General features: G+C 38.1%; 20 protein-coding genes across 50 annotated transcripts; 11 read left to right on the top strand and 9 right to left on the bottom strand.

Annotated features, from left to right (window-relative positions):
• The first annotated feature begins 523 nt into the window (after window positions 1-523).
• Window positions 524-3398, top strand: aimp2 (aminoacyl tRNA synthetase complex interacting multifunctional protein 2). Of its 2 annotated transcripts, none has more exons than XM_055184591.2 (4): window positions 524-793; window positions 1218-1424; window positions 1743-1977; window positions 2530-3398. In XM_055184591.2, the coding sequence occupies exons 1-4, from the start codon at window positions 671-673 to the stop codon at window positions 2916-2918; spliced, it is 954 nt and encodes a 317-aa protein (XP_055040566.1). In that variant the 5' UTR covers window positions 524-670; the 3' UTR covers window positions 2919-3398. The 2 variants fall into 2 exon arrangements, with proteins under 2 accessions (XP_055040566.1, XP_055040570.1); XM_055184595.2 differs by having other exon boundaries at window positions 525-685.
• Window positions 3399-19664: 16266 nt separating this feature from the next.
• cacng4b (calcium channel, voltage-dependent, gamma subunit 4b) lies at window positions 19665-36220 on the top strand. Its single transcript, XM_055184606.2, has 4 exons — window positions 19665-20184; window positions 30517-30600; window positions 30693-30833; window positions 31249-36220. The coding sequence occupies exons 1-4, from the start codon at window positions 19962-19964 to the stop codon at window positions 31767-31769; spliced, it is 969 nt and encodes a 322-aa protein (XP_055040581.1). The 5' UTR covers window positions 19665-19961; the 3' UTR covers window positions 31770-36220.
• Window positions 36221-53417: 17197 nt separating this feature from the next.
• Window positions 53418-72393, top strand: cacng1b (calcium channel, voltage-dependent, gamma subunit 1b). The gene is made up of 4 exons (XM_055184617.2): window positions 53418-53818; window positions 64627-64701; window positions 71501-71638; window positions 72010-72393. The coding sequence occupies exons 1-4, from the start codon at window positions 53578-53580 to the stop codon at window positions 72240-72242; spliced, it is 687 nt and encodes a 228-aa protein (XP_055040592.1). The 5' UTR covers window positions 53418-53577; the 3' UTR covers window positions 72243-72393.
• A 5470-nt stretch (window positions 72394-77863) lies between these two features.
• Window positions 77864-158977, bottom strand: helz (helicase with zinc finger). 2 transcript variants are annotated; one of them, XM_073856838.1, is made up of 31 exons: window positions 158863-158977; window positions 152031-152237; window positions 151812-151848; window positions 148347-148471; window positions 148067-148123; window positions 147894-147942; window positions 147707-147782; window positions 142503-142707; window positions 142074-142175; window positions 137396-137696; window positions 136836-137103; window positions 134561-134900; window positions 130856-130986; window positions 129971-130150; window positions 129344-129445; window positions 124369-124547; window positions 123393-123511; window positions 119477-119622; window positions 115466-115613; window positions 114643-114826; window positions 108961-109189; window positions 100414-100618; window positions 91710-91761; window positions 86230-86408; window positions 84552-84750; window positions 83057-83139; window positions 82446-82908; window positions 79915-80149; window positions 79330-79825; window positions 79029-79257; window positions 77864-78817 (listed from the first exon to the last, which is right to left on the bottom strand). In XM_073856838.1, exons 2-31 carry the CDS (start codon window positions 152217-152219, stop codon window positions 78465-78467), a joined length of 5661 nt encoding a protein of 1886 aa, XP_073712939.1. In that variant the 5' UTR covers window positions 152220-152237; window positions 158863-158977; the 3' UTR covers window positions 77864-78464. The 2 variants fall into 2 exon arrangements, with proteins under 2 accessions (XP_073712939.1, XP_073712938.1); XM_073856837.1 differs by having other exon boundaries at window positions 129971-130171.
• Window positions 158978-160292: 1315 nt separating this feature from the next.
• pitpnc1a (phosphatidylinositol transfer protein cytoplasmic 1a) lies at window positions 160293-274603 on the top strand. The gene is made up of 9 exons (XM_055184668.2): window positions 160293-160948; window positions 230450-230598; window positions 245199-245287; window positions 249021-249028; window positions 257671-257742; window positions 268085-268180; window positions 270737-270892; window positions 272949-273012; window positions 273312-274603. The coding sequence occupies exons 1-9, from the start codon at window positions 160901-160903 to the stop codon at window positions 273623-273625; spliced, it is 996 nt and encodes a 331-aa protein (XP_055040643.1). The 5' UTR covers window positions 160293-160900; the 3' UTR covers window positions 273626-274603.
• Window positions 274604-276968: 2365 nt separating this feature from the next.
• On the top strand, window positions 276969-286169 carry dxo (decapping exoribonuclease). Of its 2 annotated transcripts, XM_055185242.2 has the most exons (6): window positions 276970-277615; window positions 282132-282358; window positions 282444-282663; window positions 282842-282977; window positions 285037-285131; window positions 285220-286169. In XM_055185242.2, the coding sequence occupies exons 1-6, from the start codon at window positions 277179-277181 to the stop codon at window positions 285326-285328; spliced, it is 1224 nt and encodes a 407-aa protein (XP_055041217.2). In that variant the 5' UTR covers window positions 276970-277178; the 3' UTR covers window positions 285329-286169. The 2 variants fall into 2 exon arrangements, with proteins under 2 accessions (XP_055041218.2, XP_055041217.2); XM_055185243.2 differs by lacking the exon at window positions 285220-286169 and having other exon boundaries at window positions 276969-277615; window positions 284969-285091.
• A 404-nt stretch (window positions 286170-286573) lies between these two features.
• On the bottom strand, window positions 286574-291543 carry slc25a17l (solute carrier family 25 member 17-like). Its single transcript, XM_055185244.2, has 9 exons — window positions 291271-291543; window positions 291100-291160; window positions 289581-289647; window positions 289318-289466; window positions 289123-289239; window positions 288797-288942; window positions 288627-288722; window positions 288462-288544; window positions 286574-288380 (listed from the first exon to the last, which is right to left on the bottom strand). The coding sequence occupies exons 1-9, from the start codon at window positions 291340-291342 to the stop codon at window positions 288233-288235; spliced, it is 939 nt and encodes a 312-aa protein (XP_055041219.1). The 5' UTR covers window positions 291343-291543; the 3' UTR covers window positions 286574-288232.
• Window positions 291544-293089: 1546 nt separating this feature from the next.
• On the top strand, window positions 293090-296328 carry anks4b (ankyrin repeat and sterile alpha motif domain containing 4B). Its single transcript, XM_073856840.1, has 2 exons — window positions 293090-293380; window positions 294955-296328. The coding sequence occupies exons 1-2, from the start codon at window positions 293221-293223 to the stop codon at window positions 296055-296057; spliced, it is 1263 nt and encodes a 420-aa protein (XP_073712941.1). The 5' UTR covers window positions 293090-293220; the 3' UTR covers window positions 296058-296328.
• Window positions 296329-298667: 2339 nt separating this feature from the next.
• LOC129427906 (5-hydroxytryptamine receptor 3A-like) lies at window positions 298668-325309 on the bottom strand. Of its 3 annotated transcripts, none has more exons than XM_073856845.1 (8): window positions 325126-325309; window positions 324996-325040; window positions 323659-323768; window positions 321705-321877; window positions 321441-321601; window positions 306830-307040; window positions 304318-304449; window positions 298668-299082 (listed from the first exon to the last, which is right to left on the bottom strand). In XM_073856845.1, exons 1-8 carry the CDS (start codon window positions 325294-325296, stop codon window positions 298847-298849), a joined length of 1239 nt encoding a protein of 412 aa, XP_073712946.1. In that variant the 5' UTR covers window positions 325297-325309; the 3' UTR covers window positions 298668-298846. The 3 variants fall into 3 exon arrangements, with proteins under 3 accessions (XP_073712946.1, XP_073712945.1, XP_073712947.1); XM_073856844.1 differs by lacking the exon at window positions 306830-307040 and adding an exon at window positions 321107-321317; XM_073856846.1 differs by lacking the exons at window positions 321441-321601; window positions 321705-321877; window positions 323659-323768; window positions 324996-325040; window positions 325126-325309 and adding exons at window positions 307975-308135; window positions 308216-308388; window positions 309004-309113; window positions 309364-309408; window positions 309499-310497.
• Window positions 325310-333062: 7753 nt separating this feature from the next.
• Window positions 333063-365779, bottom strand: LOC129420843 (5-hydroxytryptamine receptor 3A-like). 4 transcript variants are annotated; one of them, XM_073856850.1, is made up of 9 exons: window positions 346136-346200; window positions 340530-340690; window positions 340397-340441; window positions 339991-340100; window positions 337921-338093; window positions 337654-337814; window positions 335589-335799; window positions 334287-334403; window positions 333063-333415 (listed from the first exon to the last, which is right to left on the bottom strand). In XM_073856850.1, exons 2-9 carry the CDS (start codon window positions 340611-340613, stop codon window positions 333165-333167), a joined length of 1152 nt encoding a protein of 383 aa, XP_073712951.1. In that variant the 5' UTR covers window positions 340614-340690; window positions 346136-346200; the 3' UTR covers window positions 333063-333164. The 4 variants fall into 4 exon arrangements, with proteins under 4 accessions (XP_073712951.1, XP_073712950.1, XP_073712949.1 ...); XM_073856848.1 differs by lacking the exons at window positions 333063-333415; window positions 334287-334403; window positions 335589-335799; ... (4 more) ...; window positions 340530-340690; window positions 346136-346200 and adding exons at window positions 351989-352514; window positions 356420-356536; window positions 356739-356949; ... (4 more) ...; window positions 362583-362743; window positions 362995-363100; XM_073856851.1 differs by lacking the exons at window positions 333063-333415; window positions 334287-334403; window positions 335589-335799; ... (4 more) ...; window positions 340530-340690; window positions 346136-346200 and adding exons at window positions 351991-352514; window positions 356420-356536; window positions 356739-356949; ... (4 more) ...; window positions 362583-362743; window positions 364118-365779.
• An 11402-nt stretch (window positions 365780-377181) lies between these two features.
• On the bottom strand, window positions 377182-392319 carry tsen54 (TSEN54 tRNA splicing endonuclease subunit). 2 transcript variants are annotated; one of them, XM_073856847.1, is made up of 11 exons: window positions 392167-392319; window positions 390373-390531; window positions 389942-390005; window positions 389793-389876; window positions 388780-388878; window positions 388053-388105; window positions 387833-387934; window positions 384626-385215; window positions 381370-381430; window positions 381119-381232; window positions 377182-379298 (listed from the first exon to the last, which is right to left on the bottom strand). In XM_073856847.1, exons 1-11 carry the CDS (start codon window positions 392226-392228, stop codon window positions 379151-379153), a joined length of 1536 nt encoding a protein of 511 aa, XP_073712948.1. In that variant the 5' UTR covers window positions 392229-392319; the 3' UTR covers window positions 377182-379150. The 2 variants fall into 2 exon arrangements, 1 of the variants encoding a protein (XP_073712948.1); XR_012359084.1 differs by having other exon boundaries at window positions 379258-379298; window positions 381119-381227.
• A 13444-nt stretch (window positions 392320-405763) lies between these two features.
• foxj1a (forkhead box J1a) lies at window positions 405764-422573 on the bottom strand. Of its 2 annotated transcripts, XR_008638793.2 has the most exons (5): window positions 422337-422573; window positions 421287-421867; window positions 418093-418897; window positions 414217-414312; window positions 405764-405996 (listed from the first exon to the last, which is right to left on the bottom strand). XR_008638793.2 is itself a non-coding variant. In XM_055184757.2 (3 exons), exons 1-3 carry the CDS (start codon window positions 422377-422379, stop codon window positions 418058-418060), a joined length of 1464 nt encoding a protein of 487 aa, XP_055040732.2. In that variant the 5' UTR covers window positions 422380-422573; the 3' UTR covers window positions 416779-418057. The 2 variants fall into 2 exon arrangements, 1 of the variants encoding a protein (XP_055040732.2); XM_055184757.2 differs by lacking the exons at window positions 405764-405996; window positions 414217-414312 and having other exon boundaries at window positions 416779-418897.
• Window positions 422574-431277: 8704 nt separating this feature from the next.
• ubald2 (UBA-like domain containing 2) lies at window positions 431278-451207 on the top strand. Its single transcript, XM_055185236.2, has 3 exons — window positions 431278-431588; window positions 441119-441172; window positions 450145-451207. Exons 1-3 carry the CDS (start codon window positions 431469-431471, stop codon window positions 450493-450495), a joined length of 525 nt encoding a protein of 174 aa, XP_055041211.1. The 5' UTR covers window positions 431278-431468; the 3' UTR covers window positions 450496-451207.
• An 8176-nt stretch (window positions 451208-459383) lies between these two features.
• LOC129427960 (glutamine-rich protein 2) lies at window positions 459384-490369 on the bottom strand. Of its 4 annotated transcripts, XM_073856841.1 has the most exons (20): window positions 489536-490367; window positions 478257-478361; window positions 478088-478168; window positions 476071-476184; window positions 475353-475707; window positions 474894-474979; window positions 472215-472333; window positions 471809-471911; window positions 470397-471728; window positions 469849-469971; window positions 469503-469577; window positions 469256-469420; window positions 468337-468455; window positions 466257-466322; window positions 466065-466166; window positions 465657-465770; window positions 463209-463377; window positions 462939-463050; window positions 460134-460253; window positions 459384-459663 (listed from the first exon to the last, which is right to left on the bottom strand). In XM_073856841.1, exons 1-20 carry the CDS (start codon window positions 489911-489913, stop codon window positions 459515-459517), a joined length of 3987 nt encoding a protein of 1328 aa, XP_073712942.1. In that variant the 5' UTR covers window positions 489914-490367; the 3' UTR covers window positions 459384-459514. The 4 variants fall into 4 exon arrangements, 3 of the variants coding, with proteins under 3 accessions (XP_073712942.1, XP_073712943.1, XP_073712944.1); XM_073856842.1 differs by lacking the exon at window positions 465657-465770 and having other exon boundaries at window positions 489536-490365; XM_073856843.1 differs by lacking the exon at window positions 470397-471728 and having other exon boundaries at window positions 489536-490360.
• A 3782-nt stretch (window positions 490370-494151) lies between these two features.
• On the bottom strand, window positions 494152-502781 carry mfsd11 (major facilitator superfamily domain containing 11). Its single transcript, XM_055185230.2, has 14 exons — window positions 502540-502781; window positions 502151-502283; window positions 501972-502027; window positions 499628-499735; window positions 499479-499558; window positions 499292-499388; window positions 499144-499202; window positions 497806-497962; window positions 497680-497720; window positions 497522-497587; window positions 496982-497107; window positions 496642-496816; window positions 496355-496490; window positions 494152-495185 (listed from the first exon to the last, which is right to left on the bottom strand). Exons 2-14 carry the CDS (start codon window positions 502244-502246, stop codon window positions 495024-495026), a joined length of 1359 nt encoding a protein of 452 aa, XP_055041205.1. The 5' UTR covers window positions 502247-502283; window positions 502540-502781; the 3' UTR covers window positions 494152-495023.
• Window positions 502782-502940: 159 nt separating this feature from the next.
• srsf2b (serine and arginine rich splicing factor 2b) lies at window positions 502941-507051 on the top strand. Of its 11 annotated transcripts, XR_012359093.1 has the most exons (5): window positions 502941-503446; window positions 504694-505003; window positions 505113-505172; window positions 505313-505445; window positions 506165-507051. XR_012359093.1 is itself a non-coding variant. In XM_055185231.2 (3 exons), the coding sequence occupies exons 1-2, from the start codon at window positions 503082-503084 to the stop codon at window positions 504989-504991; spliced, it is 663 nt and encodes a 220-aa protein (XP_055041206.1). In that variant the 5' UTR covers window positions 502941-503081; the 3' UTR covers window positions 504992-505003; window positions 506165-507051. The 11 variants fall into 11 exon arrangements, 1 of the variants encoding a protein (XP_055041206.1); XR_012359091.1 differs by having other exon boundaries at window positions 504694-505550; window positions 506165-506271; window positions 506745-507051; XR_012359090.1 differs by having other exon boundaries at window positions 504694-505445; window positions 506165-506271; window positions 506745-507051.
• Window positions 507052-508985: 1934 nt separating this feature from the next.
• mettl23 (methyltransferase 23, arginine) lies at window positions 508986-513386 on the bottom strand. Of its 2 annotated transcripts, none has more exons than XM_055184857.2 (5): window positions 513083-513386; window positions 512903-513007; window positions 509675-509912; window positions 509510-509594; window positions 508986-509218 (listed from the first exon to the last, which is right to left on the bottom strand). In XM_055184857.2, the coding sequence occupies exons 1-5, from the start codon at window positions 513176-513178 to the stop codon at window positions 509056-509058; spliced, it is 687 nt and encodes a 228-aa protein (XP_055040832.2). In that variant the 5' UTR covers window positions 513179-513386; the 3' UTR covers window positions 508986-509055. The 2 variants fall into 2 exon arrangements, with proteins under 2 accessions (XP_055040832.2, XP_055040823.2); XM_055184848.2 differs by having other exon boundaries at window positions 509675-509924.
• Window positions 513387-513687: 301 nt separating this feature from the next.
• On the top strand, window positions 513688-520087 carry jmjd6 (jumonji domain containing 6, arginine demethylase and lysine hydroxylase). Its single transcript, XM_055185215.2, has 6 exons — window positions 513688-513822; window positions 516192-516580; window positions 516934-517220; window positions 517675-517810; window positions 517886-518024; window positions 518600-520087. The coding sequence occupies exons 1-6, from the start codon at window positions 513694-513696 to the stop codon at window positions 518732-518734; spliced, it is 1215 nt and encodes a 404-aa protein (XP_055041190.1). The 5' UTR covers window positions 513688-513693; the 3' UTR covers window positions 518735-520087.
• A 1871-nt stretch (window positions 520088-521958) lies between these two features.
• LOC129428017 (uncharacterized) lies at window positions 521959-556562 on the top strand. Of its 7 annotated transcripts, none has more exons than XM_055184877.2 (6): window positions 521960-522377; window positions 525843-525992; window positions 539026-539242; window positions 539291-540379; window positions 542466-542583; window positions 555891-556562. In XM_055184877.2, exons 1-6 carry the CDS (start codon window positions 522162-522164, stop codon window positions 556003-556005), a joined length of 1905 nt encoding a protein of 634 aa, XP_055040852.2. In that variant the 5' UTR covers window positions 521960-522161; the 3' UTR covers window positions 556006-556562. The 7 variants fall into 7 exon arrangements, with proteins under 7 accessions (XP_073712954.1, XP_055040883.2, XP_055040852.2 ...); XM_055184887.2 differs by lacking the exon at window positions 555891-556562 and adding exons at window positions 548234-548304; window positions 552929-553439 and having other exon boundaries at window positions 521962-522377; window positions 539026-540379; XM_073856853.1 differs by having other exon boundaries at window positions 521959-522377; window positions 525843-525923; window positions 539026-540379.
• Window positions 556563-561028: 4466 nt separating this feature from the next.
• On the top strand, window positions 561029-570776 carry st6galnac2 (ST6 (alpha-N-acetyl-neuraminyl-2,3-beta-galactosyl-1,3)-N-acetylgalactosaminide alpha-2,6-sialyltransferase 2). The gene is made up of 9 exons (XM_055185153.2): window positions 561029-561751; window positions 563290-563344; window positions 568596-568767; window positions 568844-569006; window positions 569100-569238; window positions 569332-569435; window positions 569715-569792; window positions 569874-569970; window positions 570231-570776. The coding sequence occupies exons 1-9, from the start codon at window positions 561552-561554 to the stop codon at window positions 570396-570398; spliced, it is 1176 nt and encodes a 391-aa protein (XP_055041128.2). The 5' UTR covers window positions 561029-561551; the 3' UTR covers window positions 570399-570776.
• The last annotated feature ends 2891 nt before the right edge of the window (window positions 570777-573667 follow it).

Genomic DNA, 573667 nt, shown 5'->3' on the forward strand with positions numbered 1-573667 from the left:
TATATTTTTAAATATAATTCAAAATATATAAAAATATTTTTTGAAATATATTTTGAAATATGTTTGAATTTTTTTGTATATTTTGAAAAGTATTTTAAAATAAATACATTTTAAAGCACTTATTAGCGCTCCATAAATTTAAATCCAAGGAAATATAATATGTCGCATTGGAAGAAAAACCTTGGTAATGTTACGAAACATAACAGTTTTAAAAATGTTAAAATTAAATATATTTTTAATTTTAAAAATATACTTTATAAACTATAACTTGTATTTAGTATATATTTAAAATATATTTTGTTATTTTTTTTCCATATGGGATGTAAAATTAGAAATGTATTTGCTTGCACTTAAAATACATTATGAAGGTTAAAACTAAATATATTTCCAAATTCAAAAGTATATTTAATGGAGCATTACTTTCTACACAATTTATTTAGCAAATGTTTATTTTAAATATTAAAATACACAAAAAGGTCAAAACACGGTTCTGATGTTACTGCGCGCTTTCACTCTCACCGGAAGTGACGCATCGCGGCCTCTACCTCCTCAGTTGCAGTTGCCTGCGTGACAACGGATTGTGTAGAGATCGATAAGTCTCATCAAATACAAACGTGTTCGGATTCCGTGCTTTTATTTTGGCACCGGGGTGTATCTATCGTCCGTCATCATGCCCATGTACCAGGTAAAACCCGTCAGTACCGGTGACAAAAAGATTGATTTGCCAACGTGCATGTACAAGTTACCGAATATCCACGCGCAGGGAACGAGCAGCTGCGAGCATGCGCTCCAGGTAATCACATTACTGATCTAACGTTAGAGAACAAATCGATTTTTTAAACTCTGAGCATAACAAACACGACTAAATGCATAAAATAAACACAATGACAAATTTAGTACAGAAACAACGGGATACGCGCAAGTCTGAAATGACTGACAGCTCCATATTGCAGAACAGACAACGCATTGCTTTGTGAGAGGTTGGGGCATCATGAGATTTTTGGTAACAGAAAGATGCTTTACACACAGAGGCACATGATTAAACTTATATCCTAGTTGTCCCCTGAAACACCTTTAACTGTCAGGAAGTGTATGCATTATACTATGAAGGATGATGATGATGTGGTAAATTGATCTTCATGTTGTATAAAGGACTTGTTATAAAAGTGAATCCATACAGATGCATGTAAACCATCACCTTTATTTTGTTTCTCCAGAATGGGGAAGTGGATCCTGCTATAAAGGCGCTGGAGGCTCGACAGGATGATATCTTGAAAAGACTTTATGAACTGAAGGCAACGGTCGATGGGCTCGCGAAGACCGTGACCACACCTGATGCAGACCTGGATGTTACCACGCTGTCACGTGAAGTTTCAGCGCCCGTGTTTAAAGGCACAGCAGATCTGGACTCCTTACTGGGCAAGGTGAGCTGTTGATCATGCTATTAAATGATTTAATAAAGACTCCTAGACCACTTACAAATAAATGATGTCATCATTTTGTCAATCTCATAAGATGTGCTTATTATTGGGTCTGGTGCAACAAGAAGATAAATACGTTTACTTTGAATATAATTTATACAATCCCTTTAAAAGTTTTCCTCGAGTTTCAAGTCTAAGAATTAAAACGTATCAAAAATCTGGTTCATCCTCCACACTTTCACTTTCACCGCTAAACCAGTCCAGTCATGTTAATCTAGTTAATCAAGTCTGAGTTTCTAAATTTACATGTTTGTCCTCCAGGATCTGGGTGCCCTAAGGGACATCGTCATAAACGCGAACCCCGCCAATCCTCCCCTGTCTCTGCTGGTTCTTCATGGTCTTTTGTGTCAGCGGTACCGGGTGCTGTCCAACGTACACGTGCACTCCTCCGTGAACTCCGTTCCTCCTCTGCTACTGTCCTGCCTGGGTCCACGACACATAGACACCTCTGCCCGCCAACGCTTTCAGCTTGGCTTCACTCTCATATGGAAAGATGGTGAGAATGGGTTGTATGCATAAATCAGTTTTTTGTATCTGTGTCCGAAATTGCTCCCTATGATGTTAAATATTGCACTATTTGAGTGGACAGCTGTTTTGTAGTGATGTCCAGTATCATAGTGGACATTATACATAATCAATGCACTTGTTCAATCCCATAATGCACTGCAATAACGAATGTACACTCAACAGATACTTATTTAGTTTTGTGCCAAGTACACAGTACAGGATTTTAAGTCTGATTTGCAAGTCATCGAGCTCGCCAACAGGTTGGGTTGTGATCAGGAGCAAGTCAACGGGTGATCAGCGCTTGCCAGTTTTTATGTGTGAACTAGTCGATGACTCATAAAAGAAGTTCGCTGATGCCTTGCAGACGCCAGACAAATATTTTAGCATGATAAATATCTGGAGCTTTTCATCAACTGTTAAATTTGTGGCTGAAGTATGAATACATTTCTTATATTGAGGCTTGAGGTATCAATCCAAATTCAACAGTATATGCATTACAGTAGACACAATCTAAATTATTTTGCTGTCTATCTCTGTTTAGTGTCAAAACTGCAGATGAAGTTTAACACGCAGAACATGTGCCCCATCGAGGGGGAGGCCAACGTCGCACGCTTCCTCTACCGGCTATTGGGCGCCGAACCCCAGGACCCCATCCTCGCCACGCAGATGGACGGCTGGATCGATACGGCGGTTTTCCAGCTGGCTGAAGGGGGCAGTAAAGAACGGGCGGCTGTGCTGAAGTCACTAAACGGGGCGTTGAGTCGTTCACCCTGGCTTTTGGGTCAGGAGTTCTCGCTAGCCGACATCGTGTGCGCCTGCTGTGTCCTGCGGGCCAACAACGGCACCTCTGCACCAGCCACCGTACAGGGCTGGCTCAAGTCCTGTCAGAACCTGGGTCACTTCGACTGCGTGTATGCTTTACTACAGTGACAGAAGCTGTGAGATCAGTACAGGTCGTACTCCTACAGCGAGAGTATAGATATACCACAAACAAAATATGTAATGAAAAGGGAAATGTGACATCATTGGAGACCACATGCAAACGGACACCTGCAGACTTTTAAATATTTTATCTGTACTTGGTCATAATAGGTGTTTTGGTCAGTACGATGATGTCATTGATTGTAACTGGAGTTGATCTTAAACTGATCCCAGGTCAGGCTCATAATTGTCTGACTGACATTAAGATAGAGGGCATTTGAAACTTAGGGTAATGATACTGTAAAAACATCTCCCTCCCGCCTTGTGCCTAATACAACATTGTACTAGAAAATGTGTGTTGCTGTTATTAAATTGGTTGAAGCGCGGTTGAAATGTGAACCAAAGGACCTACTTGTATTTATGAGAGGTGATACTTTGTAGCGTCTTTTTCTTAAAAAATCTATTAAACTTTTCACTGCGGGTCAAGTATTTACAGACTGTTCCTTTCTTCCAAAAAACTAATTTGTTTTGGAATATTGTGGGATTTTCTTTACCAATGACTTATCTGTGAGCTTCTTAATTTTTTAAAAAAATCATGCGCCCTTATAATCTTTAATCAAAAATTAAAATCTGCGAATTGAAGTCCAGACCTACCGTTTGTTTCATTTGAGAAGCTGTTTCACTCGGATATAAGTAATCGCAGGAAAATAATCACTATCCGTTTCATTGCGATTTTAACATCCATTTCAATAATTGTTCTTTGCAGTGAATAAGATTATAGATTGTTAGATTATAAAAATCTAATATAAAAAGGGTGCAGAAAAAACAGGGTATAGCTGTGTTTGACACATGAAAACGTCTCGGGTTACGTATGTAACTGTTGTTTCCTGAGAAGGGAACGAGACGCTGCGTCTCCCTTGCCATACTTCCTGCGTCCCTGTAACGCCGTCTTTGGCAATATTTCAGATTCAGGGATATACTTCCTGGCTCCCACGTCATCGTCTTTGTCGTTAAGCCTCACCATTGGTTGAATTTGATTTACACATTCAGACGCACTTACCCCTGTAGGCGTCCCCAAAAAAAGGTAACACGATGTAACCTTGCTCTCACTTGAAATGTATCCACACATTTAGTCCTTGAATTTGAGGTTGTTGGTCCTGGAAAGCTGTAGAGATTAGTACATTGTGTGAAAAATACAGTTTTTTACTGTAAACACAATTAAAGCGTCAAAAACACAGGAAAAACGGGACCTTTAAAATGTTGGCTTACATGTGCATTGTATATAATCCAAACGTCTGCGCAAGGGCACAGCCAGGGTTGCCAGTTTCGGAAATCAAAACCAGCCTAATGGACATACAAGACAGCCCAAAAGTATCCCAATGACTCTTAACAGCCCAGATATCAATAACTTACAAACAAAATGTTTTCATCTTACTGTAAACATTTCTGTAGAAATTACAGTGTTACTGGCAGCTGCTTGCCAGTAACTTGCTGTAGATTTTACATTTATGTTATTTACTAGCAACAGTTTGTTCAAAGTTAAATAAACATTAAACATTTTCAGTCTTTATCTTCTACAGTAAGTTACTGGCAACCATCTGCATATTTACAGCAAATGTTTTACAGTGTAGGCAAAGAAAACAGTTTAAGAAAGGCACAACGCTATTTTATTGCTTTATAATAATGTAACCTAATGAAAGAAATGAAGGCTGCAAAATGTATGTACAGTGTTCTGGAAATTTCCTTATTTTCAAATATATTTCTTTATTTTCAGGTATGACGTAAATAAGAGGTAAATATAAGACGAACTTAAGCACAATTCTGTGCATGTGTACGAGATATTTTTGCATCCAATTGAGAAAATACTATTAAAAAGCAAAATAAGCAAAACTTGGACCTAACTTCTACTAGGTTTTTTGCATATTTTTACATCTGTAAAGTGAGTATTGCATTTACATGGATAACTCACTGGCATCATACAAACAGTTTGTCGTCTGTCCTCAAGTCAAGTGAATACATATTTTTACCCATTTCAATGCTGACTAAAAATGTAAAAGCCAAGGCACTATTAAAAAACCACTGCTGTAATATTTTATGTTTCCTGCAGATGGCGACTTGTAAACACAAACTGAGTTAGAAATGCCACTGCAGGCAAATCATTGTGATTTCACAGCTCTCAGATTTGTTCTGTACTCACAAAGGAGAACACAACACAAATGACACTATCAGACTGAAGTGATGTTTGTTTACCTTGATCTACTTTTGTTGCTCCTTTGGGATGTAACCACCACAAGTTGGGGTATAAATACATTTGAATAATTTAAAGATTGACTGCGTCAGTCCACTTTTAAAGGCGGAGTGCACAATGTTTGAAAAACACTTTGGAAAAGGGAGTCGGGCCGATTACCAAAGCACACTTGTAGCCAATCAGGAGCGTGTCTACTAACCAATATCTTTGCCTGGGTTACGTATGTGTGGGGCGGGTCTATCAAAAGAAGGTCCAGATTCTATTGGGGTAGGGGCGTGTTTGTTTAGGTGATTTCAAATATCAACATTGGCTTTCAAACATTGTGCACTCCGCCTTTAAACATTACATTTGACAAAATCTTTTATCCAAAGCAGTGCATTCAAGCTACACATTTTATTAGTATGTGTGTTTATTGTGTATATCAAACCCATGATGTTTGCATTTCAGGTGCAGTACTACAATTGAGCTACAGGGAACAATATAAGGAGGTCTGGTGGTTACATTCCTACCTGGAGCGTTTTTATGGTCACCTAAACACTCCAGATGTGCAATGTTCTCTATTCAATGTAAAATAGAGACATCTATTAAAACCCTCAACCATGGTTTTTAATCTCTAAATTAGTTTCAAAATCACAGTCAGTGACTGCTGATGTGTGAAGTGAAAAGCTCAGGGCTGCGTTCTCCGACAACGTTGCCTATTAGCGCGCTACGAAGATTCAAAAGGTACACCTTAACTACAGGTATACCTTTCCTACGTGTTTTCTCGGAACTATACCTTAGGATGTTTCTTAAAGCAACACTATGTAGTTTCCATGTAAAAATGACTTACAGCTCCCCCATGTGGTTGAAAAGCGCAACAGTACCTGTTATCAGACACTATTCTGCAGGCAGGGGGAGGTGCGGGGCTGTGTGCTCTACCCTCCACCGCCACTTTCAGAGTGTGCTTGTAGCAGCTAGGAGGCTGCTCAGGTTGCAGCAACAGTACTATTTGTCCAGTTAAAAGTTGTTCTATCACTGAAATAATTTTAGAGACATTATTTAAAGGTTAAAAAAAAACCTACATAATGTTGCTTTAAGGTAAACCTTCTTAAGTTCGACCTTAGCAGGTGCTGTCCATGGTGGAGGTGCTGAATAGGTTGATATCGATTGCTCGACAATCAATTATTCACTTCATGTAATAGGTTTCGCTGCGTTACGAGATAGCGGTGTTCTTTATTAAAGAAACATTTTAGAAATAGTTCAAGTTAAATATATATTATGATTACTTTAGATTTTAGTTTTGATTAGTTTTAATGTGGAAATTGTGTTGACCTTAGGAGACTATACAAGCAAGTGCGCAGTTTATTTTGAATGTTTATAAAGAATATGGCATGCAGTTGCCTCAAAGTTATAAAACATTAAAAAACTTCGATGCAAAGTCGAATTAACATTAACAATCCTAATTAGTTTTTTATTTTTTATTTAACCAATGTATTTATGCAGCTAAAATACTTGCTGGTAGACTAAGATTTAACGGATATGAAATGCACAAATGAAATAGTAGGATTCGCTGTATAGCTGCCAGTTTCACCAACTCCATCACCCAAAATATATTTTTAAAATAGTTTCTTAATCCTGTAGCATTTAATAGTTCGCAGCTGATGTCCCTTTGGAAAACATAATTACAAATCTGACAACCATCAGTGATGTCTAATTATGTGAATGTTTTATTCTTTAAATATAAAAATATTTGCCTAATTAAACACGGAATGTATTGCAACTTTTTTTTTTTTACAAATATTTATTTATATGAACTGCAATGTAAGCTTTTATGAAAGTGATGGCCCCTAGCGGAGTCATGTGAGATAAGGTATAGCTAAGAGTGCTCCAGACCAACCTTCCGAACGTATGACTTACAGAAGGGATACGTACGTAACTAAGAACGTTTCGGGAAACACGTATTAGCAATAAGGTACAGCTTAAGGTACAACTTAAGAACAACGTAGCGTTAAGGTAGTTTCGGAGAACGCAGCCCAGGTCTGGTTAAAAGAAAGCGAACAGAACAGAAAACGAAACTAAAACTCTTTTAGGGGGCGTGCCCACCAAGGCGTTTACGTCAGTGTAGGTTTTCGTTTAATGACTGATAAACAAAGCAGAAGTATCATAGCAAACTAAGCGCTCAGCTTAAAAAAGCTTTGGGCATGATCATCCAGAACTGGTTAAAAGCAAACTCTAATGGTGCGTTTACACCAGCTGCGGTAGCGGCGTCAAGCGCAAGTGATTTCAATGTTAAGTCAATGTGAAGACGCGAACTTTGACGAAAAAACCAATCATGAGTTGCTGTAGTAGTAACGTGATTACAGAATGCAAGCGGAGTCGCAGAAGCCCCTCCCATGACGCGAATTTCTGCGTGAATGTCTCGTTGACTAGAACTTCACGCACGGCTTTCATGCGCGAATAAAGCGAGTACACTTAAAATGTTCAAGCGGCAAACTAGACGCGGTAGACACAATTTTGACGCCTAAAACGCAGCTGGTGTTAACCCACGGTAAGAGAGCATGTACACTGTTGCTACGAACACATCAAATGCGGGGCATCGCATTAGTCGCTCTAGATTACTCGCGGGATTTTCAATATCGTTTCATGCTTTTGCTTTTGAGGCGAATAGCCCGTGTTTTCGCGGCTGAAACGCCGCCCTTATCGCGTCATTCAGATCGCCCCACGCAAGGACGCGTCTGATCGCGTCTTTGCATTGACTTTGACTATGTAATCTACTCGCGCAAATCATTGAACTCGCGTCTGGTGTAAACCTACGGTAAAGCATTTAAAGGCGTGTGAAAGCACCTGGCGGACCCCGACTGTGGGCACTAGCCAACGTTTTTTCAGCTAAGCACTTTGGCATTTTTGTAAAGCGTGGCGCTTCCATTGGAAAACATACGCCAATTGCAGGCGTAAACTCTTTGGTGTACACACTATCTAACTGTATCTCATTGTCAAGAAAAGATTTGGGCTTGTGGTATTTTTTTCAGTAATGTATGCAGCCGAATTCATAGATAGTTTTGAATGTTAACTGTGCATGAATAATGTTGAGTATTTATATGCATTCAAATGTTAATGAGTAAATTATACAGCATTCCTTTAGGGATTATTGAATCATTAGACGCACACTGCATAAGTTTATGATCATTTTTGGGTTGAATTATTTCGACTTAAGTAAATACCCTTGAGTTCTCTGACAGCTGTGCCCAAGACCCATTTAATTACACGACAGCTTTAAAGATTCAATACTGCAGTCGGGAATAAAAACATCATGTCTTAATATATCTAAGAGCATTTCACTCTTTTGAACATATATACACTTTTAAAAATAAAGGTGCTCTACGATGCCAGAAACCTCATTCACACAGCACTTTGCTACCAGAAAATTCCTGTTAAATTGACAGACAGGCTTCTGTGTGAACACAAACACGTTCCGTAAATGTTCTGGGATCACTTACGGAAAGAGGACCTAGATATCTATTCTTCAACTGAACGCCTTGTAAAGGGTGATTTTGTAAGCATAAAATCATATTTTCTTTAATCCCAAAGTATTTCACTTGCTTTCACTGATCAGTACTGTATCTAGCAGTTACATGGCAATCGGTTATGAGACTCTGAAAACGATCCAATCACATGAGGTCAAAGACATAAAAACTATTCTGATTCGTTTACAACATAAGTGGGAGGGTTTGGGGCGCACAGTCCTGCGCCCCAGGGGGGATCCGAAACCAGCCCATTAGAGCTCAGCCTCAGGTCACATGTTTTTACCCTTTTAACTGACCTACATAGACACTCATTAGGGGTGCGCCCCAGACACACAAACATGACACAAACACAACGAACTCCATTTTGATTTTTACTTTTTTTAAATAAATGATAACATGACTAACAGTGAAATAGTACAACTAAACGATTTTATTTTGTATTAATTTGCATTAAACTTTTTTGTAACATGTTAAAGTAGCTTTCTTCTCCGGCCATCTTTGCGGGGCGGCGCCCCCTAGTGACCAGCCACCACTGATGAACAAACCAAAAATCAAACAATCCGGGTGAATTTTCTGTGTATTTTCCATAATCTAAAGACTAGGAGAACCATTTTTGGCTACATAGTTCCATAAAGAACCTTTAACATCTTAACATAAGAACCTTTCTGTTTCAATGGTTTCAAAGTATGGAATCACTCAAAGTTTTTAATTTCCATTTCTAAAACAAATACAGGGACAATCATAAAAAAATGCTTATTAGTAAGCAGTTAAAAGAGCGCCCTTACACACCTTAACCAGCTACTGGACTTGACTTAATTGAAAGAAAACATGGCCCCAAGTGTAGCCAAGTCAGCTAGTGTCTAAAATTTGGTGCAAGTGTAAACGAAATGGGAAGGTTATAAAAGAAAAACATACAGGCAGATCAAGAAAACCGTCAAAGCGTCAGGATAGAAAACTCAAAGCAATCTGCCTTGATAATAGAAAATGCACAACAAAGCAAATGGGCAGAAACATGCGTCAATGTTTGTGACAGATCTGTAAGAAACCGGCTGACTGAAATGGGCTTTACTTAGAAAAGCCAAATAAAAACCAGCACTAACACCTAGAAGAAAACAAGGTCACTGTGGGCTAAAGAGAAGCAATCATTGAGTCTAGATGATCGGATTAAAATGATATTCAGTAATCACAAATCTGCATTGGCCAAAGCAGATGATGCTGGATCTTTTGTTGCTCTAATGAAATATGTGACCCTGTACCCTATTTTCATGATCTTTACTTAATATCCTGATTTTTTAAATAATTTTGACACATACAATGTATTGTTTGCTATTGCTACAAATATATCCATGCTATGGTTTGTGGTCCAGGAATGTCTGCTTGAAGAAAACAATTCATATAGGGTTGCATATCATATAATTCTGAATCCCATACATCTTTTCTCATACATAGATCAAGGTTTTCACCAGTGGGTGGAGCTTACTATAAAGGGCACTATAAAGTGCTGACCTTTGTTGTGTTCGTCCAGCTTGTCAGACAATGAGACAATCTCTCCTCTCAGATCGTGGCGCTCAACCTCAGGTTTAAATTGGTGTTAACATCACGTTTTCAGGCTTTTATCACACCTACCTCTTCTGGCAACAAAATCTCAAGTGCTTTCATTTGCACAGCATACATCAGTATCCACCTGCATGTACACGTGGGATTTGTCTCTTGTACAAAAGATTAAATGAGGACAAGGATATATCAAAAGAATTTCAATAGTGGTGCTTGCTAACGTATAAGCACCATCACTGTGTGTCTCATACTTTTGGGAAGGGTTTGGTACTCTATAATTGTAAACTTTGCATACACACTTAAAATGATGGGTTGTTTTTGCTTGTGGTATAATAGTCAAATATGGAAATCTTTGGAAAACTCAGATAGCACACATACATCTCGAAAGCAATTTTTGTCTTTAAGGAATAAAACTAAAATAACAGCCTCATGCAAACCATTCTGGGAACTAAAATCGGGAGGAAAAAACAGGAAAAGGTTGATGAGGATTTCTGGTTTCCAGAATGCTGTGCATGAGGCTGTTATTTTATAGTTTTGTTCTGTAAAGATAAAGACTTGTTAATGTTTAATGGTCATTTAACTTTAAACAAACTGTTGTAAATAGCATAAATGTAAAGTCGCCATGAAATTGAAATGAAAAGCAGTAATATTGTGTGTGTTTTTTAAATGAATTATCTGTGAGCTTTATTATTTAAAAAAAATCATGTTCTCCTCCCCTCCTCGAAACCATCTCTCTTTACTGCCGGTCATATGGTATGGCAGGTGGGCGGGGTCCAAGAAAGATCGCAGCGATTAGCAAATAGCAACACGACTCAACTTCAGAAGATCAAATCAATTCTCGATGGACAAATTCAAATCCAGCCCTGCCTTATTTCATTTCAGAAGCCATTTCACTCGGATATACGTCCCCACGGGGAAAATAAGACAATGGCCACTTTTGTTTCATGGCGACTTTAAATCTACAGTAAGTTACAGCCAACAGCTGCCAGTAATACTGTAATTTATACACACTGTAAACATTTTCCAGCATTTTTGTCAAATCAACACATATTTTTGTGTTACTTTAACATAAAAAATTAAGTTAAATAATTTCAACTTGAATGTATAAGTTGGTTAAACTTCATGCTGCATTTTTTTACAGTGCAGAAATTTTTAACAGTGTAGGTTTGCATATATTTAAGATTTTTAGACTGAATCTTTACCAACACAATATGGTATGTCTGTGAAAAACCTTTTGTACGTATTAATTTTTAAGAGTGTACTCACACAAATGATACCTTAAACCATGTGGCTTACTGAGGAGGTGTGCGTGATTATTTTTTAAGTAATTTAATGCACATTTTGTGCCTGACAGATGAGAAAAAAACTATTTTTATAGATTTGTGGGCAGGGTTTGGGATTTGCTACCACCCAATACACCTTAATGACTTCATAACCAGCCTGAGAATTGATGAGAATTCGTACATATTTTACGAGTTGGCTAATTCGTAAAAATTCGCATGAAGTGAGTTGTACAAAAAAAACCATAATCATCACTGTTAGACTTAACTGTAATTTAAATGCCCAGTAAAATACCATCATTTTCTTTTCCAGTTCATTACTGTAATATGCATTGCATTATGGGTATTAACATTTAATTTACAGTGATTTACTGTATGTTTTGAATTTGCGGTAGGCTTCTGTAAAACAACAGCAGTAGTGCTACTGTAGTTGAATAAAACAGTGTTATAAAAGCATATAAAATGGAAAAATAAAATATATCTATGAAATTAAATAAATTTTATTTGTTATGCTTTTAGCAGTGAAGCAAATTTAAAAATGTGAATTGTTTTTTAGAAGTGTAAATATTTTATTGAGAATTGTAGATAGAAACAAGAAAGGGATTATGGATAAATGCTTGACCGTCAGATTTGAATTTGACCTCAAGACTTTAAAACACTAGTGGCGCCAAAATTTCGCTCCTCGGAGTGTTGGGAGAGTGACAAAGAGGCTACTTGGGGAGTGTAGCGGGTAACTTATTAAGTGACTCTGTGGTACTGTGACGGACCTACGACCTGAGCGACCTGGGTTTGATTCCCTTCAAGGCAATTTATTTTTAAAACTAGGTTACAGTAAGGGTATTATACTGTAAAATGGAACTGCGGTAAAGGCATCATACTGTTAAAAACATGTACAGTTATGGTACTGTAATGGGGCAGTTACAGTTACACGCTGCCAGTGAGTTACCGCATATAAACAATAAAAAGTCTAACAGTGTAAAATAACAATAAAAAAACGCCACCCTAACCCAAACGTCACAGGGGCAAAAGCGAATCGTAAAAAAATGTACAAATTGTATGAATTAGCCACCTCATAAAATATGTACGACTTGCCATTGGATAGTGTTGAGACACACTGTGAAAAATGTTGCTGTAGTTATGCAGCTGTTTGCCGGTAATTTACTGTAGATTTGATTTTTTTTGTTCAACAGTTTGTTCAAAGTTAAATGAACATTAAACATTAACAAGTCTTTGTCTTTACGGAATAAAACTAAAATAACAGAAAAAGGTTTATGAGAATTTCTGGTTCCCAGAATGCTTTGCATGAGGCTGTTATTTTATAGTATTATTCAAAAACTTGTTAATATTTAATGTTTATTTAACTTTGAACAACTTACTTTTATACATGCAAATCTACAGTAAGTTACTGTCAAACAGCTTTTCTATAGAAATATTTAACAGTGTAATGCACAGCAATCTTCACTGTTAAGAAACATGGTCCCTAACTGTTGTACCTAAATAATTCAAATTTAAATATTAGTACCACATGTATACATATCTGTATAATGCATTAGTGTTTTCTAAATATTGCAAAGTAAAGACACAGTAACTAGTTGCATAAAATTGAAACTTAAAGTGATATTTTTGGCATTTAAAACGCTAAATATGTGAATAAAGTAGCGAGACACAGATGGGTAATGAGAAACTGGATGTAAAGCAGTTTTCTCTGTATTTGTTTTTCTAGAACAGAAGTCACGGGTAGCTGTGAATGGATCCGTTTCATTTGCTTCGTATTGATGAAGTCCTGCGTTTACGTCTATATGAGAGCAATCAGTGCATCTACAGTCGACTCTTTCTCTCTGAGTGCTCCAGCATGATTTCAGTCACACATTCTCCTCCATCGACCTGTACAGACCTGATCAGCTCATCTGGGGGTCCGGCTGATTTTCTTACACACCCCTCCTCCAACTTATTAGACTATAAATATCAAAGAGAAACCACAGTCTCAATAACAGCGCACCAGACCCTTTATGTCTTTATTACGGTCCCTGAGAAACATTCATATCGCTAATGGATTTCATGGCTTCCTTGTTCAATAGTGCAATTTTTGTGTAAGACGTGTTTAAGATAACAAACAACTGGTGTGGTAATTTCTAGGTCTCCCAGGAGAGACGGACTAATCGTTTCGCTCCGAGGGTCCGGCTGCATGGACTAGATTGAAGGAGGAGAGATTTATCAGGTACTTGACATAAACTCAGTAAACAATCGCCTCGCAATAAGAGACTATTGGATTCGTCCTACAGAGAAATTTGGGCACAGATGATTCAAAGGAGACATGCTGGTCAAATGATGTTTGGTGGAAATGATGGTGTGTACCATGTAATTTCTGAATGTAGTAAGCTTTCATTATTATAGGCCTAGTATTTTTAAACCTCCAATCAGATAATATTACTGTACCGTGACACCCATAATAATAGAAGAGTGTTCAGAAGATAAACATTATTACTGATATTATATAAAACAGACATAAGTGTCTAAATGTGTAGTGTCTGTATAATGATGTGTGGACATTAGATTACAAGTATGGTAATTGTACAGGAAATGCTTTGCATGAATAATGAAGATGAATTTATCAACAAGATAAAAGCATGTGGAGATCTGTGGCAGAATAGATTAAATATAAGCAATTTCTGGTTTTAAGTGGTCTTATTAGTATGCAGTATGCACTTTCACTTACAGTGCTTGCAAGCTTTCAAAGGTCTTTTGTAAGTGCAGTTTCTCCAGGTAATGTAATTATTTCTGTGAAAAAATACAACTCCAGCCAAACATTTATATATTTATTAATCACATACAAAATAAAAGTTTATTTATATATATATATATATATATATATATATATATATATATATATATATATATATATATATATATATATATATATATATATATATCAATCTATTTTATTAAGATACAAACAGAAAATACAGAAAATACAAAAAATTACAAAAATTAATTTTCAGGACTAAATGTCTTCTTTAGGTATCGTCAATGTTTAGTGTGACCTCTCTTGGCACTAAACAAATTGAGCGTTTTTGAGCAGAATGAAGTAAAAAGACTAATTTCTTTAAAATTAGAAATCAGGATTTTTTTAAATAGGTTTAAGAGATTCTGCCATTTCCTGCTATTGCTCAAGTGGAAGGGGAGTTTACCCTAAATACTTCACACATTAGTTTACATTTTTATACAGTTTTTAATACTACATACATTTCCTGTATTTTCTGGATGTATTCTATTAAAGAGACTGTGAAATAATTATATATGATCACTATAACATTGCAAAAACAACAAATCTAATTCTGGCATGGTGGACTAAGACTTGTACAGTACTATATACATGCACCTAAAGGATTATTAGGAATACCTGTTCAATTTCTCATTAATGCAATTATCAACCAATCACATGGCAGTTGCTTCAATGCATTTAGGGGTGTGGTCCTGGTCAAGACAATCTAATGAACTCCACACTGAATGTCAGAATGGGAAAGAAAGGTGATTTAAGCAATTTTGAGTGTGGCAGACGCGCCAGTCTGAGTATTTCACAATCTGCTCAGTTACTGGGATTTTCACACACAACCATTTCTAGGGTTTACAAAGAATGGTGTGAAAAGGGAAAAACATCCAGTATGCAGCAGTCTTGTGGGCGAAAATGCCTTGTTGATGCTAGAGGTCAGAGGAGAATGAGCCGACTGATTCAAGCTGATAGAAGAGCAACTTTGACTGAAATAACCACTCGTTACAAATTAGGTATGCAGCAAAGCATTTGTGAAGCCACAACACGCACAACCTTGAGGTGGATGAGCTACAACAGCAGAAGACCCCACCTGGTACCACTCATCTCCACTACATAAGAGGCTACAATTTGCACAAGTTCACCAAAATTGGACAGTTGAAGACTGGGAAAATGTTGCCTGGACTGATGAGACTCGATTTCTGTTAAGATATTCAGATGGTAGAGTCAGAATTTGGCGTAAACTGAATGAGAACATAGATCCATCATGCCTTGTTACCACTGTGCAGGCTGGTGGTGGTGGTGTAATGGTGTGGGGGATGTTTTCTTGGCCTACTTTAGGCCCCTTAGTGCCAATTGGGCATCGTTTAAATGCCACGGCCTACCTGAGCATTGTTTCTGACCATGTCCATCCCTTTATGACCACCATGTACTCATCCTCTGATGGCTACTTCCAGCAGGATAATGCACCATGTTACAAAGCTCCAATCATTTCAAATTGGTTTCTTGAACATGACAATGAGTTCACTGTACTAAAATGGCCCCCACAGTCACCAGATCTCAACCCAATAGAGCATCTTTGGGATGTGGTGGAACGGGAGCTTCATGCCCTGTATGTGCATCCCACAAATCTCCATCAACTGCAAGATGCTATCCTATCAATATGGGCCAACATTTCTAAAGAATGCTTTCAGCACCTTGTTGAATCAATTTCATGTAGAATTAAGACAGTTCTGAAGGCGAAAGTGTATATATATTACAGCATTTATTATTGTTGTGCTTGATCACTCTAAAAACAAACGGTGCTATATAGCACCAAAAGTGGTTCTTTGCTCGTAATCATAGAAGAACCGTTTTTAGTGCCATATAGCACCGGTGAAGCACCAGTGAAGCACCTGTGTAGAACCAAATAGTGCTATGTAGAACCCTATGTGGACAAAGGAAAGACGCGAATGACGTCGGGCGCTTCTCCGCTCAGGGCTCCTTCAAAAACCCGTGCGCGGTAGGTGGCAAAAAACCGCAAGGCGCTTGGCGCGCATAAACCGCGCGCAAATGCGCCCTGCCCATAGAATATCATTAAAAAAGGCGCCTGCAACTGCCATAAACGCTTTTGGTGTGGCTGGCCCCTAAGACTGTACAACTTAAGTTAATGTTTAATGTATCAGATCTCAATGCATGCTTAAAATCATCTGTTAAAAAATATTTATGAACAAATTTGCTACTTCCCATTTTTATTCAACAAAAAGGTCGCGTACATCTGCCAGCAAATCAGACCCAACCGTTTTAAACCAATTTATAGTATGGGCTGTTACATGCTTCATTCTCATTGGTTGAGAAACGTTCTACAGGTGTGCATTATTTTTCAGTCAATACGCACATACTGTATAAAGTAGTTCCAGGTCTGTCAACCGCATTATAGTTCCATATCACTACGCCGAGTTTAACTAAAATACCGGATTTATTTAACTTCAACAAATAAAGCATAAATATATGTGTGGTAGTGAAAGAAATCAATTAAAAAGAATAAATAAAATAAGTAAAAGGAGAAGTAAATGAATACAGTAAATAAACACGCTTTGCAAGCTTAGTTTTTGCTTCATTCCTGATAATATAAAACTAGAACAAAAATACAGAAGAAAAACATCATGTAGAAATTTTATAGGCCAACTTGTTCACATTGTTCCCATTACTGCTAACACTGAGGCTTTAGATGAGATGTGTAAGAAAATAGTCCTACACAATCGTATTTTATGGACAAAACCTGTCAAAGGGCTTAAAATTAAACATCAGAACAACGTCTTATTGTGTAATTAGCAGAATAATTGATTCTGGTCCTTTGAATTATTCTAAAATAATGGTTCACGTCATGGCTGTATTACCACCTCTGGACTGCATTATTTTCGAATAATTCAATCGTCAATTATCCTTACATAAAATGAATAATCAACTCCACTAAAAAAGTTATGGGGTGCAGCTTTGTAAAAAATATGCAGCATTTTAGTCAAATCAACATATATGTTTGTGTTACTTTAACTTAAAAAATAAGTTAACCAATTACAACTTGATTTAAAAGTTATATCAACTTTTCACAAGCAAAAACTTAAAATAGTTGGTTGAACTGACTTGCAAAACCAAGTTATTTTAACTTCATGTTGCATATTTTTTACAGTGATAGTGTGTCAGAGGAGAACTGACCCTCCCGCCTATAAATGACCCTCCCGAGAGGTCACCAGAGCCTGCTTTCTCACAAGGATTTTTCCTCGCTGCTGTCGCTTTGTTGGCTTGTTACTGAGAGACTGCTGACATTATTAGCACTTTGTAAATTCTGCTTAAATAGCTTCTCTTGTAATGGTCCAGCTATCTTAAAGACCTTAATGTTTTCATTTTGTAGGCGTGTGGTGCTGGGGAGCACTTAATGATGTTGATATAATTTCTCTATGCTTTAGGGTCATTCTACGGAAATGTCAATTTTTTCTGTTCCTACAGAAATATTACACTTGAAAAACACTTTAGGGTTACAATTTTTTATATTTTAAAATGAAACAATATGTTATTTGAACAAGTACACCTTTTTGAGCCATCAATGTAGCAATATTTGATTTTTATTTATTAATTAGAATTCCAAGCACCACAGAAGTGCTCATCCCCACAGTCATGTACAGAGGGAAATGATTTATTTTGAGATCAAAAATTTCTTCCATTTAAATAATACTAATGTGTTCATAACTATCAAATATATGATGTAAATTACATGAAAAAACAAAATGCTAAATAAATATTATAAAATACATAATGAAAGTAGTGGTCCCGTGGAGTTGTGTCACCGGTGTTACCATTTAACAAAAAAAGCTTTTATTTTAAAATAAAAATCACACTGATGACATCACTTGACTTCCTTCTTTCACACTGTAAAAAAATTCCGTAGAAATTACAATGTTATTGCAGCTGGGTTGCCGGTAATTTACCATAGATTTACATTCATGTTATTTACTGGCAAGAGTTTGTTCAAAGTTAAATAATTTTTAAATGTTAACAAGTCTTTATCTTTACAGAATAAAACTATACAATAACAGCCTCATGCAAAGCATTCTGGGAACCAGATATCATCATCAACTTTTTTCTGTTTTTGCTTCAGATTTTGTTTCCCAGAATGTTTTGCTTGATGCTGTTTTTTTTTTTTTTACTCTGTAAAGACAAAGACTTGTAAATGTTTAATGTTCATTTAGCTTTGAACAAAATGTTGCCAGTAAAAAACATAAACTTAAATCTACGGTAAGTTACTGGCAACAGCTGCAATTTCTATGGATTTTTTTACAGTGCACTTTCTTGGAGATCTATGAAGAGAAGCCCATGATAAGTACACTGTCTCTTTTCAGTTATCAGAAATCTTTTCATTTATATCATGATTTCATATGAAGCTTTTAGTTTAAGTCACTGGTATGACCTCCTTTATTGTTTGGGAATTGCAAAACACTAGAATACAAATGGATTAAACTACTTAATTTAGTGAGTATACAATGATTGACAACATGTGGTTTGATACTTTGCAGCAGCAATTTTGTAAAATACAATTTTCATGAAAATTGTCACCGGTGTTACTGTCACTGGTGTAACCTTCCTTATGTGTAACACCAGTAAAGATCAGTTACACCAGTGACTTGTGATTTATGATGTGTCACTGGTGTTACTGTGTTTTTTTTTTCTTTGACATTTAATAAAATCTTTCACATGTGACACGATGATAATTTTAAATGCATTGAATTCTGCTACACTTGAGAATTAAGCTTTAAAGCTGAAAAAAATATAAATAATATTTCATAAACACCTTCAATATGGCTAAAGAAGTAAACACCAGTGACAAAAAAAGTGTATGGTGTATGCAGTCTTTAAGTACATGCACACAAAAAATAAAAAATCATTAAGCTATCATTTATGTATAATAATGTGGTCTAAGTTTAAATGTTAGAAAAATAAATCAATTTTAAGACATCTTGTCATACCAAAAGTGGACGTTTCTGTAGAATGACCCTTTAATGTTGCTGCTATTTTGACAATCAATGACAAAACTCCACACCATTTCGTTAGATTAAAATCTAATGAATGGGAATTAATAAAATTTGCAATGCTATACATTTTTATAAACTCCCAATTTTTCTGTGGTCTTTCTTGTAAAGCTGCTTTAAAGCAATGAATCGCTGTAAAACATAAATTGCTATACAAATAATTGTCTACCACATTTTTGTATTTTACTCCATCCCTCCTGGTTTCTTTGAGTTAAAAAAAACATCCCATATTTCCCATCAATGCCATCACAAAGCCGACAGCATCATTTTATTCTTAAGCCACGTGTGTTTCTCATTGGTTAGTGTGACTGAAGGTGGGGTTTTCAGCAATCCTAAATCAAAGCCGTTTGAGTTTGGCAAACAGGCATTTGGTGATCAGAAACCAAGCTGGTATTGATGATGGCTGAAACTCAAACTAAAGCATAAAGAAAGCGACACTGTGTTGAATGAGTGAACCTGAAAGCTCCTAGCTATATAAACAGCAACATGTGGAGGAGATGCGCTCAAGTTTCCTGATGAGTCGCTGCATGTGACACAGAACAAAGGAGCGCGCGAGCGCAACCCAAAACATGACGCGTGTGACTCTCGTGCCTGAGGGATGCGTGGATTTTTATTCTTATCAATAATATGAGTGGCCATGGCTTGGTGTGACCGTGGGATTCAGATGCTGCTGGCAACCGTCGGTGCTTTTGTGGCGTTTAGTTTGATGAGCATCGCGATCGGGACCGATTATTGGCTTTATTCGCGGGCTTATATCTGTAACGCAACCAACATCACCTCGGATGAGACGCAGACGCAACCCAAGAAAGTGCGCGGAGATCTTACGCACTCCGGGCTGTGGAGGATCTGCTGTATTGAAGGTAAAGTGTGTTTCATCTTCAAGAAAAGAAGAAAATAAAGTTCATTGTTTTTGCTTGTTGTGGAGACAATGACGAATAAGGGCGCTCTTTTGTTTCTCATCTGCATCCTTGGTGAATTCTGAACAGATGTCTGGAGTGAGATGCTTTATCTATCTTTATCAGTGATTTAGTGAAAGTGTGTGCAACTAGTACTCAAAAGAGGTTCACTTTTAATTTAACCACTTTAATAAATTGGCCATGGTGTAAAAAAACACAGTTGGGTTCACTCCTTGTTTTTTTTTCAAGGCAGCCATGAGATCATTGGAGAGCAAATGGAGCAGAAGATCTCACATGTGTTTAAGTCTCAAACTGTGCTCAGATTTGTAAACATTTGACTAAAATTAAAGTAAATTTCAATATGAAAAGAAATTTGAGGTCAAACATCTGTCCACAATAATGCAATGTTTATTTCTCTCAAGGAATGTGAGGAGAAACATCTGAGACAAAGTTGATAACTTATTAAAACCTAACCGAGAACACAAATTAGAATCACATGCTAGCAAAAAGCAATAACATTTTGTATTCATGTACCACCAACTCATGAAAACTCATTCATTTGGGTTCAGCGGCTCTCAAACTTTGCTCAGAAATGCCGGAAAATGTTTCCCATTTCTCTCTTTTGACATCGGTGAGTTTCTTGAATGGCCAGAAAGGTGTAATCAGGACAGAGATTCTCCTTTAAAAATCTCTTGCTTCATTCATGTCTTTCTTGCATTTGATGCTGTTGCTTGGAAACAATATGTCTGAAATCGCTATGGTAACATGGCCAATGTTTAAAAATAGATGAATCTGTTGCTTCTTGTCATTGTCCATAGCAAAGAAAACGAAATGAACAGACGGAAAGTAGAAAGACAGACGTATGTTTTTAAAAGAAATCATTTTCTACAACATATGTCATTTTGGAGAGCTTTGACTGAGACAGCGATGCTGATTACGTCATAGACGCACGCATAGACTAAACAAGCATATTAAAGGTGATGAATAACTTATCCACTGTAATGTTATTATTACATCTTAACTGGTCTTCAAACTCAAAGCAGGGCTATCAACAGTTGTCTTCCAAAAACACCAGAAATTTTTTCTGAGAAGTCTAACCAAGAAAAAGAAGAAAACAACTTAAATCTATAAAGAAAGAAGACATTAGGCTATATTAAAAATTACAAAATGTAGCAGGGTTTCACGTATGATGTAAATAAAGAGTATGCATTGACGTCACTTTACCATGTGAACACGCAGGGACACTCCCTCCTTAAGGAAGAATGACAAAACATTCAACACAATGGCTGGGTTTAAAAGGCACTTGTAACTTTTTCCATGTTTAAGTGCGACGATTGGGTCCTAGTGTTTCTGTCAACCTAGAAAATGTCAAAAAGATCAACACAGTAACTTAGTTTTGGTAAATCATTATCTGCAAGTATGTGAATAACACCCCCCCCCCCTGTGATGTCAGAAGGGGATCTTATTATAATAATATCACCCCTTAATCTAAATCTTTCTCTTTCGTCACTGCCATTTAGTGTATAGAGAGAGAGAGAGAGAAAATAATTGACAGCAAAATTGAGTTTCAATTTCAACAAACCACCATTATGGCTGCATTTCATGAGCTCATTTGCATTTAAAGGGACACACCCAAAAACTGCACATTTTTGCTCACACCTACAAAGTGGCAATTTTATCATGTTATAATAAATTATCTATATGGTTTTTTGAGCTAAATCTCCACATACGTACTCTGGGGACACTTGCTTTTTTAAAAAGTCTTGTGAAATGTCCCCCTTAATACCGGCAGCTGCAAAATCTCCAGTTTAACTGACCATTATCAGCTTAAATTAAATTTAGTTGGACTTGACAACGACCGTAACAACTTGCCAATCAACCTGTCATCCTTGGACATTGGCATGTTGTCTTGCCAAACCCCATCAAACCATCCCAACACAAGGGTCATTATAATGTTTTTTATTTTTTTAATGAAGGCTAACTGACAAAACTTTGCAATTACACAGAATATGAGTATTTGTTAAAGTATAGGATTATTTTTATTCCAAATTTTAACATAACCTGACTTAAAGGTATAGCGGAAGATTTTCTTTTTCCGGGTGGATTATCAAGACTATTGGTCATCCCAGTTGTCAATCATTCTGATGATATGTTGACGTAAGGCCGTCGTACGTGCTCGTCCCTAGGTTCGCTTTCTGCATATGAGCACTTTGAGGTGTATATGTGTGGTGGGCTAGGCTTCAGCCATTCATTGAAGCTCGTGTTTTTTCAAAACGTCTGAGGGTCGCAAGAGAAAAAGTGCCTACGAATTGTATGACAAGAAGAGAAAGGACTCTGAAGAAAGAAACAAGATGAGAGTGTTTTTGGCAAGAATATTTTACACGCTAGCATGCGCTAAAAGCACAGGTTGGGCTTGTCACGCAAAGTTTTTACTCGACAGGTAAAGTTTGTCATGCTATTTGGAGAAATCCATTTAAAATCACTGCTAGTAAAAGTTGATGTAAGCTATGATTAGCGATGCTAGCCCTGGCACATGTCACGAACCGCGCAGACACCGTAAACATGCCGAAAGCAACTTGTTAACAGAACGAAGAGAAGAACTAGGCTCCTGCATTTTCTCTCTCTCGTGCACGTGTTTAATAGACGTTCCCTTTCTGGAGCAGGTAGAGTGTTGCGCATGTGCATTTTTTAAAGTGGAGGGGCGGTTCTTTTCAAAAATTCAAGAAAATCTTACACTATACCTTTCAAATGGATACTGCAAATTCATGTTTTGCTGCCTGGATTTCAGTTTTTCCTGTAATAAACTGCTGTATTTAACCCATCCAGTGAGTAGTAAACACATGCATGCCCAGAGCACTGGGCAGCTATCACTGCAGCACCCGGGGCGCAACCGGGGTTAAGCTTTTTCCTTTCAGTGTTTTGCCAGTCTGGAAAAAATGCTTCAAATTCATGTTAAGCACAGTCCATCACACAACAACTTTTTTCCAGTTTAGACACTTTTTCCTGTGTTTCCGTGGATCTCACACTAATGCAGTTGCTCAGACTTTTTGCCATTTACTCAGTGGGCGTTACCGCAGTCACTTCTGCCTATGGTGACGTCACATGCATACCCCCGACAATGCTGGAAAGCTATTTTTGCCACCTCTACTTTTTTTTTTAAAACTAGAAGAATAACCACGTTTTTTTTAAACAGATGCAATACAGAATCTTTTCAGGTCCCGAGGATTCACAAGATCATGCATCCCTCAATTGGACTAGCCCCCATACTTTGAGCTCTTTTGACTTCCGGTGAGCCACTAAAGCTAATGGTACACTGTAACAAAGTTGCTGTAGTTATGCAGCTGTTAGCCAGTAACTTACTCTAGATTTAAAGGCGGGGTGCACGATCTCTGAAAGCCAATGCTGACATTTGACATGACCTAAACAAACATGGCCCTACCCCTGTAGAGGCAGAGCGCAACGCGTCATAACCTGAAAACCACGCCCACCGGGGGGGGGGGGCAATCCATCCGTCTTCATTGACTTTGTATTACGTGAGGCCGCCTCTGTCATTTCTGGCTTATAACAAAAAACAGAATAATGCCTAACAGCTGCTGTGTGACAGGGTGTACAGCTAATAAGCAAAAAAAAAAACAGAAATAAATTTTTATAAGCTGTTTTATAAGCTGTCGACCCCAAAAAACGAGCATTTGAAGACACAAAAGTGGAAACAGGCAACTCTTCATATTACTACTATTAATAGAACTGCGTCCACAAGGGGAAAACGTAGTCGGCGATCCACATTTTTTCTTCTTAAAGGCTGAGTTTTACAGCTCGACAGCTTGTAAAAACTTATTTCTGGGTTTTTTGGCTTGTTAGCTGTACACCAGTGGCGGCTGGTGACTTCTTTTTTTTGAAGCGCACGATGCGAAGTTCGTCACAACATGTATGTAGCCCATCATGTGTGTGGTTCGTAATTTCAAAATATGTGTTCTGCGCTTTGAGAGATTGTCTGTGCATCACGTGTCTTGCCAAAATAAGTGCCTGCTGCAGATGCGTCTAAATGGTTTATGATAAAAGAGATGCTCGCGTTTGCCAGATACTCGCATAATCTCATGCGCAATCAGAGTTTACTGTTAAGGACGTGTCTAGTGTGTATTTTGGGAACGTGAGCGTCTCTTTTATCATAACGTTTTTGATGCGTGTGCAGCAGGCACTTATTTTGATAAAACACGTGATGCACACAGGATCTTGACACTCAGGACACATCTTTTGGAAAAGGGAACCACACACGTGACAATCCAAACACGTATTTTGAATTAGCGCATCCTCGAATGAGCAGTCACGAGCCGCCACTGTTGTACACCTTGTCACACAGCAGCTTTTAGGAATTTCAACCGATGAAAGGTTTGAAAAGGACATTGACGCACACACGCGAGAGAGTTTGGGTCTTCTCGGGTCCGTTTGGCAAAAACACATTCTTTTAAATTACCCGAGACCCGATGCCACTATTATTTTTTCCGGGTTTTCGGATCTAAGTGGACCCGTGAAGACCTCTAGTAGACACGCCTCTTACTGCTGATTGGGTACAGGTGTTTTGGTACTTGACCTAACTCCCTTTTCCAAAGCGTTTCAAAAAAATTTAGCACCCCGCTTTTAAATGTATGTTATCTACTGGCAAGAGTTTGTTTAAAGTTAAATGAACATTAAACATTAACAAGACTTATCTTTATAGAATAAAATTATAAAATAACAGCTTCATGCAAAGCATTCTGGGAACCAGAGATCCTCATCAGCCTTTTTCTGTTTTTCCTCCAGATTTTGTTTCCCAGAATGCTTTGCATGAGGCTGTTATTTAAGTTTTATTCTTTTATTATTGAACTGTATAGTTCTTATTATCTTAGAATGAGTCGTTTATATCTATACATCTCCTTACATGGAAGTTGCCGTCATGTTTTTACAGTATCCTTAAACGGACAAACTGCTCTACTGAACACATTTCATCCCTACATTGTCTCAGACAACGACATGTTTGTCCTGTGGCGGCTACCATGCGTTTTGAAATTCAGGGGTGAGCTGTTGGTTGCATTTCGCAATATCACCATTACCCCAGATTTCTATTGGCATCCGCCAATAGAGACAGAGCGCAGCGCGTCATAACCTGAAAACCACGCCCAACGGGGGGGGGGACAATCCAACCGTCTCCATTGACTTTGTATTGTGAGAGGCCGCCTCCTTGTCATTTCTGGCTTATAACAAAAAACTGAATAATGCCTAAAAGCTGCTGTGTGACAATATGTACAGCTAACAAGCCAAAGAACCCAGAAATAAGTTTTTATAAGCTGTCGAGCTCAAAAACGAGCGTTTAATGACACAAAAGTGGAAACAGGCAACTTTTCATAGTACTACTATTAGTAAAACTGCGTCCATTAGGGGGAAACGTAGTCAGCGATCCACTTTTTCTCCTTAAAGACTGGGTTTTTACGGCTCGATAGCTTATAAAAACTTATTTCTGGGTTCTTTGGCTTGTTAGCTGTACATATTGTCACACAGCAGCTTTTAGGCATTATTCAGTTTTTTGTTATAAGCTAGAAATGACAAGGAGGCGGCTTCTCGCAATACAAAGTCAATGGAGACAGTTGGATTGCGTTCCCCCCCGGTGGGCGTGTTTTTCAAATTTGCATAACTGCGCTCTGTCTCTATACCAACCAGTTCCGTATTTGTTGCAGAGCGGCTGCGTGCTGAAGTGACGAGGACCCATGAGGTGTCGCAAATTAACGTGATGATCGCACGATATCTAGTTATGTCTCCGCCCATTATGACGTTAAATAGTGACGTTTTGCTTGGGTGATGAGCCCAGATCATCACCCAAGATCTCGCGAATTCAGGTATGATCACGCGATATATTTATGGCTCCGCCCTGCGGAGCTGTCCAGCAAAAATAGAAGCTTTGCGTATTTGTGCCGGAGCTGTGACGGATTCGGAACGCAGTCAGTGGAAATCCACACATTGACTTGAATGGAAACCGATTGACTCCGCCGCCGTTCCGCAGTCGGTGGAAATCCGGGGTTAGTTGCCGCTTAAATTTACACACACCACCTTTAAATGATACAATGCAGTGCTGTTGGTTAGTAGTCTAATTAATCTGAGGTTTAATTGCACAACATTTTTTATAAATTAATGTATTTTAAAAAAATGTCATAGAACCGGGGCCCCCTTGCACCATTTCACTCCCCAAGGGGGGCTCTTCCCCTTCCTTGAGAAACACTGGTCGCAAAGTCCCCTTAAGGAAGTTATGCCAGGTGGCCATGTTTGCATCGCCTCCGGGTAGTTATTTCAGTCATGCAAAACAAGTCCTATTTACTTGAATGGGGAAAGACAAATCACAATTAAACAACATATTTCTGACCAACAATTAAACCTCACATCAACTGTACCATAACTTTTGTTTCCTAAGCTTAAATGGGGCAAAAAAACAAAAAATCTGGTTCCTTTCCCATATTGAGGAGAAGATTTGTGATGACAGGACAACCAAAAGCACACTGCCCTAAGACCCAAAGCAGCGATTGGTTTAATTTCTCTACGAGGCATTCGATTGGCTTCCCTGCCCCGATTCACAATTATGACAAAATGCTGGAGGCAGCGCGAGGAGGAATGGGACAGCTGTTTCCTCGCCGCGCTGAATCTGCCCTGTGGGGATGGTGGCTTGGATAGCAGAAGGGGGATTTTGGCACTGGGGAGAAGAGAGCGTCACTGTCTGCTGTATTAAACCACAATGAAGATGTCAAAGGCATCCTTGGAGACATTATGGAAATCAGATTGTTGGATCAGACCTGAGGTTGCCATGGTGAAGACATGCTCAGCGTCAAGCATTGTTACCTCCCGGGAGGCCGGAGGGACCGAGCGCTCGCTTTCTCCTCGCTCTCACTCCTCCATGTGTCTCTCCGTGTCAGTCAAGCAAGGTCTTTTATTTTGTCTTCATGAGGCCGGGTACACTTCATTCGCCGGGTCAGGAACCGCCACCCACTGATCAACAGTCTGAGAGGATCTTTACATAATCTCCCATGACACATCGCACTCATTGAACGCATTCAGGAAAGTTATGAAATAACCAGTTTTGGTTATGTACACTTGTAGTGTGTGGATGTTCTGGTAGATGTGAGCAGGTGTTGCTGCATGATGGGTTAACACCAAACTGGATATATCTGTAAAGTGAAATAACAAAGGTCAGCCCTGATGTATTCTCACATAGGGAAAATGCTTGATCATGCAAAATGATGTGCAACGATACCAGGCTGAGGTTGGGTTACCATGGAGTTTCCACGTACTGTAGTTGCTATGCAGTTGCTGAGGATGTTCAAAGTAATTATATATTCACTGCTACTGTATGTGGTTGCTAGGGTGTTCTGAGTGGTTGCTAGGTGCTTGCATAAGTCAGAAAGTCGAATGTTTAGACCTGGTCTTTAGGATATAATGCTGTCACAGCGGTTCACCTCGCTGTGAGCTGTAAGACTTATCTGATTTGTTAAGGTGTTCGAAGACCTTGTTTTGAAATACTTTGTCATTCGTAAGAATGCATGTCAAACACATAAACATCAATTTCCATCCCATGTTACCTCCCTAAATGAAATATAAATGTGAGGTGAAGGGTTAAAAAATAAGAGGGCTTGATGATGTCCGCCATAAAAAAGTTATTGCAGTCTAATACATTTTTTAATATTTCATGCCCATTGACATGTGTATTAATAACATTAACGGGTAAAAAATTGACTTGACTTGAAATTAAAGGGGACATAAGAAAATTTGACTTTTTCCATGTGCTATAATTGGGTCCCCAGTGCGTCTATCAACCTAGAAAACGTGAAAAAGATCAACCCAGTAACTTAGTTTTGGTAAACCATTCTCTGCAAGCATGTGAAAAAATAGCTCATTGAACTTCAGCTCCCATTGTGATGTCAATAGGGGATCCTATTGGGTGTGTCAAATGCAAATGAGCAAATCTCTACACTAAATAGCAGTGCCATGGTTGGATAGTGCAGATTAAAGGGATAGTTCGGCCAAAATGATATTAAACCCATGTTTACCCACCCCGAAGCCGTCCGAGATGCACATGCCCATATCCCTTCAGACGAACACATTCTCAGTCATCCCAGAAAATGTCTTAGATCCCTCAGTTAATCAAATGCGAAGTTATGGGGTCCACGTCCTTCAAGTCCAAAAAATGTGCATCTATCCTTTCAAAATAAATTCAAACAGCTCCAAGATGACAAAAAAAGGCCCTCCGAGGGCAATCCGTGCCGTTTTGCTGTAGAAATATACACATTCAAAACTTTATAAACGAAAATAACTCGCTTCCACTAATGCCGCCATCTTAGTCGCGTCCGCAATCAGGATGAGAGCTTACGGAGGTTTCTCTGCTTTTGCTCTGTGCCCCCGCCCTCCGAATTTGTCATACGTCACTAAGAAAAGTGCGTACACTACGCTGATACTCTCTCCTGAATACAGAGAAGTCTAAGATGGCGGCGCCACCGGAAGGTAGTTACCTTCGTTTATAAAGTTTCAAATATGGACATTTCTACAAGAACACCCTGCGGATCACCCTCAGAAGACCTTTGTTTATCATCCTGGAGCCGTTTGGATTTATTTGGAGAAGGATTTATGCACATTTTTTGGACTTAAAGGACGTGGACCCCGTAACTTTACTGTTTAGCAGCTGAAATATATAAGACATTTTCTAAAATACCTGAAAATGTGTTTGTCTGAAAAATGATGTACATATGCATCTCGGACGGCTTCGCGGTGAGTAAATCATGGGTTTAATATCATTTTTGGCCGAACTATCCCTTTAAGGGGCGGTATTATTGTAATAAGATCCCCTTCTGACATCACAAGGGGGGCCAAATTTCAATGACCTGTTTTTTTTCAGAGAATGGTTTACCAAAACTTAGTTACTGGGTTGATATTTATCACAATTCTAAGTTGAAAGATGCACCAGGGACCCAATTATAGCACTTAAACATTGAAAAAGTCAGATGGTCATGATATGTCTCCTTTAATCTGGGAACACCTTTAACATCTTTTAAGAAAGTTGCGCTTCACCCCTGTTCATAGGATCACCTTGTCAACCCTAACCTAATCCTTTTTGTAAAATCCATATTATGTTTCATGTGTATTTCTTTCTTTTTTTACAGTTTTCCATGCAATGAGTAGATTAGAAAACACATGCCCCACTTGCTCAGACCTATTTAATACTAATTAATTAGCTCCTTTTTTAACACCAGACCCAATTCATAACATCCTGGGCCACCCAAAAGCTGTGTCGCTCCACCTGCAGATTGATGGAGGGATGATTATAATGTAAAATGACTCTTTATCATGTATTGTTTGACCTGCGACACACGTATCATCTCAGTTAAAGTGAAAATGAAATTTACCCTATTTGCTATTAAAGGGATACTTTTTTAATTCTTATAATATTTCACCATGTTGCTATCCCGGATGTAACACAAACAGATAATTTATCTTATATTAAAATGCTGTCATGTTATCTTCTTACATTGGACTCCAAAAGACTCCAGTGGTCTTCTGAAGCCTAGTATTATGTTTGTGAGGGAAAACTGTTAAAGGGCCCATATTATGCAAAATCCACTTTTACAAGGTGTTTGGACATAAATGTGTGTTAGGAGTGTGTGAACACAACCACCCTACAATGAAAGAAATCCACCCTCTACTTCTTTTTTAATCCCCATTAAAACAAAGCATTCTCATTAGACATGCTGTATTGGTTCTCTTGTTAATGTGATGTCATACTGATAAAGCCCCACCCACAGCAACTGACTGACTGGTTAATTTTATCTAAAAGTTTTTCTAAATGTGTTTGTTAGCACATTTTAGCACTTATGCAGCTAAAGATCAGATCTATTTTAACCAAAAGTGCTCACTGTCCATAAGGGAGTGTATAACTGTAGCTCATTTGCATTTAAAGGTACACACACAAAAACAGCACTTTCTTGCTCCCACCGAAATAGGGGCATTTCGGACATGCTATAACAAATGATCTGTGGGGTATTTTGAGCTGAAACTTCACAGACACATTCTAGGCACACCTGAGACATCTTGTAAAAATGGGTATAATATGTGCCCTTTAATATTTTGAAAGTAAAGAGCTGTGAACGTTTCATCAACTGCTTCAAAACAACAAAATGCTATTATATGCAGAATGCTACAGATTTAGTTTCGTATTCTACAGCAAGTGTTTTATGCATCATGTCACTGATGCTAGTGTTGACTGGTTTTGATGTTTGTTTGTTTATTTAGGTCTGAACAAGGGAACTTGTTACAGAATCAATCATTTCCCTGATGATAATGATTATGACACGGACAGCTCGGAGTATCTTTTACGTGAGTGACTTTACATTATTTTCAGGAGTATTACACTATCTTTGTCTGCCAACTTTAACTGTCTGACATCGAGTGTTTGTTTGTGTTCATAGGTATCGTGCGCGCCTCCAGTGTTTTCCCCATTCTCAGTACTACACTGCTGATGCTGGGTGGGCTGTGTGTTGGAGTCGGCCGTATCTACAGCAAGAGAAACAGCATACTACTGAGCGCCGGGATCCTGTTTGTGGCAGCAGGTATGTGACTTAAGGGGGTCGCACACAGGACGCGCAGCTCAGCGCCGTGGCGTTCTAAAAAAATGACTCAGGAAGTTGCTCAAATCCTTGGCGCACCACAGAGCGCCGCTCACCTAGTTTAACATTAAATAACATCATATTTGTCCCAAATCATTAACGATTAACATTGGCTGCTAACGTATATTTTGCATTTTGAAGTAGACGCTATCTAACGAAGCTAACGCTATTTAATGTGCACTTCTGGTTCTACGATACCTCCGAGTTTTCCTAGACGCGACTCGACGCTGCGCGTCCTGTGTGGGACCCCCTTAAGAAACAAACAATAGCCTTTCAATAGACTGTGAGAAAACACAATTTGTTTACTTGACTAATATAATTGTAAAATAAACATTGTAAATTGTTTTGTGTCCCTCAGGTCTGAGCAACATCATCGGCATAATCGTCTACATCTCCAGCAACGCCGGAGACCCCAGCGACAAGCGGGATGAGGACAAGAAGAACCAGTATAACTACGGCTGGTCTTTTTATTTTGGCGCACTTTCGTTCATTGTCGCTGAGGCCGTCGCTGTTCTGGCCGTCAACATCTACATCGAGAAGAACAAGGAAGTACGTTTTAAAGCACGCCAGGAGTTCATCAAGTCTACCTCGTCCTCTTCGCCATACTCCCGCATGCCCAGTTTCCGCTACCGCAGGCGGCGCTCACGGTCCAGCTCTCGCTCAACCGAGGCGTCCCGCGAGGCGTCGCCCGTGGGGATGAAGATGATGAGCTCAGTGCCTTTAGGAGAAATCAACATGTACACGTTGACGAGAGACCCGCTGAAGTCAGGGACGGACAGCTCGTACAGCCCTGACCACGATTCTGGATTCCTCCAAGTGCACAACTGTTTTCCCAAAGACCTTAATGACGGCATCAACAGGAGGACGACGCCCGTATGAGGGTACAAATTGGAACGGAGAAGATAACGTGAAGGCCATATTGAATGGATAGCCAGCCGGGCTCAATGGCCTGTGACAGATAGCGGTGAAAGGGATTCTCATTGGTGCGACCAGTCAAGCGATGTCATATCTTGTCGGCGAAGGAGAAGCACTGTGCTCGGAAGGACGGATTTGGTTGCGGAATTCTACGACCGTGGTGAAAATGCTAATTTGTATTTCCAGTCTCGCTTCTTACATACAAACGGGAAATCTCAGAGAGACTCGAAATGAAGTAGATGGTCTATGGACATTACAGTGGTTGTGCTTAAATGAGCACAAACTTCATATAAGCCACTCGATTATCTTGTTGTTTGGCAGTACAGTGCCATACTCTCGATGTATACCAATATAAAAACGGACTCAGAATTTGAGATGGTGCTAATGTTGGCTGAAAGCTGAAGCCTTGCCCTCAATGGATGTTCGGTTCAAACTCGAGATGAATATACTTGTCGTATGTTTGTAGTCACAGTTGTCTAACCCTCAGTGTGCCTGACTTCAGACTTACTCAAGAGCCACAACTCACTTCAATGGAGTTTTTCTATGTTGTTGTAAAACCAGATTATTAGTTAAAGGTGATGTAAGTCATTCTTGAACTTCCCTTTTTTGTTCCCCCAAATATTGGTTGCAATGTACAGGTACATGTGAAAGGCAGAAAACGCCTTAAACACAGGGAGCAAATTTATTCGTAAAAGACGTTTAAAGCCGTCCAAACACAGCCCAGATGTCTAGGCTAAAACAAGGCAATTTCGGCTCTCAGTGAAACTTTAGTAGAAGTTTAACCATCGCCCAAAAATAAATAAAATTAAATAAATTAATTAATGACACTGTTGACTTTACTTGGTGAAATATCAGACATTTCGCAAGTTCTTTTGGCAAAAACAATATAGACGGTTTAATCGGACGCACGTGCGCTGACGTGATACACGTCTGGATCCAAACTTTACTTCCGGTTTCGTTTTTTTTAATGGTCTGACTAGTTGCTAAACTGATCTCTTGAACAAATGCCTCGTCGTAAATAACAAATGTTTTGGTTTCCTAGGTAATCTATGTGTTGTTTTTTTGCGTGTTATATAAATAAACTACGTTTAAAGAACTTTGTTGTTATTTATTCTTAGCGGAGTTTACCGGAAGTTATGTGTGGACCACGACAGCCGCTTGTTTATGTTGTTACTGCTGAAACCGTCTATATAACCAAATAGTTTGGATAGAAGTGGGTTATAGCCTGGTCTATATAGTTAACCTAGACGGTTAAATTCCGACTATTGCTTGGTGATAAGTTTTCCGATTGGCTAAACTGTTAAACTGTGGCCCACTTTTGCCCGCTGTGTTGGTGTGACTCCTATTGCAGAACTATCAGGTAAAGGGACATATTCTGTTAATTTATGAAAAATCACTTACATCACCTTTAATTAAATTATATATCAAGTAAATTTAAATTTAGAAGATTTACCATTATTTAGTTAACACCCTGCCGAAAAAACAGCTTAAGGATTTCAATTCTGGCTGATTTATTCTTGTTGGTGCTGGTATTGGGATGGTCTAGCTGGTTAGCCTGTTTTGGTGAAGCTAGTTGGCCAAGGAAGTCTTAAGGCTGGATTTTAGTTTGTTTTTTACATGAACTTTGCCTCACGCGCACCGTACGCAGACCCTCGTGTATGCGTAAAAAAAACTATATTTTTAGCTTTCTTAAAGGATTACTCCACTTACTCCCGAAAATTTACTCACCCCCATGTCATCCAGGATGTTTGTGTCTTTCTTTCTTCAGTCGGAGGGAAATTGTGTTTTTTGAAGAAAACATTCCCATATTTATATAGTGGGCCTCAACAGTTTACAGTTTCAACGCAGTTTAAAATTGCAGTTTTAATGCAGCTTCTAAACGACCCCAACCGAGGCATAAGTATCTTATCTAGCAAAACGATTGTCATTTTTGCAAAAAAAGTACTTTTAAACCACAACTTCTCATCTTGCACTAGCCGTGTGAAGCGCCAGCGCGACCATTACTTATTACGTAATCACGTCGAAAGGTCACGCAACAATAAACTGCCACAAAGACATTCATTTATATCATTCCACATACTGTACAACAACGTCGGAACGTTGTAAACACTGGGGGGCTAGTTTCGCATACATCATGCGCTTCATAAGGCTAGTGCAAGACGAGTTGTTGTCATTTAAAGTTATTTTTTTGGGGGGTTGATTGTTTCAGTAGAAGCGTCCCTTATGCCTTGGTTGGTATTGTTTAGAGTTTAGAGAGCCTTTGAAGCTGAATTGAAATTGTAACTGTTGAGGTCCAGTAATGTTTTCCTAAAAAAACTGAATTTCTTTTGGACTGAACAAGGAGGGACGTGGACATCTTGAGAAATATGGTGGTGAGTAAATTATCTGGATTTTTTATGAAAGTGGAATATTCCTTTAACACGAATCAGTATTGATGACCGGTATAAGTGAGCTCTCCTACCATAATGGAGTCAAACCCTAATGGAAGTTTACAGACAATTGTGGAGGACTCCTCTTATGCTGCGTTTACACCAGCTGCGGTAGAGGCTTGAATGATTTCAATGTTAAGTCAATGTAAAGACGCGTTGACACGCGTCTGAAGGTCTCGCGGCAGAGATGAGGCTTTTGGCGCGGCGCGGAAGACGCAAATTGAGCACCTGGCGCGGTTCCGTGCGAATGGTGCTTTTTGTTCATTTTGCGTTTGACACGAATTGGTGGCTGACGCCCGAGTTGAAAAATTTGTACAAATGCGTGCTTTTTCCGCGCGTCTACTTCGCTGTAGACGTGCGAATGCATTCAAACTGTTCAAGCGGCAAACTAGGCGCGGTAGACGCAGTTTTGACCCCTGAAACGCAGTGGGTGTAAAACGCAGCATTACTGCGGCCAACTAAATGGCTTTTGAGGATGTTACCTAAACAAACTGAAATTTATTTTTGATGTGAATTTTATAAAAATATTAAGATTTATTTTCTAAGTTAATTGCACTGCACTGCAAAAAATGACTTTCTTACGTATTTTTGTCTTGTTTTCGGTAGAAATATCTAAAAATTCTTAAATCAAGATACAATTTAGATGAATTTGTGCTTAAAACAAGCAAAATTATCTGCCAATGGGGTGAGAAAATTTAGCTTGAATTAAGTGTTTAAGAAAAAATTAATCTTATTTCACAATTTTTTTCCTACCCCATTGGCAGATAGTCACTTAAATTGTATATTTTTGGTCTAAAATCTAGACATATTTTCTTAGGTCATTTTTCTCTTCAAGAAAAAGCATCTTAATTTAAGAATTTTTAGATATTTCTACTGAAAACAAGACAAAAATACTAAGTAAGTAAGTCATTTTTGCATTGTGGTTATTCACAATATGACCAGAAAAGTGCATTAGGAAAAACAGTCAGTTTTGATTTTCTGTTGACCGTAAACTAGATATGAAGCCTGTCGGAGACACCAGCACACCAGTGTATTTTGCTAAAGGCCATTATCCAAAAAACACATGACTACTAACAGTTGGTGGTCTTGTAAGCAGTGCAATTCAGCAGTACTACATCACATTGACTATAGTGATGGTCAACAACTGTCAGTAGTTAACCAGCCAGTGTTGTTACTTCCCATTGTGAATCGGTCAAAGAGTGATGTCCACCGAAGGGTTTAGGGTCTACGTAATGCTTGGTAATTGCCGAATGTGGGTTGGATATAGCCACTCATTCTTGTAAATTTAAGCGAGGGCCGTGCTGCATCTCAATGGTGCATGGCTAGCAGGGATTGTGCTAGTCCACTGATAAAACCAAGTGGCTGAATAGCACTAATGACATTGGTGTGGCCAATCAAATCCAGCCCTTTAGAAGACCATTCAAAGTGTCTTAACCTCACCAGAGCCTTACGCCTGGAGTTGACATCATCTCTCTCCCTGCCCCTTTGTTATTTGTAGTTTACCCTCCGTCTCGTGTCGCAGGTTCCTATTGGTTTTCCATCTATGGACTCCATTTTATGCGTGAATGGTTTCTTCACATAATGCGAGTGCACAAATTGATGTATATATCTGGTACAGTAGGTGTGTGTGACTAAATCGAAGCCTTTACAGCTACCTTTTCTTAGTAAAGCCATTATAACCTGAGCTTTTGAGTCAAGGCTCTTTGTAGAACGGTGGGTAGATGTAAATGTTTGCATGTTTTTTTCTCTAACCCGTTCACTTTATGTGCTTTTAACAGTATTATTAGCAGGATGAATCTAATGGCTCACCGCCAAACATTATTCACTCGAAATATCTGTAATGTTCTCTCTGTTCATGGAAGATGTTTTTGCTCTTCCGGTTTTCTTTTCATTCGCTAACGTTGATCTCGGTATTTCTATGTACGTATCACAGAAGATGGTAACAGTTGCTCACATCAATAAAGTAAACCGGGGTATGTTGTCTCACATGCTGTGTGATTTGTTATGTGACGGTTGTGTTTTGTAACTGAACTACACTTGTAGTATTTTGTCTTGTTTTCCAGGAATTAAATATATTTTAAGCAAGAAGCAAGTGAATATTATATGGAACATAAAGGAGAATTACAGGGAAAGTGTTTTTTTCCCGAATCATATATCTAATAAAAAATAAGAGAGCTTTATACCCAAAAATCAATTTATCAACAGATCATAGGCGCCGATCCCGTGAATGGGATAGCATCCACCAAAATGCCCGATCACCCACGGAAAAATGCCAGATGGGTGATTCTCACGAAACCATTGAAACACCACGGCACTAATGATTTTAGCTTTAAAATGTGTAATATAGTAACATTAAAAAGCATCAGAATTAACACAATACTGTGTTCTACCTTGCACAATGTGTGATTTCAACATAAGAATTTATAATTGGAAATTTTATCTCACTTTCTGCTGAAATTCTCATTACCGCAATGTGTCCGGCTGTGTTTGAACATGCGTTATGTTGTAATTTAATCAAATTAACACAAAAATATTTAGAAGAAAAATAAATGGATGTTTTGCTAGACTACTTTAGATGACAGAAAAAATATTTACTGAATATTCATGTATAATAATAATGAAGAAAAATTAGGAAAATGATGTGTCCATGCCTGATGTTCTCATCCTCCGCAACACTTTTTGAGAACAGTTTAAGCACACATACAGAATTTTAATAAAATTTGATTTTGAGTGACCAAGCACATGGACCAGTTACTTCAAGATGGCTACCAGGTAAGATCATTTTTTTTACAGTTAATTTGAAATATTGTCTTGTCAGAATGCTTACACGACATTTTGATTATCATTACCACAACAGATGCTTATTAAATGTTAATTTAATTATTAGAAGCATAATACTTTGATTTTAAATGCATGTGCAGAATCTCCAAATTATGTTCTTTCAGGTTTGTCATGTCATTTTGAAAATATGTCAGTGTTGATGTTTTCTGACTGTTGCGGTAATGAGATTTTTTAGGACTAATTTTTTAAATTATGTTACAAAAAATGTTAAATGATAAGTAAAAGTTTTTAAATTAATGTTCCCATTTACTCCAGACTTTGTTTTTCAATGTCTGGTGGAAAAAAAGTACATTTAAGCAAGTTTTACATTTTCATGCTTGACATTTTTAAAACCAAGTTTTCGTGAGAATCACCCAGATATGCTTGATTAATTTGAATGAAAAGTGCCTCTCTGATTGGTGGATCTTGCGAGTTGTAATATCTACAAGATTTGATAAATAAGCTAATGGGTGCGTCACATTTTGCGTCAAAAAAAGGTGCAGAAAATGTGACCACCCTTCTTTCCACTTCCTTTTCAAAGCGCTTGGGCGCTCCCGTAGCGTCTGCCGTTGCTAAGCAACCTAAGCATTCTGTGATGCTGTGCCAAGCACCCACTGGTGCACTGTAAAAAAACTTTGCTGCCTTAAAATTTCTCGTTAAATCCACTCAGATTCACAAGTCATGTCAACAGAGGTGAGTTGTCACAACTTACAAAATACAGTTGAGAAAAGTCAACTCAATTCTATAAGTTATAACAACTCACCTGTAGTTATAACAACTCATCTCTAGTCAAGATAAATAATAATAAGTTGAAATGACTAGTAAATTCGAGTTGATTCAACAAAAAAGTATTTTTACAGTGTGGAAAAGAAATCGATGCCTATTGATCTTACTATTTTATGTACACAAGATTATTTGCCCAAGAATCCATACGGGTTAAACGTGTTTAGGTGAAGGAAGTGATTAAACTCAAGCTCTGTTATTCTCCCCATGACCACTGATGTATGATTATATATGAGAAACCTACATTATGCAGGTGGAGTTTGGGAGGTGGGGGTTACAGGAACAACTAAAAATTGGATGGCCCTACTCTTCCTGAACCGCCATGCTGTATGTATTTGTAAAATTAAAAGTCAAAACTTGGTAAGGTAACCACAAATGTATTGTTTTAAAATGAATACAAATCTGAATATGTTGAAGGTAAGACACCCCATGTGAGATGAATTTGTACACTGCACATAGGTTAAGCAAATGTACTGTTTTTCCAGTGAAGATGATAAATCGAGAATGAAGCAACAGGCTAATATATAAAAACACATTTGATCTTATTTTATTTACAACCTAGTAACAATAGACCCCTTTAAATGTTTCTAATGTTTTGACACCTAGATGAGATTTTTAATGAACAAATTGAGATTTCCCATGCGCTTTGGTAAATCTCTTTATTGCCCCTGCAAAGAATCATCATATCATGAGACAATATCAAACTTAGAATTTGAATTAAACAAATCATATTAAATTAAACAGATGCAGTGTTGTTGGTTAGTAGCCGAATTGTTCTGAGATTCCACTGAAGCGAATTTATGATAAATTAATCTATTTTTAAAAATGTCCATAAACTAGGGCCCCCCCTGGCACATCTCAGGCCCCCTCTCCCCCCAAGGACGCCCCCCCCCAGTTTGAGAACCACTGCTCTAAGGAGTCAAACATCAATTTTCAACTGCTGGATTATAAAATAGGTGAGAGATTTAACAGGTTTCATATCGTAGGAGGAACTTGAGTCATATCTTGAATCCACAACATCACAGAAACTTGAAGGTGGACTCTTTTGACCTGGGCCAGTAAGCAACAAATCACAAATCTCCCAGAATACCCTAGCAACCAATCAAAACGACTTAGCAACTGGATAGCAAGGCTCTGGAATACACCCACCTAAGCATGATAACGGCAATGTTACGCAAGCAAGCGCTACCTAATGTTAAAAACATATACCAATGATAAACATCTGAATTTGGATCAAATATCACTACACACATTCAACGGAAGCTTGGCAACATCTGGCACAGGGTTTCACAACAAAACCCACCTAACTGCTATCTAAACTAGCCTAAAACTAGCCCAATCGGGTTTTGAAGGGGGTTAAATGATTTTGCAAGGGTTAATCTGCTAAAATGCGCATTCCAAGGCCTACATATCACATCAACCCGTATGAAAAACAGCATGATGCTTCTGGACCCTGGTTGGCTGTGTCATAGCAGTCCCTGCCATGTTCAGCACATCCCTCGCTGTTTTAATGCTTCACATATTAGATGAGGTGCACACACATTAATTTGCTTAAAACAAGTTTAAAGCCAAAAAAGCACACACATAGGTTTAAGTGGGGCGTGGACATGCCGGCCCTGGGTTTGCACTGGGCTGGTTCCATGCTGCATGCCATGCTTTTACTAGTTTACATAAACATATCATGAGTATAACAATGAAAGCAGCCAAAAATAAAAACAAAAACAAAACGACTGGGTAAGCATGGCATGTATGGGACGGCGGGAATGGGGATGGATTTTGGGACCCTGGGCACCTCACCTTGATAGCCCCCTGCAACATGATGCTGACGCTGGTCTATCCTATGCCATGGCCATGATGGGGATCAGAGGCAGCTTAATAATACCTTATCAATTAATAGCTGCACCAATATTACCATTAATAAACCATTATTATTATTATTATTATTATTATTATTATTATTATTATTATTATTATTATTATTATTATTATTATTATTATTATTGCAACTACTACTATTATCATTACTATTAATGGCTGTATCAATATTACCATTATTATTATTACTTATATTATTATTATTATTATTATTATTATTATTATTATTGCAACTACTACTATTATCATTACTATTAACGGTTGTATCAATATTAACATTATTAACATTATTAACATTATAAATATTAACATATTTTTATTATTATTATTATTATTATTATTATTATTATTATTGCCACTACTACTGTTATCATTACTATTAATGGCTGTATCAATATTAACATTATTATTATTATTATTTATATTATTATTATTATTATTATTATTGCTACTACTACTTGTCCTTTTCCTGATCCTTGAACCTCCTTCTTATTCCTTATGAAATGAGTATATTTTTTCATTATTTGTCATTACTACTATTGCTAATACTATTATTACTTTTTGTCATTTCTTATTAATTTAATTTGTCTATTTTTGTTATTATTATTAATATTGCTATTATTACCCTCCTCATCCATTTTTTAAACTGATTATGTTGGTTGTACTTCCCTACATGCTCCTTTATTCATGTATTTCCACTCTCAGTAGCCCATTCCCACTGAAAAACCGCGAACTTGTCAACCCTGATCCAGCAACACGAGTGACGTTTGACGACAGGAAGTGGGCGTGTCCAGATTTGCAACAATGTTTAAAAAGTTTAACTTCATGCAAATGATGAGCGACTTTTGGGAACGTCTACCAATGGGAGCGAAGCAGCAATTTTTCTTTCATTAGTTACTGAGAGGGCAGTTACTCATTTGTTTATAACTGTTACTTGGACAACCAGAATTAGGAACGCCCCCTAACGACCTCATTAAATGAGACGGGCGACACGGTGTGCAAGCAGCACAAGATGCTAAGGTAAATGTTTACTCTTTAACATGTAATCCTTAATTTGATCTTTAGCAAGCCTACACTGTCACAGCGACACAATACAAAACCATTTTTCAGTCAAAGGTTCTTTAAGGAATGATTTCTTTTCATAATCTGAAGAACCTTTTGTGAAAGAGGTTCCTCTGTGTCATTATAAGGAACCTTTGTTTTCTAAGAGTATCTATGACCTTGCCATGACCGTTTGGTTCAACCCTCTCTAATGGTCCTTATTACCAACCCGTTTATTCTGTATTAAGAAATTAGTCGATTTAAATGGCCTGATCAGCTTCGTTCTGCCGCATTACCGCCCATCTCGTCTGTGGCACAGATTGAATCTAATGCAGAATGGTACAAACCGATTTGGTATGCGTCAGTCCTATTTTCAGTGACCTTTATGGGGATGGCCCTGAGGGCCTGGGTAATCTAATTTAGCTTGAATAATATTGCCTGTCATTAGGAAACGCATACACCTCCTTCTTCAGCTCTGCATATAATCTGAAACCAATCAGCATGGTCTTTCTATTTGGGCGCTAACACGTTTAAAAGAATTCAATTGTTGGCCGTTTATTTTGACTTGGGTGGAGGCGAATGAAACGCTAGTGACAAGTTGAGATTGATTTGACATTATGACTGTCACGTATGTGCGACATGCTCAGTGCAGTGTTACACAGGATGGGGTTCAGCTGTATCACTGATTGGAGATCAGTTTGTAAGAGCACAGCCCTGCTTCCAGCTGTGCTGTATTATACTGTCAGGCAAAGGTGATGATGCTGCTGTCTGGGTTGATGCTGATTCTGAGAGACTGGATGAGATGTTTTCTGACCTGCAAACATCAGGTCTCATGCAATAAACTGATTTATCATTATAAGAGCAATTCAAGCATTTTTCAGTCAAAATTCAAATATAATCAGTCAGAGAATGTTTTCATTACCAATATATTAAACCATCTGTTCGTGTTTTTATAAACATTTAATGACAGAGTTGAGACATGAGAGAAATATTAGTCTATATGTGTATTTTCTGTTTTAAATGAGGGGAAATAAACACATGTTATGGATGTGACAAAAAAAAAACGTTTTTGGGAGACAACATACTTTGTAGAAAGTCTATGAATGAAAATGTGCTAACAAGCAATACACAACAAACAAAGAAGGGACGACTCTTTATTTTATTTAAATTTTGTAAATTAAATAGGTTGTGATTTTTTTATTTCTAGTTTCATTTACAACAGAACCAATGAGATCATTAACAAGATCTGAGTAGCATCAGTTCAGCTGATCATATATTCCTAGAAATTTTGTATAACAGATTTGGCTTGCTGTTCTTGAGGGAGGGGTTTGGTCTTAATACTCAAAGCTCAGATGAATTTTATCCTCTGATGATTGGATAAAATTAGGGTTAATTGGAACAGAGCAGAAATTGGGCTGGGACTGTCGAATCTGCATCCTTGGAGATAGCTACAGATAGGTGGCTACATACATGCACTTGTGAGATGATTGACAGGATTCAAAGATCAGGCTCCTCCTCCTTCCCACCAAAGAACATTTCCATTGTTGTTTGGTAAAGATGAAGGCAGAGGAAAACATTTCATTCTTTGTGAATCAGTCACAGTTTGTAAATATCTCATGCTTGAACAGTAAATGTAATGATGCATGAAGAGACAGGCAGGCAGAGGATCCAGATTCGGTTGAGTTTATTATAAAATCCAAATACACAGGGAAAAAACAGGAACATGGAAATACCAGGAACAGGGAAAGACCAGGAACAGAGAAAGACAAGGAAGAGAGAAAGACAAGGAACAGGGAAAGACCAGGAACAGAGAAAGACAAGGAACAGTAAAAGACCAGGAACAGGGAAAGACCAGGAACAAGTATTCTCCTCTTCTTCTTATCCTTCACCTCTCCTTTTCTTCTATCTCCTCTTTTTCCTCCTCCTTCTCCTCTTACTCCTCCTCCTACTCTACCTTCTCCAACTCCTTCTCCACCACTTCATCCTTCTCCTATTTCTCCTCCTCCTCCTTCTTCTCCTATTCCTTCTTCTTATCTTTCACCTCTCCTTTTCTTCCTTCCCCTCCTTTTTTCCTCCTCCTTCTCCTCTTATTTATCCTCCTACTCCACCTTCTCCAACTCCTTCAACTCATCCTTCTCCTCCATTTCATCCTTCTCCTCTTTCTCCTTCTCCTCCATTTCATCCTTCTCCTCCTTCACCTTTCCTTTTCTTCCTCCTCTTTCTACTCCATCTTATCCACCTTCTCTTCCTTGTTCTACTCCTTCTCTTCCATTTCATCCTTCTCCTCCTCCTTCTTCACCTTTTCTTTTGTTCCTTCTCCTCCTCCTCCACCTTCTTTTCCTCCTTCTACTCCTTCTCCTCCCTTTCATTGTTCTCCTCCTCTTTTTTATTCTTCTACTCTCCCTCCTCCTCCTTATTCTTCTTATCTTTCACCTCTCCTTTTCTTCCTTCTCCTCCTTCTCCCCTTCTCCTCATCCTACTTCATCTTCTCCAACTCCTTCTTCTCCTTCTCCTCCTCCTTCTTCTCCTTCTCCTTTTTCTTCTTATCTTTCACCTTTTCTTCCTTCTCCTCCTCTTTTTCCATTTCATTCTTCTCCTCTTTCTCCTTCTCCATTTAATCCTTCTCCTCCTCCTCCTTCACCTTTTCTTTCTTCCTCCTCCTCCTCCTTCTTCTCCTCCTACTCTACCTCCTCTTTTTCCACCTTCTCTTCCTTGTTCTACTCCTTCTCTTCCATTTAATCCTTCTCCTCCTCCTCCTTCACCTTTTCTTTCTTCCTCCTCCTCCTCCTTCTTCTCCTCCTACTCCACCTCCTCTTTTTCCACCTTCTCTTCCTTGTTTTACTCCTCTTCCATTTCATCCTTCTCCTCCTCCTCCTCCTCCTCCTCCTCCTCCTCCTCCTTTACCTTTGCTTTTCTTCCTCCTCCTCCTTCTTCTCCTCCTCCTACACCACCTTCTCTTCTTCCTTCTACTCCTTCTCCTCCCTTTATTGTTCTCCTCCTCTTTTTTATTCTTGTACTGTCCCTCCTCCTCCTTATTCTTCTTATCTTTCAACTCCTCCTTCTCTTCCTTTCTTCTCCTTCTCCTCCTCATCCTTCTTCTTCTTCTTCTTCTTCTTCTTCTTCTTCGGTTTTATGGCAGCTGAAATCCAATTTGTTGCATAATTGCCACAGAGGACAACTGAAACACAAGGGCTATTTATACACAAAAGAGTGGCAGAGAACTAATGAATCGTTATGGTAACTAACAAGTTGTGGGTGTGGTTTCAATCAGTGTCCATGGTGACAGACAAGGGGGCGGAGCAATACTGGAACAACAGGGAGAACAAGGCACAATAAAAACCAGGGATACACAGACAGGGAACATAATAGTAGCAATGAGATGAGCAGTTTATTTTGGAATCGCTTCATTCATATTTAAAACTGGTTACAAAAAAACACATTTAATGTTTTTGTTTTAATGAAAAATATTGTTTTTCAATTTTGCCAGTCTTTAAAAGGCCATGGAAATGCCTTTAATATTTGTTGATAACTATAAACACAGACATACACCCATATTTACTGTTTAACATTTAAGACTGATACAGAAAATATAAATTATCCATGAATGCTGTAAACATCATTAGTGAAAGTCAGTGTAATATTCAAAACAACATGTTTTCGAATGATGCAAGCCTGTGATCAGCATTGATAAGTTATTTTGGATGTTATTATAAAACATCTCATTAAGTCCACAAATTGTCGTGCTTTGGCTTTGTTGGCCACATGATTGTTTATTGTGTGACCTCTATAAAAAATAAAAACCATAACAATAAAAAGTCAAATGTTGTCTCTCTCCCATGAGAACAATAATACAGAACAAAAGTTGGGGTATAAATAGTGTCCTCATTACATGTAAATGCTCCCTGTTGTCATGAAAGAAACATAAGTGCTGCTTCTCATTTATAAATTCCTAAAAGAGTGATGCGCACGAGGCTGTTTTAAACCCATCATCTCAATCCCTCTTGTATCCTGGCTACTATGAGCCTGTGGATGAAAAATACAAGTGAGCTCTCCACCTGAATCTCCAATGAATCTGTCCATCATTATTTACACAACATACATTAGGCCTAAGATATTCTTACTCGCACTTAAGCAGAGCAGCTCTATTTCGGCTCTGAAGTTGTATTTTTGGTGCGTGTCATCTTTGGACACGTGTCATGTGTAAAAACAGAAGCCTACAAAACACTCAAAAAGAAAATGGGACAGAGTCCTGAAAAGTGGGCCAGGGTGTTTTATAAAAAGCTCAGACTTGATGGTTCAAGTTACGTTAGGTTGAGACATACAGGTGATTTAAGTGTGAGGGACATTAAAGGGCCAATATTAAGCCCAATTTTACAAGATGTAATATAAGTCTCAGGTGTACCTAGAATGTGTCTGTGAAGTTTCCTTCTCAGCATGAGCTACAGCTCGCAGCACAAGATCAGCCGGAGAATAAGATGGCACAATGATTTACAGGTCCATGACGGGGAAAAGCACTTCTCTCAAAGTTTTATTTCTTTGTTTAATATATAATTGAGTTTGTCATTGGACTATTTTATTGGTTCTAGAAAGTATATTTACTTTACCCTTGTCGTCGATCTTTGTTTCTTTGTCTTTCTTTTGTCCCGGCTAAAGGGCTTGTTATACTTATGCATAGGTGCTAAATTAAATTAAAAGCCTCAACATCGTTTTTAATTTATGCATCTGCATCGTCGTTATGTATTTATGCATTCAGATGGCTAGTTGGCAGTATACATACGTGTGTAACCCTAAGCAGCAGTACAACAGCCATAAAAGAAGCAGTTTGGCCAGTAAACCTACAAATGAAGAAGAAGCCCAGAAGACCAGCTCTGATAGAGGTACATGGACAGCTACTATTGTTGCAGCTAGTGTTTATCAAAACCTTAACTTGACCTATCTATGTTTATGTCATTGTAAGCTGAAATCAGTATGAGAAAATGCGACGGGGTAGCAGACCAATCGCAACGCTTGTAGTTCGCGTAGAATAAATGCTTAGTCATATTTTTGCAAAGGTGTCAATAAGGCTTCGCACAACCAACCTACGGCGCAGAACCTACGCACGAATATAAATTGCACTTAACTTGCAAGTGACGTGCTTACGTTTGGGAGGAGTAAAGAATTGTTTATACCAACATGATCTCATGAAAAGTCGTGTTATAGTCACCCAAAATTTGATCAATTTATTCGTGTCCATGGCTCGAAATTCAGCTTTGTTTACATGCCTTGAGCATAAATGTCTATTCGTGACATTCGCACGAATTTCTTTAAATAGTTTCTCATGTCCGTGGCACAACTGTCTTTTTCGTTTAATTTTATGTATTGTTTTCTCATAGTTTTCTTAATTTTCTTACCATTGTCGCTTGGGGTTAGATTTGGGGTTTGTGTTAGGATGTACTTTTATGTATTGGTTTCTAAATGTTTTTCTTCTGCTTTTAAAACAATTCTTGCATGGAGTTGGGGTTTGGGTAAGGATGTGTAAAAATGTAACAGAAAGTGATTCTTATCCCAACCCCAAGCGACAATGGTATGAAAATAAGAAAAAACAATGAGAAAACAATACATAAAATGAAACCAAGAAAGAAAGTCGTGCAACGCACACGAAAAACTATTTATAGAAATTCCTGCGAGTGTCAAGATAAAGACATCCGTGCTCAAGGCACAAAAAATGAATTTCATGCCATGGACGCAAATAAATTAATCTAATTTTGCGTGACTGTAACGCGGCTTTCCATGAGATCAGTCTGGTTTATACGCTGTAAAAAATACTTTGCTGCCTTAACATTTTTGTTGAATCAACTCAGATTTACAAGTCATGTCAACAGAGATGAGTTGTCACAACTTATAAAAGTAAGTTGCCTTTCTCAACTATATTTTATAAGTTATAACAACTCACCTGTAGTTATAAAAACTCATCTCTAGTCAAGATAAATAATAGAAAGTTGACATGACTTGTAAATCAGAGTTGATTCAACAAAAAATTTTAAGGCAGCAAAGTATTTTTTACAGTATACTCAACGCGTCCACATAAGCACATAGGTGCGCACAGAAAAATTATGTTAATGCGAAGTGGGCGGGTTGGGTGTGCGAGACCTCATTTCATGTGTAGGTGTGCCCGACAATTTTTGTAACTGAATTCTTTTACATAATGATTCAAAATTATTGTCTTATATTTCAGCCTGATCTCACAAGAATTCGTACATATTTTATGAGTTGGCTAATTCATATGAATTCATATGAAGTTAATTGTGCAAAAAAGTACGATTCTCATGAAAAAAACAATAACAAAACCTAACCCCTAACCCCGCTCCTAACCCCAACATCAACAGGGGTCAAGACAAATTGTACAAAAATTTATGAATATGGTCGTATGAATTAATACAAATTAGCCAACTCGCAAAATATGTACGAATTCTCGTGAGATAGCGTTATATATTTGTATTGAAAGTACCACTAGAGGAATAAAATACAAACCTTGAGATTTCTGTATTGTTTGTTTAGTAAAAACATTAATGAAATGATAATGTTTAATAAAGACATATTTAATGAAGACGTATTCATGTTCTCATATTTATATATCAAGCTCTGATGTTACAAGTACCAGGGTTGTTCCAGCGAACGACTTCTTCTATCCTTTACTTTGTGTTGGTTTTGGACTCGATTGCTTGAGTCGCCTCCTGTTGGTTCAAAGAATAGTGCAACAGTTAGTGTATCAACAACACATCCTCACCCCATGTCGTCAATATTTGACGACACTTGACCATTCGTCAATATGTGACGGGGAGGGTATACCTTTCGCGTCATTTTTTGACGTACTGGGGACTTCAATACTATTACGTCCGTTGCATTCTCTTTCCTATTTTCTTACCATTTTCGCGTCGGTTTAGGGTTAGATTACGCAAAATTAAACAGTGTACGCGAAATTAAACAGTTGTCACCTGGCTTTGGGGTTAGAGTTAGGTACGACAGTTGTCACCTGGCGTTGGGGTTAGAGTTAGGTTTGGGTAGGGATGTCATTATGTAAATCTAACCCTAAACCGACGCGAAAATGGTAAGAAAATAGGAAAGAGAATGCAACGAACGTAATAGTATTGAAGTCCCCAGTTCGTCAAAAAATGTTCGTCAAATATTGACGACATGGGGTGAGGATGGGTTGGTATCAACTGTAATTGCATTGTCCATTTGTTAAGACGTATGCGCCATCAGAGGAGGCATTGTGCAGATTCATCTGAAATGACCACCTGAAATGGTTTGAGCGATCAGATTTGAATACATTTCGTTTTTTTTTACACTTTTTATGATCGGATAGCTGTTAGTGTAAAATGTAAAATGTTACATGATATTCTTTGATGTAACATAAAGCATAGTTTAAATACCATAAAAATTCACTATTATATTATTAAAATGCCATAGTTTTATAGTCTTATACCACCACTGTACCATGGTACCCCCACAGCAGGCCTACTTGTTTTATAATGGGCTGCATAGGCAAGTGGTTCATTTATTATGGAAATTCAATCTGGCTTTAGTTAGAGTTTATAATAAGTGAACACAACATCATTTACATGTAAATGCTATTTAGAAACTTGAAAGAATGAATAATCTGCAATAGGATTTGTGAATTACAGCTAACAGAGAAGAGAGTGATGATATTTTGACATCAAAGTGTAGTCACTTCCACTCACTGACTGAAGGAAAGTACAGATCATCAGCTAATAAAAGAAAATTTCCCATGAGCATCTTGCATCAAGTCGGCACCAGCAACAGGAAACAATTAAACTGCTTCGAATAAAAGCAAGGCACAGGATAAATGAATCAAAGTCATCAAAATCAAATCACGAGAGAACTAAAATCATACTCAAGTGTGCTTAGTTTTATATTTTGTTAGGACATTTGCTGACATAAGAATTTATCTGGGGTGGCCAATATTCAGAATCCAACACTGTTAACACTGTAAAAAAATGTTGCTGTAGTTATGCAGCTGTTTGCTAGTAACTTACTGTAGATATAAATGTAGGTTATTTACTGGCAACAGTTTTTTCAAAGTTAAATGGACACTAAACATTAACAAGGCTTTGTCTTTTAGTGTTGTAGTCAAGACCACCTAAACCGAGACCAAGTTAAGACCAAGATCAGTGCAAGTCACTGCATTAAAACACTTATGATAAAATGTGGAATATGCATATGATTAGGCACTTCTTGTCTGTGTTTGTGCGTGCGTGCGTGAGTGTGTGTGTGTGTGTGTGTGTGTGTGTATGCCATCAGAGAAGTTGATAAAATAATCAAAGGCATTGCAGATATGTGGGAATTTATCTTTAAGCAAATAAAAGTGCAAACACTTAAGAGCTGAAATCCAATCTGTCCATGGCTTGACATCCACTTAGCACAATGCAGGTGTTTTTAGTAATAAAATTAGGAAAATTGTTATTGGAAGAAACTTAAACAATGCTTAAACGATGCCAACATCATATTCCAAACCTGAATAAACTGCATAAAATGAATGATAAAAAATAAATTTGGGATGTGCCATCAGTTGTGGTCTTGAACGGTCTTGAAATAAAATTCTGAGTCCTCTTTGTCCGAGACCGAGACGAGATAGAGTAAAAATGCGGTCGATTCCAAGACGAGACCAAGACCTTTAAAAAGTGGTCTCGAGACCGGTCTCGAGAACTACAACACTAGTGGCTTTACAGAATATAACTATAAAATAATTGGGATAATAAAATTTTGGGAACCAGAAATCCTCATCAACCTTTTTCAGTTTTGTTCCTTCAGATTTTGGTTCCCAGAATGTTTTGCATGAGGCTGTTATTTTATTCTGTAAAGATAAAGACTTGTGAGTGTTTAATGTTCATTTAACTTTGAACAAACTGTTGCCAGTAAATAACATACATTTAAATCTACAGTAAGTTACTGGCAAAAAGCTGCAGTAATACTGTCATTTCTACAGAAATTGTTAACAGTGCAGATATTGTCTTTACTTAAACAACGAAGGAAACACCACTTAATATTTTGTGTTTGCACATAAAAAATCTTAGTTCATGTAACTTTTAAGCGTATAAAATCCATTAAACTAAAACAATCAAGTAAAATCAACTTAAAATGATCAGTACATGTTGGGAATAGGCTACCCATAATCTTTTGTGCTTGAATATTTTGATAATTTAAGCTTTTTCACAGAATAAGAACTTTAACTACCTAAATATTTCTTAATCAAGTTTACAATCTTGTATGTTATTTTGTTGTAATGACCATTTTGTGAAGTTCAGTTCAGGTGATCAGTGTTTACTTACATGAAAACTAGTGGCGGCCGGTGACTTCTTTTTCGAGGGTGCACGATGCAAAGCTCGGCACAACATGTATTTATCCTGTCACGTGTGTGGCTCGTCATTTCAAAATATGTGTTCGTTTTGTCATGTGAACCTATGTGCATTATGCGTCATGTCAAAATAAGTGCCTATGATAAAATAAGGGTTTATGATAAAAGAGATGCTCACGTTCACATCTCATGTGTAATCAGAGTTTAGTGTTAAGTTAGTGTCTGTCGAGTATTTTGTGACCGTTCGTTAGGGTGGAGCTTCTTTATCATAAACCTTTTTGATGCGTGAGCAGCAGGCACGTATTTTGACAAGACGTAGGATGCACATAGGTTCACATGATGCAAAGATGCAAAGAATTTTTATTTGCACCCCTTGGAAGAAAAGCCAAGAGTGTTGGGGGTAATGCATTACAAGTAACGTGCATTACGTAATAATATTACTTTTATGAAGCAAAGTAACGCATTACTTTGTAAATGGACACGTTAATATTTGAGTTACTTTTTAAGAAAGTAATGCGAGTTACTTTTCAGTTTAATTAAATAAAATAAAATAAAAAATTAAATAATGTACTGAATTAAACTGAACATATTAACAGTTTGAGTCAGAAACAGAGATGGCAGGCCAGAGTTTGACATTTTTATGATCATAAAAAACACCTGCAAGGCCTTAAATACATCAAGCCTCAGCCAAGTAAGAAAAAGTAACACAAAAGTAACGTAAGCATTACTTTCCGTGAAAAGTAACTAAGTAACACAATTAGTTACTTTTTTGGAGAGCAACTTAATATTGTAATGCATTACTTTTAAAAGTAACTTTCCCCATCACTGCCTGCCACCACTGATGAAATCTGTTCGGCACATTTTATTGTAGTTCTTTCCACAGTACTGACAATTCATGTCAAAAACACACTTTTGTGTATGTTTATGTGGAGAATCAAGTTTATTCAATGACTGACTTATTCCATATGGGTGATTCTCACGAAAACTTGGTTTTAAAAATGTCAAGCATGAAAATGTAAAAATTGCTTAAATTTACTTTTTTCCCACCAGACATTAAAAAACAAAGTTTGGAGTAAATGGGAACATTAATTTAAAAACTTTTACTTATCATTTAACACTTTTTGTAACATAATTAAAAAAATTACTCCTAAAAAATCTCATTACCGCAACAGTCAGAAAACATCAACACTGACATATTTTCAAATTGACATGACAAACCTGAAAGAACATAATTTGGAGATTCTGCACATGCATTTAAAATCAAAGTATTATGCTTCTATTAATTAAATTAACATTTAATAAGCATCTGTTGCGGTAATGATCATCAAAATGTTGTGTAAGCATTCTGACAAGACAATATATCAAATTAACTGTAAAAAAATGATCTTACCTGATAGCCATCTTGAAGTAACTGGTCCATGTGCTTGGTCACTCAAAATCAAACTTTATTAAAATTCTGTATGTGTGCTTAAACTGTTCTCAAAAAGTGTTGCGGAGGATGAGAACATCAGGCATGGACACATAATTTTCCTAATTTTTCTTCATTATTATTATACATGAACATTCAGTAAATATTTTTTCTGTCATCTAAAGTAGTCTAGCAAAACATCCATTTATTTTTTTTCTTAATATTTTTGTGTTAATTTGATTAAATTACAACATAACGCATGTTCAAACACAGCCGGACACATTGCGGTAATGAGAATTTCAGCAGAAAATGATAGAAAATTTACAATTATAAATTCTTATGTTGAAATCACACATTGTGCAAGGTAGAACACAGTATTGTGTTAATTCTGATGCTTTTTAATGTTACTATATTACACATTTTAAAGCGTAAATCATTAGTGCCGTGGTGTTTCAATGGTTTCGTGAGAATCACCCATATATAGTAGACCAGGGGTCTCCAAAGTGGTGCCCACGGGCACCAGGTAGCCCGCACAGAGTCTGTGAGGTGCCCGCCAAAGCACATTCTACTAAGAGTCTCAATTGTAATATTAATTTATTACATATTTTTATATTAGCTTGGCTTGGTTTACGTATGTTAACATTTTAAACAATACTAAAACATCAACAAGTAAAATAAAATAAAATAAAATCAACAAGTAAAACAATTTTTTTTTAGTATACTATATCAAAAAGTAGCCCTCCAGATTGTTAAATCCATTGTAGTAGCCCTTGTTCACAAAAAGGTTGGAGACCCCTGTAATAGACTATATAGAATACAATTTATAACATTAAAAAGTAGCTTGGTTAACTAAATAGAGATGTTGGACAGAGCAAGTGATATTACAATTTTTTAAGTTAAAGGTCACGTTCCATTTTTTAAACCCTAGTTAGTGATTATTTAGCATAAATAATACCTGTAAAATGATAAAGATCAAAGTTCACGCCCAGACGATATATTTTCTTTAACAAAATTTGCCTTTCAAAGCCTACAGCGAACGGCCGGTTTGGACTACAGCCCTCTACTTCCTGCTTTAATGACGTCAGTAAAACCTTTTTTTGACTAAACTCCGCCCACAGGAATACGTCAGTTGCCAGCTAAGCTAAAGGCAAGCTAAGATGCTATCGAATCACAACAGACTAAAAAAACTACACAATCAGAACTCGATACGTATTTCTGAAGGCTGAGACTTCATAGAACAAGGAAGACATCAGCCCATTTTAAGACAGTGAAAACAGCGCTATACAGATAAGTAAATTGTGTGAAAATACCGCGTTTTTTACACGTGAAACATGAACACATGTTATTATGCGCACTGTAAACACAACCAAAGCTTCAAAAACACAGAAAGAATGGGACCTTTAAATCCACTTAAAATGAAGTTAACTGAACTTGCAGAATTAAGTTGGAATTACTATAAATTTTGAGTTAAATTTACTCTTGTTTTATTTATTTATTTTAGAGAGCAACAACTTTCCTCCAATTTCTTAAGAAAATTGAACTGAAATAACACAACACCAAAAAAAATTTGATAAAAAGATGTTTTAAGATCTTTTTTTTAATCAAGCCATACTATGAAATTAAGTTAATTTGAATCATCATATGTTTTGAAAAATCCCCTTATGTGGCCTGTTTGATGAAATGTGACCCTGGAGCACAAAACCAGTCAAAAGAACCAGCAATAACCAACAATACATTGTATGGGTAAAAATTATCAAAAAGTCTAAAAAAGAGTTGGAGTATAATACACTATACACTTTCTACATCACGAAAACTATATTCTAGTAAAAGCACGGCCCACCATAGTGAATAATGTCTTTCAGGGAGGGAGAGAGAGAGAAATCTAGGGCACTATTATCTGGCCTCTTTTCCAAGCAGAAGCAGAGGTTTGTGGACAGCGAGCTGGAGAGAGGAGATAGTGTGTTTCTCCATGACATTTAAATTTCCCTTAGTGTCCGAGAAGTAAACCAAGCAAAAACTGTAAGTTCGAGGGCGTCAACTCGCTTATCTTCAACGGCCACCATGCTGGAGGACAAGAAGACCAAGGTGAAGATCACCTTCTTGGTTATTCTGGTGGGCATCTCGTCCATGTTGGCGGCCGTGGTGACGGACCACTGGGCGGTGCTGAGTCCCAGGGTGGAGCGTCTGAACACCACCTGTGAAGCGGCCCACTTTGGGCTCTGGAGGCTTTGTAAAAAGAGCATCTTTATTGTGGAGGAAGACCCTGAGGGCAAGGGCTGTGGTCCTATCAGCCTGCCAGGAGGTAAGGAAGATCAATTCGGGTTATTTATTGTGACCGCCGTTACTATCCTCAGGGAATGGACCTTCACGTGGAGTTTTCGGAAGAGCTCTCCATTTGTCTTAAGTTACTAAGTCAATGGAAACTGAGAAGTACATGAATTAATGAGAAGTCATGCTGGTCCACATCTGAAGATTAATCTCATGATTTGGGTGAGAATCTACTCTTTGAATGTTGTTTAGGGGCTATTTTAATATCATTAAACTATGCATTGCTGAGTAAAGTCGATGGCCAGACTGACGAAGAATATAACAGGTGTTGAATTGCCGTTTAATAGATGAGTTAAAATGATTTATTAGGCTGTGTGTTAATGAAAGGGGGATGAATTAGATAGCAAATAACTGCACTGTTCTTTATGTTACTCTCGGGACAGGTCAACCTGATTTTATGTCCGTAGCCCCGCTCATGAGGTCAAGAAAAGTACATGCAGTTTATTAGTATAATAGTCCAACTTGATGAAGACTTCTTGAATTCATTAACAGGTTCATCTCCTTTGATAAGTAAACCATTACATTTGTTCTGGAAAGATACTTGTCCACATTCAATGACCACTGGCAGATTATACGGATCAAATGACTTGATGGGACTGATGGATGTGAAGGTTTAGAAACAAATCTGAGACAAATGGAGTCAATGCATTGTTGGATTCAGGCTGTCACCTGTGTGATGTAAGGTTCTGTAAGAGCAGTACTGTAGGGTTAAATGAAGAGATCACCTGACTCACTTCACCCTTTCTTTCCAAGATTAAACATTAATTCTGGATGTGAAATCTAATAGGAGGCTTGCATTATTTTACATTATGTGAAACACACTCAGATGTTGCTGATGTTTTAAGATATCACGTTCAATTTGTATTTGAATTACCGACATTTATAAAACAAATTGTACGAAGACTCAGATATACAATTTTTGTTTTTCGGTCCCCGTTTACTTTTATCTCTCACAAAAAAGATGGTTACTAGTTAAAGGTGCAGTGTGTACATTTTAGTGGCATCTAGTGGTGAGGTTGCGGATTGCAACCAACGACTCCGTCCACTGCTCACCCCTCACTTTTGAAACGCATAGAGAAGCTATGGCAGCCACCACCGGAAAAACATGTCATCGTCGGAGACATCTTAGTAAAAAGTTTGTCCGTTAAGGGCTTCTGTAGAAACATGGTGGCACAAAATGGTGACTTCCACGTAAGGGGACCCTCTGTGTATGTAGATAAAAACGTCTCATTCTAAGGTAATAAAAACATAACGGTTTATTATAAAAAGGTCTTTATACACCCCTGACAATATAGTTTTGTATATTATTTTGCATTTCTGTCAAGAGATCCTTCTAAAAATTACACACTGCACCTTTAAGCTTTGGCTACCACAAAATGGACCTGTTGAATCAGGTGTGTTAAATAAGGAGACATCTAAAACTTTCTGGGAGGGGGGCCTCGAGTACCAGGATTGGGAAACACTGGTTTCCATGACCTATAAGGTTGAGTAAATCAATGCCAACAGATTTTTCATTTTTAGTTAAACTGCTTCTTTAATTTTCAATATCTAAACTTGCTGGAACATAGCTGGCAGGCCTATAGATCACCTATATGTTCATGGACTAACCTATATTTATTACACAAATGTCGTGCACAGTTTGCAGGAGTGAGAATTTTCTGGAAAGGTGTTTTAGGTTCAGGATGCAAGACTGAGGACTTCTGTAAAGTTTCACGAGTTCACACTTACAAATAATTCAGAACAGAGTTATTAATATGCGTATTTGGCGTGCTGTCCAAGGAGAGGGCTCCGAGCTCGTTAATGGCCTGAGCCCGTAGCGCCTCCTGGCGGGGAGAGGGTTCCGGGCTCGGCCTTAGGCCCAAACCCAGAATAATCCCCCCTGTTCTGGTTAGTAAGGTGACTAGGCAAATCGTGCAGAGAAGGGGAGGTGGAGGGATGCTGAAACTATCAAGAAATGAGGGTGAGTTGATTTTCAGTCTATATAGGTTTCTGTTGATGCCGATCAGGTGAAGACCTGATTGCTGATTGTCGACAGCTGGTCATAGTTACAAGGTAATTAGGTTGATTATTTGAACGTGCTCCTCCCGAACTTTGTTAATAAAACATCATATTGTGTGAGACGCTTCATTGCAAGAAATCAAAATCCTTCAGCATTTTTACGTTACACTTTCCTTTCAGAGTTATAATTTCAACTTTATTTTTGGCTAAATGTCACATTACAACAGTACTGAGATCCAACAATCATTTCCTGTCCATGTGGGCAGGCCCAGATTAACACAACGTAGTTCCCTATGGTGACTAAAGTGCCCCCCCCCCCCTTATATGCATATTTGAATATATACATACATGAACATATATTATGAAATATTTATAATATAGAGTAGCCTACTGTGCAAAAATCTTAGGCCACTATGCCACCATTAGCTTTTGTTTTTGCAATGATATAAAAAAATTCAGTCTTTTTATCAGAATACAACCAGAAAAAATTGAAAATTTGTATGTAGTATCAAAGGGACACTCAAGTTTGAAAATAGGCAAATTTTCCAGCTCCCTTGATTTTTAACGTTTTGGAATCCATTCAGCTGATCTCCGGGTCTTGCGGTACCACTTTTAGCATAGCTTAGCATAATCCATTGACTCGGATTAGACCATTAGCATCGCACTAAAAAACAAACAAAGAGTTTGGATATTTTTCCTATTTAAAACTTGATTCTTTTGTAGTTACATTGTGTACTAAGACTGATGGAAAATTAAAAGTTGCCATTTTCTAGGCAGATATGTCTATGAACTATACTCTCATTCTGGCGTAATAATCAAGGACTTTGCTGCCGTAACATGGCTGCTGGAGGCGCAATGATGTTGCGCAGTGCCCGAAAATAGTCCCCTTAGTAACTTTCAATGGCAGGGGACTGTTTTTGGCACTACGCCTGCCGCAGCCATGTTACATAAGCAAAGCCCTTGATTATTATGTCAGAATGAGAGTATAGTTCATAGCCATATTTGCCTAGAAAATCACAACTTTTAATTTTCCGTCGGTCTTAGTACACAATGTAACTACAGAAGAGTCAAGTTTTAAATAGGAAAGCTCTTTGGTTATTTTTTTAGCACGATGCTAATGGTCTAATCAGATTCAATGGATTGTGCTAAGCTATGCTAATAGTGGTAGCGCCAGACCATAGATATGTAGGGAACAGTGGGGTAAGATGAGCCAATTTTTACATATGTTGCCTTATCTGCATGAAAAAATGAGACAGAGGTCAAACAAAAACATCAACCTTTATTTAAGGATGTCTCCTGTCAAATGAAATTATAAGAATGCCTTTATAACAAAGGGCTTTGAAAAGGTGGCTTCTCAAAAAAAAAAGTGCTCTTGTGGCTCAACTTGCCCCAGCTGAGGGGTAAGTTGATCCAAGTGAAGGGGTAAACTGACCCACTGACTTTTTTTGTTTAAACCCGAACATAGTTTAAAAATTCACACTTTTCTTAAATTTAATTTTAAAGGTGCCAAAGAATGCATTGAAATAATGTGTTAAATTGTTCTTTGATATTTACATAGAAGGTATGTAACTTTATTAAGTGCAAAATTTTACATGTCCATTTACAACCATAGGATTTGTCATTTGAATAAAATTGTCTATTTTTGCCCTATTTGGAAGGGTAATAATAATAATAATGTTGATTGCTTTTTTTTTTTTTAAATGAACTAAACATCATGGTGGGGTACATTGAACCGCTGGTTCAGTTTACCCCACAGCATTTGGTTCACTTTGCCCAACGGCCACCATTTTGGGAAAAACTGCCTATATTAGTAATTCAGGCTAATCTTTAGCTAAATCATTGACATGGTTTTATACATTAGCTTATCACCAATATGAATGGTATAAATGTTTAGACCTGTATAAATCTGCTTTGACATAACAGCCATTATAACTGACATGTATAAATTTTACTTTGATGGGATAAAAACTGTTTTTGTAAAAAAAAAATCATACTTATCTCTTTTACTTGTGCTTCTCTGTACCATAGTCAAATAGAAATGATGGTTGCTACCTGGATTTGTGGTCACATGGCTACAAATCTGTATGGTAGCCTAGATACAGGGGGTGGGTCAACTTACCCACTGGCTCACTTTGCCCCACTCTCCCCTACACTAGATGTCGCCTTGGCTACGGCAGTTCATTGAACCGAATGCGTCAAACAGAGCCGCCATCTTGAAACGGGAATCCCGCATCAGCGTCATTGCAGGCAACATTGTAACCGAAATAAAATCACCATAAATCGTCATGAACGCGATTTTCTTGGTTTTCTTTTGGTTTGTTTCAACAGTCAGACATGTATTTAGCATTTAGTTCAGGAAAAATTTAAGTTTTGATTTTATGAAAATGTACTTTTTCTAACTGTAATGCATAGTGCTAGTAGCCCTTACATCCATGCGCAGCACAAAAGTCCGGCATCGTTCATGAATTCGAAGTACAGGCGGAGATAGCAGCTTTACCTAGATACTTCCTATGACAAGACCCCTGTTCTAAGATGGCGGCGGTTTTGACGCATGCTCAGAGCCCTCAGGGCGACATCTAGTGTATATATCTATGGCGCCAGACCAGGTGATCAGCTGAATGGATTCCAAAACAGTACAAATCGAAGGTTTAACTGTGGGTTTACACCAGCTGCGTTTGAGGCATCAAATGTGCATCTACGGCGTCTAGTTTTCCACTTGAACATTTTGAGTTTACTCGCTTCATTCCCGCGTGAATGTCATCGAGACATTCGCACGGAATGGGAGGGGCTTCTGCGACTCTGTTCGCTTCCTGTCATCATGTCACTACTAGAGCAAGTTTCTGATTGGTTAACGCGGCTCGTTTTTCTGCCAAAGCTTAAATATTTCAACTTGCGCGTTTACCACGGCAACGCTCAATTCGTGCCATTTGCGCAAACTAGACGCGCAAATGAGACAGAATCGTGTCTACCGCGCCAGGCCAAATGCCTCATTCACGCAGCGACACCTCCAGACGCGCGTCAAAGTGTCTTCACATTGACTTAACATTGAAATCACTCATGCTTGAATGCCTCTACCGCAGCTGGTGTGAAAGCAGCATAACTCTAGGGAAGCTGGAAAATAAGTATATTTTCAAAATAAGTGGAGTGTCCCTTTAACGTAATGACATTTAAAGTCCTGGCCGAGTATTTAAAAATCATTTGTAGGTGTATTACTGGTGTGTGTTTATGTTGTAGAATAAAAGCAAAAAAAAATTTGTCTTTTGTTGTTTAAGGAGTTTAACCAAAACCCCATTCAAAAACCCATTGACTTCGGGACAGTGGAACTGGAAATGCTAAAATGCTATCTCGCTTCCGGGTTTTGCCTACAAAAGTACATCATCCCTGCGGCACTCGATTTGGGCTGTCAGTGAAAATTTCATTGACATCTAACCATAGCCCAAAAATAATAAAAATGAAACCAACCACCTTGTAATCACCAGTGACTATGCTTACATGATGAAATATTCTACAGTTATTTGGGCAAAAACTACATAAATTTGAGTTTAATTTTGGCTTGAAGTGGGTTACTCATAACTAGACTATATCGGATCTATACCTATATGGTGAAATTATGATTATTGCTTGCTATACTGTAAAGACACCCAACAAACCCAACCCAGCATAGGTTCATTTAAACCCAGTGGTTAGGTTTGTCCATATTTCACCCAACCATGGGTTAAAAACAACCCAATTTTTTTAGCATGTATACATTTGACAGACACAGTACAGTTCCAACACTATTTGTGCTTGATTTAATCAAACCGAGCTTTGTCAATAAATGTCTACCCCTCAATGCTCCAGAGACACCTCGTGGTGCACAACCGTTCAATGGGACATCCCATGAGACCAAGCGTGGCCCAGTTCAGAGTAGTCTAGCAAAGCCTGTGGCCTGGGGAATGGCTAGATTTGGAAAACTCCTTGAACTGCAAAAATAAAGCCATGAGCCAAAACATTAGTACTTGAGCAGTACTGTTTCCGCGTGATGATGCTTGGCTTCATTCCCAGACTTGCTTCTCAGAGAGGAAAAGCTTTGAGTGTTGGCGAGACTCTTTAAGGTCTTCAAGGGAATCTAGCATTTCACACTCATTCAACGCTTAAGTCTGTTAAAATGACTCTAGATCATCCCAGTGGAGTTTATTATGTTAAAATCGCCATTTTAACAAATGTTTGGCCCGGCAGCACTTGAAAATGGAAGCGCAGAGTGTTTCTGATGCAGTACTGTAGGATGTAATTGTGAAAAGAATCATTTACTCTCATCTTATTGGAATGGGAATAACCTTCCTCTTTTGCTGTAGATCTCATTTATACATGCACAGATTCAAAATGGGAACAAGAAATCTACGGTAGAAATCTAGACCTACGATAGACCACAAAGTCCAAAGTTAGTGTTCCTGTAATTAAACTGGTAAACTTTCAGATAAAAATGGTCCCAAACTTTGGGGTAGTACCCTTTAAAAAGGCCCTAATATGTACCATTTAGGTACAGATATGCATACATTTGGTACCAATATGTACTTCTGAGGAACCAGTATGAAATCTTTAGGTGGAAAGGTGTGCAAATAGGGACCATTGGTAGTGTTCATTAGTAGTGTTAGGGCACAGATTTAATCCCAGATAACACAAGTTTAGCTAAAGCCAGGACTAGGCCTTGGTTAAATTAAGATGTTTAGGCATCTGTTATAAACATGCCTTAGAAAAAGACATTAGTGGTGTGTATCTTAAGACAAATTAGTAGCACTGGCATATTTAACCCTCATAAGCCCCGATTTTCCTGTATACGTTAAAGTTCCGTGGGGGTAAAAATGACCTCAGAAATTAAAAGAGTGATTACAAAAATATATACATATTTAATGATACAAATAATATATCAAATTTTTGTTTACTTCCCATCTATACATGAATGCTGTGTTTTGGGAGATATGAAGTACTTTTGTACCTGTTTACCACTCGATTCCTCAACTACATCATTAGCTTGCCTGTAAATTATAAAATTTCTATGAAAAATTCATATGAATTATGATCTAAATTTTATTTAAATTGTTTTTAGATATTGATCTAGATGTTATGTGTTAAATTTGGTCATCTGGTGTTTAGAAAAAACATAAAAGAATTACTGTTTAGGAAATAAATCCTTTTGACCAGCAGAGGCCCATTCATTTCACTGGATGTGGCCAACTGCTCACATCACTACTTTAGTGATAGATGTTGTGAATTTATGTATATATAAACATTAGAAAGGACATTAAAAATAAATATTATTTCAAATAGTAGATTTTTTTTTGTAGTTTTTGATGCATTTTGAAATGCATTTCTCTGTTTTACAAAATCTTTCAATCGGCCTATATTTCAGTCTTTTGATGCAGTCCACAACAACTTCTTCAGGCTATTAGGCATTTGTGCCCTAGTACCAGGCATACTTTTCTGTGTTGAAATTTTCAGATTTATTCTAGATGCATTGATTTTTTTTGACAAATAAAAATAAAGTTTTTGTCTCATTTCCCTTTAATTTTCAATTGGGGCAATTTTTACCCCCAAAGGGCCTCTTTTTTTGCACATCTTTAGAACGACCGAATCAAGCCCAGTTTTTTATATGAATATTGACAGATAGTCTAAAAAAGTCAGAAAATCTTATTCCACTGAGATGAAGGGAACCATGTTTTTTTTACAAAAGAAAAGTGGCTGGGGGGTAAAATTGACCCCAAGGGACTTATAAGGGTTAAGATCTGTCAGTGCAAGTTATTTTCTGTTAAAACAGTGTTTTAATCTAGGACTAGCCTTAAGCCTTGTCTGTGAAACCGGAAGATACTGATTAAAAATGTATAGATTGAATGCAATCCCTACTGAAAGAACCAACTAAAACGAGGAGCTAAGGCTTGAAGGGCCAGCTTAAACCATACCTTCATCTTAAAGGAATAGTCTACTCATTTTCAATATTAAAATATGTTATTACCTTAACTAAGAATTGTTGATACATCCCTCTATCATCTGTGTGCGTGCACGTAAGCGCTGGAGCGCGCTGCGACGCTTCGATAGCATTTAGCTTAGCCCCATTCATTCAATGGTACCATTTAGAGATAAAGTTAGAAGTGACCAAACACATCAACGTTTTTCCTATTTAAGACGAGTAGTTATACGAGCAAGTTTGGTGGTACAAAATAAAACGTAGCGCTTTTCTAAGCGGATTTAAAAGGGTAACTATATTTTATGGCGTAATAGCACTTTTGGGAGTACTTCGACTCGGCGCAGTAACACCCTCCCTCTCCCATTATGAGAGTGAGAAGGGGAGCGGACTTTTCAGGCGAGTCGAAGTGCTCCCAGGGGTGCTATTGCACCATAAAATATAGTTCCTCTTTTAGATCCGCTTAGAAAGGCGCTGCGTTTTGTTTTGTACCACCAGGCTTGCTCGTGTAGCTACTCGTCTTGAGTGGGAGGAATGTTGATGTGTTTGGTCGCTTCTAGCTTTGTCTCTAAGTGGTACAGTTGAATGAGTGGGGCTAAGCTAAATGCTATCGAAGCGTCGCAGCGCACTCCAGCGCTTACGTGCACGTACACAGATGATAGAGGGATGTATCAACAATTCTTAGTTAAGGTAACAACAAATTTTAATATTGAAAATTAGTAGACTATTCCTTTAACCTCCTAAGACCCAAGATTTGGTTTGGCTTGCATTTTAGATTTCTTCCAGCTATTTGGGGTTAAGAAAAACCAATAAATATATTAACCAAATATTTTTCATTGAACATTATGGGGTGGTTTCCCAGACAATGCCTTTTGTTTTGCCTGAAAATGCACAGTAATGTTTTAAGTAAGGCATGTTTGTTAAAAAACTAGTTATATTTCCTAATTGAACTAAGGCCTAGTCCTGGCCAACCAGTTTAGCCAAGATTTCCAAGCTTCCAGCCTAGTCAAGCAGGTGGATCATGTGGTCTTCCAGCTAAAATGTGTCCAAAACCCCTCAAAAAAAAAAAAAAAAAAAAAAATGGGAGACTGGCTAAATCCAGCCAACCATCTTAGGCTGGTTTTAGCTGGTCTGTCAGTGTCTGCCAAATCATAAATGAAAGTCTGTCCTATACATAAAGCTACAAATACTTTATATTTGGCACATAAATCATACGGACAACATTAAGGATAATTTTTCATCCTTTTTAAAGCTTGTCAATTGTAGAAAACCATTGTGGACATTTTCAAAGAAAGTGAAACAACATCCGGAAGGATAAGGAAATTGTGACAGACTTTTCATTTTTGGGTGAAATATTCCTTAAATAGCCTTGTATTGTAATGGTTTTATCTCACATTGTCAGCCAAACTTCTGCAGGCCCCGGAGGAAGACGCTTCCCGCATGTGACCCAGAAATGAGCACACTTGTCCTCCTCTCACATTGACCCAAAATCGGACCGTAACTCTGCATGTGGATCAGTCTAAAGCCACCGCTCTGTATTTACAGTACAAAAAACAACACAGCTACTATACATACTTTGGACACTTTTCCCCAAATGCGACTTGTCCAGTCTGGTGGTCGCTAGTGTTGACTGCGAAATGATCGCGTTACGACGATACTGCAACCAAGCAATTGACCTCCTCCCTAAAATAAGCTTGTGTCGTGATGATAAACAGGTCTGCCTACAGTACATGTAGAGCAAAACCCACAACGTCTCTTACATCCGATAAGTGCCGGGGGGAAACATGACAGATTTGACTGATTCATGATCAGTCCGTCCTTGTATTTGCCCTGTCAGAAAGCAAAAACATATGAAGTGGACACGAAACAATAACAAGAAGGCGTGACGCCTCCGTCATAGCACACTCTAAATAATGTCGAAAAGGCCATTTAAACACAAGTCTTGCATTGTGAGTTGAGGTTGGGGCGATGCTAACATCGAGTTATTTTTGTCCAAACATCGGACCATGACCCAACACGTCGTGTATTACAAGGCAGATCATGAGATAAACTTATCCAAAACAGCTTGCGTAAGGCCCTGCGATGCAAATAGTCAAATAAGCTGAGGAAATCACGATCTGAAGCAGCAGAGCTCGTATGCATCCCAATCTCTAGCCGCTGTCAGTGTGCCTTTTACTAATAAAGCTGGACTGTTGCTAGGTAACCCATACATAGGTCTGCCCCAACCCCCAACCCAATGAGATTCTGGGTCCAGTGAGTCAAACAGTTCCTATGGTACAGAGGACGACGTGGTTGCTTTATGAGTTTCATCAAAAGAAGAGGTGTCTCAATCTGAACCCTTACATAAGTTTTACAGTCATTCTGGGAGATACAGGACAAAGGTCTCAGATGGGCGGCAGTTTTGTGATGTTGTACATCTGTAACCCGACAATCACTTGGACGAAAAGCTTTTATTACCGCGAGCAGAGGGTGGATGTTGCAATGCACTACACCAAGCATAATTTTGTTAATGTTAGCGGAAGAGGAATGGCGTTGTTACATTTTACAGGTTAATTTGTCTCACAGTCCAAAAAACACGTAAAACAGACTTTGCGCACTTACATATCACAAGATCTTGTTGTTAATAAATGCGAAATGCAATTGCACGCTCACGCCCTCGGCGCGTAATTTAGAATTCATGATCCATCGCATGGACACAGACAAATGCCTTGTTTTCGAGTGGCCGGCTCTGGTCTCTGGAGGAAATGTCAAGCATGCTCATTGATAGTTCGGCTGCGTGGTTACGACAGACTACGGCAGCACCTGCAACTCTCAGATACAATCACTTTTCTCATCTCTTTTCGCAGTCAAGAACTGCTCCTACTTCAAACACTTCACATCAGGGGAGGAGGCCGAAGTTTTTGAAGTAAAGACTCAGAAAGGTAAGGTTTACTCCCTTGAAATCATGGGAAGGGGGTGCAAAGATTTGCACTTTAGACCGAGCAGAGATGAAAGAAAGTGGGTTGAAAATCTGATTCTAGATTTGTATAAAAGAGTAAGATGCTCCTGTAGATACACATGTGAAAAAGAATTTAGATCCAAAACTTTTAGGCAATTATACATACGAAAACACTCTACCCTCGTATTAATCATCCATGTGTGGCTTTTTAAGTAGAGATTATTTCTTTACCATGCCTACATTTTTTGCCATATGGGTAATAACCATGTAAAACAATCTTAAAGGCTTACAAGCATCATTAATCATAGAGATCAAAGAGACCTGGGCCTATAAATAATCAATCAGAACGCCCGGCCAATTTCCTAGCAACCCCGCAGAACACCCTGGCAACCTTATTGCAACCTATTAAACACTCAGAATACATAAGAAACCTCAAATAACATTGTTGCAACCTCATAGCAACATATTTAAAACACCCAGAATGCCTTAGCAACCCCATGGAAACACCCTTGCAACCTATTGCAACACTCAGAATACCTTAGCAACCTCAAATAACATTAGTGCAACCTCATAGCAACACATTTAAAACACCCAGAAAGCCTTAGCAACCCACAAAACCCACTGGCAACCTCATAGCAACATATAAACATATAAGCACAACAGAACACCCTGGCAACCTCATAGCAACATATTTAAAACACCCAGAATGCCTTAGCAACCCCATGGAAACACCCTTGCAACCTGTTGCAAAACTCAGAATACCTTAGCAACCTCAAATAACATTAGTGCAACCTCATAGCAACACATTTAAAACACCCAGAAAGCCTTAGCAACCCACAAAACCCACTGGCAACCTCATAGCAACATATAAACATATAAGCACAACAGAACACCCTGGCAACCTCATAGCAACATATTTAAAACACTCAGAATGCCTTAATATCCCCACGGAACACCCTGGCAACCTCATAGCAACACATTTAAAACACCCAGAAAGCCTTAGCACCGCGAAATAAAAACACACTGGGAACCTCATAGCAACATATAAACATATAAACTCAACAGAACACCCTGGCAACCTCATAGCAACACATTTAAAACACTGAGAAAGCCTTAGCAACCCCACTGAACACCCTGGCAAACTCATAGCAACACATTTAAAACACCCAAAACACCTTAGCAACTTCACAGAACACCATTGCAACCTTATAGCAACAGTTTAAACACGTATAATGCTTTAGCATCCCCACAAAACACCCTGGCAACCTCATAGCAACACATTTAAAACATGCAGAATGCCTTAGCATCCCCACAAAACACCCTGGCAACCTCATAGCAACACATTTAAAACACTCAAAATACATTAGAAACCACACAAAACACCCTGGCAACATCATAGCAACAGATTTAAAACACTTAGAACACCTTAGCAACCTCACAGACCACCATGGCAACCTTATAGCAACAGTTAAAACACTCAGATTACATTAGCAACTCCAATGAACACCCTGGCCACCTCATAGCCACAATCAAAACACTCAGAATGCCTTAACAATCCCAAAGAACACCATGGAAACCTAGCTGCAATTTAAGACACTGAGAATACCTTAGCAACCCCACAAAAAAACCTGGCAACCTCATAGCAACACATTTAAAACACCCAGAATGCCTTAACAACCTTAGAGAACATTGTTGCAACCTCATAGCAACAGACTAAAAAAACACTTAGAACACCATAGCAACCTCACAGAACACCATGGCAACCTCATAGTAACAATTAAAACACTCATAATGCCTAAGCAACCCCACAGAACACCATGGAAACCTTATAGCTGCTATTTAAAACACCGAGAATACCTTGCCAACCCCACAAAAAACCCTGGCAACCTCATAGCAACACATTTAAAACACCCAGAATGCCTTAACAACCTCAGAGAACATTGTTGCAACATCATAGCAACAGACTTAAAACACTTAGAACACCTTAGCAACCCCACAGAACACCATGAAAACCTCATAGCTGCACTTAAAACACTTAGGATATCTTAGCAACCTCACAGAACACCCTGGCAACCTCATAGCAACACATTTAAAACACCCAGAACACCTTAGCAACTTCACAGAACACCATTGCAACCTTATATCATCACTTTAAACACTGAGAATGCCTTAGCATTCCCAAAAAACACCCTGGCAACCTCATAGCAACTCATTTAAAACACTGAGAATACCTTAGCAACCCCACAAAACACCCTGGCAACATCATAGCAACAGATTTAAAACACTTAGAACACCTTAGCAACCTCACAGACCACCATGGCAACCTTATAGCAACAGTTAAAACACTCAGATTACATTAGCAACTCCAATGAACACCCTGGCCACCTCATAGCAACACTTTAAAAAATCTGAATGCCTTAGCAACTTCACAAAACACCATGGCAACCTTACAGCATCACTTTACACTCAGAATACCTTAGCAACCCCTCAAAACACAAAAACTTACAAACCTCATAGCAACACATTTAAAACAGTCAGAAAACCTTACAAACCTCAGAGCAACACATTTAAAACACTCAGGATACCTTAGCAACCTCACATAACACCCTGGCAACCTCATAGCCACAATTAAAACACTCAGAATGCATAAGCAATCCCAAAGAACACAAGGGAAATCTTATAGCTGCAATTTAGGACACTGAGAATACCTTAGCAACCCCACAAAAAACCTGGCAACCTCATAGCAACACATTTAAAACACCCAGATTGCCTTAACAACCTTAGAGAACATTGTTGCAACCTCATAGCAACAGACTAAAAAACACTTACTGTAGAACACCTTAGCAACCTCACAGAACACCATGGCAACCTCATAGCAACAATTAAAACACTCATAATGCCTTAGCAACCCCACAGAACACCATGAAAACCTCATAGTTGCACTTAAAACACTTAGAATATCCTAGCAACCTCACAGAACACCCTGGCAACCTCATAGCAACACTTAAAACATTCAGAATGCCTTAACAACCCCATGGAAACCTCATAGCAGCACTTTAAAGACTCAAAAACGTACAAACCTCATAGCAACACATTTTAAACACTCAGGATACCACATAACAGTACTTAAAACACCCAATACCTTAGCAACCACCATACGTTGTGGTCATTTGTTTTGCATGGGCAATAACAGCTCAAATATTCACATACTGAAAATCCAGTGTATTGGTATTATTCTTATATGGTATTTAAGACGTCTCGTTCTTCTGACTACAGACAAATCTCTTGACCTCTCGCAGTGCAATCTGGCAACCACCTGCAGCCATTGCTGTTAAGTTTTCTGCCTACTTGAGCAGAGAGCATCTCAGCTATTTCACGCTCCAGCTCAACCACTCAGTTCTTAGAAATAAAGCTTTATCTGAATATGATAAAGTGCTGAATGCAGTGAGACGTGAAGAGAGCACAAATGCTACACCGTCACCTGTTTCCTGCATCACACTAAAATGTCAATAGTCGTTTACAGTATCGATCTGTCTGTATTAGTAATTAATGAGACGGTAAATGCAACATTAGTCTAGAGGTCAGACTTATTAGCCAGATCATCTGAATTAACAGAGTTAATAAAGTCATTCCCAAATGATTTAGCTCGGTTTTGAATACAGTGTGTCTGCCGGTTACCTAATAAATGTGATGCATTTTTTGTATTTGAGAGAATTGTATTTGACAAAGGATTAATAAGCTCAGATAAAAAGAGGAAACCACTATATACTAACAATAACAGTGGATTGTGCTGGTGTCAAATTCAATCCCATGAAAAATCTCAACCTCTTTGGTTAGGGCAACAATTGGTTACATTGAAAGCCTTTGGTTGATCTGTTTCTAATTTCTCTTTTTGTCTTTTGGTTAGCAAAGATACAAATCTAGCGTACTCCATGCAAATTAAAGCTGCATGTACTTTATTTATTTCAAAGTACATGTAAACCTTTGTACAATGTTGCATCAGTCTTAGAAAAGCAGTGCTGTCTTGATATTATACTGAACATAAAATGGCATACAGCCATAATGTGACATATTTCTGGCTAAAGCAGATTATTCAATAAAAGAAAATGCAGGACAGGATTTGAATACATATGGTGACATAAGTGGAAAGTATAGTACGTGTTTTTGAGTGATTTATAAAATTTTGCTTCTGTATTTTTTTTTAAATCATGTGCCCTCATAATCTTTAATCAAAAACACTAATCTCCTCCCTAGAATGGTGATAAAATGGTAAAATACGGGAGAATCCCGGGAAAACGGAAGGGTTGACGGGTATGTCCGGCCCAGAGATGTCTGCTGTCTGGGAAAACATAATTATTTCAATATATAAAATATTATTCATTATTTAGGGTGCTGAAAATCTATTCAAATAAAAAATGAAGTTTTATGGAATAAAGAGTAACACTTTACTTGAAGGGGTGTTTATAAGACTGACATGACACCTTTATAATCATGACATAACACGTGTCATGAACATGAAGGAATTTTATGCATGTTTATGACAGTTGTCATTAAGTGTTATTTGTTCAATTATGTCATTTTTAACGCAAAGATGACATTGTTTGAAATGTCTTTGTCTCTGGCATTTTTTGGTCTAGAAGCCTAATCTTGGTCTTGTTTTAATGAAGACACTTTGGGGGTTTTCACAGAAGTGTCAGCAGGTGAAAATAAAATAAATAAATAAATTGTTATTCAGTTTACATTTATTTTAATAAATAAAAATAATTCCATAACATATTAATTTTATAAATAAATAAATGTAAATGTTTCCCAAAAGTAATAATGAAAACATGAAGCCATAAGTCTCAAGTAGTTCTGATCCAAATTTCAAGTTAAAGGGGCCATGGCATGAGAATCTGACTTTTTTCACATTTAAGTGCTATAATTGGTTCCCCAGTGCTTCTATCAACCTAGAAAATGTGAAAAAGATCAACCCAGTAACTTAGTTTTGGTAAACCATTCTCTACAAGCACATGAAAAAATACGTCGTTGAAATGTGGCTCTCCTTATGATGTCATAAGGAGCTCTTATTATAATAATACCGCCCCTTAATCTGCACTATCCAACCACAGCACTGCCATTTAGTGCAGAGAGAAAGAGTGAGAGAAAATATCTCACAGCACAATTGAGTTCCAATTTCAACAAACCACCATCATTGTGATCAGTGTTTTGCACTTCATCTGCTCATTTGCATTTTAAAGGACACACCCAAAACGGCACATTTTTGCACACACCTACAAAGTGGCAATTTTAACATGCTATAAAAATTTTGTATATGGTATTTTGAGCTTAAACTTCACATATGTGCTCTGGGGACAACAAAGATTTATTTGACATCTTTAAAAAGTCTTGTGCCATGGCCCCTTTAAAATCACAAAAAATTAGGTTTCTGTCACACTTTTAGTGGTTTTACCAACAAAGGCCACTAGGTGTCAACGGTTTGCAGCATACTCTTGTCACAAATTATTAAATTACTGTCACTGCATTATTATCACTGCAAAAAGTTGATATAAAGGTTTTGAAATATGAAAACTACATTCTTAGAGCTTTCAACAATATATAGTTTGTCAACATTTTTGAAGATTTATAATAGGATATAGTTTTATGAATATATAATAATTAATATGCATTGCTATGGGGGGCGTCATGTAACAAAAAACTGTTACTACATTATTTCTATCAACAGATGACCTTGAAATATAAAAACTAAATTCTGAGAGCTTTCCAGTGATATATAGTTTATCAAGATTTTTGGGGTTTAGGGTGGGGGTATAGTGTTAGAAATATGTAAAAACAAATTAGGCCTACCTGTGGCCCCGTGACATTTTAGAAACTGACTCTCACTACGTCATAATTCTCCCAAAATGGCATTGAAATATGAAAACTACACGCCTAGAGCTTTCCAGTGATATATAGTTCGTCATGATTGTTTAGGTTTGGGTATTAGTGTTACAAATATATAACAACAACGTGGGCCCACCTGTATTCCCGTGGCATGGCTCTCACTATGTCATTCCTTTACCAAAATGGTGATAATAAATGAAATCTACATGCTTTCAAATGATATATAGTTTGTCATGATCGGATAAGAATTCACATGCAAAACACTGAAGTAAATGTAGGCGTCCCGCTGGCGGGACAGTGACATTTCACAGGATATAAATGCACACTCTCTTTATAATTGAATCAATTACTCTCCCTACATAATTTATTTTATAAAACACTGTTGATATATGTATTCTAGAGGCTTAGACCTTTCCAACAATATATAGTTTGTTCTGATATACATAAAATTGATATGGAAAATATTGAAGTAAACTTAGGCGTCCCCCTCACGGGACAGCGCCACTTAAGGGTTAATGTAATGTTAACCCATAAAGCTAAGAAGTTTCTTAAGTTTGATAATTATTCTTATGAAAGATTTATGATGTATCGGTTTATGTCAAGCTCATTTCAAACAATGTCATCTTTACATTAAACATGACATAATTGAACAAATGACACTTAATGACAGTTCTTGTCATAAAATCTCCTTCATGTTCATGGCACGTGTCATGTCAGTCTAATGAACACCCCTTCAAGTAAAGTGTTACTGGATAAATGAATACATGTTGTGAATTTATCAAGTTCTTTTATAAAGGAGATAATGCTCCCAGACACCAAAATATGCATGTTGTCATTGACCTATAAAAATGTTCAAGTTACAAATCTTGCTTTAATGACTGTGTGTGATTTTCTGTCAGAGTACAACATCTCTGCTGCTGCGATAGCCATCTTCAGTCTGGCCTTCATGACACTGGGCAGTCTCTGTCTCCTGGGGGCTTTTGGGAAGAGTAGAGATTACCTGCTGAGACCAGCTGGCATGTTCTTTGCTTTTGCAGGTAAGTCCCATCTTTAAGTAACATTTAACATCTTAAGTTGTTTGTATGCTTTAAAGACCCTATGAACTGACCAACAGCAAATCACACCTGAGTGAAAATATATAAAATGACCAACCCTTTAATTTGCAATGGATTCATCTTTTTAAACAGTTGTACTATTGTAAGGTGAACATTATTTGTGTATAGTAATCCAGCTGGTAAGTAGGTTGTGTAGGTCAAAACCAGCTGGAAGCATTTAGACACATTCAAGGACATACAGGCTCCGTTATCTAATGCAAGGTAAATCAATAGTCGAGAAACCCCAGCCGACAACCACAAAACCACCTCGTCTCTTTACTCCCTTTGACCTCTGTGACATCTCATCCTCATAGGCCTGTGTATCGTCATCTCCGTAGAGGTCATGAGGCAGTCGGTCAAACGCATGATTGACAGCGACGAGACTATATGGATCGAGTACTACTACTCGTGGTCGTTCGCCTGCGCGTGCGCAGCCTTCACGCTCCTCTTCATCAGCGGTATCAGCCTGCTCATCATCTCCATGCCGCACATGCCCAGAAACCCCTGGGAAACCTGCATGGATGCGGAGCCAGAGCCCATAGACTAATATAAGCTTAAAGGAATATTCCATTTTCTTGGAAGAAAAATCCAGGTGATTGCTCGCCACCATGTCGTCCAGGGTGTTGGTGTCTTTCTTTGTTCGGTCGAGAGGAAGTTGTGTTTTTTGAGGAGAACATTCCAGGATTTTTCTCATTTTGGTGGACTTTGATGGAGCCCAACATTTGATACTTAACTCAACACTTAACTCAACGATTGTCATTTTTGACAAGAAAAATAAAAAATATGCTCTTTTAAACCACAACTGTTCATCTAGGTCCAGTCCAGCGCGACCTAACGCAAATGCGTAGTGACGTAGGGAGGTCACGTGTTACATATATAAAACGCACATTTGTGGACCATTGTAAACAATAAACTGACACAAAGACATTAATTAGTATCAGTTGACATACAACAACGTAGGAACGGTCCTCTTTCAACACACTTGTAAACACTGGGGCGGAGTTTCGCGTTCGTCCTCTGTGACCTCTTGACGTCATGACGCATTGCGTGGGGTCACGCTGGCGCATCACGACCGGATCTAGACGAGAAGTTGTGGTATAATAGTGGATATTTTATTTTTCTTGTCAGAAATGACAATCGTTTTGCTAGATAAGACCCTTATGCCTTGTTTGGGATCGTTTATGGTCCTTTGAGGCTCCGTTGAAAAAAAACTGTTAAGTGTTTAGTTAAGTATTAAATGTTGGGCTCTATTAAAGTCCATTAAAATAAGAAAAATCCTGCAATGTTTTCCTCAAAAAACATAATTTCTTCTCGACTAAACAAAGAAAGACCTCAACATTTTGGATGACATGGTGGTGAGTAAGTTGTCTGGATTTTTCTTTTAAGAAAATGGAATATTCCTTTAAGAGGAGGGTAAGAGCCAGATGTGTGAATGGCAATGTGATGCGTTGCATTGATAGATGACAATAGAGAGACTTTTAAGTCACTTAAGACGTCAAATTACTTAACTTATATGATCTATAATATTAATTTTGTATGTTTTGCAGTATATCCGAAAACATTTTTATGTGCATGCGTGCTTATAAACAATAGATGACAGCTTAGAATGTACACTGAGACTTTATTAAATGTAAAATGTACAATAATTTCTGAAATTACACTGTAAGAATACTACAGTTTTTGATAATTGTATGGGGAAAATCTCATGAAGACTGTCACATCTACAAAGTGGCAATTTTAACATGTTATAATAAATTATCTATGGGGTATTTTGATCTAGAACTTCACATATGTACTCTGGGGACACCAAAGATTTATTTTAACTTTTTTTAAAAATGTCCCCTTTTAAAATTTCGGTATGCTTTACTATAAGACTGTAAAATGCATTAGCTAACATGAACTAACAACCGAGTATTTCAGCATTTACTAATATTTGTTAATGCCAATACATTTATTCATTTTAGTCAATGGTGCATTAACTAATGTTAACAGTTAAAAGTTTTTATTTTGATAGTATATTCATTAATGCTGAAATTAACACGAATTAAGATTAAAGGTGCCAAAGAATGGATTGAAAAAATATGTTATCTTTTAACATATTATTTTATTGATATCTACATAGAAGGTATGTGGCTTTATTCATTGCAAAATTTATCCAGAGATGGTTTTACATGTCCATTTACAACCCTAGGATTTGCCTTTAAAATGAAATGGTCTATTATTACCTTTTTTGAATAATAATGTTGAACTCTGCTCTGATTGGCTGTTTCTCAGAGCAGCACCTTCAGTAGCTCTGTGTGTGTGTAAACAGATCTTATGTATGAGTCTGCATCAGACCAAGATACAGAATTTAAGGAATAATCAATTGTTTGGAGATTGTTTATGGAAGTTTCTGAGTGGTAAGTTTGTGTTTTTTTCAGTATGAACTGTAACGTCAATAATAGAACTTTAGCCTAAACGCTAGCATATAGCGCTTACTCAGCAGTCACAACACTGTTTTTAGCATTGTAACAACATTGTACATAATTTAATGTTGGGGCGTACATCTCGACTATAACATCACAGTCGGTCTTATGTTGAGATTGGTCTGTTTTCCAGCTGTCTTTTGCATGCACGAGTTTTTTATAAGAAGGAGCAAACAGTGGTGTTTGAGGCTCATGATATGTCATTACGATGTACAGAACTCGTATTATTCATCTATGCCTACATTCTACTGCACCTTTAACTGTGAACAATATTTCTACAACATTTATTAGTTTATGTTAGCTAATGCATTCACTATAATGCTCACAAATTGTAAAGCGTTATGAAAATTGCTTTAGATTTTGGGATCCTGTACATTTCTTTGTGGTATTTATCCATTTGCTCTTTGACCTGTATAGCATCAAATATGGACTATCACATGATGTGAAACTAATAATAACAATACGATAGTGCAGGTTTATACTTATAAGGTTTTTAGGCTGCAAGTTACATAAAGATTTAATGTCTTAGTGAACCGATGATTTATGATGTTTGATGAATGCAAGTTTGTTTGCTGTGTTGACATTTTCTATAGGAAACAGAGCTCATTTTAATAGTCAATATCCCTTACTTCATACGCATTACATCATAGCCCAACCAATCTATTAACTAGTGGAAAGGACATTGTCATGCTGTATAGTTTGGTTCCAAAACGCAATAAATCCATTTTGACTCATTTTGGTAAATATGTGTTTCTATACCAAGAAAGTGAAAAGATGAAAAATTGTATTTTCTGTTATAAACTTTTACATATTTAGGTTATAAAAACATAAAAAATTCAAATCCATAATTTGATTTTCAAAGATTTATTATAAAAATGAATATTTTTTCCACAAAATGCAATAAATCCAATACTGACCTGATATAATACTGATTTTGGCAGTAACTCGTTTTTTTTAAAATGGCGTTTATCGCGTTTTGAAACCAAACTCTTCATGTAGGCTACGACACTGCAAAAAATGATGTCAGATACATTTGGTTCATGTAAATACACATGCCTGCTAATAGTCTATTTGATAAGTTTAAGTAGTATACGTAAATTGTTCAGCCAGTTTAGATTTCATGAGGATTCATATTCGATATTTATGATATTGATAGACAGGAACAATTATAATGCTTTTATTTTGTATTGTTACATGCATATTAAACATCATCCAACAATTTAACGTTAAAGTTTTTTAGTAGGCCAAAACAAGAAAATCAGAAAGTTTGATAGATAGGAGGTCACCATTCAAACTATTTTAGGGTTCAGTGTTGTTGTGTTGTGTAGATGAAGCTACATTAATATGAGAATGTTGTTTAATAAATAAATTGCAGTGTTGCAACATCAACACTAACTTATCTCATCAGTTTATCTTTGCTGGTGCTTAGATGTATAATTTATTAAGAAAGGATGCAACAGGATCTTGCCCACATTAAAGTCAGCATGAATACAAAATGACTTTTTAAAACAAGTCCTTAACCCGAAACGCATAAACATGACTCTATAACTACACTTCTTTTCGGCTGACTATACTTATCTTATTATTCAAGCGCTGGTTATGTTGAAAGCTCTTTGCAGAATCCAATCAATGCTCGATTAAAAAAAAATAGATTTTAATCTCACTCTGAAAAGTTGACTTTAATGGGATTTCCTGATCAGCAGCCAAATAAATTTGAACTTCATTTCTTTACACTAGAAAATCTGGTTGGACAGATTCAAAGGCAGCAACTGGATTTATTGCCAATAGCTATAAATATTCAAAAAGCTCATTTTAAGGACTCCATACAGTATGTGTGTGAGCATTTGGATGTTTACAACAGTATTTCTTAATGGATTGTTACTTTTGGGCGGGACATATTAAATGACCCAATCAACTAAGATGTTTAATTAAAGCTATAAAACATTTTGAAAAAAACAAATTCTTTAGGTCCACTTTCTCAGCAATGCCAAATGTATCATCTATTAGATATGCAAAACCCAAATTTTTGTCTTTATACCAGCGCAGGTCTTAAAGAGGACATTTTTCCAAATGCTATAATTGTGTCCCAAATGCTTCTATCAACCTAGAAAATGTGAAAAAGATCAACCCAGTAACTTAGTTTTGGTAAACCATTCTCTGAAAAAATAGGTCATTGAAATTTGGCTCTCCTTGTGATGTCAGAAGGGGATCTTATTATAATAACACCGCCTCTTAATTTAGTGCAGAGAGAGAGAGAGAGAGCACAATTGAGTTTTAATTTCAATGAACCACCATTATGGTGATCAGTGCATGTCATCAGCTCATTTGCATTTTAAACGACACACCCAAAAACGGCACATTTTTCTCACACCTACAAAGCGGCAATTTTAACATTCTTTAATAAATTATCTACATGCTATTTTCAGCTAAAACTTCAAATATGTACACAAAGATTTGACATCTTAAAAAGTCTTGTGAAATTTCCCATTTAAAGTCCACCTGTCGTGAAAATCAAGTTTTTATTGTTGTTTTCATGTCTATGTAATGTTTTTAAGACAAAACCACATGCAAATTCATAATTCAACACCATTGCAGAGTATTTTATCCATAAAATTGGAGACAGTCTAATTATCGCAATTTAATACCAAAGGTATTATGTAAGGATGCCGCATAGACTTGGCACTAAAACTGCCAAATGTAGCATTTATTTACATATACATCTATAATCCGAAGTGGTGCGAAAGAGGCGGGAACTGATTCACATATACATAAATCCACATATACTAAAAGAGGCAAGGGTGTGGCGTTATACGCAAGCCGTTTTAAAGCATGAAGAAATTACTGTGACAGATAAAACTTTTTTATATACCAATATGATACTTAAAGATGAGTAAAAAATATGGACGTAGTGTCTGTGACGTCACCCATAGGTTTCTGAAGAGCTTTTTTGAAGCCAATAGTTAGCAGCGCATCACTCGTGGGTAATCAAAAATGGGTAAAGAGGCAGGACGTGACAGCTGACAGCAGTGGCAGTTCACGCGTCCTCAAGTGGCCACACCCTTATTTATGCAGATTTTTAAGTTTAATATAATTTAAACAGAGTTACAAACATTCACCCCTTCTCACAGTTGTCATGAAGGGGAAAAGTAGCTATAGACCAAAATCATTTCTTGTACTGTAAAGTTGAGCATTTTAACATGGAGGTCTATGGGAATTGACTCCCTTTTATAGCCTGCCTCTAGTGGCCCGTCGATGAATTACAGTTTATGTCATGTGTTGGCTTCAAGACAGAGATCAGAAGGTTGCCCCTTGGATTTAAGTGATAACATTTTTGACTACAGGGGGGCTTTAAACACACAGAGTAAAAAAAATTAAACTTGCGTGATTTCATGGGGTCTTTAAATTCACACTCTCAGCCATCTCCAGTAAATTACAGAACTTAAGTTAAGTGAATTTTTTTTAAAAACACGAATATTTTTTTTAGATATTTCACAAAAGGAAGTAAAATCAGAGTAGGTCAGGCACAAAAATACTCTGAAATTGTTACCTTATGAAATCTTTAAACATTAAACATCCAAACCCAATGGAAGCAGAATATTTATTCATAATGTAAATATTCTTACGGCTCATTTTGTCCTAAATGAAATGACAATTTGATTCTGTATTCACTGATATGTGCAAGTAGATGAAAAAGGCCAAGACGTTTGATCTCATGTATTCATTTATTCATATGTACAGTTCTGAGAAAAGTCTGTCTACATCTATACAACTTTTTATAATATTTTTGATCCGAGTCAATTCACCACTCAGCTGCAAGCACGAGAAAACACACCAATAATGATCAAGAAACTAAACATCATAAAAAAATGCCAGCTGGGAGAAATCACTTCAACAGGTTTTACTTCTGGGAGTGGATGCAAAGAGAGAGAGAGAGCAGACAAAATTACAGGAGACGGGCAGCTCAGTGGTCAACCAATTCATGGTGTTTTTAAAAATCTTTTATCTTCCATAAATCTTTTTTTTGTTGTTTTTTAAAAGTTTTTCCTGAAATGTTTTGGTATTCATGATATATATATTTATATATCTATATATGTATATGTATATGCTGATTCGGTTTGTAAAATCACAGATGCCAAACTGTAAAAGAACCAACGAGTACTAAAGCGAGTAAAAAATAATAAAACGCAAAATTGTCTAACTATCCCACAAAATCAAGACATTTTTATAGTTTTTTTTAGATCGTTATTCTATTTTTTTTCAATCGTTTTCTTTTTAACAGGTGTATATAGCTCATATATATTGACTTATTTAAAATACGTGTAATAGCCATTGCTACTGTTTGAACTGCCTATGCTAAGTTCCTGTAACAGAGAGATGGGGTCACTGTTCTTCTTGACCTGCTCGGGCACCGGGCGGGGCTTCGGAGGGGCTCGGAGGGCGCTGGCGTAGGACATGGTCGGGGGTTTGGGGTTGCCGGGCCTCTGGGGGCCTCCCGGGCTGCCGTTGCCCCCTCCTGGATCTGGCGGGGTTTGCTTGCTGGGCATGAGGGGTGGGAACTGTCCGTGGTGCTGGAGGGACGCGGCACTAACGGGGTGAGGCGACTGCGGGAGACACTCGGGCTTGACGTGTTCATCTGGGCCGCTCATTGCCTTTGAAACTGAGGGACAATTACAACATGTCATTATTACTTAAACACAATAAATAGTTAATAAGGTCAAATGACATAATGTGTTTGTTAATAAAGCGTTACAATAAAGCGCCTCTTTTCTTTAATTGTGCACCACCAGACCATCATTATAAGAGAAAAGTACAGTATTTTAACATGCGATCTTGATAAATGTTGATGAAAAGTAAAAACAGAAATGCACCTAAAACCTCCCGGTGCGGGACAAGGTGGCTCGCTCCGTTACATGGAATGTTGTGGAGAGGAGCGGAGGCCGGGCCAGGACCGCTGTTGCCCAGCCATAAGTCTGCTGTCGGGTATCTGTAGGAGGGTGCGGGGTGGTCCTGAGGATCCTGACTGTCCGGATACGGCTGGGGGGAACTGGAGGAGATCCTCCTCTGGTACAGGGGCCGCCCGGGACCCCGTGGTTCATACTGAAAGATGAAAGACAAAAGAGATGAGCATGCGAAGATCAGAGAGACCTGGCAACCCAAACGAGTCCTCACCTCTTCTACGCTGTGCAGGCTGCTCTGCGCCGCCTGAAGTTGCTGTTTCTGCTGCTGGTGGTGCTGGAGCTGCGTCAGAGGACCATGTTCTTGTCTGTGAGCCATCGCTTGCAGGCCAAACGGCAAACCGTGTCCCAGCACGTGGCTCTGGGGCAGATTGGGGTGAGGCCAGTGAGCTTCCTTGAGGAGGTACTTCACCGGAAGAGCGCCCGCTGCTGTGTGCTCGGGTGGCAGAGAGAAGGACGCCTGGTTGAAGGCCTGATGCTGTTGGAAGGGCTGGCCGCTCATGGGCGGCTCTCGGCTGGTGTCGGGGTAGGAGGGCGGAGCCGGGAAATGGTTGGGATTGCTGGATGAGGAGGGCGACGGCAGGTCCCCGGGGCTTCGGGGCTGGACTTGGCGGTACTGAAGAAGACGCGATTGAGGAGGTGGCATGTCGGCTGGCTCGCGCTGCTCGTATTGCTCCTGAGGCAGCATTTCACGCAAAAGGCCGGGATATCTGGGAAGAGAAAGAGGGAGGTGAAAACTTTGTTAATGACCCAAACACTTATATAAAGCAAGGAATACAAGTAAAGAGTCTCTTGTAACCTGGGCATGACAGGTCTGGGGTCTTCCTCTGCAGCGGGACCCAGACCCCAGCCGGCTCGAAGAAGCTGCTGAGGGAGTCGCAGACCCGGCTGACTGAGATGAGCCAACTGTTGCGGCAGAGGGAAGGGAGTCACTCCAGGCTGCAGGAAGGGGGCATGTTCACCCCACTGACCCACACGAGTGTGTTGCTGCTGCTGCGGACCCAGACCATCCAACCCCGAAGAAACCTGACCATCTGTGACAACACAACAAACAACAGTAAGAAATACACTAGGCCGCTTCACCAAAACCTACTTCAGTAGACAAACTCATTTAAGTTTTGATATTAAAGGGCACCTATTATGCAAAATCCACTTTTACAAGGTCATAAATGTGTGTTAACACAACCACCCTACAATGAATAAAATCCACTTTCTTCTTTTTTTAATTCCTATTAAACCAAAGCAGTCTCATTAGACATGCCGTTTTGATTCTCTTGTAAATGTGATGTCACACTGATAAAGCCCCGCCCATAGCCCTGACTGACAGTCCTGCATTACCACAGTTTCCGCCGTCAGTGAGTTGTACACTGTCCGCCATATCTCAATAGTGAGATACTATTGTCTCAGACGGTGATCACAGAAATCAGATCTAGTTTAACTAAACGTGAGGGAGGGAGGAGCTGTAGCTCATCTGCATTTAAAGGTACACACACGAAAACGGCACATTTATGCCGTGATAAATGATCTGTGCGGTATTTTAAGCTGAAACTTCACAGTGACATTCTGCGCACATCTGAGACTTACTGTACGTTCACACCAGACAAGAAAAAAATAAATAATCGCACTATTCGCACGTAGTTGTTAGCTTGCACATTTTTAGTTAACTCACTTCATTTGTGCATGAATATCAGACGCGAATATGCTTAATTTGTTGGATTTAGCCATCTTGTAGTCTCTATACGTTTATGTATATAGCTCAAATTGATTAAAGAGCATTTTTTACGTCGTACAGCTATAGGTGTACATATAGGTGATTTTGTCCTCCATTGTTTCGTATTTCGTATTAGCTCGCTAAGACGTAATCATGTCACTATTAGGGCAAGCTCCTGATTGGTTAACGCGGAGCGAATATCCGCAAAGTTCAGATTTTTCAACTCATGCGATTCGCACGAAATGCTCAATTTGGCCGCAGGACGTCTAGTGTGGCATTGCATTGAATTGATCTAAATCACTCGTGCTTAACGCTTCATCCGCGTCTGATGTGAACGCACCATTTTATTATATATTGTAAAAATGGGCATAATAGGGGCCCTTTATCCCTGCTTAAAGGTGCAGTGTGTAATTTTTAGAAGGATCTCTTGACAGAAATGCAAAATGATATACAAAACTATATTATCAGGGGTGTATAAAGACCTTTCATAATGAACCGGTATGTGTTTATTACCTTAGAACGAGACGTTTTTATCTACATACACCGAGGGTCCCCTTACATGGAAGTCACCATTTTGTGCCGCCATTTTTCTACAGAAGCCCTTAACGGACACATTTTTGTACTAAGTTTTCTACGACGATGACATGTTTGTCTGGTGGCGGCTACCGTAGCTTCTCTATGTGTTTTAAAAGCGAGGGGTGAGCAGTGGACTAAGCCATTGGTTGCAATTGGTGACCTCACCACTAGATGCCGCTAAAATTTACACACTGCACCTTTAAAGGGATAACTCTCATGTTGTTACAAACCTGTAAAAATTTCTTTGTTCTGATGAACCCAAAGGAAGATATTTTGAGAAATGTTTGTAACCAAACCCTACGTGGACCCCATTTACTTCCATAGTAGGAAAAAACAATAGTTTGTAAGTAAATGGGGTCCACAAACGGTTTGATTATAAACATTTCTCAAAATATCTTCCTTTGTGTTCATCAAAACATAGAAATTTATGCAGAGTTGTAACAACGTGAGGATGAGAAAATGATGACAGAATTTTCGTTTTTGGGTGAACTATCCCTTTTACCTCGATATCAAAACTTCCTCTTTAGGATAAAAATGTCCTATTACTTCATTAACAAAACGAAAAAATAAAGCATATGCTGATACATTTTTTAGATCTGGGAATAAAGAATTAAACAGATTTGCAAAAAGTATACAATGTAAATATTATGCAATATTGTCAACCCGGGTATCTAAAGATCTGAGGAATGCATTTAAGGGGTAATAGTTAAAAACCCTAAATATAAGCAACGGCAAGAAAACAAAAACAAAAAAATAGAAAAACACAAAAGAAAAACAACAAAACATTGTAGTGCAAGATTTTAATTCATCAAAAGGTTCTGAAATTGAATGCGTTTAATTTGTTTTTTATCATTTAGATTTGTTATGAACAGGCCTCTTTATTTTCATCTTTATTGAAAATTTCACAGATCCTCTGGCACAACACTGAGGGAATTCCTAAGTCTGGAACATGTATCAAATCTAATCGCCAATAACAAAGTATGCCAATCTAATCCATTACAACTGCTGGCAGAGGAAACCCAAAACACAGCAGATATGCTTACCCAGAGTATCACCCAACAAAGAGTCCAAACTCTCCTCTCCAAAGCTGTTGAGACGCAGGGGCTGCTGATGCGACTGTGGGGGCAGACCTCTCACAACACCTTTCAGATCTTCAGACACCGCTCCCGAAACCGGCCCCATCGAGACGTCGCCGCCCTCCAATCCCTCCAGCACCGGAGACTGCAGTCCTCGGTGTGCCATCGGAGGCCCGCTGAAGAACGACGGGGGGAAGGAGGCGGCCTGGGGGTGCATGGGGGTCTGCATACGGAGAGGAGGTCTGGCCAGTCCGTACTGCTGTGGAAATGGACTGTTTCCGTGGTGAGGGGGAAAACCGGGATGCGGCGGCCCCATGTGGAAGTTGAGGGCCCTCTGAGCCTGCGGGTCCTTGCGCATAAGGCGGCTGGCGGGGAAGCCCATGGTCGACTGGGGTTCGGGACTTTTGTTCTGTACCGCCTCTGGGTCTCCCTTCAGAGCGGAAAGAGTTTGATCAATACCGACACGCAAAACTTAAAGATGGATGATCCATGTTACAAGTAAAGGGGAGTGGACTCCTCTGATATATTCAGTATTAAATAGGAAAAGACGCAAGAGGGATCAGGCAGATAGATGGTACCTGTTTTTCTTTCAGCTCAGGTGCTTTCCTCTCAGGCGTTAGCAGTCTGCAATGCTCCGATTTTCCATTTATGTCCATTTTCCCTAAAGAACGACAGGAAATCAGTACATCGGTGACCGGTTGATCCATACAAACAGCTGTATATGACAAACCCAAACCTGGTTCATCAGGTTCAAAAACTTGGAAAACGTGAACGATCAAGGGAATAAACTACTGTCAAACAGACAAATAATTAGAAAGGGAAGTTAAAAGTTCATCCACCTAGAAATGAAGTCCCATGTTAAAACAACAATGTTGACATTTTATAGATTAAACTATTTTACTTATTCTGATGTAATGCTTGCTGGTGCAAAATTATGCCAATGTGATGCTACACTGTTGTTGGTGGTTGCCAGTACTTGCCATGCGGTTTGTAAAGTCGGGTATGGTCGGGTTGCCATTTTGGCATTTTCCCATGGTCTTGAGAATAGTATGCCATACAGAACCGTTTGCCACTGTACGTTAGTATTAACGACGACAGTAGGGCTTCTGGCCTTAGTCAAACGTGTTTCTGTTTTAAAGATCAGATGGCATACATAGATTCGCCCTAGGCCCACAAATTTGCTAAATCCTTAAATATGGGTAATATACTTATGCCGCAATAGTTAGCCTGTCTGGAACCGAGTTGACTTAAACCAAATGTGAAGGTCAGAACATCCCTGATTTACTAGCCGTCCTTCAACGTGATACCCAGGTGATGCTTGACCAACGACCACTGACAGAACCTGTTTAACCTCCTTACTCATTTACATATATACACTCATTTACATATATACAGTATTTTATATATACAGTATTATATATATATATATATATATATATATATATATATATATATATATATATATATATATATATATATACACAGTATTATATATATATATATATATATATATATATATATATATATATATATATATATATATATATATATATATATATATATATATATATATATATAGTATATATATATATATATATATATATATATATATATCAAGGGTTTTTTCCTCCTAGGAATTTTTTCCCCCCGGCTAAAAAAAGTCCTGTTTTTTCTCCTAAGAGGTTTTTCAACTCGGGGAGTCGGCCTTCATTGGCTTAACTTAGCACTCTCTTCTATACGTTACATTAGTAATACACTCGCTTATAATGTTGATTCATAGCTGCAGCAAATTCTGCTGCTTATGCTATCTGTATTATGTTATGCTATCTGTCGATTTTTCTGTGTTTTTCCTGCTTCTATTAATGTAAAGCTGCTGTGAAACAATAACCAATTGTGAAAAGCGCTAAATAAATAAAATTGAATTGAAATTGAATTAAAGTGTCGCAGTCTAAGTTAATAGTAAGAATAGTAATAGTAACTAAGTACTGTCTAATCTTGGTGTTGCCAGTGCAATGCTTTAATAGCCGAGTTACAGAGACTCTTGGTGAAAACCAGTAATAATGTATGTGATACCATTCCCGCTGGGCTCCTGTAGCAGCTCCTTGTCCGTGCCGGGCTGCTGGTTCAGACCCAGAGGTGACGGGTGATTGAATCCATACAGCACAGGTGAGGTTCGACTGGCCGCCGGTCGCAGGTAAGCCGCCATGGTGGCTGGATGACTCATGATGCGAGGATCCATAGGGAAACGACTCTGATAGCCAGGCCACGGCAACTGATGATGAAAAGATGTTGATGGTCATACACTTATTTAGGAATTGTGAAAAGCGCAGGGCTAGATAAAAACAATTATCTGATAAAATCTTTACATTAAAGGGGTCATGACATTAAAATTAAAATTTGCCATACAAAAGATCTTCGTATCATTAATACAACCTGCATGTTTCATATCTTAAAAGGCCCTTCTTTTTAATAACAAAAGCATTTATGTAATCGCTCTCTTACGTATTTCGTGTTACCTTTTAAAATACATTGTTACAGTTTCATTTTGAGGGAACTCATGCTGCGTCACTGCTGTGACACTTTGGGGACGCCTCCAAGGGTAAGTGCGCCTGAATGTGTATATCAAATTCAACCAAACAACACTTAACGACAAAGACAGGGTGACGCGGGAACCAGGAAGTATATCGCTATCTGAAATATTGCCAAAGACGGCGTTACAGGGACGCAGGATGTATGGCAAGGGAGACACAGCGTCTCGTTCCCTTCAAAGGGAACAACAGTTACATACGTAACCAGAGACGTTTTAATGTGTCAAAAACAACTATGCAAAAAAGCATTTTGGTATTAATCTACATTCGCATACAGAAGATATAAGCATTTAAAGTGAACAGTGTAGCACGTGTGCTTATAAAGTCTAGAATTTTATGATATTATCCTACACTACACATGGAATAATATGTTTTTTCCAGAAAACTTCTTGCATAAAATAGATTCAAGCACTTTTAATGAACTGTATCAATGTACGTATATTTTCAAAAACTTTCCAGGGCCTTGAATTATTTCCCCCAGATTCACAAACTTTCAAGGATTTCAAGGACTCGTGGGAACCCTGTCTCTTATGTATTTGGCTCCCCCCATTGGCGTTAAGTCAAAGGAGCGACTCAAATGGGGCTGCAACTGGATACTATTGTCTGAAAGAAAGACCTTTTCCAAGTAGAGCATGAAAATATGGTGGATATGGTCATAAACCGATTTAATATGAAAAAACTTAAGTAATATTATAAGTACACTTTAGTAAAAATAATTAAAAAATAAAAAATGTCATGACCCCTATTAACATTTATGCATTTGGCAGACACTATTTATCCAAAGCAACAGTGCACTCATTGTATCATGTGTATAACCTCTGACCTTTGCACTGCTAACATAATTCACACCAACTAAGCTGCAAGAACATGATCTGAACTGCAGGAAAACTTCTTTATTAACTAATGCATTACCAATTCAGAGGCACAGGGATTTAATTCAAGCCATTAAATAAATGTTTGGACTGATCCATTAAAAGATGTTTACTTTGTAATTCGGACTAAAATCAATAAGACAACCAACCGCTTAAATCTATCAAGAACAACTGCTTAGATTGACATGTAGCCAAATGACATCAAGTGAAAACACAAACAGCAGGTGCATAACAACCTGGCTTAAATTCTTAAAGTGTTTAGGATTCAAAGGACGCGTGTCCTGAACTTACGGGCAGAGGCATGGGCATGACCATATTGCCCCCGTAGACAGCAGGCACATATAAGATGCTGGCTGCAGGGTCGATTCTTTGAACCGGACTTGGAGATTTCCCGGAAGATGGAGCTCCCGGCCCTGGTGGGGTGAAGGCCTGAATGGGGTTCCCCATCAAAACAGCAGCGCTCGGCTGAACTGAAGATAAAGACAAAAGGAAATTGAAACTGAGATGATGAAAATCAAAACACTCAAGGCTTTTAGCTAATAAACAGATAGATGGTATCAAATCGCAATTATTTAGCAATAATAGAGCTTAGAAGTGAAACAATGCATTGAGATTACTTCCACTGTTCACGATAGTGCATGCAAAAACAATAAAAGAGATGCTTCGTGATGCATTTAATTGTGACATCTGTAATGAATACTGATGAGAAATTACTCCGCTTTCTACTGTGACCAATTTAGATTGCATTCACTACCAAAAGCTGTATTGATAAATCAATACTACAAAATAAAATTCACAGTTTCTGTGTTTCAAGAACAACATTTCCTTTCTGCTAATATTGGATATGTGATAAAACAAAGCAAGTGAAACTGGGCTGCTTTTAAATTAATTGTGATCAAATAAGGCAAATCTCAAAGTCTTTACATTAAAATGTGATAAAACTGCACACTCAGGTCTAAAAAAAGACAGACCTGCACTTCAAGCTCAAGTGTGAAACTCTACACACTAATACACCCCAATCTGTACCAATTTCAGGGTCATGGTTGCTTCAGATTGAACCACTGCTATGCATTCACATCTGAAATGTCCTCACATACACACACATGGCTCAAGACATTCGCCCAGACAAGGGAGTAATTCATAGAGAATTGGAGGTGCTGCTGCTCATTACTGGTGAGAGGGCATTTAGGTTGGGCAAGAAGTGAGGTTGGAGGAAGCTAGATCCACTTGACTGATCTCATCTCGCTCTCTCTCCTCTTTATCCCACATATTTTCTTTCGCCGTTGATGGCCGCTCAAGCAGCGATCTACAAACTACTGACCTCGATTCATCCTGACAGTCCTGTCAAATCACACCAATAATTTCCCCAAAGTGCCCAATCAGAGGTCAAAGGCAGCAAAAATATCTGCGGCCAATATTGCTGTACTCTATGTTTAGTGTATTGCCATCTTCTACTGGTTTGTTTTTGGTCTGGTATGGGTGATTCTCACGAAACCATTGAAACACCACGGCACTAATGATTTTAGCTTTAAAATGTGTAATATAGTAACATTAAAAAGCATCAGAATTAACACAATACTGTGTTCTACCTTGCACAATGTGTGATTTCAACATAAGAATTTATAATTGTACATTTTATCTCATTTTCTGCTGAAATTCTCATTACCGCAATGTGTCCGGCTGTGTTTGAACATGCGTTATGTTGTAATTTAATCAAATGAACACAAAAATATTAAGAAGAAAAATAAATGGATGTTTTGCTAGACTACTTTAGATGACAGAAAAAATATTTACTGAATATTCATGTATAATAATAATGAAGAAAAATTAGGAAAATGATGTGTCCATGCCTGATGTTCTCATCCTCCGCAACACTTTTTGAGAACAGTTTAAGCACACATACAGAATTTTAATAAAGTTTGATTTTGAGTGACCAAGCACATGGACCAGTTACTTCAAGATGGCTACCAGGTAAGATCATTTTTTTACAGTTAATTTGAAACATTGTCTTGTCAGAATGCTTACACGACATTTTGATTATCATTACCGCAACAAATGCTTATTAAATGTTAATTTAATTAATTGAAGCATAATACTTTGATTTTAAATGCATGTGCAGAATCTCCAAATTTTGTTCTTTCAGGTTTGTCATGTCATTTTGAAAATATGTCAGTGTTGATGTTTTCTGACTGTTGCGGTAATGAGATTTTTTAGGACAAATTTTTTTAATTATGTTACAAAAAGTGTTAAATGATAAGTAAAAGTTTTTAAATTAATGTTCCCATTTACTCCAGACTTTGTTTTTCAATGTCTGGTGGGAAAAAAGTAAATTTAAGCAATTTTTACATTTTCATGCTTGACATTTTTAAAACGAAGTTTTCGTGAGGATCACCCGTATGCATTTTAGGAGAAGCATGGATTTTTTAAATTCATTTATTATTTCGGGATATTAACCTTTGTCTACCCGCTTCTATTGCCTCTAGAAAAAAAAACATATTACTACTAAACTTTGAAATTATTAAAAAATAAATAGTTTATTATGATTATGTTTACAAATGACAATATGTGACCCTGGATCACAAAACCAGTCATAGGGGTCATTGTTTTTAAATTGAGATTGATACATCACCTGGAAGCTAAATAAATAAGCTTTCCATTGATGTATGGTTTGTTAGGATAGGACAATATTTGGACAAGATAATATTTGGAAATCTGGAATCTGAAATATATTGAGAAAATCACCTCTAAAGTTGTCCAAATAAAGTCCTAATCAACACATATTACTAATGATACATACATTTTTGATAAACACTCACCAAAAGATTATTAGGAACACCTTTTCAATTTCTCATTGATGCAATGGTGTGGGGGATGTTTTTTTGGCACACTTTAGGCCCCTTAGTGCCAATTGGGCATCATTTAAATGCCACTGCCTACCTGAGCATTGTTTCTGACCATGTCCATCCCTTTATGACCACCATGTACCCATCCTCTGATGGCTACTTCCAGCAGGATAATGCACCATGTCACAAAGCTCGAATCATTTCAAATTGGTTTCTTGAACATGATAATGAGTTCACTGAACTAAAATGGCCCCCCAGTCACCAGATCTCAACCCAATAGAGCATCTTTGGGATGTGGTGGAACGGGAGCTTCGTGCCCTGGATGTGCATCCCACAAATCACCATCAACTGCAAGATGCTAATCTATCAATATGGGCCAACATTTCTAAAGAATGCTTTGAGCACCTTGTTGAATCAATGCTATGTAGAATTAAGGCAGTTATGAAGGCGAAAGGGGGTCAAACACAATTAGTATGGTGTTTCTAATAATCATTTAGGTGAGTGTATTTATGGTAGGACATTTACAAAATATCTACACTCTAAAAAATGCTAGGTTATTTTTTCAACCCAAACACTGGGTTGAGCCTTTTTGGTCATTTAATTGGGTAGTTTTTTGGCAAGTTTTGTGTAACCCAGACATTGGGTTAATATTTGGGTGGTTTTCACAGACAGTTGAATGAATGCACCCCTCCCGCTCCAGCGACATCAACCCAAATGCTCAGTCAAAAAAGTGTGTGGTGCTGTTTAAATTTACTTCAGGTGAATATGCAGCGTTTTTACACGGACACACTGTTAGATTTATGCGCATAAACAAGGTTCGTATGAATATATTTATCCATAAAAACTATTACTATATTATGACGTGAAGGGTTATAACATGCACCGCTATTGTCATTAGCGGTTAGCTAGTTTGATAAGTTACTCCCACAGGATCGCAAATACGTTAGTTACTCTTTTTTGGATGTTTAAAACGTAGCGCTTTTCTAAGCGGATTTAAAAGAGGAGCTACATTTATGGCGTAATAGCACTTTTGTGAGTACTTCGACTCGGCGCAGTAACACCCTCCCTCTCCCATTATGAGAGTGAGAAGGGGAGCGGACTTTTCAGGCGAGTCGAAGTACCCCCAAAAGTGCCACCACGCCACAAAATAGAGTTCCTCTTTTAAATCCGCTTAGAAAAGCGCTACGTTTTATTTTGTACCACCAAACTTTCTCGTATAACTACTCGTCTTAAATAGGAAAAACATTGAAGTGTTTGGTCACTTCTAACTTTATCTCTAAATGGTACCATTGAATGAATGGGGCCAAGCCAAATGCCACCGAAGCATCGCAGCGCGCTCCAGCGCCCACGTGCACGCACACAGATGATAGAGGGATGTATCAACAATTCTTAGTTAAGGTAATAACATATTTTAATATTGAATATGAGTAGACTATTCCTTTAAGATATTTTTAATTGAGGTAAACTGTATTATACGGAGCCCCTAAGGGGACATGGCAAAATAATTAAATAAAGTTTAGTTTCGAAACTATCGCGTGCGCACGTGAAACTATCACGAGGGCACATGAAAGCAAAACTTTCATGTGCACATGCAAAAGTTTCACGTGCGCACGCAAAACTAAACTTAAAAAAAAAATCTGCACATGAAAGTTTCACGTGAGCAGGCAAAAGTTTCACGTGAGCAGGCAAAAGTTTCACGTGAGCAGGCAAAAGTTTCACGTGAGCAGGCAAAAGTTTCCCGTGAGCAGGCGAAAGTTTCACGTGAGCAGGCGAAAGTAAACTTTAGATTTTTTTTTACTCCAATGTCACCTTAGGTGCTCGGTAGTATTACAGCTAGCGATAGACCGACATATTTTGATATATTGCAGATCGACAGGAGATAGCAAGATAACTAGCTAGGCAGCTAGATAGACAGCTAGATAGATAGTTAGTTAGATAGCTAGATAGATAAGATAGCTAGCTAGATAGAATATAAATCTTTTTTACGGGCCAGTAAATTTCTCCATTACTTAAATTTGTTGGTAATGAAAAGAGACTCAGTGTCACTCAATGTAAAGCCAAAGTCTAACTGATAGTAAAGTGGTAATTATTCACTTTTTAACATGACGTTATGTTGTGTCACAGACAACAACACACTAGTTGAACACACTTATTCAAACAAAACCATGAGATGTCAGATCCACATTAATTATATCTTATTTTAATTATTAATTATGTAAATATGTACTTTAAAAGGGTTTATTTATAAATGTTATGCATAACAAAAATTTATGTAGTTTCACCAATTTTCTGTTTGTCTCTTATTTACCGTAATTACATTTTTGTAATAGCTTTCTTAATATCGGCCACAAATCAATCTACCAGTAACTACAGCTTACGTATTGTGAATTATAGCACATGTAATGTTATTAATAAAAAAAGTAAAGGGTGTAACGTTACCATGTTGGCATGTGTTTTTAATGTGGTGAATTTGACATCTGCAATAAAGTAACAAAATAAAATAAATAAAATAAGATTAAATAAAAAAAATTATTAACCCATTTATGAAGTAACATTAACCCAATGTTGCAATAAAAATGAAACCATCGTTTGGGTTTAAAAACAACCTATTTGCTGGGTTAAAACTAACAACCCAACTACTAGCCCAGCGCATGTTCTGTCCTATATTTACCCAGCCGTTGGGCAAAAAAAATATGAAACATGACCTTTACTTAATATCCTAATGACTTTTGGCATAAAAAAGATAATTTTTAACCATACTATGTAGACTATATAGGCTTTATAATGAACACAGCCTTTGCTTGAGACAATAGTGTACCTGATTTTATTATAAAATTATTGTGAATTAGCTGTACATAGAATCACTATGCACATTTTTCCAAGTTGTGTAAATATGTTCAGGCCTTTAAGAAAAAAAAAGGGACTTACCAAAGCCTTCAGGGGGAAAGGGCTCTGTGTGATTGGCCAGCTGTCCTTTCGCCTGCAAAGAAGAGGAAGAAGAGGGTTTGTGTGAATCATTGTTAGATGATGAAGACTTTTGTCTGGCGGGGGGTTGTGGGATCTTACACATCCAGTTTACTAACTATAGCCAAGGGATTAGTGGGGTCGCACTTTTTCAGTGAGCGCATGACGTCACCCAGCGTAACAGTATTGCTGCGAGGCAGCACTGATTTGTCAAAACAGTTACAGCGATTTACTTCCACATGGTCAGGCAGGACTCATCCAAGACGGTCTAGATACGTGGGTGGAGGGTGTTGGTTCCACCCGGGCGGAGCTGAAGACAAATGAGAGCAGAGGGCGGCTTGAGGGGACGAATTGAAGAAAAGTGTAACACTCGCTTGCCTGAAATGCATCTCACGACTTCCGAGTCCATTGATGTGATCTGTTGGGAAATCGTGCCTTTTCATAACAGATCAATGTTGTTCAAGTGCTTTACGGTATCAACGGGCGACTCCCTCGTTTTGCCGGCCCGAGCGTGACTGCTCTGAGGTCAGCGAGTATGAATCGTTTGCAGATCGTGCGTTATGCCGCTTGTCATTACAATAGTGTTTGATGAGTGTCGTACTGTTCAATGCCTGTGAAATTACACAGTGGAAGAATAGGAAAGCACCTGTGACAAAACCAATGACTATAATTACACGCAACAGATGAACGTAACTTAAAAACTAAAGATAGTGTACGACAAAAGCTGCTTTTGGAGATTAACACCACACGTCTCCAATATTCAGCACTACCAAATCCATCCATGCTTCAGTTATAAAAGTTGCTTTAGCAGTCGAATTGGGCCGTCACCATGGCAATGCTGCATTAATCCTCATATCTCTCATCAAATAACCTCCACAAACCGAAAGCCAGCTTTTCATCATTGCTTTTGGAAGAGCCACACAACATCTTTTTCTATGATCGTCTGTGCTTTCTATAAACACAAACACAGGCAATGCAGCTATGAATATTAAAATCACTCCTTGTTTAATTTCTATAAATATCAGTAATGTATATCTAATATTATGAGTGTGAATCTCACAAAGTATGTATAAGAAGGTATTCAGGTCATACTTTATACAAAGAATGTTTTGTATTGCACCATGCCGCCACATTTTTTCCCATCTTCATTATAATAACACACCACTAGTAGTATGTGTTAAAACTTTAGTCACAGTAGTATTTCTAATGCTAAAATTATTAAGTAATCCATGAATTTTCAAATTTACAGTTTTACAAGGCAGAAAAATAATAAAGCACTTTATTGTTTTTATTCAGATGACCAATTCAAGTTATGTACTTGCAGTCCTTAAAGGAACAGTATGTAAGAAATGTATATCAATTAATCATAAAATGGCCCTGATATGTCACTAGACATGATGAAATCATTTTCATTTCAAATACTTATATCACTGACAACAGTGGTCTGGCCAGGATTTTGTCATTTAAAAAGTGGAGTTGCAGCCCTCAACTGATGTTTATGTTGTCATTTTGTGTATTGGCCACCAGTTGTGTGATTGCAGTACCAGTTTTGGCCACAAGTTTTGTGATTGCAATACCAGTTTTGGCCACAATCCTACATACTGTTCCTTTAATTAAAAAAAAAGAATTAATGGTTGAATATTAAGCTCAATTAATTTCTGACTTCTGGGTGAAGTTGAATGTGTTGCCTCAAATTTGGGTATAAAAATGTAATCTCTTACAAAATGGTGAAAGATCAACAACTCTCTGAATAGAGTCCACATTAAAACAAAGAGGAAGTCTACTCTATTTTGGCACGTGAGCCTTCCTATCTTCAGGGTTGACGATCGACTGGCTTGTTATAAGGGCGCGGATCAAACTCTTCATTAAAGTCCATGGAGAATCGAGAGCGTGACTTCACGTCATAGCGCGTCGCATCAAACCTTATGCTGTTGACCGTATCTGAGCATCACGTCTTCGTGGAGGAGCGAGAGATGACCAGAGTGATAAAACCAACACCAAGAATATCTTTCTATTGTAAGAAGGCCTAAAGGTGCTTTTAAAAGTTCCAGTGTGACATTTACTGTGTTGATTTGAAGAGGAAGTCAAAATAGCTTCTGTTACATACATACCACATTTCATATTTACTGAGAAATGAAAGAAAAACTGCTTATGAGAGTCTGGATTGTGCTTGGTTAAGATAACCAGTTGGCTTCAAATGACACATTTTTCTAGATGTGGTTGCTATGGTGATTGGGTTTTTTTAGTGAAGTGCTATGTACTTGTCTGAGTATTCAAAAGAGACCACCTCCACCTTTTATAAGATTCTGGCCTTTAGATATGATTTGTGTCATATTATATCACATCCATCCATCATAAACATAATCCATAGTACTCAAGTGTGTTAATAAATGTGTACATTTAAAGAGCATTGTAAAGCTCACAGAGAGTGGATGCCTCTTATGAAAACACACACTTTGGATTTAAATAGTTTACATGAAGACTTCTAGTGCTTTTTTGTGCACTTTACTCAGATATACGTTTATTAATTCTCACAAGCTTTCCAACATGCCAACGACAGTGTGAACTTTACTCACGTGAATGCACCATTGTTACCTGTAGGTCTATGTTCATGGTTTAATTTAATAAGTATAAAATATATTTTTCTTACATATACTCATAATTTAATTTCAGAAGACATTTATTAGTCATATGGATTACTTTAATGATGTATGTATGTGATCTTTAGACACTCAATAACCATCCAATGGCATTACAAAGTGCCAAAAAGCCACCATTACAAAAAAATTGGGCTACAACAATACTGCAGTAACATTCACTTTCCAATAAAAAAATAAAAATAAGATGCAAAAACATCTGGTTGAAGTCGCAATAAAAATGCAAAATGAAAAACTATCATTTGTTTTGGAATATTGTGTTTTTTTACAAATCGTCCCCTTGGAATTATAAGGTTCTATCTAACATTTTTGTCAAAATTGAGTTATTCACATATTCTTACTCTGTGACAACTTATTTACATTATGTGATGTTTTATTTTAAGTTTTGTACATTTTGGGACGTTTTATTAAAAAAATAAAAAGGTTCTATCTACAAAATCGAACTCTAAGTTGGCTCTATAAGGTTCTATCTGCGTGAGCTAATCAGCACTTCAAATGCACAGAAGAGGACCAATCAGGATCAACTTTATGGGGTGGTTTCTCAGACAGGGATTAGTTTAAGCCAGAACTAGAACTTAGTTTCATTAGAAAATATTTAACAAACATGCCTTACTAAAAGTATTACTTGTGTGCATTTTGAGACTAAACAAAGGGCACTGATGTATTTTAAGATATGTCAGTGCAAGTTGTTTTCAGTTTTGACAGCTCTTACATTTATTTTATTCTAGGACTAGTCTAATCCCTGTCCGTAAAACTGTCCTTATATGTGGTGTTGCCGGCTTTGTCCTTGACGACAGGAAAAATCACAGACACACAATATCTGTGAGGATTATGGCACGCAACGCAAAGTTATTAAGAAACCTTAAGATCGACAGCCCGAATTTTAGGCAAGTTCACCCTTAATTTAATTTGATTTCTGTACCTAATGCTAATTTCAGACCTAATTAATGTACAACTTTGTTCTCTTTTATAAATGTTTGCAATTTCTTTATTGTTTATTAGATTTTTCCCACCTGCTTTTTGCTGATCCGAAAAATAATCTGATCTGTGCCTCAAAAACTGTAATGTTATCCGAACTGTGAGTTTTTTTATCCGTCACACACCCCTAGTAAAGTTAGCACACAGTGATAGCCATAAATGCAATTGTACTAATAATTGGCATAATAATTTATTTCGGTGTTTCGGTTTCGGTTTTTCGGCCTTGGTTTCCTTTTTTCGGTTTTCGGTTTCGGCCAAGAATTTTCATTTCGGTGCATCACTACCCTATTGTAAAATCCAGCTTAAGCTGGTGAGATGGTTTTAGCTGGTCTCCCAGCTTGGTTTTTGCTGGTGTTGCTGGTGTAGTGAGCTGGTCTAGCTGTGTTTTGGTCACTTTTTAAGCTGGTCTAGCTGTGTTTTGGTCACTTTTTAAACTGGTCCAGCTGTGTTTTGGTCACTTTTTAAGCTGGTCTAGCTGTGTTTTGGTCACTTTTTATGCTGGTCTAGCTGGTCTAGCTGTGTTTTGGTCACTTTTTAAGCTGGTCTAGCTGTGTTTTGGTCACTTTTTAAGCTGGTTGAGCTGTGTTTTGGTCATTTTTTAAGCTGGTCTAGCTGTGTTTTGGTCACTTTTTAAGCTGGTCTAGCTGTGTTTTGGTCACTTTTTAGGTTGGTCTAGCTGTGTTTTGGTCACTTTTTAAGCTGGTCTAGCTGTGTTTTGGTCACTTTTTAAGCTAGTCTAGCTGTGTTTTGGTCACTTTTTAAGCTGGTCTAGCTGTGTTTTGGTCACTTTTTAAGCTGGTCTAGCTGTGTTTTGGTCACTTTTTAAGCTGGTCTAGCTGTGTTTTGTTCACTTTTTAAGCTGGTCTACCTGTGTTTTGGTCACTTTTAAGTTGGTCTAGCTGGACTTATCTGGTCATGCTGGAAGACCAGCTGACCCACCAGCTTGACCAGCTTTGCCAGGCTGGTTGGACCAGCTTACACCAGCTACTGCCACCTTAAACCAGCTAAAACCAGCTACCAGCTTATGCTGGTCTTTGCTGGATTTTTCAGTAGGGGCAGTCTTTTTTTAGGTCTTGCTGAGGAGATTGTTGTCATAGTTAGACACCACACTAGCCAGCAGTGCTAGCTTCTTAGTTCCTGAAATTAAGAGGCAAGCACTAAGATAAAAAATACAGAAAAAAACGAACTAACCTATCCTACCCAAAAAAAGTGTGTTTACAGTAAGTTATGATTGTTATGTTAAAATGTAAACATGTGAAAGATTGTTAAAGCAGTTACCTCAGTATTAAAATGATTTCAGAATGATTGTAGCCTATAGCTGCTCAATCCTACTGAAAAATCCAGCAAAGACCAGCACAAGCTGGCAGCTGGCCCCAGCTGGTCCAAGGTGGCAGTAGCTAGACCATCTTAAAAAGTGACCAAAACACAACTAGACCAGCTTACTACACCAGCAATACCTGCTAAAACCAAGCTGGGAGACCTGCTAAAACCAAGTTTTGAGACCAGCTCAAACCAGCTCACCAGCTTATGCTGGTCTTAGGTGGATTTTTCAGTAGGGAATTGTATAACATGCTAAAACAAAATTGTCTATTTTGTAATGAACCCGACATATACAGGAGGATGGGAGAGAAACTGAGCCAGAAGAGGGAAGAAGCAATGTTGTAAAAGAGCAATGTAAAATCAGACTTTTAGAGATAAAAAACCTAAAAATAAAAATATTAAATGTCATAGAAAGGATCAAAATGTTACTTTCTAACACATGTTAAAAAATTGTTACAACATTAATTTTATATTTAATGTTTAAACAATGTTTTGGCAGATAGAACCTTATAATTCTTAGCGAAAAGTGCTGTTTTAAAATTAGAAGGTTCTATCTGCATTTGACCCCTTCCAAAAATCAACATTTAGAAATTTGAGAGGATTTTGATATTGTATATTTAGAATGCATTTAGGGTCCCTGTTATTTTCATGTTTGAAAGAAACTTCTTCCCCATGTAAGTTTTCCTATATGTAATGCAAAAACTTTGAAGCTCAATATCTCAAAACTGCTCAGAACGCAGATAGAACCTTATAATTCCAAGGGGACGAAATATATATATATATATATATAAAATATCTTTAATAAAAAACGTAAATCTCTGTGAAAACTAGACCTAAAACCAGGCATTTTATAATGTTTTGTTGTATTCGATTGTAGTTTTAAGTACGGAGTCATAATCTCACATCACCTGTTAAACGAAACAATTCAAATTTCTCTTTTAGCTATTCATAAGATTCTCCTATGATTTGTTTAAAATTTGATTAGATTCTTCATCAATAATTTTCATCATGTAGGCTATGATTAGAGATGTTACGATTACCGGTTTAATGGTTAACCATGATAAAGAATTACAACTTTTTTTTACCGTTTAACCGTGTCACGGGTCAAAACACCAGTCAAGCATCAACCAATATATTATTTCACCAATAACGTGAAATAAAAAAACACCTTCATTCACGTCTGCTCCTATGTGTTTGTGATGACAGTGTTTCAATGGCTATTAAATTAAAGTAAAAACGTTTAGTTAATATTTCTTTAGACAGATCCATATTTTCTATTAACTCTCAATTAAATTAAGTGATCTGATGAGTTTAAAGCTACTTTCTACTCATGCGTGGCTTTCTACTACAAATTTGTTTTTATTTGAAAATCTGATCTACTCACTTGTGTCTTATCTGAACTAGGTAAATATTTACCTCACAACCTCAGTGTGCTATGATTTGTGTTATTTATTTGATGTTTATGTGATTGTGAACAAAAGTGCACTTATATGTAAAATCTATTTTAAATTTGGTTTGCATCACTTTTTTTACATCTCTGGAATGGCTATCAAAACCATGATAATATTGATAATCGTGGTGATTTTAGTCACTATAAGCGTATCATTTTTATTCTGTTTTATCTCTAGCTATGATTGACTTCTTTTCAACCATTCTTTAAAATTAATCTGTTCAAATAAGATATTACCTTACGAATCATACATTTCCAGTAACACTGTCCACCTTGCCAACGAGAACATCGCAAACTGTTTGCTCGGACTGGTGCATTTCATTCAGACAAGCACTCTCTTTAAGTTTCACATCAACTTATTTCAGTTGCTAAAGAGGTATGAAAACAGCATTTAAACATGACTTATTGGGGTATAGTCTCACAATCTCGTCTGACGCTAATAAAAGCGTGTTTTTAAGGTGCAAAGTACTAGGGATGGGCACGGATATCCGAATATTCGATCGGCAATAATAATTCGAATTTAAAAAATGCTATTCGAATGTTTGTTTGTTTTTAATGTGCCACCAAAGGGTTACGACTTATTTAATGCTTTTTCACTTCATCTATACTGTCTTTTACATACTTAAATGTACATGAACATTAATTCGTATGCATTTCTGATTGTTTGGCAATGCAGATTGCAGATGAATTTAAGTTTGTCCTTTTATCTCCGGGTTTGTGCGCCGCATTTGGCCACTGGCTCACGTGAGGGCTCACGTGTTATTAAACGTACTTCTCCGCCCGCATCAACGAATGAGTAGTCGGTTATGTAGATGTGTTTTTTCGTTTGCTCCGGGCTCTTTGGTGTTTTGAGTCTGTTTAAATGATGATAGCCTACTTTGTCAAGTCCTCAAACTTTAAACTTCACAAGTCCTCAAACTTCGCTTAGATTTGGGGTTAGTGTATAATATTTGGTATAATATAATGTATGTAAGATCAAACAGTAATGAATTCATACTAACGACCGACTTGAAACTAAGGATTTGACTCAGACTTCGCCCCGCATGGTGGTTTAACGCCTTTTTTTCTGTAGGATATTTTTAAAGAATTTAAAATATATGCATATTTTTACAATGTTTTCAACTTAAAAATACATACATACATATACATACAGAATATAAGTTTAGCTTGTTGTGGATATTTCCTAATTATAAGCCTTCTGTATAATTATGACAAAATGAAAAATACAAAAGACGCATGTCTTAACATAATTTAAATAAACGAATATCCGAATATTCGTTCTTTATGAGCTTAAATATTCGAATAGTAAATTACTGGAAAATGCCCATCCCTACAAAGTACTGACAGGAATGTTCATCTGACAGGAGGTTTAGTTTTATGAGGTATGTGCGTGTACCATATTTTTCCACCGGCAGCACGACTAACATGGCAGGGCATCTCCGTGTTCAAGGTCAGATATTATATTTCATAAAAGCCTAGTCTAAAAATGGCCTAGCATTTTTTGTGCTTTCAAAAAAATAATAATTTAAAAATTGAAAAAAAATTGTGACCTTAGAATAAAAAATGTAATCAAATCAAGGATTTGGAAAATCGTGACACCCCTAGTTGCTATGATATTTCTGCTTTGTTTATCAGTCTTGGAACGATGCGCTGTGTGTGTGTGTGTGTGTGTGTGTGTGTGTGTTGGGATGTTTGTCCCACCTTTCCTCCACTGTGATTGGACGGCCGAGTGAGAAGTGACATTGAAGAGCTGAGTGTTTCACCCAAAGTTGAACATTTTTCAACTCTCGGTTAAAAAACTGCCAAGTGCTGGTGCTCAGTGCGGACAAAGCCCAGCTTTTTTGAAAAGTGTGGCGCTTCCATCAGAAACAATTGAAAACATACGTTGACGTAAACGCTTTGGTGTTTGGTGATCGAAATTTTACCTGAGCGGATGACGTTTAATTTTCAATGCAGGAAAACCCTGCTGTGTAATCAGATAATGTTTCACTTTGACTGTAATGAACTTCCATTCAAAATCTCCATTTCCCAAAAAATGAGAATCGCATCAAAATGTAACATCAAAATAATCGAAAAAATTGCCCAGCCCTACACAAAGGCAACAACAATGTGTTGAATAAAGGAAGACAAACACTTGGGATGGAAAGATGGCGAGTACTTAAATCCCGTTTCAAATTTCTGAAAATATACATATTCGGCCTTTAAAGCAATATGAACTCTCGCTGGAGTATTTAAAAAGCTAAAAATGAGCTGAGCCTCTTACCTTTGGTGGAGAGTGCTGGTGTTTGCCAGGAGCCTGTGGATGTTGCAAGCGGAGGGCGCGAGGGATGAACTCTGGGGCGAGTGGGTTGAGCACATAGGTCTTCTTCAGCTCCAGGGCCTCCAGCTGGATCTTAATCTGTTCAAAAGTGATGCCGTGTAGACTGTGGTTCTCATGACATATGGAGATGAAGGTCTCCCAGAACTTTCTGTAATGGACCAAACAGATGCAAATGTATTGTTAAGATTTTTTTTCTCATAAGGAAATATAAATCCAGTTTGAAGTTCACATTTTTTGTTGTTTGCACCATAATACTTAATTCTGTGTAACTGGAACCTGATATACACAAGCATGGACAATTACACTGCTTCATGTTCAAAGAAAAACATTTGGTTATTATATTTATTGGTTATTCCGAAGCCCAAATAGCTGGAAGAAATCTAAAATGCAAGCCAAACCAAAGCTTGGGTCTTAGGAAGTTAAGCAACATTAAGTAACTACACTAAATTAAGCAAAAGTTACAATATATTCATAACTTCTGCCAAAGAAACGCTTTACACCCTACTTTATTGTTCGACCGAGGTTTAAGAGCTTAAGGTTTATTTTGTGAGTCGATCTCCAACAACATGATAAATACACAGACCAAACAATTCCACCCAATCTGATTTCCCAAGACAGAAAAACATTCATTATTAAAACGGCAAGTAGGACGAGGCTGACAACAACTGGGACACATGTCGAACAATATGAGACATCACATGCATTCAGATACTTCAGTTACTGACTCGGTCGAGTGTGAAAACAGTTTGTGCACCACTGCATATCAGTGTATTGAATCAAAATATAAATCACACAATTTAAGATCCAAATCTGATCACATGGGTGAGCGACAAAGCCCCTAAAGTGACACATGGAAGTTGAAATATTACAGATTCTCTTCCTAACCGACTTCGGTGACATAAATCTTAGACCTCCACTGAGAGACACAAATCTGGAGATGTTAGGTTGCTATGATTTTTAGCAGCTGATCTTCTCTGGCTCTGAGAAAAAAACTAAGAGAGGTATTGTAACTCTTTAAAGGTGCCAAAAAATGCATTGAAATAATAAGTTAACACATTTCGCAACAGCCTTTTTTTTTTTAAAGTTGCCATCAAGCATTTTTTGTGATTTTCACAAAATCCCTTCCAGGAAAATGTTCTCCTTTAAAGCAACACTAAAGAGTTTTTGCTCTTTGCTTCCCCTACAGGTTGGAAGCGGAATTGTCCATTACCACTGTCGTAAATAATTTAGCCTACTGCAGCAAAGCTGGCTCTGATTGGATTGTAGGTCTGCCGTAAAGCAAGTTTTTGTAGTTTTCACTCGAACTGCAGGACCGCGACCCGACGGTTGGAAACTTCTTTAGTGCGGTTTTGGCCGATAGAAGGCTGCAAAGCGAATGTGAAAGTGTCGGTCACCCTGTTTCGAGTGGATGAACGATTGAAACTTTTTTGGAAACGTTATTTTAAGGTAAAAAAAACTCTTTGGTGTTGCTCAAAATATACAAACATACAATACATCAACCGAAAGAACAGACCCTCTGCCCCCAAACAAACAAACAAAACATAAAAAATCCTATCTTCATTTGTTCTCTTTTAATCACCTCTCAAATATGGGTATGTTTTTCCAAAAATAACACATTTAAGTAGGGATGTAACGATTCAATCACGATTCAATCGCGGTCCTCATTAAAAATGCCTGTCTGAAATCGATTCTGAATTGCAAGGCTGCGATTCTTTGTTTTATGCACAGCTTGTGCCTGTATTACGGCATTTGGTCGGTAGGAAGTCCTTATCAATCTAAAATCATTATGAGTCGGAGTCGTTTATAACGTGCATTTAAAAAAGCAACACTCGTTAAACAAAATCATTCAAAATATTCCTTATTATCATGAAAATACCTGAAATAATTTGAAGAACAGCGTATAAATATTCATGTGTAGACATTTCCTGGAATAGCGTTTGTAATGCTACTTCTTGTGTGGCACAAAGGGAGTTTCTGCATGAGAGCGCCCTCTGGCGTTCGGATGTGCGGGGATTTCACCGTAATTCATTCAAATTCATTCATTGAGAAAACGCGCATTTGCACGATGAATCGTTACACCCCTACATTTAACTCTTTCCCTGCCATTGACGAGTTATCTCATCAATTAAGAGAAAACATTTGCATAAAAACGTTCCTAATGAACTTTTATGTTAATTTGAAATACCACTAGATGGCGCACTTACCCAATTTACAAAAAAAAAAATGAAGTCAAAATGTTATTTACTAATTTTAAACTCTGTGTATGTTTTGATAATCGTTCTGAATCTGATCTCTTACAAAATTCCTTCACAAAAATGCAATTAATTCAGCTTTTTATAATATATATATATATTTTTTTTTTGAAAAATTACCGATATTTAAGAGTTCATAAGCAGAGAAAAAATCTTGATAGGATAAAAAGTTTTTTTCCCTGTTTTGTTTGTTTGTTTATTGTTTGTTTGAAAGCCGAGGGTCTGTTCTTTCATTTGATATATTTGTATGTTTATGTATTTTTAGAAGAAACATTTCCTGGAAGGCATTTTGTGAAACTTTTGTAAAAAACACAAAAAAAATGCTGGTGGGCAACTTTAAAAAAAAAAGGCTGGCGAGGAATGAGATAAGCAAAAAGCTCAAATAATTGCATTTTTTGTTAAGACTTTTGTTAGAGATCAGATTCATAATGATTATCAAAACATACACTGACCCAGTCCTTTTGAAACATAATGATATTGTTTACAAGAATTATGCATGAACTTTTATTGATACTGATATTGTTTTTGTGGACAAATTGAATTATGATATTTTATTACACGGGTTCTTAACAAAATAAATAAATAAAAAAACAACGGAAAAATAAAAATCACTTACTGTTATTGACCAATTTACTTTTTTGTCTATATTTAATTTCTATACGGAAGACTATGCAATCCAGTATTACTTTACATTTAATTGCTTTCAATTTACATTCTGATTGTTGTAATTATTTGTGTTTGCCATGAATATAGACGTTTGTGCTGATATGGTGTTAAGAATAAAATAAAATAAATAACTATTTAGTTTCTGTACCTACAAAAGTACAGTATTGTTAGATCAATCTAAAATTATTACTTTATTTGTATGTTTATTCTGCTGTATTTATTTTTGCTATTGCTTATTATTTATTATGACTACATGGGTCAAAAGCAAAAAAATGATAATAAGGCCTGTTTTATTTTAGTGCTTTTTAGTGCGACTACTGAAAATTGTGTCTAGTGTTTCATGTCAACACATTTCTAGATGTGTCTATTTGGTAAAACAGATCAGTGTATGGTTTTCAGTATGCCAAAAGAGCAGCTCTGTCCTATTAAGTTTGACATTACGCCATCATTCATGCAGTTTAGTTGATCAACATTTATGATATTGATGTTCCTTCAGAACAGATTATTAACTGTTGACAATGATATCTGCTGTTGAAACATACATATGGGAAATAAAGTTAATCGGCAAAGCGGACACAGTTATGTCAATAGTCTCGAACAGCAAAATATTGGCATATTCATCCGCCTGGATGATGTATTAGTTTATTACCAGAAAGCATCTGGCACATATGTTTAAAAGACGTGATCCATGCTATTGTTGAGATATAATAAAATACCTCAGCTACATAAGGGGGAGAATAACTGATATTAATTTGGCAGCGTGATAAGGCTTAACACACTTGATATTGCTCTGTCAACTCATTGTGCGAATCTCTATAGCAACAACTCGAGCAGAGACGTAGCAGACAGAATAGACCTTCAATATCCCTGTCGGGAAATTTGTCCTGATCCCAGCAGAGTTAAAAAATTTCACAATATCACAAACAACAACAACACAGGCAATATCAGCAACAGACAGCCGAGACATTAAGTTGAGTTAGTGCTCGCAATACGCGGCGACATCGCAAGCAATGCTTTCCGACCCCCACCCCTTCCTTAGACAGCAGCGCTCATTTCAGATAATGTGACGAGACCTTGAGGAAGCAGAACTGATTGAAATAATCAACAGCGAGATCAGGAGATGACAAGGCTGAAGATACAGTGACAGACCCAATTACACGCAAAACAGCTTGTAGTTAACAGACAACTAGAAGTGCAGATAAAAAAAGTCTCTTCTATCACAGGCAAGTGGCTGAATCTCAAAAAACACATCCTGGTCATACTTTGCAGCAAAAATCTAAAAGAGAAAGATATTATATTATAAAAAATATATATAATACCAGCTTAAACCTGCCTAAGATGGAAAAGCAGGTAGCAGGCTGGTTTTAAAGAGGGTTTTAGACACTTTTATCTTGTCTGAGCTAGTCAGGCTGGAAGATCAGCTGACCCACCAGCTTAAACCAGCTTGATCAGGCTAGAAGCTCGGTTGGCTGGTCTTAGCTTGTTTAAGATGGTCATCCAAGCCTGGCAAAGCTAGTTAAGCTGGTCTCCCAGCTTGGTCAAGATGGTCTCTCAGCCTAACCTGCTAAAACCAGATAAAAGTGCCCAAAACTCCACTAATAACAGCCTGCTAGACCAGCTTAAGCAGCTAAAACGAGTCTGGGAAACCAGCTAAAACCAGCCAACCTGCTTAGGCTGGTTTTAGCTGGAGTTAGCTGGTCAGGTTGAAAGACCAGCTTAAACCAGCTTGACCAGGCTGGAAGCTCGGCCAGCTTGGCTAAGCTGGTTTCAGATGGAAGTAGCTGGTTTAAGATGTCATCCCAGCCTGGCAAAGGCAGTAAAGCTGGTCTCTGAGCTTGGTCAGGATGGTCTCTCAGCCTGACCAGCTAAAAAGTGCTAAAAACTAGCGTGCTACACCAGCTTAAGCTGCTAAGAGACCAGTTTAAACCAGCCAACCTACTTAGACTGGTTTTAGCTGGGTAAGCTGGTGTAGCAAAACTAAAGGGGTTTGACACTTATAGCTGGTCTTAGGTGGAAGACCATTTGACCCACCAGTTTAAACCAGCTTGACCAGGCAGAAAGCTTGCGCCAACTTGGCTAAGCTGGTTTCAGATGTCGTCCCAGCCTGGCAGCGCTAAGTAAAGTTGGTTTTAAGCTTGATCAGGATGGTCTTCCAGCCCGAACAGCTAAAAAAGTGCCCAAAACACCTCTAAAACTAGCCTGCTGCACCAGCTTAAGTAGCTAAGAGACCAATTAAAACAAGCCAACCTACTTAGGCTGGTTTTAGCTGGGTAAGCAGGCTGGTTTTCGAGGGGTTTGACACTTTTAGCTTGTCTTAGCTGGTCAGGCTGGAAGCTAAGCAGCTTGGCTAAGCTGGTTTCAGATGTCGCTCCAGCCTGGCAGCGCTAAGTAAAGTTGGTTTTAAGCTTGATCAGGATGGTCTTCCAGCCCGAACAGCTAAAAAAGTGCCCAAAACACCTCTAAAACTAACCTGCTACACCAGTTTAAGCAGCTTGACCAGGCTGGAAGCTCGGCCAGCTTGGCTGGTCTAATATGGAAGTAGCTGGTTGAAGATGGTTGCCCCAGACTGGCAAAGCTAGTTCAGCTGGTCTTCTAGCCTGAACAGCTAAAAAGTGCCCAAAACTCCTCTAAAACTAGCCTGCTACATCAGCTTAAGCAGCTCAGAGACCAATTGAAACCAGCCAACCTACCTAGGCTGGTTTTAGTTGGGTAAGCTGGTGTAGCAGGCTGGTTTAAGATGGTTGTCCTAGACTGGCAAAGCTAGTTAAGCTAGTCTTCCAGCCTGAACAGCTAAAACCAGCCTGCTACACCAGCTTAACCAACTATAACCTGGGAGCCTAGCTTGTCTTTCAGTAAGGATGATAATGCAAATAGTATCCCCGTGGCTCTATTTGGTAAAACTTTGCATTACAAGAGCAAAAGTCATGGGTCTGATTACAGGGAACACATTTACAAATGCACTTCTGATAAAAGTGTCTAACAAATTCATAAATGTAAATAAAAAAGTAGTAATAATTGTAAAAAAGGTGAATAAAAGCCAGAAAAGTAAAACTCTAAAGGGGTGGAGCTATCAGTTAACTCATGTGTTGGGATGTTTCATTTTTGAGGAAAATCAACTTATGATGAGTTACTTATAGTTGTTCTCTAGATATTAAGGCAATAAAACTTATCTGTTTTTCCCAGAATACTGGTCACATCTCAGGAAATAAACATTTTGATTCAAGCTATAATAGCTCTTGGTGTGAATTGATCATCAGGTGAGTCATAAGTGCAATGTTTAGATGACTGAGTTCTGTTAAACACACAGAGCATCGCGTCTTCATTGCACACACACAGATTTAATTGCCAGGCCCTTCGGCTTGACATTTCCTTTGGCCAGGCTTTGCCGATTGGTTGTTGCGAGTCTGTCTCCATAGAGACAAGGGAGCTGCAGCTAGGGAGGATAGAGCCGATGGAGCAGCGGGCTGCTAGCGAAGTGACAGACAGCACTCTGAGGGAGTGTCAACACATACATACAAACAAACACATACACAAACAGACAGACAGACAGATTGCCCGACACCACCTAACAGCAACACACACAGCACACACACACAAACACACGAGTCTAAATACAGAAGTTCAAAGGTCATGAGGAAACAAACAGACCTGCTAGAAACATCATTACTTATAGCTAATGTTTTGTTATTAGATTTCAGATATTAAAAAAATGATATGAAAACTCTATTTATAAAAAAAAACGATAACAGTATGCATTTTAATAAACATTTGTCAAAGAAAATATTTTGGAGTATTTTTGGCAACTTTTATAATGCAGATATAAAACTAAAAACGATACAAAAAAATATTGTTTTGTATTTTTAACCCATTACTGGTATTGTGTTAAAGGGCACATATTATGCAAAATCCACTTTTAAAGGTGCAGTCTGTAATTTTTAAAAGGATCTCTTGACAGAATTGCAAATAATATGCAAAACTATATTATCATGGGGTGTATTAAGACCTTTCATAATGACCCGTTATGTTTTTATTATCTTAAAACGACGTTTTTATCTACATACTGAGGGTCCCCTTACAATGGAAGTTGCCATTTTGTGCCACCATGTTTCTACAGAAGCCCTTAACGGACAAATTTTTTACAAAGTTGTCTCCGAAGATGACATGTTTGTCTGGTGGCGACTACCGTTGCTTCTCCATGCGTTTCAAAAACAAGGGGTGAGCAGTGAATTGAACCATAGGTTGCAATTCGCAACCTCACCACTAGATACCGCTAAAATTTACACACTGCACCTTTAAAAGGTGTTTGGACATAAATGTGTATTGGCAGTGTGTTGTTACAACCACCCAACCAAAAAACGCCCACTCAATCCCCATTAAACCAAAGTAGTCTCATTAGACGTGCCATTCTGATTTTCTTATCAATGTGACATCAGACCAACAAAGCCCCGCCCACAGCCACTAACTGACAGTACTGCATTACCATAGTAGTGAGATACTATTGTCTCAAAGAGATCCACGTAAAATTATGTTGAGGGTGTTACTTTACCATGGAGGTGTTTGGGAAAAGGGAAACGCACTGCATTGTGGGAATCATTGCTCTTAAGATATAGAATACATAACTCACAAACAACATAAACATTTAAAAGCAAAGAATAAATATAAATGCAAAATGTATGTAACCAACTAAACTGATTTGCCACCAATTCAACGTGATGCCACATGCATTAGGCCTAAATCAAACTGAAATGAATCAATTATATCCAAACCAGAACAAATATGAATAGATACAGCAGCTCTTAAATAGAGTGGTCACATAAAGCCAGTGACATCACAACTAATGGCAGATGCAAGTGAACTGAAACAGCAAAGAGAGATCTTACGAATCCACATCGAAAAGGTGAATCAGCCAATCACCAGTTACCGAACCATCCTCATAATAACGCAGTCTCTGCTAGCACACTTAACAAATAACTTCATGCTGTGGTTGAGAGGGTGCAAGTGCATTTGCTTCACGCCATCTATTAAATAGAAACCCTGAAGAGAGATGTCAAATGATTTGAAGTCTCTCCTGCATCATCCATGCGTTAGGAGAGCGGCAGTCAAGGGCTGAAAGGTTGCAGTGCATCATGGGAACTCGACTATACAGGTACTCACCACTACCCGTTTACACGTTCAAAACAAGTTGACCAACAAACCAAATGCTCATTCACGCAGAGTTTGAATTTTCAGCACATGAATACGTGTGATTAGGGAGCCAAAGCAAACATTTACAATATGAAACAAGAATTAAGCACATAGCAAGAAATCTGATCTCGATCTGGGTGAAGCAGTTTTTCATTTTCTTTCACGGCAGTGAAGAGATCTACGTGAACGGTTTATCTATCAGTCTACACATTTGGGCGTGAGACTGCGTGTTTGGACAACCACCACCTCCAAACGCCCTGATACTGTTGCGTCCAGTTTTGCACAGACGAGCATCACTTGTGTAGTTCATACTTTAATAAGTGACTTTTTTAACATACTGTCATGCATTAATTCAAATCACAGAGTCTGTTTTAAAGCATCTGATTACCTGCAGCGTCCCACCGAGCAGAGCGCTATGGGGTCTCCCACCACGGCCACCAGGGACTGAGCTCGAGTGATGGCGGTGTTGAGTAGCTTGTAGTTGGACAGAAAGCCGTAGTCCAGGTCTTCAGTGGAGTCCTCCACCATCTGCTCCTTCCTCTTGATGGCCGTCTGCTTGTGTTTACAGGTGTGACGGGTGCGAACGGTGCTCAGGAACAGCACGCGAAACTGCTTACCTACAGACAGATGGAGAGTCATGTATAAAAGGCTGATGCTCGCTGAAGTCGAGTGATCGCGGCATTATTCGTTTTTCATTTCAAGTAAATGCATTTGAAAATGTATATATTATATGTGAAAAAAAACATGTAAGTATCATAATCTTATTTTTGTCATAATAAAAACGCATATAGAAAAACCTCATTGACTTTTTGCCGAGGGAACCCATGCAAAGCTAATATCAAGCTGACCTACAAAAATAAATCACCCCTGTAGCTTTCTATATAGGACTATTGGTTAACATTAAAGAAATACATTTTCTTAAAGGTCACGTTCTCCCTGTTCCCATTTTTTAAACCCTAGTTAGTGTGTAATGTTGCTATAATAGCATAAATAACACCTATAAAATGATAAAGCTCAAAGTTGACTGCCAGGCGATAGATTTTCTTTCAAAGCCTACAGCGAACGTCCAGTTTGGACTTCAGCCCTCTACTTCCTGCTTTAATGACGTCACTAGAACAGTTTTTCTGACTAAACTCCGCCCACAGGAATACGTCAGTTGCCAGCTAAGCTAACGGCAAGCGAATCACAACACACTAAACAAACTACACAATCAGAACTCGATACGTATTTCTGAAGGAGGGACTTCATAGGACAAGGAAGACATCACACGTTTTGAAGACAGTGAAAACAGCGCTATACAGATAAGTACATTTTGTGAAAAATACTGCGTACAAACAAGAATACGTGTTATATTGGGCACCGTAAACACAATCAAAGCTTCAAAAACACAGGAAGAACAGGACCTTTAAGAAAATAATCCTGATAATTTACTCACCACCCACCACAACTTCTCGTCTTGGGCTAGCCGTGTGATGCGGCAGCGTGACCTTATGTATTACGTAATCAAGTCGAAAGGTCACGCAAGACGTATGCAAAACTACCACCCCACGTGATTGACCCGATTACGCAGTACGTAAGGTTGCGCTGGCACGTCATACAGCTAGTGAGAGGAGAAGTTGTGTTTGCTTATTTTTATTGTCGAAAATGACGATCGCTTCGCTAAATGAGACTCTTATGTCTCGTTTGGGATCGTTTAGAGCATGGGTCTTCACCCGGGGGTCCGCGGCCCCCAGGGGGTCCGTGACGGAACTGCAGGGGGTCCGCCAAATGATGTTTAATGACAAGCTATTTTTTGCTTAAAACATAAAATATATGTACAAAATGTTACATGTCCCCTTTAAGTTGTGCATGTGCGTGGCCGCATAGGTTTGAAGGCGCGCGTTCAGTTTAGACAGCGGACCAAAATAAATATCTAAAGATTATAAATGTCCACTCAGGAAGCAGCAATAGCGACAGAAAAGTCATCATAAAACAGGTAAATCTTATGTGTGTCTTTCTTTCAGAATGTCATTTTTAGAATCAGTGCGACATTGTCTCATCTATATTTATTTCTGAACTTGGACGGCTGTTTCACGCGGTTCAGATTTAAAGCGCTAATTCAACAGGCAAATGGCACCACACCGCGTCGGCATTTTAAACTGTGACAAAACTATCGCTCGCATTTAAAAACGAATGAAACGCGCGCCGCGATGGTTCTTTGTGCAAGATTCATAGTCAGGTTGAAATCCGCCTCTTAAAAAGTTGCCCCAAAGAGATGCGCTCGGACTCGTTGCATGTTGTTCTCCTGAGTCTGTTATGAAGCTATACAGAAAATAAACCTGCGTTACTCAAACTCGTGACAATGATGATACAAGAGAAAAGCCAACAGACCTCAAAATTATAAACTAGCACAACCTCTATCCCCACCAAAATAGACAGTCTTTGTGCCATTCACCATGATCAGTCATCTTTATAAACTGAAAGCCCTTGTCCAATTCACAGTAAAATGAAAATATATTACACTGCAAATACCTTAAAATAATATAATATTATTATTATTATTATTATATTAATATAAAAACTAAATCTACTTTAACAAAAAAAATTATGCATGTTAATATAGTATGGCTGTGTGACAATATGGTTTGTTTCTATTTATAAAATAGTTCCAGTCCTTGATTCTGATTGGTCATCAGTTGTACTTTACTTCACTTTGCGTTGTGCCTAATACGAAAAGGCAGCCTCTTGTACCTTACTGCTTACTTAAATATCTCTGTTTTACACATTTAGTATTAGGGGGTCCCTGCTCCATGCCTCTCTCATCTAAGGGGTCCCCGACCCAAAAAACGTTGAAGACTCCTGGTTTAGAGCCCTTTGAAGCTGCATTGAAACTGTAAACTGTTGGGGTCCAATAAAGTCTTTTATATTGAGACAAATCCTGGAACGTTTTACACAAAAACCTAATTTATTCTCGACTGAACAAAGAAAGACAAACATCTTGGATGGCATGGGGGTGAGTAAATTATCAAGATTTTTTTCAACCTTCATAATATATTTTCAATACCCTTGTGAGGGTACATCGACTTAAAATAGGTTGAATGACATGTCTACCATATCCTGATGGGGTCTGTATCGCTTTTACTCGTACTTTTAAACTTGGGGTTTCGGGTAGTAACCCGAGCACAAAACAAAAAACTACAAAAATTTGCTTTACGGCATACGTCACTTCCTCAAATTCGCAACTATTAATTTTCCTGATGTTTTAGTCATGGCCGAAGCAGCAACTAAGAAAAAGAAACCCAAGGTTTTGTCGGAGGAGACCAGAAAGAGAAAACGGGAGAGTGACAGAATAAAAAGAAGGACGAGGATCAATACTGGTCCAGCGTTCGCTCGCAGGCGTGAACTAAAGGAGGAGGAGGGGTTTTAGACCGATGCTGACTTGGCCCTCATGCTTTTGTACTAGTAAGTAATGTTATAATGCTTGCATATATAAGTCCTGTCTGGCGCCCAAACACTATTTTTTACATGAATTTTATTGGAGGCTACTTGGAGAGTTTAGAGAGAGACTTATATCACGTGACATTGTGGCGCCGTGGTGGCGTCATGGACCTAGGACACGGGCGATCCAGGTTCGATTCCCCTTTGAGGCAATTTTTTTTAATATAAACTTTAACCAAGCGTCCACCGTTACAACTGGCTTGTAAACGTGAGCTGCGCGATCCTTTGGCGTTTGAAATAAAATTAAACCCATGAAATTATATTCATATGACACTTTGTGACCTAAAGAGTTGTCTTCTTTTCCTTTGCGACAGTGCTGCGGTGTTTGTGGCCTCTAGGGTCACTAGACGTGAAAAATACATGTCTAGCACCACCTAGTGGCCAAAAAGTTCCATGGTGTGCCTTTAAACACCTGCTCACATTGACAAGGTGACATCAGCCGATAAGCAAACAGCAAAGTTCACAAACTGGAGTAGCATCCACCAATGCAGCGAACACACATAATAAGAAAAGTAATGTAATGAAAATAGGGTCCATATGGACTTGAAAAGAGCTGTAAATACATGCAATCGGGGGAGTCTCGCATACAATGACTGAACATATGAAATATACAGACTGTCTCTGCTGATAAAGTCCTCAAATTTTTGGATGTACAGCTGAGATTTGCAGTCGGTTGAACATGAATCAGGTAATTCATTTAGATTCATCTCTGGGCCGGATGAGGAATTTCCCCATCCTGTAAAAACGTGATTTCAACGCAACGGGCCGAACTGTCAAACATTATCAATTATGCACAAAGCAATCTGGTTTTTCTAATGAAACCAGCAGGACAGCAGCTCATCTCTGAAAAAATAAACACAAATAGCTGGCTGAAATACTGACAGGTAAACTTGCTGTCTCTCTCTGCCTTGCTTTGGCCCAACACTAGAGATGCTCCGATCAGCATTTTTGGGGCCGATCACCGATTACCGATCACCAAAATCATGATCTGCCGATCAGTGCCGATCACAGAATGGCAGAGGAATTGGAATCTTTTAACTATAATCTAGCAGAGTTTGCACCATTTGTAGAAATGAAATTACCTATAAATTAGGGGTATTATTTTTTTAATAAGAGAATCAAATAAATAATCACAACAAATATTTCTTCTTGCAAAGAGAAATGTAATATGCCTTTAAAAAGGTTTATGTCTGTTAAAAGTGATTAAAATAAAACACTTCACAGTCTTTACTGTATGAATTAAATATACACGCATTCGTATGAAGTACAACAGTTTTTCACTGATGAGCACAGAGTAATTTTATTGAGAGATGAATTAGGATACTGTAGCTTTAAGACGTGGGAGAGATCATTCTCTTCACGTGCACTGATGACAGGCTGCTGTGTATGCGTGCGGCGGGTTTCCGCAAACAAGAGCAGCTGTGAGGAAAATGGAAGTTTAAACCTTCAAAACTTTAAAACGAATGCCAGTAATAAACTTTCGGCATGAGGATGCAATTGTCCGCGATAGATATGTGTTGCATACGCTGATGTGAAGACGCATTGCGCTGAGGACCAGAGCGCGTCCTCGTAGTCCGCAAACAAGAGCAGCTGTGAGGAAAATGGATGTTTAAACCTTCAAAACTTTAAAACGAATGCAAGTAATAAACTTTAGGCACGAGGATGCAATTGTCCGCGATAGATGTGTTGTATACCCTGTTTGATAGGGATATGAAGACGCATCGCGCGTCCTCATAGAAAATATGCATATCTCTGTTAAAGGCAGAGAGGAAATCCAAATCTGCACGTCACACATGAGCAATAGGTTACAAAATGCTCGCACTGTGTAAAATGGTCTCTTATTGCAGCCGTATCAGGAACGCTATGATGACAAAAGTAAACAGAAAAATCGGCTCATGAGATCGGCAAATTTAGCGAGTGCCGATCGCGTCATTTAATGTCGTTATCGGCCGATTACGATCGGCGGCCGATCGATCGGAGCATCACTACCCAACACATTATCGGCATCCGCTATCCAAACTTTTCACATGTAAGGTTTAAATTATCAATCAAAAATCCACACGAGTGAAAACTATTACAAAAACTTTTATCTAATGTGAAATTAAACATGAAATAGCTTTTAACACTTCAATTTTCGGTAAAATGCTGATTTTTGTCTGTTCGACTTGACCTCTTTTACTCTACCACTATCACAGTTTTGACAAGCAAAATGTCATTAGTGCAATAATAATTAAAAAAATCACATTTTAATAACTAGAATATTGCATATAACGCTGTTACCCCATGATATACCATCTTTCAAAATAAAGATTGTGAAGAAAGTGACATTATTTGGACGATCTATCATACTAGGGAGTAATTAAAGATGTTTTCTTGTAAATGAGCATTTGTTACCAGACTCTCAATGGATTCTTCCAACAAAGCGTTATTTCTGATTGGCTTAAAGCGGATTTAAATCAAAAGTATTTCGAGAGCATTTGGGTTAATATATCATTATCTTATTTTGTTCAGTGGCGATTTCGTCAATTCTATACACAAATAAGACTATTGATTAAATTCATCAAGATTAACCCCGTCAGCATCTGTTGCTCACCCTGGACGTTGAGCACTCTCTCCACGCTGACCTCGTGCATCCTCTTTTTGCGAAGTTCGGCTCGGATACGGAAGACCTGGTCGGCGTAGGGCGAAACCACCCCGATGCTCCCCTCATCCAGCTTCCCCCAGGCCACCGGCCACTTCTTTCTCATTTCCTCCACACGTTCAACGATCTCAAAAACCTGTTTAGCACAAAAGTTCAAAACAGACTCTTAAGGATATCCACCAGTGGATTCGTTTCTTAAAGACCCACAGGAGACACAACACCCCATGGGAAATAAGAAACGTTAACACCTAATCCCATACGAATTGCAAATGAATTGCTGCATGTCCGATGACGAATTATGCATTTAAAGGTGCCAAAGAATCCATTGAAATAATATGTGACATCAATAGTAGAACTTCAGCCTAAACGCTAGCATATAGCATTAACTAGCAAATAGCGCTAACTCAACAGTCACAACTTTGTAACTTTGTAATTAATTTAATGTGTAATTTAATGTTGGGGCATACATCACAACTGTAACGTCACAGTTGGCGTCATGTTGAGATTAGCCCGTTTTCTTTTGCATGCACAAGGTTTACATAAGGAGGAGGAAACATTACTGTTTGAGGCTCACGATATGTCATTACCATGTACAGAACTCTTATTATTCATTTATGTCTAGATAAATACAGTCAAAATGTCAAAAGCATCCCAATCTACCCAAATTCAGCAAATAATTGAAAAATTTTGAACGAAACTCATTTTATACAAAGCTTAAATTTAAGCACATAAAGACCATGCAGACTGAAATGAAGATCAGATAAAAGTGAGTAACCTCAGCGTTGTTATAGTAAGCCGTGCTGTTCTTCTCCTGGACGTCCTCTCCACGTGCGGTGAAGAAAGTGAGAGGATAAAAATCTTTATGGGGCGGCTGTTTTCCACTGGCCATCAGTTTGCCGTCATAGAAGAGATCCGACGTATAGCTGCAGACAGACAGAAATCAGCTCAGTCAACAAAATACAAACACTTATAGATACAATATACAAACCTATAATTAAACATGTACACTTAATGCACCGTCACATTTAAAATGTAAACCGGTGCCAAATTCATTTATCATTGGAAATATTTTTAAGCATGTCCTGATTTAATTCAAGTTAAACTACACACTAACTGTAGCATAAATGCCAACTGCTAAAGAAAATACAATAGGTTTACATTTATGCATTTGGCAGACACTCTTACAAGCTTTACATTTGATTAGGGCTGCAAAACGATTAATCACGACTAATCGTTTGCAGAATAAAAGTTTTTGTTTGTATCATATATGTGTGTGTGTGTGTACTATGTATAATAATTATGTTTATATAAATACACACACATGCATGTATAATTTTAAGAAAAAAAAAATCTATATTTATATGTGTTACGTATATAGTACTATATAATAAATTATATGAAGAGTTTCGTTGCAAAACGAGATAACCACCGTTTTTTTAATTGTTCGTTTTTTGGTTGTGCATTCCAATTAATTTCAATGCAACTGCAGTTGGTTTGTTTTGATTTAAACCTTCATAACTTAAAAAATACAGCTAAGTAGCACCATAAAACAAAATAATAACATGATAACATAATAATAAACATGTTTTGACAAAAATGTAAAAAAAAAAATGGATTCATCTCGTTTTGCAACATATGTAAATATAAAAATGTATATACACATGTAAATTTCTTAAATATATATTTGCATCTGTTTGTATATATAATTATTATACACAGAACACACACACACACACACATATATGATGCAAAAAAAAAAATATTTTGCAAACGATTAGTTGCGATTAATCGTTTTGCAGCCCTACATTTGATCAGTATGTCTGTGTCCGAAAAAGCTCCCTATACTCGCATTCACTATTCCCATTCACTAATATAGTCCACTTGCATGAGTGAATTCAAACACTAAAGGGGGTCGCACACCAAACGAGAAGTGCTGCGTCTAGGACAACTTGGAGGTATTGTGGAACCGGAATTGCACATTAAATAGCGCAAGCTTAGTGAGATAGCGTCTACTTCAAAATGCAAAATATACGTTAGCAGCCAATGTTAATCGCTAACGATTTGGGACAAATATGATGTTATTTAATGTTAAACTATGTGAGTGGCGCGACAGGGACTTGAGAAGTGTCCAGAGTCACAGAGGACAGCTGCCTTAAAGGGGCATGCACACCAAAGCTTTTAAATGTGGCTAAAAACCCCAGACAGACACGGCCGAGCACTTTGGTTGCTGTGATTCTTTTACTTTGTTTATCAGTGGTTGTACGATGCTTCGGATGGTTGTTGTGATATTTGTCCCGCCCCTCCTTAACTGTGATTGGACGGCCGTGTGAGAACTGACATTGACGAGCTGAGCTTTTCACTCAAAGTTGAATATTTTTAACTCTCTGTGCTTAGCGCAGAAAAACTGCAGAGGGCCGACTTTCAGGGGCTGGACACACCAAAACTTTTAAAACGCGGCTGTAAACCCCCCGAGGACGCCGAATGCCAGCTGTTTTTCAGCCGAGCGCTTAGGTAGCTCTGATACTTGAGCTGTGAGCCGGTTGGTTGCTGTGGTAATGTCCCGCCCCTCCTCCATTGTGACTGGATGGCCGTGTGAGAACTGACATTGACGAGCGGAGCTTTTCACTCAGCGCCGAGCGCGGATAAAACGCTGAGCACCGGATTTCAGCGTGGAAAACAACCGCTAGCTGCTGGCTTATTTTAAAACGCAGAGTTTCAATTGGAATCAATTGAAAACATGCGCCGGCCGCGAGCGTTAAAGCTTTGTTGTGCACGTCCCCTCAACGTGGAAAAAAGCCAGCTGCTGGCTTTTTTGCTTTCCACAGCTCAAAGCCAGCTGCTGGCTTTTTTGGAAAAACGAAGCACTTCGATTGGAAACCACATAAAAAAATACACCGGTGTAAAAGCTTTGGTGTGCACGCCCCCTAGGCGAGCGCCATCTTGTGTCAAGACGCAGGAGTTCATTTGGCACGCGCTACAGTAAAGGGGTAGTGGCTAGCTGTTTTGTGTCATCAATTTGCGGTAAATTATGGGATTGTATAAGTGCAGTGGATAATGTGCACTATAATTTCGGACACCCTTCAAATAGTGCACTATTTAAGGGTATAGGGAGCTATATCAGACATAACCTGAGTGTGTTCACTGGGTACTGAACCTATGACCTTTTCAAGTGACAAATATTAAATAAAAAAATTGTAGCCACAAGACTTTTTACATATTGGCACGAGACAACAATGGCATGACAGAATACCATAATGATGCCACAAATTTAAACTGGTACCAAACCCAGATTACTCCTTGAATAAATCCTACATCTATTTTTCAGGATTCTGCATTGTTTCAATTGGACATCACTCACTCAGCTTTCCACAGCTCAATAAATGCAGATTTTATGCAAAACAATACAATAAAAACAGATGCTATGCTAATTTCGATGCTGAAGACAATCATATTCATTGTAATTAACATTTTGACACGACAGTTTCCCCAATCAAGCACAGTTTATCTAACTTCTGAAGTGCTGAAAGCACCGGGAGGCACAAGGATCAGAAATGGGCTTTATAAAGCCCGGATCCATCCGAATCAGACCGGCAGTGGATTTATAAAACCCCAGCAGCACGGGTGTCAACATGCCCCCTGCGGCTCAGAGATGTTTTCCTTCTCTTCTGTCAGCTCTCCATCCCACAACACACCACTGCTGCCAGTTCACAGCCAGGAATTACAGGAAATATCTCACTGAATATGATTTTCAGTGTCTATAGGTGCCAATTTCAACTGAATGTGTTATTATAACATATTTATGTGGTTGAATTTATTACTTTCCAGTTTTCTACATGTCTTCAGCATTGTTTTTGATTCTGTTAGTAGGCACTAAAGGGCACCATTAGCATATTAACCCAACCAAACAATTTCAACCAATCACATTTCAAAGAAAAATCACACTGTTGATGTTCATGACTGGCTGATAATGTGATCCTTTTAATTTTTAAAACTTGGAAATGTGTGAAAAATACAACCCTTTATGCATTTACATTTAAAGGGACCATATTATGCCGAATCCACTTTTACAAGGTGTTTGGACATAAATGTGTGTTGGCAGTGTGTGAACACAACACCACCACAATGACAAAAATCCACCCTCTCATTAAACCAAAGCAGTCTCATTAAATATGCTGTTTTGATTTCCTTGTTAATGTGACATCACACAAACAAAGCTCCGCACACAGCCACTGACTGACTGGTTAAATTTACCTAAAAGCTTTTCTAAATGTGTAACTATAGCGCTAATGCGGCTAAAGATATTATTGTCTATATAAATCCATTTTTTTCCCCACAAGCGCTCGCTGTCTGTTGGTAAGGGAGTGAGGAGCTGTAGCTCATTTGCATTTAAAGGTACAGACATGAAAACAGCGCTTTTTTGTGATGCTATAACAAATGATCTGTGGGGTATTTTGAACTGAAACTTCACAGACACACTTTAGGCACACCTGAGATTTAGATTACATCTTGTAAAAATTAGCATAATAGGTGTCCTTTAACCATACATTTCAAGGTAGCACAATATTTTTGTTATTACCTTGGCATTACACATGAAACCACACATAGATTTTAACATAAGACAACCGATCTGAACCCAAAATAAGATCGGATGCACAGTTTGCAGCATTTGGTAGTGAAAAACCGAAAGTTTTGGCGCAGTCTGCACACATGTGCCTACATGCATCCACGCCCTTAATATTTTGTGCGTCTCTCCAGAGGACGAGTGCTGTTAAAAATTCACACCTACTTGATGATTGCCTCATGAGAGCGGTAGTTTTCGCACAGCAGGATCCTGCAGGGATATTCGGAGGGGTAGTGCTCGTACAGACGGTCCAGCAGAGAGACGTGCAGGTTCCTCTCCCGCGCAAACTCGCTGTACACGAATGGACTGAGCTGCGGGACACAGAAAATGCCTCGGTCAAACACTTTTAAAAAAAAGGGCAAAAACAGGAATAAAATTCATAAAACCTTGCGAACATTTTACCCATAATGCATCTCATCATATATTTATTCTTTATAGCAAAGATAAGCAGTGACTGGTGCATCATTGGGGGGTTTTTTTCGGGAAATGTTTAGAAAACTGGAAATAGCTTTTTGTTGTGTCTGTCCCCATTCAAAAGTCTGAACTTCAGAGTACACTACCATTTCTAAAACAAATTTTTAGTGAATATTATGCAAACTTTAATTTTAGCAATCTTATCAGCCATCTGCTACCCCTCTCTCTAGATACTCATAGAAATCCCATACTTGCATTTCTAACTTAATACATTCGATTCATTTTTCCACATAAGAGCGGAAACAGGTGGGATGTGAGATGAATTATTAATGCAGTAGGAAGTTGGGGGGTGATGAGGTTTCTATCTAAAGGGCACTTAATTAAAGGCCCATTGGTTCCACTCGGCCCGCGTCGGTTGGGCCGAGCCGGAGTCAGACAATGATGTGACACGGTCTGGAGAGCGAGGGCAGCGGGAAGAGACAGGATGTGACAGCGTGGAGCGTTTGTTACTCTTATCACAGCGAATCCTGGGCTGAGCTCAAAAGTGTCCATATTTACATGCCCAAAATCTGACTGAATTTAATCCGATTGAAAGTTACGACAATACAGTTGACATGCGTCCTAAACATTGTAATCTGATTAAAATGTTTGTTTACAGGTACATTCTATATAATCCAATCCGATCCTAACATCTGCGCAAGCGCACAGCCAGGGTTGCCAGATTCGCGTATCAGAACCACCCCAAATGGCCATTAAAAACTAGCCCAAAAGCATCCCAATGACTGTTCACAGCCCAAATACCAATAACTTATGAACGAAATAATTTCATCTTTAACCCGCAGAGACAGTTTAAACAGTAGCCCAAATCTAAACTTGAAAAAAGCAGAGGACTTGGCAACGCCACGCTGCGGACAGCATCTCTCGTTGAGTTTACGCTTTATCTCTGGATAAAAGTCAAAGCTGAGTTGGAGTTAAAAAGTTTTCAGATAAAGGTAATGAAATTTTTTTCGAAAGGCACAATGCTATTTTATTGCTTTATGTGGCCTAATGTTATGAAAGTACAAATGAAAGAAAAAAACAAAAACAAAGGTTTAACAGGTACCCAAAAATAAAAGGTATTAATGAAATGAAAAAAAAAAAAAAAACAGAGAGAGCTCAGCTAAAAAAAGTGCTAAATGCCACATCCATCGAAAATGGATCAGATGATCAGATTCTTAATTCCAGCCTCAGGTCATTCAGAAATACTGCTTTGTTGGCAGAATCCGTTAAATGCTACCACAATTTTTTCAGGAAAGTCCTTGTCATGCAGGAATTTACATTTTTTTACACAGTTAAAGGAGCTTTACTGAATATATTAGGATATTGAGCCTTTTACCTTTACTTAGAAAGGACAGCATGTACTTAAAAGGATAGTTCACTTTAAAATGAAAATTCTGTCATCATTTACTCATCCTCATGTTGTTTTAAACCTGTATACATTTATTTTTTCTGATGAGCACAAAAGAAGATATTTTGAGAAACGATGGTAAACACATAGCAGTAAGTGACCATAGACTTCCATAGTAGGAATAAAAATATTATGGAATTTAATGGGAACTGTGTGCTTACCATCATTTATGAAAATATTTTCTTCATCATTTATCACAATACTTCCAAAATATTTTTTCCTACTATGGAAGTCAATGGTCACTAACTGCTGTGTGTTTACCATCATTTCTCAAAATATCTTTCTTTCTGTTTATCAGAAAAAGAACTTCATACAGGTTTAGAACAACACGAGAATGAGTAAATGATGACAGAATTTTCATTTTAAAGTGAACTATCCCTTTAAAGGGGACATATCATGGAAATCAGACTTTTCAATGTTTAAGTGCTATAATTGGGTCCCCAGTGCTTCTACCAACCGAAAAAAGTGTAAAAGATCAACCCAGCAACTTAGCTTTGGGTAAACCATTCTCTGCGAGCATGTGAAAAAATAGCTCATTGAAATTTGGCTCCCCTTGTGATGCCAAAAGGGGATCTTTTATAATAATACCGCCCCTTAATCTGCACTATCCAACCACAGCACTGCCATTTAGTGCAGAGATCAGCTCATTTGCATTTTAAAGGACACATCCAAAAACTGCACTTTTTTCCTCACACCTACAAAGTAGTGATGTTAGGTTCTTGAACGAATCGTTCATTTGAGCCGGTTCTCAGGAAGTAACCGGTCGAGCCGGTTCCCATATCGAACTGAATCGAACTGTAGTTTTGGGCATAAGTTCCCGGTTGATTACGCAGGACATACAGCCGAAATAGCACGTCAGACTCAAAAAGAACCGAACAAAGTTTGTCGATGATTGACGAGGCGAGGATTGCCGACGATTGTGACGGATGAGTTGCTGACACTGCGTGTGAATCACAGAGGATTTGAACGAGCCTGATGCACGAAGTTTCTTGTTTTATTAGTTTCTTGATATGCTTGTTTTATTAAAAAGCTTTAGTACGATTTATTGTGCATGCAAATTATATTGTAGTTGTTTAAAGGAAGACCAATGAGTTTAAAAGACAATTATTCTTTATACTTACACAACCGCAATTGTGCATCAGTGTCTTTTAGGAATCGTATTCAAGTTGTAGGCTACTCAAAACTGGTCAGTTGTATCTGGCATTTACGATCCGCGATTGAAACTGTGACCACAAATATTAACTTGAGAATTAAAGGCAATAAATTAGCTATGCCTTCACAAAAACAACTTTTTATTTGAATGTTTTAATATGTTGACACAAACGACTTTATTTGAATGTTTCATTGATACAACTAGTTAGAAAACAAATGCGTAGTGATGTCATTTCTTGTGACGTCAGGAACCGGTGAATAGGCTTTTTGAACCGGTTCAATGAGACGAACTGTCCGAAAAGAGCCGGTTCGCGGAAATGAATCGGACTTTGCACCACTACTACAAAAGTGGCAATTTTAACATATCATAATAAATTATCTATATGGTATTTTATTAAACTTCACATATGTACTCTGGGGACACCAGACATTTATTTATATCTTAAAAAAGTCTTATGAAATGTCCCCTTTAAGAGGTTGACAGTGAAAGAGAGTCACATTTGTTAAATACCAATGAAAACATTAAAGTGACATTTTGTGAAAATAAAGCATTTCAATTACTGATCGTAACCTTTTTATTACCATTAAAGTGAAATGACTGAACCTAAACATAAGAGAACATTTTTGTTCAAACCATGACCGACGCACTTTTTGGTTTTGCAATATTAGGGCATTTCACACTTGAAATATAATGGTTAACCCTGGTTTATTCTAAACCCTGGGTAAATAGATTCCTGGGTTTTCTGTTTAAGAGATAATCCCCAAAAAGGCAGGGCTTAACCTAGGGTTATAAGCAGGGTTTAGAGCCCTATGGAGATTTATAGGATCAATTGCATCGTGAAGTCTGATCATACTCAATTGTGATTCTCATTAACGTCGAGGTGCATTTATGTACCGTCTGCCAATATTTAATTGCAATTTTTTATCAATTTAATCTATGGTGTGGACATGATTTAAGTTTTGACATGTATTAGTACAGCAACCATTTTGAACTGGGGAAGTCAATGAACGACCCTTCCCACATGGCCATCGTCTCTGATAATGACATCATCATCATGATTCAGGTACCTGCATGTGATCTCCTGCCAGCACCACACGAGTGGCTTTATTTGCCAATGCTAGCGGCATGATGGTCTCACACTCCATGGCTTGTGCTGCCTCGTCCAACAGGATGTGTGTGAAGATCCCTTCGGAAACACGGGAATGAAATATTCATTGCATGAAGCTTCACAGAGGCTGGTATTAATAATAGATAACACACTGCAATTATTAACACATTAGATGCCAAAGCAACAATTCTGCACACCGAGACTGATCAATAACTCACTGATATGTACATATAGCAATGATTTCAATGGGCTTATTTACCCAGAAGAAATTGAGCTTATCTACTTGAGATAAATGTGCCCACTATGCTCTTGTGGGTAGTTTCAATCTTTCTTGTCAATAGTTAATAAAATGTAAAGAATAATTTCGAATGTGTTTGCTTCTCTTTATAATGTTGTGTACATCTCATTCAATGCCATGAAACTGAATTGCCATCAGGCACCCTGCTCTCTAGATATCAGCACTGACTAAAATCAAAAGAGATAAAATCACATAGACAAACATGCAAACACACCCACATACACCTCTGGGACTGCAGATGCACAAACCCAAAGGCTTGCATTATGCCAATATCGTTCAGGCCCCCCAAAAACATACCAGAAATCAGCCGTAATGACTTTAAATGAACAGATAATAAAGGAGGGAGGCCAGTACTGTGTGTTAATGATGTTGAGTGTGTTAGACAGGCGAGCCGGGTCTCTAAGCAACAGACGATTCTGTGTGCAGACACATAGGAGCAGGAAATTAGCCTCTCCTAATAAACTGTAGCACGGCTCCTGCAGGAGGGGTTTAATATGGCCGCATCCAGCTGCGCCGGGGTTCTGTCACGTCTTTTGTTTTTATCAGATGCGCGCATATGAAAACCGGTTGAAAGTCTCGACTTTGGCATGCTGAGAGCAAAAAGGATAAGAAAACGGTGAAGTTCAGGTGTGCTCACCTGGCTCCAGGTCAAGCTGGCAGAGGTACTGGGACGTGCTGAGTGTGACCACAACCACACGGTGGCGCTCTACGTCCTGTCGCGTGGGCATCTGGAAGGTGAAGTACGCGCCGGAGATCAGGCAGTACTGTTGCACCACCGGGTGTACCGTCTTTACCCAGCGGTTCCTGAAGTAAACCCTGAACGAATAGATGAAGTGTGTCATTTCTGTGCCAATGGAAACGTTTTCAAACAGATTTATGAGATAATTCCTCACTTTAAAATATGCCATAAACTTGAATTGATGGAGGGTACAAAGTCTGCATCAGCGCTCAAATTTTACCATTTTGGAATCCATTCAGCTGATCTCCGGGTCTGGCGATAGCACTTTTAGCATAGCTTACACAATCCATTGAATCTGATTAGACCATTAGCATCGTGCTAAAAAAATAACCAAAGAGTTTAATATTTTTCCTATTTAAAACTTCTGCAGTTACATCGTGCACTAAGACTGACAAAAAAATTAAAGTTGCGATTTTCTAGGCCGATATGGCTAGGACTAAACTCTCAAACTGGCATAATAATTAAAGACTTTGTTGTCGTAACATGACTGCAGCAGGCGTAGTGCCCGAAAATAGTCCCCTGCCATTGAAAGTTACTAAGGGGACTATTTTCAGGCAGTGCGTATTATCACTACGGCTGCTGCAGTCATGTTACGGCAGCAAAGTCCTTGATTATTACACCAGAATGAGAGTATAGTTTCTAGTCATATCTGCCTAGAAAATCACAACTTTTAATTTTTTTTGCCGGTCTTAGTACACGATGTAACTGTAAGAGTCAAGTTTTAAATTGGAAAAATATCCAAACCCTTTGGTTATTTTTTTGCGCGATGCTAATGGTCTAATCAGATTCAATGGATTATGCTAAGCTTTGCTAAAAGTGCTAGCGCCGCCGCCAGACCTGGAGATCAGCTGAATGGATTCCAAAACGGTAAAAATCAAATGTTTAACTCTAGGGAGCTATAAAATTAGCATATTAAAAAAAAAAGTGCAATGTCCCTTTAAAGCGTAGCTATGGTTGTCCGTAGGCTGTGCGTAGCCTGACACACAGTGATTGGTCCACTAGAACCCCTTCCTTCAAAAAAACTGCATCACATTTCTTTATAAGCATTTCCATTTGTGACGGTGAGAACAAAGATGGGCCAAGTTGAGGAGTGACTTAACTCAAATTGCAACAAATGTTGCCATCCATTTACCTCCATCACTGCTGGTCTTTTAAAATCATACATAACAAACTTCTTTATTTGTGGGTTTACTGGCCAAGCTGCTGCTTCTTTGGTCACACGCGTGGATACTGCCTACTAGCGTTCTGCATGTGTAATTGCATGTCGACACGGACGACGATGCAGAAGAATATATAAACCGATGCATACGCCGTCGCTATAACTATAATGAGCTCTTAAGTCACCAGAAAATATTTTTTAAATTCAGAGTAAAATTATTATATTATGCCAGGCATACTAAGGATAGGGCAAATATTAAAGGAGTAGTCCACTTTAAAGATGGAGTCCATTGACTTTTTATAGTAGGAAAAGAAATGCTATGGTAAGTTCATGGGCCCCATCTGTAAAGTGGAGTACTCCTTTAAGTGAAAGGGCAACCATTACAAGTAGGGGTGGCACGGTACATGAAAAAACATCCAAACCGTTTGGTTCGGTTGTTTCGGTTCCGTGCGTATGTGTCAGAGATGGGGACTCGAGTTTGAGACTCGGACTCGAGTGCGACTTAAGTCGCACACACAGTGACTTTAGACTCGACTTGAGACTCGACCCTCAAAGACTTCAGACTCGACTCGGACTCGAGCCGCGCGACTCGTGAACAATGTTTATTTTTAGGAAACGTCTGATGAGCTCGCTGTCATAGCTCCCTCCGTTACCTACAACCTGCCCACGACGTAACACGTCACGTGACGTATCTGCTCCGCGCGCGCGGCCGCGAACATACATGAATGCACCGGCCGCTGCTGTGGCATTCATCTGAAGCTTTGGGTAGTGAGTGCTGTGACGGATCCGCGGTTCGGCTCGCATGCGATTTGCGGATTAATATGCAATTTAAATAGGGTAAGTTTATTATTGTTTCTTAGGCTTGCAATTGTTTAAATGGTTAAACAATTTAACCGCAAAAAGGCGCTCAATTGAGCAGATTTCTGTACGCACATGCGGTTAAGTGTGTCCGGTCCAGCTCCAGTCAGGTCCAGAGTTGCGCTACTTTGTGTCATACAGTGTAGTCCATTAACATACATTTGCTGAATAGAGCAATGAAAAACAACGTAACGTTTTTCTGGACAAGGCACATACATACACGCAAAATGATCTCACAATATTCTTTTTCTAATAAAACATTTTTGTTTATGTCTTAAGAAACCAGTCTGGGCTTATTTGTTCTTAATAAAGAGACAGTAACCTCAATTAACCTACTTAAGTCTGTGTCATTTATGTTAATCAAACAACCCAAGACAAACAGAAAATCACTTCTATTGCTCAAAAATAATAATAATAATATTTAATTTGTACAATAAAGACAGTGTTATTATCCATTTAATTTAATTTCTCTACATAATGCTAATTTTAGACCTTACTTAATTTGCAACTATGTTCTTTTTTATAAATGTTTATAATTTCTTTATTTGTTATTAGAGTTTTATTTGTTACAACGAGACTTGAGACTTGACTTGGACTCGAGCCCAGAGACTTCAGACTTGACTTGGACTCGAGCTCAAAGACTTCAGACTTGACTTGGACTCGAGCCCAGAGACTTGTGAACATCTCTGGTATGTGTCGCACGATTCGACGCATGCGCAATGTAGCATCATGCCCATATGTTACCTGAAGCCTTGTATTTTTTTGTCTGGCTCCACAGTGACAGTCTCCGTTTGCCGGCGTGATGAGACGTCATGCTCGGCTAGATTCGCCTGGAACTCGTGCTTCTTGGGTTGTGGAGCCGTGCGCAGAATTACAAAATTTGACGTGCACACCGGCAAGCGAAATAGGGTCTCGCGCACTCAGCGCACACTACCACCGCCCACTCGATGTTGAGGTCATTTTGCCGCACTCGTGTGGACGCGTCGAATATATAAACAAGGCAAGTTACACTGGCAGTTTGATAAAAAACTAAATTAAAGTTAATTCTTAAATATATCACAATGTGCAAGTGGTTTTGGATATTTTCTTACAAAAATCTTACATATTGTGGCTTTAACCGAGTATAAAACTCTTGCAGCTCGACAATTAAAATCACATGCGCACCGCCATTTATTCATCTTCTGTGCACTTAGAGCAGTGGTTCCCAACCTTTTTAGCCCTAAGTACCCCCACAGCCCTATCAGTAAGGCTCAAGTACCCCTTCATCGAAACTAAACCAAAGTTGTGTTTTAAAGACAAATAATTAGTAATTTTAATTAATTAATTAATTTTAAATACTAAAGTAAATAGCACTAACTGATGAAGCATGTTTATTTCAACAAACCACTACCATTGCGATCAGTGTTTGCATTTTATCAGCTCATTTGCATTTTAAAAGACACACCCAAAAACAGCACATTTTGCTCAGGCCTACAAAATGGCAATTTTGACATGCTATAATTAATTATCTGTAGGGTGTTTTAAGATAAAACTTCCCATATGGACTCTGGGAACGCCAAAGACTTATTTTACAAATTTAAAAAATTCATCATATGACCCCTTTAAGGGCCAGATTTACTAACAGCTTGCGCAAACCATCATTTTGACGTTAAATAACGACTGAACTTACTAAAGACACGCAATAGATATTTAGCTCTGAAAAGGTGTTATTTTTGCGACCTTATTGCATATGCATTTGTGGAAGTTTTCCTACGTTAACGTTAATGCGAGGAGAGTATTACATTTTGCCAGAGAAACATACTTTAAAATAAATATATAGTTTGCCAAGCCATGCTATGTTTAATTTGCTGGAGAAAAGAGGAGAAGTCACGAGGAGAAGTAAAATCAGGTATTTCAAAACTTCTTTTACCCTTCACCTTTCATCCTCCGGTTCATAGTGTACTTTTACTTAGCTGGAATTTCACACTCCGCAGTCCGCATTTTCATTGCGATGTCTTGCCGAGGTCTCTTATTTGCGACCCTGTACTAATTTGCGCTGCTCTTAGTAGATTGCAGTGGTCATTAGAGAAATGTGCTTATGTCATTATTGTGCCTGTGTATTTTATTTGCGCCTTTGTAGTAAATCACACGCAAATTTTCAACTCCGGCGCTTATTTGGAATTGAGCTCTCACGTCCTTTTTAGTAAATGCCCTAAATTTACTAAAATCTCAATTTAAGTTACTGATAATAAAAGTGTGCAAATAAGTTAAATTATTCTGTTCAAATATAAAGAGAAACTAAATGTGTTAAGACATTCTCAATAAATACAAAAGACATCATACAGGACAAATATGTTAGCCAAAAACAATGCAAACGTTTTTTTTGCATAATTTGAAAATGCAACGGCAGCGAGAATGAATATTATAACATTATTTAAACATTAATTATAGTTAATAAACTTTGTGTCTTTAGAAACTATTCAGGTTCATTAAAAATAGTCAGATCGTTCTTGAGTTGGACATCGCTATTGCGTTTTGGATCATGCAGCGCATTTACTCTTGACGGCTAATTACATTAATGATAAGATTAAAATTACAACGTTGTTGTTTTTACAATGCTTTCCTCACAAAAATCAATCGTAGGTCAATGACTGGACAAAAGAAAGACATTTTTATTAAAAGTAAATGAGATCAAAGCAAAATGTAAATCTTTTCGCGTACCGGTTGGGAATCACTGACTTAGAGGACTTCGCTGAAAAATGTATGTGGGGTTTAACGGATTCTACCAACAAACCGGATTCTATCAACATATGTCTCGATGGGTAGGGAAAGTCATCAGGTGATTTTCACCAAGTATTAAAGCACAAAATGTGTTACCTGAGAGGTCGTGCGTGTGGATTGCCAGCCTCCACGTATGGATGAAAATAATCTTTAATGTAGAGATCCGCAGCGCTGTTTGAATGGGTACAGATCAGAACTCTGAAACAAGGAGGACAAACCATCAAACTTAGAGTACATAGAAAAAAAGCACAAAGTTGATTAAATCAGGACAAACTAGTTGCAAAATGCATTAACGGGCATATATTATGCCTATTTTTACAAGATTTAATATATGTGTGCACCAATTTTCAGACGCTTTTATCAACAACAACAAAAAAATGTATTCCACGAGAAACATTTTATCATACAAAGCAATTTAAGAGCGAAAACAACCAATCACCTATGCAATAAAAGCAGTATGTGATATGAAACAGTAAAAACCAGGAAGACGGAACAAGAAAAAAATGTGTGTAATGCCGTCGACTACCACAGATGATAATTTCAACTCGTTTCTTGCCAAACAGCAATTGCATTTACGGTAATTGCTAGAGTAATTCATAAGGCAAGGTATTGAAAGCAGAAATATATGTTCGCACTTTACTTCTATTGTATTCATTTTCAGTTCAGTTCAGTTTCCTCAGGCCAAACAAATGTGATGTTTATCTTATCTGTCCTGCTGCTCACCGTGTCTCGGGCTGTTTGAGGATGTGTTTGACAGCCTGGGCCAGCGTGAAGGTCTTGCCTGTGCCGTAGGGTCCGATGATGAGCACCGGCGGGAGGCTGATGGAGAGGGGGGTGGTGATGGCCAGAATAGCCTCCTTCTGTTTGGCGTTCAGACGGGGATCCAGCTGCTCGTCCCACTGCCTGTGGCATAGGGGATGCAAACTTACATGCTGACTGTAAAACATAAGAACTTGCCCTGCCGACACAGCGGCTACTAACAGAAATGCAGATGAATGAGATTGAACCACCACCAGTGGATAAGTGGACAAGTGAATGTCAATTAATATTATATCAGTAAATATTAGAGACAGTCACTTTATTATAAACATGGGAGACACGGTAACTTGAGGCTCGTTGTTTGTTTATTTATTCTTCACACCATTACAGCATCTACGGCTATATTCATGGTCAAAACTGGTTAATCCACACACAACACAATCCATATACACTTTGGGGGAGGGGCAATTTGGCATCTTCAATTCACATAACCTGCACATTTTTGGCCCGTGGGAGGAAACTGGAGGAGTACCCAGAGTAAACCCACGCTGACACATGAAAAACATGCAAACTTCACACAGAAAGGCCACCTGACCTAGCCGGGGCTCATTGTTTCATAAGAAAAAGTTGGCGCATCAACCAGGGTCATAATAACGTTCTCTGAAAAAATGCTATTTTGGTTTTTGATTAGGTACTTGATGACACTGACACACCAAAGCAACCATGTAGTTCACTATGTAGTGATTCATTCTGCACCACAGAAACATAACACACCTTTAAAACACACTGAATATGGACATCTTTGTGTGTGTAACCACACTCATACAGGGTCTTCAAGCGTGAGCATACCTGTTGGGACTCCAGGGTATTGTTGGAGTGAGGCTGGCATCTGGAAATAGTATGCTGTTATCTCTGATGCGATCAAGAGCATAGTGCATCTCGCACAGAGGAAGTCTGTTCAACTGAAACTGCAGCTCCACCTTTATACAGACACACACAAACACAAACAAACCTGCTGTTCAAAAACACTTCTGCATTTATACGCCAGCTACAGATCACAAACTCTGGCTATTTTTACAGAGCACTTATACAGATTCAAATTTTGTGCATAAATACATTTTGCACCGGGTTTGACTTTAGTGACACAAAACGCCATTGGTTCTCTCATGTCTGGTGCCAAAAATGACAAGTTATGTTATGTGCATGTATACATTAGTATAAAAGTATCATTGAGATTCAAATACCACAGCTAAGGAGAGAAGGTTTTCACGAAACAAAAACTTGAATTTGGAAACACGTGGACAAAACTATTAGATGACTTCAGAAGCACTTCTTAGATTTTTGGAGCCCCATTCACCATTATTTGTACTGTTTTTATTTTAAGCATATTTTATAAAAATCAGAACATGAATAAAGAATGACTAATATATATATATATACATAGACCAGTTCAAATGATGTAAACAACACTGGTCCAGAAACACTTCCTGTTACAGTTTGTGACAGTTATTTGTTTATTTCACATATATTATTATCTTTAAGATGTTTGTTTAACTTCAGTTAATTCAGGTTTATATGTTCTATTGGTTTATTTTATCCCAACGTTTATCTAGTGTTAAAAAACGGAAACAGGAAGTGCTTCTGGACCAGTGTTGTTTACATCTTTTGAAATATATATATATATATATATATATATATATATATATATATATATATATAATTTTTTTTTTATTAACTTTTGCTATATAAAAAAAATAAGGTGACTATTTGGTCATACATCACTGCTATGGATAGAGCCCATTATCATTCAACCACTGAGTATTTCAAATTCCTTGTAATGTTCAGGGACAACATTACAATCATCTAAGGAGTGATTTGAATTTATGATATGCAGTGAAGAAATCCCCAGCCCACAATGGGATTGCTCAAGACAATCCATACTGAAAAGACAGGCTAAAACCTAGGCTAAGATGGTCGGCTGGTTCTTAGATGTAGGGGTTGACCGATAATCGATCTGGCCGATTATCTACGTTGATATTAAGCATTTTGCCGATCATCGACCATTTTAAAAGCTGATTTGCCGATAAAGTAATTTTGAAATGTGCTATTTTGGCTCTGACGCAGCCATGGATTTAGCAATATAGCAATGCCCCTCCCCATCTGATTTGTTGGGAGTTACGAGTCCGGCCAATCAGCGCAGGAGGCTGAAGACACCAATGAAAGCACTTGCTAACTGGAGCTGCTTTGTAATGATTTCGCTCTGCGAGTTGACACTGCAATACAAGAGTTTAGCACGCGTTTCAGGCAGTTGACCGAGCTGTCATTTGCAAGTCATTGTAAGTCATGTCATTTTAAAAATACAAGCAATTTTAAAGCATAAAGAACTTGAGCACTTCGGTCTTGACTCAGTGCGCTTTTATGCACGCACACACAGCCGCCTCGTCTCAAGCTGCTCACAACAAGTAACAGATCAAGTTATTTTTTGCGAATTTTTACAAATAAATGTTACGATTTACACACGGGTATGCTTAAATGCCTGTCTTGGCGACATATATACTTAAGGAATAGGCTATTAAACCAACTAAGTGTGCCTATAATATGGTGTTAATGTTATAGTTTCATGAAAACATTTGTGGTCTTTTCAACAACATACACAATGAAGCTAAGAAGGCAATTAAATTATTTACACTTATTATATAATACTAATAATTGTTTATAAAATCATCAATAAATAATTCATACATTTAATTCAATACATTTTTATGTATATATAATTTATTGGTGCTTCCTGCTCTTTTTTTGTTATTATTAATATGATTGTTATAATTAACATTTCTTAGAGTCCGAATTAAAAATGTTTCAAAGTATTGAAAGTTTTTGTCAAAGCCCGAGTCTTAATTTTGACATTAATTTTCATTTTTACACCAGACATATCGGTTTAAAATATCGGTTATCGGTCTACTTGATCAGTAATAATTGGTATCGACATCGGCTCTGAAAAACACATATCTGTCAAACTCTACTTAGATGGTCTCCCAGCCTGGTTATAGCTGGTCACCCACCAGCTTGACCGGCTTTACAAGGCTGGGAGGACCAGCTTAAACCAGCTTAGCCAAGCTTCCAGTCTGGTCAAGCTGGTTTAAGCTGATGTGTCAGCTGGTCTTCAAGCATGACCAGATAAAAGTGTCCAAAACCCCTCTTCATTTCTCATAATAATTTTTTTTACAAATTATTTATTTTCTTTTTTTCAGTACTCTTGAGGAATCCCATTGTGGCCTGGAGATTTCTTCACTGCCTACCATAAATTCAAATAGGTCCTTAGATGAGCTTAGGCTGGTTTTAGTTGGCGTTTTCAGTAGGGAAAAGGATTTAACAATATTAAAATACAATGATAAATGTGTCTTATGCTGGAGGGCACAGTGATAAATAGAATCAGTAATGTTGACTTAAAAGGGTAATTTAGGCCATATCCTGCTCTTTGTGGGGCAGCTTGTTTGGTGACAGCGTCTCGCCTGTGAAAAAAGACCCTGAAGTTACTGCCATTGCTATTCACAACGGTAAATGGTGTACGCTTCTTTCTATAACTCCCTTACCTATCTCTGACACGTTACATCTTTACGACACGACAGAGCTCAAACGATGAAAAACACTCTTACGCACCTCATTAGTCCCTTTCACACATACAGTCTTTACTGGTAATTTACTGGTAAATTGCAGTTAACAGATCATGTGTGAACAGAACCTTTCCGGTAAATCAGTGCTCCCAATTTACCAGTAAGACAGGTTGTAAGATTACCAGTAAATTACCAGTAAGCGCTATGTGTGAACGAAAATTATAGGATTACCGGCATTTAGAACGAACGACGTCAGACCGTGCTGACAGCTTCGGGCCAATCATAGCGTTTTAATACAGATGACGCGTTTACCCCCGCACTGTTTACGGACGTTTCCACACACATGCTGCTTGAAAGTTGAGCACGCCTGAAGTTTACGTCCACATTTCTCCACCAAAGTTGTTTAAAACAGCTTACCGCCGAATTGCCGACGTCCTTAGCACGCCCTCTGTGAAGCCTTTTTTGTATTTACTGGTAAATTCATTCTGGTAAATTCATGGTAATTTACCAGAATTACTGTGTGAAAGAGGCTATTGTTAACATTAAAAATGACATTAACTCTTTCCCCGCCAGCGCTTAAAAAAAAAAGTTGCCAGCCAGTTTATAGTTTAACGCTTTCCAGAAAATGTAAAACACACAATATTCTCAATATATCTTCTATCACCACTCAAATATGGGTTGGGTAAGAGCGCCACCTGGTTTTCCCGGATTGCCGGAAAAACTCGTCATTGGCAGGGTAGCGTTTTCACTTAATTGATGAGTTAACTCGTCAATGGCAGGAAAAAGTTAACTATTGGCGGTTTTCACAGTAGTTTTTGTTTTTAAGTTAATTCACCTAAAAATGATCATATTTTTTAAACATGTACAGGATTTTGTTCTCCGGAAAACAAAAGTAGGAACTTCACCCAATGAGTCACGCTGCTCTATGTGTGTACTATACCTGCAGCTCCTGATCTGCCATGAGCCCCAGCTCCTCACAGCAGTCCTTACAGATGCGCAGGAAGATGTAGTCTTTTGTCTTTTCTTCAATCAGAGCTTCATACACGCGTTCCTTGGCTCCCGACGGCTGGTTCTGACCCAGCCGTTCTTTAAAAACAGGCAAGAGCAGCACGGAGTTGACTTTTGTCATGACGAGTCGTCCGGCTAACGTGTCTTCAGACAAAGTCTCTGTCAGCTTGAAGCGTGCGAATAGTTGTCCGTTCTGAGCGTACTTTGCTCCGCCGGAAATGCCAGTCAACATAAAGCTCGTCACCAGCTGCAGGTTAACCTTGATGTTGAACCTATGAGGAAAACATGTAGTTTTGAAAACTGATCAACCAATAGACATAAACAGGGTTCCCATACCTTAGTTAACTTCAAATTCAAGGACGTTTCAAGTACTTTCCAGGTCCATTACCCTCAAATTCAAGGACTAAATGTGGGGACACATTTTAAGTGAGAGCAAGGTTACATCGTGTTACCTTTAAAGATACATTGTTACAGTTCCCTTTCGAGGGAACTCGCGCTGCGTCACTGCTGTGACACTTTGGGGACGCCTCCAGGGGTAAGTGCGTCTGAATGTGTATATCAAATTTAACCAATGGTGAGGCTTAACAAAGACAGGGTGACGCAGGAGCCAGGAAGTATATCGCTATCTGAAATATTGCCAAAGACGACATTACAGGGACGCAGGAAGTATGGCAAGGGAGACACAGCGTCTCGTTCCCTTCTCAGGGAACAACAGTTACATACGTAACCCTAAACGTTTTCAAGTGTCAAACACAACTATGCAAAAAAAAAAAAAAAACACATTTTTGTATGAATCAACATTCGCATACAGAAGATATAAGCATTTAAAGCGAACAGTTTAGCACGCGTGCTTAAAAAGCTAAAAAATGTATGATATTATCCTACACTACACATAGGGAATAAAATTGATTTTTTTCCAGAAAACTTCTTGCATAAAATAGATTCAAGCACTTTCAATGACCTTTATCGATTTATGTATATTTCCAGAAACTTTCCAGGGCCTCGAATTATTTCCCCCAGACTCACAAACTTTCAAGGATTTCAAGGATCCGTGGGAACCCTAAATACTGTGCGCTAGTTTTTATGTACTTGTATGCTTATATTTATATATTTATATTACACAACTCAATACAGTAAATTTTTTTTATAATAAAAAATTCTGCATAAATGGACAAAAATGTAAATTAATGTATTCATATAAATGTGCTTATCTTTTTGTTCAGACTAACTGTAAAACAAACCTCTCTCTCTCTCTCTCTCTCTCTCTGCGTGCACAACGTGAATCCTGACATCATATTTGCAATCGCTCACATTCATATTGATAAATGCCATGTCTTATGTGGAAACGGCCTTACGCCCAGTTTTCTGTCGTAAGTTTGTTTCAGAAATGAGACCCACTATAGGTGAGAATATCTCAATGCTCATTCAACTAATACATTAACAATGTTAATAATTGTGACAATACATAAATAAATCACTGGACCTGCATAGTTATGATGAATCTAGAAACAACACTGACTTGCTATTTAACCAAGATCACCAATGACCTCTAGTGGTAACAAGCAGGAATTCATGATAATGCCATTGCAAAATGTCCAAAACTTACGGTAAGTCTGGCATCTTTTCATGACATTTAATTAAATCACTATACCTAGTTGTTTAAACAGCATCTAACTTGTATTGATTTTGATAGAGACTGGTGTGAGTCCTGCTTTTTTAAATATTAGATTTAAAAGAGAACAAAAACATGGTTCTTCGATGCCTATGGCATTGCTATTTTGATTGCTTTGTTTTTTAAATTATAAAGACTTGAGCTCTTTTGATTTGGGCCACCTAGCAAACATCTGGCAACCGCACAGGAATGCCCTGGTACGCAATTCCCACAATTGCATTTGTTATTTTCTAATTTCTGAAAATACGTAGTTAGTACAGTTTATAAAGGTGTCACCATTACTCTTAAAGGTTAAAAAATCGGGTATGGGGTAGAGCATCCAAAATTTTGATTTGCATTCTGCATTGTATTAATCAGTTTTTGTACAATGATTTTAGCAGACTGCTGTCCAATAATTTGTATGATTTCTTTTAACTTGTTGCACACCGATTCTGGATTTTCTTCAGATGGTCTCTTTGTGTCTAACTGGGTTCATTCTTGTCCTGAATAAGATGCAATGTGTACTAACGGCAAACGTCTCGGTGGGGCAACTTACTTGCTGACTTCTTTGTACTGAGCGATTTCCTCGATGTAGAGCAGGTCGTGAAAGCGGGACTGATAGTTATCTCTGGTGAGGGTTTTGTCCAGGACAGACTGGGTGAAGAGCTGATCGGCAGATAGCGGGATCTGATATCGGGTCAGCAGACTACGCTCCAGCTCCATGTTCTCATTGGGGACGAACTCCACAATGGTTTTACACGACGAGTCCCATCGCTTAGCAGTCATCAGAAGCTGCTGTCGAGCTTGCATCAGATGCTCGAGATCTGTGGGATTATGGGTAATGGATATGATGAAACACTGTATTAATACTTTAACTGCATACACTGAATGTGCAACACAAGCAACGGAGCGGCACACATTTATGCATTTACCAGAAAAAACATTCTGGTAATTTTACAATAGTTAATAGAGCTATGAAACCTACAACCTAATTTTAAAAATTAATGTGTCCAATAAGGACCCATTAGAGGGGGTTTTATTTCCCCGCTGCAAACAAAAAGGAGCATATAAATGAAACACTCATTTTTGAAAACATATTAAGATTCGTTTTTTTACCTTCAATAGAGGCGGCATCCACCATCACTCGCTGCATGAGCACGGGCTCGGAGCCGAAATCAAACACCACGGTCTGCCGAAACGTCCCGAATATCTCTGTGCTAAATGACACCACCACAGTGTAAACGCAGTGATCCATGCCGTTCTGTACCAGGCCAACTGAGCTCCACTCCTGGCAGCCTCTCTCAGACACCTCCTGAGGTACCTGGGTCGACGCATCCCCGGCCGAAACCGCCGTGATGGAGAAGTGTGGACGGTTGGCATCGTAAAGCAAAGCCACGCGGTGCAACGTACGGACCGGCTGTTTGAGAAAACACAAATTGTCGTTTGCGTATCTATTTTTTAACCAATCCTGCCTATTTGATTTTTAAGGGGGTTTAAATCAAGAAATTCAAATTTATATTCCTAATGTGGCGTGTTACAACAAAAAAAATTTGTAGTATAACTGTAACTTTAATGGATGAATCATGAACAATAACATCAGAAATGTGCATAAAGAAACTGTAGAAAATTTAGATTTCATGTTGACTTTAGCCATTTCTTCCTGAAACGAGATCCGTTAAGCCAGGGGTGTCAAATATACGCCTACAAACATGTCTAATCCGGCCCACATGATGATTTATACAGTGCAATATTACATTCATATTTTAAAATCCCTTTCAGGTCAGTCGCGAGTGTCTAGTTCATTTTCAATAGGACAGCGACAAAACACACACGGTTTCCCAGGCACAGTGAAGACCGCACACGGTGCTCGTGCATCCAAAAAAACGGCAGCCCCACGCCGTGAAAGGGCTTCTACATTATTAAATGTTGTGGCTGGTCTGGACTAACACAAAGGAAATGAGAGTGGCATCTGCCCCAAAACTGGCGATGTTGATCCGGTGGTCGAAGAAATTTAAAACGCATAATGCCTGTGTTTTATAAATCAAAACTGTACTAGGTACTGTAATGCTTTACAACTGCAATCTAGCATTTTCCTTGTTTCCTTGGTGTGTCTACAAACGACATCGTTGCCTGGGTTGCATATGTGTGGGGCGGGTCTATCAAAAGAAGGTCCAGATTCTATTGAGGTAGGGGTGCAAGGTTTCCCACAGCACTTTGCAGTTCGGGCGGCCCGCCTAAGCTGGGAAACCCAGTTGATAAAACGCCCGCGTGTCCGCGAGAACTGTAAGTGGACTTATGTTTTGGGTTTATTTAAGCCTGTTATTATTAGTCTATAGTTCTTGCAAATTTGAAGTAAGTTAGCTGGTGAATTTGTTGTTTGAGCAACCTGCTAGCTAGGTTTCACATGCCTGTTGATTCGATATAATTGTTCAGCGTTCTTGCTCACGGTATATATGTGCATTATTTACATGCTACAGTAGTTACACTCCTTTAAGATAATGTAATTAATAGTGGGAACATCTATCATCGTTCTCCTGACGTTCTACAACATCTGCTTTAGTTTGTGTTTATTTAACCCTTTAGTTAGTCACTTCATCACGCAGCTATTCACGTTATTCTCGGTAAAAACATTTAATTCGTTAATAATCTAGTATGTGTTCATTTTCTGTCATAGTTTCTTCAAATTTAAGTTTTATTTGAGTGTTTTAAATTAAAATTTCAATTTTCATCATGACGCCCCTTTGATTGCCACGCCCTCTGCCCCGCCCAACCCTACCACCTTAAATTTTCTGCGGGAAACCCTGCAACTGCAGTGTAACTTTAAAGGGACTCACCGTAAGTTCAGAAATTTCTAACCGTTACTGACACCAGTGGCCGTTATAGAAACTGCAGCCAGTCTCATGCTCGTTCTCGTTGGACACACTCGTACGAGGACGACCACAACAACCGGCGCAACCACAGACAGCTCATTGAGATTCACCAGCATGTTTACAAATGTAAGAAAAGTTACAGTACTGTAAGGTTATTGTTTGACAGACCATATTTTAGTAAAATGTTGCAGTGCTACTTTATATTTTCAACAGAAGTCTACTTCTAAAAGTTTTTTAACACGACACTGTAAAACACACTCCCGACACTCGCAATCTTAATGCACTCGTGCTCTGAATAAAGATAATTCATATAAGAAAGTAACTTTTGAAACGGTCCTGTGCTACATGCTATCGCTAGCATTCAGTGTTTCCCATACATTGATTTATTTGTGGTGGCCCACCACAGAATCAACACTGGCCCCCACAAATAGAATTTTCATGATTCCCATTTACATTTTTATTTCACTATTTAAAACAGCTTAATTCGGCTTAAAATATAATTTGATATATAATACAGATCAAATACAGATACAGATCAAAGAGTAGAAGTGAAACATATTTCAGATGCCAACACCAGATGAAACGCAAACACGACATGATGACATCACATATATGCTAATTAGCGGGTGACGTCATCACCACCACAGTCTCCTCAAAATCCTGTGGGAAACACTGGCATTACACCACAAAAAATGCTATCGTTAGCATTACACCACAAAAACAATAATATAATATATTACAGATGCCCTGTAACTATGTCTTACCTTTGCAGTAAAAAGGAAACCTGCTTAAGGTCTGTTTTCATACCCAGCGCTGACCGGAGCTCCCTCCAAGAATCAAATGCCAATCCGATGTTTACTCTTGTCTTTTCCCTGTCACACTTTATTTTGGCCGCACTAGATAAGGATTTTTTTTTAAACTTACGAGGAGTTTCCGTGAATGTCTGGATTGTGCTGGAAGTTGGTTGCTTCCTTCCGTCTACAGAGTCCATTTGAAACATGCTAGCGATTGCCGCTGTTTACTAATGGCTGGCGTACGCGTCTATATGGAACGCCCAAGTAGACGAGCACGCGCATGACGTCACCATAGACTGTAAAAAAAGATGGACGACGCGACGTCGCCTCCCACCATTGTAATGAATTAAAGCCAAAAATGTCCGACCACGGTCGCCGCCATGTTACGTAAAAACGTCAGTTTGGAGCCAAGGCATGTGCAGAATGAATCGTCCGTGAAGCCAGAGGCGGAGCCGCGGAATCAAATTTCCGCCCAAACGCTCGCGCGACCAATTCAACCACTCCAAACATAACGACACGCCCCGTATCTATAGCATCAAATTACAAGCTAAAATGAAACATATCACAAAAATTAACACTTGAACATATATCAGCGTGATAACAACTACTTGAAAGGACCAAAACCATCTTTCGAAAACTTTTATAGGAAGTGTAAATATTTTTTTTATTTAGAGCATAGTCCCATTCATTTGAATGGAGAGGGCGGGGTTATGACTTGTACTGCAACCGGCCACCAGGGGGCGATCAAAGAGCCAGAGGCTTCACTTTTCAAGGCTTATGAGGCACACCCGGACGTCACATTTTGAATATCGCGCCAATTCGGACCCGACTCCTCCACACACAAAAGAGCCTACAGGCTGATAGAGACAACTGTGGAGGACACTCAAGGTGTCATTCTTTCTATTACATTATGGTTGGCTCATAAATATACAAATGAAAACTTTATCTTAAAGGCGCTCTAAGCGAATTGAAGCGTTTTGGACCATAACATTTTTTTGTTACATACCGGAAACATCTCCTCACTATCTGTTTGCTGCCTGTCCGCTGATCAAACTGTAAAAAAACGCGATCTCTGTAGACAGCCCAGGCTTCACAAACGGCAATATCAACATAGTGGCCAAACCTAGCATCACAAAACAAAACAAAGTATTCCAGCCAATAAATGACAAAAAGGATTTGGAGGTGAGGGTTGGGCGCGTTCATGAAAGCACGGAAGGGAGGGGGAGGAGTTAGCTACGCTCCGTCTGTTTGAAAACAGTTTCAAACGTCAACAATAACTAACGTCTCGCAGATTCGCTTAGAGAGCCTTTAAAGATTTTTTTAAGTAATAACAACTTACATCTAGCCCCTTTAAGCCTTGTTTATAATCGATGTGTCCGCACGAGCGCAAGGGTGTGCACGGCAAAAATGATGTCAATGCGGATTGGGCGGTAGTGCACGAGACCCCAAGAGGCATGAGTTCCAGGCGAATCTGGCTGAGCATGACGTCTCATCACGCCGGCACCCAGTCTGTGCGTCAAGTATAAACACCTCCCCAAACGGAGGCTCGCGCTGTGGAGCCAGATAAAAGTATACAACGCTTCAGGTAACATACAGGCACAATGCTACATTGTGCATGCGTCGAACCGTGCAACACACCGTTTTTTTTTCATGTACCGTGCCACCCCTAATTGCTAAATGACTGTTCTCATTACAAATATATTCCAAAGAAAAGTGAAAGATTTATGAATGATTTTGCAATACAAAGAGGATGAGGTATAAGGTATAGTTCTGTCAAGGTTCCATGCAAAGAAAGTTAAATTAAAGCTTTTCAACCAAGGACCAGTGGGTTTTTACAGATGTAAATTTGTGTATATTTATTGTACAGTATGAGTGCGTTGATGTTTCTGAGGATTTATGAAAATTAGTGTTCACAGAGCTGTGTTTTTCTAGTGTTCTTGCTAAATAATTTGTAGTTTGATTAGTTAATATTAACACATTATCAGAACGTTAAAGTTTAAAAAAATGATCCGGCCCTCGCAAGGTGACGTTATTTGCCATCAGGCCCTCAAACTTAAATAAGTTTGACACCCCTGGGTTAAGCAAAAAATTTATCCGTGGCATGTGAAGGGAATGTGAGGTTCCTCAAACCTTGCAGAAAAGAGTGAATGTCCAGGCATGAGATGATTTTTTGCTGTGGACGGTAATAGAGAGGCCTGAGCTGTGCTCCACAGTCACTCCATCCACGCAGTCGTTCATCTGAAACACATCACAAATCATCTTAATAAATACATCTGTCAAATCTCAAAGTTGAGCATTTCTAACAGTTTTGGCTTTACAAGTATTGTTTTACTAAAAAACACTTTCGACTATCACATCGACTGCTGAGTCTTGACATTGGAGACAGTAATGATATCAAATTAAGCAATTTATTTGTCTTTGTTTAATCCGTGTCTGCAGAAAACTCATCTTATTTTAGCTAAAACAATAATGGCACTTTACTGAACATTGGCAATGAGTAGATTAGTATACTAGTATAAATAATAAAGGATGAAGGCATTCAGTAGTGAAGAAACATGAGTTCATCACTCTCTCAGGTGAGAGCGAGTTGATCCATTTCTCAATGAGCGCCTCCATGTAGTTTTCAGTGAAATGTTTCCCATCCTGCTGCTGTTTGAGACGGATCAGTCGAGAGGCGTAACGCCGCTGCCACTCCGTCAGTTCCTCTTGCGAGTGAGCCGATGTACACTGTGCTCCGTACCGACACAAACCCTGCTCCAAAAACCTGAACACATCAATACAACATCAGCACTTTTTACACTATACCGCAATCACTTCATATCATTCAAAGCCCAGCACACAAGGACAATGTGATGAACGCTGCTATAAAATCACGTAAGGTAAACAAGACATTTAATACAATACCAAAAAAATATATAACATGCTTTTGGGAACTGAAATTTGTGAAAATGACATAAAATAGTTTTTACGAAAAAGAGTAAATTGGCAATTTACACAGAAATTGTAATTATGAACTAATCGAAAGATTTACACTTAACGCAAGTAAAGAAGGTTTACACAAGAAACGCTAATATTTATTTAGAGACGGGTACAGAAACCTTGCATTAAACAGGGCCCGGGGATAAATTAGATCGTTTCATAGTACCGCTAAACTCCAACTTTATAGACTCTGTTTTCGGTAATAATACTTAATATTGCTGCAAAAATGCAAAACATATGCGAGAGTCGCGTACAGTGCACATGACGCAAGTTTCATTATCACAACGTCAAATTTTTTCATTGTATGCAGATCTTTGCACGTACTTTATACATGTAGATCACGTATGCGCGTATATGAGAATGTAGTATGAAGCCCAAAAGATGCATTGCGTTTTGTTGGAATGCGTCAAACGTCTGTGTACACGTACGAGTGAAATAAACCATGCTTTGCAAGGCCGTGTGTTCGCGTAAATGTAAAAAACTCCGTTAGAAGACAGATACTCCTATTATAACACACATTTAATTACTTTTTACTTTGCAGTTCTTCATTGTTGGTACAAAATAAACGTAAAAAAAAAACCTTATCTACATACACGCATTTATTTCTGTGATATATAAATCTAAAACACTGAAGTAACTTTATACTGGTGCATTTATAAATAAATGTATAACAATAGTGCCAGAAAGATAGAGCTTGTCATACACCCTTACTTTATCATTAATGATGAAAAGTAACCATTAGTAAGTCAACCTAATGTGTAGTTGCGCATACAAAACTTTGCTTTACTAATTTTACATTCTGTACGTATATATTTTTAAATATTAACAAAAAGAACCAATGACATATCCTGTTAAAGTACCAGATCGACAAGCAATATCTGTTTTAATACCATCTTAAAGGCGCCAAAGAATGCACTGAAATAATCTGTTAAATTGTTCTCTGAAGTATGTGGCTTTATTAAAGGAATATTCCATTTTCTTAAAAGAAAAATCCAGATAATTTACTCACCACAATGTCATCCAAAATGTTGATGTCTTTCTTTGTTCAGTCGAGAAGAAATTATGTTTTTTTAAGGAAAACATTGCAGGATTTTTCTAATTTCAATGGACTTTAATAGACACCAACAATTAACACTTAACTCAACACTTAACAGTTTTTTTCAACGGAGTTTCAAAGGACTATAAACGATCCCAAACGAGGCATAAGGGTCTTATCTAGCGAAACGATTGTCATTTTTGACAAGAAAAATAACAAATATCCACTTTTATAGCACAACTTTTCGTTTAGGTCCGGTCCAGCGCCACCTAACGTAAATGCGTAGTGACGTAGGGAGGTCACGTGTTACATATATAAAATGCACATTTGCGGACCATTGTAAACAATAAACTGACACAAAGACATTAATTAGGATCAGTTGAAATACAACAACGTCGGAACGGTCCTCTTTCACAACACTTGTAAACACTGGGGCGGAGTTTCGCGTTTGTCCTCTGTGACCTCTTGACGTGATGACGTATTGCGTCGGGTCACGCTGGCGCATGACGACCGGATCTAAACGAGAAGTTGTGCTATAAAAGTGGATATTTTTTATTTTTCTTGTCAAAAATGACAATCGTTTTGCTAGATAAGACCCTTATGCCTCGTTTGGGATTGTTTATAGTTCTTTGAAACTCCGTTGAAAAAAACTGTTAAGTGTTGAGTTAAGTATTAATTGTTGGTGTCTATTAAAGTCCATTAAAATGAGAAAAATCCTGCAATGTTTTCCTCAAAAAACATAATTTCTTCTCGACTGAACAAAGAAAGACATCAACATTTTGGATGACATGGTGGTGAGTAAATTATCTGGATTTTTCTTTTAAGAAAATTGAATATTCCTTTAAGTGCAAAAAATTTAAAGACGGTAGGAATGCACCGAAAGGAAAATTCTTTTCCAAAGCCGAATAAAATGAAAAACACTCAGCCGAAGGCCGAATACAGATTTTTTTTATTTTCCTAATTATTTTGCCTATTTTCTCACCATTGCACAAGTTACATTTTCAGAATGTCATTTACTTCACATTATTTAAGAATAAAATGTTTGTTTTTTTACATTCCAGCCGTCATTATAGGGCCTTTTTACACCTGGTCACTTCTCTGATTAGATAGTTATAGATAGACTTGTTAAAACTGTTCCATTTACGATCGACCACATAAATGAGTCTTGGCTAAACGGATATTAATCCCATCTTGTACTTCCCCACAAAATGCAAATAACCCATTACTTCGCCTTAAGAAACTTGCAATGATGCTTATGCAGCAATGTACTATATGTTAAGAAGCGGATGCACGCCTGCGTGAACGGTCAAAAATAAGCAGAGGGAGAGAGGGAGCCGCGAAGTTGACAGAAGCATGACAAAAAAGTGGGCTAACAAATTAGACTTTTTTTAAGAAACGTTGTATTTCTTGTTTAATATAACATGACATGAGATGAAGAGCTAAAGTCTCATATGTTGAATGCACTGCAAAAAATGACTTTCTTACTTAGTATTTTTGTCTTGTTTTCAGTAGAAATATCAAAAAATTCTTAAATCAAGATGTATTTTCTTGATGAGCAAACTAATACTAGTTTTTAGACAAAAAAATATACAATTTAAGTGAATTTGTGCTTGAGACAAGCAAAAATATCTGCCAATGGAGTGAGAAAATTTTACTTGAATTAAGTGTTTAAGAAAAAAGAAATCTTATTTCACAATTTTTTTCTCACCCCATTGGCAGATAGTTTTGCTTGTTTTAAGGACAATTTCACTTAAATTGTATATTATTCGTCTTAAAACTAGACTTATTTACTTATTTACTGAAAAAGCATCCTAATTTAAGAATTTTTAGATATTTCTACTGAAAACAAGGCAAAAATACTAAGTAAGAAAGTCATTTTTTGCAGTGTGGTGTTAAGAATGTCTTGATTTTAAACGATAAAGGAAAATTGTAGTGTTGTATGTTTTCGCTCTTTCTCCGACACTTTAAAATGCTTTCACCAACATGTTTGCTGCATTTGCGCGTCTCTCACTTTGTGCTGGTTGCTATTCGATCGCGTCATTAAAGACCTCATTGTTCTGTCAAATTTATTCGGTCTTCTCACTTGTTCGGCCGAACACCGAAAAATATTTGAAGAGTTTGGTTCCAAAACGCGATAAACGCCATTTTTGAAAAAAATGAGTTACTGCCAAAATCAGTATTATATCAGGTCAGTAGTTAAAAGTAAATAATTAATTTTACGCAAAATCCAATACCCGCCGTGATATTCTGTCATCTTTTCTCCCTTTTTTCCCAAAATGCAACAAACGCCACTCCTCCTTTTTTACAGAACGCAATAAATCCATTCCTGATATTACAGCGGACCATTCACGCAATGTAAACAAACATGGCAGCGCGCTGAGTACACGGAATCCTAATTTTCCTCATCTACTTTGTACTTCGTGATCAACAAACAAAACAAAATAATACTTTAATTGCATTGATAAACCTGTGATGGTTTTCTGTGACGGGAAAGAAACGTACGCCATCAACATCTATTAATTTCCGCGAGAGGCACTCGGTTGCTTGTTCTCCAGACAGCATCAAGCTTCTCATGCTAAAACATTGTGTTCTTAATATAACAAAGTAAGTGTTTTGGTTAATGCCATTAATGTTTATTTTTTAATCATTGTATACCACTAGTCAACTAAATAAATATAAAATGCTAAAGATGAATGCACATTTATACATTGATTTAATAGATTTATAGCATTTTGAAATAAAAAACTGTCATGGATTTATTGCATTTTGTGGAAAAAAGAATTCGTTTTTATAATAAATCTTTGAAAATCAAGTTATGGATTTGAATTTTTTATGTTTTTATAACCTAAAGATGCTATGTGAAAGTTTGTAACAGAAAATAGTGGTTTTTATCTTGTCACTTTCTTGGTATAGAAAACACGTTTTTACCGAAATTTGTCAAAATGGATTTATTGCGTTTTGGAACCAAACTCTTCATTTTGTTGCAATTTTCGGCAGAATAATTCTGGTTGCCGAACATTCTGTAAATCACCAAGTAACGGATTTACATGTCCATTTACAACCCTAGGATTTGTCTTTAGAATGAAATGGTCTATTATTACCTCAATTAAAAGGGTCATGAATATTAAAGTTGAGCTCTACTCTGATTGGCTGTTTCTCAGAGCAGCTCCTTCAGTAGCTTTGTGTGTGTGTGTGTGAACAGACCTTATGTTTGAGTCTGTATCAGATGAAAATACAAGTTTTGAGGAATAATCAATTGTTTGAAGATTGTTAATGGACGTTTCTGAGTGGAAAGTTTGTGTTTTTTTCAAGTATAGGCCTCGCTGTAACGTCAATAGTAGAACTTCAGCCTAAACGCTAGCATATAGCATTAACTAGCATATAGTGCTAACTCAACAGTCACAACTTTGTTTTAGCATTGTAACAACATTTACTTTATTTAATGGTGGGGCGTACATCTCGACTGTAACGTCACAACTGGTGTTATGCTGAGATTAGCCTGTTTTCCAGCTGTCTTTTGTTTTAAATAGGAAACAATCGCGCTTGAAGCTTACGATATGTCATTAGCATGTACAAAACTCTTATTATTATTTATGTATGCCTAGATAAATACAGTTTTACAGTCTACAGCACCTTTTACATGCTAATTTTATTTTTACATAATTTTTTAGGGTTAACATGTTCTCTTTTTAATCCAAGTCAAATCACTTAGATTCATTGCTAACTGCTGACAGGAATGATGGTGTACCTTTTACACAGCGTGTACTCCTCACTACTGGTGACCCCTCTAGGAGGAGGTCGAAACTGCCAGCCCTCCTGAACATCTGACCAGAGAAAATAAAGACAACACATCAGCACCGAGCTGACGGAAGAGCTAAAATATCAAAAGATGAAAATAGATCCTGTTTGTATTGTGCAACCAAAGAGGAACTTACCCTCATCGGTCTCTTCAGTCAATTCTGAGGCCGCTTTACTCCTCACAGCCTGCGTAAGAGAAAAGACCTGTGATTCAAATACGTACAAAAGCAGACAGCTACAGATATGTGGACCTGGAAAAGTCATTTAAAAAGTCACACTGACGGTGTGTGAGAAATATAAACAAACTGACCTCTATTTCTGAGAGCAGCCTCTTCAGTCGTGTCATGTCTTTAGTCATGATGCCATTCTAGGACAACCAAACATTTTGTCAGGCAAAAGGTTAGAGCTTTGGAATAAAACTTTGTTTAAGACTGAATCTGTAAAGTTGAGGAATTGTAAAAGTTTGCAGTACATTTTCGATTTTACTACATTCAGATATCAAACTTAAAATATAGCAGCTACAATAAAAAAACGTCTACACGGCATGATGAAATCTATGTACACGTCATATTTTTGTGGGTTTGCTTTACCATTGGTTCTCCATAAAGTGCTTTAGAGAGAACACTGCACACTTCCTGTAAGCTTCCATCCAGCATCAGATTCTGAAGCCCCGCCCTGAAACTGTCTTCTCCCGCCCCCAGCTCCTCAGCAAACACTATATGAGCAAAAACACATAAACATACCCCCAATGATCAAACCTGCATCCCATAATCCTCTTCTTTTTAAAGAGAAGAATATTTGATGATATGCCCTCATGCAGAACTAGAGATAAGGATGTACCAACAGGAACCAGTATGTTGGCCTATGCAGTAGGGGTGTAACAATACATCGATATGTAACATAAAATATCCATATGAGGTACCTTTATTTTGACACTGTCTGTGTCGTCATTCCTTGACGTAACGTCCATCTATGCATTTCTGCCAAAGTGTGCATTTAACATTTATTTTCATGTGCTAGTGTCAGCAAATGAATGCAATGCAGCAACAAAGCGGTTGAAACAGCGAAAGAGACAGAAGATGTTGTGACTGCTATTGGACGCAAATCGAGGGTTTGGAAATATTTGGAAAATGGATTGGACAGATTGGCAAACTGAAACCGACTGAAACACTAAAGACTTTGACGTTGTCATCCTAAGCTTGATTTTGTGACATTCGTTGCTTATTTCTCTCTGATTTGAAAAAAGTGTATTTTTTCTTAGATTGTTGTTGTAAATGTCCCAATTGGGACAGGGATTATGCCTTTTTTTTAAAGTTTAATTAAACGTTCATGTTATATATTTTGGTTGCATTTGTGAGTTATTAAAAATTTAACTGCTCAATTAGCCTCTTAAAGTATCAAATGAATCTAAGCAATTTCAAGGTGACATAGAATGATTGAACGGGGTATTTATTCTTGTTCTGTGATGTGACATGTAGACAACAATATTTTGTTTGGGTCTGTAATGCCTTAGAAGCTTCCAAAAAACCTCTCTCGGAAAGCTATATTAGGGGACCACCTATTTGGCATCTCTTCGGGCTTAACTGGCAACCTCATTATGAAATGCAAGCACTTGACGGTGATTGGCTGCCTTTGCTGCCACTCAAAACAATGTAAACTTTGCCGTCTCCAGAACACGGACAGACCAAAATGTTACAGATAGAAGAGCACACCTCGGAACGCAACTCGCCAATTTGGCTCGAACTTCGCGAACACTGCTGCAATTTACTTCCTGTTGGAGGCGAGAGGCCGGATGTATACAAATTATTCTGAAGGGGAGGGAATTGAACGACTGAGAGTGCGGGGGGAAGGTTACATGCATCTGTTGTTCAGATTGGGCCATTTTCTGGCGGACATTTCTAAAGGCCGGGGTTTACATTTTTTCCGCGCACGTGTCCGCGCAGCTTTCCAAGTATACTCCCCGCGGCTACACGCGGATGGCCGCGTTCGACACTATACCCAATACAAACGATTTCTTATTCAAATTATTAGTCTAACAGGCCGTCAAGGCAGCACTGATCTCCAACTTAAATCTCTTTTCTTGGACTACAACAAACACAAGAATAGTAGGCAACAGTTTACTTCCTGGGCCCGTTGACGTAGACACGATGGTGACTTACAGCTTGTAAGTAGTCTATGTTTACATTTAAATAATTTACTACTGACTAAACCATGATTTAAACACAAGTTTTGTGCAGCGTAGAGTGGCGCGCTGGTAAAGTTGATCGATCAGCTTGCTCATCTTTATTTTCTTGATCAGATTCAGCTCAGGAGGTAAAGACGGTATTACCTTCGGTCAGTATTGCATTGTGAGCTAATCTTCCAAACATGGTAAGGGGTGTCACTTTCCGGGTGACAACAGATGTATTCAGGCCAATCACAACGTTCATGTTAGCTGGCCAATCGGAGAACATTGCGCTTTTCAAAACGATGAGCTTTGTACAAAATCAACGCGTTTCGGGGAGGCAGGGCATAGAGGAGCAACAAAAATGTACGTTATGTGGAATATAACACCACAAACCATGTGAACACAATATATTATACCAAATACACAAAATAACGTTGTTTTTAGCAACCTAATAGGTGCTTTTAAAATTTGTATATTTAATTAGGGGTGTAAATTGGACATCTTGTCACAACAATATATTGATTCTCTCAGCCATAGATACAATGTATGCCGATATAGCAACAATTCTGTGAAACGATTTCGATTTAATTCAGTGACATATTGATAGATTTTGCGCTATTTAGACAGAGTCCTACAGCAGACACATAGTGCTGTTACCACCGCTTTGTTGTTGCAAACGCACAGACATGTTATATCTTCAGTAAGCAATTTGGCAGAAATGCATAGACAGATGTACATTACATGAACATGTGGGGAGTGTCAAAATGTCAAAAAGTTGATATTTTATGGGTGGCATTAATGCATTGTATGGGTGATTCTCACGAAACCATTGAAACACCACGGCACTAATGATTTTAGCTTTAAAATGTGTAATATAGTAACATTAAAAAGCATCAGAATTAACACAATACTGTGTTCTACCTTGCACAATGTGTGATTTCAACATAAGAATTTATAATTGTTAAATTTTATCTCATTTTCTGCTGAAATTCTCATTACCGCAATGTGTCCGGCTGTGTTTGAACATGCGTTATGTTGTAATTTAATCAAATTAGCACAAAAATATTAAGAAAAAAAATAAATGGATGTTTTGCTAGACTACTGTAGATGACAGAAAAAATATTTACTGAATATTCATGTATAATAATAATGAAGAAAAATTAGGAAAATGATGTGTCCATGCCTGATGTTCTCATCCTCCGCAACACTTTTTGAGAACAGTTTAAGCGCACATACAGAATTTTAATAAAGTTTGATTTTGAGTGACCAAGCACATGGACCAGTTACTTCAAGATGGCTACCAGGTAAGATCATTTTTTTACAGTTAATTTGAAATATTGTCTTGTCAGAATGCTTACACGACATTTTGATTATCATTACCGCAACAGATGCTTATTAAATGTTAATTTAATTAATAGAAGCATAATACTTTGATTTTAAATGCATGTGCAGAATCTCCAAATTATGTTCTTTCAGGTTTGTCATGTCATTTTGAAAATATGTCAGTGTTGATGTTTTCTGACTGTTGCGGTAATGAGATTTTTTAGGACTCATTTTTTTAATTATGTTACAAAAAGTGTTAAATGATAAGTAAAAGTTTTTAAATTAATGTTCCCATTTACTCCAGACTTTGTTTTTCAATGTCTGGTGGGGAAAAAAGTAGATTTAAGCAATTTTTACATTTTCATGCTTGACATTTTTAAAACCAAGTTTTCGTGAGAATCACCCGTATAGTTAAACATTGGATCAATCCATATGGATGTAATTAGTATTTAATATAATATTTTGATTATGTTGCTGGAGTTGACTTCTACACAATCTTCTCTTTGTCCACCCTTAACAGATTGATATATTGTGCATAACTGAAGAAATGTTTTCATTATATTACCATGCTTGCAGTCTTCATCTGCCTGGTCGTAGTCCTTCTGTAGAATCAAATCAAGTACAAAATCAGTTTCGCAAACTATTTAAACAGTAACGTTTCAGATTTAATTCCCAAACCAAAGCAAATGTTGCATGTTGGTAAGCAAAAATCAAATACATAAACATCATTAAAGCAGATAAAAGCAGTGTGACACAGCGTGCTGTTGACACACAGAAGTCTCACCAACTGCAGTCGTGCTGCTATGCGGTAGAGCAGCGCGCGCTTGCGAAGGAGGGTCGTGCCGGGGGTCGGCGTCCGGGGTCCCATGGCCAGCAGGGCCTCTGTGCTGTGAGCCACTGCTGCCTCATACTCCTGCCTCACTAATGATCCAATGGCCTCGTCACATGACTTCTGTGGCCTTCTGTCCTCCATGACTCTGGGACAGAGTTTCTGTCACAAAACATATAGTGGGTTACACAACTACCCATAAACAGCTTCCAATATTTTTTTGGGGGGGGGGCTCTTTTGCACCATTACACAGTTCCCCAAAAGTATTTGGACAGTTCAGACACAAGTGAACATGAGATGGAAATTGCAACACTTCCATATTGTGACATATTTTGGAGGGCTCATCATGTAAGAACAAAAATGTGGGGTAGGACTTGATATTATTTATTTGTGTACATTTATATTTATAGATTTAGCAGTGCTTTAGCAACTTCAATCAATATATACATATATACATACTGCACACATAATTACATCTACATGCATTTGGCAGATGCATTACAAGGTGTATATTTTATTGGCATGCGGGTTTGAACCTACAACCTTTTGTGCTCTACCAATTGAGCAACAGGAACAGCACAATGTGTATTATGAACAATGGAGTTTGGATAATGCAATAGATGCAGCTGAATTGCATCAGCAGCACACATCAGAAGTCAGTCAGTCATGACAAAAAGAGCAAGTTATGACAATGCTAGTCAACTCAAAACTATTTCATCAAAACTGGAGAAATTATTCACAAAATATCTTTTAAGGTGACTATGAAAGTATGGTTGCCACGATTATGAAATTTGGCTGACGGTTAATTATCTAATAAATTGTAACGATTATGACGATTAATTGTCTGTTTTATTGCATTGACATTTAATTCTCATACATTGTGTTTGTTTGTTTATGAAATAATTTTCACACATTGTTGTGAATATGTCAATTAAATATTTTGCAATGTGTACCTGGCAGTAAATATTAAAACACATATTTAAAAGTAATCTGATAAGGTCTCATTTATACAGGCGTTGCAGCTCCCCCTTGTGTTTTTTAGAGAGATGTGCAATCATTGCAGTGATCTGAATTCATCGCGATTAGGTCAAACAATCAGCATGTGTGTTCCTGGGATCGAACCCATGACGTTTTGTGATGACAGAGTTACCCGCAGCATATTTCAGTTAAGGCGGGCCACCTAAGCTTGGAAACCCTACCGCCTTAACTAGGTCGTCCAAAAAATAAATAAATAAATAAATAATGTAAAAAATCGCTGCACAAAAGGCCGTCAACTGCATCTCGGGGAATAGCGGGGACGCGCGCCACGTGGCCAAAATGACAAAAACGTGGTACGGACTGCACTGTCTGAAGATAACTAGCCAGTTGATAAAACATCTCGGAGAATAGCGCGGACATGCTTCACACTGCGAGCGTGCACGCGCACCACACGGCCGAAATGAGATAAAGACGTGGTCCATCATGTCTGGAGGATAGCCAGTTGATAAAACGCGTGCCTGTGAGAACTGTAAGTGGACTTATGTTTTGTGTTTATTTAAGCCTGTTATTGTATTAGTCTATAGTTCTTGCAAATTTAAAGTAAGTTAGCTGGTGATTTTGTTGTTTGAGCAACCTGCTAGCTAGGTTTTACGTGCCTGTTGATTAGATATAATTGTTGAGCGCTCTTGCTCACTTTATTTATGTGCATTATTTACATGCTACAGTAGTTACACTCCTTTAAGATAATGTAATTAATAGTGGGAAATAATCAGTTTTTACCATTTTTGCGCCATCTATCATCGTTCGCCAGACGATCTACAACATCTGCTTTAGTTTGTGTTTATTAACCCTTTAGTTTCACTTCATCACGCAGCTATTCCTGTTAGAGGTAAAAACATTCAATTAATTTATAATCTAGTATGTGTTCATTTTTTCTCATAGTTTCTTCAAAATTAAGTTTTAATTGAGTGTTTTAAATAAAAATATTTTAATTTTCATCATGACGCATACGCCCCCTTTGATTGCCACGTCCTCGGCCCCACCCACCTGCACAACCCTACCACCTTAACTAACAAATTTTCTGCGGGAAACCCTGGATGATAATGCAATGCCCTACCACTGAGCGACAGGAACACATCATATAAACTTTCAAACCAAGGGGCATCTATATTCAAAGTACACTAGAGCTTTTTGCGTAATTAATTTACTTTTCTGAAACATTTTCAATGATGGCTAGAGTCAAGTTGATTTCTACCCACAGATGAAGGACATCACATTACAGTAACTAAAGACTTTATTTAGACAGCATAGTAAAGAGTAGACAGGAAAGCTGGACCGGCAAAGGACCTCAGAGCACACCGGTGCTACATATCCATGCACTAACTGCAGTGCTATCGGCGCCGATAATTATATACATTTAATACGCATTATTACACTGACGCTGTATGTATGGACACCCTTCAATTGTGAAGTCATATTTTCCTCTTATAATTAGGTCACAGCTGGAACATCCAGCTGGTCTGAGTTAGCCAGGGTTGCTGAACACTTTTTCCACATTTTTTGGGAAAGGCAGAAACGGAACGCTCCAAAAATCATATTACAAGCAACTGCAACAATATCCAACTCACTGAAATATCAAAACACTGTAACACGCCTTATTCTCCAGGATCTGCCCATATGAGCACACCATGCAGCAATACAGCTCAATCTGAATGAAACTGATTTGTATGTTTGTTTCTGTGCCTACTCTGAGGGATAATTCACCATTTTCTCACCCTCAAGTTGTTTCAAATCTGTATACATTTCTTTGTTCTGCTGAATGCAATGTTCGTAGCAGATCTAGGGCACTATTGACTTTCATAGCAGGAGAAAATAATACTGTGGAAGTGAATGGTGCCACAGATCTGTTTTATTATTAATGTTTTATAAAGTATCTTCATTTGTGTTTAGAAATTTATGCAAGTTTGAGGGTAAGTAAATAGTGACAGAATTTTTATTTTTGGGTGAACTATCACTTTAGTATAATGGTACTATGGAAAATCACGATTTTGCTTTGACACATTATGCTTTGAAAAACTTTTAAGTACATCTTAAATGCCATGACTTATAAATATGGTGATAATTCAGTAGCACGGTGTTAACCTGACTGCACCATGGTAGAAGCACAGTATTTTTAGGGCAGCGGTTCTCAAACTGGGGGCCATGAGATGGTGCAGGGGGGGGGGGGGCTTTTATTACAAAAAATAATTAAAAAATATAAAAATAAGGCTACTAATCAACATCACTACATTACATTGTATAATATGGGGCTGGTTTCACAGACAGGGATTAGCTTAAATCAGGACTAGGTTTCAGTTTAATTAAGAAATATAACTAGTTTTAACAGACATGCCTTAATAAAAACATTACTTGTGTGCATATTGAGGCAAAACAAAGGGCACTAATGTATTTTAAGATATGTCAGTGCAAGATGTTTTCAGTTTGGACATCTCTTACATTTATTTTAGTCTAGGACTAGTCCAATCCCTGTCCGGGAAACCGCCCCTTAATGTTTTGTTTAATTCAAATGTTACGTTTTGTAATGTTTTTATGTCATAAATCTTCTTTGGGTGGTCCACGAAAGGATGCACCGTACACAAGGGGGGCCGCATGCCAAAAAAGTTTGAGAACCACTGTTTTTAAAAACACATTTTGCAGTTAAAGTAACACTCCACTGCCATTAAAAATATCCCGATCATTTATTCACAACCATGTCATCCAAAAATGTTTAACTCCTTCTTTGTTCAGTCGAGAAGAAATAAGTTTTTTTTAGGGAAAACATTCCAGGATTTTTCTACTTATAGTGGACTTTATTGGACCCCAACAGTTTACAGTTTCAACGCAGGTTTAAAGGGCTCTAAGGGCGCACTCACATTATCCAAACCAAACCAAACCAAACCATGCCCCAGCGCGAATGTCACCCCTCCCTACTCCCCCATGTGCATGCACTCACACTGTACTTTTATCGATCCGAGTCCGGGCGCGCTTTCGTCATTAAGATGCGATTGTTTTGAAAAAAAGCAGGAAGTAAAGCTCTCACTGAACACTGGAACCCACCGTAATGATAGGTCTGTGTTTTTTTATTCGGAGTCGTTTGGTGCGCGATTACAGACAGCCCTCTCACATGTCATCATATTGCTTAGTTGATCTGTCACGTGCGCAGCTCGGACATTCACGTAACCCCGCTGCGCGCATCAAAAGGTTTTTACGGCGGCAGATGAAGGTGAGTGGTCGCGCAGCTGACGTCTTCACCTTTTGAATCGCGCTCAGGCGCGAATGCGCTCACACCACAGCCTTCCGCACCTGAGCCCAAGTGAACCGCGCTCCGGCCCACCTCTGCAACCCGGCCGTGGCGCGATTAACCAATCCGCGCCCGGGCGCGGAACAGAGCGATCACACTTGTCAAACAAACCAGGCTTTGGGGGTCAAACGCGCCCGAGCGCGGTTTGGTTTGGATAGTGTGAGTGCGCCCTAAATGATCCCAACTGAGGCATAAGGGTCTTATCTAGCAAAACGATCGTCATTTTCAGCTTTTTTGAAACTGCTATTTTAAACTGCATTGAAACTGTAAACTTTGGGGTCCAGTAATGTTTATTAAACTGAGAAAAATCTTGGAATGTTTTCCAAAAAAAAAAATTTTATTTCTACTCAACTGAACAAAGAAGTAAACAACCTGGATGGCATGGGGGGTGAGTAATTATTCAGATTTTTTTTATTAAAGTGGAATATGTCCATTCAAATAACTAAAACAAGAGCATTTGCTTCAAATAACCATGATAACTTTGGCACAATCCTCCAAAATACCATAGTTACAACAGTTAGTGCAGTGTTTCTTAACCAGGGGACTGAGGCCTAGGGATCGACCAATATGGATTTTTTTTGTGCCGATGCCGATTTTTGCCGATTACAGGCTGCCGATTTCTTGAGCCGATATTTGGAGCCGATATTGCTTTTGCTCACTCAATTTACATAATAAAAATGACACGATGATGCCAAATGTTACAAGTATCGATTTAAAAAAGTAACCATTTATTAAACTTAAAAAATATATATATTTAACAAATAGTAAAAACAGGTGAGGGTGCTATGGAAAAACTCACAAAAATCGGCCCAATATATCAGCCGGTCGATATATCGTCTATCACTACTGAGGCCAAATAAAAAAAAACTCAACAAACTACTAAGGGAACTTGAAGACGACTTCAGATTAATTAAAGTAAGAAAAAAAAGCTAAAAAAGAGAGAGCCTTTTTATTTTTAAAACAAATATGCATTTCTCAGATATGCAAAGCTCTATTAAAGTGGACCCTTGTGTAGGGTCCATCCTAGGGCTGTCAAAAGATAAATCCCAATTAATCACAAACAAAAAAAAGTTTGTGTTTGCATGATGCAAACACAAACTTATACATACAAATGTTTTTTTTTTTTTTATACATGCATGTGTGTATTTATATATACAAAATAATTACACACAGAGCACACACACATATATTATCCAAAAACAAACGTTTATTTTGTATGAGATTAATTGCGACTAATCTTTTGATAGCCCTAGTCCATTCCCTTTGCACTAAGATCAGATGAGTTAGTTTCACTACTGTAAAACCAAATATGGAAACGCTAGTAGTGGAGATTTTTCCACTTTAAGTCATTTTGTTTGTTTTATGACATTAAAAGGTTACCAGTAAATAAAGGTCAAACTAAAAAAATTATGACATTCTGATATGAGCCGTAAAACTGATACTTATCGATTTTTAATATGCCTGAAATAGATACTCTCTCTCTCTTTTCAATCTCTCTCTTCCACGAACATCACTTAAAGACTGACGGATATCACCTAATAACACATCTTCTTAACAAACCAATGTCTAATTAACACACAGCACACCAAACAAGGCAACAGGGCCTCAGTAAAATATATAAACACTCTATATTTGGATAACGGGTCAGTTAATAATAGATGTCCCGTCTGAGTACGAGTGTGTGACCGCGTCTCAAAACCTAGCCAGCCGACTACCTAGACAGCATTACTTGGCATCATTGTCGCGTGCCGAACGTTTCAATCAAATAATCGATTCGAATCTACGATTCGTTTAATCAGAACGATCGATTCAAACAGTCGACACCCACATACGACCCCCAACAACGCCGTCCAGAAAGGCAGCTCACCAGGCCCCGAGACACAACCAGTGTCCATCTAAAAAGAACAACAACTGCGTGTGTACAGTCAGAAAAACACAAATCTGCACGATATGAACTGGAGCATTGCAGCGTTATACGATGTGTATGTTTGAAACGAGCGATAATATCTACGATCGTGTGTTTATCGCGATGATCGTAGCGATTCGTTATGATAACTGTATCTGGACTGCGCTGATCGCTGCTCTCATGGCCTTGAGTTTCAGCCGCCCCCGAACACACATATTAGCGAATTATTCTGAAACATTTATCCGAAAATGCACATCCGATATCTGATCTTTGCACGTTACACTGATGGATCTATCCGCGTGCGGGTGACGAATAGCACCGATGAGCGGTAAATAGCGCAGTTACACGCGAACATATTAGCTGCTAGTGTGTGTAGCGCAACTGCGGTCAGGCCCTGATCACCATCACATTAATCGTGCAAAACAATGCAGCGATGATTTGGGTTTACGTGTGCGCGATATACGAGCTGACAGCGGGATCTCGATGGAGGGGTCGAGGGCAGACAGAGGCGAGGAGCGTGAGAGACGCGCGACAGGAAGGTGTTGGAGGAAGTCTGCACTTACCTAGCTTTACTTTCTACGCCATCTTGGATCCACTTGTCAGCCTAGCGGTGCATTATGGGTCAAATATTTCTGCGCACTGTTTCCTGCCAGCAGAGTACTGCACGTACTGCAGGATACAGTAGTGAGAATAACAGCAGTCAGACAAAAGCGTTTTTTAAATGTGAATTTGGTGTGCTAGTGATTATTTTGTTACACAAAAGGTGAGGAAAATTTATTTAAAAATATTTATATCTATTATTCTTGTAACTTTTTCAAAATGCACATTCTGTAGCTCTATTTTTTTGTGGGATTACGTAAAGGGTTGTATAAGATGTTTCACTTTATAACAACTTTTATTTTTTTAAATTACAGTTAATGTTTTTGAGATATTTTCTGTATAAATTATGTTGTACAAGAAGCAATAAAACATCTCTTTTGTTGGAAAATATTTCATTATAAACTTAACTGATTTTATTTATTTAATCCTTTAACTGTCATCCCCATTTTTGAGTGTGGGGTGAAAATGTGATTCAAATTAAATTAAGTCTGTCATTCTTGTCTATAAGCAAAATCTTGTTTTTTCACTGAAGTATCTGGAGTTGTGAATATTAAATTAAAAATAGTTACAGCAGTTAAAGTTTATTTTATAAAACAAAAATAATGCAATAAATTATATATGTTATATTTACAACTCATACAAATTTAAATGTTTAACTCCAAAAATTTTTCACACTTTCAGTCGTTTTACCAACAAAGGCCACTAGGTAAACTAGGGGAAAAAGTTCCTTATAAACCCATGGGTGACGTCACGGACACTACGTCCTTTTTTATTTTTAATGAAAAAGGTTTTCAAAATATGAAAACTACATTCTTAGAGCTTTTCAATTATATAGTTTATCAAGATTTGAAATATTAGAATTGTAAATATATAATAATTCAAATTTATTTCAATTATTCATATTTATTTGAGTGACTTTTAGCAAAATGACTGTCGTGTCAATAATACATTTCTATCATTAAATGGCCTCAAAATATGAAACTACATTCTTAGAGCTTTCCAATGATAAATAGGTTGTCAAGATTATTTCAGGTTTATAGGATATCTAATAAAATAAACATGTAAAAACACCTCAGGCCCACCTGCTGGTCAGTGACATTTTAGAAAATGATTATTATTTTTGCAAAATGGTGATGAAATATGAAAAGCTCAATCTGAGATCTTAGTTTGTAAGATTAGTGTTGGTTAAGACTAAGAAATTATTGTTTTGAATATGTAATGCTAAACGTCCCACCTGTAGGAGAGTGACAGTTTAAATGTTAGATGAAGTATAACAAAACGCATTATACAAACATATACCATTTATTAATTTTATTTTCCCCATTCACAAGTGAACAAAAACTCCTTCACACTGCATATCAGCTAGTGGTTATTAGCGCCCCCATCGGTTTCCGGCGGTATTGCATGATGAAAACATTTTGATGCGCTGCGCCACACTGCCACAGTGTGTCTTTCTCCTTTCAAACTTACCATCCCGCGTGCGTGAAGCGGAATACATGGCAGCTAGACAACATCTCTCATCTCAGTAGAGGAGTGAAAACAATGCCACTGACCCCAGGTGCATCGTGTTTATGAGATTTACCCAAATCATCGACACGCCGTATACGCGGAGCTGGACGGGACAGGTGTGCGGAGTGCAGGGCTTCGTAACAAAGAAGAAAATATCACAAATCCGATTCAATTTAAAGTTTTAGAGATATTATAAACATTGGGACGCTGCGGCAGTCATGCGCTTCGCTGGATTTCTGATGCGTTTCTGACGCGTTTCCTCCGTGCGTAAAAACGCAGCAGTATCAGCGAATTCCAAGAGTGATTTCAGTACAACATCACAACCTGCGAGTGATCACTTCATACACGAGGACCACAGTGTTTTTATACAAGTGCACTGCTGTTTGCATTCGTACTTATGATAACTCGTGATCGCATCTATTAGCGAATGGCTAAATACATTTAGACGACCATTTGCACTTGATCTGTTGTGGAAATCATAAGGAGAGGACAATGTTGATGAAGGAATACAGGATATGCATGCCACTTACCGTGGAAGAGGTAAGTTCAGATTTTCATCACATTGTTGGTAAAATAATAGCGAAATATAATCAATAACTCTTGGAGAGGCATCTTATGGTGGCATGGCGTTTCTATTAACTCATGTATTCCACCCCTAAATGTGATTTTTATCTTGCTTAAGTTTACGCATTCATTTTGATCTGAATTTTGCAACTTTTGCCTTGTTTTTACAGTCTATGGGTAAAACACAGTGAAGTAATGATAACCACCTGGGGGCGCTGTAGTACATTGAGTTTATTGCAATTACTTTGTCAGTGACTGGAGGAGTCAGTACTTCATGTGCTTTCACATTGTTTAGATGTTCTTCTTCAATGTTCATGCTTTGATAAATGATTCATTACAGGTATCTTAAAAAATCAATCATTTGCACATATGCAACACGCCTCTATTTCACTTTGTTTATTTATAAACATTGGCCATGTTTATTATATAATGCACCTTGCATAATAATAAGATGAAAATCTTTCATACTGTTATCAGATTATAGTCAGTGAGTTGAACTAAACAACATAGTCAGACTCGGGGTTTTCACATGTAGTTCATAAAAAAAAAAAAAAAACAGAAAAGGAACTAGCCAAATTCACTGCAAAAATGACTTTCTTACTTAGTATTTTTGCCTTGTTTTCAGTAGAAATATCTAAAAATTCTTAAATCAAGATGTATTTTCTTGATGAGCAAAATTACCTAAGAAAAAATATACAATTTAAGTCGATTTATATGAAGGGTTTCGTTGCAAAACGAGATAAATCCTTTTAAACATTTTTTGTTAAAACATGTTTATTATTATGTTATCATGTTATTATTTTGTTTTATGGTGCTACTTAGTTGTATTTTTTGAGTTATGAAGGTTTAAATCAAAACAGACCAACTGCAGTTGAATTGATATTAATTGGAATGCACAACCAAAAAAGAATTCTGAAAAATTAAAAAAAAGAGTTTTGCAACGAAACTCTTCATACATTATGTATGTGCACACACACACACACACACACACACACACACACACACACACAAACTTTTATTTTGTATGCAATTAATCGCGATTAGTCATATATAATTATAGCGTACGTGATTATTGTGTACGAGTGGTTTTAGGTTTTCTTGAATTTTTTGTTGGATCACAATTTGTTTGCGAAAACATCCGTACACACGAATTTGTGCGTACGCATGCTTAATTAATGAGACCCACTGTTTTTTTCCTAAAATTATCCTGCCTAATGTAAAGAACATTCTGTATTAGGGCTGCCTAACAATCGCGACTAATTGTTTGTAGGATAAACGTTTATATATATAAAAAAAATGTAAAAATTAGGTATTTATATATAATATAAATATCAAAAAATATATATACAAACATACAAATATTTCTTAAATATATATGCGTAAAACATAGTAAATGTAGTAAAATAATGTAAAAATTAGGTATTTATTTATAATATTTATTTATAATATTATATATATAACAGTTCTATCTGGTTCTCGAATCTGATTGGCTATGAGGCGTGCAATATTCTACTGATAACGGCACAGTAACCGCTTCACCTTTCGTATCATTCCGCCACCTAGTGAATGGAGGTCCTCTAAACAGGCTCATCTCTGAATGGAAAAACTGCAGACACACAACCGCGCTGTTTTGAATCACTCTCTGTGTGTCTCATTAGTTCACTAGCTCATAAATCAGTCTGTGAATCCCCAATCGGAAGTTATTATTCCGTCAAAGATTAGCGCTCTTGGATGTTACGTTAAACTTAATGGGATCAATGTCTTGTCACATCGTGTGGACGATTAACACTTGGAAAGAGGAATGTAAACGCTCATTTTTTTCTGGAGCTATATCTCTTATCAGAACGCGAAAACACCGTGGAACTGCAGGTAAGCACCGCAGCTTTTAAATGTGGACATTGATCATTTATTTAATCGCGACGTGACTATTAAATCATGTTATGAGATATCGCCACTGATATATTTATAAGCAGCATGCAAAAACATCTCTCTGACACTTATAAAAAACAGTTTTATATAGTACTGACAAGAACAAAGTTTAATAATAATCGAGTGCTCGTATCGCGTTAAGATGAAATGGGAAAGCAATAGTAACATTATACAAGTATAGTTTTATTAACTTTTACCTCGCGCCAAAACAATAACAACACAAAAGACACTAAATATGAATAAGAAAACAAGTAATAGTTTCATCATGACACCAAATACTGCTGATTTGATCTCATTTTTAACCATCAGGCCAACATGAGAGCCAGGGGATCCCTGTCAGAGATGTAGCCCAGAGAGGGCGGTGGTCAGCGGGGCGAGTGAACACTGATGTTCGCTCATGCTTTGGTTCTCATACGTACCGAATCTCACTAAGCAAACGTTCAAACAGGCGCTATCTTTACTAATCGACTGTAGATTTAAATATAATAAATATATATTCTCGACTGAACTAATCTTAAAACTACACTTTGTGACCAAGAAGTTGTAATATTTAAAAACGGTGAATCTGTCCATTGAGTTAATATGAGATTCAAAGCAGCCGAAAGTTTTACCTGTCATTCTGGCAGCCCTCATATCCGTGGCGGAAGAAGTAGTTCTCAAACAAAGAGGCTTTTAAAATTACTCCGTTGTTGTTTTCTAGTTTTCTTTTTTCAAACGTGTGCCGTCGAACTGTTGTATAAAAGCAATATCGTTTGAGTAGGAGTATATATATTTGCATGTGTGTATATACAGTACAGGCCAAAAGTTTGGACACACTTGACTAAAATGTTAACTATGATTTTAAAAATCTTTTAATCTGAATGTTAAATGCATGAAATTACGTTTGTAGAAAAAACTATACCTGTGCCAAATAGATTAATTTCTTTTATTAGAAAACTAAAATTTTATTTTAAATTAATATTTTTGATAAAGATGACATGCACCGAATATTACAGAAAAAGCTGTCAATAAGAGCCAGATTAAATGTGAAGTCCTTCAATATTCTTTAAAATTCAGTCTGAAGTAAAACTTCAAGAAGCTTCTTGATAAAATGACACGAGTATGGTTTTGCAATTTCTATGAGTGACTGCACTTCAGATGATAAAATATAACATAATTTTGATTTATTTTGGATGCTTTCAGTCACCAACATAATTCCCACAGTTGAATTTGTGTTATGCCATAGTTTGGACAAGTTTATTATTATTCTGTTATGTGGAAAAATATATAAATTAAGAACGAGTGACGAGTGTCCAAACTTTTGGCCTGTACTGTATATTTTTTATATTTATATATATTTATATTATATATAAATACTTACGTTTTACATTATTTTCTGTCTTATGTCATATGCATTTATCAAAATTATATATGTGTGTGTGTGTGTGTATATATATATACATAATTATTATACACACTACACACACTTATATGATGTAAACAAAAACCTTTATTCTATAAATGATTAGTTGCGATTAATCGTTATGCAGCCCTAATAAATATAAACTTGATATGTTTAATACTAAGAGCAAGAAATAAACGAGTGAAATCAAATGTTGATGCTCCAACTTTAGCCTGGATTTTACCGGAAAGGGTCACATGGAAAATTAGAGACAGGATATTCCAGGACATGTGGCCAGGAGGATATTCCTTAAACATCCTGCTTTGGAATGATAAGGGTGAATAAATAGCTTTGTTTTGAGTAAAGCGTTCCTGTAAGCATAGTGTCTGTTGTGTGTCTTTGTGTGTTTGCAGTCCATCTGCTGCCTGACACCACAGATGTATTTTCTGCATCATCACTACATCTTTGAGCCGACTGAAACACTTTTAATGTGGGTGGGTGTGTTTTAGTAAATCTATAGTTAATGAATTAATCCATCCTCCATTTGCATAATGTAAACAGAGTACGCAAAACCCGAAATAAGTGCGTCGTTGTGATTTTAATGGACTTAGGAGTCTTGTTTCCCTGAAAGGAAGGAATAAAATGTCATTATAAAACGATTATCACATTTATGGCATGCTTGTGTATACCGGTGTGTGTTTTAATGAGAGCAAAATGCCATCTGCTAAGTGTATGGCTGATTGACTTACCTAGCAACGAGACTGTTAGTTAAACAATATTTCATCAATTAAAAATTGACCGCTGAGAGTTTGCTAAGCTGATAACACAAGTACAGGTCATGACACTTTTAAATGAATTGATAATAACGACTCGCAATCCTTTGTTGATATGCGAGTTATAGTTCAGCTATGAAACAAATGAAACTCAAGGTCTTTATGACAATGCTTCAAAATGCCTTTCGCAAAAGAACAGAGCAGAAAAATCTTAGTTAAGGGTTGTTTCAGGTTTCAGGATTGCACTTGAGTTGACCCGACAAAGCTGTCTGCTTTTCTGTGGTTTTCTTGGTTGAAACTGAGCATGCCGTACACTTCTCAAGGCAAAGTAGTATGCGATTTACTTTGTTTACTTGCTGTCGTGACTTTTGATTGGCACATCGTGAGTCGGATGTGGAAAGCAGCTTTTCAAAGCTTTCAACGGAGTGTTTTCTGTGCTGATGTGAAGAAAAGGATTGTGAAAGTTCACGGGAAAAGGAATGGTCTTGAAATCTCTTTACATTGTTGTCTGTTGTTCATATAAAATACATATTTGTGTTGTGTAGAGGATTTCAATTCAATCTATTTAACGATTTATTGCATGTTTAAGACCAGATTGTGTTTAGAGGATTGCGTTACTTTTGTGTTGCGTTCTGTTTCGATTGACAGGTCTGCAGTCGCTCCATGCAGCGTTTCCATGGTTTTACCATGGACGATGTATTTCTGGATCAGCATCTTCTAACAATAACCTGCTGTACATATCAAATCAGGAGGAATATGAATGCAGTCAAAAACTTAAAGGGATAGTTCACACAAAAATGAAAATGTTGTCATCATTTACTCAACATTGTGTTAGTCTAAACCTGTATATATTTCTTTGTTCGGCTTAACACAAATGAAGATATTTTAAAGAATGTTTGTAACCAAGCAGGGGCACCATTGACTTCTTTAGTAGGAAAAACTTAAGGTTTGATTATTAGCGGGGGGTTTTTTATATCTTAATTTGTGTTTAGCAGAACAAAGAAATGTATACAGATTTAGACTAAAGCTGCGACTAACAATTATTTTCCAAATTGAGATATCAGTCTTTTTTAAATGAATCAACTAATTGGATAATAACCTAAGGCACTAAATTAGGGTATTAACTAGTGCTGGACAAAGATTAATCGCGATTAATCGCATACAAAATAAAAGGGATTTTTTGCATAATATATGAGTGTGTGCTGTGTGTAATTATTATTAATATATTAATACACACACATTCATGTATGTATTTAAGAAACATTTACATGTGTATATATATTAATTCATATTTGAATATATTCTATATGATACATAATTTTTTTTAATTATATTTATTTCAGAATTTTTTTATTTATATATATGTATGTGTGTGTGGTTAAATATACTTAATAATTACACACAGTACACTCACATATATTATGTAAAAAAAGACTTGTATTTTGGATGCGATTAATCGCGATTAATCTTTGCCCAGCACTAGTATTAACATGTAAGGTGTGTTTTTAAGTGTACAGAGTTTTTGTATTTTAAGCCTTAAAGGCAGGATAGGCAGGAATTATCTAAAAAAACTTTTTTACAAATTAGTTTAAACTGTCTTTATATACCAATACATAATTAAAATGTAAGTACTCTGAAATAGAGAGTATAAAACTCGAGTGTCTGTAGACCTCTCAGTCTCACGACTGTTTTAAACACAGGTAATTATTTCCATTCGTAACAAAACAAATGATTGGCTTGCGCGACTATCACTCTCTCTCGCGACCATGGCACCACCCCTGTTGCTATGGGATCTGCCCACACATGCGCACATCGGATTGATTTGAACGTGCACGAGGCCCTCTAGGAAGAGCAAAAGTACGGCAGAGAAAGTGCATTCAGAACTCACAGTACCTGCATATCCAGTCAGCGAAGGCAAACGAGACAAAAAGGAATAAACGAAGAAATCAAACGAGAGTAAATATCACGTGGCTTTTCCTCGAGTCGACGATGCGGTAGCAGTATTGTCTCGAGTGTAGTCCTCATCATAGTCAACAATGCTTTCATCACGGAAACTCTTACATGCAAAACACCATATATGTTATTCACGAAATTCACCTTCATCACAGTGTAACTGATGGTAATAAAAAAAACGTGTATCAATGCAATCTGTTTTTAGCTTTGTCTTATAAATATAACTGGCTTGTTTGTTACCGAATCAAACAAAATATATTTTAAACGTTACCATTATCGATATGCTAGCTTAATAGTGAGTACTAAAAGCCATCCTATTTGTTTATATTCATAGTGATAAAGTTGGGTGTATTATTACATGTGATTGTGACATGATGTTAGTTCATGCACCGCGCTCCTTCCTCTCCGGTCGTCTGGTAAATGCTTCTCCCAGCAGAACCGGTCAGCGTCGCGCGTTCATGTGTTTTGGGGGCGTGGCTTTAGAAGAAACCCAGAAGGGAGGGGTTGGAGTGAATGGAAATAATTAGCTGTGTTTAAAACAGTGGTGAGACGTCTACAGAAACTCGATTTTTATACTCTCTTTTTCAGAGTACTTACATTTTACTTATGTATTGGTATATAAAGACAGTTTAAACAAATTTGGAAAAAAAGTGCGTTAGACTTTTCATTTAGACTTAAAGTCGCAATGAAATTGAAATGAAAAACTATATATATATATTTTTTAATATTGTGGTATTATTAACAAATGACTTATCCGTGAGCTTCATTATTTTTTAAAATTTGTGTGTGCTCATAATTTTTAATCAAAAATGCAAATCTCATCCTCTCCTCAAAACGATCTCTCCTCACTTTCGGTCCGAGAGAAGATCGCAGCGATTAGCAATTAGCAACACGACCCAACTTCAAACGATCCAATCAGACCTCGGACAAATTCAAATCCAGACCTGCCTTATTTCATTCCAGAAGCCGTTTCATTCGGATATACGTCACCATGGGGAAAATAAGGCAATCGCTACTTCCATTTCATGGCGATTTTAAACCTGCCTACTCTGCCTTTAAATAAAAACGTGTGCAGCTTTTAAATAGTAAAACATCTTTATTAAAATATAAATAAACAAAACAAATTAAGTTATGAATTGAGGATTGTTATTAACAAAATAAATGTTGACACGCGTTGTTACAGTAATAAATACCTTGATTTTCCCCTACCTGAAAACAGATGCTTAGTTGTGGTTCATACTATTTTTATGAAAACCCAACAACAATTAAACAAATACAAATTAACTTAAAGAAATAAACCTTTATTAACAGCATTAAGGGCGTCACGATTTCGAAATCGATCAAATAAGTCACACCTTCGAATTAAAAAATGGGATCGTCGATACTGCTAGCTCCCATGTCATGTCCGGTCGGCTTGCCAAGCGGGGGGGAAAAAACTCTGAGATTTACATTTTAAAACAACACCTAAATAGTTTTTTTACCTTAAAATAACGTTTCCAAAAAAGTTTCAGTCGTTCATCCACTCAAAACAGGGTGAACGGCACTTTCACATTCGCTTTCAGCCCTCTATCGGCCAAAACCGCATTAAAGAAGTTTCCAACCGTCGGGTCGCGGTCCTGTAGTCCGAGTCAAAACTACAAAAACTTTAATTACAAAGCCAGCTTTGCTGCAGTAGGCTAAATTATTTACGACAGTGGTAATGGACAATTCCGCTTCCAACCTGTAGGGAGAGCAAAGAGCAAAAACTCTTTAGTATTGCTTTAAACACGAGGGATGTATTGCTACAACTCCTTGAAATGCATATCATAAACAGGATTACTACCTAGTGATCTGACTTCGGATAGATCGCAGCTCTCTGCCTTTGCGCGAGAGTGAGAGAGGCGCCAAGATGCAGCGGGTCATATTTTAAACAAAAGGGATAGTTTACCTCAGCTCGCATGAAACGCATTAAACTGAACAAATACATAAGGATTACTACTTAAGTTTATGTTTAGACTTCTAACAGATGCGAGAGCGCGTGCACGTGAGACAGAGAGAAGCGCAGCTGCTTATGATGCGCTGGATTTATTTCAGATGTTAGGAGTCCAAGACGCGCGCATGAAGTCTAGGTGCGTGCAAGTAGGAATCCTACAAGCTTTATTGTGTAAAGTGAAGCCCACAAACCCCCTTGCGAGGAAAAGCACGCAATGTGCATGTTAATGTGAAACTATAATAAAAATAAATAATAATGGCATAGCATTTTTATCTTTCAAAAAAAAATTGAGAACAAATCGTGACCTTAGAATCGAAAATGTAATCAAATCGAGGATTTGGAGAATTGTGACACCCCTAAACCACATTCTTTTGCTTCTGTCATTGTTTTGTCAGGGTTACTAAGTCCAAGTAACAAAACCAGCCCAATGGCCATTTAAAATTAGTCCAATAGCATCTCAATGAGTATTCACGGCCCAAATACTAACAACTGATAAACCAAATCCTTTTATCTCGAACCCGCAGAAGAACGGCATATTAACCGTGGACCTGGCAACGCTGCCTTGCTTTTAAAGAGCACCTATTTCGTTGCTAAAAAACAACATTATTTTGTGTATTTGGTGTAATAAAATGTGTTCACGTGTTTTTTGAACCATAAATCACCTTATTTTCCACATACCGTAAATTTTTGTTGCTCCAGATATCCCTGCCTTCCTCAAACGCTCTGATTTTTTATAAATCTCACCGATCTTTGTCAGTAAAGTAAATTTTTGAGTAAATGATGAAAGACTTTTGGGTGAACGGTCCCTTGCATTATCACTTATGATCAGTTTAAGCAATATATTTAATAAAACTTTAATAAAATAATATTTATATAACTTTAATAAAAATCAGTAACTACACAATATTTTTTCTATAAGGAAAAATGGCAGATTTCAGTCGGCACGAGCCGAGCAGCTACTATTAAGATAAATTGGAATGCTAATGGTTGGCTTTCTCCAGTTATTATAGACCTCTTTGATTTTAGCACGTAAATAGGATTTAAGGTTTATTTTGGACGCTTGAATAGACTAATGCAGTTCATTGGGGACTCTGCAAATATGCTGAGAGTTATTACAACCCATGCAGGTAATTACTAAAAATAGTCCCATTGTGCAAGAGACACAGAAATTATGTTTCGATTACTGATGTGGTTTTTAAATACCACTGCATGTACTTCATATTAATGGAGCTTTTATAATAAACAAGCTTTTATGTTTAGGTGCTTTTTTAACAAATTATTACAGTTTTAGCTTGCAACAATATTTCATTTCATTCGATCATGAATTTACAGAAGACGACTGTTTTCTGTGACAATATGTGCAATATAATGATCAAGTCAGGTCTCTACATTGTATAACCGAAAATCCTTCAGCCTGTGTAGCCAAAGTTATTGGATTGTGGGTTTGGCAGAGGTTTGTGTTTATTGCACAAAGGCATCTTTCATTATTATGGGTGAATTACTTTTTTAATCAATCATCATTTTCGCTTTCAGTGAAAGAGCACGGATGTGTCGAGCATTGAAACAGTTGTGTGATGAACATTTGATAAATATCCCTTACACCTGCCGTGGCATCCCAGGGAGAATAGGATGTAGCACAACACCAAATCCGTGTGCTAACTACTTCCCCACAGCTCACTTTTTACCTTGAACTGCGTGCAAAATTTGAGCATCTTTAAAAAGTTAAACCTCATTGATTTTTTTCGTTCTCAGTTATTTGAACCGACCCCTTGAGCTTACAGTAAATTGAAGGTCAGCGAGGTAGACAGCTGGCTTTTGTTGATGTATTATGAAAGAGCTCCTCCCGGAGTTTGCGTCGAGGTTGTTTGGAGGGCTGACACATCACCGGTGGCCGCACGGCTAATAGATCGAGTCCCAGTCCAGTGTTTTATGTTTGTCCCCATTCATCACGTTCTGTTGCCAGCCCAGCGGTAGAGTTTCCATCAGCTGTGGTTGGCCAACTCGCTCCTGGCAGTCTCCGGTCATTTCTCTGTGTCTCCCTGCGAGAGGTATTTCACCCTAAACCTTGTTTAAGCTCTGCCCACTGGCACCCTGACAGTAGCACAAAGGTTACAGATGAAAGTCAGGAAGCGCAAAGGCAAATATAGCTCCTCACATATAGGGCAAGAAGGGACACAAACATCATCTAAAGTTTCTTTGGTTGAGTCAGATTGTTTTTGTACATGGCGTTATCTGTTTATTTGCATCAGAAACACTTTCTTATACTTCATGTTTTTGTGCTTTTCTGCTAAATATTTGAAAATATTTTATTAACTGTCATTGGTCCACAGGCGGGCCCAAATCGTTTACATAACTGTTAAACTGATAATAGCCTATTCTAAAACTAAAATAATCTTAAAACTATATATCATTGGCTCAAAGCTCTAAGAAAGCAGTTCTCATATTTCTTAGAAAGTGAGAGCCATTATGTAAAATGTCAGGGGTCATCAGGTGGGCCCACGTGTTATTACATATTTATAACACTAATTTCCTTTTGAAAATCTATGTACATCATTGGAAATCTATATGAATGTATTTTTTTTCATATTTCATTTGACTCTTTGTAGTAATAATAACAAAGAGTATAGAAGCCCAAGAGGCGAAACTCTGTTGTGTTATGGGTAACAGTCTGTAGATGGCGCTGCGGAGCCACGGCCGCCATTATGGACTGTAAGCTGCTGAAATCGTTAGCGTGCCTCACAACTGTGGAGATGAGCAAGTGGTTAAAACGCAAGCAGTGTTCTGCAATAAATTGCAAAAATTATCAGTCCACCAGAAACTTGTTAATATTTTTGTGATATTCTATGTAAAAGATTAACTCTTAAGAAATGTTCATTTATAATTTTATTTATTTATTTTTCCAAATCATATATATGGTGATGTTCACTCATTTCAAAATCAACATTTGAATAAATATCTTATTAGTGTGTGTCTGCCTATATATTATTTCATGAATTTCTGTTATTCATATAACAAGGAAAATGCATAATAGAACATAAATATTGATAGATTAAAGGTTTGCAGTAATTTTATAATTGTATCTTTGCAAACCGTAAGTGGTAGGCTAATGAAGCCGATTCGGTGGGGGACATACCCTTACGAAAAAGAATCTTATAGTATTTTTGGACAAAATAGTATAGTAATCTTATAGGAATACTATAGTAATTTGGGACATACTATAGAAGTACGACAAGACCACCACAGAAACACTACAGCAGCCCTAAAATACCATAGAGGTATCAGAACATCACAGAAGTATGTTATGTTCTGTAATACCTCTATAACATCCCAGAGCCGCTATAGTACCTCCATAGCAGTCCTATCGCACCTCTACAGTAATATTTTGTCCCAAAATACTATTTTCCTAAGGATAATTAGGCCATGCATACCCACGTTGTTTTCGTATTTAGATATGATGACCAGAAAAAAAAAAAGTTATGCCAAGTTTTTGTTATGTTAAGTTGGTTCAGTGCCATTGACTCTCATTATTTTTCGGCGTTTTCCTTCAGTTTTCAGTCCATAATGGCGGCCGCGCCGTCACGTCATGGGGGCAACTGTTGCTATGGAGCGTTCTATTAAGTTTCGCCTCTTGGGCTTCTATACTCTTTGATAATAATGCAGTGACAGTAATTTGTTAATTTGTGTCAATAGTACGCAGCAAACCAATGACCCCTAGTGGCCTTTGTTGGTAAAACCACTAAAAGCGTGACTGTGAAAAGAGACCAACATTAGGTTTCTAGACCAAAAAATGCCAAAGTTACATTAACTCTTTCCCCACCATTGATCATTTATCTCGTCAATTAAAAAAAAACGTTTCCCTGCCATTGACAAGTTTTTACGGCAATCCATATTTTCTGCTATTATCCACTAGGGGTGTAACGGTTCAAATTACGTTTCGGTGCGTATCACGGTTCTAGAGTTTCAGTACGTTTCGGTGTGTGTATGTTTATGGGGACAAAAAGTCAAATTCAAAGAATATAAAATTATTTATTGGGTTACAAACACCTAACACTTTGGTCACAACAGGCTTCTTAACAAAAATAAAAACCTAAGCAGTGTTTAACCTCTGCCAAAATCAACATTTTCACACACTGATTTACAATTAAGAGCACCTTCATTATTAAACTACATGTACCAACATACAGTGCACTTCAAAAATGCACATAAAATAGCTTAAAACACCGGGTTACTTTTTATATTCTATGCCACTATCTTCAAGTTTTTTTCGACAAGAAGATCAGTTTGTTAACATTTAAACACAGAAGGCAATGTGTGCTGTTTCTGTCTCACCTGCGATCACGTGCTATCAACAAAACCCTGGTGATGACAGCGTAAAGCGACTCGTCATATTAGATGTATTGCCTTGAGCATACGGCACTCACGAATTGTACAGTTTTGACCACGTTTGCTTGAGCATCGCTGCTGCAGTAGATTTAAATAAAGCTTGCGGTGCATCTATTAGGGGCTTTTCTCCTTCACTTGCCGCACTAAACGGTCCGCAACACACACACGCACACGCGTGCACGCACCAACACGTGAGGAGGAACTGTGAGGTTGGCAACAGATTATGAGATTACGAGTTGATTGGACAGGTACTCTTATGTAAACACACGTATAGCTTATTCAGAACCATACATTAGCAGTTTTATGCATTGTTTTTTCACCAAACTGTATTAGAAATGCGTGGTCAAATCAAACACGGTGCACCGCGAGGCACATGCGTGCCGAACCGTGGGAGGATAACGGGACGATTCGATTCTTTACCGAGAAGCGTTCCACCCCTATTATCCACTAGGCTGCGCTGTTACCCAACTTATAAAACATTGAAGCATCCACTGATCCAAAAACAGCAAAAACTCTGTTTATGTTTTGATCATTGCTCTAAATCTGTTCACAAAATCCTTCACAAAAATGCAATTCAGCTTTCTGCTCAAAATGTTTTCTTTTTTAGATGCCACAGAATGTAAAACTGTATTTATGTAGGCATAGATTAATAATACGAGCTCTGTACATGGTAATGAATGACAAATCCTGAACCTCAAACACGAGCTTCTTATGTAAACCAGGCTTATGGAAAACAAGCCAATCTCAACATAACACCGACTGTGACGTTACAGTCCAGATATACACCCCAACATTAAATTACAAATTAAATGAAGTACAATGTTGCTACAATGCTAAAAACAAAGTTGTGACTGCTGAGTTAGCGCTATATGCTAGTTAATGCTATATGCTAACGTTTAGGCTGAATCAGTGTCCTTTTCGTCAACGATGACGATAACGAAATTATTTTGTTAACGCACCTTTTTTATGACGATAACGCGAAGATGACTAGCTAAAATGGCTCTAAGGTGACGAAAACATGACGAGATGCTTTCAAGTTTTCGTTGATGAAGTCTGACGTTCACAATGCATGTAATTTCTGCCTATTTTGCGTGAAATCTGTCTGTTTTAGCTAAAAAGTATCAGCAATGCTGCCGCTTCCTTTCCTTGTTTTGGGTACGCTCATCACCCGGCTGCCGCCATGCCGTGCACGTGCACCAGATTTCACACAACAACAACAGCAATAACGGTGGCGGTGACGGCAATAAACGGAAAGGATGAGATGATTTATGGACATACTTTCAGTATAATCCATCAGAAAGAAAAACGTAATGCCTATTGGGAGACGACGGTAAATATGGCCACAAACTAGGTGGGAAGAATACCACCAACCTCAAGCGGCACCTGAAGGCTCATCACGCTAATAGTTTTTTTAAGGTAACTAACAAGTCACGCTGTTAATATATCATATACATTTAATTTTACTCAACAATCGGCTTGTGACACATTTCATGATAAGCTTAAGGTTTTACATGTACCTACTTGTCAAACCTAAGCCCATTTCCAATACTTTTTGTGGTGTATTTAAATAAGGCAAGGCACGCGTTTCTCAACTTTATAAGGTCTCAGCTTACACACTAACTCAACATGAGGGTTTATCAGGCTCAACTTTTTTGTTATGAAATGCACAGAAGGCACACCGACTAAAACAACGGTAAGCCCTCAGGGACAACCTTAATGCACATTTTAATAGTATTAAATAGACCACACTTTTTAACCTAAATTAATTTGTTAAAGACTACTTTTTTTACTAAAATTGACTTAAATTTGACTAAAACCTTTTTGCGTTTTCATCGACTAAAACTTGACTAAGGGCCTGTTTACACGAGAACGCTCGAGGGTGAAAACATAAACATTTTATCGGATGTGCCTTTCGTTTACACGGCGACAGCGTTTTGGGGGCTTAAAAACGCAAAAAAGTGAAACCACCCTTCAGAGTGGAAATCTTAAAAACGATCTACCGTCGCGTTCTCGTCTAAAGAGTAAAAACGCAAAAGTCTGCTCACGGTGGCTCTCGTCGCGTACGCGTTTACATCACAGGCATGCGCCAGTTCAGGAAAATAACAACAAACATGTCAGATTATTTCCATACGTCAGAAGTTGCCATAGCAGCTCTGATAAATATACAAGTCTTTCCAGCAGTTGTACGAATTATTCACAGCAAGTATTACTGATCAGAGAAGGCACATTAATTACCTCAGTGATGCGCCAATTCATCGGAGGCAAACCAGACAGCTTTGGACGAGACCTGGGAGAACCAGGAAGAAGGTTGTACGCAGGCTCACAGACTTGGTGTTGTTGTGTGTCAGTGCTTCACCTAGCCGCCTGGAGTGCATACTACATCGAATATCACACACTTTTGCGTCACCATATGCACGCAGATTTCCCCCTCAAAATGCTCATATAAATGCGGAATAAAAAGTGATAACGCAACGCCACTTTTGCGGTTTCTTTTCAGATCGTTTCCATGTAAACGTAGCCTAAAACGATCAAGTGACTAAAATGTGACTTAAACTAAAAAGCATTTTCATCCAAAAGACTAAAACTAAAAGGGCTGCCAAAAACAACACTGGGCTGAAGTTCTACTATTGACATTACAGTTACATTTTGCAGGTCCATACTGAAAAAAACACAAACTTACCAATTTTCTGGAAGGCATTTGGAGAAATGCCTGCACTGTAATTTACTGTGAACAAAGCATCTGTTAAAGCACTGAATAGATGTTGTAATGTAACTAATGACGTTCACAGACATTGCAAGCATTGTAATTCTTTGAATTTGTGGTATAGCAAAGCCCAGAATGCAGCCACCACATCCGCCTGCACCTCATCAATTGTTTAAGATTCTTATCAAATTCAGACACCTTGAGTGAGACCGGATGCCCTCAGTGAACTCACAGTTTCATGAGAAGACACATCATCATCTGCCATAGATTCAGATCACATCACAAACTAGAGATGGAGGCGAGATTGGACACCCAGAGGCACTGACTTATTTTATGAGCCGCAAAAGACAGAGGGCCATATCATTGACAGTGATAGAAAAGCTCTGTCTCCAGACGTTTTGAAAGTAATGGTTTTGCATAAAAAAGAAATGGCACTAATATAAGTTGCTGTTGGTTTAAGAGAGAAACGCCCCCAGCACTGTTCAGTGACTTGACATTTATGGTTTGCAACAAATCTTTGTGAGCCGATTCAGTTCAAAATATATATTGTAGTTTAAACTATAGTGGCATTGTTAGCGTGTAACTTTGTGCAGTATGTAAATTTTATATATGCACAGCTACATTTGAAAAAATACTCAGTATTCAATAGATCACAGTATGTGGAATATTGTATCCCACAATGCAGTGCGCATGACTCATTATTTAATAAGACTACCAAAAGCTAAATACTGTACCAGTAGGTTTTGAATGTGAATACTCACTTTTTGTAATTCAATCAGTTAGTGATGGATAAAATCAAGTTCAGCTTTATGTTTTTGTTTGTTTCTCTCATTGAAATGTGTCACATTAGCTAAATAGTTTGCATGCATGATTTTTGTGCAGATCTGCTGTGTAAAGGTTGATGTAAACCCCCCTACAAACAATGCAGTCAATTTAGGCTTCACGGATAGCTAAATATTCCCAAAGGTAAGAGGTTCAAAGGCTGGATTTACACTCCAAATCTTGATGCTCAATTCCGATTTGTTGACGACCTGCTTACATAATCTTTTCAAAGAGACTAGTATCCAATATCTGCTTTTACACTAAACCAGGGTTTCCCAATTTTTTGTGAGCAAGGGCTACCAAAATTTTAAAAATTGTCGATAAAAATGTGAAAAAAAATATAACAAATATATTGATATAAGCTGTGTCCCAATTCAAGGGCTGCAACCTTCTAAACATGCGACCTTATAGCGGAATTGAACCCTAGACATTTTAGCCTGTTATCACAGATAATTTATGTCCATTTTGCATTTTACATGAGAAAAAAAAGAAATTTGCACGATTTTGATTATTAGGTTGATAGTGTGTTGAAGTGGAATTTTCATAACGGTCTTTATGGACTCAATTAACCAGAATGCACTGCGCGAAACGAGTCATTAGCTCCACCCACTAACCGATGCAGCCTTCAGGTTTCTTCGACTTCATGCGGCGTCGCAAGAATCGACAGCCGGATGACGTCAAGGTTCTGTGAGAGGGATTTAAAAGCAAACTCCTCCATATGATTTTGCGAATCGCTCTCGCGGTGCTTTGGCGTCGTCCGGCTGTCGATTCTTGCGGCGCCACATGAAGTTGAACAAGCCTAATGACTTCTTTTACCACTCAACCTGCTCTCAAATCAACTCAAGTCAACTTGAAGTTAGCCAGCATACCCAACCAAACAGTAACTCCGCTTTTAAAGTCTCTGAAGGGGAAATCACAAAAACCCTCGATAAAAGATCACTAACGTTAGAACCTGTGCAGTATGTGAATGTAAGGACAACAAATTCAGGCCACCGGGAGTTTTTAATGTTTACATCAACGTGACCCTCAGCTGACACACCACTAACAGATTACTCGAAAATGTGAATATGCAGCCAGCACTTTCCTCAGGAAGATTTCGAGTACTGTTTTTAGCCCAGTTTTTCGGCGGACTCAGGTAATGTAAAACGGTAAAAATATCTAAAACATCATTTGGCTTAGTTGTTGCTTGTTTTGTGAGTTAGAGTTGTTGTTATTATGACCACGAGCAAAGCAAGCTAACGTTAGCTCATCCTGTGCAGCTGTCAATCAAAGAACGTTGTCATCTACTGTCAATCATCTCGCCTCAAGACCCGCCCCCATTCATAACGTTCAGATTATGTAGTCGTGACTCGTGCATTTTTCTTCCGGTGATTTTACCGTCAAATCACCATTACTGTAGCAGTTAAAAGCTTAATTTTTTATATGGAGTACATTTGATGGCAGCATAATCAACTACATATATGCTATGAAATATAGTTTTGGAGCATACTGTTGTTTTAGGGTGGACTTCCGCTTTAAAAGGTGAGCAGTCTGTCGGCGGCAGCCTCAGAAGTCCACGAAGAGAACTGAAATGAGACGGTCTAACCTTCGGAGGACCCATAATTTATTAACATTTATACCACGGGTCTGTTGAATGCTGCATTCTGATTGGCTGAGAAATGTTCTATGGGTGTTGATTATTTTTCTGTAAACCGCACACCTATCTTTTCAAATGTGTTAAAAATAGGCACCAGAGCAATGTTTGTGGTAACCGTGGTATAAGCGGAATAATTGACTCCGGCCCTTTGAATTATTTGAAAATAATGCACACCTGTGGTGTAACTCCGCTTCGCGTCGTGCCGCATTACCACCTTGGTGTGCATTATTTTCTTATAATTCAATGGCCCGTCGTCAATTATTCCTTACAAATATGGAATCAAAAAAAATAATTTATTTTAAAAAATATGACACGTTGATGTAGATTAAACTATTCAACAGTATATCAAATTAATCAACCTTAGAAATATACGCAACATAAACAGAATAATGTTAACACAAAACATAACTTATAATACTAAAACAGTGACAAGAAAAATTTTTCTGATAAATACACACTTATTTATTAAAGGTTTTAATTGTTTATTTTAGAATATCCAAACATTATATGCAGCCGTTGCAGACGCGCAATGAATCTTGGGATAGCCTCGACTGTTAAGGATCTATTCTTTCTATCCTTAAAGGAATAGTCAATTTTCTTAAAAGAAAAATCCAGATAATTTACTCACCACCATGTCATCCAAAATGTTGATGTCTTTCTTGGTTCAGTGAAGGACAAATTATGTTTTTTGAGGAAAACATCATTTTAATGGATTTTAATAGAGCCCAACATTTAATACTTAACTCAACACTTGACAGTTTTTTTCAACAGAGTTTCAAAGGACTATAAACAATCCCAAACGAGGCATAAGGGTCTTATCTAGTGAAACGAATGTCATTTTTGACAAGAAAAAAAATATGCACTTTTAAACCACAACTTCTCGTCTAGGTCCGGTCGTGATGCGCCAGCGTGACGCCATGCAATACGTCATGACGTCAAGAGGTCACAGAGGACGAACGCGAAACTCCGCCTCAGTGTTTACAAGTGTTGAGAAAGAGGACCGTTCCGACGTTGACATGTCAACTGATACTAATTAATGTCTTTGTGTCCGTTTATTGTTTACAATGGTCCGCAAATGTGCGTTTTATATATGTAACACATGACCTCCCTACGTCACTACGCATTTACGTTAGCTCATGCAGGACCGGACCTAGACGAGAAGTTGTGGTTTAAAAGTGCATTTTTTTTTTTTGTCAAAAATGACAATCGTTTCGCTAGATAAGACCCTTTATAGTCCTTTGAAACTCCGTTGAAAAAAACTGTTAAGTGTTGAGTTAAGTATTAAATGTTGGGCTCTATTAAAGTCCATTAAAATTAGAAAAATCCTGGAATGTTTTCCTCAAAAAAACATAATTTCTTCTGGACTGAACAAAGAAAGACATCAACATTTTAGATGACATGGGGGTGAGTAAATTATCTGGATTTTTCTTTTAAGAAAATTGACTATTCCTTTAACAGCGCGGAAAAATAAGGACGCATTTTCAGGCTTTATTCGAAGCATCCTTTGAATTGGGACGGCCTTACTAGCCTCAAGTCATGCTGCTGTGATGCTGTCTTAAAATCATTCCTTAGAAGGTCGCAGCCTTTGAATTGGGACATAGCTATAGTCTACTCAAAACATTTTTCATTTACATGTTGATTTTATTTTATTTTACTTACTAATATGTTTTATCATTGTTTAAAATGTTTACATGCATAAAACAAGCCAAGCTTATATAAAAATATCTAAAAAATAATTATTAAAATTGAGGCTATTAATGTGCTTTGGCGGGCAACTCACAGACTATGCGGGCACGGGCACCATGTTGGAGACCACTATAAAAACTTGACAAAACAATTGAAGGTGGACATACAGACCCGAAACAGCTTAAACTTCAGAGGATGTAAAATGCTGCGATATGCAGTGGACACAAAATGATTATACAAGATTTTATTTCTGTAAAACATTATGTCGTAGGCCCCCATTGTGCTGTTAAGAAGAGTCTTGTGATCGCGGGTGATGTCCACCTGAGTTGACGTCTTTTGCCAGCGTTGCATTTTTAATGACGCACAACGCATCTTGAGATGGAAATATCGAATCTGTCCGCTTGCATTGCGAACGCAAATGCATGTATGCGATTCAGTCGATTTATTTCTACATATGAATGAGCCCTGAAACCAATCAGAGAGTATCAGATTTTTTCCTGCTAACATGTCCGTGGGTCATATCCGATCTGTGCCACTTGAGGGAAAACATTTAGTCACTTCAAACAGGCAGTGTAAATGCGGCCAAAGACATTTCTTACTATCCAATACATTTTTTGGCATGGTTTTGCACATTTCAACTCATACTTTAGTTTAATACACACTACGGCCAACTGTGTGGAAAGTTTCTTTTCCTTGTTGCACAGTTTTTCCAAAAAAGATTTGTTCCATAGAAAGGTCTTCTTTTTTCCAAAAGGCGGAAACGTTGTCAATGCACGAACCGTGTGACACTCATCCACAGGTGTTTTATCTGAAGGTTGAGATGTTGGATGTAGCTGGCAAGTCCGTCAGAACTTGATCACTTGTGTTGGCCTGCACAAGGCCAGCCGATGAAGTCGTCCAATCAGGAAGGCCCTCTCAATCTTAGCAACACTCATTAAATCAGAGCAGCAAGGTCTGTGTGTGAGAGAGCCGCCTGTGTGATTGCCTCTCTCTCTCTCAACACCACTTTAAGGTGTTGATAAGAGCAGACAGGTTCCTTTAGAGGGATCTCGAATCTCTGTTCTCACTGAAAGTCCCCGTTTAAAGCTGTAATTATGACCGGCATGATTAGTTTGCTCTTAGATTGAAAGAGCACAAACTTTGCGGACGGCTTTACCTAGGGGTCAAAAATAAATACATTTCTCTTCTTATTATATATTGATTTTTCCATTTTTCATTGTGTTTAGAATTCCCTGTAGGCTGATGGGAATGATTTGCATTATTGTTGGGCTTGATGGCAAAATGCATTCAATTATTTCCATTTACAGCATCACAGCTAAAGGAGATTAAAGATGCAGCTGCTCGCAAAAGGTTTTTACAGTATCAAAGTTTGCTGCCAGTATGTTGACAGGATCAACAGGCTTTCAGTCTAACAGTAACTATTAGCATGGGTTTATAAGAAACACAAAAATGCATCCATTGTGCATGCACCCTGATTGGTGTGCACCCTCATTATACATGTCTTCCTATAGACAGATTATTTGACTATAAATACATAGTTATTATCACATGTAATCAAAAGGGTTATGAGATAAAGCATATTTGGCGTGCTGTCCAAGGGGAGGGCTCCGAGCTTGAATATTATCCCAAACCCACGGTACTCCCCCCCTTTAATTCGGATGGAGGTACCAGCAGAAAGTAAGGCGATAGGATGAAGAAGGGATGCTGCAAAAAACTGTCACGGGAAGGAGGTGAGGGACATCTATATAGAGACCTCTTTGCGCTGATTGGTTGGATTACATGATCATGCTCTTTAGTTATATAAAATTGAATCCTGCATTTTTACTACATTGTTCAAGTGAATCAAGTCCAATTTACCATAAACGTGTAAGCAGGAAAGAAGCGCATGGATTCTGATATTCTTTCTGATATTTTAGACCTCATTCTTATCTTATGTGGAATACATTTTAAAAGGAATCTGATTAATCCAATTGGATATCCACCTGAATGTCCAGGCGACTCAAACGTCACTAAAAAAGCAGCTAAAGCTTTGTTTATAGTTGTCGCGCTTTGGTCCCCAACGCAAGTCTCCGCGGATTGCGCGCGCGTCTCACCGAACGGACGAGGCGTTTATAGTTGACGCGCTCGCTGTTGCACTATTTTTTGAACCGCAAGGGGGCGACGCGGGCAATCAAGTCAAAAACAAACACAAATAAGAGAATAGAAGAAGACTACTCAAGTCTATTCTACTTGTAACATCAAAGCTTGATATATAAATATGAGAACATGAATAAAACAACAATCTCTTAAATATGTCTTTATTAAACATTATCATTTAATTAAAGGCAGGGTAGGCAGGAATTATCTAAAAAACTTTTTTACACATTTGTTTAAGCTGTCTTATATACAAATGCATAATTAAAATGTAAGTACTCTGAAAAAGAGAGTATAAAACTCGAGTGTCTGTAGACCTCTCACGACTGTTTTAGGGGCTGTCCACACGGAGACGCGTATCACTGCATACGTATAAATTTGTTATCGTATTGCCGTTACATCCACACGGATCCAGCATTTTGGGAGACTGAATCCGCTATTTTTTGAAACCGGGTCCCAAAGTGGATAAATCTGAAACCGACACCCTTGCGGTTTCGTCTGTACAGCCAATCCGTATATTTTGTGAAGCGAAAACGTCATCACATCACATGTCGGAAGCGTCACACGTAACAGCAGCAACAATAACGGTGGACTACATGATTGTGTTCGTGCTACAGAAGCTACTAAAGCCTACTAGCTTTATTACAGCAAAATCTATTGCTTCTAAGCAATTGTGGTGAGCAACAAGCGATAATGGACAACACCAAACGTTGGTTATGCGCATGCTCAAAGTCTTCTTCTCCGTGTACAGTATAGTGTATATCTGTGGCAGAATTACAGCGCCCCATACTGGTCCGGCATATATACTACACCGCTTTCAGTCGGTTTCAGTGGTTTCGTGTTTACGGATTATTTTTTAGAGCAAGGAAAAAAAATGATAGGATAGGGGATGCACCGGCTTCGTGTGGACATAGCCTTAAACACAGTTAATTATTTCCATTCGGGACGAAACAAATGATAAGCTTGCGCGAATATAACTCTCTCGCGCGACCATGGCACCACCCGTTGTTATGGGATCTGCCCAGACATGCGCACACCCGATTGATTTGAACGTGCACGAGGCACTCTAGGAAGAGCAAAATGGCAGAGAAAGTGCATTCAGAACTCACAGAAAGTGCATATCCAGTCAGCGAAGGCAAACAAGGCAAAAAATGGAATAAACGAAGCAATCAAACGAGAGTAAATATCACGTGGCTTTTCCTCGAGTCGATGATGCGGTAGCGGTATTGTCTGCGGAGTGTAGTCCTCATCAGAGTCAACAATGCTTTCATCACGGAAACTCTTCCATGCAAAACACTGGCTTAATAGTGAGTACTAAAAGCCATCCTATCTGTTTATATTCCTACTGATAAAGTTAGGTGTATTATTACATGTGATTGTGACATGATGTTATTAAATGTAACGCGCTCCTTCCTCTCCGCTCGTCTGAGGTAAATCCTTCTCCCGGCAAAGCTGTCGGTGTCGCGCGTTCATGTGTTTTGGGGGCGTGGCTTTAGAACAAACCCAGAAGGGGGGGGGTGGAGTGAATGGAAAAATGAGCTGCGTTTAAAACAGTGGTGAGAGGTCTACAGACTCTCAATTTTTATATTCTTTTTTTCCGAGTACTTACATTTTACTTATGTATTGATATATAAAGACAGTTTAAACTTATTTGTAAAAAAGTTTTTTTAGATAATTCCTGCCTATCCTGCCTTTAACGTTTTTACTAAACAAACACTACAGACATCTTAAGGTTTGTATTTTATTCTTCGTCCAGTGGTTCATTCAATACAAATATAAGCCAAACATTCTGAATCACGTAAAAGAATTCTGCAAAGTTTCCATACTTTACTTCCAGAGTGTCCGATAAATATATACATTGTTTTGCTTGGATTAATCAAAGAGATACGTCACAGGCTTGCCTGCTCGGACAGAATCGCCTTGAGTTCGGTCATTTGTGGATGCGGAGCTGCGCGCACAGTTACAAAAAATGCCGTGCACACCTCCACCCAGAATGGGCCCACTCCGCGTTGACATCCTTTTTGCCGCGCACCAACGTGCCCGTGCGGACGCGGCGAGTATAAACATAGCTTAAGGATGTCAACCAACTGTGTTCACCTGACTCTTTTCAGTAGCTTAATGGTGGATAAAGGTTGACCCCAGTAGAGTACTGCTGAAGTTTTATGTATTTTTACAGAAATAAAGCGGTATAGTCTGTATATAAATTTTGTATAATCATTTCCTCTATGTCCTTTGCGTATCACTCTGTTTTTATTGTTTAATACCATAAGGTAAATTTTTTCATCCAAGTTTTATCATCAAAACTATCCACAAGTTTCCAGGTTTTAAAACTTCCGGTGAGGCGACTGAAGTAGCATATCAATGGTAATTTGTGTGGTGTATAGCGAACAGCTTAGGTTTTTTGGATTTTTTTTACTATTTAATTCGCGAACCTTTATGAGAGATGTCGTTACGGAGCTCAGGGACAACATGTGCTGTTGGTGGTTGTACATATAACCGTCAGTGGCTTAAACGTGAGTGTTTTGAACACAAGCCTAAAACTAAATCGAAGTGTTCCTGCCAACGACTGTACAGTTTCCACAACCTCCCAAAAGAAGACGAATCAAAAAGAATATGGCTGAAGAACTTAGATTTAAAAACGCCCCCCCCCCCAAAAAAAAAAAAAATTTGTGTGCTCGTTTCACTTCGTGCATAAGAAGCCAACACTACTTTTTTAATTATCTCATCGAAATGTTTTCTCAGTCAGTGTTTTTGTCTTTACAGTGGTATAATAAAAGGACAAGGACGTTTAAACAAATTTATGTAATTTACGTGAATACATGCAGAGATGGACTTTTGACATTAATTTGTGCCTCAATGGCCCTTCAGTAACAGTGTGCTGTGTGCATGAGGAATGTGCAGGGTAGAAATTAAACTAAAATGTTATTAAATCTTCTTGTTTAAAACAAAATTGTGCTGCGATATTTTTTTAACTACATTTAAATTCCCCGTTATAGGCATTTTTTCAAATTCCCAGATTATTTCCATCAATTCCTGTTGATTTTCATACATTTTTGTTCCTGGAATTTTGCAACCCTTCTAACTACCATTTTTTTTAATATAATATTACAGTTACCATCAAAAAAAAAAAAAAAAATGGTTTGGTTGGTCACCTGCATGAGTCCTGTTGCAGATTTTAGTGTATGTAACTGCTTTATTTATTAAATTGCAGAAGTTGTTTAAAAATCCTTTGAGCCAGTTGTACTCTTCATTGATCTGTAACTTTCATGGATTCACAGACGGCAGAAATTATGTAGTTATCAATTTTTGGGTGTGTAATGGAAAAGTAATGTAACAAGTAGTGTAACTAATTACTGTTGGCTGGAGGAAATAAGTAGTTAGTAACAAGTAATGAGCAATATACACTCACCTAAAGGATTATTAGGAACACCTGTTCAATTTCTCATTAATGCAATTATCTAATCAACCAATCACATGGCAGTTGCTTCAATGCATTTAGGGGTGTGATCCTGGTCAAGACAATCTCCTGAACTCCAAACTGAATGTCAGAATGGAAAATAAAAGTTGATTTAAGCTATTTTGAGCGTGGCATGGTTGTTGGTGCCAGACGGGCCAGTCTGAGTATTTCACAATCTGCTCAGTTACTGGGATTTTCAAGCACAACCATTTCTAGGATTTACAAAGAATGATGTAAAAAGGGAAAAACATCCAGTATGCGGCAGTCATGTGGGCGAAAATGTCTTGTTGATGCTAGAGGTCAGAGGAGAATATGCCGACTGAATCAAGCTGATAGAAGAGCAACTTTGACTGAAATAACCACTCGTTACAACCGAGGTATGCAGCAAAGCATTTGTGAAGCCACAACACGCACAACCTTGAGGCGGATGGGCTACAACAGCAGAAGACCCCACCGGGTACCACTTATCTCCACTACAAATAGGAAAAAGAGGCTACAATTTACACGAGCTCACCAAAATTGGACAGTTGAAGAAAAATGTTGCCTGGTCTGATGAGTCTGGATTTCTGTTGAGACATTCAGATGGTAGAGTCAGAATTTGGCGTAAACAGAATGAGAACATGGATCCATCATGCCTTGTTACCACTGTGCAGGCTGGTGGTGGTGATGATGTAATGGTGTGGGGAATGTTTTCTTGGCACACTTTAGGCCCCTTAGTGCCAATTGGACATCGTTTAAATGCCACAGCCTACCTGAGTATTGTTTCTGACCATGTCCATCCCTTTATGACCACCATGTACCCATCCTCTGATGGCTACTTTGAGCAGGATAATGTACCATATCACAAAGCTCGAATTATTTCAAATTGGTTTCTTGAACATGACAATGAGTTCACTGTACTAAAATGGCCCCCACAGTCACCAGATCTCAACCCAATAGAGCATCTTTGGGATGTGGTGGAACAGGACCTTCGTGCCCTGGATGTGCATCCAACAAATCTCCATCAACTGCAAGATGCTATTCTATCAATATGGGCTAACATTTCTAAAGAATGCTTTCAGCACCTTGTTGAATTAATGCCACGTAGAATTAAGGCAGTTCTGAAGGCGAAAGGAGATCAAACACAGTATTAGTATGGTGTTCCTAATATTTATTTAGGTGAGTGTATTAAATTTTTTGAGTCATTTGGATTGTTTCACGAAATGTAAATGCAGATATCGGATACAGGGCTCTTTAAATATCATGCAAGCTAAAATTGGGTACTTTTGGCCGGTTCAGAATCAGCAGCTGCCGATCGTCTGGAAGTCAGATCATTATATCATAAGACATCATAAGACATTGCGGAAATATCACGAATCCAGTCACTAGCTCTTCCGGTTTCCCATTTTGAGTAATGAACCACAGCTACTGCCACCTGCTGGTGCATAAAGTTATCTCATCTCACACAGTCTCAGAATGGTTATGCTACTTGGCCGCCGTCAATTAGTGTGTCAGGGCAACTTTGGACCCAGATGCAGCCAGCACGCAGGCAATGAGAGCCGACCTTACAGTCTGCGCTGCTTCATTGGTGTGCGTTTGGTGTGTCCCTATCCTAACTGCGGCCATAAAGCTGCATCAGTCAGGTACAGTTCTCAATGTAAGGTCAAGCAAGCCTTCATTATTGCTGTTTTGTCTGTCAGGATGGGTGTGCTTACAAAAGCAACAGATGTCAGAGTAGGCGCGGTGCGGTTTGTGATGGCAACGTCATGCTGACAGCGCCACCTGTGTGAGGCCTGAACCGTAACAGACAGTTGAGTCAGGTCTGAACCATCAGTCCAAGTGATCAGATGGTCAGTGTTTTAAAGTCACACTCGTAGCCAAGCGCAACAGACGACAGTCATGTAAGCCAAGGGTCCACATATCTATTTGTCAATTTATAGCAGGACCACTTACCATGTTGTGGGCAGAACATGGCACAAAGGCAGGAATGTGTTGTTATTGGAGATTTCGGAGGTTGTGTGATTTTCTGGGCGGTTGGTTGGTTTAAGTTTAATGATGAGATCTGTTTTGGTGCTCTGTATTCAGCCAGCAGGGCTGGAGACCAACATTTGAGCAATTATGTAGGAGATGAGAGAGTACTATCCAGATCTCTCTACATCCCAGGGCTCACCAGCTTGGCTGCGAGTACACATGTCAGATATGGCTGTGTGATAGACATCGACTTTGCCTTAAAACCTTGACTCACTAGCCTAATGTCTGGAAAGATCTCTACATAAACAACATCATTCCCCACAGAAATTCTTTGCCAAGTTTTTCTTCTCCTTGGCAACCGTTGTGTAGAGTTTATTGTGTTGAGTCCACATAAAATGTTGTCTGGCTAAAATTGGGCTCTAATGAAGTTTCTTACAAGGTAGCGTAATTTCAAGTCAAATCATTTTTCTTTGTATAGCACTTTTCACCATAGGCATCATTTCATACTGCAATGCTATTAAGGTCTAAGAGACTTTTTAGAGCTGTTTTATTGGAATACATAATGTTTTTATCTTTGGACCCTAAGGTGACTGCGGAAAGGAAATAAACTCTATCACATCTGCCCACGTTCAGATAACTGGTCGATCATTATGGGTTTTTAGTCCAATTAAATAAATAAATGTTATTGTAAAAGTTGCATACGCTGGGATTACGCAAAAAATGCTGGGTCATTTTCAAAAAGGGAAGAACCCAACCACTAGGTTGTAATTTAACCTATGCTGGTTTCTTTTAAAAGGAAAACACCACCGTTTTTAATATTTTGCTATGTTCTTGCCTCAACTTGGATGAATTGCATGCCAATCTTTTTTCGGTGTGTGCACTTCGTCTTTGCGCAGCGCGTTGTGACTGTGTTGGCATTTAGCCTAGCCGCATTCATTCCTTAGGATTTAAATAGGATGAATTTGGAAGCCACCAAACACATCCATGTTTTCCCTATTTAAAGACTGTTAAGGGCTCGTTATAGTCGTGCGTAGGTCCTATGGCGTAGCCGCGACGGCGTAGCCTCCGCGTCGGTTTTCATTTATACTTTTGCGTCGTTGTCCGCATCGACGTGCAAACACGCGCGCAGGCCGCTGGTAGGCAGTAACCAGGCGTTTAACCACAGTAGCAGCGCGAACGCCAAAGAAGAAGAAGCTTTGCAAGTTAAGCCACAAACGAAGAAGAAACAGCAACTTGTGTATAATTTGAGAAGACCAGCAATGATGTATGTAAATAAACAGCGACTTTTGTTGCAGTTTGAGTTAAATCACTCCTCAACTTGGCTTATCTTTGTTTTCACCGCCGCAAACGGAAATACCTATGACGCAGTTTTTTTTTACCTGACGGGAGGGGTTCTGGTGGACCAATCACAGCGCTTGCGGTCAGCGTAGAACTGACGCGCTGTTAAAAATTTTGCGAGGTGCGCGTCAGCCTACGCAGAGCTATGCACAGGCTACGGATAGCCTACGCCGTAGCTACGTCGTAGAACCTACGCACGACTATAAATCGCCCTTTACACAAGTTACACAAGTAAGTATGGTGGCACAAAGTAAAACTTTTGTTTGGAGCCATAGGAATGAATGGGGCTAAGCTAAATGCTAACACATTCACGAAGCGCTGGACACAAAGATAAAAAGTCCACACATTGAAAAAAGATAGTTAGGGGTGGGCGATAAATCAGTAGACATGATTAACCTGTAGAAATTTCGTGCGTGGCGCAACCGCTGCTCATTACGCTTGTGAGCATTTTACCGCTTTATTGGCCTTAAATAGATATATGCTTCAAATTCCCATCTTTGCAAGTATCCTCATAAACACGACCATTTAGGTCTTAAGAGAAGGTGAACAGCTAAAAGAGAAAACGCATGTGGAGCAGTATATTGGATCCGGTCTTAAAGGGGAAGTTATCTAATTTTGCTCCTGTCTGTCACTCATGTTTAAACAGCATTGAGAGAAAATCTCTCACTGCTCTTAACTAAATCACTTTTCTACCTTAAATAAATAAATATACATATATAATTATTTATTATTATTATTCCTTTATCATTGACTGTTTATCTTCAGAGAGCTTGAGTTTTGTTTGTTTTATCTTATTATTTTTCTTTTTATGCTTGTATAAGGTTTTTGCGAGAATTATGAACATTTCTATGCCATTAAAGATTTTAACCTTAATAAACCTTATTAAAACATAAAAAACTCTACCGTGATAGATATCGTTATCATGATATAAAAAGAATCCTATCGTCATAGAAGATTAAGGTCATATCGCTCACCCCTAATATGTATTAATTCGTCTAAGTTGAGGTAAGAACATAGTAAAATATTGAAAAACAGTGGTGTTTTCCTTTAACCAAGAATGGTGGGTTGTTTAAAAGGTGCCTTAGAATGTAAACCTGTATTTACCTAGGCATAGATGAATAATATGAATTCTGTACATGGTAATGACATAGGGTGACCATACGTGCCATTTTCCCCGGACACGTCCTGGCCAGGATTTCTAGTATGTCGTCCGGAAGCCGCATTTGTCGACTGCATACGTCATCGAGGTACTCACATAAAAACATTATAAAATAAAGATTTGTTTCTCTCAAGACATACAATCATTGTAGTTTTATTCTTACCTTGAAATGTAACTGTTGCTTTTCTGAAACACAACCTGTAATATTAACCTCGATGACCTATGTGGTCGACAAATGCGACTTCCGGACGGCACACCTGAAGTCCTGGCCAGGACGTGTCCGGGGAGAATGGCACATATGGTCACCCTATAAAACATATTGTGAGCCTCAAATGCGATTGTTTTCTCCTAATGTAAACCTTGTGCATGAAAAAGACAGCTGGAAAACAGGCCAATCTCAACATAACACCAACTGTGACATTACAGTCGAGATGTATGCCCTAACATCAAATTACACATTAAATTAAGTACAATGCTGTTTCAATGCCAAAAAACAAAGTTGTGACTGTTGAGTTAGTGCTATATTCTAGTTAATGCTATATGCTAGCGTTTATGCTAAAGTTCTGCTATTGACGTTACAGTTACGTTTTACAGGTCCATCCTAAAAAAAAAAACTTACCTCTTAGAAACATACATTAAAGGTGCTAAGCGAATTCACGCGTTTTAGGCCATAAAACATTTTTTGTTTCATACAGTAAACATCTCCTCACCATCTGCTAGCTGCCTGTCCTCTGACACTGTAAAAAAACCGCGGTCTGCAGACAGCCCAGGCTTCGCAAACTGCAACAAAAACAGAGTGGTCAAACCTACCATCACGAAACATAACAAAGTGTTCCAGCCAATAAACGACAAGAAGGATTTGGGAGTGGGGGTTGGGCGCGTTCATGACTCCTTCAGAAAGCACGGAAGGGAGGGGGAGGGGAGGAGTTAGCTACGCTCCGTTTAGTTTGACAACACTTCGAACATCAACAGGAAGGGACGTCACACAGATTCGCTAGGAGCGCCTTTAACAACCTCCAAACAATTGATTATTACTCAAAATATGTACCTTTACCTGATACAGACTCAAACATAAGGTCTGTTTAAAGTTTATAAACTTTATAAACCAAAATAACTACCTTCCGGTAGCGCCGCCATCTTAGACTCCTCTGTAGTGTACGCACTTTTCTTAGTGACGTATGACAAATTTGGAGGGCGGGGGCACAGAGCAGCACCATAGTAACCTCTGTACGCTGCGTAAGCTCTCATCCTGAATGCGGATGCCACTAAGATGGCGGCATTACCGGATGCGAGTAAAGGGGATCACACACCGGCCGCGCAACTCGGTGCCGCGCCGTTCTAAAAAAATCGAACACATTGTTTTCTATGAGTATACGCACACCGTCCGCGCCGTCCAGCTGTGACTTAGGAAGTTGCTTAAATCCCTGTCGCGCCACATGGCGCCACTCACATAGTTTAACATTAAATAACATCATATTTGTCCCAAATCATTAACGATTAACATTGGCTGCGAACGTATATTTTGCATTTTGAAGTAGATGCTATCTGACAAAGCTCACGCTATTTAATGTGCACTTCCGGTTTACAATACCTCCGAGTTGTCCTAGTCGCGACGCTGAGCTGCGCGGCCGGTGTGCGCACCCCTTTATTTTGGTTTATAAAGTTTTAAATGTGGATATTTCTACAACGAAACTGCACGGATTACCCTCAGAAGACCTTTATTTATCATCGTGGAGCCGTTTGGATTTATTTTGTGAAGGATGAATGCATACTTTTTGGACTTGAAGGTCGTGGACCCTGTAACTTCACATTTGATTAACTGAAAGATCTAAAACATTTTCTAAAATAACTGAAAATGTCATCGTCTGAAAAATGATGGACATATGCATCTCGGACGGCTTCGGGGTGAGTAAATCATGGGTTTAATATCATTTTAGGCCGAACTATCCCACAGAGCTATTCAAAAGAGCTACTCTGAGAAACAGCCAATCAGAGCAGAGCTCAACATTATTATTCATGACCCTTTCAAATAAGGTAATAATAGACCATTTCATTCAAAAAGCAAATCCTAGGGTTGTAAATGGACATGTCTTTGGGTCATTTTTGCACTTAATAAGGCCACAGTGTAGATTTTAGAGAACAATTTAACAGATGATTTCAATGCATTATTTGGCAATATAAACATTTTCTGGGTTACTTCAACCCAACAGCTGCGTTCGTCCCAATGGTGGTTTGAAAATATCCCAGCATTTTTTAGAGTGGTCTGTCAATTAAAGTCTAAACTGAGGTGTTCAGATCTCAACATCCGAACAGCTGCGCTGTACTAGTAAATTGATTCATCTGATGTTCAGAGGCAGTAAAGATGATGGCAGGTCACAGACGTCCCTGTCCGACCCACGGTGTAGGAGAGATGCAAGAAGATCCTTCTAACAAAAAATGAGAAATTGCAATCTGTAGATCGCCACAATGTCATTTCAAGCTTGGCTTTCGTGAATCGCAAAATAAATTGCTAAGCAAAGTGTCCATGCTGCTCTTTTCCTAGCAATAAAAGTGGACAGTGATTGACTTTGTGAACACATTAAATAAATTAATGATACTGAGGTCTAGCATATTGTACTTTGTTAAAGAGCCCCTATTATGTTGATGTTGACTTAAAGTGAACATACTAAAATGTGTGCAAGTTAAAATTTAAAATTTGTGACATTAGGCCATGTGGCCCTGTGCAGAACTTGCCCTTAAAGCGACAGTTGCTCCTATTTTTTCTGATCTAAAAATGATCCAGTCTGTGACTGGAAAAACATATGATCCATACTGTAAGTTTTGTGACCCATTGAAACCACTATTAAACGGTTAGTAGATCCAGTGTGGAGAAGAGCAGGGAACAGTTGGCTTGCATGGAAATCCAGATTTATCTCGCATCAAAAACAGCAACAAGCAAAGCAAACATTGTGGTCAGTGGCCCTATAGGCTTTGTATTTTTGGCAAAATTTGGCTTGTGGTGAAAACTAAATAAGGAACCCTGTGCTATGCCCTCAACATCAAGTGGCATTTTTTATCAGTGATATTGTTGATATTTCAGAATCTGAAGTTTATCGAAATTTTTTGTTCCGTTTGTACCTAATAACCAAATATTTGGATTGATGATTGTAATTTACCGTAATTATTTTAAATGACTATTATGATATGTTTTGATATTATTTTGTGTCTTGACTCAATATACTACATTAAAGTGTCAATAGTACATTTTATTTGGGCTACTTGCATTCATTTCGGGCTACCAAAAAAACCGAAGAGTGCCAGGAATTTTGCGAGCCTTGATTGCCTGTACATTATCCTGCTTATAACATGGCTATTTACCTTATAAGTAAGTTAAAGGTGCAGTGGGTAATTTTTTAGAATGATCTTTTGACAGAAATCCAAAATCATATACAAAACTGTTTTATCAGGGGTGTATAAAGTAGAGCCCGACCGATTTATCGTTTTGCCGATTTTATCGGCCGATATGAGCATGTCGCAGATATATCTGTATCGGCGTATAAGCCGCAGATATGCGCCGATATGAACATTTGTTACAGAACACATTAAATGCATTTGAAAGATGTAATTACTTGTTTGTCCAGCAGAGTGCGCCATACTGGTTGCTAATGGCGACCCAGATCACTCACTGTAGTGACACCAGCCAATCCCCCACCCCCTTCACTTCAGTCAGTCAGTCTCTCAGTTCAGGTGGCTGCAGTCACGCAGTGTCTTCTTCACAACATTTTTACACCTGGTATTAAGACGCGCTTTGGTCGATTGGATTATAAATGGACAAGAGAGACGCATTCCCGCTTACATTTGGTGTTTTTAATCCGTCTCTTTGTCGACTTGCGAGTTAAAACGCAAGCGGGAGAAATGACGCGAGACGGAGAAATGACACGTTTAAACTACGCGCAGCCGTGCACTTATATAACACTATATGAGATTACTGCTGCTTGTGTTGTTAGTTAACACGCTCATTTCAGAGCAATTGATTCAATAAGCTCGCGCAACTCTACACCCTTGCTAAATAAAAGAGGCGGAGCGAAGACGCATTAGTTTTATAAAAGTCTAAAGTTTGCACGGAACCCTGGGTTTGTGTTATAAAAACGTTGTGCACAAGCACAACATTAAACATAGCGTACATTAGTATGTGCTCCGTCAAGCATTGTCTTCGTAACTGTGAGTGGCTAACTAATTTGTGAAGTACACAACTTACTGTAAAGCTAATATTAATCAATGACTTCATAAGTTTCTCTTTATAACGTTATTCTCGTCAAAACTGCAAAGGATGCAAGTTTTATGTATTTTGTTCTCTTTGTGTTTTAAAGTTATTTATAATAAGTCAAGTTTACTGTTTAGTGCACTGATATCCAACTAATTTTGGATAATAAAGTTTTTTGTTAACTTGCCTATAGTACATATCTTTGTCACATCAATAAGTGTTGGATCACCACATTTGTGAGTGATCACCACATTTGTGAGTGATCATTGCATTGCATTGTATTTATTCATAGTATATTATGTTAACGTATATAGTGTATTCTATGTACAGTACTTTAGTATAATATACTGTAGTATATACTGAACTATAATGTACACATAAAGAATATCGGCCGATATATCGTTATCGGTCTTTTTTTACTCCCTAATATCTGTATCGGCATCGGCCCGAAAAAACGCATATCGGTCGGGCTCTAGTATAAAGACCTTTCATAATGAACCATTGTGTGTTTATTACCTAAGAATGAGACCTTTTTACCTACATCAGTGGTTCTCAAACTTTTTCAGCGTGCGGCCCCCCTTGTGTACAGTGCATTTCTTCGCGGCCCCCCAAAGAAAAATTATGACAAATTTGATCTAAAATGTAAAATTTGAATGAACCAACACATATAAAATTAAAAGTAGTGCTGTTGGTTAGTAGCCTTATATGTTTTTTGGTTTAATTACACAGAATTCATGATAAATTCATGTATTTTATAAAATGTCATAAAACTGGGGCCCCCCTGGCACCATCTCGCGGCCCCCCTGGGGGCCCCGGCCCCCAGTTTGAGAACCACTGATCTACATACACTGAGGGTTGCCATTTTGTGCCACTGTTTCTTCAAAACCCCTTAACGTACAAACTTTTTTTACTAGGCTGTCTCCGACGATGGCATGTTTGTCCGGTGGCTTCTACCGTAGCTTCTCTATGCGTTTCAAAAGCGAGGGGTGAGCAGTGGACTGAGCTGTTGGTTGCGATTTGCAGCCTCGCCACTAGATGTCGCTAAAATTTACACACTGCACCTTTAAGCGACATTAAATATTGATTTGAAATATTTTATTTGCATTTTTAACAAATGTGGTTTCTCAAGGGAGATTATAAGCAAACCATAAATGTTGCGGAAAAACCTACTAAGTGCAGGACTTTAAACAAGGGACATATCATGAAAATCTGACTTGTTTCATGTTTAAGTGCTATAATTGGGTCCCCAGTGCTTCTATCAACCTAGAAAATGTGAAAAAGACCAACCCAGTAACTTAGTTTGGGTAAACCATTCTCTGCAAGCATGTGAAAAAATAGCTCATTGAAATTTGGCTCCACTTGTGATGTCAGAAGGGGATAATACCACCCATTAATCTGCACTATCCAACCACAGCGCTGCCATTTAGTGCAGAGTTCAGCTCATTTGCATTTTAAAGGACACACCCAAAAACGGCTCATTTTTGCTCACACCTACAAAGTGGCAATTTTAACATACTTATTTAATATAATTATTTATATGGTATTTTGAGCTAAAACTTCACATATGTTCTCTGGGGACACTAAAGATTTATTTGACATCTTAAAAAGTCTTGTGAAATGTCCCTTTTTAAATATGTCACGTGTCTTTTACAGGATCCTCACAGGAGGTGTGCACAGATCAAACATTTCTGGACAAATCCAGGAATGCATTTTCCATAACCTGTGCGTGAAAAATACTTAATTCAATGCAGTAGCAACTGCAAGGAATAGAAAATAACAAAACAATTTGTTCTGTTGCACAATAGAACAGATGGCTTAGCTTAGAAAACCGCATCAAGGAAAAACTGTTTAATTATCACAAACTTTCTGCTTGAATGTTAAATGTCAACCACCCACAGTAAAGCTTAAGTATGTTGCCAAGCCACATGAGTTTATTTTTTACGCATACAGCCCCGTTCTGCCCACATGTTGAAACTCAGCTAGGTTCCCCTAAAAGGAAAGCAATTAAAGCTGCTTTTCATGTGTAAATGAGAGTTGTTGTTTTTGTTGTCATAAAACTCTCCACCTCAGTGCTGGGGTGTTACTGGTTGTCATGGTGTTATGACTGTTTCAGTGCTTTTTTTAACTGGCTCACATGCCCCCTTAGGTCTCTTTGGATACGTTCACACTTTATGTGTTTATTCTTAGCATGTGAACGGCACAAACCAGATTCAATCTGATCTTTTTCATTCTGATTTAAGGCCACGCTCCATATGTGGTCCTACATCAGATATGGGTCAGTTCTAAGTTCATGATCTCCTTGCCATTTAATGCACAAACTCCTGTACTGATATGATGTAGCAGCTATTGCTCCTCAAAAAAGCCATAACTAAAAATGTGCCTCGGAAATGTACTGCTTTTACCTTGACACATTGTCCACTAAAAGATGAAATGGGGGGGACATATTAAATGGCTCCTCCCCCTTCAAAATAGCCAATAGCATTTATTTTACCTGACAGTCATATGAGAAGCTGAAATGCAGAATGATGTCATAAAAATATTGATCAGTATGGTGGAGTAAGAAATGTTATTTGATATCTTTAAAGCTAACATATTCGTACTAATAGCGTAAAAAAACTTAATGGGAGATAACTTGATACTTGATATAATCCAATAATGTTGAATGTGGTATCAGCCAAGTAGAAATGTATAAGCGAACATCTGCCATTAACCCTATAATTGAATCTGAAATTAGAAGTAGACCGATTAATCGGTTTTGCAGATTAATCGGCACCGATAGTTCATAAATAGAAGAATCGTCTATCTGCAAAATCCAATGGAGTTGTGTCCATTGCTTCATATCATTATTAGGGCTGTCACCGTTATGAAATTTGGCTGGCGGTTAATTGTTTAAGAAATTGTGATGATTATGACGATTAATTGTCTGTTTTATTGCTTTGACATTTACTTCTCATTCATTTTTTTTCTTTGTTTATGAAATAATTTTCACACATTGTTGTTATTATTTAAATGTAATCTTTTGCAAGGTTTACCTGGCAGTACTATATTTTTCGGTCTATAAGCCGTGTTTTTTTCATAACTTGGCTGGTGCTGCGTCTTATAGTCAGGTGCGCCTTTAAATTTTGACATTTATTAGGCAAGAGACAACATTACCATCTACAGCCACGAGAGTCCGCCATATGTGCTTCTGTATTTATGTAATTCAATGGATATAGTAATGTGGAATGACGTGCGAACTTCACGCTAGTTGGCTTGTTCGGTTAATTTAGCCTATTCAACCTTCCAGGTAAGTTCTGTATGTTATGGTTTATCGTTTAAATAACTGATAATATTACTTAACGTACAGACATCTATTCAGCCTGCTGTTCTGTGCTATTGTTTAGTTGAATAACTCGCCTTTCCAGATTAAATGTCTGTTCTTCGGCTTGGATTTTGTGAAATAATTTTCTAAATAAAAGCGACGTATAGTTCACTGTGACTTATATATATGTTATTTCCTCTTAATGACGCATTTTTGAATGATGCGGTTATACTCTGGAGCGACTTATAGTCCGGAAAGTACGGTAAATATTAATACACATAACACATTTAAAAGTAATCTGATACTGTCTCGTTTATACAGGTGCTGCAGCTCCCCCTTGTGTTTTTTAAAGAGATGTGCAATCATTGCGGTGATCTGAAATCATCGCAATAAGGTCAAACAATCACGATGAGACGATTATTTAATCATTGTGACAGCCCTAATCATTATAAAGTATTTAATTTGCTGAATAGATTCTACATTAGCAGAGAAACAACCGCAGGAGCTTAAGTTTGTCGTCATAGGAGCATCATGTGATCAGTGAGCTATTGTTGCTGTAGTCACAGCAGTCTTATTTGTGAGGTTTCATAAGAAGATTCATGACTTACTAACATCTGCATTCACATCATGTGTTCAGTGGCACCACAGAATGACTGAGTGTTGATGAGTGCTGATTGGCTAACAGAGCGTGTACAAAATTAGCCTGTAATTATGTTAACAGCACCTAATGCCTGTGTGCACATTTGTGTGTAATCGATGTAATACAAAGGGCTCTTAAAAATCGCATAAGATTTCCAAATAGTTCATTAACTAGCATTGAAGTGAGGCATTTTGTCATTACTAACCATGTATTTGGTTTGTATTCCAGTAAATACCCGTGTACTGCATCTCAGCAGAGATGTGGACAGTGATGAATGGTCATATAGTCACTTTAAACCCTAACCCTAACCTAACCCTAACCCTAACCTAACCCTAACCAGTCAATTGTCCATCCTTCATCCACAGAAAAATTTGTCCAGAAAGCGTTGTCAGAAGTTGAACGAAAATGGGTCATAGCAGAACAAAAATAGCTAATGCAGATATCTCATACGGTCACATGTTGATAATGCCCCATTAGAGAAATGAAAATGACCTTTACGGCTTCACAGGACCAGTCATGTTTTCTCTGTGTTGGCTAATTCGGTTGAGTCTTATCAGATGATCACGAGTGGATGGTAGCTTTTCTTAACGTAGACATAGATTTGCTTCATATAATTTAACTGAATGATTATGACAACTGTAAGTCGCTTTTGATAAATGCATAAATGTAAACGACTGGGCTTAAATAGACACATTTTCCGAAAGCCTCATCTCATAGACTTCCATTGTACAGTACAGTAAATGTAGATTGAGATATGAATTGTGGCACTCAACAGCGTTCAGCATGCCATCTATAGGTTAACACAAACCGTCTGCCCTTTTCTCCCAGTGACCCGTGATTCCCATTCCATTTCCACCCAGGGATCCTCACCTGTCTCAGGGTTTTCCAGTCATAGTTTCCATCTGAATCCAGCAGCTTCTATTGTTTCTCTATATTGAGCTGGAATGTGTAAGAGCTGCCCACCCGGTTCACCTCTCAATCCCGCTCGGAATCCGAGAACACGGTGGAAACAAAATGGCAATGATGTTAGTTATGGGGACTCGGGGCTAATAGTGTCCCACTGGCTTGCTGACCTAAATGCCAATCTGTCACAGTTTACTGGTGCTGCCTGGGTTGTACGGATGGATCATTTGACAAGCATTCATTTGAGACTAAACATGCTTCACAAATATAATGAAACCTGTCAAACATCGACTTGGCGAGGTGATCTGCACTATTTAAAAATACTTTAGGAATTTATTTATGAATTCATTCAAACAGTGAAACACTATGAGATGTCCTGACTAATACACTAAAACAAACGTGTGTGTGTGTGTGTGTTTGTGTGTGTGTCATCTGTGTGCTGTAATCTTTTCTAATGCACCTCAATCATTATAGCATCGGCCTTTCACCACATTACTGACCTCCTGCTCTTTCATCTCTCCGTCACTCAGCGTCACGCTTTGAGATTTTCTCGACGGGTCGGGTTCAACTATTTTTACTCTGTGGGGGAAACCGAACACATTGACAGTAAAATCCTTTGCGCTGAAGCAGAGATCGATATAAATAACTTACTCCCCCGGGAGTCTGTCATAAACACACGGCTTCAAAGAATTAGTTCATTAAAGAGAGCCTGGACACATTTCTCTAGTTTTTAAGAAAATACATATTTAAAGTAAACGTAGACTGTATTGATCATTTTATTTGCAATTATTGGCTTTAGTCAATAAACAAAGTCTGACATTTCATTTTTTATTTTTAAATATTGTTTATTTGAATAAAGTGGTCTGGTTTATGTTTTAAATATGTGTGTACTATACTTGTTATTTATGATATGTTGTAAAACTAGAAGTGTGGTTCTGGTTTTACGCATACGCGGGGGTTGGCGCATAGTGCTTGTGATGCAAATTTCGTCATCAGAATAGTACACCATTAAAAATTGCAGCATTTTTTGTCAAAACTTAAGCCAAAATCTTAAAATAGTAGGTTGAGTTGACTTGCAAAACCAAGTAGAGGTGCACCGATAATTGCCGGTATACACTAATAATACATTGCCGATAACTATTCTGAATCGAACAGCCGATAATATTCACAGCTATTTCATGTACTACGGCTTTTGATCAGTAAGTCATTATCGATCTATAATCACTGTTAGTTTGAGTCGTTCATGCATTTGAAAAAGCAACACTCGTCAAATAAAATCATTATACATATTCTTTATTATCATGAAAATACCTAAAAGAATATAACAGCAATATAAATATATCCTTAAGCCATTTCCTGGAGCTGCTTGTCATAGCCATAGATATGTATAAAGGCTAGATGGCTCAAGGCGGAGTCAGCTGTGTCGTCACTTGGCGGCCATCTTAGGTCAGTGCTGCCATTGTGCTGCTCCCTGCTGCTGTGGACGGAAGGTGAGTGACATACGGCAACTAAAATGCTCGTAACTTGCTGAATTCTTGACGGATTTACAAACGGTTTGGTGTATTACAAACCTTATTAACGTGGCTATGATTTGTGCTGATGCCGATGTTTCGATGTATAATTTTTCACAAGTACGCAGTTAAATAGCCGCATCCCTGACGTTTATGACACACCAAGCCGTTTGAAAATCGGTTGAAAATTGAGCAAAATATAGTTATTTCAGCACTACATGCACAATAGACTTTAATGTTATAACTGGACGAGCGGTCCTGTCCTAAGATGGCCGCCGTGTGACGTCGTCGGGTCCCATTGGCTCTCAGCGCCGGTAAGCCATCTAGCCTTTATACATATCTATGATCATAGCTGCGTGTGTATTGTTCTTCGTCTACAGCGCATTTTGAGTTTCTGCACGAGAGCGCCCCCTGGCTTTTGGATGTAGCGGCATTTCCCCGTAATTCATTGAGAAGCATAGCAAACATCATCAGCCTATATAGCGGTGCACCCCCAAAACTAAGTTGTTTTTTAATTGACTCGTGCAGCATTTTTTTTTTTACAGTGTATGCATGCTCTTTTACACGCACCGCCATTTTTTTGTAACCATGCATACTTTGTACTCGTAGGTCGCGCATGCATGTGCAGGAGAATATAGTATGTAGCTCTTGAGATGCATTGCATTTTGTTGCATTGCGTTGAACAACTGTGTACACGTATTTAAATAAACTATTGCTTTACAGGGTTTACGTTCAAACACGTACAATGCACGTACGTTTGCGTACGCATAAAGAAATCTAAAAACTACTCTGGGCTTAAAACTTTAATCATGGACTAAAAACGAACAATAGTTCTTCAACATTTATTAATCGTAGTCTATGTTACTTTCAGCATTTACTAATACATTAATAAAATCAAAAGTTGTAAATGGTAACATTAGTTAATGAACAATGGAAATTGTATTGACAAAGATTATTGAAAACTGGAAAAACTCATTGTTTTGCTCATTGTTAGTTTATATTAGCTAACGCATTTACAAATGTTAACAAATACAACCTTACTATAAAGTGTGACCCGTAAATCTCACATATTTTCAAAACATTTAAAGGTGCAGTGTGTAGATTTTAGTGGCATCTAGTAGCGAGATGTGAATTGCAACCAACGGCTCAGTCCACTGTTCACCGAAACACATAGAGAAGCTATGGTAGCCGCCACAGGACACCCATATTGTCGTCTTTATTGACAAAGACAAAAGACAGTAGTGACAAAATGCGCTCTATAGAGCAGGTTGTCCGTTTAGGGCTACTATAGAAACATGGCGGAACAAAATGGTGACTTCCATGTAAGGGGACCCGCAGTGTACGTAGATAAAAATTGTCTCATTGTAACGTAATAAACACATAACTGTTCATTATGTAAGGTCTCTATACACCACTGATAATATAGTTATTAGTGATGCACCGATGCATCGGCCGCCGATATTTATCGGCCGATTTTTGATGAATTTGACACCATCGGCATATCGGCAATAGCACGAGAAAGGCCGATACCGATTGTTTATTAATTAACCGCATAAAGTCAATGAATTGCATGTTCAATTAAAATGATTTAATGTTTGGGTGTGCACTAGGGCTGTTCCGAATACCATTTTTTGAGCTTCAAAGCTCTAGTAGAAATCAAATCAAATATTCAAAGCTTCGGAAGGAGGGGCTGAACATATCTTTCTCTTTAATAAAGGCAGGAATCTGTGTGCGTATGTAGCGGCGTGCCTGTCACGCGTGCTGCGAGAACAGCATTAGTGAAACAAAACACGAGCAATACTTTTAATAAGGTAACGTTAGCCGAACATTTTTCTAACAAACAAACACTCCCGTATCAGAAATTAGAAGCATAGTAATTACTGATAACGTAAAGTTTAACTTAGCCCATTTAAATAAAACAACGTAAATAAATGAACGAATGAATGAAGTTCAACAAACTGTAATAAAACGGTAGCATACTTTCAAAATCAGGTTTATTTACTAACACTTACACCATCCAATATGTTTTTCATCAGTAGAACAATAAAGAAGATATTTTGCAGAAACCCCAGTGCTCCGTCATGCAAGTCAACCGATCCGCCACTTTAAACATGTATATCTAATACAAAAGTAATCCCCCATAACTCCGTGTGACATATTGATGTCTTGTGAAGCAAATCAATCAGTTTTTGCAAAAAACTGAACGTTATTTACAACACTATTAGTGTGAATGCCAAAGCAGGAAGCCCGCTTTGAGGCGATCTCTTTCTGATCTCTTCTACTGGTGCAGTTTGGTGGCTGTTGGCTATGGATGTTGGTCTCTCTGCGCCACCTATAGAGCTGGAGCGTGAAGCGCACTTCCTGCTTGGCAAAAGCTCTGCATTAACGCTGTAAAATATATATATATTCGAATCTCAAAACTGAAAATCGAATGTTAACCAACGGAACGAATATTCGAACATTCTGGTCCAGCCCTAGTGTGCACTATACTTAAGCACCGACAGAAAACCTTTGTTGAGCTGGCTCAAATGTCTTGGACAATAAAAGAAACAGACTGCACTTTAGTGGGGCAAGAAGACCAAATTTTTTGAAGTATCAATATTTATAATCTGTTTAAAGCAATATCACTGCCATTATTTATGTTTATTAAAGAAATCCATTATATGTAAAAAAAAATTAGTTGATGTTGTTAATAAAAGAAATGCTGAATAGCAAAAACCACCTTTGAAGGTTGTCATGTTGTCTTATTATATTTGTTTTAGCTTAATTTGTGCCTCTTATTATGTTGGTCAGTTGAATGTTAATTAGATACAATCCATGTTCAGTAAAAATAATTTGATGCAGAAATAAACTAGCTAATAGACCAACTGTATAGTGTTGTATAGTGTTTAATATCGGTATCGGCATCGGTATCGGCCAGAAGTTGTCTGCTTAAATCGGTATCGGTATCGGCCCAAAAAAATCCTATCGGTGCATCCCTAATAGTTATGTATATTATATTGCATTTCTGTCATTAGATCCTTCTAAAAGTTACACACTGCACCTTTAAACACTTTTTGCCACAATTTTCAGTACCCAAATGTGACAAAAATGTTTTAAATATTGGACAAACAACCCCAAATGTTTATGTATATGACTCATATTGGCATTTATTGGTCTGTCAGACCTGCATGCACTCTATGCATTGGCATTGGATCAGCTGATATTCACGTTTTATGTTAAAGAGCACCTACTTCATTGCTAAAAACAAAGTTATTTTGTGTATTTGGTATAATACAATGTGTTCGCGTGGTTTATGGTTCAAAAAACATATATACAGTATACAGTTTTGTAGCTCCAGATTTAACTGTCTTCCTGAAATGCGCAAATTTGAAAAGCTCTGTGTCCCTGATTGGCCAGCTAATCTGTACGTTGTGATTTGCCTGAATACATCTGACGTCAGCAGGAAATGTGATGCTCCTTACCATGTTTGAAAGATTTGGTTGCTAACAGGAGTTTACTTACAGGTTGTAAATGGGAGGAGTTATGATAATGTTGTTCTTGTCTACATCACCAATCATCAGTCTACATCAGTAAACAGTTTCCTACAATCCGTGTGTTTGTTGTAGCCCAAGAAAAGAGATTTACATTGGAGAAGATAACTCGCGTCATCGTTTACTTTACATTTTGTACCTTTTGCATATAGTTAACATGTACTAATACACACTTACCCGCCAAAGGAAATTTAAAAACGTGAATCGGACAATAGGTGCTCTTTAAAAACGTTTATGAATCTGCAAAAACCTAATTACTAAATGCCAACATCAGCACAAGCTTGTGAGAGAAAACAGATCTGCTGGGCAGCAGTAATTTACTCTCATTGAGAAAAGCTACTGGCTATTAGAATTCATCAGCCACGGCTTATTAACTCAGACAGCCAGGGGTTTATGGGAACAAAGGGGGGTAAAACAAGACCCTGCAGACCAGGTTTTTAATTTGAGAGTCTTTTCTGTGCCATGTATATCTCTCTCTCTCGCCTGCTCTCACTCTCTCTGCTTTCTATCTCTTATGATTTATTCAGAGGGATCAACCCCCATTGAGTCTCTAGTGGCTATCTCACTCCCCATCACCCATCAGAAGCGTGAAGCCATATGGACCGCGGGAGGAGTGTGAAGTAATTGGGCGCATGACTGCAGAACGATGAAAACTTGCGTTTGGTTTTACGTATTGAATGAAAGAAGACACGGTCTTATATGCGTCGGCTCCATTGAGCACAGAGAGTTTCGCATTTCAGCTCGAGCCGCCCCATAAACACCTTTATATAAACACGATGACGTTTCCCAGAGGCATCGGTCTGCGTTATAGCGTCTGTATATAGCACTGGCAAAGGTCTCTGGGCTGACGGGAAAAGATGCCCACGCTCCTTCTGATAATCATGGGTAGAGGGTCTACCAAAGGCTAGATTTGGCTTGAACATTGAGGAGTTGAATGTCAACTATACATTATTACTTATATATACATTTTGGGGGGTTAATACTGTCTCCCTGACCAGTGGGACCAAACGCCTAGAATTGGCATAAGCCAGTCTTAGCTAGTTTAACTGGTCTTTTTTAGCATTGCCAAGCTGATTTTATCCAGTTTGTCATCTGGCGTACCAGCAAGACCAGATTGACCAGCTAAAAAAGTGGTCAAAACCAGCTAAAACCAGATTGGTGACCATATAAACCCAGACAGCCATCTTATGCTGGTTTTAGCTGGGGGGGTTTCATCAGAGGTCGAAGAATAAAAATAATTTATTGATGCTTTGTGTTTCTTCTGCAGAAAGTTGGCCTTAGCTGGTTTAAGCCGGTCTAGATGGTTTCCCAGCCAAAGCTGGTGTTTAGCTGGTGGGTCAGCTGGTCTCTTAGTTTTCCAGCATACCAAATCCATCTGAAACCATTATAATAGAACAGTTTGGCCATTGTGGATCACCAGCCAAGCAGATCTTTAGCAGTCCCTTGGTGTATTTGGGAGAAATTTCCACACAAAATTCTGCACATCTCTCTCGTTTACTCTAGAGGTTTCTATCTTCCACCCACACTGACCTTTAAGGTACACACACACACACTCCATCACCTTTCCCGCATCTGTTGTTTAATGATCCACTTTTATCATAATCAAAAGCAGGTCTGTATCATACTACACTATAAATGGACTGAATGCATGATATATGGGTGTCGGGTAATGGTCGAACATCCAGCCCACGTGAGGAAAGACTCTTGGGAAGCTACATTAGGGCACTATGCAGTTATTTCACCCATGCTGGTGTACGTCAGGTATTCTGGGGGCACTTCCTCTGTGTGCATTATGTGTATCACTCCTCTTATATGCATTGCTCAGTTCACTGAACTGTGTGATTGAGTAAGGTTATGAAACATGGAAAATGCTGGTTGAGGGATAATCCCTTTTTCAGAATGTCTCGCTGGGTAATCCTGGATAACGGGAATGTAAGGTTGAAATGTTAGGTTAAGTAAAGTCATCCCTGTTGGTGTGTGTAATTGCTACGGCTCTTAAAAGCAGAGAATGTACTACGGCATGTTACAATCTCTTTCTAGTGTTTGTGAATTGCGCAGGTGTTCTCTCAAAGTACCAGTTCATTGACAATCAACATACAGTAAGATCTGGTCCCCATTGGAGCTAAGAGTTGTCCACTTAGACTGGAAGAACAACATTTCACTTTATTTCTATAGTGCATTTCACAGGTTGACATTGTTGCAAAGCAGCTTTCAGGAAAATTGCTACATTTACATTTTGCATTTTGGCAGATGCTTTTATCTAAAACAACTTAGAGAGCATTACAAGCTATACCAGGGTTCCTCAAATCTTACCCTGGAGATCTGGAGCACTGCCGAGTTTAGCTCCAACCCTAATCAAATTTACCCACCTGTAACTTTATAGCGATCAAGAAGACCTTGATTGGCTTGCTCAGGTGTGTTTGCTCAGGGTTGGAGCTAAACTCTGCAGTGTTCCAGACATCCAGGGTAAGATTTGAGGAACCCTTGAGGATCTTACACGAATTCATACCTATTCTACGAAGTGGCAAATTCGTACACAAACGTACGATTATTAGAAGGAAATGATGATACCTAACCACACCCCCAGACTTAACGTCACAGGGACCAACATTCATACGTTATTACCATAGACCGCAAAAAAATATGGACGACGCCCGTTCACTCTCTTCCATTGGTGAAAAGTGAAGCCGTCAGTGTCCCGATATGGCGCTGACATCTTGGGTCTTGAGTCTGCGCAGTAGCGATTTCGGGACCAGTCCTGCGCAGTAGTGAGCAGGAAGTAAAGCCGCGAAAGCAAGGCCCCGCCCACGCCGAATGCGCATATCACACGATCTCACAGCTCTCAATCATGACGTGACACCATCATTTTTAAAGCATAAAATAACTAACTAAAAACAAACTTATTTAAAAACAAACACTTGTTTAGTTGGTTTCAAGTCCCATTGAATAACATGGGTAGGCAGGGTTTATGACCTATACTGGGACCAGTCACTGGGGGTTGATCAAGGCATTTTGGCTTCACTTTTCAGGGCTTTTGCGGCACGCTTTGTATTAACCACCTCATAAAATTACAACCTAAACCAACATGATCTCACAGGAATTCATAAATAATTCGTACACAAATGTACGATTTATACAAAAAATACTGATTCCCCAACCATAATCCCACTCCCAAACATAACATCACAGAGACGAAAGCAAATCGTACAAAAACGTACATATTTGGTATACAAATATTATATACAATATATACAAATTTGCCATCTCGTAAAATTACAAAATATACCAACTTGATCTCTCTGGAATTCATATGCATTTATGAAGTAGCCAATTCGTACACAGACGTACGATTATTAGAAAAATACCCCACCCCCAAACTTAACATCACAGAGACGAAAGCAAATCGTACAAAAACTTACGCATTTGGTCATACGAATTAGCCACCTCATAAAATTACATATTATACCAACCTGATCTCTCGGGAATTCATATACATTTATGAAGTGGATAATTGGTACACAAGCGTACAATTTTTACAAAAAGTGATGATACCCCACCCCTAACTCACAGAGGTGAATACAAATTGTAAAAAAAACGTACGAATTTGGTCATACTAATTAATTTACGAATTAGGTTACACAGATTCATATGAATTAGCAACCTCTTAAAATTACAACCTATACTAATCTGATCTTACAGGAATTCATACATATTTTACGAGATGGCTAAATCCTACACAAACGTACAATTATTCGAAAAAATTATGATACATAACCCCTAACCCCACCCCCAAACTTAACGTCAAAAGCAAATCGTACAAAAACGTACATATTTGGTCATACGAATTCATATGAATTAGCCAACTTGTAAATTACAAATTATACCAACCTGATCTCTCGGCAATTCATACACGTTTATAAAGCGTACGATTGTTACAAAAATTATGGTACCACATCCCTAACCCCGCCCCTATACCTTACGTCACAGATGCGAATACAAATAGTACAAAAACGTACGAATTTGGTCATACGAATTAGACACTTTAATTTACAAGCTATGCCAACCTGATCTCACAGGAATTTATATGTATTTTACAAGGGGGCTAATTCGTACAAAAATGTACATTTATTAAAAAATATTGATACTGAATATTGAACTGTTTGCAGTAAATATCATGTGGTCAGTAAGAATGCATGGGTACTTCTACATGACCTGTAGTTATGTGGTTTCTGCTATATAACACAACTCTGTGGGTGTGGTAAAGGTGTTACATTTGGATATGATGCTTGGGTGACAAACTGATGGCTCGGAGGAAGTGAAAGCAGAAACTCTTGAAGATCAATGTATCACACCTCCACCAGTGGCCAACACCTTTGATTGTAAAAAGCCAAGATCTGCTGATCTATCATGGTCACTTGGTGTTACATTGGTCATCAAACACATACAAATATATTCTTAGTGAAATAATTGGTCCATGGGTTCTTACATTATACATTCAAATAGCTCATGTTTATGAATGAGATCATTATAGTTTTGAGAAATTGGCCCACCCTTTCTTTGAACATTATTATAGGTGTGAGAGTCAACGATCCTCTTGAACCCTCCTGGTAGACTAGGGACAGATCAGATCCGAAAACAACAATCGCTTAGATACAGAGCTTTATGTGTAATAGTCACTGTCTGATCGTTTTTTTTTGACCTCTCACGTGACATCACAGACAAATCAGTTTGACCTTTAATCGGTGTGAGTTTGTGAGAACCATCATTCAGTCAAGGGTCATTTATGACCCTTCATATATAGTAAGTGTAAGAAAACGTGTACTTTTTAGTTCCTTGACAATTTTTCGCCCTCAAAGAACAGAGGAGCCTGACGAAATTAGGGTGAAATAAGTGGTGTTTTCCACCAAGAGTGAAAGTCAATGAATTTGATCTGTCGTTTTAAAATAAACACGCTCCCCGCTGTGCACTGGATTGTCACGAGTGCGACGGGCATGTGTGCCGTTTGCTTGTCTGAGTTAATGACTTCATTACATTCTGTGTGCGGGGTCGATGAGATCAGAGGGCAGATTCCTCAATCTTTAAACTGCATCTAAACATCATCCAGATGCTGCAGCACTCCCTCTTCCTGCAAGGTTTACATACTAATGTAAATTGAGAAAGATGCACAGATTACACAAACATACGAATGTACATGCAGATTCTCAAGAATGCCATTCATGAATACAACCAGCCTGATCTTACAAGAATTTGTACATATTTTACCAGTTGGCTAATTTGTATGATTTCCTACAAAGTGAATCGTACAAAAACATACCATCATCATAAAAAAAACTATTATGAAACCCCGCCCCCAATGTCACAGGGGCAAAAGCTATTCGTACAAAAATGTATAAATGTTGCCGTGCAAATTAAAGGTCCATTGTGTAACTATATTATCAGTGGTGTATAAAGACCTTACATAATAAACTGTATTGTTTTTATTACCTTACAATGAATCGTTTTATCTCCGTACACCGCGGGTCCACTTACATTGAAGTCGACGTCATGTTTCTACAGTAGCCCTAAATGTATAAATTGTGCTACAGAATGATTTTCTTCCATATGTTGTCTCAGACGACGACATGTTTGTCCTGTGGCAGCTACCGTAGCTTCTCATTGCGGTTTGCAATTTGCAATCTCATCGCTAGATGCTGCTAAAAAACACATTACACCTTAAAACGAATTAGCCACCTCCTAAAATACGTACAAATTACCATGAGATAACATTGATAAAACGAAACACAATTTACATTGCTGGTAATATGAGCTGGCTTATTGGTAGGTACTGAAGGTGGGTAGTACTTACTGTACTGTAAGTACTGGTGAGTGAGTTGATCATGTCTGAATTCGTTAAGTTTTTCAGACTGCATGTTCACTTAACATAAAAGATTTTGCATGTTAAGGCTGTGTGTCCTGTTATTTTTTTCAATTGTTTGCATTTTCAAGTGGAGCAGTGCATTTTTAACTCTTTCCCCACCATTGACGAGTTATCTCGTCAATTAAGAGAAAACATTTGCATGAAAAACGTGTTCCTGATGAGTTTTTATGGTCTTCTGTAATTCTTTTACCCAATTTATAAAAAAACTGAAGCAAAAAATAATTCATTAATTTTACACTCCATGCACTGTGGTTGCAATCAATTTATTTTAGCTACATTTAAACAAAAAAGAGATGTGTAAAGTAAAAATAAAATATAAAACTTTTTTAAAATGTAGCTTTAATAAATTGATTGCAACCACTTACCTTAAAAAAATTGATTAAATTCAATGAATATTTTTTTCAGTGTGTATGTTTTGATAATTGTTCTGAATCTTATGGCTAACAAAATTGCTTTACAAAAATGCAATTTTTTCAGCAGAATTTTGTATTTTTTGAAGAAAAATACGCATATTTAAGAGTTTATAAACAGAGAAAAAAATAAAGATAGGATGAAACTTGTTTTTTTTTTCTCGTTTTGTTTGTTTGTTGTTTGTTTGAAAGCAGATGGCCTGTTCTTTTATTTGATATATTTGTATGTTTATATATTTTTAGAAGAAATTTTCCTGAAAGGCATTTTGTGAAACTTTTGTGAAAATCACAAAAAAGTTAGTAATGAGTTAATAAAGGCTGGAAAGGTGCTGAGGATTTATTTCATGTGTTTTTTTACAAGTCGACAACAGTTTAGAAATGTTCAGCTTTGCATAAAAATGCTGGGCTCGTCAATGTCACTTTTTTCTCAGCTATCCAGTCACAGTGGAGAAGGGGCGGGACAAATACCACACCAGCCAACCGGGCAGCGTACAACAACTAAAAAACAAATCAGAAGTGAATATTCCTTTTTACAGGCGCTCTAAGCGAATCTGTGCAACGTCACTTTTTGTTGATGTTTGAACTGTTTTCAAACAAACTGAGCGTAGCTAACTCCTCCCCCTCCCTTCCGTGCGTTCATGAACACGCCCAACCCCCACCCTCAAATCCTTCTTGTCGTTTATTGGCTGGAACACTTTGTTATGGTTTCTGTTTGTAGGTTTGGCCACTTTGTTGTTATTGCAGTTTGTGGACCCTGGGCTGTCTACAGAAATCGCGTTTTTTTGTACAGTTTGATCAGCGGACAGGGAGCAAGCAGATAGTGAGGAGATGTTTGCTGTATGTTACAAAAAATGTTTTATGGTCTAAAATGCGTTAATTAGTTTAGAGCACGTTAAAAAGGCATTGTCCATGATTCCCTTCAATATTAAGTTTAGATTTTAAGAGTTAGTCATAATAACCCATTCATAGATTTTTTTTGTTTAAGCAGTCACCTTATTTTGAAAAGATAGAGAAAGTGAATTAGATTAAAATGACTTAACAAACTATGGGTCGGTTTCCAGGACAGGGATTAGATTAGTCCTAGACTAAAATAAATGTAAGAGATGTCCAAACTGAAAACAATCTTAAAATACATCAGTGCCATTTGTTTTGCTTCAAAAAGCACATAAGTAATGTTTTAAGTAAGACATGTTTGTTAAAACTAGTTATATTTCCTAATTAAACTAAGGCCTAGTCCTGGTTTAAGCTAATCACTGTCCAGGAAACCACCCTTATAAAGATGAACAAAGTTTGGCACAAGTTTTTTCTTTTACTTACTTTTACTGTTTTTAACCCTCAATAAGTTTTGACCCAGAAATGACGGTTTCTTCACACATGCCATTAGACTTAACAAGCGGATCGAATGGACTATAAAAGTAATCCCAGGTAATTGTAAACCCAATGTGAATTGACATGCGAGCAAATGTCTGAAGGTCCGGGCGTTTGTCAATGATAAGACAGCAGAAAATAGATGTGCTAAACATCTTATGCAAGCAAGCTGTTGGATATAAGCTATTTATTTCTGTGCCGAGTGCTTTATTGAAAAGATATGTATTATATGATGAGATGCGTATGTGTTCCTGTAGCTAAGTTCAGTGGTAGAGCATTGTGTTAGCAGCGTAGCACAATGCAGAGCAACGTACTGATAAAATGTATACCTTGTAATGCACTGTTAGTTGCTTTGGAGAAATGTAGTGTATGTTATGTGTTATTTTTTTATGTTGTTAAGTATAGGATTGCAAGCTTGGTGATGTCATCAGTTCTGTTGTATTGCTTTTGTTTTAAATATCTTGAATAATTAATAAGCAACCTAATACATATTCGTAGGTTAGTGATGTGTGACATCATTGCAAACAGGCAGTAGACACGCCCATCTGTTTGTTTTTAGACATTGTTTATTATTTGCAAATCGATGATAAACATTACAGACGTCCACAGTATCAATTATTTACAGTCATGAACACTAAATCCTTCTAAGTACCACCACAGTCACACATGCCAGCATTCATATGTATTCTTGGAGTATATTTGAAAACGTCCATCCATTGTGGTGTACCAGACTATCTGGAGACATCTTTCATGTTTATACACGTATGTATGTGCTTTATAAGAAGTGTAAGCGAAAGAAAACATAAAATGGGTCTGTATTTTCATTATCTGACCATCAGTCTTTTTACTGGAGTGTGCAAACACGCATCATCGGCTCTCGCTCATCTCACTGCGATAAGAGAGAATGGAAAACCGTCTTTCAATTACATACATACACTTGCTGCAGTCCACTTGCTTTCATAGATCTTTCACCATGAGTTTTAAAGTCAAAAGCTGATTAATTAGTTGTGATGTTCTGGTATTCAGGTTTTAGTGACGAAGCTTTAATTAAATGAATCATTAATTTGTGTGCACAGCAAAGCCCTCGCAGAAAAGTTACATCTTTAAATTCATCCATTCAGCCATACATATTCAGGACAGCTTTGCCTGTTGCCTCTCACACATTTTTTGAGAGTTTTAAGAGTCCATTTCATACCTGTCAACAACTACAACATTACCCCCCCCCCATCATTACTATCAATCTAGAAATTGTGTAAAAGAACAACTCAGTAACTTAGTTTTTGTAAACTATTCTCTGCAAGCATATAAAAATAGATCATAGAAATTTGTATCCCCTTGTGATGTCAGAAGGAGATAGTACCGTGCCGAGATCCGTTCATTTTTATTTTAAAGGACACACCCCAAGACAGCACATTTTAGCTCACACCTACAAAGTGGTATTTTGTCATGTTATAATCTATTTGCGAGTTTGTGTACACACGAGGAGTAGGCGGATGTGTATGCACGTGTCGATGGGGATTGAATTTTTGTGTAATTTTGCCCGCGACTAATCATCCTCCTTCCTTGGGATGCCATTCTTCTTCTTGTTTTATTGGCTGGTGTCGTTTGAGTAAGATGTTATAGCTTTAACTTTTGCCTGCTTTCCCAGTGGCTAATATGGTCCCTTCACTGCCATTGTTTTTAAAGAGCACCAATTGTCCGATTCACGATTTTACATTTCCTTTGGTGTGTAAGTGTATTAGTACATGTTAACAATATGCAAAAGATACAAAAGTAAACAATGACGCGAGTTATCGTCTCCAACGTAAATCTCTTTTCTTGGACTACAACAAACACACAGATTGTAGGCAACAGTTTACTTCTTGGGATTGGTGATGTAGTAATGACCGACAACATCGTAAAGTAAAACTCGCGTGAGCATGGCATTGTGAGCGAATCTTTCAAACATGGTAAGGAGTGTCACATATCTGGCTGACGTATTCAGACCAATCACAACGTAGACGAAATCTGTGCATTTCAGGAAGACAGGGTAATCTGGAGTTACAAAAATGTACGGTTTGTGGAAATTTGTTTTTTTTAACCATAAACCACGCAAACACATTGTAATTTACCAAATACACAAAAAAGTTATTTTTAGCTATGAAATGAGTACTCTTTAATATGATAAGTGATCTCTAGATGACTCGCTTTAGATTACTCATTTTGTTTTTTATGTCAATGAAAGTGTCGAACCAGACGTATCAATTAGCTCTTCACTGATTGGCTTGCGCACCAACATGTAAAATTTACTCTGTTGAGGCGAGTATTGCACATTCCCCAATTTGCATCACCCAGCGAAAAATCACAACAATTCACATCATTGCGTTAACTTTGTATGTAATCTACTCGGACAAATAATTAAATTTGCTTCTGGTGTGTACATAAGAAATGCATTTAAACATGGACTCCAGAATAGGACTTTGGTTGGCTACACTGTAAAAATTAATTGTTGCACTTAAATTTTTAAGTTTAATCAACTTTAATTTACAATTCATTTAGTGAGGAGTGAGGAGTTGATATAAATTATAGAAATAAAGTTTAAATAAATTAAGTTAGCCTAAACAACTCATAACTAGTCAAGAACATTAAATTTAATTGTAAATTCAAGTTCATTAAACAGTGTAGTAATTCAGACAATCCCCAGACTAGTCAATGTTAAGAAAATGAAGTTTTGCACAAGCATTTGAAGGATCTACATGTAAAGTCAAGCTCGTTTTAAGGGTTATTTTCCGTAAAATGAAACTGGACCACAATTGGGACCAGTGCTGTCATGCTCCAAGTCCTCCATTCAACCACAAACTTTATTCCAGGTCTTCTAGTTAATGGGTTAAAACTGCATAAAATGTATTGCTAAAAGATTAACTTGTACAGTAAGCGATGTGCTTTGTTCTGTAGGATCGCTGTGAACATGAAACACCATGAAATCACACGTGACAAGCAAACATGCTGTTACTCGTGTCATTGTGTTCCTATCATAATTCCTCACCCTCTCTCTTTCTCTCTCTCTCTCTCTCTCTCTCTCTCTCTCTCTCTCTCTCTCTCTCTCTCTCTCTCTCTCTCTCTCTCTCTCTCTCTCTCTCTCTCTTTCTCTCTCTCAACATTTTCATTAACACTTTGCTTGCGTCATATTCATGTGCGAACACTCCTAATGTGTCTCATGCGACATTCACACCTTCATCCCTGCACGCACACACATTATGCTGCTGCTTCTTCAGCTGCTGGCTTTTGTGTCCCAAGGGTTGCCTTTTTTATTAAAAATGTGCTTTTTTAACAATAACATAAATTTTTATATTTATAGAGCTATGATATGTTGTATTATATAACATGAATTAAAAAGAATGAAATTATTTATTAATAATAATGTTATATAGACCTAGCTTACTGTGTGAAAATGTTGAAAGGTTTGCCAAAAAAATTAGTTTCCCACCAGGCTTTAATTTAGTGATATTATGCAAAAATGATTTGCATTTAGGCAACAACTGTGACTCTGGAGTCTGGACCACAAAAACAGTTATAAGTAGTACGGGTAAATTTGTAGCAATAGCCAACAATATTTTTTATCCAAAATAAAAAAGGATATTAAGTAATGGACAACTTTAACTGTTGGTTTACACCAGATGCGAGTTCAGCGATTTGCACGAGTAGATTACATACGAAGTCAATGCGAAGACGCGATCAGATGCGTCCTCATGTGGGGCGATGCGAATGATGCGATATGGGTGGAGCGTTTGCCGTGAAAACACGCGCTATTCGCCTCAAACGCAAATAGCGCAACGCGTTAGACGCGATTCCGCCTCATTCGCGTGAACAAGACGCGTGAAAGCCATGAATTGAGCATTGCTGCGGGAAACACGTAAGTTGAAAATGTGAACTTTGGCAGAAAAACGCACCAGGTTAACCAATCAGGAGCTTGCTCTAGTAGTGACGTGATTACAGGAAGCGAGCGGAGTCGCAGAAGCCCCTCCCATGACACGAATTTCCACGTGAATGTCTCGATGACTAGAATTTTACAGGTACACGTGAATGAAGTGAGTATACTCAAAATGTTCAAGCGAAACTAAACTAGACGCAGTAGATGTGAATTTGATGCCTCAGACACGGCTGGTGTGAACCCACGGTAAAGGTGATTTTCTCAATATTTTGATTTATTTTTGTGTGCCCTCAGATTGACGATTTTCAAAAGTTGTATCTCAGCCAAATATTGTCCTATCCTAACAAATCATACATCAATGCAAAGCTTATTAATTAGAAAAATTGACCTTTATGACCGGTTTTGTGGTCCAGGGTCAGATATATAAAATAGAAACGATATCTATGAATTTAGCTTCAGCAAGAGGCTAAAATCCATCGCTATTTTCACCACAAACTGACACAAAGACTTTGAAAATTCAGTTTTTTCTGGGTCATAAGTGCCTATATTTGAAATAAACACCTATAAACACACAGTCTGTATCTTTTGTATATTCCCCTGACTCTATTGACCAGCGTTGTATGCTGTGTAAGCACTGAGACTGCAGTCTCTTCTTCAGTGATGGATGAGATGAAGATCACTGCGCTCGCAGTCGCTCCAATCATTTACCCGACACTCGCTCGACTCACACTGGGTAAAGGGCACCTTGCCCTGGACTCTACTCTTTCCTCATCTCTGTCTCCCATGTTCCTGTAACATCCCTGTTTTCTTTCACCCTGCCGTCACCGCGGGCGCTAACAACACATCACTCAGCCAGGGCTCACGGCACGGCTATCAATCACAAACACACGCATACAGGATGCTGTCTCATAAATACAGCCACGATGCTTCCTCTGTCAAACTCTGCCGGTGGGCTTGAGTTTCATCTAATCAACACTTAGGTGGGCAGGGAGTCCTAAATAATCACTGTTGGTTATTTTATTTCTATTTCTACCCAGAATGCCTTGGGCTATCAACACATTTTAAATGGTTGTCAGTCCTTATAACCACTTGGTTTTGACACTTTAGTGGTAAAAATAATTCCTGTGAAGCTTGTCGATTTTACCCAGAAACAAGTTGAAAGGTCAATTTGTGGACAATTTATTAAAGGGGACATATCATGAAAATTTGACTTTTTTCATGTTTAAGGGCTATAATTGGGTCCCCAGTGCTTCTATCAACCTAGAAAATGCGAAAAAACCCAGTAAACAATTCTCTGCAAACATGTAAAAAGTAGTTCAATCATCTTTATAATGTCAAAATGAGATTTTATTACAATAATACCACCCCTTAATCTGCACCATCCAACCACGGCACTGCCATTTAGTGCAGAGAGAGAGAAAGAGTTTCAGTTTCAACAAACCACAATTATGGCGATCAGTGTTTGCATTTCATCAGCTCATTTCCATTTTAAAGGACACACCCAAAACGGCACATTTTTGCTCGCAACTACAAAGTGTAAATTTAAACATGTTATAATAAATTATCTGTGATGTATTTTGAGCTAAAACTTTACAAATGTACTCTGGGGACACCAAAGATTTATTTGACATCTTAAAAAGTCTTGTGAAATGTCCCCTTTAACTCTTTCCCTGACAGTGTTTTTAAAAGAAGTTGCCAGCCAGAGCTAGCATTTTTTTTTATTTTCACATACGGATCACGACCCACGGTTTGGCTCGCATGCGATTCGCGGATTAATATGCAGATTTAAATAGGGAAAGTTTATCATTTGGACGCGTTTCAAAGGCTTGCAAATGTTAACATTCAAATGATTTTAAACAAATCAACCGCAAAAAGAACATAACATAAATTTGGCGAATAAAGCACTGAAAACAACGTAACGTTTGGAATTCGCCCTCCGTCTGTGTGTGCGCACAGGTTTAAGTGCACTCAAAAGTGGACAGACGCGTTTCAAAAAGCAAGCGAACATAAAATCTTTCAGTTCTTGACAGAGCAAACAAAATGATCTCCACAGTATTCTTTTTCTAATAAAAACATTTGTTTATGTCTTAATGTATGAATAGATTAAAGTCAGAAACCAGTCTGTGCTTCTCTTAAAGAGACAGTAACCTCAATTAACCTACTTAAGTCTGTGTCAACCCAAATCAAACAACCCAAGAGAAAGAGAAAATCACTTCTGTAGCTTTAAAACATAATAATTATATTTAATTTATACAATAAAGACAGTGTTATTATTTATTTGTTTCAATTTGTGTACCTAATGCTAATTTTAGACCTGTGCAACTTTGTTCATTTTTTATAAATGTTTGTAATTTCTTTATATGTTATTAGAATTTTCCCACCCCTTGTTTTTGCTGATCCGAAATATGATCCGATCCGTGTCTCAAAAACCGTAATGTGATCTGTCGCACTTTTACTGTGTACCATAGTTTCACCCTGGTGTTGTTTGAAGGACAATGCACTGTAGGTTCATAAATAAGGTCATGCAGTACTATGGTACAGTATGAATCAGTTTAATAGCTTCCATCACTGCACCACAATACACAATAGATCTGCTGACATGCATTTATGTGTGCTTTGCTTTGCATGGATTGATAAGAGAGCCATTTGCGTTTTGTTCTGGTGAAAGTTTCTAGAGAAAGATTGTTAGCTGTTTGATTCGTACATCCAGCATGGGCTTCTTAGCAGTGTTAAATCAAAGCTTCAGATCTCTGTGTAGTTCAGTGAGGAATTGCTGTCTGTGAAAGTCGAACATAATTATCACCCAGCAGTGGCTCTGGTGCCGAGTATTTCTTCAGTCTGGGCTTTTGCACAAAGGCTGTCAGTCTTAACAAAATTCATGCATCTTAAATCAATAGTTTACCCAGAACTAAAATCTCTTCTAAACCCCTAGTTTCCTTTCTCTGTAAACATTAAAGGGGACATAATATGAAAATCTGACTTTTTCCATGTTTAACTGCTATAATTGTGTCCCCATCAACTATTCTCTGCAAGCATGTGAAAAAATAGGTCATTGTAATTTGGCTCCTGTTGTGATGTCAGAAGGGGATAATACCTCCCCCTTTATCTGCACTATCCAACCACAGCACAGCCATTTAGTACTGAGAGAAAGAGAGAGAGAGAAAGAGAGAGAGAGAGAAAATAATTGACAGCACAATTGAGTTTCAAATGCAACAAACCACCATCATTGTGATCAGTGTTTGCACTTCATCCGCTCATTTGCATTTTAAATGACACACCCAAAACGGCACACTTTTGCTCAGACCTAGATTAAGATTTAGTTTACATCATAATATGTCCCCTTTAAATTGTTTTTCCATAATGAAAACTGTGTCACAGTCTAGATCCAAATGGCTGTGAAATCCATTAGGAATATGAAAGTTTGGGTCACATACGTAAAAAAAAAAATCATAAATGTGACCATGGGTCAGTTTAAGGGTCAGTTTATTGTTAGAATAGGACAACATTTGGTCGAGATACAACTATTTGAAAACTGGAATCTGAGAATTGCAACCAAAAAATGAAATATTGAGGAAAATCACCTTTTAAGTTGACTAAATGAAGTCCTTAGCAACACATTTTTGATATATTTACAGTAGGAAATTGATATCTTTATGAAACATGATCTTTACGTAAAGGTGCAGTGTGTAATTTTTAAAAGGATCTCTTGACAGAAATGCAAAGTAATATACACAACTATATTATCAGGGGCGTATAAAAACTTTTTTATAATGAATCGTTATGTTTTTATTACCTTAGAATGAGACGTTTTTATCTACATACACCGAGGGTCCCCTTACGTGGAAGTCGCCATTTTGTGCCGCCATGTTCCTACAGAAGTCGTTAATGGACAAACTTTTTTTACTAAGTTGTCTCCGACAAAAACATGTTTTTCCGGTGGCAGCTACCGTAGCTTCTCTATGCGTTTCAAAAGCGAGGGGTGAACAGTGGACTGAGCCGTTGGTTGCAATTCGCAACCTCACCACTAGATACTGCTAAAATTTACACACAACGCACCTTTAATATCCTAATGATTCCTAGCATAAAAATTTATAATTTTGATCCATACAATGTATTGTTGGCTATTGCTACCTATGTACCTGTGCGCCTTAAAAGTCATATATATCTTAGCAGAAAGTTGAAAAATGTTGCATTTACTTCACACATGCGCAGCCATGTCCCCTGTTGTCATGGGAATGTTAGGAAGTGACGTAATTCCGGGACGTGAACATCAATCAAAAGCTGCAAACAGTTTTTGCAAGTTCATGCAATTTTGTCAAGTTACCGCAATTTCATTGGATAACATTGCATAAATATCCCGCATATTCCATCGCATTTTTTAAGAAAAAACGTGCCGCAAGATTAAGGATTTTTGCCGCTTTATGTTTTTCTGTTATTCCTCAAATTCTGTCTCTTCGTCTGATACAGGCTCAAACATAAGGTCTGTTTACACACACACACACACACACACACACACACACACAGAGAGCTACTGAATTGAGCTGCTTTGAGAAACAGCCAATCAGAGCGGAGCTCAACATTATTATTCATGACCTTTTCAAATAAGGTAATAATAGACCATTTCATTCTAAAGGCAAATCTTAGGGTTGTAAAACCGTTTCAGTATCATTTCTCTGCTTAATAAAGCCACAGACCTTCTATGAAAATCAAGACCAATTTAACCGATTATTTAAATGCATTCTTTGGCACCTTTAAGCGATAAAAGCCTTGTTAATGTAAATTCCAAGTCTTTTGGGACTGTATGATAAATGTTTCTCAGTTGTGTAGCATTTCCTCTACCAAAGTCTCGTATGCACATCAAGACAACATATTCCTTTCCTGTAACTTGTCACAATGCATGTTTTAATTACATTTTCCAAAGTCAACATTTGAATCCAAATTCAACCACATCAATCTCGGTTGTAAGAAAGTATTTTATCATCTAAAACACACACAAAAATTATATTTGATTTTGCCTTGTGCAACAAAGTATTAAATTAACTTCTGCAGCAATGTCTTTTATTCTTACTGAAAAACATGCAGTAAGGTCAAAACGCAGAATAACTCTGCGACTGCGGACAAACTAGTTTGGACTCGAGCTTGTTTTCGTAGTCTTCTGGGTCGCTTGAAGTTGTTCTGGTCAAGAAGATCACAGTTAATTTTCCGTTTTCCGTGGGCACAAAATCCCCGAAGCTTTCTAATTAGCAGCGAATGGGCGGAATATAAATGCTGCACATTGCTGTTGGTGTTTTAATGATATAGTGGTGTCTGAGGAGTATTGTGTAGATGATGGCTTTACAGTCATCTGCTACCATAGCTCGCCCACTCTCCCAACAGCCTGTTGCCAGAGATACGGTCTTCAATCTTGTCTTCTCAACACACGAGTGTTTTTCTTGACAATACATCATCCAAGAGGGTTTTAAAGCGTTTCTATTCATGAAGATCTCTATTTTGTCTAACTTTATGCAAATTTTTACGGAATGTTCTTGTCGCAGAGGTGAAAGCTATTAACATTGTTATTTATTTCTATACATGTCTACGACTAACCACTGGGTTGTGGTGTGTTTCTAGATGAATGTTCAGATTTCAGACTGGATTACAAACTCTTTCACCTTTGTGCGTAAATTGAAGTCTAAATCCAGGCTTAAAGTGCAGAACATAAAGATTTGAAGTGTTATTTAATAGCTGTCTAAACACAGCCCAGGCATCTAGGCTAAAATGAGGCAAAATTTTGGCTGCCATTTAAAATAGTTTAACAGTAAAACATCTAACATAGGCAAAAAAATAAATAAAATAAATTAATAAACATATAGGACGTAGCATATGAGACGTAATGCCATTGTGGCAAGCGCAGAAAAAATTCCCATTTTAGATTTCTACATCCAATTTCGCAGGGGCGTCGCTAGACCCCTTTTACTGGACACTTGCCCCATTGTAAATCTCCCCATTGTTGCCCCATTGCAACCATAGACTGTAAAAAAAGATGGACGACGCAGTGTCGCTTCCTTCCATTGTAATGCATTGCAGCCAAAAATGTCCGACCATGAGCGCTGCCATATCACGTAAAAACGTCAGTTTGGAGCCAGAGAGGAAGGAATCATCCATGGAGCAAGAGGTGGAGCGTGGTATTAAACTTCCGCCTAAACGCTCGCGCGCCCAATTCAACCTCGCCAATCATAACGACATTCCTTGTTTCTATAGCATCAAATTACTAGCTTAAATGAAACTTATCACAAAAATGAACAACTAAACATATATCATCGTGATAACAACTACCTTAGAAGACCAAAACCATCTTTCGCAAAATTTTATTGGAAGTGTAAAGAATTTTTTATTTATGGCGCTTTCCATTGCATAGTACCATACGGTTTGGTTTGGGTCAGCTTACTTTTGGGAGCTTTTCCACTGGGTGCAGAACATAGTACCCGATACTTTTTTAGTACAACCTCGGTCGGGGTTCCAAGCGACTCTAACTGATACCAAGACCTGATGCGAAAACACTGTAGATTACTGATTGGTCTGAGAGAATCGTCACTACCAGCGTCATCACTATAATGTAAAATATTAGCTTTACCTTAGTGCTAGCTTGCCCTGTCTTGAGTAAACCTGTTATCATCTGTGCTTTGCTGTAAGTTCCCAAACTCCCTTTAGCGATGAAAAACATCCACAGGTTGAGAATCAGGAACATCATAACAGTTTTTTTCCAGACTCGCAGTTTGTGGCGGCACATTAGCGACACGTCTGCATATATGCTTAAAGCAACACTATGTAGTTTTTTTACCTTTAAATAATGTCTCTAAAATTATTTCAGTGATAGAACAACTTTTAACTGGACAAATTTTACTGTTGCTGCAACCTGAGCACCCTCCTAGCTGCTACAAGCACACTCTGAAAGTGGCGGTGGAGGGTAGAGCACACAGCTCCGCCCCTCCCCCTGCCTGCAGAAGAGTGTCTGATACCAGGCACTGTTGCGCTTTTCAACCACATGGGGGAGCTGTAAGTCATTTTTACATGGAAACTACATAGTGTTGCTTTAAATGCAAATTAAATGATGCTCAGCGGAGCTCGTCAACTGACGCCACTGGAGTTTGTACAGAAACTGTATGTGAGACAGAGGTAGTGATAAACACGATGTGCAAACATCTATTTGTGGTGGTAAATTTTAATTTTGTGGCAGACTGAGAAATAAATAAATGTATGGGAATGTACAACGACGCTCTCACTTGTATGATGTCACAGCAGTAGGCAGCGCAAATATAACGACACGCCTATAATCCCTCCCACTCCAAAGTGTTACTAGACTCGTTGGAAAAGTGAAGTGAGCTGACCCGACCTGACCCGAGCCAAACCCTGGGGTGCTATGTGATGGAAAAGCGGCATTATGGTGCATTCACACGGGGCATAAGCATTAACACTTTCCATTCATTTTTAATGGGTGACGTCATGCTTTGACGAACTGAATTGTGGATCCGTTGCTCGCGGCAGAAGTTGAACGTTTCTCAACTTTTCAAGTGGCAACGCGTGGGTCAGCCATTCAGATCGCCTTATGCAAATAACCTAGGCAGAGCCAGCCAATTACGTTTATGGAAGACCGGAGCATAGGTTGCAGCCACTGTGATTGGCTGTTGCCCACGCTTCAGACAAGCCTTCCATCAAGTGTTAACGCTTTCGCCCCATGTGAATGTACCATTAGAGTCCCATTCGTTTGTATGGAGAGGGTGGGGTATATGGATTGTACTGCAGCCAACCACCAGGGGGCGATCAAAGAGCCAGCGGCTTCAGCCGATTTCAACTTAGTAGCAACACAATTCACATTGACCGAAAACACAAAAACCGACGCAGAAGTTCATGTCTGCGTTAAAAGTTAAAAAGTTTTCGCAATGTTTATTTTTTTTTTTGTGGGTTATTGATGTAAGATTTTCGTTTATTGATTGTTGGTATGTGGGCTGTGAATGTTCATTGGTATAGTTTTTAATGACCATTGGCATTTATTTATTTATTTATTTAGGAGTACTGTATGCTATGAAACATGAAGAAACGAAAGTGAGGGAGATATGATGAGTTTAAGCGAGGTAAGAGTTGATAAACAAACTAACGTTAGTCAGGCCCGTTTTAGATATTAGTTGAGTCTATCGAATTGCATTGTTGCTAAGACAACACATTTGTGTTCTGTACTGTGTTTGATTGTGTATGATAACAATAAATCTATAAGATAAATATTTAATTCACTATTTAATGACACAACATAAACAATTGGCAGTTACAACAGTATATGGCTGATAACCTCAGTATTTTAAATGCAAACATGTTTACGTTTCCTAGTAGTGTAGGTATAGTAAAGTAGGTATACGCAAGCATTTATGCTGTAAACTTCTGCAAGCATCAAGATTTTAAGAAAAAGTGTTATAAAAAATAACGGGGGGCCGTGCCCCAGTACAGCTATGTCTAGCAATGCCCCTGGTCCTACATCATATGCTGGATGCAAGTCGGTCTTTACTGGAAGCTAGTTATTTTAGTTTGTAAAGTTTTGAATATAATTTTTTTCTCATAAAATCAGATCGATTGCCCTCGGAAGGCCGAAGCCGTGTGAATTACTCAGTTTTTTTGTGATTGTTGCGGGCAAAAATCCTCGATTTTGCGGCACATTTTATTAAAAAGTGCGATGGAATATGAGGAATATTTGTGCAATTTGTGCGATGGAATTGCGGGGATTTGTTTGGATTGCGGAACTTGCAAAAACTGCGGAAACTTGCAAAAGCTGCAATGATGTTCACGTCACATAATCGCGTCGCTTCGTGATTTTCCCATGGCAATAGGGGACACGGCTGCGCTTTTGGGAAGTGGATGCGGAATTTTTCAACTTTCTGCTAATATATATGTGACTTTTTGCTACGAAAATGCGGAGATTATGAAATCATGTAAGCCCAGCATATTTTGTGCGCGGAAATACGTAATTAATGCGGCTAAGTGCGTCGTATTTGGAAAAAATGCAGCCCCGCATAAATATGCGGACTTTGGCTGATTATGCAATATATCGCGCGTTTGCACAATCGCGTTTTTCTGGAGGGACTGATTACTTCTGTGAAGGATGGATGCACCTTTATGGGTTTTAAAACAGAAGCACCATTTACTACCATTCAAAATGTATAACATTGTCTAATATAGCTCTGATGGTGTTCATCTGAAAAAGATAACCGTGGATGGCTTGAAATTGGGTAAATGCATGGGGTCATTTTCATTTTTGGGTGAACTATAGGGCTGTGCAATTAATTGTTTATTATAGTTTTTTGCACATTTTGATTGAAAAAACAAAATAATTCATATGTGCCGCATGTTTCTGTCATTTCGTTTTGTGTTATAAATCCAACGGGACCCTTTAACCTACGCATTGAAATGATGCCTATTGCTTGCTGTGTTTTTATTTGAGTCAGTAAACAACCAAACCCTGTTGTGAGTCACGAGTGTGTCACTCCTGCCGTTAAAGTTTGCAGAGCAAGCAGCACTGGCTTATCCTTCAAGTAGAGCTGGAACGCGACGGTACGCGTAACCCCTTTGCGCTCGTGATTCGAAGTCTTTCTCTAGTGCGCCCGAGAGAGCTTTTTCACTATCAACAAAACCCCAGTTTTCTCTTCCCCGACACAATGAGGGCGGCCCTCAAGAGCACTCAAAAAGCAGACTGACAGCAGAATCTAATGACCGGCCATTAAATAACTCCATTCCCCTGAAACAAAGTCGCTCTCAAGGAAACACAGCTGCGCCGCGGGTGAAACAAGAGCGACACTCGAAAAATGAAAAAAGACAGAGGTTTGCTATTGAAGATGATTGAGCAGTTGCAGAGGGGACGTGTAAAGCACTCTTTGCTGTGTCCCCGTCTCATTCCTTTATTTCACTCCGTACTCGTTATTAATGTGCCTCTCATTCACTCCGTCTGTCCCCTCGTGTCTCTCCGTGCCTGTCCGTCACACATAAAGTAAAAGTGGGAATTATGAATAATTCACCACCACTTCAACCTCCGAGCCCCGCAAGCATAGCCGCTCTAATTCGGTCTTTTTTACTTTTGCTTTAATTGGCTTTCAGAGGATAACAATAAGGACAATATCTCATTAATCTAACAAAGAGCTACGCTTTTCTGAAAAGCTCTGATGAATGAGCGAGGTGAAGGTGAACATGGTGCGCTGTTAAACATGATGATAATTGTGTGCGCTCCCACTTGTCATTTGATTGAAACTATAGTTGCTTTAATGTTCTTTAGTCTATAAAAAGTTAAGAAAGAAATGATGCTTTTAAGAAACACGGACTGAATGATTTTTCTATGATTTTTAAGAGTTTATGTATTGCATTTAAAGGCTAATATGCAGAGACACTGTCTTTAATAAGCCATTTGTACTGTAGATCCATTCCCCTCGAAAGTTGTGTGTGTTTTCAGCTTGAAGGCTTTGAAATAAGAAATACATGATGTCTTACCACAGACCGATATATAAGAGCGACATCATTAGCCGCAGGGCTGTGGTCATCTGTTGCTTAGATGTACTGGCTCGATAGCGATCTCTGCATTTCTCCTGTGTGTCAGGTTCAGAGTTGGGCAGGTTTCTGCAGTCGTCTGTTCTGTTTACACAGATAAGCAGCTGTCATCATACGTTCAATTCAAGTAGTAGTTATAAGGATGAGTCCTGTATCTCCACTTGCATTATGTTGGGCTGAAATTTGTTTCTGTGTTGGGGCACTACTAACCAACAGTAGCTATAAACTAGTGATATATGGGTACAGAAATTGTCTCTTTATTTGCGGGTAGTTTATTAACTCTTTTCCTGCCATTGACAAGTTAACTCGAGTTAACTTGTTAATTAAAGAAAACGCTTCCCTGCCAATGACGAGTTTTTCCGGCAATCCATATTTCCGCTATTACCCACCAGGTGGCGCTCTTACTCAACTTATAAAAGTTGGAAAATTCCCTTATGGCAAACAGTTCAAACTTCTTGTATATTTTGATGATTGCTTTGAATCTGATCTCTATCAAAAGTCCTTCACAAAAATCCATTTATCTCAGCTTTTTGAATTTTGTATTTTTGAAGAAACCTATCCATATTTGAGAGGGGATAAAAAAAACAAATGAAGGTATAATGATTTTTTTGTTTTTGAAAGGAAAGGGTCTATTCTTTTATTTAATATATTGTATATTTATGTATTTAAAGAAGAACCTTTCCTGGAAGGCATTAAACTTTTGTAAAAAAACGATAATAGCGGTATTGCGGATTAACGAGATAACTCATCAATGGCAGGCAAAGAATTAACTCATTCACCGCCAGCCTTTTTGAGAAAAGTTGCCCACCTGCATTTTTGTGATTTTAACAAAAGTTTCACAAAATTCCTTGCAGGGAAAATTATCTTCTATAAATATATAAACATACAAATTATATCAAATTTAAGAACACACCCTCTGCTTTCAAACAAACAATAAACAAACAAAATGGGGAAAAAAGTTTCATTATATATTTACTTTTTCCACTTAATTTAACCACTGAAATATGGATATTTCTCTTAAAAAATAGAACATTTTGAGCAAAAAGCTTAAAAAATTGCGTTTTTGTAAAGGAATTTATGTTAGAGATCAGACTCAGAATCACTATCAAACATAAAGGCATTTAAAATCAATCATTAAATCTTTTTAACTTCCGTTTTTGATAAATTATCTTCTAAAAAATTATCTTCTATAAATATATAAACATACAAATTATATCAAATTTAAGAACACACCCTCTGCTTTCAAACAAACAATAAACAAACAAAATGGGGAAAAAACGTTTCATTATATATTTACTTTTTACACTTAATTTAACTACTGAAATATGGATATTTCTCTTCAAAAATACAACATTTTGAGCAAAAAGCTTAAAAAATTGCTTTTTTGTAAAGGAATTTATGTTAGAGATCAGACTCAGAATGACTATCAAACATAAAGGCATTTAAAATCAATAATTAAATATTTTTAACTTCCGTTTTTATAAATTCGGTTTGGCATCTAGTGGATAAAAGCGGTATTACACTTTCACTTTGAAATTCGTCCAGAAAGGCATATTTATTAGTTAAATATTAACTCATAATTGACGAGATAACTCGTCAATGGCGGTGAATGAGTTAAATGGCAAAATACTGTATACAATGTGTGTACATATTTTTTGAAAATGCATGTTTTTAATATATGACCTATAAAAAAAGTTACAAAAACAACATAAGTTATAACATATAATAATAATAATAATATAGAGTACTGTGCAAAAGTCTAATGCTGCGTTTACACCAACCGCGCTTGAGGCGTCAAAATCGCGTCTACTGCGTCTATTTGCCGCGTGAACAGTGTGTATGCATTTGACGCACAAAAAAGCAAGCATTTGACGCTCATCAGAGGCAAACTCCGCGTCTTGTGGGAGGGGCAAGTGCTATGCGGTTGTCTGTTTGCAAGATGACTGATTTTGACTGTGCATTTATCAAGAGAGTTACCGGTTTGTATTTAGTCACCTTACTATAGACGGTTTCATCGGACGCACGTGATACACGTCTGGATCCGAACGTTACTTCGGGTTTCGTTTTTTTTATGGTCTAACTATTTGCTAAAATGATCACTTGAACAAATGCCTCGTCAAAAATAAAAAAATTTTTGGTTTACTATGTAATATATGTGTTGTTGTTTTTCTTTTTATATAAATAAAATACGTTTAAATTACTTTGTTGTTATTTATTATTAGCGGAGTTTACCGGAAGTTACTGCGGACCGTGACAGCCGCTTGTTTATGTTGTTACTGCTGAAACCGTCTATAGGGGAAAATAAACGGGGCGTTTCGATAAATGTCACGTGACTTAAAAGTGAAATGTGTATTACAACTTACCAGGTTGCCCAATGTCCTCACTGACACTCTTCCAAGCGAGGTCCTTTTTATTCCTGTCTCCTCTATAGAAATAAGATCTTGTGTCGTATAGCTCCAGGTGACTGCTCACCAACAATATCAAGCGTTCCTTCATGTTGAATGAGTGACTCCGGGCGGGGCTGCCGCCACAGCAGCAAGCAGGCTCCTGATTGGTTAACACGGCGCGAAAATCCACCAAAGTTTGAATTTTTCAAATGGGGCGTCAGCCGCTAATTCGCATCAAACGCAAAATGCACAAAAAGCACCATTCACGCGTACCGCGCCATTCGCCCGAACTAGACAAGTGAATGAGGCGGGATTGCTTCTACCGCGCCAAACGCCTCATCCGCGCCACGAGACCTCCAGATGCGCGTTAACGCGTCTTCACATTGACTTAACATTGAAATCACTCATACTTGACGCCTCTACCGCGCCTGGTGTAAACGCAGCATAAGGCCACCATCACCAGCTTTGTTGTTTTAGCAAAGCTTTAATGTCCATACATTTTTTTACATTTATTTTTCACTCTTTTAAGATACAAACAGAAAATACAGGTAATATGTACACAAAATTAAAAACCATTTTCAGAACTAAATGTCTTCTTCAGTCAGTATTTAGTGTGACCTCTGTTGGCACGAAACACATCTTGAGCTTTTTTGAGGAGACTGAAGACACTTCAGCTTATACTTTTATACTGTTTTAAATACTACATACACATTTCCTGTATTTTTCTGGTTGTATTCTAATAAAGAGACTGGGAAATAATTATATATGATCACTATACAATTGCAAAAACAAGTAGCATGGTAGCCTAAGACTTTTGCGCAGTACTGTGTTTATATAATGGGTAATAGTAAAAAATATGGTTTGCCGGCATCATATTTACATCATTTAAAATCTGGCCCTCGGCTCGAAGAAGAGTAGTTGAAGACCCCTGTCGTAGACATATGTAGCAACTAACCTGCGTGATTGCGTGATGTCCCCAAACCTTTGACCTCACATCACGAAGCGGCAAGCAGCTGGCACTGCCAGCCACAACAACAAAACAAACAGAGAAATTAAAGATGACGTGCAGGAGATATTAAGGTCAGGAATTTAGATAATACAAACGCTGCTTTGTAAATGTTGAAATTTTTTATCATTATCCTATCTTGATATTAATATGACCATGCTGGTTTCTATGGTTCATAAGCGCATGAATTCTAATGGCACTTATTTCCAAGCACTTGTAGACTGAAATAAAGCCTAGTTTAATAGTTGTGGGTGCGGGTTGTAAAAATGGATACAGTGGTGCATGGCGGGCTGAGGTGGGCCAAATAATTTCATAAAAGTGGGACCCGCGGGTTGGAAAAAGACCCAACTCACGCATCATACTACAAACCTTGATGTCATAGTTTCAGCTTCGCTCTTAAGGAGGGAGCGACTCAGGAATTGGAGAAACATCTGTGAAGGGACCTTAACTGATATGTACATTTTCTCTGTTTAATAAAGAAGTTTTGACTGTGTTTTGTTTTTTGTCTCTAGTACAGGATCGGTCAGCTGTACATGATCAGCAAGCACAGTCACGAGCAGAGCGAGAGAGGAGAGGGTGTGGAGGTGGTCCAGAACAAACCCTATGAAGACCCCACTTACGGCTCGGGTCAGTTCACAGAGAAACGCATTTATCTTAACAAGTGAGTATAGCTGCTTTCAGTTTTAAGCTTCTTTTGAGTGTCTTTGTGTATGATTCATAATGTTAATGTAAATCAATCAACAAATATCTGAGACATTGAAAAAGAGTGTCTACTGTTGAATCTCTTCTGTAAGCTGATTGGAGCTACAGGTGGCGTAATAGCTAAATGCTGATGTACCTTGTTTTAAATGAACCCTTGGTATTTCTAACTGACCTGATTCTAATGATCTGATTAATTTGTTAGTTATATCTGTCATGTTTTTCGGTCTTAAGCCATGAAGTGATTTATCCACCTTATTTTTGATGTAAATGTGGGCGCTGCTATCTTTAAGTTCCTTTGTGTTAAGACGTTAGGTGAGCCACTACAGCTAATGGTAGTCGTATTGCAAGGGACACGATCGTGCCATTTTGACTGGCTTTTTAATGTTTATTATGAAATCCAGGAAGACCGGGATAATTTGTGCAGTTAGGGGTTGCCATAATAGCTGATACAAATGCAGTAAATCTCTACAAAACATTTGTTTTAATCATAATACACGCACAAGAGCCGAATGCGTATGTGGTGCACTTGCACCCATTATCTGTAACTGTTATCCACACATCCATCCAGTAAAACCTTTTATAGCAACTGCCAGTAAACAATAAATACAATAATTGTTCATAAACAACTATTATTATGATGATAAAAATATGCTGGTTGGCTGGTTTATTTATTTTGCTATATTATTACAAAAATGCGATTACAGTAGGCCTACAGACGATATACTGCTTATTAGTTAATGTTTATAATAGTTCGTTATGTGTTTGGGTGTCCTTTGTTATGTTTTAAATGAAAAAAGCTAATGTCTTACCTACTGCATAATCATATTTTCATAAAACGAAAATAATACTGAATACATGTAATAATAGTTTAATATGTTTATTGTGGTTTGTTCAAATAACGTACAATGTGTTGAATGGGAAAGATGCTGCTGACTGTCGGATGGCGTGAAGCTTGACGTGTCGCCATAAAAACTCAAACAAGTCCATTAAAAATAGCAGTTTAAATAAACTTCACACCAGAGATACAGTTGTGACATTTTAAACGTATGCGTGAAAAGTCTTGGTCTATGTACAAACACTCGACTGGCTTTCCCATTGTAAAGATACTGGAATGTCTCTGTGCTTTTATATTTGCGCATTAAAGACACAACAACACAAAATGATTGAATATATCTTCATATATCAAGCCACTTCTTAATTTCATCCTCACACTGGTTTATACATGGCAGGTGTAGTAAATATTTACAATAACTGTTTTAAATTATGTTTATGCGTGCTCCCACTACACTGTTTTCTACCGGCTCCGGCTGGCTATTGAAATGGACGTCTGGCCCAAAGAAGGGAAATACATCACATTGCTTACTTCTGCGTTCGAAAATAAGGTGGATAAACAAGTAATAATACTTTAAAATCTATTCTAAATGTAACAGGAAGCCAGTGTAAGGACCTGATGACTGGAGTGATGTGCTCAGATTTTTTGGTTCTGGCCAGAATTTTGGCAGTAGCTGTGTTTGGTATAAGCTGCAGCTGTCTAATGGTCTTTTTGGGATGCCAGTAAGGAGTCCTTTGCAATAATCCACATTGTGAAAGCATAAACAAGTTTTTTCAAGTCTTGTCTTGAGAAAAACATCTAATTCTGGCAATTTTTCTGAGATGGTAGTAAGCAGATTTGCTTATCGCCTTCACATGACTACTGAAATTAAGGTCAGACTCTAAGATGACACCCATATTTCTGACTTTATTTTGTGTCTTTAGACCCCTAGAGTCAAGGTGTGCGTTAACCTTGAGAGTTTCATTTTTATTTCCAAATACAGTGACTTCAGTTTTGTCTTTGTTTACCTGGAAGAAGTTTTTACTTCATTCGCTCAAGAAATGTGCGTCATTCGCATGTGAAATTCGCATCATACGCTCAATTTGACGGCTTTAGCTAGCTTGTAGTCTCAATACGTATATATACATATAGCTCAAATTGAGTAAAGATAATTTTTTTACAACTTTCCAGATTGTCCAACCTCATTCACTTTTTCCAAGCAAAATCCTTTTTGATTCCTGTATGAAGATGTGTCCATTATACCAGGTGTAATGATTTTGTTCTCCATTGATGTTTCGTAATTCTGCCTCAGCTCGCTACGTAATCACGTCACTGCTAAAGCAAGCTTCTGATTGGTTAACGCGGCGCGAATATCCGCCAAAGTTCCGATTTTTTACTCATGCATCAGCCACCCAAAACGCTCAATTCCCACTGTAGCATTCCCAGAAATCGCTTCATCCGTGCAGATCGCTTCATTCATGCAGCCTCATTCACGCAAATCACTCCGCAAGATGTTTATCACTTTATTGCATTGACATAACATTTAAATCATTCGTGCTTAAAGTAAAGTTTAAAGTAGTAAACTTAACTTTTTAATTACATTGTTGTCCTGTAAAACCAGCATGGAAGAAGTTAGTGAGTTATATACAATTTTGTCCATTAGTAAGTAGGGGAGAGTGGGGTAAGTTGTCACACTTTTCACACTGTCTAACATTTACTGAGCACCATGTATCACAATGGTATAGATCTCATACCAAATGAAAAAAGGAAGTCTTGGGCACATATGTTGTATTCATTACGTTTTCATATCTTATCTCACTAAGGAGTTGTAGACTAATAAATAGAGAATGTTCTCTTGTGACAATTTGCCCCATTGGTGGGTAAGTTGTCACACTAGATTATCTAAAAAGAACAACACTACTTAATTGTGATTATTGACTTTAATTTTTAAATTCAAATCAGAACTGGAAATATTAACTCTTTTCACACTGCGCTTAACCCTGGGTTATCTTTGTTCTAAATCCTGCTTTTAACCCTAGGTTAAGGATCATTACACACTTGTAAGATGAGAAATTGTGGTTTAAAAGTGTATATTTGTTATTTTTCTTGTCAAAAATGACAATCGTTTCACTAGATAAGACCCTTATGCCTCGTTTGGGATTGTTTATAGTCCTTTGAAACTCCGTTGAAAAAAACTGTTACGTGTTGAGTTAAGTATTAATTGTTGGTGTCTATTAAAGTCCATTAAAATTAGAAAAATCCTGGAATGTTTTCCTCAAAAAACATAATTTCTTCTCGACTGAACAAAAAAAGACATCAACATTTTGGATGACATGGTGGTGAGTAAATTATCTGGATTTTTCTTTTAAGAAAATTGACTAATCCTTTAAGACAACTTGCCCCAAACTGACATGCGTGCTAATGTTGGCTAAATCTCAGGGTTAGCAATCATTTTTTACATTCGTACCTAACAAAGTTATAGTGCGATATATAGGGGTGGGTGATAAACCGGTAGACAAGATTAACCGATTGAAATTTGTCAACCGGTAGAGATTTTGGCTGTGCGCGTGGTCACCAAAACGTAACGTTTGTACACGTATTTAAGTTATTTTAAGCCATTGAAACACACACAACAGATCTATATGCGTGCGCTCTTTCTGTGTGTGAGGAGCGCCCAAGTCGCGCAACCGCTGCTCATTAAGCTCGTGAGTATTTTTCCCGCTTTTTTGGCCTTAAATACATACATGCGTCAAAATTCCCATCTTTGCAAGGATCCTCATAAACACGACCATTTAGGGCTTAAGAGAAAGTGAACAGCTAAAAGAGAAAACGCATGTGTTAACAGTATATTGGATCCGGTCTTAAGGGGGAAGTTACTTGATTTTGCTCTGTCACTCATGTTTATCAAACAGCATTGAGAGAAAATCTCTCACTGCTCTTGACTAAATCACTTTTCTACCTTAAATAAAATATATATACACATACAGTCTTGTTCAAAATAATAGCAGTACAATGTGACTAACCAGAATAATCAAGGTTTTTAGTATATTTTTTTATTGCTACGTGGCAAACAAGTTACCAGTAGGTTCAGTAGATTCTCAGAAAACAAACAAGACCCAGCATTCATGATATGCACGCTCTTAAGGCTGTGCAATTGGGCAATTAGTTGAATTAGTTGAAAGGGGTGTGTTCAAAAAAATAGCAGTGTGGCATTCAATCACTGAGGTCATCAATTTTGTGAAGAAACAGGTGTGAATCAGGTGGCCCCTATTTAAGGATGAAGCCAACACTTGTTGAACATGCATTTGAAAGCTGAGGAAAATGGGTCGTTCAAGACATTGTTCAGAAGAACAGCGTACTTTGATTAAAAAGTTGATTGGAGAGGGGAAAACCTATAAAGAGGTGCAAAAAATGATAGGCTGTTCAGCTAAAATGATCTCCAATGCCTTAAAATGGAGAGCAAAACCAGAGAGACGTGGAAGAAAACGGAAGACAACCATCAAAATGGATAGAAGAATAACTAGAATGGCAAAGGCTCAGCCAATGATCACCTCCAGGATGATCAAAGACAGTCTGGAGTTACCTGTAAGTACTGTGACAGTTAGAAGACGTCTGTGTGAGGCTAATCTATTTTCAAGAATCCCCCGCAAAGTCCCTCTGTTAAAAAAAAGGCATGTGCAGAAGAGGTTACACATTTTGTGGACTGATGAGAGTAAAATTGTTCTTTTTGGGTCCAAGGGCCACAGGCAGTTTGTGAGACGACCCCCAAACTCTGAATTCAAGCCACAGTACACAGTGAAGACAGTGAAGCATGGAGGTGCAAGCATCATGATATGGGCATGTTTCTCCTACTATGGTGTTGGGCCTATTTATCGCATACCAGGGATCATGGATCAGTTTGCATATGTTAAAATACTTGAAGAGGTCATGTTGCCCTATGCTGAAGAGGACATGCCCTTGAAATGGTTGTTTCAACAAGACAATGACCCAAAACACACTAGTAAACGGGCAAAGTCTTGGTTCCAAACCAACAAAATTAATGTTATGGAGTGGCCAGCCCAATCTCCAGACCTTAATCCAATTGAGAACTTGTGGGGTGATATCAAAAATGCTGTAAAACCAAGAAGTGTGAATGAATTGTGGAATGTTGTTAAAGAATCATGGAGTGGAATAACAGCTGAGAGGTGCCACAAGTTGGTTGACTCCATGTCACACAGATGTCAAGCAGTTTTAAAAAACTGTGGTCATACAACTAAATATTAGTTTAGTGATTCACAGGATTGCTAAATCCCAGAAAAAAAAATGTTTGTACAAAATAGTTTTGAGTTTGTACAGTCAAAGGTAGACACTGCTATTTTTTTGAACACACCCCTTTCAACTAATTGCCCAATTGCACAGCCTTAAGAGCGTGCATATCATGAATGCTGGGTCTTGTTTGTTTTCTGAGAATCTACTGAACCTACTGGTAACTTGTTTGCCACGTAGCAATAAAAAATATACTAAAAACCTTGATTATTCTGGTTAGTCACATTGTACTGCTATTATTTTGAACAAGACTGTACATGCATAATTATTTATTATCATTCCTTTACCATTGAATGTTTATCTTCAGAAAGCTTAAATTTTGTTTGGTTTTATCTTCTTTTTATGCTTGTATAAGGTTTTTGTGAGACTATTGCTTATAATTTAAAGTGCAATTTTTTTACTTTTTAAGCCAAAAATAAGAAAATTGTACTAACGTCAGATTACAGCGATCTTGACAACATGTGAACACGAAGTTGACACTAGAAGAAGTCATCACACAAAGTGGCTATTTGATTTTTGAGATCAAGAGTGCCTCTAGTGTTGGAGTTATGAACAATGTGACAAATTACGCCTTGTGATAACTTACCCTGCTCTCCCCTAATAATTACAGATTTTTCAACATAACTAGTATTTTCCGGACTATACGTCGCTCCGGAGAATAAATCGCTTCATTTAAAAATGCGTCAATAAGACAAAATAACATATATAAGTCACATCTACATCACATTTATTTAGAAAATGATTTCACAAAATCCAAGCCGAAGAACAGACATTTAATCTGGAAATCTATTCAACTAAACAATAGCACAGATCAGCAGGCTGAATAGATGTCTGAACGTTAAAGTAATATTATCAGTTATTTACATGATAAATCATAGCATACAGAACTTACCTGGGGCCTATACCATGAAGCCGGTTTAAGTGGATAGCCAGGTAAGTTTAAGACTGGTTTGCGCCAACCCTGGGTTTTAGGTACCATGAAAGTAGCGCGGCTTTAATCAGTGTTCGTCGCCATGGTATCTTACGCTGCACGGCTAACCTGCCCCGGGGCAGGTTATGTTCTGGATTCGAGATCTGAGACTGCAGTTTGACCAATCAGCTGCAAGCAAAGAAATATGTAGGTGACGTAACTACTAGCGTCTCCGCGCAAACTTTATTTATTTTTATTTTTTTATTGAACATATTCAAATACAAACATTAAGGCATATTTAACAATCACTATTTTCCGTGTTGATACCGCATTTAAAGAAAAAAGAGGAAAAAAACTAAGAAAAAACAAAAAGAAAAGGAGGGTGAGGGTCTTAATCTTAAACATCCAAAGCAGAAGTCTCTCCACGCAAATTGTTAGAGCACTTCGTAGAGAGAGAGAGTTTTTAGTTTTCCCTTGCCCAGTTATTTGTATGAAATATCTAGATTTTCCACGGAAGGAATCTCTTATCTTTGCAAACTTCTAGCCTCACATAAGAAATGTATTACGTTGAATCCGTGCCCTTACTGTACCTTAAATGATGTGTATTGCGTTGCGCTTTTTTGCAAGTGGTACATACTTGTATGCGGTCGATGGGGAAAACACGGTTTGCATGCGCAAGGTGGTCCTCGCACTGTAAAAAAGCCTACATTAACAGCTTCATAGTGTTCCCCGGACATTTCCCGACCATGTCTTTAAAAGAGGGCTATTAGTATTATAAAATTCTCTGTAAGATTATTAACAAATTTAACAATGTACAAAAAAAAATGTTTAAAAAAAGCATGTTTCACTTTGGGTACCTAAATATATTATACAATGAAGTACATGTTAATGTACATGTTATATTAAAAAGAGCAGAGGCAGTATTATTTCGCTCTTGAAATTAATCTTCATACTTTTGTATAATTAGCTCATGCTCCTCCGCTAACAAAATACACTGCTCGTACGTGCTCCCTCTATTTCTATTCCGATTGGTTGTTCGGTGCCGACGTCACTCTTTTACGTGAACGCGCGGGTGGAGTAATCATAGCCTAAAGATCAAAGCCTGAGTTGACAGAGAAGGTTGATAAGCCGCTTCATGGGACCAATAAAGCCTGATTGCATCGGTTTGGTTTTGTCAACTCAAAACCAATCCTGTAACCCCGAGTTTGTTCAGCTACCTTCATGGTATAGGCCCCAGGAAGGTTGAATAGGCTAAATAATTCGAACAAGTCAACGAGCATCAAGTTCGCAGGCTCGTCATTCCACATCACTGAATCCATTGAATTACATAAATACAGAAGCAGCATATGGCGGACTCTTGCGGCTGTAGACGGTAATGTTGTCGCTTGCCTCATAAATGTCAACATTAATTCATACTGACTTACAAGGCGCACCTGACTGTAAGACGCAGCACCAGCCAAGTTATGAAAAAAACGTGCCTTATAGTCCGGAAAATATGGTAACTACTATTTTTACTTGTATTTTTATTTACACAGTACAATATATTAGTTTTATAATTACAAGTTAAAACTGCTAAAATGAATATCTTACAAACATGAATGCAAACAGAGGGGCAACCGTCCTATATCTCTGATGAAGCAAATACGGAAGTGATTTAAACTGCAATAGGCTTTATGCCCAGCTGCACTACTTCCTGAACTTCAGCCAGCTCCTTGTTTCCTGTCTGCCATTATTGGACAAACTGATTAATCAAGGTGTGCTTGACCTCAAGTAGTCACAACAACAACAATAAGAAACACCTGGATTAATCAGTTTGTCCAATAATGGCAGACAGGAAACAAGGAGCTGGCTGAAGTTCAGGAAGTAGTGCAGCTGGGCATAAAGCCTATTCATCGACTGGCCACTAGAGGCTGGCTCCAAAAGGGAATCAATTCCCATAGACCTCCATGTTAAAATGGCCAACTTTACAGTAGAAAATTAAGTGTTTACAGTCTGGTACAAAAAGTGTTTTTGGTCTATATAGATAATTTTGCCCTTCATGACAACTGTGTGGGGGGTGAATGTTTTTTGTAACTCCTCTGTTTAAATTATATTAAGTCTTAAAGTTCTGCATAATTAAGGGCGTGGCCACTTGACTCACTGCCGTCACTAGAGTCGAGCTAGTAGGGTGTGGTTTCAGCAACCTTCACCCACATCCCGCCTCTTTACCCATTTTCGGTTATCCGCATGATGCGCAGTGACGCGCGGCCAAGATAGCGACGGCAGGCAACGCTATAAGCTTCAAAAACGATCTTCAGAAACCTATGGGTGACGTCACGGACACTAGCTCCATCTTTTTTTACAGTCTATGATGCAAACAAGCACTACACACTTTGGCAAATAGCACGAGTGGCTTTTCGCCTGTGTTTAAAATTACATACAGTGTTTTTTTGGCAGAAGTTAGAATTCAAGTCTTGTTTGCAGCTGATAATTTTTGCGAGTCATTGCCATTTTTAAGTGCAGTGTGCATCAGACTATAAATAAACAGTTTGCAAATTTTCTGTCAAGCTGTCTTAACCTTCAGAATTAAATTGAATCTTCCACTTCTTCTGGGTCTTACGTTTAACTCAACTGGTAGAGCGTCCCATCAGCAGTTGCAAGGTCAGGGGTTCAAGTTGGGACTGCACATGCTTGTATTGACAAAATGTAAATGTGTTCCTGAATGCACTTCAGGTCGCTCTTGATCTTTTAATTTTATAAATGGGTGATTCTCACGAAAACTTGGTTTTAAAAATGTCAAGCATGAAAATGTAAAAATTGCTTAAATTTACTTTTTTCCTACCAGACATTGAAAAACAAAGTCTGGAGTAAATGGGAACATTAATTTAAAAACTTTTACTTATCATTTAACACTTTTTGTAACATAATTTAAAGAATTAGTCCTAAAAAATCTCATTACCGCAACAGTCAGAAAACATCAACACTGACATATTTTCAAAATGACATGACAAACCTGAAAGAACATAATTTGGAGATTCTGCACATGCATTTAAAATCAAAGTATTATGCTTCTATTAATTAAATTAACATTTAATAAGCATCTGTTGCGGTAATGATAATCAAAATGTCGTGTAAGCATTCTGATAAGACAATATTTCAAATTAACTGTAAAAAAATTATCTTACCTGGTAGCCATCTTGAAGTAACTGGTCCATGTGCTTGGTCACTCAAAATCAAACTTTATTAAAATTCTGTATGTGTGCTTAAACTGTTCTCAAAAAGTGTTGCGGAGGATGAGAACATCAGGCATGGACACATCATTTTCCTAATTTTTCTTCATTATTATTATACATGAATATTCACTAAATATTTTTTCTGTCATCTAAAGTAGTCTAACAAAACATCCATTTATTTTTTTCTTAATATTTTTGTGTTAATTTGATTAAATTACAACATAACGCATGTTCAAACACAGCCGGACACATTGCGGTAATGAGAATTTCAGCAGAAAATGAGATAAAATTTCCAATTATAAATTCTTATGTTAAAATCACACATTGTGCAAGCTAGAACACAGTATTGTGTTAATTCTGATGCTTTTTAATGTTACTATATTACACATTTAAAGCTAAAATCATTAGTGCCGTGGTGTTTCAATGGTTTCGTGAGAATCACCCAAATAGTAGCATATTTGCATACACTTCCACACATATTTGCTTACATTTGCACAGTCTGTATTCTCTGCTTACTTATTTATATATACTCTGCTTATATTTGTTTACATTTATATCGTCACATCTGAATATCCTGTTTTCTTTCAGTATATTGATACAACATCGAAAGTCGAAGCAATGCACCACAGATCTTCAGTTTACTTTCACAGAAAGTGTGGTCGTTTAGCAAGGATAAGTAAGGACATGATCAGAGACCCAAACACTCTCCCAAAAATAGCCAGAAAAACGACTTCACGGGACACCGTCCCTCCCCTAGGGCTCTGTCCATTTTGGGCACAGATAAATCAATGGACTGAAGTGTGGTCAGGTGTTTTCTGTGGATATATTGAGCTTATACGAGGGTAACTTTCCATGACCTTTGAGGCTCGTGATTGGCTGTTACTGTGGGTGGCCATGACATCACTTCCACCCAGTACACCTGTAGGATTATTTTTAGCACTGTAATTGACCATCAAAGTCACGTGGAGATAATGTGTGTTGTCTGCATATGTGAAGGGTTGGGTCCTGAGATATATTATACCTGTCTAAGTGGGATTCGAAATAAAAAGGAAACCCCTGATGTTCATTCTCATTTGCCGGTGGAATCAGTCGGATGTTAAAGATTGATCACATTCACCATGATGCTGTCAGACAAATGAAACAATATTGTGGGAATAACTCCCGACTGCATGTCATGCGATTTTCTCTTGTTCCGCTTTTGTTGGACTTACTCCAATTAAAATAATCCCTCATGTGAATTTGAGACTATTGGAGATAAATAAAGACTTACAGAAGATGAAAGACATGGTGAATATGCATACATGGAAATTGAGAGAATTAAAGAAAGACTGAAGAAACGAGAAAACGATTGCGTGTGCGTGGGACGAAAGAAGGCTGAGCTCCAGCTTTTGTGCTGTATAATTTAAGATTGGACTGTGGGAAGCTGTACCTGCGTTTTCGCCCACAAGCCACCTGCCTTTGCTTACATGCATGTGTTTGTGTCCCTGTCACTTGTGTGAGCTGTAACTTTTCTTCAGGACCAGATCAATCTGAAAACCAAGGGAGAACTTTATTTCGTAATGAAAAAAAGTAGGTTTATAGATTTTTAAGCGTCTGGCAACAACGAAATTTAATGCAATCTAATCAAATGTAAAGTTTTTATGGACATCCAAGCACAGGCTCATCCGAAGAGCCATTTGCATTTTAAAAGCCCTTTGGATGAAAAATCGTCCCCTAGATTTACATCACAGATGTGCCAAGTCATACGGCAACAAAATCTGCTTGGTCTGCATAAAAATGTTGCTGGCTCTGATCCCAGTTTGGTCCGCTCCGCATCTGCTTAGGACACAACAGATTTTATTAGCTTCACAACCCAGCAAAAATTGGTTGATTATGCGCAGTGCAGTTTTATGTTTTGAATTTCATTGGCCGGTTCATGAGACATGCGATAAGACATGTCCCCAAGTTGTAGCCACCATTAGTTTTGACATCATTTGCATTTAAAAATGTATCGGTGATAATCTCTAGAACATTTTTAACACAACAGTGCCTATTTTAATATTTTGTATTGTTTTATCTTTATTACATCATCACTCATTGCCTCTAAAGTTACTGTATCTGTACACTACTCTGTAAATATACATTACTACTGTATTGTGAAAGATCGTACAAGATCTTAACAATGTTGGGTTGTTAATTTTGTATGGTGGGGTCAAATTTTAAACACATTTTATGGAAAACAGAGTAAGCAGAAAAGTTGCTTTAATATACAAATAATGGCTTGCACCAAACATTCATAAGTGTTTATTTAAAGGTGCAATGTGGGACTTTGTAAAAGATCTCTTGACAGAAATGCAATGTAATCTACATAACTATATTATCAGTGGTGTATAAAGGCCTTACATAATGAACTGTATTGTTTTTATTACCTTAGTATGAGCCGTCTTGTTTCTGGGTCAGTGACAAAAACGATTTGGCAAGATGAGAAATTCAAAAATCTTTTTAAAGAACTTGTTTTAAAAGCATGCATCAGGTTTATTTAGTGTATTTATGTTAATTGTATCCAATTTAAAATTACATTTGCACCATTTTTATGAAAGTTAAGACTGAATGGACCTGAAAATGTCAAATGGTGTAACCGCCAATTGTGCCAAAGAATGAGAAATATTACATATTTTATTCACCTTCATGGCATGTAAGCATAATCATTAAAAAACAAAAATTGAATATCATTTTATTAGTTATTTCTAAATGTACATTTTGATGGGGTTTTTTTTTGTATTATTTGTCCTGACAGATCTATTTCCTAAATAATCTTTGACAAATTCTGTAAAACTGTATGTAAAAAAATCATATTACACTAGGGCTGCACGATTTGGGTAATTCTTCCCATTGCGGTTATTGATGCTAATATTGCGATGTGCGATTGCGATTATACTAAATGGTATCATGAGTCAACTTGATGGGTTTTAAGGAAAATCCACACACAGCTAAAATGTGTATTTGTAAAACTAGAAATGTTTTTGTATTGCCACGTGATGTAGCAACTGCTTAGTGTCAGTAATCCTAAATCCAAAATACTGCCATACAACAGACATAGAGGGTTTTTTTAGCTACCAGATCACTGTCAACCTCCTTTGCATCCATCTTCGCTCTGGTATAAGTGACGACGCACACCACACAAGTGCATGCCACACTTGCACTGCCTTTTTTGTTCGTTTTTCTTTCCTTTTTTAAACAGCAAGGAAAATCATCAAACTGTTATCAGAAAGTTTGTGTTAACAAGTCCACACATTTATTTATTTAATATAATTGCAACATTTTGCTGTCATATAATCGCACAGGCTGACAACACGATTGCGATGTGATTAATTGTGCAGCACTATATTACACTAAACTACATGATTACATTTTATTCCACTTTTTTATAAATATATTTATATTTTCATTTAATAAAATACTATTTATATTACTTATCTAGATGTTAGTATCTAGATGGTAATTCAATGGTATCATTACTGTACTTACCAATGGTACATACCTGGTAGTTATTATTTAAATTTAGATAAGGACTGGGTAATACCAGATACATACCTATAGTGTAGGTACGTGTAACTAACAAGAAACACTACTGTACTTACAACTGAATATACAATAACTACTTACATGTAAGTGTACTGTAGGTTACAAATGAAATAGACATAGACATTTGATATAGAAGCAGTAAAGCAGGTACTTATAATGCACATATATGATAACTAATAACAAGCAGTAATGTACATACAAATTGTATGTACACGATAAGTGTGTAGTACATACAGGCCAGTGTACATTAATGACAGCACATATAGTGTATGTATACTGAACTAACGAGAAACATTACTGTACTTACATCTCCTATATACATGGTAAGTGTGTAGTACTTACAGGTCAGTGTAAGTAAATGAAAGGTACTTATAGTGTACGTATATGATAACTAACAACAAACATTACTGATTTTTGCACTCTCTATCTTTGTCCTTTATTGTACACTTTAAACCCAAGCATTAAATACCTACTGGGTACATTCACTAGTAACTGCATGGAAACAGGACTGTAAAATAAAGTGTTGCATTTTACACAGTTATTACACAGGACCTACCACCTAAGTTATAGCATAGTAAACATATGCCACTGTGAGTTATATTAACTAGTAAAACCATAAAATATGATACATTGTTGTCTATAACTTGTATTGTACATTCATTTGTAAGTACAGTAGTGATTTTTGTTAGTTACACTATACCTACACTATAAGTATGTATCTGGTATAACCCAGTACTTATCTAGAGTTACATTATAACTACCAAGTATGTACCACTGGTAAGTACAGTAATGATACCATTTAATTACCATGTAGATATCAAAAGTAAGTACCAGACATTTGTCTGTAAGTACAACATATTTACAAAATATGTACAAGGTAAGTACACGTACTGTAAAATAAAGTGCTACCGACAAGGCTTTGGTTTGCATAGATTACATATGAACGTGTAAGCTTTACTGTTTGTTTCTTTAAGAGACAATTGATCTCTACATCGTGAGATTCTGCCATCACGCACATTGTAATATGAGTGTGTCAACTTCACCCCTGCACGTTCTGTACTTAATCATCAGACGATCTCTGCAAAGACACGTGACCGACCAATAGTTGGCAGTAATAAACAATTGGAGTTGTGATCTAAGAAGAGAAGACGCTGCCACAGCGCTGCTCTTTGTAGTTAACTACTCCCCAACACTGTCTTTACCTTCAATAATCCAATAGCAGCAGAAATTGTACACAGACAGTACACAGTAATTTATTCACATAATCTTCTCTCTCTTCAAATATAAGTGAGTATAAATGTCTACATTATCATACTTAGTGCTCCTTATATCATAATTACGCTAAGTTGTAACTTATGCACTGCATTTGGTACATAAACCTTTTAAAGTTTAAAGATGAACCCCTTAGTGACTCATTGTCTGCCCCGTGCTTCCTGTTAATAATCAAAGTAGCTGTCTGTCGAGATCCACACCATTCGCACGACTGTCTATTTATTAGAGCTGATCGACTGATTGAAGACCATCTTCACAGCTGCTCTTAAATAGATTGAGTTTTGGCAGCGATTCAAAGAACCTGATCTCAGATCAGAGCAAAAGAGCATCTTTCTTCCCTAAGTGACCATTACTGTTCCTCTCTGCAACGTTTAGTCTATCATTACAGCTTTTATTGCAGTCAGAGGGACGGGCTGTTTGGCACTCACAAAATCAGCTGGTACTCTATGTTCTCACTCCTTGTGCATCTCTTTCCTCTCTTTCAGCAAGCTGCCCAGCTGGGCCAGAGCTGTGGTGCCCAAAATCTTCTATGTGACGGAGAAAGCATGGAATTATTATCCTTACACCATCACCGGTAACTACAGATGCATGGATTGCTAATACTGACTACTGTATTCATACAAACATGTTTGTACTTACAAATGTTCTGTTAGAGCAGTGGTTCTCAAACTGGGGGGTGTGAGATGGTGACAAGTTTTAAAGTTCACTAAAAGGTGCATGTTGGTACCTCAAAGGTGCATATTTGTATGCCGAAAAGTTTGAGAACCTTTCTGTTAGAGATTATTTGCTAGAAACTAGTATTCAAATACATAAACACAGATGCAAATGATTGAACAACATATTACTACACTACCATAGTACAGTACATAAAATATACTGTAAAATACCATTACATTTTTTAGTATTGTGGCTTTTTTGTTTATAAATAAACCAAAATGAATTATAGGGCCAGATTTACTAAACGTGGCAAATTATTCCAAAAACTCACAGATGGGAGTGGTAATATCTGCGGGTTATTTACTAAAAAGATACAAATTAAATAACACAGGCACAAAAGATGATTTCCATATCAACTAGGGATGCACCGAATCCAGGATTCGGATTCGGCCGAATACTGGGCTTTTTGACGGGGTTCGGGTTCGGCCGAATCCTAGATTTTTTTTCCACCGAACCGAACCCTAGGCTTGCGCTACGCTGGTCGACGTCACGCGGCCATTGATTACACACATCGGGTGCTGACGTGGAGATGAGCTTTTTCTTTCGGTGAGCATTAGGGGCTGGACACACCAAAACTTTTAAACACGGCTGAACACGCCTTGAGGAAGCCAAATGCCGGCTGTTTTTCAGCCGAGCGCTTGGTAGCTGTGATGCTTCAGCTGTGAGCCGGTTGGTTGCTGTGGTAATGTTCCGCCCCTCCTCCACTGTAATTGGACGGCCGTGTGAAAACTGACATTGACGAGCGGAGCTTCTCACTCAAAGTTAAATATAGTTTTCAGCGCGGAGCTGCTTGCTTATTGGAAAAACGAACGTGTTGCAACGCATCGCTTTCATTATGCATATGCTTATGGTAATTGTCAAAATAGTTTTTCCAACTTGTCATCCTGGCATAATGTACAGTTAAAATTAAATAAAATGAAAAATACACTGCGGACGTTGTTTACTTCATTAATGTGCTTTACTGTGTTAATGGAATAAGGATGCGAGTAGGATTCGGTATTCGGATTCGGCCGAATCTTAAACGGTGGATTCGGGATTCGGCCGAACCTAAAAAATCTGGATTCGGTGCATCCCTAATATCAACCAATGCAATCTACTAAGAACAGGGCAAATTAGTTCAGGGTCGCAAATAAGCAGAGCTGATGAGGTGCAGGTGATCTACTAACCCCTGGTGTGCTTGAGTTCAGCACCACATGCAGCGGAAAATTTGTGATGTAAAATCAAAGCCATAATACAATGAAAAGAATTCGAGAACAAAAAATCAAGGTTTACAAGAAGTTTTGAAACACCTGCTATTGTGTAACTTTTCCTAGTGACTCCTCTTTTATTTCCTCCAGCAAAAGAAATAACATGGCTTGGCAAACAATGTTTTTGAATAATGTCCCTCTGGCATTCCAAATAAACTGATATGTGTGAAAAAAATCATCTGCCTTGTACCACAGTTTGATGTCTCCTTGTATCAGCAACAATTGCAGCCATTTCCAGGGCAACGTTTCATCGTTAAAGGTGCACTGTGTAATTTTTAGAAGGATCTCTTGACAGAAATCCAAAATAATTATCAAAACTATATTATCAGGGGTGTATAAAGACCTTTCATAATGAACCATTGTGTGTTTATTACCTTAGAATGAAATGTTTTTATCTACATACATCGAGGGTCCCCTTACATGGAAGTCTTTGTGCAGCCATGTTTCTACAGAAGCCCTTAACGGACAAACTTTTTTTACTAAGTTGTCTCCGACAATGACATGTTTGTACCGTGGCGGCTAATGTAGCTTCTCTATGCGTTTCAAAAGCGAGGGGTGAGCAATGCGCAACCTCACCACTAGATGCCACAAAAATTTACACACTGCACCTTTAAAGCCCCGAAAAACACAAATATCCATCATTAAAGTGATGAAATGACTTCAATGGGTTAATATAGGTGACCAAGTCTGTGAAATCGTCATTTTAAGTGATTTATACAGATTTTGTGAAAATATAACCTTGACAACTTTTATATTCATTGAGAAAATGTCGTATTGAGTGTGAAATCAATAGGAAATGATGTTTCTAGGAGAAGTTATTAACATTTTGAGCTTATTTAACAAAATTAAAGTAAACACATCCATTTGTTTAGATCCGATAAATTCAAACGTGGTGGTACATATGTAAGTAACTTCAAATCTCATTGAATCTTGTGTCTCTCGTGACCTTTCTTATGAGTAAGACATGCAATAACCATGGGGCATAAAGGTATTGAACATTTTTAAGAGAACATTTACCAACATTTTACATTGTAAATGTCAAATACAGCTGCTAAATGTCATTGTAACATTCCTCATGTTACAATTGCTCATGGGACATGCATATAACATAGACATCTCAGAGACATGTGTTTAGTTAAAGGATTAGTCAATTTTCTTAAAAGAAAAATCCAGACAATTTACTCACCACCATGTCATCCAAAATGCCGATGTCCCTCCCTGCTCAGTCGAGAAGAAACCATGTTCCCTGAGGAAAACACCGCAGGACCCCTCCCACTCCAATGGACCCCAATAGAGCCCAACATTTAATCCCCAACACAACACTCAACAGCTCCCCTCAACGGAGCCTCAAAGGACTACAAACAATCCCAAACGAGGCACAAGGGTCCCATCCAGCAAAACGACCGTCACCCCTGACAACAAAAACAACAAATATACACCCTTAAAGCACAACTTCTCGTCATGTAGATCCGGTCGTGATGCGCCAGCTGACCCCACGCAATACGTCATGACGTCAAGAGGTCACAGAGGACGAACGCGAAACTCCGCCCCAGTGTTTACAAGCGTCTTGAAAGAGGACCGTTTCTACATTGTTGTATGTCAACTGATACTAATTAATGTCTTTGTGTCAGTTTATTGTTTAAAATGGTCCGCAAATGTGCGTTTCATATATGTAACACGTGACCTTCCTACGTCACTACGCATTTACGTTAGGTCGCGCTGGACCGGACCTAGACGAAAAGTTGTGGCTTAAAAGTACACATTTTCCATTCTTCTTGTCAAAAATGACAATCGTTTCGCTAGATAAGACCCTTATGCCTCGTTTGGGATTGTTTATAGTCCTTTGAAACTCTGTTGAAAAAAACTGCCAAGTGTCGAGTTAAGTATTAAATGTTGGGCTCTATTAAAGTCCATCAAAACCAGAAAAATCCTGCAATGTTCTCCTCAAAAAACACAACCTCCTCTCGACTGAACAAAGAAAGACACCAACATTTTGGATGACATGGTGGTGAGTAAATTATCTGGATTTTTCTTTTAAGAAAATGGACTAATCCTTTAAGGCACGAGGCACATACTTACGAAATAAACACACATAGACTAACTAACCAGAATACATGCCTCTATAGTAGTTTATTGCTCATGCGTATATAGCCAGAAGGAAAACCTTAATGAACTACTGAAATCTTTCCTTGATAAAAAGTGTGATTGATTCAAGACTGTCTTGCATTTATTGCCTAGACCATGACCTTTAACACGATGTCTCTCTTTCTCTTGCTGTCTGTCTCTCTCTTGCTGTCTGTCTCTCTCCCTTTCTACCACGTCAACCTTACGATTGGCTCCCAGAGTACACAGTGAGTATTTTTTTCTATTTTATTGTGTGTGCACTTGAAAGTGGAATGAACTTGAACTAAAATGTCACAGACAATAACATAACAGAGCTCTTGTAAGCATTTGATGGGTTAATTGAACGGGCCATGTGTTGATGTCAGTAGAGGCTTAGCGGGCTGTTCAGCGTTGATAATGTTTGTCGAAGCCCCTCCCAACAAGAGCACCGATCTCCCACAATGTACAATTCTCTGGCTGTCATTCATTGAGCCGTGCACATTGTATGCCTGTGTACAAATGCATACATTTATTTGACGCTGGAAATACACTTAAGACAAGTAGGCAAACGCAGAGACAAATGCAAACGTATGTTTCCATTATACATTTTTGCATGGGTTTCTATGGTGGCAACAAACCTCAGTTTTCAAGTTCACCATCAGAACATTGAATATAATATACAGTACTATGCAAAAGTCCTAGGCTACCATGCCATAAAATGACCTAAGGGCCATTCAACTGAATCTGTGCCATTTGCATGTTTGCAACTTTTTTAAAATATGGGCCAGATTTACTAAATGGGGCAAATTAGCGCGAGAGCGCAATTCCAAAAAAATGCAGATGGGGTGGTAATATCTGCGGGTTATTTACTAAAAAGATGGTTTCCATAACGACCAACACAATCTACTAAGAGCAGCACAAATTAGTTCAGGGTCACAAAAAGCAGAGCTGATGAGGTGCAGGTGATCAACTAACACCTGATGCACTTGAGTTCAGCACCACGGACACCGCAGCTGAAAATTCTGGATGTGAAATCCCAGCTAACCAAGCCAAAGGACACTGAAAAGAACCAAAAAAGAAGGTTTACAAGAAGTTTTGAAACACCTGCTATTGTGTGACTTCTCCTAGTGACTCATATTTTATTTATTCAGCATATAAAACATAACATGGCCTGGCAAACAAAATTTTTGAATAATATGTTCCTCTGGCATTCCAAATAAACTGTTACGTGTTAAAAAAATCCTTTGCCTGGTACCACACGCTGTCTGATCTCTGTGATGCCTCTCTTGTCAGCAACAACTGCAGCCATTTCAAGCGCAGAATGATTTAAGACATGCTTTTTTCTGTTAAAAATACCAGTCATACACTGTAAAAAAAATCTGTAGAAATTGCAGCTGGGTTGCCGGTAATTTACCGTAGCTTTAAATTTATGTTATTTACTGGCAACATTTTGTTCAAAGTTAAATGAACATTTGACATTTACAAGTCTTTGTCTTTACAAAGTAAAACTAAAAAAGCAGCATCAAGCAAAACATTCTGGGAAACAAAATCTGAAGCAAAACCCAGAAAAAGGTTGATGATGATTTCTGGTTCCCAGAATGCTTTGCATGAGGCTGTTATTGTATAGTTTTATTCTGTAAAGATAAAAACTTGTTAATATTTATAATATATAAATAATGTATTTAACTTTGAACAAACTTTTGCCAGCAAACAACATAAATGTTAATCTACGGCAAATTACCGGCAACCCAGCTGCAATAACATTGTAATTTCTACGGAATTTTTTTACAGTGTAACACACGCGCAAACATTAGTAAAACGCATTGCCTGAATCATTTAAATAATCTCCTCCCATAAATTTTGCGTCTGAAACAACAGAAACTCCTAGAAATGCATATGCAATTAGATCAGTCGCAGAAATAACTAGACCACACCTTTTCAGTGCTAATGATCCACTGCGTCGTTATTTAACGGCAAAATGTTGGTTCACTGGCGTAAGCTGTTAGTAAATCTGGCCCTAAATCTAATAACACACATATTTTACTTTTCAAAATGAGTTTTGGTCAATCTCAGGTAACTAGTTTATTTTTAACATGGTTTCTTAATGAAGGATCGTGGAGGCATTTTGGTAATAGGACTGAAAGTAAAATCTTTTAGCATAGATTTAGCTAATACGTGCATAGCTGGGTGATTCTCACGAAACCATTAAAACACCACGGCACTAATGATTTTAGCTTTAAAATGTGTAATATAGTAACATTAAAAAGCATCAGAATTAACACAATACTGTGTTCTACCTTGCACAATGTGTGATTTCAACATAAGAATTTATAATTGGAAATTTTATCTGATTTTCTGAAATTCTCATTACCGCAATGTGTCCGGCTGGGTTTGAACATGCGTTATGTTGTAATTTAATCAAATTAACACAAAAATATTAAGAAAAAATAAATAAATGGATGTTTTGCTAGACTACTTTAGATGACAGAAAAAATATTTACTGAATATTCATGTATAATAATAATGAAGAAAAATTAGGAAAATTATGTGTCCATGCCTGATGTTCTCATCCTCCGCAACACTTTTTGAGAACAGTTTAAGCACACATACAGAATTTTAATAAAGTTTGATTTTGAGTGACCAAGCACATGGACCAGTTACTTCAAGATGGCTACCAGGTAAGATCATTTTTTTTTACAGTTAATTTGAAATATTGTCTTGTCAGAATGCTTACACGACATTTTGATTATCATTACCGCAACAGATGCTTATTAAATGTTAATTTAATTAATAGAAGCATAATACTTTGATTTTAAATGCATGTGCAGAATCTCCAAATTATGTTCTTTCAGGTTTGTCATGTCATTTTGAAAATATGTCAGTGTTGATGTTTTCTGACTGTTGCGGTAATGAGATTTTTTAGGACTAATTTTTTAAATTATGTTACAAAAAGTGTTAAATGATAAGTAAAAGTTTTTAAATTAATGTTCCCATTTCCCATTTACTCCAGACTTTGTTTTTCAATGTCTGGTGGGAAAAAAAGTAAATTTAAGCAATTTTTACATTTTCATTCTTGACATTTTAAAACCAAGTTTTCGTGAGAATCAACCAGCTGCATTAAATATGTGCTAGTAGCATAAAGACACTGAGCAAATTCTAGTGATTTACCAAGATATTTTATTTTAAAATAAACCAATGACATTAACCCTTTCCCCGCCAGCATTTTTTTAAAAAGTTGCCAGCCAGCGCCAGCATTTTTTTTTTTTACAAAAGTAATATATATGAACATACACTAAACCAAATGAAGGAACAGACCCTTTGCTTAAAAAAATGTTTTTTGTGATGGACTTTTGATAGAGATCAGATAAAGAGCGATCCTCAAAACATACACAGAGTTTGAACTATTTGCCCTAAGGGGATACTTCCGGGTTTTATAAGTTGGGTAAGAGCCCCACCGGGTGGATAATAACGAATATAAGGATTGCCAGAAAAACACATCATTGGCAGGGAAGCGTTTTCTCTTAATTGACGAGTTAACTTGTCAATGGCGGGGAAAGAGTTAAAGAAATAATATAGGTAACAGTACAGAACATTAAGATTGACATTCACAGTCATAGCATCAATATCATAAAATATACAGAAAAGAAAATGAGATGACTTTTGATCTTCACATGGCCATCAAAAGATCCAGATGATGTAACTTCCTCTTGAAAATGTAACTTTTGGAATATTCCTAGATTTACAGAGGGGGGAGCGTGTTGAGTAACAGGACCGAAATGTGTGTTTTATATTAAATATTATGACTTTTTAAGGGTAAAAAATATTTAAAGCAAAGATGGAATATGGACCCCAACAAAAATGCTAAGAACTAAAGATATCTGAAGAATTTTGTGTTTTATATTTAAAGGTAAAGTATAGCGATAGAGAGCAAGAATTCAGTTTTTCAGTGTTCTTTGTAGTTTATTTCTATTAATGTTTTAAATTATATAGTTTCCACTTAGTTTTTAGATTAATATGCAGAACACTTTGCTTAATTATAAAATGTATACGTCATTTTATAATTGATGCATTTTTATATTTTCATAATGGGGCAGTTTCCCGGACAGGGTTTAGATTAATCCAGGATTAATAAGGATAACTAGGATAAGCCATATCCGGGAAACAGCCCCATAGTGTATTGGGGACAGAAATGCCACTAATTCTATGAAATGGCCCCTAAAGATTTATATTACAACCTCAAAGGTACATATTGGTAGCAGATGTGCACATATCTAACCCTAAATTGTACATAAAAAGACCGTTATAAAGGGTAAAGTTACAGTGACACATTATTTCGTAACTTTCCTGAGATTTCGTTAAACTTTTTCTCTGCCGAATTACACAAACACCCCACTGTGCCACTTGCTAACACCCACGTTGTCGCTGGCATGCTAAAGTTAAAAGCAAGGCATCTCGCTGCGTTTGGCGATAGAGATACTGTGTTTCGAAGCCAATTCCCTTTAACCCTCATGTTATTACACTATCCCAGAATGCACCATTCTTGTTTCTCATTGCTTTGCTGTAATATAATTAGAAAACCAGACAGACCAGGTGTCTTTAGAGACTGTATTAGGTTTTATGGGAAATGTATTTGTGTATTTCATAGACAGCTCAAGACAAAATTCCTCTGAGGCTAATTAATATAATAAAGATATGACTTAGAGACGTGAAAAGTTTAACAGCCAGTCTAGAAAGAAGGAACACAGGAGGTACAGACATCTGAAGTGTAGAAACATGACAGGTTGCTTTAAATGAGCGTCGGAGATGGCTGGAGGATTCGGTCTTCACTTAAGCCGGACCGCAGCCAAGCGAAGCTCGATGTGGCTCTGCGTGCCGAGTTCGTGCCTAGAGATGAATGAGAGAGCTCTTCATGAGAATACCATTATCATAATCAAGCATATGCCAGGAACCACAGGACACAAACAACCCAAATGAGAGCCACGGAAAGATGAGAAAAGACCAGGGGATGTGAACGAGAAGAAAATAAAACAGCTGCATGTTAATGTAGGACATGGTTGCATTTTCCACACAAAGCATACAGGAAAACATCCATTGGGTGCTTGAGGGATTAAAAAGTCAAAAAATGATGTGTAGTCATAGATAAGAGTTTTTTTTCCACATGCAGTAGACGTATCAAAGTTTTCATCTTTTCATTTGTCACTTCCAACGGGAAAAAGCTTGTCATATATTCCCTGGATGATACGGTAGCATCACAGAGTAAATATAGTTTATATTCTTTAATGCAGGTTCTGAAAGTCAGAAAAACAAGTTGAATTTGCTTTAGTTCACTAGTCAATACAGTTGAAATAACTTAGAAATCCAAGTTGATTTAACTTAAACATTTAAGTGCAAATATTCACACATATATATGCACGTACAATGCTTACAGTCAGTAGTTGAGAGCGTTGACTTACTGGATTGCATTACATGGGATTGGATGCTGCAGTGCTCGCTTTATGTTTCCATAGTTACCGCTGCCGTGGATCTCTCATCAGATTTATGAACACTGTAGTCTTCCTTTAGGAATTCAGAGATTTTTCTCATTGATGGAGAAGATGAAATACTGTCCCTGATTTACTACAGTATACGATTGCAGATACCTTATCATAGTAAAGTTCAAATATATCTCCCTTCAGAATAAATAATTAAAGGGATAGTTCACTCAAAATGAAAATTCGGCATTTTTCTCATGTTGTTGTAAATCTGTATGAATTTCTTTTTTCTGATGAAGACAAAAGCAGATATTTTAATAAATGATGGTAAGCACACAGCTGCTGTAACCATTGACTTCCATAGTAGGAAAACTGATGAAGCTAATATGGGAGTGACTTAAACTGCAATTCACCGACTCTAGTGGTTTGCTCCAAAAGGGAGTCAATTTCCATAGACCTCCGTGTTAAAATGCCCAACTTTACAGTAGAAAATAATGTTTACAGCCTGGTAAAAAAGTGTTTTTGGTCTATATAGCTTATTTTGCCCTTCATGAGAACTGTGAGGGCGGTGACTTTTTATGTAACTCATCAGTTTAAATTATATTAAGCCTTAAAGTTCTTCATAATTAAGGGCGTGGTCACTTGAGTGACTGGTGAATTGACACTGCTGTCAATAGATTTGAGCTAGGGGGCGTGGTTTCAGCAACCAGCCACTTCAACTTCACCTTTACCTATTTTTGGTAATCTGCGAGTGATGCACAGCGACGTGGGGCCAAGATGGCGACATCAGGCTCCGTCAACTATTGGCTTCAAAAAAGCTCTTCACAAACCTATGGGCGGCGTTACGGATACTACGTCCATGTTTTTTACAGTCTATGGCGGTGAAGCAAGATGGCGTCATCAGGCTCCGCCAACTATTGGCTTCAAAAAAGCTCTTCACAAACCTATGGGCGGCGTTACGGATACTACGTCCATTTTTTTACAGTCTATGGCGGTGAAGCGCGGCCAAGATGGCGACGTCAGTATCCGCCAACAATTGGCTTCAAAAAAGCTCTTCACAAACCTATGGGCGGCATTACAGATACTACTTCCATGTTTTTTACAGTCTATGGCGGTGACGCGCTGCCAAGATGGCGACGTCAGGCTCTGCCAACTATTGGCTTCAAAAAAGCTCTTCACAAACCTATGGCAGGCGTTACGGATACTATGTCCATATTTTTTACAGTCTATGGCGGTGAAGCACGGTCAAGATGGCCACGGCAGGCTCCGCCAACTATTGGCTTCAAAAACGCTTTTCACAAACCTATGGGTGATGTCACGAACACTACGTCCATATTTTTACAGTCTATGGGAGTGATGCGCTGCCAAGGTGGCGACGGCAGGCTCCGCCAACTTTTGGCTTCTAAAAAAGCTCTTCACAAACCTATGGGGGGCGTTACGAATACTATGTCCATATTTTTTACAGTCTATGGCGGTGACGCGCTGCCAAGATGGCGTCATCAGGCTCCGCCAACTATTGGCTTCAAAAAAGCTCTTCACAAACCTATGGGCGGCGTTACAGATACTACGTCCATATTTTTTACAGTCTATGGCGAGGGAAGCGCGGCCAAGATGGCGACGTCAGTATCCGCCAACTATTGGCTTCAAAAAAGCTCTTCACAAACCTATGGGCGGCATTACAGATACTACGTCCATGTTTTTACAGTCTATGGCGGTGACGCTCTGCCAAGATGGCGATGACAGGCTCTGCCAACTATTGGCTTCAAAAACGTTTTTCACAAACCTATGGGCGGCATTACAGATACTACTTCCATGTTTTTTACAGTCTATGGCGGTGACGCGCTGCCAAGATGGCCACAGCAGGCTCCGCCAACTATTGGCTTCAAAAAAGCTTTTCACAAACCTATGGGTGAAGTCACGGACACTACGTCCATATTTTTTACAGTCTATGGCGGTGAAGCACGGTCAAGATGGCCACAGCAGGCTCCGCCAACTATTGGCTTCAAAAAAGCTTTTCACAAACCTATGGGTGAAGTCACGGACACTACGTCCATATTTTTTACAGTTTTTGGTTGTAACCTATTGTTGGGGCAAATATAAACATTTTCTGGGTTAATTTAATCCAACCACTGGGTTCACCCTTTTTGACAATGACTACTTATATAGTAATTACATTAATTATATTAATTACGACGTCAGTTGACCAATGTGCTTTCAAAAAATCATCAGATAAACTCAAGACAAACAGTACAAAAAACAATTAAAAATATGACCTTAAAATCATGCAAATCTTAACACTGTATGCTTTTGAAAATAAAAACGTTTTAGTCTAGACTTAGCTAGTCTAATGTCAGCTAGTCTGAAAGAGCTAGTTTGAGTCCTCTTCAATCGATTTCTATCGACCATGAAGGTCAAGATTACAACTCCCATCATTTCACGCTCTTTCACTGCATCATCAAGCTACGGCTGTTGTTGTTGTTTACCGACTTCTAGCTTTTGACATCTACAGAAGCTTAAATGTTTTTATATTATCATTATTTATGCTGTTGCACTCTATTGGAATCAACTGTAAGTATGTTGCTGTATTGGTTATCTACACATGCTTTTCATGAGCATGACGGCATTTTATGACAGCATGTCAAACAGATAAAAACTTAAAGATTACTCCTCTCAACTAATTACACATCTCTTCTCACCTTGTCTTTTTTCTTCTCGATCCTTTCCTCCACTGAGAGAGAGAGAGCGCAGTGCTTTCTGCACTGTTACATAACACAAGCTCTATTGATTGGTAAAGTGATTGCGGTAGCTGTACTTAATCGAATCAGTCAGCAGTGTGTTGGGTCTCCGAGGGGCTGAGGCCTCAGGACGTGTGGGGAGAACAGGGAGGCGGTAAATCCAGCGAGGCAGAAAAGAGCTCATCATTACAGCAGAGCATCAGGACCATAAAACACCATGGCACTGAACCGCATTGCACACACGCTGTATAGGAGCTCTAGCCGAGAGCATGCTTGCAGTGTGTTCACGAATGAAGCACTGACCCGTGCTTGTGAGCCCTCTAGAAAGATCAAAATTGCATCTCATGGTCTTGCCCAAGACGTTGGTTAAACGTTCTTGTAATTGTACACCTCAGAAAATATTTAGACAATTAAAGCAGAGCTACAAATATCTTAGGTCGTAAATGTCTAAACATTATAGGTATACTGGACTGTTTAGTATTTGGTAGTTAAATGTCAATGGTGCATAGTTAATCTGATGAACAACACCTTATGGTTACTTTGCCTGGACATCTGTGTGAACTTAAGGGGAACCGATATGTTTTCGACGGGGGCGTATGACGGCTTAATGACAGTAAAATAGTTCGACCATGTGCAGTTTTTATATTTGAAATTTTTTAACACCTTTTTTTTGTTCTTTTTCAGTGTTCTTTCCTGCCGAAGTTCTCCATCCATGTAGAGACCAAGTATGAGGACAACAAAGGCTGCAATGACAACGTATGTATACTGCATATACAGTCATGTGTGTAAGATTTGTCTTTTAAAGTATTATGCTGCGTTTACACCAACCGCGTTTTAGGCGTCAAAATCGCGTCTACCGCACCTAGTTTGCCACTTGAACAGTTTGAATGCATTTGTGCGTGTGGAGTGAAGTAGACGCACGGAAAAAGCAAGCATTTGACGCGCGTCAGCCGCAAATTCGCCTTAAACGCAAAATGCACAAAAAGCACCATTCGAGCATACCACGCGAGACGCTCAATTCGTGGTAACGAGGCGGAAACGCGTCTTCCATGCCGTGCCAAACGCCTCATTCGCGCCGCAAGGCCTCCTGACGCGCGTTTGCACGTCTTCAAATTGGCTTAATGCCTCTAACGCGGCTTTTGTAATTGCAGCATTAGAAGAAATGCAATAGTTTTGCAATTTTATTCGGTTCAAAAGTCATTCACTGAAACTCGTCCACAATTTGTTTTCATACTTCTGCTTTTTAAAACTTGGGCATACTGTGACAGTAGGTACTGAATTAGATTAAGTACCTACTCATCGACTGTTAAAACAGTAGGTACTATAAATAGTATGGATATGGATAGTACAAATAAATTCGGACGTACTACATCCTCCATGTTGATACAGCATGTGACATACGTCATCATAACAACAAGTTAGTCGTTAATTTGAATGACGTTAAACAACCGCAATTTAACTCAAGGGGACAGCTAAAGTGTCCTTTGAATGAACACTTCGGGATCTTGACAGAAGTAGTAGGTCATCAGGGTAGTTTTCATTTACTGTTTGACATACTATCAATTTGGACATACTAATCGCCTCACCTACTGCTTTTCACCTACTGTATAGTATGAAAGTAGGCGATTTCGGCCTTGGGCTGCGTCCAAAAACTAAGGCAGCTGACTTGTTGCCTCACTGTCTCATGAGGCAATGACTCCAGGAAACGCATTTGGACCAGTGTTGTTTTTGCCTTTTAGTCTTAGTCTTAGTTTTTTGGACGAAAATGCTTTTAGGTTTTAGTCACATTTTAGTCACTTATAAACTTGATAGTTTTAGTCGACGAAAACGCAAAAAGGTTTTAGTCAAGTTTAAGTCAATTTTAGTAAAAGACGTAGTCTTTAACAAATTATTTAAGGTTAAAAAGTATTGGAAATGGGCTTAGGTTTGACAAGTAGATGCAAGTAAAACCTTAAGCTTACCATAAAATGTGTCACAAGCCGATTGTCGAGTAAAATTGAATGTATATAATATGTTAACAAGCGTGACTTAAAAAAAATCAGCGTGATGAGCCTTCAGGTGCCGCTTGAGGTTGGTGGTAATCTTTTTGTGGGTTGTGGCCACATTTACCGTCGTCTCCCAATATGCATTCCATTTTTCTTTCTGATGGATTATACTGAAAGTATGTCCATAAATCATCTCGTCGTTTTCGTTTATTGGTGTCACCGCCACGGTCCTTCGAACTCACCACAGCCCCAGGTGTGTTGTTGTGTAAAATTTGGTGCGCTGCATGGCGGCAGCCGTGTGGTGGGCATACCCAAAACAAGCTCCGTCTCGTCATGTTTTCGTCACATTAGAGCCATTTTTAGCTAGTCATCTAAACGTTATCGTCATATAAAAAAGGTGCATCAACGAAATAATTTCGTTATTGTCATCGTTGACGAAAACAACACTGATTCTGACAGCCTTCATAGGCAGCATAATTCAGTTTGAAATATAAACAAGAAAGCGCCTTTTTAATAACTAATCCCATATTTGGAAAGTACAATAATAATTTCTGTCTAGAAGTGCAATCAAAAGGTGTAAAAATCTAACTAAATTTGTGCTCCAGCCACTTTCTTAGCCATCATTTAATTTTGGACTCACAGCCTGTAAGTTAAAGGAATAGTCTACTCATTTTCAATATTAAAATATGTTATTACCTTAACTAAGAACTGTTGATACATCCCTCTATCATCTGTGTGCGTGCACGTAAGCGCTGGAGCGCGATGCGACGCTTCGATAGCATTTAGCTTAGCCCCCTTCGACTCGGCGCAGTAACACCCTCCCTCTCCCATTATGAGAGTAAGAAGGGGAGCGGACTTTTCAGGCGAGTCGAAGTACTCCCAAAAGTGCTATTACGCCATAAAATATAGTTCCTCTTTTAAATCCGCTTAGAAAAGCGCTACGTTTTATTTTGTACCACCAAAACGTTGGTGAAAAAAACGTTGATGTGTTTGGTCACTTCTAACTTTATCTCTGATTGGTACCATTGAATGAATGGGGCTAAGCTAAATGCTATCGAAGCGTCGCAGCGCGCTCCAGCGCTTACGTGCATGCACACAGATGATAGAGGGATGTATCAACAGTTCTTAGTTAATGTAATAACATATTTTAATATTGAAAATGAGTAGACTATTCCTTTAACTCCTGTAAGCATTGCATTGTAAGCAAATCTTTCAAACATGGTAAGGAGTGTCACATTTTTTAACCATAAACCACGCAAACACATTGTATTACACCAAATACACAAAATAAGGTTGTTTTTAGCAATGAAATAGGTGCAGTTTAAGACAATTGACAGGTCAGGTGTGTGTTTTTCAAAAAATAATGCCTACCCATGGACACATTCAACAGCCCTGTGGTATAAGAGTGAGTGAATGATAATTAATTAAAATGTTTGTGTGATATCACCTGGGGTTTGTCATAGAGAGATTAAAAGAGCTTCAGTCGGTTTGAGAACTACTCGCGTCAAGATGTTTCAGACAGATGTTACGGTCTGTCAGCCTGTGAGTGTCTGCACACAGACTCGCTCGCTTGTAAAGAATTTCACCGCTTTCTTTGTTCTCGGCAACACTTTTATCTTCTCCCCCAAATGACAACGTTTTGAGATCCACATGCTGGTAGTTTCTTCTTTTCTGTGATCATTTTGAGGTGTGTGGCTATGTGTTTGAAGATCTAACATTTGCAAACGATGCGCTTCAGCTTTAATTAAATGTACTTTGGCAAGGACTGCACGCTCTTTTGCCATCAATATTTCACACCAAGCTAAGCTGGCAACACTTCTTTTGTAGCTGCGTTGATAAGGAGAAAGTACAGCTGAAGGTTTTATCTTCAATATTTCCATTCCTGTGTGCCTTTACGCTTCATATTCACTGTCCAGGGTGCTGAAATCATACTCGAGTGCCGAATGATCTCCACCACATTCATGTGTTAAAAATATAGATTTTTAAGCCTTTGATTCTTGGTTAAAGATTTAATTAACAGCGTAATCCAAACAGGTCTGGCAACTGAATGATAATTAGATGGGAGACATCAGCCATTGCAATTTTTCGACATATTTCCTTTATCTGGATGAAGAAGATGGGACCATTGCTTCTGCTGAAAAACTCTACCGTATATCATTTTTTAGGGAGGTTCACTACACCTCACACCATTAATCCTTATGGTGCTAGTCCCTGCAGCCTCATCTACATCACACATCACTGTCAATTTAAGCTAAAAGCCTTTTCAGTCTCTTGTGACTTTTCACATCATAGATGGATCATCATACTTCATGAGCAGCTCCAGAAGTGCTTTCACAAGGCTCACGTTGAGTAATGGCTTCTTTCAACACCGAGTCCCAGCGTTATTCAGAGCCCTTGATGTGGTTGACCCAGTGATTCAGTGTGATCACTGGCCTCTCTGTAAATCTGCTCTCAAAGTCTTTATGCTCAACAGACAAAAAGTTTAGAGGAATGACCTTTACAGCATGACCCGCTTTGATGATTATTCCACTTTCATATGATGGAACAGTGATGCACGTTTGGACATCCAAGCATTTTGACCCTATTCCTGTTTTTTGTGCTTCTTTACTTCACATTTGTTCAAATGCTCTTAAAGGGACACTCCACTTTTTTTGAAAATATGCAGTTAAACATTTGATTTTTAGCATTTTGGAATCCATTCAGCTGATCTCTGGGTCTGGCGGTACCACTTTTAGCTTAGCAGATTCCATTGAATTGGATTAGACCATTAGCATTGCGCTAAAAATAACAGACATAGTGATATAATTGGTCCCCCTGGTTACTTTTAATTTTCAGGCGCTGTGTAATATCATTGCGCCGCCTGCAGCCATGTTACGGCAGCAAAGTCCTTGAATATTATGCCAGAATGAGAGTATAGTTCCTATAATATAGCTATAACTTTTAATTTTTCGTCGGTCTTAGTACACGATGTAACTACAGAACAGTAAAGTTTTAAATGGGAAAAATATCAAAACTCTTTGGATATTTTTTAACGTGATGCTAATGGTCTAATCAGATTCAATGGATTGTGCTAAGCTATGCTAAAAATGGTTGCGTCAGACCCGGAGATCAGCTGAATGGATTCCAAAACGGTAAAAAGCAAACGTTAAACTCTAGGGGAGCTGGAAAATGAGCACGTTTTAAAAAAAAAAGTGGATTATCCCTTTAAAGGGACCAGCCTAATATCAAAATGACCCCATAATTTTACTCACTCTCAAGCAATCTGATGTACATATATCCATCATCTTTCAGACAAGCACATTTGAAGTTATTTTAGTAAATGTCCTTGCTCTTCCAAGCTTTTAATGGAAAAAACAGGAATCAGGGAACAACTGACTTTAAACCCCAAAAAAGTGCATCCATCCTTCAGAGAAATAATCCACACGGCTCCAATGGGTTAAAATCGACTGCGGGTAATCATTGCAATTTTGTAAGAAAAATATCCAGATTTCAAATTTGATAAACTATAATAACTAGCTTTTCGTAAAGAATGCCATCTTGGATTTGACTTTTAGTGTAGTGAGCGTTGGTTGCCATGGGTACGTTGCACAGTTACTTTCGCGAATTGCGTGAGTCCAAGATGGCGTCGTACTGGAAGCTAGTTATTATTAGGGCTGGGTATTGGCAAAGGCCTCACGGTACGATACATATCACGATACAATACAATATGTTGCATGTTGCAATACTTTAGAGATTAATTTTTACGTAAGCAATAAGGTACGAGAGGCTGTGCTGTATCGTGAATAAGTAACGGCTGAAGGGCGTTGTTAGGCACGACGCGAAGCGGAGTGCCTGCAACCCCTTCAGCCGTTACTTATTCACGATACAGCACTTGCCTCGAGTACCTTATTGCTTTTATAAAACGGTTACCACACAATATTAAAGTAAAAAAAAATATTAGTGCAACTTTCATGAATTTAAATCAATAAAAGCATTCCTTCCGCTAGAAAAAATAGTCCCTGAATGCGAACAACAACATGAAAGCTCAAATAAAAACAACAAACTGTTCTCAGACTTTGTCTCATTATATGTTTATGTGTTGCTAAGGGTGTTGCTAAGGGCGCAGTGATATTAAATAGAACCGTTGGGTGAAGCGGTCATAGCAGTGTTTTATTGTGAATAAAGCACACCTATTGACCAATCAGAATCAAGGATTGGAACTAACCGTTTTATAAAATTGCAATATAATAGAGCTGATTTTTTTTTACTTTATTTTTAAATGCTTTCACACGTCGGCTTTGAAAGCTGCAGGCGTTTTTAAATTTTATGCCATTTTCTTACTCCCGCTATCTTTTTAGACATTAGCGGAATGGCTGTATATGACAGACAACTGGACAGCAACAACTACAGCGGCGGATGAGGTCGTTTGAAGCACACAGGGGGATTTTGTTTTAAATACGGATACATTAGAGATTGAAATATTGATACACTATTGTGGAAAAATTTATCACGATAGTTAGCTATATCGATATTTTAACACAGTCCCTAGTTATTATAGTTTTTATACGTTTAAAATATGGATATTTTTCTTACAAAATTGCAATTTAATTTGATTTAGGTTTAATGCTGCTTTCACACCAACCGCGTTTGAGGCGTCAAAATCGCGTCTACCGCGCCTTGTTTGCCGCTTGACCAGTTTGAATGCATTCTCTGACAGCGTAAAATGCTTACTTTTCAGCACGTCTACTTCACTCTAGACGCACGGAAAAAGTAAGCATTTTACACGCGTCAGAGGCAAAATCTGCTTCTTGTGGGAGGGGCAAGTGCTATGCGGTTGTCTGTTTGCAAGATGACTGATGTTGATTGTGCATTTATCAAGAGAGTTACAGTGTACCGGTTTGTATTTGGTAACCTTACTATCGGGGGAAATTAAACGCTGCGGGTTGATAAACGTCACGTGACTCGAAAGTGAAATGTGTATTACAACTTACCAGGTTGCCCAATGTCCTCACTGACACTCTTCCAAGCGAGGTCTTTTATTCCTGTCTCTATAGAAATAAGAACTTGTGTCGTATAGCTCTGGGTGACTGCTCACTGACAATATCAAGCGTTCCTTCATGTTGAATGAGTGATTCCAGGCGGGGCTGCCGCCACAGCAGCAAGTAGGCTCCTGATTGGGTAATGCGGCACGAAAATCCGCCAAAGTAAAATTTGTTCAACTCGGGCGTCAGTTGCAAATTCGCGTGAATCACAAAATGCACAAAAAACACCATTCGCGCGTACCGTGCCAGACGCTCAATTCACGCGAACTAGACGTGCGAATGAGGCGGAATTGCTCTACAGCACCGCGCCAAACGCCTCATTTGCACCGCAAGACCTCCAGACGCGCGTCAACACGTCTTCACATTGACTTCACTCGCGCTTGACGCCTCTACCGCGGCTGGTGTAAACGCAGCATAAGAGATCCTGCAGTTTTCTGCTATTGCTCAAGTGGAAGGGGAGTTTACCCTAAAAACTCGACACATCAATTTATATTTGTATACAGTTTTTAAAACTATATACACATTATTTCTTGGATGTATTCTTTTAAAGTTCGGTATTTTACACTTAAAGCCCTGTTTTCAGATTGTTTATGACGAAATAGAACGGTTTTGAGTGAAATTTGGACATATCATGCTGGCCCGAGAATTTTCGGGTGTATCACCTCCCACCTCTATAATGGCTATATAGGTGCACAGGAACAATCCTTCCTAAAATGCATTAAACTTTCATTTACAAAGACGTGAAACTCACCGAGTGGTCAGGGGTGACTGTTACGCTCACACAAAAATCGCTGTAAAATACTCATTCCAACAGGTTTTATCGTAGTTTTGTCCAACTCCATTGACTTGTATTAGATGTGCTGTGAGGTACGGTATTACTCCGCGCCGGGAACGTTGTTTCTATTCTTGCAATTGGCAATGGCGGATTAGCGCCACCACCTGGGCTGCAGTGTCTATTATTCAAGCTCTCAACAGAAGAATGTACAGGTGTGAGGCGTTTGGAAAAATAGGTCCACAAGTTAACAACGAATGCTAAAACACCTGTTGGAAAGCGTATTTAGCAGCGATTTTTGTGTGAGCATATCAGTGAACACCCCTGACCACTCGCTGAGTTTCACGTCTTTGTAAACGAAAGTTTAATGCATTTTAGGAAGGATTGTTCCAGTGCACCTATACACCCATTTTAGAGGTGGGAGGTGAAACAACAAACACCCGCATATGTCGAAATTTCAATCAAAACCGTTCTGTTTCACCATAAACAATCTGAAAACAGGGCTTTAAGTGTAAAATACTGAACTTGTCCTTTAAAGAGACTGAGAAACAATTATATATATGATCACTCTAACATTGCAAAAACAACAAATCTAATTCTGGCATGGTGGCCTAAGACTTTTGCACAGTACTGTATCCTAGATTGCTTGAGGGTGAGTACATCATGGTTGAATTTTGATATTTAGCTGGAGTATCACTTTAAATGCCATTTGCAGCCCATTTTATCTCTCTAGTGTGATGCATTTTTGTGTAAATATAAATTGTTATGTGATTGGTCCAGACTGGTTGGAATATGACTGTGTGGTATACATTACATACGTACAGCTTGAAAGATCGTGGCCTAAATCATTTACGCAGGACTAGAGTCGGTTTGGCAGTAACAGGGAAAGCGATTTACTGTCTTCCCTGAGGAGTGATATTCGATCCCCTCATGTGTCTCCAGTCTTTTAGCACCTGCAGTGGAAAACGCAAATCCTTGATATATATTCCGCCTCCTCATCTGTCTAAGAGCCTCGTATTTTCCCTTTTCTCTCGTGTTACCAGTTTTAAAACTCTTGCATGTTATGCAGCAGCAGGGGTCTTATTAAAACATTCCTTATTACCAAGTTTTCTGTCATGTTTTGTGCTTTACCTTTTGATGAACAAGCCCGTCCGTCTCCATTAAGGTTTTGCTTCCTGGCTGCATGTGTGTTTAAAAGTTGTTATGTGCTGCCAAATAAAGATGTTTGATACAATTCTCCCCATGTTCCCCTGCAGCTCACTGTCACTAGCATCTGAATTACAGTGTAATCCTTAAACCCGCACAGGTGCCAGACAACAGCAGCGCAGGGCTCTTTCCTGAAAGCACCTGATCCTTTGATGCAGAAAGAGAGCTCTCACCCATTAAAGTCTTTGTTAGGGTGCAAACACAGGTGATGTCAGATGAGTGGCAGCTAATGCAGTACATGCGCGCGTGCCGACTCGCATACAAAGACCAAGAGCTCCCTACTGTGGACAGGGTGTAGTTAGCAGCTGAACGGTTGGTGTACACTGAAGTTGCAGACCACAATGAGTATAAGGCAGACAAGAACATCTGCATTATCGCAGATGCATTGTCAGGATTAATAGCATTAATAAGCTTCATTTAAAGTAATTTGGAGAGTATTTTTATTTAGCTAAGCTACTATATTCAATGCAAATTATAACTAATCCGGATATTGGGAAGATTGTTCAGTTCTGAGGTGTCGAAACTAGAGATGGACATTTTTCAGTAACATAATATTTGAATATTTGTTTATTTAAAGGAGAGCTTTCACAAGATTTTTTTAAGATGTAAGATCTTTGGTGTCCCCAGAGTACATTCGTGAAGTTTTAGCTCAAAATACCCCCGTGATAATTTATTATAGCATGTTAAAATTGCCACTTTGTAGGTGTGAGCAAAATGTGCCGTTTTGGGTGTGTCCCTTTAAATGCAAATGAGTTGATATCTGCACTAAATGGCAGTACCGTGGTTGGATAGTGCAGATTAAGGGTCGGTATTATCCCCTTCTGACATCGCAAGGGGAGACAATTTTCAATTACCTATTTTGCCAAAACTAAGTTACTGGGTTGATCTTTTTCACATTTTCTAGGTTGATGGAAGCAGTTGGGACCCAATTATAGCACTTAAACATGGGAAAAGGCAGATTTTTATAATATGTCCCCTTTAAATGACTTCAATTTAGACATGCATTTTGTATTTTTAAAGTGTTTTATGTATATTTGATTTTGTCACAATTTTACAGAGGGCTTATAATTGGGAAATACAAGCTAATATAAGATTTTTTTAGTTGAGAACATTGTAAAAAATATATTTTTAAAATTCATCTTTAAAAAATAATCTACAAAAAAATGTCATTAAAGAGTTTCAAGTCTTTAGTACGAATTCAGTACTGTTTGATCTTGACGAAATTATATTATACTATATAATATACCCTAAACCTAATCGAGGTGTAAAGTTTGAGGACTTAGGGTTATAAACTACGCTATCATCATGTAAACAGACTCGAAACACCAAGTGATAGCCCGTAGCGAACGAAAAAACATAGCCTACATAACAGACTGTATATGAATATCTTCTTTATTTAGTTTGACATGTTTTTGTGAAGAAAGACAACCATATTTAGCCTGCCAAAACAATCAGAAATACATACAAATTAATTTTCATGTATATTTCGTAGGGCTGTCAAAAGATTAATTGCGATTAATCGCATACAAAAAGTTTTTTGCATAATTTATATGTGTGCACTGTGTGTAATTATTTAATATATATAAATGCACACATTAATGTTTGTATGTAAGAAACATATATTTATATATATTTTGATATATCACAAACAGATATTATGCAAACACAAACTTTTATTTTGTATGTGATTAATCGCGATTAATCTTTTGACAGCCCTAATATTTTACATTAAAGACTTAAGGGAAGGTTAAGTGAAAATGCATTAAGTGAGCAGTAACCTTAACCGTGTGTGGTGGCGCATTAAAAACAAACAAACATTTGAATAGCATTTTTTCTGTTTGAATAATTATTGCAGATCGAATATTCAACCATTCGTGCACATGCCTAGTCAAAACCTACTGCTAGGTGTCAACCATTTAAAAATGTTCAGCGTACTGTCAACAGCAAGACCTGAGGAGCTTCAATGCTAACAGTGATATGCGGTTAACAATGGGAATAAAGAAATAATTTATTTTCATGTGCGTAACTAGTTGGTTAAGACGTCTCCCACTTGAACAAGAGTAGATGGTGCATCTCTAGTCAATTTTCTCTCTGATGTTCTCGTTCTACTGTAGATCTTTGATACAGAGCTCCGAGATGAAGAAACAGAGGTGTGTATAATCGACATCGCCTATGACGAAATCCCAGAGCGATACTATAAGGAGTCCGAGGTAAGTGTGCAGATAAAGATTATTATAAGAGATTTTTAATATGTCCTATAAATTTAATTTATTATACAAGGTGTAAATTTTTACAAGCAATACAGACTAAGGGCCAGATTTACTAATCATTTTGGCGTCGGCATTTACTAAAGACGCGCAGTGGATAATTAGCGATAAAATTGTGTGGTCTAGTTATTTTTGAGACTGATCTTATTGCATATGCATTTCTAGTTTCGCTTCTAGTTACGCAAAATTTATTTAAATGATTCACGCAACGCAATTTACTAATGTTTGCGCGTGCCTGCCTTAAATCATTCTGCGCTTAAAGGAATATTCCATTTTCTTAAAAGAAAAATCCAGATAATTTACTCACCACCATGTCATCCAAAATGTTGATGTCTTTCTTTGTTCAGTCGAGAAGAAATTTTGTTTTTTGAGGAAAACATTGCAGGATTTTTCTCATTTTAATGGACTTTAATAGACACCAACATTTAACACTTAACTCAACATGTAACAGTTTTTTTCAACGTAGTTTCAAAGGACTATAAACAATCCCAAACGAGGCATAAGGGTCTTATCTAGCAAAACGATTGTCATTTTTACAAGAAAAATTAAAAATATGCTCTTTTAAACCACAACTTTTCATCTAGATCCGGTCCAGCGCGACCTAACGTAAATGGGTGTGACGTAGGGAGGTCACGTGTTACATATATAAAACACACATTTGCGGACCATTTTAAACAATAAACTGACACAAAGACATTAATTAGTATCAGTTGACATACAACAACGTAGAAATGGGCCTCTTTCAACACACTTGTAAACACTGTGGCGGAGTTTCGCGTTCATCCTTTGTGACCTCTTGACGTGATGACGTATTGCGTGAGGTCACGCTGACGCTTTCAGGACCGGATCTAGACGAGAAATTGTGGTTTAAAAGTGTTTATTTGTTATTTTTGTTGTCAAAAGTGACAATCGTTTTGCTAGATGGGACACTTATGCCTCGTTTGGGATTGTTTATGGTCCTTTGAAACTCCGTTGAAGGAATCTGTTACGTGTTGAGTGTTGGTTGTTGGTGTCTATTAAAGTCCATTAAAATTAGAAAAATACTGCAATGTTTTCCTCAAAAAACATAATTTCTTCTCGACTGAACAAAGAAAGACATCAACATTTTGGATGACATGGTGGTAAGTAAATTATCTGGATTTTTCTTTTAAGAAAATTGTTTAAAATTGTTGCTGATAAGAGAAGGCATCGCAGAGATCAGAGAGCGTGTGGTTAAAGGCAGAGCATTGTTTTAACACTTATTTTTTATATGCTGGAGAAAATAAAAGATGAGTCACTAGAAGAAGTCACGGGATTAAAAAAATGTTTTGTTCTCCAGTTCATTTCAGTGTCTTATGGCTTCGTTAGTTGGGATTTCACAACCCGCATTTTCAGCTGTGATGTAAATGGTGCTGAACTAAGGCACATCAGGTGTTAGTAGATCACCTGCACCTCATCAGCTCTGCTTATTTGTGACCCTGAACTAATTTGCGCTGCTCTTAGTAGATTGCATTTGTCATTATGGAAACATCTTTTGTGCCTGTGTTGTTTAATTTGCACCTTTAACCCGCAGATATTACCACTCCCATCAGCGCTTTTTTGGAATTGCGCGCTCGGGCTAATTTGCACCAGTTAGTACATCTGGCTTATAGACTACACAAATGTGCCTCTATGGTACAATACTTTATCATAATGTGTAATTTTCCTTACTAACATCCTTGGTACTCATGTATTTTATGATATGGTATTCAGTGCTGATGGGATTTTAAAGAAACTGGAGTGCGCTTCTCCCAGAAAGAAGAAAATAAGGCACTGCAGGTTATTTCTGAGCCAATACTAAATTATTAAAGAGACCCTGTTGAGGTCTCTACTAGATACACGCGAGACTCAAAATCACCCCTCCACTGTACTGCTGCAGTCATGTGCTTTCACACACTGCCTCACTCTCCTCCTGCAGAGAAGCGTAGATAAATTAGAGGAGTGCAGTGTTATCTTTTTCTGGCAGCAGCCTGCTGCTATCTGAGGATCCAGGCCAGCCGAGCTTCTGTTTGAGCAATGTAAAGCAGAGGTGGAATTAGTTGATGTTGACGGGAAGAAAACCGATGCGATTTTGGGACTTTTCCTACCAAGTCACTTCAGCCTTCACCTAAATTAAGGGCCAGATTTACTAAACGGGGCAAATTAGCATGCGAGCGCAAATGCAAAAAGCACTGATGGGAGTAGTAATATGGGGTATTTACTAAAAAATTTACTAAGGCACAACAGACCAACGCACATAATTACCAAAGCAATCTACTTAGAGCACAAATTAGTCCAGGGTTGCAAATAAGCAGAGCTGATGGGGTGCGTGTGATCTACTGACACCTGATGCGCTTGAGTTCAGCACCACGGACATCGCAGCGGAAAATTCAGGGTGAAGGTTTAGAAGAAGACCACACCTTTTCAGTGCTAAAGATTCACTGCGCGTCTTTGATTTGCACAAGTTCAATAACATATCCCAGTGCTTTCTTTCCACTTTAGGACTTGCGGCACTTTAAATCAGAGAAGACGGCACGAGGTATGCTGCAGGAGGGCTGGAAAGACACGCAGGAACCCATCATGTGCTCCTACAAGCTAGTGACAGTGAAGTTCGAGGTGTGGGGACTGCAGACACGCGTGGAGCAGTTTGTGCACAAGGTCAATTATGCTTGTCCTGGACAAGACCCGTAAAATCCTTTGGATAGATCTGTTTATCGACCTTTGCTTATCATTTATTTTACCCAGGGTGCGATTTGTGAGTAAAAAAATTTATGTTTATATTCATAAAAATAAATTGAGATTGAAGCACAGATATTATTTAGTGTTTCAAACTACACTAGTCAACATTTGAAGTGGATCAAGACCTTTTCTAAAAGTTGTCTTAAAACCAATACCCAATACCCGTTCTTGTCTTAGGACAACTTTGATAAACGTTTTTGATCCACTTCAATTGTTGACTAGTATATTTATTACAACTGAAACTTAATAAAACGATTACGGAATCTGAATTTTATGTGATTTAAGGCATTCCTTCTATATTCTTTGCGCCAGGCATGCAAAAACACTTGTTTATAATCATAATATTTAATAGAAAACATTGCAAAATGCAAAGCACAACGTATTGCGCATGTTTTCAATTGTTTCCAATGGAAGCTCTGCGTTTTCCAAATAAGCCAGCAGCTAACGGTTTTCTTCCGCGCTAAAAACCGGCGCCCGGCATTTTTTCCGCGCTCAGCGCTGAGTGGCGTGAGTTGAAAAATACTCAACTTTGGGTAAAAAGCTCCACTCGTCAATGTCAGTTCTCATGCGGCCGTCCAATCACAGTGGAGGAGGGGCGGGACAAGTATCACAGCAACCAACCGTCTCACAAATGACGTATCAGAGCCAACAAAGTGCTTAGCTGAAGAAAACTGGCACTCAGCTGAAAAACAGCTGGCATTCGGCGCTGTCCAAGCGTTTTCAGCCACGTTTAAAAGTTTTGGTGTGCACAACCTCTAAGAGAAGATGACGGACTTCTGGCTTCTTTTTTGCATTCCTGTGTCATCCTGTGAGTTCCCCTCGATCCTAACGAGAGAGGTTTCTGCCGTCTTATTCTCAATGGTAATAATTCTTGGACTTGTTTTGTGACTGTCCTGTAAAATAAGATTTTCTATTTGGCTGTTTCCACGCCGAAAAAGACTCTTGGGAGAGGACAGCTTTCGAATTGTTCTCGCACTACACTGATACTGTCATACGCCAATCACTCTGTACAGCACTGCATGATGTCGACCACACCTACTGTTTAATAACTTTATTCTGATTTGGTCAGTGCGACATGCACAGGTCATGCAATCTACACGCTTGTTTACCTCTCAATGTGCATTCACACCAGACGTGGTAGAGGCAGCAAAAATAAAAAATAAAGCGTAGTGCTTTTCTAAGCGGATTTAAAAGAGGAACTATATTGTATGGCGTAATAGCACTTTTGGGAGTACTTTGACTCGCCTGAAAAGTCCGCTCCCCTTCTCACTCTCATAATGGGAGAGGGAGGGTGTTACTGCGCCGAGTCGAAGTACTCCCAAAAGTGCTATTACGCCATAAAATATAGTTCCTCTTTTAAATCCGCTTAGAAAAGCGCTACGTTTTATTTTGAACCACCAAACTGTCTCGTATAACTACTCGTCTTAAATAGGAAAAACGTTGATGTGTTTGGTCACTTCTAACTTTATCTCTAAATGGTACCATTGAATGAATGGGGCTAAGCTAAATGCTATCGAAGCGTCGCAGCGCGCTCCAGCGCTTACGTGCACGCACACAGATGATAGAGGGATGTATCAACAATTCTTAGTTAAGGTAATAACATATTTTAATATTGAAAATGAGTAGAATATTCCTTTAACGCGTTATTAACGCATTTATTTTGACAGCCCTAATATTTATTTTAGCCTTTTTATATGGTATTTTTATGACTATTAATCACAACGGATATAAAGATCAGGGGGGGGGGGGGTAAATCCCCTCAGCCCCCCCAGCAAATCGCACCCTATACCATCAAGTAGCAATGAATTCCTGTAAATTCATCCAATATTTCCATTAATCAATCAGATTGAATCTTTAACAGTATCTTACTAACCTATCATTTCAGTTTTCAGAAATGTTGATACAGAACCAACAAAAGATTAATCAATCAGGAACACATTACTTTCCTCTCATTCACTTTCTCTCTCCTCTGTAGGTGGTACGGGACGTTTTGTTGCTGGGCCACAGACAAGCCTTTGCCTGGGTTGATGAGTGGATTGGTAAGTTCGGCATTGACCATTTGCGTACAAAACCTTTCCTTCAAATTACTTTCTATTCATTGCTTTATGACTGATTTTGTGTTGACTCCTGATGACTAACAAACCCTTACGGATGCAAATGGATTTCTTGATCTATAGCTATTATTGCATGAAAGAACAAACTGAAAGAAGTTCAAGATGTTCTTCGCAATCTTGTCAAAGACCTTGAACGTTGAACTCTTTCTTGAAGTTGAAAGTTCTAATTAAGTTTGAAATTTGATTCGATTGAATTTGATGTTTCTTTGCATGTTCTTTTAAAGACATGACGATGGAAGAGGTTAGAGAATATGAACGAGCCACTCAGGAAGCCACCAATAAGAAGCTGGGGACCTTTCCCCCGGCTATTTCCATCAGCGAGACGCCCCTGCCGGCGTGTGCTCGTAGCGGACCGTCCAGTGCGCCCTCTACACCCCTGTCCACAGAGGCCCCAGACTTCCTCCCCGTGCCCAAGGACAGACCACGGAAGAAGTCTGCTCCAGAGACTCTGACTCTACCCGACCCGGTGCGGAGAGACTCCGGCTTCCGCCTTCCAAGCCTGTTTTCTTGGGGTTCCAGCTCCCCACAACCCGAGTGATCCATAGTGCCACGTTTTTGACAATAGCCCCCAAGTAAATGTCAAGAGAATTATACAGTTGCCCAAACACACACGCGCGCACACACACACACAGAGTGGCTTATGAACATGTGCAAGCTCATGTTTTATGCCAAGTTCATTTACAATAGGCCAAAAAGTGCTTTCTGACAAAACTGCAGATCAATGGTAATTATATCTCAGGAGCTGACATTTCTCTGTTTTCGTTTTTCTTACCGCTGAGCCATTTTCCTCCAGATGTCGAACACTGTAATATGAAGGATTTATAGTGATTGTTGATTTGCCGTAGTGACGTATCTAATGATAGCTCTGCTCAGTCAATATAGTTCAGTCGTGATATTTTGTTAAACCCTTACCTCAGGCTTCTAGATTTTTCAATCGAAACGAATGGATTATACACGTACTGTAAATATCTCATCATTTATAGGAATGTAAAGTCAATTTGATAGCCGTTTTACTATGCTCATGTCTTTAACTTTGATCTGTCCCATTCCCGTGGGCTCTGAAAACCAGTTAAGCCCAGTTCTACTGTAGTACTTTTGCTTGGTCTGTTAGTGGACGGTAGAAACTGGCACTCGTCTGTACATAGTTTATCTTCATGATATATTGGTTAGTTTGAGGAGCATCTGCCATGTAATTGATAACCCTGTTCTTTATATATGTTATGTTCATGGTTTGCTTTATTGTCTTGCATTATTATCCATGTATAGTAAATGAAAACCTTAATGAATGCTTGGTTGCATTAGAATGTTGTGTAATGAACATGCTGTAAGGAACGTGTGCTGCTGCTGGCCAATGTACACTATGTAAATTGAAAAGCTTTTGCCTGTACTCTTGCTGGTTCATGCATATCAGTTTCGAACACTTTTCTATAGCATTCAGAAATGCACATGCCAATTCTTGGGAAATCATTGCTGTTGATGTCAACTTCCATTGTGAAATTAAAGCATTTGCTATCTATTTGGATTTCTGCTTTATTCAGACTTTATTCTTTATCTAGTCGTAGCAAGGCTGTCCAATTGTTATTTATGTTAAATGGCATTTTAATGTGAAATGTGTGTTAGTGCGAGAGCGATAGAGAGGGATACTCAGGTCTTAAACTCAAGTGCACCAGAAATGTTGAAATACTGATAATATACTTTGAAAGGTTGCTTTGATACCTTCAATAATTCAGATGGCATATAAAACCATTTTGACTTTGAATGGCGTAGACCAATGAAACTTTACTAATGTCAGTAGTCTATTTATTTAAAATATTTAATAGTAATTCATTCATTCAAATTATATTGTGGAAAACAGGAAGTGTCTAATGCTATAACTTAAATTTAATTTTCCAATAATTCCTACACCTAACATTTTATATTCCTTATGGTCCATTTATAATAAAAATAACATTTTAACCCAAATTCAGGATCATGGCATAACCCTTTACAATTAAACTAAGACAAAATCAAAACAAAATCCAGAAATTAAAATATGCAGGACCCCATTCTGTTATAGAGATTTTATCAAAAACCACAATTTGGTGAAAAAATATCTTCTCTACCCTTAAAATGGTTTAATCTGATCAGTGACAAACTTCAGGGAAAGCCAATGAAATTGTAAGTCCCACCTTCAGCTTTTTGAACAGAACCAATCAGAGTGAGACGGCCGCTGAAGTTCATATTGAAGTTTACAGCGGTGTGAAAGAGCAAAATACTGACTGACTGCGGGATGTTAGGAGAGCTGTTGTAACTATTTTATCCTTTAAAACTCATCTTTGAGCATCATATGCAATGGTAATTTATTACACCCTTGCCTTATTCTGCATAAGTGGATCTATGAATATTTAAATTAGTCTCCTCCTCCACTTTATCACATTAGCTCAGACCATAGATATGAATATGCAAATTATTCGCACCAGCTCACACCATAGATATTTATGTACATTCCACCATAGATATGTAAAAAGGCTAGATGTGTTACGACGGAGTCTCTATCACATGGCGGCCATCTTACCCCAGGCAGCTTGCTCACTCGTAGCATTGAGTTTTAATGGTACAGGTACTTTTAAATGACTATAACTTGCTTAATTGTCTACCAATTTTCAAACGGTTTGGTTTCTTACAAACGGTATCAACGTGGCTATAATTCTGGATGCTTTAACATGTTTCATAAAAAAAAAATTGGTATAAGTATGCGGTGTCATAGGTACATCTTTGACGTTTATAACAAACTAAACCGTTTGAAAATCGGTAGAAAATTAAGCAAGTTATGGTCATTTAAAAGTATCTGCACCATTAAAACTCAATGGCTTTGAGTAAGCGAGCTGCCTGTGGTTAGATGGCCCCCAAATGCGGATGTTCCACTCAATTGGCCAGCAGTGCGGCGAGACATCTAGCCTTTATACATATCTTTGCATTCCACATTCAGCAGTTCCAGACACTGATGGTTTGTACATATGTGAACTGCATGATTGCAGCTTATTATCTATTATCTTACCTTATTATCTTATCTATTTTTGCTTATTGTTAACAGGTTAGTTAGAGCATTTACTGTACCATGACTGTACCGGTGCGCTCCTCCGGTGACATCGGAGAATACTCAGCGCAAAAGAGACGGGGTTTTTACCTATGAGTTGTCTTGAATAGCACACTGGTAAAAGTACACGACGCATGTCACAGGTATGACCTGTACAGACCTGCCGGCTGTTGATGTGATTTATTACAGTCAAGAAAACATGAATATACAACACACTGTGAATGGATACAAGTATTAGCTTTATTTAATAATATTATATCGTACCATAATACCTTCATTAAAACGATTAGTAATTCAAGTGGTTTCATTTTTACACTTGAGTCTTTTTTTATTTTTATTTTTATTGCATGTTCACTAAACATTACATTAAAGAAAACATACAACATTACATAACATGGGGAGACGCATAACCTTACTACATTAACATACATATTTTACACAAAGAGAGAGAAAAAAAGATACATTTCCTGTACAAAGCCACATGAACCAGATCATCATATTGAGTCTACATTTACTTTTCAGAAAATGTACTTCTGTTTGATTTTTAATAATTTTAGATAATCTTGAGGCCCCCTATTGGACCCAGGCCCACTGGTTGAAAAACACTGCACTAAGGCAATGCACAACATAGTATAACAAAAAAGTTTAATAGCATTTTAGTAATAATATTTCAGTAATGGCATTTTAATAATATTGACTTAGCAATTTATTTAGTAACGGTAATAATGTTATGCATATTATTAGACAGTGAAACGGTTGTTGTCGCGGACTTTTATTTTGAAACGGATACAAAATTAAAGGACTTTAATTGTGAAAGTGTGTTTTTGACTACTCTCGTGAAATGAAATCCGCACAAAGGTTTTGTTGAAGCGCTGTCATATAATATCGAAGAAAGAATGATAACGCAGGTCCTATCACGAGCATTTTACATTCAGTGTCTGTGCTATTAATTCATAAGTTAAATGCTCATTTGTCACCGTTGTGATCTTCACGACGGTTTTATTAAACACACGCCATGGCTGAGCATTACCGCAAAGCTCAACACAGAGAGCAACATCATCCTGAAACTGTTTATAAACGATCCAGAGATCTCAGTGTCGATTATAACACAGATAAGCGACACAGATCTTCAGCTGAAGATCGTCACAGATGTGCTTTGACTCTGTCCACACACAGGCAGCAGTATGAGAGGAATTTCCCAGTATATAAACAGCCCGTGGAGGTGGGCGGCTTCTCTCTGGACTCTCACAGAAACTTCTTCAATGATTACAGACAGATGAGATATTATGTTCAGCCCAGAAAAAGCCCAAATTTCAATTTAAGAGACGGATACAACGACCGTTTCGTTAAAAGAGATGATGGAGTGAAAGAGAAGCTTGATCACCTGCTGAAGTGGATCTTGGCAAACAAAGATCAAATCCAAAGCAGAAACCAAACCTCCTCGTCCAGCTGGTAATATGCCCCGTACTTTATAAACGATACACATCCTGATGTCTTTGAATTTAAAGTGTCACACTGTTACATTTCTGTGTTTTTTTCTGTAGGGATTGTAAAAGTAAAACTCTTCTGTCTTGCTTTTTAATAACAGTAAAAGTAATTTATAAACCTACTCAAACCAACAAAATTGAGTTGATTGTAATACATGGCAAGGCAAGTTTATATATAAAACTCACTCTTACTCGAAGAACATGTGCTTCACATAGAAATTATATACAGAAAAATAAAGAATTATAGAGATACAATAAACACCTTTTAAAGGTAACGTTAATTGTTCAAAATCACAATAAAAGCTACAAAAATAAAGTTGCATAAGTTGAAAATGTGTATTTAAAGGTGCAGTGTGTAAATTTTAGCGGCATCCAGTGGTGAGGTTGCGAATTGCAACCAACAGCTCAGTCCACTGCTCACCCCTCGTTTTGAAATACATAGAGAAGCTATGGTAGCCACCACTGCAAAAACATGTAATTGACGGAGACAACTTATTAAAAAAAAGTTTGTCCGTTTAGGGCTTCTGTAGAAACATGGCGGCACAAAATGGCGACTTCCACGTAAGGGGACCCTCTGTGTATTAGGGCTGGGTATTGTTAGCAATTTCACAATTCGATTCGATTTCGATTCTTGATGCTTCGATTCAATTCGATTCGATTCAATTCAATATTGATTTACTTCCTTCGATTCAATAATAAGTAAATACACAAGCAATTAAGTACCCGAGTATATTTTTAAATAATGTGTGTAGTATTACTAATGTTCAGAGGTGGAAAAAGTACTAAAATATTTTACTTAAGTAAAAGTAAAGTTACTGGTCTAAAAATCTACTCAAGTAAAAGTAAAAAGTAAATCATTAAAAAGTTACTTTTTTTTACAGCGGGGAGAGGTGGAGGATTTTAGTATAGTTCAAAAACGACAAGGGAATACAAATCTCAAACTAGTTATTTTTAATTGTAGGAACATCTTTACAAATAAAGTGCAATAACAAAAAGTTAATAAAATAAAAAGCTTTTTTAAACTAAGAAACATTTAAGGAATTATTTAATGATTTTACATGTGAGTTATGCACTTTTGAAGGTGGTCAGCAGCTTGTAAATACAATCACTATAGTAAGGTTGTAATTGATGTATTGCTGGTAACATACATAATTTTATTAAACTATATATCTAGTTTAAATGAGTATATAATAAGATGAGCGCCATGTCATACTTTTGACACGTTTATTGTCTTCTAGCGTCCCTGACCTGGGTACCTGATGTCAGACCTTTATTCTCTCTCTCTCTCTCTCTGCAATGTCTAATGAGCTGCGCATTTTCGAGGACGTTCTGAAGTTGTGTTTGACTTGACGCGAAGCTGCTAGACTGCGATGGATAATGCGCATTGTATTAAAAACGCGTCATGCAAATGAGCATTAAACCCCGGTCTGCAATTTCGTACTCGAGAGCATGAATCTTACCTTTCATAGGAATGAAACACTCGCTTCGCGTCAGTGGAAAGTGGTCGCTTAAATATGACCAGGGGTTTCTTTCATAAGATTTGAACTGAGGCGGGTCTACATTAGCGCGCGCCTGTCTCGTCCGTCTCCATGGTTCTTTTTGCGCGTTCCCCCGCCCATCAATCATCCATTGCGCGTCTTTATCACCTTGCTTTAAAAAAATATACTCTGTAACGGATATGATTTAAAATGTAGCGAAGTACAATACTTCAAACAAAACATACTTAAGTAAAAGTACAGATTTTAAAAACTACTCAAAAAAGTAAAAGTACACAAAAAACTACTCATTTACAGTAACGTGAGTAAATGTAATTTGTTTCTTTCCACCTCTGCTAATGTTTGATCACGTTGATGGTGCAGGCTTGAAAGAAGTGCTGCTGTTTGCCATCTTTGATCTTTCTGTTTTGATATAGCGCGTCTTGTACAAGGCTGAACGCTCTCACTAGAGTGTTGCCCACAGCGCCGCCACTGGCCGGGGGGGGCTGAATCGATTCATAGAATTTGATGAATCGATATTGAATTGAGAAACAAATAATTGCAATGCATTGATGAATCGATATTTTTACCCAGCCCTACTGTGTATGTAGATAAAAACGTCTCATTCGAAGGTAATAAAAACATAACGGTTTATTATAAAAAGGTCTTTATACACCCCTGATAATATAGTTATGTATATTATTTTGCATTTCTGTCAAGAGATCCTTCTAAAAATTACACACTGCACCTTTAATGTCCGTGTAAAGTCAGATATTAAATGTGTTCTCTTGTCACACCACATAAAAATGTGTTTTAACCACCAAAACAAATGTAAGTGTATAATAAAGCTATCAAATTCTTAAACGCTGGAGCCGTGTCCACTGTCTGCGCTGAAACCATGCCCACTTGACATCTTTTCGACTTTCAAAAACCCAGCGTGCCACACTTGCGGTCTTTGCACTTGACCAGTACTGAGGCCCTGTCCCACATTGCACACTCCGGACCTGGTCCTCCTCAGAGTCCACACTTTGATGACATCATGTAGTGCAGACTTCAGGGACCCTTGATGCGAGTCCACGTGGATGCACCGGAGTCAGACTCCAGTGTCACACCCGAAATAGAAAGAGAAGTTGCCCGTCAGTGTGAACTTCTCCCTTCCATCGTCTGATTGGTGTGATTGCTCTTTCGCAAGGACTTCTGGGTTGGTAAAGTGCGTGAAGCCTACTGCATCAAGGGGGCAAAGGGGGGCGCTGATGAGCACACTTTGAAGCATAAAAATGACAGATGGGACAACCTACAGATTCGTAGACTAATCGATCACGCGCAATTTAAGGCCACGAGACCGAAAGTCAACATGAAGTGCGCCATTTGGAAGAGGGCCATGAAGTATTTCCTGTATTTTGCCCAAGTGTTCTAGTAGACGTGAAGATCAAGGATTTGACTTTATTTTTTCTTGTTAAATATTTCGGGGTTTTAATGCATTTGATAATAGAGAATAAAATTTATACAGAGAGTAAGTGATGCTTCATCTCATCCATCCTTAACTAAGAGGGTGGCGACAACACACCAAACGTAAAACATCCCTTTCCTTACTCTAGATTACTTGCGGGATTTAACTTTGTGTCATGCGAATTTTGCGCTGGAGTTGAATATTTTCAACTTTCACGAAGGCGCGTTTGAGGCAAAAAGTGCATGTTTTCGCGGCAATTGTGCCGCCCAATTCAAATCATTTGTATCGCCCTGTGCGAGTTTGCGTCTTTGCATTGACTTTGTATGTAATCTACTATCGCAAATCGTTGAATTTGCGTTTAGTGTGTACGCCCCATAAGACGTGAAGAAAAGAAACGAGGATGCACAAATAATGCTAAATACACCAAACGCAAAACATCGCGTTCCTAGCTCTAGATTACTTGCGGGATTTAACTTCGTGTCATGCGAATTTTTCGCTCGAGTTGAATATTTTCAACTTTAACAAAGATGCGTTTGAGGCGAAAAGTGCGTGTTTTTGCGGCAATTGCGCTGCCCAATTCAAATCATTCGCATTGCCCTGTGCGAGTTTGCGTCTTTGCATTGACTTTGTATGTAATCTACTCGCGCAAATTGTTGAATTTGCGTTTAGTGTGTACGCCCATAAGACGTGAAGGAAAGAAAACGAGGATGCACAAATAATGCTAAATACACCAAACGTGAAACATTGCGTTCCTAGCTCTAGATTACTTGCGCAATTTAACTTCGTGTCATGCGAATTTTTCGCTCGAGTTGAATATTTTCAACTTTCACGAAGACACGTTTGATGCGAATAGTACACGTTTTCTTGGCAATTGCGCTGCCCAATTCAAATCATTCGCATCGCCTCCTGCGAGTTTGCATCTTTGCATTGACTTTGTATATAATCTATGCGCGCAAATCGTTGAATTTGCGTTTAGTGTGTACGCCCAATAAGACGTGAAGCAAAGAAACGAGGATGCCCAAATAATGCTACATACACCAAACGCAAAACATCGCGTTCCTAGCTCTAGATTACTTGCGGGATTTAACTTCATGTCAGGCAAATTGTTCGTCTGAGTCGAATATTTTCAACACATTTGAGATAAATAGCCCGTGTTTATCCAATTTGCGTCATGCGGATTGCCCCGCGCCAGTTTGTATCTTTGCTGCGATTTTGTATGTAATCTACGCGCCCAAATTGTTGAATTTGCACTTGGTGTGTACGCCCCATAAGAATTAAGAACCTGAAGAGATGCTCGTGTCACGATTCTGTTAGGGGCGGAGCCATGCTCAGTGGCTCCAGTGCTTCATTGAGCCACTGTTTTAGCCTCGCCAAAATAATCCTGAACACAAAAATGTGGAAAAACTGTTTAACGGTGTAACTTCACAATTCAATACTACATAGTTCACAATCTTTGAATGTGTTTCAGCATTACATTTCTAACATTATAATGTGTGCAGAAACAATTATCTTAAATGACTTTATGAAAGAATAAAAATAAGGAACTCTGTTTGCAGTGTTTTAGGTGTGGATTTCGTGACATGGAGAGGACACTTAACCAAACTCTTGACCACTCCGTACGAGACTCAAGAGGGATGGCTGCTGGCCGCATCCAGGTTTAAAGATACCATCTACATCAGTGAGGTGGAAACGGAGACGGCGAGGATAAACCGAGAGCAGCGCTCGGAGCGACATGAGGAAATGATGTACTGGGGATACAAGTTTGAGCAGTACATATGCGCAGGTTTGAAAAGATCTGCTATTCTCTACTATCAGACTCTTGATATGGTGGGGCATAAAGTTTATTGACCGTTTGCTTCTGTTTTAAGATGATGTGGACGGGACTCCAGATCCAGGAGGAGTCGTGAACACAAACGAAGCGTTTTGTACGGTGGTGCAGACTCGTCTAGCCGAACACAAGCTGCTCTTCTCTGGAGAAGTGGACTGTCGGGTTAAAGACCCCGAAGCTCCTCCCGCTCCGTCCTGTTACGTGGAGCTCAAGACCTCAGCGGAGATCTGCACCCCGAAACAGCGCAGCAACTTCCACAGGTGAGACTTCAAAACATATCAATGGAGTTATGAAGTCATATAATAGTTCAAAAGAAATGTAAAATTCACTGAAAAAATCTTACAAACATATTATTCATATATGAAAGGTTTTAAATATAGACATGATAGCAGCACTGTGACTGAATGTGTTTTTATTCATTAAATGTTTTTGCTGAAGATACAAGTTGCTGAAATGGTGGGCACAGTCATTTCTTCCTGGAGTGCCACAGATAGTCGCTGGATTTCGGGATCATGAAGGGGTGGTGGTGTCTGTGGAGACGTTTCAAACTTCTAAAATATCACAACTGATCAAGGTATGTTAAAAACAAAATTAATCTTAAACTTTCATTTTCTATTAATTAAATATAGCACAACACAAACAGGATCATTTACCTCCCAATAAAGGATTACACTACTTTCATTAAAAGCATCCCGATAATTTACTCACCCCATGTCATCCAAGATGTTTATGTCTTCTCCATATAGTGGACCCCAACGTTTTACAGTTTTAATGCAGCTTCAAAGGGCTCTGCATGATCCCAACCGAGGCATAATGGTCTTATCTAGTGAAACGATCATCATTTTCACCAAAAAATAAAATAAATATGTACTTATGTACAGCGGGCAAAAATAAATATTTGACACATCAGTATTTTCATCAGTAAGTGGTAGGGGTGTGACGAGACACTTAATCCACGAGACGAGACGCGAGATTGGGTTCACGAGAACGAGACGATATTTTGTACACTTTTTTATCTTCAATGATAAAATAAATGAATAAGAAACTGAAATCATGTCATTTTTAAATGTTTTAACTAATCAAGGACTGTCCCTAACAATTATTTTGCTAACTGATAATGAAGTCATTTGTTATTTTGGGGTAATAAAAATAGACCCAAGTGAGGAGTAGCCTTTAAAATTACATAATAACGAAGATGCAATAATAAATGGTTCAAATAAAGTATTAAAACCAAGTTACTTTAAACAACATTACATTAACAAACACATTACATTTGGGTCCTATAAATAAAAAGCATTATGTATGTATTATAACAAATGCCTGCAGGGGGCGATAGTGGACTCGTCTCGCGGACTCTTTCTTCACTTTCACTTTAGACGGAGAGAAGCGCTTATTTTTAACCAAAAAATGTTTAAACCCATTTAAATATTTAATATATGTCCATTTCTTTACACTAGAAATGATACAGCCACTGTCACTTAGCAAGAACATGCAGACATAAAATCTTGTGTGAGGGTTTATACTGCTGAGACTTCACATCTGACACTGATTAACAGACAAACACAACGCGTCTCAGACTTCACACGAGTTCCCAAACGAACATTATTGAAAACCCAAACACTGTAAAAGACAGAATATAATGTATGCACTGTAAAAGGTTCAAACAGAAAGCTGCATCCTCCGGAGGTCGCATATGCAGACCGCATACGTCATCAAGGTTTATTTTAGTTAATTATCTGAGCATTACATTCGCAAGTCGTGAGCATATTAGCTACAACAATTTGCGATTAACTAAATAATTAGTAAACTTTATAATTGTTAATATTCTCTAATAAGACAGTCTTTACGAAGTAAATGCAGTTTAAAAATGCGACCTCCGAAGGATGCAGTCTTTTATTTGAGAAACGGCCAGGATTTCACCTCCACAAGAAATCTCGCGAGACGCATTTAAGTCGCATGAGATCTCGTCACACCCCTAGTAAGTGGGCTATTGACACAAAATTTCCACCAGATGTAGCCAAGTATTGAATTCATAAAAAGAAATCAGAACATTTAAGTATACAAGTTGAGTCATAATAAATAAAGTGAAATGACACAGGGAATAAGTATTAAACACATGAAGAGAACAAGGTGCAAAATGGCATAGAAAGCCAGGAGATCACCTGAAATCTGTCAGTATTGAGAGAGAGAAACCCTGCCCCCTATCATTATTAATTGATATCAGCTGCTTTAGTCCTAATTGATGGGCTATAAAGGCTTCTCATTACCCAGGAGGCACACAGAAAAGACTTCATGATGGGTAAAAGCAAAAACTCTCTCAAGATCTTCGTAATCTCATCGTTGAATGGGAGAAATGATTATAGGCGCATTTCCAGAATGCTGAATGTTCCTATGAGCACTGTGGGGGCCATTCAAAAAATTTCAAAAAATGTAATTTCTCTATTGAACAAAGAAAGACATCAACATCTGGGGTGAGTCAATTATCCAAATTAGTTTTATGAAAGAGGAGTAATCCTTTACGTAATGCTTATGTTTAAGGGTTTGTTTCAATACCTTACCCTACAGATGATCTACTGAAGAAATGCTTGTCTATAAAGAGCCACTAACAATACAGAGATGCCTTTATTCTGTAGAATGAGTTTAACTGCTGGAAGCCCACAGTCTGTATGAATTTCTGCAGCGATTTCTTGTCCTTTGTCAAATCAGTTGTTAAAGAAGACGACCCGAGGTAAGATGAAAATATTTTTAGATCTACTATCGACTTACCAGTTTGTATTGCAGGGGTTTGACGGTTCTGTCATGTGCTTATTTTTCAGGTTGGTGTATCTGTTTGCATGGGATCCACACAGAGACGTGACCTACACGGTTCACAGAGACTCACAGTTTAACATCTTACCAGAGTGGTATGTGGAGGAAATGAAATGATGGGTCGCTCATCTAAACATTGACATACTGAGGACTTCAAACACAAATTATATCCAATACACACTTACAGATGTACAGAAAGTTTGTGCTTTCTTTTCAATGGTTTAATCCAACATGAACTCGAGCTTGAGAATGCGGCATGGTTTCATGTTTCTGTAAGTGTTTCGGTTTTGCTGCTTCAAGTATGTTTAAAGTAGTAACTTTATGTTGTCAATGCACATTTTTATAAGACTTAAGACATTTATCATTTTTATAACTTTAGCAAGGATAATATATAACTGTATCTTATACAAAGCTATCAGAAACATTTGCAGCGTGAATTTGTATGTAAATGGTTTGTAAAATTATTCTGGCACCAAGCAAGATTTTTTTAAATTTGATTTACACCAAAAAACAATGTATTCTTGTTTCGTGCTTTGGCTAAAAGACAACATATCATCCCAAAGAAGGACTTTCAACTAGATTTCCCAAATTACCTTTTATTAGCATTATTGCATCTCATTTAAACATGCTGAAAAAGTACAATCATGAAATAACACAAGTTATACAAATTAAAATACAAAACGTGCTATAAATTAAAGAAACCTAATGCACAAAGTATTACAGTATGTAAACCGTTTTACTTTTTAAGATTCTGTAAATAGTTTTATGATACAAAGCATGTGAGACTTCAGTAACTAATATAAGAAACAGCAGATTTAAGGCAAGCATGGTAAGTAAATACTCTTGGATTTTATTTCTGAGCCCTGTTGTTTTTAAAATGCCTCTCATGTATGCTAAATAACAATGCTTTTGTACAAATGTAATTAAACAAATAAATCAAATGTATAGAAACTGTAAAGTGTAACATTTTATTTGCAAACTGGCTTGAACAGCAGAGTAAACAACTGAGCGTAAAGGACAAACACACGGCAAAAAACACAATTTTTTCCGTATTTTTGACTTGTTTTCAGTACAAATCTTTTTTTTTTAAATCAAGATGCATTTTTGGAAGAAAATAAATCTGGTTTTTAGAAAAAAAGAAAAATTATATTTAAGTGAATTTGTGTTTTAAACAAGCAAAAAAATCTGCCAATGGGGTAAGAACAAAACTTGAAATAAGAAAAAAGTCACAAATTTAGCTTGTTTTAATCACAAATTCATTTAATCGTTTTTTTGTCTAAAAACTAGTTTTTTCTTGGGTCAGTTTGCTCATTATAAAAAGCATCTTGATTTACTAAGAAAGTCTTTTTTTTGCAGTGCATATTTCCTTTACAAGTTTTATATCACTCATCCTACTTTGCAATTATCGGCAAGAACCTAAATGTTTCCATGGTGTGGAAAAAACCTTGAACACATAAATATTATTTTTAGGTGAACCCCTTACATTTACAAAACCCTACACTTAATATTAATTTGCTTTGAACTAAAATTGCCAAGGGCTGTCACGATTATGTAATTTGTCTGACAGTTCATTGTCTAATAAAATTTGTCGATTATGACGATTAATTGCCTGTTTTAGGGCTTTGACGTTTAATTCTCATAGATTTTTTGTTCATGAATTTTTTTACACATTGTTGTGATTATTTAAATGAAATCCTTTGCAAGATTTACCAGGGAGTAAATATAATATAAAACATATTTAAAAAGTAATTATTTAATGAATAAATCTTTCAAAAACTGAAAATTCTTCATAAGAAATAAACACAATAAAGTGTCTGAAAAATATCAGAATATCAAAATAAACTGACTATAGCAGAACAGGCCTTAAATAGTAGCCAATCCTAGTAAGGTCATATTAGTACTGAACCACATGTCTGTAGTGGCTGCAAAAAAATCAATTCCTTGCAAATCCTTAAGAATAGCATCTAACTTTGGAATTGCTGTTTTGGAAATGTATGTTTCACCTTGCAATTCATACTGCTTATCAAAGTTTTGCAGCATTTCTTTAAATGCTGTTTTTTCACTGTATTAACTCATTCACCGCCATTGACGAGTTATCTCGTCATTTATGAGTTCATATTTAACTAATAAATATGCCTTTCTGGACGAATTTCAAAGTGAAAGTGTAATACCGCTTTTATCCACCAGATGGCGCCAAACCGAATGCATCAAAAACGGAAGTTAAAAAGATTTAATGATTTATTTTAACTGCCTTTATGTTTGATAGTTATTCTGAGTCTGATCTCTAACATAAATTCCTTTACAAAAACGCAATTTTTTAAGCTTTTTGCTCAAAATGTTGTATTTTGAAGAGAAATATCCATATTTCAATGGTTAAATTAAGTAGAAAAAGTAAATATATAATGAAACGTTTTTTCCCCAGTTTGTTTGTTTGTTTGTTTATTGTTTGTTTGAAAGCAGAGGGTGTGTTCTTTAATTTGATATAATTTGTATGTTTATATATTTATAGAAAATAATTTTTCCTGCAAGGAATTTTGTGAAAATATTGTTAAAATCACAAAAATGCAGGTGGGCAACTTTTCTCAAAAAGGCTGGCGGTGAATGAGTTAAATGGCTTTAATACATGAAGACAGCCATTAGATACGGTCTCGTTCATACAGATGCTACAGCTCCCCCTTGTGTTTTTCAGAGAGATGTGCAATCATTGCGGTGATCTAAAATCATGGCGATGAGGTCAAACAATCGCGATGAGACGATAATTTAATAATTGTGACAGCCCTAGCTATGATATTAAAATGTATTTCACATTCAGACAGAAACTTAAAAACATAAATTTGTTAAAAATTAAATGTTTGTATTCATAAACACCTTCAGTGTAAACTGTGTTAAACTGGGATCATACTACATTAACCCATGTTATATCAAAGTAGTAAGTGATGGGATATGTTAAGCTCTCCTCATTGAGGCTGTGCGTTATAGAGGTAGTATTTAGTTTCTCATTACTTTACATGGCTCGGTTTCTCAATGCTTGAGTTTTTTCTGGAGACCCATGAGTTTGAACGTGGCAGAAGTTATCTTCTCATACACCACAAACATGAGAGCTGCCGTCAATACTGTCTGGAGAAGCTTCGCCTCTAAACCTTTATATAACCCTAACAGTCCATGTCTCCTGTAAAAGACAAACATTGGTTTGAATCATTTTATTAGCTAGGAAATGAACAGTAAACTACAGCACTTCAAATAGACTTACTTGATTCGGTCCATTAGTAAAGATATCACATTCCTCACGCTGCCCGGCAGACCTCCTTTCCCATCTGATTTATACTGCCCAAACTGTTAAAAAAGCAACGAGAAATACTGTACAATCTCTTACTTGTGCATTTATAAAACACTGACGACAGTGGATGTTAGTTACCCTCAGGATAGCCTGAACCGTCTGCAGCGGATATGTTGCAGTTGTTGCAATGGCTTTAGCAATGGCACCAATGAGAAAGATCTCAAGTGATGATATCTGCACGTTCACATTAAAATTTTACTTGTATGCAATAGAAGCTAATATAGCACTGGCATCTTTTCGACATGTACCTTTTTGCCTCCGCGTCCTGCTTTCCGTTTCATAGCCTCGTAAAACATGAACTGAACCGCGGGGTTGAAGACCAACACGAGAGACGGCAGAGTCCCGTTCCACAGAGTTCCCACCCCCTCGTTGGCTATAATCTGGGAGAAGGCATCTTTAAAACGGACACGGCAATGAGACGTTATTTGTTTCTGTCAGCAGTTTTGTTATTAAATGTACCGTATGAATACCAAAAGCATGCATTTTCCACTGTGCTACAGTAGGAAAAAATGGAGCAAATGTTTGTTTGGATTCGATACCTCAACATATTAATGAGTGTTTAAGGGGTTCTGACCAAATATGCCCTTATAGTGGGTCTGATGGAGATCCTCGTTCCTAAACTTTGCACCCTGAAGCTTCAGCCGTGTGTTGACCACCCACATGGGAGTCGTCAGGAGAACATTAACCGCTCCTGAATGAAATAGGAAGATTAATAAATGATTGTGTTCGCTTAAAGCTTTAAACTGCAGACTGTAAAACATTTCAGTACCTGATATGAAGCCCATGAGCAAATCTTTGCCAGGTTTGGATCTGTCAGAGACCATCGCTTTCTTCAAGGTGTTAAAGGTGTAGAAATAAACAAAGTTAGAGCAGCACAGGCTGGAAATCACAGGGAACCAGCCACGATAAAGAGACGATCTGAAACACAAAGATGGGAGATGCAACCAAACGTACCCGAATACAGCATCAAAATCTGCCTCCATGAGCTTAAAGCAACCTGATCTCTCTCTGTACACTGGACACAATACTCACATGCCCTCCTCCTTTGCTATCTCAGCCAGAATGATGGGAGTGGACTTAGACTTCCGGCTTTCATCCACTGAACAGATGCAGGGAAATGCATAAATGACGTGTCCATTTACATTACATCTAAAACCTTATTTTAACAGACACATTGTAATAATCGGAGTTTAAATTAGGCCGAGGCTGTCCGGGGCTGAGTCCCGGCACATTGGCTAAATGGGATTTATAGTGATCTGACTATAGTAATTGTTTACTTTATAGTAATTTTATTGTATTTATATTATTATTTTTTTTATTATTATAGTAATTGTATTTACTAACTGCTGACCTAAGGTCAGCATATGGAATGTCTTTGGCTAAGACATGTTGCTGATATCTTGTACATTTTCTTGTGAACTTCTGGGGCATCTTATGCCTGTAATTTGTCACTGAGGTTGTATGATTCGTTTAACTTTTATCATTTAATGGAAATTCAGATGGTCTTTTTAAAATATTTTGGGTCAACCTATTGTATAGCTTCAAAGCTGAAATTTATCAAATCCTATCAGATGTCACACACCAGTGGTTTTGTCGTCATCAGTATTAAACATGTTACCCCTTGATTTTTTATTTATTCTCAGTAGAAATATTATTAATTTCAACAATTGTTTTAATTTCAAAAATTCTATTGTGAATATAATTATAAACATATTTCCATATATGAGTAAACACAAAGTAAAAAGCAAGTAAAATCATGTGAAAAAAATACAAATGTAACACTAAAATGCCTAAAATATTTTTTCCTTATGTGACCAATTTTACCCTTAAATTTTTACCCTCTAAAATGTGGAAAAGGTTCATGCTCATCCCATTTATTTAAAAAATATAACAAACTTTTATTATGGTTAACATTTATGACATCAAAAATTTAATTAAGAATTATAATTAAGTATATTTTGATTTATTAAAGGGGACATTTCACAAGATGTTTTAAGATGTCAAATAAATTGTTGGTGTCCCCAAAGTACATATGTGAAGTTTTAGCTCAAAATACCACATAAATAATTTATTATAGCATGTCAAAATTGCCACTTTATAGGTGTGAGCAAAAATGTGCAGTTTTTGGGTGTGTCCTTTTACATGCAAATGAGCTGATTTCTGCACTAAATGGCAGTGCCATGGTTGTATAATGCAGATTAAGGGGTGGTATTACTATATTAAGATCCCCTTCTGACATCACAAGGGGAGCCACATTTCAATGACATAATTTTTACATGCTTGCAGAGTTTAGTTTACCAAAACTAAGTTACTGGGTTGTTCTTTATGACATTTTCTAGGTTGATAAAAGCACTGGGGACCCAATTATAGAACTTAAAGATGAAAAAAGTCAGATTTTCATGATATGTCCCCTTTAACAAAACCTTTTGTATAGACTATTACGTTATAAACTTTACAAATGCCATCTGATTCGTAACAACTATTGATATTTTTCAGTCTCATACAGTGACAGTACAGAAGACAGTATGATGATGCAGTGACGATAACTCACCTTGAAGTCTGATTCTGGCTGTGTCCAGAGGGAAAAACACAGTCATTGCTGTAACACTGCCCTTTGGGACAAAAACAGCATTCTTTAACAAATATCATTCACAGACGCTGACTTTAAATCAACGAGACAGCCAGTATTGTATAATTAGATAATGCGTCAGTGTTTCCTCACCATAGCACCTGCAACAGCATGCACGAGTGTTTCATATGACAGCAGACCGACTGAGCTGCTGCTGTCTGACATCTCTTAGTTCTTGTTTTTTTTAGTCTTAAATAAAACAGATTACTGTCTCTTGCGTGACCCAAATCACCCACAACCAAAAACAAAAACTTAATTCAAATACAAGGTTTCACGTTTATTTGTAGAACATCCGCATTCAAATGTATCGGCTCAATATATAATTCTTCGCACTGAGTCTTCTTTGATTCACGCAGCTCGTTACCGCCTCTACAGGTGAAGCGAGGTAATGCGTTTAAATAGTAATGGTCGCTTTCGAAGCACTGCTTCAGAGGCTTCGAAACTTTTACGAATCTTTTGTTTCGAATCAATCGGTTCGGAGCTTGTTTCAAACTGGCCAAGTCACGTGATTTTAGCAAACAAGGCGAGATGATCACAAATGACCAGAATTATCTAATATGGTTAGGATCAGTTTTATTATGCAAGTTCATAAAACATTCATCCTTCTGACTAATAACACTACCATTTTGTTTACTTTTTGTTTATAGACAGATTGTTTATAGACAGACAAAAATGTGCATAATTAAAAGGGGAGTTCGTTTTAAAGATTTGTTTGCCCTAAAAAAATAAAAATAAAACTATTACAGAAAATTCTAATGGTTTCCATTAAAATACCAATAGGAACCATTAGCTTTTACCATTAAAACCACTACACTGAAGTGTGTTTTGAGCAATATTCCATTAGAACCAATACATAGAACCAATAAAACCAATAGAATTTTTGTGATGGTGTCTATTGTTTTTTTTTAGCAAGGTACACTTTTAATTATGTCTTAATTAAGTTAAATCATTTTTAAAACATATTTTTAGAAAAATCTTGCTATATTTAAAAAAAAGTGTAGAACGTTTGGACATTCTGCTTTAACACTATTTTGACCAGCAGGTGTCACCAGTTTCGAACGCTTCGAAAAACTGAATCAATTTTCGAAGCAATCGGTTCAATTGATTCGAAACTTCAAAAGCTTCGTTTTCCAATCACTAATACACAACTCTTGATCCAGAGGATGCTCGATGGCCAAATTCTCCACATTTAAATTTCACAGCACTTTTTGTAAAATTATCCAAAACTAAAAAAAAAAAAAACATTGAATACATTTGTTTCCCTTTTTTGTTTGTTTTATATAGCCTACACCTGACACACTGGATATATAGTCTCGTTTGTATAGCCTACAATATCTGTTAGGTTATCAATTAAATTAAATAAATACATAAAATTATAATTCAGTAACATTATAACTGTTTAAATATATAAATTCTTATAGAATATAAAATTCCTTTTGACCTGCAATCTCCATATAAGAATTTTAACTCCAACAAAAAATCACAAACGACGTTTCTTAATTAGCCCTGAGAAAAGTTATGTTTATCACGTGACCACGCTTGTACACGCACTCAGCAGGGGTCAAGGTAGGACTTGACTGGCACTGAGTAATAGAAAGTGAATATATAATATTATTTATTGCCTATATGTATCTGATTTATAAGCCACACCCATTTCCATATAAGTTCCCTTACTGTATTTCAACGATAGGGAGAAATGTCTCTTTACTAGTGTGACGTCATGACACTTTCAGCTATTGACAATCATTTTTGCACATTATGATGATGAGTATCTGAACTTGATGAGTATCTGAAATAAATTTCAATTAAACATTTTACACAACAACATTGCACTTCTGATAACGGATCATTGACAACACACAATGGACTTTAGTTTATGACACTAACTGACAGTGACGTCTGTACAGTGAGTTTCGCCTCCTTCAGGCACAGAGGCAAAGAGAGAGAGAGAGCGAGAGAGAGCGAAAGGTCTACAAGATGTTTCTGTAAAAATCATTATAAACATTTTATTCGGATATTTTTTAATAGCAAACTTTTACAGTCATGTCAAGATACCACAAAGCAGCCATTGATGGCTATTTGGATCTTTTGAAAGAAGCCACAAGAAAAGATCTGAACACTCCAGATGAAGATGGCATGACACCAACCCTCTGGGCAGCTTATCATGGACGCGTGGAGGCTCTTCAGCTCATATGCAGTCGAGGGGGAGCTCACTAAAGCTTTACTTAAAATGCATATCATGACTAGTGACTGTCTGTGATTGACAGTTGATTGAGATATTGATGTTAATGTTGATAGCATTTCAATAGTTTGTGCCATTCTTGTTCTTAAGAGCTATAAATATACATTTACATCTTAACTATATGCCAGATCACAGTTTATCTAATACGATTTTCCAGTTCAAACCAGTTTAATGACCCATGGGGTGGTTTCTTGATATTGTTGCTTATATCGTTAATGTAGGCCTTAGAAATGTAGTCATTTTTTCCCATGTAGAATTGATGCTATTATTAAAATACAACTAAATGTATACAACATGGCTTTAAGTTACAGAAAAAGTTTTGATCCTTTAAATAAATGAAAGGAAGAATAAAAGCTCATTTGTTTTTACTTTACAAATCCATATTCTGCCTCTTCCCTAAAGTTTTATCCATGGATAGCTTTTCGCTCTGTATCTTCCTCTTAGATTATTTGCTATTTACATTACTTCTTAAATTCCTAGAGCTGAAGCCAAGCGTTTAATCAGCCAAATGAATCATGCAAATTCAGGACAACAGGCCTCCTACTGTTAGCCCAAGCCAAGCCTGAGTTTATATATTTTGTGAACAGAACCCTAACACAACCCCCCTGTATAACTTTAGATAATAGGTTTAAAACAACATGAGGTAGAGGAAATGATGACATGAGGTTTTGGGTTAACTATCCCTTGAAACTTATTGTATAGCATTAGCAGATGTTTTTGTAGTGGTGGGCAAAGATTATTCGCGATTAATCGCATACAAAATAAGTGAGTTTTTTGCATAATAAATGTGGGTGTGTTGTGTGTAATTATTATATACATATATACATATACATAATAATTACACACAAAACAAACACACATATATTATGCAAAAACTCACTTTTATTTTGTATGCGATTAATCGCGATTAATCTTTGCCACAACTAGTTTTTGTCATGGTTATTCAGAAAGGCTTTCTCATTGCATGTCATTCTCAGATGCTGTTCAGTTAGATAAGCTTTCGTACTGTGGATATTGTAATCTGACTTTTTATGGTTTTACCTGTGGACTTTAGCATCTTATAGCAGGTTACAGATTAACTTTGATGTTGATAGCCTTGAGGAGAACCGTGTGAATTATAAGACAATATGTGAGGGTGGAACTTTTATTATGTTAGCAGCGATCAAATTATATAATGAGATATCATTATGAAGAACCAGCTTAATAATCTATCTGAGATTCTCTGTTTTATAATCGGGCATTATTTGTTGTCACATGTCATATTTCCTTAACCCTAACCATAAACCTAGCTAAAGTCATTTATAGTGATTTACCGTTTTCTACATAAAATCATCCTTCATTATGTAAAGAATAGATATCTTTAATATTGACTGAGTAAAGTGATAAAATCAGTGACTGAAATCAAACTTTATTGCTCCTAATCTCATAATTAGATTGAGACTTTAGCCTGGATTTCACAGGCAGGGTCACATGTTTATACAACAGGAACTGTAATAGAAGCACCATTAATTCTTACTCTTTTCTAATGTCCTGTAGGGGGGATCCAGACAAAAGTGACATCTGGGGGAACACGCCCTTACATCACGCCGCCGCCAACGGTCACATGCAGATCCTCATCTTCTTGGTGAACTTTGGCGCCAACCTCTTCGCTCTGGACAATGATTTCCACACGCCGATGGACGTCGCCGCCTCTCGAGACCACATGGACTGCGTCCGCTTCCTGGACAGTGCCGCCTCCCAGCAGACGAGCCAGAACGGCAAAAGGGTGGCACGTCTGAAGGATCAGGCCACTAAAGACGCAGAGCGTCGGGTGAAGTTGTGCGAACGCGTGAAGAAAAAGCATCAAGATAAGATGGAGAAGATGTACCGCGCCTCCTTCTCCGAACCCAGTTTTGCCTCTTCCACGGGTACCATAAGCAGCGTGGACAGCGAGCACTTCTCCAGACTCATTGCCGCAGAGGCCAACGGGTCTGTCAAGACAACGCTCAAGGGAACACTTCAAAGCAAGTTTGGGAAAAAAGACAAAGGAACCATAAGCAAACAGGGGGATGGCAACGTCATTTTCGTCAAACAGGACAGCGGTTCCAAGGACAAGCCAGGTTTCATTGACGTCTTCGACGAGCTTGATGAAATCGATGGTGATGAAGATGAAGAAAGAGATACTGACAAAAGTGACGAAGAGGGAGCCAGTCAGGTGAGCTCTATTTTTGCGAGACCTGGTCTCGGAAAAATGGTGTTCCGCAGAAGCTTCTCCATGGATATGGAGCCGGAGGACCTTCCCAGCGGTGATACGGAAGACCTGGGCTTCCTCATTCGCCAGGAGGTGTTCGAGTCTGTGGTGGAAGGCGAGGTATTTGATGAGGATTCCGAACTTCCTTGGAACGAAGAGGAGATCGGTCTGGATGAGGAAGATGAGACCTCGAACTTGGATTCATTCTTGGCTTCTATCAGCCTGGTGGACTTTGCTCCCGTCTTCACCCGTGAGCAGCTGGATCTGGAAGCTCTGATGCTCTGCTCAGATGATGACCTTAAGAGCATCCGCATCCAGCTGGGGCCACGCAAAAAGATTTTGGAGGCAGCAGCTCGCAGAAAGGCCGTCCTGAAGCAGAGTGGTGTTTTAAAGGATACCTTCCTTTAACATGTGATTCGGCTGTACACAGACATTTACGGTTCTCTCCGTTATGATTCCTTTTAGTTATAGGCTGTCGTTATCTCTGCTTTTAGCTATTTGTGATTTCAACAAAAATGTACAAAATAATACAACAGTTAAAATCTCATTCATGTACTTGTAAGTATAACAAGGGGTTTGATTTCATTTATAGCTGTTTCATAATCATGGCTTGTATTTAAAGGACATTTTCACTTTTGCTGTTGAACTCATCTTTGAAATAAAAGTAATTTATACGCTATATTTTTGTGATTTTGTGTTTGAAATCTTGCTATAAATCTGTTTATGTCTATCTATCTAAATTGTAATAGTTCACCCCATATTTTACTCACCTTCAAGCCATTCTAGGTGTATATGACTTCAAAATCAGTCAGAGTAACATTCTGGCTCTTTTCAGCTTTTTGGCATTAGATAGAGTGCCCCATTAATATTACTTTAAAAAGCACATTTATCCCTCAAAACTAATTCATACAGTTATTAAATGTCTTCTGCGATAGGTTTTGTAACATTGGGTCAGAGGTCCAACTTCTGCCTGACCTCAACTCTCTCATAAACATGAATACAGCCATAGATATGTATAAAGGCTAGATGTCTCGCCCGCGCTGCTGGCCAATTGAGTGAAACGTCCGCATTTGGCGGCCATCTTACCACAGGCAGCTCGCTCACTCGTAGCATTGAGTTTAATGGTGGAGGTACTTTTAAATGACCGTAACTTGCTTAATTTTTTTCCGATTTTCAAACAGTTTGGTTTGTTATAAACGTCAAAGATGTAGGCCTGCCTATGACACTGCATATGTATACTAAAAAATTTTTTTCATGAAACATGTTAAAGCATCCAGAATATAGCCATGTTAATAATGTTTGTAAGAAACCAAACCATTTAAAAATCAATAGAAAATTTAGCAAGTTATGGTCATTTAAAAGTACATGCTACGAGTGAGCGAGCGTCCGGCAAGATGGCCGCCAGGTGATGACGTTAGAGACTCTACCGTAACACATCTAGCCTTTATACATATCTATGCATACAGCCATATTTATAAAGTTTGACATATAAATGTTTCGTTACATAAACCCATCACAAGAGTAATGATCCAGATGAGCCCAACAATTTGGTTATATATTAAAGTAAAAGTAACTGAATACTAAAATATAGTCAAAGGCTACCACACTATAGGCTGCTTACAGTACCAAAAGTGTCCTAAATTAATATAACTGAAAAAGGATTTGTAAACTGATAGCTAATAAATGAAACCAAACAAACTAAGATTGGGAAATACTGTAAGAAATCAGTCTCATGTAAATTCTTGACTTGTGCAAAGGGTTATGCAAAATCAATGTGGAGAGCAAAGCGTGCACTCTAAAATGGCTGGGTTATTTTGGTAAATATTGGACAGAACACATGCTGGGTTAAAAAACATTATCGCGTACCTTTCTCTGGAGCTGTTCCACAACTGGGGATTGATCTGCTGGTCGCGACACGATCTGCTGACTCTTTAGCTGTCTTTAAGAATCAGCTAAAAACCCATCTCTTCCGCCATTACCTACTAATATAAGACTTATTATCTTTTTCTTTTCATTTTTTTAATCTCTATCTATACATTCTTACAAAAAAAACCTAACCCATTGCTATGGATGAGACTATTTCCAGTGCACTTATGTATTGCTATTCTTGTATTGCTATAATTGCTTCTATTGTTTACCTCATTTGTAAGTCGCTTTGGACAAAATCGTCTGCTAAATGACTAAATGTAAATGACTAAATGTTATGCAACCATGGGATATACAGTAGTAACCCAGCAGTTGGGTTTAAACAAGAAGATATTGTGTCAGTTTTAACCCCAGAGTTGTGTTTTGTCCAATATTTACCCAGCATGGGTAAAATAAAAACTACTATTGCTTCTGCACGAACATTTCACCATAGCAAAACATATCTTTTTGTTTAAATCTTCAATCATAGACCTATTGAAGATAATTCCGTCGATAAATCTCATATTTTATTTTATAATAATAGTTAAACCATTGACATGTGTCATATAAAACCACAAAATGACATAAATTTAACTTGACAATCTGTTAATTACAAAATTGATCCAACTTTAAATTAATCACTCATTGCATAGAATTTGCAGAAATGTTATTGTCTCAGCATTTGATGCTTTTTAAACAATAATAGTTGCTGTCTATTCTCCCTAGTGAAAAATCCATCTAAGACCAGCATAAGCTGGTGAGCTGGTTTTTGTTGGTGTCCCAGCTCGGTTTTAGCTGGTGTAGCAAGTTGGTCTAGTTGTGTTTTGGTCACTTTTTAAGCTGGTCTAGCTGGACTTAGCTGGTCAGGCTGGAAAAACAGCTGACCCAACAGCTTGACCAGCTTTGCCAGGCTGGGAGGACCAGCTTAAACCAGCTACTGCCACGTTAAACCAGCTAAAACCTGCTACCAGCTTATGCTGGTCTTAGCTGGATTTTTCAGTAGGGCTGGGCTCCTTTTGGCTGATTTTTCTTTTTTTTTAGCCCAGGCCATGCATTTCAAAAACATTTTAAATTAAAATATGTGTGGCTAAAACTTTACAAACACTTATTTATAGCACAAACAAGGTCACACATGTGCTTAAATCATGTTTTATCATGAGTCCTATAAGGGTGAATATGTGCATAAATAAAAAATATTGAGAAAAAAACATTTGACCAATCAATTATTTACATTATGCTTATAAACCATGCAAAAAGGCTTATGCCATCTCATTAATAAAAAACATCTGATATTACTCTGTGAACCAAGCTTTACCAACCACTGATAGGAACACAATGATGGCGAGAATGTAGATAATAATGAAAGTAGTGTTGATTATCATTGCCGCTCTGTGCCAGCACCCGGATGTCTTCGCGCCGCCTTTAGGATTGGCTGCAGTGCGAAACTTAAGGATTTGCCTCAGACGCTCCAGGGTAGTTAACCGCTCGTCACTTCTGTCCTTTGCTGTTTCAGGTAGGCTGTTTGAATCTTTTACATTGTTTGTGAAAGACAAAAATAAAGTCTGGATTTAGATGGCAGGCAGCAAAGGGAACAGGCTACTCCCCTTCTGTCACCCACTCGCTGTTGTGTCAATTATGTGACACTAGGGGTTCGACCTTGGAAGACCAATCACTCTGATACTAACTGAAAATGGCCAATGAATTATCAATGAACTTTGGCGAATGAAATTTGCATATCGTGACTCTGCCCGAACATCCAGGTGTATAGGGAGGCCGGTATGCTCATTCATTCAGATTTTTGCTTCAGAGCCTTCATGTGGGTTTTCTTGCATCGCCCTGAACTCTTACCTTGCTCTGCGGTTGTTGGTGTGGATGACGCGATTAGCGGTTTCTTCTCCAGGTTTAAGGGCACAGATAAGTGCAAGAAGATTCCCCTTGGCGTTTCCAGCAACTAAAAGAGTGTAATTTATGTGCTTCTGGGTGCCGTTGGTACCTCTCTCCCTCTGACGGGCATGCTCGCTGCTTAAGATGTTTGGGTCTTTCCCATGCGGAGGCAGCGTTCATGGTTGGATTATGTTCTCATCATAGCCGTTTCTCAATGTCAAGGAAGGATCCTCGGAAGCCAGAATTTCGAGGATGCTACGTCATTGATGTCTGTTGAAGGACTGTTCCAATGTCGAGGTTCCTGGGAATTTCAGCCAAGGACTGAGTCCTTAGTTCGAGAAATATCCCATATACAGGAAAGGATGCATATGTGTATCCTTTGCGCTCTTCACGCACTGAAATCACCCACAATCCTATGCGCGCAGCACCGAAAGCACACCTTTCATTGACGCAATGACGTGCACTTGCAAGCCGGTTCCATTTAACGTGTTCTCTGAATGCTTAAGAGAAGCCTCGCCTAGTGATTTGTAAGGACTAGTTCTGCCATGTCAAGGATCCTTGACATTGAGAAACAGCCACTGTCTCTCGCGGTCACGTGTCTTCTCTAAAAAGAGGATGACTACCTCATCTGCCCATTTGGTGCCCTCTGCTGCTGCAGCAACGGCGCATAGTGAGGTTGTAGTGAGTGATGAGGGTGATTTGGGATCTTTAGTAAATGTGTCTTTGTTGGATGATATCCTACAAGCTGTTCATTGGCCAATACGCTCATTGCAGCCTGTTGAGCTCCCTGAGTATTTGGAGGGTTTGCTGGCTGGCAATCTTTCTGTTGGGATGCAAGAGGAAGATGAGTTATCTCTCACAGCATCGGAGGGAGTGTTCTCGCCATCAGAGGCGGACGACTCCTGTGCGTAGCCGCCTTAGGGCGTTGCAGTGCTTTCGTGGGCAAACGCTGAAATGGCGGACATGCTTTCCCGGGCAGCCAAGAGCATCAGGCTGGAGTGGAACCCTCCGCCCTCCTCATAGTGCTCGCGAATGGATGATTGGTATTTGGGGTTGAAGCGTGACTCTAAGCTGTGCTCCGCCCCTGTACCTTTCTACCCAATGGTGCATGATGAGTTGACGAAATTGTGGAAGTCCCCTGCTACAGCGTGGACTCGTTTTGTCAACTTGTCTCTGCCACCAAGAGTTTTGAACAAATTCCCCCTGTAGACTGCATTGTTGCGGTGCATTTATGCCCACATGCTGCTGTGTCTTGGGGGAATGAGCCCAAACTCCCATCCAAGGCGTGTAGGTTTTCTGCCTCTCTAGTATTGAGAGCCTACACTGCTGCTGGGCAGGCCGTGTCCGCCTTCCTGGTCTGGCTATTTTGCAAATGCATCAAGCCAAGGCACTTAAGGACATCGATGAGGGTGGTCATGACGCGGCACGCTGCGGCTGACCTCACGCTTTAGGGGAAGAAAGTCACAACGAGTGCGCTGGGTCAAGCGATGTCCACCATGGTGGTCCAGCAGCAACACCTTTGGCTCAACCATTCAGGGATAGAGGCATTCGCATACTCAACTACCTCGATGACTGGCTTATTTTAGCTCAATCTTGGAAGCAGTTGTGTGCCCACAGTGACCTTGTGCTTGAGCACATTCACCGACTGGGATTTCGGGTCAACTGGGAAAAGAGCAAGCTCTCCCTGGTGCAGAGCATCTCTTTCCTGTGTATGGAACTGGACTCGGTTGCCATGACAGCATGTCTTACGGAGCAGCGTGCTTGGTCTGTCCTTAATTTTCTCAATGGTTTCAGAGGCAGAATGTCAGCCCCGCTGAAGTCCTTCAGAGGCTCCTGGGGCTAGGCTTGGGCGGTATCCAAATTTTTATACCATCAAACCGCCTCCCTATTTTACCCCGGTATATGGTATTACCGTGAATAATTATAAAATTATGACGTAAGGCTCAGACAGCGTCACCGTACTGTTGGCTTGTGCCTAAACCCTTCAGAAACTGAATACCAAACACTAATACTGAAAAAATAGCAAAATAACATGCACAACAATATTAACAACTTTTATTAGCAACAACTAGCAGTTTATAAAAAAGTTAAATACAAAGGTCAAATAGAATTAACCAGTTGCTGGTTAAAAAGTGATCTCTTAATTAGGCTATTATAGACAGTGGACTAAATGCTACTACAGTTAGCCATCTCATTCCAATTTCCAGGATCTTTTTGTGTGAAGTGAACAAATCCCTCACACTCACATTTGGCGCAAGGTTAGGGCATTTGGGTTCTGGCGCGAGGTCACGGCGTTTGGTTTTGTGCACTCACATTGCATCAAGCTAAAATGTTATCAAAGCAAGATTTGAAGAAAATTGCTTAACATTTAAACCTATTTTCTGCACATTCCACCATATTTTAATGAAAAAAAGAAAGTCCTCCTTCTGTTAACTTATATTTCTGCATATTCCAGCATATAAAATAAAAATATTTTTTGTAAAATCCAGCAATAAAATAATTAAAACGAAAGTCTTTCCTGGTTGTATTCCAAATTATTAACATTTACGTTTTTAACAGTAAAGTGCAGATTAAGTTTTGTTTTTGTAAATCATTAGACATTTTTACCACTTAATTAGGTTTTTTTTGTAGAAAGCCTTTCTTTAAAGTGAATTTCGTTTTGTATAAATTGTGTCCTAATTTTAATAAATGTTTCAAAAACCAATTGCATGTATTTAATAAATAAAAAGCAAATATAGAGAATATAATAACCGTGACATGGAGGCGCCGGCACGGCGCGTTCGCTTGCTTTGCATTGTCAACTAGAACGCACGGATCTCACCATAAATAATGAAACTCATACATTAGCATTAAATATCTTTGCTGCATCCTTTCTAAAACAGACAAGGGCTTTCTCGCGGCTCGCATCAGCAGAGCATTGCATCGTCCATGTTTCACTTAACAGAAGTTGACACTTGTCTTTTTGAAAAATAAAAAAGTAATTATAATTATACAAAAGAGTTGTTCTAGTCGTTATTAGAAGGCACAGAGTGAGTTAGACCTGCCTTGGCGGTGCATCTTTTATGCATTCTGAAGGTGCCTGTTTTATCCATCGTGTTGCATTCTATTAGGCAACATTCCGCATAAGATGGGTTTAGATTTGGAAATGGATTACATCTACATTTCAGTGCTAACTGATAAGGTGATGATGATCATCATCTTTCTTTATTATTTTTAGCACTACCTCAAACTTAAGCGGCTTCTCTTCGAAGCTGTCATTTTCTTAAATAAGCCGCGGCAATGTTTCAAATGAGCTTTCTAATGAGACAAACGCCTTTATTTTCCACGCGATCACCTTACCCAAACCATTTTGAAACTAAGGAGTCATTTGTCCTCCGATTACAGCATACAAGCTCCGCGGCGACGCGTTTACAGGAATCATGTTTCGCATGAGCCGGAGGCAGAGCAGCAGAGAGATGCGACAGAGTTGTGAAATTACAGGCGCGGCTCGAAATAGCTGTTATTTCAAACAGAGTAACATATTTTAAACTCTTTGGTTAATGGCTCGGTGGTCGGTAAAGAAAATTTTTAGTTTTCGCCTAATTTAATATTTAATCCTTGTCTGCTAAAATGCCGGTATGGCGGTATAGAAACTGATACCTTTGCTATTTTTAGATCCCGCGGTATACCATATTACCGTATTACCGCCCAAGCCTACCTGGGGCCTATGGCGTCAGCATCAACAGATACACCGCTCGGGTTGATGCATATGAGACCACTTCAACGGTGGCTGCACGACGAGTCCCTTGGTGGGCATGGCACATCATCGACACAACGTCGAGTGAGTGACATAAGGGGAACATCTTGGATATGTATGTAACCTGCATACCCTAACGAGACGTTGTGTCCCTCATGCCACTTCAACTGACTGACCGCTGATCGACCAATCCTATTTCGGCTCTTCAGCATTGAAATCTAAATGAATGAGCATACCGGCCTCCTTTCATACCCGAATGTCCGGGGATATTCATGATATGCAAATATCATTCACCAATGTTCATTGATCATTCATTGGCCATTTTCAGTTAGTATCAAAGTGATTGGTATTCTAAGGTCGAACCCCTAGTGTCACATAATCAACACCCTCCCTCAGGGAACGGAGGTTACATACTGACTGGATTGAAATCAGTTGAACAATATAAACGGTTTTGTGCTTTTATCCAGAAAAAACACAGCTCAATCATGTATTTGTTTTTGTTTAGTGCAGTTCTGACCTCCGCAAAATGGCGGACTTGTTTCATAGCAACTGGCCAAAGCGCTCAACAGTTGGGCCATTGCTCAATCAGATTCAACAAGATACAGTTTCTACAGGAGGTTCCCCCATCACATATGAAAATCTTTAAAGATCCCTTTAACTATACTGAGCATAGCTTTTTGTTTTACTTAAAGGAACAGTATGTAAGAAATTTATATCAATTAATCATAAAATGGCCTGAAATGTCACTAGACATTAAGACATAATTTTCATTTCAAATACTTATATCACTGACAACAGTGGTCCGGCCAGGATATTGTCATTTAAAAAGTGGAGTTGCAGCCCTTAACTGATGTTTATGTTGTCATTTTGTGTATTGGCCACCAGTTGTGTGATTGCAGTACCAGTTTTGGCCACAATCCTACATACTTTTCCTTTAAATAAAACCAGAGTTAATTTTTAATCGGACAGGAAATCTGTTCTGAAAATTATTTTCTTAAAGAAGAAACTATATTATTTATATGTAAAGCCTATACTTTACCAACATAATGAAGTTAACAAATCTTTAATTTTTAAACCTTAATCTGTGCAACAATAAATAAAAAAATTGTCTTCATATTCAAATACTTCAGGGTAAATATTTACCAGTAACAGTAGATGTTGAATCCTCAAGTGCTTCTGAATGAATCTGATCTCCTCTAGCCATCAGAAAATCCACAAGAATGCTCTCAAGAATGCTGATACCAATGAGACTAAAAATCACACTGCAGAAAACCCCTGTGAAAATAAGAAATAATGATCTTGACAGAAAAAAACAAATGTTTAAGCTGTCGCTCAAAAAATAACCATGTGCTAATGCAATGTACTATGAGGTTGTTGATTTTACCTAGTAGACTTTACAGATAAATAGGTTGGCCCTACCTACCAATAACCGATTAATCAACCGATAGTTTTTAAAATGGATACTGGATAAAACCAAACATATTACTCAAAGTAAAACAGTGCCGAACTTTTTACAAAAGTAATACAAAAACTGTACAGAACAATTAAAATGTGCTAAATAAAATAAATGTGTACATAAAATATGTTAATTATAAATAAGTATCGAAGTAAATACTTCTGTGAAATACTACAAATAGTATCATTGAAATTACATAATTTACACATTATTTGCTTCAGTTTTAACATTTAATGATCATCTAATTAAAACAACAAAAGATGTATTGCCATGATGATAAAAAGAACTGAAATCAGATTATGATTTGTAAGATATGTTAAAGGAATAGTCTACTCATTTTCAATATTAAAATATGTTATTACCTTAACTAAGAATTGTTGATACATCCCTCTATCATCTGTGTGCGTGCTATCAAAGTTTTTCCTATTTAAGACGTGGTTATATGAGCAAGTTTGGTGGTACAAAATAAAACAGCGCTTTTCTAAGCGGATTTAAAAGAGGAACTGTATTGTATGGCGTGGTGGCACTTTTGGGAGTACTTCGACTCGGCGCAGTAACACCCTCCCTCTCCCATTATGAGAGTGAGAAGGGGAGCGGACTTTTCAGGCGAGTCGAAGTGCTCCCAAGGGTGCTGTTGCGCCGTGGAATGTGGTTCCTCTTTTGAATCCGCTTGGAAAGGCGCTACGTTTTGTTTTGTACCACCAAACTTGCTCGTGTGGCTGCTCGTCTTGAATGGGAAGGGCGTTGATGTGTTTGGTCACTTCTGGCTTTGTCTCTAGGTGGTGCCATTGAATGAATGGGGCTAAGCTAAATGCTATCGAAGCGTCGCAGCGCCAGTAGCGCCTCACTGCAGAACACGACATCCAGGGGGCGGGGTTGGATTCAGATCCAGGGGCGGAGCTGGATCCAGATCCAGAGATCCCATTGGACGACGGTTTTACCACAGTACGTCATACACGTGTTGCTGCGTTACCATTTCCGCATCAACTCGTAACGTAATTAAGTTATTCTTTTGACATAAAAACGAACTTTACTTATGACTACAATAAAAGTAGTGCCTTTAGGGTGAAATGTAATTTTTTGCTATAATGTTTTGGAGTAAAACATTTCGGGTAAGCCTACTACGAGTAATTACCACATGCAGTTTAAGACCTATGAATGAATACAGTATAAATATGCATAATTATTAAAATATATAGGCTATGGCATGTTATTTAGAAATTAATAAATTGAATGTTTATCTTTTATGGACGTTTTAACGCGTCTTTGCTTACAGCCAATAGGAAACAGGTTTCCCTCATAGATGGTTTACTTTTTTTATTTGCTAATAAAAGATATCAAATACATTTGTTTTTATATTTACTCGTATAGGAATAGCTTTGTAATAAGTTGGATAATGTACAAATAAATTCCTTCAGTGATTTCACATTGTCAGGAACGTGTCCTTCCCGTTACACCTAACTGTGATACTTTCTAAATTATGAATCTTTCTTGACTATATTATTAATCAAACGTACACTTAAACTGATAAGAGCAAACGTTGGCGACCACAGGTTGCAACTTATTGCGGGCTGCAACAACGCAAATATACTGGTTCATTTGGCGGAACAAAGTATATAAAGTGGGAGGAGTTGGATCTAGATCCAACCCCCCCCCCTGGATGTTGTGTTCCGCAGTGAGAACCATCTCCGCAGCGCGCTCCAGCGCTTACGTGCACATACACAGATGATAGAGGGATGTATCAACAATTCTTAGTTAAGGTAATAACATATTTTAATATTGAAAATGAGTAGACTATTTCTTTAATGTAACCAATAGCTGCAATATAGTTCACGTTCTCGCTTTATTAATTTTAAATATGCAGCTTAGCTGGCAAAATCATGGATAAAAGTAACCAGCTGAATATAAACTAATGCAAATCGATGATAATAATAATGACATAAAACATTTGGGTTGGATTTATCTTTGTGTAGTTGTTTGAGATACTAGTAATATTAGCATCCTGTTAGCCCTGACGACAAACTTAGGTTCCTGCTGTTGTTTCTCTGCTAATGCAGCATCTGGTCAGCAAATGAATTACTTCATAATGATATAAAGCAACGGACACTATTCGGAAAAACTATCGGCATGGATTTTTCTCCACCAATAAACTATCAGATTAATCGGTCTATCTCTAGTGATGATACTTTTAAGGCTCACCGATCAATGGGACCTCATTGGCAGTAGAGGGCAGCGTGTCATTAAGAATGAGCAGTAACACAGATATTGCCAAAAGTAAAGTCACTTTAAAGCCCAGCTTCTCTCCTCCTGCTGAATCCATGAAAAACGTGGCCACATCCAACACAAGAAAGCAAAACACTGGTGATATGAAGTTGATGATATACAGTAGAGGTCTCCTTTTTATGGTGATCTGCAAAAAATATATGTAAGGAATAATTAACGACGGGCCATTGAATTATAAGAAAACAATGCATGCATTATTTTCAAATAGTTCAATGGACCGGAGTCAATAATTCAGCTTATATCACGGTTACCACAAACATTGCTCTGGTTCCTATTTTTAAGACATTTGAAAAAATAGGTGTGCGGTTATCCAATAATAATGCATACCAATGGAACATTTCTCAGCCAATCAGAATACAGCATTCAACAGACCAGTGGTATAAATATACTTACTGACCTCACTGATCTATAAAATAAACTACTATTGTAAAGAGAGCGTTATTAGTCACATCACACCAATGTAATGTGGCCCACAAAACTATGAAGGTACATTTTTCAAAATTGAAATGTATACATCATCTGAAAACTAAATAAATAAGTTTTCCATTGATGTATGATTTGTTAGGATTGGACAATATTTGGCCAAGTTGCAACTATTGGAAAATCTGGAATCTGAGGGTGCAAAAAAAATCTAAATATAAAGAAAAAAGTGAAGTCCTTAGCAACACATATTACTAATGATGATGAATTCTTTTTTTTATATATTTACCATAAGAAATTTACAAAATAGCTTCATGAAACATGATCTTTACTTAATATTCTAATGATTATGGTATAAAAATCATATAAAAATGTATTGTTGGCTATTGCTACAAATATACATGTGCTACTTATGAATGGTTTTGTTGTCCGGGTTCACATACACTGAATAAAAAAAAAAGATAAAACAACCCTTGCAGTCAATTCAGCGTACTATTTTAAGTGAAAATGTACCATAACTTTTAAAATTAAGTTGAAATTGTTTAACTTAATTTTTTAAGTTAAAGTAGCATACACAATATGTTTATTTGAAAAAAATGCATATTTTTATAGTGTATAATAAATGTAAGGTTTTTCTGTACCTCAAATTTCAGCTGATCCAGTAAATATCCAAAAGTAGTCATATTGGATTTAGATACAGTAATACTGAGGAGGTCCCACTCCCCCTGAGTTTGAAAAGCCTTCTTAGAGCTGGCAGTCATAAATGAGGCATCAGAAAATTGATTGATTGTAAGCTCATTGACTGTAAGGGAATATAAACAAGTGATATTAATGTTAGACTTTATTATTAATGACTTAAATCAATTTGGGTTTCAGATTTACTTGAATGCAATGCGGACTGAAGAGTCAAAGTACAGGTTTGGGCATCAAAGGGAAACGTGTACAGGTCCATCTTGCAGGCGGTGGTCAAAATTAAAGTTTCAGACAGGAGTACATGACCCTCACTGAACATCTTTACATAAGAATTTTCCATAGATGCAAATTCTGTCGCGATGCTTAAGAGAAAAACAGCAAACACACAAGACCAGAGAGATGAAATATATTTGGTCAACACAAACTACTGTACTGACTTTTTATTTACATTATACAAAGGGGTCACGTCATGAATTTATTAAATATTTTTTATATCATTATGTAACATTTTGTCATTTTAGGTTTTCATGACCATTACCCTTAAAATACCCTTAATTCCTTCTGAATTTCAAAATTTAAAATTATATTTACTAGGAGTGCATAACAATGAATCGCAACTAATCGATTGCAGAATAAAAGTTTTTGTTTACATTATAAATGTGTGTGTATTGTGTATAATAATTATGTATATATAAATACACACACACATGCATAAATTGTAATTTTAATAAAAATATTTTTTATTTTAAAATTGTAAATTTTGTAAATTGTAAAGATTAATGAAAGCTGAAGAAGTATTGTTCATTATTAGTTTAAATCAACTAATGTAGTTAACTAATGTCAATGAATAGAACCTTACTGTAACATATACAGTAACAACGTTTTTATTTGTTATTTCTTTTTGTTGCTATTCTCAGATTCTGTAATGAGAAAAATATTAGTACAAAAATATTACAAGAGGAGTATTTATTCAAGACCTTTCAGCAATGCCAATGTCTGGAGTCCAGAGCTTATCTTTCTGAATTGTACATGTTTGGATCCCACAAAAGTTACTGGCGTTCCACGACGTGAAATCATTGACCCAACCCTGCAAAGTTATGAAGTTAACAGTGATTATAACTAGTGGCTGACCAATTTGGGGTTTTCGTTATACCAATGCACAACAAAATGTGCAATAGCAATAATGGCAAGATGTATCTATAATTAAAAAAGATACATGTAATATAGAGAAAATTTTTTAAATACATTTCAAGTATTATATGAATTATTCATAATATTATTTTCCATTATTTTTTGTTAATATGTGCAGCATGATAGAGGTTTATAAAAAAACTTACCAATACAACTGTGATCTGCGTTGCAAAGCTTTGGGCTTTTTCATTCTATAGTTAATAAAGAGAATTAGTTAACAAACATTAGTTAACAATTTAGCATCTCACATGAAATGAAGTTGAATGATGCTGGACTCATACCACATCTGTGATGGAGGTCACAAACAGGTCCACGTAAACTTTAGTAGGTTTTCTCCAGTTATACACGGGCCGCAGAGACGTCATCTGAAAGTCATCGCTGTCTAAGCCAAGATATTCAATAAGTCCCTTATAACTGCAGCTATCAGTAGTGGTCACCCAACCTAAACACATGAAAACAAATCCATATTCACCATAAACAACATAAAGAAAATGTTACTACTTGTAATAAAAATAATGAAAACTTACCAAAAGCAAGAAAAAACATTAACCAGCGCAGATACATGGTAAATAGTGAAAAACATCCAAAGTGTGATCCAAATTAAAAACTTTCAGCAGGATGAAGAATCAGTCTTAACCGGTTATTGTCATTTGCTCAATGTATGTACTATGAGTTAGAAACATGCCCCACCTCCTCCATTAGTTTTACTATAGTAAAATGTGGTTAAACGTATGTAAAAAGCTGACACATGTCTTTATGTCAGTAATTTGCATACCTAGAATAAACACAAATGACAATGAATAATAAATCAAATACAAATAGCATTTATTTTCCAATAAGAAATGTAAAAATCTACTTGAATGACATGGATTGTGATTTTATCTACCTGTTTATTTGCATGGGTGAGCGTGTGTGTAAGTTTCGATACGGTTTATCCCCATGAGCTTGACACAAGTGATGAATAACTCATTGTGTAAATGTCTTACTGAGACCTCTGCCTGCTTCTGCTATGTTGGCTGCTTCTAGAGAGAAAAATATGCCCATAACTACTGGTCTAGGATCAGTTTTCTTCACCCAAAATCCAAATTAAAAAAATTTAAGTCAAACGAGTCGTGATTTCAGTCAATACAAATTCATTCGTATTAAAAATATATTATGATGTTGTCCATATCCAGTACTTGCATAAAAATGTGTTTATGATGTGCATAAGATTACACTAACTTTAGGCTACTTATGGGCTGCCGGTCACTTTAGCAAGTTGAAATAGTAGACATGAGAAAAGTTTTAAAATTAAGACGTCATGTTGCAATACACAGCTGGAGTTATGCTAAATAATAACTAAAATAAACTTTGCAGCCTTAAAATGGGATTGGATTTGTAATCCAATTTGTAAAGTTTTAAAGGGGACATATTATGAGATTTTTTTAAGATGTAAATTAAATCTTTGGTGCCCCCAGAGTGCCTATTTGAAGTTCTAGCCAAAAATACCCCACAGATAATTAATTACAGCATGTTAAAATTGCCACTTTATAGACCTGAGCAAAAGTGTGCCGTTTTTGGGTGTGTCATTTAAAATGCAAATGAGCAGATGAAGTGCAAACACTGATCACAATGATGGTGGTTTGTTGCAATTGAAACTCAATTGTGCTGTGAATTATTTTCTCTCTCTCTCTCTCTCTCTCTCTTTCTCTCTGCACTAAATGGCTGTGCTGTGGTTGGATAGTGCAGATAAAGGGGGCGGTATTATCCCCTTCTGACATCACAATAGGAGCCAAATTACATTGACCTATTTTTTTACATGCTTGCAGAGAATGGTTTACCAAAACTAAGTTACTGGTTTGATCTTTTTCACATTTTCTAGGTTGATAGAAGCACTGGGGACCCAATTATAGCACTTCAACATGAAAAAAATCAGATTTTCATAATATGTCCCCTTTAAAGGAACTCATCCATGTATCAAAAACTAATCCATACAGTTATTAAATATTTTCTGAGGTGACGCGATGGATTTCTTGTAACATTGGGTTGGAGGTCAACCTCCATCCTGACTTTAACTCACTTGTCAATACCCGTACAGCAAAGTTTTAAATATAAATGTTACAAAAAAATTTGCTAACAGTACAAATATTGCTAGTCACGAGTCGCGTTATTTAGGGCTTGTTTCTAAAGCGTAGTTAATTATTTGGGCTTGATCCCAGCTTTATAAAAAGTTGTCAATCAGATATTTAGGGGTCAAGCACCGAAGGTGCTGTGACACCTATTGGAATTGTTAGTATTATTAGGGGCCAAGCACCTATGGTGCTGTGGCACCTATTGTTTCTGTTAGTATTATTATTCTTCTTAATCTTAATCTTAATCTTCCCCAATGGGAGTCTCTGGCAGCCCTATGAACCGTATATAGGAAAATTATGAAATTTGGCACAGTTGTAGTGGTGGTCATAAATAGTCATTTGGCCAAAAATGGGGTCTCTAGCAGTAACTCTATAGCGCCACCATCATCTCAAAAATTCAATGTTCAAATGGTTATAACTCGTGATCCATTTGCTCTATGAAAATTCTACTTAGTACACGTGATTGCTCTCCTCATGCTTATTGTTTTTAATACCTTACAGTAAGACTCCACCCATTACAGTATCGGCCATTTTGAAATGTACAGTATTTCGTTTTTTCGCTACTCCTCCTTCAAATTTGGTTCAATTCTTATGAGATTTGGCACATGTGATCTTTGGAGTGAGCCGCATAGAAATGACTGAACAGAATTTTGATATTTTTCTTTATTCAAAAGTAATTAATGCGTGAACTTAACGAGATTGACGCAAAATTGGTTCTGAGGCTGTATCTCGGTCATTCTTTGATCAATCGAGATGAAATTTGGTACGCTTCATGTCGACCGTGAAATGGGGGTCCATGCCAAATTTGGTGACAGCGCCACCTATGGGTCATGAGATAGGAAAAAAGGCTATTTTTGCGCATAACTTCTGAATCGTTTGTCAGAAAATTATGATCTTGGTGTCTACGGATTCCTTGGCTCATGCCGCATCTGTCGATATGTATTATGCCGGGATTGACCGAACCGCCTGTCCGCCATTTTGAAATTTCACATAATTTGTTATATTTTTTGAACAATTGGACATATCCGCGCAAAAATAAGTAAGGAGCTTCGACATGATGTCCTGAAGGTACCTGGGAAGTCAGAGTACAGCACCACCTAGGGGTTATAAACTATAACAGTTCTTATGGAACTGCTTATAACTTCTGAATACTTTGTCTGATATTAATTTCTTTGTGAAATTGTATTCACTGGTTTATGCCGATTGCAACGATACCTCGTTTGTCATTTTCCAACATTCTGTTCATGTGTTATTGTAAAGCATATGGTAGATGATTTTTTCGCTACTCCTTTTACAAATTTTGTTTATTTTATGCCAGGTACTGCTCGTATAATGTTTGGAGCAATCCGCACAGAAATGACCGAACAGATTTTTGATATTCTGTTCTCTTTCTTAGAAATACCACTCCAAAGTTGACCGTGCCTGTGACATTGTCTATTTATCATAGTAAATTAATGTGACTGTATATTACATTGTATAGCATTACTATACAGAATGATGTTCTTGTCTTCAATCTCACTTGAGCTTTTTGATTCTCATATACATTGTATTTCTGTTAGTTCTGCTCTGCACTGTCAGTTCTGCATCTGTGTTGATTGGCACATGTCAATCCTTGCAGCACCTAAGCTGTTTTTGCTGCCCTTTGAGCTGTGTTAACTGAGTTGCGCATCTGGTTAACCACATGCCATGAGATTCTGAGGTCATGGGTTCGAATCCCATGTGCAGTGGTATTTTGTTTTGTGATTCTCATACTATACATTGTATTTCAGTTATTTGTGCTCTCTGTTGTCATTTCTACACTTTTGGTAATTGCTGGATATCAATGTTTATAACTGTAAAGCTGTATTCTATAGCTTGGACACACCAACTCAGTGGTTTAATCGTTTACTCAGTGGCGCATGCGGTTAGTGCTGTACTTTGGGAATATGAGGTCATGGGTTCAAATCCCAGCTCTTACTTTCACTTATTGAGAATCCTTTTGTGTTCCCTTTAACACGTTCTTCTCGACCTGTCTGGTTTTCCACACGTGTTATATTTTTGCCATCTTTTCTGTTGTTGCTCCGCACTGCAGTGGTTCTGCTCTGCATTTGCTTTGCTTCGGGTTCGGGCTCTGTATTTCGCGCTTTCTGCGCTTTGCGCATTTGCTGCGTCGTGTGGTTTTTGCTGTGCTTTGGGTGCTCATTGCGCTGAAGGTGCTTGACCCCGCAATTGCTGCTTGCAGCTATATTTTCTATATGTTATTTAAACGTAGGAGTTTGTCTAGCCTGTTCTCTCTGTCCCTCCCCTTTCCCTATACACACAGGAGACAGCAGAGTTTTTTCCCATTCACACCTGCTTCTAATTGTCTCTGACCCAGCTGGCAACGAGTACTAGCCAATCAGAGGCAAAGCAGGGCAACCTTTTTTTTATTCTGGTAGGTAAACATAGTCAGTGAGTGACGTAAACTAAAGCAATAAGCCCCAAGAAGCAATGGGTTACCAGTGCATTTTATAACAGCTAAGGGGCGTTGTTAGGCACGACGCGAAGCTGAGATTTTATTGAGATTTTAACACCTTTTGAGATTTGAGATTTTAACAACTTTTAGGTTATCCTAACATTAAGATGTTATTTACGTCAGTTTCATTTTCAAATTAGAATTTTTCTTAAGTTTTTTTCTTAAAATCGCCATGAAACGTAATTAGCGATTGTCTTATTTTTCCTGTGGTGATGTATATCCGAGTGAACCGGCTTCTGAAATGAAAATGGTAGGGCTGGAATTGAATTTGTCCATCAAGAATAGATCGGATCATTGAAAGTTGGGTCATGTTGCTAATTGCTAATCGCTGCAATCTTTTCCTGGGCCCTGTCGTGACCGGAAGTAAAGAGAGATCTTTCGAGAAGGAGAATATCCCTGCTGAATAAAACAATAAAAGCATTACAGAAAATTCTAATGGTTTCCATTAAAATACCAATAGGAACCATTAGCTTTTACTATTAAAACCATACTGTAGTGTGTTTTGGGCCATATTCCATTGGAACCAACCAATAGAACCAATACATACCATTAGAGGCCAACAAAAACCAATACACTGTAGTGTGTTTTGGGCCATATTTCATTAGAACCAATACAATTCCCAATCAAACCAATAAAACCATTAGAATTTTCTGTAATGGTTTTATTGTTTTTTTTTCAGCAGGGAAGATAAATATACAAAAATAATATAGCTCACAAGTCATTGCGACTTTAAGAACATCCTCAAGGAAATAAATAAAAACTTTCTTAAAATAAAAGTTAAAAAATGTCAGTTATGAAGAATTTTTAAGAATGTGAATCCCGCCCCAGCTCATGCATTTCAGAAACAATTTTAATGAAAATGTGTGTGTGTGTGTGTAACGTGTATAATTGGGCATCCCATAAAAAGCCTTATAACATTACAATCGTAAATGAATGAGCATTTATTTACTGCATGAACAATGTCACAAATTTTGCTTGACTCATATTTTATTCATAAGTAATATACAGGAGAATATGTGCATAAATGGAAAAAAAGAGACAATTTGACCAATCAATTTTTTAGGCTACATTATGCTTTTAAACCATGCAAAAAAGCATTTGTGCCATCTCACAAATAAAAAACATCTGATATTACTCTGTGAACCAAGTTTTACCAACTACTACCAGAAACACAATAATGGTGAGAATGTAGACAGTAATGAAAGTAACGTTGATTATCATTGCCGCTCTGTGCCAGCACCCAGATTTCCTCGCCCCACCTTTAGGATTGGCTGCAGTCTGAAACTCTATAAGGATTTGCTTTAGACGCTCCAGGATACATAACTGATCTTCACTTCGATCTGTTGGTGGGTCCGCTAGGCTGTTTGAATCTTTTACAGTGTCTGTAACAAAGACTTAAACAGTTACTGTTTCTTAGGCTCTAGGACATTACGAATTGTTTATTATAGTACATTAAATTTGGGATGGCACCGGGGGTGGCGAGTCAGGAGTAAAGTGCATACTGAGTTGTCTGTTGTTTATGTCAAGTAAACGGCGATAAACAGTTTTTGCAATGCGACCATTTTATGTCCCCATCAATGCCAGAATCAAACCTACGCCCTTGAACAGGAGTTAACTTACAGGCTGTGAGTCTAAGCGGGAGGAATTATGATAATGTCTGTCTTTACTACATCACCAATCCCAGAAATTAAAATGTTGCCTACAATCTGTGTGTTCGTTGTAGTCCAAGAAAAGAGATTTACGTTGAAGATGATAACTTGCGTCAACGTGTACTTTGGGGTTTGTAGTTTTTGCATATCGTTAACATGTACTAATACACACCTCAAGCAAATGAAAAATCGTGAATTTGGACGATAGTTGCTCTTTAACTGTGTTTTTTTGGCATATTAAATACCTTTTGTGACCTTGTCTGTGAAATCCAGGCTAAAATGTAATTATGAGAATTGGGGCATCAAAATTTGATTTGAATCTTTGTCATGATACTCCGTCAATATTAAAGGTATCAAGGTTATATTTTCACAGAATGTTACATTGTACACATGATACATATGGTAGGATGATTTTATTTTATATTTTACCAGGAACAGTAGATGTGGAATCCTCAAGTGCTTCTGAATTAATCTGATCTCCTCTAGCCATCAGAAAATCCACAAGAATGCTCTCAAGAATGCTGATACCAATGAGAATGAAAATCACACTGGAAAAACCCCTGTGAAGATACATAGGAAATAATCTTGACAGAAAAAAAACGAATAATCATTACATTTTTAAAAAAATAAAATACATTCGTCAAAAGGCTCAATTAAAGCTGTCCATTTGTGCTAATATCTGTGCGTTGATAAGTTTAGCCATTTGTTTAGGATTTTTTACTAACAACATACTGCAGAGGGCGGAGGCACAGAGCAGGGAACAAAACAACCCTCCACATTCGTCATACCCCAGATAGCATGCAACCATTGAAACAATGTTAAAAATCGTTGATTTGTCAATATTAATACCATTGAATCAATATTACGTTTGTACCCAATTAATATTGAAACAATATTGAAATTTCAATAAATCACCATTATGGCGATCAGTGTTTGCTTTAGTTGGGCCCTTGACTCTTGTGTTTTAATGGCAAGTTTTCTTTGGCTGCTAAAGCAGTGTTTTAAAATACATCTGCTATGGCAAAGAAAGCAAAGATTGAATGTTATGAAGTAGTTTAATTATTGTAGATATACCTAAATGACATTAATGAAATACTGTTAAAGATGTGTAAGAAATGAATATTACAGTACTAGTTGGAAGCAGGGTCAGGTCTGTTATTTTGAGGATTATAAAAACACGTTAAGAAAATTAAACTACTGAATCTATCTCTGACATCATGAATCGTTCTATGAATCTCATCAATGGTGACGATCAACAAAAGAAAGCTTCATGCTGCAATGCATGCTGGGTATCATCGTAGTGCTTTTTCATAGCGTTTTATCTGAATTTGTTTGATGATTGTCACCATTGTTCAGATTTGTAGGATGAGTAATAATGTCTGAATGTGTCAGCATTTTTTCTGTTTGTCACAGTGTATTTACAAACCAATTATAATAGTCAAAAATGGATCAACAATCATGTAAAGCAGCTTAATTTTATAACATCTTGACATCTTCACAAAAAGCAATCAGTTTCAGCTTAACTTTGAAACACATCTTTCTTTACCAATGCACATGTGTTTCTACATAAACACATACAAACACACAAAAAAATAAAAAAATAACTTAGTTAATGTCAAGAGTCAATTACCCAACTAAAGCAAACACTGATCACAATGGTGGTGATTTGTTGAAATTTCAATATTTTTTCAATATTAATGGAGGGTGCAAAGCTGATATTGATTCGATGCAATAAACATCCCCCCATTCTTTCCTGAATTCAGAGATGTCTAAGATGGTGGCATTACCTGAAGCTAGTTATTTTCATTTGTAAAGTTTTAAATATAGATTACTTTTGTAAAGGATGGATATTCATCTCTTATAAAGATTGGAAGAGCTAGGACATTTTCAAAAATATCTTTATATGTGTTCTTATGAAAAAGGATGGGCATTTGTAACTCAAATGGCTTAAGGGTAAATCATGTGGTAATTTTCATTTTTGGTCGAACTATTACTTTAATACCATCCTACAGTAAGTATATGACTTCCTTTCTTCAGCCAAACACGTAAAAAAATCATTATATCCTGGATCTTAAAAAGAAACCATACGACTCCAATCATTCTTATGCTAAGCGTATGTAAGGGCCCTTTATAGTTGTGTGTAAGTCTCGATGTAGGTTATGTGTCGGTTTTCATATATACTTTTGTTATGACATCCACGTCGACGTGCAATTACACATGCAGACCGCTAGTAGGCAGTAAGCTTGAAGCAAGAAGCAGCTTGGCCAGTAAACCCGCAAAATGAAGAAGAAGAAGCAGCTTGTTGTGAATCATTTGAAAAGACCAGTGTTATAGTCTCATCTTTGTTGATTTTAAAGTTTTTCCTTATGTTTCATAGTTTGCACCTGTTGTTTGTTAATTCAAAGGGCCATTTCAGCGGTAGAAACATTCATCTTTATTGAAAGTGGGTAATATTTGTAGTCTAAAAGTAATATAAATTTGACAGAGAAAAGACAGAACGTGACTTTAGAGCGCATTTGTATGGAAAACTACAACTCCCACAATGCACCACAACGCACAGCTCTGCAAGCCACTCCCGTTAATTGGAACACCGCTCAGATATGCTATTGTGTACATAAATGCCGCGTTAGTATAACAAAGAAAATAGAAACACAAACTTTAGTCAGACGTCTGTTTATTCCTGCAGGCATTGGCTGTCGCTTCTAGTTTAGGATTCTAAAATATGTATTCAGGACGCCGCTGTCAATATATGTAACGAAGCTTGGGTAGGAGCAAGCTTCATTCAGTTTCTGATTTATTTTTGAGAGTGCTTGGCTAAACATGTATATTCCCAATGAAGAAAATGCCGCATCCTGCACACAAACGCGTCCACCGCACAATATGTATACTCCACAGACACGCTGGCTCAGCGCTTGTGCTCATAAGACGAAACATGTTAATGTTTCTGTTAAATGAACATGCCCAAACACGTGCAAAGTACCTCTCTTGCCCCGGACCATTCACCAAACAAACGTCCATATCCTGATCTGATGCAGAAATGTTATACAGAAAGCACACAGCGAGAGTACAGCCACAACTAGTCCCAGCTCGAGCCAGTCCGGCTTCTCTACGCAGCAGAGGCCGAGGGTTGCAGCGTCTTCCCGGGCTCCTCTACACAGCTGAAGCACAGGCTCTGGCCTACTCCTCGGGCTTCTGTTGCTCCATCTGCCTCAGCTCTTTGCTGTATTGTGGCTCATAAAGGTGCAGTGAACAGCGGATTAGAGCATCACGCTTGCAAAATCACCCTCTTCCATATTACCTTCCGCTAATATTGTTACATGAAGTCTGGCTCGCTCCCCAACGTCTGTTTGCTTAGCATAAAGATGGCGGCTGATTGTTTTTCGTCTGTGTTTGTATATTTTCGTAAGTCCCACCCACTGATCTGTAATAGGTCTATAGCCCCAACCTTGGAAAAATGAGGAATGAGTGTTTGTAGTCTTACACCTTCAACAAGATACAGCAGTTCCTTCTTTCAATGACGCAAAATTAAGATTTTTACATCATTGAAAGAAGGAAGTGCAACATTGAAATCAGTATTTCTCCCGTCTCAGGGGAAACTAAGTGAATGATGCACGACCATTCAAAAACATGACTGAGGTTCTAATGATACAAAGCTTAATGCAAATCAATGAAGTGTCCCTTTAATCATCATCATTATTGTTGTCACCTGTGTCGTGTGTATAACTACCCTTGCCTGTGTTCAGTCGATGTCTGATCTCGTTTGTATCACCCTCATGTTTTGTGTAATATCTCCCATGTTGCTGTTTTGTTGTATTATTCCTAATTGAAGTTTATATGTTTTTGTATCCATCGCCCTTTTCATTTTTACACACCAGCAAACGTAACAGAAGATCGGACCAAAAAGTGTTTTGCTGCGTTTTCCCCCTTTTTTGTTGTTTTTTCCCTCTATGAATCTCCCCGCCATCCAGCTCCTCTGCCTGGAGCAGATGGACCGTTCGCTGGTAAACAATACCAGGACTTTTTAGATCTGGCATGCCTGACCCACTTCCCTGTCAGGGAAGCCTGCCAGCGAACGGTCCTAAATAGAACTTTGCCACATTCCTGGAGTGGGTGCTGCAAAATAATGGACTCACTTTTTCTGACTGCCATGCTGAGGACATCTCCAGCCCCACTCCCGAAGCAGAGACCAGCCAGCCGTCACGAGAGTGACACGAGAACCAGTGCGTACCGCGTATGAGTCATCCCGGTCGCTGAGGGTGAGCTGAAGCTGAATTCTGGACTATTTTTGACTGTTTTCATGATGTGTTCTGCTGTCTGCAGCTTCCACTGGGCCCGCCCAGCTCTCCTTAATCGACGCTGGTCCCGCCCAGCCCTCTTTTGTCCCCGCTGGTCCCACCCAGCCTTCCACTATTATTGTCAGCCAGCCAATCACTCACGAGATAACTGGCATCCGTTTACACCCTAGCTCATCCTCAGCGTGCCAACAACGTAGAGTCGGAGGAGCTGATGCATAACCATCTGCCAGATGTCTCAGAGGAGTTTTCCATGCCTCCACCGAGACCCTGACTCCACTCGGCCCTCCAACCCATCAGCTCCACCTTGGCTCAAGAGTCCCTCATCTCCACTGTGGCCCATTTTCTCTCCTGCTCCGGCTGCACCACGTCACTGCATCCCAACGGCTCTGTCCACCTCAGTTGCTCTGGCTATATCGTGAGCTTCTGGACCCCCGCCTTCACGTCAGTCGCCAGAGCCGGCGGCTCCGGCCTGGCCCTCCAGCACCTCAGCTTCCCCCAGGCTCTTCATCTGCTCAGTTCCACCCAGGTCTCCTCCTCCAGAGCCAACGTTTCCTTCACTTGTCCCCAGGGTGTCGAGTAACATCCCTCCACCCTGGCTCCTGCCTCCGGCAACTCCACCTTGGAGCTTCATCCTGACTGGTCTCTGGACCAACACCTGGCTCCTTCTGTTCCGGACTCCTCCCTGGCTCCTTCCACCTTCGTCCCCACCCTGGACCCAGTGACTGTCTCCATGTTTTGTTTTGCCCCCCCCCCACAACCTCGGTGTAGTTTTATTTAGGGTGCGAGTCGCACCTAGGGGGAGGGTGAGCACTGTTATAGTCTCGTCTTTGTTGATTCATTTTTCCTTATGTTTCATTGTCTGCACCTGTTGTCTGTTAATTTATCAGTATGTCATGTCGTCACCTGTGTTGTGTGCATAATTACCCTTGCCTGTGTTTAGTTGTTATCCTAAATCGGTTGTATCACGTTCATGTTTTATGTAATATCGCCGTGTTCCTGTTTTGTTGTATTATTCCTAATTAAAGTTTATATGTTTTTGTATCGACTTTTGTTGCAGTTTGAGTCACTCCTCAGCATGGTCCATCTTTGTTCTTACCGTCGCAAGCAGAAATGCTTATGAATAGATGCGACGCAGATGTTTTTACCTGACGGGAGTGGTTCTAGTGGACCAATCACAGCGCTTGAGGTCCACATAAAACGAATGCGTTGTTAAATTTTCGGCGAAGTGTGCCTCTATAAATTACACTATAGCGATCGATACGTCGCATTTGATTCTAACGTACAGCACAATCATTGGTTCTCGTCTCTTGTCTGGAGACTAGCATACTTGAAAGGCTCACCGATCAATGGGACCTCCTTGGCAGTAGAGGGCAGCGTGTCATTAAGAATGAGCAGTAACACAGAAATCGCCAAAAGTAAAGTCACTTTAAAGCCCAGCTTCTCTCCTTCAGCTGAATTCATGAAGAATGAGGCCACATCCAACACAAGAAAGCAAAACACTGGTGATATGAAGTTGATGATATACAGTAGGGGTCTCCTTTTTATGGTGATCTGCAAGAAATATATACTTACTTTACTGATCTATAAAATAAGTTACTATGTTGAAGAGAGTGTCATTAGTCACATCACACTAATTAATTTGGTAAATGTAATGTTTTACCCGCTTTCCTGTACCTGAAATTTCAGCTGATCCAATACATATCCAAGAGTAGACAAATTGGATTTAGACGCAGTAATGCTGAGGAGTTCCCACTCCCCTTGAGTTTGAAAAGCCTTCTTAGAGCTGGCAGTCATAAATGAAGCACCAGAAAATGGATCGACTGTAAGCTCATTGACTGTGAATATAAACAAATAAATGACATTAATGTCAGACAATTCTGAAGGGGAACAATGATTTTAAACATATCGCCAGCATATAAATTTGGGTTTCAGATTTACTTGAATACAATGAAGACTGAACTGTCAGATCGCATTTTTGGACATCAAAGGGAAACTTGTACAGGTCCATCTTGCACGCGGTGGTCAAAATTACAGTTTGAGGCAGGACTACAACACCAATATCTAACATCTTTACATAAGGATTTTCCACAGATGCAAATTCTGCTTTAATGCTGAAAAGAAAAACAAATGAAGAGTTTGGTTCCAAAACGCGAAAAACGCCATTTTTGAAAAAAATTAGTTACTGCCAAAATCAGTATTATATCAGGTCAGTAGTTAAAAGTACATTCTTAATTTTAGGCAAAATCCAATATCCGCCGTGTTATTCTGTCATATTCTGTTTTCTCCCTTTTTTCCCAAAATGCGACAAACGCCACTCCTCCTTTTTTACAGAACGCAATAAATCCATTCCTGATATTTCAGACCACCAGTCACGCAATGTAAACAAACAATGGCGGCGCGCTGAGTACACGGAGTCCTAGTTTTCCTCATCTACTTTGTACTTCGTGATCAACAAACAAAACAAAATAATACTTTAATTGCATTGCTAAACCTGTGATGGTTTTCTGTGACGGGAAAGAAACGTAAGCCATCAACATCTAATAATTTCCGCGAGAGGCATTCGGGTGCTTGTTCTCCAGACAGCATCAAGCTTCTCATGCTAACACATTGACCCCAGGGGATCTTATGAAAAAACTTTACATTATTTTACTCAAAGTCAACGAAAATCGAGCGGGACCAAAACATTTTACAGCTGATCGCTGTGAAAATGTAAAGAGACGACGTCAAGTACAACCGCAGCAATGTGTTCTTAATATAACAAAGAGTAAGTGTTTTGGTTTATTTTTTAATCATTGCATACCACTAGTCAACTAAATAAATATAAAATGGTAAAGATGAATGCACATTTATACATTGATTTAATAGATTTATAGCATTTTGAAATAAAAAACTGTCATGGATTTATTGCATTTTGTGGAAAAAAGAATTAGTTTTTATAATAAATCTTTGAAAAAGTTATGGATTTGAATTTTTAATGTTGTTATAACCTAAAGATGCTATGTGAAAGTTTGTAACAGAAAAAAGTGGTTTTCATCTTGTCACTTTCTTGGTATAGAAAACATGTTTTTACCGAAATTTGTCAAAATAGATTTGTTGCGTTTTGGAACCAAACTCTTCACATATTCAATGCTATGACCAGAGACATCAATTGAATTTGGCCTACATAAACCACTGACATTAAAGGGATAGTTGACTTTAAAATGAAAATTCTGTCATCATTTACTCATCCTCATGTTGTTCTAAACCTGTATGAATTTCTATCTTCTGATGAACACAAAAGAAGATATTTTGAGAAATGATGGTAAACACACAGCAGATAGTGTCCATTGACTTCCATAGTAGGAAAAACAAATATGATGGAAGTCAAAGGTCACTATCTGCTGTGTGTTTACCATCATTTCTCAAAAAATCTTCTTTTGTGTTTATCAGAAAATAGAAATTCATACAGGTTTTAAACAACATGAAGATGAGTAAATGATGACAGAATTTTCATTTTAAAGTGAACTATCCCTTTAATGTCACAATTTACAAAAGATATAAAGGGATTGTGTCATGTATTTTTTTTTAAATGTTTTAATATCACTTGTTTTAGTTTTCTTGACCAATATCCTCCTTTAAATTGAATAATTCATTGCGAATTTCAAAAGAGTAAATTAAATAAATATAAGTATAATTTTATAAGAATAATTATGTTTTAATTATATTATGGCTCAATTTACTAACATAAAAAATGCATTAACATGAAGTAACAATGAGCAATGTAATTATGCAGAATTTAGATTTTTAATATAAATATAAACAATTATTTGTATTTTTTGCGTACTAACAACCCATTCTTACATTTAAAATTAAACGACAATTACTAATGTTAAAAGACATTGTTATTCAATACCTTTCAGCAATGGTAATGTCTGGAATCCACATCTTATCTTTTTGAATTGTAGTTGTGAAAATCCCACAAAAGTTACTGGCGTTCCACCTTGTGAATTCATTGATCCAACCCTGAAAGTTATGAAGTTAACAGTGATTATAACTAGTGGCTAACAAGGCTGGAGCCAGGATTTTTCAAATACCGTGTACAACCCACCCGCCCATCAAAGGTAGGAATTCTATATATATATGAACTCCTATTTTTGGATGCTATTAGTCACCAACATAATTTTCACAGACACAGTTACATTTGTGCTATGCCGTTTGGACGAGTTTATTTGTAATATGGAACAATATAAATAAAGAACGAGTGAGTGAACCCAAACTTTTGACCGGTAGTGTACATCCAACGGTAGGACTAAAACATCCAAAATAAATCAAAACTCTGTTACATTTTATCATCTGAAGTGCAGTCATCATTTGCCTCGAAATTGCGAAACCGTCGTACAGGTGTCATTTTTTCCAGAATGTTCTTAAAGGTGCAGTGTGTAAATTTTAGCGGCATCTAGTGGTGAGGTTGCGAATTGCCACCAACCGCATAGTCTACTGCTCATCCCTTGCTTTTGAAACGCATAGAGAAGCTACGGTAGCTGTCATCGTACAAACATGTAATTGTCGGAGACAACTTAGTAAAAAAAAGTGTCCGTTAAGGGCTTCTGTAGAAAAATGGCGGCACAAAATGGCGACTTCCATGTAAGGGGACCCTCTGTGTATGTAGATAAAAAGGTCTCGTTCTAAGGTAATAAACACGTAACGGTTCATTATGAAAGCTCTTTGTACACCCCTGATCATATAGTTTTGTATATTATTTTGCATTTCTGTCAAGAGATCCTTCTAAAAATTACACACTGCACCTTTAAATTTTCAATTTAGGATGAATTTTAATGAGTATAGAAGGAGTTCATATATATAATCTGGGCTCTTATTGGCTGGTTTTTCTTTAATATTCAGTGTAAGTCACCTATTTCAAAAACAAACAAAAAAAATGTTTTCTAATAACAAAAATGAATCTGTTTGGCACAGATTTTTGTCTACAAAAGTAATTCCAGGCATTTAACCATACACCTTCAGATTAAATGATTTTTAAGATCATAACATTTTAGTCAAGTGACCCTAAACTTTTGAACAGTATAGTGTAGGTTTGAATCTCCCGTTTGGGGTTTTCAGTATACCAATGCACAATATAGCCTATGTATGCTTATAGTATGTGTTTTATTTTCCAATTTCTGATTATACGGTATATGACAAGGTTTGTAAAACTGTTTAGCACGACACGAGAGAGGTTTGTAAAACACTTACCAATACAATTGTGGCCTGTGTTTCAAAACTTTGGGCTTTTTCATTCTATAGTAAATATAAGAGAAAAGTTCATTAACATTGACATCTCACGTGTCTGAATTCGGTACAGTAAATGATGCTGGACTCATACCACGTCTGTAATGGAGGTCACATAAAGGTCCACGTAAACTTTAGTAGGGTGGCTCCAGTTATACACCGGGCGCAGAGACGTCATCTGAAAGTTATCGCTGTCTAAGCCAAGATGTTCAATAAGTCCCTTATAACTGCAGCTATTAGTAGCGGTCACCCAACCTAAACACATAAAAACAAATCCATATTCATAAACAACAGTAAGAGTGTATCAGTTTTCTCAACTTATCCTTCTGTACTTCAGTTTCACATTTATGAAATAAAATACACATCATAATTGAATATTAAATGTTACTACTTGGAATAAAAATATTAAAAACTTACCAAAAGCAAGAAAAAACATTAACCAGCGCAGATACATGGTAAATAGTGAAAATGTGTGATCCAAATTAAAAACTTCCTTTCAGCAGGATGAAGAATCAGTTTTAACCGGTTATTGTCATTTGCTCGTATTTATGTACCGTGAGCGAGAAACTACCCCACCTCCTCCATTAGGTAACAAAAATGTAGGTAAACATGTGAAAAGGTGACACCATACCTTTTATGTCAGTCATTTGCATATCTTAATAAAATAAATAATAAATCAAATACAAATAACATTTATATTCGAATAATTAATATAAAAAGCATTTAAAGACAAGATTAGGAATTTATCTGTACTTTTATTTGCCTGGTTGTATTTTTTCTGTATAATCCCAAAGCTCACTTAGTCCTAACATCTTCGGCAATTTTTTGTTAGTGTCCCAGAGGACAACTGGTCCCACGGGCCACGACCGTGTGTGATCTTATTGAAAAATGTGCATACATCACTCTAAAAACAAATGGTGCTAAATAGAACTAAAAGTGGTTCTTGGCTTGTAATCATAGAAGAACCATTTTTAGTGCTAAATAGTACCTATGAAGCACCTATGAAGAACCATACGAGGTTCATATAGCACCATATATGGTTCTACACTGCTGATACACAGGTACTTCATAGGTGCTATATGGCACTTAAAATGGTTCCTCTATGATTACGAGCCAAGAACCACTTTTAGTGCTATTTAGCACCGTTTGTTTTTAGAGTGTATATCAATGTATCCCACTATTTTTTCTTTTCTTTCTCTTCTGTTGTTAAAAGCAAAAAACAATAAAAATAAAAAAACTAAAACATTAATATGCATTACCTTACTGTCCTCCAAAAATAACGACCTCAAAGGTCATTTGTGCAGGCATCTTATTACGATGTAAAGTTCTGTTTTAGAGATAAGGGCCCTCTAGTGGCCAGCAGCTTATTATAACCTGTCGTTACGTTTCAAGGTTGTTTGCTTTATGCGTCAGATTAGATGCATTTAATCCTCTGCATTTGTGAAAGTAGAAATGATTTCATAAACATTTATGGTTATTTTGGAGCATCGAACTTCTCCCCTCAACCTAGCCACTTTTAACCATACAAAACACAACACGCAATTTAAAGTCATGGGTATTTATTGCTTAAATTGACCAAAAAACAACAGTATAAAAATATACTGTTCTATACAACTCATGACGTAACGCTGACTGTCAAGAAGTCGTCTGCTGCAAAGCTTGCACAAGTGCAGGCTCAGGAAAAATTTTCATGCATATCGACCGAAAAGGGGGGGCCCATGAGCACCCTTTCGATATTTGAAAAGACAAATTGCAACACATTTATACCTGCAGGAAGGCTACATGTATTTTATTACGATACTATTAAGCCTCTTCATTATATTTCCTGTACAACTCTGCATCTACTGTAAAGCTACTTTGCCACAACACAGAATTTTGAAAAGCACCATAAAAAATCTATTTAAAATCGAATCTCTTATGATAAATCCTCCATTTCTCTCATGGTTAAGAATGCAAATGGTGTGAGAGAAATACTCAGATGATTTCTCAGTATTCATTGGATGGACCCTTTTATTTTTCTCCAGAATACATACTTTCCCTTTATTTAAAACTATCTGGTCATCAGTGTGGCACACAATGAATCTTGGTAAACTGGGGTTATGATGAATAAATTCATTCAGACTACTTCTTACACAGTGTTCTTTGCAGCTTTCGTGTCCTAAATTCCCAGTATGCATTGCTGATATCACTTTTACATTCTCTAAAGACCACTTTTAGGAGACGAAACAGAAAGATTGACGCCCTTTCAATTATACATTCTGTTATTTATTTACACAAGTCAACATTTGAATGGATCAAAACCTTTCATAAAATGTTATACATGAATTTTGACCAATACCCATTCTTGTCTTTAGACAACTTTGATCAACCTTTTTGATCCAATTGAAATATTGAATTTTATATACGCTGTAAAAAGTTGGATCAACTTACTATTTTTTTTTTTTTGGTGTTACCAAATGAAATATGTTTTTCAAAAGTTATTTCAACTTAAAAACTTTAATTTAAAGTGTTTTTCACTTAAACATGTAAGTAATTGTTAAAACCTTTTTTTTAGGGTGTTACCAATTGAAGTATTTTTTTAAGTTACTTCATTTGGTAAAACCTAAAAAAATAAGTTGAGTCAACTTAAAATCTCACCTTAAATTTAATAAACTTAAAATTTTAAGTAACATTTTATAGGTGATACCAATTTAAGGAACTTTCACTTTATACCATGTAAGACAGCCTTTCAAATGGATGCTAAGTCTAACTTTCACAGCTTTATTTTCATTTTGCCTTATATTTTCCTGTGCCTTTATAGAAGTCTTTGAAAATCTATCAATCGGTTAAATCGTTTTTAAGAATAATGCCTGAGATCAACTGGGTTTTAGTGTTTAAAATGTTCACACAAAGCAAACAACGACATCAATATTGTCAGTGTGCAATTAAATCCTGTTAGTCAGAGCAACCAGACCATAAAAGAGTAAATAATATTCATTATAATACATAGATGGTAATCAAAATACTCATGTTTGCATGACTCTGCATTTCTATGACACACATACAGTACAGAATAAATGCATATAAAGATTTCTTTGAAGAAATTAAATACAAAAAATGAGCACACACACATGATGTACATTTATTCATTTAGCAGATGCTTTTGTCCAAAGTGACCGACATGCACAACATTTTGTCAGAAGAGATAACAATATGCAAAGTCTACAAGTCTATGGTTGAATGTAGGTTCTTAATCCCACAATCACAGAAAGCTGTATGTTATGGACTTAATGGTATACCTTACTGGTACACTGAAAAAAATTATTCATTTAATTACTCAAGTTTTTTAAGGTAAGTCAATGGTTGCATTCAATTTATTTAAGCTACATTTAAACAATAAAATAAAGTTTTGTTTAAATGTAGCTTAAATAAATTGATTGCAAACATTTACCTTAAAATAATTGAGTAAATTGAATGAATCATTTTTCTTCAGTGTATTTGCTCCAGCAGTATTGCATCCATGTCCTCCTGTGAGCCATAGAGGTTATAAGGTAAGTTGAGTCAAACATATAAATCATCGTGACACATCATTACTTTATCTAATTAAGTTCTGTGCACGCAGACTCAGTATTTCATTGATGCCTCTGGAAGTCGATACCGAGTCAATAAATCTGCCATATTTTATTTCTTTCAACAGAACCACACATGTGAGCGGTCCGAGTGTTTAGGCAGGTGTTTGTAATAATCATGATTATATACGATTTGTGCCGGTTATGTGCTATAATGTGAATGGTTCTGATCAACAAATTAACTTTATAGCCCATTCACTGTAAAGTAAAAAAGTTAAGAATTAAATCAACAGTTGAAATAATATTTTACACAACTTTTTGAGACAACTAATATTTTTTAAGTGAAATCAACTTAAAATTTTTAGGCAACCAGGTAACTTACATTTTTAAGCTGAACCAACAAAACCATTTTTTACAGTGTTTTACAGACTGATGAAACAAACCATAAGAAAGTTGACTTTACTAATATGGCTGTGTATACAATAATAATAATAATAATAATAATTTCATATTATGCGACTTGTAAAATTTATTATTTTTACCAAACATTCACAATTCCACATTTAACTGTAATATTTAAGACTTTTCAATTCTGCAACTGAACAGAATATGAAGAAAAGCCATTTTAATGATTAGAGATAAAGACGAGTAAACTTACAGTACTTCAAATATGGAGTATAGAAATAAAATAACAGTAACAAAACTTAATTAATAAGGAGGTGACTACAGCCTCTTTGACTGATAAATACCTCTCAAAACTTTTGGAGTTTGCTCTGCGCAAGAACAACACGCTTATGTGAGCCATGCCTCGGCAAAAAGAGCTTTCACAGGAGGTACGATCAAGAATTGTTGCTTTACATAAAGCTGGAAAGGGTTACAAAGTTATTTCACAGACTTTAGAAATTCACCAGTCTACAGCAAACAATCTACAAATGAAGACGCTTTGGGACTGTTGCTACTCTACCAAGAAGTGGACGCCCAGTCAAAATGACACCAAGAGCACAATGAAGACTTATAAATGAGGTAAAGAAACAACCCCCGAATGACATCAGCCAATGATTTGAAGGCATCATTGGAACTTGCTAACATCTCTCTTCCTGAGTCTACAATACGTAAAACTCTGAACAAGCCGGGTATCCACGGCAGGACACCACGAAGGAAGACACTGCTTACTAAAAAGAACATTCCTGCATGCCTGAAGTTTGCAAAAGAGCACATTGACACTCCACATCGGTATTGGCTAAATGTTTTGTGGACTGATGAAACTAAGATTAAACTATTTGGGAAAAACACAGAGCGCTACATTTGGCTTAGAAAGGGCATGGCATATCATCATGAAAACATCATCCCAACTGTAACGTATGGTGGAGGAAACATCATGATTTGGGCCTGGGATCAGGGCCTGGCCAGCTTGCAATCATTGATGGGAAGATGAATTCCCAGGTATTTCAGACAATTCTTCAGCTAAACTGTGTAGAAGGTGGGTGATGCAACAGGACAATGACCCAAAACACCAGAGCAAGTCCACAACAGAATGGCTTCAGAAAAAGTCAGAGCCCGGACCTCAACCGAGTAGAGATGCTATGGGTTGACTTGAAGAGGACCATACACTTAAGACGTCCAAAGAATATGAACGACCTTCATATTCTGTTCTGCCAGGAAGAATTGGCTAAAATTGAGGAAGCGTTTGGATCAGGTTATTGCTGCTGAGGGGGTCAACCAGTTATTAATTATAAGGGTTCACTAACTTTTCCACTGCTATTTGAATGTTGAATGACTGTGTTCAAGACTTAAATTTTTTGTGTAATAATTTTTAGACACTTTATGTTTGTTAATAATACCCTTGACTCAGATGAAAATCAGATCACATTGCAAAAGGTTTGCATACTTTTTCTTGCCACTGTACATTATTCAAACAAAACCTTTATTTTGTAAGCAATAAATCACGATTAATCATTTGACAGCACTATTACTCACAATGCATTATTTTACATACATTAATGAGCAAAATCTCTTGCTTTATGACTGTCAATGTAGTTTATATAATGCCGATTTGTTTTATACACATTGTATTTGTGCAGTTCGTGCCCATGTTTTGACATAAAAACCCATGGCCCATTATCCAATCTATTTCTCTGAAGGTTTATGATTAAAGATGAGAGTTGCAATTGTGTTTCCATCCAAAATACGCAGTATAAGCATATCACAAAAATGCTACAGTTGGATCAAATATTGGCAAACCAAATTTAATGGGAACTGTTGGGTTTTTTAGTGCCAATTGAGCATCGTTTAAATGCCACGGCCTACCTGAGCATTGTTTCTGACCCTGTCCATTTCTTTATGACCACCATGTACACATCCTCTGATGGCTATTCCAGCAGGAAAATGCACTATATTGCAAAGCTTGAATCATTTCAAATTGGTTTCTTGAACATGACAATGAGTTCACTGTATACTAAAATAGCCCCCACAGTCACCAGATCTCAACCCAATTGAGCAGTGGTTCTCAAACTTTTTTGCCTGAAGTACCCCTTTTTATGATTTTTTCAAGCCGAGTACCCCTTAACCAGACAACAACATTTAGCTTTAAAATGCACTGAAATGAGAGTAAAACAGTTATTATATCTGATGCCCCAGAGCAGGTGTATTGCTTATTAGTATTCATCACGAAACTAGTGGTATTTTTGAGGCTCTGTTTTTTTTTTAGCATCCTTTAAGAAGCCGCCTCTCCTAACTTAAATTATTTTGCGCAGACCCTGCTCCTGATTCTGGATAGGTTTCAATAAATACTGTTAATGATCTTAGTACTGAACACATATTAATTAACAAAAGGTTTAAACTTATAGCAGTAAGCAGTAACAATATAGCAAAGTAGGCTATAAACTGCAAGCTACAAGTTGAATACAGCAGTATTAAAGATTAGTCTGCTGGCCTGCTATGCAGCTGGTTAGCGGTGTCAGGTTACAAATGAGTGTGCGTTAACTCGCGCTTTGGACCGCAACGCAAGCCTCCGCGGATCGCGCGCGCGTCTCACCAAACGGACGAGGCGTTAAGTCGAAGCATCGCGATGCGCTATTATCAGATTTGAAAACATGCAATTAAACATACATTTGAACAAATATGGCATAAAGATATATTTAAATAGATTGACATTCATATTAAATTGAAAATAAACATTTGAATGATCGATTTTGTGTGGATTACAGCTGCTTTCCCAAGGTTATTATTGAATCTTTAATGAGGTACATTTAACCGAATAAAACTCAAACATATTTACAACACTGACAGATGTCACTTACTTATATATATATATATGAACAGCAACACCAAAAGAAAGTAAACTTTAGGTAACAGGAGCAGACTCTGTGTATCTATGTTGCTGAAGCTGCTGAACCGAAACCTTAGCGCATGCGCCAGACAAGATCAACAGGTGAACTCGCACATGCATTTTTTACAATGTGCTTTAAATTAAGGATTTTTTAATGCATCTTTGTGTAGTCCTAATGTCATATAAAAATACTATCATCATGATTTACTGATTTTATTGATTTATTCCTAAATTTCAGTTTCCACTTTCTCTCACGTACCCCTTCAGTACCCCAAAGTAGCCCTAGGGGTACGCGTACCCCCATTTGAGAACCACTGCAATAGAGGATCTTTGGGATGTGGTGGAAGGGGAGCTTCGTGCCCTGGATGTGCATCCCACAATTCTCCATCAACTGCAAGATGCTATCCTATCAATATGTGCCAACATTTCTAAAGAATGCTTTCAGCACCTTGTTGAATCAATGCCACGTAGAATTAAGGCAGTTCTGAAGGCGAAAGGGTGTCAAACACAGTATTAATATGGTGCTCCTAATAATCCTTTAGGTGAGTGTGTGTATATATACAGCGGGGAAAATAAGTATTTGACACATCAGCATTTTTATCAGTAAGGGGATTTCTAAGTGGGCTATTGACACAAAAATTCCACCAGATGTAGCCATCGAGCCAAATATTGAATTCATACAAAGAAATCAGAAGATTACTAATTTTACCATTTTTATGGTAGATAATAAAAATGTAAAAACTTTTATTATATGAGAATTAAATTCCTCATTTCTGACTTCACAAACTTGTCACATTTGAAACAATTAAGTGAACTCATCTTACATTTAGAGGTTTTAAACAACTGTTAGGTTATCCAAACTTTAAGATTTTATTTACGTCAGTTTTTTCTTAAGTTTGAATTTTCTTCCTTAGAATGCTTTGTGAATTCTACCCCAGACAATGCATTTCAGAAACAATTTTAATGAAAATTTGTGGGCTTAGCATGCATGTTAAATCTATATAATTTGGCATCCCATAAAAAGCCTTATAAAATTACAATCTTAAATGTTTTCTTGAGTATTTATTTATTGCACAAACACAAATATCTATTTTGCTTGAATCATGCTTTATTTTTGAGTCATATACAGGAGAATATATGCATAAATGGAAAAAAAACGAGAAAAAACATTTGACCAATCAATTTTTAAGGCTATATTTATGCTTTTAAACTATGCAAAAAGGCTTGTGCCATTTCATAAATAAAAAACATATGATATCACTCTGTGAACCAAGCTTTACTAACTACTACCAGGAACACAATGATGATGAGAATGTAGACAACAATGAAAGTAACGTTGATTATCATTGCCGCTCTGTGCCAGCACCCGGTTGTCCTCGTTTCACCTTTATGATTGGCTGCATTGCAAAATTTAGTGAGTATTTGCTTCAGACAGTCCAGGGTGCTTAGCCGCTCTTCACTTTGATCTGTTTCTGGGTCCGGTAGGCTGTTTGAATCTTTTGCAGTGTCTGTGAAAATATAAAGCCTGGATTTAGCTCTGTATTGCAATCTCCTGAGGGTGCAGGCTGTCTACAAATATAGCACAGGACGCTACCCACTGGACTTCATGTTTTCATTAACAAGATAGCCGAGCTGATTTAGAAATAGAGTGGATTTATACAACCAAATGCTATGATGTTTACACTGTAAAAAATTATTTTAGTTGTTATAACTTAAAATATTGTTGAAATAAGTTGTAGCAACTCACGTCTAATAATAGTTAGTTAAAATGAGTTAGCAAATGTCCTTTCAATTCTTTCCCCGAAAATGATGAGGTAACTCGTCAATTATGAGAAACACTTCCCTGCCAATGACGAGTTTTTACGGCAATCCATATTTCCGCTATTGTCCACCAGGTAGCACACTTACCCAACACTAAAGTTAAAAACAGTAAAAACCTGTTTATGTCTTGAGTGCAATTATCTCCGCTATTTGCTCAAAGTTTGATATTTTGGAAGAATTTGAGAGAACAAAAAAGAGAACAAATGAAGATAGGATGAAACTTTTTGTATCTGCCCGCATTGTTGACGTCAAGACATATAGGGACCCCTACTGTCGTCATCAACACAACGTTGAGTGGACGACAGAAAGGGAATGTCTCGGGTTATGACTGTAACCGCGGTTCCCTGATGGAGGGCGGGCTCTCAAGGGCACACCCCTACTGTTGGCATCAACACAAAGTCTTGTTCCCCCCATCAGGGAACTGTGGTTATAGTCGTAACTGAGACGTTTCACTACAAAAACCATGGTTAAACTATCATTTCTGTAGGTTAATTTGTAGCAACCATGGGTTAACTATAGCAACTTTTTGTAAAACAATGGTTAATTTTTTATATTTACCAGTAACAGTAGATGTGGAATCCTCAATCTGATCTCCTCTAGCCATCAGAAAATCCACAAGAATGCTCTCCAGAATGCTGATACCAATGAGTATGAAAATCACACTGCAGAAAACCCCTGTGGAAAAAACATACGAAATAATGATCTTGATAGGAAGAAACAAATCATTTAATAGTTACATTTACATTAATCGAAAAACTGCTACAGTACTAGCCTGGGTTTCCCCATGCAAATTTATTCACGCTGCAAGTCTAGCATGGAAACTATGGACCAATTTTGCCCCTGAAATAGGGAACCAATCATAGAACGGGGAGGGGGCAGCAAGATGATGACGACGTCTATGCGACACACAAAAGCAGTTTTGTTTATCCAGCACAGCAGCAGATGTAAAGTTACTTTTCGATGAAGCATTAGATAGTGTTCTAAGTAGTTTTGAACGCAAGTTCATTTAAAAAAAAGCAACTTTTGGGGTTAAACTACTTCATATCCAAGAAGGATGTTTGGATATGGCAAGACATGATAGCCACAGTTGTATAAGACCAACCTGCTAGGCATCGTTGTCGAACGAAGTACAATTAAAGCAACACTATGTAGTTTTTTTTACCTTTAAATAATGTCTCTAAAATTATTTCAGTGATAGAACAACTTTGAATTGGACAAATTGTACTGTTGCTGCAACCTGAGCAGCCTCCTAGCTGCTACAAGCACACTCTGAAAGTGGCGGTGGAGGGTAGAGCACACAGCCCCGCCCCTCCCCCTGCCTGCAGAAGAGTGTCTGATACCAGGCACCGTTGCGCTTTTCAACCACATGGGGGAGCTGTAAGTCATTTTTACATGGAAACTACATAGTGTTGCTTTAACTTATAAATGGTAAGTGGTATTTATTAATATCATATTGTCATTATGCCTGTAGCCTACCTACTGTGGTTGTCACAGTGCCACTAAGTTGTGTTGCTTTTCAATATCAATATACAGCTACCGGTTTAGTTGAATAGCTTTCAGTTGTGTGCACACGTAACTTTAGCCGATAAAAGTTGTTTACGTTTGAATTTATGTAGCTCTACATACGTCATCTGGTATAATTGAAACGATTGGCTATGAGCTACGTACAGACGCATTCGTAGCGCCCAATAAACGGCTCTGGGCATTCGTAAACCATGCCTCAAATACGAGAAAATAAGCATGTGGTTCCTAGACCATGTCTCATTCTCTATGAGACTGGTCTGATGTTAGCCAGGCTACTACAGTACAATCATTGGTTCTCGTTTCTTATCTGGAGACTAGCATACTTGTAAGGCTCACCAATCAATGGGACCTCATTGGCAGTAGAGGGCAGCGTGTCATTAAGAATGAGCAGTAACACAGAAATCGCCAAAAGTAAAGTCACTTTAAAGCCCAGCTTCTCTCCTTCTGCTGAATTCATGAAGAATGAGGCCACATCCAACACAAGAAAGCAAAACACTGGCGATATAAAGTTGACGATATACAGCAGAGGTCTCCTTTTTATGGTGATCTGCAAAAAGAAGAAAAAAAATGCGCTTTACAAAAGGTCGCATTAAAAGCAACAGAGATAAAATAAAAAAAGAAAAGAAAAATAATTTAATAAAAATATAAATAGAATGTAAATATATATAAAAGCAAAAACAATTAAAACATTACCCAAAAGCAAGGGTATAGAAATAAGTATTTAAGTTAGACCTCAAAAATACTGAGGGATGGAGAGGCTCTGATGGCAAAGGGTAAACTATTCAACAGTTTAGGTGCAGCAACAGTAAAAGCTGGTTGCCGGATCTTAATGACCTTGAGGTTGTGTATAGTTGGATGAAGTCACAGATGACTTTTGCAGGGCCTTATAAACAAAAAGAAGGACCTTAAAATCAACCCTGGATTTGATCGGGAGCCAGTGCAATGAGACAAGAACAAAAGTGATATGCTCCCTCTTTTTGGTTCCTGTCAACAGTCTGGCTGCTGCATTCTGAACCATCTAAAGCCGAGATAGACTGCTTTGAGGAAGGACAACATACAAGGAATTGAAATAGTCTAGCCTAGAGATTAATGCATGAATGACAATTTTAAGATCTTTACGAGAAAGAAAGTGTTTTACTTTTGCAACAGATCTGAGGTGAAATAAGCTACTCTTTACAAGCATATTTACATGCCAATCAAATTGTAGTAGTGGATCGAAATAGATCCCTTTGATTTTTTTACATGAGGTTGTAGGTTGTTACCAGGGGAGCCTAACCTGCTTATGAGAGTAGGATTAAGTGCAGTGGGGCCTTGCAGAAGCACCTCAGTTTTATCAGCGTTTAATTGCAGGAAATTGTTGGCCATCCAGGTTCTTATTTCATCAAAGCATGTGAGAAGAGGTTGTAAAGAAAAGTCAGCTTCAAGTTGTAGGTCATCAGCATAGCAGTGATAGTTAATACTGTGTTTCTGAAGAATGGAGCCTAGGAGAAGCATGTAAAGTGAGAACAGTAGGGGGCCGAGAATAGAACCCTGAGGAACGCCATAAGGGACGGGCGCAGGAGGTGAGGTGAACGAACCAATATTTACTGAGAATGTCTTATTTTTTAAATAGGAGGTGAACGACTGTAATGTCATGCCTTGAAGCCCTACTGCATATTGTAGTTGATTTAGGAGTATGTCGAAGGCAGCACTCAGATATAACAGTATCAGAATGGCAGATAACCCTGAATCAATGGACAACAGAAGATCATTCATAACTTTAAGCAAGGCTGACTCTGTACTGTGAAGTGCTCTAAAACCATATTGAAACTTGTCTAGAATGTTAAAAGCATCCAAGTAAGATGTAAATTGTAAAAGCACTGCTTTCTCTAAAACCTTTGAGATAAAGGGAAGTTTAGAAATTGGCCGGTAGTTACTAAGAACAGATGGATCTAGATGAGGTCTTTTTATCAGGGGGTGTACAGAAGCATGTTTAAAAGACTCTGGGAAAACACCACTAGACAATGAGCTGTTTAAAATAGTTAAAAGTGCAGGGCTAATAGTGTCCAAAACCTCTCTAAACAAACAGCAGATTGACAATGTGTAAATTTCATCTTGGAAATTAAAGTACTTAGTTGAGAATGAGTCAAAAGTTCAAAATTAGTGAAGTTTCCAGAAGGAGATATCAAGTGTGAATCAACCATATCAGGAGGAGAGAGGCGAGATCTAATATCTTGTACCTTTTGTACAAAGAAACCTAAAAACTCTATGCAGGTCTCGAGATTGCCAACAGGGACTGAGCAAGTGGGATTAAGAACTGAGTTTACAGTTTTAAAGAACACTTTTGGCCTGTTTGCATTTAAGGCATTTAATTGCATTTAATTAATGTGGTAAATGTAATGTTTTACCCGCTTTCCTGTACCTGAAATTTCAGCTGATCCATGAAATATCCAAAAGTAGTAATATTGGATTTAGATGCGGAAATGCTGATGAATTCCCACTCCCCTTGAGTTTGAAAAGACTTCTTAGAGCTGGCAGTCATAAATGAGCCATCAGTTAATGAATTGACTGTAAGCTCATCAACTGTGAGTGAATATAAACAAATAAATTATATTAATGTCAGACAATTCTGAAGGCGAACAATGATTTTGAACATTCACCAGCATATAATTTTGCGTTTCAGATTTACTTGAATTCATTGAAGACTGAACTGTCAGATTGCATGTTTGGACATCAAAGGGAAACTTGTACAGGTCCATCTTGCAGGCGGTGGTCAAAACTAAGGTTTCGGACAGAACTACAGCACCATAATTGAACATCTTTACGTAAGGATTTTCCACAGATGCAAATTCTACTTTGATGCTGAAAAGAAAAATACGACAACAACAAATATTAAATGCTATGACCAGAGACATCAAATAAATTTGGTGTACACAAACCACTGACATTTAGTCACATTATACAAAAGATATAAAGGGGTTGTGTCATGTTTTAGTTTTCTTAATCAATATCCATCTTAAAATCAAACAATTTAAAGTGAATTTCAAAATTAAAGTTAATAAATAGAAGTATAATAATATAAGAATAATTATATATTAAAGGTCACGTTCTTCCTGATCCCATTTTTTAAACTTTAGTTAGTGTGTAATGTTGCTGTTAGAGCATATATAACACCCAGTGCTTAAAGTGGCCCAAAAGAGGTGTCGGTACTTTATTATTTTACATTTTTTAATTTTTTGCTGACTCGACTCATATTCAGCAGTCAACAGACGACCTTGTAAAAAATAATAAAATTCTTTTATAAGTTTGTGGATTTGCTTGAGATAGAAATAGCTACTGAACATAAATAAAATGTGCAAAAGGATTTTTAAAAAAAAAATACCCTTAGAAAGAGCTAGTGTAGAAAGAGCTATTGAACATAAATAAAATGTGCAAAAGTAATGCAAGTAAAATTTTCAACATGGTTAAATGCTAAAACTAGTTGTTCAGAGAGTCCTCTGATTCTGACCTTGTTCTTTTACTACTCAGAGTCTAAAGCCAGGAGGACATATTAAGTGTTCATCTTTAACCGAGCAGCTATGGTTGCACATTTCACACACAAACACACACCTCTCCAGACCACGTTGACACTGACTAACAGCAGCAAAAGCGAGGCATACACTTTTAACTTGTAAAACTCAAGGGTATATGGTAATGTAGTCTCTGCTCTCGGTGGGACGAATTAGGAAGTGTGCATTGTGAAGGGTGCTATGAAAAGTGGCAGCGCAGCCAAATGATTAAATTAAACCTCTGATTTAAACAGATGTGCAAATGAGCGTTCCGGTATGCTAAAAGCACGTTCTGGGCGCACGGAGAGGTGATGGTACACTCAAGAGCTATATTTGGAAGTGGCGGTACTGAGTACCGGCGCGTACCGGCCCACTTAAAGCACTGATAATACCTGTAAAATGATAAAGCTCAAAGTTCACTGTAGGTGATATATTTTCTTTAACAGAATTCGCCTTTCAAAGCTTACAGTGATTGGCCAGTTTGGACTACACTGAAAAAAATGATTCATTGAATTTAATAAATTCTTTTAAGGTAAGTGGTTGCAATCAATTCACTTAAGCTACATTTAAACAAAAAAGATTAGTAACGTAAAATAAAATATAAAACTTTTGTTTAAATGTAGCTTAAACAAATTGATTGCAACCACTTACCTTAAAAAAAATTATTAAATTCAATGAATCATTTTTTTCAGTGTACAACCCTCTACTTCCTGCTTTCATGACATCAGTAAAACATTTTTTTTTACTAAACTTCGCCCACAGGAATACGTCAGTCACCAGCTAATCTAACCGCAAGCTAAGCTGCTATCAAATCACAACACACTAAACAAACTACACAATCAGAACTCGTTACATATTTCTGAAGGAGGGACTTCATAAAACAAGGAAGACATCGGCCCATTTTGAGGACAGTGAAAACAGTGCTAAACAGATAAGTCAATTGTGTGAAAAATACCGCATTTTTTACACGTGAAACATGAACACATGTTATATTGTGCACTGTAAACACAATCAAAGCTTTAAAATCACAGAAAGAACGGGACCTTTAATTATATTACAGCTTAATTCATGACAATGAGCAATATCATTATGCAGCATTTTGTAATTTAATATCAATATAACATCTGTTTTTTATTTTTTACGTACTAACAACCCATTTGTCTGTGATGAAAAGACAATTTCTAATATTACAATAGAAGTATTTATAAGACCTTTCAGCAATGGTAATGTCTGGTATCCACATCTTATCTTTATCAATTGTACATTTTTGGAGCCCACAAAAGTTGCTGTCGTTCCACCTTGTGAATTCATTGATCCAAGCCTGAAAGTTATAAAGTTAACAGTGATTATAACTAGTGGCTGACCAGTTTGGGGTTTTTTCAGTAATGAACAATATAGCCTATGTATGGTTATAGTATATTTATTTAATTTTTTTGATTTCTATACACTGTAAAATGTGAAACGTTTTTTCAACTTAAAATTTCCATTTAGTTTCACTTTAAGTGAAAATTTTTTGTTGAATAAACGTACAATTTTTAGGTGTTACCAAAAGAAGTAACTTTTGAAGTTGAATTAACTTAACTTTTTACACTGTGACACGGTTTGTAAAACACTTACCAATACAAGTGTGATCTGTGTTGCGAAGCTTTGGGCTTTTTCATTCTATAGTAAATAAAAGAGAAAAGTTCATTGGCATCTCACGTGACTTGTCTGAATGATTTTGGTACAATAAATGATGCTGGACTCATACCACATCTGTGATGGAGGTCACATACAGGTCTACCAAAACTTCAGTAGGGTTGCTAAAGTTATACACCGGGCGGAGAGACTTCATCTGAAAGTTATCGCTGTCTAAGCCAAGATGTTCAATAAGTCCCTTATAACTGCAGCTATCAGTAGCGGTCACCCAACCTAAACACATAAAAACAAATCCATATTCACCATAAACAACAGTAAGAGTATAAAAATTTTTTTCAAGTTATCCTTCTGTACTTCATATAGACCGAACTTTACTTCCGGTTTCTGTTTTTTTTAAATGGTCGGACTAGTTGCTAAAACTGAACTCGTAAACAAATACCTCGTCGAAAAAAACTAATGTTTGGGTTTCCTATGTAATCTACGTGTTTACCGGAAGTTGCGTGTTTTCCGCGAGGGCCGCTTGTTTGTGTTGTTACTGCTGAAACCGTCTATACTTCGTATATTTTGAGGTTAGCAGCAAAGACACACTTATATAACACTTGTATTGTTTTAACCAGTTTCACATTTATTAAATAAAAAATATAAACACACACCACCGTTGCACATTAAAGAAAATGTTCTACTAATAATACAAATAAAGAAAACTTACCAAAAGCAAGAAAAAACATTAACCAGCGCAGATACATGGCAGATAGTAAAAAACATCCAAAGTGTGATCCAAATTAAAAACTTTTTTTAGCAGGATAAAGAATCAGTTTTAACCGGTTATTGTCAATTGCTCAAATGTATGTACCGTGAGTGAGAAACATGCTCCACCTCCTCCATAAGTTGACTAAAATGTAGGTAAACATATATGAAAAGCTGACATCATACCTTTTATGTTAGTAATTTGCATATACAAATAAAATGAATAATACATCAAATACAAATATCATTTATATTCAAATAATTAAAATAAAAAGCATTGAATGACAAGATTAGGAATTTATCTTTCCATTTATTTGCCCGATTGTCTGTATAATCTCACATCTTGGTTCCCACTAACTATATTAAAAACAAAACTACATTCTTATTGTCATTACTGTTTTTCAATAGTTAACGCTAAAAATGTATATTTTTTGTATTTTAAAGTCCCTGTGAAATTATTTTTTTTCCATGTGTGTCATTGTTTTTTGTATTCATTCATACTTCTGCGTCATCGTCCGCATCGACGTGCACTTACAGTACACATGCACACCACTAGTAGGCAGTATCCCACAGTAGCAGTCAAACAGCTGAAGAAGGTGGCACTTGGCCAGTAAACCCTTCAAAGAAGAAGCAGCAGTTTGTTTTGTATGATTTGAGAAGATCTGTGATGGCGACTATTGTTTATCACTCATCAACTTGACCCATATTTGTTTTTACCGTTGTTTGCGGAAATCCGCATGAGAACCTGACGGGAGGGGTTCAAGTGGACCAATCACAACACTCACGGTGTTTCAAAAAGTCCGACCTTTTATGACTTAAAGGAATAGTCTACTCATTTTCAATATTAAAATATGTTAGTACCTTAACTAAGAATTGTTGATACATCCCTCTATCATCTGTGTGCGTGCACGTAAGCGCTGGAGCGCGCTGCGACGCTTCGATAGCATTTAGCATTTAGCAATGGTACCATTTAGAGATAAAGTTAGAAGTGACCAAACACATCAACGTTTTTCCTATTTAAGACGAGTAGTTATACGAGCAAGTTTGGTGGTACAAAATAAAATGTAGCGCTTTTCTAAGCGGATTTAAAGGAGGAACTGTGTTTTGTGGCGTGATAGCACTTTTGGGAGTACTTCGACTTGCCTGAAAAGTCCGCTCCCCTTCTCACTATCATAATGGGAGAGGGAGGGTGTTACTGCGCCGAGTCGAAGTACTCTCAAAAGTGCTATTACGCCATAAAATATAGTTCCTCTTTTAAATCCGCTTAGAAAAGCGCTACGTTTTATTTTGTACCACCAAACTTATAATACCATTAACCCTCTACTTTAGATTTTCCGGTGCTACTCTGCATCTATTGTAAAGCTGCTTTGCTACAATGCAGAATGATGCAACAGAAATCAATTTAAAAATGAATCCTTATTTCCTCTCATGTTTAAGAATCCTTCTTATTGCTTAATTGTTGTCTTTGTAGATTTGTTGGTTGTTTATAAAGTCGTATTGCCTTCATACATTTGTATTACAATGTCACATTGTTTGAAAATTGTACACTTTGAAATAGACTGTCTTACCTTCTGTCAAATTACATATACACTTGCCCTGCTTCTTGCCTCCTTCCATACAAAAAAGTAAACGAATATTAGTATGCAAAATGAGTAGGATGTCTGAAGCCACCTTAGTATGCAAGAAATAGTAAGTGAGAAATACCAGGATGATCCACTATTTCTGCTGAGGATGCATTGGATGGACAATTTTTTTTCTGCAGAACATCCCCCTTATTAAAATATCTCCGTTCATCAATGGCACTGAAACTTGGTACGCTGAAGTGATGGATCCATTGATTTAGTCTATTTCTTACACAGTGTCCTTCACAGCTTCTGTGTCCTAAATTCCCAGTATGCATTGCTGACATCACGTTCACATTCTCTAAAGACCACTTTTAAGAGACGAGACAGAAAGATTGATGCCCTGTCAGTGATATATTCTGTTATTAAATTACACAACGTTTGAATGGATCAAAACCTTTCCCATTTGAAATGTTGACTAGTGTATTTTATATAGCACATAACCTGCACAAATCTTATATAACTATGATTATTACAGACACCTGCCTAAACACTTGGACAGCTCACATGTGATTCTGTTGAAAGGAATAAAATATGGCAGATTTATTGACTCAGTATCAACTTTCAGATTCATCAATGAAATATTGAGTCTGCATGCACAGACATGATGTGTCACGATGATTTATATGTTTGACTTAACGCACCTTTGTATAACCTCTATGGTTCACAGGAAGACATGAATGTAATACCAACTGCTTGTGCAAATACCATTTAAGGTATAGCTACTACCATTAAATTCATAACATACAGCTTTCTGTGATTGTGTATTCCTATGTAACCATAGATTTGTAGACTCTACTTATTGTTGTCTCTTTTGACAAAATGTTGTGCAGGTGAGTCCATTTGGACAAAAGCATCTGCTAAATGAATAACGCACATGTAGTGTGCTCATTTGTTAATACCACGAGGCTGTTGAATGCTTTATTCTGATTGGTTGAGAAATGTTCTATAGGTGTTGATTATTTTTCTGTAAAACGCACACCTGACCTGTAAAATGTCTTAAAATAACCACCAGAGCAATGTCTGTGGTAATAATTGACTCTGGTCTTTTAATTAAATTATTTGAAAATAATGCACCGCTTTGCGTTGTGTCGCATAACCACGGGTGTGTTATTTGTGTATAATTCAACGCCCCATCGTGTCAATTATTCCTGTGTCTTAAAGGTGCAGTGTGTAATATTTAGAACGATTTCTTGACAGAAATGCAAAATAATATACAAAACTATATTATCAGGGGTGTATAAAGACCTTTTTATAATGAACTGTTATGTGTTTATTACCTTAAAATGAGACGTTTTTAATCTACATATACCGAGGGTCCCCTAACATGGATGTCGCCATTTTGTGCCACCATGTTTCTACAGAAACCATTAATGGACAAACTTTTTTTACTAAGTTGTCTCCGATGACATGTTTGTCCGGTGGCAGCTACCGTAGCTTCTCTATATTATTAAAAAACGAGGTGTAAGCAGTGGACTGAGCCATTGGTTGCAATTCACCAGCACCTCACCACTAGATGCTGCTAAAATTTACACACTGCACCTTTAATTTGGGCACAACTTTCTCTGTGTTTCAGCAAATGGAATGATTTTTGCTGACAAATCTTATATTGACACATATTTTGAGAAAATGCTTTGAATTTTTTCAAAAACTCAACGATATACCGTGGGCAAATTTACTACCCTTTTGGGTTGTTAGTGTACAAAAAAGCCACTAAATTAAACAGTTGTAAAAAGTTATCAGATTAATATAAAAAAAAATCATAAATCTATTAATCACTCTCAGTACTCAAAACTACCAAAATGCTTATGAAATTTCTATGATTTTAACTCTTTAATTGCCAAGTTCATAAGTGGTGTCACTGATTTGGTAAAAAAAAAATACTGATTTTCAATATAAAAAGTGATTGTGGACTGGATTTAACCCTTTTCACAGTATAGGGCATGCCAAAGATTGGTAACAACATTGGCTTTGATGCATTTTTCGTTTTTGTGCAGCATCAGTTTTTATTTTTTTCTCCCTAATTAGTTGTTTGTGGCTCTTTTGCCCCATTGACTTCCATTATAACAACTTTTTTTATTGCAAAGCCATAACACTATAATCATGCATTCTTGATTGTTGGCGGTTTTTCCTTTTGCTAAGAAGTAAAATTTGTAATTTTTACTGTTGATCACCATGTGGCACCATTAACCCCAAAACAGAGCCTAATTTCTGGCTTGTACATTGAGTTATAGACGGTTTCAGCAGTAACAACATAAACAAGCCGCTGTCGCGGTCCGCACGTAACTTCCGGTAAACTCCGCTAATAATAAATAACAAAAAAGTACTTTAAACGTAGTTTATTTATATAACAAGCAAAAAAACAACACATAGATTACCTAGGAAACCAAAACATTTGTTATTTTCGACGAGGAATTTGTTCAAGAGATCAGTTTAGCAACTAGTCAGACCATTAAAAAAACAAAACCGGAAGTAAAGTTCAGATCCAGACGTGTATCACGTGCGTCCAATGAAACCGTCTATACAGTAAGGAGTATATAACTCAAATAAGGGTTCTTCAGCTTGTAACAATAGCAGCAACCTTTTTGTTACTATATAGAACCCTTTTTGGATGGTTCTATATAGAACCTTGCCTTAAAAAGTGCTACATAGAACCTGTAATTTATCAACTATGAGGAGGATTATTTATGAACTTTTTATTTTCAGCACTTTATAAGGTTTCACAGTTCAGAAAAATACTTTTATTTTCACCTTTTCATTACATGAGGTGTCATACAATAATAAATATGGGTATTAAAATCACATTGTTAAGTTAAAAATATACATAAAAATAAATACATGAATTTTTATGCAAATATAACAAATCAAATGAGATATGGATGTTAAATAACTGCTTCAATATTAAATAAACAATTACATTTGGCAAAGACAATCATTCTAAATAGACAACAATTACATGAAATCAACAAAATTATGACATATGCAACATCAAAACATGCAAATGATTATCAATACTGAATATTAACATATTATGACATTACAGATGTATACATTTTAGCAAAAACAGATAGACGACATAGAATACATATGAATGGGATGTTAATAATACATTACTAGCTGTAAAAATAATACTCAATATTGTGTCAAAGTTTGTAGAAGCTATAGCGAAAAAAGTCCATATTATTTTGTTTGCTGAGTCATTGTGCATACTGCAATACTCCACCCAATGTTCTTTGTTTTGTGGCAATGATGCTGAATATTTAGTCAGATAAGAGTAAGAAAATAGATGGTCTGTTGTTGTCATATTGATCTTCAGATACATGCTGTGATTACCACAGATTCAAATCACCTTGCAGTGGTCATCATTTGGTGGACTGTACAAGGTTGAGCATCATGCCGAACAAGATTTGGGTCTGTCGCTGTCGGTCATAGGTGAAAGGATAAGACATGGAGACAAAAAGTTAATATTAGCATGGAGTTTGCTTACATGCTGTATGTAAAACATGATTAGACAGAAGCTTTAATATGATTCTGCTCAAGCTACCTGTTTGTCAGTAAATAGGTGAATGCTTGGTGAAAGATTTATTCATACATTTCCATGATGTCTCTCTTACCCTTGAATGTGTCACTGAATTAACATAAACCACTGTTATCAAGCCAATGCAGCCGACCTGCAGCTATCCAACTTTTCAAAGCTTCACTCACAATTCACCTACAAGAGACAAAAATAATAAGTAATTCTGCTTTTACATGTAAATGTGCCACACACACAAAATCTCCAAAATGTTTAAACAATAAATAACTATTTTTTTAATGTCAGCATTAAAGGAAACATGCATACATCACCTTTAAAAACAGGATGTGTCTCTAATATCAAGCAGTCATACACACTGCCTTCACTCCCAGCATAAGAAAGATTACCTCACATACGAAACCTCACATCATTTTAAAAAGTATGAAGCTTGTCATAAAGTGAATGAAGCTTACAGTATAAAGTTGACCTGTTATAAAAGAAATAAAGTACAATAAGAACACACAAAACTTAAATTTTCAAAATGTTTTTAACAGTAAATGATGATTATTTTACTCTTTTACCTGTTTGTGTTGTTAGTCTGCAGGCGGTACAGCAGGACTGATTATTCAGGGCTTTTACAGGTGAAAATAATCAGGAGACAGCTTGAAAATAACTGACTAAATTTAAAATAAAAAAGGTGGGAATTAAAGAACCCTTTTGCCAAGACAACCCTGCAAGTAAAGCCGAATGTATACTAGGGACATCCGCGTATGCGCACATGACGTCATTTTCAAAATTTGAGACCGCGCATACAGTGCGCGTACAGTCCGCATACAACAGCGCATGCGCGTGAAAATATTTAGACAGGACGCTCCACTACAAACACTTATACAAAGGAAATAGACAGCATTTGCACACATACTATCGTTTTTCTTCTTTAACTTTTACTTCTTCCAAGAACATTAAGCTGTGGAGCATGTTTGTTACCATAATGTTTGATTCCTGTTCTTTGTTGTCTTGTTGTTTGTTCTAAACTGTGTTTGCAGTGCTGGATCAGTTACTTTTCTTTACCTATCCTAATGTTTTAATGTACTGTAAATGTCGCCAAATCAGTGGTGCCCTGTTAGACTAATTATTTGAATAAGAAATAATTTGTATTGCGTATAGTGTGGAACGCGGCCATCCGCGTGTAGCCGCGGGAAGTATACTTGAAAAGCTGCACAGACGTGTGCCCGCGCGAGCCAGACGCGGAAAAAAGGCATAGCCCGGCCTTAAGCCTACGAAGGCCCTGTATGGGCATAGCCTAAAGGCCCAGCGCAGGTGTGCTCACTGGCGAAACGTTGGCCCCTTAGCTCTGGCCCTGCATGGGCAGTCCTCACTTAGCCCCCAGGAAGTCCTCACACAGCAAAATCCCCAGAGTTAAATAAACACTGCTGGATGTATATATTATCCCATCTTACAGAATGTTAAAAAGTAACACCGAAGCAGAACCAAAAGCTCCGCCATCCCCTCTCTCACCATCTCTGTTTGAAACCCAAAATTGCATTTTACATCTTATTTGTAGAGTCATTTTCTTACTGTAGGTTTAGATTTTGTTTCATTTAAAGTCACCATTATTGTGATCAGTGTTTGTTTTAGTTTAACTTGATTCTTGTTTTTGGACTGACTGCTATAACTTTGTTGGTTTAAAGACATTCTTTGATGGTGGTTCATACTGCAAATAAAGTCTAAACATCATCTAGAAAACTTATGTATTAATTTAATGTTTGCACACTTATCAGAAGCATCTTTTTCTGACAATAATGTGATACTACAGTATGAGATCCAGCTCTCTCATAGACGTTTGTCTTTCTAAAGAACTTTAAAACACTGACTCTTAAAATTAACCACTGTATAATGTAGACCAGTGGTTCTCAAACTGGGGGCCGGGGCCGTACACAAGGGGGGCCGCACACTGAGAAAGTTTGAGAACCACTGATGTAGACACACACATATCAAGAATCAGAGTATGAATCACAATGATGGGGACAATAAAATGAAGAGCGTTATGCTGCAATGCATGATGGGTATCAACAAATTACAAATCTCATCCAGGACTCCCAGAATGCACTGCAGCATAAATAAATAATGAAAATTTGTACTATTTTCCACCATTGTTAAGATTCATACCCTGATTCTTGATGTTTGTGTGTCTAATTTACACCACAGAGTTTTTTTAAGCGCACTAGTTTTTCAAAATCCTTCAGATGGACAAGAGTTCTGGGCCTTCCACTATAGTATTTTAGTATTAACAGAAAATTTTATTTCAGATGAGTAAACAAAATTAACAAACCATTAATATATATGATGTTTGATATTATGTACAAACAATCACCAAAGAGTTGCAATGTTGTCTTTACTCTGTCATAACAAACGTGTCTTAAACACACAAAGTTATAGCAATCAAAAAGACTGAACAGAAAAGATCAGAGTCAAGAGTCAAGTTAAACTAAAACAAACACTGATTACAATAGTGATGACTTTAAATGAAAAAAAAACCTAAAGTAAAAAAATGACTCTACAAGTAAGATGTAAAATGCAATTTTATGTTTCAGACAGAGATGGTGAGAAAGAGGATAACAGAGCTTTTAATTCTGCTTCAGTGTTACTTTTTAACAGTCTGTGTGGCGGTTTCCCGGACAGGGGTTAGACTAGTCCTAGACTAAAACATTTTTAAGAGCTGTCCAAACCGAAAACAACTTGCACTGATGTTTCTTAAAATACATCAGTGCCCTTTGTTTTGCCTCAAAATGCACACAGGCAATGTTTTAAGTAAGGCATGTTTGTTTTAAACTAGTTATATTTTCTAATTAAACTAAGGCCTAGTCCTGGATTAAGCTAATCCCTGTCCGGGAAACCGCCCCTGTAAGATGGGGACAATATATACATCCATCAGTGTTTATTTAATCTGGGGATTTCTCTATGTGAGGGCTTCCTTGGGGCTAAGTGAGGGCTACCCGTGCAGGGACAGAGAGAGAGAGAAAGAGCATGCACAAGCCTCTTCTCTGCGCCCCTTAGCTGTTATAAAATGCACTGGTAAGCCATTGCTTCTTGGGGCTTATTGCTTTATTATATATCACATTAAACTTATTTTTCCATTGACTTTGTATTGCAAGAGGCCGCCTATTTGTCATTTCTGGCTTATAACAAAAAAACAGAACAATGCCCAAAATCTGCTGTGTGACACGATGTACAGCTAACAAGACGTGACAACCATAAATGCATTTTTATAAGCTGTCGACCCCAAAAAACAAGCATTTAGAGACACAAAAGTGGATACAGGCAACTTTTCATAGTACCACTATTATTAGAACTACGCCCACTGGAGGGAAACGTAGTCGGTAATCCACTTTTGTGTCTTTAAACGCTCGTTTTTTGGGGGTCGACAGCTTATAAAAATGTATTTCTGGGTTTTTTAGCTTGTTAGCTGTACACCTTATCACAAAGCAGCTTTTAGGCATTATTCTGTTTTTTTGCCAGAAATGACAAGGGGGAGGCCTCAAGTAATGCAAAGTCAATGAAGACGGTTGGATTGTATCAATATGTGAGCTCAATGCAGGACTCTGCCTGTATAATCACGGGCGATTTCAACCAGGCCAAATTAAAAGACAGTGCTCCCACACTTTCATAAATATGTGGACTTTGTGACCAGGGAAGAAAATATTCTGGACCAGGCAAAGACCCCAGACGCCTATGGCAAGGCATCCAGTCAGTAACGGACTACAGGCCTACACCCACATTGAGCGCGGAAAGCATAGACTTTCTAAACTAACTAAATTCATTCTTCAGCCGTTTTGAGGAAAGCAACAACATCACTTCAACCAAAGCTCTAAACTGTTTGGACAATGCAACACTTCAATTTGACCCTGGTGATGTGCGGAGGACTCTTCAAAAGGTGAACCCCAGAAAGGAGTCTGGTCCTGATAATATACCTGGGCGTGTGCTTAGAGACTGTGCTAATTCACTTACAAATATTCTCACAGATATCTTCAACATCTCTCTGAGCAAAGCCATTATACCACAATGTTTTAAAGCCACTACTACGTATCATACCGATACCAAAGAAATCACCAGTCACAACACTGAACGATTACCGGCCTACAGCACTCACGCCCATTATAATGAAGTGCTTTGAAAGACTGGTCAAGGCCCACATAACATCCAGCCTACCTGCCACATTTGACTGCTTCCAGTTTGCAAACCGTCCCAAGCAATCCACTGATGATGCCATAGCAATAGCACTTCACCTCAGTCTGGCTCATCTGGAGAACAAAAACAGTTGTGTGCGTATGCTGTTTATCGACTTCAGCTCTGCCTTTAATACAGTCATTCCACAACATCTGGTGAAAAAACTTAGTGCTGTAGGCATTAAGTTGCAACTGGCTACTAGACTTTCTAACCATCAACGGTAGCACTGTGGAATCAGTGAATAGCACCAAGTTCCTGGGGGTGCACATCACTGATGACCTGTCATGGTCCACCAACACAACTTCCCTTGTGAAGACTGCTCAGCAACGCCTTCACTTCCTACGTAGGATGAGAAGAGCCAACCTCCCCCCACTGGCACTCACCAACTTCTACAGGGGTGCCATTGAGAACATCCTTACCAGCAGTCTCTCAGTCTGGTATGGTAGTTGTTCTGCTGCTGACAGGAAAGCTCTACAGAGGGTGGTGAGGTCAGCTGAGAAGATTACCAGATCAGCTCAACCATCCATCCAAGACATATACCCATCTCGCTGCCACAAAAGAGCCACCAACATCATCAAAGACCCCACCCACCCCACACACAAACTCTTCACCCTCCTACCATCTGGAAAGTGCTACAGGAGTATGCGTTGCAAGACTACAAGACTCAGCAACAGTATTTTCCCACAAGCCATCAGATTGCTTAATTCATTCATGGAAACTGGATTATAAATCCCCACCCCAATAACTCATACTCATTAAGATTTGTGGAACTCATGTCTGCAAAATACTCCTATAATATAAGTTAAACAATAAGTTTTATTTATCTCCATGCTGCTATTGCACTTTGCACCATATTGCACCTTATGTTGCACTTTATTACAAAAATTACCTCATCCTGACTATACTTCTGGAACATTGCAATAAGTTTAATAACTGTAAACTACGTAACTGTTGTCTGTCTATCTGTTAAATATCTATTTGTACTTTTCTAGTGGTGTCCTATGTCTAATCTTATGTTTAGGTTGTCCTTAGTGAGTGTGGAATCCTTTCTTAATATTGCACATTGGAGTATGGGAGAAACGCAATTTCAGTCTGTTGTGTAATGTACTGTTAGGTTATCCTAACCTTAAGATTTTATTTACGTCAGTTTTTTCTTAAGTTTGAATTTTCTTCCTAAGAATGCTTTGTGAATTCTACCCCAGACAATGCATTTCAGAAACAATTTTAGGTAACACTTTATTTTACAGTGTCTTTGTTATACATGTTACATCTAATTATTATAGTAATAACAGTTAATTATGCATAATTACATGCAAATAATCCTAAACCAAACCCTATTCCTAACCCCAACCCTACAGCAAGTACATGTTGTTGATGATTATTACTTGGTACTTAAATATATAATTACACTGTAACAGTGACGCCTTAAAATAAAGTGTAACCCAATTTTAATATGTGTGTGAGTGCATGCACGTTACATGTATATAATTTGGCATCCCATAAAAAGCCTTATAAAATTACAATCGTAAATGTTTTCTTGCGTATTTATTTATTGCACAAACACAAATATCTATTTTGCTTGAATCATGCTTTATTTATAAGTCATTTGCAGGAGAATATGTGCATAAATGGAAAAAACGAGAAAAAACAATTGACCAATCAATTTTTTAGGCTACATTGCGCTTTTAAACTATGCAAAAAGGCTTGTGCCATATCATAAATAAAAAAATATGATATCACTATGTGAACCAAGCTTTACTAACTACTATCAGAAACACAATGATGCTGAGAATGTAGACAACAATGAAAATAACGTTGATTATCATTGCCGCTCTGTGCCAGCACCCGGTTGTCCTCGCACCGCCTTTAGGTTTGGCTGCATTCCGAAACTCAGTGAGTATTTGCTTCAGACAGTCCAGGGTACTTAAACGTTCTTCACTTTGATCTGTTTCTGGGTCTGGTAGGCTGTTTGAATCTTTTGCAGTGTCTGTGAAAATATAAAGCTTGGATTTAGCTCTGTATTGCAATCTCCAGAGGGCGCAGGCTGTCTACATATATAGCACAGGACGCCACCCACTGGACTTCATGTTTTCATTAGCAAGATAGCAGAGATGATTTAGAAATAGAGTGGACATTACAACCAAACACTATAATGTTTACACTGTAAAAAATTATTTTAGTTGTTATAACTTAAAATAAGTTGTAGCAACTCATGTCTTGTCAAAATAAATAATAGTAAGTAAAAATTACTTAGAAATCCGAATTGATTAAAGAGATATGGTTTTTTTTAAATAAAAATCACAACGGTTTCATTTTTCCAGATGAAATGCAGACTACAAATAGGTCTGTCTACATTTACTATATCATTGTTAGAAAAATTGTTTATTGTCATAAGAACAAAAACAAGCAATGTCATTTTCTTACTCAGTCAATATTAACATTAACAATATTAGCTGAGTTTTTCACAAACTGGGTCACATTTCCATAGCCATGGTTGTGTCGATGACGACAGTAGGGGTGTGCTTTTGAAAGCCAATTCTAAAACAAAGAAGTTTTACTGGTGGCATGACAGCGTGGCAGCGGATTCGTCTTGCAAACACCATCCCCTCTGGGCGCTTCAGCTGTTTTGTCAGAGTTGTCTAAAAGAGCAATTTCCATAGAGAGCAAATGTCCTTTCAACTCTTTTCTCGACAATGATGAATTAACTCATCAATTAAGAGAAAACACTTCCCTGCCAATGACGAGTTTTTGCTATGTACTCTGTGTATGTTTCGATCATCACTTTGAATCTGATCTTTAACAAAAGTCCTTTACAAAAGTGCAATTATCTCCGCTGTTTGCTCAAAGTTTAATATTTTGAAAGAATTTGAGAGGTGATAAAAAGAGAACAAATGAAGATAGGATGAAACTTTTTTGTTTGAAAGTGAGAAGAAAACTCTGTGAGGGAAGAAAACTCTGTTGTGCTTCGGGCAGAGCTAGTCATCCTTCTGGCCAACTAGCGATCGAACCTGTCCCCTCAGCCGAGATGTCCTCAGGTTTTTACAGCCTGAACTTCATAGTGCCAATAGATGTTAACTAAGAGACTCATCCTGATGGAGGTTCGTTACCAGGATTGGTTTGTGGCTATCGACCTGAAGGATGCGTACTTTCACGTCTCTATCCTCCCTTCACTCCCTCTCCCCCCTTATGCTTACCAAGGTCCCGGAAGGGGCCCCAGCTGCCTACCTGGGTATATGTATTCTACATTACCTCGACAACTGTCTCATTCTAGCGCACTCGCAGGAATTAGTTTGCGCCCCCAGGGACGTTTTACAGCATTTGGACTTTCTGGGTCTTTTGGTCAACTGGGAAAAGAGCAAGATCTCCCCGATGCAGAGCATCGCTTTTTTCCGGTTCTAACTAGTCTCTGTGTTGATGAAGGCGCACCTCACCAATGAACATGGCCAGTCAGGCACAACACAGCAGTCCCACTCAAACTCTTCCAAAGGCTCCTGGGGCGCATGGCACGGTTGTTCCCTTCAAGAAGATGCACATGAGGCCACTTCAACATTGGCTATACGGTCAAGTTTCTCTGACACTGCAGGGCAGACACACACTGAGCCCCTGGGGGTGTGCCTATGGGACGGGTCTGTGGTGACCACTGCATGCCCCAAAACTGGGCTGGGGTGCGGTGTGCAAGGACATGCAGTGTCGGGGCAGTGGACGAGCCCTTGATTGCATATAAACTGACTAGAGTTGCTGGCTTACCTGCTAGCACTGAAGCGCATACTTCCTATCCTGCAGGACAAGCACCTGCTGGTCTGATCAGACAGGAATGCAGCGACAGTGTGCCACAACCATCAGGGTGGCATATGCTTGTGGTAGATGTCTCAACTAGTCCAACGCCTCCTGTTCTGAAGTCAGCAAAGGGCCATGTCACCTGAGGAAGTATGTCTTCCCCCCAGTGAGCCTCACTGCTCAGGTTCTAGGGAAGATGAACATCAGGTGCTTATGGTTGCACCTTTTTGGTCCAATCAGACCTGGTTTTTGAAGCTCTCGCTTCTAGCGATTGCCCCTCCCTGGCAGATTCTCCTGAGACAGGACCTTCCTCTGGAATCTCCATGTCTGGCTCCAGGAAAGGATGAAGACGGCTTAGCTGGTCTTTAGCCAGCTATGGCTGAGACCATCGTCCAGGCTAGAGCCCCCTCCACTATGCAGTTTTATGCCCTTAAATGGGGTCTTTTCTTGTCCTGGTGTTCTTTCTGTGGGGAAGGTCCACAGAGGTGCGCCATCAGTTTGGTGCTGTCCTTTCTTCAAGAGGCATTAGAGAAACGTCTCTCCCCAACTGCCCTCAAGGTGTATGTGACTGCTTTTGCGGCCCATCACCTTCAGGTAGAGGGAAGATCATTGGGACAGCATGATCTGATTAGTAGGTTTCTGAGGGGCGCAAGGAGGTTAAATCCACCTAGATTATGCCTCATCCCCACTTGGGACCTCTTGGTGGACTAAAGAAAGCCCCTTTTGAGCCTCTAGTAGAAGCTGGTCTTCCTCAACTCACAGACCTGCAGGTGCTCTCTGTTTCCCCTGAGTGTCTGGAGTTGGGGCTGAGTTACTCTCACGTTGTCCTGAGACCTTGGTCCGGCTACACACCCAAGGTTTCCACCACTCGCTTTAGGGATCAGGTGGTGAACCTGCAAGCTCTCCCCTCCAGAGCAGAAGACCCAACCCTGTCTCAGCTGTGTCTGGTACCTGCACTGTGCCTTTACCTGGAACACACTCAAAATGTTAGAACTTCAGACCAGCTCTTTTTCTGTTATGGTGCACAGCAGAGGGGAAAGGCTGTCTTCAAACAGAGGATGTCACACTGGATCATGGGAGCCATCTCCTTGGCGTACCGATACCAAGATCTGTCGTGTCCATTTGGAGTGAAAGCTCACTCTACCAGAGGCATTGCCTCCTCTTGGGCACTGGCACAGGGCGCTACCCTTGCAGACATTGTAGGGCTGCAGGTTGGGTGACGCCTAATACTTTTGCACGGTTTTACAATCTCCGTGTTTAGCCAGTGTCAGCCAGTGTTCTCCAGGCAGACAACATCTAGTCCGGGCGGCTGGCCAGGCGTCCTGCTTGCCTTAGTACCCTTTCAACTTTTCAGGTGAGTCAGGGTCCTATACCAATGTTCTCTTTTCAGATGAATGGGTTGGTACCTTTTCAATCACTAGGCTTCTCCGGTGAAAACTAAGTGGAGCAGTTTCCATCTGCTTAGATCTTGAGTCTCCAGGTGAGCCTCATCCGTACTATGCCAATACTTATGTCAAGTCTTTTTCTCCACTCTCCCAGTTGGGAAAGTGTTCAGTGGTATACCTCCGGCAATGTTTTCTCCCTGTTGTGAGATTCAGACACGTTCTTGGTCATGTGTTCAGCCCATATGGTGAGACCATTTCCTACTTACACTTTACTGGAAGGTTGCGATGTCATTTAGCATTCAGTATGGCACGTTTTGACTTGTCTCTGCCTGCTTCGTTGAGGTCAAGACATATAGGGACCCCTACTGTCGTCATCAACACAACGTGGATGACAGAAAGGGAACGACTTGGTTATGACTGTAACCACGGTTCCCTGATGTAGGGCTCTCAAGGGCACACCCCTACTGTCGTCATCAACACAACGTGGACGACAGAAAGGGAACGTCTCGGTTATGACTGTAACCACGTTTCCTTGATGGAGGGCTCAGAAGGGCACACCCCTACTGTCGTCATCAACACATAATCTTGTTCCCTCCATCAGGGAACCATGGTTACAGTCGTAACAAAGATGTTTTACTACATAAACCATGGTTAAATTATAATTTCTGTAGCAAAACCATGGTTAATTTAAGCAACTTTTTTGTAGTAAAACTATGTTTTTTATATTTACCAGTAACAGTAGATGTGGAATCCTCAATCTGATCTCCTCTAGCCATCAGAAAATCCACAAGAATGCTCTCCAGAATGCTGATACCAATGAGAATGAAAATCACACTGCAGAAAAGCCCTGTGGAAAAAACATACGAAATAATGATCTTGACAGAAAAAAACAAATAATTTAATCACCACATTTCTAATCAAATCCATTATATTCATTGTCCACATTTCACTTGTCCCAGAATGAGGCTGTATTAGTGCTGTACAATTAATCTAAAACTACTACAGTACAATCATTGGTTCTCATGTCTAAGCATACTTGTAAGGCTCACCGATCAATGGGACCTCATTGGCAGTAGAGGGCAGCGTGTCATTAAGAATGAGCAGTAACACAGAAATCGCCAAAAGTAAAGTCACTTTAAAGCCCAGCTTCTCTCCTTCTGCTGAATTCATGAAGAATGAGGCCACATCCAACACAAGAAAGCAAAACACTGGTGATATGAAGTTGATGATATACAGTAGAGGTCTCCTTTTTATGGTGATCTGCAAAAATATATATAATTATAGGAAAAAATATATATATATACTTACTGACTTCACTAATCTATAAAATAAGTTCACGTCACAGTAAATAATGTGGTAAATGTAATGTTTTACTCCCTTTCCTGTACCTGAAATTTCAGCTGATCCAATACATATCCCAGAGTAGACATATTGGATTTAGACACGGTAATGCTGAGTAGTTCCCACTCCCCTTGAGTTTGAAAAGACTTCTTAGAGCTGGCAGTCATAAATGAGGCATCAGAAAATGGATTGACTGTAAGCTCATCGACTGTGAGTGAATATAAACAAATAAATGATATTAATGTCCGACAATTCTGAAGGTGAACAATGATTTTAAACATTTGCCAGCATATAATTTGGGGTTTCAGATTTACTTGAATTCAATGAAGACTGAACTGTCAGCTCGCATGTTTGGACATCAAAGGGAAACTTGTACAGGTCCATCTTGCAGGCGGTGGTCAAAATTAAGGTTTCGGACAGGAGTACACCACCAAAATTGAACATCTTTACATAAGGATTTTCCACAGCTGCAAATTCTGCTTTGATGCTGAAAAGAAAAACACAGAAAGAACAGGACCTTAATCAGGGTTCCCACACTTGAGTTAACTTTAAATTCAACAACTTTTCAAGGCCTTTCCAGGTCCAATACCCTCAAATTCAAGGACTAAATATGGGAACACATTTTTGTAGTGGAAGCAAGTTTCACTTTCATGTTACTTTTAAGATACATTGTTACAATTCCCTTTCGAGGGAACTCGCGCTGCGTCACTGCTGTGACACTTTGGGGACGCCTCCAGGGGTAAGTGCGTCTGAATGTGTATATCAAATTCAACCAATGATGAGGCTTAACAACAAAGACGGGTGACGTGGGAGTCAGGAAGTATATCGCTATCTGAAATATTGCCAAAGACGGCGTAACAGGGACGCAGGAAGTATGGCAAGGGAGACGCAGCGTCTCGTTCCCTTCTCAGGGAACAACAGTTACATACATAACCCGAGACGTTTTCAAACACAACTTGTCATGACCTGGTCTCTCCATTTCTTGTCTTATCCGAGTTTGAGAGATTAGGTTGTGACAGTACGTGTCTGCCCTGAGAGAGTTGTGTGACATGCCCTTCCGCGGTCCACGTTTCTCTCAAGGTTCATGAATTGTTTCCCGCTCCCTTATGTTTGATTAGCTTCAGGTGTTTGTTGTGTAGAATTCCCTATTTAAAGGGGACATTCCATGAAAATCAGACTTTTTCCATGTTTAAGTGCTATAATCGGGTCCCCAGTGCTTCTACCAACCCAGAAAACATGAAAAATAGCAACCCTGTAACTTTGTTTTGGTCAGGCTCTCTCTGCAAGCATGTGAATAAATAGGTCATCCGGATTTCGCTCCCTGCGTGACGTAGCTAAGGCCTCTTATTATAATGATACCGCCCCTTCAACTGCGCTATCCAACCATGAAGCTACCTTGAGTGCGAGCAACCGAGAGAAAGTGACTGACAGCATGACGCGTTTGTATTCCATAAAACACAAACAGTAGCCTACAATCTTATAACTTGTAGTTTTAATAATCTTTCTAAAGATTGAATTAACGTTCTAAAGGATTAACCTTACCTTAGAGCAGTGCTTCTCAATTATTTTCTGTCACGCCCCCCCCCCCCCCCCCTAGGAAGAGGTAAACATTTTGCGCCCCCCCAACTCTCTGCCGCGACTGTAAATAGTATCATTTGCCTATAAAATTACACATCTTCAAAACATTGTATCCTTATTAACATTGAGAAAACACAAAAAGAAAACACAAAAAAAGAAATATCGATCAACTTACAACAAAGAATAACTTTATTAACATTGTTTTTTAGTCTGTAACAGAAAAGACTTAAAATGCATCAATTTTCCTGAAATAAAAAAAATCAATCCTTATTTAAAGTATAATATTTTTTGACCATTTGATACTAAAAAAATTAAATATAATCAATAAATAACACAAGCGGTTTACAGCGTGATTGGGGTGTAATGTCTTTAAAAATCACTTCCTGAAAAAGTATTTTCCCTTGGTGTCGCTTCGAGCCCCCCTGGGGGTCCCGCCCCACTATTTGAGAAGCACTGCCTTAGAGCAACAGAGAGAGAGAGCGAGTGAGCGAACGAACGAGAGAGAGAGCAACGCGACGGTTCGCTTTCAAGTAAGTTATGTTGTTTAATATGTTTCTCTAAAGTTTATATGAATGAATGAACATGAGGATTAATGCACTGCACGAGACAGAGTGAGTGAACAACGCGTATTCACTATCATACACAATAAGTAAATATGTTGTTTAATGTTTCTCTTTCAAATGAATGAGGAGTTACAAGATAGATGAGAGACTGACAGAAACGCGAATGTGTTCAATATGGGTACATAATAAACTTTAACATGACATTTGATCTGTTTCTCTAAAGTTTAAACATTAAAAGTGTTGTTTTATTACAGATCATTTAAATGTGCTCGTGTGGTTTGGTCAAAAAGTAAACACTATGAGACCTTAAAGTATTTATTTTTATTCCACAATGTTCCCATCTGCTGATAAACATGTATTTAGTATGCATAAAACAGACAATTGACTTTTTAAAATTGTTCAAATATAATGCTTAACATCGCTCACTAACTTCTTTCGTGAGAGAATCTCCCCTCGATGCTCTGTCTTGTCTACACTCTACAGTGCGAGCGCTTGAGACTCCGCCCACCTGAGCAGCTCGTTTGGATTTAAAGGGATACACACAAAAACGGTGCATTTTTGCTCAGCCCCATAAAGTGCCTATTTTAACATGCCACAATAAATTACCTATATGGTATTTTGAGCTAAAACTTCACAAATGTACTCTGGGGACATCAAAGATTTATTTAATATCTTAAAAACGTCTTCTGGAATGTCCCCTTTAATATCCTTCTGTCCTGTCCTCCGTGCGTTGGTATTATTCTGTGTTCCCTTCAAGTTCCCTGAGTGTATTCCTGTTCCTGGTCTTGTGTAAGTTTATGTAGTTTAGTGTTCCCAGTGTTTATGTTAGTTAGTTTTATTCCCGTATCTGTTATTGTATTGTTTTACCCCCTCGTGGGTGTTTTGGTTCTGTGTGTTTGTATATATTAAAGTATTCTTTATTTTAGTCTGCGTTTGGGTTTTCCTCGTCTTCTTTGTTTCCCGATCGTGACAGAATATTAACGGCAAACAAAAACCCAGCAGACTATGGACCTCAACCCCAATATCAACTACCCGGCGTTTAGAGGTACAAGACTGGTTTGACGCGGGGGAAGCAACGCGTGGAGAGGTGCCACGGCAAGAGGGGCATTCCAGGGAGGAAGGACCTCTTTTCCAGCCCCTCTGGCAACCATCCCGGAGCGTCGGCGAGTGGGAGTGTTCTCTTCAGACAGGCCATTCTCGTCTCTGCCACCCGTGTCCTGTCCACCCAACAGTCTCAGGGGGAAACGTGAGAGACATGCCTCCTGGGACTCGGCGTCGGGTGGTTCAGCTTCGGAGTTGGGTGGTCCGGCCGTGCTGTCTCCCACTCCTCCGGCGCTTTCCGCTCCTCGTTCCAGACGGAAGACGAGGAGGAAGAACACCTCTCCCATGCAGCTTGTACCATCTACTTCCCCCAAGTCTCCAGAGTTGCCGGCGCGTCCTGTGTCGCCGGCGCGTCCTGTGTCGCCGGCGCATCCGATGGATGTGGAGGAATCCGCCTTTTCCGGCGGATCGGAACCGTCTTGTCCGGTTCAGTCTTTGTTTCCTGTGCTCCCTGTGCTCTCTGTTCCTCCTGTTATTCCTGAGCCCCCTGTACTTCCTGTGCCCCCGGTGTTCCCTCGTCAGTCCCCTTCAGTTGTTGTGAACTCTTGTTCTTCCCCCCGGACTTCTCCACCTGTCACCATCAACGCCAAAAAGACTCATAAAACTGTTAGGACACAAACTGACTTTCATTGTTCAAGATTTGCTGTTACTCCCCCTCCTCTTCCATGTATATTGTTTTTGTTAGCCCATCCCAACCCTGTTATTATGTTGTCTGGCTTACCACTAATTTTGGTTTCTTTGTTTTCTTGGTTTTTGTCCCATTTTAGGTCCTGTGTTTAGTGTCTCCTCTTAAGGGCGTCTAGTATCCGCCCTTAGGGGGAGGGTACTGTCATGACCTGGTCTCTCCATTTCTTGTCTTATCCGAGTTTGAGAGATTAGGTTGTGACAGTACGTGTCTGCCCTGAGAGAGTTGTGTGACATGCCCTTCCGCGGTCCACGTTTCTCTCAGGGTTCGTGAATTGTTTCCCGCTCCCTTATGTTTGATTAGCTTCAGGTGTTTGTTGTTTAGAATTCCCTATTTAATATCCTTCTGTCCTGTCCTCCATGCGTTGATATTATTCTGTGTTCCCTTCAAGTTCCCTGAGTGTATTCCTGTTCCTGGTCTCCTGTGTGAGTTTATGTAGTTTAGTGTTCTCATTGTTTATGTTAGTTAGTTTAGTTCTCGTGTCTGTTATTGTAATAACACTCGTGGGTGTTTTGGTTCTGTGTGTTTGTATATATTAAAGTATTCTTTATTTTAGTCTGCGTTTGGGTTTTCCTCGTCTTCTTTGTTTCCCGATCGTGACACAACTATGCAAAAAAGCATTTTGGTATGAATCAACATTCGCATACAGAAGATATAAGCATTTAAAGTGAACAGTTTAGCACGTGTGCTTAAATGGCTAGAATTTTATGATATTATCCTACACTACACAGGGAATAATATGGATTTTTCCCCAGAAAGCTTCTTTCATAAAATACATTCAAGCACTTTTAATGACTTGTATCTATGTATGTATATTTTTACAAACTTCCCAGGGCTTTGGATTTTTTTCCCCAGAATCACAAACTTTCCAGGATTTCAAGGACCCGTGGAAACCCTGTTTAATTATATTATAGAAATATGAACAATATATGATATGATATGATATATGATATATGACAATGAACAATAAAATTTTGGAGCATTTTGTTATTTAATATCAATATAAAATCTATTTTTTATTTGTAATTTTTTACGTACCAACAACCCATTCTCACATTTGTCTGTAATTAAAAGACAATTACTAATATTACAATAGAAGTATTTATAAGACCTTTCGGCAATGGTAATGTCTGGTATCCACATCTTATCTTTATCAATTGTACATGTTTGGAGCCCACAAAAGTTGCTGTCGTTCCACCTTGTGAATTCATTGATCCAACCCTGAAAGTTATAAAGTTAACAGTGATTATAACTAGTGGCTGACCAGTTTGGGGTTTTCAGTATACCAATGAACAATATAGCCTATGCTTATAGTATATTTATTTTATTATCTGATTTCTGTACACAATAAAATGTGAAAGTATTTTTAACTTAATTAAAATTAAGTTTCACTTTAGGTGAACATTTTTAGTTAAATAATCTTTTAACTTTTTACAGTGCAACACAGTTTGTAAAAATGTGTAGCATGACATGAGAGAGGTTTGTAAAACACTTACCAATACAAGTGTGATCTGTGTTGCGAAGCTTTGGGCTTTTTCATTCTAGTAAATAAAAGAGAAAAGATCATTGGCATCTCACGTGACGTGTCTATATGAATTTGGTCGTAAATGATGCTGGACTCATACCACATCTGTGATGGAGGTCACAAACAAGTCTACCAAAACTCCAGTAGGGTTGCTGAAGTTATACACCGGGCGGAGAGACTTCATCTGAAAGTTATCGCTGTCTAAGCCAAGATGTTCAATAAGTCCCTTATAACTGCAGCTATCAGTAGCAGTCACCCAACCTAAACACATAAAAACAAATCCATATTCACCATAAACAACAGTAAGAATGTAACAGTTTTTTCATTTTATTCTTCTGTACTTCATACTTTGTATATTTTGTGGTTAGCAGCAAAAACCGACTTAATGCCGGTATATAACACCTGTATTGTTTTAGTCAGTTTCACATTTATGAAATAAAAATATAAACACACACCACAATTGTAGATTAAAGAACATTTTGCTACTAATAATATGAATAAAGAAAACTTACCAAAAGCAAGAAAAAACATTAACCAGCGCAGATACATGGCAGATAGTGAAAAATGTGTGATCCAAATTAAAACGATTTTAGCAGGATGAAGGTTATTGTCATTTGCTCTATTTATGTACCATGAGTGACAAACATGCCCCACCTTCTTAATAAGTTTACTAAAATGTAGGTAAACATATATGAAAAGCTGACATCATACCTTTTATGTTAGTTATTTGCATATCTAAATAAAATGGAAAAATCAAATGCAAATAACATTTATATTCAAATAATTAAAATAAAAAGCATTTAAAGACAAGATTAAAAATTTATCTGTAAGTTTATTTGCGCGGCTGTCTTTTTTTCTGTATAATCAAAAAGCTCAGTTAGTCTTTACTAACTGTTTTAACATCTGTTAATCTTCAGCGATTTTTGTTAATGTCCCAGAGGACAATGGTCCCACAGTCGAGTGTGATTTCTCTTAAAGCTTAGTTTTGGTAAACCATTTTCTGCAAGCATGTGAAAAAATAGCTCATTGAAGTATGGCATCCCTTGTGATAATACGGCCCCTTAATCTGCACTATCCAACCACGGCACTGCCATTAAGTGCAGAGTTCAGCTCATTTGTATTTAAAAGGACACACCCAAAAACAACACTTTTTTGCTAACACCTACAAAGTGGCAATTTTAACATGTTATAAATTATCTACATAATATTTTGAGCTAGAACTGCACATATGTACTCTGGGGACACCAAAGATTTATTTTAAATCTTAAAAAAGTCTTGTGAAATTTTAAATCGATCGCTTGGATTACCCCCCAATTCACAGGGACTATTGTTGCAAACAATCTCATGTACACTCAAATGTAATATTTAAATTAGATATTAATGTAATATATTTTAAATGTGGATATGATATCAGTAATATTTCAGCTTATCGAAAAAAAGTTACAAAATACCCTCTTACCCTCCATTTCCCATTAATTAGTACAAAAAGAGATACAATACCTTTTAATTACCCACACAACGATAGATTGGTTAGCTAAGGCAATCTACAGCTAGCCCAGAGCAAATAAGTATACACTGGGACGTAACACCCCCACCACTAAAATTACAGACCAGGATTCAATAAAGTTTCTGTACCATCCCAACATCCACAGTACTTAAGCGGTCATCTCAACAGATCTGGACAGAGCATCAGCCACAATGTTGTCTTTGCCTTTGATGTGCTGGATCTGGAGGTTGAAATCTTGAAGCTTGAGAGCCCAGCATAGCAAACGCTGGTTGGAGGAAGACATGTTGGACAGAAAAGTTAGAGGGTCATGGTCTGTATACACAACCACAGGTAAAGCAGTACTCACAAGGTAAACCTCAAGATGCTGTAGAGCCCACCATAAAGCTAAAGCTTCTTTTTCAATTGTGCTATAGGATAGTTGGCCCTTTGAGAACTTGCGGGAGAAATAAGACACAGAATGCTCAATGCCTTGAGCATCTTCTTGAATAAGGACAGCTCCTCCACCAAAGTTGCTTGCATCCACCTGCAGTTTGAAAGGCAATTCAAAGTTAGGTGCAGCTACCACAGGGGCATTAATCAATAGGTCTTTAGCGGCTACAAATGCTTGATCACATACACAGTCCCAGCTAAACACTCTCGTTGTGTTTAGGAGGTCTGTTAAAGGAGCCACTACAGAGGAAAAGTTTCTGCAAAAACCCTGTAGTAACCAGTCATTCCCAGAAATCGCCTAAGCTCACGTTTGTTGTTAGGTTTAGGGAACTTAAGAATAGCTTCCAACAGAATAGCTTTCGACAGGTTTAACGCAGCCATGGCCTACCCTTTTCCCTAGGTAGGTGACAGTAGCCTTTTCTATCTCACACTTAGACAGGTTTAAGGTTCGTGAAGCACATTTTAACCTTTCAAAGACCATTTCCAAGATTTGAATGTAGTCTTCCCACGACTCAGTGTAGACTACAATATCGTCAAGGTAGGGGTCACAATTCATCGCCTAACACAAAATGCATCAGCCTTTGAAAAGTGGCTGGTCCATTTCGCATTCCGAAGGCGAGAACAGAATATTCTAGGAAGCAGTCTGGCATAACAAATGCAGAGATTTCAGCCAATAACCTTTTAACAAGTCAAGTTTTGTAACAAACCTGGCTGATCCTACATGATCAATGCATTTGGGGAAGTGGGAAGGAGTCAGGTGTCGTTACCGCATTCACTTTGCGAAAGTCAGTATAAAACCGGTATGTGCCTTCTGCCTTCAGAACTAGTAAGCACAGGGAGCTCAATAGACTCTGCCTAGGCTGAGCCAAACTGTGCTGTAACATGTACTCGACTTCAGTTTTCATTATGTGGCGCTTACTTGGATTAACTATGTAAGAGTGCTGTTTGATTGGTTTAGCAGAGCCTATGATGTTTGAGAACAGTGGTTCTCCTTGGCACATCAGAAAATAAAGGCATGTACTGATGCATTAACTGCATAATCTGACCAGCCTGATCTGGTTCTAGATGAGAGAGAAAAGAAGGTAGATCTTTCATCACGGCTGTGTTTTGTAGTCTCTTACCAACATGTTCAATAACTGGCATGGCTACAGCAACTGGTAAGAGTATGGTCACAGGGTTACATGGGGGTTCAGATGGAGAGTCGCATACAAACTTCTTCAGCATGTTAATGTGGCATACTCTAGTTTTATGCCGCCTATCTGGTGTGCTGACAACATAGTCAGTTTCACAAAGTTTCTCCTTCACAGAGTATGGACCTGTAAACCTAGCATGGAGGGCTGAACCAGGCTCAGGCAAAAGTACAAGAAATGTTAGCTTAGCGTAGCGTAGCAGAGGTTCTACCAGGAAACTCGAATGTTACGTCATTCATTTCACAAGGCGCAATCAATCACCCTGAGAGTATATAAGGCTTGTACTCATCTGTCTTTGCGTTCGCAGATACTGATGCCAGCATTTACATGCTCGATGTTCAGTGCATATGTACACTAAAGCGTTGTTACCTGTAACACGCCGATTCAAATGATGAGTGAGTTTATCGGGCATTCGAACTGTTTTCCTGGGATTTTCTCATCTCATTTCGTTTCACCTGCACCATCGCGAGGAGCTCTCACAGAAGGTTAAAGAGGAGGGAAGTCTTCAAGCTTCCTTAAAAGTGTGTAACCCTGCAGTACACAGGGAAGGATACCACAGGCCGTTTCTTTTATGAACAGTGCAAGAACATTTGGATGATCTGTAAAGTGTAACCATAATATTAATTGACTGTCGCACACTCTGAACGCCCGCAGCAGATATCAGTAATCATCATTGATTGGCGAAGCGCTGCACGTCCTGCACGCTGGCAGTCGCCGTGGCGGCTTTGGAAGAATGCTGAAGGTTGATATCTACCTCATCACAGGATCTTTGTCTTTCATCTACAATACCAAGTGCTCCGCTTATTATTGGTTTTAAACCGTACGCGAATGTTTTGTGAAGCAAAGACATGGAATCGACTTGGATGAAGAGACTATTGCTCGCGAAAATTTCACACATTAAATACGGCGTGTATGCAATGCATGACATGCGGCAAACAGGCAAATGACGCGGTCTAATGTTCGCGTGTTTCATTGGAATAAGGAATGCGCAAAGTATACGAGCTTCATCTGAACTGTCCCTTTCAGTGTTTCCCTAAAACATCAATAATATAAGGTACTATTTATTCATGTAACAGGTCTTGCAACGTCCTATACCTGCTACGGTACTACAATGCAAGTTGCTTAATGCCTAACAGTATTCATGCAAAATGTTCATATCAAATGAAAATATTCACGTTAGATCTTCACTCACCTGACCCTAATTACAGACTTTAAGGATACGGGGATACGCTATTTTACGAACTTTAAATCTTATGGTAGGATACACCATTAATATATCATTGGAGAATAAATCCTGGTCATACATCGTAAATTTTTCAAGCACACATTTTGTTGCTGAGCAAATCGTAAGTGTGTGTGTGGTCGAATGGCAACAGTAATGCATATTGTCAATTTTGAGCACGGGGTTCAGCATAAATGTTTCCATCTAAAGCTTTGTGCTTTAAGATCTTCAGTTATGCACATGTATAAAGTACGAGAATGCATCAACTTTTAACTGTACTTTTCAAATGAGACTTTATTCCAGATCTCAGTCAACTTCTTATCCGAGCTCGGTTGCGTTGAACATCCCATCTATGTATTTGGATTATCTTCTCCTAAGGTAAGCTCTCTTATTCATTATGCTGGATTGGCTGATAGCACAGTACATGCTTTTACAACCGAAAGATAGAATGACTATGTCTTACAGCGTAATATGGAGACGGAGCTGATGTTGTGTGGTGTCTTTAATACAATTACGTGCATTGGTGTTATTCCTAAGGGCTTGCCGTGTTTTGATCGGTGTGCATTATGTGGATGTCTCAACTAGTTGAGCCTGTAAACCCTCATGTCGAGTTTGTTTGTATGCAGTAGACCTCACTTAAAGTTGAAAAACGCGCGCCTTGCCTCTTCAAGAATACAACAGGATGGATCAGTTTAAACCATTAAGTGCTTTGTGCTTTATTGGCGTCGCAGGCACACAGAATATGCGTATGGGTAGGCTACAGCGGATGTCTGGATACTGGTTTGAATATGTAATGTGACTGCTAGCTTTAAATCACATCACGTAATTCCTATTTAAAGTGCTGTTGAACGTTGGCAACATATGTTTCGCCCGAAATGGTTGTGCCACCAGCTATACAGAATACAAACACAATTCCTTCTTGTTTTAGCATGGAACCCAATGGAAATAATGTCTAAATATTTCTTCGAGTGGTGTTATGTTCGAATATAGTGGTGTTCGATTATCTTATGTGTTTCAACTATTTAATTCTAATCGTCATATGCTGTTTTAATGAAAGCCAACATGACTGGAGAATTGGAATGCATCTGAAATAACTTGTTTCTAATTTAATTCAATGTTTTGTTTAAAGCCTGGATTATACCACAGGATTTTTTTTTTCACTCTGACAAGATTATAGCAGCAAACGCATTGTGCGGTGATCATGCTGAATTTCTGATACTGTCAGAAAGCTGTTGTAGGCTATCTTGGACGCAAGACCAGGAAAACGTACGTCTTTTAACTTTTCCCACCGTACGATACTGTACCACCGACGAAGAGCCACGATCATAGGAATCGCGATGATTGTTTCACGATGGAAATCTTTCGTTTGGGAAGGCCAAAAATCATGCAGTTGTGATTCTAAATGATAACTTTACAAGGAACTTTGTCTGGAATTAGAAGCATACAATCTTCTTACTCTGCATCCTTAAGAAAATAGCGAAACATGCATCAACTTTCCATATAACCACATTACACCAGCTGCTAGGATTTAAAACTTATAACAGCGCGGCTGCATACATGAGGCAAGCTATTTTAAAACTATATACATGTTTTTACTCAGACTACGGACATGCAGTTCTATAAGTGCTTTATTTTCAGTGCCTGCATTACCATCAGGCCTCCTTATCGACTTCCAGGAACTCTTATTACAAACGGCTGTAAGGATTTGAACATGCATAATTGCTACATGTACAAGAAATTAGCTTTCGTTAGTATTTGGCCATGCACACTTGCCGCGTGCACTCAGTTTGTCACGTTTCACGTACGCGGTCGTGTATGGTGCGGACTTCGATCATTTATGGAACGCCAGTGTGGCAAAGGATCTTCATTCAACAAATAATTCAGAACTTCTTAAGTGCATATCATGTAAGACTATTAGCACAAAAATGTCATGTTTAATCATGCTATTATGGTTAGTCAAAGTTTAAGCTGTAAACTTTCATCTAGAAGGCTATTACTTTCGGAGTACATCCATCTATCAACTGCACAACCCTACTGATACCGCGCCTCAGTTTTTGGGGGTTTTAATTTACATCGTAAACGGATAATTTTATAATCATCTGTGAGTCATGGCGAAGCAGGCAAGACAAGGCAACGGATCCAAATGCAATGGCTTAATTCTTAAAAACCCAAAGTGCACAAAGCAGAACTAGAATGAAGACCAGAATACAGGACTAAAAAGTGATGACGGCAAACTACACTCGACAAAGGACAACTGAAACACAAGGACTATATATTCATGTGGGTAAACAAGATATCAAGACACACCCGGGGAAACAATCTAGAACAAGGACCAACGAACTACAAGAACTACAGACATGGATGACTTACAGAACTTCAAATAAAGAGTACAAGACTGGGGAAACCCAAGACACGACAGTGACGCCGTGCAATCTTTAGCATCAGTCAGATTTGTTTGTAACCATATAATCTTCTCCCTACTTTTATAATGACAATATAAAAGCATGCATACACCAATTGTGTCTCTTCATCAGGAGCCGAGCTCCTTATTTCATTGTGCGCAGGAAACCACAATGACGGTCAATTCAATATCGGCAAGCAGTAATCAAGGTATGTTTAAGCAAACTACTGGTGGTGGTGGTGTATTTAACCATGCTAAATCATGGCCTTTGCCGTTTATATCATTTCTTACTCTGGCATAACGTTGCCTTCTGCGGCCTACGCGGCCTCTCTGCTATCAAGCCTAACGTGGCAGCCTTCTACGGATATCCTCTACTGCTGATATTACGTTCGAAATTTATGGACATGTTTATGGTATGTACCTTTTATCAATACTGGTGGTGGTGAATCTTATTGCAAGCTAACCTGTTGGCTTTTCCTACTGGGCATATCGTTGCCTTCTACGGCCTTGCGGCCTATCTAACCCTGGCATATCTTTACCCTTCATGGCCTACACAGCCTCTCTCAACACGGCATATCGTTGCCTTCTATGGCCATGCGGCCTTTCTCACTCGGCATATCGTTGCCTTCTATGGCCTACGCGGCCTATCTCTATCTGGCATATCGTTGCCTTCTATGGCCCACGCGGCCTATCTCTATTTGGCATATCGTTGCCTCCTATGGCCTACGCGGCCTATTTCTCTGGCATATCGTTGCCTTCCAAAGGCCTACGCGGCCTTTTCTCACTAGGCATATCGTTGCTTTCTATGGCCTACGCGGCCTATCTCTGTCTGGCATATCGTTGCCTTCTAAAGCCTACGCGGCTTTTTCCCACTAGGCATATTGTTGCCTTCTACGGCCTACGCGGCCTACTTCTCCAGCCTCTCTCCAGCCTATCTCAATCTGGCATATCGTTGCCTTCTATGGCCTACGCGGCCTATTTCTCTGGCATATCGTTGCCTTTCAAAGGCCCAAGCAGCTTTTTCTCACTAGGCATATCGTTGCTTTCTATGGCCTACGCGGCCTATCTCTGTCTGGCATATCGTTGCCTTCTAAAGCCTATGCGGCCTTTTCCCACTAGGCATATCGTTGCCTTCTACGGCCTACGCGGCCTATCTTTCAGCCTATCTCTCCAGCCTATCTCTCTCTGGCATATTGCTGCCTTCTATGGCCTAAGCAGCAATCCCATGGCCTCTTACGGCATACGTCAATGTCAGTAGATAACAATTTCTCTTATCTGTTTCAGGAGCCTCAAAGAAACACTGGTGGGTACCGATCATCGTGATCAATTTTTGGGGATTAGATTCTGGCCTGTCTTCATCTTCAGACAGGAACCGCAAGAATCCGTGACCCCCGGATTTGAACTATGGTCGGGGCCTACGCCAAAGAACTATACTGTGTTACATTCCAACCTTGGTTGCTAACTACTGTTAAATAAACGCATATCAATTCTTAACCTATCTTCGAGTCTTTCTGGTAGAACTTCATAGTTCAGCTGAAATCTACGAGAAACACTTTTGTCGTAGCGTTCCTTCATTCTAGATTGTGTTGCGACCAAATGTTTTCTAGCAAGATTAAGGCGATGTGCAACCGTTCTCGAAATGAACTTACATAATCAATAACTGGGATAGGCCTTGAATCTTTAGCTAGCAACTGCTCACTTAAAACTTTAAGAGGGCCCCGCACCGTGTGGCCAATATTTAAACCCAAGGGACTCTTGTTCTGCTTCCCTAATAGCAAACATCAAGAATGGTAAACTCTCTGCCCAATCTTTACCACTAGAAAGACAGTAAGTACTTAACATCATCTTGAGTTTTGGTGGAATCTTTCCACAGCACCTTGCGATTGAGGGTGGTATGCACTTGATAGTTTATGCACAACTCCAAACTGAGTTAGTGTCTGTAAGAACAACTTTGAAGTAAAATTTGTACCTTGATCAGTTTGTATGACCTTCGGCAATCCAAAAACAGTACAGAACTTGATAAATTCATGGACAATGATGCAGGCTTTCACAGAGCAAAGAATCGCTTCGGGGAAACGTGTAGAAGTACACATTATAGACAGGATGTACTTGTGACCAGATTTTGACTTGGGCATAGGGCCCACGCAGTCCAGTAACAGACGCTCAAAGGGTTTGCGCATAACAGGGATAGGCCGCAGGGGAGCAACAGGACGTTTTTAGTTCGGCTTGCCTACGATTTGACAACATCACAAGAACGGCAAAACTTAGACAAAGCTGACTTTAGCCCTGGCCAGAAAAAGTAGTGAGACACTCGTTTGAACGTCTTGGTACCCCCAAGTGTCCTGAGAGTACATGTTCATGGGCAATTTTCAATACATGCTCTCTATACTGTTGAGGCAGGACAATTTGCTAAATTACATTAAGGGAAGAAGGAGCAATGGGTCTCCATTTCCGCATTAAGACTTCCCCTTCCCAAAAGTACCTTACCATGAGGTTTTCTTTTGAGTCTCACTACAGACTCAATACAGCTGGCTAAAGAGGGGTCTGTCCTCTGAGCAATAGCCAATTGTTCCCTGCCAACCCCTAAAACAGGCTTTAGTTCAGCTTTAGGATCCACCTTGCAGGTTTCTGTAACAGTCTTCTCTGGCGGTACATCATGAACATCAGAGTCAGCCAAGAAACTCTCAGAGGTCAATCTTGAAACTTTTTACTTTGGGCCCGTGTGACTGCACATGCAGGAAAGGCAGTAGGAAATTTTGCGCAAGCGACAAACTATCATTTTGAGTCTGTATGCCAATTACCAAGGGTCTAGGAAAAAGATCTTCCCCCGCAAGATCGTTCCCTAGAATAACATCTACCCCATCAACTGGTAATTTTGAACAAACTCCGAGTGTTACGGGACCTGTGACCAAGTCTGACGTGAGGTAGAAGTCATGTAATGGCAAACTAAGACAGCCCATGCCAATTCCTCACACTAAAACATAAGAGCCAGAATAAACACTAGAAGCGGGTAATGAAGTTTCAGAAATAAGTGACTGGACTAATCCAGTGTCTCTTAAAATCTACACTGACTTACCCACTGTGGAGTCACTGTACCATCCAGTAAAAAATGCTGATACGCACTCGTAATGTCACCAACAGTGTGCACCAAAGCTGCACTTTTAGGGTGTGAAGCAGCAGTTTTCTGTTTCCAGGCCCGACACTCAGAAATTAGGTGACTTGGATCCAGGCAGAAAAAAACAGCTCACTTGTCCGCCTTTTTATGAGGTGAGCTAGGTTGTGTGAAACGTTTAGCATGTGTCAAGGCAGGTCTTACGTCTTTGTTCGTATTAATGTTAGTGGGGGACATTGCATTACGCGTGAAGTAAAGAACACGTTCCGGGGCGTTATTGTGAATTCATCTGCTGAAACAGCCGCATCAATGATAGAAGTCACTTTCTGTTTGTTTAAGTGATTTACCACGTTTTTAGGAACACTACTCTTGAACTTCTCAAGCAAAATAAGTTCTTGAAGTTTCGATTAGAAAAACACCACTTCTCAAAAAGTGTGCGCTTCTCTCGGGCGAACTCAACGTATGTCTGTTTGGCAGTTTTGGCATGCGAGCGGAACTTTTGTCTTTACGCCTCCAGTACCAATTCATACGCTCCAAGTACTGAAGCCTTCACAACGTCATAGTCAAGTGATTATTCTAACGGTAAGGCAGAGGAAACCTCTTGGGCTTTCCCAGAGAGGCTGCACTCCAAGAGCAATGCCCACACATCTTTAGGCCACTGCAATTTCATGGCTATGCACTCAAATGTAACGAAATAAGCATCTACCTCTCTTTCCCTGAATGGCGGAACCAGCTTCAAATACCTGCTCACATCAAAATTTGCAGTCATTTCAGCGTCATGCAAATCCTGAGGTGTCACAGAATGGGTACTAAAGGGAGAGCTAGCAGAAATATTTAGTTAAACAAGGCAAAGGTACAGGTTTACTTTTCAGTTCGGGCACCTTACTGTCCATTCGCCGCAATTGAATATCATGATCGGTTTCTGCCTCTATAACACACAGTTTAACAAGCATTGTTTGATGTTCCTCCTTCTTAATCATGAAATCGAGCTCTTTCATTTTAAGCGCTAACAATGGATCACCAGAAGGCTCTAATGCAGGGACACTAGGAGGGCTATAGTCCGACACATTTGTGTGAAACCTCCTCCCTGGCAGAGGGTTCTGGCCAAATCCCCATCTTTTCAAGCTTATCACGCAGCACTTGCTTGAAAACACATTTCACTGCCCCTGTACTGTAGGAATATTAATATTGGGAAAAGTCTGCAATCAACAATAAATCCTTTTTCCTACAACGCTCAAAGACTTCTGTGGTAGGAGAGAGTGAACGCAACTAAATCAAACTCCATCTTTCCACCCTACCACAGTTTCCTCCCCCACATGAAAAAAAACTGCCAAACTGCTCAGAAGAAAAAGTAGACTTACCTGTGTGTTGTCAGTTATTATTAGTGATGGCAACGGACGAGCCCCCAATTGTTATGTTCCACTCCCAGTCTAGGGGTAAGGAGGGAAGATACCAAAAGAAAGGAAATATAATAAAAACGTTAAGGTCTAGAACAAAAAAAAAACGTGGAGAACACACTTCAGCCTCAGTCTCAGAGCGAAAACTCAACACAACTTTAAGGAAAAAATAATGTCTATTTTCCAATTATATAGCAAGAAGGTTTAACAAAACTAAAGGAATAAATCTTCAGGAGAGAGTATGGCCTAAAATAATAAACAAAAAAGCAACTAAATAAGGATTAGAGAAGCTACTTACCCTACTCGAAAAAAAAGATGAAAACCAACAACATAAACTTCCCGGAGCTTCCTAGCTGACCACAAAACAGGAGAAAGTTACAAAATATACAGGCACTCTCACCCTACATTTCCCTAGCCTGGTAATACCATCCTCTGCTAATTCGCTACACTTCATAGACAGAGTCTGGCTGGGCATAATTGACAATCGTTTTCCTTCTCGTGGGAGGGGCTTGTCTGAAGTTTAAAATCATTGGTGTAATCAAACCATATGTAAATTCAATCTTCCTACCTTATTTTCTGGTTAATCAGGAATGTCACCAAAGAATGTTTCCCCACGCGTTCTCCAGCATTAACTGTGAACAATGAAATTCCCCTCCATGATTTCTCGATCATTTTGCACGCCAAGCTGTGCTGCAATAGTTTCTCGCTGATGATCGGTAATAGTTGATAAATTAAACTTTTCCCAAAACCTGTCGAGAGTAGGGCAACATCATCATCTCCATTCAAAATGTTTAACAAACACTCTTCTTGTTCCGGCTTAAGTTGGCAAATGCCGGCTTTCCACAACAGAGCGAATAGCTTTCTGTGCCTCCATGTCCACTACAAATTACAACCGTACATTCGGCGCTTAGCATCTACGTCACGACTCTCAGCCCACCCTCTGTTTGTTGATTGGGCCGTCGGTCTTGAAACGGTTAGAATGGGAGATATCATAGTACAGAAGCGTAATGAAATTTAGCGGAAGTACAAAGTCTGACCTAGTCAGGCTAACATTTCCCATTAATTAGTACAAAAAGAGATAATTACCTTTTAATTACCCACACAAGGATAGATTGGTTAGCTAAGGCAAACTACAGCTAACCCACAGCAAATAAGTATGCCAACACCTGGCTCAAGATTATAAGCACAGTTTGCGCTCTCTCTCTCTCTCTCTCTCTCTCTCTCAAAACAATTTCCACTCTAAGGCTGGGGGGAACTGTTCCTCTGCACAGGATCTTCAGAGAACAGCATTTATAATGCTCTGCTCAGACTCAGGCATGCGCACAATGAGTTGCAGCTGATGGTAATTAGCCTGAGAGAGAGAGAGAGAGAGAGAGAGAGAGAGAGAGCAACAGAACAACACAAGGCAGACACACACACCTAGTACACCACAAAATAATGACACACTGTAACATAACACGTTTTAGTAATGTTTTTCTGATATTTCTTAATTATTATTATTATTATAAATATTTGTTTCAAACTTAATAAATGTGTTTACATACTTCAATGTATCTCACTAATGTCTGTTTTTATTTATTTTCTTTCTCTTCTGTTGTTAAAAGCAAAAAAATAATAAAAATACTTAAAAAAAAATCTTTTTAAAAACATTGATATGCATTTTCTTACTGTCCTGCCAAAGGACCTCAAGGGTCATTTGTGCAGTCACCTTATTACGATGTACAGTTCTGTTTTAGGGATAAGGGCCCTCTAGTGGCCAACAGCTTATTAAAACCTGTGGTTACGTTTCTAGGTTGTTTGCTTTAGGCGTCAAATAGGGCTGGTCCGAATACGATTTTTTGAGCTTTGAAGCTTTAGTAGAAATCACACCATTTATCTTCGATGACGATATACTATAAAAATGAAGGTCATCTTTTTTTGGCATTCCTATTCTGACACTCAAAAGCACAACAAGACATTTTCTAGTGAGTTATATTGTTCGTTTCACTCGTGTCTCATTAATTTCCACTGTTTTTCTGCAACCACATTGCACGCGCAGCTTGCAGTGACGTAACTGTGACATCTACTTGCAAAAGGTCTATTAGCGTTAATGCCAAAGCAGGAGCTGCTTCTCAATGTCAAGGATACTTCCCTGGCAGGACTAGTCCTTACAAGTCACTTCCTTCTGAGGTTAGGTGAGGCTCTCGTATTCGGAGAACACGTAAATGGAACAGGCTAGCAAGTGCACGTCATTGCATCATTACGTCAATGAAAAGGTGTGCTTTTGTCGCTGCGCGCATAGGATTGTGGGTGATTTCAGCCCGCGAAGAGCGCAAAGGATACACATATGCATCCTTTCCTGTATATGGGATATTTCTGGAATCGATGTCGATGACGTAGCATCCTCAAAATTCTGGCTTCCGAGGATCATCCTTGACATTGAGGCCCTGTCCCAAATGGCAAACTTCATGTGGACTTTCGGTCTCGTAGCCTTAAATTGCGCATGCTCACTTAGTCTGCAAGTCCATAGGGTGTCCCATCTGTCAGTTTTATGCTCCGAAGTGTGCTCATCAGCGCCCCTTTTGAACCCTTGATGGGCAAAGCCCGCACTGCAGCAGGCTTTGCGCACTCTACCAACCAAGAAGTCCTTGCAAAAGAGAAATCACACCAATCAGACGATGGAAGGGAGGAGTTCACAATGATGGGCAACTTCTATTCCTATCTCTGGCGTTGACGCTCGCGTCAAGGGTCACTAGGGTCTGCACTACATGATGTCATCAAAGTATAGACTCTGAGGAGGTCCACAAGTCCGGAGTGTGCCATTTGGGACAAGGCCTGAGAAACGGCTAGGAAGTGTGCTTTACGTTCGAGGCATGATCTTCTACTGGTGGTGTTTGGTGGCTGTTGGCTATGGCTGTTGGTCTTTCTGCGCCACCTATAGAGTGGAAGCGTGAACCGCACTTCCTGCTTGGTAAAAACTATGTTGCACTGTAAAAAGTGAAAAGTTGGATCAACTTAAAAAGTTTCTTAATTTGGTAGCACCTAAAAAATTAAGTTGATTCAACTTAAAATCTCACCTTAGTTTCACTTGATGGTGAAAAATCTAAGTTAAGTAAACTAAAAAATTTTAGGTGTTACCAATTTAAGTTTTCACTTTTTACAATGTAAGACAGCTTTTCAAATGGATGCCAAGTCTAACTTTCACAGCATTATTTTTATTTTGGGAAAATATATAATCTATCAATCGGCTTAATCGTTTTTAAGAATAATGCCTGAGATAAACTGGTTTTCAGTGTTTAAAATGTTCACACAAAGCAAACAGCAGCATCAATATTGTCAGTGCGCAATTAAATCCTGTTTGTCAGAGCATAAACGAGTTAATAATATTCATTATAATACATAGATAGTAATCAAAATACTCATGTTTGCATGACTCTGCATCTCTATGACACACATACAGAATAAATGCATATGAAGTTTTATTTGGAGATATTAAATACAAAAAAATGAGCACACTACATGTACGTTTATTCATTTAACAGATGCTTTTGTCCAAGGTGACTGACCGGCACAACATTTTGTCAGAAGTGTCAACATTATGTAGGTTCTCAACCCCACAATCACAGAAAGCTGTATGTAATGGACTTAATGGTACCCACACCTTACTAATATAAGGTGCACCAGCAGTATTACATCCATGTCCTCCTGTGAGCAATAGAGGTTATACAAAGGTGAGTTAAGTCAAACATATAAATCATCGTGACACATCATTACTTTATCTAATTAAGTTCTGTGCACGCAGACTCAGTATTTCATTGATGCCTCTGGAAGTCGATACCGAGTCAATAAATCTGCCATATTTTATTTCTTTCAACAGAACCACACATGTGAGCGGTCCGAGTGTTTAGGCAGGTGTTTGTAATAATCATGATTATATAAGATTTGTGCCGGTTATGTGCTATAATGTGAATGGTTCCAAGGATCAACAAATTAATTATAGTCCATTTACTAAAAAATAAGTTTTGAGTTAAATTAACAGTATTTTACAACGTTTTGAGACAACTAATATTTTTTAAGTCCAATCAACTTAATTTTAAGGCAACCAGGTAACTGACATTTTTAAGCTGAACCAACAAAACCCTTTTTTAACACTGTTGTACAGACTGATAAAACAAATAAAATAAACTATAGGAAAGCTGACTTAACTAATATGACTGTAACACAATCATAATAATAATAATAAGCATTTAATATTAAGCGACTGGCAACATTTATTATTTGTACCAAACATTCACAATTCCACATTTAACTGTAATATTTAGCTTTTTCAATTCTGCAACTGAACAGAAAAACTAAGTAAAACCATTTACTGAATAGACATAAAGACGAGTAAACTTACAGTACTTCCAATATGGAGTACAGAAATAAAATTGGTGCACAGTAACAAAACTTAAACGGATAGTTCACTGAAAATTCTGTCATCGTTTACTTGTATACGCTCAAGTTGTTTCAAACTTGTTTTAATCTCTTTCTTCTGCTAAATACACATTAAGATATTTTAAAGAATGTTGGTAGCCAAGCAGATCTGGGGCACACTTAACTTCCATAGTAAGAAAAAAATAATACTTAGGAAGTGAATGGTGCCCCAGATCTGTCTGTTTATTAACATTTTATTAGCAAACATTTATTAACGAAAGTAAATGTACATTTTTCAGTGAACTATCCCTTTAAGAGTCTTTGAGGAGCATTACAGCATTTATCCCCCTGTACAGATGGTCTTAATAAACTCGACTAATTCACTGTAAAAAATATTTTTGCACTTACATCAAAACTGTATTGACTAGTGATGAGTTGCTGTTACACTGAAAAAAACTTTTGGACATCGGTTGCACATGATTAAATTAGGTTTTCTTAAAATGAAATTAACATGAATTTCATTTTAAGAAAACTTGATTTAATCATGTTGAACTGGTGTACATAATTAAATGATGTAGATCCAAAATTTTTTTTAAGAAAAATCATTTTAAGAAAACTTTATTCAATCATGTGCAACCGGAGATTTTTTTCAGTCTACTTATAAAATAGAGTTGACATAACTAAAGCAAGTTCAACTTTTATAAGTTACAGCAACTCATCACTTGATTAAACTTAAAAATCTAAGTGCAAAAATATTTTTTACAGTGTAGTGGTGATCAAACTATGCTGAAATTCTCAGTCTAAACATTAGACATGATAAGCTTGTGTTAGTGTCAATGCCTGATTTTATTGTAATGGTGTACATTTGTCATGGCACAATTCTTAACGCTCTTATATAAAATCAAGTTCATACCCTGAGAAGCACATTTATGTTATCTAACTCATCTGAGAATAATTCGAGCTGCATTCACTCCTCAATAATGGATTTTAGAATTGACGTTTCAGAAAACATCCTTTAGTAGACATCAGTGGGCAGTCTGAAGTTCTTGAAGCAGTAAAATGAGATGTCTCCATGGTCTACCACTGCAAAAGTCACCGGGACATCAGCACTTTGGAAGGACAACTGCTTCATGACGACCAGATCAGGCACAGGGCCGTCAAAACTGTGACAGGACAAAAGAGCTAAATTAGTGCTACATCAAAACAATAACATATGCTTAGCCACAAAAGACCAATGACAAAAAAGAAAAGTTGGGAGGAAAAGTTGGCACACCACAGCTCCAAGAACATGACATTTCTATATAAACGGTTTCAGCAGTAACAACATATACAAGCGGCTTTCGTGGTCAACACGTAACTTCCGGTAAACTCAGCTAAGAATAAATAACAACAAAGTTCTTTAAACGTAGTTCATTTATATAAAAAGCAAAATAAACAACATGTAGATTACCTAGAAAACCAAAACATTTGTTATTTTCGACAAGGTATTTGTTCAAGAGTTCAGTTTAGCCAGTAGTCAGACCATTAAAAACTGAAATCAGAAGTCAAGTTTGCACCAGACACATATTGCGTCACCGCATGTGCATCCGATGAAATGGTCTATATTTGAGTTACGGTGTGCCAATGTCACTAATAGAATTATTGCTACTATTAACGGTCCAGTGTGTAGCGGCATCTAGTGGTGAGATTGCGAATTGCAACCAACGGCTCAGTCCACTGTTCACCCCTCACTTTTGAAACGCATAAAAAGCTGGTAGCCGCCACAGGACAAACATGATGTCGTCTTAGACAACGTAGTGACAAAACATGCTCTTTAGAGCAGTTTGTCCCTTTAGGGCTACTGTAGAAACATGAAGGCAACTTTCATGTAAGGGGACCCGCGGTGTATGTAGAACTTTTATTTTGTATGTGATTAAACGTTAGGGCTGCACGATTTGGGTAATTTTTCCCATTGCGGTTATTGATGCTAATATTGCGATGTGCGATTATACTAAATGGTATCATGAGTCAACTTGATGGGTTTTAAGGAAAATCCACACACAGTTTAGCTAAAATGTGTATTTGTAAAACTACAAATGTTTTCGTATTGCCACGTGATGTAGCAACTGCTCAGTGTCAGTAATCCTAAATCCAAAATACCGCCATACAACAGACATAGAGGGAGTTTTTTTAGCTACCAGATCACTGTCAACCTCCTCTGCATCCATCTTCGCTCTGGTATAAGTGACGACGCACACCCCACACGTGCATGCCACACGTGCACTGCCTTTTTTGTTCGTTTTTCTTTCTTTTTTTAAACAGCAAGGAAAACCATCAAACTGTTATCAGAAAGTTTGTGTTAACAAGTCCACACATTTATTTATTTAATATAATTGCAACATTTTGCTGTCATATAATCGCACAGGCTGACATCGCGATTGCGATGCGATTAATTGTGCAGCACTATTAAACGCGATTAATCGTTAGACAGCACTATTATTCACAATGCATTATTTTACATACATTAATGAGCAAAACCTCTTTAAGACGCTTTTGACTGTTAATGTAGTATATTTAACTCTGATTTGTTTTATACACATAGTTTTTGTGCTGTTCCTGCCCATGTTGTAAGATTAAAAACCCATGGCCCATTATCCAATCCATTTCTCTAGTTTTATGATTAATGATAAGAGTTCACTCAGTGATTGACCGCATGATACAATCGTGTTCCCATCCAACATACACAGTACAAGTATATCACAAATATGCTATAGTTGGGTCAAATATGGGCACACCAAATTAAATGGGAACTGTTGGGTTCATTTCAACCCAAATGCTCAGTTGTTTCAATGCATTTTACACATATTCCACCCCATTGCTCATTTCATATCTGTAATATGCCTGTTCTTCAAAAGCCTGGCAGCAGATTAAACAAAACCCAAACAAAGACTGTGTTTATCATAATGTAATTAATCATCAGATTCTCTCATTTAAATCTGTTTACCTGCACACACACATGCGGCTGTATGGCTTTCCTGGATGGCTCTTTTTAAACTCCGCCACCGTGTCCGGTTGGTAAACATCAAAGCTAATCTTCCAGCGCTCAGATGGGGCTGTTCTGAGAAAACAGATGATTAAACGCTCAGTTTCGAATCCTTATTTGACTGTAGAAAGGTCATAACTAGCATTTTACTTGGTCAGCAATTATTACACAGTATGACTCAACAGGTTTATAGATGAATGAGTAATGCAGACCTGGAAACCCCTTCAGTCCAGTTTGAAGACTTGATAATGTTGATCTGCTCCAGCAGCTCACCTGCACCATCACAGGACAAAATAATAAGATGTTTCAAACTAGGGCTGTGTATTTTTTACGATACGATACGTATCCCGATACAAGGTCACAATACGCATAACAATACAAGATAATTTAAGTAACATTATTATTATTATTATTATCTGTTTATTGTAGATTGAATAAGCAGTGTTGTAACAGTTGTGATTTTGTCATTCATTAGCTTTTGGGGGAACTCGTAAAAAGACATAAAATCTCAGATCTACAGTACTTAACTCATGTTGTTTCAAAGCAGTTTTACAAAGATTGTGCCTTAGTCTAGGTAATATATTCTTCTCTCATATTATTCTTCTATATTTATGAATATATGTGTAAACCAGGGTTCCCCAAATCTTACCCTGGAGGGCCAGAGCACTGTAGAGTTTAGCTCCAACCCTGATCAAACACACCTGAGCAAGCTAATCAAGCTCTTCATGATCACTAGAAAATCACAGGTGGGTTGGACCTAAACTCTGGCTGTTTCTCAATATGCGTTCTTTAGCGATCTTGGGTCCTTGTGTTCTCGCTTTACGTCATCATTAACCGTCGAAGTTCAATTCCAATTCTCAAGAACACAAGTACAGAGGACGCATGAAAATACCCGGATATGTTCTTGATATCGAGGATGCATCGAGTGCAAATATAACCAGTGTAGGAGAAAGTTACTTTTAAAAGGAATGCATTCCAGTATTAAGTTACTCCCCAAAAAAGTAACTAATTGCGTTAATTAGTTAATTTTTATGGAAAGTAATTCTTACTTTACTTTTAAGTTACTTTTGCGTTACTTTTTCTTACTTGTCTTAGGCTTGATCTCTTTCAGGCCTTGCGGGTGTTTTTTATGAAATCCTGCATTCAGAAATTGCATATTTTCATCACAAAAATGTGATGCCATCTCCGCGCGCACATAGAGTGTGTAATTCTACATCACTAAATTTAGTTTAATTAAGTACATTTTTATTTTTTTAAATCAAATTAATTAAACTGAAAAGTAACTCGCATTAATTTTTTTAAAAAGTAACTCGACTATTAATGTGTACATTTAAAAAGTAATGCGTTACTGTACTCGTTACTTCAGAAAAGTAATATTGTTAATGCACGTTTTACCCCCAACACCGCTCGTAACTCCCCTCCCACCGTATGTTTCCAGGAGTTCTGACTTTTTCTGAAAAAAAACCCCGGAAAGGCTGTTCTGTCTGAAACTGACAACACGAAAGACTTTTTGGATTTAACTCTTAATGCAACGTGTCAAAAAAGCAGTTGAGCTTGTGACAGAGTATTTCTGGGCCAAACTCACGCTTAATCTTTCCTACAAGTTTTGGAAAGTTGTTTTGGAACATGTACCAAGGGTACCAGTTATGTATCATATACCTTTTATGGGCACTTTTCCTCAGAAAAGCACGCCCACATATCAATCAGCGTGAGAGCGAGAAGTGTGTTTTTTTATGTTAGGAAAAGAAAGCCTTGTTGAGCTGTCCAACCCAGCCTTATGGAAACAATAGATATATTTTGTTTATCTCGGGGATACAGCTGAGTTTTGCCTGTGTGTTTGTTTAACGCTGGATTTCAGTGAAAAGTCCCAACCGGGTCATGATTCCTAGGCAGTAATTAAAAATATCAAAGGTCTGTGTCATGTTGGAAATCCTCGCGTAAGTGCATATGGGTGATTCTTACGAAACCATTGAAACACCACGGCACTAATGATTTTAGCTTTAAAATGTGTAATATAGTAAAATTAAAAAGCATCAGAATTAACACAATACTGTGTTCTACCTTGCACAATGTGTGATTTCATCATAAGAATTTATAATTGGAAATTTTATCTCATTTTCTGCTGAAATTCTCATTACCGCAATGTGTCCGGCTGTGTTTGAACATGCGTTATGTTGTAATTTAATCAAATTAACACAAAAATATTAAGAAAAAAAATAAATGGATGTTTTGTTAGACTACTTTAGATGACAGAAAAAATATTACTGAATATTCATGTATAATAATAATGAAGAAAAATTAGGAAAATGATGCGTCCATGCCTGATGTTCTCATCCTCCGCAACACTTTTTGAGAACAGTTTAAGCACACATACAGAATTTAAATAATTAAGTTTGATTTTGAGTGACCAAGCACATGGACCAGTTACTTCAAGATGGCTACCAGGTAAGATCATTTTTTTACAGTTAATTTGAAATATTGTCTTGTCAGAATGCTTACACGACATTTTGATTATCATTACCGCAACAGATGCTTATTAAATGTTAATTTAATTAATAGAAGCATAATACTTTGATTTTAAATGCATGTGCAGAATCTCCAAATTATGTTCTTTCAGGTTTGTTATGTCATTTTGAAAATATGTCAGTGTTGATGTTTTCTGACTGTTGCGGTAATGAGATTTTTTAGGACTAATTTCTTTAATTATGTTACAAAAAGTGTTAAATGATAAGTAAAAGTTTTTAAATTAATGTTCCCATTTACTCTAGACTTTGTTTTTCAATGTCTGGTGGGAAAAAAAGTAAATTTAAGCAATTTTTACGTTTTCATGCTTGACATTTTTAAAACCAAGTTTTCTTGAGAATCACCCATATAATGTAAACAACACAAACATGTAGTGAATAATTTTCGAAAATGGCCCTATATGACATCATAAAGGGTGAGATTCCTTGTTTGGGCACTTCTCCTGGAAGAGCACACGCCCATATAAACCAGAGCGCAATCCCGCCCATCAACATGCTTTGTTCGGGTTACAGAAGTCATTGACAGTGCTGAACTTGAGAAAGATGCGTTTCATTTTTAGATCACAAAATCACAAAGAAGTTTTTGGTTGGGAGGTAAATTAATTTGTCTGATTTTGATTATTATGTAAAACTGAAAGACAGAGCGGTCCCAGAAATAAAAGATGCCGTCATGAGTCAGAACTGCGGGTGGAAAGTAAATGTCTGCATGAAACATCTGTGACTCTAGCTACGCTCACGGGACGCCTCCAGGAGTTCAACTGTTTTCGGAAAGAAGCGGAACAGTTGTATCTGTATTGTTTAAATATGTTTAAATATGCTAATCTAAAATAATCTAATTAAATAAGACCCAATGATATGGAGAATTATTCCATCCATTTCAGTCGAAACACTAACGAATAAAACATTTATTTACACATTATTTACTGATGAAAGCATGCATTCTTACGGTGTGATCTACACTGGCCATGTTGGGTTAGAGGGGTCACCTCCCGTTCCCACAGATGGGCGGGTCTCCGTCCCTCTTGTTGTTTCTTCCTCTTCTCCAGCAGCTGTAAATACTCCGCCCAGTTCCTGCAGTCCCGCACCTTTGGGTCACCATTAATGTCCCTGTGGTAACGGTCTCGATCTCTCTGGCGCTCCCTGTCCCGGCGTGACAGCCTCTCTTCCTTCACGTTGAGTCTGCTCAGCCATGGAGTCACATCACAGTTACCCACCTCCAGAGATCCAGGCAGCAGGCTCGGGTCTGGAGACGCCAAACTGACTGAACGACTCCTACGTGAACCCAGGTCTGGGAAAGAGATTGTGTTGAAGTCCCAGCGAGGAGCTGTGGTTTGAGATTGTGCAAGGGGGGGCTGGACATCTCCTTCAGTCCACCATGTCCTTTCACTAGTGTCTTTTAAAACCAGAGGCGACTCCATGAGTTCCTCCTGAGGTTGATGTGGAGGTGCTGGGTCTGCCAGTGAATCACTGTTCTTAACCTGATCCTCATTTTGGTATTCATTTGTCTTCTCCAATGATGACGTGCTGTGTTTCTCACTAAAGACCCATGACAGAAATTGTGGTGAATATTAAAAACATTTTTCAATAAAACTCAAATATGAAAAAACTACTTCCTGTATATTGTTATGCCCTTATTAAAAAAAAATTATAATTCAGTTATTTTTTACTCATCCTCATGCTGTTTAAAACTCTTATGGTTTGTTTGAAACCAAAATAAATATTTGTATGTTTTTATAAAATAACATTGCAGTTTAAACGACAATGCTTTTATCAGCAAACTGTATACTTCAAAGTGCAAGTTTTTGATAACAATGCCTTGTCGTCTCTGTGTAAACAACGTAAATGTAAATGGTAACGCCATGTTTACGTGTTAATTCAGTCTATATGCATTTTTTTATTTTTACTACATCGTTGTTGTCTAAATGTAGACTTTGTGCAAGAGCAAATGCAAACAACACAGTACACTCCTCTAATATCTGATTGTGAATATCGCTGATTTGTATATCTGCTGGTTATGGATTAACTTTTGCGTTCGTTTGAAGCTGGAGAAGAGACAATCATTATCAATTCTCGTTGTAAAGAAAAATAATAAAACAACAAAAAAAAGTTTTATTAAAATATCTCTGTTTTGGTCTCAAAGATAAAGAAACCCATCAGGGGTCTGAACACCACAGGGGTGAGTAAGGCTCAATTACACGAAAACGATCTACAGAGAAAACGCAAAAGTGGCATTGCTTTATCACTTTTTATTCCACATTTATATGAGCGTTTGGGGGGGGGGTCTGCATGCATATGGTGACGCAAAAGTGTGTGATATTTGATGTAGTATGCACTCCAGACGGCACAACAACACCAAGTCCACCCGGCTGCATACAACCTTCTTCCTTGTTCTTCAAGGTCTCGTCCAAAGCCGTCTGGTTTGCGTCCGATGAATTGGCGAATCAACAATTTGATGGAGGTAATTAATGCACCTTCTCTGATCAGTAATACTAGCTGTGAATATTTCGTACAACTGCTGGAAAGAGTCTTGTATAGTTATCACAGCTGCTATGGCAACTTAAAGTTCCGACGTATGGAAATAATCCGATATGTTTGTTGTTATTTTCCTGAACTGGTGGATGCCTGTGACATAAACGCGTACGCTACAAGAGCCACCGTGAGCAGACTTTTGCGTTTTTACCCTTTAGACGGGAACGCGGCGGTAGTTTTTAAGATTTCCACTCTGGAGGGTGGTTTCACTTTTTTGCATTTTTAAGACCCAAAAATGTTGTCGCCGTGTAAACGAAAGGCACATCCGATAAAACATTTTTATGTTTCACCCTCGAACGTTCTCGTGGGCCTAAATGACAAAATAAAATCTCGAGTTATCTCATCAATTAAGAGAAAACGCTTCCCTGTCAATGACAAGTTTTTACGGGAATCCATATTTCCGCTATTATCCACTGCGCTCTTATTAAACACTAAAGCATCCACTGATCATAAAACAGTAAAAACTCTGTTTAAGTTTTAATCATCATTTTGAATCTGATCTTTAAAAAAAAGTAAACATTTCTGGAAGGCTTAAAACTTTTGTAAAATCCATAAACAATGTAGGCACTGGCTGGCAACTTTTAGTAAGAGTTACGGGACGGTTCACATATCGTGTTTTTTGTGCACACAAAAACGTTATTTTCAATGTAGACGGAAAGCAAGCGCCTTTAAATAGAGAGCGACACGGTCACTACGTGCACACCCACGCCACAGCGTGTTTAAAATATCAGTCCTTCCAGAAAAACGCGGAGTTTTTTTGTGATTGTTGCGGGCAAAAATCCTCGATTTTGCGGCACGTTTTCTTAAAAAATGCGATGGAATATGCGGGATATTTATGCAATTTATGCGATGGAATTGCGGGAATTTGCGAAAATTGCGGAACTTGCAAAAACTGCGGAAACTTGCAAAAGCTGCAATTACATTCACGTCACAATCACGTCAGTTCATAACGTTCCCATGGCAATAGAGGACACTGCTGCGGTTTTGCAAAGTAAATGCAAAATTTTTCAACTTTCTGCTAATATATATGTGACTTTTTGCTACGAAAATGCATAGATTATGAATTCATGCAAGCCCCGCATATTTTGTGTGCGGAAATATGTAATTAATGCGGCGAAAGTGCGTCCTATTTGGAAAAATGCAGCCCGCATAAATATTCGGACTTTGGCTGATTATGCAATATATCGCCCGATCGCACATTCGCGTTTTTCCGAAGGGACTGAAATATATCAACTTTCCAGAATGCTGCGCCTGCACCGCAGGTCATGTGATGAGAATCAACCAATCAGCTCCACTCTTTAAATATCAACATTGTGTCATTGAATTCCGTATTAACTCAAGATGGAGGAACAGCTCAAGCTGTAAAGTACAGGGCTATTATTTTGACACAAATAAGAGAAACAATGCATTGAGACACAATACTGAATCGATGGGGAGTGCGGCTCAAAGTTGCTTAGCAATGGCAGGCATTATGGAGCGCAAACGCCCAAGCGGGTTGGAAAGGAGGACACCGGCGTGGTCACGTTTTTCATGCGGTTTTAGGTGCTTAATGTGAACCGCCTCTAATACAGTAAAATGAGAAAAAGACAACAAGACATGATTATAAAAAAACCATCATATGTACCTGGAGACAGGACTCTGACTGCGTTTCCTCTTCAGTGTTTTTTTCTGTTTGTCAAGTGATGCTGGAAGATTCAACTGTCTCTCATATTCAGATGGGACTGAACTGTATGAAAAAAATACTTTTACTGAAAATTTTATCATTTAAGTTTGTAATGAAGTTGTACACACACAAACACATTTTTAAACCAAAGTAACATACTAAGAAAATATATGGTTATTACCTGGGGTCAAATCTGTTCACAACATACCCAAGCCTTTTCAAATGTCCATAGACCTATATTAAAGATGATAAACAACACTTATGAATGTTTCGAGGTACACTCTGTTAAAGGTTCACTGTAGGTCAGAATGAAACTATCGAGAAAACCCTTCCCATTTTTTAAAACAACCAATAGCATTTTATTTATGACACATTCCAGCAAAGACGTACTATAACATGAAGGGCGGGATGCTTTAGCATCTAAAGAGCATTTGATTGGACAGGAAATTTGATGAGAAGCTGAAGTGTAGGGTGATGTCATAAAAATTCAAGACATTTTAGCCCAAATGCAAAACTATAGGTTTTGAATGCTTATATCTTCTGTATGAGAATTGGGTACCGTACCAGTTTATATTTATTCTTAAGCCTATACAAAAAAAAAATTTTTTTTTCATGTGGGCTTTAATGTCTTAGTGGTCATGGACCTCAGGATGTACAATATGATATTTATTAAACGTTCCTGTTCAACAACATAAACTTTCAATCTTTTTCTTTCTTTCACCAGTTTTTTCTGTTTCTTTCATCTCAGATACTTCATTTTGAATGAAACAGCTCTTTCTAGGTCAAAGATTTCATGTTATATCAACTACAGTGAATGAACATCTTTTATTTTTGAGAAAACCCTATTGACTATACCTTTTAAAACGTGTTTCTCATTCAGATAACAAGCATTGTTTATTAAGACTAACCTGATACTGGTGAAGAGTCAAAGTCTCTGAAGAGAGGAATCGTTCATATCCCTCCTGAATGGACAAAGGAAGATCACGGTGGAAAACCTGCACATTGCCCTGAATCCAGCAGAAAACATTGCACAGATACAGATGAGAGACCGTTTCATTTGCTGTATGATAACACTAATGGATGATATAAATCCTATATTATGACAATAGTATATCACATTATACTTATTTTTGCTGGGAATTCATGTGGTAATGCCTATGGTTGGACATTCCAGTAAATAGAGTACTTCATAACTAAATATAAATTGTATAGTTTTCTTAAACCAAAAGGTTATTTATAACTTAATAACAGGTTGGAAAAACAACCAGCAGCGATAGTTTAATGGTGCGTCCACACCAGGCGCGAATGAAGCGTTAAGCGCGAGTGATTTACATGTTAAGTCAATGCAAAGACACGATAGACATCCTGCACCGCGATTTGCACATAACACGTGATTCGCGCGAGTTGAGAAATCTGAACTTTGGCGGATTTTTGCGCTGCGTTAACCAATCAGAAGCTTGCTCTACTAGTGACGTGATTACGACGTAGCGAGCGGAAAACCATGCCCGTCTTTGTTATCTGCATCGACCAAAAACTTTAAGACTGTACTTAAAGGCAGGCTGCATGATTTTTTTAAAAAACACTTTGGAAAAGGGAGTCGGACCGACTACCAAAACACACTTGTAGCCAATTAGCAGTAAGGGGCGTGTCTACTAACCAACATCGTTGCCTGGGTTGCATATGCGTGGGGTGGGTCTATCAAAGAAGGTCCAGATTCTATTGGCGTAGGGGCGTGTTTGTTTAGGTGATTTGAAATATCAACATTGGCTTTCAGAGATCATGCACCCCGCCTTTAACTTTGAAGTAATAAAACCATTTCAGTTTTTGCAAACAATTGTGATACGCATATGACCATATGCACATTTGCGATCATTTCAATGTATTTTGCAGCTAATTGAGAGTACTACAGATGTTTACTCACACACTCCATAAGATAGAGAGCCTCTTCAGCATGCAGGTACTGCTTTCCTCTATCTGAAAAACCCATTGTGTGCCAAAACTTCCCCTGCAAAAACATCAGATGTGAGACTAAAATGTGCCTATGCGAGATAATGTTAGATATTTACTCACAGCTGGTGACTGCAGTTCAACTAGTCTTTCTTCAGGGATCCACAGAGCTTTCACAAGATTCCCCCTTTTTAAACCAATAATAAGAAAACAAAAACAACACATTACATTTTATGCATTTGGCAGATGCGTTTAAGCAAGTTGACTGACAGTGTATCTATATTATCACTAGTCTCCTCTAGTTGATCTTTTGTGAAATTGTGCATAGATATGACATAAAACTAGTTGATTTGATCTTTCAGTGCTCAACATGGTCAAAAGTGAAGAAGACACTTTGAGAAACTTCTCAATGATTGTGTATCTATACAGTGAAAGTAAGGTGGTTCGTATACCAAATATCTTCTCGTGTACATGTTTCAAATTTTTTGTAAACTGTTCCTTTTAAATTTCTTTTAAAGTATGTATAGTTGTGAGATGTTGTGAATGTGACTGACAGTCTCTCGACTCTCTCCTCCTCCAGCAGTGTCCAGTGTTCATGTAAACTTTGCTGGAGTCGACTCCTCTGATGCTCTGAATCATTGGGTTGAAAGTCTTTCTGACCCCTCACCGGTATTTTATGACTGCGAGACCTCGCCTGAAACAGCTCAGATGGACTGCAAGCAAAGCGAAAGTTTTTTTTTTTTAAGACAAACATAATTGTACAGTATTATACAATATGAAATCTAATCTCAGACTGTTTGTGTAAAGTTTTGATATTGTGCTGATATTAACTTAGCGTTTTGTAAATTCCGTATTATGTATTTAGGTGAAACAAAATATCACACAAGGAAAATAGTGGGCGTGCCTTGGGTTTTCCACTGTGCTTCGATTGGATACAGAAAAGTAGGCATTTCATTCAGAAAAAGAACTGGCAGCAGACTGAAAGTTGGAGTGGGCGGAGTTAACAGATGCTCCCGCCCAAGCAGTCTAACTGACATCATCAGTGAATGATCGCCACGAGAGGGCGGAAGCACATTTTCAGATTTTGATTGAAGTTTATGCGAGGGGCAACCTTCCGCTCTCTCTGATGAAGCCAATACGAAAGTGACTTAAAATGATAGTTCACCCAAAAACGAAAATTCTGTCATCATTTACTCACCCTCATGTTGTTACAAACCTGTAGAAATGTCTTTGTTCTGATAAACACAAAGGAAGATATTTTGAGAAACTTTTGTAACCAAACCATTGGTGGGCCCGTATTCTTTTTCCTACTATGGAAGTAAATGGGGTCCATGAACAGTTTGGTTACAAACATTTCTCAAAATATCTTCCTTTGTGTTGATTAGAACAAAGAAATTTATGCGGGTTTGTAACAACATGAAAGTGTGTACATGATAACAGAAATGTCATTTTTGGGTGAACCCTCCCTTTAAGTCATAAATATGGTGCATATACTTTTTTCCTCTTTTTAGGGCCTGTTATTTACATATTAACACATTGACTTACATATGACAGATAATTTGATGAATTATTTTATTTATTTATTTTTTGAGAATTATTTTTCTAAGCTGTGTCTCCACATCACGTGTCAAACTCTGGTAACAAGACTGACAACAGGCTTGTTCGACTTCATGCGGCGCTGCAAGAACCGACAGCCGGATGACGTCAAAGTACCGCGAAAACGATTCGAGAAGTCATACAAAGTGAAATTTCAACTCACTCTCGCGGCACTTTAACGCCATCTGCCTGTCAGTTCTAGCAGCGCCGCGTTAAGACGAACAAGCCTAATAACATAGAAATACTTTCATAATAAAAGTCTAGATAATAACAGTAACGTTAAATATAAAAACTAAAAACTAAAATCTTGCACGTATTAATAATTTTTCTCTAATATATACGTATTTATATAATTCATTATTTTGTGGGGGGTGTTTTTTAACAGCCACATATTAAATAAAAGAAGACTTTTGTGTAAGTTAGTGCTGTCTCTCATATCCCGCTATGAAAACACAGAACGTCAACAGAGAAACCGGAACATTAAAGGTAAAATTGCAACCTATAATGAAAAGTTACATTACAGCCATGTAATATATTTGGTGAAATGTGTGATATTTGTGAGACTTGTATCATGTTTGCTCTGTGTCAGCTGTTATTTGGCTTTGACGAATGAAAGTTGGTTGGGTACACGAACGCGCAGCATCGCGCTGCTAAAATACCAATAATATTATTGTACGAATACGAGCCAAGCGACAAAAAATATTAGAAGAACAATAACCATTTTAATTCGTCAAATGAATGATAACAGTTACCTGAGAAGCTCCTGAAAACCCTTTTGTTTTTGTACACCTTCACATGTGTCGCTGTCTGCCATATTTACCGACGCCTCCGTGTATTCAGGGTCCTAATGCGAGACGAGTTCCCTGTGTTCATACATGCAATTGAGTGACTTCACCAGGAGATGGCAGCATAGTAGCATTAGAGACAAACCCTGCGTCCGATTTCACCTAACGTTACTTCTATACTATATAGTAGGCAAAATCAGGATGCGTAATAATGAATAGTATGTTTAAAACAGTAGGTCGACGAACATATGAGTTACATGACAATGTAAGATGGCAGATGTAGTAGGCCTATGTCCAGAATGTATGCAGTACCCACAAATACTATATAAAATGTTTCATTGGTGAATAAGCATGTACTTCATCTAATTCAATCTCACAGTATACAATTTCAGACGCAGGGGTAGACTACATTCGTAATATATACAATGTAGCATAGCTGCCGATTTATGCTTCTGCTGATCGGGGCTCATCCCCCCCAAGCACCCTCAGGATCAGCACCTATGGTATGCAGCATATTATGCACTTTCTGCATACACACAATACCCAGATGGCCTATTACACTGGACTAGATGTGCAGTAGACAACAAGACTTATGTAACTGTGTGTGTCACACTGTAAAATCATCTGTTAAATGCATAAATGTGACCTCAGTGTAGGTTACCTACACTACCGTACCACTCATACTATTTATGCAACAGACTACATACTATATGTATACTGTGCATAATATGCAAATTTTTATGTATACAATACCCATGTGGTGCATTTGCCAAAAAGTGAAGTACACAACTGCTCACAATCTTGGCCCCCATATTGCACACTTGACCTTCGGTTTTAAGTGTAAGGAATTCAAGAAATGTGTGCTGTGATTTTCTTTTCTTATTACTTGATCAAACATCAACCAAATGTAAAGCTTAAATATTAAAGCGGCACTCAATTGAACATGCCATGTGATGAGGTCATGTTGCGTAATCCGTCGTATTTTACATACTTTTTTTATAAATGCAATGCATTCTTAATATTTAAACACTGGCTCTGATACCACTAAGAAAGGTCTACATAAGTGTTATCAGGGGTATCAGGTGTAAACTGTGGCATTCGTTTCGTCGTTTCACGCAGCCAGCTCTCTTTTGTTTGACCTGAAAGCTCAGCCACCTGACCCCAAACACAAGACAGACACATGTCTAATAAAGAAACCTTGCAAACCAACACACCACAACTACAAGCATACTATCAGCTCCTCCCACATCCCTGCTCACTTCCACCCCCTTCCTGAAAGTCAACAATAAACCACGTTTCCAGTAAGCCAGATAGCTTCCCAAGTCCTACCCATTTCCATGGTAACGAACGCCTTAAGCTGACAGTGGTGTGGTGTCTCTCTTGGCCAAAGCAGGCCACCCATGTGGAGAAATGCATGGCACAGCACGCCAACACATGTACATGATCTGCAGACATAGTTAAAGTACGTAACGCATTCATTGTTACTTCATTATCTGATGCATCAAAGAGCACCTATTGTCCGATTCACGATTTTACATTTCCTTTGGTGTGTAACGATATGCGAATTATCGTCTCAAATGTAAATCTCTTTCTTGGACTACAACAAACACAAAGATTCTGGGCATCAGTTTACTTCCTGGGATTGGTGATGCAGACAAGAGCGACATATCATAATTCCTCCCGCTTCAGACTCACAGCCTGTAGTTAACCGCTGATCTGCAAAAAATGATTTTCAAGAAAAAAAATTCTTAGTGTTTTTGTCTTGTTTTCAGTAAAAATATCTAAAAATTCTTAAAATAAGATGCATTTTCTTGATGAGCAAAATGACACAAAAAATAAGTCTAGTTTTTAGACCAAAAATATCAAATTTAAGTGATTTTGTGCATAAAACAAGCAAAAAAATCTGCCAATGGGGTAAGCACATTTGTCTTGAATTTTTCTTGAATTTAGTGTTTAAGAAAAATGTTCAACATTTTTTGCTTACCCCGTTGGCAGATTTTTTTGCTTGTTTTATGCACAAAATCACTTAAATTTGATATTTTTGGTCTATAAACTAGACTTATTTTCTTGGGTCGTTTTGCTCATCAAGAAAAAGCATCTTAATTTAAGAATTTTTAGATAATTTTTACTGAATTTTTTTCTTGAAAATAATTTTTTGCAGTGTGTTAGCATTGTGACCGAATCTTTAAAACATGGTAAGGAGCGTCACATTTCTGGCTGACGTCAGAGGTATTCAGGCCAATCACAACGTACAGATTAGCTGGCCAATCAGGGACTTTTCAAATCGATGAGTTTTTTACAAAATCAGAGCGTTTAAAGAAGAGAATAAAATCTGCAAAAAAAAAGACTTTCTTACTTAGTATTTTTGTCTTGTTTTCAATAGAAATATCTGAAAATTCTTAAATTAAGATGCTTTTTTGATGAGCAAAATGATCTTAGAAAATATGTCTAGTTTTTAGACAAAAAAAATATACAATTTAAGTGAATTTGTGCTTAAAACAAGTAAAAATATTTGTCAATGGGGTGAGAAAAAATAAGAAATAATTTTTTTTTATTTTTGCTTGTTTTAAGCACACATTCACTTAAAGGGATACTTCACCAATTTAGCATTCAGCTTTGTATCTGTAGAAACCCGGCAGTATTACTGAATGACCATGTTTCCCTCCATCATTTCCCCCTGAGAGGAGAGATATCTGCATTTTGGTTCTGCAAAAAAGTCCTCCGATGATGCAAAAATCGTCATATTACATCATCGGAGGACTTTTTTGCAGAACCAAAATGCAGATATCTCTCCTCTCAAGGGGAAATGAGGGAGGGAAACATGGACATTCAGTAATACTGCCGGGTTTCTGCAGATACGAGGCTGAATGCTAAATCGGTGAAGTATCCCTTTAAATTCTATATTTTTGGTCTAAAAACTAGACTTATTTTCTTAGGTCATTTTGCTCATCAAGAAAGCATCTTAATTTAAGAATTTTTGGATTTTTCTACTGAAAACAAGACAAACAGAACAAACAAGAAAATACTAAGTTAGAAAGTCATTTGTTGCAGTCTGGACTGGAGCTACAAAAATGTACAGTATGTGTAAAATAATGTGTTTTTTTAACCATAAACCACGCAAACACACTGTATTATACCAAATACACAAAACAACGTTGTTTTTTAGCAATGAAATTGTAAGGACACTTGCATTTTCTATTGTTCGTTATACAGTTCATACGTTTAATGGTTGACAGATTTGTGGTCAGTTACGTCAAAAGACCCCTCCACTGATCCAAAAGTGACGTCGTAGCTTTGTGTGTGATTCTCCACATCCTATTCAGGAATGTTCAACTCGCTGTCCGAGGAGGTGTGGAAGTCTTTTATATCGTTTGACTTCTTAATCTGCTTTTTAATATACTGAATCAGATCTGTGGTGCAGTGCTTGCAAAACACAAACATTGGCAGTTTGACAGAAAGGTCATGTTAAAAGATCGACCTGAATATTAACTTTGTATTTGTGAAATAGTTTTTAAGCAAGAAGTTTGTAATCTAGTAATGCTTGTTTATTTATATTGACATAATATATCAAGCATTTCCCTCCATGCATTAGCTTGTATATTAAAAACCTGCAAAGGACTCCTAAATCCCCAAATCAGATCTCTCAATCCCTTGTAAGGCTCCTGTGCAAACAGGTCTGCAATGCAGATCAATCTAAAACCGTTAAACTATTAGCAAACAAAGCCATGCTGATGGCAAACTATTTACCTTCATAGCGTCACAGACTTATTCAACAGTTTTGCTTCCTTCAGCAGTAATCTGTTAATTTACACCCATGCAGCTTCATTCATAGCTCTCGTAATTGCAACACGTGTGACCCTCCTTCCAACCCACCCACCCCTAACAGAAGTTTCCAGAGCCTTGCTGTGTGCTATTGTATGCTAATAGTCGGTCTGATGCTGTTCAGTCTTTCAAGCTTAACAAGAAAGTATTTTTAATCAAAAGCCAGAAAAGAAGAAAGTTTTAATATATTTTATATGCAGTATTATTATTAGTTGAGCATTGCATTAGCAGCGCAAAAGATTATGGGTTTGATCCCATGAAATCTTCTGCCAAATGCGTAAATGTTCCTTCGATTTTCTCTTAAAGTCTTTGCATAAGCATAGAGTTTGTCTGCATCTTGTTATAAGCAATGTGAATTATATTAAAGAATATTTGGGCGAATTATAAAACAATAATAAATTAAGTTTTACTTTGTGTTTTTGAAAAAAATCACTTACAAACGGCAGCAGTATCAAAAAGGATTTACACGGATACGCAAAAAAGACAAAACAATCTTTATTATGCGTGCCAGGCCAGTAGATGGCGATGTTACTTTGTAAAGAAACACTACATGCCAATGCACATACACATTCTTCTACAAAGCAATAAATACAAACAAACGTATTTATTACATCAAAGCATCAAGCAGTTTTATTTTGTTGAATGATAAGGTAGGTTTCTTACTACAAATGACCCTGGAGTATAAAGCATATAAAGTATACAAATTTTGTAAACCTTGTTGGAGAATAAAGCAATAAGGCTCTGCTTCGCGGGGTTTATTGCGTTTATAAAACAGTTACTTCATATGCATAGCAGGGTTTCACAAAATGAAACACAAATAAGTTGTAATTATATTAGTACAAATATTAGTCTTCCGCCAAACAAAGTAGTTCCTCAGAATCAAGTGTGGCTGCAACAGAGCGCAATTCTCAACCAACACAGACGCAGCAAAGACACAATGAAAATATGATTAAAGACTGTGGTGTTTATTTTTATAAATCAACATTCATCTAAAATATACATTTACATTTATATCGCGCAACTGTTGAAGTGATGATCAAATATGCTTGGAAGCATGCTTAACTCTTTCCCCGTCAGCGTTTTGCCACCCAGTTTTAGTTTAATGCCTTACAGAAAAATTATCTTCTCTAAAGGGGACAGAGAATGAAAAAACATTTTTACCTTGTCTTTGTTGAATAATGGTAGTCTACCCGCATTCACAAACATACAAAAAGTGCTAAACATGCTAAACATCTCAGTCTCATAGATATTCCTCTTTTAGAAATGTCAGCCAAAAAACAGCCCAATCTGAAAAACTGATGCTTATGACATCACATGCATCCAACTGCCCATCCACTTTAAAATAATTGGCTACATTTTTTGAGTGGCAGCAAAGTCAGCCAATCAGTAATGAGATTGCAAGTTAAGCCAGTAGGGGGAGCCAAATAGGTGCAAAATCACTTGTTTAAAATCCCCCACCCTAATAGAGCTATCTGAGAGAGGTTTTTAGGAAGCTTCTAAGGCATTACAGACCCAAACAAAAAAAATTGTCTACATGTTACATCACAGAACAAGGATAAATACTCCAGTCAATCATTCTATGTCACCTTTAAATAAACATAAAATATCAAATGAAAGAACAGTCCATCCGGTTTCCGACAAAAAAAAAAAAAAAAAAACGTTTCATCCTACCTTCATTTGTTCTCTTATCAGTTATCACCTCTCAAATTTTCAGCTAAAAGCGGAGATAATTAAATTTTTGTGAAGAAGTTTTGTAAGAGATCAGATTCAGAGCCATCAAAACTTACACATCACGCTAAATCCAGCACAACGCTGTTGTGTCGAGTGAATGCATCAGTGTTTAAGTTGGGTAAGATTGCCATCTAGTGGATAATAGTGGAAATATCAATTTAAGACAAAAACACCCCAGAGAACGTTTTCTCTTTATTAATGAAATGACTCAACAATATTTATTCACATTTATCTGGATATCGCCATAATTGTGCAAATGTCAGAATGAAGAACCAGAACGAGCCGTTTTATAAGTGTTAATAAACTCAGCATCTTGAGCAGCACGAACAGTTTAGGTCGCCATTGTTGTTATGGTTGTAAAGTAATTCTGTATGCCTGTAGACTGAACACATAATACGTATTCACAAATTTGCGTTTAGGTCATTTACACAGAAATGATCAGTGTAATGTTCATAACCTAATAATATTACTTATTCTGAAGTAACGAGTAAAGTAGTCTCAGCCTCAGACGTCACGCCCACAGACTGTTGGCTGAACGTCTGATGTTTTCCGTACACTTTTCTGGAAACCCTGTGAGTATGTCAAAGTCGTCTTTGATTGGTTGAAATTAACCGGATTTCCAGGAGACGCGAGTGTCGCGATTAGTTTCGGTCCCTGGAAAACAAAGCTCCGACGTTCCATTGAGGAAGAGAATCAGTCGTGTTCATAATAATGAGCAGTTATCATGATCAGCTAAACATTGGATTCTCAAAAATATGCAAAGTTCGCAGCATAGACTCTCCAAAAGACGTCCAAGAGTTTTGCTTGAGGCAGTTAGTGGAGTCAAAAAGTGTGGTTCTCCTGAATTGCTTGTATGTGTTAAGAAGTGGAGAGATATGCTTCAAACAGACGTTTAACGAGAGCGTCTCATTGGTGTGGCTGTTAATGAAGTGCACAATGTTGTTTTACGGTGAGTAATGTTGTTTATTTAGATGCTATTTGGTTGCGGCTGGTTATTTCAATAACTGACTTGTTGCCAGCCGGCTCGTTATTGTGGGGAGTCCGAAACGTGACGCTAGACGAAGCAAACTGTGATTGGTTGTTTGACATGTCGGTCAAACAGCTCGTGGGTGGGTTTTGACCAGAAAAAGCAGCGAAAACTACGAGTAAAGTAACGCATTACTTTTTATATATACACATTAATATTAATGCAAGTTACTTTTCCGTTGAATTAATTAGATAAAAAAAATGAATGTACTGAATTAAACTGAATGTAGTCACATAGAATTACGTGCACTATGCGTGCGCACCTCAGCGGGAACAGTTTGAGTCAGAAACGGAGATGGTAGGCCAGAGCTTGACATTTTTGCAATGGAAATATATAATTTGTGAATGCAGAACTTCTCAGTCATAAAAGACAACTGCAAGGCCTGAAAGAGATCAACCCTCAGCCAAAGTAAGAAAAAGTAACTTAAAAGTAACGTAAGGATTACTTTAACTTTAAGTAACGCAATTAGTTACTTTTTTGGGGAGTAACTTAATATTGTAATGCATTACTGTTTTGAAAAGTTTGCCAAACGTAGCCATTGTTGTGTAATCGAACCGTCAATAAAAAGTTGACGTAAATGGATCCTAATGTCAAAGGGTGTAACTTTGATTTGAGAAGTGGAGGGGACACAAAATGGGGGAAATGTTTTCAATTTGAATCCCATTTCTTGCGTTTACATACGTTTAGTTTTGTTAAGTAAGTTAAAGGGCACCTATTATACCAAATCCACTTTTACAAGGTGTTTGAACATAATGTGTGTTAGGAGTGTGCGTACACAACCACCCTACGATGAAAAAATCCACCCGCTCCTTGTTTTTTAATCCCCAATAAACCAAAGACATGCCGTTTTGATTTGATTGAGGTCACATTGATAAAGCTCTGCCCACTTACAGTCCTGCATTACCATAGTTTACACCCTCAGCGAGTTGTACTCTGTCCACTAGATCCTATTGTCTCAGACTGTATTAATCAGATCTATTTCAACTGAAAGCGCTCACTGTCTGTTTGTATGGAAGTGAGGAGCTGTAGCTCATTTGCATTTAAAGGTACAGACATTACAACCAAATAAGAGCATTTTGGACATAAATGATAATAAATGATCTGTGGGGTATTTCGAGCTGAAACTTTACAGACACATTCTAGGCACACCTGAGACTTATAATAGGTGCCATAGTGGGTGTCTTTTAAGGTAAGGCAGACTCTCAGTCCTGCTCCTTTGTGATGACATGCAGTTAAAAAATCATGAGAAATGACTTTGTAAGTGGGGGGGAAACAAATGGGATTTTGAAAAGTGTCCCCACTGGAAATGACGCCCCTGCTAATGTCTGAGATGATGTAAACCTTGCTAAGTGGTTGCTAAGTTGTTCTGAGTGGTTGCTAGACAGTTGCTAAAGTGTAACAATGCATTTTTTAGGGTTTTCTGTCTGGTTCCTACGGCATTACTAGGCATTTACTAGGTTGTTTTGGTTACTACACCCCACACGTCATCATTTATCATAGATCAAATCCACTGAGTGAGAAGTTAGTATAGCACACTTATTAATAAATAAAAATGTTTTGGAGGGGTTGCAATGAGAACGAGTTTGAAGTTAAACATAATTATTGTTAGATGCATGTACTTCCTAATATTAAGATATGAAGTGATAAATCAAAATTACACAAACATCTACAGGAAACACGCCGCTCGCTCCACAAGGTCACAGTGTTCTTCTGCTGGCACCCTCCGGGAGATTCCACACTTCTAGAAACTTCCAGTCGGTTCCCTGCATGGATAAGTTTGTTATGTATGAGCTGTGTGTGTGTAGGGGGTTAGATTCTTCCTCTTTCTTCAGTGTTTTCAGCTTTAGAGACCTGGCTTGTTTGCATTCCTCTCAGTTAATAAGTGTTTGTCTGATCCCAGCGCAGGGGCTAAAGATCACCCCACGCAAACACCGCGGTCCCTCCCACGCCTCGCTGTAAAAGAGAGAGCGGGAGTGACGCTGAGCTAATGAGTGTCATAAATTTCATGGATCTTCAGCTCATCCATTAACCGTGAAAATAAGCAACACAGATCAGATCTACCAGTCCGTCGTGCAGTGTTGGGTGTAACTAGTTACTAAGTAATTAGTTACTGTAATTAAATTACTTTTCCTTTGAAAAAGTAAAGTAAGGGATTACTCTTATTTTTCTTGTAATCTAATTACAGTTACTTCTGATGTAACTAAATACTGTGTATGGACTCTAAACAATTATATATACTATAATACAATAGTGGATTTAACATGGTTTAAGTTTACAATTCTCACTATTAACTGGTTGATTATTAGCATTATTATTAATGAGATGCTGGCTGTTTATTAATACTTAAAAGCACATATTAATGCCTGATTCTGCAAAACCTTATTCTACATCCTTAACCCTCCCCATTTCTACCAATACTTTAGTATTAGTTGTTGGAGTATATTGAGGCAAAAGTAGTTAATAGTTAATAGAGAGAATTGGACCCTAAAGTCGGACCAGAATGATTGATGTACTTTTATATATTATTTATTCGAGCCATTTCAAGCCTATCTCTGTATCATGTACTAAATAGGATTTAGAAAGTAATTAGTAATAAGTAATTAAATACTTTTTGGAGAGAGTAATTTGTAAAGTAATCTAATTACATGATTGAAGATGTAATTAGTAACTAGTAATTAATTACTTTTTTTGAGTAACTTACCCAACACTGCCGTCGTGTGATCAGACTGCATGCTAATGCATACATACCATTCACTGAGCGTTTGGCGGTTTGGCTAACACTCCGTTACACTTTAACGTGGCTTCCAACACACGTCCCTGTCGAAAATACTAGTAATAACCTGTATATTGGCTTTTGAACTTAAACCATACATCAAACATACTGGACTAGCATTTAAATGTAAAATTAAATGCAAATTCAGATTTTTAGATTTAAATGAATAATTGAGATGTTTATCCAAATTTAGATGTTTACGAATATTTTGTGACATATTTTATGTTGCTATTTTGGCAGTGTTACAGTCGGTTTTATCTGAAACAATTTACAGTGCATTCGACATATATATTTTAGCAGTTATGTGTTTCCTGGGAATCAACCCTTGACCTTTGCGTTGCTAACAAAATGCTCTACTAACTGTGTTACATGAACACCTTGTTAAACATGTTGCATGTTTAACCCCTTAACTGGCACAAATCCCGTTTGAGTGGGGGGGGGGGGACTGTGATGTACACCTTCAAACTACAATAATTTTAGGTCTAGAAGCCAATTGTTTTAAAGAAAACAATTCAAGTTTTTTTACAGTGTCTAGACATGAAAATATTAAATATTAAAATATTAATATTAAATTTATTTTAATAAATAAAAAATAATGCAATAACATATTAATTTTATAAATAAAATTATAAAAATGTAAATGTTTTACAAAAGTAATAATGTAAACATGCAGCCACAAGTCTCAAGTAGTTGTAATCCAAATTTCAAGTTAAAATCACAAAAAATGAGGTTTGTGTCAAACTTTTTGTTGTTTTACCAACAACGGCCACTAGGTGTCAACGATTTGCTGCTTACTCTTGTCACAAATTAATAAATTACTGTCACTGCATTATTTTTAATGCAAAAAGGTTTTAAAATATGAAAACTATATTCTTAGAGCTTTCCACATTTTTGAAGATTTATAATAGGATAGTGTTATTAATAAATAATAATTAATATGTTTTCCTATGTGGGGGGGTCATGTAACAAAAAACGATATATAGTTTGTCAAGATTTTTAGGTTTAGTATAGGGTATTAGTGTTACAAATATATAATAGCAAAGTGGGCCCATCTGTGGCATTTTAGAAAATGTCTCCAACTATGTCATTCCTTTACCAAAATGGTGATGATAAATGAAAACTACACTCTTAGAGCTTTCAAGCTTAGAGCTTTTTTGTCATGATTGGATAAGAATGCACATGCAAAACACTGAAGTAAACGTAGGTGTCCCCCTGGCGGGACAGTGACATTTCACAGGATATAAATGTTTTGAGGCAAACTCTTTTCAAAAATGAATCAAATACTCTTCTTACATAATGTATTTTATAAAACACTGTTGAAATATGTATTCTAGAGGCTTAGACCTTTCCAATGATACATAGTTTGTTGTGATAGATAAAAATTTACATGCAAAATATTAAAGTAAAGTCAGGTGTCCCGCTCAAGAGACGGTGCCAGTTTGTTTTTGGTGAGTGGATACCAATATTGTGTCATAGGAGCAGGCTTCACTCAATTTCTTATATATATTATAAGAGTGCTTGACCAGACTTATAAGTAATTTCAAAGAAGAAGAAAAGGGCCGCACTTTGCATATAAAACGTATATTTATTGCACAGACGCGTTTCGGCTTTGCGTCTGGGCAAGCACACTGAGGAAGGCGCAAAGCCGAAACGCGTCTGTGCACGTTAAATATAGATTTAAAAGAGGAACTATATTTTATGGCGTAATAGCACTTTTGGGAGTACTTCGACTCGGCGCAGTAACACCCTCCCTCTCCCATTATGAGAGTGAGAAGGGGAGCGGACTTTTCAGGTGAGTCGAAGTACTCCCAAAAGTGCTATTATGCCATAAACTAGTTCCTCTTTTAAATCCGCTTAGAAAAGCGCTACGTTTTATTTTGTACCACCAAACTTGCTCGTATAACTACTCGTCTTAAATAAGGAAAAACGTTGATGTGTTTGGTCACTTCTAACTTTATCTCTAAATGGTACAATTGAATGAATGGGGCTAAGCTAAATGCTATCGAAGCGTCGCAGCGCGCTCCAGCGCTTACATGCACGCACACAGATGATAGAGGGATGTATCAACAATTCTTAGTTAAGGTAATAACATATTTTAATATTGAAAATGAGTAGACTATTCCTTTAAGCGAGTATTAGGCAAGTGCAAGCGTCTCTTTTATCATAAACCCTTTAGACAGGTCTGCAGCAGGCTCGTATTTTGACATCACATGTGATGCACATAAGTTTACATGACGCCCCCAACACATTTTGAAATGACGAGCCACACACATGACGGGTTACATACATGTTGTGAAGAGCATCGAATCGTGCGCCCCCTCGAAAAAGAAGTCACTGGTGTAGAAATTACTGTGACAGTTAAACTTTAATATATTATGATGCTCAAAAATGTGTTTTAACTGATCAATTTCTTGACCACAGGGAGACTATAAAAGTATTATATCATTTACAGTCTATTCAGATTTGGAAAGAGATTAAGCGAAAAAATTTGCATCTAAATTTACTTCTTTTTTTATTAAATAAGAAACGAAAGGTCAAGTCAATCTGGATTGCATTGTGGAATACAGTATTACAAATAGTTTTCTCTGTTGCATTGTGCACCCTTTTCTTTCAAAACCAGTATTGTAGGTTATCTACAGAAAGTGAAGTATTAAAGGACGTATGTCATTTTGTATCTGACTTACACCATTTATTGGCCCAGTTGTTATGAACACTTTTAACATTCAGATTGCAATTTCATTTAGTACCACTAGCAGTGCAGAAACCACAACATATACCTTAATAAAAATAATCAAAAATAAGCTAATGACCAAAGTTGTGGTTGGCTTTTAACAATGAACACCTTTACATGCTGCCTTATATTGCGATTATAATGGGATATTGCGACTATACTTTAGCTCCTGTAAACAAAATACTACGATTAAAATCACAGCATGTATAATCATATTAAAAACAGGTGGTGTGCGCCTTTAATCGCAGTATACATCTATATAAGTTTCCCTGAACTCTGTCAACACGACTCGCTGTCAGCAGTTTGCCTTTATCCAGAAACAGCTGAAATAATGGCACCAAATAACAAAATATGTCCATAATGCTGCGTTTACACCAATCGCTGTAGAGGCGTCAAGCGCGAGTGATTTCAGTGTTAAGTCAATTTGAGGACGCGTTCACGAGTGTCTGGAGGTCTCGCGGCGCGAATGAGCCGTTTAACGTGGCAGACACGATTCCGCCTCATTTGCGCGTCTAGTTCACGCGAGTGGAGTTAATTGAGCGTTGCTGCGGGAAACGTGCCAGTTGAAAATTTTTAACTTTGTCGGAAAAACGCGCCGCGTTAACGAATCAGGAGCTTGCTCTAGTTGTGACGTGATTACTGTGGGTTCAAATCAGATGCGAGTTCAACGATTTGCACGAGTAGATTACATACGAAGTCAATGTAAAGACGCGATCAGACGCGTCCTCGCGTGGGGCGAAGCGAATGACGCGATATGGGTAGCGCATTTGCTGTAAAAACACGCACTATTCGCCTCAAACTAAAATATTCAACTCAGCGAAAAATTCGCATGACACGAAGTTAAATCCCGCGAGTAATGTGATGCCCCACATTTGGTGTGTACGTAGCATTACAGGAAGCGAGCGGAGTCACAGAAGCCCCTCCCATGACGTGAATTTTCGCGTGAATGTCTCGATGACTAGAATTTTACATGCAGCTTTCACGCGCGAATGAAGCGAGTACACTCACAATGTTCAAGCGGCAAACTAATTTGACGACTCAAATGCAGCTGGTGTGAACCCACAGTAAGAGCGCGTTTGTTATTTAACGTAAGTAAATTAAAACAGTGGACAGTATATGTGAGTTCATCATTTGTGCTCTGCATTGGGATATTTGTGAATAATAAGCACAGTTATTAGCGAATAATCCGAAAATAAAAACTGCATGTAAACAGGAGTGAAGAGGTTAATAGCTCCAGTCATGTAAACATTTTACTGCCATTAAGTCCTTACTCTGGTTATTGGAAATAATCACATTATTAATGTAAATGTAAACATAGTCAGTATTTATAATTTGAGGTGTCAGGATAGATTTTGTGGGAAATGGCAGTTTTTTTAACACATAAAGTAAAGTAGCCTGCAGTTTAATGTTTTAAACATAGATGGCGATAGAGAGGCAAAGATTACAGATTGCAGTTTTAACATATGAAGTGTTTATTAGAAAAGACAGGACTGTGGGAAATGACTATAGAAGTCTCTGTTTCTCTTCATCGTCCATCTGTTCCAATCAAGTCATTAAATGGGAGACGCGTCCACAAACGGTGGGTCCCGTTGCTGGGGGTGGACAACTGAGAGCGTGTTTAGTCTTAGCAGAAAAAGCCCTGGCGGAGCTGATCTGTGAGGGGGTCCCAGTTCGGATCCAGCATTAGGGCCTTTTGTCAGCACGATAGCTTACCTATTGAAGATATGTAAAGCAGCATCATTTTAAAGTCTTTGCTTCAGTGGGAAACAAACAAAGAAATAAAGAAATCAAATTAAAGATTTAAGGGGAATAAAAAAGAGTATCTTCCAATAGTAGCGTAAAAGACCCAGTACGGGAAGCCAACACGGACGGAATGAGTGGGAGGAATAAATAAATAAAAAGAAAATGGGTAAGCGGGGTGAAAAGAGCTTACTACGCTCTTGTTTGCTTAAAGTAGGCATTTTTTCATTTCATTCAGTGAAGCCAAGTCCTGCGATCGGCTTGATGCTTCTCCCACCCAGCATTCAAAGGCAGGTCTGGACTTGCCAGTTCAAGGTCACGCAGCGTCCGCCAGCAAAGCACACGGCGGTGTCTTTCCCTGGCTACCGTGGCCTTTGTTTATGTTTGTTTTTTCTCTGTCTCCGTCTCATCGCAGTAATTCTCTCTCTCTCTTTCGCACCTCGGGGAGAGTCTGTAGGCTCTCTCGGGGCTCTGGTGAGATCAGGTGTCAGGTGAGATCTACTCTTCCTGCTTTTGTATGTGATAAACTGGTTCCGTTTAGCATCTACATTGTTTCGCCGTCTCCACAACAGTACTTTGGTCCTCGACACTTATGCGATAGGATACCTCGGGCCGCCAAACATGTACTTGTAGGTGTCATTCAGAGCCTGGTTGCCATGAAGTGTTCATTTTGTTCTAATATACACTATAAATATGTATGGTCTGACTCATGACTATTGTGATGATAAGCTGTTCCAATGCAGAATAAGTTCTCATGAAGAAACTGAAAGCAAGGTACCTTTGTGAATACGCCACACTCGCAGGCCTAATATTCTCCGAAAGCAATACCCTACGGGCTCATTTAGCTTATATACAACACACTGTGCCATGTTACACAACATTCTTCACAACAGTTTGGTTGGCTACTTTATAATGCATGTGAATTTTTGTGGAAGATACTTACGTTTGATTAAAAAAGCAGTAGAACAATAACAGATGAGGTTTAATTCAAATATCTTGAGTCTGAAACTATTTGTGATTTTAGACAAAAAGTTTCATTTGTCTGTGATGAACACTAAATTCAAGAAACCAGCAGCAGCACAATTTGTATCCCAATAATAAAATGTCAAAAACTACCTAAAGAACTACACCGGTTGCTTTCTTAGGACATAGAAGGGCAGTTTCCCGGACATATTTAAGATTAATCCAGGACTGGGCCTTAGTTATTTTAGGCCATTTTTACAAACAAACCTTACAAAACACAATACTGTTGTGCATTTTGGGACAAAACAATTGTACTAATATATGATATTTAAATGAAGACAGCTCAAACATCCATTTTGCCCTGTCCAGGAAACCTGCCCTTATGTTACGTTTACACCAGCCGCGGTAGGGGCGGCAAAAACGCGCTATTCGCACGTAGTTGGACGCTTGAACATTTGAGTTCACTCGCTTCATTCTAGTCATTCGAGAAATTCACGCGAACATTTGCATAATGGGAGGGGCTTCTGCAACTCCGCTGAGACTCCACCACTCCGCTCGCTTCCTGTAATCACGTCACTACTACAGCAAGGTCCTGATTGGTTAACGCGGCGCGGAAATCCGCAGAAGTTCAGATTTTTCAACTCGCATGTTTCCCGGGGCAACTCATTTCGCATGGAACGCCCCATTCGCCCCAGTTGCACATTACACAAACATTCATGCCTTTCACCTCAACAATGGAAAAGTAGTGCTTATTACACTTCCTGTTTGCGACCGCTACCTTTAAGCTTGTTGTATTTGCCATCGCCCTGTCGCTGGTGTGTTCTGAGTGATTGCTGTGCGATGACTGGGCTGCCTGTCAGTGCTTCGTTTAAGATGGGGTACAGCAGCAGCAGCCACTGCTCTTTGAGAAGAGAGAACGATGCGTGTTTTCATGTCAGTCTACAAAAGTCTCCAACCACGTCAGAAAAGATCGCTAGATTTGTCCTTGTTGCTTTTTTTGAAATTAAGTCGCTAAAGTGATAGAAAGTTGCTAAATCTAGCGACTAATGGCACTTTTCCATTGCATAGTACCCCACGGTTTGGTTTAGTTTGGGTCGGGTCAGCTTACTTTTGGGAGCTTTTCCATTAGGTGCAGTACGTGGTACCCGATACCTTTTTTCGTACCACCTCGGTTGGGGTTCCAAGCGACCCGAGCTGATACCAAACGTGACGCGAAAACACTGTAGATCACTGATTGGTCTGAAAGAAACGTCACTAACAGCGTCAGTGCTAGCTTGCGCTGTCTCGAGCAAACATGTTGTCATCTGTGCTCTGCTATAAGTTCCCAAACTCCCTTTTAGCGATGAAAAACATCCACATGTTGAGAATCAGGGACACCATAACAGTTTTTTCCAGACTTGCAGATTGTGGCGGAACATTCGCGACGAGCATGTCAGCATTATATGCTTAAATGCAACTTCAGTAAGGCTCAGCGGAGCGCCGTCGGCTGACGCCTCGGGTGTTTGAACAGAAACTGTCATGTGATACAGAGGTAGGGGTAAACGCGATGTGCAAACATCTATTTGTGGTGGCCAATTTTAATTTTGTGGCGGACTGAGAAATAAATAAACGTATGGGAATGTACAACGACGCTCTCCTGTATGATGTCACAGCTGTAGGCAGCGCAAATATAACGACACGCCTATAATCCCTCCCACTGCGAAGTGTTACTAAACTCAATGGAAAAGCTAACCATGTCAAAGTGAGGTGAGCTTACCCGACCCAATTTAAAATAAACCGTGGGGTACTATGCAATGGAAATGCGCCATAAGTGACCAAGTTGCTCAGACTTTTTAACGCTGCTCAGAGTCGGACTGTGCATGCTTGTGCGTGAACTCTGCCTCTGGTTGGCTAACGATGGAAGTTAAGCCAATCATCATCAGCTATGTGGTTGTCCAACCCCCTCTAACACGCACACACCAATCATCATCAGTTATGTTTCTCCCAACACACACACAAGAGAAAAACAGTGTCTGGCTGAGAGAGCGAGCCTACACAGTTGAAAATCACTTCAGTTAAATAAATTATAGTAACGCGCATCATTTTAATGTCAGTAACGATAACGGCATTTTAACGGGGGAAACAGTAATATATTTGATTACTCGTTACTGAAAAAAATAACTACGTTAGTAACGCCGATTACTTATAACGCCGTTATTCCAATCACCGTGTGTGGGCATACTTTTCCGGGGAAAGTTCCCATAAAAGAAATGATATGTAAGGTCTACCCATGCTACGTTAGATGTACCCATGTTCAAAAAAAAAAACTTTCAGAAACTTGTACGAACCCTGGTGAAGTGCATTCGGCACAGAAATACTCTCTCACACGTTCAACTGCTTTTTTGACACTTAAACTACGTTTACCATGAGGAATCCAAATCTTAAACTGTGTTAATCAGTCAGAATGCATGAAATAGCATTAAACCCCCCTTTAAGAAATTGAACTCGCAGTAGACTGACAGTTGGAGAGGCGGGGTTAACGGATGCTTAAGCCCTAGCCATCTAGCTGACATCATCAGAGAAGGATCGCCACAAGAGGGCATATATAAATTTTTAGATTTTGATTAAAGTTTAACATGAATTTAAAAAATAATAATAATGTTCCACACCGATAAATTGTTTATTAATGAACACTGCAATACTCCATTAAAAATAAGAGTTGTCAGTGTTTAATTTCATGTGCACTTTAAAGTCCAACTTCCTATATGCTTCACACATTAACCATAAAGCCCTGTTCAAACGGACAGCAATTAGCAGAGCCACATGATCTCATTATTTCAATGGAAGCTTGGCGACTTCACAGGACGTGGGCATGTCCAATGATGAGCAACTTTCGAGAGCGACTACCAGTGAGAGTGAACCAGTTAAGATCACGTCATCCGTCTCTCGTCAGTTACTGCAGCAGACAATACTCGTTTGTTTATGACAACCAGAATTAGGAACGCCTCATTGAAAGAGACCAGCTACGAATATCTCTGGTGGTCTGAATGGGACTTAATCTCTTGCTTATTTATGGTGCAAAGTCAGTCATCAATGTTTTGGCCTAATCATTTTAATTCTGCTAAAAAATGATCCTGCCAACATTTAGGAGTACCTTATTCAGACCAAAATTTGAATCTAGATTTTATGAATCATCTTTCATTTAAGGTCAGTGAGTCAAGCAATTTCTAATCCCCCAAACGACGAACATGTTATCACACTTTGCAACCCTTCATTTCAATCACATCTCTCCTCAATATGAACACTATAAATAGCATTACAGTTGATTCCAATAAGCGGTCCACAGCAGGAAATGACTTTGTCATGGGGATCCTCTGCAGTCTCACCACCCCCACCAATCGCCTACAAAAGAGCATCACAACTCCACGTAATGAATAAAGCGGCCTCCCACTGTTTCACTATGTATTGTTTTCCCTATGCTTGCTCACTCTGTGTATTGCTCCCTAAGTTGGTGATGGATGTCGGATTACTCAGCCACTATGGTGTCTCACTAACAAAGAGACAGTTCTCTGAAAACACACACACACACCAAACACACTAAACACACACCATCTACAGTCCAGTCATGGCTCACTGCTCCTTCTGACCTTAGCGTCTCTGATATCAGTGTTCATGTGGTAATCATGCGCCGCTTCGTTTCAATGTTTCGACTTGTTGATTTTTGTTGGGCGACTTCAGCAAAACTCTGTCACTGCGGATTTGTCACTTCTTTCCTTTGCGTATTGGAAACAATTCACTTCAAAACTATTCACAAATTATACAAATACAACAATCTTACATATAATCACATATAATTGCATAACCCAGTAAGCTCCCCCCATCCCAAACTGGCATAGGAATAAATAGGAGTAAAGGGCTCATACTTCTGCGTAGGGCCTACGTTATAGCCTTGATGCCGCGGGCTACGTGCCGGTACTCTTCATACTTCTGCTTTATTGTCGATGTGCAGTTACACGTGCGGGCCTCTGGTTGGCAGTGTTCGCGCGTGTAACGAACAGTGGCAGCGCAACAGTCAAAGAAGCAACTTGCCCAGTGAACCCACAAATGAAGAAGAAGCTTGTGTATGTTATTTGAGAAGCAGTGATGGAGGTAAATAGACATTGAATCTTTTTTTTTACTGTCGTAAATGGAAATCCATATGAGGAAATGCGACCCAGATCTTTTCGACCTGACGGGAGGGGTTCTAGGGCACCAATCACAGCGCTTGCAGTCCGCGTAGCATTGGGAAAGATGCGCAGCAGGCTACGCCATAGGCTACTGCCTAGGGTTCGTGTCTCTGCGTAGCCTACGCCATACAATTGATGCAGAAGTATAAAGTCAGCTTAAGGTGTTGGGGTGGTGGAGGGATGATGAAAAATGGTTTAGAAACAGAGCTAAACTGGCTGAATATGAATTTCGTTGGACGCCCATGTGTTGTCTTGGTTATGCCCCTGGCCCGAAGTTAACTTCCAGTCTGTGCTTGTTTATCTGTCTTGCTAGTGGCTAATCTGACCTATGATCATGAATAAAAATGTTTTGTTATGACAAATGTAGATAAAGTTGTGCCTGCTGTCCCAGACATAGCTCTAAAATGTGAGGTGTCCTACCAATCAGACATTTCTGACCGCCGACTGCAATGCGCTTCAAATGATTTGCAAGTATAGGAGTTTATTTCCATTCTAAATAGTTTATTAAGGCTGCAGCTCGACTGAGAAACCCCTGAAGAGAAAGATTCCCTCGTCGGGGTTTCACTTTAGAAGGTAAATGCGCTTTTACAAAGACATACGCCGTCACCTTAATAAATCTCAGCGGCCGCCAGACCCCCTCACTCTGCGCCATGCCAACCCTCCTTAATCAAACCCCTCCACCCCTGCCTGGAGAGACTGTTATGGACCCTTGCCCATTTTGTGCTCAGCCCTCATGACAATAGCACCAGTAGTTACCCAGGAGACTGGCCTTTCACCGGCCATGTGATAAAAAAGATGTATTCCCCTTCTCCTCCTCTCCCCCTTAAGTTTACGCTCCACCCACTGTCTCTTTTCTCTGGGTCATGGGGATCGGTTAAGCACATGAGGGCTGTCTCAGACATCGCTGGCTCTTGTGGTACACAGTAGCAGAATGCCAATTGAGTTGTGCGGGAAACGGTGTAAAGCCCATCCTAAATGCGCAGCTTGACCAGTGCCTGATATTCACAACAATGTAGTAGACCCACCCACCTCATCCCGGAGTCTGACGTCCGGCTCAATGTGATAAATGACCTCGCGTTCCTGTAAAGGACTCTGCGCTCTGATATTTACTCTCTTTTTTACATGTTTTCCTCAATTGTTTATCTCTTCTCCAGTGTGACGTCAAACGGGATTGGGAAAAATCCAGAATTTTCAAAGGTTCAGTTTGAATTCATGAGTTGGAATTTGAATTGAACTAAATACGGCATATAGGAATGTTTTGCCAATTATTGAAATGTTTGGAAAAGTAATTTACTTTCATTTGTGTTTTAATAATTGTAAACCTTTGTTTAGTAATATAATATATAATATAATATAATAATATATATATATATATATAGTAAACAAATAAATTCACTACTGTAATTGCTGACAACAACATTATCATATACAACAGCACAAAATGTACACCACATTTAATAAAAAAAATATTTGTAGATAATTAAAAAAATTATTTTCCACAAATTGAAAAGTTTATGTATTAAATGTAAAAATTAAACAGAATTTAAAATACATTTGCGTGTTCTCCTACACAGACGATACAAACATTAGATGAAATTAGTCAATGTTTAAAATAGCTCCTATAGAAATTTGATTTTTAATTGAATTCACATAATTTAATTGAATTATATTTTTATACAAAGTTAGTTATAAATACTACTTAACCCAAATTCTAACGCTAACAGAAAACTTTGTACATTTTTACAATTAAAAAAATTTGTTTTTACAAATGAAGGTTTTGCTCACTTTTAGGTACAAATTTGTTCCCAAAATATAGTTAAGTATATAGACAGTTTCATCGGACGCACATGCGCTGACGCGATACACGTTTGGATCCGAACTTTACTTCCGGTTGCGTTTTTTTAATGGTCTGACTAGTTGCTAAACTGATCTCTTGAACAAATGCTTCGTCGAAAATAACAAATGTTTTGGTTTCCTAGGTGTGTTGTTTTTTGCTTGTTATATAAATAAATTAAGTTTAAAAAGGTTTGTTGTTATTTATTCTTAGCGGAGTTTATTCTTAGCGGAGTTTACCGGAAGTTACGACGACAGCCGCTTGTTTATGTTGTTACTGCTGAAACCGTCTATACACATACGTTTTCTTGTGTTTTTACACACAGTTAGTTATAAATACTATAATCCAACTTTAACCCACTCTAACCCTAACAGAAACAGAAAACCTAATTTTTACAAAAAAATTTTTTGCATTTTTTAAAATAAGGACTTCTCCAAAAGGAGGTTTACTCAGATTTGTCAGGTTTTGCTCACTTTTGGGTACAAATTTAAAAGTATTTAAATTAAAAATATATATATTATACCCTTTAACACTGTTTTAAGTCATTTTATGACTATTAATATCATGTAATGTTTTTATTAGGGCTGTCAAAAGATTAATCGCGATTAATTACATACAAAATAAAAGTTTGTTTTTGCATAATATATGTGTGTGCACTGTATGTAATTATCTTGTATACATAAATACACCACATATGCATATATATACTTAAGAAACATTTATATGTATATTTATTTAGATTTTGATAGATTTTATATTATATAGAAACAAAAAATATATATAACACAAACAAAATGTTTCTTAAATGTTTACTTGTATGTGCATGTATTTACATATACATAATAATTACACACAATAAACAGACAAATATATAACACTAACACAAACTTTTATTTTGTATGTGATTAATCGCGATTAATCTTTTGACAGCCGTAGTTTTTATCTTCAGTTTGATGACATGTTTATGTCATTTATTTCCAATTCATTTCTCAAATATGAATTCAAATGGTGCACAACCCTGACACCCAACAATAAAGACCCATATGTTTTATCCTAAATGTTGATGACTTGTTGCATTTTGTTTTAAGTCGCATTGTCTCTTGCTTACGTGACACTTTTAGTTTTGAGCATTGTTTTAAAAGACAAAAACAAAGTGACAGGTCTAAGATTTCATCCGTGTGCTCTTCTTACCTGTAGTCATCAGAAGGACTGGAGGATAATACCTGGATCTGGTTTCAGAGCCTCTCATCTGACCAAGCCATCACATTATAATCACGTGTACACTACCTGCAAAGACAATTCCAGGATGGATTGGTTTTCCCAGACCTCTTACGAGAGAGGTGATAATCTAAAGATCATTTGTCAGTAAGTGAAGTCCCTTCCCAACAAGGATTATTCAGGGTTCAGTGCGAATGCAGCAGGAGATCAACACAGAAAGTAATTGTGTGTCATGTGTTGACAGTTGTGCACCTGCCGTGGAAGTGGAGGCCTATTTGTTTTATTTTTAATCGCTGAGAGATGTAAAAGTAGACAGACTCATAGTTCTTAGGACTTTATTAAATGTATAAAGTATAAACACTGTAAAAATTGTCAAATTTTTTTTTAAACGATTTTAACTTGTTTTTATAAGTTATATCAAATTATAAAAACATAGTAGGTTGACTTTTGAAAAAGTGTACAGTGAAACTAGGAAAATTGTAAGTTGTTAAAATTTTAAATTTTTAGGTGTTACCAATTGAAATTATTTTTTAAGTTGATCAAACTTGTTACTTTTTACAGATGAGTTGCTACGATTGTTAAAATGAAATTGAAAACAATTAAGGCAGCAGTTTTTTTTACAGTGGTAATATAGAAATGCAAAGTTTAATTGTGACATATTTATACCCGATGACATTATTTAAGGCCTGTGATGGACTGTTTAAGATGTTTCCCTTCCAACAAGACTATAACAATAGTTTAACAATAATAAGAGTTTTAATGGCTCTAAACAGGAATCAATAATTCTCCTTTCTTTTTAAGTAAAATATAATTAAATTTTGGTTATTTTTAGTTAAAGTCTTGGCAGGTTTTGTAACATTCATAACAATAAATAACCATAGGACAATATAAAAAATGTCAACCTTTTAAACCAGACGCTCTCAATATGAATGCCAGGACATGTTGACTGTAAAAGCACTGTGATATACGAGGGCGTGGGATGTCTTCACCGCCGGACCCCACATGAACCGAGCAAGGGCAGGACTGACTGGAACACTGGGGGGTACGAGAATCTCACTGAGCAAAGACAAAAGCCCAAACAGCCCCCATACACCGAGAGTGCCACCCCCAAAATAAGACAAGCAGAGCGATGCTTGTGTAAATCACACACACACTGTCCTGCTGTATTTGACGTCCCTCCTACTGCATAATAAAAGCAAGACCACAACTGAAGCAGAATCAACCGAGAGGAAAATGCGTCGCTTCTTTGAGAGAAGACCTCTGTTTTAGATATTTTGCACACAGCATACATTTATTTTTTTTATTTAAAGATGGAAATCAGAGGCAAGATACCAAATAATGTGATGTAAATGCAACAGGTGTATGAAAGTTAATTTAGCAGATGCTTGTATCCAAGGCGACTTACAGTGCATTACATTTTTTTATCAGTATGTGTGTTCCCTGAGATCGAACCCATGACCTTTTACGCTGCTCTACTATTGAGCTATACATGAGTACATTAATAAATCATTTATAATCCATTTGCAAAAGTAAAAGTTGGATCAACTTTTAAAAAATACTTAAATTGGTAACACTTTAAGTGAAACATTTAAGTTGAAAATGTTTAAATATTTTACCAATTTAAGTAAGTGTTTACATTTTTCACCTTAAATTTTCACTTAAAGTAAGAAAATTTAAGTAAAAAAGACTGCAAAAAATTCCGTAGAAATTACAGTGTCTACGGTAATTTACCGTAGATTTAAATTTATGTTCTTTACTGGCAAGAGTTTGTTCAAAGTTGAATAAATTTTAAATATTAACAAGTCTTTATCTTTACAGAATAAAACTATACAATAACAGCCTCATGCAAAGCATTCTGGGAACCAGAAATCATCATCAACCTTTTTCTGTTTTTTGTTTCCCAGAATTTTGCTTGATGCTGTAATTTTAATTTTACTCTGTAAAGATAAAGACTTGTAAATGTTTAATGTTAATTTAACTTTGAACAAAATGTTGCCAGTAAATAACATAAATTTAAATCTACGGTAAGTTACCGGCAACCAGCTGCAAGTAATTTTTTGACCGTGTACCTATTGAAGTATTTTTTTAAGTTGATCCAACTTTTCCTTTTTACAGTGTTGGTGCCTATGATGTAAATTGGTATGATGATGAAAATGTAACAAGTCAGCATCATTTGATTTCTATAAATATAATTAGGTACTGAATTTGAACAACTTTGAGTACATGACAATTGTAACACAAACAGGCACTGGTAACAAGAACAGGTACATTTTCTTACATATTTCGCCAATTATTTCTCTTGGCACACACATCATAAAGGTTACATATTTTCTTAACAAAACCCAATTGCAATAGCTTTAAAAAATGTGACAACTTACTAAAACCAATTAGATAGCAGGTGGTCATGTTTGGATAAATCAAAAGGTGTATTAGTGCCTTTAAACAAAATTCTCCACCAAAATGATTAACTCAATAAACATACTGTACCTTCTACGTTTACATAGTACTAATATAGAAAAAAGATGAAAGTCTTCATGAAAAATATCATCATGTATGATCTCAATGTAACACAATGTCAAATAGCGGTTACAACAATAGATGTGCATGTAGACAGCTATCAAAAGAGCAAGAATTCAGCTGACAAAGAGAAAGTTTGGCACAAACACTTAAACCTACACCGTCAGAAAAAAAGGTACAAGAGCTGTCACTGGGATGGTACTCTATGTACCATTTAGGTACAACAATGTACCTTTAAGGTATTAATATGCACACTTTATCAGTAGCGACCAGTGACTTCTCTTCCGAATTCAAAATATGTGTTCGGTGCATCATGCGTCATGTCAAAATACGTGCCTGCTGCACACGTTTTGAAAGGGGTCTATAATAAAAGAGACGCTCACGTTCCCAAAATACTAGCAAGACACTAACTTAACACTAAACTCTGATTACACATGAGATTAAGGGAGTATCTAGCAAACGCAAGCGTCACTTTTATCACAAACCCCCTTGAGGCGTCTGCAGCAGGCATGTATTTTGACATGACGCACCGAACACATATTTTAAAATGACGAATCACACACATGACGGGCTACATACATGTTGTGATTAGCTTCGCATTGTGCGTCCTCAAAAAAGAAGTCAGTGCCACTTTAGGTACTTCTTTACAAGGGTACCGGCCCATCGACAGCTTTTGTACGTTGTCCATTAAATTACACACATGGGTAGGAGCCCCTTAATCTCATTCATCATTCTAGTGCAGTTTTGCTGTTAAATTTTAACCATATCAGTCATTCAACACGAAAATAAACTGCATACTTGTTCTCTTTAAATCTAGATTCAACAATTCTCTTAACAACATTGATTTCACTGAATGTACACTTTAGTCGAAGTTACAAAAACTCATTTTGCTCTGCTTGCAGAGTTTGTTCATACTTTAAAGATACGTTATAAATGTTCGTTTCTTCAAATAAAACAACTTAAACTCGTTCACTTTTGATCTATTATGTAAATTAAGATTGTAAACAACAACATTTATCTTTTTTAATGTTATTTCCAGTGCTACTGTCCACGAATCGTTGGCGTTCCCAACATGCGTTTCATAATCCGGATTAGATTAGCTCGTAGATCAATGAAGGTAGATAACTGTCAAATACAAAACGCATAATCCCAAAAAAATCTGTATTAGAAATAGATACACCTTTAAAAATGGGTTTCATGGAATCCAGTATGAAATCATCGGGGGTAAACAGTCTTAACCCTCCTTGTTCATGTTTATGCCCAATGGACTTGTCTCTAATGTCTCACTAATGACTTCTCAAAGGAGAGACTCGATCTTAATGCTTAGGTCACCTGCGAGAGACTCTCCCAAGTCAAACAGCTGATCAATATTAACCGTTGAGCTGCAAAGGAAATCCGGACGTGCGCTCTCCTCCGACCAGGGACTTTGCAGAAACGCCGTGGCCATGAAGGTTTCTTCGTCAAAGTCTACTTCGCTGCTCCTTTGGGTTTCCATCAAGACGTGGCTCTCAACCACACCACCGGGCGCCTCCAGTGGGCTGATATGAGTGCCCCTGATCATCAGGTCATCATCACGTGTTAAGGGGCTCAACAGACTCCCTTCGTTCAAGCTCAACTCTCCATTCAGAGCTGAGTCCAGCAGGGCGTCCCAGTCAAAGTTGCCTTTAAGAGAGCTTAAATCCTCCTGCTCGTCCATGGACAGCAGCGGAGAGCTTGAACGTCGCAGAGCTTTGCTGCCCGTCCTGTGCGCGTATGGCTGCTTCCTCTTGTTGCCCTTCCCTGAGACCCAACAGCCAAGCATAGTGGCCTCGGCCAAACGAGGATCCCAGTTCTGATCGCCTCCCGTGGCTTCCTCAAACTCCTTCAGGAGCTGTTGGGACTCGGGACCCACGCAAAGACTTCCGGCCATTCCTGTGCCGAATACTGGTTGTCCTGCTTGGGAGTTCATCCTGAGTCGGTTCTGAAAAGCCGGGTTTATTTGCACAGGGGGCATCCGGCGCTTCTTGTAGGCACCGCTGAGGAGACGCTCCGCGTATTGGGGGTCGATTTTCCAAAAGCCGCCCTTTCCCGGTTCGTCCTTTTGCCTTGGGACTTTTATAAAGCATTTGTTCAGCGATAAATTGTGGCGGATGGAGTTCTGCAATGATGAATGAGAAATTAATGAGAGAAATTGACTTTATGAATTGAGTTTGAGACATCAATAAATTGATTCATCCTTAATCTAATTTATACTCTAAAGGGGGTCACACACCGGACGCGCAGCTAAGCACCGCACCACGCCGTTCTAACAAAAATTGAACACATTGTTTTCTATGAGTCTATCAGGAAGTTGCTTAAATCCCTGTCGCGCCACAGAGCGCCACTCACATAGTTTAACATTAAATAACATCATATTTGTCCCAAATCATTAACGATTAACATTGGATGCTAATGTATATTTTGCATTTTTGAAGTAGACGCTATCTGACTAAGCTTGCGCTATTTAATGTGCAATTCCGGTTCTACAATACCTCCAAGTTGTCCTAGATGCGACTCGACGCAGCACGGCGTTGAGCTGGGCATCCGGTGTGTGACCCCCTTAACTTTGTGTCTGGCTTGTGAAGTAGGCTTACACAAATATGTATTGGATAAATATTTAGTGTGTCATTGGCACTTTTGATGTGTTGTCCAAATAAAATACTGTAAAACTGTGCACATATCTGTTTCTGTTATGAGTATGGATGCAAAATGCGGAAAAAACAACAAACTAATCTCACATGAATTCGTAAATATTTTACACAGTGGCTAGTTTGTATGAATTCGTACAACGATTATTAGGAAAAAAATACAATAATGAAACTGCACCCCTAAACTCAACGTCACAGGGCCGTACGAATATACAGGAAATAGCCACCTTAATAAAATACGTTCAAATTGCCGTTACAAATTGCGTACAAATTGTGCCGGCAAAAACACAAGGGCTGCGTCTGAAACCGCCTACTTCCATACTATATTGTAGACGAAAAGCAGTAGTAGTATGTCCAAATTCATAGTATTCCAAAAACAGTAGGCGAAAAGTACCCGGATGACCTACTACTTCCAGCAAGATCTTAAAGTGTTCATTCGATGGACCTTTTACTATGAGAGAGAAGTCATCCAATTAAGATGAAGATGGAGGAGCGATGTTCTATTTCAAAAATGTCTATTAAAATGCAAATACATATATTAAACAGTTGTCCCTTATGGTTAAATTGCGCAAGTTTAACGTCATTCCAGTTAACGACTAACTTGTTGTTTTCACGATGTATGTCACGTGATGTATCAACATGGCGGATGTAGTACGTCCAAATTAATTTATACTCTCCATCAGTGGCGGCTCATGACTGCTCATCCGAGGGGCGCAAATTCAAAAGAAGTGTTCGGAGTATCATGTGTGTTGCTTGCGTTTTCAAAATATGTGTTTGTTGCGTCATGTGAACCATGTGCATCACGTGTTTTGTCGGGGTGGGTGCCTTCTGCACACGCGTCGAGACCGTTTGTGATAAAAAAGACGCTCAAGTTCACAAAATACACGCAAGACACTCCCTTAACAGTAAACTTAGATAACGCATGAGTATCTGGCAAACGTGAGCGTCTCTTTTATCATAAACCCTTTGGATGCGTCTGCAGCAGGCACTTATTTTGACAAGACACGTGATGCACACAGGATCACTCGGCACGCAGAACACATATTTTGAAATAAGGAGCTACATGCATGTTGTGACGAACTTCGCATTGAGCGCCCTCGAAAAAAGAAGTCACCGGCCGCCACTGCTCTCCATATTCATACTATATAGTATTTACTGTTTTAACGGTCTTTATCGAATTCTGTACATATTATCACAGTATGCGATTTCGGACGAAGACATGAACTAAAAGCAACACAAGGTTTTATTGAATTTCATGTGGTCTTTAAGAAAATCCACTGTGTGTGCATCAAGGTATCGGGCAAACCAACCACGGCACAACAAAGCAATTGCATTTAAATGAAGCACTGACCTCCTAACCTTGGTTAAATATTATTTTGAGTTAAAATAACAACAAAAAACTAAGAGAAAGTCTGAGAATGGAGTCTGTGGCTACGGGGTTCATTAATAATTCACCAACAATTATATCTTTTTAGAAATCCCCCTTTTTTGTAAATATCCAACTCATGAGCTCATTCTTCCTTCTTGGCTTACTTTGAAAAGCTGTTAAAAATTATGAAAGGACTTGGAAAAAAACTTTTGCACGTCACCTTAATGTTTACTACATTACCCTTGCAACTAAGCTGTATGTGTGATGATGATGATGATGATGAAAAAAACATTTTGTGCTGTTGATATAAAAACAGCTTTCTATTAACATCCACAAAGGTTTCAATTGCTCTCCCTCCAATACACAATCGACTCAAGCAGGTGCCAAGGAGGTAGCCCTCGTTGCCAGATATGCAAATGATGTGGATCTGAAGAGTTGCATACAATAACGATTTTACAACACGTGCGATGTGACTTGTAAATGCATCTTACCTGCCAAGTGGGGTCCGCGTGGCGAAAGTAACAGAAGTTGTCCGTGATCCATTTATAGATGCACGAGAGGGTGATTTTGGTTTTCTTGCTGGCCTGCATCGCCATACAGATGAGAGTGGCGTATGAGTACGGTGGTTTAATGTGAGGATTGGTCTTGTAATCGACTTCATCCGGACAGTGACCGTGCGCAACCAGGCTGGGCAGAGCCGCCATGGACGGGACCCTGTAGAAAGACGCGGCCGTGGGTTTCCCTGGGGTCAGCGGCATACCGATAGACGCCGGATCTCCGGCTAAAGGAGACGCAGGTGCATCCGAGCCCACCTGACTCCCGAAGAAGTGACTTTGGTGATGGGGTTGGTGTTGCCCACCGCTGGCATTGAGGATTGAAAACTCCTGAAGCCACTGCAGGCTCGTCAGACTGTCGTCTAGATTATCGGAGCTGCACGTGCTGATGTTGGACTCGGCGTAGCTCTGGTCCAGCAGCTCCGCACGAGTGGCGGCGGTCACGACCTCCTCCTCCAAACCCACCGAGCCCTCCGGCCAGGGGTCCGAGCAGCTCATGGACAGCATGGTCCTAAATCCTGATGGAAAGATTTTTATTGATGAGGTGAATTTGTCAGGGTTCTGTTGAACGGGGTTGTTTTTATAAGGAATGTGAATTTATTCCCATGAAGGTCACAGAAGTTTCCTGAAACATCTTTACAACATCCCATAACTGGCGTCTCCCAAAATTACTTTACACGGCGAGCAGGTGCATAACATGCAACTGTTTACTTTAAGAAATTGAATGTAATGTTTTTTAATGAAAAAAATATTTTTAAACAAATATGACATTATCTAGCATATTTTAAAATTAATTTTAAAAACATAATTGCTATTTTTGCGTTTACTTTATTTTAAAAATAAATAAATAATAGCTCCGTCATGCATGTATATAATTTATCACAGTTTAACATTTAATGACATGCAATTGCCATATAAATTTACAAACATAAACACATCGTTTTTAAATAACTAGGCCTATTTTAGTCAGAATAAAACCCAACTCACCTGTCTTTATTGATAGGCTGCTTGATTGATAAGGAAATAACATCCAATAACACAGAAGCTCTTATTGAAGAGAAACTTTATCCGGTAACTGCAGGAGAATGTGCGTGCGTGTGCGCGTGCCTCAGTTCAAGGTCTCCAGGGCGTCAGGAGCTCCGGGTTCAGTTTAATACCTGCTGCTGCAGGACGTTTGTCCCGTCACCCCAGCAACGCTACACCCCCTTGTAAACAGCTTCTCGTTCTTCCATTGGTCTGCTCGTTGCCATGGTGACTCGCTTTTAATCGTCCGCTTACAGGTTCGCGCGTCACGCACGTCAATTTCTGGTCTGATAGGCAAAGAGAAAAGGCATCATTTACATGTAAGAGACCTGAAAAGCATATAATGCTCTTTAAAATGCAATTGTAAAAGTTTAGAGATAATAAAGATAAGACAATGAAAAGAAATTAAAGTTTTTTTTTAAATTATTATTAAAGAAAATATAAGAAAACAATGAATTTAAATGTAATATAATGAGACAGATCAAATAACATTTCAAGTGCTCGGGGAAGGTATAAACACTTATAAACAATATTATCAGAATACTCTAAAGAGAGTACCTACATGCTTGTAAAATATGGATTGCTTTTTTGTTTTTTCGAGGGCAATATAAAACATGTTTATATAAATTATAAATGCTAAATGTTTTTCCTGAAAATGTACACATTAAAATAAAAAAAATATTAAAATAAGTTTGGGTTTGTTTATCATTGGAGATTACAATTATACATAAAAGAACATCTTTCTGTAAAGTAAAATTTTCTACATTTTGCCAGAAAACAGAGACATAAGGTGAAATTAGTTACATTAGGGGTACGTCACTTGCAATCGAGCTCATGCAATCTGTAATAAAAACTAGCACACTGTAAAAAATACTTTGCTGCCTTAAAATTAGTCATAAAAGCCTTAAAAGTCATGTCAACAGAGATGAGTTGTCACAACTTATAAAATATAGTTGAGAAAAGTCAACTTAATTTTATAAGTTATAACATCTCACCTTTAGTTATGACAACTAATCTCTAGTCAAGATAAATAATAGTAAGTTGAAATTATTTGTAAATCCGAGTTGATTCAACAACAAAAATTTAAGGCAGCAAAGTATTTTTTACAGTGTTTTCAATTTAAGATAAGTTAATGTGATCCTACATAATGTAAAGAAAAAACAAAGCTTTGATATCTTTAATATTGACTTAGTAAGGTCATGCAAAGATTATAAATCAATACGAAATCAAACTTTGATGCTCCTAATGTCATAAATTAGATTATGAGACTTCAACCTGCACTGTTTTAAGTTTTGACCTGTGAGAAGTTGACACAACTTATTCAAAACAAGTTGAAATTGTTTAACTTAATTTGTTAAAATAAAGTAACAAAAATATATGTTGATTTGAAAAAAAAAATGCTGCGCTTTTTTACAGTGTGGATTTCACAGATAGACAAACAGTTAAAGAAATCATTTTGGAGTACTTGATAGGCTATAATTGATATTATCTAATATTTTACACTGTAAAAATTACACATTTTTACCATAAGGAGTAATATCTGATACGACCCTTAAATAGTTCCCTTTTTGTCTGGTTTATTTACCTAGCTAACAATTTTTGATTCCCAGAATGTTCCCCGAACTTTTTTGGTTCCCATGAAAGTTTAATGGAAATGGAACGTTAGTTTTTGGTTCTCAGAACATTCTGTGTTTGCTCGGTAGTCATATTAAATCATATTTTGACTTAAAGATGTTTAATAAGCTGTTACCAAATAAAGTGCACTAGTACATAAACTGACAAAACATTTTGTAGAGTTTGTTTGGGGTGGGGGTCATGTTTGCTTCAGAATTACCATAGTAAGTGTGGTCTTACCTCCCAAAACAAGGCTGTAGTCATCTCTAGTTTTTAAAAAATAATTATTTAAAACAGAATTTGTCATCTCTTTCTCTTATCCAGAGATGATACATATAAGCTGTTGTTTGGCGGCGATTACATGTAAAGTAACATGGGGCAACTTACAGCAGAAAGTGCCAGAACTCAAGAGACGCTTTGCCTTTTTATTGCTACGGCTGCTTTTGTTGGCTTCCTTTTGCAGAAAAGCACTCAGCCACACTAACTGAGCTTTCAAGAGGCCAAAGCCGCCTTGTATCTTTTTATTCACCGTTTAGTCCCTCTGTGTAACCAACAAAAAGTGCATTCCTTCAGAAACCTCTTTCACAATCTGAAGATATAACCTCACGGTTTTTTCAACACTTAACTCTTACGGGCGAGTTGTTTTTGAAGTTTATCCCTTTACTGTCAGTTTCATTCATTCTGTGTAATAGTGAACACAATGCTTATCCTTAATACTTGGTGTTTTGAATGCAGTCTGACACCTGAACTCAAGGGTCTTCACAAGGGGGATGCAGACTGTCTCAGTCTCATTAACAGGCATTGTATTGAGAGTACAGCGACATGAGAAACAGACAGTTTCTGAAGTCTTCTCCCCTCTTCCCTTAGCGCCAGTCATCCGTGAAATCACTTTTAAATGCATCCCGTATTGTTTAACTCTGTCATGTTTGTTTTCTGGTCTGAGATCATTGTTTAAGATGTTTCTAGACCTGTTCCTTTTCCTCCTATTCACAAAAACCAGGAAGAGGAACTTCTTTAATATGAGTAACAAAGTGGGCTAGCAGTCTTTGGAATTTACATGTTTAATTTATTTGAATCTCTCTCTATTTCTCTCTCTCTCTCTTTTCATTTGAACTGTTGCTATTATTGGTTAATTTTTGTTGTGTTTGGGGCATTAAGGTCATATGCTAAACCAGGGGTCTCGAACGTGTGAGGTGCCCACCAAAGCACATTCCATTTATAGTCTCTTGGTTTACATATGTTAACATTTTAAACAATACTAAAACATATCAACAAGTAAAATAAAATAAAATCAGCAAGTAAAACAAAGAAGTTTTGAGTATACCATATAAAAAAGTAGCCCTCCAGATTGTTTTATCCATTTTGGTAGCCCTTGATCACAAAAAGGTTGGAGACCACTGTGCTAAACTTTAATTTACATTAATTGCATGAAGGTGCAATTACATTTTTACCACTAGAGGGCGGCAGCAGACAGATAGTCACAAATGAGCCATTGCAAGGGTTTCACTTTACCATCACAGTGTTTTCATTTTTGATTGCATAATTTTTGTCCATTACAGCCTTTTATAAGTAAATGGATTAGTAGAAGCAAAAAGTGATTAATGGTTTGTAGATCAATCAAAATATGAATATACTCTTTTATAAGCTTAATTTTTCATAACAATTGAGATCCTGCAGCTTATGCAGGTTAAATACACTGTAAAAAAGTCCTTGTTGCACAATATCAATATTAATACAAGTTCATACATTCATAATTCTTGTAAAAAAATATCATTACGTTTGAAAAGGACCGGGATGATGCAGAAGCTTATTATGTTTCCCGCCTCTTCAATTCACACTCAGTGCATGATGATATCATACATATTCATTGCAGAATATCCATAAAATTCATATTTGTTAAACCATGTCCCATAAATTCCAGGTATTCATCAACAAATATTTTTTAACAAAACCAAAAAAATCTGTATCATATACACATTCTCTAATTATACAATCTCTTTCATATATTGCTTTAAAAAAAGCTTAATATTTGCAACACATTTGAACCTCTGATCTTTAACCCTTTAACTGGCGCTGCCCTTTTTGAGTGGGGGGTTGGTGAAAAGGTGATATACACCTTTAAATTAATATAACTCTGGCATTTTTTTTTTTTTTTGGTCTAGAAGCCTAATTTTGGTTTTAATTTTGGTAATTTTTGGTTTTAAAGAAGACACTTCAACGTTTTTTTGGGAAGTGTCTGGAGGTGAAAATATTATTATTTTTAAGCAATTTACATTTATTTGTAATAAATAAAAATGCAATATAGTATAATTTTTAATACATAAAATTGTCAAAAAACTGAGGTTTGTGCTGGTTTACTTTGAGGTTTGCTGCATACTTGTGTCACAAATGAATAAATTACAGTTACTGCATTATTATTACTGCTAAAAGGTTTTGAAATATGAAAACTACATTCTTAGACCTTTCCAACAATAAATAGTTTGTCGTGATAGATTAACATTTACATAGAAAATATTGAAATAAACGTAGGTGTCCCGCTCACGGGACAGCGCCAATTAACAGTTAAACACCCTTTAATTTCACAATCGCCTTCATATTTCCATATATGACAATAATAGAGTGTTTTATACCACTTTCAAACTGTATAATATTTACACCATTTTTTAATCTCAAGTCTTTACTGCACTGTAAAAATATACTTTGCTGCCTTACCATTTTTTGTTGAATCAACTCGGATTTACGAGTCATTTCAACTTACTATTATTTATCTTGACTAGACATGAGTTGTTATAACTACAGGTAAGTTGTTATAACTTATAAAATTAAGTTGACTTTTCTCAACTATATTTTATAAGTTGTGACAATTAATCTCTGTTGACATGACTTGTAAATCTGAGTTGATTTAACAAAAAAATGTAAGGCAGCAAGTATTTTTTACAGTACATACATCCTTTAATTCCATAACTACCTCTAAACATTTATATATTGCTATAATCAAGTTTTTAATCAAATTTGTAAAACACAATATTTCAACCTTTGAATTACACATTCCTTCCATTTATTGCTTAAACAAAGTATAAAAATAAAGCCACGTAGTTTAATATTTCAACATTCCTGACTATTGAGGAGTTGCTATAAATTAGAAAAATAAAGTTACAAAAGCTGTCACCGGGGCAGTACCCTTTAAAGGGGTCATATTATGAGTTTCTTTTTAAATGTAAAATTAATCTTTGGTGTCCCCAGAGTACGTATGCGAAGTTTTAGCTTAAAATACCAAACAGATAATTTATTATAACATGTTAAAATTGCGACTTTGGCGCGAGCAAAAATATGTCGTTTTTGGGTGTGTCATTTAAAATGCAAATGAGCTGATGAAATGCAAACACTGATCGATGGTGGTTTGTTGAAACTGAAACCATAATTGTGCTGTCAATTATTTCTGTGTCTCTCTCGCTCTCTGCACTAAATAGCAGTGCCGTGATTGGATAGTGCAGATTAAGGGGCGATATTACCTAATATGTACCCTTGAGGTACTAATATGCACTCTTTGGGTACAAAGGTGTACTTTTTGAAAGGATACTGTCCCAGTGACAGATTTTGTACATTTATTTCTGAGAGTATAGTCAAGACAGTTACAATTAATAATTTGGTGCAACAAGACATTTTTACAGTGTACAATGACAAAAATGAGTTTGACACAAAATGACAAAAATAACAAAATATTAAACTTTATGGCATTTATTTTAAAAGGGAACCAAATGTAACATTTTCAGCCGTAAAATATATTTCTCTTGACACCAGTCATTGATTGATATTTCAAAATATCACACAGTTAAAATACATTTCAGGGTCATGGTGAATACATCCTAAATTGAAATTTGATAGAGTCTGTTTGAATTATATATAGACCGTGTATGATGAAATAAAGACCACATGTAAACATGACCCTAGAGATGACATTAACAGGATGTGCTGCTAAACCGAGGGGAGTTCTGGAAAAACACGTTTCTGAATCACATCGGCTCTGAAGGTCCTTAACTATGAGATCAGATCAGGAAAACAAGATCACTATAGCGCTGAAGATGGTCCAAAGTCCCAACAATCTCTCGGATCAATCATTCACAGAGACGAGTGCCCGCAATAACAAATTAGCAGGGATGAGTTAGGAAGCCCAGCTCAAGGACCAAAAACAGGTCAAGATAAAACCTTGGAGATAAAATGGTGTAAAAACACAGAGAAGACATAATAGAGACAGATACAGAGCTGTTTGTCTGAAATGATACAGGAAAGAGTATAGTATGGTTTAGTTGTAAAATGCACAAATTACAATTATTCCCTAGAATAAACAATCATTTAAAAATTCACTAAATGTGTATCGAAACTGCATCGTTAATATTTGTGTTGACATGTAAGGGTCAACTGATATGAAATAATAAAACACCATGTGTCCATATGACTCATGCTATTCCTAGCCATATGATAGCCTTGACTAAATAACATACACAGGTGTTATTCACTGTTACTCATCTGTATAGACAATGAGTTGTGGCCTTTTATGGTTTTTATAGGAGCTGTATGACAATGACAACAAAAGTCTTTTTGAGATTTTCTAAAAAGAGATTTGGAACAACAGGATGAGTAAATATTGACAGAATTGTCATTTATGGGTAAATTATTCTTTTAATCTTCATATAACACAACAAATATTTGTCACTGCTTGCTTAGTTATAATGGATGAACTGAATGCATCCACTGCTTATATATTTCATTTAAATAATAAATAAAGATATATTCTCAAAACAAGTAGATCATCTTCATAACCTTCATAGCAATGCCATTCAAGAAGTACTTTGCCTCTAAGATCCAGAATAAATTGCAATTGATAAAACATGCAAACACCTTATACCTCGCTTCTTAAAGGGGCCATGCACAAGACTTTTTTAAGATGTCAAATAAATCTTTGGTGTCCCCAGAGCACATATGTGAAGTTTTAGCTCAAAATACTCCACAGATAATTTATTATAGCATGTTAAAATTGCCACTTTGTATGTGTGTGCAAAAATGTGCCGTCTTGGGTGTGTCCTTTAAAATGCAAATGAGCTGATGAAATTCTAACACTGATCACAATGATGGTGGTTTGTTGCAATTAAAACTCAATTGTGCTTTTCTCTGCACTAAATGGCAGTGCTGTGATTGGATAGTGCAGATTAAGGGGTGGTATTATTATAATAAGAGCTCCTTATGACATCATAAGGGAAGCCAAGTTTCAATTACCTATTTTTTCATGTGCTTGTAGAGAATGGTTTACCAAAACTAAGTTACTGGGTTGATCTTTTTCACATTTTCTAGGTTAATAGAAGCACTGGGGACCCAACCATAGCACTTAAACATGAAAAAAGTCTGATTTTCATGCCATTTAATGTTTATTATGATTTGATAGCTTCCATTACTTTGCCATAATGTCTCTCCGCTGATACTAATGTCATTGAATCCCCTCATACATCCAGATACAAACAGAAAGCAGAAGAAACGCCCAGCTCCATTACATTATAGATAGCCTTTCTCTGACACCCGGTCTGAATAATTCAGTTCCTCTGTTGGGTGGGTTGAAATTCTCCAGCTAATTTCAAAGCATGATCAAGAACATTTGCCTTTATACGTGCCATGGGACATTAATATGTATGTGCTAATAAAATTAATTAAATGAACAAAATACATTTTTCCTTTAGCTCACTTGGTGGGCATTGTGTTAAAAAAGGTCATAGGTTTAATCCCAGTTATCACACATAGTAATAAAATGTATACCTTCACTGTAAAAGTATTTGCAAATGCATAAAAGTAAATTAATGTCTTTCCTCCTTTATTAAATGTTATTATTAATAATGTTTTTTTTATATTTATGACGTGATGGCAGTATGGCTCATTTTGCATCAGTTTCATCAGAGATTATATACTGATGTGTCATTCAAAGTGTGAACTTGGGTGAGGAATAAACAAAAGAGAATGTTCAGTCAGCTGGTCATAAATAAAATAAAATAAAATAAAATAAAATAAAATAAAATAAAATAAAATAAAATAAAATAAAATAAAATAAAATAAAATAAAATAAAATAAAATAAACAATTAAATTAAATTAAATTAAATTAAATTAAATTAAATTAAATTAAATTAAATTAAATTAACAAAACAAAACAAAACAAAACAAAACAAAAACAAAACAAAAAACACAACACAACACACAAAACACAAAACAAAACAAACATTTTTTAATTAAATTAAATTAAATTAAATTAAATTAAATTAAATTAAATTAAATTAAATTAAATTAAATTAAATTAAATTAAATTAAATTAAATTAAATTAAATTAAGTAAATTAAATTAAATTAAATTAAATTAAATTAAATTAAATTAAATTAAATTAAATTTTAATAAATAAAAATAAATAATAATATAAAAATAAATGTAAAATAATATAAAATACAAACTAATATTAAACAAACAAACAAACAAACAAACACAAAATAAAATAAAATAAAATAAAATAAAATAAAATAAAATAAAATAAAATAAAATAAAATAAAATAAAATAAAATAAAACAAACACAAAATAAAATAAAATAAAATAAAATTTAAATAAAAACGAATGGTAAATGGACTGCATTTATATAGCGCTTTTAACAGACCTATGGCCATCCAATGCGCTGTACATGTTGCCTCACATTCATACACCGACGGCGGTGTCAGCCATGCAAGGCGCCATCCAGCTCGTCGGGAGCAGCTGGGGTAGGCGTCTTGCTCAAGGACACCTCAACACTTGGTCCGGTGGAGCCGGGGATCGAACCACCAACCTTCCGGTTTGTAGACAACTTGAACCACTGAGCCACCACCGCCCCTTTAATAAAATAATACTTAAAGTTGACTACTTACAAAGTAGACCAATAAATTACATTAAATATTTGAAATTTAAAGTTGATAACAACAGAAATAATGGTAATATAATTATGACAATGATAATTATAATAATAATAATAAATAATAATGTTTTTGTTGTCGTTAAATAAATAATAATAATAATAATAAAGTTATTATTATTAGCAATGTAAATAAAACATATTTCTCTGACCAATCGTTACACGTCGCCTTCACGCTATTCTGACCAATAAGCGAGTAGATGGCACACATCAGCGTCCAACCACGAGCGACGGGATGCTTTAAATTACGTCACGCGAGCCGATTGATAATTCGCCGAGCGACCAATGGGACGTCCGTGTGTACTCGTTGTTTTGGCTCGGCGGCCAATCAGGGGTCGAGTTCGGGTTTGTTGTCGGTGGTGATGACATGAAAATATTTGTTGTTACTGGAAGGAGAGCGAGGCGAGAGCGTGCAGGAAGGGCCTGGCAGGGACGCTCGGTATTCAAGATCGTTTACGCGTCGCACGGGTAAAGAGCAAGACGGGAGTCGCGGAGCACCGAATAGCGGCGATGTCGGTGAATATGGACGAGCTGAGACATCAAGTGATGATTAACCAGTTTGTTTTGACTGCGGGCTGCGCGGCTGATCAGGCGAAGCAGCTGCTGCAGGCGGCGCACTGGCAGTTTGAGGTAATCATCCTTCAGCGATCAATCAAACATCCAGATTATATTAATCACGCGTCTTTATTTCAGCGTTTTAACCCCAACGTTGACTGTCTGATGTGAGCTCTGTCTCCAGATATAACGTTAGACACAAACTGCTGTTTGGATATTTAAAGAAATGTTTATTGTGGGATAAAAGCACGGATAGCGTTTGGTTTTCTTTTAAACGCCAGAAACCTATTTTATAATGTTGAGATTGATGTTGTTGATGGTCTGGGTTGTTAGCTGGTTAGTCCGTGTGAGTCTGAGGAAACAATAATTAGGCAAAGCAGCATTGTGTTTGAATTCCCACTAGCAGCAGGTTTAGAGATAAAACCTTGACACCGAATGATTGTACATTTGTTAGATTAAATATAGATTCTGATCTGACATTTACAGATGGACAGACAGATAGACAGATAGATAGAGACACGGATCGATGAATGAAGGGTTGAAGGAGAGATAAGGATAAAGGAATAGAAACGTTTCGCAAAGCAACTGCATTGTTAATTCTATGTGGAGTGTGTGTAGCTCAATTGGTAGAGATGGTGAGGCAATGGTCATGGGCTCGATCCCAGGTAACACATATATTGATGAAATATATCAGTATGTACTAAATAGATTAAATGCACTGTATGCTACTTGTGTTTTGTAGAAATGTGCCAAATACAGCAGAGAACATTATATACAGCATACAATAGTGTCAAAAATTGTTTGACACTAAAACACTTAACGCAAAGAGAAGTGTTGTATTTTCTAAAAATGATTCGTTTGTGTTTTTTTCCTAAGGAGGAAGTGTTCACCACACACGGACATGCTTTAAAAGAAAATCTTACTGTTTCCTCACGAGTGTTGCAACACATACACACACAAATACACAGAGAGAGAGAGAGACACATACATACACACAAACAGAGAGAGAGAGAGAGAAAGGGCGAGCGAGCTCTTTTGTTTATATGGTAAAATGCATCCAAATGCACACTTATCATTCATATTCCCATTCAGTGTGACGTGTACAGTAGGTTTTGTTTATTGTGCTTGTTGTTAGTAGGCATGGGCCGATTACCGGCTTCAAGGTATACCGAGGTTTTAAACAGTCAAGGTTTCAAAACCACTGAAATATTCTGTGATACCGTCTCCAAGGTATGAGCTGTGTTTATACAAAATTCATTAAATCATTAAGTCATGTGATTGATTTGATGTTTACATTTAATATACATTACAAAAATATTATATATTTTTTGAAAGCATATTATGATTTAAAGGCTTTAAATTTACCTGGCATTTAAAAAATAACACATTTTAGTGTTGCAATGGCAATACCGTAACACCGTGAAACCGTGATATTTTTGCTAAAGGTTATCATACCGCCAGAATCTTATACCGGCCCATGCCTAGTTGTTAGTAGGTTGTGTTGATTATTTTGATAAATGTTTGCATGATTGTTAGTACACGTCAGGACACATGCACATTGGTTTGCTTTTCAAACAAGTAAGACGAGTTATTATGTGTGTTTATAAAACACACACGTGTGTGTTGAATGCCAGTGAGGGGTTTGATTGTATTTATCACAACCGCGGTATGTAGGGTAAAGTTTACTCTGCTCGCTTGTCACAGAGACATAAGATGCGTTGAGAAGGAAATACTAGCATCTTATCTGATGAATAATACTATGCCTTACATAATCTATACTCTGTTTCTTTATATTATGTAAAACCACTTTGTTTTAAAGTGCACCTATTTCATTGCTAAAAAAACAACGTTATTTTGTGTATTTGGTACAATGTGCTCTCGTGGTTTATGGTTAAAAAACACATGATTGGCCAGCTAATCTGTACGTTGGCCTGAATACTTCTAATGTCAGCCGGAAATGTGACGCTCCTTACCATGTTTGAAAGATTCGCGCACAATGCGATAGTAACAGGTGTTGGGATGTAACGATTAATCGTGTGTCCCATTAAAAATGCCTGTCTGAATGCGATTCTGTGTTTCATGCACCGCTTGTGCGTGTACTACAGCATTTGGTCAGTAGGAAGTCCTTATCAATCTTAAATCATTATGAGTCGGATTCGTTTATAACGTGTATTTAAAAAAGCAACACTCGTTAAACAAAATCATTTAAAATATTCTTTATTATCATGAAAATACCTGAAACAATTTGAAGAACAGCGATATAAATATTCCTGTAGACATTTCCTGGAATAGTGTTTGTAATGCTACTTCTTCTGTGGCACAAAGGACGTTTCTGTACGAGAGCGCCCCCTGGCTTTTGGATGTGCCGGGATTTTACAGTATAGTATAGTTATCTATTAAATATTGATTTGATATTTTTATTTGCACATTTTAAACAAATGCAGACCTTCCGTGAGGAAAACACATTTACTTTTTTTGCAGTGTTTTATTAGTTTTGAGCAATAGTTATCTGAAAACAACGAACTTTGGAATGTCACTACTGGCCAATCAGAATTAAGCATTTTAGAGAGCCGTGTAATAAGCAGTGAAAAACATTTCAAACTAGGGCTGTGTATCGGCAGTAATCTTGCTATCTGTTACGTATCACAATATAATATTTTGCGCTGCGTGGCGATAGTGTAACGCTAAGGGATATATTGGAATATTTCCTATTTTAGGATATAATTTTAGGAAAGCTGTCAATAAGAACACACCACATATGCAAATCTTAAAGCCTGATTTATTTTCGCGCGTAAGCTCTACGCCATAGCTTTTCCGTAGCTCTGCATAGCCTGACGTGCACCTTGCAAATTTTTTAACAGCGCGTCAGTTCTAGTACCCGCGGACCGCAAGCGCTGTGATTGGTCTACCAGAACCCCTCCCGTTAGGTAAAAACCCCTGCGTCATAGGTATTTCCGTTTGTGACGGTGAAAACAAAGATGAGCTAAGTTGAGGAGTGATTTAACTCAAACTGCAACATTAGTCGCTGTTTATTTACTTCCATCATTGCTGGTCTTCTCAAATCATACACAACAAGTTGCTGTTTCTTCTTCGTTTGTGGGTTAACTTACCAAGCTGCTGCTTCTTTAACGGTCGCGCTGCTACTGTGGTTATACTCGTGGATTCCGCGTACGTTTTCATTTAAACTTTTGCGTCGTCATCCGTGTCGACGTGCAAACACACGCGCAGACCCCTGGTATGCAGCAGGGGTCTGTGCGTGTGTTTGCACGTCGACGCGGATGACGACGCAAAAGTTTAAATGAAAGCGTATGCAGAACCTACGCACAACTATCATGAGGCCTTAACAAAAACATTTGTGACGCACCCCTATGCTAATACTTCCTGTCTCTGTTTAAGATAAGAAGAATGCTATTTAGTTTTTGGGATGTAAACTCTGAATAAAACAACTGCCATTAATCTTGAATAGTAATTTTTTTTAAATAACGCATTTTTGAGAATCGATACAGTATTTGTAAAAATTTTAATGTTCTCGCATGTAACACTATTTTGTTATACCCCTATTTTATACACTATCATGCTGTATTGTTGGAAAGTTACACTTGGGTATTTGAATGGCCAGTTTATTACTTCACTTTTTACAAAAGTCATATTTTGAATATGACTCTAATAATGTAGGTAATGTGTTACTCATAAAGGAATTGTGTATACCTTATATTGCACTGTAAGCCACTTTGAAGCATCTGCTGAATGTATAAAAGTATGGTGAATTATTAATTATTTATACTTGATTGAACAGATTCGCTCAGTTAATCTTTAAAAGGGTTGAATTCCTCAAAAGATGAAAAACCCAGAAGCCTTGATGCTTATTTTCAAAATGTGATTAAGATTCAAAACTTTTTTTACGGCTTTTAGGCGTAAAGTGCGATTTTGACTTTGTTAGACAAATGATGGCGAGTCTGGTTTTGTCATCACTGTTGCCTCAGAAATGAAACTAAGGTTTGCCAGTGTTTTGTAACTTATTTTGTTTAGTCTTTGATTGTGAAAGTTTGCAAGTAAGTCAACCACATACACACCCATACACCCTCCCATCACACACACACTGTGGACATAGTTCTTGTGTTTACATTCTTAGATCACATTGAAAGACTGAGTTCAGCTCCAGGTTTATCTTGAATGATTCACAGCATCCAGATGGTTTCTCAGATGTACTTTCTGATGAGCGATCTGGTGTAGGAACTAATATTAGAACAAGTAGTTGATTACGCTCTCTCGCTCTTTCTTTCCTTTTTCTCTCTGGTACTAGCACAACGATTGATTGTACCAAATGCATGCCTAGGACAGGTGTCTTTTTTCTGTGGCTCTTCTATGTGACACATTGCTTTGGTGACAGATGAAGGGGTCACACAAGTCTCCTCTTAACCTTTTGATCTCATTCTGTAATAACATCTGGAGTGAAGAGCAAGTCTGGTCCAGATGATGCTTAAAGGGCTCATAATAGTTGTGCGTAGGTCCTACGGCGTAGCCTCGACGATGTGTCGGCTTTCATATATACTTCTGCATCGTCGTCCCCATTGACGTTAGAGCTGGCGAAAAAATCGCCTGCGATTCTCATGCGCGTCTCTTCAGTAAAGCCGATTCGGTGAGTAGTAGTAAATCGCCATCACCTGCTTTCAGATGGAGGGGCATTTACCACACAGAGCCATATTTCACCGAAAGCTAGGCAAAATCGCATTCATAATCATGGTGACGAGATCGCCTATGCCGAGTCGGAGTCAAGACCAAGTCTTTGAAGGGTCGAGACCAAGTCCGTTGGTTTTCAAACACAGTCGAGTCCGAGTCAAGACTGAGTCTTTGAGGAAGCAAGTCTGAGTCGAGACCGAGTCGAGACCAAGACCATAAAAACGTGTCAGTTTTCGTATTCATGATTTAATATTACCCCAGTTAATAATCAACAGTTAGGCCTACTGACTAAATTAGATTGGGAATTGTTTACAGGAGCAGTCTTAACGTCTTAATATGGACTATGCTTTTACTATCATGCATCATTTTCTGCCTATTTTCCAGAGATAAATAAACGGCTCTGATGGCAGTATCTTTGCATTGCACCATGCGATGTAATTATCAAATAATGCCCGTCAACATTGCATTTTATTGTTATTGTTGTGTTGTGTGTTTTTTTTTTTTCTATGAACATTAAAAAAATTCGTTGGTCTCGAGGTCTGAAATTACGAGTCCTTCTCCTCCCACTGTGGTCCGAGAACGAGTCTCGAGACGGACTCGAGTAATACATCACTAGAAGATCATCTCAGATGAACGCAATTTTGCCTAGCTTATTGGTGAAATAGGGTTAGTAAATTAGTAAATAAGTTTCCATACTTTACTTTAAGAGTGTCAGGTAAATAGTATATGCATTGTTTTGAATGGATTGATCAAAAAGGTACGTCACAGGCTTGCCTGCTCGGACAGAATCGCCTCAAGGTCGGTCATTTTCGAATAAGTGCGCAGTTACGAAAATTGCCGTTCACACCCCTGCGAAAAGAGGTCTCACGCACCCAACGCACATTACCACCCCCTCCACGTTGATGTCATATTTGCTGCGTGCACCAACATGCTAATGCGGACATGCCGAGTATAAACAAGGATTTACAAACGCATGACATGGGTGCTGGCTTTATTGTAACCAGACTTTCAATTATTGAGAAATGTCTACTCTAGTTTTTGGCTCATTCTGAACAGCATGCTTGGACAGGGAGGTGGACACTTGGATGAGTTAATCTAAGAAGTAGACCAGATTAGAGGGATTGTGGTCAGCAACTGTCTGTACAGAAAATACAGAAGAGATTGGTTGAAATGGATGTGGTGTCTTTCTAAAAGTCATAACTGCTGATTAGTTCACAACATACAGCAGAAAACCAAGAAAGATATAAAGATTTTCTAGTAGAAATCTAATTTCTTGCTAATAATAATAATAATAATAATAATAATAATAATAATAGTGTGTCAAAAATCAGATTTAAACTCGGTTTTAGACCAGCCAGGGGTGCGTTTCCCGAAGGCAACTATGGTCACAAGTTCTGTCGTTACCAATAGTGTTCAATGGTAACAATCACCCTAGTTAGCTAATGATGCTTTTGGGAAATTCACCCCAGACTGGGATGCGGGATGGCCGGATTGGGGTGCGGGAGGGCCGGACCGCAGATGTGGATCTGTTACTATTCTCAGTGCAGAATCCACACTACAGTGATCTTTGAGCAAATGATGTTTAGTTTGCTCTCATAGCTTCTGAATAGAGTCTCTATTTATCCCTAAAGGCTGCACTTGACCTGGTTTGTTGTAAGTGTGCATTGTGTCGATAAGAGAGCTCTTATAGGCATGTTCTGCACCCAGTTATTCCCATACGAGGAACAGCTAAAAACTGATGGGCAGCATATGCACTGAGATGTCGGAGAAACATTTTGGCCATGTCTCAAAACCTATTGAGCTTCTCTCCTAAACAGCATTTTTGGGCATCACATTTGAGTGTTTGTTTTGAGCTCCAGTTTCACATAGACGCGCCTGTTATGACTTTCAGCATAGAGCAGGGTTAGGCAATGGAGTGCCGATGTCCTGCAGATTTTAGCTCCAACCCTGATAAAACCTTGTCTACTTGTAGTTTTTAGTGGCTGCGTCCGAAACCGCATACTGTTTAGTAGGTACTGAATAAGATTAAGTACTTACTGACTGTTAAAACAGTAGGTACTGTATAGTATGAATCTCTAGTAGTATGAATGCGATTCGGACCTACTACATTCGCAATGTTGATACATCATGTGACGTACGTCGGCACCAGGTAATGTCATACCAGTGCGAAAACGGCCACATCGCTGCTGTTGTCTTTCTTCTTCGTTGCATAACTCCGCCCCTGGGGCATCATGGGATAGTGAAGTGTCCACCGTATGCACGCTTCGAAATCTAACCGGAAGCAGTAGGTCATACTCGCATACTGTTTTTGGAATACTACGTATTCGGACATACTACTCGCCTCACCTACTGCTTTTCGCCTACTATATAGTATAGAAGTAGGCGGTTTCGGACGCAGCAAGTGACTCTTTAGACCTTGATTAGTTGTTCAGGTGTGCTTGATTAAAGCTGGAGCTAAACTCTGCAGGACATTGGCGCCCCAGGACTCCGACGTTGCCTACCCCTGGCATAGAGTCTGGCCTGCATTGCCCACCTGGATGGAAATATGTTGTTTGACCAACACTTGTGAAAACAAATATGCACACAGGTGTAACTAAAACATCTTAAATCAAACTTTGGGCAACAGAAACACTGCATCTATTTTTGTGACCTATATAGTTTATCTATCCATTCAGACTTATTGTTAGCGCAGATGCCAGGTTTGTGAGCTCAGGAATACAATAGCACTTAGTGCCAACGTTAACACAATACAGATGGATTGTACAAGCGAGTGTTGTTTGGAGGCATAACCATATGTGCGCAGTAGGAAATGAGCAATAGCGGAGAACATGAATGAGAACAATCTCTGTACACATGATGGTGTTTGGGGGAGGGAGGGAGAAGATTTGATGACAAAGAGCTCTGTGGTTTAGTAGCGCAGGAAACAATGGCGGATTGGCGAGTTGGTCTTGATATGTGTGTCACGTCAAGCCCTGTGCATTCCTGCGCTAACCGTGACTGTTGTTAAACAGAAAGGGAGATGGTGAGATATAACGACAGGGGGAGGGGCCCGGATGGGGGACGGGAAGATGGGAAGTGTTACCAGAAGAGAGAAGACCAGACATTCCTGTATTGAGCAATATTTTGAAACTGTTGTTGACTTTGGCGTGTGAGTCATTGTGGAGTATTCAGCTGAAATAATGCCATTGACTAATTCAAAGTGATGCTCTGGGACTCAAATATTTTATAGATGATTACATGGCTAGTTTTAAAGGAAACATTTCATAAGACTTTTCTAAGATGTAAAATAAATCTTTGGTGTCCCCAGAGTACATATGTGAAGTTTTAGCTCAAAATAACATAGATAATAATGTATTATAGCATGTTAATGCCACTTTGTAGGTGTGAGCAAAACTGTGCCGTTTGGGTGTGTCCTTTAAAATGCAAATGAGCTGATCTCTGCACTAAATGGCAGTGCTGTGGTTGGATTGTTCAGATTAAGGGACGATATTATCCTCTTCTGACATCACAAGGGGAGCCAAATTTCAATGACCTGTTTTTTCACATGCTTGCAGAAAATGGTTTACCAAAACTAAGTTACTGGGTTGATCTTTTTCGCATTTTTCTAGGTTGAGCACTGGGGACCCAATTATAGCACTTAAACACATAAAAAGTCAGACTTTCGTGATATGTCCTCTTTAAAGTCTGTAATTACCTGAACGTTTCCAATCTGCTATTGATCGGTCAAGCAGATAGTCCCGCATCGCACTCACTCCATTGGTGGAGGCAATATTGCAGAAATTATTTTAAATCTGTAAATACTTAACAAACTCAAATATAGTATGTTCTACATACTGTAGTATGAATTTGTGTAGTATGCATGATATCCGGACGTAGTACATTCGCCATGTTGGCATTAGGGTTGTTCCGATACCAGTATCGGAATGCCGGCAGATACTAGAAAAAAGTCTGGCATTGGAGTCAGCGAGTACTGGTACCCATGTATCGATCCGATACCATTTTCTTAAATAACCTAGTTATGCCGCTATAGCTAACGCTAAAGCTAACGCTGCGAAGCGAAACTCATCTCTTCTTCGCACCCGGTTGGCCTACTACTTTCGGTTGGATACTCAATTGTTGGGTGACCATACGTGTCATTCTTCCCGAACACGTCCTGGCCAGGATTCCGGGGTGCATTTTCTGGAAGTCTAATTTGTCGACCACATACATCATCGAGGTTTATTATTCCAAGTTCTATTTCAGAAAAGCAACTGTTACATTTAAAGGTAAGAATGAAACTACAATTGTATGTCTTATGTTTTTAACTGAAATGTAAGAACCTTGATGACGTATGCGTTCGACAAATACCACTACCAGGAAAAGACGCACCCAAAATCCTGGCCAGGACGCGTCTGGGAAGAATGGCACACCTGGTCACCCTACACCAGGGGTGTCCAAAGGATTAGACACCCCTGCCCTACACTTTAGTATCCAGCCGAAAGAAGTAGGCCATCCGGGTACTTTTCGCCTACTCTTTTATGAGTACTGTAAATTCGGACATACTTCTTTTTCGCACATACCATATAGTAGGTTTCGGATGCAGCCTGTGTTTATTGTGAATGCTTATACAGACGGCAAGGTTTTTAATACCAACGCCATACAAGTGGTGTACTTGTTGTTGACTCAAATACAAATACTGTTTGGTGTCACTGAAAGTTACCCTTAAAGGTGACTAGTGTAGTAATTCTCAGAAGTCTGTGGAGATTGTGTGTGGCTGCTTGGAAACCCTTTTTTTAGATCACTGAGTTTGTGGACCGACTGACCTACGGGCAGTCACAGGAAGGGGAGCAGGCGAACAATTGTTTTACTGAGCACAGTTTACAAACCAAAGTTCCTGTCCTCATTCATGTTTTAACACGGTTTTATTCCTCTCTCTCTTTCTGCAGACGGCTCTGAGCTCTTTTTTCCAGGAGGCCAACATCCCCAGTCATCACCAGATGGTAAGTGCATTCAGTTCAGATAGAGAAGAAATAAAAAACAGCGGCGTGCTGGACATCCTGTCATTGTCATGAGACGAGCAATTCTCAGTACTGCATCTCAGAGAACGAGGAGATTTCCTGAACACTGCAGATATTATTAATGAGGACATATTTAAAAGATTTGTGGCGTTTTATTTTTTCCAGGAAGGTTTCTTTGAGCGAGCTGTAATTGTTTTCTTGACCGTTTCTCAGCTTCTCTCTGACCACAGTATGCTTGTGTTACTGTACCTTTAAGACCACCTCTCTCACGATTGGCTGACCTTCATGGATTGGCATGCACAGCGTCATTTGTTAAGTTGGACTACATTTGCATTTATTCATTTAGCAGACACGTTTCATGTTTGAGGTGTCTCATTTCTTAAAATATCCCAGTTCCATTGATTTGTCTCAAGATACACACCAGTAACGTCTTTTTATAAGGCACATTTAAAAAAAAAATACTTATTTACTTATATACTTGTTAATAAAATAAATAAAGTCTTAATTTATCTAAGACCAAGTCTTGACTTTAGCTCAGCCTTGTCTGTGAAACCGGGCCATAATCCTTACAAATAAGAGAACATTTAAAGGTGCAGTGTGTAGATTTAAGCATCATCTAGAGGTGAGGTTGCGTATTGCACCCCTCCCTTTCGGAGCACGTAGAGAAGCTATGGGCCCTGTCCCAAATGGCACACTCTGGACTTGTGGTCCTCCTCAGAGTCCACACTTTGATGACATCATAGAGTGCAGACTTTAGGGAACCTTGATGCGAGTCCACGTGGGTGGGAGTCGTGTTTTGGGACGAAAACAGAAATAGGAAGAGAAATTGCCCGTCAGTGTGAACTCCTCCCTTCCGTCCTCTGATTGCTCTTTCGCAAAGATTTCTGGGTTGGTAAAGTGCGCAAAGCCGGCTTTGCCGGAGACCACATCATGGGGGGCGCTGTTGAGCACACTTCAAAGCGTAAAAATGACAGATGGGACACCCTACGGACTCGTGGACTAAGCGAGCATGTGTAATTTAAGGCCACGAGACCAAAAGTCCACATGAAGTGCGCCATTTGGGACAGAGTCATGGTTGCCGTCACTAAACGAGACAGCTTGGTGAAAGATGCTTTCTGTAGAGCAGTTTGTCCGTTTAGGGCTACTGTAGAAAAGTGATGGCGCAAAATGGCGGCTTCAGTATAAGGGGCCCTGCGGTGTATGTTGATGAACGGCTCATTCTAAAGGGGATCGCACTCCGGCCGCGCAGCACAGCGCCGCATCGCGTCGTGCCTAGGAGAACTCGGAGGTATTGTAAACCGGAAGTGAACATTAAATAGCGCAAGCTTCGTCAGATAGCGTCTACTTCAAAGTGTAAAATATACGTTAGCAGCCAATGTTAATCATTAATGATGTGGGACACATATGATGTCATTTAATGTTAAACTATGTGAGTGGCGCTTTGTGGCACGACAGGGATTTGAACAACTTCCTGAGTCACAGCTGGGCAGCGCGGACAGGTGCCACCTGTCGGCGCCGGTGTGCGTACACTCATAGAAAACAATGTGTTACATTTTTTTAGAACGGCGCTGCGCGGTCGTTCTGCGATTCCCTTAAGGTAATAAAAACAATACAGTTCATTATGTAAGGTTTTTATACGCCACTGAAGACTTGAAATGATCAAAAGATCCTTCTAAAATTTACACACTGCACCTTTAACATTTTGTCAACTAAAGCCTGGTGTATAGTGTGTATAGTACTTGAATGTACAACGTGCATGGTCTATTTGACTCGTACGTGTACACAGATGTTCGACGCGTCCATCTTCTGGGCTACTACATATTCCTGTACGTGCATGTGCTACATCAGTGATTCCCAACCGGGGGTACGCGTACCCCAGGGGGTACGTGAAGAGTTTCCAGGGGGTACGCGAAAAGATTTATATTTTGCTTTCATCTTATTTACTTTTAATAAAAATGTCTTTTGTTTGTCCAGTCATTTACCTAAGATTGATTTTTGTGAGGAAAGCATTGTAAAAAGGACAACTTTGTAATTTTAATCTTATCATTAACATAATTAGCCGTCAAGAGTAAATGCGCTGCATGATCCAAAACGCAATAGCGATGTCCAACTCAAGAACGATCTCACTATTATTAATGAACCTGAATAGTTTCTAAAGACACACATTTTATTAACTATTAATAATCTTCAAATAATGTTATAATATTCATTCCCGCTGCCATTGCATTTTCAAATGATGCAAAAAAAACATATTTTGGCCCGTATGTATTTTTTTGTATTTATAGAGAATGTTTTAACACATTTTGTTTCTCTTTATATTTGAACAGAATAATTTAACTTATTTGCACACTTTAATTATCAGTAACTTAAATTGAGATCTTAGTAAATTTAGGGCATTTACTAAAAAGGACGTGAGAGCTCAATTCCAAATAAGCGCCGGAGTGGAAAATTTGCGTGTGATTTACTACAAAGGCGCAAATAAAATACACAGGCACAAAAATAACATAAGCACATTTCTATAATGACCATTGCAATCTACTAAGAGCAGCGCAAATTAGTACAGGGTCGCAAATAAGAGACCTCGGCAGGACATCCCAATGAAAATGCGGACTGCAGAGTGTGTAATTCCACTTAAGTAGAACCGGAGGACGAAAGATGATTTGACTTCTCCTCGTGACTTCTCCTCTTTTCTCCAGCAAATTAAACATAGCATGGCTTGGCAAACTATATAGTTTTTTTAAAGAATGTTCCTCTGGCAAAATGTAATACTCTCCTCGCATTAATGTTGCTTCTAAAAGGAAAACTTCCACAAATGCAAATGCAATAATGTCCCAAAAATAACACCTTTTCAGAGCTAAATATCTACTGCATGTCTTTAGTAAGTTCAGTCATTATTTAACGCCAAAATTATGGTTTGCGCAAGCTGTCAGTAAATCTGGCCCTTAAAGGGGTCATATGATGAAATTTTTTAATTTGTAAACTAAGTCTTTGGCGTTCCCAGAGTACATATGTGAAGTTTTATCTCAAAACACCCTACAGATAATTAAGTATAGCATTTCAAAATTGCCATTTTGTAGGCCTTAGCAAAATGTGCCATTTTTGGGTGTGTCTTTTAAAATGCAAATGAGCTGATAAAATGCAAACACTGATCACAATGATAGTGGTTTGTTGAAATAAACATGCCTCATCAGTCAGTGCATTTTACTTTAACGTTAAAATTAATTAATTAATTAATTAATATTACTAATTATTTGTCTTTAAAACACAACTTTGGTTTAGTTTCGATGAAGGGGTACTTGAGCCTTACTGATAGGGCTGTGGGGGTACTTAGGGCTCAGAAGGTTGGGAACCACTGTGCTACATAAACGTACAAAGTACGCATGGTTACAAAAGTCCTGTGGTGCACTGTAAGACTGTATACTATTCATACAATTCTGATGACGAATTTTGCATCCCGCACTGTATGCGGACACTTTGTATGTATATAAACTAAACTATAGTTCTAACTTAGGATTTATAATAATAAATGACATGTAATATGTTTGCAGTCCATACACGTCATTTTTGCAGTATGATTTCCAACAAAGACAGCGTAGGATGGAAAAGAGAGCTTTCTTTCTTGTCTTCCATGATGGCTCCAAAACTTATAGTGAACTGCCTACATATGCTGCATATTAAGTTGCTACTACTTTTTTTTTTAAAACCTTAATCGTATCCATTTAGTCGCTGGTACATATCAGTTGCTTTAATACATAGCTTACTATGTAGGCAGCTAACTAGTTTTTGGTACGGAGCCAATGTGTCCCATTAACAATCATGAGAAACGGTGTGAATGTTTTATAGTCTGAAAACAGTCCAGCTGTGAGTCCCATTCACGTCTCCACATCTTGTCTGAGACGTTTATAGCTTGAATTGAAGTCAAAAAGCCTCAGAAGTATGAGCAAATCACAGCCTCCCTTCCTACGACTCGATCGATCACCACCTCGTTGGATGGTTTAAACAGCCAGCCATGTTCGGCATCGTGTCCTATTGAAAAACCAGACATGCGACTGCTGTTCTTCAGTCTGAGGGTTATGCAATCTATTTTCTCTCTCAGAATCAGTCCCTGTGGATGTGTCACGGTTTGCAGTAATATTGTGATTTTAAAGCCAGCGTTGAGCTCCACCCCTGACGTTCTGCGTGTCTGAATGTGTTCGTATTGTGCCGTTTCTTTCTCGGTTTTCCACGAGAGAGGGTTTGTGGTTTAGGGAGGGAGTGTGTTTCAGATAGGCTGAGGCAGGAAGTGTGTTTGTTTTTGTTTTGAGTGCAGCCATTACATCATCCAGCAGGATACCATATATGGACAAAGAGGCGGAGCAAAGACTAGATGCATTTGTGTGTGGGGTTTATTTTGTTCGTGCGACATAAATCATGGTGTGTAGATGTGTACACTGCATATTAGAGACACATATGAGTCATTTCCTTTTTCTAAGATTATACAATTATAAACAATTATGTTTCGTCCTCATGCTGACTATAGAAATAATAAATCATAACTTTTATTATAAGTATGTTAAAACCTACTATTTCTATATATTAATAATAAATATGGAAGAAAAATGAAGAGAGGGTCATAAGCTTAACCAGCTAAACCAAATCAATGACATAAATTCATACATCCAACCGTGGTTAATGTGTATACTCTGTGTTATTATAAAGTTATGGTATAATTAACTTATAATTTATAATGAAACATTTAACAGAGGTGCACATGCTTAATAAAAGAGTTGTGTATTGTTTTAAGGAAGTGCTTGTATCTCTCAGAATGGATCATGATTGGGTTGTTTTGGTTTTGATGAGGGCAGAATGCAGGTAACCAGAGCAGCCAAAGTGCTAAAGGCACAAAGTCACGAGTCTAAACCTGCAGACATCAGAGGAACCTGATAAACTGGGTGATACGCCCTCCCTTCAGCTACACCGGGGTTTGTTATTGTTTGATATTCTGCCTCCCGTCGCTCCTCCTGAGGCAGTGCAGGGCGCTGTGGTTGTCTGTAGGTCATGTTTATACTGGGACCTTTAAAAGTGAGTCTAAAACACTCACCTCTGCCCACCTGCGCAGTTCAGAAGTCTGGGGCAAGGTGGACTATTATTCAACAGACTCAAGGGAGTTACATTTCTAAAAAATATTGTTTGGGTCAAAATTATATATTTTTATTTATTTATCGATAAGTATCAGTGTCAAGGGGGGGCTTGGGGGGGCTTAGCCCGCCCTGCGACGGTCTCAATAATCCAATGTCCATAAGAAGTAAAGTGCGTAGGAAAATCAGAGAGAAAATAAAGTGTGGGACTTAATTGATTTAAATTAAAGATGCCAATGTGATTGTTAAATGCCCACTGACACTGTGTGCCCCCCTGCAGGAAGCATAGCTCTCCTGTTCAAACGTCGCCTTTGTGATAACTAATCTTATATTTGAAAACTGCAATACTAATTACACACACACACACACACACACACATTCTCTAATATGCTGTTTCACTCCATATAACTCAATGTACAAGCCAGAAATTAAAGGGGTATTTCATGCATTCTGACTTATTAACACAGTTATAGAGTTGTTTCCTCATGCTAAACGTAGGCAAAGTGTCAAAAAAGCAGTTGGGCGTGTTACACAGAGAATTTCTGTGCCGAATGCACTTCGCCAGGGTTCGTACAAGTTTAGGAAAGTTTTTTTTCGATTACAGGTCCAGCTGACCTGTTTCAGGGGTTTCTATACGTATCACTTATTTATATGGGCACTTCCCCCGGAAAACCCCGCCCACCCGTCAATCAGCAGGAGACGCTAGAACTTGCAAACATCACAACACGCGACAGCTTTGTTTAATTTCAAAAGTCAACAATGGCACAGAAGAAGAAGTGTGTTTTTGGATGTAAGGAGAAGAAAGCCAGCCTTATGAAAACAATGGATATAGTTTATTATCCGGGGTAGCAGCAGAGTTTTGCGTATGTGTTTAATTCGCTGGATTTCATTGAAAAGTCCCAACCGGGTCATGAGTTGCATGCTGTAAATAAGACTTCTGTGTTATGTTGGAAATAGGCACGTGCATATTATATAAATGACATGAACATGTAGTGAATCATAAGTTATAAGTGTTGTATAGTGTTGCATGACTCGTACTCGCTCCCCCCACGGTAGAAACTCCTCCTCCTTCATTTTTTTTTTCGTTATCGGAAAGAAAGTTAATCTTTCTTTTATAAATCTGATTAAACTAAAGACTCTTCGGAGATATAAAGGATGTAATACTACTCTATAGGTACTCCAGATTAACATCAGTAATGCAGACACAGCATGTGTTACGTGAGCTTTAAGCCACATGGTGATCAACAGTAAAAATGACAAATTTGACCTCTTTGCAAAAGCAAAAAACCCCAATAATCAATAATGCATGATTATATGGTGTTGTGGCTTTGCAATCAAAACATTTTGTTACAATGGAAGTCAATGGGGCAAAAATGGCATGAACAATAAACGAGTGAGAAAAATATAAATCTGATGCTGCACAAAACTAAATTGCAATGTTTTTAATAATCTTTGACATGACTGTAAAAAGGTGTTTTTTCCACCAAATCAGTGACATCACTTATGAACTTGGCAATTAAAGAGTTAAAATCATGAATTTTTTGGTAGTTTTGATCAGTTCTGAGGATGGTTAAAGGAATAATCTACCCTTTTGCCATATTAAACTATGTTATTACCTCAACTTAGAAGAATTAATACATACCTATCTTTTTTCAATGCGGGCACTGTACAGCACGTCGTGAATGTGTTAGCATTTAGCCTAGCCCCATTCATTCCTATGGTACCAAACAGGAAAGCCACCAAACACTTCCGTGTTTTCCCTATTTAAAGACTGTTACATGAGGAGTTATACCAGTAAGTATGGTGCCACAAAATAAAACTTTTTTTGTACCATAGGAATGAATGGGTCTAGGCTAAATGCTAACACATTCACAACGCGCTGTACAGTGCACGCATTGAAAAAAGATAGATATGTATTAATTCATCTAGGTTGAGGTAATAACATAGTTTAATATGGCAAAAGGGTAGACTATTCCTTTAACAGATTTATGCAAAAAATGTGGAAAAAAGAAAGGGTAGTTAATCTGCCCACTTTTTATTGTTGAGTTTTCGAAAAAATTCAAAGCATTTCCCTAAAATATGTGTCAATATACGATTTGTCACCAAATATGCTGAAACAAGGAGAAAGTTGTGGCCATATTAAGACTCAAAAAACCCCATAGTTGATGAAAACATCCCCAAAAACACCGCCCTACAAAACAAAAAGGCAGTAACTGCATTTTTGTTCAAAAATGAGTTAATTATCATTTTCATGAAATTTAAGACATCCTTTGTTATGTGACAAAACATTTTATCTCAAATGTGTGTTGTTTGGAGAAAAATGGTAGTCGTTTGCACAGGCTAGATAGGATAGGATAAAAACATTTTTGCACATAGTTACTGCCTTTTTGCTTTGTAGGGCAGAACACACAAGGGTTAATTTTAGGACTGGGCAAAAAAATAGATTTTTCGATTAATCGTTTTTTAAAACGTGGTTGATTCAGAATCGATTCTCAAAGAGCAGAATCGATTTTTTTCCCCCCATATTTTTCTGCAAACATTGAACATAATATTTAATGTTAATCAAATTATTAGTCTTCTTCACTAGTTGTCACCCTCTTTTTTGCCTTGCACGATGTTACCAAGGAGCCTGTCATTCTTTCATTTAGTGCTTAAAATGGGGGTTTTAAGTGCTTCATCAACGTTGATGCCACCCTCACATAAAAAGTAAGAGGTATGGAAGCATTTTAGATTTCGCAAGCAAGACGACAAATTTAGTGTTGTGGCTTTTAATTTTATTTTATTAATTACCCACTTTTAAACTGCTGTTTACTGTTCTTTTTTATTAATATAGTATTTGTATTAAATCTATATTCTTTGAGTTGAATCGAGAATCGAGTATAAAAACCGACCCGAGAATCGGAATCGAAAATTGATATTGAGAATCAAAATCGAATCAATTTGATAGCTTGTGAATCGAAATTGAATCGATCTGAAACATCTGAATCGATACCCAGCCCTAGTTAATTTGACAAACCTCAACTTATTAATTATTTGTTCATGTAGTACAAAAGGTTGTGGGTTCGATCCCAGGGAACACTGATCAAACTGATTAAATGTATGCCTTGCAATGTTCAGTAAATCGCTTTGGATAAAAGCGGCTACCAAATGCATAAATGCAATAAAGAAAAGATTGTGTGATTGTGATTCACCCGTGCTTAATAAACGCAAACATATTGACATGGCTCTGTTGAAGTGTGTGATGTGTTTACTGAACGGTGTGTGTGTGTGTAAACACTGAGGATTGTTTTACCATTAACCTTTTCTGTGTTTATATTCATACTGACGCTGATGTCAGATCGGCCCATTTAACAGACGGCTGCGTCTCCAGCCAAATAAAACCATAAACTCCTCCGCTTCCTTCTTCTATAACAGTCACACGATCTGTGTGTGTGTGTGTGTGTGTGTGTGTGTGTGTGTGTGTGTGTGTGTTTTGGTTATTAAAGGAAAAGTTATCAGGACCTGAAATGGCTGTCAGCTATGTGTCCTACTTTCCTGTTCCATCTGTTATAAAAGAAACACGACTCTGTTTCAAGGAATCATGGGATGGATACGGCACTCGATGACTTTTGCATGAACTTCAGCCTTTGTTTACTGACTGCGATCTTTAACAAAGTGAAAGTTTATCTAATAAAAGTCTAGTTGTATTTGATTTTTAGGAAGTTAGGCAGGTGTTTAAATCACAGTTCCTCTTACCCCTTCATTCATCACAAACATATATTTAACATATTGTCTTGATAAATAAATCTGGAAGATGAAATGACAATAAGAGCTGATATGGTTTGTTTTTGGGTTTAGATGTGTACTCCACGCAACACACCAGCCACTCCACCGAACTTCCCCGACGCAATCACCATGTTCTCCAAGCTGCGGACGTCTGAATGTTCGGGCACCGGTGGATCCTCCGGCCAGGTGTCCATGGCGTGCTCTCCACCCCCACACTCCTCGGCACAGGGATTCGGCTCTTTCTGGGCCTCGTCGCCCCCCAGTCACCAGCCGGTTTGGCTGCCTCCGTCCTCTCCCACGGGTCACCACGCGCTTCATCATCATCACCATCACATGCACCAGCCACCCACGTGGCCGCCCGTCTCCCAGCCCACCAACGCCCAGCAGACCCCCGTCTTTTCAGCCCTGCATGGCCAGAGATGAGACTCGACGGTGGGAAGGCCGGAGGGATGAATAAGGGTGTTGTGGAAAGGACATGGTACTCTTTGGTTCTGTTTTCTAAACGAACGATTGCAAGATCTTTTGTTCTTTATATCTATTGTCGATCTCAATTCTGTTCAAACCTGGGAAGAACCACTATAAAAACAAATTATGGAAGTTAAAGAGTACCCAAAAAAATGGGAATTTTCTTTGTTTCCTTTTATCGGTGGAAGGAAGTCAGCCACGGACGACGGTATGAGTTTGCATGCGGATGGAGATTTCTCATCATCTTGTTTTTTGGCGCTGTACTCGGACTTTTTCTCCTCTGTAGCGTTGTGTCGGCAACAAGCACTCGCAATAAAACCGCCGACTGACAAGTCACATATCATGACGATCATGCTGTTTTTTTATCCCAGAACCAGGAGAAATTAGTGTTTGAATTCTGAACAATGAGGCCACTTTATGACAACACATCACATCATATATTTAGTGTATGGACACTGAGACACTAAGTTAAGTTTGTATCAAAAAAAGTTTCATTTTTGGTCTATGAATTGAAAAAAAATATATATATATATAAATGTTGCAATATTTCTGGGAAGAATTTATTCCGATGAGTCCAGGTATCACAACACTGTCCATTATGTTTGATTATACAGTAATTAATTTAAATATGCAAAATTATTTCCTTTTGATTAAAAATTTTGAACTTTTAGTGTGGTTTCTGTTTAAACTCTGAAATAGCAAATTGTCAATCATTTTATAAGGTTTTCCAGTTAAAATATTTAAACAAATCATATTTAAATATTTAATGAAAAGAAAAATACTCGCAAAATTGAGAATATATAACCTAATGGTGTGGTTTTCCAGACTAGGTTTAGATTTAAGCCAGGACTAGGCCTACGTTATATTAGGATATTTAAGCAGTTTTTACCAACGTACCTTATGAATAAACATTACTGGTTTGTATTTAAGAGACAAAACAATGCCACTGATATATTTTTTTTTTAATCCCTTAAAGGGATAGTTCACCTAAAAAAGAATATTTCATCATCATTTACTCACTCTTGGGTTGTTACAAACCTGTATACATTTCTTTGTTCTGATGAACACAGGGAAAGATGTTTTGGGAAATGTTGGTAACCAAACCTTTCGTGAGCCCCATTTACTTTCATAGTAGGATAAAATAATAATATGGAAGTAAATGGTGCTCACGACTGGTTTGGTTTCAAACATTTCTCAAAATAGGTTCATTCGTGTTCATCAGAACAAAGACATTTTTACAGGTTTGTTGAGTAAATGATGACAGAATTGTCATTTTGGGTGAACTATCCCTTTAAATGGCGCTGTCCCATGAGCGGGACACCTGAGTTTACTTTGATATTTTTCATGTAAATTTTAATCGTTCACGAAAAACTATATATTCTTGGAAAGGTCTATGAATGCAGTTTTTTTTTAAACATTTTAGGAGTAATATTAATGCAGTGGCAGTAATTTATTAATTTGTGACAAGAGTATGCAGCAAACCATTGACACCTAGTGGCCGTTGTTGGTAAAACCACTAAAACCACACACCTCATTTTTTGGGATAATTTGATGTATAAAATATATACTTGATTGCATTCTTTTATTTATTAATTTATTTATTTATTTTTATTAAATTTTTTCACCTTCAGACATTTCTGTGAAAAACTTTAAAGTCAAGACCAAGATCTAGGGCAGAAAATGTGCTCTATTAATTTGAAGGTGTACATCACCCCCCCCCCCCCCCACACACACACACACACACACACACACACAATCATAATGGGCTGCAGCAGTTAAGGGATATGTCAATGCAAGCTGTTTTTTATTCAAGACATCTCAAATGTGCATTTTATTCTGGGACTGGACTTAAGCCCTGTCTGGGAAACCACGCCATTAAGTTGACTTTTCTTACTCCAATAGCAAATCCTTTTTTCTTCTAGGCATATGTTACACTAACTTTTGTCAGATATGCTTAAAAAATTCTGAATATATTTGCCATTTTATATTGTTTCAATATTTTACTGGAGATGGGACAAACTTACAACTAGTTTTTTACTATACTAGTACACTCGTGTAGGTTCTTATGCTTGATGGTTGAGTCCACATGAGAGAGTCTGCAGAGTAAAGTTCAGTTTCGGCTACCTCTCCTTCAGCCGTGGCCTGATAAAACCTCTGAGCGGCTCAATGAGCTCCCTGTGTGAGCCGAGGCTTCAAATACCTCATGGTCGCTGCTGAACGTCTGAAACTGATCAGGCTTGGCTCAGACATCTCGTGGAAGAGGACCGATCCGATGTCACGTATTGGCATTGGTTTCTTAATGATTACAGGGATGGGGAAAGCTGACCCTATCTGATTGGCTGTCATATGCGAAAATGATTTTGATGTGATGTTTACTTAAAGACGATCACCATTGCCATCATGCAGTATAACGTCAGTCAAGATGTTAATCAGGGGTTGATGCCAAAATGTATTTGCATTGAGTTTTTTTATGATGTTTTAAAGAAACACTACAGAGTTTTTTTACCTTAAAATAACGTTTCCAAAAAAGTTTCAGTCGTTTATCCACTTGAAACAGTGTGAACGGCACTTTCACATTTGCTTTGCAGCCCTCTATTGGCCAAAACCGCTCTAAAGAAGTTTCCAACTGTCGGGTCGCGGTCCTGTAGTTCAAGTGAAAACTACAAAAACTTGCTATACGGCAGACCTACAATCCAATCAGAGCCAGCTTTGCTGCAGTAGGCTAAATTATTTACGACAGTGGTAATGGACAATTCCGCTTCCAACCTGTAGGGGGAGCAAAGAGCAAAAACTCTTTAGTATTGCTTTAATTCTTGCGTAAATTGTCCACTGGAATTCAATGCAACAGTTTTTGTACTACATTCAGTGTTTTACTGTGTTTAAAAAGACTAAGGGGCGGTTTCCCAGACAGGGATTAGCTTAAGCCAGGACCAGGCCTTAATTTAATTGGGTAATTTAACTAGTTTTAACAAACATGCCTTACTAAAAACATTACTGTGTGCATTTTGAGGCAAAATAAAAGGCACTGATGTATGTTAAGATATGCCAGTGCAAGTTGTTTTCAGTTTGGACAGCTCTTACATTTATTTTAATCTAGGACTAGTCTAATCTCTGTCCGGGAAACTGTCCCTATATGTTGAAGAAACCAGTCAAAAAAATATGGGGCCTCATTTATAAAGGATGCGTACGCACAGATTTGATCGTAAAGTGTGCATACGCAAAAATCCACTGTCTTTTTTTTAATAAAATTAATATCGTCTTTGATGTGGGGTAGTGCTTAGCGCCACATCAGGATCTGAACAGACGCACGCACTTTTGCTTGTCCGATTTCTGCAGGTTTTTGGATATATAATTCTCGTAAAGAATTTAAACATTGGCAGGTATTTTATTTTATTTGTCAATGACATTTATTGGGCATCGTTAAAATGCGGAGATTTGATACTATTTAGCTGCACACGTTTTCTGTGCGCACGTTCGTTTTATGAATCACACGTACGCACTTTTGAGAAATGATCGTGGGCCGGTTTCTACGCAGCATTTTCTAAATGAGGCCCAAGATCTGGACGAATTATGTGCGTAATGAATTAAAGGTCCAGTGTGTAGATTTTTTGTGTCATCTAGTGGTGAGACTGTTAGTTGCAACCAGCGGCTCAGTCCACAACTCACCCCTTCTTTTCGAAACACATAGAAAAGCTACAGTAGCTGCCACAGAAAAAAACATGTCGTCTTCTGAAACAACGTAGGGACGAAACGCGCTCTTTAGAGCAGTTTGTCCATTTAGGGCTACTGTAGAAACATGACGGCAACTTCCATGTAAGGGAACCCAACGTTATCTCAAAAGAATTCGTACATATTTTACAAATTGGCTAATTTGTATCAATTCATACAACCACATAAGTTTTGGTACGATTTGCCTTGACCCCCGTGACGATGGGGTTAGGGGTTCTGTTGTTGTTTTTTCATGAAAATCGTACGATTTTGCACGATTAACTTCGTATGAATTGATACGAATTAGCCAACTCGTAAAATATGTACGATTTCTCGTGAGACAAGGTTGGGGGACCCGTACTGTATGTAGATAAAAACGTGTCATTCTAAGTTAATAAAAACAATACAGTTCATAACGTAAAGTCTTTATACACCACTGATAATATAGTTATGTATCTCATATTGCATTTCTGTCAAGAGATCCTTCTAAAAGTTACACACTGCACCTTTAATATGTAAATCATCTGTAAAACCATTTTGCGTAAATTTATGACACTTTTTTAGAAACAGAAGCTGAACAAATTTATTGTCACAATGAATTCCTTGTATTTCTGTTTAATTGGACAATTAATTTACACGCATTTGTTCTGCTTAGTAGTTTTTGAGGATTTCAAATTAAAAATGGCATCATCTCTGACCAAGGTCCATTAAGAATGTCATTATCATTTAATCCTTTACATGGCAACCCAACAAATCAGCTTTTTGGCCCTGGAAAGCTCGGAAGTGTTTGGAAAACTTCAATACATTGATATTGCAGATGGTTGTTTTATATTCACATCTGGTGTATAAAGAAACTCGGCCCGTTGTTCATTTAGGAAGTCATTTTCCACCATAAGGATTTAGGTGTCACACATCTCAATGTCTTGGCTTGAGACTTGAATGGCGTCCATTTTATTCAGCTGTAAGAATAGTAGATCCTGGGCTGAAATCCCATGGCAATGGGGCGAATACTCTCAAATGTCTCAAGCGCCGACAGGCAGATTAGTGTACGCAACCTTTTCGATGTCCTCTGTTTTATTGCTCGGAGGATGTGTTTGTTTAGACGGGTCTGTGATGAACAACACACAGTCGACTATTTCCATCATCGGAAAACCTTTTATATCAGTTTCTCTCCTGTGCTTTCTGTTCTTTTTTCTTGTTGAGATTTGTATTTATATATGTATGATCTAAAACCATTTTGGAGGTCATTGTGTTTTTATTATGGTCAAAATAAACGATTTAATGACTCCTGGGGTTTCGTTATTGACTAAGGTGTGACGACTACGAGATGTCACTCAAACTCCTGAATGACTTTTCCCGCAACAGCGACCCGTTTCCTACAATAATAACAGTGATTTTGTAACCGTCTCGGTATTTTAACACACTCAAGCTGCTGTCTCAACAAGACGATGCCTGAAACTAGGACACCCTTGCAATGTTTAATGCACAAGCCCAAGTTAATTATGATGTAAGACAAACAAAAGCTCACTGCACTGATCTCATTAAAGGGCCCAGCCCAAAAATTACATTTCAGTCATGATGTGCATGGCTATGGGATTATCGGGCTTAAATTTCAGTCAGGTCCTTGTATTATGTATTTGTATGGATTTAGGTGAACGTCTTAAACATTACATTGTTGTCTAAGGCTGCTACATTTATACACTATCAGAAAAAATGATCAAAATATGTACCCGAGCTGATGTCACCCTTTCAAAACGTACAGCTTTGCACTTGAAAAGTTCATATTATTATATTTTGGTACCAAATGTATACATATCTGGGTGATTCTCACGAAATCCAGACTTAGAAGGTGTCCAGCATTAGATTTTTTTAAAAAGCCCTTGAAGACAATTTTTTGTTGTTGTTGCACATATAAGATTAAGGTCTGAACTTACTATAACCATTATTTTTAGAGGATTTACATATTTCCTATAAAATTATTTACATTTTTTAAATTATCATTATAAAACAATTTAATTACCGCAACATGATATTACATTAAATATATGCATTTACTAACTCATGTTTCGGTAATGAGAACTAAAAAGTTGTCTAGGTACTATGACAAACAAAATTTAAATTTTTATCTGGAGAGAAAAAATAAGAACTGCTTACCTGGTAGCCATCTTGAGTGTCACTTATGTCCCTTACAACTATTTGTTTTAAATGTTAGTTCCTTGAGGGCTTAAACAATGATTGAAAATTGTTGCGGAGGATGAGACACATTTATATTCCTTATTATTGTCTCTACATTTACCAATGATCACCAAATACCACATGTTTCTTTATTGTAAATGTTATTGTATAACATGCACTGAAGCTTTTGATTTTTTAGATTCTTTAATTATAAATATTTCCACGTCAAAGAACCCAAATCCAGTCATGGACACGTTGCGGTAATGAAAATTTTCCCCTTAAATGTGGAAAAAACAACAAAATTGGTTTGTATGTCATTTGAAATAATGTGCAAAATAGTACATGAAGAGATGTTTGTAACTGTATGCTTCTTATTTTGATACTCTTACTTTGCAGTTACTTTTTTTATCAAAATGTTTCATGACACCTCATAAGTCTAATTTATCTCCCATCTGTATCTAATGGTACATATCTGGACCTTTCTAATAGATTTCTCATCACATTAGCTATCAAAATAAAGGCAAAAATGCCCCCCCCCCAAAAAAAAATGAAGTTACTATGATAAAAATAACCATGCCATTCATCAAGGCACTAGCACTTTTTGATCTGTTAGTTTGGTTTGCCTCCAGTGCATCTGAACAGCATTAAAACAGCTTGTTAACTGTAATGACTTTCTGATGTCAGCTTGCCAGCACCTTTGTGTTTCATAAATATAAGCAGCAATAACAAGTTTTTGCTCTGTAATCAAATATATTGTTGGTTTTACACGCCACTCCGAATCGATGGTGTTGTAGAAGATCTGTCGTGTGCTACGTGATGTTTCATGCGAAGAACTAAAGCATGGTGAACAGTAATGTGGAAATGAGCTCTATAAAACAGTACAGGAAGTCTCTGTGGTCTGGATGTGTTACATGTAGCGTCACTGTCTTTAATCTCAGGCTTTTCTTGAGGCCAAATAGGACACAAAGTGTGTAAAGAAACATTAAATGAACACAGTAAATATATTAAAATGCTATTCAGCAGTGATTTTATTCATTAGGAGTGAGTTTAAAACCACTTAAAGGGATCGTTCACCCAAAAAATGCTGTTACAAACCTGTATTCGTTTCTTTGTTCTGCTGCACACAAAGGAAGATATTTGTAATAAAGAAACAGGAAACAGAAGCACCATTGACTTCCATAGTAGGAGAAATACTACTATGGAAGTCAATGGTGCTCAAAAATGGTTTGGTTACAAACATTGCTCAAAATATCTATGTGTTCAGCAGAGCAAAGAAATTTATACAGGTCTTAAAGCAACACTATGTAGTTTTTTGACCTTTAAATAATGTCTCTAAAATTATTTCAGTGATAAAACAACTTTTAACTGGACAAATTGTACTGTTGCTGCAACCTGAGCAGCCTCCTAGCTGCTACAAGCACACTCTGAAAGTTGCGGTGGAGGGAAGAGCACACAGCCCCGCCCCTCCCCCTGCCTGTAGAAGAGTGTCTGATACCAGGCACTGTTGCGCTTTTCAACCACATGGGGGAGCTGTAAGTCATTTTTACATGGAAACTACATGGGTGATTCTCACGAAACCATTGAAACACCACGGCACTAATGATTTTAGCTTTAAAATGTGTAATATAGTAACATTAAAAAGCATCAGAATTAACACAATACTGTGTTCTACCTTGCAAAATGTGTGATTTCAACATAAGAATTTATAATTGTAAATTTTATCTCATTTTCTGCTGAAATTCTCATTACCGCAATGTGTCCAGCTGTGTTTGAACATGCGTTATGTTGTAATTTAATCAAATTAACACAAAAATATTGGATGTTTTTGCTAGACTACTTTAGATGACAGAAAAAATATTTTTTTTACAGTTAATTTGAAATATTGTCTTGTCAGAATGCTTACACAACATTTTGATTATCATTACCGCAACAGATGCTTATTAAATGTTAATTTAATTAATAGAAGCATAATACTTTGATTTTAAATGCATGTGCAGAATCTCCAAATTATGTTCTTTCAGGTTTGTCATGTCATTTTGAAAATATGTCAGTGTTGATTTTCTGACTGTTGCGGTAATGAGATTTTTTTTGACTAATTTTTTAAATTATGTTACAAAAAGTGTTAAATGATAAGTAAAAGTTTTTAAATTAATGTTCCCATTTACTCCAGACTTTGTTTTTCAATGTCTGGTGGGAAAAAAAGTAAATTTAAGCAATTTTTACATTTTCATGCTTGACATTTTTAAAACCAAGTTTTCGTGAGAATCACCCACATAGTGTTGCTTTAATGTGAGAAAACAATGACATTATTTTCACTTTTGGGTGAAAGCGATCTCATCCATGGACAATTTTGCATGTCCTCTCAATTGTTTAGTGTAAAGTGTTATGGTGACTACTGTGATATCATGAAACTGAATCTTAAGCCCCTCACCATATTATGCGCCACACCAAGGCCGGGTCTGGGTGGGTGCTAGGGGGGCCCTTTTCACACCATGTGCAAACCCATTTTGTGTTAAATCACAAAAATGTTCTTATTTGTATGTAAGGGGATGGTTTTCAAACACGTGTTACAACCTACCCCATCACTGTCATCCATTGTTTAGCTAGCTGTATTAGCATGGTGCTTTGAAATTAGCAGGGGGTTGATACACCATCTTTACTAGAGAAACTGAAGTTTGGCTTGATATAACTCATACAACATTATCTACAACAGCAGAAGTACTAAACAAAATATTAACTCAGAATTAGATTTTCTGATGTAGCTTTAGGAACGATGGCAACACAGATGGCAACACCTCCATGTAGGATCATGAAGGAAGTCTGAGAAAACTGAAACTGTCAAATGACTCCTATTTTATCCCTGATTCGTGGAATTAGTAGTGTTACAACTATACCTTTCTCAGACTTCCTAAAAATCTGAGCTTTTAATAGAATTACATTGCATATTAAATATGAGAGACACGTATGCATATAAATATTTATTCAATCTTATATAGATATTCATCACAGGACATTACAGAGAAACAGCTCATGTGCCTCTCAGCTGCTGTAAACAATTTACTCAGACAATTGGTCAGCTGCTATTGGAGGAGCTCTACAGTGACGTCACCGGCTCCTCCTCTGATTGGTTGTGATCTTTGTGGAGCTCAGTGGTGGTGTCATGGACCGAGGACTGAAGCTCAATGCCCTGGGAGAGGCAGCCCATTGAGGACATGGGCCGGTCTCGCATTGAGCTACTGGACGCTGTGGGACAGAGGTGAAAGGTGACAGAATATTAAAGTTAACTGTTAGCATTTTCCAAATTATCTCTGTACACTCTCAGAAATAAAGGCACGAAAGTTGTCACTGGGGCGATACCCTTTCAAAAAGTGCACATTTAGTTCATATAAGTTCCTCTGAGGTACATAAGGGTACCGTTCCGAGTATAGAAATAAACCCAATCCCTCTCTATTTCCATTATTATCTAAGTCTAACATAAACCCCCCACTAATAATTTCACACATAGTCCTCCAATTTGGGAAGCACCCAAGAAACATAGTGACCCTCAAGTTAGACATAAATAGTTCCTTTAAAGTTCAAAGGTCAAGAGCGGCAGCTAAATGTTAACAGCTTGTGTGTAGCTGAAATAGCTCGTGTCGAGTTCATTTACAGCCAACTTTATTTTCATTGTAAACGGATCACCGTATCCTCACGTCAGCTCATCATAACCCCACCTGAGCGGATCTGGTGAGTCTTGGCACTCTGTGGTCGTGCTGGACTTCCCCGGCCGCTGTTTACTCCGCAGGAACGCTGGGATTGTGAGCGGTTGATTTTGTCTTTGCTCTTGTAGTTGCCTGCGGGAGAATCGACAACAACCAGCATGTCAGGGATGAGGGCAAAAGAACACCACTGACCTTCTCTTAATCTTTGTCACCATATAAAGGGGTCATATTGTGAAAATCTTACTTTTTCTATGTTTAAGTGCTTCTATCAACTCATCATACCTACTTTAAGCCTTGAACCAAATCAACTGCTTTGATATGAGTCACATTACAAACACAATCCCAAGCTTTTCCCTACAGAATTGGATTTCTACTTTCAGAATCCCACTGCTGTGCTTTGACAACAACTACTGACCATAAACACCGGACACATCATCTCATAAATCTCCTCTTCACTGCATGACACACACCAGCTGCCAAAATTATGCTCGGTCAAGCACGGCACAGCTCATCTGCCAGATCCAACCTGATATCTTTCATTTGATATTCAGCTGTCTTTCCTTGAATACGCCATACAAGAAAAAGCAAAGATCTCTCCAGGTCTGTTTATTACTCACAGATGATTTCTGTTTGCACCTATTATGTAACACGGGCATATTCGGTTATTTCCAGCAAGCAGTGTTAACCCCTTCCTCCATCTGAATCCATTTTCATGCCCTACCCCAACCACCAATATTGAGTTGTTTTAACCCATGATTTGTTAAAATATGGACAGACGCAAGGGTTGGGTTGTAAACCAGCCTAAATGCTGGGTTGTTTCAACGCATGGTTGGTTCAAATATGGACAGACACAAGAATTGGGTTGAAACTACGGATGCACCAAAATGAAAACTCTTGGCCGAAACCGAAAAAGAGGAAATCAAGGCCAAAAAACCGAAACGCCAAAATAAATTATTATGCCAATTATTAGTACAAATGCATGTATGGCTATGGTACTAACTTTACTAGGGGTGTGTGACGGATCACAAAACTCACGGTTCGGATCACATTACAGTTTTTGAGGCACGGATCAGATTATTTTTCAGATCAGCAAAAAGGGGGTGGATAAATCTAATAACAAATAAAGAAATTGCAAACATTTATAAAAAAGAACAAAGTTGCACATTAATAAGGGCTAACATTAGCATTAGGTACAGAAATCAAATTAAATGAGTCATAACACTGTCTTTATTGTATAAATTAAATACATTATTATTTTTAGAGCTACAGAAGTGATTTTTTTCTTTGTTTTGGGTTGTTTGATTAACATTAATGACACAGACTTAAGTAGGTTAATTGAGGTTACTGTCTCTTTAAATAAGCAGAGACTGGTTTCTGACTGTAATCTATACGTACACTTAAGACATAAACAAATGTTTTTTTATTAGAAAAAGAATACTTTGGAGATAATTTTGTTTATATGTGCCCTGTCAATAACAGAAAGATTTTACGTTCGCTTGTTTGCGTCTCACTCGTGTGTGTGCACTATTGAGGGCACTTAAACGCGCGCGCACATGGAGACCGAGGGCGAATCCCAAACAGCGCAGCATAAAAACTTTATGTTGTTTTTCATTGCTTTATTCAGCAAATGTATGTTAATGGACTACAGTATGAGACACATTAGCGCGACTCTCTCTGAAGTTTACACATCAAGAGTTCTGATCTTTGAAGGGCGTACTCACTGTGATGATCACGTCTGGACCGGACACATTCAACCGCATGTATGCCTCTGTGCTCACTTTAGCGCCCTTTTGCGGTTAAATACATCCACACCGCATACATGTTGCTTCAGACAAGCACGTGCAGGTCGCGGTTTCTGTTTGCGTCATCACAACATTTCGGCCGTATTGTTTCAGTAAAAATTTTCGGTGGCCGAATATTCTGTGCATCCCTAGTTGAAACCAACCTATATGCTGGGTAGTTTTGACGCATGGTTGGTCTAAATATGGACAGACTGGCGTTTTGGGTAGTTTAAACCGCTATTTTTTTTAAACGGGGGCTAGAGTGAATAAATCTGAACATGACACCTTTGCGGTTTCATGTTTACAGCCAATCCGTATATTTTGTGATGTGATTATGTCATCACCCCATGTCTCAACCCTAGTTAGACACAACAACAACAACAACAACAACAACAACAACAACAACAACAACAACGGCAGACTACATGCTTGTGTTCGTGCTGCCAAAGATAGTGAGCCTATTAGCTTTATTATAAAGCAAAATCTTCTGCTCTTTTGCTACTACAGTAAGCAACAAATGATAATTCGACCACCATCAAGGCCTGTTTTCATCTGGATAAGAATTTGAAATAACATGAGGTTGAGTAAATAAATAAATTTTTCTTTTGGATTCATTGTTCCTTTAAAAACTAAAGTGCATTCTGTCGAAACAGAACATTTGTTTTTAATGACATCATATCAGTTTCTTCTCCCCGCAGCCCAAACCCAGACTTTCTTCCAGACGTGAGACAACAAGAGTGGGCCAAAGGTGATGCAATCATTATGTGTGGTGTTGATGTGTTGCGTAAGTGTGGGATGAGGAGCGTGAGGCCCTCGTATAGACTTCTGGAAAATCGGAATGTTGTCATGGACACAAAGGCGGCTCCTACCATCAATGAGGAATGAGCTTACATCTGATCAAATTACATGTTGCTTTGAACCGTAAACAGGATATATTATTTAGAACGTCTCCTTTGGTGTTTCATTGACAAATAACAGCATGTGGAGTTGAAATGACAGCATGTATTGAGAATGAATGGTGCTCATGACATCTTGCCTTCTCTTGGAGAAATGGTTGGTAGTCTGGACTCGCTGACCTTCACTGCTCTGCCGTTCATACGGCCTTTATAGACCTGGCCATCTAAACCTAAGATGTCCACTTCTTCTGGCTGAAGGAACACACAGGACTCGCTTTATCACAGTTTAAGGTATGAGAGGCTATGTATTTCAATTCAATATTGGACAAAAAAATGAATCTCTGTGATCAGGTGAGAGCTATGCATCACCAGCATGTCAAAATACTCATGGTTCTGTCGATGTGGCAGACCTGCGTGTAGGGTGCAGAGGGCACGGGCCGACTCTCCTCTTCAGTCTGGATAACGTGGGTGATGTGTTGCAGACGGGTGTACCTGCGGTTGTGAGGATAGGTGAGGGTATGGCTTCCCCCACAGTTACGAGCCAGGTAACTGTAATCTGCCATTTCTGGGATCCTCTCACTGCACAACAGAACAAAGCATGTCATTATGGGTTCAGTGTGGACTAAGAACAACAGCACAAGAGTTTAAAATCGCATTTTATACCTGCAGAAGAAAATGCAAGTGGTGCATGCAAAATTAACCACCATGATAGCATGGTGATGTTGCCAAGTTTTACTATGGAGTTTCTAAAATGTGTTGAGTAGTTGCTAGTTCTATGTGGTTGTTAGGGGGTAACTAGGTTAAAACCAGGGTGCGTTACTAGATGGTTACTTCTCAAATGATCCACAAAACTCTATTATTGACTGTTCTTTTAAAGTGTTTTAATTTACTGGTTTTGTCATCCACCAGGTGTGACCCTATACTGAAAAATCCAGCTAAAACCAGCCAACCAGCTTAAGTGTTCCAGCCTGGTTAAGATGGTGTAACAAGTTGGTTTTAGATGTGTTTTGGACAGTTCCTAGCTGGTCAGGCTAAAAGACTACCTGAGCCACCAGCTTAAACCAACTTGCTTAGGCTGGAAGCTTGGCTAAGATGATTGGCAGGTCTTAGCTGGTTAAAGATGGTCCTCCCAGCTTGGCAAAGCTGGTCTTCTAGTTTGGTGAAGCTGGTGGGTCAGCTAGTCTTCCAGCCTGACCAGCTAAAAACTGTCCAAAACCCTCTAAAACCTGCCTGTTACAACATCTTAACTAGACAACCAGCTTAACTGTACCAGCCTAGTTTTAGCTGGTTAAGAAGGTGTAAAAGGCTGGTTTAGAGGGGTTTTGGACAGTTTTTAGCTGGTTAGGCTGGAAGACTAGCTGATGCCACAGCTTGAGCAGCCTGGAATCTTGACTAGCTTGGCTTAGATGGTTGGCGGGTCTTAGCTGGTTTTAGATGGTCCTCCCAGCTTGGCAAAGCTGGTCTTCTAGTTTGCTGAAGCTGGTGGGTCAGCTTGTCTTCCAGCCTGACCAGCTAAAAACTGTCCAAAACCCTCTAAAACCTGCCTGTTACAACATCTTAACCAGCTAAAACCAGACAACCAGCTTAAGTGTACCATCCTAGTTTTAGCTGGTTAAGAAGGGGTTTTGGACAGTTTTTAGCTGGTCAGGCTGGAAGACTAGCTGACGCCACAGCTTGAGCAGCCTGGAATCTTGACTAGCTTGGCTTAGATGGTTGGCGGGTCTCAGATGGTCCTCCCAGCTTGGCAAAGCTGGTCTTCTAGTTTGCTAAAGCTGGTGGGTCAGCTTGTCTTCCAGCCTGACCAGATAAGACCAGCTAAAAAAGTGGCCAAAACCCCTCTAAAATCAGCATGATACATCACCTTAACCGGCTAAAACTAGCCAACCAGCCTAAGTGTACCAGTCTGATTTTAGCTGGTTAAGATGGTGCAAGAGACTGGAAGACTAGCTGATGCCCCAGCTTAAACCAGCTTGAGCAGGCTGGAATTTTGGCTACATGGCTAGCTTGGCTAAGATGGTTGGCAAGTCTTAGCTGGTTTAAGATGTTCCTCCGAGCTTGGCAGGGCTGGTCTTCTAGTTTGCTGAAGCTGGTGGGTCAGCTTGTCTTCCAGCCTGACCAGCTAAAATAAAAGGTATCCAAAACCCCTCTACAACCAGCCTGCTACACCAGCTTAACTGGCTAAAAGTCAGCTTAACCAGCTAAAACCCAGGCTTTTTAGTAGGGAACTATTCAACTATTGTCAAGGAAAATAAATGTAATATAAATCTTGATAAGTTACTTAAACCAGTGGTTCTTGAACTTTTTCGGCGTGCAGCCCCCCCTGTGTACGGTGCACCCATCCGTGCCCCCGACCCCAAAGAAAATGTATGACATTAAACATTCTAATTTTAATTAAACAAAATATTAAATGATACAGTGTAGTGCTGTTGGTTAGTAGCTTTATTATGTATGATAAATTAATGTATTTTATAAAACTGTAGTCTAGATGCCAGTTTGAGAACCACTGACTTAAACCAACTAACTAAATAAATAACATGACATGCACAGACAACTCATAGTATCTCTATCGCCCCCTGGTGTCAGGTTTTTTATTGCCACAGTATTTAAAGAGTGCACAAAGCATGTTAAGTAGGACTGAATACTTGCGGTGTACTGCCCAAGCACATCCCAACTATGCATTCATGAAATGTACGCTTCTGTTTTTCTGTTCATTTCTATCACTATTAGTAAAGCTTACCTTATCTTCTGTTTTTGTATTTTGTAATACTCTAGATAACTGACCTTCACTTATGAAATATCTTCATATTAGCTGCTCTATCAGTTCTGCGCTTTGTATCACACAAGTCTGTCTAACTCACAGCTTGCTCCGGTCCTGTCTGCTCATCTTGGGTCGTGACAGTTCTGGAGGAGCCCATCTATAATGGCATTTGGGTGGTCTTGATGTGGAAAAGTGACTCTCTTGCTCTATCTGCCTGCACATTAAAGCATGTCTGCACTGCACTTCTCTCAAAAAACAAACCATACTATAGTTATGCTAGTTAGTGTCAGATGCCAGGCTGAGACGGAGACACGTAATGATTATCCGTTATAGACTTCATCAGTAACCATTAGAAGAATAAAAGAGCATCAAGTAAAATATTTAAATATGGTTAATAATAACTTAAAATTGTGGAAACAATATTATCATGTTAACCTTAACTGCATGATATATGCATAACAAATGATGTGAAAAAGCTGTATAATGTCCTAACATTGACACGTCTTACCTTCTGCACTGCTGTCGCACCTGCTCCAGCTCATAAACAGTGTAGGGTCGATTGGATTTGTGTGGCGGCAGTCCTGGAGCACAGGGCAGAGTAGCGAAATGTCTGCAAAAATTCAGTGAGCGTGTGTAAGAACTTACTATAGTATTATAACCAACCAGAAAGTATTTACAGTCCTTGAGAAGATTTACATACTGTCCGGGTGTGATCATATCCACAGGACGATCACATGAAATACAGTGAAATCTGGCCAGCAGTTGTCTTTGACAAAGTAAAAAAGACAAAAAAACAGTGAGGTTGAATCACATTACATGCTGCACTTCATAAAAGCAATGTCCTATCTGTCAAATAAATGTTAACTAATAATAAGAAATTTTATTTAATTTAAGCTTACATAATAAGAAGCATCGGCATGCATATAGTATGTTTAGAGTATATAATCTTTAGACTCAAGGGCAGTCGCACATAGCAATACTTTCATCCATAGCCATCAAGTCTGGTTCACATTGCATCCTATTCCAGTCATGAGCCACAGGAAAGCACTGTCTGACTGATTTGATTAAACTGCAACACTCTGATGCTCAACAAACAGCCAATGGGAGTGCCTGTATCCAGTGGCGGAACTAGAATTTTTTTAATGGGGTGGCCTAGGGGTGGCCAAAGCTACTTTAGGGGGTCCATAGTCCATAAAAGAAAATGACATGTAACCATGTATCAAGAAAGCACAAATGAATCTTTTGATCGCATTAGATGTAAACATAATAAGGGTGAATTTTAAATCTTCCTACTGTATTTCTTACATTTGATTTACTGTCTGTTAAAGGGATTCACCCAAAAATGAAAATTCTGTCATCATTTACTCACCCTTATGTTGTTCTAAACCTGTATTTTATTTTAATAAACACAAAAGAAGATATTTTGATAAATGATGGTAAGCACACAATTAATGGTATATCCATTGAATTCCATTATGTTGTTTTTATTCCTACTATGGAAGTCAATGGTTAACAGCTGTGTGCATACCATCATTTATCAAAATATCTTCTTTTGTGTTCATAAGAAAAAAGAATTTCGTACAGGTTTAGAACAACATAAGGATGTAAAAATGATGACAGAATTTTCATTTTGTGAACTAAACTCCATGATAAACCTTAAACTTTCTTCAAATAGCAGAGCTCAACACAAAGGATGTTTCGATTAATCTTTATTTACGAAGATACAGAAGATGCAAAAGTTTTCTTTTTTCTTTTGATATTTAATTAACTTTAATGACAGAGAGACTTCAACAGGTTAGGCTAAGACCGAATCCAATAAAATGTTTATTCGTTTAAGACGTACAGTAACCAAATGTTAAGTATGAAAATCACCAAGACATTTGTCCGTTTAAGCCAAAAAGACGCGAATATGAAGTCGTTTAAGCTCTGGCTGTGCACGCGCACTATCGGATATGCGCATCGCGCTTTCAAGTTCAATGTGGCAATCCAGTCGAATTAACAATTATACAGTAGCCTATAAAGATCAAATCAAGAATGAAAACATGGTGCTGGGTTTTGTTGTAAAAAGAATTGGCAATCTTAGACTATATTCAGTCCACAAGACAATTAGCCTACCACACTTCCAGCTTATACGGTGAAAATAAATAAATGTAGTATTAGCAAAATGTACGACTTCACTTACATCATTTTAAAGATTCCAAGCATTATGTAGACATGACATTTATCTTCTGATGGTATGAAAAGTATTCGTTAAGTTACAGTAATTTTTCTGACACGTTTTTGAAAAGACGTCACTGATGGAGAGATAACAGAACGCGCATTATGTATATTTTCTTAATTTTGTGAAAAGCACAACATTCAGTTTTATAGACACACACAAAAATGACACTTGAACGTTTTAAATTATGTATAAATCATCTGTATGTCCAAAATCAGCAGAGTAATCCAAGTCTCTTTGCGCAGTGATTGAAAAATAAAGAGTTTGCGCCGCGACCCCGAGGGTTAATATTCATAATGTTTGTTTTTAACAATGTGCTGCGGTGCCGCACGTCGAAAATAAACATAGCTTAGATTAAGTGAAAGTAGTGCATAGATTAAGTGAAAGTGAAAGTGTCGCATTAAATTTGGGGTGGCACACGGGGTGGCCAGTGACATGTCAAGGGTGTCCAGTGCCACCCTGGACACCCCTCTGGCTCCGCCACTGCCTGTATCTATTCTTAGTGTTGATTATAAGATTGGTGAAAGATATTTCTAAGAAAAATGAGTGAATGACTCCTCACTTCCTGATTCCTGCAGCGTCATCCTGGCCAGGGGCCGGAGGGATCTGCAGCTGCCGGTGGATGCTCTTCCAACGATCATCCAGCTGTTTCTTCAGTGGTTCCAGTTCAATCCGGTTTAACTACATGCAAGAAAACTTACTGATGAGTTTATTTTCAATTAAAGCAACACTATGTAGTTTTTTTACCTTTAAATAATGTCTCTAAAATTATTTCAGTGATAGAACAACTTTTAACTGGACAAATTGTACTGTTGCTGCAACCTGAGCACCCTCCTAGCTGCTACAAGCACACTCTGAAAGTGGCGGTGGAGGGTAGAGCACACAGCCCCGCCCCTCCCCCTGCCTGCAGAAGAGTGTCTGATACCAGGCACTGTTGTGCTTTTCAACCACATGGGGGAGCTGTAAGTCATTTTTACATGGAAACTACGTAGTGTTGCTTTAAGTTACAATAAATGAATCCCTAGGGGCTCATAATGGGTCTGCAGGAAGTTTGTGAGATCAGATATTAAAAATGCAAAAGACTAAATAAACTAAATTAATAGAACGGGAATGGGAAATGATGCCTATGTTTAGGACTATGAAGTATTTTTTTTACATTGTGACATTATTTTTATGATAAGTAAGCCCATTTTGTGTCAGAACAGAAAGGTTTTTGGTAAATAGTAATTTTGAATAATTTATTTCCATGAATTACATTCATTACAATAAACAATACTATTATAATATAATGATTTGAATTTTAATGCTTCATTGGTTAACTAATATAATTTAAAAAAAAAAAAGATTAATTTGGGTGAACAAAAGTGCAAAATTTTCCTTAACCCCTGCAGTAAAACATGCAATATTTTCACACCCCTAATGAAAGAGAAATTGAATTAGAATGACCAGAAAACAGCTGTCTCTGTTTGTCCACATCTCACCTTGCAGTCCATTTCGGTGGAGATCTTCTCGATGATCTTGTGCCAGTCTTGCTCCTGACCGCTGATCTTACTGAGCACTTCCTGTAACATGTTATTTAACTGCTCTGTCATACTGTCAAACTGCATACGGCTCACCTTGCTCTCCAGAGCACGTTTGTCTGCTTTCTGAGGGACAGACGGGAGACATTTAGTGACTCTGGTGGTCCAGTTTGATTGAGTTTTATTGAACTGAATTGAAACAACTCACAATATCGATCTCCATCTCCACCAGTTCCTTGTCAGCCTTCTTTTCATCCAGTTTCTCCATAGCCTTGTACAGACGCTGTGGAAGTCAGAGACACTCGTACAAATGAGTAAAGCCTGGTACACACCACAAGATAATTGGGCAAAATTTGGCTCATGAGTCACTTCGTACGAATTCATACAAATTAGCCACCTCGTAAAATACGACCAAATTCTCATGAGATCAAGCTGGATTGACACGTAAAAAATACATGCATTGCCAAACTACGAATTAACCACAATCTCAAAGCGATTATATCATGTGATATAGCAAAAAGGCATTATCTGGTTTTCTATGGGTGTTTACTTACATCGATGTGGATCTGTTTCTTGCTGTGTTCCTCCATCAGGTGGTTGGTTGTGCTGTTAAGTTTCTCATACTCGGCCTGCAGCTGTAGTATGGCTCCCTGTACATCACTCACCAATTCATTGTTCTGCACACACACACACACACGGACGAAAGTGTTATTGCTCGGAGGTTGCTCTTATAGCTTACTGACTTTGGGGCGGTTCACATTTCGCATCTAAATCTGCGCGGAAAAAGTGACCGTCGGCTGGTTCTTGTCACATGACCTTCGGTGTGTGCTTGTATCATTCTATTTGATGCGGTGTCGACACACCTGGAAAAACTGAGCGCGACTGTGTCGCTTCCATTATGAGCGCGCATACCACGCGCCTACATTTGACATAACGAACTTGAGCGCGCAAAAGACTTGACATGTGAATCGCTTATTGAGAGAAAAAAGTATATCTTTTCAGATGGCTCTCTTAAACGTTTATAAGAACTATACAAAAATCGATACAATGTTGACCTCTATTCCCTTCTCACATCTGTTTGTCTGTATGCTGTGGTATATACCTTAGACCTGTCATGATCCTGGTTCAGTGGGTGAGTGGTCTTGCCCTCCAGTTTTTTATACCACTGGAACTGACTGAATTCCTTTTCAAGATTTTGATGTCCTGTCTGATGTTGAACCTGAACCGAACCCTGACCCTGTAACAAATCCTTACCCTGACCCTGTACTTGATCAGAATCCTTACCCTGACCAAAACCCATGCCTTGAGTCCTTTTCAAACTCTGACCCTGTACCTGACCCAAATCCTGTCTCGGAGCCTGACCCAAATTCTGATCCTGAAACAAATCCCTACTCTGAGTCTGACTTACACTTTTGCCTTGATCCCGAATCTGACCCAAACTCTGTCCCTGAGCCAGACTCACATTCCGATCGTGAAACAAATCCCTACTCTGAGTCTGACTTAAACTCTTCCCTTGATCCAGAATCTGACCTAAATTCTGAGCCAAGCTCTGTCCCTGAGCCTGACCCAAATCCTTACTCTGAGCCTGACTTACACTTTTGCCTTGATCCAAAATCTGACCCAAACTCTGTCCCTGAGCCTGACTCACATTCCGATCGTGAAACAAATCCCTACTCTGAGTCTGACTTAAACTCTTCCCTTGATCCCGAATCTGACCTAAATTCTGAGCCCAACTTTGGTCCTGAGCCTGACCCAAATCCTTACTTTGAGCCCGAATTAAACTCTCCCCTTGATCCCGAATTTGACCTGAACTCTGACCCAAACTTCGATCCTTAGCCTGACCCAAATCCTTACTCTGAGCCTGACTTAAACTCTCCCCTTGATCCCGAATCTGACCTGAACTCTGACCCCAACTTTGGTCCTGAGCCTGACCCAAATCCTTACTCTGAGCCTGACTTAAACTCTCCCCTTGATCCCGAATCTGACCTGAACTCTGACCCCAACTTTGTTCCTGAACCTGACCCAAATCCTTACTCTGCGCCTGACTTAAACTCTCCCCTTGATCCCGAATCCGACCTGAACTCTGACCCCAACTTTGGTCCTGAGCCTGACCCAAATCCTTACTCTGAGCCTGCCCTAAACTCTTCCCTTGATCCCGAATCCGACCTGAACTCTGACCCTGTACCGGGACGAAATTCTGTGCCTGAAATAAATCTTTATTCTGAGCCTGACCTAACCTTTGACCCTGACCTGAATTCTCATCTTGACACAAACTCTCATTTTCATTTGATCGTTTTCTCCGTATCTGACCCGATATCAAATTCTGGCCCTTGTCTTTGCTGAACTCCATTTCCTCCATTTGCTGCTGACTGTCTGAGATGGGGGTGGATGAGTAGCTCATCACATCCTCCAACACTGACCTGAAGCTGTTCAACTACAGGTGAACCATACAATAGTGTTAATGAAAATAAACACATGTAACATATTATGTAATAATCTCCGTGTTTGTCTGACCTGCTCTTGCATTTGTCTGTCTTTGCTGTTTCTCTCCTCCATTCTGTCTTGCATCTCTCTTATGAATTTCTGCACTTTCCCTTCCAGCTTCAGTACTGCACCCCTGTATAGGTGTGTGATCAAGTGTCCAGTAATGGAAATACTTCTGTCATGTATTATTTTCAAGTTTCTAGCTTTATTGTTTTTAGGTTTTATTTTTGCCTCTTTTTTTGCAAAGGCAGTGAAGAGTAGAGACACAACACAACATAGAAGGAGTTATCATTCACATTATATCAATTTAGTATTGGGGACAGTGATGATAATAATAATACATTTATTTTCCATGCTAACCATTAAAGTAAACTGTCTCTGATTTGTTTTAAAGTGTGGGGCATGTTTTGGATGACTGGACACGATCTGTTCATACCTGATGTGAGATATGTGCAGGGTCATCTGCTCTATCTGTGAAGCGTCTGTCTGTTGACTGCTGACTAAACCTGTGCTCCCCCCTGCAATGTTCAGCAACACACTGTCCAGATCTGACACCTAAAGGAGTTATCTACACTGTCACATCTGATGTATGGGATTGGGGTCTAAAATACGATATCATTTACATTTATCATTTATTTACCAAGGAGGATTAGGAGCAAGCTAAAAAAAGCTATAAAACCATCTCGAGATTAAAGTAATTAAAATGCGAGAATAAAGTCATTATTTAACGAGAATAAAGTCGTTATTTAACGAGAATAAAGTCGTTATATTTCGAGAATAAAGTCATTTTTTAACGAGAATAAAGTCGTTATATTTTGACAATAAAGTCGTAATATAACGAGAATAAAGTTGTAATATTTTAATAATAATGTCATATTTTTACATTAACAAGCAGATCTGTAAAGCAGATACCAAATTACATACCTGTCTTATTAATAAATCAATATGAGGGAGATGTGCTTAGAAAGGCAATTTAAGGAATCTCCCTCATATAAAAGGCAATATGGGGGGAGATCATGTGAACGAACAAAATTCGGTGCAAACCTTAATAAAACAGGCATGCAGTGAACAGAATATCGTGATGGATAAAAGGTTTTATTAATTGGGTAGGGTAAAGTATACGCACATGGAGAAAGACTCTGCGGCTTTGTGAACTAACAATTGATATAAATGCAACGAGTAGGCTACGTTTACTTTAGGCGTGTTCCCATGAAAGCAACAATATAAAATCTTTACCTTAAGGGCAGACCCTTATAAAACCCTAAAAAACAACATTGAATGTGGCTTAATGCATCTACACCGTAATATTAAAATACCAAATTCAGCAAACATTTTATTAATAAAAACATTCTGTGTACAGGCAAGCAGAAGACCCCAAAATAAGAACACAAACTGCTAAAGGGCACGTTTGTTTCCTTCAATGAAAACGAGCACATTCTGGGCTTTTCTGCTTGACCGTACATGCTTATTAATAGTGTGTAGCGAATTTAGTGTATTTATATCACTGTCTTAATGCAGTAAACAACGTAAAGAATAAGCCTAATATATTTACTTCATTTTACGACTTTATTCTAGTTAAATAACGACTTTATTCTTGTTAAATAACGACTTTATTCTCGTTAAACAGCGACTTTATTCTCGTTAAATAACGACTTTATTCTTGTTAAGTAACAATTTTACTCTTGTTAAGTAACGATTTTACTCTTGTTAAATAACGACTTTATTCTTGTTAAATAACGACTTTATTCTCGTTAAGTAACGACTTTATTCTTGTTAAATAACGACTTTATTCTTGTTAAATAACGACTTTATTCTCGTTAAATAACGACTTTATTCTCGTTAAGTAACGACTTTATTCTTGTTAAGTAACGACTTTACTCTCCTTAAATAACGACTTTATTCTTGTTAAATAATGACTTTATTCTCGTTAAACAGCGACTTTATTCTCGTTAAATAACGACTTTATTCTTGTTAAGTAACAATTTTACTCTTGTTAAGTAACGATTTTACTCTTGTTAAATAACGACTTTATTCTTGTTAAATAACGACTTTATTCTCGTTAAGTAACGACTTTATTCTTGTTAAATAACGACTTTATTCTTGTTAAATAACGACTTTATTCTCGTTAAATAACGACTTTATTCTCGTTAAGTAACGACTTTATTCTTGTTAAGTAACGACTTTACTCTCCTTAAATAACGACTTTATTCTTGTTAAATAATGACTTTATTCTCGTTAAACAGCGACTTTATTCTCGTTAAATAACGACTTTATTCTTGTTAAGTAACAATTTTACTCTTGTTAAGTAACGATTTTACTCTTGTTAAATAACGACTTTATTCTTGTTAAATAACGACTTTATTCTCGTTAAGTAACGACTTTATTCTTGTTAAGTAACGACTTTACTCTCCTTAAATAACGACTTTATTCTTGTTAAATAATGACTTTATTCTTGTTAAATAACGACTTTATTCTTGTTAAATAACGACTTTATTCTTGTTAAATAACGACTTTATTCTAGTTAAATAATGACTTTATTCTTGTTAAATAACGACTTTATTCTCATTAAATAACGATTTTATTCTTGTTAAATAATGACTTTATTCTCGTTTAATAACGACTTTATTATTCTCGTTAAATAACAACTTTGTTCTCGTTAAATAACAACTTTATTCTCGAAATTTTATTCATTCTGACTTTTTTCTCGTTAAATAATGACCTTAATCTCGCATTTTAATGACTTTAATCTCGAGATGATTTTATTTTTTTATTTTAGCTTGGCCCTAATCCTCTTGGTTTCTATGCATTTGGCAGATGCTTTATAAAAAAGTCGCACTTTTTACAAATTTTATTAGTATTTGTGCTCCATGGATATCGAACCCATGACCTTTTGCGCTTACAATTGCAATACTTTTGCAATGCTTTACCAGCTGAGCTACAGGAACACTGTATCCTATTTCAACTATACTGTAAGTAAACTATTTAAACTTTAAACACTGTGGTGTCCAAACATGACACATAGCAACACCGATCGAGGGGCGGGACTTCTGTGTTCAGTATTCGAAAAGCCTGGTGACTTGTGGCACAGTAGACACACATTTGTGTGCTTTCATACCTTGTCTTTATCTGCTATAAGACTGTCTACAAGAGTCCTCAGATGATCCAACTGCTCTGGCACATAATCCGGTATCTGCCTCTCACCTACAGACAACACAAAGGTATCAAAAACATACACATACTTCCTTAAAGGCGGGGTGCATGGTTTTATAAAACACTTTAAAGGCGGGCCGAGTACCAAAACACACTTGTAGCCAATCAGCAGTAAGGGGCGTGTCTACTAAACAACTTCATTGCCTGGGTTGCGTATGTGTGGGGCGGGTCTATCAACAGATTCTACGTGTTCGTTAGGTGATTTCAAATGTCAACATTGGCTTTCAGAGATCATGCACCCCGCCTTTAAGAGTGTAATCTCTAAGGGATTGTAATAAAAAAATGTTTTGTTCCAGATTTTATATCCAAATTTGATGTGTGATATACGCGAGTTAGGTGTTCTTGGCCATCTGTGTCATCATACCCATGGCAGCGAGGAGATCATTCAAATGTTGAAGCTCTGTCCGATCAGCCTTGTTTGCCTCCAGCTGCCCCACGCGGGCCTCCAGACTCTCATGTCTGTCTCTCAGTCCGCCCACCTCTATCAGAGCCTCTACTGTCTCTGGATATTGCTCAGCCCCGCTGCTGACCCGAGACAACCTGCGACCCGCCACAGTGAACGAATCCCCGCCAGACACCGACTGCCGAGGAGGAGAAACCCGAGGAGAGCTATCTGAACCTGCATCAGCTGTGTCACTCTTGAATGGGGTACCCTGGTTTAAGGGGTGGATGGGTACAGTGTCTTTAGCTGAAGGGACCGCGGTGGTGTTTGTTAGACCCTGTGAATGGGAGAAGGCCGTTTTTGGCAAAATATCACTGACTGGTTAACAACATAATGAAGAGTTTGGTTCCAAAACCAGATTTGTTTATTATTATGTATTTATTGTGCTACTTAGCTTTTTTGTTATGAAGCCTTAAATCAAAACAAATCAACTGCAGTTTGATCATAAAACGAGATTTTTGAGTTCATATATTGCGTTTTGGATGATGGTGGTTAAAATGAGACATTTTGCTCATTTACCGTAATGCATTGTGAGATAAGCAGGCTGAGATGGTCGACAAATATGATTTATTTATAAATTAAAGTATCAATAAAGCAGACTCGATCTCACTATGATGTATGTGAATAAAGTTCAACATGCCTCCTGAATCTTTTGTGTCTCACTGATGAGTGCAGCCTGCATCACTTCCCATGTGACACACTGTGTGAGCTCCTCTGGTAGAGGATACTGAGTGAGTTTATCCTTCAACTCTTTCTAAGATAAACAGAGGAACATTCATAAACATCAGATGTCCTCAAAAAATATAAGCTCTGTCACCATTTACTCAGGCCCTTTCACACCTGTATGACTTTAGCATTAGTTATTGCATTAGCTATAACATAAAGTAACAATATTGCATATCATTTATTAATCAAAGTTCAAGTTCATTTTAGCATTTAATAACACATTTATAAAATAAAAAGTAAAAAATAAAGCTTCAAGATGCCATAGAAGAACCATATTTTGCTGTATGGTTCCATAAAGAACCTTTATTTGTTATTATGTCTAAAATGCCCCTATTTACGTGGGAGCAAAATGCGCTGTTTTCGTGTCTGTACCTTTAAAGGATTAGTCCATTTTCTTAAAAAAAAATCCAGGTAATTTACTCACCACCATGTCATCCAAAATGTTGATGTCTTTCTTTGTTCAGTCGAGAAGAAATTATGTTTTTTGAGGAAAACATTCCAGGATTTTCTCATTTTAATGGACTTTAATGGACCCCAACACTTAACAGTTTTAATGCAGTGTAAAATTGCAGTTTTAAATGACTCTTAACGATCCCAAACAAGGCATAAGGGTCTAGCGAAACGATAAATAAAAATATTCACTTTTAAACCACAACATCTCGTATATCTTCGGTCATGTGACGCGCCAGCGCGACCTCACCTAATACGTCATCATGTCAAGAGGTCATGGATGAAGTATGCGAAACTACGCCCCAGTGTTTACAAGTGTGGAGAAAGAAGACCGTTCTGATGTTGTTTTATGTGGAACGATACTAATTAATGTCTTTGTGTCAGTTTATTGTTTAAAATGATCCGCAAATGTGCATTTCATATATGTAACATGTGACCTTTCCACGGCATTACGCAATTACGTGAGGTCGTGCTGGCGCGTCACACAGCCGGAGAAAGACGAGAAGTTGCAAAAGTGCATATTTTTGACAATCGTTTTGCTAGAAAAAACCCTTATGCCTTGTATGGGATCGATTAGAGTCCTTTGAAACTGCAATTTTATACTGCATTAAAACTTTTATGTGTTGGGGTCCATTAAAGTCCATTCAAATGAGAAAAATCCTTGAATGTATTCCTCAAAAAACACAATTTCTTCTCGACTGAACAAAGAAAGACATCAACATTTTGGATGACATGGTGGTGAGTAAATTATCTGGATTTTTTTTTAAATGGACCAATCCTTTAAATGCAAATGAGACAGACAGTGAGTTAAAAATAGATCTGATTCCTGTGAATACAGCTGCATTAGTGCTACAACGTGCGAATAAGGACATTTAGAAAAGCTTTTGGGTAAAATTAGCCAGTCAGTCAGTGGTTGAGGGCGGGGCTTTGTTTGTGTGCTGTCACATTGACAAGAGAATCAAAACAGCAAAGTGACAATTAAAAAAGAAGTGGTGGATTTTTTATTGTAGTGTTGTTGTGTTCACAACACCTTGTAAAACTGTATTTTCCATAAATGGTTCTTTGAGGAACAAAAAATGGTTTTTCTATGGCATCGCTGTTATAAGCAGCTTTATTGAGCCATTGAATTAGCATAAACTAATATTACAAAAGATTAATAAATACTGAAAAACGTTATTGCACATTAATGGTTATGGCATCACCAAGCATCTATTGTCAAATTTCAAATCTGTGAGCTTTTTATTAATTCACAACACACCTTTAAAAAAAAATGCATACAGGTTAAGAGTGACACAAGTGTGAGTAAGTAATGACAGAAGCTTTTATTTTGCCTGAACAAATCTTTTTCATGATCTCTTGACAGACACATGTTGAATGCACTTAGTCATATTATTTTCTCTTTAGGATCATTGGACATTTTCTGGCTTTTGTACATCACTTTGCTGTGTTTGGTAATGTTTAAATATTAAATGAAAACTCACTGTGGTGTTGTTTAGATCGTCCACCTGATGGCAGTACTGTTCCACAGCCAATATACGATCAGCCAACTCATTCATATTTAGCTAAAGGTGATCATGTGTTATTATCACGTCACACAACTGATAAACATTGTTTACATAATAATAATGTTTGATGTATTCATGTGCTCACCTGGCTGATCTGACCGTCCAACGTTTGGATTTTTTGCGTCAGATCGTCTCTGGACTCCTTGAGTGCCTGGATTTCAGTCAGCAGGTCTTGGATTAAAGCCATACACTGAGGAGCAAAGCCAGGTTTAAAATCACATTTCCACCTTTGAAGATTTATTAGGTTTTCTTTCATACCCCTCCTACTGGGCAATTTACTTGGAAAAATCACACTTTGAATAGGAAATCTCTATTGCTTGAACCGTGAAAAGGAGGTTAACGCATAAAAGAGCATTGCTTAATAAGTAAAGCACATCTTCTGTATGGGTAATATACTCTATGTGAGCTTCTTGTGACCTTTAACCCCAGTAGAGGTTACTATGACAACACAAGCCTGGGAATCACTACTGGATCAAGCAGGAAATGCATTGCTGTCTGCTCTTCTACTGTTATGTGTGCATAACCCCTAATGTTATTGTCTAACCTGCTTCACTTTTATTACTGTTTGCTTTCTTCTGAGGTTCTGTTAGATGAACAAATTTGTCTTGGGATTTCTCTACTGGACTCAAAGAGAAACTAATTTATGGAGAAACTGATGTAACAATGATGAATAAGTGTTTGAACTGACAGTACCCGGATGGTTAATGATTGTGACACCCATTAAGACACACATTTCACATTTACACATTCCTTTCCATATCATTTTGGACACAGGCCTTTTTTATCTTGTTTATCAACATAGATATGTACACTAGATGTCGCCTTGGCTACGGCAGTTCATTGGACCGAATGCGTCAAATAGAGCCGCCATCTTGAAACAGGGGAACCCCGCATCAGCGTCATTATAGGCAAAGGTGTAGCGGAAATAAAACACCATAAATCGTCATGAAAGCTATATTCTTGGTTTTCTTTTGGTTCGTTTCAACAATCAAGCTGGTCAAGCAAGCCTCCCACCCTGGTTAATCTGGTGGGCCAGTTGGTCTTGACCAGCTAAGACCAGCCTGACTAACTTAAAAAGTGCCCAAATCCCATCTAAAACCAACCTGCTTCTACACCAGCTAAAATCAGGCTCGGAGACCAGTTGAAATCAGCTTAAGCTGATTGGCTGGTGTTATCTGGTTTAAGGTGGAAGAAGCTTGTTTAAGATGGTCCTCTCAGCCTGGCAAATCCGATCAAGCTAGTCTTCCATCCTGGTTAAGCTGGTGCTGACCGCTGGTCTTGACTAGCTAAGACCAGCATGACCAACTTAAAAAAGTGCCCAAAACCCATCTAAAACCAACCTGCTACACCAGCTAAAATCAGGCTCGGAGACCAGTTGAAATCAGCTTAAGCTGATTGGCTGGTGTTATCTGGTTTAAGGTGGAAGAAGCTTGTTTAAGATGGTCCTCTCAGCCTGGCAAATCCGATCAAGCTAGTCTTCCATCCTGGTTAAGCTGGTGCTGACCGCTGGTCTTGACTAGCTAAGACCAGCATGACCAACTTAAAAAAGTGCCCAAAACCCATCTAAAACCAACCTGCTACACCAGCTAAAATCAGGCTCGGAGACCAGTTGAAATCAGCTTAAGCTGATTGGCTGGTGTTATCTGGTTTAAGGTGGAAGAAGCTTGTTTAAGATGGTCCTCTTAGCCTGGCAAATCCGATCAAGCTAGTCTTCCATCCTGGTTAAGCTGGTGGGTCAGCTGGTCTTGACTAGCTAAGACCAGCCTGACCAACTAAAAAAGTGCCCAAAACCCATCTAAAACCAACCTGCTACACCAGCTAAAATCAGGTTGGGTGACCAGTTGAAATCAGCTCAAGCTGGTTGGCTGGTTTTATCTGGTTTAAGGAGGAAGAAGCTGGTTTAAGAAGGTCCTCTCAGCCTGGCAAAGCTGGATAGGCTGGTGGGTCAGTTGGTCTTGACCAGCTAAGACCAACCTGACCAACAAAAAAGTGCCCCAAACCAAACTAAAATCTAAAACCAACCTGCTACACCAGCTAAAACCAGGCTGAGAGACTAGTTGAAACCAGCTCAAGCTAAGCTGAACTCTGGCTGAGTTAACCTGGTCTCCCAGCCTGGTTTTAGCTGGTGCTGGTTTGGGTTAGAGTTTATTTTAGCAGGCTTTATGTCAAAAATATAAAATGTATAATCATTCCTTCACAAGGCATAATATAGATTTGCTTTCATCAGGAGGGCGTTCAGAGGGAATACGGTAAGTACGATTTTTGAAATGGGGGCATTCAGATGTTCTTGTGGGGCATTTGCAAGATTACACCAAGAATATATTAAACTTTAAATACTGTCTGCAAGCATGTGCGTAGTAACCGCAGGGGACCGGAAAACATGTCAAGGCCATAGACTGTAAAAAATATGGACGTACTAATGTCTGTGAAGTCACCAATACGTTTGTGAAGAGCTTTTTTGAAGCCAATAGTTGGCAGGGCCTGGCATCGCCATCTGGGCATTGCGTCACCACGCATCACTTACGGATAACCGAAAATGGGTAAAGAGACGGGATGTGGGTGAAACTGAAGTGGCTGGTTGCTGAAACCACACCCGCCTAGCTCGACAGTAGTGACAGCAGTGGCAGTTCACCGTCACTCAAGTGGCCACGCCCTTAATTATGCAGAAGTTTAAGGGTTAATATAACTTAACCGGATGAGTTGCCCCTCACAGTTGTCATGAAGGGCAAAATTAGCTATATAGACCAAAACCACTTTTTTGTACAAGGCTATAAACACACTTTCTGGGGTCTATGGGTTAGGAATGGGACGGTATGAAAATTTCATATCATGATTATAGTTACCAAAGTTATCACAGTTCTCAATATTATCATGTTTTTTTTAAATGAGATGGAAATGTTAAAAAACAACTGATACACACACTGAAAATATTTGTTTTATTTTTGAAAATCACAATTTAAAGGAACAGTATGTAGGATTGTGGCCAAAACTGGTACTGCAATCACAAAACTTGTGGCTAAAACTGGTACTGCAATCACACAACTGGTGGCCAATACACAACATGACAACATAAACATCAGTTGAGGGCTGCAACTCCACTTTTTAAATAGTCTCGCGTAGCCAGACCTTCAATACTGAAGATCTGGTGTTTTTCGCTGCTTTTTCTGGACAAAGCCCGCCCACAAGCTGTTTGACCGACATGTCAAACAACCAATCACAGTTTGTTTCGTCTAGCGTCACGTTTCAGACTCCTCACAATAACGAGCCGGCTGGCAACAAGTGAGTTATTGAAATTACCACCCGCAATCGAATAGCATCTAAATAAACAACATTACTCTCCATAGGACAACGTTGTGCACTTCATCAACAGCCACACCAATGTGACGCTCCCGTTAAACATCTGTTTAAAGCATATCTCTCTACATTTTAACACATACAAGCAATTCAGGAGAACCGAACTTTTTGACTCCACTAACTGCCTCAAGCAAAACTCTTGGACGTCTTTTAGAGAGTCGATGCCGTGAACTTTGCATATTTTTGAGAATCCAATGTTTAGCTGATCATGATAACTGCTCATTATTATCCACATGAACACGACTGATTCTCTTCCTCAATGGAACGTCAGAGCTTTGTTTTCCAGGGACCGAAACTAATCGTGACACTCGCGTCTCCTGGAAATCCGGTTTATTTCAACCAATCAAAAGACGACTTTAAACATTCTCACAGGGTTTCCAGAAAAGTGTACGAAAAACATCAGACGTTCAGCCAACAGTTTGTGGGCGTGACGTCTGAGGCTGAGACTACTTTTTAAATGACAATATCCTGGCCGGACCACTGTTGTCAGTGATACATAAGTATTTAAAATAATTTAATATGTTATGTCCCTGAAATTATTTCTGTGGTAAAAAAATAAATAAATCTGTCTAATAAGTTTATCGTGAATGAATACAATAAATTATCCCTTAAATACTTCTAAACTATGTTGCATGTGCGCGCCTGCGTCAAACTGATTCTGCCTGGACAGGATTTACCGCGAGTTTTCAAAATCACGGTAATCAAACACGGTTGTAATGATAACTACATTTTAAACGATAATACTAACCGGCAGGACATTTTATTGTGGTTAATCAAGAAACCGGTAATCGTCCCATCCCTAAGAATTAAGCCATCTTCGAGCTGCCCGCCGATGAATTGCAGTTTAAGTCACATTTACAGTGGCCACTTCCTAACATTCAGCCAATCGCAAGCGAGCGTATCAGCCAATTATTTCTTGTACACAAGCTGGGTCGTGATCTGTCTTGTCAGTCTCAATTTGCTCATTCATTGTTGTTTACATGATCTGTAAGTTTTAATTTTCATATTTGACCCCGGAAGCGATAGGGTGTAATACATTTTACCTGCATGTATGTCATTTAAAAAACAAGTTGCCAAATGACACAGTGTGCCCCTCTAAATGGTCTATATTTTGTAAATTTGGTAGCTTTATTATACTCGTTTTGAGAGCTCTCCTCAGTAGTATTTAGGTCATAGGAACAGCAATTCTCCACAACAGTAACTTTTAAAAAACGCATCTAGAATAAAAACAGAAAATACAATGCCTTTTTACACAAACCCATACATTTTTTAAAGAATACCAACAGGAAAGCTGAATCCACACAATTGGGCTACACCAAAACTGTAAACTAGCCTGGCGTATCACCATAGCCTTTTCAATCTTGTGTCACTTTGTAACTATGCCAGCGTATCGGTCACAGTGCCCATATTTACCCATCAACCCATTCCACACCTAACCATCTGTTGCTATGAGTTACTGACGACCAAAACAACACAGGACCTGTGAAGGGAAAACATCAGTGAGCACTTTACAATACACCTGGACCTGGTAAACATGACATATTTACACCCTTTTCTGTGGAATGTAAATGAGCATACTGAATTCAATGGTTTGAATCCAAATCACCTGGTCAATCATTAGAAAGCATGGAATGGGATGTTAGGTTTGTTAAGACCCCCTCAACGATCTTCATTAAACATTTATCTATGAAGAACAAACGATTCCTGTGTAGTCAGCGTGAAGACACACCATGGTTCTGTTCCAAAACCTATACGGTACAATGCTGTAAAAATAAAGGTGCTACAAAAAGTCCTTTGAGGACCCCAACATTTTTTTCTATGACATCACTGTAAAGAACCTTTTCACCAATTTTGCCAGTTAATGAGATATATACACTTAAAAGCAGCTGACATTTTGCAACCAAGCTGACACACACATCTGACGGCAGCATTGTCGTGGACAACCTGCACAATGCGTTAAGCAATTATGTACAGAGCTCACGCAGTCAGTCGTGCATTTCATTCCTCTTCAGCCTCCCAGGATTTATCTGACAGCTGGGCTGCCGGGGTCGACCGGGGGCACTGGCGGATAACCACGGATGACTCCAAACATGTCCAAATGACACATTAATGATTAAGAAGATGCCCCGGACCTCCCCGTGCACTCTTTTACGGCGCCTAATGTCACAGGAGCGTGCATGAAACAAACGGCTACGCTGCGGGAGGTTAAGTACTGTCGGCTTATCGGTGAATGAAGAAAGACGAGGAGCGGTGGTGATCGCAGACTTGTCTGACCAGATTATACATCAGGCAATATGAGACTTTCTTTTGACAGATAAATGGGTATAACAGTATGTACTGACTTTGAAACTTTGAAAATGTTTTCCTGGCCTGGAAAGCAAACGATAAAACAGCCAACAAGTGTCCTGTATAAACGAGTTTAGGAAACGTTTCCCAGGATGCGACAGGAACTGGTGCACTGAACTTAAAAGTCCCCTGATATGTTCATTTTTCAAGATGTAATGGTGTCTCCAGAATGTGCCTGTGAAGTTTCAAGTCCAGACACCCTTTATAGATCATTTATTATACTATGTTGAAAAGGCCCATTTTGGGTGTGCAGGTAAAAGTCTCTTAAATGCAAATGGGCTGCTGCTTCCCTCCCCGTTTACTGTTATCTATACCGAAAACATATCCCATTTTACAATCACCTTACTTCATTGTTCATGATGAATGTGCCATAATGAATTATGTAAAGAAGAACAGCTTGTCCCATAAAGGCCGAAGTATGGTCAATTTTTTATGCGTATGCAAGGGTCCGCATACATGTAAAAATTGTGCAACCTTTCATACTTCTATTTGTGTTATTTTTAAGTTTTTATGACCCTTTAATTTTAAAATGCAGAAAAAGTATTAAAAGGATCAAACTAGTACTCAAACTACTACATAAACTAAAGGGGGTTGCACACCGGCGAACACATTGTTTTCTATGAGTAAACGCACACCGGCGCCGACAGGTGGCGCCTGTCTGCACCGCCCAGCTACGACTCAGGACCTTGCTAAAATCCCTGTCGCGCCACTCACATAGTTTAACATTAAATAACATCATATTTGTAGCAAATCAATAATGATTAACATTGGCTGCTAACGTATATTTTGCATTTTGAAGTAGACGCTATCTGATGAAGCTGGCGCTATTTAATGCAAACTTCCAGTTTACGATACCTCAGAGTTGTCCTAGAGGCGACAATGCGGCACTGAGCGGCGCGTCCGGTGTGCGACCCCCTTAATAGTCTATTAATAAAGGCATGGGCTTATTAGTAACTGACACAAATGACACAAATGAGTTCATTAATTAACAGCTATAGATGATTTCAGCAGCAACAACATAAACAAATGTCTTTTGTGTACTAAACACAACTTCCTTCCACATGAAATCAATAACTACAGTAATTTTACAGTAGTTTATTTCTGATAAGTAAATAACCTTCGTTTATATATCATATCTAACGCATATCAACAACGATTACACTGACCTAATGTTACTGTTTTAAATGTATGTATACAATGTTAGCTACAGGTCGTTAATTTCTTGCCTGGCTGCCAAACCTCTCTGCACAGTTGTGATCCATGCTCACCGTCTCCCCTCGTAACAAACCAAAACATTTTATTTTCAATAAGGTATTTGTTTCAGAAATCAGTTTAGCCACTAGCCAGAGCAATAAATACATACCGGAAGTTCACAACGATTTTTCAAGCACGTAACTGCAACAAAGTGCGTGCGTCTGTCTAAAGCCCGGTATACAGTGCAGGATTTCTGCCCTCCTATAAGATCATTACCTTATCACACTGTGCGACATGATTCGTTTAAACTCTGGTACGACAGGCATGTAGACTGTACGATGATGACGCGGAAGCTTTGGCGGCTGCGTCACATGTTAACGCAACGTCACCAGCATGCGCTCGTGGTAAACAAATACCAGCGCGCAGGTTGTAGCAGCAAACACTGTGCGCTGATCATGCTGAATTTCTGACACTGTCAGAAAACTATCGTAGGCTACCTTTGGACGCAAGACCGGGAAAACGGTCGTGTTTGAACCTCTCTCATTGGAACATCCGATGAAGAGTCACGATCACAGAAATTGCGATGATTATTTCACAATGGCAATCTTTCGTCTGGGACAGCAAATAATCGTGCAGTGTATCCCGGACTTATTGAAACCGTCTATAGTAAATATACTCTTCGCACATCCTTAGTTAGTTACTATGACTCCAGTCCTAGTTAAGGTTATCACTACATTAGCACAGGATTAATCAATTTCTTTATTTACTATTAGTTCATGTTAAAGCATGAACATACTGTGTGTATATGTTATGTTGAGCCAATTTGTGTTAAATATTAATTCCCCCTAATCCTCAGCATGCAACGATTAATGACACATGCAATACTATAGACAGTTTCATCGGACACACATGTTGTCGCGCTTGTGAACAGAACTTAACTTACGGCCTCTGTTTGTTTAATGGTCTGGGTAGTGGCTAAACTGAACTCTGGAACAAATACCTCGTCGAAAACAACAAATGTTTTGTTTTTCTAAAGACGAGGGGAGATGGCAATCATGGTTCACCACTATGTGAAAGGACGTTTGGCAGCCGATCTGTAGTTAAGATTGTATACGTACACATTTTACACAGTAAAGTTAGTTCAGTGTAGTTTTTAATACACTTAAGCTGTAATTTGAACTAATGTAATCTTGTTGTTTATTTGACTTGTTATCAGAAATAAACTACTCTTAAAGGACTCTGTTGTTATTTAATCTCTGCAGAGTTTACCGGAAATTGTGTGTGTTCCACGAAAGCCGTTTGTTTATGTTGTGTCTGGTGAAACCGTCTACTGTATACTGTGTATGTAAGTGCTGTTGTTATGGACATCATATCAGTGATATTTAAATATTCAGTCTCATGATGTGTAAAACAGAGATGTTTGGAGAGTGTTTGTGGAACACGAGACACAGATGGTGTTATCTGAGAATGGAGCTCAGTGTCTTTAGCTCATTGTTTCGTTCCCTGTCATCAGTCATCTATAGATGACAGACACTGATGAGATATTTAAGCTCCTGTAGACCCCCAGGAGTGCAGTCGCTGACCCGCCCTGGGTGTGTGCACATGATGGGCTTCGGCTCTATTGAACCCTCTCCAATGAGAAAGCCTTTTGAGCTGCAATTCAACTCTGTATCTTGAAGAGAATATAAATGTAGATTATAAATTATAAATCTTTAATAAAAATGAAACAGAAGTGTTCTTCAGATGTTGAAGGTTCTTTATGGAACCGTTACCATACAGCAAAAATAAATTGTTCTTCTATGGCATCATGAAGACTCTTTACAGACGGTTTCATCGGACGCACATGCGTTGACGCGACTACGCGTCTGGTCGGAACTTTACTTCCGTTTTCATTTTTATTAATAGTCGTACTAGTTGCTAAACTGAACTCCTGAACAAATACCTTGTTGAAAATAACAAATATTTTGGTTTCCTAGGTAATCTATAAGTGTTGTTTATTTTGCTTGTTATATAAATTAACTACTTTAACGACTTCGTTGTTATTTATTCTTAGCGGAGTTTACCGGAAGTTACGTGTTGACCACGAAAGCCGCTTGTTTATGTTGTTACTGCTGAAACTGTCTATAGACACTTTTTTCGCCGCACGTGCGTTGTCATGGTTACGTGTCTGGACTGAACTTATCTTGCAGTTTTTGTTTGTTTAATGGTCTGGCTAGTGGCTAAACTAAAACCTAATCGAAATGTTTTGGTTTTCCTAAAGACGAGGGGAGACGGAAATCATGGATTACTGTTTTGTGAAGAAAGGTTTGGCAGCCGATCTGTAGTTAAGGTTGCATACATTATATAGTTAACATTTTACACAGTAACGTTAGCTCAGTGAAACACTTTAGCTATGATTTGAACTAAGGTCATCTACTTGTTTATTCTCCTTTTTATCAGAAATAAACTACTCTAAAAGCGGTCACCCGCAGTTACGAGTCATTCCAAAAATATTTTTTATGATATTCGGGTCGCAGTCGGTCGGGTTGTTTGAAATAAAGATGCAAATTAACTAATTTAAACAATTACTACTTTTAAAAAAATGCGGGTCGGGTACAATATTATTCTTAGTTAGTTGAAAACGTCGGTCGGGTGCAGGTTGTTTATACATTGACCCGCGCATCACTGGTGTGCACACCAAAGCTTTTGTTTTAAATTGTTTCCAATGGAAGCGCAGCCTGTGTTTTTTACGTGCTGAAAGCCAGCACTCTTGAAAAATATTCAACTTTGTGTGAAAAGCTCAGCTCGTCAATGTCAGTTCTCACACGGCCATCCAATCACAGTGGAGTTGGGGCGGTACAAATATTACAACAACCAACCGGCGCATCGTACAACAACTGATAAACAAAGTATCACAGCAACCAAAGCGCTTTGGTGTGCACACCCCCTTAGAATAATTGAAAACATGAGCGGCCGAGAACCGAAACTTGAAAATTTTCAATTTTGGGTGAAGCGCTTAGCTCATCACTGTCACTTCTCACTCGGCCGTCCACTCACAGTGGAGTTGGGGCGGCACAAATATCGCAACAACCAATCGGCGCATAGTACAACAACTGATAAACAAAGTAAAAGTATCACAGCAACCAAAGCGTTTTGGTGTGCACACCCTAGTGTTGGGCGATATGCCCCATTTTGAGATCATCCTATCTTCAGCCTGGCTGTGAGATCATTGAAATGCATATCATAAACAGGATTAATACCTAGTAATCTGACTTCGGATAGAGGACAGCTCTCTGCACGTACGCCAATATGCAGCCGGTCATATTTTAAACAAAAAGTAAAGTTTGCCTCAGCTCGCATGAAACGCATTAAACTGAACAAACACATAAGGATTACTACTTTAGTTTATGTTTAGACTTCGGACAGATGCGAGAGCGCGTGCATGTGCGACAGAGAGAAGCGCAGCTGGATTTAGTGCTAGGAGTCCAAGACACGCGCATTAAGTGCAGGTACGTGCAAGAAACAATTCTCTATTTACAAGCTCTCCGCTTAAAGTGAAGCCCACAAACATGCAATGTGGGTGTTAATGTAAAACTACGAAGATGATTATAACCATTCGCCAACTATCGTCATGACTATCGCCATGAAAGCCTGCCATTGGCGATATGTCTGAAGATCGTCAATACACCATACTATCGTCTATCGGCACAACCCTAGCACACCCCCTTAGAATAATTGAAAACATGAGCGGCCGAGCACCGAAACTTGAAAAATGTTCAATTTTGGGTGAAGCGCGTAGCTCATCAATGTCACTTCTCACACGGCCATCCAGTCACAGTGGAGGAGGGGCGGGACAAATATCACAACAATCAAACAGCACATCGTTCAATGACATAACAAAGCAAAAGTATCATAGCAACCAAAGTTCTCAGCTGAAAAAAGCTGGCAACAGTCGGCATCCACCTGGCGTTTTTCAGCAACGTTTAAACGCTTTGGTGTGCACGCTACCTTAGGCAGTATGGTATGTTTTATGTATGTGAACTCATAAATAACCAATTCATACTGTAATACCAAGTCCATAACCCCAACATAAGATTATTTAACATGTGCAAGACATATCTTTCATAAGATATGTAGTAGAGATTTTTATTTTAAGTAATATGTTTATTCATATACCCAAACATGAAACGATTACAAAAAAACCCATGGTGGTGTGAAATACGGATAAATTCTTTATAAATTCACCTTTGCTGTGTTGTTTTAAACCATGGTTGGGTCAGATAAGGACATTTAACAGGTCAATTTAACACAATGGTTAGGTTTATCCATATTTTACCAACAAGCAACAACCCCATCATATTTTACACCATGTTTAGAGTCTTTCTCATACGTGTACCAACTTAAGAACAGATTGAAACACATGATGATGCTTTCTGGTGTGTATAAACAAAATAAAGCTCGTTGCATCCTTCATGCACAGTTGGTGTTTACCTTTGACACGCCATCCTCGTTTCCCTGCGCCTTTCTGCGGAGCTGCATGAGTGTCCACATGTCATTGACAGCACTGTCAGATTTGATGAGCTGAGAGGCGCTGGGCAGAGACTCCAGCACAGACATCTGCTCCTCCATCCGTCTCACTTTCTCCTCCATTACTTTATACGGGACTGATTTATCCACGGGTAAGGCTTTAGTCTGAGGTGGGCCGCCATGCTCGTGGTCAGCATCTTTCCAGGCAGTTGTGATCGTCTCGATCTTCAGGTGTCCCAGGATGGCGTTCAGTAAAGCGTGCAATGCGCTGAAGTTGACAGATCCAACATCTGGAGTCCCTATAGAGAGGTCCAGCAGCTCGTGCAAGCTGATGTCCGTCATCTTTTTTAAGCCTATGTAAAGTTAATCTAATTTAAAAGATGTTTATGATGATAAATACTAAATGCTGTTGAAAATGAAACCGACAATCAGAGATGAGTTTGTTGTTGGCATTAGTTACGATCGCCAGACTAGAATCCGAATCGAAGTTTAGTCTATTTTCAAACATAATCACTGAATTGTCGCACTAAATCGCGTTCTCGTTTTTGTGAAGCCTGTAAAGTTGTCCGAAGTCTTTTATTTGCTGCGCCTGAAAACCTGCCATCATTTAATTTGCGTGGTGTTACCGGTAGCTGTGCTTTTGGTGAATTGTTTCAAGTTTGCTCTTCCATTGACGTTGTCCCGCCCACCAAAGACACTCGTTGGTTGTGATGCTGAGTAGTGTTTAGGCAGTCCATCCTAATTGAATACATTCACTGTCAGTCAAAAGAAAACGCTCTATGTTGTGACTTGTGAGTGGCGGCGTCTTTGGTTGCTTAGCAACTGATTCATCGCAGTAGCGGTTGTACTGCACGTGAAGACAGAGCGAGTCAAATAATTAATGAAATATTACAAATAATAAATTTATTACGTTAATTAAAATAATTTTATGGAAATTAATGTACAAAATGTATGCATTTTGCAGACCCTTACTTACAGCGCATTACATTTTATCTTTAGGCTAACGTTAGTAGATGTGTGTTCCTGGGATTGAACACACAACCTTTTGCGCTGCTACCGTAATGCTCTACCAACTGAGCTACATAAACATAAAACGCATTACACCAACAAAACACAAAGACATCCTTATTGTCACTACCACAGGTGTAGATGTATCTATATCATAGTAACTAAAGATAATTCAGATTAATTAAAAACATTTTCTTTGACTACATTAAAATAGCATAGCCTAAATGTTAGGTAAAAATAAAACATGATGATGTATTTCATTTTTTGTATCAGAGGTAAAAGTAAAGAATGAGGACCATTATTTGTATTTTTATTAATATTATTAATACTATTATCAGTGAAATGACTCTCACTGTAACCGTTTTTATTATTAAAAAGTGTCCTAATTTATAATGAATTAGAGTGTGTATGTAAACAACAATCAACAATTATATTAAAATTAAGAGCTTAAATGCCTTACCCACTATATAGACGGTTTCAGCAGTAACAACATAAACAAGCGCTGTCGTGGTCCGCACGTAACTTCCGGTAAACTCCACTAATAATAAATAACCACAAAGTACTTTAAACGTAGTTTATTTATATAACAAGCAAAAGACAACAACACATAGATTACATAGAAAACCAAAACATTTGTTATTTTCGACGAGGCATAAAGAGATCAACTAGTCAGACCATTAAAAAAACGAAACCGGAAGTAAAGTTCGGATCCAGACGTGTATCACGTGCGTCCGATGAAACCGTCTATATACTGGGACAGTACTGGGACAGTACCCTTTTAAAAAGATACCCTTTGTACCCAAAAAGTGCATATAAGGTACAGTTCAAAGATACATATTTGAACCTAAATGGCAGTGGTGTAGTGCAGGGTATACGCAGGTATACAGAGTATACCCTCTTCTTTATTTGATGGCATGGGGTATACCCACTTCTACTTTAACAAAAATGGGGGCATAACTTAAAGGGGTCATATTATGAGATATTTTTAAGATGTAAAATAAATCTTTGCTGTCCCCAGAGTGTGTATATGAAGTTTTATCTCAAAATACCATATAGATAATTTATTATAGCATGTTAAAATCACAAATTTGTATGCCTGAGCAAAAGTTTGCAGTTTTTGGGTGTGTCATTTAAAATGCAAATGAGCTGATGAAATGCAAACACTGATCACAATGATGGTGGTTTCTTGTAACTGAAACTCAATTGTGCTGTCAAGTATTACTTTTCTCCATCTTTCGCTTTGAACTAAATGGCAGTGCTGTGATTGGATAGTGCAGATAAAGGGGGCGGTATTATTGTAATTCGCCTTGCTATCTACCTCACAAAACAGGCGAAAACGGACTAATTTTTGACAGTTTAATCAACAATATTAAAACTGGTGTGTGTACATTTTAGCAGCATCTAGTGGTGAGATTGTGAATTGCAACCAACAGATCACCCCTCAATTTTAAAACGCATATGGTAGCTGCCACAGGACAAACATGTCGTCGTCTAGGGACGAAATCTGCTCGGTAGAGCAGTTTGTTTGTTGAGGGCTACTGTAGAAACATGACTCCAAATTCCATGTTAAGCCCGGGATACACTGCACGATTATTGGCTGTCCCAGACGAAAGATTGCCATCGTGAAACTATCGATTTCTGTGATCGTGGCTCTCCATCGGTGGTCCTATGTCGTACAGTGAGAGAGGTTCAAAGACGGCCGTTTTCCCGGTCTTGCGTGCAAAGATAGCCTACGATAGTTTTCTGACAGTGTCAGAAATTCGGCATGATCACCGCACAGTGTGTTTGCTTCTACGACCTGCGCGCCAGTATTTGTTTACCACGAGCGCATGCTGGTGACGTTGCGCAACGTGTGACGCTGCTGCCGAAGCTTCCGTGTCATCGTCGTACAGTCTACATGCCTCTCGTACCCGAGTTTAAACAATACATGTCGCACAGTGTGATAAGGTAATGATCTTATAAGAGGAAGAAAATCGTGCAGTGTATTCCGGGCTTAAGAGGACAGTGGTGTATGTAGATAAAAACGTCTCATTCTATGATTATAAAAACAATACAGTTCATTAGGTCTTTATACACCACTGATAATATAGTTATGTATATTATATTGCTTTTCTGTCAAGAGATCCTTTTAAAGGTTATACAATGTACCCTCAACTTTTATGTTAAAGGGACACTCTACTTTTTTGATAATATGCTAATTTTCCAGCTCCCCTAGAGTTAAACATTTGATTTTTACAGTTTTGGAATCCATTCAGCTGATCTCTGGGACTGGCGGTAGCATTTTTAGCATAGCTTAGCACAATCCATTGAATCAGATTAGACCATTAGCATCGCGCTAAAATATAACCAAAGAGTTTGGATATTTTTTCTATTTAAAACTTGACTTGTGTACTAAGACCGACGGAAAATTAAAAGTTGTGTTTTTCTAGGCCGATATGGCTACGAACTATACTCTCATTCTGGCGTAATAATCAAGGACTTTGCTGCTGTAACATGGCTGCAGCAGGCGTAGTTATATTTTTTGGCCATTTTGCCTTTTGTTTAAACAGTGAATGAGGAGAGGACAGGAAAGTACGGGGATGAGATAGGTGGGTATGGGATTGGCAAACAACCACGAGCCGGGAATCAAACTCGGGTCTCCGAAAGTGCGAAAGCATCACGTGTCGGAGCACTGCCTACTATACAATCAGCGCCATCACAAACCCATATTTCAGAATGGCCGAAATTAAGCAGATTTGATGTGAAAGTATTTGATAAACCAAGAGTATTCGGTTAATATCAGTATTTCATTTTGACGGAGATGGCGTTTAGCGGCTTTTCATCTGAGCTCCTGTTTAACAAGGTAACATTTTAAAGGGGCAGTTTCCCGGACAGGGATTAGACTAGTCCTAGACTAAAATAAATGTAAGAGCTGACATATCTTAAAACCCTCTGTTTTGCATCAAAATGCACACAAGTAATGTTTTCAGTAAGGCATGTTTGTTCAAACTAGTTATATTACCTAATTAAACTAAGGCCTAGTCCTGGGTTAAGTTAATCCCTGTCCGGGAAACCACCCTAATATGTATAAGAACTTAAATCAACATGTTTATTTGTTTTGGAATAAAAAATCCCTCTAGCCAACAGGGGGTCTTGCCCCCCGCAAGCAATGTGGAAAAATAAAGTGCATCAATTTAGGCAAACCATAAACAAAGAGAAATAAGCATGAAAGACTAAAAATAGTTTTAATCCCATATATAAATATATTTATTTTAAAAAATTCAACGTGTCATTATCATTTTTACAATAAGGTACATTCAAGTGACCAGGTAATTACATCACATTTTCCCTTAACATCCCATAGATTGCCCTGAAACAAACGTAAAACTGAACGGTTTCCGTTAAACAAACAGAACACAGAAAAATACTAACATACATGTAAATATTCTACCTTCATGCAGATGAAGTCGCAGTATGTGTATTGTAAAGAATAAACCAAGGGCTCCCTGATATACAAATATTACTTTTGACATGCGGTCAACTTGATTTTAATATAGAAGCCATTAAAATTGTAATTCACATTTTTTTCTATCTCTGTCTTTGTTTTTAATGATTAAATCAGAGTCATGCAAATATTACTTCAGAGAAATAAAGACAAAACTCAAAAATAAAGCAAATTGCTAGGGAGTGTTTCATTCTTTGGCAAAATTGTTCTCTTAAAAAAAAGAAAAGCAAACAAAAAAATTAAAACAACATAAACAATAATAAACCCTAATCTATTTACTGACTGCAAATAAGAAGTCAAGTGACTTACATTAAAGTTAGTGAAAGAATGATGTTTCTCATCCTTATCGTACATTTACAGCACAGTGTACACTTGAAATATATTCCACAGCTCAGTGAATTATTGCCATTGCACTTTTATCTTTAATAACTCAATTCATAGAATATTTCATATAAAAGTGAGTCTACAAACCCGAGTTTACTGACTACTTTTACATTCTTTAGCAATTTTTAGATGTTTAGACGTTGTATGGATAGGAGCTGCATAATGATTTTTTTAATGTGTTTGAAACAATTTGAGGTTGAGTAAAGTTTCAAAGTAGCTCAAACTTTCAAAAACATCCAAGTAATCTATATTTATATTGGAGGAAAGATGTTTTGGGTCTTCCAGTTGACATAGCAGATAGTGACTACCGTTACACAGTCCAAATGATATAAAACATGAACATTTTTTAAAGATACAGCACTTTGAGTTCCTTAGAAGAGTAAACTTTATGTGCAAGTAAAAAACAGAATGTGTAACGCTGATGCACTTGAGAAAGAATGGATATTAGGAGCAGGTGCTTCCCAAGTTTAGAATGCTGAAGGATAAACCAGATAAAGGAACGGCCATCAAAGGTCATCTGTATATGCTCAGTAATGACTGGAGATACTGAGATCGTACTTCTGGCACTTGTGTCTTTTAAAAACTGTCATAATCAGTATTTCGTCGACTGATAATAGCTATCCACTCCACCGCGAAGAAAGATACCGTACCCAGGAAGCCCATCACAACCATGATGAGAAGCTGCCAGTGTAGGAGCAGGTAGTTGCTGTAGAAGAAGGCTATGGCAGCTGTGATGGACTGCAGAGACAGAGACAGACTTGGAGGAAACATCTCATTTTGAATATAAACACAATTCCAAAGATTTTCCAAAGAGTGAATTGTTAAAATATGGCCCTAGTAATATGTCAGTCAAATTCCCCCACACATCACCTCTTTATCAGATGATGAGAAAGCTACATCTAACAGCAGCCAGGACTTGGTCATCTCCATCTAAAACGCTATTCACATCTAACTCCCATTTCCTACAGATCATTTCAAACACACGTGCACTCACACACATCATCAACTCCTCCCTCTTCACTGGCACTTTCCCCAATACATTTAAGTAGAGGCCAGTGTTACTCCGCTGCTTAAAAACCCACACTTATTCCCTTAGATGCTGACAACTACGGCCCACCTCGACATCCTGCTGTGTAAACACTTCAAGAGCTGTTTTTAACCAGGTATCTTGAATGCTCTCTCAGAACAACCTGATCACAAACAGTTGGGCTTCAAGAGCAACCATCCAGCACTGCTCTCAGTCACTGAAGCCCAGCAGCTAGCAAAGTCTGAGTGTATACTCCCTGTCCTCATTCTACTAGATCTGTCTGCTGCCAACGAAACACTTAATCACCTTTATCACTTTAATCACATCACTGCAAATCACAGGAATTGGATTGCATTAGTTTAAATCTGACCTCTCAGGTAGATACTTTAGGGTGTCTTGGAGGGGAAGCTGTCCAAATCACATAACATGATTACTGGGGTCCCCCAAGGACCAGTGTTTGGACCACTTCTATTCTTTATTTATACAACATCCCTATGACCCATTATAAAATCACCTGGCTTCTCTTACCACTGCTATGCAAAATATAACCAAATGTTCTTCTCTGCCTAACCAGACAATCCCACTGTGGAGGCAGAGCATCGCAGCCTGCCTGGACGACATCTCAGCTTTATTAAGAGAACACCATCCTGACCTTTACCTGAAATGTTTTTTTGTTCCATGAATACTTGACAGGAACATGTTGAAAGCTCTGTCTATTACAAAAAATATACTTGTAATCTTTTCTCTTTCCTTAAACAGGTTGTGTCTCTAAAGAATGCTGAAACTTTGTAAGCTGAAAGTAACTTTGTAGAGCACTTCTCATGTTATTGCTTCCCTATGATGAATTACTTAAGAATGTTTAAAAAAAGTAAATTCAAACCTGTACAAATTTGAAGACTGCAAATGCAGGGGCGCTGTCTTCCCGGAACAATAAACCCACAATACTGATAAGCTGAGTGTTGAAGCAACTGTCACCCAGGCCCAGCAAGAAACTGCATATCAACGCCACAAGGATGCTACAAAAAGCAAAACCAGTGAAAAAATGAATACAGAGATAACAATAAACAGCTTCATTGTTTTAATGTTTGGTATGTTTGCCATATAAGCTAAATTTTCAAAGCCCATTCTATTTTAGTACACTACTGTCACTGTTTCCTCATACCATACCTAGGCTGCATGTAAGCTCGCATTTGTGTGCCTTCCTCTGGAGCCACAGGAGCATCACTTGCTATGTTGAGGAAAATAAGGTAGAATGCCACAAAATGGGTAATGAGCCCAAGAAACACCACTGGGTTTCTGCCGTAGCGGTTACACTTGTCCAGAATCCCAAATATTCCCCCTCCTGGTCAAACAGAGAACAGTTTATTACAGTACATCTACTGTGTTATGTTAAAATTACATTTACATTTATTTGGTAGATGTTTTTATCCAAAGTGACTTGAAGGGCATCACAAGGTAAAAAAAAATTCAGTATCAAAGGAAATACACTCTGTGTGTACGGACTTACCCAGTATTTCCCCAACACCAATTAAAATTCCTGAGAGCCCAATGAGACCCTTGGCGTCTTCTCCAAATTGAGACATGGCCCCTAGACATGTCCCGTACACCCCACTGTAGAATGTTAGCTCGAGCCCTGGAAAACCACAAAACAACTGCATTGTCTCAACAATGTATTACAACCTACTTGCAGATTGATTAAAAGTATGATTCTAGTAATCGTTATGACCCCTTTAAATCTGCTTATTTGCAAAGAACTGAGATTGTCATAGACAAGAGCTTGCAACGTTCTGCCAAATTTCATAATAACTTTCTTCCCGCCTTTAACATTATCTATCACAATACACAATAAATTCTCAGATATACTGTAGTGTGTTACTGGTGTATTTCCTCAGTTTTTTCTATTATACTAATAGATTGTAATGCATATCCATTCTCTCAATGTGTACCCCAAGGTTCTGTACTGGGCCCTTTGTTTTTCTCATAATCTACATGCTATATCCATCATGATGGTTCCAATTATTAATTTATTTTGGTGGACTAAACTTACCCGAGTAAGCAAAAGGAATGCTCAGCAACAGCATCTCTTTAGTCATGGCTAGTTGTATGGATTTCTCTGTGAAAATTTGACAAGAGCTGCTGTTGTAATATGCTTAAAAGTACAGTGTTTATATATTTTCTTAAATTTAAAATATCACTGCAACTTACTAAATGCATCCAGTGCTTGAGAGCCCAGACCCGGAGATGTACTTAAAATGACAAAATGTGACATGATTAAACTGTGGGCCAAATAAATGTCTGGATATGCAGAAGTGTATAAAAATACACCCATACCTCACAGAGCTACTATCTGAGATGTCTGCTGGTAGAAGTGACTCAGAGGCATCAGAAGGTGCTGGTTCTGGATCTGGCCGCTGGATGAGGAAAAACAGGAAGCTGCCGACCAGGCTGATGACCGTGAGTGTGATGAAGACAGTTTGACGGTCCTTGTCTGGAAAAATAGATTTTTTTTACCACCATTAGACTTAAATCAGCAGTAGCAGAAGCACTTCTCTACAAACTGAAATATTATTTTTATTTTTATGATCATTATAATTCTGTCTTATGGTTTGGATTAACTTTTTTAATAGGGGTTTCTTTACCTACTTTAGGGGGCGTGTACACCAAGGGTTTAAACGTGGCTAAAAACGGCAGGCGGAAGCCGACTATAGGCACTTACCAACTTTTTTTCAGCAAATCGCATTGCTTGCTATGATAATTCTTTGTTTATCAGTCGTTGAATGATGTGCCAATTGGTTGTTGTAATGTTTGTCCCGCCCCTCCTCCACAATGACTGGACAGCCAAGAGAGAATTGACATTTATTTGCAGAACGTTTTACACAAAGTTGAACAAAAAAGTTGAAAAGCCGCCGAGCACCAGGACAGACAAAATCTACGGAGCCCCTAAGGGGACATGGATTAAAAAGTAAATAAAGTTTAGTTTTGCGTGCGCACGTGAAACTATCGCTTGCGCACGTGAAACTATCGCTTGCGCACGTGAAACTATCGCTTGCGCACGTGAAACTATCGCTTGCGCACGTGAAACTATCGCGTTTAGTTTCGCGTGCTCACGTAAAAGCGAAAGTTTCACGTGCGCACGCAAAACTAAACTTAAAAAAAATTCTGAACATGAAGGTTTCGCGTGAGCACATGAAAATTTCGTGAACTTTTGATTTTTTTACTCCAATGTCACCTTAGGGGCTCGGTAAAAACCTGCCAGCTGCCGTTTTTTAAAAGCGCGGTGCTTCCATTGGAAACTACTGAAAACATATGTCGGCCGCCGGCGTAAACGCCTTTGTTTGCACACCCACTTAGAAACCACTTTTACTTTTTTTACACTTTTACAGCTATTACATTTGTTATAGTACCAACTTAGGCCATAGCAATGTTAGTGAAAAGCATGCTTGAGACAAAATGTGTGGAAAACAACATCATTTAAAATTTGTGTCAAGTTCGTTTCTAAACACATTATGGGGTGATTTTACTAATTATAAATTACACAAAAAGAGAAAAACTAAAAAAATTAACCTCGGATACACTGTTAACAGACTAAAAACACACCCGTTTAGACAGTTTAATTTCTTAAAGTTCAAAGATTCTGCAATAACACCTGAATATGAAACAGAATCCCACCTGTTATGTGAGTCTTTCCATGCCAGGCAAAATATATATACAGATTGCCAAAGAATAAACTGCAAACAGAACAAATGAATCAGAGACCTTCATGCAAATCTTTTCTCTTTGAATATCCAACATGAAAATGACAACTAGGAGGAAGTACCTAAACTGCATCAATGCCCAAAATATTCCACTGTTTCTCCCAATTGTGGAATCCTTAGAGTTGATGGTAAGCAGGTTCCCCTGAGCCGTCCACAGTACTACGATAAACAAAAAAGACGACGGTAAGTGAGAGAACAGTTGGCAAAAGGGGATGCTTTTAAAACTGAACAGAATTAAATATATCTCACCTGCAGCAGCTATCCCAAGTAAAACTGATAAAGTGTAGAATGACCACGTGTAGGGATGAATGAACACAGCAATATATGCACTAAAATACACAAATGATCAGACATGTTTAACTACACACATAACACTAGAATATGACAAAGGCACTTACCTGTAAACAATTCCCCCAAAGAACAAAGATAACAGTGGTCCAATCACAGCTATCACTGAGGGCGCAATAAGGTTTGAGGCGGCGAAAACTGCATAGATAATCGCCATGCTGGAACAGAAGTTTGACAGACTTACATTAAAACTAAAGTACTGTCTGACTATATATACAAACAATAATACATACATACATATACACTCACCTAAAGGATTATTAGAAACACCATACTAATACTGTGTTTGACCCCCTTTCGCCTTCAGAACTGCCTTAATTCTATGTGGCATTGATTCAACAAGGTTCTTTAGAAATGTTGGCCCATATTGATAGGATAGCATCTTGCAGTTGATGGAGATTTGTGGGATGCACATCCAGGGCACGAAGCTCCCGTTCCACCACATCTCAAAGATGCTCTATTGGGTTGAGATCTGGTGACTGTGAGGGCCATTTTAGTACAGTGAACTCATTGTCATGTTTAAGAAACCAATTTGAAATGATTTGAGCTTTGTGACATGGTGCATTATCCTGCTGGAAGTAGCTATCAGAGGATGAGTACATGGTGGTCATAAAGGGATGGACATGGTCAGAAACAATGCTCAGGTAGGCCGTGGCATTAGAAAGATGCCCAATTGGCACTAAGGGGCCTAAAGTGTCCCAAGAAAACATCCCCCACACCATTGCATTAATGAGAAATTGAGCAGGTGTTCCTAATAATCCTTTAGGTGAGAGTATATACATACATACATGTTTTGTTTACATCACAGAAAATAATAAAGGTGTATATGACCCATTTATGTCAGTAAACTTAATACTAGCTAAAAATATTTAATTCAAAAAGTCAGAGTTTTTATATTCACCCTGTAAAAGTTTTTGGAGACAATTGTAAAACTTAGAAAATCAGTATTTACAATTAGTCAAATCATTATATTTTTAAAGTCACAATGAAATTGAAATAAAAACATATTTTTGGGGGGATATACATTGGGATTTTATTTTTTTTACAAATGACAAATCTTTGAGCTTTATTTTTTTATGTATGTGCTCTCATAATCTTTAATCAAAAATGCAAATCTCCTCCCATCCTTGAAAGGTGGACAGCGATCACAGTGATTAGCAAATAGCAATGTGACCCAACTTCCAACGATCCAATCAATTCTTGTTGATTCAAGTCCAGCCCTACTGTTTTCATTTTAGAAGCCTTTTCACTCGAATATGTCACCACAGGAACAATAAGACAATCGCAACGGCTGTTTTATTGTGACTTTAAAGTATTCAAACACATATGAAGAGTTCAAATGCAAAAGCCGCTCCACCTCCATCAAAAATAAAATAATAATATTAAACAAATGCTTTCTGCACATATTATACGTTCATCAAATAATTTTGCTTCCACTTAATCCCGGCCTCAGGACATTTAGAAATACAGTTTGTTAGCAGATAATGCTCATTTAGAAGAATACACAATGTCAGACACACTTTGATGACTTTGCATTTGAACTCTTCATATACACACGCACGCACGCACGCACGCACACTTTTTCCTCAAGCAGTAAGACATGTCTACATATACCAAACTTGTGTCCAACTGAGTGAAGATTTTATTTTGTTTTAAAAAAAAGTCCCATTTTGGTATTTCTTGGTATTTGGTATTGGCGAATAGCAAAAGTAAGCACTTATTATTTGGGTCATCAACATTAAAACACTTGATATGAAATAAAATCTACTATGATTAGGTCACATGGCTACTACTTCAAAGTTCTGCTTTCTATGTGAACAGACAGTACATCTTTGTTACACAGCCACAGTCAAATAGTTTACTCAAGCAAAGTTTCATGATTATAGCACAATATCACATGACCAGGCTGTCATCTATAAACTGGCCATGATAAAAATGATACACAAAGAGTACTATAGGCAAAAACATGACTGCATCAAGACATATTTTAAAAAGGCACATATTATGCAAAATCCATTTTAACAAGGTGTTTAAACCATTAAACCAAAGCATTCTCATAAGACATGCTGTTTTGATTCTCTTGTCAGTGTGATGTCACACAAACAAAGCCCCGCCCACAACCACTGACTGACTGGTAAATTTTACCCAAAAGCTTTTCTAAATTTGTTTGTTAGCATGCTGTAGCACTAATACGGCTAAAGATATTATTGTCTCAGACTACTATCACAGGAATCGATCTATTATCCGAAAGGAAGCTCATTTGCATTTAAAGGTACACACATGAAAGCAGCACTTTCTCTCCCACCCAAAAAGGGGCATTTTGGACATGTTACAACAAACTCTAATGGCATTTTTTTAAGGATGGCAGAACACAGTAAAGAAGAAAGTTCATACCTTGTGTAGCCACTTCCATGAAACTCAGTACTATTAAAACTCTTTATCACAGTTTGCTGAAAAATAAGTCAATAAGGTCATGGATAAATCAATCTTTATAAATAGCTTCTTATAAACCAAAACACAGCTGATATCACACAACTTTTATCAGATCATGCATTTGTAGTCTCAAAACCTACTTCAATATTTCCGCATGTCCCAAAAGCAGTGAACATAACCATGAATCCCACGCCCAGGATAATAATGTTGAGCAGGGCTTTTCCTTCTGGACTCATTTTGACGTTTAGTTTTTAGTTCGATGACAACCTGAGACTACAACACAAAAAAAACACATCAAAGTCAGCTGACACAACTGCTTACAAAGGGAAACTAACCATGCTGCATTAAATCACCGTTTTTAATCAAGTCACGAACAAGTAAACGTTTCGTTTTACCTAAAATCGAGAATGTATACATGAATAATCTGATATATGGAATAATGAATTGATAGCAATGTACAAACGGGTAATTGATTTTCTTGTGAATGAATACTGACAGTAAGTTAACTGTGCTGAGTAAACTTACTTACCGACTAGTTGGGTGCGATGATGTTATATCATAATGTAAGAGAAATGTTGATCAAGAAGATTCCGGTGTGGACAAAGACATTTTGCAAAGGGGATAAAAGATAAATATGTTACTTTCCGGCTACACGAACAAGCTCTGCCTGTCTGTCATGTGACTGGTATCAGCTGAGCGTGACGTAAAAACGGTGCCCGACAAAGGATTTCTGGGTAATGAAGTTTTTACTTTACATATTGTACACATCATTGTGATACTATTTTAAATAAAGATAACACGATGGCGTTTATAGACATCAAACGTTACGTTGCGGTTAACAGAAACGACCGCATTCATTTAGTTATAATAGAGAGCGTCGCTGTGTTTGTCTTGTTGATATCACCGCCATTTTGTGAGTGTGCGCGAGGTTTTAACTGTAGCGAGGTGCGCGCGAGACCTCATTGTTGTGTTCGCGAGCGCAGGAGGTGGTGGTCTCACAGCAACCGCTGTTTGTTTAATCGATTAACTTTCGGCCATAACCCGAATCTTAATAGTTTGGTGTAAAATACAATGAGTTACGGTAGACCTCCGCCTGACGTAGAAGGCATGACTTCGTTAAAGGTAGATAATTTAACGTATCGCACATCGCCGGAGACGCTGAGGCGCGTCTTTGAAAAGTACGGCCGAGTCGGGGACGTTTATATCCCTCGGGACCGATACACGAAAGAAAGCAGAGGTTTCGCCTTCGTGCGCTTTCACGACAAGAGGGATGCAGAAGATGCGATGGACGCCATGGATGGAGCGATTTTGGATGGACGAGAGCTCCGGGTTCAGATGGCCCGCTACGGTAGGCCGCCCGACTCGTACTATGGTGGACGTCGCGGCGGGGGACCCGCGAGGAGACACGGCGGACATGGCCGCCGCAGCAGCCGAAGGTAAACTTTGAAATCGGAAATGTTTGTTGATGTCAAGGTTGCGATTGTTCACTCGAGGCCATTCTTGGAAATATTTTAGAAAAAATGCGCTAATGTCACTGGCACTTTTTAGTATGATTTCTGCACGTCTTTTTAAACGAGATGCTTTATTATCGTGCGGTGTGTAACGTTATTTTGATATTTTTTATGCATTTTATTTACTGAAAACGTACAAACTAAATGCACTTCTCCATGGTCTTAAATAAGTAGTTGATTTTAAATATAAGTTTGTTTGTAACGTTGTGGTTTGATCTCACAGCTAGCACGTTGATTGCTGATAAGGACTTTTATTTTGAACTCCTCCGTTCAAGAATTGCATGTCTTTTTTACCATAGGGAAAATGCGAAGTGTTTTAAATCTTTAAATATAACTGTGCTGTTTATCGATTGTATACACTGTTATTAAAGCTAAATCAGTCCGTGATATATAATAAACGTGTTTAGTAGCGTGATTATTGGTGCATAACTACACCACCCATGATCTAACCAATCAGAACCGTCCGCGGCACACGACGCGCAAAAAAAGCTTTGAAATACAACTTGTGACGTAATCATTAATTATTTCTGTATATCGAAATGTTATGCAAGAAAATGTTTATGTACTTCACTTACACAAGAAACTGTTTTAAATTAATAATTTTATGTTTTTCTTTACAGTACTTCATGGGATTGCAGGTCTTTACCTCATTAAACAGACATTTAAGTGCTTAATTCGCTATAATTGTCGTAAAAATCTGCCGTTAGATAAACATTAAATATTTGCACTATACAAAATCGTCCTATATAAAAAACGTGCTATACAACATGCAGATGACGTCATTACTGGTTTGATGACGTTGTCCATGGTTGCGCTCAAAGGTGAAATGAACTGAAATACAGAAACATTACTCAGTTTTGCTGTAGATTTAAGTCTGCTGTAAGAAAATACATGTGGAAAGTAATGCAAAGTTTGTCATTATGTATGTTTAGCCTATTCAACTTCATAGGCATTTGAAAATCCTTATTTGCATGTATGCATTTGCCAAATGCTTTTATCCAAAGCGACTTGCACTGCCTTCCAAGGTACATGTTTTTGTCAACGTGTGTTCCCTGGGGCTGAAGCCATGACTTTTTGCACTGCAATGCTTTACAGGAGCACATTGACCCACTTGAATCAATGTAATGCAGAGACTATGCAAAGGCTGAAAATATTTTTTCTTTCTCATGCAGCCCAAGACGTCGCCGACGCAGCCGTTCCAGAAGCAGGAGCCGTTCTCGTTCCCGCAGCCGCTCCCGTTACAGCAGATCACGGTCACGCTCCTATTCCCGCTCCCGATCTCATTCCAAGTCGCACAGCCCCCGTAAGAGGAAGTCCAAGTCTCCCTCCAAGTCTAGGTCCCGTTCAAGATCCAAATCCAGGTCTCGTTCCAGAAGCCGCACCCCTGCGTCGAACAGAGAGTCCAAGTCCAGGTCAAGATCTAAAAGCCAACCAAAATCTGCTGGCGAGGAAGCGCCCACATCATCCTAAATGCTCACAGTGGTAAGAATCTACCTCACCTTCCTTATCTAGAATTTAAAGTTAAAGTGATGTACAGCCAGATCTTAAATTCAGTATGAAAATGTCAGAAATGCCTTTTTTGAAAATCTAGCATACAGACAGGGCCTTCCACACAATGGATGCATCACATCTGTGTGGCTCTCTATGGAAAGTGAGCTCCCACTTAAAACAATGATTTGGTTATTTATTAGCTTTAATTATCACAATGGTTATGTTGCAGAGCAGGTTTATGGTTCTGCTTTGACATGCTATGAATGGTGTTGAACTCAATGTGGAATTGTTTCCTCCAAGCTGCTGAATCCAGTATGGAAATGTAAAAGCAGGGGTGTGAGGTGAAGTTTTGGCTGTTAGAGGTGTGTGTGATCCAGCCACCTGCTCCTGTTGGGGTTGCATTGGAGCAGATGGGTGTTTTGGTGGTGCTGAGGTACGTCTATGAGACAATGGACAGACAGCATCCTACCCTAAAAGTGCAAGCATAAACCAATTGCCTTCTTTGACCTGGAAATGTGAAAAACAAAATAATGCATAGGTGAAGGTAACACATCCATAAAATATACTGTTAGATTGTCAAGGGTGGGCAATATGACCAAAATCCATGTATAACTGAATGCAATAATTTAATGGATTATATACTTCAATACAATGTTACAAAGAAAGTTACTAAGCAGTATTTTACTCCATAAATACCACACATCTGTTCTGTGCACTATATAGCTTTGCACAAATATTTGAACACTATAAGTGGCATAGTTAAGTTTTACTAAGTGACATTAGTTACCGTCACATGGCATATACCGTCATAGCGCCCAGCCCCAGATATTTTAATTAAATCTCAGGAAATAGGCCTATCAGTTGCCTTATTAATGGGATGCCATTGGAAGAACATTGGGCCTTATTCATGAAACATACACAGAGCGAATTTGTAAACCCCTATCTGTTCATAATTTGTGTTAAATTGGTCCAATAACTACCATTACATCTACAAATTTGTTCTGTTTATCTTCAGAGAATAAGGCCTACTATGTGCACCTTGATCCCCATGTCATCTTGATCCCCAGAGATTGTGTGGTCTCTGTAAATCCATTGTTTCCACTTTCTCTTAGCACATTTTGCCTATTTGACCATTGTTTTGTGTTCTCTCAGGTCGATTTCGTCATGGGACGTTTCTAAATACATGACCTCTGTTGGAGCCTGAGGAACCTCGGATTGAGAATCTCCAAAATCTACACAAAGCCTACTTGGGCCTAAAGGTCATTATGACTGATTGGCATATAAACGAACTGTTTGATTGTTTCACAGCCCTTTTGTTCTTTAAATAAATACATTGTCCTTATTTTCAGTGAGGATGTTTTAAATGTCTATGTCCTTTTTTTTAATTCGTTGAGTAGGACGAACGTCACAATTCTATTGGCCTTTAAGGTAAACCCAGTGTCTCGGTGATGGTTCAGAAGGTGTTAGATGCACCTCACTTGTGTAATATATTTGCAAGACGCTGTTTAGTCTATTCAGCTTGGCTTTTTTTGTTGTTTTGCTTTAATCTCCAAATGTTTAAGAATGATCCCTATGCTTTATCTTGAAGTGGCTCAAAAATATGAAGTTTTTCCTTTCTAATCAACATATATGATGTTGATGTGTGATTGTAACACTTGTTGTATTTTACTTTATTTTAGTTTTTTGACATTTGGATTCTAACCCCATGTCTTGTGTATTTTTTGTGCACTAGGCGCAGTTGTCTAGCTGTTGAGTATTGCGGTTAGCTGTTAAGATCCGGTGTTGCAGTGCTTGGCTGTTTCCGGTTTTCTCCAGATTGCAGCTGTTGCAGGTGTGGCCGAGGTCAAACAGCATCTGCTGATAGATGTTTGGTGGTTTAAGCAATGTTGTCAATTAAAGTTCTTTCATTCTTGTTCCATGATTTGGAAAATTGGGAGTACCACTTGCTGATATAACCAGGAAGTCATAACAATACAATTTGTTCTGTCATTTCATTTTTGAATCTTCAATAAATCGAATAATAAAGTACTTTGCTTTGACGTTCTTGAGTGTTTTTAAATTCTTTAAAGAGCTCCTATGATTCGATTCACGATTTTACATTTTCTTTGGTGTGTATTAGTACATGTCAACAATATGCAAAAGGTACACACCCAAAGTAAATTATGACTTGAGTTATTGTCACCAACGTAAATCTCTTTTCTTGCACTACAACAAACGTACAGATTCAAGGCAACAGTTTACTTTCTGGGATTGGTGATGTAGTGAAGACCAACGTTATCATAAATCCTCCTCAGCCTATAAGTTTACTCCGGTTAGCATTGCATTGTGAGTGAATCTTTCAAACATGGTAAGGAGCGTCACATTTCTGGCTGCGTGGGAGGTATTAAGACCAATCATAACGTACAGATTAGCTGGCCAATCGGACATGGGGCTTTTCAAATCGTTGAGTTTTGTACATGAATCAGTGCGTTTCGGTATATAGTATATCTGAATCTACAAAAATTTACGGTATGCGGAAATGGGGCTGTCACAATGATTAAATAATCGTCTCATCATCATCGTTTGACATCATCGCAATGATTTTAGATCACCGCAATGATGGCACATCTCTCTAAAAAAACACAAGGGGGAGCCGCAGCACCTGTTTAAGACCGTATCAGATGGCGCTCCTTGATATGAACTACCATGTAAATGGGGCTGGGTATCGATTCAGATGTTCCAGATTGATTCAATTTCAATTCACAAGCTATCAAATCGATTCGATTTTCGATTCCGGATCTCGGGTCGGTTTTTATACTCAATTCTCAATTTAACAAATACTATATTAATAAAAAAGAACAGTGAACATAAGTTTACAAGTGGGTAATTAATAAAAAGAAATTAAAAGCCACAACACTATCGTCGTCGTCTTGCTAGCGAAATCTAAAATGCCTCCATACCTTTCACTTTTTATGTGAAGGTGGCATCAATGTCGATGAAGCACCCAAAACTGCCATTTTAAGGACTAAATTAAAAAATGACAGGCTCACCTCTCGCTCCTTGGTTATATCGCGCAAGGCAAAAAGAGGGTGACATCTAGTGAAGAAGACTAGTAATTTGATTAATGTTAATCTTACGTGCAATTTTTGCAGGAAAGAAATATGGGAAAAAATCGATTCTGCTCTTTGAGAATTGATTCTGAATCGACCACGTTTTAAAAAACGATTAATTGAAAAATCGATTTTTTTTCCCCAGCCCTACAGGTAAACATACATTTCGAAAACACAATTCCAAATTTAGGCAAGTGAAGGATGCTTTTCTTAAGGATCTGTAAGGAATTTATTTTTTTGCAGCCACTACAGACGTGGTCCAGTACTAATATGATCTTTAGTAGGATTGGCTACTATTTAAGGCCTGTTCTGGTAAAGTCAGTTTATTTTGATAGAATTTTTATTTTCAGTTATTTTTCAGACACTTTATTGTGTTCATTTCTTATGAAGAATTTTCAGTTTTTTTTTTAAGATTTAAAGGTAAATTTACTGCCAGGTAAACCTTGCAAAATATTGAATTTAACTAATCACAACAATGTGTGAAAATTATTTCATGAACAAACAAAAAAATGAATGAGAATTAAATGTATAAACAATAAAACAGACAATTAATCATCATAACCGTCAAAGCCCTAAAACAGGCAATTAATCGGCATAATCGTCACAATTTATAATTAGACAATTAACCGTCAGCCAAATTCTATAACCGTGACAGCCCTATGTGGAAAATGTGTTTTTTGAACCATAAACCACGCGAACACATTGTATTATACCAAATACACAAAATAATGTTTTTTAAGCATTGAAATAGGTGCTCTTTAAATCGAAATGACGCCTTTTGAAATTGTGCCCAATGAAACCCAACTTCTTCCTAGTTATATCCAGTGAATCCTGTGAACTTCTCCCGTCATTTACAAGTAAAATAAATTTTACAGTACTGTTAATATTTTTTAAGTCATTTATTGTATGAAAAATAAATAATTTAATATTTTGTATACAAATATTTAAACATAATTATATTAACACTCTTGCTGTTATAATCATCATTTGTACAGTGTGATTCCCAGGAAGTGTTGATCCAGCCAAGTGGTTTTTGCTGCCATCAAATGTTTCTAAAGGAACATTAATACACGCAAGATTCCACTTGTGCAGCAAAGCATCGATGGACCAGTCAGCACTGAAACAATAAAAACCAAACAATGCATTAGTTTTAACCTTTCCTTTAATAACCCTAATAACACCTTTTCATAATGTGTAGTTAAATGGTTCCCAAATCTTATAGAGCTACATAAGACCCCCATGGTAATAGAAATCTTGGAAAAGTATATTTGATTTCTGATTTAACTCATATATATATATATATATATTTTCCTATATGGCAATTGCTGGATATACACATATGCTTATCAAGCAAGTATATGACTCTCACTTGGTGGATAGCCTAAACTGAAGCATGTTTGTAAATTACCTTCTCTCCTGGTATGTTGTCCAAAACTGAGCACAAGGATTTCTCCTTATAAGAAAGTAGATGGTCACAAGCACATCTTCAAAATCTGTCCAAAATAGAGGAGTTTTTTGTGACATGCAGCAGAACACAAGATACAAGAATGAATTCAAGGTAAAACATGCTCACCTTCAGGTTCATAGAATACATCTGATCCCAGAATGATGTCTACAGGTGGCAGTGAGAGGAGTTGAGGTGATACCTGACCCCAGGTCAGTCCGATCACAGGTATATTGGGGAGGTTATTGACATCACAGGAGCGTCTGCAGTTCTTTAAGCAGAGGGGGAGTTCGGCACTGTCTGACAGGATCACACGAGCCCCGCATTTAGCAGCTACTACACCAGGCAAACTCACACCAGCACCGAGCTGTAACACAAACTGACATTGTTCACCACAGGCCGTTTCCCAATCTGAAGGCTGCATGTCTTATTTCAGAATATTAAAAATTATGAAGTTGATTATTCTTCTTAGTTAATCGTTAATTGTTGTAATATGCTTATGACTTGCGAATGTAATTCAGTTAACCGAAATAAACAAGGCTTGATGACGTGTGCAGCCTGCGGATACTGGTTCCATCGCAAAAAAGCCCATTCATTTTCCTATAGACTTTTGAGATGTGTCCCAATTCAAGAGCTGTGACCTTCTAAGCAGCGATCTTAAAAGGTGAGCACTCTGTCTTTCAAGGCGGCAGCCGTCAGAAGTTCGCGAAGAGAATTGGCTTTATGCCAGCTGCACCACCTCCTGAACTCCAGCCAGCTCCCCGTTTCCTGTCCGCCACCACCGGACAAACCGACCAATCCCGGTGTGCCTGATTATTGTTGTTGTGACTACTGAGGTCAGGCACACCTGAATTAATCAGCCCGTCCAACAATGGCAGACAGGAAACAAGGAGCTGGCCGAAGCCCAGGAAGTAGTGCAGCTGGGCACAAAGCCTATTGAAATGAGGCGGTCTTACCTTACCCATACATTACCCATACATTATTTGCGTCACCTGCTGCACGCACCCACCGCGCCTGTCAGCAGGACACAGTGGAGACGTTTCTGACTTATTAAAATAAATATGGAATCAGAAAATGTTTCATTTATTTTAGAAAATATGACACGTTGATGTAGATTAAGCCGAAACTATACTAGGGACGTCCGCGTATGTGCGCAGTCCGCATGACATCATTTTCGTCATCAGGAGGGTCCGAGGTCTGCACGCGGCCATCCGTGTAGCCGCGGGGAGTATAGACCCCTTCACGGTTCACAGGCAGTTCCCACTGCGCATGTCGGGGTCAGAAAAGCCATTACAGCAGATTGAGTTGCGTATTATTCGGTATTGTCAAAAATGCCTACTTACGTCGTGGGCTGTGAAAATCGCACCAGGTCTTCCGTTAAGTTTTCGTGATTCATGCAGAATCTCAAAAACAAAATATACAACATCTGCGGCTGCAAGCAATTAACGTGCAGACTGGAACAATGCAAATATCAAAGAGGCTTATGTTTGTAGTGCTCACTTCATTTGAGGTAAGTCATCATTTTTCAGCCCTGTTAGATTAAATTATAAAGCCTGGATGGTATGAACAGTTTGATCCCATGCTGCACGCGCACCCGATAGTCATTCAATGTTTACAAACCTTGAAGGGGTCTATACTTGGAAAGCTGCGCGGACGCATGCATGCGCCAGCCGGACGCGGAAAAAAGGTATACCCCGGCCTTTACTAGCCTCAAGTCGTGCTGCTGTGACGCAATCTCTTAAAATATTCCTTAGAAGGTCGCAGCCTTTGAATTGGGACACAGCTTTGGAGTATCACAAAAAAATAAGATCAAAATAAGTTTAACAAAAGTTATGACACTTACACGTTTTGTCCAACACGTTATCTTTACAAATTAACACGTATGAATTTTGAAGTTAAAATTCGGCTTTTTATATTTCTATTAAAGGGATAGTTCGGCCAAAAACGATATCAAACCCATGATTCACTCACCCCCAAGCTGTCCGAGTTGCATATGTCCATCGTTTTTCAGACAAACACATTTTCGGATATTTTAGAAAATATTTTAGATATTTCTGTTCATTAAATGTTATGTTACGGGGTCCAGGAATAGTCCACGACCTTCAAGTCCAAAAAAGTGCGTCCATCCTTCACAAATTAAACCCAAACGGCTCCAGGATGATAAACAAAGGTCTTCTGTGGGTAATCCGTGCGGTGTTTTTGTAGAAATATCCATATTTAAAATGTTATTAACTTTATAAACTAGCTTCCGGTAGCGCCGCCATTTTGGAGTGATGCGCATTCAGGATGAGAGCTTACGCAGCGTACAGAGTTTCTCTGCTGCTGCTCGGTGCCCCCGCCCTCCGAATTTGTCATACGTCACTAAGAAAAGTGCGTACACTACGCTAATCCTCTCTCCTGAGTCTAAGATGGCGGCGCTACCGGAAGCTAGTTTATAAAGTTAATAACATTTTAAATATGGATATTTCTACAAAAACACCGCACGGATTACCCACAGAAGACCTTTGTTTATCATCCTGGAGCCGTGTGGATTTAATTTGTGAAGGATGGACGTACTTTTTTGGACTTGAAGGTCGTGGACTATTCCTGGACCCCGTAACATAACATTTAATGAACAGAAATATCTAAAATATTTTCTAAAATATCCGAAAATGTGTTTGTCTGAAAAACGATGGACATATGCAACTCGGACAGCTTGGGGGTGAGTAAATCATGGGTTTAATATCGTTTTTGGCCGAACTATCCCTTTAAACGCATTTAACGTTACAATTAAAAATTTATACAATTTGTATTCATCTCTGAAGATTGACTTGTTCGTGTAAGTGTCATTAACTTCTATTAGAGCTTATTTTTTGCGATAGTCCAAAAAAGTCTATGGGGAAAATGAATGGGAGTTTTTGCGAGACAATTAGGTTAATTACATTTTTAATAATGCCTATATCATATCATGTTTGCCGCTGTCAACACCACAGCTTAAAGGGCCCATGGCATAAAGAGGTCAGCGCTGCCACTCTGTAGGTGTGAGCAAAAATAGGTCATTGAAATTTGGCCCTCTTTATGATGTCATAAGGAGCTCTTATTATAATAATACCGCCCCTTTAATGTGCACTATCCAATCACAGCACTGCCATTTAGTACAGAGAAAATAGAGAGAAAAGAAGGACTTGACAGCACAATTGAGTTTCAATTACAACAAACCACCATCATTGTGATCAGTGTTTGCACTTCATCCGCTCATTTGCATTTTAAAGGACACACCCAAAACGACACATTTTTGCTCACACCTACAAAGTAGCAATGTTAACCTTTGTATGCCATGGGCCCTTTAAATGGCTGGTTATAAAGAAATATGATCACCTCAAGAACAGTCTTGTGTTGAAGTCTATTGCGTGCCATCCACACATATTGTGACAGCACCACCGCACAGGGCCACACGTACATCCCATATTGTGGATCAAGAACCTGAATTGAATTACAGTTTTTATATGACATGAGATAATTATTTATATAACAACATAATATAAAACTTTATTGTACCTCAGGAATAGAAACGATTAAAGACTGATCGTCTTCACCACCGCCCTCAAATGTGAATGATTTCTCTTTTATGTTTTGAGAAGCAGGCTCGTTCATACTCGGTTGATGTTTCTAGTACACTAATTTAATCCCGAATGTTTCATCATCACATTAATCCAATCAGAATTTGCGCTTAGGCGGTCTCCATTTCTGCCGAAGTTCCATTGGTTCTTATATGTGGTTACGTAAACTAAACAACCAATCAGCCTTCATATAGTTATTACAATACGGCAAAGATACCCAATCATCTTCCTTAAGGGGTGGGATGATAAAATACACCGTTTGGTTGCGCCACAAGGCATGCAAGAATCTTGCTACCGCCAGATTATCTAACTTTAGTTTATTGTTGCAGCGTTCATTATATCCACAGCCTCCCTGTCTGCACAATATATTGCTTATTTTTGTCAGTCCGAAGGTGCGTCGGAAATAAAAGAAGTGCACACACGACTCTAAAGCCTCCAGCGAACTGACTAACGTTAGCTTCCTCACCACAGACTTCCACTAGACATCGGTGTTAGCACGCCAGCTAAACGCATCTAGGTACCGACGCGACACGCTGAAACGCAAAAGAAATGAACCATAAAATTAAAAAACGCATCAAAGAAGCAAAGCGGAGCGCCAGACCCGAGCTGAAAGATTCGAGCGACTGGATTAAACACGATTACTGCGAGAATTTCGATCTGTCACACAGGACTGTGAAGGTGAGGTTGTTTATATGTTACTGACACCAGCAGATCTGCTGCTAGTTTCAGGCACATGTGTGGTGGGCGCCAATGTCTGCGTTACTCACTGCACGTACACATTTACATAACGACGACAGTCCTGTAACAGATGTATAACTGATAAACACATGGTTGTTTTTTAGTTACAAGTGCACTGTTTCAGATTTTTTTCGCTGATACTGATTTTAACAGCCTAACACATTGGCCGATTTTGACATTTGTCACTTTTTCACTGAGAATTGTCAGATTACAACTTTCATCATGTTTTAAATAAATTATTAAAGTGCAAAAACACATTTATTAAGGTAGGTTTGCTATTGTAAAAAAAAAGATCCCGTATTTTTTTACGGAGTTTATTTGACATTCAACATTATAATAGACGCACAAAGATAAAAAAGACATTAGAGTACTTCAGAGGTTATTTATGCTCAAATATTTTTATTACCTACCATACCACATATTTGATTTGTCATTATATAATAATTAATATTTCCTGTTTGAATTAATTTAGGGCTGCATAACGATTAATCGCAACTAATCGTTTGCAGAATTAAAGTTTTTGTTTACATCATATATGTGTGTGCTGTGTATAATTATGTATGTTGCTAAAAAAATTTAAAATGGTTAAATGCTAAAAGTAGTTGATCAGATAGAAAGAGCTTGAAAAAAGCTTTTAAATTAGACCAAGATCATATTATGGGTTCAAGAATAACAAAATACTGTCCCATGTTTTCCATTAAAATTCAAGAAAATGTGTGACCGAATTTTTGAAAATTATGAAGTTTTTTGCTATAACTTTTTACATTTTTGAGATATTGACCTTAATCTTTCAGGATAAGCTGTTTGATATATCCTCTACATATTCCATTCTGAAAAGTCATATATATAAAAAAACAAACCACGAATTACACCAAATAACACTCTTTATTCAGTTTATATATACAGACATCTACTACATGGCTATACGGCAGCTTAACATTCTTTGTTCATTCAAGCAGATTTTGGTGGAGGTAAAACTCCCGTGGTCGTCGTTCAAATTTATTAAAATTTCATTCACTTGTAGTTTAGCAATTAAACTAAATGTCTTTACAATTTCAAAAATGTCTTTACGCAACTTCAGCAACAACGATTTTACAAACAACAGACTTTGGCGAGCTCGCACAGCCAGTAGTTAAACATGAAAGGTGGTGACTGAAAACTCAGAAATTTCACCATCAACAAACCAACAGAAGCATTATTTTCCACAACACCGCGCGCCGCCTGAGGAAATCTTGAGTTTCGTTGAGCGGAACCAAAAAATCTGCCGCGACAGCGGAGTTAGCATCATACCTAGTATAATGATTATGTAAACACACAAACACATGCATGTATAAATTTAAGAAATATTTACATGTGTGCATATATAATTTTTTATATTTATATATAATTTATATTATAAATTAATATAAGTACTTAAACTATAAATATATTTTTTCTTAAAAACTATACATGCATTTGTGTGTATTTATACATATAGTGTACACTATATATATATATATATATATATACATAATTATTATGCACAGCACACACATGTAAGATGTCATCAAAAACTTTTGTTCTGCAAACGATTCGTTGCGATTAATTGTTATGCAGCCCTAAGTTAATTGACAAATAATTCCAGTTTTGTTACTTTATACATCAAGTATAAGATTAAAAGTGTATGCTTTCTCCTTACTAAAGTAAACTTGTTACTATCAGTTTTGTTACTACTGTTTTATCATCCTGCCAATTGTTTTAAAAGAACACGCCAACTTTTTGGGACTTTAGCTTATTCGCCATATTCCCTAGAGTTTGGGGCTTTTTACACCTGGTCACTTCCATTTACATTTGGCCACATAAATGCGTCTTGGCAAAACGGATATGAATCCGATCTTTTACTCCCGCCCAAAATGCAAATACACTATTTATTACTTCGCCTTAAAAAACTTAAGATGACGTTTATGCAACAATAGGCAGCATTTACTGTATGTTGTACTGTATGTTGGGCAGTGACCAAATAACGCCAACATTTTCCTATTTACATTGTGATTTGTATAGTCACAGCGTGTACAAATAACAAGGTCATATAAGACACACCCATCTTTTAACAGTATACATACTGGGAACTATATCAAATTTGCTTCGTTTTTGCTAATGTTTTATATTTTTTTCACTTTTTGACTTCAAAATATAAAAATAATACATTTGACACATGCTTTTATCAAACGCATCTCACAGTGCGCATCACAATATTAAATGCAACTTTAATTGTTACAGCCAATCATCACAAAGCCCTTACACGTGATTTGCATGTTTTCTTTGTTCAGGATAATGTCGAGCGAGTGGACGCCCAGCATCTCAGCCCAGAGGAGTTCATTCAGCGATTCGAAAAGCCATATAAGCCCGTTGTTCTGCTCAACTGTCAGGAGTCATGGCCTGCACGTGAAAAATGGACGCTGGAGCGACTCAAACGCAAATACCGCAATCAGAAGTTCAAATGTGGCGAGGACAACGACGGCTACTCTGTCAAAATGAAAATGAAGTACTATGTAGAATATTTAGAGTCCACGCGTGACGACAGCCCCCTTTACATCTTTGATAGCAGTTACGGCGAGCACGCCAAACGACGCAAACTTCTGGAGGACTATCAGGTGCCTGTTTTCTTTAGGGATGACCTCTTTCAGTTTGCGGGGGAGAAACGGCGCCCTCCGTACAGGTAATGCGTCATTTTACTTGAACACTTTTTCACGTACAATGTTTCTGTTGATAACATAAAAAAATAGATAATTTTTACCAAATCCGGTTAATTTTAAATCCACGGGCGACCATTAAACATGTTAGATATTTACGATTTGGGATCAATGAGGCTCCAACACGATCGAGATCAAGAAAATAATCACAGTGACACCAAACACCAGAGATTTTTGGACAAAAAATAAATAAATCGTCTGCTGTAAACCACTAATCGGGCCATACCCCCCTTTCGTGGGTGCAATCTGGCTTAAAATCTTCACGTGTGTGGTCAGCCTAACGTGTGTTTTAACTCCATGCTGTTCGTTATCCTTACAGGTGGTTTGTGATGGGTCCTGCCAGATCTGGAACAGGCATTCACATCGACCCGCTCGGCACGAGCGCGTGGAACGCCCTGGTGCAAGGTCACAAACGCTGGTGCCTGTTCCCAACCCACACACCCCGTGAGCTCATCAAGGTGACACGAGAGGATGGGGGTAACCAACAGGATGAAGCCATAACTTGGTTCAATGTGATCTATCCACGCACACAGCAGCCCACCTGGCCAGCCGAGTTCAGACCGCTGGAGATCCTGCAGCATCCCGGAGACACAGTGTTTGTACCAGGTCAATATCTGTTATGAGCTTATACACAGATGCTTGGGAAAAGATGCTGTACCATATGATATTATCTACAATAAATACAATATGTATACAGTGTATGCTAGGGTTGGGTATGATTAAAATCTTATGAAATAAGGTTGTTCCTCCATTTTGTGTTGTAGTAGATGATCAGATTGTGCATGTCTCTACACAACCCCACTGCATAACTTGCTGAATTTCAAACCACAGGATATTTTTGAGATACCAATGGTTTAAGCTGTTGGCTTTGTTTACTGACCTGAAATAGAAAATGGCATTACACACAGAGACAACATCTGTGCATAATTCAGCTGCTCGGTTTAGTGTAAATGCATGAATGTAATGGACACTGATATTGCATTGTTATGTTTAAGGGATGTCTGTCTTTTGTACACGTTTTGGAATTGTCTCATGAAAATACATCTTGTGTCTTTTATAGGTGGATGGTGGCATGTCGTTCTTAATCTGGACACCACCATTGCTGTGACCCAGAATTTCGCAAGCACCACTAACTTTCCCATCGTGTGGCACAAGACGGTTCGTGGACGCCCCAAACTCTCCCGAAAGTGGTACAGGTACGACTACACAGTCATTTTACTAGACTTGTAAGATGTAATTCTGTCAGTACTCATGATGTTTGTGTTTTTCAGGATTCTGAAACAGGAGAGGCCTGACATGGCCGCTCTGGCAGATAAAGTAGATCTGCAGGAGTCAACAGGCATCGCATCTGACAGCTCCAGTGACTCCTCCTCCTCATCTTCCTCCAGCTCATCTGACTCCGATTCAGAGGTACACACTGCTCCTTATGGTGCGTTTACACCAGCCGCGGTAGAGGCGGCAAAAACGTAGTTGGACGCTTGAACATTTGAGTTCACTCGCTTCATTCACCCGTGAAATTCTAGTCATTCGAGACAAAATCCACGTCCTGGGAGGGGCTTCTGAGACTCCGCTCGCTTCCTGTTATCACGTCGCTACTACAGCAAGGTCCTGATTGGTTAACGCGGCATGGAAATCCGCCGAAGTTCAGATTTTTCAACTTGCGCGCGCCATCCGTTCCGTGCCATTCGTGCCGCGCTTACTGCGTGTACCGCGCCGCAGGATAATAATCAGCGTGTAATCGCGTGTAATGCACTGACATAACATGTAAATCACCCGCGCTTGCCGCCTCTACTGCGGCTGGTGTAAACGCAGCATTATACTACTATGCACACATTCATGCACTGCTTCTGTCTGATGAATAGAAATTACTTGTTGTTTTTTTTCACTGAAGGAACACAAAGTATATTTAGTCAATATCTTAAATATGCACCCATATAAAAGAGAAATGAATGGAAAGTCAATTTCCTCTGTGATGTTATCTGCAGGCTGCAGACTCGGGCTCGGAGGGTGACGTCATGACCCACCGCAGAAAAAAGAGGAGAACATGCAGCGTGATGGGAAACGGTGACATCACGAGCCAGGACGACTGCGTGAGCAAAGAGCGCAGTTCTTCTCGGTGACGTCATGCTCCCTCCGTCATCTCCTGGGACAAGAAACACCTCTCGCTCTTTAAGGAGACTCCTGTCCATTACATAAGAGGTTGCTGCTAATGTCTGGGTACACAATTACACGCTCAGCTCCCAGTTATCTGTCCTAGTGCGCTTTTAGAGATGAAGAACAAGAAAATAACCAAATATGTGCTTGTTGCATGGATGAACGGACCGCCGTGTGGGAAAGTGAGAGAAACTCTTCTCGTGTTGCCTTTGCTGATGTCAGGCTCGGGACGATCTTGACGTCCCCTTCTGTCCTCGTGCCATGATCATTAATCCATGTTTGAATTTTTTCAGGGGGGTTTGCTAAGATTCTTGTCTTTCTGTTGAGATGTATTCTTGACGCCTCTGGTGTGAATCGTTGCCTTGAGCTCTTTGAATCTAGAAAACAGATTTTATTTTATTACTGATTCTTGAGCTGTGCTTAAACAGGTCTTATTGTTAGCGGGAAAGTTAGTACTTAAAACTGTTAAACGGCGTATTTTTCTGCTCCTTTTTCCCCCCCACATGGTTATCCTAGTCAACCAATTTCAAAGTCGAATGTCCTATCTACCTAAAAGGCATCTTCTGTTGAATCTACTGTGAATGCTCAGTGTTTATAAATTTTGAGGAAATATCACTGGACTAATAAACACTACACAAAGTCCATTAGTAATGAAATTGAATGTGAACAAATGGATGCAGTATTAGTAAAGCACTTCATGCTCCTCCTATTGTGCCCCTTTTTGAAGTTAAACACTAGGGGGAGTAATGCTTATGTGCACGCTGAGCCAATAATATAAAGGATAATGGTTAAAAACCTTAAGTCATAAAAGCGTTCATTTTGACATTTATTTTGACAAAATGAATACGCTGCATAATGGTAACCTGATGGTTAAGCTCTACATTAATCATTTTGTGGTGGATGTGAAAAATGTTTTAAAGGTAATGTTTGTGACAGTGCTTAACTTTTGTATGCTGATCCCCTGTATAAACACAAGATGATGTCTTTAAAGTGCCTATTTTTACCTGAAGTTTCCGTTTATCATATCTCTGTTTCTGTCACTGTTTGTTATTACCATCCTGAATATTAATTAATTAAGTTTAAGGAAATGGGTGTAAATGAGAGTTTAACAGTGTTGTAGATCAGATGATAATCAGACGTTGAGTGTGTTTCTATGGGCTGGTTTTATTTGTGTTCGTCATGTTTTGCATTGGCTTTGTTGACACCTCTGATCCACCGAGATTTGGGTGTTGGGGAAAATATGACACCCTGATGTTGCTGAAATCAAAACAAAATTAATTAATATGGTTAATTGTTTAATAAAACTTTCTATGTATTTAGTTTGGAGCAGTATTGTTTTCATTTTTGTTTAACTTTTGCTTATTTAATATTGTAGCATCATAGGTGATGCAAGTGGTAACGTAAAGTACTTCTATAATGAGGAGCTCGGTTGCAAAAGTCCCAAAATGCCACCCTTTGTCAAAAATTAAGTAATGATTGACCAAATGCTCTCAGCATGTGTTATGTTCATCAAATATCTTCAAATCTGCTTAATCCTGGTGCCAGGCCATTCAGAAATAACGCTTTGTTGGCAGAATCCACTAAACACCATGTCGATTTTCTGCATTTGTTCGTTCTTATTTTGTTCACACTGTCAGTAAATATCCAATTTTGGTGCATATCTGATTGGAATTCAATCACATTTAGAAAGTGTGAATGGCCAAAAACCGCACGAAATCAGTTTTTTCCAATCCGTTTCAGGCTACATCCAGAGGTGGTTTGAAATCTGTTTCAGTCTGACCACTCTAATCGCATTTGTGTAGCTTTTTGGTTACGTCATGCAGTCACATCACATAAACGCAACCCCAGCACGACCTTTGGAACAGTCTGTCCTGACTAAATAATAGGGGTGTTTGGGAAAGTCCATGTATTTGGGAATATAGTTTCTACAACGTCAGACTTCTGGGCAGATTGACGTGCCATCGCGACGTCATCGCCATAGAAACAGTGCAGATAAACCGGAACACAGTGGAACGCTACAGGCCGCACAGATCGGATTTGAACCGTTGTGATGCACAATATGGACAGTGAGTCTGTCAAATCGGATATGCACCAAAATCGGATATGGACCGACAGTTTGAACAAGGTATAAGTGCGCGAAAGCTGAATTAGATGAACAATGACGAATGTGGATCAAATTCAAACTTGTGTCCCTTGTGAGTACATGGACCTGAAAACAACCCACATGTGGAAGCCGCATGCATCACAGCTCCCCCTAGTGTGTGGTTCAGTTTATTTATTTTACCATTCTGACTTTCATTATTTGCAATGTTTTGTTGCATTTTTAAAGATTTTGCAACTGTTTATTATGTCTTGTCCAAAGAAGTGGACAAAAAAGTTTGCATGTACTTAGAGGATTTTGCAGCTAAAAACACTCAATTTTGTTAAATGACAATGAAATGACTTGAGTGACATTTGTGGCTTTTTTGACAAATGACCTTTTCATTGCCATTAAAGTGAAATTACTAAATCTAAACATAAAGTCTGATGATAAAAAATGCTCATTTACAAGAAAACATGTAAGATGTAGAGGGTTTTGTATCTGAACTCCTTGTATGTTTATCAAGACCTGGAAAATATGATTGAGAATATGAGTAAAGATATGGAGAACACTTTCAGGTATGCGTTGCATCTAACTAGAAATTTTGAAACATTGCGATGATTTGAAATCAATGATTTTAATACTTCAAAACGTTTTAGGTTAATACAATTAACAGGAAGACAGGTTATGTAGAAAATTGTTTTTCCAACTTATAATATATTTTAATAGAATTCAAGTTAATTTTACAAACTTAAAGCATTCGCATCCCACACGTAAGTTATGAAGAATTTTCATTTTTGGGTGAACTATCCCTTTAATATATTGCAGCCCCATTAGGCATCAATAGCCACATTTAAAGTGTATAACTTTGTATCTCTCTCTCTCTCTCTCTCTCTCAATATTTAAAAATATGCCCATAAATTATTAAAGTATTTTTAAATTAAAGATATATTTTAATTGTATACATAATTTTTTAAAATCTGATTTATTTGTGTCGCCTGAGGTACATTTTTAAAATCGTTGCCGTTTTCTACAACCCCCAACAAGCAGCTTACAGCTTGTAGACAGCTTGATGCCACTAATGCTGACTAGTTAGTCAGTAAACATAGTGATGAGACGCGACCACTGTAGAAAGCGTCTGTAGCGCACGCGGCTTTATGAGATTGCGCAGACACGCGCTAACGGGATGACGGGCTGGATGAGCTGAAGCGTTTCACAAACCTCTGATCTTTACACAGCACAACAACTAAAAACAAACAAACAAGAAACTTCAGACGGAACATTTCTATTAAAAACAGCAAGGATATCGGCTAATGATGACTATAGACGCGCCAGTGATTTTGTCCGCACTTTTCTTCACAATAATTGCCATCATAGTTGCGTCGACGCTTCTGGCGAGGAAATCTGCGCCAAAGAAAGAAACCAAGAGACGCGAGGAGGAGAACTCAGATTTGAATCAATCCAGAGACAGAGAGGAGACATCTGTTGCTCATGTAAGAGCTGAGTTACATCAACAAACACCTGTGCAGGTAAACTAACTGTGCCACTTCATACAGACGTGATTGCGTCACGAGCGTTTATGAAACCGTTAAAAAAGCGGTTTCGATAATAATCGTTTTGTTCAGTTGCACTCTGTGTAGTGGATATATTAGCTTGAAGCTGTTTTGTCAATGAATAAATCTCAATCTTATTTGCATAATAGATACTACTTTATATTGAAGTAAGTATGTACTTAGAGCAGCCTGTTTAGTTGGTTTAGTATGTGACAGGGTTTCATCAAGGATTTATCAGACAGAGGCTACAAGACATGTTTATTTTTGGCCTCTTTCCTGGTGTTTAAATTATGTTATAAATCATGTTTTTGTTAACATTGTGACATATATGAATTTTTCACTTCCCATCCAGTTTTCATTTTTGCTGTGTTTGATCTTTTTACTTTGATACGCTTGTTATAATTTCCATTAGCTTGTCATTCCAGTAATCCAGCAGTCATGCTGTCTAGATCGGTCCTGTCCTTTCCAAATAAATGCATTAAAACAAATAACATCATGATGTGTATAAAACATTAGTGCAAAGAGAATTGGGAAAATGCATGTTTTAATTGTATCACAAATTTGCATAAAGCGAAAATAGGACCTGTCATGTTCTTGAAAGGTTTTGTGGAATTTACCCTATAGGCTTGTCACGTACTTGCCACAACCCCTGACCTGTCAATTTAAAGTTCATTTTCAAACACTCAGCAGATACGTGCCCTAGGCTACTATGTTTTTGGGGCTCAACCTTGTTGTCAGTGGTTTATCAGCAGCTTATAGATCTTCTCTTTAAGTCTTCAGAATGTGCCCACCACAGCTGTAACCAGAGCTTTGGACATGACCTGTACCATGGTCTGTCTATATATGGCTTCAAACTTATATCCACTATATTTAAAAGTGTGTAACATGTTGGTGTTGACCGCAACTGTGTGTGACACCGGTTAGCACACACGAGAATACCCAGGGGAACAAGTGTTAACGTGAAGAAATGAGGTGATGGTGATGAAAATGAGCCATTGGCTTGACCAACATCCAGAACTGAGATTGACTGTTTCCTACCAACATTTCTAACTTTGGTGGATTGATTAAAAGTCAACATTTTCCCTATATCTATTTAATAAACAGACATTACCATTTAAATTGCGCAAATTGACATTGCAAATTGAAAATACGGCTAATGGAAACCAGTAATTTTCACAAAAACTCCCATATATCGCAAAAAAAGTTTTTACGCTTGCATTGAGTGTTTTTTTGCAATTCTGAAAAAGTGTATTTCGCAAAACTGCAATGGAAACAGATTATTTGCATATTCGGACCACCTGATGCAGTAAGTCACATAAATAACGCGGTATGTCCTAAAACCTCCCAGAAATACCTCAATACATGTCTGCTACCAAGTATAAGAGGTTTTCCTTGCCAATATTGTTTGGATAACACTCATACATCTCTCTTCTGATTCAAAATAATGTACTACTACTTCCAAGAAACACCTATATGCCGTTCTTAAGTATAAGGGGCTTTCCTTGGCATTAATGTTTGAACTCGCATCGTCTTCGTTAAAGAAATAAAGTGGGTCTGATATTAGTAAACCTACCAACATCAGTGGACGTGATGTTTGGAATGACATAACGTAAGAGGAAAAACTATGTTTCAATTGCATATCATCGGTTAATGGAAACGCCGTCATTTCACTGTAGTTTTTTGTCGACATGTAGAAAATAGCGCTAAAGTTTTGCGAAAATCTGTAATGGAAACGCAGCTATTCTGGGACTTATTGTAATGACATAGTTCCTTATCAGGTGATGTCATGACTCCATCTTATTTTACAACCGCATGGCCACATGTGCATCATGTCAAAATACGTGCCTGCACATGTGTCGAAAGGGTTTCTGATTAAAAAAAATGACGCTAAAATACTCGCAAGACTCACTTAACACTAAACTTTTATCATAAACTCTTTCGAAGCATCTGCAGCTGGCACGTATTTTGACATGACGCCTGATGCACATGACATGCCGCACACATGAGGGGCTAAATGCATGTTTTGGTGATCTTCGCATTGTGCGCCCTCGACAAAGAAGTCACCGGCCACCACTGCTTATAGGTATTTCGTGGAGTCGCGTGTGTAAATGGTACTTCTTGTGCGGCGCATAATGAGTTTCTGCACGAGAGCGCCCTCTGGCTTTTGGATGTAGCAGCATTTCACCATAATTTATTGAGATGCATATATCACACGATTTGTTGTCCCAGCCCTAGTTTAAGTCCTGCTCTACATATGTTGTTGTTGAATATCCTGATTGACATCAGATTGGATGACGTATACAAAATTCATCATATAATAAATAAGTAAAATGTTTTTATGTTGACTTTAAAATTTAGATTCGAAGCCTCCTAAAAAGCACCATAAAATGAGTCCATATGATTTGTGTGCTATATTCCAAGTCTTCCGATACCATTTGTAAGCTTTGTAAGAGTAACAGACCTAAAGTCTGATATATAATAATAGTTTGTATCTGGGCCAGTTTTAATCCCTGTCCTGACATTGAGAGTATTAAAGGGGGGGTTTAATGGTATTTCAAGCATTCTGACTTATTAACACAGTTATAGAGTTGTTTCCTCATGCTAAACGTAGGCAAAGTGTCAAAAATGCAGTTGGGCGTGTTTCAGAGTATTTCTGTGCCGAATGCACTTCGCCAGGGTTCGTACAAGTTTCGGCTAATTTTTTTCGATTACGGTTCTAACTAACGTTTCAGGGGTTTTCGATACGTATCAGTTCTTTATATGGGCTTCCGCCGGAAAACTTCCCCCGGAAAACCCCGCCCAGCCGTCAGTCAGCGGGAGACGCTAGAGCTTGCTAACAGCTTATCACGCCACTCAGCCTTGTTTAATTTCAAAAGTCAACAATGGCACAACAAGAAGTGTGTTTTTGGATGTAAGGAGAAGACATCCAGCCTTATGGAAACAATGGATATAGTTTATTATCCGGATTAGCAGCGGAGTTTTGCGTGTGTGTTTGATGCGGTGGATTTTCAGAACCGGGTCATGACGAGTTACACGTGGTAAGTAAGACTTCTGTCTTATGTTGGAAATAGGCGCGTGTATATTATATAAATGACACGAACATGTAGTGAATCATAAGTTAAAACAGTGTTGTATAGTGTTGTATGACTCGTACTCGCTCCTCCCGTGTTATAACTCCTCCTTCTTCATTTTTTCGTACGTTATCGGAAAGATTCGGTAAAGCTAATCTTTCTTTTATAAATCTGATTAAACTAAAGACTCTTCAGAGATATAAAGGATGTCATACTACTCCATAGGTACTCCAGATTAATATCAGAAATGCAGAAACAGCGTGTGTTACGTGAGCTTTAAATATGTATTGAGAGTATTAAATATCCTTATTATGGTGTGTGTACTGTTGCCTTTTTTGTTTTCTGAGCTTAATTTCCTTTGTTCAAAGAGGCAGCGGTAGACGTAGAGGCGAAGATTGTCACTGAGCTGAAAAATGAGGAGGCCGTTACAGTCGCCCCTGTTATTGAGGAGGTTGGTGTTGTGGAGGAAACATCTGCTGTGGAACCTGAAGTCATCTCCGTTCAAGTGGCACCTGTTCAGGTAAAGATGCCTGATGTTATGTACAATATTTGGTACCATGGTCCTTTTAGAGAGATAATCATTTTATTTTAAAGGTTTTATTTAGCTACAGTGTATTGGAGGTGGCACAGTGACTCAGTGGGTAGCACTGTTGCCTTACAGCAAGAAAGTTCCTGGTTCGAGCCTCAGCTGTGTCAGGAAATCTTTCTCTATGGAGTTTGCATGTTCTCCTTGTGTCAGCATGGGTTTATGATGGGTAGTCTGGTCCAAAAACATGCAGGTTGGGTGAATTGAAGATGCCAAATTGTCCTTCCCTAACCTGTGTGTGGATTCATTTATTTAACCAGTTCTTACCATAAATGTAGCACTAGTTGCTGGATTGGCATTAAACAAACATCTGCGGTGTATTCAAGGGCATGTATTTTTGTTTATTTCCTAGAATCGGTCTTAAACCTTTGCATTTTTCTGGTAGTGTCAATTCATAGCTCAACAGCCTTTTTAGTATCACTTCTCTTCTCCAGATTGACACAGTGTGACTCTCGTTTCCCTCTCTGTTGTTTTGGGACATTGATGTTCTGCAGGAGCTGCTGGATAAGGTCCTGCCAGCTCTGTGTGCATGTGTGTGTAGTTTTTGGACCAGCACTAGGGGTTTCATGTAAGAAATCATTTCTTTTCTCCAAACAAGCGTTCCAAAGCAACACCCTTTCCTTCTGGAGTCCAGGATTTTAATTGCAATTTTCCGCATGTATTTCAGCTATTTGTGGCTCATCTAGTGTTGCACCTTGACTCCACACTGTTTAATTATTGTTATTTCATAATACTACGTATTAATAGTGTAGAAAAATACTGTTAGGTTTGCAAGAATATCTACCTTGGTACAAGGGATGTAGCAACATCTCTACCATTTGTACTATCATAATATCATATAGCACAGCTATTGCCCTGCTGCTTTTTACTATTGCTGTGTCTGCTTCTACACTTTCACAACCCCTGCGTCAGTCCTGTCCACCCTGAACTCATTCACAGCAGGAAACCATCTGATATATCTTACAAAGCGTTATGTAACCGTACTATTCTGGCTTCTTTAGAGCTACTGCATGTAAATGGTCCTCACACTGACACCATTTTGGGAAAAACAGAAGATGATCTGTTTCATAGAACGTTCGATTTAGTGTTTATCCTATTCTGAGCCCCTGAGAAAGAAGCAAAGTAGTTTTTTTGATGCTGGAATCCTCAAAGATTGGATGGCACAATCTACAAATCCTTGGCAAATCCAATGACTAATTCCTCATTAGTGCTCATTTGTTTAGTACCTTGGGGTTGAAAATGCTCAGTTTTAGATATTGCAGGTCGGTTTTGCTCACAATATGCAGTAAATGTACTGCGGGTGGTCCATGGGATGATAATCGGTGTTTGTATGTTTTAACACTTTGTATGTTTGCTTGAGTTTCAAACAGAACATCATTTTTGCTGATTTCACACTAGGTGCGTTTACATGCAGCCAAATAATTTGTTTGCAATCGTATTGATTTCAGATTTGGGGGACTTTGAAACTGTTTTAGCAAGTTGATTTTGTTCTGCGGGTTAAAGATAAAAGGATTTCATTCATTAGTTTTTGGTATTTGGGCTGTGAATAGTCATTGGGATGCTTTTGGGCTAGTTTTGAATGTCCATTGGAATAGTTTTGGTAACCCTGGCTGTGCGCTTGCGCAGACGTTTGGTTTGGATTGGATAAAATGCAATGTACATGCAAAGAACATTTTAATTAGATTACATCTACAAGGTACATGTAAACTGTATTGTCATAACCTGTAATCGGAGTCAGATTAACACAATTTTGTGCCTGTAAACATAGCCACTGTTATGTTGTATGTCTACAAAAAAGTTTTCAATGCAAATACCAACAGATTATGTTCATCAATGTAAGTGACAGATGTTGAAATTTGTTTTGGTCTTATGATATCTTTATTGCCACATTTAGTGGTATATGAAGAAGGCAAGTCAAATTGTATTTATATAGCGCTTTTCACAAATGTTTAATTGTTTCAAAGCAGCTTTACATTAAAGGCGACTCAACAAAAGAAAATGCATGCAGCTAGGGATGCACCGATAGGATTTTATTGGGCCGATACCGATTTAAACAGACAACTTCTGGCCGATACGATATTAAACACTTGTATATAATACTATACAGTTGGTCTATTAGCTAGTTTATTTCTGCATCTAATTATTTTTTACTGAACATGGATTGGATCTAATTAACATTCAACTGACCAACATAATAAGAGAGGCACAAATTAAGCTAAAACAAATATAATAAGACACCATGACAACCTTCAAAAGTGGTTTTAGCTATTCAGCATTTATTTTATTAGCAACATTAACTCATTTTTGTTTTTTACATATTATGGATTTCTTTATGCAGTTAATTAATAAACAATCGGTATCGGCTTTTCTCGTGCTATTGCCGGTTTCAAATTCATCAAAAATCGGCCGATTAATATCGGCGGCCGATACATCGGTGCATCACTACATGCAGCCCTTTTATTATAAATGTTGTGATTGATCCGCCACATTACTGTCGGTGACAGCTAATGAAAAGCACTCGGCAGAGTCCGCAGGTGCTTTGCCATATTGCTGGTGACACCAATCTTGCGACAATAATAGTTTGTCACAATAATTACACTTAGCTTTCTATTTTTCTGATTTTACTAAATGCAGCCACATTTAGAGCGCCTTCCACCACGGTCCATCGTGCAACTGACATTTTAATAATTCAATAGATGACGTGAAAATGATGTGACCTTGCGATCCGGAATTGTTATCGAAACAATGGTCTGATTCCTTATGATTCCAGAATTGGAATCGAAATTTGATTCCCAACCCTAGTTTTAGGGAATATGAGCCCAGGATGTATCTATAAAACACTTCCATCCGGAAATAAAAAGCCGAGCACCTCTAACATTGTCATTTCCAACATGATGTGATTTCGCACTGTTCTTATCCCAATCCAGCAAACTACTTATTAGTTTAGGATATAATTCAGAAACAGCTTTTCATTAGCTGGTTCAGGTGTGCTTGGTTAAAGTTGGTAGAGCTAAATTCGATCTCCAGGGGCAAGATTAAGCACTCCTGCTTTATGTGTTAATTATTTCCTAGGGAACAAATACAGATTTTAACCTACAAAGCAGTTCTGTTGACTTTAGTGGTTGAGTTGCTGGTGTTCATGTAACTTAATTGGTAGAGCACTGCAAAGGTTACTGGGTTGTGTTTTATCACTACACTGTAAGTCAATTTGGATAAAAGGATCTGTCAGATGCGAAAATGTAAATGTTATCAAGAGTTTAGTGTTAAAATGAATTAAGAACTATTGCTTTAAGAATTTCTTGAGCCCTAATATGAAAATTCCTGTTTTGGGGATCATGATTTTGGGTCGATTTTCCCCTTCCGACAATCCTATGTCCCGATTTATCTTGATGGTTCTACAGATTATCTTTTCAGATTTTCCCTTGGTGAGTAAATCTGTAAATCAGAAATCCTGATGTGTGGGGGGAACCCCGAGGACAAACGTGCTCTTGAGATTATCACGTGAAACAAAACAATATCCAATCAGCAAGAAAGATGATGGAAGACGGAAGCTGTCATGAGACAGCACAAAGTTGATTTGTGACTCGTTGATTTGTAGCAACAGCACGAATGTTTATACAACGTGTCGTGTAAAACATTCAAAACAATATTATGAAATGTCTTCCTGCATATCGTCCGCCATGCTTATTCTAAAGTCTCGTGAGATTTTGCTACGTTTCCTGTGTTCACAGTCGAGACTGTAGTTGAAAATCTGTTCATGTGTGGTGTGCTGTCTTTGACACATTATGGCACACCACACACTATAGGAGCAAAACGGTTAAATCTAGGATTTTTTTATCCTCATGTTTGTGGGATAATAATTAATATGCATTCCTATGGGGGATAACAAAAATATTACATTACATTACATTACATTATTTCAATCATCAGATCAGACCTTGAAATATGAAACCTACATTCTGAGAGCTTTCCAGTGAAATCTAGTTTGTCACGGTTTTTAGGTTTAGTGTTTGAATATTCCTTTTAACTTGGCTTAATTCTACGTGACATTGATTCAACAAGGTGCTGAAAGCATTCTTTAGAAATATTGGCCCATATTGATAGGATAGCATTTTGCAGTTGATTGAGATTTGTGGGATGCACATTCAGGGCACGAAGCTCCCGTTCCACCACATCCCAAATATGCTCTATTGGGTTGAGATCTGGTGAATGTGGGGGCCATTTTAGTACAGTGAACTCAAGAAACCAATTTGAAATGATTCGAGCTTTGTGACATGGTGCATTATCCTGCTGGAAGTAGCCATCAGAGGGTGGGTACCTGGTGGTCATAAAGGGATGGATATGGTCAGAAACAATGCTCAGGTAGGCCGTGGCATTTAAACGATACCCAATTGGCATTAAGGTGCCTAAAGTGTGCCAAGAAAACATCCCCCACACCATTACACCACCACCACCAGCCTGCACAGTGGTAACAAGGCATGATGTATCCATGTTCTCATTCTGTTTACGCCGAATTCTGACTCTACCATCTAAATGTCTCAACAGAAATCGAGACTCATCAGACCAGGCAACATTTTTTCCAGTCTTCAACTTTCCAATTTTGTTAAGCTTGTGCAAATTGTAGCCTCTTTTTCCTATTTGTAGTAGAGATGAGTGGTACCCGGTGGGGTCTTCTAATGTTGTAGCCCATCCGCATCAAGATTGTGCGTGTTGTGGCTTCACAAATGCTTTGCTGCATACCTCGGTTGTAACGAGTGGTTATATCAGTCAAAGTTGCTCTTCTATCAGCTTGAATCAGTCGGCTCATTCTCCTCTGACCTCTAGCATCAACAAGGCATTTTCGCCCACAACACTGCCGCATACTTGATGTTTTTCCCTTTTCACACCATTCTTTGTAAACCCTAGAAATGGTTGTGCGTGAAAATCCCAGTAACTGAACATTATGAAATACTCAGACCGGCCCGTCTGGCACCAACAACTATGCCATGCTCAAAAGTGCTTAAATCACCTTTCTTTTCCATTCTGACATTCAGTTTGGAGTTCAGGAGATTGTCTTGACCAGGACCACACCCCTAAATGCATTGAAGCACCTGCCATGTGATTGGTTGATTAGATAATTGTATTAATGAGAAAATAAACAGGTGTTCCTAATAATCCTTTAGGTGAGTGTATATGCTTATAGCATTGTGCTGATAATATATTTGTTCATAATGACATTGGATAGTATTGTACTCCTAAAAGTTGATATTTTGGATGTTTAGTGGAAATACAGATATTAGAATAGCTTCTGTTTCTTTCCTTATCTTTAATGCCTGTACTGATATGTTTTTGCTGTAAAGCCGATTTCCAACCATGCAGAGTTGTAAAAAGTACTATAGAAATTCAGCTTTAATTGTGAATTGATGGGAAATAAATTAATAGGAAGTTGGGTAGTAAAGTTGTTGCCAAGTTGTTTTATAATTAAAAAAAACAAATTATAATTTCCTTGTTAGTTTAGCGACATGCTAATGTATGCTTTTGTAAGGAGCACAATTTTGTTTTACTCATAGTAACACTTTAGTTGTGAGGTTTAATTTTAGTTAGTAAGATGCCTTACTTATCAGCTCATTTAGACAAGGCAGCTCACTAAATGTTTGAACAAGGCTTTGGTCTCTGCCTTGACCTTTTAGTCACAGTCGGTGATGTCTCTTAACTGAACAATGATGCAGTAATGCATTTCATTTAAGTAGGCAGACACTGACTATACATGATGACCACAGGCCTCTTATATGAGACAATGACAGTTTTCATACCCGCTGGGCTTGTGGAGAAGTTAAGATGTTAAACGATTCAATCTTTATTATTCCCACTGAACAAAATATGGAACAGAGGATCTTTAAGCCATTTAAATGGTTGGCTGAGGCTGACATTTGAGTATCTTCATTTAGTACTAATTTATCAAAATCCGACCATTTTTAAAATCCAGGCTAAAGTCTCATAATCTAATGATAAGATGAGGAGCTTTAACGTTTGATATCTTGGTTGTCACAGGCAGGGTCACACATTAGCCATGTCAACACACACTAATCTCAGAAAACAGTGTTGGCCACAAAGTCTCTGTGGATCTGTTTGATTTTCACTTGTCTCCAGTTTCTCATACTTGGCTTTGCATGTATTCTCACCCTGACCTCCATATGTGGTGGCACCTAATATAGATTTCCCACTATCTACTGAGAGAGGATCTTAGGTGACAGCTAAGCCTTAGATGGCATCCAGCGTCATGCGTCTGATATCCTCATGCTTTCTAAGAGCATCAGAGACTAATGAACGGTTGGCAGCCGTTACTGTGGTGAACAATCCCTCTCAAGCTCTTCTAATTCCCTCGCCACAGAGTAATGCTGGACATGTGCCTTATTATTTTAAAGGGGACATTTCACAAGACTTTAAAATTTGACATTTCACACTGTCCTTTATAATGCAAATGAGCTGATAAAATGCAAACACAGATCGCCATAATAGTGGTTTGTTGAAATTGAAACTCAATTGTGCTGTCAATTATTTACTCTCTCTGCAATAAATGGCAGTGCCGTGGTTGGATAGTGCAGATTAAGGTGCGGTATTATTATAATAAGAACCCCCTTATGACATCACAAGGGGAGCCAAATTTCAATTAGTTATTTTTTCACATGCCTGCAGAGAATGCTTTACCAAAAGTTATTGGGTTGATCTTAGGGGTGCACCGATAAATGCCGATATACACAAAAAATATGTGGCCGATAACTACAGCCGATAATATTCACAGCTATTTTATGTACTACACCTTTTGATCATTAAGTCCTTATCGATCTAAAATCACTGTTAGTTTGACTCGTTTATAACATGCATTTGAAAAAGTAACACTCGTCAAACATAATCATTATACATATTCTTTATTAGCATGAAAATACCTGAAAAGGTGTGAAGAACAGCAATATAAAAATATCCGTAAGACATTTCCTGGAGCTGCGTGTGTATGGTTATTTGTCTGCAGCGCACATTAACCCATTTGTGCCCAAATTTTTCTGAATGGTTTCATGCATATAATTGTGTTAATAGTGTCCTCTGTAGACATGTTCTGCATTTATTTTCCCCATTTTTATTTTTTTGAAAATCGTATTTGAATGTGCGGCAACTATAGTTGCCGGTGGGCAAAAAGGTTGTATGCACCCCTTTAATGTCAAATTTTAATACATTTGGCATCTTACTCAAAATAACGGCTTTCAACAGATCAACCTTTATTCATAAACACATTTATTATGTATAACAGTCAAAGAACATTCGATGCGAACCCCCCCCCCAAAAAAAATGCATCTAGCTTATAATCTCTTGTTCAATTCAATTCAATTTTATTTATATAACGCTTTTCACAATTGTTAATTGTTGCAAAGCAGCTTTACATGAGTAGATGTAGAGGAGAACACAGACAATCAATAGATAATATAAGAAGTAGAATATAGCAGCTAAGGATTAACCGTACAAGTGAGCGTATTAATAATGTAACGTATACAGTAAAGTGCTAAGTTAAGCCAAAGTTGGCTGACTCTCTCGGGGACGAAAACCACCCCTAGGAGAAAACCCTGTGGGAAAAACTCCTAGCAGGACAAAAACCCTTGGGAGAAATTAATATATATATTTATATATATATAAACAGGGTAGGGATAGGAGGCGGGTAAGCGGATTAAACTGGTTCAGCCGGTGGTCGCGCATTGGCTGGGCATCACGTTGAAGGACAGCCAGTAGATCAGTGGTGTGATGACCTCCACAGCAACGGGAAATGGCTCTGTTTGTCCCATTGTCCTCGGGGTTGATGACAAGACAGGGAGAGAGAAACAGAATTCTATTAGCGTAGGGCCGGTTGCATGTAACGCAAGTGTCATGCAGTATTGTGGTTTAAAAACGCTCGGTTCCAGACAGGCTACCTATTGCAGCAATAGTAGATTACCCATATGAGGTATGTGAGTGCTTTGTTCTAGACAAAACAACCACTGGGGGACAAGTACAACTACTGGACATTTTATGTGAATGTTCTGTCAAAGAAGAATGTCTAAGCTAAGTGATATAAACTGTGACTTGTTCAGGTTTTTATTATTATTTTTATTTATTTATTTTCTCTGTTGCATTCTGTGCTGTCTTCCAGAAACAACGGACCATATGTCAGCTCCAAATCAGTTCATATCACTTAGTTCATATCACTTAGCACATTGTTCGTGGCTCGACTTGTCGAGTCTGTTTTTCAAGATGTCTCCTGTCTGAATACGCGTAATGTGCTGTCTTTATAAAGTAGCTTCTTATTAAACTGTTTGTACACTTACAAAGTTCTCAATGCTTCAGTTTGCATGTAAGGACCCTCATTATGCTACTGTGGTAGTGTGAGGCTATTTTGAGCCTTGTTAGTGGTATTAACTAGCAATTTACTTGTACTTACTCTTTGCCCCATATACTAGCGCTATACGCTAATCTGTTTTTATTGATAAAAAACTCTTTACATTCGATTATCATGAAAACGCATCCCAGAGAACGATCTACTCGGTAACCATGTGTTAATTACCCCTAGGTTCATTTTTCACCGGAGTTGTCCTTTAATAAAAATAATATGAAAATAAATCAATAAAATGGGCGACCAGTCTTTGGAAGAAGAGGAGATCTCTGTCTCCCTCTTTAAATGACCGGTATGAATGGATTTTATTCCCTATCAAATTAATGTCTAATGGACAGTAGAGATGTTAGTTAAAGTGTTTTAGGTATGATATTATGAAAGAAAAAAGCACTGAAAAAGACCAATAACCTTGATTATTAACCTATTGACACAGTATACACCATTTCCCCATGATATATCTACTTACAAGGCATTTGCCCACCCCCAACTATAGTTGCCGCTTGGACTTTTGACTAAGTATATAAAAAACTATAGATCTTTTGTAAGATTTGTTTTGTTTGGAGGACTCTAGAGACCTTCATGATTATGTAGATACATAAATGTCAACCAATAATATTTGTTAATAAAATGAAAATTACCTTTCTTTGGGAGGGTTTGCCTTCGCCATGTTTCTTGGAAGAAGAGGTAAGAAGTTGACAGCCTCATGCGACAGGAAGGAGATAAATACCCTTTCTTTCTTTTTTAAATCCTTTATTTGGTTGTAAGCTTGCATGTCATTGAGAAATAAAACATGGATAACATCTAAAAAATTCTTTAAAAAAGAAAAATGACAACTATGCACTGTGGCAACTAAAGTTGCCGGTGGGCTGAAATGGGTTAAGTTTCTGCACGAGAGCGCCCCATGGCTTTTGGATGTAGTGGCATTTCACCGTAATTCATTGAGAAGCACTGCAAGCATTATATCGGTGCACCCCTAGTTGATCGGTTTCTAGGTTGATAGAAGCACTGGGGACCCAATTATACCACTTTAACATGGAAAAGTCAGATTTACATGATATGTCCCATATAAAAGACTCATGTATTTAGTCTTTTATGTAAAACGGGCTCTAGCTCATTGTTTTGGATATGCCAAGTTCAAAATTATTGTAAAACAGTGCTTATACTCACACCTGTGACCGCACAGGAATGTTTTAGCAGGAATGTTCCTGACATTGTTACCAGGTTTTCACAGCAAAACCCACCCACTTGCCACTAGCCAAATTGTATTTCTACATTTTTTGGCAGGTTCATTTGCCTAAATTTGCATTCCCGAGGCTAAATATCACATTATTGGGGTCGCTGCAACCTGCAGACATAAATTACAGCTTGCAACAACAGTGCAATGGTAGCCCAACTTCATGGGAAAATCATGGACTTGGCAACCCTTAGCAATCCTGGCAACAGTATCCGTGGCAGGCAACCACTTACAATGAAAGTTTAAGGATGGAGGATGTTACACCAAAATGAACTTAACAGACTGTTTTTTTAAAGACGCAAGACTAAAAAATGCTGGGTCAAAAATGGACTAATCCAACCTGTTGTGTGTAATTTAACCTATGCAGGGGTATTTCAAAACAAAAGTGTTGTTTTAAGCTATTGTTGAGTCAAATCTAAACATTTTCTGGGCTAATCTAACACAATGATTGGATTTGTCCTTAATCATGGCAACTTCTGCATGTTACTAAGCATCAGAAATGATCTTAGACAAAATATGCACTTATAATAGGAATTCCATTCATACAACATGAATTTCATACATTTGAAAAAGTGGTCCCTCTACTCAAAGAATGAATTTGACAACTTGAAAGGTTAAAGCTTATGTCATCTCATGTAAATCTTGAGTACCTATAAAGTTGTATTACATCCTTTATATAGACCTGTTATTACTGTTTGTACACAATGATGACATGGCAGCGTATGCGCGTACATTTTGGCAACGGAAGTATGCCAAGTATCAGCAGTGAAGCAACACACAGATAAAGTTATTTAAAAAAGTTGACTTTATCGACTTTTTCAACACAGCTACCAGATCCTATAGTGGAGTGGATAGAAGACGTTAGCAGATGGCCAAATATAAAGTTGCCAGATACGTATATTAGTGCAACCAAACGCAACAAACAGACATTTTGATGCTGGGAAACCGTTTTGATAAACTTTCTGAGTTTAGAACCACTGGGGAACAACAACACTTCTGGTGCCTAAATGCGCACGCAGGCTATTTGATCATCGTGCGTTGTAAAAGGGTCTATTTCCAGAGTCTTTAGTTTAATCAAATTTATAAAAAACAGATCAGCTTTACTGATTCTTTACGAATATACCCGACAACTTTGAGGCGTACCGTGGGCCGAGCAAGTCATTGGGAATCTGCTCTAGCTTAAATTTTCCTCACAAACAACACACTACTCTGGTGACATTGATTGCGTGTCAGCTCTTGGTTGGTGTGTCCGTGCGCTATTTTGGTTAAAGAGCCCATATAAGGACTTCCACTGTACTTCCTGTAAAAGAAATAGATTGTTACGCATTAATCTTTCAAACTTTCAGAAACTTGTACGAACCCTGGCAAAGTGCATTCGGCACAGAAAACTCTGCCACACATCCATATGTTTTTTTGAAACTTTGCCTATTTTAAGCATGAGAAATATATATATATATATATATATATAATTTGTTTCAGCAGTTTCTCACTGTGATTGAAGCACACTCAGCAGTAAATGTGGGTGGTTGTGTAAGATGGTATGCACCATCTGCTGGTGCACAGCGTATGCCAAAATTCTTGAAGTTATGAAGTTTAGTTTGAAAGAAGGGAATAGAGTTGCTATTCTAGTAGCAGCTGTCTTATGCTGCATGTATCTGTTATTAAAGAGTTATGCTAAAGGCAAGAGGTTTTAGTGGTTGCAGAACCGTTCAGTTACATAAATGCTCAACAACACATGCAGCTCTGAGTTTGGTCAAAAACAATAGATATAACAAGATGGTGTAGTGGTATTACTATGAATAGGGAAAAGTGTAATGCCCAATATATAAAGGCTTAAGCAAAGGAAGTCCCACCTTCTAGTTAAATGAGCCAATCATCAATCAGTAAAAGCTGACGATTCTCTGTAAAGAGCGATGTGATGCACATGTGCAGTTACTGGGGCGATGTGAGGTTTAAGAAGTGGTGGGAGATATCTGTCTTCCTTCATTCAAGTAAATGGTTGGATTTGGTCTTGAATGACTGAAAAAGCTGCCTGATGGCTTTGCAAATACAGCAGTGGTGGCCGGTGACTCCTTTTTTAAGGGTGCACGTTGCGAAGCTCATCAAAACATGTTTTTAACCAGTTATGTGAAGATACTTATCTGCTTCGAAGGGGTTTATTATTAAAGAGATGATCACGTTTGCCAGAAGCTCGCTAATTCTCATGTGTATTAAAATTTAGTATTAAGTTAGTGTCCTAAGAGTCCTACACATATTTTGAATTCCCACTTCTTTCCGACCTCCAAGAGAAGTCATTGGCCACCATTGAAATATGGCGATCGAGAGCTCTGACTCTCCTTGAAAAGGATGCCCTTATGGTTCGCCCTGCATAAGCCTTGATAACAGCAGCAATATGAGATCTTTAACACTCACAGTGCAGTTTTTGCTATAATTTTGGACCAGATTGTCAGGACATACTTCAACTGAATATCATATATCATGTTATAGACTATATGCATTTCTAAGTCTCTAATTCACAAACACTACAGTATGTGTGGTCAAGAGGTCAGTTGCTGGTTGGCAAACTGTAGAAACAGGTGTTGCAGGACTCTTGAGTGTGTATGTTAGAGGTTAAGAGGCAGGGAAGTGGGTTTGTGTTAGTCAGAAGAGCGTGGCCTTTGTGTCTGTGGTGTCATTGACAGGTGCGAGTTAAGGAGGAAGCTGGAGATGGACTGCAAATGACAGCTGTTGTGCAAGCAGAACTCTGGGCGGGCCGCATGGGGAATGAAGGCCTGCTGAGAATGTGCCGTTACAAAGATGAATGCTTTCATTAAGTGGCACCAAAGTTGTTGAGCATTCTGTATGCCAAGTATTTTTCACATGACATGCATGGGATTTATTAGTAACTTGCTAACAAACATTTATCTTGAGAATTTTTATGCAAATAGGCATGAAACCTATACTATTTTTTTGTACAAACCCATTTAAGTAATACTTCAAAAATATAAGATGTGTGGTATAAATAAGTGTGGTACTTATATTTAACCAGTCAAACACAGGGCTTTCACTAGGCAAATGAACACTCATAGATTAGGTGTTCTGTCTGTGGTCCGTTTCTTGCATTTTTCATTCTAAAATCAGATTGAAGTGACTGTTGTAGGTATTTTAGTGGTCCTTGATTGATACATTTAGACTGACATTCACCATTCCTAAAACGTGACCATTGATGACCATTATATGGTCATAAAGAGACTGCTGCTGATCATAAAGACATTTGTAATTGTTGCATTATCAGATGTTTAACTTTTCAATTTACTAAATACAGTTTCTGTTTTCTTTTTTACCTTTGATTGCCACAGGCAGCTCTAGTGCCAGAGCCTGTTCCTGAGGATGTTGTAGAACCCACACCTGTGGAGAAGCTCACCCATGCAACAGAGCCAGTGGCTGCATTAATAGAGGAGCCAGTGGCAGAATCAGTCACAGTGGTGCTCAGGTCCGAGTCTGCCCCTAAGCCAGAATCTGTGGCCATCTCTGAACTTGAATCTGTGCCGGTCTCTGAATTGGAATCTGTGCCCGTCTCTGAACCAAAATCTGTATCCATTCTTGAAACTGAATCTGCGCCCATCTCTGAACCGGAATCTGCGCTCGTGGAATCTGCGCCCGTCTCTGAACCGGAATCTGCGCCCATTTCTGAACCGGAATCTGCGCCCGTCTCTGAACCGGAATCGGTGCATGTCTCTGAACCGGTATCTGCGCCCTTCTCTGAAGCGGAATTTTCGCCCATCCCTGAACCTGCGCCCGTCTCTGAACCGGAACCTGCGCCCGTCTCTGAACCGGAACCTGCGCCCGTCTCTGAACCGGAACCTGCGCCCGTCTCTGAACCGGAACCTGCGCCCGTCTCTGAACCGGAATCTGCGCCCGTCCCTGAACCGGAATCTGTGTCTATCCCTGAATTGGAATCTGTGCCAGTCTCTAAACTTGAATCTGTCCCTGTCTCTGAACAGAAATCTGTGTCTATCCCTAAATCCAATTCTGTGCCCGTCCATGAACCTGAATCTGTACCCATCCCTGAACCTAAGTCTACGCCCATCCCAGAATCAGAACCTGTGCTTGTCTCTGAATCCTTGCCCGTCCCTCAATCTTCGTCCATCCCTGAACATGAATCCTTGCCCCTCCCTGAACCTGTCCACATCCCTGAGCCACAACATGTGCCTGAAGCAAAATCTGGCTCTGCTCCTGAACCAGAATCTGTGCCGTCACTAGAATCAGAATTTGCCCCCAATCTTGAGCCAAAGTCTGCACCCATCCCTGAACTGGAATCTGTGCCCTCCTCTGCACTGGAATCTTCACCTATACCTGAACCGCAATCTGCTCCAATCCTTGAATCAGAATCTGAACCCATCCCTGAGCCACAACCTGTGCCTGAAGCAAAATCTGAATCCGTCCCTGAACCAGAATCTGCACCCATCCCTGAACCTAAGTCTAAACCCATCCCAGAATCAGAATCTGTGCTTGTCCCTGAACCAAAATCTGAATCCGTCCCTGAACTGGAATCTGCTCCAATCCCTGAGCCAAAGTCTGCACCCATCCTTGAATCAGAATCTGATCTCAAATCTGCACTCGCCTCTGAGCCCACCCCTGAACCATCATCTGCGCCTGCCCCAGAGACCTCTCCAGCAGCTGAAACTGTTCCAGAGATCGTAGAGCTTAATGGTAATTGCAGCACAATCAGTTTATTTGGATAATTTGTACCTTTTTGCACCACTAGTGGAACCAAATAAAATTGCAAAAATAGCGATTGTTTTTAACCCCTTAAGACCCGAGCTTTGGTTTGGCTTGCATCTTCGATTTCTTCCAGCTATTTGGGGTTAGGGAGAACCAATAACTATAATACCGTAAAACTTCAAATAATAGCCGAGTCCCAAATAGACGCCTGTCTCTTTTAGACGCCTGGTGTGACAACAGATTTGGGTAAATAAACGCCCGTCTCAAATAAAGGCCTGGTCTGTTTTTTTTAGTTTCGGGTTGTATTTAATCTTCTAAAACCCGTCAGATAGTCTGTTTAAGACAGTTCTATGGTGCAGATTGAACACGCTAAAGTTTTTTTTTGCTTACCGGTAGATGTCACGTGACAGGCGCAGTCGTTCCGTTACTCATCACTATGACAACACAACAAGCTTCGTCGTCAGGATTGAGGTGATGATGACAGTAGCGAGGTGGCAAGCGGGAGAGTCGGGACTTTTCCCCGTGGGTCGGTAGTGTTTTGAGGCCGCTGATAATAGCCGGCTTTCAGTCTGTTGTCATGCATGCACTCCCGCCACACATTGTATTTCTCGCGCGGAAACACTATTTATCATATTTAATATGCTGCAGCGCCCAAAAAGTATCTGGCCGCACTGCTCTCTTTCTCTATCAAGCCCGTCTTCCCTAGAGTTCTAGTCGAGCGAGCCAATACAAAAAAAAGAAAGAGGCTACACAATAGCCAATCAGAAAATAGCACTGTTGTATCTGGGTAAGATTTCACGCAACAACCAATGAAAAAACATATCCTTGTTTGCTTTATTTATACTGCCAATAATTTAAGACGTGTTATTACACGAACTAATTTGTTAAACACATTGAAATTAAAAATAAAACGTAATATGTGGTAACCTCCTGCTGTCATGCTGGAACAATTAAATTAAAAGCCTGTCTCTTATAGACGCCTGTCTCTTTTAGACGCCTGGTGTGATGATAGGTTTGGGAAAATAAAAGCCCGGGCTATTATTTGAAGTTTTACGGTAATCAAATACCAGGTCTAAGCTGGTTAAGTAAGTTTTAGGTAAGATTATTGTAATTAGATTTTTCACTTTTAAAATACCCACAGGGCTTTAAATAAGGCATCTACTGACTCAAGTTAAGTGACTTCAACACAATGTACTCCATATTTTCATTGTAATGCTGTTATCCAGTCAGAATCATGCTCTCACACAGAAAGTACATTGCTTATAGACCTGCCCTGTAAATACTCTAAAAGGGCCGGGCAAAGAAAAAATGCCAACAAAGGAAAAATAGCAAAATATTGCTGAATGATGCCATAGTCTAAACAACACTTGCAGGATGACCCACTTAAACACAGAAGAGCTTTGTGCTCTGTGCCTGTAAACTGATGCCCATGTGTAACTGGGTCCTGGACTGGTCAGACACTTTCTTTGTTCTCACAGCAGTACACTGGCCTCCGGGTTGCAGATTCTGCAACAGTTTACAGAAATCAATGGATGTTTTCAGTAATAATCTTAGATCACCAGCATATGACGTGTTAGTCCCATCATATACGGGATCATTCGATTTTGGTTCATTTACACTGCCAGTGATTTTCTGGAATCTGTGTATGCATTCACACACATCATATATAAATCTGGTAAAGTCATATGACATTAGGGTGTGATGTGAAATGTAATTGTAATCATGCACTTTTTTCGCAACATCTAAAAGGTGCATTTTGTAACTTGACAGAAATGCTATATAATATACATAACTATATCATCAGTGGTATTTAAAGCCCTTACATAATGAACTGTATTATTTTTTTTACCTTAGAATGAGACAGTTTTATCTACATGGCCATCATGTTTCTACAGTAGACCTAAATGGACAAACTGTTCTATAGAGCGTTTCGATCCAAATACAAAATGTGTTTGTTTTTAAATGACAGAGAGACCTACTGTATGCCCTGCACCTGGTTAGGACAAAATGTGAAACTGAGACTCCCATATTAACCAAATGAGTAAAATGACAAAATTGATCTACTCTCTCTTAGATGTTGCAGCTGCGCCAGGGGTAGATGATGGTAAGACCCCCGCAATCGTGCCTGATAAGAAGAGGACCACCAAGTTTGAGGGGAGATTGACCAAAGAAGAGATGGAGGAAGAGCAAAGGTCATTATTTTCACCTTTCCTTAATCTCTCTATTTCATTGTGAATCAAAATAAAGCAACTATCTTCTAACAACACATACAATTAAAATTAAAAGGTTTCTTACAATGCGTGCAAATAAATAAGAACATTTCCCACTGAAGTACAACAAAGTTTTCTAGTGGTTGATGTTTTTTAGTCGCATACTTCACAATGCTTTATGCTTGTAAACAAAGCAGTTACTGAATACTTCACTGACGTATGCAATACATTTTTTTTTGTATGGAAAAATAGGTCTACATTATAGATGTCAGGTAGGGTCAGGTATCGCTAACAATGTTTCAGGGTCAGTATTTTCTTCAGTCTTTTAAACAATGGCAGAAGGGGTTTTTACTTGGGGCTTATATTTTCAAAGCATGCACATAATGTTTCTTAAAGCACTTGGTTTCAAGTTGTGTGGAAAAACTACCTAATCTTTCAGTGTATTTTGTAGTTCAGGTCATGTCTATTAGACTACTTTCACACTGCCAGCCTTTTTATGTTCCAATTTATGTAGCCGATATCAGATTCCAGTGTGAAATTGTTCATATTCCAGTAACACGAGCCACACAGCAAGCTACCATGCGGAAATAGGCATAGAGATCAAGTCAGCGGGTGTGTTTGACTTTATGCTGTGATTTGAGAGCAGAGCCAGAGTCCAGCACGGGTCCTATGTGATAAACCCGCACCCTCAGTAATTAACATAACACCCAACCCGTAATTTAATTCCATACCCGATCTGACCCAGACCGCACCCACAAATACAAGCGCTGTAATTAAAAACCTTCTAAGGCCTATTCACAATGATCCAACAAATGCATCTGTTGCCGTTTGTTGGGTCAGTATGAAACCCCTGTTAGCAGTTGTTGGATCAAAGTAAATGAGACTTTAGAATGTTGGTGGGAGTTGGTGGTGGAAGTTGGTGGTGGAAGTTGGTGGTGAAAGTTGGTGGTGAAAGTTGGTGGTGAAAGTTGGTGGTGAAAGTTGGTGGTGAAAGTTGGTGGTGAAAGTTGGTGGTGAAAGTTGGTGGTGAAAGTTGGTGGTGAAAGTAGGTGGTGAGAGTAGGTGGTGAGAGTAGGTGGTGAGAGTAGGTGGTGGGAGTAGGTGGTGGGAGTAGGTGGTGGGAGTAGGTGGTGGGAGTAGGTGGTGGGAGTAGGTGGTGGGAGTAGGTGGTGGGAGTAGGTGGTGGGAGTAGGTGGTGGGAGTAGGTGGTGGGAGTAGGTGGTGGGAGTAGGTGGTGGGAGTAGGTGGTGGGAGTAGGTGGTGGGAGTAGGTGGTGGGAGTAGGTGGTGGGAGTAGGTGGTGAAAGTCGGGAAGGTGGTGAAAGTCGGGAAGTTGGAAGTTGGTGGTGAAAGTCGGGAAGTTGGTGGTGAAAGTCGGGAAGTTGGTGGTGAAAGTCGGGAAGTTGGTGGTGAAAGTCGGGAAGTTGGTGGTGAAAGTCGGGAAGGTGGTGAAAGTCGGGAAGGTGGTGAAAGTCGGGAAGGTGGTGAAAGTCGGGAAGGTGGTGAAAGTCGGGAAGGTGGTGGGAGTAGTTGGCGGTGGGAGTAGTTGGCGGTGGGAGTAGTTGGCGGTGGGAGTAGTTGGCGGTGGGAGTAGTTGGCGGTGGGAGTAGTTGGCGGTGGGAGTAGTTGGCGGTGGGAGTAGTTGGCGGTGGGAGTAGTTGGCGGTGGGAGTAGTTGGCGGTGGGAGTAGTTGGCGGTGGGAGTAGGTGGCGGTGGGAGTAGGTGGCGGTGGGAGTAGGTGGCGGTGGGAGTAGGTGGCGGTGGGAGTAGGTGGCGGTGGGAGTAGGTGGCGGTGGGAGTAGGTGGCGGTGGGAGTAGGTGGCGGTGGGAGTAGGTGGCGGTGGGAGTAGGTGGCGGTGGGAGTAGGTGGCGGTGGGAGTAGGTGGCGGTGGGAGTAGGTGGCGGTGGGAGTAGGTGGCGGTGGGAGTAGGTGGCGGTGGGAGTAGGTGGCGGTGGGAGTAGGTGGCGGTGGGAGTAGGTGGCGGTGGGAGTAGGTGGCGGTGGGAGTTGGTGGCGGTGGGAGTTGGTGGCGGTGGGAGTTGGTGGCGGTGGGAGTTGGTGGCGGTGGGAGTTGTTGGTGGTGGGAGTTGTTGGTGGTGGGAGTTGGATCAATGTGAATTGGCCTTTATAGTCGTGTTCAGACAGACCGTGAACACAAGAATAAACACCTGCATATCAGCGTGTTCATTTCGAAATGGTTTTAAACCCCTTGGTCTATTGATTTCCGAATCCCAACCTGCATTCACACCGCAAATGACATGTTAATATTATTCTGAAATTCCAAAACATTAGACATGGATCTGACGTAGCATACAAATTTTTTTCGATTCTAATTTGAATGTTTTGCAATGCAACCTCAGTCTGAACATTCATATCGAAATTCATGCAGATGGCAGTCAATGGGTACCGTCAACTCGGTGGTTACCATACTGTATAAATATATATTTTGTGTTCAAAAGATCAAAAAGAAACTCACACAGGTACAGTGATCTATATAAATGACTGGATTGCGCATGACGTCACAACTGTGAAGCCACCGCGCCGCCATGTTGGTATACCCAAACATTCTATTAAATCAATGGACGTGATCAGATTTTAATGATAAAACATCACTTTACTAGTCTTCGTTTTTATATCTGAAGTTACCCTGTACATTATTACAACACAAACGTCCTAAGCATGTACATAGTTATTTACTGAAAGTTGGACATTTTAGTTTTTAATCAGTTATTATACATTCATCTTCATTACACTATCAGATCAGCAGACAAACCGCAACATATTTAGTATTAATGACAAACGTGCTCATTCTGAAATCTAAATAAATAATCATACTTTGTACCGTATTGCATGCAATAATTTGCTGGTTATATGTTATCTAAACTTACAAGTTTCCGAAACTTATTAAGAGAAATAACGCTGACCGTGTAGCTGGATGTCAAAAAAAACTTTATTTATACCCGTGTCATTAACAGAACGCAGCAGACACACTCGCCTTAACGGTTTTTCATAAATCCATTTTCCTGCCCGATTAAAACATAAACATTTCATATAACACCAGAATTAACAGTTAATTTACGTACACATATCCTAAAAATAATCATGCGTGACTGATACGCTGTAAAGCGGGTGAATTTAAAACATGAATTTGAATGGAAGTCAATGACGCCCTCTGCCGGTTGGGTATACCAAGATGGCGGCTCGAACTCTGCGCTGGCTTCACCTCACGCTGTTACGTTAAGCGTTCTACGCGCAATCCAGTCATTTATATAGATCAGTGCACAGGTATTAAATAACATTAGGGTCTGTAAACAATGATACAATTTTCATTATTGGATGAACTCTCTCTTTAAAGGAGGTGTGGTGTGTTTGGATAAGGATGGTGAGATGTTACACAACAGCACAGGTCTACTTATATTTCATCTTTCAGGGTCAATAGCAGAAGGTTCAGGCACATTCTGCAAGAGAGTGGGTGTGATTTGTCAGGTTGATAAGACATGTAGATGGAGCAGAAGGTGATCTGAAATAAGCAGGGATCTCCACCAGATATCTGAAAACAGAGTAAAGTGAAATGATTCTCCTGAGTTCAATTATCTAGGGCTGCGAAAACGACTAATCATTTGCAGATTAAAGGTTTAGTTTACATCATATATGTGTGTGTGTGTTGTGTATAATAATTATGTGTATGGGTCCGTGACGAAAATTGATTGTCAAGATGAGAAATTCAAAAAAAGTTTTAAAAACATGCATCAGGTTCATTTCAATGCACATAGTTTATGCATGTATGTTAATTTTATGCAATAAAAAATTACATTTGCACCATTTTTATAAAAAAGTTAAGACTGAATGGACCTGAAAATGTCACCGACAATAGCGCCAAAGAATGAGAAATATAAAATATTTTATCCACCTCGATGGCATGTAAGCGTAATCAAATTGTAATGCGTTTTTGTAATATTTGTCCTGACAATCTACTGAAAACAGCTATGTTTTCTAAATTATCTTTGTCAAATGATGTAAACATTTATGTAAAAAAATTATATTACACTAAACTAGATGATTATATTTTCTTCCAAATTTTTTATCAATATATTTATATTTTCATTTACAAAAATTTCTAGTTACACCAATTGACACAGACCGGTTACACCACATTAACATTTTTCAGGGCTCAACGCAAATATTTATTTTTACTGGCCCGGTCGGGCCAGTGGTTCAGGTTTTCACTTGCCCTACCAAAATTTTAACTGGCCCCAATAAAACAAATGTCAGTGTCACATATTTAATCAATCAAAGGCAAATATAGTTGTATACATATACAACCGACATGTTCCAATGAAAAAAGCCCCCAACTTTTCTGCTTTACCCGTAAACTGACAGCAAATTGTGCAAAATAGTGCACCGTTTCTTTCCTCCTGTTTTACCCAAGTAAATGTCTGCTTCCAAGATGTTAAATAATATACATTGATGACAATATATTTTAGTGACCGAGGGTGAAGCACTGGCCCGATCGGGCAAGTGACAATACTTTTTACTGGCCCAAACGTTTCTCACGCTTGCCCCGAGCCACTGTTTTTGCAGTTATCGCCCAAATATTCTTTCAAAATGAAATAAAACCAGAAATTTCAGACTTGGTCCTCAAAAAAGATAATGTATGCAAGTAATCTACAAATTTATTTTGAAATTTTAACCCTTTCACATTTAATGAACCATACGGACACAAAATAATAAATATTGCAACCCAGGAAAAACTTCATAATTTTTTAATCTGACCATTACCTGGTGGGATGGCAATTTGTGTCAGTTTGCTTAAATTGTTATGAAATTTAGGCCTAGTTTCACAGACAAGGTTTAGCTAAAGCCAGGACTTAGGACTTAGTTAAAGGGGCCATGGCATGAAAATGCATTTTGGACTTTTTCCATGTTTAAGTGCTATGATTGGGTCCCCAGTGCTTCTATCAACCTAGAAAATGTGAAAAAGATCAACCCAGTAACTTAGTTTTGGTAAACCATTCTCTACAAGCACATGAAAAAATAGATTGTTGAAATTTGGCTCTCCTTATGATGTCATAAGGAGCTCTTATTATAATAATACCGCCCCTTAATCTGCACTATCCAACCAGAGCACTGCCATTTAGTGCAGAGAAAAGCACAATTGAGTTTTAATTGCAACAAACCACCCTCATTGTGATCAGTGTTTGAATTTAATAAGCTCATTTGCATTTTAAAGGACACACCCAAAATGGCACATTTTTGCACACACCTACAAAGTGGCAATTTTAACATGATATGATAAAATATTTATATGGTATTTTGAGCTAAAACTTCACATATGTGCTCTGGGGGCACCAAAGATTTATTTGACATCTTAAAAAAGTCTTGTGCCATGGCCCCTTTAAATGAAGATGTTTAAGCATCTTTAATAAACATGCTCTAGAAAAAGACATTGCTGGTGCATATCTATAAACAAATCAATGGCTCTGGCTTATTTTAAGATCTGTCCGTAAAAGTTATTTTCAGTTGAGTCTAGGACTAGCCTTAAGCCTTATCTGTGAAACTGGGGGATAAGTAAGAATGTGTGTGTGTGTATGTGTGAACCCTATAGAAACAGTATGTACATGTTATCTTCACAGGATAGAGTTCACAAATGACTTTACCTCTCTTTAAAACGTCAGCAGGCGATATTGCCTGTTTCAGGTCACTGGTAAGGTATAATTTACTTTAGCTTAACCTCTCGACCCTCATCAGTCTCACCCACAGCCCTCGACCCTCCTAACACACGAAAATCTCATTTTCTGTATTCACTTCAGTGTCAATAACAATTCATGTCTCTGTATGAAATATTAAAAAGTTACATCACCCTAAAATAACAGCTCTCTCATAATCTGTTATTCTATATGACTTCTTTCTCTGTTAAAACACAAAGAAAGGTTTTGAAAAATATCTACCAAGCTCCAAAAAGTATAAAATCACACATCACAAAAGTGATGTATTATTTCAGGTCTTCTGAAGCAAAGCCATCACAGTCATATGGAGCTGATGAAAGAAACAAAGCAGCACTCTTCATAACTTCTTTTGTGTTCTTCAGACACATTTAAAGTGCTATAGTTCACATAGCCTGCAGCCAGTTGTAAAAAACCCTTAAGACTTCTGATCAAAATATGGGCTGTCAACACAAGCAAGAGTAGCTCCAGGGATCCATTCTTTCACTCATATTCACACACACACTGAAATAAAACTGGGTGAAAAGCCAACAGATGCAGGTCACTGAGTGCATATGTGTGTGTGTGCAGTGTAGAGCATTGTGGGTAAATCTTAAGGAGTGGTATGAAACCTTCTGACCTAGCAAGAGTTAGCACAAGAAATTCATTGCAATACAAATCAAGTGGCATTACAGGCCCGGTGACATGGGGTGGGGCAAGGGGGGGCATGCCCCACCCCAAAAAAAAAATTATGCCCCAGTTAACAGACATAAATTAAATTAGAGAGCTAAATTCAGTCATATACTTTTATACAACATTTTCTTTATCAACGTGTAAAACTGAATTCATCCAATGACTGCAACTAACTAATCTCAGGTGAATGGCTTCAGCGCGCAAATAAAAACAAGCTAGCCTACATGAAGGCGCAGTGCAATTTAGCAACCTGGGTGGCGTTTTCTTGATGTTTCAGCCTGTGAGGTTTTAAACATTTGTTTCTTAAATGCAACTCATACCAGCTAGTAATGTCACTGTCATCCTCAAAGAAAACTGCGAAGATAAATCAGACTAATAAAGCTGAACAATGGGTTAACAACTTCAGGAGGGCAGAGAGACGAGTCCAGTCAGAACAGGAAAAAATCCAAAAATAATAGTAGGTGAGGAATCAGATGGGCAGCAAAGAAATCAAAAAGCCATCCAAGACCATAGAGAGTAACAAACTAGATCTGTATGCTGATGCATAAAATGTACGAAAAATGATATCAGTTTCCCAACATTTGTTTCATTGTTCTTAAAGTATGGCTCATTACTGTTCACAAAGCAACAGTTTTCTTTTTCCTTTTTACGGAGACTGCTACGTAGCATTATAATAATTTAATTGATATTTTTCCGTTCATTATAAAGCCTCCCATTATAAAATAGCAGGGCCATAAACATTTAACTTATCATTTAAAAGAGTTGTAGTCTTCTAGCTGCTGCCTTTGTTTACTGAATTTATTTATAGTTTTGTAGCAATTAATTTTCATAGCAATTCAATTGGACATGGTACTTAAGTTTTTTATATTATTTACATTATTACGTTTTTAAAATAGTTTAAGCTTTTAAGTTAATTCAGCGCTTTAACTTGACCTTATTCCGTTCACTTCATTTTTCCAAGAGACTGAAGTTGTTAGCCTGGACGGACGGCAGTCCTGATGTTCAGTTTCATTAATAAAGTCGTGCTTATCTTCGCAGTTCGCTTTTGGTGTTGTCTTTTTCAATGATGATGACAGGGACAACAACGTCACTAGCTCATGTGCTTTGCATTTAAGGAACAAATGTTTAACTCCTTGCAGGCTGAAACATCAATCGAGGAAGCGCCACCTTTGTCGCTGAATTCCACTGCGCATTTTTTTTCACACTGAAATAATTTGCCTGAGAGATAATTCATGATTATCAGGCTTATTAAAATTGTTAGGTGATTATAGTGAAAGTCAAATTTGTCCTATAGGCCTAATACAGGCAATAATATAGGTAGCCATAATAAATAAATGAATAAATGAATGAAAAGGAGAAAATCCAACGCTATCTCACGAGAGTTTGTACATATTTTATGAGTTGGCTAATTGGTATTAATTCATACGACCACATTCGTAAGTTTTGGTCCGATTTGCCTTGACCCCTGTTACGTTGGGGTTAGGTGCAGGGTTAGGGGTTTGGTTTCATTGTTGTTGTTTTTTCATGAGAATTTTATGATTTTGCATGATTAACTTCGTGTTAATTGATGCGAATTAGCCAACTCATAAAGTGTGTAGGATTTCTCGTGAGATCAGACTGGGAAATAAAGTCATAATAAGGAATTAAAATGCCCCCCCCCCCCCCAGTTATGCCATCCTGGCGCCGGGCCCAAGCATACTTTCTTAAGCCAAGAGGATTTATTGCCTTTTAAATAATAAAATGATGAATATGAACATGAACAATTCTCAATTCAGCGTACAATCCTACACTGTGGGGTGGTTTTCCTGACCAGAGATTAGCTTAGACCAGGACTAGGCCTTAGTTTAATTAGGAAATATAACTAGTTTTAACAAACATGCCTTACTAAAAACATTACTTGTGTGCATTTTGAGGGAAAACCAGAGCCGGCGCCAGACCATAACTGACAGGGGGGCACGCGGCTTCCAACGGGGGGGCACGCAATTAGCAACAATAACTTGCAAAAACAAGGCATTAAAACAACAAATACAGTGCAAGCACACACTTATACAAATGTTACAGACTGTCAGCTCATTACAGACTCGTTACAGACTGTGGCTGCGCTCGCGCTTTGCTCTACGCAACAACAAACCGCCCTCGCGCGGCGCAAGCCATTGAAATGAATGGGTTTCATAGCGTCCTAAGTAAAAGCCGTTATGAAAGTAAGCCGCTTTACCATAATCACGTCGCAATGCTGTTAACGGTCCATACAGCCACACTTCACATTAAGGCTTACGTAAATTAAAACAACGCTAACTTACCTTTAAAAAAGCTGAAGCCGGCGTGTACGAACATTAAACTTCCTTAAAACAATGTCGTGTAGATTTGAAAATTCCACCTCGACCTCTAATCTCTGAGTTTGAGCCAGTCGGTGTTTGCATGAAGTCAGATGAAGCAGGCGGTGCTGGTTCGTTCTAAATTTTCTAAATATGTTCTAAATATCCATATTTTACACGATCCATAAAATACCACGAAAAAACATAAAATACCACGAAAAAACACGTTGATAGTATCAAGACACAAATAAGCTAAAGCCTAATGACGCATGAGACCCGGCAATACAACCAATCAGAGAAACTGGTCTATTTTTATTAAAGAAAACCTATATCAACTATATTTTCCTCATTTTATTACATTAACAGTCATGAAACATTCAATGTTTAATTTATTTTAATTATTCTTGATATATATTAAATTAATCAAAAACTGTGTAGGGGGGCACAACAACCTGTTTGGGGGGGCACGGCCCGCGAATGCCGGGTTTTCAGTTTAGTCTAGGACTAGTCTAATCCCTGTGTTTTAGTTTGATAATACAGGAAAAGCTTTTAATCAAGTTAATCCAAACATATATCTATGATTTTTAAATAAAATGAGTTTAAAAGTCTTACTTTATAATTAGACTTTATTCTCACCATGAATATAGAAGCTGGCATAGTGTTTAAAAGAAAAAAAGAGAAAGAAAAGAAAGATAATACAGGATGGTGTCATCATAACATTCTGCAATCTATCACATAATACTTGATTTGACTTGTTTATTAATAATTGAGTGTCCAGTAAAACGCTATATGTAGAAATGATTGAAGTGCACGGACACCAGCTGATATTGTGATGATAGTTGAGTAAACTGCATCTAGAGAAGAGTGAGCTGTGATGGTGTAGTAAATAACATGAGATGGAAATTTCAGCTAGACGTACTGTCTGCATGTCTTTGCATGTATATTTCCCTTCATTATTCTTCCCTCTCACTTGCATGCTTAACAATGTTAACCATTCAGATTTCATGAACTCAAATGTGCACTAACATCTAGTGTGGATGATAAGACTTTCTCTCCTGGATGTTTCCGGTTCTCCTGGGGTTCAGTCCGGTGATCAGTTTAACCGCTGCATGATTAACACGCTCCGCTAAGCTTTTAACAATAACATCTGACACCAGAGCTGCTGATGGTGAGTGATACGCTTCTTATACTATTCAACTATCACTTAAAACACTATCAGACATGTGTCCGTTCATTAAACATCTCTGCCTTCCTAGACAGCATTTTAAGCCACATCCTAAACTCACAAAATGAATTATTTCGCTCGGTGTATGTTCAGTGTGCTGTTTATTGAATTGTCATGTTGCTAGAAACAGTTATGTTGTATTAAAATGAATGGCATCAATGAAAAAACCCATTCATCATCATCATCATCATTAGGTGAGATTTTGGCTTAGGAGGAAATGCAAATGCGCTCCTAATGACCTTGTTTACATAATGTACATAAAGGCTGATATGCTGCCTTGACCTAAAGAGGATCAGATGTGGATTCATACGGTGTATAACAAATAGATAATAAGCTGATAATGTAAATGTGTCTGCTTAGTGTAAAATGCTCTTTTGTTTTTTTTTATTTTAGAGTTGCTGAGTAAGCAGAACTTGGTGAGCGAGAGGAAACAGTGCCCTAAAAATGAACCTTCAAGACCTTCAAGGGACAACTTTTATTGACTGTGTCAAAAAAGTATTGAGAGAGAAAATAAGCATTGCCTTTTTCAGTCTTTTTTTTGTATAGGTCACATTGCAGTTCTGCCTATGAATAGTGAGCTTTATCAAGCAAAATGCCAAAGAATAGAAAATAATTATATTATTATTTAAACGTTTTGTCATAAGGAAGCTTTCTTTTAGTTTAACAGTATTGTTAAATGTCCCTTACAAAAAGATTTAATACTGTAAATAGAGGAATTGTCAGTAAACCAGCTGTTTACTGTTGTTTTTGTTTGTATTTTCTTTCTTTAATCATTTAAAAATACACATTGTATCCAGCATGCTCTTCTGAAATATCAGCACGACTCCTTGTGGACAGACAGCGCTATGACAGACTGTAGAGTCAGAGTTTCATGAAATAAAGATGATGGATTTTGTTGTTGTTATTGTGGTATAATAATTAGGGTAATGGTTGAACCTCTCACATAACATGACCAGATCAATGTATACATCAGAATTACAAAAAATAATTACACTTTTATGAAAAAAGTTTTTTTGTTTTATTTATTTAATGGCAAAATTCAGCCATTTAATATTTATCACATTTCTGCAATGCAAGGTTTTATCTTCATGTCAAATTAGTATGAATTTCTTTTAGATTAAGTACTTTTATCAGTTTACAAAGGATCAGAAGCAATTTTCCATAAAGTTAAGCTATAGAGACAAAGTCAGAATAGAGAAGAGATTATGAAGAGGTTTTTTTTTTAATAAATAGAATTGATTTATAGAAAGTGTTTTAATTGTAGTTTAAGTTGGAAGCTCATTACACCACAGAGGAACAAAGAAAGTAAAGAGAAAGTGGAAGGTTTGTACAGTATGTCACTGAGAAAAGCGTAGAAACGTGTCTGGATAAAACAAAGACTTGATATGAAGTAAAGTTTAAGTATGAGAGTGCCCACCCTGTAAGCTTGACTGTCATTTCTTATTTTATTTTATTTTTTGATTTTAGGGTGAATTATGATCAGGATGTGTTCTTGACGACTAATTCAATAAAGAGACAAATCGTACATTTTTGCTTGCAGTATTATTTCTTCTGAGATTACACGAGTAAGGCACGAACATAGGTGTCCGAAGCCAAAAAAATCTCTTCCAACGCATCTCTTCCAGATGTGAATACTAATAGCCAGTGTCGGGGAAAGTTACTTTTAAAAGTAATGCATTACAATAATAAGTTAATCCCCCAAAAGTAACTAATTGCGTTACTTATAGCCTGGGTGCCAGCCGATCTTAGCCCCGCCCACAACATTTTGAGAACGGGAAGATCGGTCTGAGGTTTCTCCGTTGAGGAGCTACTATGCTAGATCCAAAGCTGGTCGAACCAATCAAATTGTCAGGGCGGGCATTATACGATGATGGACAGATGATCAACAGTAACGTAATGAACCACATCACCAAAGAGCGCGTGTGTTCAATCTGTTTACAACAAAATGGCTGCCGCTGTAAAGTTCAGATGTGTGGATTCTGACATTGAGTCTGTTCTAAAAGATACCGAAAGAGCATTGATTTAAAAAGAGGAACAGAGAAACGCGAGCAAGGCATTTGTTGAAAGTTAGTCGCAACTGAAATGGGTATCACGGCGATGCAACTGGGCGTGCACGACGAGATGGATATAATTAGCGGTCGTTGCCAGCTTCTTTTCGGAAGCCCGGAATCGTGGTTGCTGAATAAGTGGAGGGACATGCTAGGCTCCAATATTTTTCAAGCAAACGTAATGGGTATCGTCGTGGATGAAGTTTACCTAACGTACAAATGGTAAGAGATAGTCTTACTGTATGACTTAGTAAATACTTAATGTTGTGATATAAATTAAATGTTGAAAACATAGTAGGTGTTGATGTACGTTCGCCAACTCAGACTTAGTATAATCACAATGTTAGTGTCATTGTAGCGAAATAACTAGCAGTTCGGGTCAGGCTGCAAAAGACGTAATTTCAACATACGTCACACACTCCGTTGCTTTGATTGGTCGTAGGTCTATCCAATTGAGTGCAGAGGCATTTTTCGGTTGAGACACGCCTCATAATTATAGCTCAATGGAGCGGTATCAGACTCAAATTCTGACTAGAATTGAGTATGACAACGTCAGGCTACGTTACTTAGTTACTTTTCTTGGAAAGTAATGCTTACGTTGCTTTTGTGTTACATTTTCTTACTTGGCTGAGGCTTGATCTCTTTCAGGCCTTGCAATGTTTTTTATGATCGCAAAAATGTCAAGCTCTGGCCTGCCATCTCCGCTTCTGACTCAAACTGTCCCCCGCTTCTACGTTAATATGTTCAGTTTAATTCAGTACATCATTTTATTTTTAAAAAGAATTAATTAAATTGAAAAGTAACTTGCATTACTTTTTTAAAAAAGTCAATTAAATATTAATGTGTACATTTATAAAGTAATGCGTTACTTTACTCGTTACTTTTACTATTTTTACTATTTAATGAAGTTTATTTAACTAAGTTCGGGAGGAGCATGGTCACGTGATCCAACCAATCAGTGCGAAAAGGTGCATATAAATAGCAGTCCCTCACCTCTATCCCGTGACAGATTTTTTGCAGCATCCATCATCCACCCCATCACCTCACTCTCATCTAGATTCATTTATTATCACAGTTAAAGAGAGGGGAGTACTCTGGATTCGGGCTAAAATTCGGAGCTCAGAGCCCTCTCCTCGGAGAGCACGCCAAATATGCTTTATCTCATTCCTTATCGATTACATGTTAATGCGAACTCGTGAACTATTATTACGTAATGCGCGTTACTTGTAATGCGTTACCCCAACACTGCTAATAGCGATGTGTGTGTGTGTGTGTGATTTGACTTTGTCCTGTTGTTTTTCTGTTAGGGTACAACATGAGCAGCTGGCCGCCATCTTCAGGCTGCTCCGAGAGAATCAGGAGACATTTGGAGAGATGACGGAGGGAGATGTGGAGCAACAACTTAAACTTTACTCTCTCTAGTTTAACTAAGTCATCTACAGCTTGGACACATGCATGTGTTTCATGTAGGACAGAATATGTTTGCTTCACTCTAGGTTTACTTTCCTACGGGTTCCTTGACACCTCAGCCTTTCTTAAAACAGCAGTTTTGGTAAAAAACGCATGAAAACCATTTAGGGGTGGTTTGTCAGATAGGGTTTGGCTCTAAGTTAAATTAGGACGTTAACCTTACAAAAAACATTAAAGGTTTGAGATAATTTAGACAAATTGGCAATGGCACTGATAAGCTGTTTTAGTTAAGACAGCTAAAAGATGCATTGTAGTCTGGGACTAGGCCGGAAAACCACCCCTTCGTTTTTAATCAGCTCTTCTTAAGGTTAGGAAAGTCATAGATGGTGTAATATATAGAACATAAGATATAATATTAGTTAAAGTTAGATTTTTAAAATGGGTGAGCACCATTTATAATCCTACTTCAGAGCAGGGTTTGCACCACACCTGCTAACTCAGGGTAAATATGAAACAACATAACTCAGGATGAATTCATTGTTACAATAAAATCAGATGTCCAGACTGTATCTCACAGACTATGATTACTGTTTAAAACTCTTTATATAGGATACATTGGTACTGTTCACGTGACCATTATTAACTTATTAAGTTGGCTTGAGAAAGCCAACTTACTGAAATGCTATTTAAACTTACAAAATTTTCTGACTCTAACTCCTCCTAGAGCTTTAACTCTACATACTCCAAACTCAGGTCAGACCTTCAGTGTTATCTGACTTGAGTTGCTATATCTTTTCTAAGGGATCAGACTTATGGAATTCCTACAAATTGGGATCAAACTTCCCAAAATTCCCATTGACTTAACATTGCAACAAACTTTGAAAGGTCATAACTCTGAGTCTCGATTTCGTAGAAATGTGTGGACTTCCACATTTGAAGAAGCTGGCAGGCTGTGTAAGAACATACCTCACAATGGGGTGTAAGCTGTACCCCTGGGTTGTAAGAGGCCCCCAAAATTTCCCATTGACTTATAATGGGGCAGGAAACATGACCATATAAGGGAATAAAAGCATCCCAGATGGAATATCTTCACTTTAGAGTGTCGTGGAGACATGGGGTGGGCTCATTTTACTCAGTCATCAAATCAGTCTCTTAGGATCGTCCCAGAGCTATTAAGCCACGCCCCTAGCAACAATTTTGGGTACCCTAGCAACATCTCCCATAGACTACAATTATAAAAAGCCCAGATGGATATCTTTGCACCAGAGTGTCATAGAGACATGGGGTGTGGGCTCATTTTACTCAGGCATCCAATCAGTCTCTGAGGATTCTTATCGAGGTTTTAAGCCACGCCCCTAGCAACCAAATATGAGCACCCTAGCAACATAATAAACAAAGCCTTATATCTCTGGATCTGAACATCATAGAGACATGGGGGTTGGGTCTTTGGGTCATGTTACCTTCATGCTAACTTCATGCTAAGTGATGCTAGCTTCATGCTAGTTTCATGCTAGCTTTATGCTAATTTCATAATAAATCTTGCTAACTTCATGTTAAATCATGTTAGCTTCATGCTAATTCATGTTAGCATCGTGTTAGCTTCATGCTAATTCATGTTAGCATCATGCTAGCTTCATGCTAATTCGTGTTAGCATCATGCTAGCTTCATGCTAATTCATGTTAGCATCATGCTAGCTTCATGCTAATTTGTGTTAGCATCATGCTAGCTTCATGGTAATTCATGTTAGCATCATGCTAGCTTCATGCTAATTCATGTTAGCATCATGCACGCTTCATGCTAATTCATGTTTGCATCATTCTAGCTTTATGTTAATTCATGTTAACATCATGCTAGCTTCATGCTAATTCATGTTAGCATCATGCTAGCTTCATGCTAATTCCTGTTAGCATCATGCTAGCTTCATGCTAATTCATGTTAGCATCATGCTAGCTTCATGCTAATTCATGTTAGCTTCATGTTAACATCATGCTAGCTTCATGCTAATTCGTATTAGCATCATGCTAGCTTCATGCTAATTCGTATTAGCATCATGCTAGCTTCATGCTAATTCGTATTAGCATCATGCTAGCTTCATGCTAATTCATGTTAGCAACATGCTTGCTTCATGCTAATTCATGTTAGCATCATGCTAATTCATGTTAACATCATGCTAATTCATGTTATCATCATGCTAGCTTCATGCTAATTCATGTTAGCATCATGTTAGCTTCATGCTAATTCATGTTAACATCATGCTAGCTTCATGTTAATTCATGTTAGCATCATGCTAACTTCATGCTAATTCATGTAAGCATCATTCTAGCTTCATGCTAATTCATGTTAGCATCATGTTAACTTCATGCTAATTCATGTTAGCTTCATGCTAATCATGTTAACATCATGCTAGCTTCATGCTAATCATGCTAGCATCATGCTAACTTCATGCTACCATCATGCTAACTTCATGCTAATATCATGCTATCTTCTTGCTAATCATGCTAACATCATGTTAGCTTTATGCTAATCATGTTAACATCATGCTTGCTTCATGCTAATCATGCTAGCATCATGCTAATCATGCTAGCATCATGCTAACTTCATGTTACATCTTGTTAGCTTCATGTTAAATCATGCTAGCTAAATTGTGCTAGCTTTATGCTAAATCATGCTAGCTTCATGTTAAATTATCATGCTAGCTTCATGTAAAATCATGCTAACTTCATGTAAAATCATGCTAGCTTCATGCTAAATCATGCTAACTTATGTTTGCTTCATAAACTTTCAGGCCAGGCTTTCTCAAGCCAACTTAAAGTTTGTCTTCAAAGTTCAAACTTTACTATCTAGTTTACTTATTCTCCTTTTGTGTGTGTAATGGGGAATCGTCTTATGTATAATCTTACTTTGTTTTGGTGTTGATGATTTACTAAACGATTAATAGAATTATTCTATTAAATATAACGGTAGATTTTAAAGATTTAACTGTATATTTTTTATATGTATATGTAACTGTTTATGTTTCTGCTTGAAGTCCATATTAAAAGTGGATTTGTATATCTTGTCATATGTTTTCTTCAGTAATGGTGGTATTTATGAACACATTAAACTGTCAGAAACCAGTTTACACATTAAACTGTCAGTAACCTGCACCTTTCTAATGCATTCCTGAGGGTAAAACCTTCCAATTATTTAGTAAAAAGTGTCAAATGTTTGGACATATCTTGTTGCTTGTATAAGACTTTATATAATACTTTCTACAGAAAATATGATATTGTTAGGGCTTGTAACATCTTGTGATCCATGACGATGATTACCTATTACAAGTTTGAAGTAAGATTTCATCTTTTATGGGAGGGGCCACACAGGTGTTTGCGCTGCAGCAGTTTTTGATAGCAGTTCAATTTGACCTATTGGCTATTGTTCATAATTGACCAGCACAAATAGAAATTATAACAGTTGGTAAGTCTGATAAAAAGCAAATTCATCCAAATAAAATAAATTGTTTAATATATTTAAAGGGACATTCCACTTTTTTTAAATATACAAAATTTCCAGCTCCCCTAAAGGTAAACATTTGGTTTTTACAGTTTTGGAATCCATTCAGATGATTTTCAGGTCTGGCGCTAGCACTTTAAGCATAGCTTAGCACAATCCATTAAATCTGATTAGACCATTAGCATCGCGGAAAAAATGTCCATATTTAAAACTTGACTCTTCTGTAGTTACATCGTGTACTAAGACCGACAGAAAATTAAAAGTTGCGAGGAACTATACTCTCATTTTGGCGTAATAATCAAGGACTTTGCAGCCATAACATGACTGGAGGAGGCGCAATGATATTACGCAGCAGCCGAAAATAGTCCGCTTAGTAACTTTCAATGGCAGGGGACTATTTTCGGGCAGTGTGTAATATCACTATGCCTGCTGCAGCCATGCTACAGCTCCAAAGTCCTTAACTATTACGCAAGAATGAGAGTATAGTTCCTCACAACTTTTAATTTTCTGTCGGTCTTAGTACACGATGTAACTACAGAAGAGTCAAGTTTTAAATAGGAAAAATATCGAAACTCTTTGGTTCATTTTTAGCGCGATGCTAATGGTCTAATCAGATTCAATGGATTATGCTAAAGTGGTAGCACCAGACCCGCAGATCAGCTGAATGGATTCCAAAACGGTAAAAATCAAATGTTTAACTCTAGGGGAGCTAAAAAAGTAGCATATTTAAAAAAATGGAATGTCCCTTTAAAAAATACAAATGTATCCAAATTATAATACAATCTGGCACCAAATGAGCCAACTGACCAGCACTTTGCACATTTTGATGCCTAGATGTATATGAAATACAGTAATAATGAAATTTAAAAAAAAACCGTTGTGCTAAATAGCCCTAAAAGCTTGTAATCATTGGACAACCCTTTTAAGTGCTATTTAGTAGCTATGAAGAACTAAAAGGGGTGATATAGCACCACTTATGGTTCTATATAGCACAATATGGTTCTACATAGGTGCTATATGGCACTTAAAAGGGTTCCCCTATGATTACGAGCCAATGAACCACTTTTAGTGCTATTTAGCACCGTTTGTTTTTAGAGTGATACATCTCTACCCTACTGAAAAATCCAGCTAAGACCAGCATAAGCTGGTAGCTGGTTTTAGCTGGTTTAGGGTGGCAGTAGTTGGTCCTACCAGCCTGGCAAAGCTGGTGAGTCAGCTCCAGCCTGACCAGCTAAGTTCTGCTTAGTGACCAAAACACTGCTAGACCAGCTTGCTACACCAGCTAAAACCAAGCTGGGAGACCAGCTAAAACCAGCTCACCAGCTTATGCTGGTCTTAGTTGGATTTTTCTGTAGTCCTCTACTGTCTTTCAGGTAAGCTAAAGCTTCTGGCTGCAAAGCAGTTGTAATGTTTTTGACTGAATCAAAGTTTTTTAGCACAATTTGGATATATTCCTCAACCTGCATTATTTAACGGATTCATCGCATCTTGTACCAACGTTCACTCGTGCGTGCGTGCGTGCGCGCGCGTACCGTGCACCCAGGTGGATGACAGGTAGTGCGAGAGCGATTTGAAATCAGACTCCTCCGTATGATTTCTCGACTCGTTTTCGCGGTACTTTGATGTCATCTGCATGTCGGTTCTTGCGGCACTACGTAAAGTTGAGCACACCTAAAAATGAAAACTAAATTCGCGGCGGCTATGAACTCAGCATAAAACTCCCTGCGTATGTCTGCGCCTCGTCCATTGTATAGCAAGAAAAATGATCTCTTTTCAGCGTGAAGGTGTGGCCTGTGAACTGACTGAGATGCGTCTCATCGTGCATGCGTGAGCCTTCCTGCTATTAAATAATTTAAAAGAAAAAAACTCGTTATATGGGTGGTCACGGATTTTGTGATTCTTCCTGTTGCGCCTGTAGAATTTCACTGATCAGAGATGTAGGAAACTGGTTGTACTGGTCGTTTGCATAACTTGTACAACTCGTTTTGGGAAAGCATCAGCCATTCGGCTATTCACTCTGAAGCATTTACCGACAATTAAATAACTTTTAGGACATTTTAGGACCATGAGGTTGAGTTTTCCTGCTGGTTCATCACTGAACAGCACGCGCACTGTCTGCGCGTGGATTTATCGATTGTTGTGCTTTCGTAACCTGAAACTGCTTCCTGTCCTGTGTGCATGCGTTTTACTCATTTACTGGAATTTTATGAGATTGACGTCGTCATCATCACCAACATCAGAGGACTGGGACACAATATATGAGAGGTGGGTTCAGATGCGGTCGGGTTATATGAGAAATATTGATTTAAAAAGTTTGAATTTAATGTTGTCCTTCCTTAGATCCATTCATACATGTTGCTAAATATGCAGGCACATTCCCAGGTATAAATAAAGTATACTTGAATTCACTAAAAAATACCAGCAAGTACATTTTAGTTAGTAAGCTACAATTTGTTTTGCTAAATAGTGTAAAAATTAAATAGTCAACCTTGTATCTAATCCTTTCATAAAAACAAATAACCATACCCATTCTTGTCTTAGGGCCACTTTGATGAACTGTTTTGATCCACTTCAAATGTTGACAATTTTTTTTTATTCAAAGCCTCAGTGCACTTGAATAAAGTACAAAACAGTTACAGGTTGTGTCCCAATAGCCTCCATCCCCTCATTACCTATAGTTCACTTGAATATAGTGCCTCAGGATGTAGCACTTTAAGCATAGCTTAGCACAATCCATTGAATCCGATTAGACCATTAGCATCATGCTAAAAGATAACCAGAGTTTTGATATTTTTCCTATTTAAAACTTGACTCTTCTGTAGTTACATCGTATACTAAGACCGACAGAAAATTAAAAGTTGTGATTTTCTAGGCAGATATAGCTAGGAACTATACTCTCATTCTGGTGTAATAATCAAGGACTTTGCTGCTGTAACATGGCTGCAGGAGGCGCAATGATATTACGCAGCACCTGAAAATAGTTCCCTGCTATTGTAACCAAGGGGACTACTTTCGGGCAGTGCATAATATCACTACGCCACCTGCAACCATGTACATCAGCAAAGTCCTTGATTATTACGCCAGAATTAGAGTATAGTTCCTAGCCATATCTGCCTAGAAAATCGCAACTTTTAATTTTCCGTTGTTTAAATAGGAAAAATATCCAAACTCTTTGTTTATTTTTGAGATGCTAGTGGTCTGGTCGGATTCAGTGAGTTGTGCTAAGCTATGCTAAAAGTGGTAGCGCCAGACCTGGAGATCAGCTGAATGGATTCCAAAACAGTAAAAATCAAATGTTTAACTGTAGGGGAGCTGGAAAATTACTATATTTTCAAAAAAAGTGGAGTGTCCCTTTAAGACCGATTGCGTCACCGCAGTGCGACTGGGACTAGTAAGGCTGTCCAAATTCGAAGGCTTTTTAAAATGAAGCCTCAAAATTCTCTGCACTGTTAATAGATCCTTCACAACCGTCTCCGCTGTGTCCCACTGACAGGTGCAGTGGGCGCATACAGCAGGTGATGCAAATTATGGATGCAAATTAAGACTATACCGTCTCATTTCAGTTCTCTTTGTGGACTTCGGTGGCTTTGACCCTCAAAACTGAGCATTTGCCTTCTGAGGTCGTGTCCGTAGAAAGTTGCAGCCTTCGAATTGGGACACAGCTTATATGTTAGAAATGCAGACACTCCTTTGTTTTAAATGGATGAATATTGAAGATAAACAATCCCATTTTATCTTAATCTTAATGTATGCAGTTTAAATGTAAATATGTTATAGCTCATGGTACTTTTTTATTTTCTCAGGGCTGTTATAGAGGCTGAAGAGACCTCGATTGAATCAGTTAATACTGAAGAGGAGGTAAGTAGACTACTGTATCTGTGAGCACATTTGTGTGTAATCTACAAATAACCTTCTGGTTCCTGATGCCATGCCACTTTGTGTTGAAACTGCTACTGGAGATTCTTGGAATAAGGTCCCCTTTGTTTAAGTAAACATTAAAGTAGCAGAGGCTTTGCTGTATGTAATGCACAAAGGGCAGGATGCAAAGCGGAGTCCACAACAACCTTTTCAGCTCTGACTTATTTACGATTCAGCACAGCCATGAATATATAATTATACAACCAACTGTGAACAGTGTTTCACATATGTTTACAAAAGGGTAAGGGTGTTGTGCAATGATACACAGAAACATTGTGTACAGCGGACATACAGTGTTTTATTATTAATAAACCACAGCTTTAGAGCTATAGACCAATCAGAATCAAGATCAGGGGTCTTATGTGCGCCCAAAAGCAAAGATTTAGAGCCCTATCATACACTTGCGCAAAGCAATTGTCATTTGCTAGTTTCAATCCGGCGCAATTATCATGTTCCATTTAGCGCCACGTTGTTTAAATAGCAAATGCGCCCAATTTTGAGCCCATGGGTGTTCTGGTGTGTACAGGCGCATTGTTGGCACGTTGCTATTTTGAGGCAACTAAAATAAACTACCCCTTTGACCAACTATAACCTGGTCTAAAGTCAATGGCGCAATACTGTTTTTGTTATTTAAAGAGTACGTTAGCAAAACGCGCTTACAAACGGGACGACAACACGCGTTTGCTTATCACACACGTGGATGCGCAGTAGCACACAAACGTTTTTTAAATATAAAAATTAAAGGATTTAAATGTAAAAGATTATTATTGAGTCTCTTGGACATGAATGAGGACCAATTACGAGATGTTAGTAGGTGTAAAGAGCTGCTTCACCTGTAGCCTGGTCAGTAATAAAATGTCTTGCTAAACAAATGCAAATATTGCATCTATTTAATGTTTTTTAAATGCTACCCCACAGATTATTGTATATGATGACTTTGTACCTCTGTATATGGTGAGATGAGAAGCTTTATGCTTTTCAAAAACACTCATGGTGCTGTCCAAATGCTGAAGGTTTTGAATCTTCACACACTTGTAAATTCTTTATCTCCTGTTTGTTACAAATAAAGTATTTTTAGAGTACAAACCTTTTCTTGTATATTTGTATATTTTTTTTAGATTAAACTGATCATGTAGGCTATCCATTCATTTAAAGCAATCAAAAGCCTGCTAATTTCACTTACATGACTGAAAGAAAACGACTTTTAAAGGTTTTAATACAAAAGTAACTATTTAAATTCTAATGAAAACAACGCAATTCTTCCTCTGCTTTGTTTTTTAGTTTACAAATTCTGCCATCTAAATAAGGAATCGGCATGGCGTGAGCACAACTGGCTTTTAAAGGGGATGAGAGAGTCTTATCTCATTGGTTTATTGCACGTTACGCCCAAAACACACCCATTACTCATTAGGAGAATAGGAACAAACCTTTTAGACTGTGCACTTGGCGCACAAACCATTTTCCCCGTCGTTAAATTAGCAAACGTGGATTCGGACATGCCCTTTTAGACTGTGTGTTCAGATTTATAAAAGCGTGCGTACACACACACCTGCAAGCAATGTTTCTTTTATAAATTACAGATCATCTGCAAGTGTGCATACGTGAATCAGCCTCATATCCCGCCCTGTACACGCCTGTTTTTAACCATAATTAGATAATGGAAATCACTTCATGAATGCTGAGCCGCATTTTAATGAGACTGGCATTCAATTGTTTTTTGTAAACTGGTATGCGCTCCGCCAATAAATGCAAGCCATTGGCATAATCCTACAGAGTGCAATTACGCAGCATTACACACGGGGGTCACCGTAGTATTTATATGTTTACAGCCGTTAGACTCTAGCGTGGCTCCGCCCCCTACGTGCGTCCGCTTCATTTTCATTTCGCTTCAGCACAACGTCTGGGACTGCTGTGTAGAGTTTCGTTTTCTCCGGCAAAAATCTGCAGGTCCAATCAGCGAACAGAGGGGGGTGGCTAAGAACGATGACGCTGAGGTTGTGCGCCAGTCGACATACGTCACAACCAAACGTTAGCGATTGGTTATGGCAGATTCAGAGTGACTCTGGGCAGATCCAATAGTTTTAAACTTCAACAGAGGACCCTCCTTAACGGAAGTAACGCTTTGCAATGGAGCGTTGCCAGACTCTCTGTACAAATGAAATGAATGTACGAGAGTCTGGTTGGATCAGGCTAGTTAGACTCATCTTAACACAGCATGAATTTGGGGTATCACTAATAAAATAAATGTTTTCGGCTCCTATTGCACCCGTCTGATGTATGCAAGCTCTTCTCCAGCAGCACTAGGGTTTTTCTTTGCTCTACAAACAACAGAAATATACAAAATTAATCAATAATATATAATGAGGACATAGAGAATAGCCAGCGTTTGTCTGAGAGTTTAATGGCTGTTTCTCCACACTTTGAGATATGATGATAAATGGCATAGTAATTATATTGTTATTTACACTGTGTTCTGTAGATATTTAATGGTAGGGTATTTGAGGCTGTCTTGTATTCAATGCAATCGGGCCATCTTCTCCTCCTGCGCTCCAGTAGTGGACATTGTGATGGTGAGACAGCACTGATTAATTTGTAAAACTTTTTTACAAAAAGATTTACGGCTATGTAACAGGCTTGTGCAGAATTCAGAATTGAATTGAGAATGACTCCTAAATTCCAATTCAATTCTTGAATTTGAATTGAATTTGAATTTATGTCAAAAACGGGATGTAGAATTACAATTCGAGTTTGAATTAAAGGAAGCAGAATTGCAATTCAATAGAAATTCAAAGAAATCCTTATACATATTATACAGTAAGTGAATTGTTAAAAATGAAGCTTTCAGTGTCAGATATAATTGCATTACATATTCTATAAATATATTCGTTTGTACAGATTATATTAACAGGAAATGTTTTTCCCCAGCAATTAATTTTAAAAACTCTAGTCACATAACAAATAATTAAGTTTGATTTTTTGCTATTGTAATTTTATGGAACACGATGTAACATGACTTCATTTCCAAGAATGCTTTAATTTTACCAAGTATTTAAAATGGTTGCCAAACAATTTTCCAAAGCAACTTTCCTAACACTGAATGTATGTGAGATTCTTTCTGTTGTGTGACTGTGGAATTTCTTTGAATTGCCATGAATTTAATTCCACTTCCTGTCATTCCAATTCCAATTCAAATTCAACTTCATGTAGGGTGGAGTCAATTCAATTCAAATTCCAATTCATGAATTGAATGGAAGCCAATTCTGAAATTCTGAATTGTGCACAAGCCTGCTATGTAAATACAATAATCAATCAGTACAAGCACAAATAACACTGCTGAATTTGCTGAATCTTCATGATAACGTGGATCTAACAGCCTGATCTCACCAGAATTCGTACATATTTTACGAGTTGGCTAATTCGTATGAATTCATACAAAGTTAATCTTGCAAAAACGTAGGATTCTCATGAAAACAACAAAACCTAACCCCGCACCTAACCCCAACGTCACAGGGGTCAAAGCAAATCGTACAAAAACGTATGAATGTATGAATTAATACAAATTAGCCAACTTGTAAAATATGTACGAATTCTCGTGAGATAGCGTTGGATCTAACATATTATATGAAGTGAAATTATGTGAGGCATCTATATATATTTATTTGTATGACATTTACTTTCTCCTACTTTCGACCTCACCATCTGTGTCGCCAATTCCCCTTGTCTCCAGAATGTGCGTACGCACGGCTCAGAGTTTGCTTAAAGGTGCGCACATTCTCCCGTTAGTTTTTTATTGATCGCAACCTTTGTGTGGGTCTGGCGTACGCACGCTTTAAAAATCAGGCCCCTGGAAATAACAGTTTTTATTAAAAAAATTTTTTTAATCCTTAAAACTAGGCCAACCATGCCCTTATTGTGTGTTTGACTCATATTTTTTATTTATTTAGTGTTTGGGGTCCCAGGGGACCCCACTGGACTTTTCCTTAATTTTTTTGACTCAAAAATCAGAATTTTTACAAAAACAGCATAAACGTATAGTTGAGAAGTAAATTATAAAAACGATATAGTTCCATATAAAAATTATATTTCCTTATGCAATCGTTCTTTAAAGCGTAACTAAACCCCTGGTCAGAGCCTGACTCCACCCACTGGCAATATTTGAAAAATGCAAGAAAAGTAGGCAGATCCCAACAGAGATAGAGGGGACGAACTAAGCTCGTACCAAGTGTGTGGTGAGATGGTAACAAGGGCGTGGTAAGCTTGAACCTGCATACGTCAAGAGTCATTTTTTGGACCCAACATCCAATAGGAAAATTCAACTGCAGTAGCCACCGTTCAACCTGAAGAGGGCAGCACTCAGACGTTTTTACACCATATATTGTAGTATTGAAACACTTTATATCCAAATGTCAAAAAACGTACTTAAATCAATGAACAGCACTAATAAAACATCATTCTTACAGATCAGTAACTAAAAAAAGTTGGATTAGGGTTTAGTTACTCTTTAAAGGTGCAGTGTGTAATTTTTAGAAGGATCTCTTGACATAAATGCAAAATAATATACAAAACTATATTATCGGGGTGTATAAAGACCTTTCATAATGAACCGTTATGTGTTTATAACCTTAGAATGAGATGTTTTTATCTACATACACCGAGGGTCCCCTTACATGGAAGTCGCCATTTTGTGCCGCCATGTTTCTACAGAAGACTTTAAAGTACAAACTTTTATTACTAAGTTGACTCCGACGATTACCTGTTTGTCCGGTGGTGGCTACAGTAGCTTCTCTATGTGTTTCAAAAGCGAGGGGTGAGCAGTGGACTGAGCCGTTAGTTGCAATTCACAACCTCACCACTAGACGCCGCTAAAATTTACACACTGCACCTTTAAAAGTTTGGGTGCTATGACCCCAAACACCAAAAACGTTATCCTTTTTGAAAACTGATTAAGGGTTAACAGTTAAAGAACAGTTACAGAATAAAATATCTGATCCTATATGAATTATATTTGAACATTGTGTTGAATAATTTTTTATATAACCTTAAATTGACCATCTATTAAAGATTTGTGTGTTACCTATAATCATGTAGAAGAAATAAGTAACTAATAGCTTTTTTGGAGTTTCTTACCCCAACACACCCTAAATTTGGATGGACAATGATGACAATGATGATCTTGAATGTCTCTCTTCAGACAGTACCAGCCTGCTCTTTAAGACACACCATAAAGAAGGACAGCAGTCTGAAAAAACGCTTTAACTTTTTAGTGCCTCTTCTTCAGTGGCGAGATTCTTTTACTTCAACCGAGTGGCAAAAGCTCCAGGACGCTCCTCTGCCTTATGGATGGAAAGGACAGATTTCTAAAGGTAAACCATTCATACACTCACAGAACCAAATGAGAAATGCCCTTAAACATGTTTATTTCTCTCTCTTTTATACCAGTGATAGGCAATACACTTTCTCTTCTTTGGAACCCGTCTAACAGTCGTCTGTTCGAGCGAAACAATTCACAGGAGTGTGTGCGTTGTGCCGTGGTTGGTAATGGGGGTATACTGAGAGGATCGGGCCAGGGGAAGGTCATAGACAGTCACGATTATGTTTTCAGGTTTGAGTTAGCACCCGGGTGTATTTTCAATAATTGACATATGCAGTATGTCAGCAGACTATGACGATCAAAAACATTTATCTTTGTCTTTAGGTTAAATGCGGCAATCATCAAAGGCTTTGAGGATGATGTTGGGACAAAGACGTCTTTCTATGGCATCACTGCAAACTCTCTAAAGACCTCCTTTTTGTCTTATTATAGAGACGGATTCACGAATGTCCCACGTGACCCGGTAACTCAGAATTGGGGAATTAGACATTTTTTATAGTTTTAAATTGGTTTGCAGATGATATGGAAGTTGTGGTGAACGATACTGTTTCCGCAGGGCATTCGATATGTTTTTATCCCTGCACAAACTCGAGACTATATCATGTTGGCGGCCGCCATCCAGGGTGTGTCTATACCTTCAGGATTTGATGAAGGTGATAGGTGGGTGTTATAAGGATACATTTTGTTCATGTTAACATTTCTTAGAAGGTGTAATTTCTGGATTGCAAAAATAACAATGTTTTTAAAGTAATTTAGTTAACAGTTTTGATAGTAATGGGTCAGAATTTTGAGATTATGAAGTCGAAAATGTAAGTTTCCTTTATTTTATTTTCTAGGGAAGCTTCCATACTCCACATTATTTCATATTTGGGTCTTTAGTGACCGTAAATGATTATCTAACATCGATCTCTAAACTTTAGTTTTGATTCTTTAAAATAGGCCTTCAAGATATTTTGGAAATAATCCTCAACAGTTCAGAATGATCCATCCATACTTCATTCAGTATGTCACTAACAGGTGATTGTTTTTTCTGGATATTAATCTACAGATGCTTTTTTCAGAGTTATTTCTTGCCTTTAATGCTCTTTTGATCGTCAGGTTTTTAAACTCCCCACAGATGAAGGAATACAGAGATATATACATGCCCAGCACAGGTGCACTGATGCTCATGGCTGCTTTACACACCTGTGACCAGGTCTTTACTGTTTAAAATACATTAATAAAGTCTCATTAGTTAATGAACAGCCTTTTTAAATCTTTCTTATTGTTAGTTATAAACAAATATAATAGATATATTAATAACAAGATGCTGCAGTTCTGAGATAAATGCATTGCTCAGTACGGCACGTTATGTCATGCATTAACATTCAGTATATTACTTTTGAGGAAACTATTTGTATGAAGAGTATGAAGCATTTTAGGTGCTGTTGTTTTATGTTGTGGCTTTTCTCTTAGGTGTCTGCGTACGGCTTCATCACAGACAATTACGATGACTTCTCAGAGCATTATTTTGACACAAAACACAGGCCTTTGGTCTTCAATGTCAACCATGACAAGAGGATGGAGGGATGGCTGTGGAAGCAGTTACACACTCATAAAGTCATGTGGCTGTATCAGAGATAGAGATGAAACAATCCAGTTTATGTCTGAAAGACTCTTGCATACGGTCACGCTTTTACCAAGGTCTTCATCATCACAGCCTTCATCCTGTTCAATGGATTCATCACACACACAACTGAGTCTCAAAATTTGCAATGAAGAGCACATAAATACCCACCTTCTGTTCTTATTTGGACTTGTTTAGTGTTACACCTATGAACCATAATCTCATGCCCCAGTGATTTCTTTTCTTGTTGATCCTGGTCTCCATCATTATTTGTTTGCTCCAAAGTTTAAAAAGATAAGACTGTTATTTTTCATTATCAAGTATTTGTCTTTTTATTTATATTTCATCACCTGTTTGCGCACACATCTGTTCAATAAAACCCGTCCGCTGAGTTTTGTGACATTACCACTGAGCAGATGATTTACAGTACGGTTTACTGCAGAAACTCTCTACCTAGGAAGAACCATCCAATTGCTCAAATTTAAATTTACCTTAATTTTCTTTTAAAGGTGCCATAGAATGTAAAACTGTGTTTATCTAGGCATAGATGAATAATAAGAGTTGTGTACATGGTAATGACATATCATGAGCCTCAAACATGATTGTTTCTTTTAGAGCCCGACCGATATATTGGCAGACCGATATTATGCATTTTCCAAACTATCGGTATCGGCATTCATAATGGCCATTAAATTAATATTTAAAAAAAAAACAAACGAAACAGCCTTCAACCATGTCATGAGTGTTGCCGTTGTATAGTTTGTCCAGCAGAGGGCACTCTACAACCTCCTTGTTGGCAACACTCGTGTATTACGCGTCACACACGTTATAGTCGAGATGTACGCCCCCAACATTAAATTATACATTAAACAAAGTTGTGACTGCTAAGTTAGCACTATATGCTAGTTAATGCTATATAGCGTTAAGGCTGAAGTTTTTCTATTGACCGGCTTACAGTTACGTTTTGCAGGTCCATATAAAAAAAACCACATCACAACTTACCACTCAGAAACGTCAATTAACAATCTCCAAACAATTGATTATTCTGCAAAATCCGTATATTCATCTGACTTAAACATAATGCCCAGCTCCACGTTATTTAAATAGCAAATTTGAAAACGAGATGTGTTCAGGCGCATTGTTATTTTGAGGCAACTAAAATAGACTAGGCTATTGACCAACTAAAACCTGGTCTAAAGTCAATAGTGCACTTTTTTTGTTATTTATGGGTGCATTAGTAATATGCGCATATAAACGGAATGATAACATGGATATACACTTTGTTTAAATCACACACATAGACGCGCAGCAGCACACAAACATCTCAAACTGGTGGTCTTCTCTTTTTACAGTTTTTCTGCTTAAAAACTCTGCCATGTAAATAGAGAGTCGCCTTGACAGATTACAACTGACTTTTAAAGGGGTTGAGAGATGAGACTCTTATTGGTTTATTGCACGTTATGCCCAAAACACACTTATTACTCATTACGAGAATAGGAACAACCCTTTTAGATCTTTTAAACCATTTTTCCATCATTAAACTAGCAAAAGTGGATTTGGACACACCCTAAATGCACTTGCGCTGTGCGCTTTAGACCATGCGCCTAGATTGTTAAAATAGGGCCGAAGGTCTGTATACACAAATCTTGTGCTATTCAAAAGAGCTGCTTTGTCCCTTTCAAATAAGGTAATAATAGGCCATTTCATTCCTAAATCCTAGGGTTGTAAATAGACATGTAAAACCATAACTGGGTAATTTTTGCACTTAATAAAGCCACATAACTTCTATGTAGATATCAGAGAACAGGTTAACAGATTATTTCAATGCATTCTTCAATGCAACTTTCTTGGAATTGGGGTTTGTTTATACACATGCAGGATCCACAAATCCACCATCACATATATGAAGTGGATACGTCATTTAACGATATGTCATTATGTTTTGGCATTTTATTTGCCATTAAACAGATGGCAAAAGAAAATATACAACGTTAAGATTATGAACTAATTTCATCATAAGTCTCATAAAAAATATTAAAGTCGCAATGAAATTGAAATGAAAAACGATAAACGCCATTTAAAAAAAAAGTTACTGCCAAAATCAGTATTATATTAGGTCAGTATTTAAAGGTGCAGTGTGTAATTTTTAGAAGGATCTCTTGACAGAAATGCAAAATAATATACAAACCTATATTATCAGTGGTGTATAAAGACCTTTCATAATGAACCGTTATGTGTTTATTACCTTAGAACCAGACGTTTTTATCTACATACTGAGGGTCCCCTTACATGGAAGTCTCCATTTTGTGCCGCCATGTTTCTACAGAAGCCCTTAACGGACAATTTTTTTTAATAAGTTGTCTCCGACGATGATATGTTTGTCCGGTGGCGGCTACTGTAGCTTCTCTATGTGTTTCAAAAGCGAGGGGTGAGCAGTGGACTGAGCCTTGGTTGCAATTCGCAACCTCACCACTAGATGCCGCTAAAATTTACACACTGCACCTTTAAAAGTAAATTCTTAATTTTACGTAAAACCCAATATCCGCCGTGTTATTCTGTCATCTTTTCTCCCTTTTTTCCCAAAACGTGATAAACGCCACTCCTCCTTTTTACAGAACGCAAGAAATCCGCTCCACAAATTACAGCGCACGATTACACGCAATGTAAACAAACAATGGCGGCGCGTTAAGTACACAGAATCCTAGTTTTCCTCATCTTGTACTTTGTGATTAACAAACAAACAAAAACAAAATAATACTTTAATTGCATTGATAAACCTGTGGTGATTTTCTGTGACGAGAAAGGAACGTAAATCATCAACATCTAATAATTTACACGAGAGGCACTCGAGAGACGATCGTTCTTGTTCCCCCGACAGCATCAAGCTCTCTCGAGCTAACACATTGACCCCAGGGGATCTTATAAAAACTTTTATTTTACACGAAGCCAATGAAAATCGAGCAGGACCAAAACATTTTACAGCTGATCACAGTCAAAAAAGTTCAGCGACGACGTCAAGTATAACCGCAGCAATGACAGTGATCTTAATATCACAAAGTAAGTGTTTTGATTAATGTCATTAATGTTTATTTTTTAGCAATGTATACCACTAGTCAACTAAATGAATATAAAATGTCAAAGATGAATGCACATTTATATATTGATTCAATAGATTTATAGCATTTTGAAGAAAAGAAAAAGCTTATCATGGATTTATTGTATTTTGTGGAAAAAATAATTCAGAATTCATTTTTATAAATCTTTGAAAATCAAATTATGGATTTGA

Source organism: Misgurnus anguillicaudatus, chromosome 19, assembly GCF_027580225.2.
Source record: "Misgurnus anguillicaudatus chromosome 19, ASM2758022v2, whole genome shotgun sequence".
Lineage (NCBI taxonomy): Eukaryota > Metazoa > Chordata > Actinopteri > Cypriniformes > Cobitidae > Misgurnus > Misgurnus anguillicaudatus.

What these genes read in the sequence shown, in the direction of transcription:
- cacng4b (XM_055184606.2), top strand. Translation starts at nt 19,962, where the DNA reads ATGGCTTGGTGTGACCGTGGGATTCAGATGCTGCTGGCAACCGTCGGT. An exon ending in CAGCTCGGAGTATCTTTTAC is followed by an intron (nt 30,601 to 30,692) that starts GTGAGTGACTTT and finishes TTGTGTTCATAG; the next exon opens with GTATCGTGCGCGCCTCCAGT. An exon ending in GATCCTGTTTGTGGCAGCAG is followed by an intron (nt 30,834 to 31,248) that starts GTATGTGACTTA and finishes TGTGTCCCTCAG; the next exon opens with GTCTGAGCAACATCATCGGC.
- ubald2 (XM_055185236.2), top strand. Translation starts at nt 431,469, where the DNA reads ATGTCGGTGAATATGGACGAGCTGAGACATCAAGTGATGATTAACCAG. An exon ending in CGGCGCACTGGCAGTTTGAG is followed by an intron (nt 431,589 to 441,118) that starts GTAATCATCCTT and finishes CTCTTTCTGCAG; the next exon opens with ACGGCTCTGAGCTCTTTTTT. An exon ending in TCCCCAGTCATCACCAGATG is followed by an intron (nt 441,173 to 450,144) that starts GTAAGTGCATTC and finishes TTTTGGGTTTAG; the next exon opens with ATGTGTACTCCACGCAACAC.
- pitpnc1a (XM_055184668.2), top strand. Translation starts at nt 160,901, where the DNA reads ATGTTGATGAAGGAATACAGGATATGCATGCCACTTACCGTGGAAGAG. An exon ending in GATACTATAAGGAGTCCGAG is followed by an intron (nt 268,181 to 270,736) that starts GTAAGTGTGCAG and finishes TTTCCACTTTAG; the next exon opens with GACTTGCGGCACTTTAAATC. An exon ending in CTGGGTTGATGAGTGGATTG is followed by an intron (nt 273,013 to 273,311) that starts GTAAGTTCGGCA and finishes GTTCTTTTAAAG; the next exon opens with ACATGACGATGGAAGAGGTT.
- mfsd11 (XM_055185230.2), bottom strand. Translation starts at nt 502,246, where the DNA reads ATGAGTCCAGAAGGAAAAGCCCTGCTCAACATTATTATCCTGGGCGTG. An exon ending in ACTTGGGATAGCTGCTGCAG is followed by an intron (nt 499,389 to 499,478) that starts GTGAGATATATT and finishes TGTTTATCGTAG; the next exon opens with TACTGTGGACGGCTCAGGGG. An exon ending in TCAGATAGTAGCTCTGTGAG is followed by an intron (nt 497,721 to 497,805) that starts GTATGGGTGTAT and finishes TGTCATTTTAAG; the next exon opens with TACATCTCCGGGTCTGGGCT.
- st6galnac2 (XM_055185153.2), top strand. Translation starts at nt 561,552, where the DNA reads ATGAGGTTGAGTTTTCCTGCTGGTTCATCACTGAACAGCACGCGCACT. An exon ending in CAGTTAATACTGAAGAGGAG is followed by an intron (nt 563,345 to 568,595) that starts GTAAGTAGACTA and finishes GTCTCTCTTCAG; the next exon opens with ACAGTACCAGCCTGCTCTTT. An exon ending in CTTTACACACCTGTGACCAG is followed by an intron (nt 569,971 to 570,230) that starts GTCTTTACTGTT and finishes CTTTTCTCTTAG; the next exon opens with GTGTCTGCGTACGGCTTCAT.
- LOC129427906 (XM_073856845.1), bottom strand. Translation starts at nt 325,296, where the DNA reads ATGTGTTTAGGTTGGGTGACCGCTACTAATAGCTGCAGTTATAAGGGA. An exon ending in CACAGGCCACAATTGTATTG is followed by an intron (nt 323,769 to 324,995) that starts GTAAGTGTTTTA and finishes CATAACTTTCAG; the next exon opens with GGTTGGATCAATGAATTCAC. An exon ending in TTCAACATCTACTGTTACTG is followed by an intron (nt 299,083 to 304,317) that starts GTAAATATTTAC and finishes ACAATGTAAAAG; the next exon opens with ATTCAAACAGCCTACCTGAA.
- slc25a17l (XM_055185244.2), bottom strand. Translation starts at nt 291,342, where the DNA reads ATGTCAGACAGCAGCAGCTCAGTCGGTCTGCTGTCATATGAAACACTC. An exon ending in CAGGACGCGGAGGCAAAAAG is followed by an intron (nt 288,723 to 288,796) that starts GTACATGTCGAA and finishes GTGAACGTGCAG; the next exon opens with ATATCATCACTTGAGATCTT. An exon ending in TTACTAATGGACCGAATCAA is followed by an intron (nt 288,381 to 288,461) that starts GTAAGTCTATTT and finishes TGTCTTTTACAG; the next exon opens with GAGACATGGACTGTTAGGGT.
- cacng1b (XM_055184617.2), top strand. Translation starts at nt 53,578, where the DNA reads ATGCTGGAGGACAAGAAGACCAAGGTGAAGATCACCTTCTTGGTTATT. An exon ending in TCCTATCAGCCTGCCAGGAG is followed by an intron (nt 53,819 to 64,626) that starts GTAAGGAAGATC and finishes CTCTTTTCGCAG; the next exon opens with TCAAGAACTGCTCCTACTTC. An exon ending in TGAAGTAAAGACTCAGAAAG is followed by an intron (nt 64,702 to 71,500) that starts GTAAGGTTTACT and finishes ATTTTCTGTCAG; the next exon opens with AGTACAACATCTCTGCTGCT.
- anks4b (XM_073856840.1), top strand. Translation starts at nt 293,221, where the DNA reads ATGTCAAGATACCACAAAGCAGCCATTGATGGCTATTTGGATCTTTTG. An exon ending in TCAGCTCATATGCAGTCGAG is followed by an intron (nt 293,381 to 294,954) that starts GGGGAGCTCACT and finishes TAATGTCCTGTA; the next exon opens with GGGGGGATCCAGACAAAAGT.
- helz (XM_073856837.1), bottom strand. Translation starts at nt 152,219, where the DNA reads ATGGAGGACAGAAGGCCACAGAAGTCATGTGACGAGGCCATTGGATCA. An exon ending in CACTTTATGGAGAACCAATG is followed by an intron (nt 148,124 to 148,346) that starts GTAAAGCAAACC and finishes TGGTTGTCCTAG; the next exon opens with AATGGCATCATGACTAAAGA. An exon ending in GGATGCCGCCTCTATTGAAG is followed by an intron (nt 137,104 to 137,395) that starts GTAAAAAAACGA and finishes ATAATCCCACAG; the next exon opens with ATCTCGAGCATCTGATGCAA.
- tsen54 (XM_073856847.1), bottom strand. Translation starts at nt 392,228, where the DNA reads ATGGCAGACAGCGACACATGTGAAGGTGTACAAAAACAAAAGGGTTTT. An exon ending in AGTCAGAGTCCTGTCTCCAG is followed by an intron (nt 385,216 to 387,832) that starts GTACATATGATG and finishes ATGGGTCTTTAG; the next exon opens with TGAGAAACACAGCACGTCAT. An exon ending in TGGCCAGTGTAGATCACACC is followed by an intron (nt 381,431 to 384,625) that starts GTAAGAATGCAT and finishes GTGATGGTGCAG; the next exon opens with GTGAGCTGCTGGAGCAGATC.
- LOC129427960 (XM_073856841.1), bottom strand. Translation starts at nt 489,913, where the DNA reads ATGACGGACATCAGCTTGCACGAGCTGCTGGACCTCTCTATAGGGACT. An exon ending in AGGATCATGACAGGTCTAAG is followed by an intron (nt 469,972 to 470,396) that starts GTATATACCACA and finishes GTGTGTGTGCAG; the next exon opens with AACAATGAATTGGTGAGTGA. An exon ending in CCTCTGCACCCTACACGCAG is followed by an intron (nt 463,051 to 463,208) that starts GTCTGCCACATC and finishes GTGTTCCTTCAG; the next exon opens with CCAGAAGAAGTGGACATCTT.
- mettl23 (XM_055184848.2), bottom strand. Translation starts at nt 513,178, where the DNA reads ATGAACGAGCCTGCTTCTCAAAACATAAAAGAGAAATCATTCACATTT. An exon ending in AACACAAGACTGTTCTTGAG is followed by an intron (nt 509,925 to 512,902) that starts GTGATCATATTT and finishes GAACAATGTCAG; the next exon opens with TTTGTGTTACAGCTCGGTGC. An exon ending in TGTATTCTATGAACCTGAAG is followed by an intron (nt 509,595 to 509,674) that starts GTGAGCATGTTT and finishes TATTTTGGACAG; the next exon opens with ATTTTGAAGATGTGCTTGTG.
- LOC129428017 (XM_055184869.2), top strand. Translation starts at nt 522,162, where the DNA reads ATGATGACTATAGACGCGCCAGTGATTTTGTCCGCACTTTTCTTCACA. An exon ending in TTCAAGTGGCACCTGTTCAG is followed by an intron (nt 525,993 to 539,025) that starts GTAAAGATGCCT and finishes TGATTGCCACAG; the next exon opens with GCAGCTCTAGTGCCAGAGCC. An exon ending in GAGATGGAGGAAGAGCAAAG is followed by an intron (nt 542,584 to 555,890) that starts GTCATTATTTTC and finishes TTTTTCTGTTAG; the next exon opens with GGTACAACATGAGCAGCTGG.
- dxo (XM_055185242.2), top strand. Translation starts at nt 277,179, where the DNA reads ATGGCTGAGCATTACCGCAAAGCTCAACACAGAGAGCAACATCATCCT. An exon ending in CAAACCTCCTCGTCCAGCTG is followed by an intron (nt 277,616 to 282,131) that starts GTAATATGCCCC and finishes CTCTGTTTGCAG; the next exon opens with TGTTTTAGGTGTGGATTTCG. An exon ending in CAGCGCAGCAACTTCCACAG is followed by an intron (nt 282,664 to 282,841) that starts GTGAGACTTCAA and finishes TTTTTGCTGAAG; the next exon opens with ATACAAGTTGCTGAAATGGT.
- LOC129420843 (XM_073856848.1), bottom strand. Translation starts at nt 363,031, where the DNA reads ATGTATCTGCGCTGGTTAATGTTTTTTCTTGCTTTTG. An exon ending in CACAGATCACACTTGTATTG is followed by an intron (nt 362,179 to 362,453) that starts GTAAGTGTTTTA and finishes TATAACTTTCAG; the next exon opens with GGTTGGATCAATGAATTCAC. An exon ending in GACATTACCATTGCCGAAAG is followed by an intron (nt 357,518 to 362,068) that starts GTCTTATAAATA and finishes TTTTCTTTTCAG; the next exon opens with CATCAAAGCAGAATTTGCAG.
- aimp2 (XM_055184591.2), top strand. Translation starts at nt 671, where the DNA reads ATGCCCATGTACCAGGTAAAACCCGTCAGTACCGGTGACAAAAAGATT. An exon ending in GCTGCGAGCATGCGCTCCAG is followed by an intron (nt 794 to 1,217) that starts GTAATCACATTA and finishes TTGTTTCTCCAG; the next exon opens with AATGGGGAAGTGGATCCTGC. An exon ending in TGGACTCCTTACTGGGCAAG is followed by an intron (nt 1,425 to 1,742) that starts GTGAGCTGTTGA and finishes TTTGTCCTCCAG; the next exon opens with GATCTGGGTGCCCTAAGGGA.
- srsf2b (XM_055185231.2), top strand. Translation starts at nt 503,082, where the DNA reads ATGAGTTACGGTAGACCTCCGCCTGACGTAGAAGGCATGACTTCGTTA. An exon ending in GGCCGCCGCAGCAGCCGAAG is followed by an intron (nt 503,447 to 504,693) that starts GTAAACTTTGAA and finishes TTTCTCATGCAG; the next exon opens with CCCAAGACGTCGCCGACGCA.
- foxj1a (XM_055184757.2), bottom strand. Translation starts at nt 422,379, where the DNA reads ATGTTATTTCCTTATCAATCAAGCAGCCTATCAATAAAGACAG. An exon ending in CAGCCTATCAATAAAGACAG is followed by an intron (nt 421,868 to 422,336) that starts GTGAGTTGGGTT and finishes TCTTTCCATCAG; the next exon opens with GATTTAGGACCATGCTGTCC. An exon ending in ACGCGGACCCCACTTGGCAG is followed by an intron (nt 418,898 to 421,286) that starts GTAAGATGCATT and finishes TCATCATTGCAG; the next exon opens with AACTCCATCCGCCACAATTT.
- jmjd6 (XM_055185215.2), top strand. Translation starts at nt 513,694, where the DNA reads ATGAACCATAAAATTAAAAAACGCATCAAAGAAGCAAAGCGGAGCGCC. An exon ending in AGACACAGTGTTTGTACCAG is followed by an intron (nt 517,221 to 517,674) that starts GTCAATATCTGT and finishes TGTCTTTTATAG; the next exon opens with GTGGATGGTGGCATGTCGTT. An exon ending in CTCTCCCGAAAGTGGTACAG is followed by an intron (nt 517,811 to 517,885) that starts GTACGACTACAC and finishes TGTGTTTTTCAG; the next exon opens with GATTCTGAAACAGGAGAGGC.